The sequence below is a fragment of the Cetorhinus maximus genome, chromosome 13 (assembly GCF_964194155.1).
Source record: "Cetorhinus maximus chromosome 13, sCetMax3.hap1.1, whole genome shotgun sequence".
Taxonomy (NCBI): Eukaryota; Metazoa; Chordata; class Chondrichthyes; order Lamniformes; family Cetorhinidae; genus Cetorhinus; species Cetorhinus maximus.
Genome location: NC_135891.1, coordinates 96,593,752 through 97,116,489, shown reverse-complemented (window position 1 = coordinate 97,116,489; position 522,738 = coordinate 96,593,752). Strand labels below are relative to the sequence as shown.

General features: G+C 43.6%; 1 protein-coding gene across 1 annotated transcript; it reads right to left on the bottom strand.

Moving 5' to 3' along the window:
- Positions 1–53,321: 53,321 nt before the first annotated feature.
- Positions 53,322–276,684, bottom strand: LOC144688860 (leucine-rich repeat and immunoglobulin-like domain-containing nogo receptor-interacting protein 2). Its single transcript, XM_078555854.1, has 2 exons — positions 276,104–276,684; positions 53,322–57,674 (listed from the first exon to the last, which is right to left on the bottom strand). Exon 2 carries the CDS (start codon positions 57,660–57,662, stop codon positions 55,818–55,820), a length of 1,845 nt encoding a protein of 614 aa, XP_078411980.1. The 5' UTR covers positions 57,663–57,674; positions 276,104–276,684; the 3' UTR covers positions 53,322–55,817.
- Between the last annotated feature and the right edge of the window lie 246,054 nt (positions 276,685–522,738).

Here is a 522,738-nt window from a genome sequence, read left to right as displayed (position 1 = left end):
GGGAATAGGGTTTAGTGTTTAGGGCTAAGGGTTTAGGGTTTAGGGCTTAGGGTTAGGGCTAGGGGTTATGGGTCAAAGTTAGGGTTAGGGTAAGCGGTCAGGGTTTAGTGTTTAGGATTAGGGTTAGGGTTAGTGTCAGGCTTAGGGTTAGGGTTATGTTTTGACGTTATGGGTTAGGCTTTGGTTAGAGCTAGGTTTAGGCGTCAGAGGTTAGGGTTTGTGTTAGGGCGAGGGTTGGGGCCTGCAGGGATAGGTTTAGGGTTAGGGTTAGAGTTAGGGTTTAAGGTTAGGGTTAGGGTTACTGTTTGGGTTAGTATTATAGTTAAGAGTTAGGTTTAGGGGTTAAGGTTAGGGTTAGGGCGTGGTGTTAGGGTTGGGGTCAGGTTAGGGTTAGGGTTAGCTTTAAGGATCGTGTTGCAGGTTAGGGATAGGTGTTAGGAGTTAGGATTAAGGTTAGGGATTGGTGTTAGTGTTCAGGTTATGGTTAAGGTCAGTGCATTGGTGTTAGGTTTGCTTTAGGGTTAGGGTTAGAGCATTTGGGCTGTGACTAGGGTGAATGCATTAGGGTTAGGATTAGGATTGGAGGGAGGATGAAGGTTAGGGTTATGGCTAGAAATTAGGATGAGGTTTAAGGTTAGTGCATGTGTGGTATGGGTTAGGTTTAAGGCATCAGAGTTAGATTTAGAGTTAGAGTGAGGGTGAAGGTTAGAGTCATGGTTAGGGGTTAGGATTAGTGTTACAGTTAGGGTTATGGCATTAGGGTTAGGTTTAGGCTCAGGGCATTAGAGCTATGGCTAGGGTTAGGGCATTAGGTTAAGGGTGAAGGTTAGGTCAGTAGTACTTGGGTTAGGGTTAGGGCATTAAGTTAGGGTTAGGGTTAGGAATTAGGGTTAGGGTTAGGGTTAGGGTTAGGAATTACTGGTTATGTCTTCGGTTACGGTTAGGGGTTAGGGTCTAGGCATGAGGCTTCCGGATCAGGGTCAGGGTCCAGGTCCGGTATTTGTCTTAGGGATGGGTTCAGGATTAGTGTTGTGTTAGGTTTGATCTTAGGGTTACTGGTGAGGGTTGGAGTTAGGGTTCGAGTTAGGGTTAGGGTTAGGGGTTAGGGTTATGTTTTGGCATTGGTTAGGTTTTGGTTCGGGTTAGGGTTAGGGGTAGGGTTAGGTTTAGGGGTGAGTGGTTAGGGTTTGTGCTAGGGTGACGGTTAGGGTCTTCAGGGATAGATTTAGGGTTAGGGTCATTATGATTAGGATCATAGTTATGGTTCAGGTTAGGGCTTGGCTTAGGGTTAGGGTTAGGGTTTAGTGTTAGGGTTGGGGTTTAAGGTTCAGGTTAAGGTTATTGTTAGGGTTAGGATTATAGTTAGGAGTTAGGTTTAGTGGTTAGGGTTTAGGCGTAGTGTTAGGGTTAGGGTCAGTTTAGGGTTAGTGTTTGGGTTAGGTTGAAGGATCGTGTTGCAGGTTATGCATTTGGGTTAGGGGTTAATATTAAGTTTAGGGATAGGTGTTGGTGTTCAGGTTATGATTAAGGTCAGTGCATTGGTGTTAGGTTTGCTTCTGGGTTAGGGTAGGAGCATTTGGTCTGGGGCTAGTGTGAATGCATTGGGGTTAGGATTAGGATTGGAGTGAGGATGAGGGTTAGGGTTTTGGTTAGAAATTAGGATGAGGTTTAGGGTTAGCGCAATTGGGGTAGGGTTAGGTTTAAGGCATTAGAGTTAGAGTGAGGGTGAGGGTTATAGTCATGGTTAGGGGTTAGGGTTAGTGTTACGGCTGGGGTTAGGTTATTAGGGTTAGGGTTAGTCTTAGGGCATTAAGGCTATGGTTAGGGTTAGGGCATTAGGTTAAGGGTTAAGGTTAGATCAGTAGGGCTTGAGTTAGGGTTAGGGCATTAGGTTAGGGTTAGGTTTAGGATTTAGGCGTTATGGTTTAGGGATTAAGGTTATGGTTAGCGATTAGGGGCTAGGCATGTGGCTTCAGGATCAGGGTCAGGTCCAGCTCTGGTATTTGTTTTAGGGAAGAGTTACGGATTAGGGTTGTGTTAGGTTTGATCTTAGGGTTACTGGTTAGGGTTAGGTTTGGGGTTAGTAGGGTCAGGGTTAGGGTTAAGGTTAGGGTTAGGGTTAGGGGTTAAGTGTTAGGGTTAGTGACCAAGGTTAGGATTAGTGTTAGGGTTACGGGCTAGGGGCAAGGGGTTAGGGTTAGGGTTAGAATTAGAGTTTGAGGGTTAGGGACTAACAGTTAGGGTTTGGGGTTTGGTGTTAGGGTTAGGGTTAGGGTTAGGGATTAAGGTTATGTTTAGGCTTAGGTGTTAGGGGTTAGGGGGTGGGTTTGGGGTTCTGGGTTTAGCATTTTGGGTTAGGGTTATGGATATGGTCAGGTTTAGTGGTTAGGGGAAAGGGTTTAGTGTTTAGGGCTAAGTGTTTAGGGTTTAGGGCTTAGGGTTAGGGCTAGGGGTTATGGGTCAAAGTTAGGGTTAGGGTAAGCGGTCAGGGTTTAGTGTTTAGGATTAGGCTTAGGGTTAGTGTCAGGCTTAGGGTTAGGGTTATGTTTTGACGTTATGGGTTAGGCTTTGGTTAGAGTTAGGTTTAGGCGTCAGAGGTTAGGGTTTGTGTTAGGGCGAGGGTTAGGGCCTGCAGGGATAGGTTTAGGGTTAGGGTTAGGGTTAGGGTTTAAGGTTAGGGTTAGGGTTACTGTTTGGGTTAGTATTACAGTTAAGAGTTAGGTTTAGGGGTTAAGGTTAGGGTTAGGGCGTGGTGTTAGGGTTGGGGTCAGGTTAGGGTTAGCTTTAAGGATCGTGTTGCAGGTTAGGGATAGGTGTTAGGAGTTAGGATTAAGGTTAGGGATTGGTGTTAGTGTTCAGGTTATGGTTAAGGTCAGTGCATTGGTGTTAGGTTTGCTTTAGGGTTAGGGTTAGAGCATTTGGGCTGTGACTAGGGTGAATGCATTAGGGTTAGGATTAGGATTGGAGGGAGGATGAAGGTTAGGGTTATGGCTAGAAATTAGGATGAGATTTAAGGTTAGTGCATGTGTGGTATGGGTTAGGTTTAAGGCATCAGAGTTAGATTTAGAGTTAGAGTGAGGGTGAAGGTTAGAGTCATGGTTAGGGGTTAGGATTAGTGTTACAGTTAGGGTTATGGAATTAGGGTTAGGTTTAGGCTCAGGGCATTAGAGCTATGGCTCGGGTTAGGTCATTAGGTTAAGGACGAAGGTTAGGTCAGTAGTACTTGGGTTAGGGTTAGGGCATTAAGTTAGGGTTAGGGTTAGGAACTAGGGTTAGGGTTAGGGTTAGGGTTAGGAATTACTGGTTATGTCTTCGGTTACGGTTAGGGGTTAGGGTCTAGGCATGAGGCTTCCGGATCAGGGTCAGGGTCCAGGTCCGGTATTTGTCTTAGGGATGGTTTCAGGATTAGTGTTGTGTTAGGTTTGATCTTAGGGTTACTGGTGAGGGTTGGAGTTAGGGTTCGAGTTAGGGTTAGGGTTAGGGGTTAGGGTTATGTTTTGGCATTGGTTAGGTTTTGGTTCAGGTTAGGGTTAGGGGTAGGGTTGGGTTTAGGGGTGAGTGGTTAGGGTTTGTGCTAGGGTGACGGTTAGGGTCTTCAGGGATAGATTTAGGGTTAGGGTCATTATGATTAGGATCATAGTTATGGTTCAGGTTAGGGCTTGGCTTAGGGTTAGGGTTAGGGTTTAGTGTTAGGGTTGGGGTTTAAGGTTCAGGTTAAGGTTATTGTTAGGGTTAGGATTATAGTTAGGAGTTAGGTTTAGTGGTTAGGGTTTAGGCGTAGTGTTAGGGTTAGGGTCAGTTTAGGGTTAGTGTTTGGGTTAGGTTGAAGGATCGTGTTGCAGGTTATGCATTTGGGTTAGGGGTTAATATTAAGTTTAGGGATAGGTGTTGGTGTTCAGGTTATGATTAAGGTCAGTGCATTGGTGTTAGGTTTGCTTCTGGGTTAGGGTAGGAGCATTTGGTCTGGGGCTGGTGTGAATGCATTGGGGTTAGGATTAGGATTGGAGTGAGGATGAGGGTTAGGGTTTTGGTTAGAAATTAGGATGAGGTTTAGGGTTAGCGCAATTGGGGTAGGGTTAGGTTTAAGGCATTAGAGTTAGAGTGAGGGTGAGGGTTATAGTCATGGTTAGGGGTTAGGGTTAGTGTTACGGCTGGGGTTAGGTTATTAGGGTTAGGGTTAGTCTTAGGGCATTAAGGCTATGGTTAGGGTTAGGGCATTAGGTTAAGGGTTAAGGTTAGATCAGTAGGGCTTGAGTTAGGGTTAGGGCATTAGGTTAGGGTTAGGTTTAGGATTTAGGCGTTATGGTTTAGGGATTAAGGTTATGGTTAGCGATTAGGGGCTAGGCATGTGGCTTCAGGATCAGGGTCAGGTCCAGCTCTGGTATTTGTTTTAGGGAAGAGTTACGGATTAGGGTTGTGTTAGGTTTGATCTTAGGGTTACTGGTTAGGGTTAGGTTTGGGGTTAGTAGGGTCAGGGTTAGGGTTAAGGTTAGGGTTAGGGTTAGGGGTTAAGTGTTAGGGTTATTGACCAGGGTTAGGATTAGTGTTAGGGTTACGGGCTAGGGGCTAGGGGTTAGGGTTAGGGTTAGAATTAGAGTTTGAGGGTTAGGGATTAACAGTTAGGGTTTGGGGTTTGGTGTTAGGGTTAGGGTTAGGGTTAGGGGTTAAGGTTATGTTTAGGCTTAGGTGTTAGGGGTTAGGGGGTGGGTTTGGGGTTCTGGGTTTAGCATTTTGGGTTAGGGTTATGGATATGGTCAGGTTTAGTGGTTAGGGGATAGGGTTTAGTGTTTAGGGCTAAGGGTTTAGGGTTTAGGGCTTAGGGTTAGGGCTAGGGGTTATGGGTCAAAGTTAGGGTTAGGGTAAGCGGTCAGGGTTTAGTGTTTAGGATTAGGGTTAGGGTTAGTGTCAGGCTTAGGGTTAGGGTTATGTTTTGACGTTATGGGTTAGGCTTTGGTTAGAGTTAGGTTTAGGCGTCAGAGGTTAGGGTTTGTGTTAGGGCGAGGGTTAGGGCCTGCAGGGATAGGTTTAGGGTTAGGGTTAGGGTTAGGGTTTAAGGTTAGGGTTAGGGTTACTGTTTGGGTTAGTATTATAGTTAAGAGTTAGGTTTAGGGGTTAAGGTTAGGGTTAGGGCGTGGTCTTAGGGTTGGGGTCAGGTTAGGGTTAGGGTTAGCTTTAAGGATCGTGTTGCAGGTTAGGGATAGGTGTTAGGAGTTAGGATTAAGGTTAGGGATTGGTGTTAGTGTTCAGGTTATGGTTAAGGTCAGTGCATTGGTGTTAGGTTTGCTTTAGGGTTAGGGTTAGAGCATTTGGGCTGTGACTAGGGTGAATGCATTAGGGTTAGGATTAGGATTGGAGGGAGGATGAAGGTTAGGGTTATGGCTAGAAATTAGGATGAGGTTTAAGGTTAGTGCATGTGTAGTATGGGTTAGGTTTAAGGCATCAGAGTTAGATTTAGAGTTAGAGTGAGGGTGAAGGTTAGAGTCATGGTTAGGGGTTAGGATTAGTGTTACAGTTAGGGTTATGGCATTAGGGTTAGGTTTAGGCTCAGGGCATTAGAGCTATGGCTAGGGTTAGGGCATTAGGTTAAGGGTGAAGGTTAGGTCAGTAGTACTTGGGTTAGGGTTAGGGCATTAAGTTAGGGTTAGGGTTAGGAATTAGGGGTTATGTCTTCGGTTACGGTTAGGGGTTAGGGTCTAGGCATGAGGCTTCCGGATCAGGGTCAGGGTCCAGGTCCGGTATTTGTCTTAGGGATGGGTTCGGGATTAGTGTTGTGTTATGTTTGATCTTAGGGTTACTGGTGAGGGTTGGAGTTAGGGTTCGAGTTAGGGTTAGGGTTAGGGGTTAGGGTTATGTTTAGGCTTAGGTGTTAGGGGTTAGGATTAGGTTTACAGTTAGAGTTATGGTTAGGATTAGGGTTAGAGTTGGTGTTAGGGTTAGGATTATGTTTTGGCATTGGTTAGGTTTTGGTTCGGGTTAGGGTTAGGGGTAGGGTTAGGTTTAGGGTGAGAGGTTAGAGTTTGTGCTAGGGTGACGGTTAGGGTCTTCAGGGATTGGTTTAGGGTTAGGGTCATTATGATTAGGATCATAGTTATGGTTCAGGTTAGGGCTAGGCTTAGGGTTAGGGTTAGGATTTAGTGTTAGGGTTGGGGTTTAAGGTTCAGGTTAAGCTTATTGTTAGGGTTAGGATTATAGTTAGGAGTTAGGTTTAGTAGTTAGGGTTAGGGCGTAGTGTTAGGTTTAGGGTCAGTTTAGGGTTAGTGTTTGGGTTAGGTTGAAGGATCGTGTTGTAGGTTATGGATAGGGGTTAGGGGTTAATATTAAGTTTAGGGATAGGTGTCGGTGTTCAGGTTATGATTAAGGTCAGTGCATTGGTGTTAGCTTTGCTTCTGGGCTAGGGTTAGAGAATTTGGTCTGGGGCTAGGGTGAATGCATTGGGGTTAGGATTAGGATTGGAGTGAGGATGAGGGTTAGGGTTTTGGTTTGAAATTAGGATGAGGTTTAGGGTTAGCGCAATTAAGGTAGGGTTAGGTTTAAGGTATTAGAGTTAGAGTGAGGGTGAGGGTTATAGTCATGGTTAGGGGTTAGGGTTAGTGTTACGGCTGGGGTTAGGTTATTAGGGTTAGGATTAGTCTTAGGGCATTAAGGCTATGGTTAGGGTTAGGGCATTAGGTTAAGGGTTAAGGTTAGATCAGTAGGGCTTGAGTTAGGGTTAGGTTTAGGATTTAGGGGTTATGGTTTAGGGATTAAGGTTATGGTTAGCGATTAGGGGCTAGGCATGTGGCTTCAGGATCAGGGTCAGGTCCAGCTCTGTTATTTGTCTTAGGGAAGAGTTACGGATTAGGGTTGTGTTAGGTTTGATCTTAGGTTTACTGGTTAGGGTTAGGTTTGGGGTTAGTAGGGTTAGGGTTAGGGTTAGTGTTGGGGTTAGGGTTAGGGTTAGGGTTAGGGTTAGGGGTTAAGTGTTAGGGTTAATGGCCAGGGTCAGGATTAGTGTTAAGGTTACAGGCTAGGGGCTTGCGGTTAGGGTTAGGGTTAGCATTGGCGTTTGAGAGTTAGGGATTAACAGTTAGGGTTTGGGATTTGGTGTTAGGGTTAGGGTTAGGGTTAGTGGTTAAGGTTATGTTTAGGCTTAGGTGTTAGGGGTTAGGGGGTGGGTTTGGTGTTCTGGGTTTAGCATTTTGGGTTAGGGTTATGGATATGGTCAGATTTAGTGGTTAGGAGTTAGGGTTTAGTGTTTAGGGCTAAGGGTTTAGGGTTTAGGGCTTAGGGTTAGGGCTAGGGGTTATGGGTCAAAGTTAGGGTTAGGGTAAGCGGTCAGGGTTTAGTGTTTAGGATTAGGGTTAGGGTTAGTGTCAGGCTTAGGGTTAGGGTTATGTTTTGACGTTATGGGTTAGGCTTTGGTTAGAGTTAGGTTTAGGCGTCAGAGGTTAGGGTCTGTGTTAGGGCGAGGGTTGGGGCCTGCAGGGATAGGTTTAGGGTTAGGGTTAGGGTTAGGGTTTAAGGATAGGGTTAGGGTTACTGTTTGGGTTAGTATTATAGTTAAGAGTTAGGTTTAGGGGTTAAGGTTAGGGTTAGGGAGTGGTGTTTGGGTTGGGGTCAGGTTAGGGTTAGGGTTAGGTTTAAGGATCGTGTTGCAGGTTAGGGATAGGTGTTAGGGGTTAGGATTAAGGTTAGGGGTTGGTGTTAGTGTTTGGGTTATGGTTAAGGTCAGTGCATTGGTGTTAGGTTTGCTTTAGGGTTAGGGTTAGAGCATTTGGGCTGTGACTAGGGTGAATGCATTAGGATTGGAGGGAGGATGAAGGTTAGGGTTATGGCTAGAAATTAGGATGAGGTTTAAGGTTAGTGCATGTGTGGTATGGGTTAGGTTTAAGGCATCAGAGTTAGATTTAGAGTTAGAGTGAGGGTGAAGTTTAGAGTCAAGATTAGGGGTTAGGATTAGTGTTACAGTTAGGGTTATGGCATTAAGGTTAGGTTTAGGCTCAGGGCATTAGGGCTATGGTTAGGGTTAGGGCATTAGGTTAAGGGCTAAGGTTAGGTCAGTAGTACTTGGGTTAGGATTAGGGCATTAGGTTAGGGTTAGGGTTAGGAATTAGGGGTTATGTCTTCGGTTACGGTTAGGGGTTAGGGTCTAGGCATGAGGCTTTAGGATCAGGGTCAGGGTCCAGGTCCGGTATTTGTCTTAGGGATGGGTTCGGGATTAGTGTTGTGTTAGGTTTGATCTTAGGGTTACTGATGAGGGTTGGAGTTAGGGTTCGAGTTAGGGTTAGGGTTAGGGGTTAGGGTTATGTTTAGGCTTAGGTGTTAGGGGTTAGGATTAGGTTTACAGTTAGATTTAGAGTTATGGTTAGGATTAGGGTTAGGGTTGGTTTTAGGGTTAGGGTTATGTTTTGGCATTGGTTAGGTTTTGGTTCGGGTGAGGGTTAGGGGTAGGGTTAGGTTTAGGGGTGAGAGGTTTGGGTTTGTGCTAGGGTGATGGTTAGGGTCTTCAGGGATAGGTTTAGGGTTAGGGTCATTATGATTAGGATCATAGTTATGGTTCAGGTTAGGGCTAGGCTTAGGGTTAGGGTTAGGGTTTAGTGTTAGCGTTGGGGTTTAAGGTTCAGGTTAAGCTTATTGTTAGGGTTAGGATTATAGTTAGGAGTTAGGTTTAGTGGTTAGGGTTAGGGCGTAGTGTTAGGGTTAGGGTCAGTTTAGGGTTAGTGTTTGGGTTAGGTTGAAGGATCGTGTAGCAGGTTATGGATAGGGGTTAGGGGTTAATATTAAGTTTAGGGATAGGTGTTGGTGTTCAGGTTATGATTAAGGTCAGTGCATTGGTGTTAGGTTTGCTTCTGGGTTAGGGTAGGAGCATTTGGTCTGGGGCTAGGGTGAATGCTTTGGGGTTAGGATTAGGATTGGAGTGAGGATGAGGGTTAGGGTTTTGGTTAGAAATTAGGATGAGGTTTAGGGTTAGCGCAATTGGGGTAGGGTTAGGTTTAAGGCATTAGAGTTAGAGTGAGGGTGAGGGTTATAGTCATGGTTAGGGATTAGGGTTAGTGTTACGGCTGGGGTTAGGTTATTAGGGTTAGGGTTAGTTTTAGGGCATTAAGGCTATGGTTAGGATTGGGGCATTAGGTTAAGGGTTAAGGTTAGATCAGTAGGGATTGAGTTAGGGTTAGGGCATTAGGTTAGGGTTAGGTTTAGGATTTAGGGGTTGTGGCTTAGGAATTAAGGTTATGGTTAGCGATTAGGGGCTAGGCATGTGGCTTCAGGATCAGGGTCAGGTCCAGCTCTGGTATTTGTCTTAGGGAAGAGTTACGGATTAGGGTTGTGTTAGGTTTGATCTTAGGTTTACTGGTTAGGGTTAGGTTTGGGGTTAGTAGGGTTAGGGTTAGGGTTAGCAATAGGGTTAGTGTTGGGGTTAGGCTTTGGGTTAGGGTCAGGCACAGGGCTAGGTTCAGAGTCAGGGTTAGGTTCAGGGTCTGAGACAGATTGAGGTTCAGGGTTAGGGTCAGGTTCAGGGTCACGTTCAGGGTCAGGTTCAGGGTCAGAGTCAATGTCAGGGTCAGGTTGAGGCTTAGGGATAGGTTTAGGGTGTGGGTTAGGGTTAGGGGTTTGGGGTTAGGGTAAAGTTTAGGGTTTGGGTTATGGGTTAGGGATTGAGCTAGGATTAGGGTTAGGTCTAAGGCTAGGGCTAAGGTTTGGGCTGGGTCTAGGACTAGGGCTAAGGATAGGGCTAGGGTTAGATTTAAAGAAAGGATTATGGGTTAGGGATAGGGATTAGGTGTTAGGATTAAGGTTAGGGATAGGGGTCAGGGTTCGGGTTAAGGTTAAGGTCAGTGCATTAGGGTTAAGTTTGCTTTAGGGTTTGGGTTAGAGCATTTGGGCTGGAGTTATGGTGAATGCGTTAGGGTTAGGATTGGGATTGGAGTGAGGATGATGGTTCGGGCTATGGTTAGAAATTAGGGTGGGGTTTAGGGTTAGTGCATTTGGAGTACGCTTCTTTTTAATGCAACAGAGTTAGAGTTAGTATGAGGGTGAGGGTTAGGGTCATGGTTAGGGGTTAAGGTTAATGTTAGGATTAAGGTTTGGGTATTAGGGTTAGGGTTTGGATATTAAGGTTAGGGTTAGGGTAAGGGCTAAGGTTAAGGTTAGGGCAGTAGGGCTCGGGTTAGGGTAAGGGCATTAGGGTAGGTTAGGGTTAGGGGTTCGGAAGTAGGGTTTATGGCTTAGGGATAAAGGTTACAGTTTGGGTTTAGGGGCTAGGCATGAGGCTTTAGGGTCAAGGCCAAGGTCCGGGTCCAGTATTTGTCTTAGGGTTGTGCTGGGCTTATTCTTGTGGCTGAGGGTTAGATTTAGGGTTTAGGGTTATTATTGTGACTAAGGTTAGGGGTTAGGGAGGATTAGGATTAGGGGTAATTGATCAGGGTTGGGGTTAGGATCAGCGATTCGAGTTATGTGTTAGGGGGTTATAGGTTAGGGATTTCGGTTGGGGCTAGGGTTAGGGTTAGGGTTAGGGGTTAATGGTTAGGGTCAGGTGAGAGGGTTAGGATTAGTGTAAGGATTAGGGGTTAGGTGTTCATACTAGTGTTAGGGTTAGGGGTTAGGGTTAGTGTTAGCATTGAGGTTGGGTGTTAGGGATTGACCGTTAGAGATTAGGTGTCAGGGTTAGTGGTTAGGGTTAGGGGTTAGGGTTATGATTAGGCTTAGTGGTTAGGGGTTAGGGAGTGAGTTTAGGGTGTCAGGTTTAGCACTTATGGTTAGGGGCATGGATATAGTCAGGGTTACTGGTTAGGGGATGTAGTTTAGGGTTTAGTGTATAGGGTTAGGGTTTAGGAGTTGGGGTTAGGGTGACAGATTAGGTGTTAGGGTTAGGGTTATGGTGAGAGTAGGGTTAGGGTTAGGGCTGGGGTTTCGGGGTTATTGTTTCGGATTAGGGTTAGTGTTAGGGTTAGGTTCAGGGTTATGTTTGGGCTTTAGGGGCTATGGTTTGGGTTAGATTTTGGGTTAGGTTTAGGAGTTCAGGGTTAGGGTTAGTGCATTAAGATTAGGTTTACTGTTGGTGTTAGAGTTTAGGGCTTAGTGTTAGGTTCGGGTTAGGGTTTAGGGTTAATGTTCGGTTTAGGGTTAGGGTTCGGGTTTGGATTAGGGTTAGGGTTATGGTTAGGGTTAGGGGTTGGGGTTTAGGGATTAGTGTTAGGGTTTGAGGTAGTGTTAGTGTTTGGGATTAGGGTTTGGGCTAGGATTTGGGGTTAGGCTTAGATTTAGGGGTTAGGGTTAGGGATTAGTGTTAGGGTTAAGGTTAGGGTTAGTGTTAGCGGTTAGGGTTAGAGGTTAGGGTTAGTTTTAGGCGCCAGTGTTAGAGTTAAGGGTTAGGGTTATTGGTTAGGTTTAGGGGTTAGGAGTAGGTTTAGGCTCTGGAATTAGGGTTATGGTTAAAGGTTAGGATTAGGTTTGGGGTCTGGGTCAGTGTCAGGGTCAGTGTTATGGATATGTTTTAGGGTTGTGGTTAAGGGTTAGGGTTGGGATAAGGGTCAGAGTTAGGGTTTAAGATTAGTGCACTAGGGTTAGGGTTAAATGTTAGAGTTAGGGTGAGGTTTAGGGTTAAATTTGGGGTTAGGGTTAGGGTTTAGGGGTTAGGATTAGGGTTAGGTTTAGGTTTAGGGTTTAGGGGTTAGGGTTAGGTTTAGAGTTAGGGCTAGGATTAGGGTTTGGGTTAGGGTTTATGGTTAGGGTTAAGGTTAGGGTTTAGGGCTTAGGGTTAGGGGTTCGGGTTAGGGATTAAGGATTAGGGTTAGGGTTAGGTTTAGGTTGTGGGGTTAGGGGTTAGGGTTAGGATTTGGGGTTAGGCTTAGATTTAGGGGTTAGCGTTAGGGTTGCGCATTAGGGTTTTGGGTTATGGTGAGTTGTTATGATTAGGGTTAGGGTCAGGGTGAGGGGTTGGGTTTAGGGTAAGGGTTAGATATTAGGTGTTATTGTTTGATTTAGGGCTGGGGTAAGCATTAGGGTTAGAGTTAGGATTCGGGGAAGGGGTTAGGGTTCGGGGAAGGGGTTAGGGATAGCATTAGGGAATGGGTTTACATGTTAGGGTTAAGTTTAGTGTTAGGGTTAGGGTACGTGTTAGGGTTAGGGTTAGGGTTAGGAATTAGTGATAGGGTTAAGATTAGGGTTAGTGTTAGGGTTTAGGGTTAGGGTTAGAGGTTAGGGTTAGTTTTAGTGGTCAGTGTTAGTGTTAGGGGTTAGGGTAATGGGTTAGGTTTAGGGATTAAGGTTATATTTAGGCTCTGGAATTAGGGTTATGGTTAAAGGTTAGGATTAGGTTTGCAGTCCAGGTCAGTGTCAGGGTCAGTGTTGTGGATAAGTTTTAGGGATAGGGGTTAAGGGTTAGGGTTGGGGTTGGGTTGGGATAAGGGTCAGGGTTAGGCTTTAAGATTAGTGCATTAGGGTTAGGGTTGAAGGCTAGGGTTAGGGTGATGGTTAGGGTTAAGTTTGGGGTTAGGGTTAGGGTTAGATTTAGGGTTAGGGCTAGGATTAAGATTAGGGTTAGGGTTAGGGTTTAGGCCTTAGGGTTAGGGTTAATGTCAGGGTTAGTGTTAGGGGTTAGTGTTAGGGATTAGGGTTAAGGTTAGGTTTAGGGTGTGGGGTTAGGGGTTAATTCTCGGGTTAAATTTAGGAGCTTGTGTTAGGGTTAGAGTTAGGGTTACGGTTTAGGGTTAGGGATTTGGGTTAGGGTGAGGGTGAGGTTTAGGGTGAGGGTTAGGGGGAGAATGAGGTTTATGGTTTAGGGTTAGGGATAGGATTATGGTTAGCTTTAGGGTTGTGGTTAGGGTTAGTGTTAGGATTGGGGTTGGTGTTACGCTTAGGGTTAGGGTTAGCTGTTAGTAGTTGGTGTTACGGTTACGGTTAGGGGTTATGGTTAGGTTTAGGGTTAGGGTTTGGGTTAAGGTTAGGGTTGGGTTCTCAGATTAGGGTTAGGGGTTAGGAGTTTCTGGTTAGGGTTAGGGTTAGAAGTTAGGTTTCGGGATAGGGCTTGGTTTAGGGGTAGGGTTCGGGGTTAGGGTTCGGGTTAGTATGAGGGTTATGGTCATTAGGATTAGGGTTAAGGTTAGCGTTAGGTTAGGAGTTATGGTTAGGTTTAGGGTTAGTATCATTACTGTTTGGGTTAGTGTTAGGTTTAGGGTTAGGGTTAGGGCTACTGTTAGGGCTAGGGTTCGGGTTAGGGCTATGTCTAGGCTATGGTTAGGGCTAGGGGTAGGGTTAGGGTAGGGTTAGGGTTTGGTTTAGGGTGAGGCTGAGGGGTTATGGTTCGGGTTAGGTTTAGGGGTTAGGTTTGGGTTAGAGTTTGTGGTTAGTGTTCCAATTATTGTTTAGGGGTTAGGGTTAGGGTTATGGTTTGGTATTGGGGTTAGGGTTAGCGTTAGCGTTCAGGTTAGGTTTAAGGTTTGGGTTTGGTTTCGGGTTCGGGTTAGGGCTAGGTTTTTGAGTTGGTGTTAGGATTAGGGTTAGGGGTTAGGATTTGGATGAGTGTCAGGGGTTACGGTTATGGCTTAGGTTTAGGGCTAGGGTTAGGGTTAGGTGTTATGGGTTAGGGTTAGGGTTAGGGTTAGGGTTATGGAGTGTGAGTGAGTGTGGCTCTGTATTAGGGTTAGGGTTAAGGTTAGTGTTAGGTGTTAGGAGTTAATGTTATCGTTAGAGATTAGGGTTAACGGTTAGGGTTAGGGTCATGGTTTGGATTAGGAGTTGTGTTGGGGTTATGGTTAGGGTTAGGCTTAGGGTTAGGGCTAGGGGTTAGGGTTTGGGTTCGTGTTAAGGATAGGGCTAGGTTGAGGGTTAGGGTTAGGGTTGGAGTTAGTGTTAGGGTTAAGGTCATTAGGTTTAGGGTTACGGTTAGGGTTAGAGTTAGGGTTTAGAATTAGGGTTGGGGTTAGGATTCAGGTTAGGGTTAGGGGTAGGGTTAAGATTTGGGGTTAGGGGTTAGGGTTGGGGTTAGGGAGCGTGAGGGAGTGTGACACTGCATTAGGGTTAGGGTTAGGATTACACTTCAGGTTAGGGTTAGGGTTTAGGGTTAGGGGTTAGCGTTACGGTTACGATTCGGGATATGGTTAGGGTTAGGGTTAGGGTCAGGGGCTTGGGGTTAGGGGCTAGGGGTTAGGGGTTAGGGTTTGGTTTAGGGTTTAGGTTTAAGGTTAGGGTTAGGCTTAGGGTTAGGGTTTAGGTTTAAGGGTTAGTGGTTAAGGTTGGTGTTAGGGTTAGGTCTAGGGTTAGGGTTAGGGCTAGGGTTAGGGGTTGGGGCTTAGGGGTTAGATTTATGTTTAGTGTCAGGGTTAGGGTTAGGGCCTGTGTTCGGATTAGGATTAGTGTTAGGGTTCGGGTTAGGGTTGGTGTTGGGGTTAGATTTAGGGTTAGGTTTAGGGGTTAGGGGTTAGTGGTAGTGTTAGAGTTAGGGTTAGGGATTAGGGTTAGTGTTACTGTTAAGGGTTAGGGGTTAGGGTTAGGATTAGGGTTAGGGTGAGGGTTTAGGGTTGATGTGTTAGTGTCATGGGTTAGGGGTTTGGGTTAGGAGTTCGGGTTTAGGGGTTAGCGTTAGTGTTAGTGTTAGGGTTAGGCGCTAGGCTTTAGGCATTAGGGTTAGGGTTAGATTTAGGGTTGGTGTTGGGTTTAGAGTTATGGTTAGTGTTAGCGTTAGGGGATGGGGGTTAGGGTTTAGTGGTAGGGTTAGATTTAGTTTTAGGGTTAGGTGTTAGGGTTAGGGATTGGGGTTAAGGTTAGGGTTAGTTTTAGTGTTACGGGTTAGGGGTTAGTGGTAGCGTTAGTGTTAGGGTTAGGGTTAAGATTAGCGTTAGGGGTTAGGGTTAGGTTAAGGTTCGGAGTTAGGGGTTAGGGTTAGGATTAGGGTTAGGTGTTGGTGCTAGGGGTTAGGGGTAAGGGTTAGGCATTATGGTTAGTGTTAGGATTTAGCATGTGGGTTAGAACCAGTGGTTCGTGTTAGGATTAGGGTCAGGGCTCGGGTTGGAGTTAGGGTTAGGGTTAGGGTTCGGGTTGGGGCTGGGATTATGGTTGGGTTTATGGTTAGAGTTAGGGGTTAGGGGTTAGGGTTAGGGGTAGGGTTAGGGTTGGGGGTTATTACGGTTTCGGGGTAACAGTTAGCGTTCGGGTTTGGTTTAGGGTTAGGGGTTAGGGTTAGTGTTAGGGTTATGGTTAGGGAGCGTGAGGGTGTGTGACTCTGCATTAGGTTAGAGGTTAGTGTTAGTGTTTGGGTTAGGAGTTAGGGTTAGGGTTAGGTCTAGCGTTAGGGTTAGGGTTACGGATTTGGTGTTAGGGGCTAGTGGTTAGGGGTTAGGGTTTGGTTTAGATTTTAGGCTAAGGATTAGGGTTTTGGGTTAGGGTTCGTTTTAGGGGTTATGGGTAGGGGATAGGTTTAGTGTTAGGGTTAGGTCTAGGGTTAGGGTTAGAGTTATGTGTTAGGGTTTAGGGGTTAGGGTTTGGGTTACTGTTAGGGTTAAGTTTAAGGTTAAGGCTAGGGTCTGCATTTGGGTTAGGGTTAGTGATAGGGTTAGGGTTAGGGTTAGGGTTGGTGTTGGGGTTAGGGTTAGGGTTAGGTTTAGGATTACGGGTTAGGGGTTAGTGGTAGGGTTAGTGTTAGGGTTAGGGTTAGGGGTTAGGGTTAGGTTAAGGTTAGGAGTTAGAGGTTAGGGTTAGGTTTAGGGTTGGTGTTGGGGTTAGGGTTAGGTTTAGGATTACGAGTTAGGGGTTAGTGGTAATGTTAGGGTTAGGGTTAGGGTTAGGGGTTAGGGTTAGGTTAAGGTTAGGGGTTAGGGTTAGGGTTAGGTTTAGGGGTTAGGGTTAGATTATGGTTAGGAGTTAGGGGTTAGGGTTAGTGTTAGGGTTGGGGTTGGCGTTAGGTTTAGGGTTATGGGTAGGTTTAGGGGTAGGTTAAGGGTTAGGGTTAGGGTTAAGGTTGGTGTTGGGATTGGGGTTAGGGTTAGGGTTGATGTTAGGGGTTGGTGTTGGGATTAGGGTTAGGGTTTAGTATTAGTGTTTGGTTTAGGGGTTAGGTTATGGTTAGGTTTAGTGTTAGGACTTAGGGGTTAGGGTTAGGGGTTAGGTTTAGGGCTAGGGTTAGGGCTAGGGTTACGGGTTTGGTGTTAGGTTCCAATGGTTAGGTTTCGTTTAGAGTTTAGGGTTAGGATTAGGGTTTAGGGTTAGGGTTCGTATTAGGGGTTAGGGGTAGGGGTTAGGGATTAGTGTTAGGGTTAGGTTTGGTGTTAGGGGTTAGTGTTATGGTTAGGGTTAGGGTTTAGGGTTAGTATTAGGGTTAGAGTTAGCGGTTAGGGTTTAGGTGTTAGGGTTAGGGGTTAGGTTCAGGTCAAAATTAGCGGTAAGCGTTAGGATTAGGGTTAGGGTTATGCTTGCGGTTAGGGTTAGGGTTAGGGTTGGGGTTGGTGTTAGGGTTAGGGTCATGGGTAGGTTTAGGGGTAGTTTAAGGGTTAGGGTTAGGGTTAAGGTTGGTGTTGGGATTGGAGTTAGGGTTAGGGTTCGTGTTAGTGGTTGGTGTTGGGGTTGGGGTTTGTGTTAGGTTTAGGGTTAGGGGTTAGTGTTAGGATTTAGGGTTTAGGGGTCAGGGTTAGGGTTGGGGTTAGGTTTAGGGCTACTGGATAGGGGTTAGGGTTTGGTTTAGAGTTTAGGGTTAGGATTAGTGTTTAGGGTTAGGGTTCATTTTAAGGGTTAGCGGTAGGGGATAGGGTTAGTGTTAGGGTTAGGTCTAGGGTTAGGCTTAGGGTTATGTGCTAGGGTTTAGTTGTTAGGTTTAGTGTTAATGGTAGGGTTAAGGTTAGGGTTAAGGCTAGGGTCTGCGTTTGGGTTAGGTTTAGTGTTAGAGTTAGGGTTAGCGTTGGTGATGGGGTTAGCGTTAGGTTTAGGGTTACGGGTTAGGTTTTAGTGGTAGGGTTAGTGTTAGGGATAGGGTTAGGGTTAGGGGTTAAGGTTAGGTTAATGTTAGGAGTAAGGGCTTAGGGTTAGGGGATAGGGTTAGTTTTGGGGTTAGGGGTTAGGGGTAGGGTTAGTGGTTAGGATTATGGTTAGAGTTAGGAAGCGTTAGTGTCAGGGTTAGGGTTAAGGTTAGGATTTGGGGTTAGGGGTTAAGGTTGGGAGTTAGAGATAAGGATTAATGATATGGTCGGTGTTAGGTTTAGGGATTCGAGTTTAGGGTTAGGGTTAGGGATAGGGTTAGGGTTAGGGTTAGTGTTGAGTTTAGGGTTAAGGGTTTGGATTAGGGTCCGGGTTAGGATTAGGGATAGGGGTTTGGTTAAGGGTTACTGGTTAGTGTTAGGGGTTAGAGTTAAGGTTAATGTTAGGATTGGGTTTAGTGTTAAGGGTTTGGGTTAGGGTCCGGGTTAGGGTTAGGGATAGGGGTTAGTGTTGGGATTAGAGGTTGGGGGTTAGGGTTTAGGGTTAGGGTTCGAGTTTGCTTAGGGTTAGGACTATGGTTAGAATTAGTGTTAGGAGTAGCGGTTAGGTTTCAGGGTTAGGGGTTAGGGTTAGGGGTTAGAGGTTAGGGTTAAAGTTAGGGGTTAGTGTTAGGTTTAGGGCTATGGTTAGTGTTAGGGTTTAGGGTTTTGTTATTAGGATTAATGTTAGGGTTAGGGGTTATTCTTTGGGTTAGGGGTTAGGGTTAGCGTTAGAGTTAGCGATTAGGATTAGGGTCAGGGTTTAGGTTGGGGTTAGGGTTGGGGTTAGGGTTGGGGGTTAGGGGTTAGGGTTCGGGTTATGGTTAAGGTTTGGGTTAGGGTTAGGGTTGGGGGTTAGGGTTAGGGTTCACGTTTAGGGTTAAGGTTAGGGTTAGGGTTATGTTTAGGGCAATGGTTAGTGTTAGCGTTAGGGGTTATGGTTTGGGTTAGGTATTAGGGTTAGGGTTAGAGTTACCGGTCAAGGTTAGGTTTAAGGTTGGGATTAGGGTTCGGGTTATGGTTAGGGGTTAGGGTTAGGTTTAGGGTTAAGGTTTAGGTTTAGGGTCAAGGTTAGGGTTAGGGTTAGGGTTAGGGTTGGGGTTGGGATTACGGTTGGGGTTATGGTTTGTGTTAGGAGTTAGGGGTTAGAGTTAGGGGTAGGGTTAGGGTTGGGTGTTGGGGTTAGGGTTTCGGGGTAACAGTTAGCGTTCGGGTTAGGTTTAGGGTTAAGTGTTAGGGGTTAGGGGTTAGTGTTTGGTTTAGGGTTAGGGTTAGGTTTAGTTTTAGGGTTTAAGATTAGGGTTAGGTGTTAGGGGTTATGGTTAGGGTTAGGGGTTAGGAGTTAGTGTTAGGGGTTAAGGGTTAGGGTTCGGTTTAGGGTTTGGGTTAAGGTTAGGGTTAGGGGTTAATGTTAGGGATTAGGGTTAGGGTTCAGGTTTGCGTTAGGGTTAGGGCTAGGGTTAGGATTAGAGTTAGGGTTAGCGGTTAGGGTTCGGGGTTAGGGGTTAGTGGCTAGGTTTAGGGTTAGGGGCTATGTGTTAGGGTTAGGGTTAATGATTAGTGTTCGGGTTAGGGTTGGTGTTAGGAGTTAGCTTTATGGTTAGGGTTTTGGGTTTAGGGTTAGTATTAGGGTTAGGGTTAGCTGTTAGGGTTTAGGTGTTAGGGTTAGGGGTTATGTTCAGGTCAAAGTTAGCGGTAAGGGTTAGGATTAGGGTTAGGGTTACATTTGGGGTTAGGGTTAGGTTTGGGATTGGCGTTAGGGTTAGGGGTATGGGTAGGTTTAGGGGTAGGTAAAGGGTTAGGGTTAAGGTTGGTGTTGGTATTGGCGTTAGGGTTTGGATTGGTGTTAGAAGTTGGTGTTGGGGTTGGGGTTGGTGTTAGGGTTAGGGTTAGGGTTAGTGTTAGTGTTTGGGTTAGGGGTTAGGGTTAGGGTTAGAAAGATATTCCATTAGTACAGTTGGCTGAACGGTTTTTATGTGTGCTGGGCAATTGAATACACTGCACAATCTGTATTTAGCTAATAGCTTCTGAGTAAATTTGAGGCCTTCAAGGGACAATTTGAATAAACGTGTCAAAAGACATAAGGGACAATGGCTAAATTGTGACAAAAAATCCTTTAAACTTTATTTTGGGCATAAAAATTTTAGTTGCAGTTTTTTTTTGGAAAGCATTTTAAGCAATTTGTGAGGAAAATATAATAAAGGGACACCTAGTGGCCAAAGCTTATATTTACAGTGGAAGACAGAAACCAGGTTATACAGCACTTATCAATTATAAATGAATTTTATAAAGGAATTTACAATAACAAAATGTGACAGCACAAGCAAGGATATTATAAATAAAAAGTGTGGCCAGCCACAAGATTTTAATAATTTTTCATTTTTAATAGGGGACAAGTTTTTATTCTCTCACTGTTCACAATAAGTTAAAATGGTGAAAATCATTTACTTGTAAAGTGATAAGATGCAAAAGCTTAAGATTTTCAAAATCACTTAACTTTCCACTATGCATCAAGTGCCACCAGAGCTCAAATTGAAACTAAAAAGGTGTTGAAGTTGGAAGAAATAGGTTGGAGGTTTGGTTTACGAACCACCGAATGGACAAATTAAATAGCTGAAGAGCCTGAGTTTAAACAAGGAGTTTCCACGATAAATGTGGACATAGGAATTTAGGATGGAAAACCTGACACAAAGGATGATTAAAATTGTCACAACAAAAAGTAGCATTTAATAGATAGGCAGAAAATAATGAAGCAAAGCTAATAATAAAATAGATAAATAGACTGGAATTGCTCTTGTAAGTCCATTATCACTGGTAGCTAAAACATTAACATTGCTGTTGCAAAAGTGAGTAGAAGACAGTAGAAGAAACAGAATAGGAATATGTGAAAGGATCCGGTAAGATTTTAAATGGTTTCCTGGCATTTTTACACACTGTAAATAGCCACCAGAAACAATGTGGTGAAGCAAATAAGTAATTACTTATTTTTCCAAAAATACGAGGGAAAGAGCCCAGAACACTAAAAAATGCAACAAACTAAAATTTGAGCTGGAGAAATGCCATTTTAAAGCCTCTCCATGTCCTAAGTATTTTATGCATCTTGCATGCAGGCAAGAGGCAAAGCATTTCATATTTAGTTTCAGGCAAGCTTAACACGCCAAACTGAAATCTCTGAGCAGAAAGAACATAACAAAAATTATTTAAAATTGCTACTATTTATGGACTGCAGGCAGGCGAAATGGCGTCAGGCTAAGTTCAAAGAAATTAAAGGCAATGAAAGAAATGTAGCAGTGCCACCTACTGTTGGTGGACTCACTCAAAGTAGAGGAAAGGAGTGTGATCCATTAAACTGATCTCAAATGGGGTGGAAGCAAATCTCCTGACCTGAAAATCAAAACAACCCTGTGTCCATTGCATGTGCTGCCATTGTTCCAATCTGGCCATGAGATCATAGGCTGGATACTGGGCAACAAAGGTCATCCCCTTCAGGCCTGACGCGTGATTGCCGTCAGAAAGTGGGCTCAGCTGGATGCAGGTGGTCTACAATGAAAGCCATGCCACCACCAGAAACATCACTGAACAGACAGTTTGCATGTTCACGTAGTGTGTCTGCTGCCTCGGTCTCTCGGTAGGAGATTTTCAATCAAGTACAATATGAACGAGTATCCAGATTTGTGTCGTTTGGTGCATGCGTGCATAATTTCGCTATCATGAGAAAGCAGCCCTTAACACTGCCTGGGCAGGAAGGAGTGTAGCAGGAGAAGGAGCAAGAGGCTGAAGAGCGGGAGTAGCATTGACGCATTGACTCTCCACTCCCTCCCCTGTTCCCAAACCCCACCGACAGTCGTGGGCTAGCTGCTTTTTCTTGTTTTTATTTAATTATTTTTAAAAAGCTGGTGAGAGGGTGATTCCATGTCACTTATTTACCCTTCACTACAGCCTGCTGCTCCTCTGAAGCTGAAAGGGCTTTGATTGCCCATCCAACTTCAAGAGCTTGCTTAATGCTCTTTCAGAGAACTGGTCTCCATGCCAAATAAAATTCCCAAGTCAATGAGTGGTACTCCGGGGGAGAGTTCGAGACCTGGGACCTCTCCTGTCTCTAGCTTCATGCCCTCAGAGTGAAAATCCAGCCCTTATTGCCTCTTTTCTGTGTCATTTACTGATCCTGGTGCTTCCATGAATTAAAGCCCCAGTTGTTAAAACTTGGGTGGTGAAATACTGCTGAGCTTCCATTGAGGACACTTCAGATGGCCGTGGTGAGTTACCTTGAGCAGCTCAGGTCTTTGAGTGGCCAATTGAAGACTGTAGCATCTGGGGCAATCTGGCACAGCTGGCTGTGTAACAGTGACAAGGGAACTGGCAGAGTGGGTGGCAAGGGCACCGACATGCTGTGGCCTTGAGATTTGACAACAGATGTCTCTCCTATGGAGTCAATACCACTCTCCTGTGGCAACTCTGTAGGAAATGTCACATAGGATTTCTTCACATGTTGGTCTCATTTTCCCTTCTTACTTCTATTTCACTCTACACGCACTCTTCATGACAAACCACAATGCTCTCCTGGGGCTGCACCTCAGTCCTCCTATGGTTCTGCATGATGAATAGACTGCAGAAGTGATTGGAAACTCAGGAAGCCCCTCTTAACACTGTCCCACAGAGGCAAAATGATAGCTCTCTAAGTTTGCATGGGGGACTCCACGCAGACAGCATGTCTGTGCCCTTGCTGCCCACTCTGCCAGCGTCTTTGTCACTGCTACACAGCCAGCTGGGCTAGATTGCCCCAGATGCTGCAGTTTTCATTAGGCCTTGCATTCCACTGAACTTCTATGTGGAGTCCTATCCTCTTGCTCTATGCCTTGCACACTTGTGCCCAATGTCATGCCCAGTACAGGCGTGTCATATAATGAACTTTCAGACAATACTTTAAAAAATTGGACACAAGCAAGTTGTTAAGATGGCTGCCGTAAAGCACCTGACTTCCGGCATTTGCATACAGACAGTATCAAGTCTCAGGTGGATACCTAATTAAATAATGTGTCATGCAAAGTGCAGACATGAAGATGTTGCAGTTTTTTAAGCTGTATTTTAAAATGGACACAGCAGCGTTTCAGATGGCTGGCAACATATCATGTGACCTTGGCAACATCAGCTACAGGCAGATCTGAAACTCAAGCAAGTACCTAATTAAAATGTGGAAGATCACAACTACCTGTGAAATTCAAAAGCCCCTTTGTTAAGGATGAATTGTCAACAGAACAAGACTATCACATATCAGCCAACTTGCCTCTACTTCACCCTGGGCCATAAAGACATCGAAGCTCAATGAATGGAATTGCCCGGTCCTGTTGGCATCAGGCATCATGGCGGTGGTGGAGGGCACGGGTGGATGGGGAAACAATTTGGCGAGGGACAGAAATCAGTTTGATACCGGCATGAAATCACAGTGGGATCATTCGATGGTGTCCGCCATGGTGGAACGCGGGTCCAGCTGGAGGCCGGCATAAATCCAATTTGCATCCTGATAAGGGGATGCGAAGTAAGGTCCCATCGGAATCGTCCCCCCACGTCAGATTTACCGTTATGCTGGCACCGAACATATCTGGACAAGTGTGACGTGCAGAAGTTGGGACTTACCATTAGGGCCTTGCTCAGGTTATGGACATCCGAGGAGAAGAAGATGCTTGAGCCCTACAGCTACCGGACCCTGGAGGAACACGTGCATCGAATGTTGGGTGGATTCTCATGAACATCGCTCCACTGCGAAGCAGCTATTGGAAGGTGGGAGGTCTCCATTGATTACTCGGGTCTGCTTCATAACATCACGGTCTTGGCCATGGGCTGCTATGGTGAAGGGGTGGGAGAGGAAGGTCTAGCTGTGAGTGCGGGAGGAAGGTGTACCGAGGGGAGGGGTGTTGTGGGGGAGAGGAAGATCTAGGAAAGTGTACCGGGGTTGAGGGGGAGCGGGGGGTATGTGTGGGGTGGTGAGTCTGGCGGGAGGGAACTAAGGTGTCGGGCGGGGGTGAGGTTGGGAAGGGGGAAGAGGGAGTACGGTGCGGGGAGGAGGGTGTAACGGGTGAGAATGCAGCAAGTGGGGAGGTAGGGGTAAGCAGGGAGGAATGGGGAAAGGGGAAGGATTTCAGAGGGGGGATGGAGTTTGGATGGGGAAGGTTGTCTAGGGAGAGGAGGGAGTAAGGGGAAGTCCAAATGAACACTCAAGGAATGGGTCGGTGGAGTCAATGACTGCCTCCTGGGGAGCAAACTGGGGGTGGGGGTGGTAGGAGGGCATGGTGAGTATGAGGGTGGACAGAGGTGGCCGAAGGGCTGGGAGGGTGAGGGGACATCGGTAGCTACAGAAGGGATGGCGAGGGCGGTATGGGCTCAGAGACAGACACGGACCCTGGAGATGGAAAGGAGGAGATCGGGGAGGTCAATATGGATGGGAATAAAAACAGAAAATTCTGGAAAAATTCAGCAGGTCTGACTGCATCTGTGGAGAGAGAAACAGAGTTAATGTTTCAAGTCCATATGACTCTTCTTCAGAGCTAAAGAGAAGTATAAATGTGGAAATCTCTTTCCATGGACACGTGCAGTAACCACCAGATTGTGAACCCGAGCCTGCTCTATATTTAGGCCCCACCGAGGTGTGTGTCTTTGCACTGGTGGAGGGTGTGGGTAAGCGCTGTGACAGGTCTTCCAGGCTGCTTATTTCCAGCTCTTCAGTGGAGGAGCTGTCCTCTAGGCTGGAGGTGAGGACGTGGATGGAGCTGAGGGACTGGCTGGCTGAGGGTGTTGGTCGCTTGGCAGAGCTCCCTGTGAACCAAAGTAGAGATAATTAGTGCCTGGCAGCAGAGTCAAAAGCAGGAGAGAGAGCACTCACAGTTGCATTGAGAGAGGGATGATGTAGTGCAGGATCCCCACGAGGGTGTTCGATGCTGACCTCACCATCACCGCAGGCAGAGCTCATGTCCTCATCAGTCAGCCACGGTCCTCAAAGCGAATGAGGGGCCTAATGTGGGCCACTCCACACCCGGTATGGGACCTCTCCCTGCTGATGTGAGCAGGCTTCTCCTGCATGCAAACAGATGGAGAGAGTGAGAGCAGGACGTATGGCACTGTGTGGAATGTTTGTGTGGTGAACGGCGCCAGGGATGGGATGAGGATACGAGCTCCAGATGTTATGAGCCTGATGGAGATGTGAGGGTTTGTGTGAGAGTTAATGGTGTTGTCCCTTGAGGTGTGAGATCTCTGTGGATGTGTAATGGGTTTGTGAGTTTGTGAGTTGAGAGTGATGAGAAGAGAGACTTATCCTAGTGGAATGGATGAAAGTATTCATCCTCTTCCTGCACTGGATGGCTGACCTCCTCTGTGCCCAGTGGTGCTGACCACCGCTGCCATCGTCTCCCAGGCCGGATTGGTGACTCTGGTGAACCCCCAGAGGACATCGCGGCTGCCATCCACTGCATCCAGCAGGTGCCCTAGAAAGGTGTCACTAAATTTGGGCACTGACGTCTTCTTTGCTTTTGGGGTCATCTGTTGCCTGAGGCAGTCCTGGTCTGAAGACATGAAGTGGGTAAGTGCTCTGGTCTGCTGTAAATATGGCACCTGGAGTGAGGAATTGCTGAGGTCACTGCGTGGTGGGCAAATCCGATCCAGTCCACCATGATCTAGAGTGTTTCCCGTGAATGCATTATTAATGAAGCGGGATGCACTGGGAATGTGACGATATAGTGCAAAAACCCACCATGCCGGTCGACAGGCAAAATGACTATTTTCATGCCCACTACTGCACTTAGCGCAAATCTGGGATGATTCCATCCAAGGTCATTTCCTGAGAGGAATTCAAAACAGTTATTTAAATGGAATGGGTCATTCAATTATAAAAGCCCTGGCTGTCTCCAAACACTCAGTGTGAACGCAGGATGTGTATCAGCCCAACTCACCGCCTTTTTTAGGAGAAAGACAATCGACTCATCACAGGTCACATGGTTAACAGGTCACAGCTGCAAGACAACTACATAGCCAAGATAATATACAACTATACCTTGAAGTTGTGAGAAGGACTCTTCCCCCAACCTGTTCCTACTTCAAGTTCACCTGAGAGCCGACTTCCTGGCAATTCAACTACAAGAAGCTTCACAGATTATTGAGAATGCTCTGCTTTCACAAGATCTCTAGTCCAGCTAAAGAATCAATTCATCCAATAAACTACAGAACTGCTATGAAAGAGAGTGAAATAATTCTAGGTTGTAATCGTATTTTTTATTTCTTCATCTGTATCTAATCTTTGAGTGTGTGATAGTGTTTGTGAAATGTCATGTTTTAAACCTCCATGCGTAAGGGTGTGATCAATAATCTTTATTTTTAAATTCACAAAAGCTTGCTTCTGGAAATAATTTAAATTAGGACAAATCACTCTGAGGGTAAGATAACACACTAACTTCACACATTTAAATGTTTTGATCATGGACAATGAATACATAAATTCTGTCTGTGACAATGGATATAGATGAAGTTACCTCCCAGCCAACTGTGGATTCATGAATCTCATTGTTTAAGGATGGGCCAACACCTAAAGACAATAGAGTTTCCAGACTGCCTGTCTCCATGTTTCATACCAAACAAAAGGGAAAATCGAAACTTAATGGTCACTATCAATTCCTCATTGTTTTACAAAGGCGCCCCCCCATCCAAACTAGACTGGGTGGACCTCAGGAATACTAACCCAGGACTCAGCAGAACATCAGAACCATCAGTCTTCAGCCAGTCTAAGAACCAGACTCTGAATTTAGCTGCAAGTCATCAAGCAGCTAAAGTACTTAACTTGTTCCAGTTTTAAAGTTCACCTGAGAGCCAACCTCCTAGATATTTGACTACAAGAAACCTCACAACCTTCTGTGAACCCTTCGCTTTACAAGGCCCTTACTTCACCTTTCCATTCAAGGAACCACAGGCTTGCCAAGTTGGAGACCAGATATTGTAAATCAGAGACTGAATTAGCTGTAATCTATAAAAATTCTCTATCTTTGAGCAGAATATTCCGCTCCCACCAGCAGGGGGAATCGTAGTGGGCTGGGGCACTTGATTTGGCATGAATGAAAAAATCAGTTTCCCACTGGCAGGAAAATAGTTTGGAATTTTGTGCTCCCGACTTTCAAGTCAGGTAAAAGGTGAGTTGAGTTTCTCGCTGAGCAGTGTTGGGAACCCCATTCGCATTCATTAGTATCTCATGAATACTCATATCACACTTCCAAGCTAAGTGCATGGACGGCTCAACAGGGAGCATCATTCGGAGAGCTCCATTTGTCACATCGCTGGCTCTCGTCAATGTAGAAATGCTGAGGTATCATCTTGCTACTGCCCCCCGATGACCCTTCACACAACAGGAAGCTATAACCATTAACATCTAGATCATGCAGTAAAATTGTGGGGAGCGCTTGCATTGTCCTCACAGAGAGTGCCTCACCGGGTTTGCTGAGGTGCAATCACTTGTCTGAAGCCTGATCAGTCTCTGTCCTGGATGACCTTTGCATTAGGGCGATACCTTGGCCATCATTATTGACACAGCAGCCAATGACAACAGCTTCTCTTCACAAATCCTGCTGAGGCCTTAGGAGAGTTGCACTTGCGTTGCTTTGAGAGCAAGACAGTCCTCGACATGGTCCAGCTCGGAAAGGCCATTCCTTTCTAGATACCCTAAGTCAATGAAAGCACTGTTGTGCAACGAATTCCAAATTGCGTTGTGTGCTGTGCCTTTACCCAAGGAGCATGTAAAGCCCCACAAAGCAGCAGTGCAGGTCTAATGTAAGATTGTTGTAGGTAAGTTGACAGCTTCATCAAACACCTCTTACATCAAAAACTCTAATCCCTCTTGCAGTCAAGTGTAGGGTTCCCAATGGATCCTTACTTGCCTGGTTCAGTGTCATGTGTGGAGAGATCGGGAGCTCAGCAAGAAATGATGTTCAGCCTTAAACATGGACACTACAGCTTCCTGCAGAAAAGCACAGAAGCCTCGGGGCTTCAAAGTTTGATGGTATTTTTTGCATATGCAGATTCTCATAAAGTAAACACCACTACAAACGTCACATTGGCCATACAAAGATAACATGAATCGCAACAACTAATTGTGCCATCCACAAACAACAGGGACCAGTGCTACAGCAGCAGGAATATCACTGACAGATAAACACTTCTCCAGAGCCCAAAGCCCGTCTGCCTGACAACTGAGGCTGACAGGTGATGGCAAGACATCAGTGTCACAAATGATGTGCATTTCCTGATTTGACAGATGTGGAATTAAAGACTACTCACTGTGGTGAATTGTGTGAGAATTTATGCAACTGGAGATCCAGATGGAGTTTCATTTGGGGGCAACATTTTGGGCCCTTAAATGACCACAAGACTTTGGAGAAAATTGACTATAAATTGAATCCATGAGTCTTGGAGAAGGATAGGTGCAACATTTATTTACAAAAGTGAAAAATCCACACAATGAGTGAATGCCCTTGCCACCAGTGTGCATTCAATACTTATTAATTTTTCTAACTCTACAGCTACGTCTAGGTGCAGCCCAACCTCTGCGGCTGAGGTGTAGGCAGCCTGCTGACTGTTATGCCCTGTTGTCTGAAATTACTTCGGTTGGCATCCTCTGATGGCCTGAGGTCTGAAGTGCCCCAGGCTGCTAAGGGTCTCCTGCTCAGGTGCAGGTGGATCCTCCTCGGCCTGACCTGCTGGAGGCAATGGGGTCACTGGCAGAGGAAGATGGAGTGTCAGGGCACTTTGGAGTGTCCTAGGATGAAGCTCCCAGGTGTCTGGCTGGCACTCCTCCCCCTGTTGAGTGCTCTAAGGCTCCTCCTGACTCCTTGGTAAGGTGCACCTGGAGGGAGGTTGATATGCACTCTTCCCCTTTTGCCTAGCCACTGCTAAAACACATCTTTGTCCAGAGTGATGGTGTGTAGGCCCAAGCACAAATCTGGCAGAAACTGCTGGACCTGAGTCTCCAAGGCCACTCTACCAATGGAGACTTCAATGTACTCGTGTGCCAGAGCCACAACCTCTGACAGAACATGGACAGACTTCACCATCCTTTGATTCAGCTGCGGATGGCCTCTGATAAACCTGCCTGATGGTCCCCTGCCTTTATCTACATCTCCAAGGGGTTTGTTAGGGCTGAGCGCAGAGTGTTGTCAACGGACTCAGTCTCAGCAGGGGCCTAGTCACCAGCAGTCTTCCAAGTGTCAGAGACATTGGGCAGGATTTTCCCCTCGGTGATTTGGGGGCGGGACCCGCTTGCCGAGGAGAAAATGACACAGGATGTCGTCGTGAGGAATCCCGGACTTCATCCCGGTCCCTTTAAATCAGCTGCCCGCCCGCCGACCTGTCAATGGCCAATTGAGGCCATTGACAGGCTCATTAAGATAATTAAAGGCCCTGTCCATCCAAGCTTAAGGCTGGCGGGCAGGCCAGGAGCACCAGCGGGCTACAGATTATTCATGAAACTGGTGGGATGAAGCTTCATGTCTGTTTTTTAAAAATGTAATAAATTTTAAGTGTTTATTATTAACATGTCCCATCTCGTGTGATATTGTCACATGATAGGGACATGTTAATAATTTTAATATTTTTCTATTTTTAGACTTCACTTACCTGTCACTAATCTCCCTGAGACAGGACTTTGCCTTAGGGAGCAGTGTGCTTTTTCGCGCGCATGTGTGAAAGAGCGCACTTTGACAGCTGAGGATTCTCTCCCCCCCCCCGCACAGGAAGCGCATAGCTAGGTGGGCCTTAATTAGCCCGCCCACTCAAAATGGCGGCAGGCCCAGTTTCAGTGGCGGGGGTCAGCTGTCCGCCCGCCACCGAGCCGGTGGGGCCCGCACGCCATCCAAGGGTAAAATTCTGTCCATTGACTGTCACTGCCCCACCAGCTGTAGCACCATGTGGGTGAGATGATTACCAGATTGTGAACCTGAGCCTACTCGAGAATGACATCCCACAGAAGAGCGTGTATCTGCTCTGGTGGAGGATACAGGTGAAAGCAGTGACAGTTCTTCATCTGAGGATAATTCTGCTTCCTCCTCAGAGGTGGTTTGGGGGCTGGGGCTGAGCTGTCACAGAATCACAGAATCACAGTGCAGAAGAGGCCCTTCGGCCCATCGAGTCTGCACCGATACGTGAGAAACACCTGACCTTCCTACCTAATCCCATTTACCAGCACTTGATCCATAGCCTTGAATGTTATGATGTGCCAAGTGCTCATCCAGGTACTTTTTAAAGGATGTGAGGCAACCCGCCTTCACCACCCTCCCAGGCAGCGCATTCCAGACCATCACTGCCCTCTGGGTAAAAAAGTTTTTCCTCACATCCTCCCTAAACCTCCTGCCCCTCACCTTGAACTTATGTCCCCTTATGACAGACCCTTCAACTAAGGGGAACAGCTGCTCCCTATCCATCCTGTCCATGCCCCTCATAATCTTGTACACCTTGATCAGGTCGCCCCTCAGTCTTCTCTGCTCTGTCGAAAACAATCCAAGTCTATCCAACCTCTCTTCGTAACTTAAATGTTTCATCCCAGGCAACATCCTGGTGAATCTCCTCTGCACCCCCTCCAGTGCAATCACATCCTTCCTATAATGTGGCGACCAGAACTGCACACAGTACTCCAGCTGTGGCCTCACCAAGGTTCTATACAACTCCAACATGACCTTCCTACTTTTATAATCTATGCCTCGATTGATAAAGGCAAGTGTCCCATATGCCTTTTTCACCACCCCACTAACATGCCCCTGTGCCTTCAGAGATCTATGGACACACACGCCAAAGTCCTTTTGTTCCTCAGAACTTCCTAGTGTCATGCCGTTCATTGAATACTTCCTTGTCAAATTACTCCTTCTAAAGTGTATCACCTCACACTTTTCAGGGTTAAATTCCATCTGCCACTTATCTGCCCATTTGACCATCCTGTCTATATCTTCCTGTAGCCCAAGACACTCAACCTCACTATTAACCACCCGGCCAATCTTTGTGTCATCCGCAAACTTACTAACCCTACCCCCCACATAGTCATCTACATCATTTATATAAATGACGAATATTAGGGGACCCAGCACAGATCCCTGTGATATGCCACTGGACACTGGCTTCCAGTCACTAAAGCGTCCTTCTGTCATCACCCTCTGTCTCCTACAACTAAGCCAATTTTGAATCCACCTTATCAAATTACCCTGTATCCCATGTGCATTCGCCTTCTTTATAAGTCTCCCATGTCGGACCTTGTCAAAGGCTTTGCTGAAATCCATATAAACTACATCAACTGCACTACCCTCATCTACACACCTGGTCACCTCCTCAAAAAATTCAATCAAATTTGTTAGGCATGACCTCCCTCTGACAAAGCCATGCTGACTATCCCTGATCAAACCTTGCCTCTCCAAGTGGCGATAGATTCTCTCCTTCAGGATTTTCTCCAATAGTTTCCCTACCACTGACGTGAGACTCACTGGCCTGTAGTTCCCTGGCTTACCTCTACAACCCTTCTTAAGTAGCGGAACCACGTTAGCTGTTCTCCAGTCCTCTGGCACCTCCCCCGTGGCCAGAGAGGAATTAAAAATTTGGGTCAGAACCCCTGCGATCTCCTCCCTTTTCTCCCTCAGCAGTCTGGGACACAAATCATCCAGACCTGGAGATTTGTCCACTTTTAAGCCTGCCAACACCTCCAATACCTTGTCACTGCCTGTATCAATTTGCTCAAGAATCTCACAGTCGCTCTCCCCGAGTTCCATACCTTCATCCTCTTTCTCTTGGGTGAAGACGGTTGTGAAGTATTCATTCAACACTCTAGCGATGTCCTCTGGTTCCACCCATAGATTACCCCCTTGGTCCCTTATGGGCCCTACTCTTTCCCTGTTTATCCTCTTCCCATTGGTATACTTATAGAATATATTGGGATTTTCCCTACTTTTACTAGCCAGAGCTTTCTCATATCTCCTCTTTGCTCTCCTAATTGCTTTCTTAAGCTCCACCCTGCACTTTCTGTACTCCACTAATGCCTCCGCTGATTTGCTTCCCTTGTACCTGCTAAAAGCCTCTCTTTTCGTTGTCATCGTAACCTGAATATCTCTGGCCATCCACGGTTCTTAAGGCTTGTTACTCCTTCCTATCACCCTAAAGGGAACATGTTGAACCTGTACCCTCCCCATTTTCTTTTTGAACGCCCTCCACTGCTCCTCTGTAGATTTCTCCACAAGTAACTATTCCCAGTCTACCTTGGCCAGATCCTGCCTTATTTTACTAAAATCCACTCTCCCCCAATCCAAAACAATTTTTTGCAACTTGTCTATTTCTTTGTCCATAACAAACTTAAACTGTACCATGTTGTGGTTGCTATCGCTAAATGCTCTCCCACCACCACCTCAGCCACCTGTCCGGCTTCATTCCCCAGAATTAATTCCAGCACTACGCCGTCCCTTGTTGGGCCCTCTACATATTGACCTAAAAAGTTCTCCTGTACACATTTCAATAAATCCAATCCATCCAAGCCTTTAACACTATGTCTATCCCAATGAATGTTGGGAAAGTTGAAGTCACCTAATATAATTACCCTATTGTTATTGTTTTTACACACCTCCGCAAATTGTGCACATATTTGCTCCTCAATTTCCTGCTGACTAACCGAGGGTCTATGATAAACACCTAACAATGTGGCTGCCCCTTTTTTATTCCTAAGCTCTACCCACAAAGCATCATTCGATGCCCCCTCCAAGATATCATCTCTTCTTACTGCAGTAACTGACCCCTTAACTAATAATGCAACGCCTCCTCCTCTTTTACCCCCTCCCCTGTCTCGCCTGAAGGTTCTATATCCCAGAATGTTAAGCTGCCAATCCTGCTCCTCCCTCAACCACGTCTCAGTGATGGCTACTATATCACAATTCCACATGTCAATCCTCACCCTTAACTCATCCTGTTTTACCTGTAATCCTCCCGGCTTTAAAGTAGAGGCTATGTCTGGAGGACGACATCCTCTCCCTTTTCTTGTTGATACCTGGAATAGAGAGAAGAGAGATTTAGTGATTGACTTAACAGGCTCATATGTTAATGATCACTCACAGTCATTGTCCGCATCCTGTCGATGTATATTGGACGTATCCTCACAAGCTTGTTGGAGGAAGCCAATCTCGTCTTCTGCTTAGGAATGATCTCCTTCCTCTCCAATGAGCTCTGCAGCCTGTTCTTCGAAATTGGATAGGGTCTGGATCTCAGGGGTGCTCCCTCTAGTCATGGCTCCCTCCCTTTTATTATGGGCAATCTTGTCCTGAATAAAGACAGAACGATTGACTCTGAACTCAATGGATGAAAGAGCAGTTCAAAAGCATAAATGCCTATTGTCCCTAATGAGCCCTCCACAGTAAGAGATTAAGATGCCACTTATGCAATAACTTACATGGCATGGCTGTAAGGCATTCAGCATTGATGATCCATCAGCTGGTTGTGTGACATCCATGTGGACTCTAAACCTTACACCGCTTGATGCTCTTATGAGAGTGTGAGTTTGCAGTGAGTAGAAGTTTCATTCATCATGGCGGCATAAAGCAGATCATTCATGAATTTCCTGCACTGCAGGGCGGTCCTATTCCGGGCCTCAAGGGCACTAACCTACCCGGCAACCTCCTCCCAGGCGAGCATGGTCTGGTGGGAGGGCTTCCTGCTCCCGTCCCTTGGACGACCAGGAGGAGAATCCCCAGGGAGGCTTTGCTGAACCGTGGGGCTGAGGGCTTCCTACATTTGGGTGCCAGAGTGTTCATCTTCTCCACATCACTTGACCTGCAGTGAGTGAAAATCTGTCCAGGTCTGTTTAATTATGTTGCCAGGGTTTTTGACCTCAGGAGGTAATGGCAGGACAGGTGACTTGCTGCCCTCCTCGCTATGAGATTTACTGAGCTCCTCCTTATTGATGCACGATTAATGAGCTGAAAAGCAGAAGATCATGCATGATCAGCCACCCTACTGCCCAGCGGGACTCACTCCGACTTCCCTGCCTGCCACCAGACTTAGTCTCCAGAATGGAAAATTCAGTCCTTTATCTGTACCCAATCTTTGCCTGTGTGCGCATGAGACTGAGTGTGTGACATTGCATTAATTCAGGGTGAGTGTGAGAGAATAAATAACCTTATTTAATTTAAACTCATGAAAGCTTGCTGATGAATTATTTACTTGGAATATACACTCCAACTGTCAGGAAAAACACACCTCTTTCCATACAAAATATACTGATTGCAGGCAGTAAGAGAGCACATACATTCTCTCCATGACACCAGTAATTCATTATATGGAGACCTCTCTAATTTACTTTCTAAAGTGCAAGTGGTGCCAATCTCGGAGCTGGTGCTAGCTATGATCAGATTGGGTGAGGCTGCATCTCTCTTCTTCCTCAAGTGTCATAGAGGTCTCAACATTTGCAGTACCTGAACTGCAAGAAGGGTTGCCTTTCACTGTGAAGGGAGAGCAGGAAAAGGAGATTGGCTTGCTGTAAGCAACTGCAGTTTGTCATGCAGAATGAGTAGGATGGGATGCAAAGAGGCTGAGCAGTGAAGAAACCCTGCGTGGCATCTCCAACAGCGTTCCCACTTATCTCTGCTATGACTCATCCATTGTGCATGTTTCCTCTCCTTCAGTGTGCATGTGTAGGAGGAGAGTGAAATGGAATTAAGTCTGGTGCAGTGATAATAGGAAAGTGAAAGAAAGAGGGGGAGTGGGGCAATTGAGAGTAGTCAGCCTGCAGGTGGTGCCAGTGTGAAGAGAGACTAGTTGAAGTGACAGGTAGGATTCTTTCCTTTACAATTTTGTTGAGGTCATTGGTCATCTTTTAGCATTGTGACCATTGGCGGAATTTTCCCGAATCTGCACTAAGCGCTGTGGCAGGCGGGTAAAACAAAGTTTTACTCACTGGCTGTGATGGCGGGTTTTCATGCTGTATCATCCCGAATCCGCCTCATTATTTATGCACTCCTGGGAATTACGTTTCCATGGCAGGTGGGCTCTCATTCGCCTGCCCGCCATCACCCTGTTGCTGCATCACACCGGGCACCATGTTTGCAGCCCAGCAGCAAGCACACATCTTAGTGCTTCCAGATCACCACTGCTGCATGGAAGACATGGCCCTAAAACTGAAGAAGACTGCAGCCCCCAGGTTCAGCAACACATCTCTCGAGTGACTTTTGGATGCTGTGGAGGCCCATCGGGATGTCCTCTATCCCCGTTCTGGCCACAGGATGGGCAGCAATGGCACCAACCCAGCTTGGGAGGCAGTGGCAGTGGTGGTCAGTACTAACACCCTGCAAAAGAGGACAACCACCCAGTGCCGCAAGAGGATGAATGATCTCTTCTATTCCACCAGGGTAAGTCACTTATCTCACCACTCAACTCACACACTCACAAACCCCTCACTCACTGCCAGTTCAAGGGACATCACCATTCACTCTCTCACACGCACTATCATTATCCTCATCCCGTCCATGGGACCACTCAACACCCTCACATGCCAGGCATACTTATCATCTGACCTGGCAGGCGTCCTGCTTACATTTTCTCCATCTCTGTTCATGCAGGACAAGCTGTTACACAACAAGAGAGAGAGGTCACAGACTGGTGGCAGAATGCCTGAAATCAAGGTCTTCACGGACTTTGAAAACAGAGCCATCCAGCTAGCCGGCGGGGATCTGGACCGGTCCTGTGCTGACAGTGAGGTCGATGCTGCTCTACCAAGTGAGAATCCAGCAGTGCAACATCCATCAGACAACCATGCTGTGAGTGATGTGTCCTCTTTCCCAGGCCAATGCCATGCACTAATTATCTCCCCTTGTTTTCGCAGGCACATCTGCCAAACAATGGACAGATTCCAGGACCCAGGGCCTCCAACCAAGCCCCGAAGAAACCTCTGGAGGAATCTGCAGGCACCCTCCCTGAATTCCTGTCACAGTGCTCACCTCCCCCACCGCCACCAGTCACCTCAGAGGCAAGGCTGCCCTTAACCACCAACCCCCACCGGCCACCAGTTGTCTCAATGGCAAGGCTGCACTTGACCCCCCCCCCACCCAATAAGTCACCTCAACGGCAAGGCTGCACCTGCTGCCCCCTCCCCCTCAAAAGCCACCTCAGAGGCAGGGCTGCACGCCCCCTGATCCCCACCCCGCCACCAGTCAAGCAGGGCAGCACTTAATCCCAACCCCCCAGGCGGCGCTGAAGCCTGCAAAGCAACAGGCAACCCATTGAGCTCGGCAGAATGTTGCTGTGCACTCACTTCCAGTTCAGCCAAAGTGCAGGCCATCAAGTGCACGTCGCCTCTGTGCTGTTGTGAAACATGCTGGCGTGCTTTCGCACTGATGTGGACGGACGATCCAGCGGGGTGTGAGAGCCTGGCGGGATGGTCTGATAACGATGTGCTGATGCATTACAATGAGGTTCCTGGCCACCGATGGTGGGAAACGTGGCCCACCATTGGCAGACTGAGCAGACAATCGCGACCTGCCTTCCCGCCGTCGTGAAACCGATTGCGCCATATTGTCCGCTCACGCCACCTATCACGCCCGCCATTATCGGGTACGGGAAATTCCGCCCCCTGTCTTAGGAGCTAAGCTCCTTGAATTGGCCACCTCAGTGACCTCTTCCCACTGGCGCTGAAAGTGTTGCCTAGAGGGCTTTCTGTCTCATGAGGTAATGTGCTCGCTTTCCTTATCCATCCACCGCCTGGATCAGAACCTTCAAAGCTGTATCAGAAATACTTCATGGCTTTTCTCTCTGGAGCTCTTGCAGCCATTCTACACCTTTCTGAGCTTTGTCAGCAACCACCATGTGCCGCCCCTTTAAGAGGTGCTGGCTGCCTTTAAGTACCATCAAAGTAGCATGATATCCCACCTACCCAACACTGAACAGGAGAGCACCAATAAGCAGGATGGGCAGTTCTAGCTGCATGCCGGACCAATGATAATTAGATGACAGCACATATTGCTTATATTTACCTGATTTTGACACAATTGAATTTTTGGGTCGCAATGTGTTGTCGGCACTTCTCAGGGCAAATGCCCATGGTCACTAAACATAACCAATAATTGTTGAATTAGATTACTGCTTCTTGCTGTTCTTACATTGGAATTGCAATGCTTCCCCCTTGACGCTCATGCTGACCTCTTGTTTCCATGAAATGCAGAGGAGCTGTCAGAAGCAAAGTCACCAAGAAACTCGCTGGCTGAAACCATCAACATGCACGAAAGGGCCTCATAGTTTCTGTGCCTAAATTTAGAGTATTAGAGATCTACATTTCACTCTTAGCTGATTTATAGTAACATCACTGTTTTGTATTCACGACAAATATTTCCACTAAATTATGGAATGCATCCTAGAAAGGTGAAAGCTGTATTGAGCTCCTTATTTTGTATCAAAGATACCGATGGCTTAAAAAGGACAATTTTTTATTAAGAGAGTATCATGATTTTTTGGAAACATATGTCACTAGATCTGAAGAAATAATTTTGCAGCTAAATTAATTTGTTATAAATATTAGAGGGCACCCAATATTGTTGCATGTAAAGCAGGAATAAACAGATGAAATTGCAAAACTTCAATGAATTTTGCAATAAACCAATAAATATACATGCAGTGATAAATCCTGATGGTTACCAATGCAATCTGTAATAAAAACACACAGCAGATCAGTTAGCATCTGTGGAGAGAACAGACATGTTAATGTTCCTGGGGTGGGTCATTCTTTGGTAATGTAACATAAGACATGGACAGACATTGATTCAATCAGTAAAAGAGTGAAATAAAACATATAACACAGACAAGCAGGAAGAAGAATCTTAACTGGAATAAAGTAGCAAATCATCCGTCAAGTAACACATGAAAGAAATAAAATAAATAGGGATTTGTGTGGGCTGCTCAGTACAAATGTGGCACAGGGACAAATTGCTGTACTAGAATGGGGAGCCCTGAGGTGACTCCAGTATTGGGCATCATTAACGTCAGACTGGCAAGCTGCAGACACTTGATAGGCATCCTCAGGCAATTCGCCTGTGAAGACTTCTATAATTTCAGGACATGCTAGCAGCCTACAGGAAGACCTTATGTAGCGGTAATAAATCAGAAGGCTGAGGAGTTGGGGGAGGTGGATGTGTGAAACAATCGGATGGCCAGGAGGGAGATCAATTTGGGAGGGGACAATATTGATATTGTGGTAGGGTTGATTGGGACTTTGGGATGAGGTTGATAGGGATGGATGTCAATTGGGCCATTGAGATGGGGGGGTGCGGGGGTGTGGTTGTCGTTGGGTGTGGGAAGATCAATTTTATCCCATTGTCTTCACTGCCTTAACTTTTTCTCCCATAGTGGCAACCTCCACCAGCAAGCTGCCATGAGAGGAGGCTCCTGCCAGTCCCATGAACCTTTTATTACACAGGAGCAACCAGCCACCACTCACCATACTGGCTGTCATGTTACGCCTAGGTGAAGTGCTAGGAGAGATTAAAGAAATGCAGGTGTTGTCAACCAGGAAAAGCACGATACTTTATGCTTGCTTGTGTTCATGGAATTTTATTGAAATGAAATAAAATTAACAATATTATAGTTATTATTGCTGTTGTTGTTTACATATTGTCATAAACAAGCTGTACATTTTGGGAAGTGGAACCCTTTTCTGCTGAGGGATTTGACTGTAAGAACTTGTAATGTAATGTAGGTGCCATCTATTGTGACCAAGACCTTGGGAAAGCCAGCAAACCTATATGGCCCGAACGCACAAAGGTCTTTCTGTGATACAAATTGCAAAAACAGTCCCATTAGTCCTTAAATGTGCAACAGTCACTTGATGAATACAAGGCAGTTCTTTACCCTGACTGGTCTGCAGAGATTTCCTCATGGCTGCCTTTTTAAAAATTAATTCATGTGATATATGGGTCAGTGGCAAGGCCAACATTTATACGCTATCCCTTATTGCCCTTGAGAAAGTTGTGGTGAGCCGTCTTCTTGAACTGCCACAGTCCATGTGGTGTAGGTATGCCCACAGTGATGTTACATAGAGAGTTTCAGGATTTTCACCCAGTGTCAATGAAGGGATGGCGATATATTTCCAAATCACTTCATCAAGTGACTGTTGCACATTTAAGGACTACTGAGATGGTTTTTGCAATTTGCATCACAGAAAGACCTTTGTGCATTCGGGCCATATAGGTTTGCTGGCTTTCCCAAGGTCTTGGTCACAATAGATGGCACCTACATTACGTTACAAGTTCTTACAGTCAAACCCCTCAACAGAAAAGAGTTCCACTTCCCAAAATGTACAGCTTGTTTATGACAATATGTAAACAACAACAGCAATAATAACTATAATATTGTTAATTTTATTTCATTACAATAGTGACTTGGGGGGGAACATGCAGATGATGTTGGTCCCATGCACCTGCTGCCCTTTTCCTTCTAGATGTAGAAGTCACTCATTTGGAAGGTGCTGCTGAAGGACCCTTGTTTGATTCTCCCTATACCACATTGACTGCAGCAGTTCAAGAATACAGCCTTGGCGGTTTGCTGCAATGCATCTTGTAGCTGATATACACTGTTGTCACAGTACCCTGTGGTGGAGGGATTGAATCTTTAAGGTGGTACTTGGGGTGCCTATCAAGCAGGCTGCTTTGTCCTGATGGTATTAAGCTTCTTGAGTCCAGGCAATGCCTTGTGAATTTTAATAACTACACTCCCACCTGAAAGGGTCATGTCACCTCCTGAAAAAGGTGGAAAAACAGATGAAACCCAAGCCAATTAGGTGAAAAATATCTGGAAAATTCCTCTCCAACACCTTTAGGCAATCAAACATAGTCCAGGAGACCATTCTGGCCCTAGTTAATGTGATAGCGGGGAGCTTGGGGGAGGTGGTGGTGTGAAACTAAGCGGGTCAATCAGATGTAATATGCCTTAAGGGATTGCAGCATGACATCATGAGAATGGAAGTGTGTCATATGATCTAGTTTTAGTTTCACTTTTTCTTTCAGCAGAGCACACAACACAGCTCTTCAGTCCTAATGTCTTCAAGTTTTATGCCTCTGTATAAATGCTCTCATGTGCCTAGTCTCAATGAATGAACCCACAACGTGGGCAGAATTTTCTGTCTGTTGGGCGGGCGGGCCCGACACAATCTCCGACGGGCAGAGAGCCAATCCCCGCCGGAGAAGTGGGCCCCGCCGCCATTTTACGTGGGCGGGCCACATGACGTCCGGTGGGAAACACTATGCGCTTCCTGTGCGGGCAGGGGGTGATTCCCCAAAAATGAGAGTGCGCTCTTTCGCGCATGCGCACAAAAGAGCGCACACCTCCCTGAGGCTAAGGTGCTGCCTCAGGGAGATCGCTGACACTTTTAAAAAGATTAAAAATAAAAAAAATTTAAAATCCTAAACATGTCCCCCTCATGTGACAATATCACATGAGATGGGACATGTTCATAAATTACAGTAAAACTTTATTAAACTGTTTAAAACCCTGCATGAAACCCCATCCCGCCGGTGGATGAGGTTTCATGTTTTTTCTATTCCCCCCCCAGGGCTCCTGGCCAACCCGCCAACCTTAAGGTTGGACGGGCAGGTCCTTTAATTCTTTAAACGATCCTGTCAATGGCCTCAATTGGCCATTGACAGGTCGGCGAGGGCACAGCTGATTTTGCTGTGCCCCCCCCCCCTTCCTGAAAATTTAAATGGGGCGGGATGACGTCGGGGGTTCCCCCCAACGTCATCCCGCAACATTTTATGCATCGGTGAGCGGGCCCCGCCCCCTGCTCGCTGACGGCAAAATTCTGCCCCATGTTTGCGCAGTCCCTTATCAGTGATTGGTGCCTTTATATCATTATAAAACCACAGTATGCTGTGCAGCAGTGGTTCCTCCTAAATGACATTCTGTTTAGCCTGACAGCAACATTAAGGACAGGTATGGGGAGGCAGTGGCATAATGGTATTGTCACTGACTAGTATTCTAGTAGATCCAGGGCTTGAATCCCACCATGGCAGATAGTGAAACTTGAATTTAATGGAAATCTGGACAACCATGAAACCATTGCCAATTGTTGTAAAAACCCATCTGGTTCATTAATGCCCTTTAGGGAAGGAAAACTGACATCTTTATCTGGTCTGGCCTACATGTGACTCCAGATCCTGTAGAAATGTGGTTGACTCTTAAGTACAGGAGAAATGTTTAGGTCAATATGTAGAATGTCCAACAAGGGATGGCGCAGTGCTGGACCTAATTCTGGGGAATGAAGCCAGGCAGGTGGTAGTGGGGGAGCATTTTAGTGATAGTGACCACAACATGGTACAAGTTAAGTTTGTTATGGACAAAGAACTAAACAATTGCAAAAAAATGTTTTGGATTGGGGGAGAGCAGATTATAGTAAAATAAGGCAGGACCTGGCCAAGGTAGACTGGGAACAGCTACTTGTGGGGAAATCTACAGAGGAACAGTAGGGGGTGTTCAAAAAGGAAATGGGGAGGGTACAGGCTCAACATGTTCCCTCTAGGGTGATAGGAAGGAGTAACAAGCCCAGAGAACCATGGATGACCAGAGATATTCAAAAATACGATGAGAAGGAAAAGAGAGGCTTTTAGCAGGTACAATGGGAGCAAATCAGCGGAGGCATTCGTGGAGTACAGAAAGTGCAGGGTGGAGCTTAAGAAAGCAACTAGGAGAGCAAAGAGGGGATATGAGAACGCTCTGGCTGGTAAAAGTAGGGAAAATCGCAAGATATTCTATAAGTGTATCAATGGGAAGAGGATAACCAGGGAAAGTGTAGGGCCCATTAGGGACCAAGGGGGCAATCTATGGGTGGAGCCAGAGGACATTGGTAGAGTGTTGAACGAATACTTCACATCCGTCTTCACCCAAGAGAATGAGGATGAAGGTATCGAATTGGGGCAGAGAGACTGCGAGGTTCTTGAGCAAATTGATATAGGGATGGCACAAAGATTGGCCGGGTGGTTAACAGTGAGGTTGATTGTCTTGGGCTACAGGAAGATATAGATGGGATGGTCAAATGGGCAGATAAGTGGCAGATGGAATTTAACCCTGAAAAGCGCGAGGTGATACACTTTGGAAAGAGTAATTTGACAAGGAAGTATTCAATGAATGGCTTGACACTAGGAAGTTCTGAGGAACAAAGAGACATTGGCGTGTGTGTCCATAGATCAAGGTGAGGGGCAGGAGGTTTAGGGGGGATGTGAGGAAAAGCATTTTTACCCAGAGGGTTGTGACGGTCTGGAATGCACTGCCTGGGAGGATGGTGGAGGTGGGTTGCCTCACATCCTTTAAAAAGTATCTGGATGAGCACTTGGCACATCATAACATTCAAGGCTATGGGCCAAGAGCTGGTAAATGGGATTAGGTAGGTAGGTCAGGTGTTTCTCACGTGTCAGTGCAGACCTCTTCTGCACTGTGTGATTCTGTGATTCTGTAATTCTGTTCTGTGATTAGGGATGGGCAATAAATGCTGCCCTAGCCAGCAAAGCCCACACGCCATGAATGAATAAAAAAAGGTGCGACATGGTGAACAGTCTTTGATCATGCTACATGTCAGGAGACCACCCTCAAAGTTTTAGTCAGTTCGCAATGTCAAAGTGTCAGAGAGTCTTGAGAATGCAGTGGACTGACTGTGCAGAAAAGCTTGAAGACATAGTGCTCAGATAAAGAGCTGGTAAGTGAATGGATCCCTCGTGGTGAGTTGGACAATGCATCCAAAGGGCCAGCACTGGGTGAGCTCAGCTGGGAAAGGCGAGTGACTAGAGTGTCAGCCAGATCAATGGCGAGTGAGGGAGAATCAAACAAAAGAAATCTCACAAATATCGGCCGAGAGAAGGTTGTGATTATTACTGGCGGAGCTGCACAAAACCATGAAAAAGCGGCTACAGCGACACTCACCCCAGGTACTATAGGGGAAGGAAGGTCAAAAGGATGTTGTCAAAATGTCCAGAAAACTCCCCAGCCTGAATTGGGAAACAGCTGACCTACTATCCAAAGTCAAAATTTTGAATCAGTGTATAGAGTTATGGTTTCTTGATTCAGGTGTGTCTGAACCAGACAACCAAGACATAAAAATTCACATAGCAATTGGGAATGAAGGCCTACACAGGCTGAACACATCAGGATTAATATCAGAAGAGCTAAAGGATCCCCAAAAGATATGGACTATATTGGAAGACCGGTTCAGAATCACGTTAAACTTCTGTATTCATCGACTAGAGTTCATGTCATTTCACCAACAGCCTACAGAATCCATAGACCACTCCATCAGCAGGTGCAGAGAAAATGGTTCTTGCTGTGCTTTTTCAAGTGCAGAGTTAGCAGTCAGGATTGTTCAGTTGGTGATCACATCCACTCCATGGTAGTGTTCCAGAAAGATCTGCTAGACAAGCCTATAAAGTATAGCATGGAAGAGCTACTGAAGGATGGACATAATACAAAGCGACAAAGGTCGACAAAGTTTACAGGTCCTTAGGACAACCCTAATTGTTGACGCACTTACTAGAATACCCACACCTAGCAAGACATATGGAAGGTGTGGCCTTCTAATGCACCAAGGAAATGCCCAGCTTTTCAGCAATTGTGCAAGGCATGTGGCAGAAAGGGCCACTGGCAATGGCAGTGCACTAAAGCAAAAGCTGATGCAGCTACAAAGATGGTGCACTGATCCAAGCAGTGGGTAAATGTCAGGAACTTAATCTTAATAAATTTGCATCTCATTATTGTGGCCACATATTGGAATCATTCCCCCCTTGTCAAATTTAAATCCCAAGTTAGCATGACTTCAGAACGGCGTAATTTACAACTGCCTTTTAAAGGGGTGCACCTGACGACCTGAACTCCGAGGGGAACTCAGAGGTGAGTGTGCACAACTTAGCGCTCGCAAGGATCCCCCATGAGAATCCAAGGCGCTGCAGAATCGGGGGTCGGGGGAGGGGATCACAGGCAAGTATTCAAAGCAGCTTCTTCTGTGTTGGTTTTCAGTGCGGCTCCGGGGCAAGGGCTCCAGTGTGGGGTTGGGCAGAGAGCGCGTGGTGCAGGCAGAACCGAGGGAAGCCTCAGGGCCAGGGCTCCAGTGTGGCGGCTGGCTGCTGCTGGAGGAAGCAAGGCAGCGCAGACTGAAGGAAGTACACAAGCACATGCTGTTGGCCGGGGGGATCGGCCAGGCACTTGGAAACGCATTTCAAGATTGAGCACTCTTCCATAGCTGAGGCCATTCAGCATCAGCTCCATTGACATACTTGGAGTCTGGCTTCTGAAACAATTATTCCCACTCAAGCAACACAAATTCCTAATAGTGTCACTGATTGCTCTTGAACGTTTAACTCCTTGGGCTCAGACTGCAAAATAATCTGAGCTTCATGGAGCTGTAGAACAATTGGACGACTGGGCAAGTTAGAGGGTCCCCTTGCAAGAGGTGGGCATGGAACAGTCACTGAGGGATGTGCTCAGAGCCCCTTACTTTGTAGTTATTCAGGATTTGAGCTGTAACCCTCATGATCCAAGCTAACCGCACAGCCTTGGAGTGTAGGTTAGGATAATAGCTGTGCCTGAGCTGAGAGCACAGGATGCAGTCAAGTGGCCGAGTCTGTCACCACTCAGTCATGTGGTGTGGGGCGAAGGTGGGTGGGGTTTTAGTCAGGCATCTAGTGATCTAAGCATTGGCCATCCAGCCGGAGCCAGAGACTTAACAAGAGAGGTCCTTAGGAGTACATATGTCGACACTTGTGTCTCACTCTTTGATAATGAAGTGAACAGACCATCAGCAACATGGAGCCTGGTGATCTTGCTGTCTGTCTTATGGCTTATAGGAAGGATATAAGAAGGAGAAGAATGCAACGGAGGCACCTGGCTTGGCAAAGGAAGAGCACAACACTCAAGATCAAGGGACAGCAAGGCAATACCTCAAAATTGTCCCAATTGATTGACCAAGTTCTCTTAGAGGACCAACAGTATGATATTGCACCTTTACCAGTATTATACAAACAACATCTGGCTCTACAGACTGAATTTGATCTTCTTTCCACTAAACAAACAGAAAAGCATATACTTAGATCACATGGTACATTTTATGAGCATGGTGAAAGAACCTGTAGATTCCTGGCTCACCAGCTTCGCCAGTCTGCTTCCTCTCAACTTATTGCTGAAATTATCACTCCAACAGGGTCAGCCACCACCGATCATCAGGATATCAATGATCAATTCAAACTTTTTTGTTCCACTCTTTATACCTCAGGCTCGTTTTCAGAACCTTGTTTATTTCACAATTCGTTTGATAATATAGGCATTCCATCTCTAACGTCTGACTCTATGAATGCATTAGAAGCACCCCTTTCCCATGATGAAATACTACAGGCAATTAAATCCATGCAAAGTAAAAAGGCACAAGGGCCTGATGGATTTCCAATAGGATTTAAAAAACATTCTTATGACAACTTTCTCCATTATTACTGTCTCTGTTTTCGGAATGCTTTCTCTCTAAAACGTTCCCTCCTATGCTGCATGAGGTATCTTTGTCTATTCTTTTAAAGAGGGATAAGGCTCCTCTGCATTGCAGTACATACTGGCCTATTTCCCTTTTAAATGTGGATCTCAATATACTAGCTAAAGCCTTAGCCCCACCGCCTTGAACCTGTCCTTCCATCTATTGTCTCTCCTGACCAGACAGATTTTATTCAGTGCAGGAAATCCTTCTCTAATTTAAGGTGTCTTTTCAATATTATTTATACACATTCAACTACTCCTCTCTCTGGAGTTCTTATAACTATGGATGCAAAAAAGGCTTTTGATAGAGTGGAATGGGACTACCTTTTCTTCACTCTTTAAAAATTTGGATTTGGACCCATTTATATAAAATGGATAAAACTATTGTATTCCTCACTGGCTACCTCTGTACGTACAAATAATCTCCACTCTAAACTCTTTGCCCTCCATCGAGGTACTAGACAGGGCTGTCTGCTTTCTCCACCTACTTTTCGTTATTACATTGAGCCCCTGGCAATTTCACTGTGGAGTTGTGGAGATATACATCGTGTTGTACATTGTAGAGTCGAGCAGAAACTCTCCCTATATGCTGATGACCTGTTTCTTTACATCTCTGATCTGGCCTCATCTCTCCCATATATTTGCCTTACTCTTGAGCGATTTGGTCATATTTCAGGTTTTAAAATTAATTTGCAAAAGAGTGAAATTTTTCCTATTAACTCTATTGCAAAGAGTTACCTTCTTTCTCCCCTCCCTTTCAAGGTCTCAGTAAATAGTTTTAAATATTTAGGCATTTTAGTTATGTGATCCCTTGGAGACCTACTTAAGCTCAAATTTGACTCTTTGTTGGAACGTTCAAAGCAGGACTTAGCACATTGGTCTAGCTTATCCCTTTCTTTGGTTAATCATATAAATTCTGTAAAGATGAATATTTTGCTAAAATTTCTATACTTATTTCATTGTCTGTTCCCAAACGTCCTTTTTTGTTGCAATATACCAGTTAATTTCTCCCTTTATTTGGAATAATAAAACATCCAGAATTTGTAAAGCTTTTCTACAAAGTCCCAAGGTGGTTTGGCACTGCCAAATTTTCAGTTTCATTACTGGCCTGCTAATATCCGTGGTATTTGTTTTTGGCTTCATTCCGACTCAGCTAGTTTAGCGTGGGTGCAATTGGAGGTAGCCTCCTGTCAATCCACATCTCTGCCTGCTCTGCTCTGCTGTGCTCCTCCATTCCTTTCTCAACCAGTCACCTTTCTTCAAACCCTATTGTTAGACAGTCACTTGAGATTTGGACCCAGTTCAGAACACACTTTCACTGCAATTTCTCTCTTTATACAGCCCTATTAATGCAAACCATTTATTCCCACCTTCACTAGGTGATTCTGACTTTCAAGTCTGGCACGCGAGAAGTGTCAAAACCTTTGCTAACTTATAAATTGATAGTATTTTTGCTTATTTTGACTCTCTCTCTTGGAAATATGATCTGCCCCACACACACTTATTTCGCTATTTACAATTCCGAGATTTTGCGTGCTAAAAAATCGCCCAATTTCTTTTATTGCCTCCTAAATCACCGATAGATATTATGTCGGAATTAAATCCTTTTGTTAGGCTATTCATTTCCAAATTGTATTCTCTAATTTTTTCACTACTCTGCCCTCCGCTTTCAATCTTAAAAATTCTTTGGGAGCAAGATTTTGACTCAGACTTATCAGAAGATAACTGGAGGCCTGTTCTCTCTCAAGTACATTCCTCATCTGTATGTGCAAAACATGGGTTGCTACAATTTAAAATCTTACATTGTATCCATCTATCCAAGGCGAAATTATCTAAGATCTATCCAAATTTTGATCCAACATGTGATAAATGTCATACTGCCCCAGACTCTCCAACTCACAAGTACTGGTTGTGTCCCAAATTGGCTTTGTTTGGGACAAAATCTTTTTAGATCACTCTCACATACTTTCAGTAGTGACATTGAACCTTCTCCTACTACAGCACTCTGTGGAGTGGAACCAAATGGCTTCCCGCTTACAAAAAGTCAGACTGATGCATTTGCCTTTTCAACATTATTGACTAGATGCATTATTCTATTACATTGGAAACAGTCTGCCCCACCTTCTTTTATTAATTGAAGACGTGATCTTATGCAGTCTTAAACTTGAGAAAATAAACTACACTGATGGATTTTATGTAACTTGGCAACTTTTCTTGGATTACTTTGAGGAACTACAGCTCTCTACTTTCATATAACTGACCCTAATTAGGTTGTATGTATTACATCAGGTAAAAGTACATCTGACCTATGATTGTTGTTGACTTTTTTATTATTTATTTTTGGGGTGGTGTTGGGGAGGGTTTATTTTCCCTCTCTTTTCTTTCTGTTCTTCTTCCTCCTACTTCTCTTTTCCTTTCTTTCTCTTAAAAAAATAAAGAAAGAGAAAATAAGAATTTAAAAAAAAGAAAAGAGGCAGCAGAGCCTCTTCCATGCGTAGGGGAAGAGCCACAGAGAGCCGTCGTTTGTAGGCACCTCGCTAGACCCAGGGTATATAGACGACGATTGTCCTACCTGCAGATGAGCGAGAACCAGTGTCACCAAAGATTGCGATTGTCACAGGAACTGGTTACTCACATATGCCACCTTCTTCAGGTTTTGGCACCTTGGGGACTCAGGGAGCATCCACTGCTGGTGGCATTGAAAGTGACCGCCGTGCTCGATTTCTACGGCTCCTTCAAGAGCTCCACTGGCGACCTGTGCAGGATCTCTCAAGCCTCCACCCACAAATGTATCCAGGTACTCATAAGCGCCATCTTCGCCAAGGCACATAACTTTGTCAATTTCAACCAAGATCAGGCGAGCCAGGAAGTAAAATCGCTGGGGTATGCTGAGATTCACGGTTTCCCACAGGTGCAGCGTGCCATCGGTTGCACTACGATCTCCCTGGCAACAAGCAGTCCAGTATGTGAACTTGCTCAATGTTCAGTTTGTCTGCGACTATAACAAACGGATCATACAGGTTTGCACACCAAACCCAGGGAGCGTCCACGACTCATACATCCTCAGCAGGTCTCAGATCCCTGACATCTTCCAGGGTCTACAGAGGCGGCAGTGTTGGCTCCTTGGCAACAAGGGCTACACACAGAGGGCATGACTGATGATGCCCATGTGGCGGCCTCAGGCTCCATCTGAGAGAAGGTACAACAAGGCTCATGCTGCGACCCAGACTTTGGTGAGCAGACCATTGGGATCCTAAAAATGAGGTCCGTGCCTTGACAGATCTGGTGGAGCACACCAGTACACCCCCCAGAGGGTGTCACACATCATCATGGCTTGTTGCGCACTGCACAACCTGGCGATACAAAGGGGGGAGGTCCTGGATGATGAGGAGATGGAGGAGCTGCACGTCTCCTCCGATGAGGAGGAAGTGGAAGGGGAGGAGGGTGATGAGGTCCTGGGAGACCAGGATACAGGCGATGAGGCCATTGCTGTAGCCAGACGAGGCAGGTGTGTTCGTAAGGCCTTAATAGCCGCAAGGTTCCACGAGGAGGATGATGAGATGCAGTGAGGACTCTCCTCAGAGCACAGGATAGCAACTGGGAGCATCTGACACCAGTCTGGCAGAGGTCATCGCATTCATGCTCTGTGCAGGGTCTCATCTCATGTAGACTTTGCTGGAATACAGTGAGAACATGAGTTTCTTAAGTGCTTGATCTTTTTGCATGCATAATCACCATCTTCAGTATTATGCTTTCAACTGTCCAGAATGCAGACGAGAAGATTGGGGAGGGGGAGCAGACCCGCCTCAAAGGTGCTCGGAGCAGACATAACATCACATGACCCAACAATGCTCGGGCACGATGTTCTTACAGTAAACACAATCAAGGTGCAGGCATCACTGAGGTGGAGTGTGACTTTGGGATGGGACAATCATTGTGGTCAGATGGTTAAGCACTGCACATGGGAGAGGCCCTGGACTGCAACGCAAGACTTGATCTTGTGCAGGGACCAAGGTTTCACTTCTCAGTGACACTGACACACCTCATCATAACAAGGAGCCATAGACAAGGAGACAAGATTATGAGTGTATTTGTATTGGTGAACATTATAGACAAGTGATTAATGCCTGTTATACGACTACATCTTCTTAATTTTCCTAACCCTGCTGCTGCTTTTGAGGCCCTGCTGTGTGGCAGTGCCACCCTCGGCCTGTGGACCTGGAGCTGCTGGGATCACAGGAAGAAGGGATTAAGATGGGCCGGTCACCCCCAGAGTCACTTGTGTGAATGGCCCTGGAGTGTACACCTGCTGACCTTCCTCTCTAGATGACCAGGGGCCCCCTGGCTGACTCCTTGAGAGGAAGGGACAGCTGGAGTGAATTCAAGATGCCCCGCCCCCTTCTCGCATTGACACTGATGGATGCCAGCAAGTGCCTCAGCGATGGAGTGCAGCTCCTGCAGCAGTGCAGGGCCGATGTCCTGGACTAACGTCCCCACTGCAGCTGCCATCCTACCCGTGTTGACCTCAGTGCATTGGTATGCCGGGGCTTATCACCTTGGTCTGAAGGTGGATGGACTCCTCCATTGTGCCTTGCAATCTGAGGAGTGTAGCGGACATCCTTTCCCGATGTTCCTGAGCTTGTCTTTGCAGCTCCAGCCTCAACTGAGGTAGAACCGAGTCCAGATGCTTGTCATCTGACTCGGACCCAGCAGGTTTCTGGCCTCCAGCTGTCCTCCAAGTGCCGGCACCCTGGAAACATCTGCCTCTGCCTGCTGTGGATCAGATAGTGCGCTGTGCTCAACAGATTGTGGCCCTGAGGCTAATCTAAAACTAGGTCCCACTGAGGTGTGTGTTTCTGCACTGGTAGAAGATGGGGATGAGCACTGTGATGGGTCTTCAATTAGGGTGACATCAGTTTCCCTCCCCCAAAGTGCCTTTGAGGCTTCAGTCGAGGGCCTGGCTCATGGATGGCCACGGATGCTTCCCAGATGTGCCTGCAAAAAGAAGGAGAGATCATTCCTGCATGGCAGGGGACTGTGGAAGAGGAGACATCACTCACAGTATGGTTGTCTAATGGGTGTTGTTGTGCAGGATCCTCGCTTGGTTGACCACTACCGACCTCACCATCAGCACAGGAACGGTCCAGATCGTCGCCAGCCAGGTGAATGGCTTGATTCTCAAAGTTGGTCAGGGCCTTCAGTTCGGTGATTCCATCCCCGTTCTGGGACATTTCCCTTTTGTTTTGAGGCAGCTTGTCTTGGGGAAGACAAACGGAGAGAGTGTAATCATAGTGCTTGCCAGGCCAGATGAGAAGGATGCCTGGCACGTGTGGGTGCTGAGTGGTGTGACGGATGGGATGAGTATATGATCCACAGAGGAGATGAAGGTGTGTGCTAGAGAGTGAATGGTGATGTCCCTTGAACTGGCAGTAAATTAAATCCCCGTGGGTGTGTGATAAATTTGTGTGCGCGCGTTGAGGGTGATGAGAAGGGTGACTTACCCTGGCGGAATAGAGAAGATCATTCATCCTCTTCCTGCACTGAGTGGCTGTTCTCTTTTGTAGGCCGTTGGTGCTCACCACTGCTGTCACCGCCTCCCATGCTGGGTTTGTCACCTTGGGTGAGGTCCTTTGGCCAGAGTTGGGCGGGCCTCCACTGCATCCAGTAGGCACTTGAGAGAGGCATCACTGAATTCGCCCACTTTGGGACTTTGCCAATTTCATGGAAAATCTGGTCCCTATTCTTACCCATCCTACTGTCTTAGAAACTAGACAGCAATTTTTAAAACTACAAGAGAAGATGACCAAGGCACATGATAAAAATACAGGTACAGAATTGTCAAGTTTATAGTTGGGGCAACAAGTTTGCATCCAGGATCCCACAGAAGGTAAATGGCAACCAGCTGAGGTGACAAGGATTTGTTCAGAACCAAGGCCTATGAAGTCATTACACACAAAGGTGCAACAGTAAGGTGTAACCGAGGACAAATCAGATCCATTCCAGATCCTCAACCACCATGCACCATCTAGGGCAAGATCTCAAATGCAATCAGGAGCAACATCCAAGAATGACAATCCCACAGATCACTGTAAGCAACTGAAGAAACTTTCAGACAAGGTTACCATTACAAGATCTGGGCATACTTGCAAGCTACCTTTATGCCTGAGAGACTCATAGATTCATCAGATCTATACACTTATGTAATGGCAACTAAACATGAACATGTATTATAAATAGTTATACTTCTGTGGAAGCGGGGGGGAATATCTTTAAAAAGAAAGGAGGATGTTGTTAAATGCCTTTAAGGGACTGCAACATGACATCACTGGAGAGGAAGTGTGTCATGCAATCCAGTTTATTTTCACTTTTTCTTTCAACAGAGCGCACCCACACACAGCTCTGCAGGTCTGATATCTTCAAGCTTTATGCCTCGGTATAATGTTCCCATGTGCCTAGTCTTAATAAATGAACCCACAACATGTTTACGCAATCCCTTATGAGTGAGTGATGATTTCATATCATTATAATAACACAACACCTACCAGTTAAACATTGGACCATAGCCTCCGAGCTCCCCAGCTTTGGATTTGGGAGGTCCACAAAAGGTGCGCTGGGGAATCCCTCTCAGACATTCCCAGGTAAGGGTTTGCACTGCAGTTGCCCAGAAGTGCACACTTCCTCTGGGCAATTGTGCTGCTCCATTTGAAATGCAGTTTAAATCGCAAACTTCAGATGGTTCCGCCAAGGTTACACTAATAGTTACTCAGAAAAAGTTAGAAGAATTAAAACCTAACTTCTGGGTAACTATTGAAATAACCCAGGCTGTCCCCACAGGACAGTCCAAACACCCCCTCCCCACAGCAGTCCTGCCACATCCCAATCCCCCCGCAAGGGGCTCCCCCACCCCACCCTGACCTGCTGAACCCACACCCGCCGACACCCCGCACCCCTGACCTCTGAACCTCCAACCCACTGACCTCTGAACCCCCACCCCCAACTTTGATCCGCCACCCTGGACCTCCAATCCCCCGACCCCCGACCTCCAACACCAGCACCCACCAACCAATGGCACACCCCACCCACGACCTCTGGCATCCCCACCCCCTGACCTCCGCTGCTTCCAGTAGGCACTCAAGAGAGGCATCACTGAATTTGGGATCAGCAGGTTTCCTCCCTTTGGAAGCCATGATTTTCCACCAGCTTTTGATCCCTTAGAGAGCGCTAGCCCTGTGCAGAGGTGCTCTTTAAATATGGTGCCCGGATTACAAAAGGCCTAAGATGATGGTGGGGTGGGTGAATCAGAGGCTGCCCTGCCAGCGATCCGATGTGAAACCCGTGGCTCTCAATTTTTTCAACTATGTGGTGCACAATATGGCGGAAAAAGCCATCATTGCTGTCAGCGGGCCAAACACCGATTTCGCCACCCACCTTGGGACTTTGCCGATTTCATGGAACATCCCGTCCCTATTCTTACCTATTCTACTCTCTTAGAAACTAGTCAGCAACTTTTAAAACTACAAGAGAAGATGACCAAAGTGCATGATAAAAATGCAGGTAGAGAATTGCCAAGTTTACAGTCGGGGCAACAAGTTTGCATCCAGGATCCCACAGACGGTAAATGGCAACCAGGCGAGGTGGCAAGGATTTGTTCGGAACCAAGGCCAACCCCCACCTCCCTTCTCCTCATCCCTCATTCCCCAAAACATGGATCCCCCCCACCACCCCCACCCATGCGGAGCCCCAGCACCCCAGCCCAGTCCTCGGACACCACGACCACACCCCTGGACCCACCCCACCACCCCCGGAACCCGGAACCCTGCACCCCCTGGACTTTGGGTCCCCCCATCCCTCAGACCTCAAACACCCCCCTGCTCCCCACGGACTTCCGACGCCACATCACCCCCATCCCCCCGGACCTCTGACTGACCTCTGCCTCTGAATCCCCCCTCCACCCACCCCTAGATCTCTGACCCAGCTTCCCTGGACCTTGGACCCACATCCACTCCCCACAGAAATGTGGCATCCCTAACCCCTCTAGACCTCCATCCCACCAACCCCCCAGAACCATCCCACCCCCACAGCCCCCAGAACACAGACCCCTCCCACTCCCCTGAACATCAAACTCCCTCCCATGCCCCCAGACCTCAGACAGCCCCCCATTCTCCACAGACATCCAACATCCCCTACTCCTCACGGACATCTGACCGACCCCCACTCCCTATGCCCCCCCACCGCCCCCGGACACCCCGGACAAACCAACTAGCCAAATCCTATCCGTTTACTTTAGACGCTTACCTTGTCCCTGGCCTGTCAATTCCCCAGGCCCTTTAAACTGCCTGCTTTACGGCATCCAGCGCCGTAAAGAAAAGGGGCGGTGCCTCCTTGAATCCACCTGCGCTGTTCTGTTCTGGGGCCTGCAAGGATTTTTTTTGATGCAGGCCCCAAGCAGCTCCGGCTCCACAGAAGGGTCAGTGTAATTTTCAAGACCAGGTAAGTGTGCATTTACTTCTTCCGGTTCCTGTGGGCCAGCACTTTCCGATGCCATTTGAAAGTTACGGCCCAATGTGATTGCTACCTTGGCCAGTAAAAGACCCAGCTCTCGCTTGAAGGAGTTCAGCAAGTTGGGGTTGACTGGGCTAGTTAGCGGTCTCTTCCACAAGCCCACTATTCTCAGGGAAATGAACCATCTCGCAACAGCTAACCTGGTTCTGACCCCTAAAGTTTAGAGTCCTCGGTCTTTGAGCTTACCTTAACGACCACAGTCATAAAACTGGGTATTAATTTAGTCTGCCTATTATGCAATAGAAGGGTTATTTACCCACACAGAGGATTACAGCACATGATGGAAACTCGTGGTTTAGAAAAGAATAATCAGTTTGTGACAAGTAGTTTATTTTTTTTTAAAATGCTTTCCTGTTACATTTTATACATTTTTTTTTGAACAAGGTTTGAAATAAAACAAATTATTGCCATTCCATTTGGAAGCACTATCTGTGGTTGAGTAATGTTTGGTTTGAGTGATGCTATGGTCTCATTGCTACAACACTTATTCATACTACAAACAATTGGCAGTCACATACATGATGTATAAAACTGGTTAATTAATTTTTGATATTTGTGTGATTCATTCAGTTGATACTCATACAGTTCACAACAGCATTGTGGAAAGCTGCTTTAATGGGTTGTAATTTTAATCTTTTCTTCAGCGTTACCTGAAAGTAAATTTGAAACGAATAGAACCATTTAAAAAAATATTTCAAATATGTGCAAGCTCACCTTAACATTTCTATTATCTCAAGGGCAAAATACAATTGTTCTTTTGATTCCTCATTTTCAGATTTCATAGTTTCTTTTGAACAAAAAAGTTGCTACCCTCTTTTCATATTGTCATTATTTACCTTAAGTCATCTGGCTACAGTACACCTTGATAATAGGCTGGTTTGCAGAGTCGGTGAGGCACCATGTGCATTGTATCTAGGTACACAAAATCCCAGGTTTATCAGAATTTACTCTTCCACTGACTCGGCTTCATCAAGGCAGTAAGATGTTTTTCTCCTGTGAAAATGCTCCACCTTTGTATATTCCAAACAACAGTATTTGCCTTTATTGACTTAATTCCTTTGAAATATCTCTTATTTCTTATGGTAAATTGTAACAATGCCAGAAGACAAGGCTGTAGAGATTTGGATTTATTTGCTTATTAAAGCATATCATATTGTGTAAGTTGTTTATTATAATTATTATAAAAAGATGTAGAAGTACACATAATTGCTTAAGTGATAGAGTCTTTTGATGAATTGGGATTAGTTTTTTTTAGCTTGAGTGAAATAGTGCAGAAAACTACGGCAACATTTAACAGATCATTACTAATGGCATAATAATACCTTTGCAAGGACATCCTTTACAAAACACAATAAAAACATTCAGCAAAACAAAGTTACAACAATCGCTGCAGGCATTTTTTTTTCCATTTTTCTTGTAAGCAAAAGTGATTCTGATGTAAAAGATCAAGTCCAAACAGCATGTTTCTCACATATATATGAAACAGAATGTTCATAAATCAATTTCTTTTTAAATTAAAATACAAAGCTGCTTCAACAAACCTGTATAAAGAAATAGTGTACAGTCAACTCAGTTTCTGATAACAACAAAATAATACAGTATGGGCCAACCTGAGTAATTGTCCGCTTGACTGCCAAGGAGCTGCAAATTCAGATGACAATCCAGGCAGCATTTGATTATATACTACCATCTGTGGAATGATTTATCAACATAATCCCCAGAAATTTATGGGATATGTTTTCAAACAATGTTTCCAATAATAAATAATGATTTAAATATTCCACTTCTCACAGAAAACAATTATAGATTTTCATAGTCATATATAACTGATTGGCTGAGTTGTTTAGAACAAAGGTTAAGTACTTGCTTGACACAGCTTCATGCTTCATTAGATGATTGTATTAGTAAATTAAAACTCTGCGTATCTGAAGTTTAAAGACCATGTCAGCCAATTGTTGATGGGGTCACTGATAAAATAAAAGCATAGCTGGACAATTACATGTCATGTGGCACAAAGAAAAATTCTTCTACTTCGTCAATGCCAATGGTGAAACACCTGATTGGAATGTATAGTGAAAAACTGGATGTTACTTTGCCTGTTTTGTGGGCTTGAAACGAGTCCAGAATCCACCAATTTTTATTGACTGTGAAACAGAAGTTTGGCGATGGTTGCCACATTGGTTAGGGGCCCCTTCATTGTTCGGGGCATCTGCCTAAAGCAAATGTCAGATTTATTGCCTGTGTAAATAAGGGGCCTAACACAAGTTTCAGGCCTCTTTGCTAAATTTGGGTAGGCCTGACTGGAGTAGGTGAACTGTTTCCAGTTCTTATGTGCCTTAAAGTGGCCAAACCAGTGGTCAAATGGACTATGGAGGCGCTGCTATAAAGGTGGGTACTTAACTGAATGTGAAGCTGGAGGATCACGAGTGAGTTCTTCTGGTCCCGTGTTGCTTCTTTTTCAGTGCAGTGATCCTTGCCGCCACTGTGTTGACACTTGAACTTGGATATGAACCAATTTCTATCCCAACGTGTCAAAAACCTTTAGCAAGTTAAGTAGGTAATGATGCATTACGATGGGCTGTACCAGTCAAAGGACTGGGAGACTATTTACAGCATGCAACGCTTAACTCTTATCTGAGCCTCAGTGAAAATTAATTCATAAAATATTGGTTATGCTTATTATTATAACATGATAAGCAGGAGTTTGTATGATATAAATGATCGATCAGCTTATTGACTATGAAAACGTGTAATTAACGAACCCCTAGTTTATATATTGGATCCATTACATTGAGTTTTTAAAATGTTGATTCAAATCATTTTCATATTGAACTTCCTTGCACCTCCTTGCCCACCACTGACTGCTGGGCCATCAACCTTTCGAAATGAGTATTCCACTGAGAAATTGTTTTTGTGATGCCCTCTTCCTCTGCTCCACACAAAAAGAAGCAGAAAGCAGAACAGCACCACCCCTAAAAAGGTGATACATCCCATTGCGGTGGACACCAGGATGGTTTTCACATCAAGTGTAAACTTCAGGAACACCTGTGTGTCGTTGAATGCAGTATCATTGAATTCTGTTAAGTATGCTGTCCTGTTTGCATATAAGGCTCCATCTAAAGGATGTCCTTTTACAGTCAGCACTGCAAAAGACGTGTCATTTCCTCCGGCGTTGCTAGCTATGCAAATATGGGTGCCGCTGTCATGGACTTGCACAAATCGGATCTCCAGAGTGCCTCCAGGCAGTATCGTTATTCTGCCATTACTTTTACTTGTAATCATTCTCCTTTGAGGAGAGACCCACATTATAACTGGAGTTGGTTCACCATCAGCTCGGCAAGTAAAATAGACAGTCTGTCCTTCACCAGCGGTTACACGCTGAGGTTTTCTATCCCGTATTTTGGGTTTTTGGCATGTAAAATAGTTATGGAGGGCCGAGTCCTCAAAGTCTTTTAACTCACTGCCCTGAATATCTGCAGGGGTAGCACAAACTGGCTGGTTGTCATCAAAACTAAGTGTCTTTCTCTTCTGCAAAAGCCACAGTAGGCGGCAATCACAGGATAGAGGGTTATTATCCAAGCGCAGGACTGCCAAGCTGCTCACAGACTGTAAAGTATTTTCTTCCAGCGTAACCAAGAAATTGTTGGAAATATTTAGCACTTTTAATTGCCTCAGTCCAAGGAAAGCATGCGGCTCTATTGTAGTAAGCATAGTGCTAACCATGTACAACTGCTGAAGTCGGATTAAATCACGAAATGAGCCAGATTCAATAATGGTTATAGGATTATAAGACAGATTCAGCATTTTGAGATAGACGAAATTTCTGAAAGCTCCAGATGGTACAGAAGAAAGGTTTGTGCTTGTTATGGAAAGATATGTGAGGTTCAGACCATACAGTGTTGTTGGAGTAATGGTCTCAAGAAGTGGCCAGTAGTCAATCTCCAGTTCTTTCAGGTTGTACAGTTTACGAAAGTTCTGTTCTTCCAGAAAGCTGATGCTAAGGTAACGCAGTCTAAGTGTGATCAGATTTTGGAGATAGGAAAGGGATTCTGCAGAAATCGAGGTCAGGTTGCATTTCTCAATGGTTAGCTGTTCGAGGCCTAATAACCCGCTGAAGGCCCGCTGTGAGATATAAACGAGGTCATTATCCCCAACTTCAAAATGTTTCAAATTCCTCAAGTCCTGGAACATATAATCCAGTAGAATCACAATTTTGTTTTCACTAAGATCCAGACGTGTTAAGTTGGTAAGTCTGGTGAACACACCGGTCGGGATCAGTTTCAGCTGGTTACTGCGCAGCTGCAAGGATCGCAGGTTGAACAAATTATTGAAAGCTCCAGGCTCAACATTTGTGATTATATTCTCACTGAGATCAATTTCTTCCAAAAGCGGAAATGTTGCCAGATCCCCTGAACTGATGCATCTCAGTCTATTTTTGCTTAAGTCAAGTATTTTTGTTTCTATGGGAATGCCTTCTGGAATTGCTGTCAGACGTTTCCTGTGGCAGACTACGGATTTAATTTGAGCAGCGCATTCGCATCGAGCTGGGCAGCTGACTGTTGATCTTGTAATTAAAACCATCAGGGTCAGACCCAGAAACTGTTGCCAGCATGATGACATTGTGTAAAACATGATGTTACAGATGCAGTCTATCATTCTCCCATGCACCTGCATTAGAAAACAAACAGACGTTAGAAAGATTCATACTGGATCTTAAATTTAGTTTGGTTATAATCAGTGAACTGTCAAAATTATTTTAATGCATACATGTTATAAATTATCTATTTCAGTTACATGTTTCTTTAAAATGAAAGTTTTATCATGTATCTATTTACTATATTCTGGCTGGGATTAGGCAGAATTTTGGCCCACCCTCTGCTGGAAACCCCAACACAGTTTCCAGGGTCAGGGTTCCTAAGGTTGGTGTAGCGGGATGCTGGCCATGGTCTAGTTTTGAAATCCCAGCAGTACTGCAGTGTGACAAGAGCTGTAGCACCAGAAAAAGGTGACCAAGTGGTTAAAAGCACAGGAGGGTCTTGAAAATGGGATGGTCAGCATCCAGGCAAGCTTAAGGCTACAGAAGAAAGTAAGAGGGAGGCAGCATGGACAGAGATAAACTTTGAGGGGTAGCTGTAAGCTGTAAGGTAAATGCTTACCATTATACCCACCTTTCAGTCCTTCAAATGTTAGGGCCTGAACTTTTGCTCCCGGGTCAGGAGGGTAGAGTCAGGAAAAATCCAGGCTCCGCCAACCCGACCTGGGAGAAAGTGGCCAGAAGGTGGGATTTTGTTCCGGCATGGCAGGGCTCCTTGAAGTTGGGCAAGGTGATCCGGAATGAGTATGGAGGATGCCAGATGCAATGATGGGCTGGGAGAAAGGCCTGCCTTAGTTAACCAGCACTGTGTCAAAGTTTTTTAAAAATGGGAAAACATTAAACAGCCCTCCAGTCCTCACCCATTATACCCCCACTCACTCCTCATGCCTTATCCATGCCAACCTATGCCCCCACCCACCATGTCCCCTTATAGCCCCTATGCCAACAGTGCCAACTCATGTAAACCCATACCTGCCGCCCACCACCCTTTGCCCTTACACCTACCATGCCAACTCGCCCAACATCCACCATGGGCAGACCTCAGGACCCATGATGGTTAAATAAGCTTTCAAGAGTCTATTGCAGGCTTCATTTAAAAAAAAAACTCATTCATAAAAACCAATTTACTACATTTACTTCCCTTCAACTATATTATCCCTGGTAAGGACAAACATTTCATTCACTTGCATAATCCTTAAAAAAACAAATATTAGAACTCAGTGCAGCTTTAAAGAGTCAATAACCACTTGGAGCTGTCAATCAAATTGTGAAATGGCAGGCATCCTACTGTGGTAATGGATGATTGTGAAATCAGTCATGCAGCACTAATCCAGTAATGGAAACCCTCAGGCTTATGTCAACAGAGTGAAACCGCAGGCAATCACTTCTTTAACACTCCAGACAGTTTTTTCAAAGAGTTGGAGGGCAGGAGTTTTAAGTGCCTTGACAGCTCCCTTTGACAGTTTTGACAGTTGTTTTTGACAGCTCCTCTATATGGTTTATCTTGACACTTTTGATCTTTGGCTTTGGCAGTTCCAATGGCCAGGATTTCCCGGTCAGGGAGCAGGGGCGGGGCCCGCTTGCCGATGTGTAAAATGACGCGGGATGACATCGGGCGGAACTCTCGACGTCACCCCGCCCCATTTAAATTTTCAGATAGGCGGAGGCTCAGCAGAATCAGCTGAGCACCCGCCGATCTGTCAATGGACAATTGAGGCCATTGACAAAGTCGTTAAACTAATTAATGGGCCTGCCCGTCCAACCTTAAGGCTGGTAGGCAGGCCGGGAGCCCTGGCGGGCATTAGAAAAAGCATGAAACCTCATCCACGGGCGGGATGAGGTTTCATGTAGGTTTCAAAATTTTTAATAAAAGCGTCAATGAAAGTGATGGACATGTCCCAACTCATGTGACAGTGTCGCATGAGGGGACATGTCAGGGAAATTGCTTTTTTCTATTTTTCACATTTTTTACTGTAGAGCCGCTCTCCCTGAGGCAGCACTTAGCCTCAGGGAGATGAGTGCGCTCTTTCTTGCACATGTGTGAAAGGCTCAGGGAATCCCCCCACCAGCCTGCACAGGGAGCACATAGCGCTTCCATGCAGACACCACGCTGGACGGGCCAATTAAGGCCCACCCACGTAAAATGGTGGCATGCCTCCCATTGGGGGCGCTGATCGGAGGCACACCTCCACGCGCCCGCTGTTAAACTTCCCCCCAACAGGGGGGGGATAATTCTGCCCAATGAGTTTATGTACTTTTTACGCACATTCAGGCCACTTTTCGCAGTCGCAAATGGCACTGTAACTACCCCAAAGAGCACCTGACTTCCCTCAAAAGAAACCTGACCTCCCCCAAAGATGTCCCAGGACCACATCCAAAAGGGTACCTTAACCTCTCTAAAAATGTACTCTGGCTATCCAAGTGAATCAATGAAGTTCAAACCTGCTCCTCCTACTCCTACTAGGTCTAATATGTGCATGTCGGGTTTCAAAAACCTCTCACCCCAAAATCACACATAATTGAAGCCAGCTGCTGATTTCTATGGGCAGCTGCCTCTGCAAAATGCGCAAGCGCTAATCCTGACCCAGGCCCATTCGCACCTCCACAAAAATGGTAGGTGCTGCGTTCAGGGGCGGGACTTCTGGATCTGGGCTTATTCCTCCATTTTTTCTGTGACAGAGAGGCCCTCTGTCGGGGTGAAAATCCAAGCCTAGGTAGCACTACTTTTCAGAGAAGTTCTATTTTCCAGGTAGCGCTGCTGGTAAGTTTGATTAATTTAATATTAATTTTTCCCTTCCTGGTTCAGTGTTTCCTGCCAGTAATTTAAGTGTTTTTAAAAATTTTATTTACCTTGAATTTAATGCTAGGTCACTTTTAGGGTTTCAAATTTGTTTAAACTTATTGAAACTGATGCTATTGCCTTCGTCAACCTTGAGCATCTCCACTTCTCAGCTGGGGAAACCAGGCAAATGGGCAATAAAAATGGATTGGGTTACTTGACCTATTGGAAAGCCAACCTGATCCTGTCAATTCTGATTGTAACTAATGCATCTAGACCAGGTGCCAGAGCAGCCCAAAGATAGGTAGCGGGGCCCTAACTTACATGTGGCAACCTTAAGGCTGGCGGGCAGGCCAGGAGCCCCAGCGGGCTGCAGATTATTAATGAAACTTCATCCACTGGCGGAATGAAGTTTCATATCCGTTTTTTAAAAATTTAATAAATTTTAAGTGTTTATTATTAACATGTCCCATCTCGTGTGACATTGTCACCTGAGGGGGACATGTTAATTTTAATATTTCTCTATTTTTAGACTTTACTTACCTGTCACGAATCTCCCTAAGACAGGACTTTGTCTCCGGGAGCAGTGCGCTCTTTCACTCACATGCGCGAAAGAGCGCACTTTGACAGATGGAGATTCCCTCCCCCTCCCTGCACAGGAAGCACATAGCGCTTCCCATCAGGCAGGCCACTGGGTTGGCCTTAATTGGCCCGCCGACTGAAAATGGTGGCGGGCCCCGTTTCGGCGGTGGGGATCGGCTGCCCGCCTGCCACCGAGCCGGTGGGGCCCGCACGCCAGCCAAGGGTTAAATTCTGCCCTTAGTTTCAGATGGAGTGGGGGTCCCACCTCAAGCCAATAAAGGCCTAATGGCCATTAAGTGGATGAGGGGCAAGCTGTACAGGAGCAGGTTAGCTCGTCCCTAGCTTTTAAGCTGGGGGTCAGGGACCTTGCCTCCTGTGTAAAATTCAGCTCTAAATATTCACAATAGAAGGCTAGAATAGCAGCAACATATCTTTGTCTCTGAGCCATACTTTACACACTATGGAATAACTTCTTTGTACTCCTCCAACAAAATATATATTTAAAGCATTGTTTTGAACTAAAAGTAGTTCTTGGGACCATTTAAAGTGAGAATGGATGTATGGATGCTAAAAAGTGGAAAAGGGCTTACAACTAGGAAAATAAAACAGCAGAAATTTGTACAATAAGAAAAATCATCAGTACACAAACAGGTAAAGCTCTCTTAACGTTATTTCACTACAGAGCCATGGGGGAGCTACAATTCTTCACGGTAGATCTTGATTTGGTGAGATGCTGTAAAGCAGGAGAGATCGATTGCTGTCAGTGGAAATAAAAATCAGGAGAGGTGTAAAACAGGCTGACTCTATCGTACATTTTATATTATCGCACATAGTCAACATTACCCCTTTCTTTCAAAGACTTAAACGTTGAATTCTTTCTATTAAAATGCATATAGGAGAAGTAGCCTATTGACTTATATCAGGGGAAGATTTTGTCTGGCTACTATCTGTTAGTGACACAAATATTGGGTTAAATATTCCTCCATTTGCTATTTCTGGTAAAGTTGTCAAAGCATTCTAAAAGAAATAGCACTTAGGGGAATTTTTCCCATTATATTTTTAAATCTGTGTCATATTGAAGGGGTTAATCTGTCTGTTTCCACAGTAACATTACTTTACTGCCTATCAGTGTAATGTGAATGTTGCCATTTTAAGCCACTAATTTTGCAACTGTAAAATTGCTTTCTGTGACACTTCCCTGTAGAAGGCTATCAAGTGTTCCTTCTGTAACCACATCAGTTGTAGTATCAGTGCGGTGTGCAGGATGTGGTTTAGAAAACTATGAGGATTGTGGAGGATTTAACGGGGAGAATTTTCTCCCTGGTGGGGGGCGGCTGAGCGGGAGCGGGCGCGGGGGGGTGCAGCCAATCACCACCCACCCAGCGTGACGTGTACCCGGAAGCACTGAGTGCTCCCTGTGCAGGCGGGGGGAGTAGGCTGAGTTGGGGCCTGTGCAGTGTCACATGAGCTGGGGCATGTCAAGGAACTTTAATAAAAATTTTTACTCGATTTATAAACACTTCATGAAACCTCATCCCACCCGTGGATGAGGTTTCATGATAAATGCGAAGGCCGCCTGGGCTCTTTGCCTGCCCGCTGACCTTAATTTTGGACGAGCAGCTCCGTTAGGTGTTTTAATTAGTTTTTAAATGGCCTTAATAGGCCTTTGACAATTCAGCGGACCTGCAGCCGACTCCGGTGCGTGCCCACTGAACTGAAAATTGGAATGACACATGGTGACGTTGGGACGCACGCCCGACATCATCGCGCGACATCATCGCCCTCACACGCCGACCTGAAGATTCTGGCCATTGAGAAGAGTCAGATCCATTTCCTGGTCCAAGTTAGCCAACCTGTGCCAGGGAGGTGTTTGGGTCGTAGCACACTCTAATTGGTTGTTCTGCCCTAGGAAAGGAAGCATAAAACTTTGACATTTTCTTCTAATTGCTATCCCCACTGGAAGATGGTGACAAAAGGATTGGTCTCGGCAGTGAGGCAACCAATGGTTCTGGATAGGGTTGTAAATTTTACACAGGTTGCAAGCATTGCACAAAATTCACAATGTTCTACAAAACTAGGAACATCCTGTAAGATTCACTACAGTCTTTTAAAATGGGTGCCAAAAAAAACATTCATTGTTGAATTTCCTGTCCCCTCAACTGCATAAAGAATGGAAACTGCTCTCCATTGAGGCTCTGATCTGCAGAATAGCCAATTAAGAGCCATCAGCGGGCTTCTGGCAGCAAATGAAACCACAGCTCAGTGTAAGTAACTCACGCGAGATGGAGCATTGGTTTCAAATTGGAGGATGGAAAGAAGGGAGCTACGAAAATATTATAATTATGGAATTATTCAATGAGCCGTGATGTATTCATATTGCAAGAATAGGTTGTGCCTGAGCTCTGGCAAAACACCAACACCTTACCTGCCAAATGTTTGCCATCAGTCTCAAATGCACAATGGGGTAGGTGTTTTCCACTAGTTTGCATTGATTTTTTCAGCCTGAAATTGGCTAAATCAGCACAATAGATTGTGGAATTTTAAGCGCAAATTATGTTCATCTTAAGTCAAGTTTCCCTCATCTTTTGTGCTAGCTTAAAAAACATTGCACTGAAGCTGGCCCTGCCCACAAGAGTGAATTAATCACCATTGCAAGCTGCTGAAAATTACATCCATTTCAAACAGGTTCTTAGCTTTTTTTAGGCACAAAGATACTACTAGGCACATTCAAAAAGCTTTGAAATCTTTTATTAATTTGCTAAGAAACTGACTACTGTAGAGCTATTTAACTAGTAAATGCCCCTGTACATTTTTTAAAAGTCATTTTCAAGTATTTTAAATTGGGTTTGTCACTGGTGGTGGCCTAGGTACTCTGATTAAAAATGCTTACTTTTTGTGATAAACCCATTTTCAGCTGTATCAATAATATTGCACCACATTACCACTCTGAAATATATCAAGAAATATATTTGTTGAAAGTTTCTTCAATTTGAAATTATGTTCTAAACTGTCGCTGGTTCATGAAAGATTTCACATTTGATAGTATGCAAATAGGTTTGAGCAGAGACTTTAGAAAGTAAAATACTTCTCAAAACTAGCGCAATATTGAGCGCAATTTGCGTCCAGATTGATGATTCCCCCTAAAGTGGAAACTCCAGGCCACTAATATTTGTGCAGTACCTGGAAATAATGATGAGCAAGTGCTGCCGGTTTATTAAAAATGTTCATGTCACAAGACTTGTCTATAATGGTCAAAGGGTCATTTCTGGGTTGTCAAGCTCACTTGCTGAAATGTGTTCAATTTATATTTGAGTGGCTGGTGAAATCTACTGACAAAGACAGTAGAGCAGTATCACAAAATCAGCAAATGTGATTACTGCACATGATGCTAGCAAACAAACTCTTAGCAAATCCAACATTGCTATTTTAATAGAGGCATTATCAAATTTAAAATATCAAGTTAACCCCCATGCATAAATAGCAGAAAGATTCTTTGTTAGTAGTAATTTACAGGCTTTAATAGCCTTACAACCACCAAGAGGAAATTCAAATCACTTGAATTCTTAACAAATTCTTATGTTTAGATGGAATGCATGTTAATTATTTTAAAATATAGTAAATTTGCTGGTACAAACCTTTAGAAAATTGCATCTTGATACTGCTAACTAAAGTTGTAAAGTCTGGTTAAAGAGGTAGGGCACAGAAGAGCAGTGGTGCAGAAGCAAATTCTAAAATATTTGGTTACTAATCAGCATAAATATTTGCATCAAAAATCTCAAAATAGCTCATGATTATATTCTTAAGTATTTTTGTAAATAAGAGTAGTAAAACAAAATTAAAGGGGGAGGAATGTAGTAATTGTAAGTTAAACATTTCATACTGTTATGGGGATCATGTGACTACAGTCGAATCAGCTGTAAGCGTGGGTAATCTTAGGGATGGAGCTTTCTAGCATTTGTCTTGGTACAAACATGTAGCTTCATTGGGAGCTCTGTAAATAAAGTTTACTGTTTCTTACAAGAAACCTGCCCAGTACTCCAAGTTTATTATAATTGGCAATGAGGATAAATTGCTCCAATGCTGCACCTCGCCTATTGGATGTGTGTATTTCAATTTTTAAGGGAAGAAAGGAAAATATATTCCTCTCTTTGGCAGAATTGGCCCATATGACTCATCCATTGAGGACTGGAGTCAGTACATAAAGTGCCTAGATTTCTACTTTGTGGTGAACAAAATAACGGCGGAGGAGAAACAGAAAGCAATTCTCCTAATTGTATGTGGAGCAAAACATATAACCTAACCCGTAGTCTGACGGCTCGGAGTACACAAAATTTCAGATCCTTTACTAAGCTAGTAGACGTCGTGAAGGCATATTTTCAGCCTAAATCATCAGTGATCATGCAAAGGTTCAAGTTCAACTCTAGAGCCAGGGCCCTCAGTGAGTCGATCACAATGTACATTGCAAAGTTATAACAGTTAACAGAGCACTGTGACTTCGGTGATACTTTAAACAACATGTTGCAAGATCGTTTGGTTTGTGGCGAACACGAGAACGCCATTCAGCGTCATTTACTTGCAGAAGTTAATATAGACCTGTAGTAAGCCATGGAGATAGTATTGGAATGGAGAGTGCTGAGAGGGACTCACAGGCTTTGCAGAGTGTGCAACATGGTGCCATTCTTCAGTTGGGGCGGGAACCTGCCGCCGGATATGGCGCGAAGACCAGGGAGATAACCGCGAAGTGGGAAATGGTCCCTACCCCTCGAAAAACAAAAAGAAATACTGGAAGCAGCTCAGCAGTAATCCAGAAATTAAAGTGTTACTGATCTGGGGGTAATCATGTACCGGAAACCTGCAGATTTAAAGGAGCGTCGACCACAGTGGTGGGAGAACACATCTTTAAATACCTCAGCAAAGGTACCCAGCCATTGAATTTGGAGCAAACCACAGCTCAGCTAAAAACGTACACTGGAGAAGCAACACAGGAGAAAGGCATCGCCTCTGTACCTGTATCCTACAGGCAACAGCTTCCAGTAATTGTTGTAATAGGAGAAGGACCTCGCCTTCTGGGTCACGATTGGTTGAAAGAAATTAAAGTAAACTGCTCAGAAAATTTTCAATTCAGGACGGGAGGAATTCCTAAGTTGTTAAAAGCGTATAACAGAGTATTCTGAGATGAGTTGGGAAAAAATAGGCCTACAAGCTAAAATATATGTGGATTCTGAAGCAACACACCGTTTTTTTAAGGCAAGACCTGTGTCTTACACACTAAAGGAGAAGGATGCAGAATTGTGCCGCTTGGAGAAGTTAGGAACAATCCAGCCAGTCCAATTTTCAGAATGGGCAGCACGCATAGTCCCTGTGATGAAACCGCATTAGGGTTAGGGTTAGGGTTAGGGTTAGCGTCATGAAGTTATTAATGTATATAATGTTATTGGAAAATAGTTTTCTTTTAAAATAGAGGTTTAGTCTGTGGGTGTGTCTTAATTGTATTGAAGACAGCTAGTCAAGGCGCTTTTATGTGTACTAATTTTGATATGTAAGAGAGATAGGGTGCACTTGCATTTTTTGAATAGAGCATTCAAGAAGTAGGGTGAAAACAGACACCTATCTAGCAGCGACCAAGCAATATGTTTATATTACTAATAAAATTGGTACTATGAAAGGGGTTTCCTTGTTAAAAGGTGGAGTTCAAAGAGGCTGGTGAGACAATGAGAATTTGTATTCAATCCATGGTGGTAGGTATAACAAGACAACCATTTTGTAAGTGCAGAGCAGAGGCAACATGAGATCAAAAGGCAGCTGTAAGCCTCCAACTCTCTCCACAGGAACCAAAGTGAAAAGAATCTCATTTTGAATTTGTAAGATGAAAATGCTTTGGCTGGCGTTTGGTTAAGTCTATGGGTTGCTATTGCCTTAATGGAGATTAGTTTGGAATTTGTTGAAAGTTATGATAGTAGTAATTTGTAGCCATGTGTATATATTTATTAACCTATGTAAATTAACAAAATGTTTCATTTAGATTAATGTAAAACCTCAAGAACTGGTGGTCTGATTCCTGAATTTAGAGTTGCATCTCAAACATGACACTTAAAATTATAGGTTATGACAGTTGTTTAAAGTTTCCCTCTGGGATTTTTAAATTACTCCACTTTACCAACGGCATCAGTCATAACAAAACCAGATCAAACCATTCGCATCTGCAGAGCTTACAAATTAACTGTGAACAAGGCTGCCAAATTAGAAAAATACCCAATCCCAAGGATTGAAGATCTATACGCTAAACTTGCAGGAGGAAGATCCTACACTAAACTGGATATGAGCCAATCATACCAACAGCTAGAGCCAGACAATGCATCAAGAGGGTATGTCACAATAAACATGCACAAGGGTCTGTACCAATATACACGTCTTCCCTTTGGTGTGTCATCTGCCTGTGCAATTTTCCAAAGAACCATTGAAAGCCTACTACAAAGACTTCCCCAAGTTATAGTCTACCTGGATGACGTCCTGATCACAGAATCAACGGAAGCAGAACATTTGGCCAACTAGAAGAGGTTCTGAAGAGATTTTGGAGGCTGGTGGATGTTTGAAAAAAGAGAAATGCACTTTCCAAATGTCTGAAGTCACGTATTTGGGTCATCATGTGGATATCCAAGGGCTGCAGCCATTAGAGGAGAAAGCCAAGGGAATCAAGGAAGAGCCCTCTCCTGCCAACGTCATGAAGCTCAAGTCTTTTTTTGGGCATGATAAATTATTATGGTGGCTTCTTACCTAATCTATCTACAGCGTTAGCCCCTTTACAATTACTATTGAAGAAGAACCACAGGTGGTCCTGGAAGGCACAGCAAGAAGAAGCCTTCATAAAAGTCAAGAAGCTTTTACGCTCATCATGTCTGCTAGTACACTATGACCCATCAAAGGGACTAATACTAACTTGTGGTGCATCTCCCTACGGAGTGGGAGCAATATTGTCACACAAGTTAGAGGATGGATCTGAAAGGCCAATAGGATATGTCTCCAGAACCCTCTCTGCAGCTGAGAAAGGTTACTCTCAAATTGAAAAAGAAGGCTTATCCATCGTATTTGGAGTAAAGAAGTTCCATCAATATTTGCATGGTTGACACTTCACCATGGTGTCAGATCACAAGCCACTGTTGGGTTTGTTTAGTGAAGGTTAGGCAATCCCATCGGCAATCCCACCGATAGCCTCTGCTAGAATTCAAAGATGCGCTTTAATTTTGTCAGCATATGAATACACTTTTATGCACTGTCCAGGTGTGCATATAGCAAATGCAGACACCCTCAGTCATCTTCCTTTGCCAGATAGCATTACACATTGCTCCCGTAGCTCAAGAAGTTGTACTTGTGTTGAATTTCCTGGACTCCTTGTCAGTCTGTGTGAAGCAGATAAAGAATTGGACAAACCAGGATCCAATTTTATCAAGAGATTGAGAACCGGTATTGCAAGGATGGTCAATTGCATAAATCTCTGAAGAATTAAAACTATTCTATGCTCATAAACCTGAACTAAGTTGTCAAGATGGTATCCTGTTATGGGGAGCAAGTCATTGTCCCTTCGCTAGGAAGAGAGCCACTATTGACAGAGCTTCATAGTGCACATCCTGGCATTTTGAAAATGAAGATGCTCGCACAAAGTTATATCTAGTGGCCAGGTATAAACAGTGATATAGAAAAACTGGTTAAGCACTGTCTCCAATGTCAGCAACAGCAGAAGTTGCCCGTTTCAGCCCCACTGCATCCGTGGGAGTGGCCTGGTTGACCCTGGGTTAGTCTATATGTAGACTATGTAGGTCCATTTTTAGGTACCATGTTTTTAGTGATCATCAATATGCATTTAAAGTGGATGAATGTGTATGAAGTGAGATCAGCTACATTGTGTACAACTATGGAAAAACTGCGCCACTGTTTTAGTGTACATGGCCTACCAGAAGCCATTGTTTCGGATAATGGTACTGATTTCACCAGTACGGAATTTGAGAGATTCATGAACCGAAATAAACATGTCAAAACAGCACCATATCATCCCTCTTCCAATGGGTTAGCAGAAACAGCAGTCCAAACTTTTAAAACAGGCATGAAAATAACAATCCGACGGAATGTTAGAAACAAGAATTTCAAGATTTCTTCTCAACTATCACACGACTCCTCATGTAACTATGGGTTCAAAGCCTTTGGAATTGCTAATGAAACACATTGTGCAAGGTTGAGTTTATTATTCCCTAACTTAGAGAGGAAGGTGGAGAAGAACGAGAGCAGTCATAAAGTGAATCATGATGTTTACAGTAAAGGTCAAGAATTTACTGAGAGGACGACAATTTTTGTGTGAAATTTTGCAACTGGACCAAGATGGGTTCCTGGTATAATTGTCTCTGAAACAGGACCTTTGTCACGTCAAGTGGAAGTGGAAAACAGGATTGTTTGGAAACATGTGGATCATTTCAGAAGTCGAGACACACTCTAACAAACAGTTACTCCACCTGAAATTGAAGACAAACCTTTGATCCCTGAGGTGCCAGATCGACAAAGGATAGACATACCTGATGTATCTGTTAACATTAAGAATTCTGAACTGCCATTGTCTAAGGATGTCCCTGATGCTGCAGTTCCTGGTCAAGTTGATCCAGTGGAAGAATCTCAAGTTATAGAGTTGCATCGCTCTACCCGAATCAGAAATCCACCTCAAAGACTAAATCCATAATTGCATGAACTGTATATATTTGTAAATGATATGGTTGTTAATCTTGTAAATAATGGATGTAAAACAAAGTTAAAGGGGGAAGAATGTAGCAATTGCCAGTTAAACCTATCATACTGTTATGGGCATTATGTGACTGTACAGATGGATCAGCCTTTGGGGCAGAGCTTTCTAGCCTTCATCTCAGTACAAGCGTATAGCCTCATCAGGATCTCTGTAAATGAAGTTTACTGTTTCTTACAAGAAACCTGCTGGTACTCCAAGTTTGTTACAATGTCTTTGCTGGCTCTCCAAAAGAGCTCTCCAAACAGTCTAATTTCCTTTCCCTTCCCCCATATCTTTTTAAATTTATATGTTTCAATTCTGGGCAGCATACTTCAGGAAAGATGTCAAGGCCTCGGAGAGGGTGCAGAGGAAAATGATTACATTTTCTTGGGCTTTCATGTGATGTGAGCATTATTGGCAAGGCCAGCATTTGTTACCCATCCCTAATTACCCTTGAGAAGGTACCAGAATGGTACCAAGAATGAATGATTTCAGTTGTGTGGAAAGTCTAGAGCAGTTTCTCCTTAGACCAGAGAAGGCTAAAGGGAGGTGCAATAGAAGTGTTCAAAATCATGATGGATTTTGAAAGATTAATTAGTTATTTTATGGATCAGTTCTGGAATGAGTAAACTGTGTGGGTTCGATCTCCGTACCAGCTGTGATAGTTCATGGAGGGCTCTCTCCTTGCCTTGCCCCATGCTTGATACGGAGTGGTACCCCTCAAGCTATATAACCGCTTGTCTCTCTAATAGTGAGAGCTGCCTAAGGTTCCTCATGGACTATGGCTAATTATCTTACATTGCCTTAATTATCTTAATTATCTTATATAAGATTATGTTTAAGTTCCACTCCAAGACTTGAGCACAAATATCAAGGCTGACAGTCCAGTGAAGTACTGTTGGACTGTCAGAGATATTGCCTTTCTGATGAGACATTAAATCAAGACCTCTCAGCTGAATGTAAAAGACCCCTTGGCACTATTTCTCAGAAGAGCAAGGGAATTACCCCGGTGTCCAGGTCAACATTTACCCCTCAATCACTATCATAATAACATATTATCTGGTCATGGTTACATTGCTGTTCATGGGAGCTTGTACGGTGCAAATTGACTGCCTTGTTTCCTACATTACAATCGTGACTAAATTTCAAAAGAATGTTACAAATGCAAGGTTTTATAAGATTGTTCTGTTTTTGAACTGTGTCTATAATTTAGGGTAAAATGGAGGACTGAAGACAGTCATGTGACCTGTTCTGAATTCTGTCTACAACAAACCTGGGTGGCTTGTTTCTTAAAGGTTAAAGGGGTCCCAAACTGTTTTACTGGGAATAAGGCGCAAGGAATTCACATCTGTAAACAATGATCAGGGCAGCTGTGCTGACGATAAACAGACTGTTAGTCTCCCAAGTACCAGGGAGTTGTTAGGAATGTCAGGTTTTGCAAACGGTTATACTTTACACTGTCTAATTAATTTCAAGAATGAATGCAATTGGGAGTCTAAAGGATAGCTATTAGCAGTTTCACCTGGATACAGGGCCCTGTAATTCACCTTGTGTTATGAAAACACAATTTTCATAATATTATTGTAATTTATTGTAAAGATAGGTTAATAGTGGGGTTTGGATTAGTTTCTGTGTATAGGTGTGTGTTGGGGGCGGGGTTAATTGAATTGCAAACAGCTAGTCTGGGTCCTTTGATGTATCGGAAGGGAAACTAGGTTTGAAATGCTTAATATGTAAACGTGGTTGCAGTTTTAGAATGGGAGACGTGAAGAACATTTGCATTTCTAGACAAACCCGAGTAGTGAATTTCAAAGAGGTGGGTGAGGTGTTACACCTGGCTAACAGAGGCTAAGCGAAACAGCGTGCTTATTTTTCCCAAAGATTACTGATAATATGAGTGCTATGAAAGATTTATACTATGGAAAAAGTAAAGCAGCAAAGACATATTTGAACAATGGGATTTACATTAAAAAGGGAGAAACATGTATAAAGGAGATGAGGTTATTTGTAAGGAAGAAGGCATTCTAAGATCCAACAAGTGTGAAGAGCCTCCAGCATCCTATGGACCAAGCTGCTATCTCCAGGAACTGAAACTAAGAGAGTTCACTTTAAACATCACCGTCCAGGGTATTGTGTGCTTTGCCTGGGTTTGCTGAAATCTATTTTGTTTTACTGTTGCCTTAACAGAGGTATAACTGGGAGTTAGATTAATTAGGGGAGCTAGGAGTTATCATAGCAGTAATTTGTAGACCTACGTATGTGCTTAAAATCTTTTCTTCTATTAATAAATGTTTAATTTAGTTTTGTTAAAAAAACCTCTGCGACTCGGTGGTTTTTTGCTACTGAATTCAAGGCATGCATCTTGAAATTAAAATACGAATTGCAAACACAGTTGTGGCAGCTGTTTCAAGTTTCCCTCTGTGATTTGAGCAGCTCAGCGTTTACCATCTGCTGTGCCATAACACTTGCCATGGAGATGGGCTTTGAGAGGGGAAGAGTACTTAGGAAGCCATTGTCGGATCAGGTTACAGGTTTTCTTAAAAATATCACTGGACTTCACAGACAGGTTCAGTCCGCAAGAATCTGAGAGAGACAGACAGAGAGAGAGAAAGCAGAGAGATAGAGGCAGTAAGTCTCTAGGGCTCACTACGCAAGAATGCAGGTGGGAGATCACACTCAGATGAAGAGATGATATTTGTGAGGGTTTAAATGAGACTGAAAGATTTTCCTGGTTTTGAGAAAGTCAGTCCAGGGATTAGAAGTTATAGAAGTTACCGGTTGGAAAAGGAAAAGAAAAGAGGCAAGCCCTCAGGGTCTAAGAGTCACTTTGGACTGGTTCCAGGAGAATAGAATATCTGCTTAAGGGACAGAGTGAAGTATAACTTTTGAGGGAGATTTTTTTGTTGCGTTAAAACATTAACAAGGAAATTCTGTAGTTTAGAGTATAAATTGCCTACAAAATAGTGTGTAGTTAATGCTGCTTTTAGTTTATTTTGTAACAGTAAAAGTCTTAAACCTTGAAATCTTGTCATGCAATTCCTTTAAGTTGGTCACTCGGAATTTGAGTTTCTTTTTAGAAGTTATTGGTCTCTATGGGTATCATACCAAGTACTTCATTGGCCGTAAAGCGATTTGACACATTTGTGTTATATTACTGCAAGTTGTTCTTTCTTTAATTGTTTCGAGTGATTGCAGGGCTGGTAGCCAGAGGGCACAGATTTGGTAATGGGCAAAAGGGACATGAGCACATTTTAAATGCAGCAAATTATGATCTGAATGCTCTGCCTTAAAGGGTGATGGAAACAGATTCAACAGTAACTTTCAACATGAAATTGGATATTTGTTTGAATTAGATTTTAAAAATTGAAGGGCTGCGGGGAAAGTGCAAGGATGTGGGACTAATTAAAAAATTCTTTCAAAGATCAAGAACACACATGATAGGATGAATAGCCTCCTTTTGTGCTGTATGATTCTATGTCACTAACAAATATAATAAAATTACAAAATTTGTGGATGACACAAAATTGGGAGTATAGACAATACATCGTTAAAACATAGGAAGGCATTAAAAATTTGTAGAATAGGTGCTTGGTTGATAAATTAACTTCAATATAGGCAAGTTGTGGTGGTACATTTTAATATGAAGATTAAGGAGGCCACATAATCCTTGGAAAATGAGTGCCTAATTGGGGTAGAGGAGCAGAGGGACCAAGGGTACAGATACACAAAATCATTAAAAGTAGTGATACAGGTTAATAAGGCCATAAAAAATGAAGTACTGGGATAGAATTGAAAGGTAGAAAAGTTATAAAGAACCTTGGTTAGATCGCACTGGGAGAACTGTGGACAGTTCCAGTCTGCATATTATAAAAGGTATATGCAGGCACTGGAGAAGATGAAAAAAGATTTACTAGAATGATAGAACTGAAAGATTATACCTACCAGGAAAGTAGGAACAGAATGGGGCTCTTTTTGCAGAAAAGAAACAATTATGAAAGGATTTGATCATATAGATATAGGGAAGACATTTCCACTTGTGAGAGAGACCAGAACAAGGGCCTGTGAATATAAGATAGTGACTAATCAATCTAATGGGCAATTCAGGAGAAGCTTCTTTAGTCAGAAAATGGTTAGAATGTGGAACTACCACAAGGAGTAGGTGACTAGCATAGTTACATTTAAGAGAAAGCTAGATGAGCTCATGAGGAAGAAAACAGTAGAAGGGGTTAGATGAGATAGAGTTCGAGTAGGCTCCTGTGGAACAGACTTAAGGTAATTGGAACTGCAGCAGCTCAAGAAGGCAGCTCACCACCACCTTCTCAAGGGCAACTAGGGATGGGCAATAAATGCTGGCCCAGCCAGCGAAGCCCACATCCCATGAATGAATTAAAAAAAAACACTGACATCAGCTAGTTAAGTTGAATGGCCTATCTCTGTGCTGTAAATATCTATTTGCTTTTTACAAGTTCTTATAGATACTACTTACACTACTGCTCTTATGTTTCATCTTGTGAAGCTGAAAATAATCTCAATGTATGCCATTTTTAAATTTATCCATTCATGGGATGCAGGCATCACTGGCTAGACCAGCATTTATTATCCATCGCTAACTGCCCTTGAGAAGGTAATGGTGAGCCGCCTTCTTGAACCGTTGCAGTCCATGTGTTGTAGGAACATACACAGTAATGTTAGAAAGGGAGTTCCAGAATTTTGACCCAGCGACACTGAAGGAATGGTGATATAGTTCCAAGCCAAGATGGTATGTGGCTTGGAGGGGAACTTAAAGGTGGTAGTGTTCCCATGTGTCTACTGCCCTTGTCCTTCTAGGTGGTAGAGGTCGTGGATTTGGAAAGTGCTGTCAGAGGAGCCTTGGTGAGTTGCTGCAGTGCATATTGTAGATGGCACAGACTGCTGTCACTGTGGTGGAGGGGGTGAATACTGAAGATGGTGGATGGGGTGCCAATCAGATGGGCTGCTTTGTCCTGGATGGTACCCGGCTTTTTGAGTGTTATTGGAGCTGCACTCATCCAGGCAAGTGGAGAGTATTCCATCACGCTCTTGACTTGTGCTTTGTACAGGGTGGACAGACTTTCGGGGGTTAGTGGGTGAGTTACTTGCAGCAGAATTCCCAGCCTCTGATCTGCTCTTGTAGTTACAACATTTATATGGCTGGTCCAGTTCCGTTTCTGGTCAATGGTAATCCCCAGGAAGTTGATAGTGGGCGATTCAGCGATGGTAATGCCACTGAATGTCAAAGGGAAATGGTTAGATTCTCTTTTGTTGGAGATGGCTAATTGTCTGGCATTTGTGTGGCATGAATGTTACTTGCCACTTATCAGCCCAAGCCTGAATATTGTCCAGGTCTTGCTGCATATGTATACGGGCTGCTTCATGTGGCACAGAAAAGGATTATGCTGGCAGGGAGAAAAGGTTTATTTTAATGCAGGATCCTGCTTTGACTGCAACATGTGTTTTATGTAAACCTCACCAGTTAGCTGGCATTGTCTAAATGCTTCCTTTATATTAATTCAATTTTTCACTTTACTGTCTGTCTCAAAATTTGCAGCTGGGTCTAAATTAATGTAATTCAATAGCATGAGTGTTTGTTATAACTTCCGTTCAGACATGACAAATTTAGTAAAAGTTCCTGTTTATTAGGTGTTGGTCAAGGTTTGGGAAAGAAAGAAGTGTTGCTAAAAATAAATAGACCAGACATCCTTTTGCAGTTACACCAGCTGCTTGATGTACCTGCAGTGAGTTGGAGAAGAGGATAATACATGAAGCCATTCTCCCCATTACTCAATGGAATTCCCAGGATCTCCCACCAGAGGTAGTGTTGGTAGCACATCACCATAAATAAAGGCAATTTTTTTTTAAAAATTGAAAAATAACAAGTTAAGAAAGAGTTGATCACTTTAGCTTAAAATTCAGAACATTTTGCATTACCGTAATTGCCATAGGCCATGAAATATCACAGAATCACAGAAATTTTAAAATGCAGAAGGAGGCCTTTCGGCCCATCCTGTCTGCACCAGTCCTCCGAATGAGCAATTCATCTAGTGCCATTCCCCCTGCAACCCAGCACATTCTTCTTCTTCGGAATACTTTTATCAATGTAATTAAATTATTTGTTCTCCCTCATTAAAATTAATATGAGCTTTTGCTATTATTACATTTTTGCTGGCAAGCTTTTGTTGTCAGTGAAATATTGAAACCCCCTACAGATTTCAAGCACATGAATAAAAAATCCATGCTCATTAGCCTATTTCAGAATCTGATTCCACCATTCTATCTTATATTTGCTCCTGCTACTACCTCAACAAAAATTCTGATGCCCTTATTCTTTTCATCAGTGCATCATGACTCTAGTAATGTACTAGCTATAGGATACACAGCAGATACTCGCCAAAGTTTATTCGGTAGCATCTCCAAAAGCTGTGACCACCACCTGCTAGAAGGAGAAGGTCCATGATAATACCATCACCTCCAAGTCACAAAACATCACAACTTGGACACAGATCATTATTCCTTCGTATTGCTGGGTCAAAATCTTGGATCTTAATCCTGGAGAGGATGTATTGGATGCTTTAGATCTTGACAATCTTGAAAATAGAAATCTAATGCTGCTTTGCTGTTGGCGGAATTGTTCGAGATTTGCAATAAGTGCGGTAGAGGGTGGGTAAAATGACGTTTTACCCGTCAGCCGCAATGGGGGCTTTTCATGTCATGTTGTTGTACCAAACACACTGCATTAATTATGCATTCCCAGGAAACCTGCCGTTTCCATGGCGGCAGGCTCTCATTCACCTGCCAGACCATCACCTCGCCACTTCATCTCAGCGGGTTTAAAGTGCAGCTGCGCGCACATCTCTCAGTGCTTCCAGCCCATGACTGCTGCAAAGAGGACACAGCCCTGAAAGGCAAGAAGACTTCAGCCCCCAGGTTCAATAAAGTGTCCCTCGAGCGCCTCTTGGATGTAGTGCATGCTTGCTGTGATATCCTCTACCCTTGCCCTGGTCACAGGCTGGGCAGGAAACTCACTAATCTGGCTTGGGAGGCAGCGGTGGTCAGCGCCAACGTCCTTCAAAAGAGGACAGCCAGTGCCACAAGAGGATGAATGATCTCCTCCATTCCACCAGGGTAAGTCACACTTCTCATCACTCTCAACTCACACTCACAAACCCATCTCATCCACAGGGACCTCACTCACTGCTGGTTCAAGGGACATCACCATTCACTCTCTCACACACACCTTCATTGTCCTCATCCCTTCATCGGACCACTCACCACTCACTCATGCCAGGCATACTTATTATCTGACCTGGCAGGTGTCCTGCATACACTCTCTCCATCTCTATTCATGCAGGACAAGCTGGGTCACAGACTTTGAAAACAGAGCCATCCAGCTGGCCGGTGAGGATCTAGACCGTTCCTGTACTGACGGTGAGGGCAGCAGTGCTCTACCAAGTGAGGATCCAGCACTGCAACATCCATTAGCCAACCATGCTGTGAGTGATGTGTCCTGTTTCACAGGCCACTGCCATGCCCCAATTATCTCCCATTGCTTCCGCAGACACATCTGGGAAACAGCCAACAGATTCCATGAGCCAGGGCCTCCAGCCGAGCCCCAAAATAAACCTCTGAAGAGGGATCTGGAGGCACCATCCTTGAAGTCCCTTCACAGCGCTCAGCCACACACCCCATTAGTGCAGAGACACACACCTCGGTAAGACCTAGCCTTGGTAGGTAAAACAGTAGCCTTGGGATGACAATCAGATGAGCACATCGCACTATCTGATTCACAGCAGGCGACAGCAGGGACTTCCCAGGTGCCTGGCACTTGGAGGGCTGCTGGGGGCGAGATATTTGCTGAGTCTGAGTCAGATGACAAGCATTTGGACTCGGTCATGTCAAAGTTGCTGGAGCTGAAAGGCAAGCTCGGTAACGTCAAGAAGGGATGTCTGCTGCACTCCTCAGATTGCAAGGCACAATGGAGGAGTCCATCTGCTTTCAGCCTGAGATGATAGCGCCAGCATGCCAATGCACCGAGGTCAACACTGGTAGGATGGCAGTTGCCGTGGAGACCTTGGTCCAGGATGTCACTCCTGCACTGCTGTGTGGGTTGAACTCCATCACTAACGCCATAGTTGGCCTCCAACAGTGTATGCAAGAGGGGTGCGGGCAGCTCGATCTCACTCCAGTTAGCCCTTCTCCTCAAGGAGTCAGCTAGGGGTCCTTGGGCACCCATAGGGAGGAGGATCAGGACGTGTACCCCCCAGGGCCATCCAACCAGGTGACTCCAGGAGTGTCAGGACCATCTGAATCCCCTCTTCCTCTGACCTCAGCAGCTCCAGTTCCACAGGCCGAGGAAGTTACCATTGCCACACAGCAAGACCCCGAAAGCAAGTCGGGGCCCTCCAAGTCTCAGCCCTCCAGAGGATGCCTGCAAAGGTCATCGAAAACAGGGCGTGGCAGTCAGCAGGCTACCTCTACCTCCACTGTGGATGGCTGGGGAGCGCCAAGATGTAACAGCAGGGTTAGGAAAGTTAAGAAGAAGCAATTGCACAGCCTAGGCATGGGTGTTAATCACTTCTGATGAGCAGTGTTTGTGTCACTCAGATGTGAAACCTTTCTGCATTAGATAAAAGGCAGGTGTCTCAGCCCAGGGCCTCTTCCCTGTGCTTTGTGCAGCCTTCTGACCAAAGTGATGATCTGGCCTAACAGTCCCTGGACTCTTCACTGATGACTGCACTTCAACAGTGCTTTTCATTGCTGCCAGAATGCTGTGAGCAGGCATCACAGAATACCAGCATTTTCTCTGTGTGCTCTCAGCATCTTTAGGGTGGGGCTGGCCCCCATCTCTTCAGCATCTGTGACCCAATGATGCTGTGCTCCTGAAGGGCTCAGGTGCTGAAGGCAGACAAAGGATCAGATGCATTTAAAGTTTCATCGCTGCATCTCCATGATATGACCCTGATCACAGAGTGCAAGTGAGCTTCCCTCGGACAGACAGGAGTCAGACATTCTCAGAGGCAATGTGAAGATCTATGGAGTGTTCTCACTGCATGTCGTCATCATCCTCCCACAATCAAGTGATTATTAGGGCCTCCACTTCGTCTCCATGACAGGAGCATTATCACAGAGGGTATGCGCGTTGCCATAAGCCAGACTGGAGTCAAACTTTCATAGGTGCAATGTGAGGATCTATGGTGTCTCCTCACTGCCTGTCGCCATCATCCTCCACAGATCTAGCAGCTTCTAGTAGGGCCTCATCCGCGTCATCATTGCCTTCGAGGACCTCCTCGTCCTCATCCCCGTTGGCGTCCTCTTCACTGGAGGAGACCTCCAGCTCCTCCATCTCCTCCTCAGCCAGCTCTTCTCCCCGATGCAGCACAAGGTTGTAAAGGACACCGCAGACGACAATGATGCAGGACACTCTCCATGGACTATATTGCAGGATGCCATCAGACCGGTCCAGGCACTGGAACCTCACATTCAGCATCCCAATGGTCTGCTCCACTAAGTTGCAGCATGAGCCTTGCTATACCTTCTGCTGCAGTCTGAGGTTGCCGCACGGGTGTCATCAGCCATGTCCTCTGCAGGCAGCCATTGCCCTCGAGGAGTCATCCCTGCAGCCTCTGTGGGCCCTGGAAGACGTCAGGGATCTGTGACCGACTGAGACTGTAGGAGTCGTGCGCACTCCCTGGAAACCGTGCGCAGACCTGCAGGATGTGTTTGTGGTTGTCACACACCAGCTGCACATTCAGCAAATGGAAGCCCTTGTGGTTGATATAGTTGACCACGTGTTATGACAGAGATCTGAACGCCACATGAGTGCAGTCGATGGCACCCTGCACCTGTGGGAAACCAGAGATCTGGGCAAATCCTATCACTCTTGTATCCTGGCTTTCCTGGTCCTGGGCGAAATGCACAAGGTTGTGTGCCCTCGCAAAGATGGCATCTGTGACCTCATGGGTGCCTTTGTGGGTGGAGGCTTGTGATATCCCACAGAGGTCACCTGTGGAGCCCTGAAAGGAGCCACTGGCGTAGAAATTGTGCACCGGGGTCACTTTCATGGCCACTGGCATTAGATGCCCTCCAAGTCCCCATGGCGCCAAATCCTGCAGTAGCTGGCAGATGTGACCAACCAGTTCCCTAGACATGCACAGTCTTCGGCAACACTGGTTCTCGGTCATCAGCAGGAATGAAAGGCGGCGTCTATAGACCGTGGGTCTAGCTAGGTGCCAACCAGCAACGTCACCATGGCTCTTCAGCAGTGTGTGTGGAATCCCCAGATGCCACTTCCTCCAGAGGGAGCTGCTCCTCCCTCTGTGCAGCCAGGCGTCTCCGTCACTCTCTTCTCCTTTGTCTCTGCTCTCTGTAAGCCACGAGGCATACAGCTAGTTCACCAAGCTCCATGCTCCTGATGTACTCCTCCTGCAGGATGAAGGAGAGAGACGCATGGGTTAGCTTGTGTGTACTAAGAACCTGTCCTGGTTAAGTCTGAAGACCTCTTAACGCATCCCAGAGAGTGCTGGCCACCACCTGGATGGCCAGAGATTAGTGCGCTGCCCGGAACCCCTCCCACCTCTGCCCCACTCCACCTGACCGATTGATGGCAGCTTTGCCCACTGGACTGCATGCTGTGCTTTCAGCTCAGGCGTAGACATTCTCCTAACCCACACTGCAAGGCTGCACTGTTAGCTTGAACCATGGGTTAGATTGGTCCAAACTGGTGTGATGCCACTGCAAGGGGCTGTGAGCGCCTCCACCAGTGACTGCTCAATGGCCGGCCTTAGCAATGAGATTATACAACGTGCCCAGTCGTCCAACTGCTCTGCAGTCCACTAAAATGCTCATTAGTTTGCAGTCTGTGCCCAAGGGGTGGTGCACTTGGTGGCACTTTGATGCCTCTCTGTTACTTGAGTGGGCAGATGTGCTAGAGGCCCGACTCCAATCATATCAATGTGGCTGCGCCTGAATGTCTCAGCTGCAGAGGAATGGTCACTTTGTACAAGATTTCCCTAAAGCATGGCTGCTTCCATCATCCACCCCACCCCATCCCCCCAACCCCGCACCCCTCATGTGCTTGTGCATTACCTTCAACTGCAGGGCAGCCCTTCCACCCCTCCAACCTGCCTGAAGCCCAGGGCAGCCCTTGCCCCCGCCCCCCCTACACGCTTCAACCTTGAAGTCCAACAGGTGACCTGGGCGAGTGCTTCACAGTGTTACTCTGCACTCACCTCGAGTTCCCCTCAAAGTGCAACCTAGCAAGTGCATGCCTTTTATAAGCTGTTGTGAAACACGTCAGCGGACAATCACGCTAACATGGGTGGACAATCCAGCAGGGTGCGGACTATTCCAGCAGGCTATCCTTATAATGATATGCAGATGTATTACAATGAGGTTCCAAATGTCAAATGGCAGGAAAAGCGGCCCACCGTTGGCGGGCAGAGCGGAAGATTGCAAACTGGTTTCACAACGTCATGAAACCGATTTTTGGCTTTCTCGCCATATTGTCCTCTCACGCCACCAAACACACCTGATGCCAGCGGGCACAGATGATTCCACCCTGTGTCTTACAGACAAATAGCAAAACATGATTTCTATTGTACAAAGAAGTTAATGAACTATTGAACATAAGCTCAGATCTGGTTTGGTGTGACAGAGCCATTTAACTTCATGTTAGCTAAGTGTGCTATCCCGGTTTTCTAAGCATCTCAATGTTAAACATAATAAGGAGGTAATATGGCCTTTTACATGCAAATAATAGAAACATTGTTGAGCTATTATTCTCTACTTTGGAAGAATAGTTTGAAGCAATGGGGCTGAGGATGATATAAATGGGGCTTTGTAGATTGTTTCTTGCTCTCCCATTTTACAATCTTCTTGGGAAGAAATGCAGTTGTATTATGTCACCTCTGCCATATGCTCTACCGAGCACGGTGCTAAAAGTGCTATATATGTCATTATTTGCTATCTTACAGAAAAATACATGTCTTTCCAACAGAAAGTTGATGTACAGTTTAACCTTCCCTTTCTGTTTTGGAAGACTGTTATTTTTCCTGAATCCCAACCTACATAGATTTAGTTTGACTGTGACAGTTGAATGTTCTTTCCCCAAGGAGTTTTGCAAGGCTGCACAAACGATGAAGCTCGACAATTTACCCTGAACATTAAACGTTTACAAGAAAAAATAGATAATCTATTTTTAGTTCAACAGCTGTCAGGTGATGTAAATTCACTGCAGGGGAACACCTGGGGAAACATGAATTTTATTTTCTGTATCAGTAGTAACATTAAATGAAGCCAACAGAACAGCGAGAAAATGTTATACTGTGGAAAAGTTGTAAGCTGAAGCTCAATAGCTCTCCCTAAAGCAAGAACTAAAATCTATGCATGATATTCTGAAATTTAATATGATAGCTGTGTCTAGTTCTGAACCTATTTTACAATGTGAAAATGAAATATGACTTACTGCTACATTACATTGTCCTGTAACACGTTCTGGGCCCAATCTTTTTGTCAATAAAGCAACATTGGTACAGATCAGAAGTTTGAAAGGGTGCTTTGAAAAATGCACACTAAATAAAACATAGCTTAAATTGGGCCACCAGAAAATGAATTTTCTGAATGATTTTTCTCCAACTTGTCCAGGTTTCTGGGATATTCGTATTAATTGCTCTGTAATAATCCTGAAGGGTTTGGCTAACATATAACATAGTGCACAAAATGTGTTTAATTTTTCATTTGGAATGTAAATGTGCAATCCTATCTGAATTCTAAATGAAGGTTGCTACAATGATATTTGTCTGCCCAAATTCTGCTCTCCTTCAATGTATACTGCATTCTCATATTTGGCTATGGTTTCTTCAGGTATTGACTGTTATGAATTGAGCCATTTCCAATTGTATTTCCTCGTGTCCAGTCCAAGACTACATTCACAGTCAGCCCATGCTTCCTATGTACTGAACCAGACAAAGTAATCTCGGAAGTAATGTGGCTGGGTGAACTTACTGACTATAAAACATGATAGCTCATATCCTCTGAATCTTCCTTACTGCTGGAAAAATTACACTTTGAAAGACTGTGGCCTTGGTATTTATGGGGAGGGGCAGGGTAATTGTGCTTTCCAATCGTTGGCAGGGTGGGGGGTTGGAGGGGTGGGTATCCTTGCAAATCCCAGGAACGAGGAGATCCCGGCTAAATTTAACGGCAGCACCTCATTATCATTTTTTTACTCTATTTCCCACCCGACAGCTGGTCAGATTGATAGGCTGTGGTCAGCGGGAAAGCCAACGGTAGAAATTCACAAGTGGAGACTATTGGTAATGATTTCCAACTACTAGAAAGGTCAGGGTTATGAGGCTGGTGGTGGGGAGGCAGCGGTAACAAGCAGTTGGGAGGAAGGGAGAAGTGGGGGAAATCATGAGGTGGGAGGGAGGATGGCCGCTCACAGCAGATGATTTGCCTGAGCACTTCCTCCTGACACACAAGCAGTATTCTAAAAAGCACATTTGCCAGATCCAGCTGATCCCTCCTCCCTTTAGCTCCCAGGTTTCCTGGGTAAATCTCCCAGAATTTCCCACCGCACCATTGTGGGAGCATTATCGCCACATACACTTCAGCAATTCAAGGAAACCGTGCACCACCACCTTCTGAGGATAACTAGGATGAGCAATAAATGCAGCCTTGCCGATGTGGTCCAAACCCTGAGAACAAATTAAAAAGGATTAGAACCTGATATGTGAGTTTCATATGTGAAATTTGTATTCACAAAATGGTCCTGATGGCCGCACCATTAGCAGACTGGAACTAAGTATTAATCTGCTCTACAGCCTATGTTGTATCAGCTGCCTGCTTTGAATTATGAGCTAAGACAAAGCAATGTCAAAAATTAGTCTTCTACAATTAAACATAGCACAGAGGCCAGCTAATGATCTTACTTCCCCTGGATATATGAAACCCATTTAATGCTCTAATAATTAACAGTAACAGTGCCAGGAAGTGTTAGAAGCCATAAAGGTAACTAACTTTTAACAGCATTGTGAAATTGGTGATGCCAAATTGACTGCTGATTGTAAGAGGTATATAAAGGGAAGCTGATTCATTACTACCCATTTTTACACCATAGTTCCCTGGTACATTCCTCATGGCAACACCTCGATTAGAGTCGGCATGCCAACCAATCAGCACCCTTTCCTCATGCAGACTAAACTGTTGCTCTCTTTGAAATCTGGCATTCTTGTTTCTGTCCTGATGAGTTCAAAATGAAAAGCTTTGACAGCATGTCTCCTTTTTTTTAGTAATATTCAATTTATTGGTGTACTTTGCAGAAATTACAATAGAAATTCTTGGATGTGACATTCTTGGATTCCAGCAATATTTTGGGTATTATACATAGCAATGATTAAACCACAATATAGGGAGGGATGGATTAGCAGACTAGCTCTCGGGTCAATTGAAAATTGGGCAAACCAGAGAAAGCAAAGAGTGGTTGTGAATGGAGCTGCATTGACATGCAAGAGGTCAGCAGCTGGAGAATAGTGCTGGGGCCATCACCACTTGCAGTGTGTGTAAATGATTTAGAATTGAAAAGTTTAAATTACCAGGTGACATAAAATTAGGGATGAACTTCAAACTATAAGGAAAAAAGAACCCAAATATAAAGAGATCTGGGTGGATTGGGAAAGGGTATGATGAGTTGTAAGTTGCATTAGGGGAAAATGCAACGTAATGATACTAGGGAAAAGAAATACATGGCGGGGATATAAATTAAAATGGGTGTAACAATTTAGTGGATAGCTTATTCACAGCAATAATAAGGAAAGCTAATTAGATCTTGAGGTACAGTAAAGTCCCGCCATTTGCAACTAACTCTTTCGTGAATTTGCTTATCCATGCAAAAGTCATTGTACACCAGGGGCTACATCTTACCTATGTTGGGCAGGACTGGACGGGGGTGGGCGCAGAGCCGGTTGCTGTCCGCAATGGGCTGTGCACCGCCATTTTATGTGGGAGGGCCAATTAAGGCCCGCTCAGCATAATGCATGGCCGGTAGCGCTCAACGCTATCTGTGCGGGTGAGGGGGGGGGAGCGCGGAGGAGGGAGAGTCGGGCCCTGTGCTCTTTCGCGCATGCGGGTGAAAGGGTGCAGCAATCTCCATGAGGCACGGAGCTGCCTCAGGGAGATTAAGTTCATAATAAAAATTTTGAATAAATGAACGAAAAAATTATTTAAACATGTCCCCTCACGTGATAGTGTCACATGAGCTGGGATATGTTTGTACATTTAGCAAAATTTATTTAATTATTTTATTGAACCTTCAGGAAACCTCATCCCGCCCGTGGATGAGGTTTCCTGAAAAACGCGAAGGCAGCTTGGGCTCTTCACCTGCCAGCCAACCTTAAGGTTGGATGGGCAGCATTGTCAATAGGGTTACTTACTTTTTTAATGGCCTTAATAGGCTGTTGACAGTTCAGCGTGCGCGCAGCCGCCTCCGGTGCACGCCCGCCGAATGAAAGATTGAAATGACGCGTGATGATGTCGGGATGCACGCCCTACGTCAGCATGCATCATTTTGCGCATCGGCATGTCGGACCCGCCCCTGTAGGCCAACGGCAATATTCTGGCCCAGATTGCCCATTGCAGGCCCGAGTGTTTATCTGTGATTTTAAACGTAAATAACAGAAAGCATGTTTAGAAAATGCTGAGAAAACAAAAAAAAAATGCCTAGATGAAGGTAGAAAAGAGGAAGGTGTCCATGGCCTATTTCCTGCAGTAGAAAGTGTGCACTGCGTGTGTGTCGTTCATCGTTGTTTGCACGTGGGTTTTCCTTATTTCTGCAATTTAACATTGTTCTTGTTTTATTCTGTTATTAAACAATTTCTCAATAAATTTAAAGAGAAATTTATTGAAGTGCATACTTTTTATTGCCTTGGATCCTTAATACATGTCAAATTTTAGGATGGCTGGAACCTATCTAATTGACTCCCATTGTAAAGCATGTTTATTGTTTGTGATTTCGCCATTTGCGAGGTTTCGCAGGAACGTAACCCTCGCGAATGGTGGGACTTCACTCTATATAACCAGAAGGATAGACACAAATCACAAGAGGTAACAATGAGTTGTATGGCTACATTTGGAACACAGTGTACAATTCTGTAGTAACAACACCTATCTTACAAAATTTATCAGTGTTTCTTACAGGCTGGCTATATTACATGTTGGGATTGCTCCACTCCAGGTGGGCGGTGTGCTTATGCAGCCTGTCCAATGCCCGAAGTGAGAGCCCTGAGCCATTTTGATGGATGGGCCAGCAAGCTACAGGTACTGGACCAGCACTAACATACAGCTCGCAGATCAGGTGGGGGGAAGAGCGGGGGAAGGAGGGGGGGAATCCTGTGTCTTCTTTGTGCAGCCAAGTGCCTCCTAGCCCCATAATGCTGTTTATCCAGGATCTCCACAGCTCTCCTGCCAAAGTTAAGATGGATGAGCAGGAGAACACCCATGAAAATTGATCCCCAGCACCACAATTTTCAGCTACTGCAGAAGATCTGAAGAGAAATTTAAAATGTGCCCAGGAGTTCATTTTAAACTTTAAAAAGTTAGTAAAAAGCCCAAGAGATTCTTTGCCAATAGTGAAGTTCAATCAGTATGCATGTGCACAGCTCTATTTTCACTGTAAATCTGATCTACTAATCTTATAACATTCTCAAATCGGCACATACTAGTAAAACAATGCTCCTAAATAGCTTACTGGAAAGGTTTGTGCATTTAGGTACATCTTACTTCATTTCTGAAATGTCCATCACTTACAAAGTCCTGAAATATAAATGTTAATGGGATTATTATGGCATCTTGCAGTGTACCATACTCATTTAAACAGATTTACCTTATTTTTATTGTCCACCAAAGTTCAAGTTCCTTGTCTAAGTGATCACTATATTTTAATCCTGAGATAATACAATGGAAAAATCCATCTATGTGGGTCAGGTTTTTAATTCCTTGTATAGTCAATACAAATAAGATTTATTATAATTCATTTGCTCTTCCATTCCTAAGTAAGTGTGTGCCAGCTATGGCTCAGTTGGTAACATTCTCACCTCTTAGTCAGAATGTTGTGGATTCAAGTTCCACTCCAGGGCTTGAGTGCAAAATTAAGGCTGACGTTCCAGTGCAGTATTGAGGGAATACCGCACTGACGGGGGTGCCATCCTTCAGGTTAGATGTTAAACCAAGGCCCTGGCTGCCATCTCAAGTGGGTGTAAACGATCACGTTATTATTTTGCAGAACAGTAGTGGAGTTACCCGAATGTCCTGGCCAACATTTATCCCTCAATAAACATCATGAAAACAGATTATCCAGTCATTATCACCTTGCTGTGGGAGTTTAATCTGTGCAAATTAGCTGTCATGTTTCCTACATTACAACAGTGACCAAACTTCAAAAGTATTTAATTGGCTGTCAAGCACTTTGGTACATCCAGTGGCTGTGAAAGTTGCTATATAAATTTAAGACTTTCTTTTTTCTCTCTTTTTCAATCATGCTTTGTTAACAGGCTGTGCCCAAAATTGAGAATTTACTCATTGATGTTTTTCTGCATTCTTATCTTTTGTCAATGAGAGATGTAGGTTATCACTTGTGTGACTAACTAGTTAACATTATGTATGCCAAACTTATATAAGAAAGTAACAAAGAAGTTGGAGATGGATAATATTATGTTGTTAGTTCATTTCCATTGCTCATGAGGCTTGGCTGAGAGCACAGAAATCCATTACTGTTGTTGAAACATCTGAGTCCCAGAGAAAATGTTGCTTAAATGACAACTCTGGCCCTCTGATCTCTGGTGATAATTTCACAATGTTTATTTACACAAGGTTAGGTGGTTTCAAGGGTTTTCAGTTTCATTTATTGATACTTTAAAGGGTCTGGATGAATGACACTTTTATTGCCCTGTAGTGAAATGAGTTTTTAAAAAAATAAAAGAAAGTAATGAATGGATGACTTGTTTTTCAAGTTTTTTTTACACCTCCTAATGTCACTATAGGGTTCATTGTCCTATACAGTATATAGTGAGTGGATCAACGGTCAAGGAAGTGTAATAACTTGGCATAGGGAGCATGAGGGGCCAGGAAGGAGGGTGGATGGAGTGCCATAGCTTTGCATAGAGGGCATGAGGTGCTATGGGAGTGGGAGGGTGGAGTACCATAACTTTGCATTGGCGGCATGAGTGACCATGGGGGTGGGTGGAGCACCATAACTTGGCATAGGGCATGTGAGGTCATGGGGATAGGCGGAGGGAAATAACTTGGCCTACAGGACATGAGGGGTGCGTGGAGTGCCATTGCTTTGCAGAGAGGGCATGAGGGGCCATGGGGGCTGGGTGGAGGTGCATAGCTTGGCATTGGGCGTATGAGAGGCCATGGGGGTGGATGGGGAGCCTTACTTTGGCATGGGAGGGTGCTTAAGGAGGACATTTTGAACTCATACTTTTAAAAGATCCCCTGGTTCAGAGTAGGGTTCACGACTCCACTGAGGGGCCGTGAATCACAATTCTTTAAAAACCTGGCCCGATTTCATGAAAATTGTGGAGGAGTATAACATGTCTGTCCCGCAATGAAGCTGCCCATGTCAGGAATGCCAGGTGTGGTCTTTTGGTCCGAACCTACCCACACCCTTTTAAAGGCACTCATGAAAATCAGACAGCCCAGGAATGGGGTCGGGAATCTCGGAATCAAGACTCGTCTGCCATTTTTAAAGGGCTCCCGTGTCATCCCAACTCGGTGAAAATCCAGGCCAAATTCTAGAGTGCAAGCTGTAAACTGCATTAGTAAGTAAATTACTAACCACTGATTCTCCATAGTGCAGTTACTGGATAAAACGATTATCCCTTTAACGGGTATATAACAAAGCATGTATTTTCTGACAGACTTGCAGATAATTAACTGTTGCCAATTCTCTTGCTGGTACTTTCTAAATAATTTAATTTTACTATTGCAGTCTAATGCAGGCCCAACAGTTAATGCATAATCTTCTAGTAACAAAACTGAAATAACATGCAGGAATCCATAATATCTTTGTAAGTTATTTAATTTAATTGATGTGGATAATGAACTCTGGTGAAAAGAAGTAATTTTTTGATTAGTCTCCAATGACCAGATTTTAAAAGATTGACGTTCTTATCCCCTAACCCTATTCTGGGCGTTAGATAAGTGCAGGGCGCCCAAAGTGCACTGTGCCTGTGATAATCACAGTGTGATTTAGCAGGGTCTGTCTCCTGGCACAGTCTGTCCTGAGAACCAGAAAACAGCAGCCAGAAGGTCCAATGGCCTGAAGATCCTGCTGCAGAAATAAGGTAAGCCACCTACCTGCTGTTTCTGACATCGACGTGATTAGAACCTCTGATCAAAGGAGGGTCCTGGTACAAGACCCACCACCAGCTTTTCTGTAGGTAAAATCCTGTCAATAATGTTAGGACCATGCCCAGTGTGGGATTCCATCACTGATCTCACTGGGGTATGCAGGCACAGGGGAAGGGCTTGAGAACCAGGCCTTCAATGTTGGGGTGAACATCTGCGATGTTCCTCTACTGGAGATCTCAAAAGCACAAGCTGAAGCTAATGGCCTGGGAGAGGTTGCTGTGTGTTCCGCCCCACCCCAGAGAGTGACCCTAGCATGTTCCCATGTCAGGGACCCACTTTAATAATTTAAAATCATTTTCTAGACTTGGCCTGGGCCCATTGGCTGGGCTCACTTTTGCCTTTCAGGAGGTTGCTATGTGCCAATCCATGATTTTTGGTCTCTCAGGGAATTAAAGGGTATGGGGAGTGGGTGGGAAAATAGAGTTGAAGCCCAAGATCAGCCATGATCATATTGAATGGCAGAACAGGCTCCATGGGCTGTGTGGTGTACTCCTGCTCCTATTTCTTATGTTCTTATGATGTACTAACCTCCAAACTTATGGCAGTTCCCTTTGAGAGCGAGATAGTGAGGCCTGAAAGGGGTTGCAGTGTTTTCTTTCTCTCACCCCAAAGAGCAGGCAGGGAGGTTCCTGGTAGCAAAGACTCTATCAAACAAAGGCATGAGAAACTTCAAGGTTATATTAAAATTCAGCCTTTACAGGCCCCTGTGAAGTTTTTAGTGGTCCCACTGGTAGTACTGGATGAAATGTTATTGAGTATGCAAGATGCAACTATCTCATTACAGCCTTAAAACCAAGGCTAACGGAGGAATATTGATGCAATGGACCTTCTGGTATAGCTGCCTCGTTTGAAGCAGAGAAACAAGGACAATATTAACATTCTTCACATCTTGGTAAAGAGTGAAATAATGGTCTGTTACATCCATTAGGCTGGTCTTCGCATACTGGCCCAAATGGACACTAAATCTGGCAATATGTCAAAATTTCATACATTAACAATCTAAATCATGCTGCTTCAGCTGTTAAACAATGTTTGAGTGGAATTTTACGGCTCTTCCCGCCGGCAGCATTTTCCAGTCCTGCTGAAATCAATGGATTTTTGAACTGCTCGCCGCATATTATGACCCCGTCCTCGCTGCAGCTGGGCCATAAAATTCCACCCCTTGTCTTAACTGATTGCAAATCAGAAGGTACATCCCTTTGCCCACCATCTGGTTCACTCCTAGTCTTGCATTCTATAGTTCGCTAAGAGAACCGCCATTAGATTAACTCCTCACAAGTTCAAATTGTGGCCAAAACTTTTAACTTCACAAAAGTGACATAAAACAAGCGGCTTTGCATCGATTGCTCATGATACGCCCTGCCAGATATTTCTTTTTGTTGACTCTGTTGACTTTGCACATGCATTCAAGTTGAAAGTTCGATCCTATGTAAAAAGATAAAAATCCTTCTTTTTTATCCTATCTCCCACTGTCGATGCAGCCCATTCAGTTGGCAGGAGGAGGTCTCCTCTATGCAGTAAAAGCGTCTGGGACACATTGGAAGATAACTTGATCTGTGCAAATAATGTATTCCCTGAGGCTAAACAAGAAGCAAGTCTTCAGAATCAGGTCCTTATTTCTGGCCCATCGCCAGGACCTAGTGATAAAGTAACGGCAACCACATTTTGAATTTTATATCAAAAATTCAAAGCATGCTGCATCTCACAACAGGATTACTGTCAAAGTCCTAGTAGCACAACCAAAACCCATCACGCACAGACACTGTGCTAGCACCACTGACACATTAGCCTACTGACTGCTGCTGATTTGATATACTGGCTTGACCTGTTCAAATTTCAAGGGACTAAAAGCTTTGGGGTGTGTCTCTGTGTTCTTCCTGGCAAATTTAGGGCCATACTTCATTACAGACAAATGAGCGATGGGGATGATGCAGAAGGGATTCACTGAGATGCCACCTGTGATGGGAGACTTTAGTTTTTAGAAGAGATTAAAGGAGTTGGAGCTATATTTAAGAATTATTATAACAATGGAGATGTCTGTGAGATCCGTAAAGTATAAGGGTTTTTGAAAGGTAACAAAGGAAAATCTATTTCCATTAATTTGAGTTTGAGTGTCAGTAACTAGAGGTATAAATTTAACAACACCAGTAAAAAATAAAGCAGTGTTTAGGAGACCATTTTTATATGTAATAGGTTGCTAGTACACGGAATGGTCTACAGAGACAATGATGAAACTAGAATTGATGATAGCTTTTAAAAGGAAAGTAAGGATATTATATTTGAAAAAGGAAAATTTGAAAGGACAAAGGAATGGGAGATGCAAACAGCTTCAGTGATGTAGCACAGAATAGCCTGTAAAATGCTATGAATTTTTTGCTCAGAGCAAAAAGTGAACTGATTGTCCAGTGCCAAGGTTGAGGCACCAAGTATTCAGGCAAGGGCACAGGCAAGTCACTTTTCCCCGGTTGGCTAACAGTGCGGTGCCGGGGCAAGGACTGCACTGAGTTTGGGGCGAATTGGGGAGGCAAGGCAGCCCGGTCTGATGCACAAGCACATGTGGTGGGGATGGGTGGGTGTTGGGGTGTAAGGGAAGTGGCCACGCATTAGGTAAACCTTGTATAAAGTGACCATTCCTCTGCAGCTGAGACAGTTCAGGCGCAGCCACATTGAAATGCTTGAATCGGTCCTCTAGCTTATCTGCCCACTCAAGCAATGCAGAGGCATGAAAGTTGCACCAAATGCTCCAGAGCTTTTCGCCCCTCGGGCACAGACTGCAAACTAATAAGCATTTTAGTGAACTGCAGAACAATTGGACGACTGGGCAAGTTGCACAATCTCCTTGCTAATGCTGGCCATGGAGCAGTCACTGGTGGAGGCGCTCACAGCCCCTTGCAATGTCATCATTCAGCTTTGGACCAGCCTCCCCCATGGTTCAAGCTAAAAGTGTAGCTTTGCAGTGTGGGCTAGGAGAATGTCTGTGCCTGAGCTGAGAGCACAGCATGCAGTCCAATGGGCAAGGCTGCTGCCAATCAGTCAGGTGGAGTGGGGTGGAGGTGAGTGGGGTTTTGGGCAGCCATGCAAAGCACAAAACTCTAGCCATCCAAGTGGTGGCCAACACTCTCTGGGATGCGTTAAGAGGCCTTCAGATTTACCCAAGAGAGGTTCTTAGTACACCCATACTAACCCACGCCTCTCTCACTTTCATCCTGCAGAAGGAGTACATCAGAGACATGGAACCTGGTGACCTAGCTGAATGCCTCATGGCGCCCAGGAAGTGGAGACAAAGGAGAAAAGAGCTATGGAGGCCCCTGGCTGGATAGAAGGAGGAACAGCAACATAAAGAAGGGGCAGCTGGGGGTCCTGTGCACACCACTGAAGAGCCACAGCGAGCCATTGCTGGTTGGCACCTAACTAGACCCAGGGTCTACAGATGGCACTTGTCATTTGTGCAGATGACCGAGAACCAGTGTCGCCAAAGACTGCTCATGTCCAGGGAACTGGTCAGTCACATCTGCCACCTGCTGCAGGATTTGGTGCCATGGGGACATGGAGGGCATCCACTGCCAGTGGCTGTGAAAGTGACCGCGGCACTCAATTTTTACTCCAGTGGCTCCTTTCAGGGCTCCACAGGTGACCTTTATGAGATATCACAAGCCTCCACACGCAAATGCATCCAGGAGGTCACAGACGCCACATTCGCAAAGGCATGCAACTTTGTGCATTTCACCCGGGGCCAGGAAGCAAGAGCGCTGGGACTTGGCCAGATCTCAGGTTTCCCACAGGTGCAGGGTGCCATAGTCTGCACTCACGTGGTGCTCAGATCTCCATGGCAGCGAGCGGGCAACTACATCAACCGCAAGGGCTTCCATTTGCTGAATGTTCAACTGGTGTGCATCCACCACAAACACATCCTACAGGTCTGCGCACAGTTCCCAGAGAGTGTCCATGACTCCTATATTCTCAGTAGGTCGCAGATCCCTGATGTCTTCCAGGGTTCAGAGAAGCTGCAGGATTGTCTCCTCAAGAACGAGAGCTACCCGCAGAGGATGTGTGTGTGGCCCGTGCAGTGGCCTCAGTCTGCTGCAGAGAAAAGGTACATGAGGCTCATGCTGCAACTCACACTGTGGTGGAACAAACCATCGAAATGTTGAAAATGAGGTTCAGGTGCCTGGACTGGTCTGGTGGAGCCCTGCAATACAGTCCGCAGAGGGTGTCACGCATCGTAGTTGCCTGCTGCACCTTTCAAAACCTGGCACTGCAACAGGGAGAGGAGCTGGCTGAGGAGGGGATGGAGGAGCTGCACGTCTCCTCCAATGAGGAGGACGTCAACGTGAATGATGGTGAAAAGGTCCTCAAAGGTGAGGATGACAGCAATGAGGCCCTCACACTGGCCAGACAAGGCAGGTGTGTTTGGAAGGCCCTCATAGCTGTTAGATTCATGTAGGATGGTGACAACATGCAAGAGGAGACACCATAGATCCTCACATTGCATCTGTGAACATTTGATTCCTGTCTGGCTGATGGCAGCGCACATATCCTCTATGAGAAGGCTCTTTTCATGGAGATGTAACAGATGCCCATAGTCCCTACATTCCAGGGGATGATGGCGATGTGCAGTGGGGATGCTACATAGATCCTCATATCGTTTATGTGAATGTCTGACTCCTGTCTGGCTAATGGCAGATCGCTTGTGCTCTGTGAGCAGGGTCATATCATGGAGAAGCAGTGGGGAAACTTCAGCTCCTCCTGATCCTATGGCATCGTTTGTGAGCTGAACCCTTCAGGACCACACTGTCACCGGACACAGATGCGGATGAGGTGGCAGGCCAGCCACATCTCAAAAGGTGCTGAGAACACACAGAGAGAACGACGGAACTCAGAGCTGTCGGCTCTGTCATTCTGGCAGCAATGACAAGCACCATCGAGGTGCAGGCATGACTGATGTGTCCAGTGACTCTGAGGGCACACCATCTATGTGCTGGGAAGGTTGCACATCGCACAGGGGAGAGGCCCTGGACTGAGACACCTGCCTTTACCTTGTGCTGGGACCAAGGTTTCACATCTGAGTGACACGACAACTCCTCAACAAAACAAGGAGCCATAGGCAAGGAGACATTCTTAGGAATTTATGTACAATAGTGAACATTATGCACAACTGATTAAAACCCGTGTCCAGTCTGCTTAACTACACCGCGGGGACTGGGGTGTTTTGTTGACCCCTTTATTCACATTTTGGTTTAATGTTTGTAAGTTTCCTTTAAAGTTTTTCCTTGGTTTTACAGCTGACCTGACTTAGGGGCTGTGCTTGATTTATCCCTTGTTTTTGTTAATTTAGTTAATTGTTTTAACTCTACAAGAGTTACATCTTCTTAACCTTCCAAACCCTGCTGTTACACCTTAGTGCAAATCCGACATCCACAGCGAAGGTTGAGGCAGCCTGCTGATACTACGCCCTGTCTGTGATGACCTTGACGGGCATCCTCTGGAGAACCGAGACCTGGAAGGTCCCGACTTGCTTTCGGGGTCCTGCTGTGTGGCAGTGGAACTTTCCTCGGCCCGTGGAGCTGGAGCTGCTAAAATCACAGGAAGAGGAGATTCATATGGGCTGGACGCTCCCAGAGTCACCTGGATGGATGGCCCTCGGGGGGGGTGCTACACCTGCTGATCCTCCTCCCTATGGGTGCCCAAGGGCCCCTGGTTGTCTCCTTGAGGAGAAAGGGTAGTTGGAGTGAGATCGAGATGCCCGGCATCCCTCTCGTGTACAGACTGTTGGAGGCCAACTATGGTGTCAGTGATGAAGTTGAGCTTGCGCAGCAGTGCAGGAGCAACGTCCTGGACCAAGGTTTCCATGGCGGCCGCCATCCTACCAGTGTTAATCTTGGTGCGTTGGCATGCCGGCGCTATCACCTCAAGCTGAAGGCGGAAGGACTCCTCCATCGTACCTTGCCACCTGAGGAGTGCAGCAGACATCCCTTCCTGATGTTCCCGAGCTTGTCTTTGTGGGTCCAGCTACTGTGATATGATTGAGTCCAGAGGCTCATCATCTGACTCGGACTCAGCAAATTTCTGGCCTCCAGCAGTCCTCTGAGTGTCGGACACCTGGGAAGTCCCTGCCTCCACCTGCTGTGGATCAGACAGTGCAATATGCTCACCAGATTGTGATCCCAAGGCTACTCTAAAGCTAGGTCCCACTGAAGTGTGTGCCTCTGCGCTGGTGCAGTGGCTGAGCGCTGTGACGGGACTTTAAGGAAGGTGCCTTCAGATTACTGTTCAGAGATTTCTTTGGGGCTTGATTGGAGGTCTTTTTCATTGACTCCGTCGGCTGTTTCCCAGATGTGCCTGCAGAAGCAAGGGGAAATAATTAGTGCATGACAGTGGCCTGTGAAACAGGATACATCAGTCACAGCATGGTTGTCTGATGGATATTACACTGCTGAATCATCACTTGGCAGAACACCGTCAATCTCACCACCAGCAAAGGATTGGTCCAGATCTTGCCGACCAGCTGGATGGCTGTTTTCAAAGTCTATGAGGACCTTGATTTCAGGCATTCCTCCATCGGTCTGCGACCTCTCCCTCTTGTTGTGTGCCAGCTTCTACTGCATGAATAGAAATGGAGAGAGTGGGAGCAGGGCACTTGTCAGGCCAAATGATCAGTCTGCCTGGTATGTGTGGGTGGCAAGTGGTCCCATGGACAGGATGAGGACAATGAAGGTTTGTGTTAGAGAATGAATGGTGACGCCCCTTAAACTGGCAGTGAGTGAGGGCCCTGTGGGTGTGTGAGGGGTTTGTGAGTGTGTGAGTTAAGAGCGATGAGAAGAGTGACTTACCCTGGCGGAACAGCAGAGATCACTCATCCTCTTGCGGCACTGGGTAGCTGTCCTCTTTTGCAGGGCGTTGGCGCTGACCACTGCTGCCACCACCTCCCAAGCCTGGTTGGTCACACCGCTGCCGATCCTGTGGCCAGAGTGGGGGTACAGGACATCGTGGTGGGCCTCCGCAGTGTCCAAAATGTGTTCCAGTGACGCGTCATTAAACCTGGTTGCTGCAGTGTTTTTGCCTTTCGTGGACATCTTCCCTACGGTAGTCCTGGGCTGGAAGCACCAAGATGTGTGTGCGTGCTGGACTTTAAATATGGCACCTGGCATGTTGAAGCAGTGAGGCGATGACGTGGCGGGCGAATGAGAGCCTGCCCACCATGGAAATGGCGCGTTTCCCGGGAATGCATAATTAATGCAACGGGTTTGGGATGATATAGTGTGAAAAGCCGCCTTTGCGGCCAGTGGGTAAAACAACATTTTACCCGGCCGCTACCACACTTAGTGCAAATCTGGGACGATTCCACCCCTTGTGTGTGTTTCTGCTGAGACATTGACTCAAAACCTTTACTAGGCGTAGAATTCTGGTAGCCATTGGAACAGGAGAGTTTTTAAATGTTAAGTGCCTTGGGGGACTTACTGGCAGAGTGACAGTGGGCCCACTCTGCCCTATTAAGGCAGGTTGGAGTGAGCACCTTTAAAGTACCCCTGCTGACCTCAATTGACCATGCAAATTACCATATCCACACACTTTGGGACAGGATGAATGTCAAGACCATGGACGGAAAAGGTTTACAAACTGTTGCTCTGGCACAGTTAGGGTGTCTGTTCTTTCACATCATGTAATTCTATAACCAGTCTTAAGTTATAAATGCTTCAGATGCAAAATGGGAAAATTGTGCCCTTGTCGCCTCAGTTCTTTCTTTCATTTCTCCATGCCCATAAATTAAATAAATTGCCAGTCCTGAGATTATGATTATACAAAGTGAAAACTAACTACTGTGGTAATCAAAAAAAAAAAATGCCTGTACCAGTTTTCAGCAAGTGCCTTAAAGTTTTTGTCTTTTGGTACAATAACCGACACAATTATGCGAACTTTCATATCAGAGATTTAATAATTCAAAAAAATATATTTTGTCTTTTATCTCCACAAAAAGAGAATATGAACTAATGTCTTATGCAATTTATTATAGAAAGAGATTAACTGCCTTCAGCAGTTGAACAATGATAATTATGCCTCAATTTCTCCAAATTGGCTTCCATGCCTATGGCCATTTATGCACATAAAAAGATTTGATAGGCAATGAACGATCCTGCCTCAATTGTTAGGTCAAACAAATATATCATTACTGATCTTAAAAGGACAACTGTGGCAAGGATTTTAATGAAATAATTTTAGTGATTTCATGTCCATTATCCTTAAGCACAGTAATGATAGCCTTCAACACCAATTGGTTTCTATTCCAGTCTTTATAGCCGATAGAAAATGCAACATATTTATATACTCCAGCGCAAATGTCACACTGTAATTAATAATCATGGTAATACAAAATGCAATGTTGCCATCTTCCAGGTAGGTTTCAAAATCTTAGTATCACTTTCTGCAATCCTAACAGTTTTCATGATTTACAATGAACAAATTGGGAGAAACTAGACTGTGCAATTATCTCAGATTAGATGAATTTGATGCTATTGTCATATCATAAGATAACATAAGTATTCCATTGGTGTAAGAAATAATTGAGTAGCTCCAGTATAAAGCAAATGATAAACTATTTGGTGGCTTTATTTTGGAGTTCTGTTCAGGACTAATAATTTTTTGTAATTGTTTCTTTAGAACAAAAGTCATATACATTATAGCCAGGATTTTACCGCCCCTCCCGCCCAGCAGGATATTACGGTCCCGCCGAACTGAATGGAGATTTAAATGGCTCGCTGCATCCACTGGGGGGAGACACGCTATGATGGGGCCATAAAATCCTGGCCTATGTTTGTTTTGATTTATTCATCCTTGGGATGTGAGCATCACTGGCAAGGCCAGCAATTATTGTTCATCCCTAATTTTCCTTGCTAAATGGCTTGATAGGCCATCTCAGAAGATGGTTAAGAGTTATCCACACTGCTGTGGGCCTAGACTCACATGTAGGTCAGACCAGGTCAGGATGGCAGATTTCCTCCACTGAAGGGCAGTAGTGAACCAAACGGGTTTTTAGAACATTCCAGTCGTTTCTTGGTCACCATTGCTGAGACAAGCATTTTATTCCGGATTTATTAATGAATTGAATTTAAATTCCCCCAGCTGCTGTGGTAGGATTTGATCTTCTGTCTCTGGAGCAATGGTCCCTTAGATTATTCACCCAGTAGCATTGCCACTACATGATTGTGTGTGTAGCTCCTTATCCTCAGGATGTCTAAGTATCTGTACAGTTCTTCAGAAACTTTCAGATTTGCAACTTTAATGACCTTAAAATGATTGCATCAAATGCCATCCTTTAAAAGTCAGTGTATATAAAGTGGGAATTCTCCAACCCCAACTTCTTACCAAATTATTCCTACCATTTCAGATCCATCACATAGCTTGAATTCATTTATCTTCAAAGTATAGATCTGTAGCCTCTGATCATTGGGGTGTCGAACCAGGGGGTACCCCAAAGATGCACTGGGGTACTTCCCCTGGAAGTCATACTCATGGAATCATACCTAACAGATAATATCCCAGGCACCACCATCACTATGTCCCACTGGCAGGACAGATCCAGTAGAGGTGGCGGCACAGAGGTATACAGTTGGGACAAAGTTGCCCTGGGAATCCTCAACATCAACTCCAGGCCCCATGAAGTCTCGTGCATCAGGTCAAACATGGCAAGGAACCATCCTACTGATTACCACATAACCCTCCACCCCCACCTCAGCTGATGAATCAGTACACCTCCACGTTGAACACCACTTGGAGGAACTGAGGGTGGCAGGAGCATAGAATGCCCATCACCAAGAGTGGCTTGGTAGCACCACTACAGACCGAGCTGGCTGAGTCCTAAAGTACAAAGCTGCTAGATTGGGTCTGCGGCAGGTGGTGAAGGAACCGACAAGAGGGGAAAACATACTTGACCTCATCCTCACCAACCTGCCTGCTGCAGATGCATCTGCCCATGACAGTATTGGTAGAAGTGACCACCGCGCAGTCCTTGTGGAGATGAAGTCCCATCTTCACATTGAGGATACCCTCCATCGTGTTGTGTGGCACTACCACTGTGCTAAATGGGATAGATTTCAAACAGATCTAGCAGTTCAAGACTGGGCAACCATGAGGTGCTGTGGGCCATCAGCAGCAGCAGAATTGTACTCAACCACAATCTGTAACCTTATGGCTGAGCATATCCTCTACTCTACCATTACCATCAAGCCAGGGGATCAACCCTGGTTCAATGACAAGTGCAGGAGGGCATGTCAGGAGCAGCACCAGGCATATCTAAAAATGAAGCAACAACCTGATGAAACTACAACACAGGACTACTTGCATGTCAAACAGCATAAGCAGCAAGCAATTGGCAGAGGTAAGCGATTCCACAATCAACGGATCAGATCTAAGCTCTGCGATCTTGCCACATCCAGTCATGAATGGTGGTGGACAATTAAACAACTCACTGGCTCCACAAATAGCCTCACCCACAATGAAGGGGGAGCCTAGTGCATCATTACAAAAGATGAGGCTGAAGCATTTGCAACAATCTTCAGCCAGACGTGCCGAGCGGATGATCCACCTCAGCCTCCTCCAGAGGCCACCTCCCCCCAACACCACCTGAAAGTTCACCTCCAAATCACTCACCATCCTGACTTGGAAATATATTGCCGTTTCTTCAATGTCACTGGGTCAAAATCCTGACAGCACTAATTACTAACAGCACTGTGGGTGTGCTACACCACATGGACTGCAGCTGTTCAAGAAGGCAGCTCACGACCACCATCTCAAGGGCAACTAGGATGGGCAATAAATGCTGGCCCAGCCAGTGAAGCCCACATCCTGCGAATAAATTTTTAAAAAGATAACTTGAACAATGAATGGCTCATCTCTAAGCTTGTTAAGGAGACGGAAGGTCTACCCTTGTCTCAATAAAAGACTTAGGCCTAGATTTTCACCACAACAGAGAGCCCCTCCGCCATGGTGAAAATTACCTAAGTACCTGAAAATTATAAGTCCTGCTCTGAACATGGCATATCCCATTTTTGAGGGACCGAAGTGGGGGCGGCTTGCATATTGCACTTGTGCAGTTTACATAGGCAGCTGGCCATTTAAATCATCAGCTGCCTCTACTCAAGTCAGATCTTAGTAGCCCAGGAGTGTGAAGCCTGAAATGTGTAGAATGGGCCTGGCAAGAGCAGGTCTGGTCTTTGTGGATTTGGATAACATTTGGAGCTCATTTTGTATATGGTCCCAGGATACATTTGGGGGAGGTAAGGTGCCTTTTGGAATTGTGAAAATTAGGCATGAATGTGCGTAACCTCATTGTGTCAAGCTCATCAGAACTGTCAAAAGCACCTGTCGAAGGGAGCTGTCAAAATTGTCAAGAGGACCTGTCAGGGTAACCCAACAAAAGTGTCAAGGGAACCTGTCAAAAGGACTTATCAAAAGTATCAAGAGGAGCTTTCAAATGCACCTGTCAAAGGAGTCTGTCAAAAAAACATTGCTTGCTATCTTACTCTGTTGACATAAGCCTGAAGATTTCCATTACTGAATTATTGCTGCATGACTGATTTCACAACCATTCATTATCACAGTGGGGTGCCTACAACTTCAGTTTGACAGCTATAAGTGATTTTAGACTCTTTGAAGTGGGATTATGAATTCCAAAGCTACTTGTTATAAGCGATTATGCACTTGAATGAAATGTTAGTTGTTGTAAGGTTTTATGTGGTTGAAAAAATGTAAAATATAGTAAGTGACTTTTTATGAACAAAATTGTTTTTTTCAATCTAGTGAAGTCTACAATAGACACTTGCAACTTCATTTTATAAAACTTTATTGTATCTCATCTCTGCATGGGTCCAAAAGTCTGCCATTGCTAGATAGTGAGTAAATTGACTTGTTAGGTGTAAGGTAAGGTCAAAAGATAGTGGGTGGGGGGGGAGAGCATGGGTTGGCACTTGGCATAGGTGCTATAACGGGCCATGGCAGTGGGTAGAGGACATATGGTGGCATGTATAGGCATGGATGAGGCATGGGAAGTGTGTGGGGTGGTGAGTGGGGGGTGGGGGATCGTGGTCAGGCGTGAGGGCTGGAGGAATGTTTCATGCTTTTTTATTTTTAAAATCCTTCCACCCAGCCCGCATCTGCACCCAGGAGCCTGCTCCGTTCTTCTGGGGTCACCTACCCCGACTTCTAAACTAGCCCACCTGACCGAAAAGCCAACATCTGGGCAGCCACTTTTAGAAGTTGGGTTCGCAAAGCCAGGAGTTACCCTGACTCTGTGCACCTGATCTGTGAACTAAAATTTGGGCCATAAATTGTTTATGTAGTTCCCAGATGAAAAGAAGCTAGAGGCAGTTTTGTTCTGATTTAAGATTCAGCTCCCTGAGTCGAGGAACAAAAGGAGATAAATATTAGTCAGGCCTTCACCTTAAGCAGAGAAAATGCTAATTTTATTTTTCACTCTGCAGAATGCAAGTGGGGACTTGAGCTCATTTTGGAGGTTTGCAGTTCGTTTGTGGGGAAATGATGCTGGAAGATTTGCCCAGCTTGAAGCTAGAGGAAGAAATCTACAGTGGTCCTCACAGTGAAGGGCAGTTAGTCTTCTGGCAGAAAATCAGTCAGTTTGGAACGGGCAGAGAGAAAGCATCTGCCAGGAGCTGAGAATGAGCTGTGGAAACAGAAGCTGTACAGAAGCTGTGGGAGCATAGAAAGCCATTAGGGACTAAGGGTGTCCCTGATGTTTAAATCCCTAAGCAAGAGTAAAACAACCTGGGTGCCCCTTTAACCTTTAACAAACAGGCTACCCAGGCTTGCTGTCAGCAGAATTCAATACAGGTCACATGACCCCTTCATTCCTCCATTTTACCCTAAATTATAACACAGACCCGAAATCTAACAATGTTATAAAACCTTGTATTTGTAACAAGTTACATCTCTCTTAAAGTAAATACACAATGTATCAATAGCTGCAATTTTATTATGAAATGAAACCATCACAGGAAGGATTCTGTGTGTGTGCCATTGACAGCAAAGACAAAAATGACAATTTTAAGAAATATTTTTACAATTTTGTTAGAAATATCCCTCAGAGGAAATCTACTTCTAAATAACCCTGGCTTTGTCACTTACCCATCTCAGCTTTGGAGCTTTGAAGGCCGTGTTTGTTGTGTGGTTCATCAGAGCTCTGTACAAGGTGCTGTCTCACGTTGTACTGATTATATTGGAAGGTGATTAAGTTGTGTATCAGTGGCATGCACACTGGAATCCAATCTTTGGCTCCATAATAGTTACTGTAGAAATGGTGCTCCACCAACAGTCTTGCTTCTGTAGTTTAGTAAACCAAGTTATGCGGCTTAGTGCTGACTTTGGTTTTTGAGGAATATTTTTGGAAGTTTTGACTGTTTACTGGAGTTCCAGGATTTCGTCCCAGTGACAGTGAAGGAACGGCAATATATTTCCAAGTCAGGATGGTGAGTGACTTGCAGGGGAACTTCCAGGTGGTGGTGTTCCCAATCCAATAGACTGAAGGACAGATTCTGAACTAGTTTTATGTGTGTAGACCTTGTTTGCCACCAAATATGCCGATTTGAGGTGTGCTTAATTAGAACCATGCTGACGCGACAATCTCAGGAATTCCATGTCAGGTATACATTGACTTAATGTAATTTGTTACAGCATTGCCAACTCAAATCCTTTTATAGGATGACCATTCTGGATTTCAAACAAGCAAATCAGTTTAATTAGATGGCACCAGTGCAAAACTGTAGTCATATAAAGTGAGCATAAAACAGCCAGAGGATCTGTGCTGTGAGTCTGTTGAATGTTAAAAGAAACTAAAGCCGACATTTGTGTACAATCTGTTGGGCCTTGTGCAGCGTTATGTAAGATATGAACTGCCTTCTGCCTTAAATAAACCATAGACAGGATTTGGAGGTTGGCGGGGGGGCGCAGTCAGCGGGCCTGGGAAACAGCCCGCTGCCCGCAATCGGCCCTCAGCCACAATTTCACGCTGGCGAGCCAACCTCACTGGTTGGGAAGGGCTGAGCGGGGCTGGGAGCCTGTCAGCCACCGAATGGTGACCCGATGGTTGGTTTAAAAATGGCCTGGAGAGCCCCAGGAAGACTGGCCATAGAAGAACATCTGTTCTGCATTGTCAAAATTCAAGTGATGGAGTCGAGTGCAGCTGGACACAGCAGGTGGGAGGGCAAATCGGGTGGGCACTCAGTCCCCAGCTTTTCGGATGAGTGCCTTGTGGTCCTCCTGGAGGAAGTGGCTGCCAGGGGGGGTCATCCTTGTTTCCAGAGATGGGAGGAGGAGGCCACCGCACCTCACAAAGAGAGCATTGGAGGAGGTGACAGTGCTGGTGAGCAGCCATGACATGGTGCGGTGCACATTGGTGCAGTGCCAGAAGAAGTTCAATGACCAGCTGTGCTCAGGAAGGGTGAGCACGATGTTGGTATGGGTCAGTGTGCAGAAGTGTTAAGATGTGGCCATCCACCCCATGGACTTCATGGGTGCTAGAGTCTGAGTGCCAACTGTCAATGACGTCGGAGCTGGCCAAGAAGGTGAGCCCTGGCTGCTTGGACTGAGTGCATTGCGGCTCGACAGCCATGACTTGGATGTGCCCCGAGAGGTTTTCCTCAGTTGGAGTTGGCCAGGCTGCAATGGCGCTGCAGGTAGAGAGTGGACTAATCAATGCTCCTCCGTCCTTTCAGGAGAAGATGAGCCACAACCAATCAGAGAGGTTATGCACAGGTGGATGCCCCCCCAACCTGCTGCTGCTCGCCAGCTTCGAGCAGGATGCCCTTGAGCTCCATATGCAACTGGGCATGCCCGACGAAGGTAAGAGTGCAGCGCACAGAAGTGAGATTTTGGATTGTGCAACCATTCTAGTGTAGTCTCTTCATTGATGGGAGTCTCAAACCTGGAGTTCCCATTGGTCATTGAAAGACGATGCAGATTTCCATTGTTTCACTCGGGTGCCTGGCATGCACAGTGAGAGTGTGATGACTTTAACTAACGACATGTCCTTGTTCTCCCTTTTAGATTTGCCAGCATGCACTTGCTCTCTGGACCCCAAAGGGCCACCCCTGATGCGGAAGGACCACCGGGCTTTGTTTGCACTGGTGTCTAGAATGTCAGTGCACATTGGTGAGGGCACTTTACACTCACTTGAGCTGCAGGCGGAGGCAGAGAGTTCTCAGGGTGCCGGCAGTCGGAGGGCTGCTCTGTTGACGATGCTCTGTTGAAGGCAGATGAAGAGCCTCTGGAGTCGTCCATTAGGTGGCAGATGCTGGATGTCCAGCTGGATGTGCGGGAGGATCTGGCGGAGATCCATGAGGGTCTGCGTGCTATGTTTCTGGAGGAGTCCATGCAAAGCATGAGCACTGCGTTGACCCCCATGGCCGAGTGCACTGCCTCCTCTATTGATAGAGTGGCGACTCTCATGGAGAGGCAGCTTCAGGGACAGAATCAAGGGTTGCGTCTGGACCCGCAAGCCCTCGCGCAGGCAATGGCCTCAGGTAGTCAATGCCAGTGTAGGAGATGAACGAGGCATCCTAGTAATCCAGCTAGGTATCCATCCATCAATGGTGAGCAGGGAGATCCAGAGATACCTCACGTTGGCACACGAGCTGCTTGTTGTCTCTGCGGGCTCCTCTCAGGGTGCTATGGATGATGGCAGCAGCTCCTCTGCCCCTCTACCAGTGACTGTTTTTTTCTGATAAGGCTGCAATGACTGGGGAGATGTCAGCTGTGGCACTGGCCGCTCCCTCCCAGGCAGGGCCAGCACAAGCTGCACTGGCCAGAGGACAACCACCAAGATCATCAAGGCCAACAAGACAGCACAGTCAGCAGTCTGCCTCCAATGCCAGTGTCAGCGAGGGGGGTGGAGGGGGCACCAAGGTGTAGCACTTGCAAATATAAGTTAAAGGGACCATAAGCACAAGAGGGACAGAAGGTGAATAAGATCATTTTGAATAAATAAAGATCCTGAAGTGTGGGGCTTGGTATGTTGGTGTAGAAGGGTTTTGAGAAATCAAGTTTGGAGATGGCAAAAGCATGGTTAATAGTTCCAATGATAGTGGAAGTAAGGTTGGGATAGAGTCAGATGATGTTACAGAGGGGATTTTCCTGGGATTTCCTGGAATGTTTTGGTGTACCCATGGCATAAGAGCAGCAGCGTGATTTTTTTTCTGAAGAAATTCACACGTAACTGATTTTCATAGTTTTTACACTGAAACATTGGCACAAGCAAATTTCTTCAAGCATTTGTTCAATTTGAAAATATGTTTGCTGAAAGCCTCTGCCACACATTTGTATAGCTTCATTTCACATGATTTTCTTTTAATTATGCCAGTAATGCACTGGTGTAGATTTACACCCAATACTTTAGGCGCAGAACAACCCAAGAATATCTGATATCAGTATAACTGAGATCTCTTGGGGCTGATAATGATTTCCTTATTGATCTGTTTTCAACTTCTCATACTATGATCTGTACTGTACTTCACCAAAGTGCCTTTTGTGCTCCCAAAACTTTACAGGCTTCCACCCTCGCATGTTCAGAATTCCAATGGGATTACTCTGCTATACATAAATATGGAAGAGAAAGAGGAGAATCAGAGGCAAGAGGCCCTGCAAGTGAGGCACCACAGCAGATGACGGCAAACCAGTCATGCTCACCACTTATTGGTGAGGCTGCACTTCTGCTAATTGTTCCATTGTGGGCAAAAAGAGTTCCACAAAAATTCCCATTGACATGTTTGCTGCAGTAAATTTCTGCATAGTTCCTGATATAGTGCGTATCAGGCATGAAATATCTGAAAAACATCAATTGTTGGCTCACTATCATCTTTGCATCTTAATAGACGTGTCCAAGGATTCACAACTGCAATTCATGGCGTTAAACCTATTCACCTCCAGATGTTTGGATTTAGCTCGAGCTATAACACATGACAAATGGCTTGAAATGTAACAGTGATGTACAGCTTCAAATTAATTTGAAATAAACACAGATTTTCAAGTTAATGCTGATTGCAATTGGTTTGCAATCAGTCACACAGCCATATGAACAGACGAGGTCAGCCATGGCATCAGATTACTTCTCACTGACTATAATCTGGTGAAGTCACCGAATCTTTGATTTTAAGGCTTGAATATTACAGGACTACATGGGGTGGCAAGAATTAGTAGTCAGTCCAAATTACAATCTATGTTTCTATGCCAGCCTATGGCAAATCATCAGCTGCAAATGAGGTCTGTGGCATTGGATCAAGGCAATTTAGATCCCATTAAATGAACTGATTTCTATTCCCCATAAAATGGGATTTGTCACTGCTCCATTTGCTAGTTTTTTGAGTAATGTGTGTCATTACATTTTGAGCTTATGGGCACCAAGGAAATCGAATGGAAAAACAGCAAGCTCTATGATGATGCGCTGTCAGCATTTGATTAATAGGCATCATGATCGAGACAATTTACAACAATGAAACTGCCACCTGCAAGTTGTTTGTATTTGCACCTGTCATATTCTTAAAGAAACTCTGCTCTTCCTGGCAGCTTTACTGTGAACTCAGGAAATATTTTATACCATATGTTGGAAAATAACGATGTGCTGCTTCTCTCTGTACAGAAGGTTGTTGTGAAAATAAAATGATTCTACTCCCCAACCCCAACCCCTGCATACCAACCCCCAGCCGCCCTCCTTGTGGAATCATATATTTCACCCGTTTAGATGAAAAAAATTACCATGGGCAGGGTCTTCTGGTTGGCGAGCGGGGGCGGGGCCCACTCACCAACACGTAAAATGACGCGGGATGACATTGAGTGGAGCTCCCGACGTCACCTCGCGTCATTTCCATTTTCAGGTCGGCGGTGGCGAGTCAGCTGTGCACCCGCTGACCTGTCAACGGCCTATTGAGGCCATTGAAAAACTAATTAAGATAGTTAATGGACCTGCCCGTCCAACCTTAAGGTTGGTGGGCAGGCTGGGAGCCCTGGCGGGCTTCGGAAAAAGCACAAAGCCTCATCCACGGGCAGGATGAGGTTTCATGAGGGTATTTAAATTTTTATTAAATGTTTCAATAAAAGTTATGGACATGTCCCAACTTATGTGACAGTGTCACATGAGGGGACATGTCAGGGAAATTTTTTTTATCATTTCTATTAGAAATTTTAATTACGAACCGATCTCCCTGAGGCAGCACTTAGCCTAATGGAGATCTGTGCGCTCTTTCACGTGCATGTGCAAAACAGCGCACTCCCGGCTAAGGGAATCTCTCCCCACCCACAGAGGGAGCGCATAGCGCTTCTGAGCGGGCGTCACACTGGGCGGGCCTTAATTGTCACGCTGGGCAGGCCTTAATTGGCCCGCCCACATAAAATGGCGGCGCGCCTCCGATCGGGGGCGCCAACTGGAGGCGCACCTGCCCGTGCCCGCTCCCGCACTTCCCCCCCGACAGGGGGAAAGTTTTTTCCCATGACAGGCCACTACAGAAAGCTCTACATATGTACAGAGGTCTTAATGTGCCTGAGGAACGTATGAAAATGTAACCAATAATGAGTATTACAGTATCAAGTATGATTGCATAAAATGTTGCTTTCCATTTCACTGTTTAATTTAAATTTGAACATTAATAAATGTTTCTAAATGATTTGTCAGGCCACATCATTGTTTCACAGAGTTGAGCCGACACTGGAGACCTTAAAACATAGCGAGCGGTACACTGATGCGGAAGTCCCGTCCCCATTTCCAGCAGATCCCATTTTTGCCAGCAAGGGAATGGGGTGGTGTGTGAACCACACAGGCAGGAAACAAGAACCCAACAGGACCATTTGAAATTAGTGTTGGGTTCAGACCTCTTTTTCTCCGTTCCAAGGGTCTTACCAGCAGTCTGGGAGTCATGAATTTATGGAGGAGGCACAAAGGCTTGTGAAGGGTAGATCAGATCATTATGTTTAAATAGACCTTAAGTTAGTTAAATCCCTGGCCCTTTAAAAATGTAAAAACAAGGCTGCGCGGTCAGAGTAAAAAAGCAGACGCCCATTTATTGAGTGCATTGATTGACAGGCCATATGATGTAGCTGAGAATGAAAACATTAGCTATCTCTTCCTGCGTTTTCAATAGACTTCATTGCTGACATTTCCTGAGGGCTGATATCACAGCTGAGCCCATTATGGATGCTTGGCTGAGTTTCAAAAGCTCTAAATCCAAGTGGAAAATTGAATCACATGCAGCTTCCTTCAGGTCTTGGTGAAGCAGGGTAAGGGGATCTCTTAAAGGGCATGGGGGTGACTTCCTGTGAATCCCTCCTTTGCCATTGATGGGTCCCTCCATTGGGCACAGGATGCCCGAGAAGGATGGACATCCCCATAAGACCACAGAATGTCCACCAGGGTTTACCCAGTGGTTTGTCCACATGATGTGGCCCCTATCTGCTGCTGGTAAAATACCAGTGGCAGCAGGATGAGGCAATTAAGTGGCCACTTAAGGGCCTCAATTGCTTTCCGGGTGGGAAGGCCATTCCCAAGCCTTCATGCCCCAGACTTAATTGGGTGGGCAGTTGAGAAGGGAACAGGATTTCCATCCCGCTCCTTCCCATCCCATCATACAGCCACCTTGCCTCATAGCACACTCCCAAGAGGAACATTAAATTCTGCCCTTTAACTCTGTTTTTCTCTCTCCACAGATGCTGCCAGATCTGCTGAATATTTCTAGCACTTTCTATTTTGTTTCAGATTTCCAGCATCAACAGTATTTTGTTACTGTATTAGTCTTCAAGTGAATTAGGGTTGGAAAGGGGAGGATAATTGGAATATGGTATATATAAATAATTCAGTCCGCATTATAATGCCATACATTCTGTTATTTCTATGTAATACTTTGACTTAATGTTATTATTTATAGTCTATTAGCAAATCCTACAGCAAGTTGGGAAGCAGAGCTGGTTGGGCCATAAGAGTATCTCTTTAGCACAGATAAAGGAGCTAGAGTTGCGAAACTGAGATATTACAGTGTCACAGAGATAAAAACAAAAAGTTCTGCCGAAGGGTCATGAAGACCCGAAACGTTAACTGATTTCTTCTCCACCGATGCTGCCAGACCTGCTGAGTTTTTCCAGGTAATTCTGTTTTTATTACAGTGTCACTGTTGGCAGGAGGCTGCAATCACAGCATGACAAGTTTAAGTGTACATAGACAGTTTCCATTAAAAATGTGAGCGTAGGAATATATAATGGGGCGGGGGAAGTTGTCACAAAAGTGTCACCGCGAAATATGATAACAGCAATGTTCTTCAAACAGAGAACATGCGTAGGGGTAAGACTTTTAGTGTTTTTTATAGACTCTCTATAATATTTCTTCATACTATAATTATGTTCTTTAATTAAGCTAATGATCAGTTATTTTGGATGCACTAAGGCCATAATGGGTAGATTTTTTTTCTTTCAAAAACTCTCCCTCCCTCTCTAAATGCACGCTATCAGGGCACAAGAGAAAGCTTATCAGTTCCATCCTTAAAAAAACTTATTTTTGAAGAAAAGCTGAAAGATACTTTCCACATGACTGTAAAGGGCATATTAAATATTTATAGAGTGTTTCTAGATCTTTCAAATACCTTTCCAGTCATGTGTGGTGTTTTCCTAACAGCTGTATTTCTGTAAAATTGTAAATCTAATTGCAAACAAATTTGGTCAGTATTTTTGTCAGTCATTTTAGGCTGTAAAGAATCATGTGACACTTTCAGCCTTCTGAATAGACAGGCAATGTGTTAAGAATACTACCTGAGTTCTAATGTGTTGCGTTACCACTAAATAACATAGTTATATCTGAGCTCACCATTCTTATAGATGAACCTGAGGGATATCATGGCCTGCTCAAGAAAAATCTGGTACAACCATTGAAAACAAAATGGTGCATAAACAGCTTGAACATAATGGACAGCATTTTCTGTTCGGTGTGCAGGGGCGGACCCCGCACACTGACGCGTAAAATGACACGCGGTGATGTCGGGCATGCGTCCCAATGTCACCATTTGTCATTCTGATCTTTCGTTCGGTGGGCGCGCACCGGTGTTGGCTGCATGCCTGCCGAACTGTCAAAGGCCTGTTAAGGCCATTAATTAACCGCTTAACCAATTTGACAGGGCTGCCCGTCCAACTTTAAAGGATGGCGGGCAGGCACGGAGCCCAGGTGGTCTTTGCATTTTTCATGAAACCTCATCCACGGGCGGGATGAGATTTCATGAAGGGTTTATTAAAACAATAAATACTTTTTAAACATTTCATAAACATGTCCCAGCTCACATGATGCTGTCACATGAGGGGACGTGTGTAAATGATTTTTAACTTTCTTTATTTTAAACTTTGAAACTGAGCTTAATCTCCCTGAGGCAGTTCTGCGCCCCAGGGAGATTTCTGTGCTCTTTCACACCCATGCGCGAAAGTGCACAGGCCCCGACTCTCCCTCCTCCCCCCGCATGCAAAGGTAGCGCTAAGTACTACCGGGTACGCGTCACGCTGGGCAGGCCTTAATTTGCCAGCCCACATAAAATGGCGGCGCACAGCCGATCGTGGGAGGCAATCGGCTCTGCACCCGCCCGTGCCCGCTTCCGACCGGCCCGCCTGACGGGGAGAAAATTCTTCCCAATGTTCACACCGTCTGCTAAGAATATAACTTAAGTTTTGTATGACTCCAAGTGTAGTAGGAGCTATCAGATCCCCTGGTGTAGTAAGTGTGGTTTATATGTGCCAGCAAGTGATGACAGGCTATTTGTTTCTGTACAGTACCACAGCAACCACCCTTTCTTTTCTTGCCCAAGTTGCACATTTTTTGTTCCTTCTTTTAAGCATTTTTTTTAGAAAGGGCAGATTATGTCTATAACCTGCTGCTGCTTTTTCAAAGGAATGTTGGCACAGTGGACAAGGTAAGTGAGATTAGTAGCACATCCTTTGATTTTCGAAACACTTTTGTAAAGATTCATCATTAATGACTAAGTCAACATCATCAGCTGTCCCTTGATTCGAGGATGAGGTCTACGCAGGGTCGGGAGTTTCTACCATGGGTCTTCGGGTGACTAAACAGGAAGATTCCCTATCTGCGTATCTTTGGGCACATGAGACAGGAAGTTCCATGAGGTAATGGGATCCACAAGTGCAGGATTTCCTTTATTTATTTCTCTTTATTTCCTTTTCAGTTATCCTTTTGCCTCACCATTAAAATGTTGTGACTCAAAGCGTGATGCAGCTTGATGGACAAGTTTGTTGCCTTTCTAAATGATGGGCAACAAGCTCCTCTCGGTCATTCCACATGTATTGTGGGGGGTTATTGTTGGAATATTTGGCTGACCAGGAGTGAGTAGATATGATTTTTTTTTTGGAAACATTCAAGGGCAAGCCAGGTTTGTAGTGTGAAAAATTGAAGAGCTCAAGAGTGGCTTACAAATCTGGTGATTGAGGTTTAAGAGTTTTCCATCAAGATGGTATTTAATACTGACACCAGTTTATCTTTGATGAGGTGAATACCATAGTCATATAGATTATAAATAGTATGGAGGCTAAATGGAGTTTGCTTGACACTGGTCTGGATTTTGAAGGTGTCTGTTTCAGATCTCCCACTCAAGAAAGTAGTCACATCATGATGAAGCAATTCAGGATTACGATGAAGTTTCTTATACATCCAAATCTTTGTGGCACAGTCACAGAGCCTTGCAATTTACTGACTCAAATGCTTTGGTCAGGTTGATGAATGCAATGAAGAGTTCCTCATGTTGATGCCCAAAGACAAACCCGGAAGATAAAGGACGTGTGCGGGAAAAGAAAACCCAAGAGATCCAACAATATGGTGACCATCATGATATGCAAAGCTTTTTTGAAGCCACCAGGGCAATCTATAGACAAAGGTTATATTGACAAAATCCCCTTTGTTCACGCGATGGTGTTTCTCTTCTTAAGGATAAAGCTGTGGAAAGAACATTCTGACTAACTCCTTAGCTGTGAATCCAAATTGGCAGCTGATAATGACTAAGATAAGGGGAAAAATTATCCCCCTGTTGGGGGGGGAAGTGCGAGAGTGGGCACGGGCAGCCGCGCCTCCGATCAGCGCCCCTGATTGAGGACGCACCGCCATTTTGCGTGGGCGGGCCAATTAAGGCCCGCCCAGCATGACACCCACAAGGAAGCACTATGTGCTCCCTGTGCGGGCAGGGAGGAGGGCTTCCCCCAGCCGAGAGTGTGCTCTTTCGCACATGCGCACGGAAGAGCTCACTCATCTCCCTGAGGCTAAGTGCTGCCTCAGGGAGATCGGCTCCAAATTAAAAATTGTTAAACAAATGATAGCAAGGTTTCCCTGACATGTCCCCGCAGGTGACACTGTCACATGAGTTGGGACATGTCCATAACTTTTATTGAAACCTTTATTAAACATTTAAAAACCCTCATGAAACCTCACACCGCCCGTGGATGAGGTTTCATGTTTTTTCTTAAGCCGCCAGGGCTCCCGGCCTGCCTGCCAACCTTAAGGTTGGATGGGCAGGTCCATTAATGATGTTAATTACTTTTTCAATGGCTTCACTAGGCCGCTGATAGGTCGGCGGGCACACAGCTGATTCGGCTGCACCCCCGCCAACCTGAAAATGGAAATGACGCGAGGTGACATCAGGAGTTCCGCCCGACATCATCCCGTGTCATTTTATGCGTCGGTGAGTGGGTCCCGCACCCCCCCCGCTCACCGCCCCCCCCCCCCCGCTCGCCAATTGGAAGATCGTGCCCAAGGATACCAAATAGGAAGTAATTATAGTTTCTTGGCTGTCAATATAATGGGGGTGTGGCTTATCCTTGGGGCAGTATGCATAATAGATTACTGGGTGGAACTGTCCCAGATTTGCACAAAGTGAGGTAGCAGGCAAGAATAAGGATGTTTTACCCTCCGGCCACAATGGCAACTTTTCACGCTGCATTGCCCCATTTCCGGCGCATCCACCTCATTAATTATACATTCACGGGGAACTCGCCAGATGGCTGGTAGGCGGGCTTGGATTTGCCCACCACGCTGTGACCTCAGCAATTCCTTGCTCTGGGCGCCATATTTAAAGCACGCCAGCATACCTGTCTTCAGACCAGGACTGCACCAGACGACAGATGGCCACGAAAGTAAAGAGGATGGCAGCCCCCAAATTTAGTAACACATCTTTGGGGTACCTCCTGGATGCAGTGGAAGGCTGCCGTGATGACGTCTATCCCTGGTCTGGCTGGAGGAGGTCCACCAGAGTCACCAATCCGGCCTGGGAGGCGGTAGCAGCGGTGGTCAGGGGTCTTTGGAGCACAGAGGAGGTCAGCCATCCAGTGCAGGAAGAGGGTGAATGCTCTCACCCAGTCTGCCAGGGTAAGTCAGCCACCTCGTCACTCTCAGCTCACACACTCACAAACCCATTACACATCCACAGGGATCTCACACCTCAAGGGACAACACCATTAATTCACACACAGCCTCACATCTCCATCAGGCTCATATCCTCTGGAGCTCGCGTCCTCATCCCATCCATGGCTCCGCTCACCGCACAAACAGTCCACACAGTGCCATGTGTCCTGCTCACACTCTCTCCATCTGTTTTCATGGAGGAGAAGCTGGATCACATCAGCAGGGAGAGGTCTCAGACTGGCAGTGGAGTGTCTCACATTAGGCCCCTCATTCACTTTGTGGAGTGTGCCAATGCGCTGACTGATGAGGATGCAGACCATGCCATGTGATGCTAAGGTTGGCATCGGACACCCTCGTGGGGATCCTGAACTCCATCATGCCTCTCTCAACGCAACTGTGAGTGCTCTCTCTCCTGTTTTTGACTCTGCTGCCATACACTAATTATCTCTACCTTGGTTCACAGGGAGCTCTGCCAAGCAACCGACACCCTCAGACAGCCAGTCCCTCAGCTCCATCCAGGTGCTCACCTCCAGCCAAGAGGACACCTCCTCAATTGAAGAGCTGGAAATAGGCAGCCTGGAAAACCCGTCACAGCGCTTACCCACACCCTCCACCAGCGCAGAGACACACACATCGGTGGGACCTAGATATAGAGCAGGCTTGGCTTCACAATCTGGTGGTCACTGCACGGATACGTGTCAGCAGCAGGAGGCAGGTTCAGCCGAGCTCCCCGGCACTTGGGAACATGCTGCGGACGAGGCATCTGTAAGGTTCAAGTCAGATGACGAGCTTCTGGATTCGCCCTTCCAACTCATCATACAGAGTCAGCAGAAGGCGGGGAACATTATGCAGAGCTGTTGGAAGCCCTCAACAGAGTGGCCTGCAAGTCGGAGGAGTTTTTCCATTTGCTCTCTGATGAATTGGTGCACACATATGTGCATATGGAAGTCTCCATGGGCAGAATGGTGGACACCATGGATACGCTGGTCCAGCAGATCACAGAGCTGCGCACAGACCTGCACTCAATCACGGTAGCCATGGGTGAGTTCCTGCAGTGGCAACGCAAAAGAGAAACAAGGCACCTCGACATCTCTCCAGGTGCTCCTTCCCCTCAAGGAGTCAGGCTGGGGCCCACAGGCACCTGAAGGGAGGAGTGACAGTTGGACACCTCTGGGTCATCCAATCAGGAATCTCAGAGGTAGTTCTCTCCCGCCGAGTCCCCTTTGCCTGTGACCCCCTCAACCTCATCCTCTGTCACCGTAGAGGGAGCAGCTGGCCCACAGGGGGGCCGCCAAGGCAAGTTGGGGCCCTGAAGGCCTCAGCTCTCCAGAGGACCCATGCCAAAGTCATCAGATGCAATAAGGCCAACCATTGCACAGGCTGTCTCCATCCCCTCCTGTGGATGTCAGGACAGCACCTAGAAGAAGTGACAGGCCTAGAGAAGATAAACATTTCTGATCACAAATGATAGCACAGGTGAACACATTTTGTCACTTTATAACCTGAAAATATATTCACTTTCACTGAATAATGTGTAATGGTCTCTTTGAGCTTCATTTACAGGCTTTGTGAGTCCTCCACCCCACCCCACCCCCCACACCAGCAGTTCAGCTGCATGCAGCCGGACCATGAGTGGATGGAGAAGTGTGTGTGTGGCAGGGCCTTTCAGAGCCTCATGCACAGGGAGCCTTTCTCCATCATATTCATCTCAATGTCCTGAGCATTTTCAATGCTGCCTGCTCAGGTTTCTTTCAGTTGTCCATCTGAGCTGACCCCCCACCCAATGATTGCACTCTCATGTAGCCCCTGTGCCCGTCCAATATGAGTTTCTGCTCACTTTCAATTTGAAACACATGGTCTTAGTTAAGTTTCTCGTAAGCTCCCCGATCCTTTTCCCTCCCCCAGTTACCCATGTCCTTTCCCCCATCGCTGTTGGCCCCTATGGCATCACCTTCCACGGCCCCACCATCACCTACCAACCAGAACCCTTTTCATTCCAGGATGTCCAGGTGAATGTGCACGTTCCCTACCTTCCTGAGAATCCCACCCCTATCCACGTTGACCTCTCCAACCTCCTCCTTCTTGCCCCCTGGGTCCGTGTCTGCCTCTGTGTTCCCACCAACCACCCTTGCTGTCCCTTCTACCGCTACTGTCGCACCCTCACCCTCCCATCCTTCCGGCTCACTCCGCCTCCTCTCACACTCACCATTCCCTCCTACCACGTCCACCCTCAGTTCACTCCCCAGGAGGCAGTCATTGACTTCACAGACCCCTCCCTTGCACATTCACCTGGACATCCCCCCCTTACTCCCTCCTCCACCCTTAATCCCTCCCCCATCCCCTGAACACCTTCCCCCCTCCAAACACTTTCCTCCCCCCTTACCTTGCTCCCCCCTTACACCTCCCTCCCCACTTGCCATATTCTCCCTGTTAAGCCTTCCCCCCCACCCCCTAATTCCTCCTCCCTCCTCCCAACGCCCCCTTCCGTGACACCTTCATGCACACCTTTGTTACCTCCCTCCCGCACCCCCCCTCAACCTTACCCCCCACCGTTACACCTTCCTCTCCCTGTCAAACCTAGACCTTCCTCCCTCACCCTACACAATCTGCAACAACAACCCCCCCACCGCCCCCCCCCACACCCCCCGCACACATTGCTCTCCCAATTACAGCTGGGCCTTTCTCACCCCCACCTCGCAGATCATCCGTAGCAACCCACGGCCAAGACCGTGACATTCCGAAGTGGTTCAGAGACACCAACAAAGACCTCCCACCTTCCAAAAGCTGCTTCGCAGTGGAACTATGTCGGTGAGAATCCACCCAGCATACGATGCATGTGTTCCTCCAGGGTCCAGTAGCTGTAGGGCTCCAGCATCTTCTGCTCCTTGGATGTCCGCAATCTGAGCAAGGCCCTAACGGTAAGTCCCGACTTCTGCAAATCGCACTTGTCCAGACGTGTTCTGGGCCAGCGTGTTTTCCCGCCAGAGTAATGGTAAATCTGGCGTGGCGGGACGATTCCAGTTGGGCCTTACTTTGCATCCCACCATCGGATGATCTCGCTGCACTTTCTCGCCATATTGTCCCCCCAAACCCACCACGATGCTCGACAACAATAGGGCTGGAAAATTCCAGGCATTGTTTCTAGTGATCTAACCTTACTACATCTTTGACATCTTCAAGGATGAAATCTTGTACTTTAAAGAAATCTACATGATCCTCCCTTACTTTTTGGCTGATCTACCGGATCACATTTGAAGCTATATACACAAATGGTATTTTATGGTGTCAGAAAAATCAGCCTAATTACATTCTTTTTCACCCAATAGTATTCAACTTCTCTTATCACCTATTTTAGGATTCTCGTTTGAAACAAAAATTAACGATAGCCCATCGGGTTCCCAAATGAGGTTCAGGTGCAATATATATAAGAATGGCAGGGATGAAAACAAAACAAAATGGCAAACGCTGCAAATTTGTAATAAAAACTGCCTGTTAACATTCTGTTAGCAGTTTGTCAACATGTTTCTTTACATAGCTGAAAAGAAATACAGACAGGATTGGAATGTTCAACAAAATGGTCAACCAACCTATGGTTATTTCTTCCTCTACAGAGAAGAGTCCACCATGACCAAAAAAAAAATACATGATTCCCTGGACAATGATGTGATAAATGGCAATGGAACAGCTGTTCAATCTGCTATGGTTGCATTGGAAAGTGACTTGGGAAAAACAGCCAGACGCGGGGGTGATAGAAGAGTGAATGAGGGTATGCCAGGCGGAAAGATGCATGCATTGCTTCAAGATAGAGAGCATGAATGGCACAAAATGGTAAGAGCAGTGATCACTGGTCAGGGGAATATTGAACATCACATAGCTATGTTTGATTAAGATGTATTTTGAAAAGGAATACAAAATGCTCAGCTGTTTGTCAGCAGAGTAACAGTGACTGCATTTCAAAGTGAATTCATCAGATGCGAACCTCTGGGAAATCCTGAGGATATGAAAAGCATTAGATAAATGCAAGTCTTTTCTTTCTTATTACACATCATGCAAGAGGTTCTCGATTCAATTTTAACTGTGCTCTTGTTACCAGGAGCTAATTGAAAAAAACTTTTTAAATATTTATGTGCTCTTTGTACAACACAAAAATTTTCAAATAGTATCACTGGTGACTAAGGTAACTTTGATGTATTACAGTATCTGCTTAGAAACTAATTAACACCACTTGTATTTACAGTGAACCATGACCAATTGGCAAATAAATGAATGTAGGACAATAGAATAAGTGATTACTTAATTTTCATTTTATAAATTATTCTGTAAGGCTGCATGAATAGATTCATGCTTTCACATTGCATCTCATGCAATGTTTACACAATCAAGTAATGGAGAATATATAATTGTGCCAAATTGTGTTAGAACAAAGAACCTACTATTAACAGGAGAAAGTAAATCTGCAATTTTTCTGAAAATTGTATCCAGCCATAACCCTTGGTACAGATACAAAATTCATTTTCAGATACGCTTTACAGCATGTCCTTTCTACTCCCCCAACCTTTTCTTGAGTTCCTCCTCCTCTCCAGCATCGATTTTGCAAAAGCTGATAGTTACATAGCTACATTTCAGACCAAAAGGCTTTAGAATATCCAAAGGATTCAGTAGCTGATTTATTTTGCTGCTTGAAACAATTTAATGTAAGGAATTTTTTAAAAATGATGTAAAGGACTGCTTCATACATGGATGATCAGAAGGATGTCATAAACTCTGGATGAGAGACTTGAATATTTTGTATAACTCACTAGGAAAAGGGAGATTACACTTTCAGATACCTTTCATTTCTTTTAATAACATATATATTAGAGGCACTGGCATGATACAGTCAACTGGACCTCCTTTCTCATTTAGGGTCTGGGTTTTAAATCAGCCTGGACTAATGAGCTGAAAAGATTCTCATTTCTTGCAATACAGGAATGGAATAAATTTCAATGCTTTTGTGTTTGATTACATATAACAAACATAGCCACCTGGCATTACATTACAGCCTTGCTCAGACCCACAAGATTATTTGGTGAGGAAAGAGGAAATAGTAACCATGTTCAGCAAAGAAAACCCTTCTGATAAAAGCAAAATACTGCTGATGCTGGAAATCTGAAACAAAAACAAAAATAGCTGGAAAAACTCAGCAGGTCTGACAGCATCTGCGGAGAGGAATACAGGTATCATTTCGAGTCTGTATGACTCTTCGTCAGAACTCTTCTGATGAAGAGTCATACGGACTCAAACCATTAACTGTAAAAACCTTCTGATGTTGAGTTGAGGTGTATTGATAGGATATGGGTAGATGGGTTTCATCTGCCTCTAATTTAGGCTGTAGTAAATCTGGAAGTGTTTGATCTGATACAACATGCAAAATTTGGAGATTCAACATAATTTTATTGCTCATGCATTTCTAGAGGAGGTCAATTTAGCTGCCTGGAGGTGGCCAGGGGGCCAGAGCTCCCGGGCAGGGTTAGAGGCCCTCCCTGCCTGCCTGGGTGCTGCAGCAGCCACAAGACACCATGTAGAGGGGTTTCCCCACACAGCAGAGGTGGCCTGGTTACTAAAGCCATTTTTACATTAAATTCAAAAAAGATGGAGAGAGGACACATCTATTTTGAAGCACCCTCTCCCTCATCAACAGCCTGCTGCTCCTTTCAAGCTGGAAGGCCTCTGATTGACCTTCAGCTTTGAGAATCTGCTACCGTACTTCGTTGGAAGGTGGGTCCATCTTCTGGTCATTAATCAGCTGCTCTGGGGAAAATCGTATTGAGTGACTGTTTCCTACATAGTGTGGGCTTCTGAACCCACATGTTAGCGTGGAAGTGGCATTCAGAAGCCCACATAGATAATCCTGCCTGTTGTGTTAGACTATACCTGGTAGAGATGGGAGTTTCTGTGCCTTGAAGGACATGTCGAGCGAGCCAATTGTTTTTTCACAAAACAGCATCTTTTGTGGTTATTTTTTGTTGCCAGCTCACAAATGACCAGATTTAGCAAATTCAATTTTGCAATTTGCCATGATGGTATTTGAACTCACAAATGGGTTGCCAGTTCAGTAGCATAATGACTAGGCTAATGCAACACAGAGTCAATGCCAAGAACCAGGTAGCAGCTGAAATCCTCAGTGTGACAATCATTAAGGAGTTGAGTGGCTGTCGCTTCCTGGCCAGGTTCCAGGGGCAGCAAATCAGCTGCTGGATTATAAACTTTGCAATTTGTCACCCTTAGGGATATTAAGTATGTAGATTTGTTTAGCGTGCTTTGACAAAAATACCCTTATGGTTGGATAATGGCATGACATTTTAATATTTGCTATCAAAATACAGCAGCAGAGAGTGTTTGTCTAAGGTATATTATTGGGATAGAGTAGGGGAAGTTATATCTGTGATTGCAAAACTCTTTCATGCTGGCAATATGTACTATAGCCAAAGGAGAAACCTGTTTAAAGATAGTTATTAGCTTGTATGGATAAAGATCAATAAAGTAAAAATTAAATTTCACCACACTTCATGAGTTTTATACCTCCTAACAGTATTGAGCATTTTTGTATTAGTTTATGGTTTGGAAAAGATATTGATCTTTAAAGAGTGATGAGTTGTTTTATTGCTTTTCAACATACTTCCTGAATTTTTCAATGTGATGCCAGATTGCAGTTTACTAATTAACTGATTAACTGCCATGGCATGTAAGGTACAGACCAGTTGGAAACTGCTTGGTTTTCGTTCTATTGGTACTCAACTTCTTGATAATTCCTAAGTAATCACACAAGAGTGCAATCATCCTCCCACCTATTTCAGCCTAGATAGCTGGAGTAATTATAGTTTTGTTTAGTGTGTAATGTACCTTTAAGAATAATACGTGTGAGGCAAGATCACATGATTTGTAGTAACCAATAGGAGAGTAGCGCAAGCTACCTCAGCAGTCAGCGTAGAGATAGAGTTGGAGTTGAAAACACACGTGTAGTTGCTGCTGAGTATATTGTAAATAAACTTAAAGGGCAGGATCTTCTGGCTGGCGTGCGGGTGATGGAGTCCGCACGCCAGTGCTTGAAAGGTCGCACGCTGATGTCGCGCAAGCATCCCGACGTCAGAATGCGGCATCGCGATATTTCGGTCGGCGGGCACGCTATGCAGCGGGATGCACGCTCGCCATAATTTAAAGGCCTTGTTAAGGCCATTAACTCTCCAATCGACCAGGATTTTGAGGGGCCCTTGAGAACTTTGGGTCGGCGCACGGGCCCAACAGGCAGGCAGGTAAGTGATGTTTTTACAAACCTCATCCAGTGGCGGGATGAGGTTTGATATCGGAATTAAAAAATTGTTTTAAAATTTTTGTGTATTTCATTAACATGTCCCATTTCATGTGACATTTTCACATGAGGGGGACATGTTAATGATTTTTTTATTTTTCTGTTTTTAAAGTTTCACTGCCTTTCAGCGATCTCCCTGAGGCAGCACTTTGCCTCGGGGGATGTGCGCTCTTTCGCGCACATGCCTGAAAGAGCACACTCTGACAGTTGGGGAATCCCCCCCCCCGCCCACACAGAAAGCGCACAGCGCTTCCCATTGGGCGACATGGGCCTTAATTGGCCTGCTCACTTAAAATGGCAGCGGGGCCTGTTTCGGCGGCGGAGATTGGCTGCCTGCCCGCCGCCGGGTCGGTCGGGCCCGCGCGCCCATCAAGGGCAAAATTCTGCCCAATGCTTCCGCCCAAGAAGTGTCTGCAGATCAACTCTATCATTAATAGCACAACTCGGCCAATCTACAATAATAGCTGAAATCACATCACAGCTTCACCATTACAAAAGTTTCTGAGATCAGATTTTGTTGTGGACAGAAAATGGATTCCACCAGCAAATAGTATCACTTAAACTATATGGGATGTTAAAGTTCACTTATAGAATCATAGAATGGTTACAGCACAGAAGGTCACCATTTGTATCCATCCTGGGGGCAGAATTTTCTGCCTGTTGGGTGGGTGGGCCCGATCCAATCTCCGGCGGCGGGGAGCCGATCCCCACTGGAGATGCGGGCCGCACCGCCATTTTACGTGGGCGGCCAATTAAGGCCGGCCCAACGTGATGTCCGGCGGGAAGCGCCATGCGCTCCCTGTGCGGGCGGGGAGGATTCCCCAAAAGTGAAAGTGCACGAAAGAGCACACATCTCCCTGAGGCTAAGTACTGCTTCAGGGAGATCACTTCCACTTTGAAAAAGATTAAAAATAGAGAAAAAAAAAATCCCTAACATGTTCCCCTCATGTGACTGTCACATGAGATGGGACATGTTCATAATTTACACGATAACTTTATTAAACTTTTTTAAACCCTACATGAAACCTCATCCCGCCGGTGGATGAGGTTTTATGTTTTTCCTATTTGCTGCCGGGGCTCCTGGCCGACCCGCCAACCTTAAGGTTGGACGGGCAGGTCCTTTAATTCTTTAAATGATCCCGTCAATGGCCTCAATTGGCCAACATCACCACGCATCATTTTACGTGTCGGCGAGCGGGCCCCGCTCCCTGCTCACCGATGGCAAAATTCTGCCCTGGGTGTCTGCAATAGCAACTGATCTAGTCCCACTGCCCTACCCATTCTAGATCACAGAATTATCCAATTCTGTTTTGAAGAGCTCAAATGAACACTCTCAGGCAGAGCATTCCAGATTCCAATCGCCTGCTACCTATAAAATGGTTTTCCTCATGTTGCTGTTGCTTCTTTTGTCAATCACCTTAAGTCACTGTCCTCTGATTCTTGATGCTGCCACAAATGCGAACAGGTTTTCCCGACCTACTTTGTCCAATCCTCTCACAACTTTGAACGCTTCTTTAAAATCTCTTCTTAATCTTTTCTTCTCCAAGGAGAAAATCCAGCTCAATATCTCTCAGGATCTTTTGTCTTCCACAATTTTTCCAGTTAATTTAGAAATGTATTCATACTGCATCAGTAGTTTGTCATGAGTTTTGCATTTCTGTGTGATGTCCACCCAGACATTAGTTTAATCTGGCCACAGCCCAATGGAATGGCACAGAAAAATCACAAAATTTTAAGTGCAATTGAGTTGCGTCATGTCCACTATACACTAGAGTACCTGCCAACTTTTACACTGGTTCAACGTCCCTTCACATAGAGCAGGCCAGGCCACAAACCTGCATTCCCAAGTCTGAAAGACAAGTCTCCATGTTTGTGCTTGTTCAAAGATGTTCATCACATAACGCCGAGAAACTCAGGCACACAGACATCCATGGTCACATGAATCCACCCATAATCACCTGCAGCAGTGACCAAAGTCAATTAAAGCCAGGCAAAAAGTAAGAGCGAGTGCACTAAATCGGTCAATTGATCTGCCCTGTACCACCACAGATTAATTAATTAAAAATTGTTGAAGAATGGTAATTTAAGTCCTTTTTGTGATGCTGGAGGATGCGCTGCTCCAGTCACAAAATGATTACGATTAATTCCACTGCTGACTTTTGCTGATACATAGGAGATTTTACTTTTAGACTTATGCTAAAAGGTTTGTGTAGAAACTTGATTGAAACTCATCCCAACAAAACTGATGCAGTGTCCAGCACATTCTGGGTACATCTTCCCAATAGTGCACCTATAGGAAATTCCATGTCTACAATTCCCATAATTTTCTATGCTGCCTGATGTTCTTTATGGCTACAACATTTTTACTAGTAAAAATAGTTCCAGGACAACAGCAAGTAAATAAATGCCTATTAAAGGAAATGCCCAAAAGGCTAAAAAAACCTTAGTAATCCAGTGCCACTGAACTACTTCAATGTATGTAGCCTGAAAACCCAAAATAATCCAAAAGGGTCTGACTTGTTTTCTAATCGATGGTCTAGAGTGATATGGATTTCACTGTCCTATTTTCACACATCTCTCATGTAGCCGTTCCAATGTTAATGTGAGTTACACTGTATTTTTGTGATGCTCATTAAATAGCAAGAGGTAAAACCCCATGAAACAAAGCAGGATGGTTGATTGGATCTGAAACTTAATAGCCAGAGATATACTGGAATCAGTAGAATGGAGTTAATACCTGGAAACACTAAGGCTGTTAGAAGCAGATGAATGCTTAATAGGATGCTCACCGTCCCCGATTGTAATGTGATTGTTATTAACTTACAGCAGAGGATTATTGTATGAACACATTACACGTTTGCTTGCTAATATTAACAACAGTAATTTCTAGACTTAAATATTGATCATAAACACAATAGGACTACAGCGTTATTAGACACACCAGGACATGCATGTTTTTAATTGGAATGTTTAGTTAAAGCTACATTTACTCAGATATTGATTTGTTTTCTGTACACATTACAAGAATTGATGGTTTATGAGAACCGTTTAGACAAGGATTATTAAGGTAAACTTTCTGGTTCCAAGGTTACAAGCAGTGAGTGTGATGCCCTCCAGCTTCCCTCTAGGCTGAGCTCAGGGGATCTATACCAATTATTACTGGACATGGCCCAATTCTCACACAATCGTATAGCTCTTTCACTGTTTATTACACATGCCCATGATCAATGAACCACACATTCAGCTGTAATTTATAATAGACATTCACATCTTGTAAGGATGCATGCATAAAATCATTGTAATACAGTCTGGGACTTGTTTCAAAATATTTAAAATAATGAAGGGACTAGACCCTGTTCGCACAGAGAGGCTATTTCAATTCGATAGATTAGGGAGAACTATGGTCGTTCATATAGGTTTTGCACAGGTGGAACTTGGTTAGATGTCAGGAGCTACTTCTGCGTTTATAGGGACCTAGATCTATGGAGCAAGTCACTGCACTGAGTGCAGGTTTGTTGCGTACCTTTAAAAGAGAGCTCGACCAGTTCCTGTGTGGAGTGGAAATTAAAGCCTCCAAACAATAGACTAGACCAACGTACTCGCGACATGTTTTTTTTGCAGGGTGCAGGCCCTTTACATTTTTTGCTTGGCCACACATTTGCAGAGATTTAAAGGGCCCAGCTTGTGCATGACCTGCATGGAATTATTTTGGTTGCTGTGCAGCTGCATAGCTTAGAGGAAACATTCAGCAAGTAGCATTAAAGCACAGGGAATGTGGTCTCCTGGGCAAGTTTTTATTTCCTTAAGATTGTAAAGGGAAATTTCCCAGATATTTTTCTCCTTAAGTTTTCCATACGTTTAAAAAAAATCTTTTTTATTGCATCTCCCATGGAAGCTGATGGTTGGGGTAGGTAAGCGTCCTAACTGTGAAGGCCAGGTGGTCTCTTCCTGCTCATCATTTCTATATATTTTCTATACAGTTTAGCCAGACGATGCTCTAACACACAGGTTGGGCTGCAGAATGACCAAATGTCTGTTATCATTGACTCTGGAAAATGCGGGCATGCAATGGGCATAATTTTCCATTCCTGCCAGCGATGGGAATCATGGCAGGTGGGGGCACTAAATTTAGTATGATGGAAAAAGTCAGTTTCCTCCTGGCAGGAAATAAGTTCGGAATTTTGTCCTCCTGAATTTGATGACAGGTTGAAGGCGGCTCAAGCTTCCCACTGATCTACGTCCAGAACCATATTTGCATCTCATGAATATTCGTTAAAAGGCCAAGTCATCAGAATTACACGCCCTCTCCAAATTAAGTGTCCCGCCAGCAGATTAGTAGAATTGTATAAAAGGGGAGTGTACCTGGTGAGCTTCAGTTCATCTCGAGGTACACAGATGCTGCTATTATCTACCTATAAGAGAGGTGGAGCAGTGCTGCAAGATTTTATGTCCTTGTATCAAAAGCTGCGCCAAGGCTGGACAGGTCAGAGTCTGTAATGTGAAGGTCTCATCGGGTGGCCCCCCCTCATGGAGGGGGACAAGACAGGTGGCTCAGATAACGGGTGGGGGCAGGGTCAGGGTGGGCATGGGGATGGTGACGGGTATTGCTCTGAGGGGAGGAAAGGCATGTGAAGGTGAATTGTTGTAGGGCCCAGGATAACAGGGAGGCTCAAGGGTGACAGAAGGGAGAGGAATGGTGATATTGGGTGGGTCTATGGTGATGTGTGGAAGTTGGTGGTGACAAGGAGAGGGTAGAAAAATTACACACACAATTTTCTCAAGGCTGTTCTTGAGAACAGAGTTGTTCTGAATGTGTGAATCTTCAAGTGCCGAGGAGGGTCTTTTCGGGGTGGGTGGAGTTCAAGGTCAGCACAAGTAGCCAACTAAAGGGACACCCTAAAAATTATGAGGCAATAGGATGTCACAAAATCTCAGTTGTGTTTTTCTTCTATGGTGAAGGTCGCATTGCAGCAGGTTTGTTCCCAACTCATGGGTCTCATAACATCCAGATCCCAGCAAAGTGTGGAGCTGCCGTTCATCCTGTGCCATTTGCCATCAGCTGCAGTCAGAGGCAGGGAAGGAGGGAGGGGCAGAGATGGATGCCTCTAAGGGGCACGGCTGGAGCAGGGCAGCCAACTCGTGACCACAAACCTTCATCCTCCTGGGTGAAAGGCCATGGCTGACAGGGGATTATGTGGTTAGTCTTCTATGCTTCCAAGGCAATGGTCTCTCTATTGAGTCTCAAGGGTAGTGGAGACAAGCAGAAAAGTGTCTGCGTGAGGCTTTTTGCACATGGCTCTCATCAGCCTCATCAAGGAGCAATAACTCCACATGCATTCAGGTACGAAGGAGAGTGTTATAGAGTTGATTTTCAACAAATTTTCTTAGTGGAAATATTTGATTTTATTTACAAAACAGCAGTGGCAACTACATGCGTCCAGCTAGCTCCATAAGAAGTATTCTCTCTGTAGAGGTTCCCCGTGCTGCTGACACATTGGTTTACACAGATCATGTGGTCTTACATCACAGGATTATTCTTAAAGCTACAGACCAACCTTTCCCAAAACGATAATTACTACAGAGAGGAACACCCATCTCTGGTCCCCTAGGATACCTGGAAGGAATGGAGTGAGGATGCCATGTCTAGTTGGAGGCCAGGCGAAGTGCTTAGAACTTATGTTCTTGCTTTGGGATGGAGGGAAACCTGTAAAGGACATGCTCACTTGATATATCACTTCAATTCGTTCACACATCCACTAAGGCATTGATGATGAAGGCTGCAGGCAACCCTGCCTTGCTAATGGCTCTCATCTAGATGAGGAGATGAAGGGCCCATTGCTGGTTGGCTCAGGGCCATGAGGAGCAAGGATCTGAGCAGCAAAAGGCTGCGAGGCCTCTATAAGGTCACAAGGCAGATGAACATGGAGCACTGCAACTGTGAGCATTGACCCAACCATGGGTGCATCAGCGGCAGTGCTCTTATCTAGAGATGACCGAGAGGCAATTCCAGAGGTGCCCTCATATGTCCCAGAATGCGGTTGACCACATCTGCCAGCTTCTCTCCAGTGCGAGCTGTGGCCACAATATTCTAGAGGAGTAATGCAGAGCTCGTGGCCTGCAATCAGCTAATGTCTGTCCTGGTGCCCTTTAAACATGGCGCGGGACCTTCAGCCCATGAGGTAACGGCAGGGCGAATGTCTTCCTGCCAAAACCACCATGGCATTTGCTGAGCTCCTCACGAATGCATAATTAATAAACTGAAAATTGGAAGATCGCGCTTGTTCACCCATCCATCGCCCAGTGGGAATCATGCCGACTTTCCCATCCGCCACTGCACTCAGTCTCCAGAATGGAAAATTCTGCCCAATGATATTGAGGAGTTTCAGTGGAAAATGATGCCCCCAATAGTATAAACTCAGACTCTAGGACAAAAGAAGACAAGCTCTGAATGGTAAAACATCTGTCAGGTAATTGGAACATTTCATTTTCCTTCCTCAGCCCCTCACTTTCCTGATCCAGAATTTGTCACCATGGGACATTACTATAGAACTGGCTAATAGTTAGCAACAAATGCTAGAGCCAGTTAACAAACTTTCTATGTATTCAGGCCTTTGAATCCACGGGGCAGAATTTCCCGGTCGACGTGTGGGGGACCGGGAAATTCTGCCCCATGGATTCAAAGTTGGCTGCACACCCGCCAAACTGTTAAAGGCCTGGTAAGGCCTGTAAATTACCTAATTGAGGTCATTGTCAGGGCTGCCCGTCTGACCTTAAGGTTGGCGGGCAGGCTGGGAGCCCAGGCGGGCTTCTGAAAAAACATGCAACCTCATCCACGGGCAGGATGAGGTTTTATTAGGGTTTTAAAAATGTTTATTAAGTTTTAACATTCAAGTAATTGACATGTCCCAGCTCATGTGACAGTGTCACATGAGGGGACATGTCAATAATTTTTTTCTTCTCCATTCAGCACAGTTTTTAAAGTTGAAGCGCAAAAGAGCGCACAGACCCGCTCAGGGAATCCCCCCCCCGGCCCACACAGCGCTTCAGGGCGGACGTCACGTTAGGCGGGCCTTAATTGGCCCGCCCATGTAAAACTGGGGGCGCCGTTCGGGAACCCGCCTGCACGCAAACGTGCCCACACAACCCCCACCCCGACAGGGAGAAAATTCTGCCCATGAACTCAACAGTTGCTGGAGCCCTTAAGCTAGCCCTCTGGGCAGCATGTTGTGTCCCTTCCAATTTCACCTAAACATGCTCCTCTTAATTCATTCTCTCTGCTTCACTAAGCTCTCCCTTCTTTAGACTGACTAACTTGCCTCCCCACAGAGCAGATCTCTGTGGCCGTGCTTGCCTTTATTGAAATGAGTGGTGCAGGCTGCTGTGCGATATTTGTTTGAAGAGCTTATTGGTTCAGCCACCACCTCCTTTTGGAGCAGGAAAAGCAGGTGTTTTAGGATGCTGATAGGAAAGCAGACTTTGAAATAAACATTATTTTGCAATAGTCCTGCATTGTGTTTCTGTGTGAGAATTGAATAAGTGATTGAACATGGGAATATTGAAAATAAAGGAAGAAACTAGCTGTGAGTTTGGCTAGGTAGGATCTTCCTCCTCTCCCTTCTTCTTCTATGTCCAAAACTCCAGAGTACACTGGTCATAATGTGTCGTGGGTCACATTTCAGGAAGCCCTGTCTGCGTGTGCTGACCATGTGTGACCTTTTGACTTTTTCCTACACACAGGTAAAAAGGAATATACTTTGGAATAACAAATGTTGAGATATGAATGTTACCCAAGTGCCTAAACCAGCAGTCACCTAATGTGAGTCTACAAACATGCAGCATGCAGGTATCTTCATTGGGCAACATGCTTGGTGCCACATTTCATAGGAATGCTATTACATCTAGAAAGTTATTTCTGCTCATCCTTTTCTCCTCCCTCAATCTCTCTGCCTCTCTTCTTTTACCAATTTTAGAAACGTTCTTAAAATCCACAATCTTGATCAAGCTTTTGTCACCTCTCCTAACTCTCCCACCATGGCTCAGCATCTGTCCCATTTTACTTTTACCTCTAAAAAGCACCTTGTGATGTGTATCCATAAGAAAGACACCAAAGACAGTTATTGTAACTGTAGAGTTGCTAGAAGTCTATGCATTCTCCTTCTGTGATTTTTAGCTATTAAAATACCTCGTATGACATTCCAATTTTACAAAATGTGGGCACAAATGACCTTGGTAATCATGCACAGCACAGCAAATTTATTCCTCACTTACTTCTGCACTTAGGGATGGCTGAAACAGCATTGAAAGGCTAAGCCACTTTCCTCCAAGTACCCTAGTTATACTTTTGACAAGAGGGTGCCCTTCACTCCAATAAGTTGCAAGACAACTGAATTCAGCCCGAAGCAAGCTGAATCACCAATCTACAGACCTTTTACTCCTTTTACTTTTCTGGACTCTATGCTTCCCTACTCTGTAATCTATTGGTATGCATGAGTGAACATGTGTGTGTGTGTCTGTGTATGTGTGTCTGTGCGTGTGTGTGTGTGTATTTTTGTACTTTACTTAGATCAGTTTAAGTACAATAAAGCTAACTTCTTTCTTTGTTAAACTCAAGAAAACCTGTTATTTTATGATCCCAGTATGTAACTAGTTGAGCACTCACTAAATTAGCAAAAATATCCTTCAAAAAAACCCTGTTGCCCTCAAACAAGGAGAGGGAAAAGGGAGGAGCCATTTGACCACTCCTCAAATGGTCATAGCAGAGTCAACCATTTTACAATGCAAGATCAGCAATCTGCACTACAGGTCCAAGCATCAGTGGCGCCAGTGCATTTATACTGGGATTTATATATGTAGAGTAAAATGACGTGCGGTGATCATTCCGATCTTCCGTTCAGTGGGCACGCAGTGGAGTCGACTGCATGCCCACCGAACTGTCAAAGGCCTTTTAAGGCCATTAATGAAGCAATTATGCCTATTGAGAAAGTTACCCATCCAACCTTAAGGTTGGTAGGCAGGCAAAGAGCCCAGGCGGCCTTCGCATTTTTCATGAAACCTCATCCACGGGCGGGATGAGGTTTCATGAAAGTTTCATTAATTAAATACAAATTTTTATGAAAATTCATAAACATGTCCCAGCTCATGTGACACTGTCATGAGGGGACATGCCTGAATAATTTTTTTTTCTGTTTTTCACTGTTTCATAATGAAATTAATCTCCCTGAGGCAGCTTCGTAGTGCTAAGCGCTTCCGGGTGCACGTCACTCTAGGCGGACCTTAATTGACCCACCCACGTAAAATGGCAGCGCGCAGCCAATCGCAGACAGCGATTGGCTCCGCGCCCGCTCCCAACCGGCCTGCCCTGTGGGGAGAAAGCTCTCCCCATGGAAAAGATAACACTTCAAATGTAATAATACCTAAAACATGCTAATTTCAATCAGACCATCAGCATTCTTATACCAATTTCTATCTTTATTTTTCTCTTCTGACTTCACATTTTTACACTATCACAATAAGTGGACATCCGCACATCCACCCCTGTACGGGGGCAAGAACAGAGGGTATGTAAATTCATGCTGCCAGCTGGCGTGCTGATTTACAGGTAGCCAACTAAGGTAAGTTCATGGCCAATTCCTGAGATCCACATTTAATGCCATGCATCACCACATGCATATTCTTGACCCCTCTCTTCAGCAGCACCAACTCACTCTCTTTTTGCGTTCTCCGTCTCATCCCTCTTTCCAATCTCAGTATTTGCCATATTTTGATTGTTCTCTCTGACCTTTCCCTCTCCGACACAAACAACCCTCAGCAAAGACTTTAACTTCATCTCCTTACACCTCCATGTGAATGAATTTCGAGCTCAGCATTTTTTTAAAGGTTCAGCCAACTAAAGGACAGGGGGAGGGCTCTCCATACAATTAGGGACTGGAAGGCGGGCTCCCAAGGCTGGAAGGCCAATGGGAGGCCCTCCAGCATTCAGGAGCGCTTATGCAAATGGAACTGTTTATTTAATATAGTTACTTCACAAACATTTCATTTAGAAATAAAGATGGTTTAATTAAATTGAGTCGGAAAAGCTATGTTAAGTTTAATTATCCTATTCCCCAGTTTAAAAATAAGAGGTCTCCCTTTTAAAATGGAGATGAGGAGAATTTTCCTTCTCTCAGAGGGTTGTTAATTTGTGTAATTCTGTTCCTCAGAAAGCAGTGGAGACTGGGTCATTAAACTCATTCAAGGCTGAGTTAAATGGATTCTTGACAGACAAGGAAGTCAAGGGTTATCATGGGCAGACAGGAAAATGGAGTTGAGACCAATATCAAAGGGCCAAATGGCCTACTGCTGCTCCTACTTTCTCTGTTCCTTTTAAACTCTGCAAGGAAGTTGCCTGTTATGTCATTTTACCTCAAGAGAACAATGTCACATTGCAACTCCATACGACTTTCAATTACTTTTTCAGTGGAGATGTCTCAACAGGGGAATAACTTGCCCCAAAATATACAGAGGTTATTGAAATCCCACTTCAACAGGGTCTGAAGGAACAGACATGATCACTAATATATCTTTGAAAATGATTGTGTTAAAAAAAAGCAGCATGAGAGACTGCCAAAAACAGAGAGAAGTGTACAGAATGTTTTTTTAATAAGTCTAATTTGCAATCTTTTAAATTGAACTGCATGGCTTTTATTTGTGGTGACTGACGCAATAAAAGGGCAAAACCCTCTTTCTGTAGTTCTTCAATCCTTTAATCCTACCTCCTGCTATAGAATAGTCATCATTGCCAGTCTTATTTCAATGCCGATTCACGAAGGAACATTTGCCAGCAAAGTTATAAATAATGTAAGAGTATCACCAACAAGGTAAAGACAGTGAAGACAGAATGGGTTTGAGGAAGATCCTGAATGTGAACATTCGTCCATGGTGAATTAACTGGTCACTGCCAGGGCAGTTGAGATTCTACAATTGGCCTCAGTGTCTCCAGGCTACAGATGGGAAAATTGGCCAGAATTCCTAATCTAGACTACTTTTGGGTGAGATAACGGAGGGTGCTCATCGTCCATAAAGAGTTAATGTTTCAAGAAGAGAAAGGGACAGGAGAGAGAAGGTTGGCAAGAATAAAATTAGAATAGTTTAATAAATTTCTATTAAAAAAAGCTAAATAAAACATGTTCTAACGTACTTATTTTTGTTTTACGGGCTCATTTAAAATAAAAGACCCTCTTGCCTAATGAGTTTTTTAAAGGACAAGCTGTCTAATTGTGTTCCTACTTTGCATTACTTTTAATAAAAAGGCACACACTGTGATTTGTACATTAGCAACATGAAATTCATATCAAGGTATTTCCAAGAGTTTCTGTTCATGCATCTGATTATATGTAAAATGCAGTTACTGTAAATTTCTAATTCAATTTGATACTTGTATTCTACAGAGTCAGGGTTATAGATATGTTCAAGTAGAAAATGCATCCAAGACAAAAGGAAAACGGATTCTGTGGCATAGATATAAGAAATAAATGTGAATGATTACATTAAATTATAAATTCAAGAACTTAAACATTCTTGCATTGACTTGTTTTTCATTTCTGAATACCATTGAGATCAGTCTATTAATGCACATGAGGGAATTGAAACTATTTTAAATGACACCAGGATTTGATAGTTCATTGGTTCTTAAGACTGAAATTGCTTTTTAAGCTTAATGATGCATAGTTTATTAGGGACAAGAGACAGGGGACTTGTGTGAATACTTTACCAAATGACTGTTGGGGTTTCATAACTACAGCAACATGAAAGTATTGGAAAAAAAGGCAGTTCCCTGCAAAAAGATGTGACTTAATTAAAATAAAATTTAACAGAAATGAGTTAAAATAACATCTAAAATTTGACTGACTTTGGGACTTATGAGTGGAAATTGTGATGAGACTGAACTTCCACCTTTTTTTCTTTCACAGGCTGGTGATCTTGTCCTTAATCTCATGTTTGGAGTGATTTAGATATTTCGAGCACATATCCAGGGTCTGAAGCAGATTCTGTTAATGCCAGTGACCATGCTGCTGAGGAGTCTTTATTAGGGCAAAGCCAAAAGAGAAACAGATTTTCATTTTCCAGGGTGATCAGTGGGACAGTATTCTCTTAAAGTAACTGATCTCTCTAGGACCAGCTGGCTTTAGTTCTTTACTTCGTTGAAGTGTTCAGGGAGTCCGGAATGAAATTCACATCTGCTTCTGGCTGGCGTGGAATCAGCTGGGTTTCTGGTGAGTGGTGAAGCTGGAGGACACATCCTGCAGGGTCATTGGCTTTCCTACACTCTGCCCCTTCTCACTAGATTTAAATTAAATATATTATGGGGAAAATACTTGACTCTGGAGCTTATCTATATGTAACTTACGAATCTGGCCATCACTTCATCTACCACTGGCTATTCAGTCTTGCTGTACAGCTCAGGTGCCTTAAAGTACAGAAGGCATCAATTTAATTGCAATTTTCTGTGTTGCCTAAATAGCCTCGCTGTATGTAATATAGCGACCAAGGCCATGCACAGAATTCCAGGTAAAGCACTATGAGTGCCACAAACAGCCTCATTATCACCTCCCAGAATTCATGTTTCTGTGCCCTATCCCTGTGGCTGTATTTTCCAAGATTCAGTTAATTTTTCTTACCCTCGTTGATTTCAGTCAACTATCAAGTAATACTCCATGATCCATCTCTTGCTTTTGTGTGGTAGGTTAAGACTATTCAATCTGTATTCACATAGATTATTTATCTTCACCAGTCTCATTTGTCAAGAATAAAAGCTAACTCTCAATTTATTTTTGAAGATATTATACAGGATTATGGGGAGCATTCTCCTGTTGACAAGCTGGGGGTGGGGCCTGCTCGCTGAGGCGTAAAGTGATGCGTGGTGACATTGGGCGGGCATCCTGACGTCACCGCGCGTCATTTAGATTTTCGGTTTGGCGGGTACACAGCCGACTCGGCTGCGCACCCGCCGAAATGTCAAAGGTCTATTAAGGCCATTTAAAACCTAATTAACTCAATTTAGTGAGCTGCCCGTCCAACCTTAAGGTTGGCAGGCAGGCGAAGAACCCAGGCGGCCTTCGCATTTTTCATGAAACCTCATCCACGGGCGAGATGAGGTTTCATGAAGTGTTTTAAAATCTAATAAAAATTTATACATTTATTCTTTGACATGTCCTAGCTCATGTGATAGTGTCACATGAGGGGACATGTTTTAAAAGTTTTAAAACCTTTATTTAAAAGTTTAACACTGAAGATCTCTCCACTTTTTCATGCGCATGCGCAAATGAGTGCAGGGAACCACTCAGGGAATCCCCCCCTGGCCGCACAAGGAGCGCTCAGCGCTTCTGGGCGAGCATCACGATGGCCGGGCCTTAACTGGCCCGCCTACATAAAATGGCGGCACGGACCCGATCGGGGGCGCCGATCGGGTTCACACCCGCCCCCCCACAACCCCCCCGACGGGGGGACATTTCTGGCCTATGGCAAACTTAACTCTCAAAATAATTTATTTTTCCTCTGCGAATGAAACTATTTTTAAAAATTTCCAGAAGTAGCTTTGGCTATCGGGTACTGAAGTTTTTAACACCTCAAGTACTGGAGGTCATAGGTATAAGTTGAAAAATTCATCACTCAACCAATTAGCAACAGAGGGTGAAAATCCTCTTTGTTTCACTTCGTGGTTAAATAACAAACCTTTGAACTTTAAAGGAACACATAAGTTTATATGCCGCTTAAATTTCACTAAATTCCACTCCAGTGCATGAAAAATGCATAGCCTGCAATGACATCTACTTTGTATTTTGGCTCACTTAAATGTTCTGTGGTTTGGTAGAAGACAAAGGCCCCAGTTAGAATATTAGCTTTCACATCAGATGTAATTATGCTGTCACGTTGTTACAAATCACATTTATTGGGCAGAATTTTCTGCCTACTGGGCGGGCAGGCCCGACCCAATCTCCGGCGGGCGGGGAGCTGATCCCCGCCGGAGAAGCAGGCCCCGCCGCCATTTTAAGTGGGCGGGCCAATTAGGACGTCCGGCGGGAAGCTCTATGCGCTTCCTGTGTGGGCAGGGGGGGGGAGTTCCCCAAAGGCGAGAGTGCGCTCTTTCACACATGCGCACAAAAGAGCGCACATCTCCCTGAGGCAAAGTGCTGCCTCAGGGAGATCGCTGAGAGTTGTATAAACATGAAAAATAGAAAAAAAACAATCCTTAACATGTCCCCCTCATGTGATAATGTCAATCGACATGGGTCATGTTAATAAATTTCATTAAAACTTTATTCAACTTTTTAAATCCCTACATGAAACCTCATCCCGCCGGTGGATGAGGCTTCATGTTTTTTCTATTCCCCCGGGGCTCCTGGCCAACCCGCCAACCTTAAGGTTGGACGGGCAGGTCCTTTAATTGTTTTAATGATCCTGTCAATGGCCTCAATTGGCCGTTGACAGGTCGGCGGGCCCGCAGCTGATTTTGCTGTGCCCCCTCCTTGCTGAAAATTTAAGTGGGGCGGGATGATGCCGGGGTTTCCGCCCAACATCATCCCACGTCATTTTGCGCTTCAGCGAGCGGGCCCCGCCCCCCTGCTCGCCGACAGCAAAATTCAGCCCATTGTTTCGTGTGAAGAAATGTTTTCTTGGCTGACCTACACTTTCGCTACAGGGTTTGGAACTAAGGATATAATTCATGTCTTGATTCTATCTCTGATTGGCCATATGCAATATTAGTCAAGATGTTTTCATTATTTACTTAAGACTAGAGAAAAATCAGGAAAATTTGTAATTAAGGGGCTGTTGGAATGGAATTTCACGACCTTTGGAGAGCTGTTTCAATATTGCTCTGTTTAACCCCAGGGCCAATTAACATTTCGTTTAGGCTAGGATATTTGGGTTGTCAGGCGGGGGCAGCGGGTAAGTCCGGGAGCAGCCGGGAAACAGCCTGCCGCCCACAAATGGCCCCCGACCGCAGTTTCACGCTGGTTGGCTAATTAATGGCCAGCCAGCGTGAAACGCGTGCTGAAACGCTCAGCGCTGCCGGGGCGGGGGGAGTACGAGCGCAAATGTCTGCGCGTGCGTGGGGGAGCGCGGACTGGAAGCTCTCTGAAGGCAGGGAGCTGCCTCAGGGAGCTGAGTATTTTTAAACCACTGAATAATGTTTTTAAAAATCCAGAAAAAATGTACACACAGTGGACTCACTCACCTTAACATATATATGTGAAAAATCCTGCCCAATAATTTTTATTTTTAAAAAATTTCATTACAGAAGCCTCATCCCGCCCATGGATGAGGTTTCCTAAAAAAATCCAGAGGCCTCCACGGCCGATTAGCCCACCTGCCAAATGTAAGGTTCGATAGGTAGCGGAAAATTGCTTTAATTGATTAATGGCCTTAATAGGCTTCTTAATTGTCGGTGGGCGCGTTGCTGACTCTTACAAGCACTGGACGACCGAAATATCGCGTGAGTGCGCAATGACGCCGGGATGCTTGCCCGGCCTAATCGCTATTATATGCCCGATCGGGTAGGGTGCATGCCCTCCCACGGGACATAAAATCCTGCCCTTAAGAGTTAAAAATGAACTCTATAGGTTTGAGGCCCTACAGAGGGCTGGTTGCTTACCTTGATGGGTGCTACAACATATTTTCAGTTTCTAGATTACAGTCATTGGGTGAAATCATCCCAGATTTGCACTAAGTGCGGTAGCGGGCTGGAAAAAGAACACTTTAACCGCCTGCTGCAATGGCAGCTTTTCACACCTTATCATCCCAATCCCGGCTCATTAATCATGCATTCCCAGGAAACATGCCATTTCACTGGCAGGCAGCCTCTGATTCGCCTGCCACACTGTCACCTTGTCACTTCCTCACACTGGGCGCCATATTTAAAGTGCAGCCATGCGTACACATCTCAGTGCTTCCAACCCAGGACAGCTGCACAGAAGACATGGCCCCGATAGACAAGAATACTGCAGCCCCCTGATTCAGTGATGCGTCCCTGGAATGTCTTTTGTGTGCCGTGGAGGCCCGCCATGATTTCCTCTACACCCGTCCTGATCGAAAGCAAGGTGACAAATCCAGCGTGGGAGGTGGTGATCAGCGCCAACGCCCTGCAAAAAGGGACAGCAACACAGTGCCGAAAGAGGATGAATGATCTCCTCCATTCCACCAGGGTAAGTCACTCTTCTCATCACTCTCAACTCACACACTCACAAACCCATCACACATCCACAGAGATCTCACACCTCAAGGGACAACACCGCTAATTCTCACACACACACTCACATCTCCATCAGGCTCAAATCCTCTCGAAACTCCGGCCTCATCCTGTCCATGGCTCCGCCCACTACACAAATATTCCATGCAGTGCCATGTGTCCTGCTCACACTCTTTCCATCTGTTTTCATGCCGGAGAAGCTGGCTCACAACAACAGGGAGAGAGGGGGGTGGCGGGGGGAGGGGGTGTAGTTGTGTGGCCCACATTAAGCCCCTCACTCGCTTTGAGGTGAGGACGTGGACCGTGCCTGCGGCGATGGTGAGTTTGGTGGCAAACACCCTCGTGAGGATCCTGCACCACATCCCTCTCCCAACGCAAATGTGAGTGCTCTCCCTCCTGCTTTTGACTAATTATCTCTACATTGGTTCACAGGGAGCTCTGCCAAGCAACTGACACCCTCAGCCAGCCAGTCCCTCAGCTCCATCCAGGTCCTCACCTACAGCCAAGAGGACACCTCCTCCATTGACAAGCTGGAAATAAGCAGTCTGGAAGACCCGTCACAGCGCTTACCCACACCCTCCATCAGCGCAGATACACACACCTCGGTGGGACCTAGGTTTCGAGCAGGCTCGGGTTCACAATCTGGTGATCACCACACGGACACACGTCTGTAGCAGGATGAGGCAGTTTCAGCCAAGCTCCCTGGCACTCGGAGGACTGCTGAGTTGAGGCACCTGTGAGGTCTGAGTCAGATGACGAGCCTCTGAATTTGGCCTTCCAACTCATTGAGAAGAGTCAGCACAAGGCAGGGGAACATCACGCAAAGTTGTTGGAAGCCCTCAACAGAGTGGCACAAGAGTCGGAAAAGTGCGTCCGCCTGCTCTCTGATAAAGTGGTGCTCACATGTGCACATGTGGAGGTCTACATGGGCAGAATGGCGGGCACCATTGAGAATCTGGTCCAGCAGAACGTGGGGATGTGTGCAGACTTCTACTCCATCTCAATTGCCATGGGTAAGTTCCTGCAGTGGCAATGCAAGGGGGAAACGGGGCACCTCAACGACCCCCATGGTGATTCTTCCCCTCAAGGACTCATGCTGGGGCTATTGGGCACCTGAAGGGAGGAGAAGAGGCAGTTAGACACCCCTGGGTCATCCACTCAAGAATCTCAGAGGCTGTCTGCTCCCTCTGAGTCCCCTTTGCCTGTGACCCCCTCAACCTCGTCTTCTGTCATCACAGAGGGAGCAGTTGACCCACACGAGGACAGCCAAAGCAAGCCCCCAAGGTCTCAGGTCTGCAGAGGCCCATGCCAAAGTCATCATAGGCAACAGGGCCAACCATTGCACAGGCTGGCTCCGCCCTGGCTGCGGATGTCAGGGCAGCACCTAGAAGTGTTAGGCCTAGAAAAGTTAAGAAATTCTGATCACAATTGGTTGCATGGGTGAACACATTTTGTTACTCTATAACTTGAAAATATATTCTCTTTCTCTGAATAATGTCTAATGGTGTCTTTCAGGTTCATTCACTGACTTCACGAGTCCTCCCTTGCATCCATTAGCAATTCAGCTGGTCCACAAGTGATTCTGGAGGGAAAAGTGTGTGTGTGGCAGGGCCCTTCAGAGCATCGTGCAAGTACTATCCTTACTTTCACATTCGCTACAATCCCGAAAATCCCACCCCCATCCACATTGACCTCCCCCGCCTCTTTCTTCCCACCCCCAGGATGTGTGTGTCTCTAAGTCCCCAACAGCTACTCTCGCCATCCCTCCTACCGATACCATCACACCTTCACCCTCCTCCCCTACTGGCTCACTCTGCCCTCTCTCAGTCTCACCATTCCCTCCTACCACGCCCACCCTCAGTTCACACCCAGGAGGCAGTCATCGACTGCACAGACCCCTTCCCTGCACTTTCACCTGGACAACACCCCATCCTCACCTTACTATGTCCTCCCCTTGGACTCTTTCCTACCCCTGAGCTCCTTCCCCCCTCCAAACTCTTTCCCCCCTCTAAACTTCTTCCCTTACTCCTTCCTCCCCCTTTACACTTAACTCTCCAGTTGCCGTATTCTTCCCCCGTTATACCCTCCTCTCCTCGTACTCCCTCACCCCCTCCCAACCTCACACCTCTGACACCTTTGTTCCCCCCGCTCCCAACCTCAAAGCTCCCTCACCCCCCACCCCGTACACACCTTCCTCTCCCAGTCAGACCTAGACCTTCTTCTCCCACCCCCAACCCCCACTGGTACACCTTCCTCTCCCTGTCAAATCTACACCTTTCTCTCCACCCCCTCAATGATCATGTGTCGCAGACCATGGCCAAGACACTGAAGTCTCAAAGCAGACCCCCTGCAGTAACCTTCAACCTCCACCCAGCATGCAATGGACGTTCCTCCAGGGTCCTGTTGCTGTAGGGTCCAGCATCTTCTTCTCCTTGGATGTCCGCGATGTGAGCAAGGCCGATAAGTCCCAACTTCTAAATCGTGTTTGACTAATTTGCTAGAGTTCTTTGAAGATGTGACAAGCAAAGTGGATAATGGGGATCCTGTAGATGTAGTATATCTGGGCTTCCAGAAGGCCTTTGATAAGGTGCCGCACAAAAGATGAATACGCAAGATAAGAGCACATGGAGTTAAGGGTAATATATTATCTTGGATAGAAGATTGGCTAACCAGCAGAAAGCTGAGAGTTGGGATAAATGGGTCTTTTTCTGGATGGCAAGCTGTAACAAGTGGGGTGCCACAGGGTTCGGTCCTTGGGCCCCAACTATTTACAATCTATATTAATGACTTGGATTCAGGGGTAGAAGGAACTAAAACTAAATTTGCAGTTGACACCAAAATAGGTGGGAAAGTAAGTTGCAATGAAGAAATAAGAAATTTACAAATGGATATTGACAGGTTAGGTGAATGGGCCAAAATTTGGCAGATGGAGTTTAACGTGGATAAGTGTGAGGTTATCCAATTTGGTCGTAAGAATAAAAAGGCGACTTATTATTTAAATGGAGAGAAACTTCAGAATGCTTCAGTGCAGAGGGATCTGGGTGATCTTGTGCATGAATCACTGAAAGCTAGTATGCAGGTACAGCAGGTAATAAGGAAGGCAAATGGAATTTTGGCATTTATTGCTAAAGGAATAGAGTATAAAAATAGGGAAGTATTGTTGCAACTGTACAAGGCATTGGTGAGACTGCACCTGGAGTACTGTGCACAGTTTTGGTTCCTTTACTTGAGGAAGGATGTAGTTGCATTGGAGGCAGTTCAGAGGAGGTTCACTAGATTGATTCCAGAGATGCGGGGCTTGTCTTATGAAGAGAGATTGAGCAGCTTAGGTCTATACTCGCTAGAGTTTAGAAGGATGAGAGGAGATCTAATTGAGGTATATAAGGTGCTAAAGGGGAAAGACAAAGTAGACATGGAGCAGATGTTTCCCCTTGAGGGGCATTCTAGAACAAAAGGCCATAGTTTTAGGCTAAGGGGTGGTAGATTTAAATCAGAGATGAGGAGGAATTACTTTTCTCAAAGGGTCTTGAATCTGTGGAATTCACTACCTCAGAGTGCAGTAAATGCTGGGACACTGACTAAATTTAAGGAGGAGATAGACAGATTTTTAATTAGTAACCGGTTGAAAGGTTGTGGGGAGACGGCGGGAAATTGGAGTTGAGGCTGAAATTAGATCAGCCATGATCATATTGAATGGCGGGGCAGGCTCGAGGGGCTGAATTGCTTACGCCTGCTCCTAGTTCTTATGTTCTTGTTCTTCTGCATGTCACACTTGTCAAGGCATGTTCTGCACCGGCATGTTTTCATGCTGAAGTGGATAGTAAATTTGATGTGGAGGGGGGGATGATTCCAGAGGGCTGGGCTTATACCAATAGGGGGAGGTGATGGTGTAGTGGTATTGTTGCTGGCCTAGTAATCCAGAGGCCTAGGGTAACGCTCTGGGAACCTGGGTTCAAATCCCGCCACAGCAGGCAGTGGAATTTGAATTCAATACAAATCTGGAATTAAGGGTAGAATTTTACGGCCCCGTTTTGGTGGGGACAGGGCCGTAAAATGCAGCGAGACATTCTAAACCCCATTGACTTCAGCGGGAACATAAAATCCCACTGCAGTAAACTTCTGTCCTAAAAGTCTAATGATTGTCGTAAAAACCCATCTGGTTCACTAATGCCCTTTCGGGAAGGAAATCTGCTGCCCTTACCTGGTTTGGCCTACACGTGACTCCAGAGCCACAGCAATGTGGTTGACTCTTAAATGTCCTCTGAACAAGTCCAATTAAGGATGGGCAATAAATGTTGACCTAACCAACAATGCCCACATCCCTTGAACAGATTTTAAAAAGGTGTATTACAATGAAGCAGTGGAAAATGTGGCCTGCCATTGACGGGTTGCAAACTGGCTTCACAGCATCATGAAACTGATTTTTGACCTTCCAGCCATATTGTCCACTTACTCCCGACACCGGTGGGCATGGAAAATTCCACCCATCATTTCCAGAAAAAGATTGATCTTTATTTTGGTGTTAAACATTATGATTTGTAACCAAAATATTTGTGAGATAGCTCTTGTTTGAAGTATTGCCACAATGCTAGTGATATTTCCTCCCTATGGTGGTGAATTTTCACATGCTAAGTGCTGTTGCTTTTATGTTAATGGAGGAAATTGAGCCCTCTGATGTCTGGGGAGTCATCTGCACCAGAGTTTCCTGGATCTGCTCATTTTCCTATCCATTGACTAGTAATTGGTATATATTCAGAAACAGCTGTGCCTTATAATTCTCAGTCTAAGTTACCTTAGTTATATTTCCAGTGTAAAAGCAGGAAACTCAGATCTCCAATAGCCCTCATTGTCATATATTAAATGGAGGCACTCAGGATTCAGTGGGCTCATTTTGGGAAAAGCCAAACATGCAAAGGTATGCAGGGCAAGTGACTTAATGGTGATTAACAAGCAGAAGAAATTTCTGACCAATACCTTGCCAAAAATATATATTTGCGCTGATTATGCACCTGAAATATATAGCATGGGCTGTAAAATATACTGTGTTAAACACATTTGTGTTTAATGTTATGAGTTTTAACCAGTTAAAATAGCAGGGAACAAGTCATATGAGAAGACTATGCAAAGTAAGAGGAACAATGGAAGCATTCAGAGCATAGGAATTACATAGTAATATCTAGAGATTCATGTCTCACAGTCGTATGAATACTCTTGTTTTCTTTTACAAGATATAGGAAATAATATCATATTTTGAATTCACTTCTGCTGTGGGAAAAGTTGACACACAAAGCCCTTGTGGAAGACCTGCTTGAATTAAATTGGTTAGAGTTAAGAAGAAAGCTAAAGTTACTATGCACAAAATACTTGCCATCTAATGTCTAACCTGCATTTGTTCATCATGGACTGCTTCAGGCAGGTGAAATGCAAACCACTGAGAAAAAGCTTATTCTTATATAGCTATTATGTAATTGTTAAGCATGAGAGGTTTCATTGGCACAGTAAATGGGGTTTAGATTACAGTACACTGGATCCAAACTGGGCTGAATGCCAAAATTTGTTCACACTATTTTATGCATGATGTACAGACAGCATAGATATGTTTGAAAACATGTTCAGCTTTAGATTCACAATTTTATTGTGGTAATATTTGGCTAGAATAGTCACACCTGTATTTCATTTTGTATTACTCTTTTCCTCATTAATTCCTTAAATCTCTACTCTATTCATAAACCTTTCCAGACACAGAGGGAGAGAGGGATTGGCCTTTGCCAACAATATTCTGAAACCAATTGCCATCAAGTGCAAAATAGAGCTCATGGTAGCCACACTTGACTTCCATGGAGGGAAACAGCTGGTCAGCACTTAGCCCCTCCCTGCAGCATACAGCTGAGATTAGACACTCAACGAATGGCAGATACAACTCTTGTGGCATCATTGCACCATTAAGTGTGCTAAAGCACCAAAGTGCTGACCACATCTCTGTGTACTTTACTTTTCTGTGTAATGGTTTGGATTGGGAAACTTTTCCTCATTGTACACAATGATCTCCTCTAGAACTCTTATTAAATATATGGATAGGTGGCTGAGGTGGTGGTGGGGGAGCATTTTAGTGATAGCGACCACAACATGGTACAATTTAAGCTTGTTATGGACAAAGAAATAGACAAGTTGCAAAAAAATGTTTTGGATTGGGGGAAAGCGGATTTTAGTAAAATAAGGCAGGATCTGGCCAAGGTAGACTGGGAACAGCTACTTGTGGGGAAATCTACAGAAGAGCAGTGGGGGGGGGCATACAAAAAGGAAATGGGGAGGGTACAGGCTCAACATGTTCCCTCTAGGGTGATAGGAAGGAGTAACAAGCCCAGAGAACCATGGATGACCAGAGATATTCAGGATATGATGACAAGGAAAAGAGAGGCATTTAGCAGGTACAATGGGAGCAAATCAGCGGAGGCATTCGTGGAGTACAGAAAGTGCAGGGTGGAGCTTAAGAAAGCAATTAGGAGAGCAAAGAGGGGATATGAGAAAGCTCTGGCTGGTAAAAGTAGGGAAAATCCCAAGATATTCTATAAGTGTATAAATGGGAAGAGGATAACCAGGGAAAGAGTGGGGCCCATTAGGGACCAAGGGGGCAATCTATGGGTGGAGCCTAGAGTGTTGAATGAATACTTCACATCCGTCTTAACCCAAGAGAATGAGGATGAAGGTATCGAACTCAGGGAGAGAGACTGCAAGGTTCTTGAGCAAATTGATATAGGGAGTGACAAGGTATTGGAGGTGTTGGCAGGCTCAAAAGTGGACAAATCTCCAGGTCCGGATGATTTGTGTCCCAGACTGCTGAGGGAGGCAAGGGAGGAGATCGCAGGGGCTCTGACCCAAATTTTTAATTCCTCTCTGGCCACGGGGGAGGTGCCAGAGGACTGGAGAGCAGCTAATGTGGTTCCGCTACTTAAGAAGGGTTGTAGAGATAAGCCAGGGAACTACAGACCAGTGAGTCTCACGCTAGTGGTAGGGAAACTATTGGAGAAAATTCTGAAGGAGAGAATCTATTTCCACTTGGAGAGGCAAGGTTTGATCAGGGATAGTCAGCATGGCTTTGTCAGAGGGAGATCATGCCCAACAAATTTGATTGAATTTTTTGAGGAGGTGACCAGGTGTGTAGATGAGGGTAATGTAGTTGATGTAGTTTATATGGATTTCAGCAAAGCCTTTGACAAGTTCCCACATGGGAGACTTATAAAGAAGGCAAATGCACATGTGATACAGGGTAATTTGATAAGGCGGAATCAAAATTGGCTTAGTTGTAGGAGACAGAGGGTGATGACAGACAGCTGCTTTAGTGACTGGAAGCCCGTGTCTAGTGGCATACCACAGGGATCTGTGCTGGGTCCCCTAATATTCGTTGTTTATATAAACGACATGGATGACTATGTGGAGGGTAGGATTCGTAAGTTTGCGGATGACACAAAGATTGGCTGGGTGGTTAACAGTGAGGTTGAGTGTCTTGGGCTACAGGAAGATATAGGCGGGATGGTCAAATGGGCAGATAAGTGGCAGATGGAATTTTACCCTGAAAAGTGTGAGGTGATACACTTTAGAAGGAGTAATTTGACAAGGGAGTATTCAATGAATGGCATGACACTAGGAAGTTCTGAGGAACAAAGGGACCTTGGCGTGTGTGTCCATAGACCTCTGAAGGCAGAGGGGTATGTTAGTGGGGTGGTGAAAAAGGCATATGGGACACTTGTCTTTATCAATCGAGGCATAGATTACAAAAGTAGGGAGGTCATGTTGGAGTTGTATAGAACCTTGGTGAGGCCACAACTGGAGTACTGTGTGCAGTTCTGGTCGCCACATTATAGGAAGGATGTGATTGCACTGCAGGGGGTGCAGAGGAGATTCACCAGGATGTTGCCTGGGATGAAACGTTTAAGTTATAAAGAGAAGTTGGATAGATTTGGGTTGTTTTCATTGGAGCAGAGAAGGCTGAGGGGCGACCTGATCGAGGTGTACAAGATTGAGGGGCTTGGACAGGGTGGATAGGGAGCAGCTGTTCCCCTTAGTTGAAGGGTCAGTCATGAGGAGACACAAGTTCAAGATGAGGGGCAGGAGGTTTAGGGGGGATGTCAGGAAACTTTTTTACCCAGAGGGTGGTGACGGTCTGGAATGCGCTGCCTGGGAGGGTGGTGCAGGCAGGTTGCCTCACATCCTTTAAAAAGTACCTGGATGAGCACTTGGCACATCATAACATTCAAGGCTATGGGCCAAATGCTGGTAAATGGGATTCGGTAGGTAGGTCAGGTGTTTCTCATGTGTCGGTTCAGACTCGATGGGCCAAAGGGCCTCTTCTGCAGTGTGTGATTCTGTGATTCTGTGATATGGAAGGCAATTTTCATGTTACATGGGTAGCAGAATGCCCACTACCACTGCCGGATCATGTTGCGGGAAGGGTGGTGGGAGAGGAGCTTGAATGCTTTTCATGGTTGAACATTATTTTAACATCTGTGGCTATAATAGAGCCCGATAGAGTAGGGTGAACATGGTGCCAAACACCAGGGCCCGGGTGCTAGGCTGGCCCAGGCTCGTTGCTCTAAATGGAGTTTCTTGTCCTCCAGCCTGAGCAGTCTGAGGCAGAGCTGCAGACCTAAAAGGTATGATTCAGAACTGTCATCCTGAGAATTCTGATTTTTTAAAAGTCAGTCTATAAGGTAAATTTCACTGATTTGCTGCGCTGCTTCTTCTGATCTTTGGAGGAACTTTGTGGTTTTTATTTTGCTTGAAAAGCCTGCCAGAAAACCACAAAGCTGCCTAAAGGTCAGCAGCAGCAGCAGAGCAACCAAGAGTGTTCTTGCTTGAAAAACGGTGAGTGAAATCTCCATTTTCGAGCCATTTGGATGCTGGTCAGTCGGAAGGCGGGGTGAGGTGGGGCCGTGGATGGTGAAGATGGTTAGCTGCTGATTGGCAAATCCTGGGGATAATGTTATTAGCATAAAAGGGGCAAATGCCATTTATGGTATATTGTGGGTTAGCACCAGAGAAGTCAGAATGGTAAAGTTGTATTAACTAGAGATGAATTGTTTTGTAAATACAGTGATTTCTTTGTAACTACTTTCTTAACATCAGTTGATTGCTTTGTGATTAATTATCCTTAGAGTATCAGCATTGGGCCTCTAATTTCACCATTGCCACTGTCACTCTGCCTACTGCATGCAGATGTAATGAAAGAAAGGCAAAACCTACATTTATACAGCACCTTTCACAATGTCTGAAATTATTTTACAGCCATTTAAATACTTTTGAATTGTAGTCACTGGTATAGTTTAGGCAATGTTATTAAATGATGGAGCTGGCTCTTTGGGTTGCATGGCTTACTCCTGCTGCTAATACATATATTCATATGTCATTCTGGATGGATGAAATGAGCGGGGCTAGATGGCCTTTGTCATCCGTAATTATCCTGTGAACAGAGGATGGAATCATGACTGGAGTACTTGGGGAGAACTTTCTTCCTGCTGTGGGGGATTGGGCAGGAGCGGGCGTGGGTGTGCGCGCAGCTGACCGCTGCCCACGATCGGCTGGGCACCGCCATTTTATGTGGGCGGGCCAATTAATGCCATGCACGAAAGAGCGCAGAAATCACCCTGAGGCACAGAGCTGCCTCAGGAAGATTAATTTAAGTTCAAAAGAATTTAATAAAGGAAAAAAAAAATTAAGACATGTCCCCTCATGTGAAACTTTCACATGAGCTGGGACCTGTATACTAATTTCATTAAAATTTTTTTAGAAGACTTTAAAAAGCTTCATGAAACCACATCCTGCCCGTGGATGAGGTTTCATGATAAATGCGAAGGCTGCCTGGGCTCTTCGCCTGCCTGCCAACCTTAAGGTTGGATGGGCATCTCAGTTAATTGTTTCAAGTGATAGTTAACTGGCCTTAATAGGCCTTTGACAGTTCGGCAGGCGCGCATCTGAATCGACTATGCACCCGCCAGACTGAAAATCTGAATGACGCGTGGTGATGTTAGGGATGCACGCCCGACATCACCGCGCGTCATTTTACACCTCGGCGAGCAGTCCCCGCCCCCACTCGCCGAGCCGAAATTCTGCCCCTGTTTAATTTGTTAGGAATGGAAGTTTCCTGTGAGCAGGCTTTGTGAGGTGAAATTGCCAGGACAGGGGTGTGTAATGGGCTCAGAGTGAATCAATAACCTATTTTACACTGCACATGATTTTCAAGAGTCTTTTCCATTGACTTAAATTCTGTCCTTTTATCTACTTATGTATTATCCCACTTTATCTTGGTGCTTTAATGAGTTTTTTGAGGAATGAAATATCGTGACAAAGTCATACTGCATAGTAGATATCGAAAATATGTTGTGGTGAGAAGCAGCAATCAGCAAAGTCTTCAGACTTGCGGATCAAGAAGACACAGATACAATTGTGAACTATTCAGTCTTTGTCCTCTGGCTTCTTAAAAGGTGTGTTGCACAGAGACACCTGGAGACTCCAATGCTTCTCACTGACAGTAAAGACAAATATTGTTCAATTGTTCCATTTTGCTGCTTAGGCTTCATTTGATCTTTCTACCTTGCTGAGGTTGCTGATAAAATAGAATACAATTACATCCCTTCTATGAAATAACCATATTGAATAATATTATGCATCTAGCCAGGAGAAAATCTTCCAATTCTTCTACAGAATGGAAAAGATCATTTGCAGTGTATCTGTGTTGCAAGCATTGAATCTTTCCCCTAAATATGAATTTACTGTTACTATGTTCATGTGGTGCAATGTGCAGAACATGTTAATGAGGGCTGAGGCAGTTATCAAGATCAGCGTTATTGTCTGCACAGTGTTATTAATGACTAATAGGATATTTTCTTGTCAAATTAACAATATTCCATGATGCTAATAAAGTAAAATGTGTACTCTCTGGTTTGTTTAATAGTCGCATGTGGGATCACCTCTCTGGTGAACACATACTAACACTGCATTATATCATTGCTTCTCTTAATATTAACGACCCATTCTGCAAATGATATTTATAACCAGATGCCATCAATGAGCTTTATCATTTTACTAGGAGCGTTCTGTGATTGGTGAATTGATTGGTGTATCTTGAAAGGGGCTAAAGTATCATGCACGATTGAGAGGTGTGGGGGTTAAGTTGGGGGAAGTGCGGAATAGGCGGCCCAGGAAGAGAAGCACCAGGGGCTCATGATTTCTCTCCTTGGCCCTGGGCCAGAGGTATTCACACTCCCAACTGACAGCTCCACCATTGTGCAGGGTGTTGCTATTTAAAGTCAGTCTTCAGTTCCTAAAGGAGAGGCGCAAGTTTTGCATGGAAGACTTGGGCCGTAATTTCCAACTAGCGTCGGAAAGAGATGGCCCACAAGAATTTTGAAAAATCAATACAAACTTACCTGCTCTTGAAAATTACACTGACACTTCTGTTCATTGGAGCTGTATGGGACCTGCATCGAAAGATTCCTTGCAGGCCCCAGTGAAGTGTAGCTCCAGCGGATTTAAGGACACCACCCACCTTTTATTACACGACACTAGCTGCTGTAAAGCAGGTAAGTTTAAAGGGCCGGGGAGAGGATAAGTGTCTAAGGTAAGTGAATAGGATTTGGGGGGTGGGGGGGAGAAAATCGGATGACAGGGGATTGTGGGAGAATTGGAGGGCGGGAGTGAGCGGGGGGGATTTGAGGGTGTGGGGGATTGGAGGTCAGGGTGGGGGGGAATCAAAGGCCAGGGAGTTTGGGCGGTGGGTGGGGGCGTCGGAGTTCGGGGGGGGGTCGGAAGTCGGGGGCATGGGGGAGGTTGGAGGATTAAGGTGGTGGGTGGAAAGGTCAGGGGTTGAGTGGGCCAAAGGTTGTTGGGGGGAGTGGAGTCGGATGTAGGGGGTAGTGGGGGGTCGGTGGTCGAGGAGGTTGGAGGTGGGGGGGAGTGAGGGAATCGGAGGTCGCGGATGTTGGGGTGGTCAGGGGTGTGGGTGGAGTTCTGTGGGTGTCAGTCTGGGTGTTTACAATAGTTACCCACAAGTTAGAAGGAGTTTTAATTCTTCCACCTTTTTCTGAGTAACTATTGGTGTAACCCTGTTGGAACCATCTGAAGTTTGCGATTTAAATCGCATTTTCGGATGGTTCCCAGAGCAGGGCAATTGTCCAGAGGAAGTTAGCACTTCTGGGCAATTGCTGTGCAAACCCTTACCTGGGAACTTCGAGAGGCATTCTCCAGCGCATCTTTGGGGCACCCCCATATCTGACGCTGGGGAGCTCATAAGTTAATGGGCCATTGTTTTTGTGAGCTCAGTGCAGACAGTCCTCTAACGTGGAGCCCAGGTTTTCAGATGAAGCTGTGGCAGTGCTTGTTTCACAGGTAGTAGCAGGAAGGAGGTTCTCTATCCCCAGTGATGGGCACCAGGTACCCAGACAAATAGCACAGCAACAGTAGGACAAGGTGGCTGCCAATATCAATGCAAGCAGCATTGAATACTTACATCTCAGGAATATATATGTGGGTTATGATGAAAGGATTCAATTTGAGAAGCTGAAATGGTAATACCAAGTTTATTTTGAATATTATCACTCTTAATACAGTGGTAAAAGTTCCTTTGATTACTGCCTGCAACAAATTCATATCTTCATTCCTCTATGCTACTTGTAGACAACTTATAAACACATTCAGAAATCTGCCTGTTGTGGTTAATTTGATTCCAAGTTGAGTCTGGATTTGCTCCAAACCAAAATCTGCAATATAAATAGTGATGTTGGTGTGAGTGAAGAGAAATGAAGCCATTGTACACTGTGATCCAGGCTTCTGTGAACAGTCGCCTATTCATACTGAAGCAGATTTGAAGTGAATTGTTGCATAAACCATTTGTGTCATGACATAAGCTATTCACCGTTTATGGAACAACTTAAGTTTCTAGTTATAAATATTGGGTCAATAGGATGACTTCTTCAAGAGGTTCACAGAGTAGGCAAGAATCATTAAAGGAGGACGCAGTTCTCTGCAATTAATACGGTTTGGGGAAAATGGAGCAGAGATGTACCACTGAATACTGCGGGACCAAGATTTACTGGTGATTCCGTAGAAATGCTGCTGGGCGGAATGCCCAGAGGAAAGTGGCACAGTTTGGCATCTTTCACAAAGCTTAGCTGTGCAGAGCCATGGGCAGAGCTGGGGTTACACTTTAATGCTGCATCAACTACCCAGAGATAGTGAGGATAAAGTTCGGAAACTGCACCAGTTTAGACGGTGTTTGTATTCACTCTGATTCAACAACAAATGAGAAAGTATTTTGAATTTCAATAAAATGTACACTCAAACATCATTACCTTACACTAAGCAGCTGGGCAGAGTATACAAGAGTAGGGACTTGCTGACTGGACATCATTCATTTTCTTTTGCCATAAATGAAGGTGTGAATAAATTACATCTTTCATCTTGCACCACTGATTGATTGAGGTGCTTTGAAAGGTACCAATAATTTATTGGAGGGTGCTGAACTTTGTAGTCCCTGATAGATGCTTTGACACACTCTGAAGTGGAATGAATGTTGGTTTTGTGAGAGCTACTTGATTGATTGACAGTTGCGCTGATCTCTAAGCAAGAGTTCCTTTATAATGATATTGAATGATGATTCACCTACTTATCTCTGTTTAGAAGAAAATCCTCCATGATCCAGGAAAACCCAAGACACATCCATTTAAATAATGTTAGCAATAATGCCTGTATGACTCCATGCAACTCATTGTTAACATTTGGTGTAGCTGGCCAGCGGTATCACGGGGCAAGCTAAGAACAAGTGGGTACTGATTAACACGGGCATAAAGTGTGATCATAAGATCGCAATTAAGTATCCATGCCCAATCCTCTGTAAACTATGCACCATATCTTGTCAATTGGAAAACACTCCCTTATATATTCTAGCTGTATTTTTCAAGTTATTAAAATATTTGTTCCATTATTTTGAATTGTTTTTAAAATTAAAATTTGTGTGAAAATAATAATTTCGTAATTTTTTTTGTTGTTGAAAATAATACCAAAACCCCAGTTTTATGCAAGAATGATATGCATTGAATAATAAATTATTTACAATTTAATGCCACAGTCAACAGCTTAGGGTAGATTGGTTCAGTTTCGCTAGCATAACTGAAAGGATTTTGCTGACCTCCTCCTTCCAACAGTCTCTGGATGAGGCTTGCACCCATTGCCATAATCCTAGTCAACTTTCCTGGACACCTGAGAAGAACCATTGGTTTCCTCTACCATTCAGATCTATGACCTTACAACATTTCTACATAAGGAGATAATTTATTCTGTTTGCTAATGTTAACATAAAGGTCAGCATGAGTGTAAAGTGGTGACATTTATGTTAATATTAGTGAAGAGAGCAAGAGATCCCCCCCAAGTGTTATTAAACTGTTCTATATTCCATTCTGCCCTAAGGTCATACTGAAAATAGAAAAGTCTAAAAGCAATGACGCTCATTCCAAGTCATAAATTATAAAAAAATGTCAATTCTTTAGCATTTAAAAAAAATCATAAAATTATAAATGAATCAAATTTATCTTAGATGTCATTGATATTGCATATTTTTCTGGTTCATATCAATAATAAAGGATATTAATAATTTAAATTTAAATATGTCTAGTTTAAAGGTTATCAAATGAATTACATGTAATTTATTTTTAGCTCAATCTTCAGCACATTTATTCTAAAATTAGGAATGTCTGTGTTAGTTCAATTAAGCAAAGCTCTTTTATAGTAGTGCATGTGTTTTTTTTAAAATAAAATTATTAGATTCCCTTTTATATCCTTCTTTTCTATTTTTCCCCACTTTTCTCCCATTCTGTCTTCATGGTGATGGCCTTACATGAGGAAACAGTTCTATCGATGCCCCAAGAGAGATTGGATAGGTTGAGGTTATTTTCCTTAGAACAAAGAAGGCTGAGAGGTGACTTGATTGAGGCGTACAAAATTATGAGGGGAATAGATAGAGTGGACAGGATAAAATTATTCCCTTTGATGGAGAATTCTAGAACCGGGGACATAGATTCAAGATAAGTGGCAGAAGGTGTAGGGGGGACATGAGGAAGAGCTTTTTTATGCAGTGGGTAGTGGGTGTCTGGAATTCGCTGCCCAAGTTGGTAGTAGAAGCAGAACTTTAAACTCTTTTAAAAAGTACCTGGATCTGCACCTAAAGTGCTGTAAGCTGCAGGGCTATGGGCCAGGTGCAGGAAGGTGGGATTAGAAAGGGCACCTGGGTGTTCTCAGGCTGGCATGGACAAGATGGGCCAAATAGCCTCCTTCTGTGCTGTAACTTTTTAATCATTCTATGGTTCTAAGTAATAGCATCTCATCCATCATTTATGAGTGAACCTAAGCAGGGTATTTTAGGCTATTTTACTTCAGAGAGTTATAACCAAGTCACCACTCAATGCTCACATTTTCTTTCATTATTCCAGGAATTTGGGGAAAGGAATTCTGGCAAAATTCTTCCCTCCCTATTTGGGGCTGCTAAACCAAATTTGACTGCCACCTTGATTGGGATCAGCTAATGTAGCGCTTACAATTGAATCATGAGGAAGCTCCCTGTATAACATTTTCAGGCTTGAGTCTCTTTGGTGCACCTTCTGGCATTACATGGTGATGCAGCTGGACACAATAGCATTTTTAGGGTAGTCCAGCTGTTGAATGACAGTATTCAGACCGAGACCACAGGTTAAGTAAAAACTGACCAGGATAATGGGGAATAATTCCCCAGCTATTCTTCAAAACAGTGCAATGGCATTTTGCACTTCCACCTGAGAGAGCAGACAAAGGCATGGCTGAGAGCTCAGACATCCATTAGAGTGCTCAGACAGCTATGCCACAGGGAAAACATTGCTTGATTGACAGCTCTGGCACTCTGATCTATTCTGTCAACTGTACAATATTTATTTAAACAAGACAAAGAGGTTTCAAGTACTTGCAGTTTCTGCCATTGATACTTAAAGGGCCTGAATGATTGACATTTCATTGGGCTGCAGTAAAAGCAATTTTTATGAATGAATGACAGTTTCTTTTAAAGCTTTTTTAACACATTATTGTCACTATAGTATTCATTGGTTCTGTATACAGTATATAGTAGGTAAATGGGAATGGAAGTGCCATAACTTGGCATGGAGGGTATTAGGGGCCATTGCAGGGTTGGGGGGGGTGGGGGGCGGGAGGGCAGCGGTGGGTGGATCAGGGAATGAAGGTGGCATGGATGGGGCATAAGGAGAGTATTGGGGGGGGGTGGTGAGGGATGAAGGCTAGAGGGCCTTACTGTTTTCATAATAATTGGGTTGAAGTCCCAAAGCACCAAGATGGACCTTTTAATCAGCCAACTTCAGCACCTGGCAGCCCCTTTCCAGGGGCAGCAGGCCCAACTCCCATTGTCAACCTCCCCCACCATCCCGAAATGGAAAACCTGTCATTGCAGGCAATTTCTCCTGAGGTGGGCACACCGAGCTGGGAAATTTCCTGACTCCTGCTGCCTGCCACAATGATGAAATGCCACCCTGATATACCTGTGTGATTTGCAGCATGGCACGCAGCCTAGATATTACTGAATGATAATCTTGTATTTTGTATCTAAATAAAATGCTTTTGTTTGTACCTAAATATGCAATATTCCACTTACTGTTTGTAATAAGAGAGGGAATCCATTTATGCTCTGAGTTATAGATGAAATAGATATTAAGAGTACCTCCGTTACTTACAGTGCATTTTGGTTCCAAATTTCCTTGGTGACAACAGTGCACCAGCAGCAGATGAGTGGAAATGGGGTAGGACTGGATAATATCAAATCTCCACTGTTCTTATATCCTGTGGCCCAAGTCAACTTCAGGCCGGTAAGGTGATGGCATCCAGTTCAATAGAGCAGTAGAGGGATCTTCTAGGCCTGCTATTCTCCAGATCACAAGCTGCCAAATTTAAGTCGAAATTCTGATAATAGTGGCCAATCTCACAGTTTCCTGAATGTTTAAGCTGGTCCTGCTGGCTTTGTGCCCCTGCAGCTTTCAAATACCATGTTTTGCTGTCACTGATCTCCTGCTTGGTACCCAAGATCTGATGGTAGCATTTAAAATGACACTCAGAAAATTAAGTAATTATTCTAACAGGTGCTCCATACACTTTCACATTGAATTCTTGTTTTCCTTTTAACATAAGAGTTTAGTGGAAAATTACAAATATAACTGTTTTCTCACATAATAAATGGAAACAAAATAGAAGCCGGATTTTAAGAATGAATGGATTTTATTCAGTTCCCTTTCTCATACGTTATAGGGAAAGGGTCTGCCTCATGGCTTCTGCTGCAATGCTGCAGAGTGAACTAGCAGCAGAAACATGTACCCAAAATGCAGGCATCATTCTGCGCATTGTGACAATTCACAAATGATCTAACAAACTGCAGACAAACTACAAATATTGGTAAGTGAGCTAGAGAATGCAATTCAGTCTTTATTTGAGTTTTATAGACTAATCTAAGAAAAAAAAAACAAGGTGAATCACAACAATATTAATCAATTTATATTTCCAGCATCTCAGAATCAGAATCAAATATTGTCTGAGTCTCGAGCCCATGGTTGCAGGATGTGAAATGAATATAGATGATATGTTTATCCAATTTGGCACATTTAACAATTTAATAAATGAAAAAATACTTTGGCTTGTAAAAACAGAAATATGCTTCAAATCAAATTGCAAAACATATTCATGCAAAAAAGAGATGAGGCTAAACAATAACATTTACAGTGAAATTATAGAGCACAGAAAATGTGTTCATTTGTATTCAGGGTAGCACATAGGTGCGTGACCATGGAGAAATGATGTAATTGCAGCTCATCTTCATCTATATCAGGCCTGATGTATACAGAGAGTGAGCTTCCACGGAGACTGACACTTTAACTGGTGAACATTTCAAAATGGAATGGGTTTCAATTGTCATTTATCTCACGAACCCCACCCTCCCCCCGCCCCACCCCCCTGCATAATTTTCAACTGGTGTTCATTTTTAAAAATAATTGTGGAGAATGGAGCTTTAGATAAAAGAAAATCTAACAATAAATGGTCTTGAATCTGAGTGATATGTACTTTCACATTTCGACACTAGTTAATAAGCAGCATTTCCTTGTACTTGCTAAACTTTCATGTTCTGCAGAGTAAGTTTTGAATTGAAATTGCAGATTATGTATTTTAATGTTAGTCCAAACATCTCTGACCTACTTCCTTCATGATGGAGTGGGTGTGTAGTGTCTGCTACTGCAAAATATTTATCCTTTGGATTTTAGGAATTTTCAAAGAGAACAAGCCTATGCTCATAGACATATACTTACCCCGATCATCTATTCGATGAGTATTTTGTGGCCAGTATTCTACTTTGCCACTCTTGTATGGTTAAACTTTTTTCTGCTTTTTACTTGCATTTAATCTTTGGATTTAGAAAGAAGCCAAATATTATCCTATTATCCGTTAAGGTAGACTTTTTATCATCACTCTGCAGCCTTCATGGCAAGTTCCCCTTATCATCAACCAGTTCATTCTGTCCTACATTGTCCTTGCTCACACCATCAGTCAGACTCTCCTACCACTGCTGCATATTTAATCTCTGAAATGAAAAGTATAGAGGATTATTCTTTGTTGTAAAGGTCAATATAAAGCAAAATGTGAGTCCATGTTTGGCTCCAACTATATGCTACTGCAAAAATTATTTTAATTTATGTGCAGTATAATGTAAAAAAAGGGGAACGGACATGTAAACGTTGTAATGGATGGTTTGCAATTATTCTAGAAATTCATAAAAATGGTTACTGTCCCTGTGAAGTAAAGATTACATTGAGTATTTTTCATTTAAACTGCAGTTTAAGAGATACAACAATTGATTTTATTAAAGGAAGAAAACGTACCCTTATGTATTGCTGCATATCTATTACAGAATACAAATTTTATTTTGAACTGAGTTTGGATTTCCTTTTTTACAGGAAATATAAAAAGCAATGTTAATAGTTTGAACATATGATAATGTGAAAACATTGCAAAATAAAAAGGACACTGAGCTATGGTAAGAAGACTAGCCTCCTTGCTACCCTATAGCTGAATTTCTTCAAAAGAAATATGCAAACAAAGCGACAAGTAAATCTCCTTTCATACTTGCTAAAATTATTTCACTGCTACTTGCCAGAATTTCACTGCTACGCGCAATTCATTGAAGGATTGTAGTTATATAATGACCCATGAGTCTTACACCAACAACTGGAAAAATAATGGAATGGATCATCAGAAAGAACTGAAGATAACACAGTAAATAGGAACCAACATTCCTCAGAGTAGCAAATCCTATCTAAATGAACGCTTTGGCCGGAAGCATCCTAGATTTGCACCAAGTGTGGTAGCAGGCAGCTAAAAAGATCTTTTACCCGCTGGCCACAATGGCGGCTTTTCACGCCATATCGTCCCATTCCTGCCTCATTAATTATGCATTCCTGGGAAACATGTCGGATCACTGGCGGATGCCCTCGGATTCATCCACTCTGCCATCACCTCAGGCCTTCAGTAATCCGGGCGCCATATTTAAAGGCCGCCCCTGCACAGAAATAGCACTCTTCAAGGGATAGGAAGCTGTTGGGAACACCCTCCACCAGTGGAGAGACACGCACCTTAGTGGGACCTAGATCAAGAGCAGGCTCAGGTTCACAATCTGTTGGTCACCAGTTGGACACATGCCCACAGCAGGAGGAGGCAGGTTCAACCAAGCTCCCCAGCACTCAGGGATGTTAGGGCAGCACCTAGAAGAAGTGGTATGCCTAGAAAAGTTAAGAATTTCTGATCAGAAGTGGTTGCACGGGTGAACACATTAATAATCTGAAAATATATTCTCTTTCACTGGGTAATGTGCAGTGGTGTCTTTCAGCTTCATTTAGAGGCTTCGTGAGGCCTCCTCATGCATCCCCCCCCAATAGCAGTTCAGCTGTATGCAGCGGGACCACGAGTAATTCTGCAGGGTCTTTTGGAGCCTCATGCAAGCATTCCCCATGCATGCAGAACCTTCCTCTATGACACTCATCTCAATGTCCTGGCAATTTTCAATGCTGCCTGCTGGAGTTCTCTTTCAGTTGCCCATCTGAGCTGACCTGCATCGCCGCCCACCCACTGATCGCATTCCCATGCAGCGCTTGTGTCCGTCTAACACAAGGCTCCGCTCGCTTTCGATTTCAGAAGTGTGGTGGTTGTAAAGTATGTTTTCAGCTCCCCCGCCCTTTCTCCTCTCCCAGTCACCCATTCCCTTTCCCTCATCACTGTTGCCCCCCCGAACCCCGACATCACCTTCCACCTCCCCACTGTCACCTATCAACCAGAACCCTTTTCTATTTAGGATGTGCAGGTGAGCATGCACGTTCCCTATCTTCCCGAGAATCCCATCCCCTATCCACATTGACCTCCCCGACCTCCTCCTTCCCACCTCCAGCGTCCGCGCCTGCCTCTAAGTCCTTACCAATCACCCTCACCGTCCATTCTACTGCTACCGTTGCACCCTCACCCTCCCATCTTATCAGTCTGGGCTGTCGTGTTTTTCTGCCGCGTGCCCAGGTGATCCAGCGTGGGGCGGTGGGGTGGGGCGGGGGGGGTGCGGGGGGGTGGTGATTCTGGCGAGCAGGACTTATAATTATATGCAGATGTATTAAAATGACATTCCTGATGTGCAGAGGTGGGAAAGGCGGCCCGCCATTGACAGGTGGAGAGGATGATCGCAAACTGGTTTCACGAGGTCCTAAAACCAATTTTTGGTCTTCTCGCCATATTGTTCACTTATGCCTACCGTGATGCCCAACGCCAACGAGGATGGAAAATTCTGGCCTTTGACTTTTTGCAGGAAATAACAACCCAATTTGATAATGGGATGTTGCAATGTGACTTCTGTCAGCTATTACATCATGAATATCAGAAGCATGTTTTGCTTTAACTCAGATATTATTTTTGAGAAAAACACCCACAATGTAGTTAATAGCCTTTGGGTTTGCTTGTTACTCACTTATAATAACATAGAATCATAGACACTTATAGTATAAAGGGAGGCCTGTAGCGCACACGCTGACTCTTTGAAAGAGCAGTTGTGCTTAGTTCCACACTCCCACATTTTATCCATAACCCTTCAAACACCTCATCCACAAGCACCTGTCCCTTTCCCTTTTAAAATTATTTATGGAATCAGTGTCCACCACCTTATCAAGTAAGATGTCCAAGATTATTCAATCTCTCTGAGTGAAAACATTTCTTCTCATCTCACCTATGGATGTTTTGCCAATGGCTTTGAATCTGTTACCGCTGGTTATTGTCCCACACCCCAGGAGAGATAGCTCTTCTCCATCTTCCCTATCAAAACCTTTATTAAGCCACCTCTTACCTTCCTCTGTTCCAAGGAGAATAGACCGAGCTTTTCCAATTCTCCTTATAACTGCCACCTTGATCCCTGGTAACCTCCTTTGTATCCTCTCCAAGGAATTTACATTCTTTCCTGAGACGTGATGCCCAGAATTTTCCACAATAATCCAGCTGAGGCCATCTGTGATCAACTGTGTTCTAGCATGATTGAATTCTTTGATGAGGCAACTCGGGTGATCAAGGTAGTGCAGTGGATGTTGCATATAAAGACCTGATATTCATTATAATGCCTTGGCCATTGCATTGACTCAGGTCAGGTACATTACAAGAATCAGTACAATTAAAATTACTTCATTAACTGCAAAGCATTTTGGGACATTCTGAGGTTGCAAAAGGTGCTATACAAAAGCAAGTCTTTATTTCTAGTATCTTTGCTACAGATTGCATGGCATTCTTTACACAAGTCACCCAATAAAAAAAAGTGAGAAACTGTGTAGCCTTGTCAAGAACAATCAATCCAGCTAATTGATCATATAGAACTTTATTCTATTTGACTAATGCAATAACAATATACGACAAAGATAATAAAGAATTTGCACCTATTACTTCCTCAGGATGTCCTGGAATGCTTCACATCAGTGAACTACTGCTGAAGCATCTTATTTTCTCAGGTTTCAAATATTCATACTGTTTTCATTAAAATATTAGCTGCAGTCCTTCAGTGAGAGCTTTAAATGCTGAATATAATTTCAGCATTGCTGAAGAAATTAGCAGTTATTGAACAATTCTTCAGTCAATGCATTTATCAGAGCTGTAAATCTGCTATTTTCTTGATTTTTAGTGCTATCACATTCTTAGAAGAATAGTTCTGTCCTAACCCCAAGGTGATAGCATTTTTAATTAGCTAAATGATGAATGTGAATCTGCGGATGTTTTAAACACCAGCTAGAGACCTATCTGATATGACGGCAGCCAGATTTTAAAGCCGCTCATTACAAGCTCCAAGGTATGCTTTAAATAATAGCAGAGAAATGACAACTGCCTGGATAGGGCTTATTGCCTTTTTTAAAAGTGGGCAGCAGGACATTGAAAAAAGCATTTGATAGAATGCATGCTGAATGCTGCCTTATCTGCTTGCCTTATCTAGCAAATGATATAACTCAAGGTTTTCTAGGAGCATTTACCTTTGAAAAGTTCCTCGAGGGAAAAATTGGCAAAAGAAACATTCCTCTTAACTTGGGAACAAAACATAAAAAGGGTTAAACCTTAGTTTTAACTTACAGCAGGTCAAATTGATCATGTGCCTGTTTTACTGGAGCATTAGAGGTCACAAATCTGTCAGGATCATAGGCAACCATTTCTGTCTGCTTACCAACCTCTCCTGTTCACTCCCATCCAAGGCCCAGCTGACTCAATTTTTGAGTGATCTATAAGATGGGGAACCAGCGCTCCCCCTGGCAACAGGCAGGAGATTTCCTTCAATACATAATTTGGATTCTATGCCAATTGTAGGATCGTGATACAGTTTTTGGGTACCAATGGGTGGTACTTTTGTTCGACAATCTGCTTATTCTGCTCCAGAAAGAACTTGGATATGTTTTCTACATGATTTGAGGGGCTAGGAGAATCAGTCTTGCCACACACGCTGGCCCACTGCCAGTCCTTCTGTGCCCCTCCCCTCAGGATTACTTACCCATGACCTCACTCCCTGCCCTTCAAGCACAATCTTCCAGCTTGGCTCCAAGGAGGAGCTCCTTGATTTCTCATCCCCACCAGCCTCCCCCATCCCAATGCAACGAGGAAGCTGCCTGTCAGTGCTCACTGTTGAAGCATGCTGGTATCATGCGAATAAATCCTGACAATGAAACAGTTCCGCCCTCCAACTAGTGCCTTCAGATAGACTAACCCAGGCATGCCCACCAACCATCCAATTTTGGGCCAAAGTTGTAAATCATCCCTATAGAGTTTTAATCTGAAAAGGAACCCATATAGCTCATCCTGTCTGTGCTGGGTCTGGGTGGGCTATCAGTGTTGTCTCAGCCCTCTACCCTTTCTGCATATCATTTAAAATTTTTCTTTTACAAAACGTATCCACTTGGCTGTTTGAATTCTATTTCCACCATTGTTTCTGGTGGGTCATTTCTTGTCCTAATAACAGACTGCAATTAAAGAAAAACTCCTAACCTACCCCATGAGGTGTCAGACTTGGTACAGCGATAGCACTTATCCCTCCAAATCAGCAGTTCAGGCAGCACACCTGAGACATCAGTATCCGGCCTGACACTTCCAGGCAGTACTGATGGAAGGTTACACTTTTGGATGCACCATCTTTCAGGTGAGACATTGAAATGACATTATGCCTTCCCCCTCAGGTAGATGTAAAAGATCCCAGGGTGTACTGTGAAGATGAAAAGACATAGAACCATAGAACACTACAGCACAGAAAACAGGCCATTCGGCCCTTCTAGTCTGTGCCGAAATATTATTCCGCTAATCCCATTGACCTGCACCCAATCCATAACCCTCCAGACCTCTCCCATCCATGTATCTATCCAATTTATTCTTAAAACTTAAGAGTGAGCCCACATTTACCACATCAGATGGCAGCTCGCTCCATACTCTCACCACTCCCTGAGTGAAGAAGTTCCACCTAAACCTTTCCCCTTTCACCCTAAAGCCATGTCCTCTCGTGTTTATCTCTCCTAATCTAAAACATGTTCTCCCAGTTTTCCTAGGGAATGCTTATCCCACAACCATCTTCTCCACAAAAAAGCAGATCATTCAGTGGACAAATGTTCTGAAACACTTGACTACATTACAATAATAATGCTTCAAAAATACTTCAAAGCAATTTGGAATGTCAGTTTGGAAGTACAGAAAGGTGCTTGTGACAGCTTTTGACGCAGAAGCAGTAACAGTAAGAAAAATTTGTAATTACTTTCAAATGTTTGGGGAATCTGTAATTATTTTTAAAAATGTTTGACACAAGCAAGTTGATCTTATGTCACTTGTAAAGGGATCAATTATAATTTTTGGATAATAAGAAATACTCATCCATGTGACCTGGCAACCCTTGACCTGGAAGAAACACCAACAGGAGGGAAGTTAAAACATGAAGCCCGTGTGGCACACAGACTCTAAGGAGAGAAGAGAGGAGCTGGAGTTAGAAGAGAGGAGCTGTGGATTAAGAAGATTCTGAAAAGAAGTGCACCATATAGGGAAGACTGCAGATGTGGAACACTGCTTACACAGATGTAGCTGCCTGAGGAGAATCAGTTAAGCCCTTGAAGAAAAGGGACTAGATTTCTGCTTGGAAGAACTGTGCAGCTGAAACTGGTATCGTACAGGTGGAGTAGGCTGCCAACTTTGTCCTTTATTCTATCTATTATTCCATGTGTAATTTACAGTTCGCACTGACCATGATTTGACTGTTAATTCATGTTTAATTTGTGTTGACTCCAATTTGTATTAAAGTGAAGCTACAAAAAGTGAAATCTTGTATGGTAATTTCTTCATTCGGGGTCATTCGGTAAATTTTGTTCTTTTGATTTACGGATCCACATGGGAATTGTAACATGCTAAATAAATACAAGTTCTTTATTTCTGATGATGCTATGCTCCAAGGAAATTGTCAACTCACACCTTCTCTTAGGTTACATTTTGTGCATTTACTCACATGATCCAATATTGTATTTACATTGGAAATCAGTACCATGCGAAATGCTGCTTGTACTTTCCACACATGGGGCAGAATTTTATGTCCAGCGGGCAGGCGCGCGCCCAACCCGAATGGGCGTAAAATAACGTGCAATGACGTCAGGCGAGCATCCCAATGTCATCGCGCACTTGCACAATATTTTGGTCAGCGGGTACACATGAGAGTGGGCAGCACGCCCGCCGACAATTCAGAGGCCTCTTAAGGCCCTTAATCAATTAATTAAAAGCAATTTTTCTCTGCCCTTCCAACCTTATGGTTAGCGGGCAGGTGAACTGGCCAGGCGGCCTTTGGATTTTTAGGAAACCTCATCCATGGGTGGGATGAGGTTTCCAACAGTGAGTAAAAAAAAAATTTAGACCTGATTCTTATTTTGTTTCTGCTATTGTTACTGAGTTCTATGTTGGGACATGTTTATAAAATTTTAAAAATCTTTCTTACTGATTGTACAATTTTTCAGCTCCCTGCCTTCAGGGAGCTTTCAGCGCACGCTCCCCTGTGCATGCGCAGACTTTTGCGTTTGCACTCCTCCCACCACCACCCCTGCAGTGCTGAGCTCCTCAGCGCACCTTTCACACTGGCTGGCTATTAATTGGCCGGCCAGCGTGAAATCGCGGTCAGAAGCCGATCGCAGGTGGCGGAACATTTCCCGGCTGCTCCCGGACTCACCCACCACCCGGAAAATCCTGCCCATTAGTCATTTGTAAGACACTTGACTGACACATCCTTTACTATACAATTATATTTACAGTTCGGAGTAAACATAATATGCATTACCTGTCATTGCTCAAAAATGAATGTCATCTGTCTTTTAGACATTCAATTACTCATTCTCTGTAGATTGCTTCAAAATAGTCACTCCTCACAACTTTGTAGAATTTTGTGTCATCCACAATAATAAACATTCTACCTACAGATTCCTCCTCTGGCTCAGAGTCACGTTCATTAATGAACATTATGAACTACATGCACCCAGAGCAAGATCCCGTGGGTGCTGCATTAACTTTCTAAATTTACCAGTTGGCATATTGTCAGTTTGCATTAACCGAAAGGCACAGCCATTCTGACAGATGTATGCTGACTGAAATACTGAAATGCATGGTATAAGGCTCGAGCTGTTTCTATATCTAAAGATGTGTAGTACATATTGATATAAAAAATTAGAAGATGAGTAAACATCAATGATATTGGTTGCTGTTACCTAAAATTGATAATATTTGAGTATAATTAATTGTAACATCTATGTGATATATTCAATTTGTAAGAAAAATCTGACTTAGCTTTGAAAACTTAATCAATGGTCCACTAATAACTTAATGGATTCCCATTCAGAAAGCTCAAGTTAGAATTCTAATCTTGAATGTCATTCACACTCAGATAACCTCTATCAGCAAGTTTTTTTGAATTCTACGTTGGGCCTTTAAGTTATGCTGCGCCTATTGATTAATATGGTAAATTACTAATGATGGCCACTAAGATTCTGAAGCCTGGATCAGCATTTCCTCTTCTGACTGTCGGGTGACATTGTGACAGTGGGATTATTCTTTTGGAAGGGCATGAAACTTATTAACAGTCCAAAAGACAAATTCAATACTATTTTAATTAGCTGGTCCAGCTAGATTTGAATTCGACTCATATAATGAGATAAATGATGTTTTCCTTGTCCCCATGTGGTTAATGTCAGGCGTATGTTCATCAGCATTCTGCACAAAACACAAAGCCTGTCTTAATCTGAAGTCAATGGCGGCCCTGGCAAACTGGACTTGACTAGTTCACAAATGAAGGGTGAATGAAGCAGCAATACAAACTTCAGAAACTGCGATAATTGAACATGGACGCAGCATTTTCATATTACTTTACTTTGTGAGCCATTTTAGCAGAGGTTTAACAACTTTAGTGTAATAGCAAATATAAAACAGTGGTTATATGAATTTATTCAGCAGTTGAATAGTAATACAGTGCCAGAAATTCAGGATTGCGGGTGGAATTTTATGACCCATCCCAGCGGCGGGATCTTCCGTTCCTGCCGAAGTAAATGGAGCTTTGAACGGCTTGCTGCATTTTACGGCCCCGCCCCCACCGCGGGGGAGCTGTAAAATTCCACCCTGGGAGTGTGGGGGCAGTGGGAAGAAAATTTTGATTGAATGGGGTCAGTAGGAGCATTCCCGCTCCTCCTGACTCCACATTTGGGCTAAGTAACTTTACCTGTTTAGTTGGCAGGTTTTCCATATGGATGGTTTCTCTCAGTGCAACCAACAATGGCACTGGCTACCTCAGGGCAAACCAATGTTTATCCAGGATCTCAACCAGATTTTAGACCCTATTAGTGAATGCTAGTGGCTTAACGTCTGCCTCAAGTGTGGGTAAATGTCACCTTGTTTGCCCTTACATAAAATGGCAATCAGCTCTTTTCCAGCAACAACTGAGCCACCATTTTCAGGCCTTTGTAGGCCTTGTAATTGGTGCTATATGGTTCAATTTCTGGACCACAGTAACTTCCTGGTTTGTATCTCATCTTTATCCCAGGCAATATTCAGTCCTTTGGTGAATGCAGCTGCTACTATAATCCTCATTTTCAACCTTTGACCTGTCTATAACCCAACTACCCCAATGTTCTCATGGCTGGGTTCTGTCTTTCACCATTCATAATAACTTCATAACTTCAATTCTGTTATCTTAACCCACACTAAATCCTGTGCCCCTATTATCCCTGGCTTCAATGACCTTTATTGTGTCCCAGCTCTCAGGTGGTTCCAATTTAAACCTATGCAATTTAAGCACGTAATTTTCCGTCCTGGAGACTAAGTGTGTTGGCAGTGGGAAATTCCACATGAATCCTGCTGGGTGGTGGGATGGGTGAACACGCGAGATCTTCTGCTTTTCAGCTCATTAATTATGCACATTTCGTGGCGGGGTGGGCATGAAGTCACTGCCACGCTGTTACCTCATGGGGTGGAAGGACCTGGTGCCATGTTTAAATGGCACCCGGATAGACATTCACTCATTGCAGATCAGGAACTCTGCATTATTCCTCCAGAGTCCTTGCGGCTGCAACTTGTACTGGAGAAGCTGGCAGTTGTGAGCAAGCACATCCTGAGACATACGAGGGTGGCTCTGACATTGTCTTTCGCTCATCTCTAGACAAGAGCACAACAGGCAATACACCCATGTTTGGGCCAATGCTTGCTGTTGCAGTGCACCAGCCTCTTGATCTCATAGAAGCTCCGCTGCCTCTTGCTGCTCAGGCCCTTGCTCCTCTTGACCCTGTGCCAATCAATGATGGGCCCTTTCATCTCCTCATCTGGATGAGAGCCATTACTAAGGCAGGGTTGCCTGCAGCCTGCATCATTGACACCCCAGTAGATGTCTGAACAAATTGAAGTAATACATTTAGTGTGCATGTCCTTTACAGGTTTCCCTCCACCTCAAAACCAGCAGGCAAGTGCTAAACCCTTAAGCTGGCCTCCAACTAGACATGGCATCCCCACCCCTTCCAGCTACAGGACATCCTGGAGGACCAGAGAGGGGTGTTCCTCCCATTCATACATGAATGCGTATGGAGACATTGCTCTTTGACCAGGGACTGAGAACTATATGCAACAAGCCTCACATGGACACTTTTCTGCTCGTCTCCATCACCCTTGAATCTCTATAGAGAGACCATTTCCTGGGCAGCATAGAAGACTAACTAAACAATCCCTTGTCAGCCATGGCCATTCACTCAGGAGGATGGATGTTTGGAGTCACGACTAGGCTGCACTTTACCAGCTGCGCCCCTTGGAGGCATCCTCCTCCCTCCCTTCCCTCATCCCTGCCTCTGACAGCAGTTGATAGCAAACGGCACAGACGGCAGCTCCATAGCTTGCTGGGATCTCGATGTTATGAGACCTATGAGTTGGGAACAAACCTGCTGCAACACATCCTTCACCATGGAGATGAGAACACAAGAAAACATCTCTGACATTCAGTTACCTCATAACTATTAGGGTGTCCCTTTAGCCGGCCACTTGTGCTGCTCATGAACTTCGCCCACACCGAAAAGACTCTCCTCCCACTTCGAGGTTTCACACATATAGAGCAACTGTGTTGTCAAGAACAGCCTTGAGAAAATGGTATGTGTAACTTTTCAGACATGCTCCACCACCTTCTACCCTCTTCATCATCCACCAACTTCCACACATCACCAGAGAGCCATCCAATATCACCATTCCTCTCTCTTCTGTCACCCTTGAACCTCCCCGTCGTTACCCTGAACCATACAATGATAAATCTACACATGACTTTCCTCCCTCAGAGTTGATACATGTTATTGTCCTCATGCCCATCCTGACCCTGCCCCCTCCCAATATCCGAGCCACCTGTCTTGTACCCCTCCATGACCCACCAAGTGAGACCTCACCTATAAGACTCTCACCCTGAACCTGTCACCGTATTGCATCCCACTTCCTGCTCTGATTGTTCCCTCCTACCACCAGTCTCCTGTGTTCTCCCGCTAGGACCCCACTAGGAAACTCGAGCTGCCTTTGACCCGCCAAAGTCAGGAGAATAAAATTCCAAACTAATTTCCCGCTGGTTGGAAACTGATTTTTCTCATCAAGCCAAATTTAGTGCCCTGCATGCCATGATTCCGGCCACTGATGGGAACAGAAAATTCCCCCCTAAGCCTATTGTTGGCCTCACCTAAGTGTGCAACATTCTTCAGCCCTGCAACCCTCCGCTTAAATCTCCACTCCTCCTAATGAATTGCACACCAGGTTTAACTAGTTTTGTTTTTGTCAGTATTTCAGGAATCTACTCCAGTCTGAAGCTATTCCAATGTCTGGTAACACCCTAAACATTAACTTATCTTTTCATTTCTAATAATGATTGACATATTGTACATTTTCTTACCTTTATCCCTTGAATTAAGACTGATAAATATGTGTTCCTCCAACCCAGATAAATAGAGCATTGACTGTACTCATTTGATTCTGTACATTCATTCTATAAACATGAAGACCCACTTCAAAGTAGTTTTCTATGGCAAGTCACAGTAACAAGTAGAAATCACTGAAAATATCCCAAAGGTCCAGAAGCTGACAACAAACATTTGCCTGACGCATATCTGCCAGCAATGAAATTTATTACACAAAGCCATGTTTTCTCTCAAGCGAGTGACAAGATTTCTCCTGTTTTACATTGAAATTAATAGAACTCGCGATGCTAAGCATCTCTTTAACAATCTCATGGCACTAAGAGGATCTATGCTTGAATAGATTCACAGCGGAATCATCCCAGAGTTGCAGTAAGTGCGAGAGCGGGCAGGTAAAACGATGTAATGCGGCTTTTCACACCGTATCATCCCAAACTCGCCGCATTAATTACGCATTCCCGGGAAACACGCTGTTTCCATGGTGGGCAGGCTCTCATTCACCTGTCATGCCGTCACCTCATCGCCTCAGCATGCTGAGCACCATATTTAAAGTCCAGCCACGCACACCTCTCAGTGCTTCCAGCCCACTACTGCTGCAAAGGAGACATGGCCCTGAAAGGCAAAAGGACTGCAGCAGGTTCAATGATGTGCCTCTCGAGTGCCTTTTGGACGCAATGGAGACTTGCCGTGAAGTCCTCTGCTCCAGCTCTGGCCACAGGGTGGGCAGCAACCTCACTAATCCGGCTTGGGAGGCAGTGGCAGTGGTGGTCAGCGCCAATACCCTGCAGAAGAGGACAGCCACCCAGTGCTGCTACAGGATGAATGGTCTCATCTGTTCTGCCAAGGTAATTCACTCTTCTCATCACTCTCAACTCACACACTCACAAACCCATTACACATCCACAGGGATCTCACAGCTCAAAGGACAACACCAATAACTCTCACACACACCCTCACATCTCCATCAGGCTCATATCCTCTTGAGCTCACATCCTTATCCTGTCCATGGTTCCGGTCACCACACAAACATTCCATGTAGTGCCATGTGTTCTGCTCACACTCTCTCCATATGCTTTCATGCAGGATAAACCTGCTCACAACAGCAGGAAGAGGTCCCAGACCAGGGTGGAGTGACCCACATTAGGCCCCTCACTCACTTTGAGGAGTGTGCCATCACGCTGACTGGTAAGGACATGGACCGTGCCTGTGGCGACAGTGAGGTCGCCGGTGAACACCCTCGTAAGAATCCTGCAACGCATCATGCCCTCTCAACGCGACTGTGAGTGCTCTCTACCTTGCTTTTGACTCTGCTGCCATGCACTACTTATCTCTACTTTGGTTCAGAGGGAGCTCTGCCAAGTGAACGAGATCCTCACCAGCCAGTCCCTCAGCCCCATCCATGTCCTCATCTCCAACCAAGAGGACACCTCCTCCAATGAACAGCTGGAAATAAGCAGCCTGGAAGACTCATCACAGTGCTTACCCACACCCTCCACCAGCGCAGAGAGACACACCTCAGTGGGACCTAGATCTAGAGCAGTCTTAGGTTCACAATCTGGTGGTCACAGCATGGACACATGTCCACAGCAGCAGGAGACAGGTTTGTGCGAGCTCCCCAGCACTCAGAGGACTATAGGCATCTGTGAGGTACGAGTCATATGATTAGCCTCTAGATTTGGCCTTCCGACTCATCCTGGAGAGTCGGCAAGTGTGGAAACATTATGCAAAGCTGTTGGGAGCCCTCAGCAAAGTGGCACGCGAGTCAGACGAGGACATCTGGCTGCTCTCTGATGAAGTGGTGCCCAAATTTTCACGTATGGAGGTGTCCATGGGAAGGATGGCGGACACCATGGAGACCCTGGTCCAGCAGAACACAGTGATGTGTGCAATCCTGCACTCCATCGCGGGAGTCATGAGCGAGTTCCTGCAGTGGCAATGTGAGGGGGAAACAGGGCACCTCGACATCCCTCCAGGTACTCCTTCACCTCAAGGGGTCAGGCCGGGGCCCCTGGGCACTCAAAGGGAGGAGGAACGGCAGCTGGACACCCCTGGGTCATCCACTCAGGAATCTCAGAGGCTGCCCGCCCCCTTTGAATCCCTTTACCTGTGAACCCCTCAACCTCACCCTCTGTTACTGCAGAGGAAGCAGCTGGTCAACGAGTGATTCTGGAGGGAGAAGTGTTTGTGTGTGGCAGGACCTATCGGAGACCTGTGAAAGCACTCTCCCACACATATGGCTCCTTCACATATCATACTCACCTCAATGTCCTGGGCAGTTTGAGTGCTGCCTACTGGGGTTCACTTTCAGTTATCCATCTGAGCTGACCTGCATCTCTGCCCACCCAATGATCACACTCCGACGCAGAACCTGATCTCACTCACAATGACTGTAGTTTCACTTTCGATTTGGGCAGCATGGTCTGGATTTGCTTTTATAATCAGCCCGTCTATATCCTCCTGTAATCTAAGGCTATCCTCCTCACTATTTACCACCCCACCAATTTTCGTGTCATCCGTGAACTTACTGATCAACCCTCCTACATTCAAGTCTAAATTGTTTACATATACCACAAACAGCAAGGGACCCAACACCGATCCCTGTGGAACCCCACTGGACACAGGCATCCAGTCACAAAAATACCCCTCGACCATCACCCTCTGTTTCCTGCCACTCAGCCAATTCTGGATCCAATTTGTCAAATTGCCTTGGATCCCATGGGCTCTAACCTTCATTATCAGTCTCCCTTGCGGGACGTTATCAAAAACTTTGCTGAAGTCTAAGTAGACTACGTCAAATGCATTACCCTCATCTTCGCACCTGGTCACCTCTACGAAACATTCAATCAAATTGGTCAGACATGACCTCCCCTTAACAAAACCATGCTGACTGTCCTTGATTAATCCCTGCCTCTCCAAGTGTAGATTAATTCTGTCCTTCAGAATTGCTTCCAATAGTTTCCCTACCACTGAGGTTAGACTGACTGGCCTGTAGTTATCTGGTTTATCCCTTCCTCCCTTCTTGAATAATAGTACCAGATTGGCTGTCCTCCAGTCCTCTGACACCTCTCCTGTGGCCAGAGAGGTATTGAAAATTATTGCCAGCATCGCTGCTATCTCCTCCCTTGCCTCACTCAACAGCCTGGGATACGTTTCATCCGGGCCTGGAGATTTATCTACTTTTAAGCCTGCCAGACCACTTAAACCTCCTCCCTTTCTATGCTAATTTATTTAATTATATCACAGTCCTTCTGCCTGATTTCCAGATGAATGCGTGGCTGAAAAGATGGTGCAGGAGGGAGGGCTTTAGATTCTTGGGGTATTTGTATCACCTCTGGGAGAGATGGAACCTGTACAGGCTGGATGGGTTGCACCTGAATAGAGCTGCACTGAATTCTTTGCAGGGGGTTTGCTAGAGCTATTGGGGAGATATTAAACTAGCTTGGCAGAGGTGTGGGAACCATGAGTAATTATTAGGGAGGAGTACCAAGGTGAATAGAGTACTGGGAGAGATAGATAGCTCTAGAGTGAAGAAAGTTATTAGGTGGGATCAGAGTAAGGAAGAAAGTAATAAAGTCTAAATCAGGGTTAATATGTATGTATGTGAATGCATGGAGTATGGTGAGAAAGAACAATCACCTAAAGGGTTAAATTATAAAGGGAAGCAAGAACAGAAAAATAAGAAGAACAAGTCTTGACACGTGAAATGACCTGAGATCAAAGGTTAGGCAAAGAGTAGATAAAAAAGATATAGGACACGATAAACACAAACAGATGTTGTCTCACGGAATGAACAGTACATTGTTAGAAGAGATAAGGGATGATCAAGAAACTGTACGGGTAAGCAAAATCAATTAGCTAACCTAGATACAATTATAAGAGAATAAAGAAGGGCAAGTTAATAAGATCACTGTGTGAATATGCTGGAGTCACGTAATTGTACTGTTTACATACTGCTTGCTGAACACTGTAACGTCGAGCAGATCTAGATGATCTCTCCCAATGGCCATTGTATGGTTTAGCGCTTGAATAAAAGTACTCTTTCTCGATGTAACCTGTGGTTGTTGGTATTTTTCCTTGACAGTAAACATGGTGCCGTGACTCGGATGGCTTTGCCGCTCTAAGGAGGCTCGTGCCCACCGTCCAAGGGCCCAAACACTCCTTTCAAGTGAAGCAGGATTTCACTTGCATTTCCCCTAACTTAGTCTATTGCATTCGTTGCTCCCAATGCGGTCTCCTCTACAGTGGAGAGACCAAACGCAAACTGGGCGACCGCTTTGCAGAACACCTGCGGTCTGTCCGCAAGAAAGACCCAAACCTCCCTGTCGCTTGCCATTTTAACACTCCACCCTGTTCTCTTGCCCACATGTCTGTCCTTGGCTTGCTGCATTGTTCCAGTGAAGCCCAACGCAAACTGGAGGAACAGCACCTCATCTTCCGACTAGGCACTTTACAGCCTTCCGGGCTGAATATTGAATTCAACAACTTTAGATCTTAAACTCCCCCTCCCCCCATCCCCACCCCGTTTCTCCCCCCTCCCTTTTTTTTTCAATAATTTATATAGATTCTTCTTTTCCCACCTATTTCCATTATTTTTAAATCTAAAACAAAAACTTTGTTAGCCTTTCCACCCCACCCCCACTAGAGCTGTACCTTGAGTATCCTGCCTTCCATTCTTAATTAGCACTTTTCTTAGATAATATCACTACCTTCAACACCTCTTTGATCCTTTTGTCTGTGCCATCTTTTGATTATCTGCTCCTATCACTGCTTGCTTATCCCCACAATCACCCCAACTTCTCTCTCCCCCCGCCCCCCCACCTTAGACCAGCTTATATTTCACCCCTCTCCTAACTATACTTCAGTTCTGCCGAAGGGTCATGAGGACTCGAAACGTTAACTGATTTCTTCTCCACAAATGCTGCCAGACCTGCTGAGTTTTTCCAGGTAATTCTGTTTTTGTTTTGGATTTCCAGCATCCGCAGTAGCTTTTAGCTTTTTGTTTTTATCTAAGAAAAACAATTCTCTGCTTTAGAAATACCAGTACCCTCGCTCCCTGATGGACGAGTCTCCCAACAAGTAGCAACACCATCCAATCCCTGGAGGTATCACAGGTCACAAAGAGAAAAAACCGGGAGTACAGGTAAGACAACCCTGGTGGTTGGTCTAAATTAAGGTTAAGCTAGCTGAGGTAACTGTTGGCCTGAATAAGAAAGGTCGCAGGTTAATCGGTGCACTAAGATGTGGAATATGGGTGGATCAAAGTCCAAAGGGGACGTTCCGGTCCCACCCAAGGGGACGCTGGCTTGTTACATGTATCAGAATTATGGTAAAAACACTTGCAAATTTTTGGAAAAATGGAATTGGATAACTAAGGATGACCCCAAGAAGCAATTCCCCATGGAAGGCACTTGGGATATGGACAAATTAGTACATTTACACGGAGCTCTACAAGGATTAGGAGATAAAATAAAGCAACCAAAATGGGAAGCTTATTTTGATTGGTATACAGAATCTTCTAAAAGACAGGTGGACTCCAGAGTCAGGGAACTCCAGGATTCACATAATAAACTCTTACAAGAAGTAAAAACTCTAAAGGAAGCTAACAAGACTATTAGTGCCAGAGTGCCAACAGCACCCTTGTATCTTCTACTCCCATCAGGAACAACTGAGGAAGATAGTTCCTCTGATAAATCAGAGCTAATAGATTGGTTGTCCTCAATGCCACCTCCCTATCCACAAGAGGAAGGAGCAGAAGAGGGGCCTACCAAATAAAAGCCTAAAGTCATATTTGAAACCCCTTACCTGGGCGATGAAACTTCTTCCCCAGTAAAAACTAGAGGTCAACGAGCAAAGGCAGAACCAGTAATGCACATGCAAGCTCCTCTTAGAGAGCTGCCTGGTGCAAATGGGGAACTGGTAATGGTCCATGCCCCATGGACCCCGGGGGATTTGAGAAATTTGGCGAAGGATTTTCCCCCTATTAGAGAACAGCCAGAGAAATTTACTGAAGAGTTTCTAACAGTAATATAGTGTTATAATCCCAATTGGTTGAATATGCTGCAATTGTTGAGAGTGATAGTACCCAGCGAGGTACAGAAAAGGCTGCTCGAAGCAGCCCAGTGGCCCAAAGATGATCCAGGTCGCACTGAAGCCCTGGATGACTTTAAGAGATGACTGTTTGATGCAGTGTGTGTAGTATGCCCCAAAAAAACTGATTGGTCCGAAATCCAAAATTGTAAGCAGGAAAACAATGAATCTCCTGCAGAATTTTTAGAGCGAATAATTAGAATCTTTGAATCTCACTCTGGGATCACCAAGCCCAGAGATATGGCCCCAGAGGCAGTTGCAGCTGCCCTTGTGGGAGGGCTTTTGCCCAAAATCCAAAATCAGCTCAAGAGCATCTGTATAGGGTGGCAAACCAAATCCCTCACTGAGCTGGTAGCTGTTGCCTCACACCGCCAAAGCTGCCTAGAGCAAAGGAAAGAACAATTGGAGGGAAGATTGATTGCTCTGCAACTTGGCCAATTGCAGGGAAACAATTTTGGGGAAAGAGGAAGGGGCAGAGGCAGAGGCAGAGGGAGAGGATGAGGGGGGATGCAGGCAACCCCAGGAAGAGGTGCCTGCTTTAACTGTGGAGAAATAGGACAGAAAACAAACTCCCTAGTTTACTATCGGAACTTGTGACCCTACAAGAATCCATCCCTTACAAAGAGCGTAAGTCATGGATCTTTAAGGGATGTCACAAAGATTCGGATGGTCTTTGGTGATCCACAGATGGCAGACCTGTGGCCCCCAGACAAATGTTACCTTATTTAGCAAAAATTGCTCACGGTGTGACACACGCGAGCAAAGGGGGGATGATTGAGACCATCTGAAACACATGGTACACCCCTGGTTTTGCGCAAATGTCAGCTAACCTCTGCCAAAGGTGGGCCATTTGCCAAAAACACAACGATGGCAGGAGCGAACCTACTCGGTCTGCTGTTAAAATGGGTCCCTGTGGACCTTTTGTAAATAAACAAATTGATTTTATACAGTTACCTATGGCATTAGGATATGAGTACGTGCTAGTTATAATAGATACCTTCTCTAAATGGATTGAAGTTTTCCCTGTACGTAAGGCGGATGCAATGACAGTAGCGAAAATAATGATTAAGGATATAATCTGCAGATTTGGCCTACCAGAAAGTATATATAGTGACAGAGGAACACACTTTACAGGAAAAAAATTATGCAAGAGATATGTAAGGCTTTGGGTATTAAACAAAACTTGTATTGCCCCCACCACCCACAAGCATCTGGAATAGTGGAAAGAAACAATGGTACACTAAAGAATAAATTGGCCAAACTTTGTGAGGAAACTGGCTTAAAATGGCCAGAAGTTTTGCCCATAGCTCTAATGAGTATGTGTTCTATACCACACTCAGAGGTGAAATTGAGCCCACATGAAATAATAATGGGCAGCCCTATGAGGGTAGGATTTAACCCCACCTGGCTAACCTTGATGTACATGAGGCAGATGATAAATGGATACAGTATTGTCAAGCATTAACCAAACAATTGAGATCTGTTCATACACAGGTAAAAGAATCAGAAAAGAAACCAGGAGACTTCCAGTGCCATACGCTAAAACCAGGCGAGCGGGTCCTTGTGAAGGTTCACAAAAGAAAAGATTCCCTTAAACCCAGATGGGAAGGACCTTATCAGATCCTACTGACCACCAGAACAGCGGTAAAGTGTGAAGGAAGAACCACTTAGATTCACACCTCCCACTGTAAAAGGATCCCGGCACCCGAAGATGTATAAAGGACTGATTCTGGCCTTTGTGGCCTTCTGTGTAGGCTCCATAGTCGCCACCACCTGGCCGTGTGCAGGGAACAGAACATACACCATTGATCTAGACTTTAAGGATCAGGTACAGTGCAATCACCCAGATGCCATCCCGTGGCATCTGACCATGTACCATTGCCAAACAATAATGTTTGAACAAACTCAAGAAAATTTGTCAAGCGTTGAACCACAAGGAATTCGCTATTTCTCTTGTGGAAATGATAGATGTAAGATAAAATTTGATTGTATAACACTTCTGTATAATTGTATGCGAACGCGTCGAGAGATAATGAGTGACTCTAGTAATAATCAGGCTGTATTGCTAATGTCTAAAACTGGTAATGATGGTTCTTGCAGGGATAATAAGATCTATTATAATGATGATACCCACAAACCAGTACTGGTGTACTGAGGGAAAGGAAATTTTAGTGTTAAAGGTTTAGAATCAGGAAAATATATAGAAATGTGCGCGGTTCTTTGTCTCTCAGTACAAATTAAGGCCAGTAAGATTAGTATAGCTATGTCTACTAATAATGCAGGAATGTTGTATGATGAAGAAAGGCCAGGAGACGAAAGAGTGATAAAAGGGGAAAGAGTCATGCCCACAACTTGCAAAGGACACGATCCTATCTTGATCCTTAAGTGCGGTGAACAGAAAAATCCCAATAGTAACAATAATAGACAGGAGCGGAAGTTACAATTTAGTATACTTTGTGAAGGACCCGAAATAGCTATAGGTATAGGAAAAAGAGGCACCGGTAGCGAGACACTGGTAATAATTATAGAGCTACCGCTACAACCAATAATAATCAGGTACAGAAGGAACAGGGAAATGATTGCAAACTATATACCCCTAAAAATGCAAGCCCCACTTCGGGCTTCACCTTAACCAATAGCTATCAGTGTGAAAGACAAAGCAGAGGATGTTATACTTGTAACGGGCCAGAAATAAATTTAAAGCCAAATCCTTTTGGGCCATGTCAAACAACTGGCACGAAGGAAAGGATCGATTGCAGTATAAACAATCAGATTTGGGGACAGGTGGGAGGAGGATATGTCCTGAGCTGTACAGACTGGATAATAAGATGGGCTATTAGGTCTGGCCTTACGACCCCATTACCCCTCTCAACCAGCACAATGATACCCAAAACAGCTGGTACCCCAACCCCACCTCAAGATATTACTGAAACAATTGTCACCCAGGCACCCCCAGAATGCCTCAAGAATGGGTCAGAAGTAATATCACTAAACACAGGGCTAGTAATAATCCCAAAAAAGGAAGGAGTGATTATTGTGCCAGGGTACACCCATGTGAAAGTAACAGTAAATCTGACAAGACTAAATATGCCAGAATGATGCCCTAATGGGCTGAGAAACCTGCATACCAAACTGTTAAGAGAGGAAGTTAGCCAAACAGAGTTGAAACTAGAAGTTGAAAAGGAGCAATTGGTGAGCACTACCACTGTAAACCCTACTCAGAAACAACGCAAAAGGAGGATACAGGAAAAAAAGACAAGTAAGGAGGGGGATCTTGGAAGTTGCAGGAATAGGTTATGCGGCTGGAACTGCACAATAAATAACTTAGATATAGGAACTCTACAAATGGAAATTGACAAACTAAAGGCCCACAAGAAGCAGATAGCCCAGGAAGGATATAATGATCAGGAAGACACAGCCCAGACTAGTGAACAGCTGTCTGTCCTTATCCAGGAAGGTTTGAAACGCCTGAAACCAGTAACTAACACGATAAATGCCCTGATTGACAGAGAAGAGGGTGAAGAAAATAATGAAACAAGGGAAGCTGTATGCACCTTATACGGGTCTTGGGTTCTGGCCCAAGTAGATAAAAACTTGTTGCAGCTTAAAAATCACCAGGTGCCAGATTGGATAAGGGAAGAGACTTTACAAAAATGGGCGCTAAGATCATCCCTAGCAAATGTTGATGCCCGAGACGTCTCTCTAGCCACCTGCATCCCCCACCTTAAGAGCAGTAACAAAAAAGGAGGAAACAATAATCCTGGGTATGGTTCGACACATACCTAAAACCAAAGATGATACGTTGAGATCCCGACTATATCGGGTCGAAAACGTGGGCTGGGTAAAGAAAAGGGTGTGGTTGACAGTCCCAGAAGCCCCAAAGTGGGCAGTGATAATGAATAACTCAATGAAAGGATTGCAACGGGAACAATGTCATCAGACGGACGATATCTGGTTGTGTCCAGACTGCACCACCATAAATGAAGGGACATGCGGTTTAAACCATTGGAATAATTGTTTGATATATGTCAACCCGACTAAACATAATGGCTCATATTTCGGAAAAACACACAACGCAACCCACTATTATGTTGTAACCACTAACATAACTTACACTATACGGGACAAGGTCTGCACCTTGCCAGACTATAATGTAATAATTAAAAACCCTAAAGAGCAGGTAGTCTTCGGAACGGACACCCTGGAACCTATACCAAAGGACACTAATCTACAAGTTGATGCAACAATACAGCGCACAGACAATGATAGCACAATACGTGAGTTTGCGCCTCCTGTTTTGCCTTCACTCTCTCCAATTGGGAGCAACTGATAAAAGAAACATGCAACATAATTCACAAATGGAAAACCATTGAACAGAAGATTCGGAGTGATCAAGACATGGCTAATGAACTATGAAAGGAGAACTCTGCTGTGTCACAAATTTGGAATTGGGGTATGAATGTAAATGTACATCCATGGCTCAGAATTCTCTCCCATGTCCTGGTTATTATTCAGGCCTTGATAATTGTAATCCTGATTATTTTAGCCAGCCAGCTTAGAAGGAGGATCAACAAATGGGAAAAGGATAAGTATAGAAGGGAAATGGCACTACAGGGAAGGGACTAAGGGGATTGTGCTACAAAGCACGAAAGAGGGGACTGAGAAAGAAAAATCACCTAAAGGGTTAAATTATAAAGGGAAGCAAGAACAGAAAATTAAGAAGAACAAACCTTGATGCGTGAAATGACCTGAGATCAAAGGTTAGGCAAAGAGTAGATAAAAAAGATATAGGACATGATAAACACAAACAGATGTTGTCTCATGGAATGAACAGTACATTGTTAGAAGAGATAAGGGATGATCAAGAAACTGTACGGGTAAGCAAAATCAATTAGCTAACCTAGATATAATTATAAGAGAATAAAGAAGGGCAAGTTAATAAGATCACTGTGTGAATATGCTGGAGTCACATAATTGTACTGTATAAATACTGCTTGTTGAACACTGTAACGTTGAGCAAATCTAGATGATCTCTCCCAATGGCCATTGTACGGTTTAGCGCTTGAATAAAAGTACTCTTTCTCGATGTAACCTGTGGTTGTTGGTATTTTTCCTTGACAATGGTTAAGAAGATTGATGATTTACAGACACCGATTGCCATGTGATGTTGTGGCTATAACAGAGACCTAGCTCAAAGAAGAGCAAGACTGAGTGCTAAATATTTCTTTATACAAGAAAGATGGGAAAGGAAGAAAACGGGGAGGAGTGGCGGTATTGATTAAGAAGAGCGGTGCAATGCTGAGAGAGAGGATATCCCAGAATGATCAAGGACAGGATATATTTGGCGAGAGCTAAGGAACAAAAAAGGTGCCACTGCATTGCTTGCTGTAGTCTATAAGCCAAATTTACAATGAATTAGAATTGTGCAAGAATTATAGAGTAAATATAATGGAGTTCTTTAACGTCCGAATCTAGGCTCAGATAGTCGTAGTGTAAAAGGCAGAGAGGGGCAAGAGTTCTTACAGCGTGCTCATAATAATTTTCTACAGCAGTATGTTTCCAGTCCGAGAGGGAAGGCACTGCTAGACCTAATTCTTGGGAATGAGATGGGCCAAGTGGATGAAATATCAGTAGGAGAACATTCAGGAGACAGTGATCATTGCATCATTATGTTTAGGTTGGCTATGGAAATGGACAAAGAATAATCTAGAGTAAGAATAATTAACTGGGGGAAAGCCAACTTTAATGGGGTAAGAATGGATCTGGGCTGAATAAATTGGAATCAAAGGTTGGCATGAAAAATGATAACGAACAATGGGCTACCTTCAAAGAAAAGATAGTTCGGGCACGGAGAAAGGTAAGATGATAAACCCCAGAGCACCCTGGGTGATAAAAAAGTTAGAGATTGAGATAAAGAAGAATAAGTATGCTTTTGACATACATCAGGTGGCTAATACAATGGAGAACCAGGCTGAATTTAGAATGTTCAGAGGGGAAATGAAAAAAGCAAATAAAAAAAGTCTGGCAGCTAACATAAAAGGGAATTCCAAAGTCTTTCACAGGCATATAAATAGTAAAAAGACGATATAAATAGGAGTGGGACCAATTAGGGACCAAAAAGCGGATTTATGCGTAGAGACAGGAGGAATGGCTGAGCTGTTAATTGAATACTTTGCATGTCTTTTCCAAGGATGAAGATGTTACCCAGGCCACAGTGAAAGAGGAGGTAATTAATACACAAAAAGGATTTAAAATTGATAAGGAGATATTGGAAAATCTAGGCTTAAAGTTGATAAGGCAATAGGACCATAAGAGATGCATGCAGGATACCGAGGGAAGTGAGAGTGGAAACTGTGGAGGCACTGGTCATAATTTTCCAGTCTTCTTCAGACTCAAGGGTGGTTCCAGAAGATTGGGGAATTACAAATGTTATACACTTGTTCAAAAAGGGTGTAAAGAAAGTGTAACAACTGCAGGCCAGTCAGCTTAATTTCAATGGTGGGGAAACTTCTAGAAACAACAATTCAAGACAAAATTAATAGTCACATTGACAAATACAGGTTAATTAAGGAAAGCCAGCATGGGTTTGTTAGGGGAAAATCATGTTTAACCAACTTGCTGGAGTTTTTTGAAGAAGTAACAGAGGGTTAATGAGGGTAATGCTGTTGTGATGTATATGGACTTCCAAAAGGCATTTGACACAATGCCACACAACAGATTTGTGTATAAAGTTATAGCTCATGCAATAAAAAGGAAAGTAGCAACATGGATACAAAATTGGCTTAGTGATAGGAAACAGAGAGTAGTGGTTAATGGATGATTTTCGGACTGGAGGAAGGTTTGGAGTGCAGTCCCCCAGGCATCAGTGTTGGGATCCTTGCTCTTCCTGATATATATTAATGACCTAGATCTTAGTTCATTGGGCACAATTTCAAAATTTGTGGATGATACAAAACTTGGAAGCATTGTGAACTGTGAGGGGGATAGTGTAGAACTTCAGAAGGGCATAGGCAAGTTGGTGGAATGGGCAGACAGGTGGCAGATGAAGTTCAATGCTGAGAAATGTGAAGCGATTCATTTTGGTAGGAAGAGCATGGAGAGAAAATATAAAATAAAGGATACAACTCTGAGGGGAGCAGGACCTGGGTGTATATATGCATAAGCCAGTGAAGGTAGCAGGACAGGTTGACAGAGCAGTTAATAAAGCATACAGTATCCTAGGCTTTATTAATAGAGGCATAGGGTACAGAGACATTATGTAAAGTACAAGGAGATTATGTTAAAATTGTATAAGACACTAATTTGGCCTCAGCTGGAGTATTGCATCCAATTCTGGGCACTGCACTTTAGGAACGATGTGAAGGCTTTGGAGAGAGTGCGGAAAAGATTCCTGGGAATGATTCCAGAGGTGAGGAACATCAGTTATGAAGATAGATTGGAGAAATTGGGACTGTTTTCCTTGGGGAAGAGGAGGCTAAGAAGAGATTTGATAGAGCTATTCAAAATCAACAAGGGTCTAGACAGAGTAGATAGGGAGAAACTGCTCCCACTCTTGAAGGATCAGGATTGAAAGGACAGAGATTTAAAGTAATTGGTAAAAGAAGCAAAAGCGACATGAGGAAAATCTTTTCACACAGTGGGTGGCTGGATTCTGGAATGAACTGCCTGAGAGTATGGTGGAGGCAGGTTCAATTGAGGCATTCAGAAGGAATTAGACTGTTACCTGAAAGGGAAGAATATGAAGGGTTACAAGGAGCAGGCAGAGTAACAGCAGTAGGTGAACTGTTCATTTAGAGAGCGGGTGCAGACACGACAGGGCAAATGGCCTCCTTCTGCACTACAACAGATCTGTGATTCTATACTAAATACACATCTACACTAAACCTAATACACTAATATTCTCTTCTGATAAACCATCAATCTAATGATGTGTTTGGTTAGGTCACTTGGTACAGTTAGTATTTCATTAAACACAAAGTTAAAATGGGTATTCAATTTACAGGCGGGAAATTATCAGTTTCACATTGCAAAGATTCTTAAAGCAGTTCCAGGCATTAGGAATTTAATTTAGGTGAAGATTGTAAAACTGACAGAACATTTAAATTATTTATCACTGGCAGACTTTAACATCTCACAATGCTTCAGCTGTGGCTGATAATATATGCTACATAGCTGCATCATTCAATTTATTTATCACCTAGCTCTTTCTGGATTGACTTCATTTCACAGATTGCTTAACTTCCTCCACTGTGTTCGACTTCCTCTGGGGAATGCATGTCGTGAGTCATCATCTCTGTCACCATCAAATGCATTTGTTTTCTTTGCTCCTGGCTCAGTAACCCAGCAAACCTATCATATTCATGCTGCTGTGTTTTAGCCTCACACTGCTTGGTCGAGACATCAGATTAAATAATGTGTCATTTCATGAAATAAGTCTTGTTACTGATTTATTATAGAATCACAGAATTGTTACGGTGCAGGAGGCCATTCGGTCCATCGTGTTTGCACCGCTCTCCGAATGAACATTATGATTTAGTGCCATTCTCCTGCCTTTCCCCTGTACCCTTGCGCATTGTTTCTATTCAAATAATCATCTAATGTTCTCTTGAATGCCTCGAGTGAACCTGCCTCCACCACATTTCTAGGCAGTGCATTACAGACTTGAACCACTCACTGTGTGAAAAAAATTTCCTCACATCACATTTGCTTCTTTTGCAGATCACTTTAAATCTGTGCCCTCTGGTTCTCGATCCTTTTATGAATGGGAACAGCTTCTCCCTATCTACTCTATCCAGCCCCCTCATGATTTTGAACAGCTCTATCAACTCTCCTCTTAGCCTTCTCATTTCCAAGGAGGACAGTCCCAACCTCTCCAATCTATCTTCATAACTGAAGTTTTTCATCCTTGGAGCCATTCTTGCAAACCTCTTCTGCACTCTCTCCAACACGTTCACATCCTTTCTATAGTGTGGCATCCAAAACTGTACACAATACTCCAGCTGAGGTCTAACTAGTGTCTTATGTAAGCTCAGCATAACCTCCTTGCTTTTGTACACTATGGGCAAAATTTTCTCCCCGTCGGTGGGGGGAAGTGCAGGAGCGGGCGTGGGCGGGCGGCCCTCCGATCGGCAACCACAATCGCAATTTCTTGTGTGCGGGCCAATTAAGGCCCACCCAGCGTGACGTCCGCACGGAAGCGCTTTGTGCTTCCTGTGCAGGCAAGGGGGGGAAATGCCAAATGCGGAAGTGAGCTCCGATCTCCCTGAGACTAAGTGCTGCTTCAGGGAGATCGGTTCCCAAAGTGAAAAAGTTATTCTGTCGAAAATTTCATTTACCATCCATGTCCCCTCATGTGACAACCACTAATTGGTTTAATTGATTTTTGAATGGCCTCAATAGGCCATTGACAGGTCGGCGGGCGCACAGCTGACTTGGCTGCGCCCCCGCCGACCTGAAAATGCAAATGACGCGTGATGACGTTGGGAGTTCTGCCTGACAACATTCCGTGTCATTTTACGCGTCAGTGAGCGGGCCCCGCCCACGCTCGCCGACGGGAAAATTCTTCCCTATGCTCCTATTAGTAAAGCCCAGGTTACTTTACTGCATGCTTTATTAACTGCTCTCTACACCTGTCCTGCCACCTTAAATGATATATGCACATATACACCCAGGTCCCTTGAGGGCAGCACTGTGGCAAAATGGATAGTGCTGCTGCCTTACAGCTCCAGGGACCTGGGTTTGATCCTGAACTCAACTGTCTATCTGTGTGAAGTTTGCACGTTCTTCCCATGTCAGTGTTGGTTTCTTCTTGGTGCTCCAGTTTCCTGCCTTCATCCAATGATGTGTTGATTAGGTGGATTGGTTACAGTAAATCCCTATGTGAGTGTGTGCCCTGTGATGGCTGGCATCCTGCCCTGTCCTGGGTGTACTGTGCCCATTGCCTGTTGGAATAGGCTCTGATCCCGCCCCCACGACCTTGAATTGGATGAAGTGGTTCTGGAAAGATGAGTTGTAAAAGACTTGTGCTTTCAAAAAAAATCTGTTCTCCAGTTGGGATTGGTAAATATTCATACCAAGGTCCCTCTGCTCCTGCACCCCCTTAAGAATTGTGCCCCTTATTTTATATTGTCTCTCCATGTTCTTCCTACCAAAATACATCACACTTCCCTCCATTGCACTTCACCTGCCACCTACCTGTCCACTCCACCAACTTGTGTATTTCCTTTTGAAGTTCTACACTGTCCTCCTCACAGTTTACAATGCTTCCAAGTTTTGTATCAGCCGCAAACTTTGAAATCATCCCCTGCGCACCAAGATCTAGATCATCAATATATATCAGGAAAAGCAAGGGTCCCAATAACGATCCCTGGGCAACTCCACCATAAATCTTCCTTCAGCCCGAGAAACATCCATTAACCATTACTCGCTGTTTCCTATGACTGAGCCAATTTTGTATCCATATCACTACTGTCCCTTTTATTCCATGATCTATAACTTTTCTCACAAGTCTGGCACTGTATTAAGTGCCTTTCGAAAGTCCACATATACTACATCAACAGCATTATCCTCATCGATCCTCTCTGTTACCTCTTCAAAAAACTCCAGCAAGTTACTTAAACATGATTTTCCCTTTAGAAATACATGCTAGCTCTTCCTAATCAACCTACATTTTTCCACGTGACTTCTAATTCTATCCCAAATAATTGTTTCTGGAAGCTTCCCCACCACTGAAGTTAAACTGACTGGTCTGTAATTGCTGGGCTTATAAAGGGCATAATGTTTGCAATTCTCCAGTCCTCTGGCACCACCCGAGTCTCGGGAAGACTGAAAGGTTATGGCCAATGCCCCTGCAATTTCCACTCTTACTTCCTTCAATACCCTTGAATGCATCTCATCCAGTCCCAGTGCCTTATCAACTCTTATGTACCGACAGTTAATCCAACACTTCCTCCTTATCAATTTTTAACCCTTCTAGTGACAAGAGTTTCCTCGTCTGTCACCATGGCCTTGGTAGTATCTGCTTCCTTTGTAAAGGCAGATGCAATGTATTCATTTAACACCTCAGCCATGCCCCTTGCCTCCATGTTTATATCTCCTTTTTTGGTCCTTAACCAGCCCTATTTCTGCTTTTACCAACCTCTTAATATTTATGTGCTGATAGAAGACTTTGGGATTCCCCTTTATATTGGCTGCCAATCTTTTCTCATAATCCCTCTTTGCTTCTCTTATTTGCTTTTTCACCTCCCCTCTGAACCTTCTATATTCTTCTTGGTTCTCAATTGTGTTTTCTGACACCTGTCAAAAGCACACTTTGTCTTCTTTACCTTAATTGCTATCTCCTTTTGCATCCAGGGAGCCCTGGATTTGTTTGCCCTACTTTTCCCTTTTGAGGGAATACACCTTAACCATGCCCAAACCAATTCTTCTTTGAAAGTAGCCCATTGCTCAGCCACAGTTATTCCCACCAACCTTTGGTTCCAGTCTATCTAGCCCAGCTCCGTTCTTGCCCCATTGAAGTTGGTTCTCCCCCAGTTAATTATTCTTACTCTGGATTGCACATTGTCCTTTTCTACCTATATCCTAAACCTCACGATACAAAGATCACTGTCTCTTGAATGTTCCCCCACTGACACTTGATCCACTTGGCCCACCTCATTTCCAAGAACTAGGCCCAACAGTGCATCTTTTCTTGTTGGATTGGACACATACAGCTGTAGAAAATTCTCCTGAATGCAATCTAGAAGCTCTTGCCCCACTCTGCCCTTTACACAACCATTGTCCCAATCTACATTTGGGTATTAAAGTCCCCCATTATAACTACTGTATAAAGTTTGCATCTCTCTGTAATTTCCCTGCAGATTTGTTCCTCTACATCCTTCCCACTAGTTGGTTGTCTATAGACTATACCGAGCAATGTAATTGCAGCCTTTTAGTTCCTTAGCTCCAGCCAAATTGATTCTGTCCTTGAAATCTCTGGGACATCCTCTTTTGAGCACTGCAATGCTCTCCTTAACCAATACTGCCATCCCTTCTCCTTTTCTTCCTTTCCTATCTTTTCTGAACACCTTGCACCCAGGAATATTTAACACCCAGTCCTGCCCTTTCTTGAGCCAGTTTCTGTTATCACCACAACATCATATTTCCACATGGCAATCTGTGCCTTTAACTCCCCAATCTTATTTACTATACTCTGTGCATTTATATACATGCATAGTAACCCTGATTTAGGCTTCACGGGCTGAATTTTACATTGATTGGGTGGGTGTGCGCCCGACCCACTCAGGCTTGAAATTACACGAGATGGCGTTGGGCGAGTGTCCCGATGTCATCGCGCACTGACACGATATTTCACACGCCAGGCGGGCACACAAAAGTCAGAAGCGTGCCCGCTGAAAATTAAGAGGAAAATTAAGCCCATTAATGGCAAAATTGTCTGCTATCTTTTGTCACCCGTCCAGCCTTACGGTTGACGGATGGGCGAATCATCATGTGGCCTTTACATTTTTCATGAAATCTCATCCAAGGGTGGGATGAGGGTTTCCATAATGAAACAAAATAAAAGTAAAGATCTGTGGGCAGCACTTTTATCATCTATATTTTCAGGTGCCTGGTTGTGATGCTGGGGCATTTTTTTCCTGCTTTTTGAAACTTTATTGGAGCATTTTCGGGTCTGCAGCTCTGAGGCAGCTCTCTGCATTCAGGGAGCTTTCTCTCACTGCTCACCCATGCCCGCGTCGATGCTATTGCCCACTCTCCTCCTGCCCCCACCCCGGTAGCGCTGAACATTTTAGCGCAGGCTTCATGCTGGCTGGCTGTTAATTGGCTCACCAGCGTGAAATCGCGGTCAGGGGCCAATCGCGGTCAGTGTTCCGTTTCCCACCTGATCCTGGGCCTGCCGATCACACCCACTCACCGAGCTAAAAATTCAGGCCCATGACTTATTCCCTTACTCCAGCTGCATCTATTAACCTACTATTCTATATACTAGTGCTATCTGCCTCTCCCAGTATTTTGTGCACCCTGGTATCCCTCTCTAATATCTCCTGGTTCCCACACCCCTGCCGAGTTAGTTTAAAGCCCTCCCAACAGCACGAGCAAGACAACCCGCAAGGAAATCAGTCCTGGCTCTGTTCAACCTGACCGGCTTGTACAGGTGCCATCTTCCCCAGATCCAGTCCCAGTGTCCCAGAAATCTAAAGCCCTCCCTCCTGTACCAGCTTTCCAGCCACGCACTGATCTGCCTATCCTCCTATTTCTGTACCCAGTTGCACGCGGCACTGAGAATAATCTGGAGGTTACCACATTTGAGGTCCTGCTTGCTAATTTTCCACCTAGCTCCCTAAATTCTGTTTGCAGGACCACATCCCCCTTCCTACCTAAGTCATTGGTACCAATGTGGGCCATGATCTCTGGCTGAAGAATGTCCTGCAGCCGCTCGGTGATATCCTTGACTATGGCACCAGGGAGGTAACATGCCATCCTGGAGTCAGATCTATGGCCGCAAAACCACCTGTCTATTCCCCTAACTAATGAATCCCCCATCACTATTGCTCTTCCTTTCTTCTTCTTCCCCTCCTGTACAGCCGAGCCACTCGTGATGCCACAAACTTGGCTTTGACTGCACTCCTCTGAGGAACCAGCACCCTCACCAGCTTTCAGAATGGAAAACCAGTTTGTGAGCAGGACCGCGAGGGGACATCTGCACTACCTGCCTAGTTCTCTTGGACTGCCTGGTGGTCTTCCCTCTCTGCTTCCAGGCTCCTAAGCTGCGGTGTGACCACCTCTCTGAACGTTCTGTCCACGTAGCTCTCAGCCTCACAGATGTGCCACAGTGACTCCAGCTGCCGCTCAAGCTCTGAAACCCGGAGCTCAAGGTTCTGCAGCTGGCAGCACTTCCTACGCATGTGGTCATCTAGGGCACCGGTAGCATCCATGACTTTGCAGATATCACAGGTCACACATTCCACTCGACCGAGCTGCCCTACCATACCTTAACTTCATTTTAAAAGCAAAGTATTGCAGATGCTGGAAATCTAGAACAAAAACAAAAATACCTGGAAAAACTCAGCAGGTCTGACAGCATCTGTGGAGAGGGATACAGTTGACGTTTCGAGTCCGTATGACCCTTCATCAGGACTAAAAAATAGAGAAATGAGTTGAAATATAAGCTGGTAGGGGGGGTGGGTGGGACAGGTAGAGCTCGATAGGGGGCCAGTGATAGGTGGAGGCCAAGAAGAGACTGCCAAAGATGTCATAGACAAAAGGACAAAGGGGTGTTGACGGTGGTGATATTATCTAAAGGATGTGCTAATGGGGACATTAAGGGTAGCAAGCAGGACAAGCTAGTGGCAGATGGCCCTAGTGAGGGTGGAGTGGAGGGAAGGGATTGAAATGGGCTAAAAGGTGGTTTTGCTAAAAGAGGGTTTAAAACTAAAATTGTGGGGACGAGGGATCAAGTTTGGAAAGATATGGTAAACCAAAGAGTAAAGACAAGACAGAAAGGTACTAATATGGCAAATGATAAACAAACCATGACAGGAAAGGACAGAGAGTACTAATCTCAGAGTAAATCAGCAGATAAGGTTAGACGTTACAATAATAAAAGGACAAAACCAAAGTCTCTGTATCTGAATGCACGTAGCATTCAAAACAAAACAGAACTGAGATGAGAAATGATAAAGGCAAGAAGACACTTGTGGGGGTGGTGTACATGTCCCCTAATTGTAATTACATGGCAGGACAGCGTATAAAGGAAGAGATAATGGGAGCTTGTCAGAAAAGTACGGTGATGATCATGGGGGATTTTAACCTACATATGGACTGGAAAAATCAGATGGACAAAGTTAGCCTAGGTGAGGAGTTCATTGAATGTTTTCGGGATAATTCCTTAGAACAGCACGTTATGGAGCCAACCAGAGAGCAGGCCATTCTGGACCTGGTATTGTGCAATGAGATAGGATTAATTGGTAACCTCATAGTGAAGGCATCTCTAGGTAACAGTGATCATAATATGATTGCATTTTATATTCAGTTTGAGGGAGGGAAGAGTGGGTCCAAGACTAGTATTTTAAAATTAAATAAGGGAAATTATGAAGGCATGAAAGCAGAGCTAGCTAAAGTGAACTGGCAAATGAGGTTAAGGGATAGGTCAATAGAGGTTCAGTGGTAGAGATTTAAAGGGATATTTCAGAATACACAAAATAGATACATTTCAATGAGAAATAAAAATTCCAAGGGGAGGACCACCATCCGTAGTTAACTGAAAAAGTTAAAGACAGTATCAAACTTAAAGAAAAAGCATATAATTATGCAAAGATGGGTGACAGGTCAGAAGATTGGACAGAGTATAAAGAACAGCAAAGAATGACTAAAAGATTAATGAGGGAAAAATTAGAGTATGAGAGAAAGCTAGTTAGAAATATAAAGATGTCTTATAGGAAGTGAGTCTGGGGAATTAATAATGGAAAATAAGGAGCAGGCAGGTGAATTGAACCGGTATTTTGCATTGGTCTTCACTATAGAGGATACAAGTAACATCCCAGAAGTAGCTGTAAATCAGGAATTGGAAGGGAGGTAGGAACTCAGGAAAATTATAATCACCAGGGAAGTCAGTGATACTGAGAAAATTGGTGGAGCTGCGGGCTTCATCCTAGGGTCTTAAATGAAGTTGCTGGTGAGATAGTTGGTGCGTTGATTTTAATTTTCCAAAATTCACTAGATTCGGGGAGGTTCCATTAGGTTGGAAAATAGCTAATGTTTATTTAAAAGGGAATGAGATAAAAATCAGGAAACTACAGGCCAGTTAGCTTCACCTCTGTCACAGGGAAAATGTTAGAAGCTGTTATTAAAGATGTTATGGCAAGGCACTTAGAAAAAAATCAAGATAATCAGGTAGAGCCAACATGGTTTTGCAAAAGGGAAATGTGTTTAACTAATTTATTGGAGATCTTTGAAGGAGTCACATGTGCTGTGGATAAAGGGGAATGATGGATGTATTATACTTAGATTTCCAGAAGGTATTTGATAAGGTGCCACATCGAAGGTTATTGCGGAAAATAAAAGCTCATGGTGTAGGGGGGTAACATTTTGGCATGGATAGAAGATTGGCTAGCTAAATGGAAACAGAGAGTGGGCATAAATGGATCTTTTTCTAGTTGGCAGGATGTAACGAGTGTGTGCCACAGGAATCAGTGCTGGGGCCTCAACTTTTTACAATTTATATAAATGACTTGGATGAAGGGGCCAAAGGTACGGTTGCTAAATTTGCTGATGATACAAAGATAGGTAGGAAAGTAAGTTGTAAAGAGAACACAAGGAGGCTACAAAGGGATAGATTAAGTGAGTGGATAAAGGTCTGGCAAATGGAGTATAATGTGGGAAAATGTGAAATTGTCCATTTTGGCAGGAAGAATAAAAAAGAAGCATATTATCTAAATAGTGAGAGATTGCAAAGCTCTGAGATTCAGAGGGATCTGGGTGTCCTAGTGCATGAATCACAATAAGGTAAGTATACAGGTACAGCAAGTAATTAGGAAAGCTATTAGAATGTCACCATTCATTGCAACTGGAATTGAATATATATGTAGAGATGGTATGCTTTAGCTCTACAGGACACTGGTGAGACCACATCTGGAGTACTGTGGTACAGTATTGATCTCCTTATATAAATCCATTAGAAGCTGTTCAGAGAAGGTTTACTAGACTAATACCAGGGACAGGCAGGTTGTCTTATGAGGAAAGGCTGGACAGGCTAAGTTTGTATCCACTGGAGTTTAGAAGAGTAAGAGTAACTTGATTGAAACCTTTAAGACCTGAAGGGTCTTGACAGGGTGGATGTAGAAAGATTGTTTCCTCTTGTAGGAGAATTTTGAACAATGGGTCACTGTTTAAAAATAAGGGGTCTCCATTTAAGACAGATGAGGAGAACCTTTTTTCTCTCAGAGGATAGAGAGTCTTTGGAACTCTCTCGAAAGATAGGGGAAGCAGAGTCTTTGAATATTTTTAAGCCAGAGGTAGATAGATTCTTGATAAACAAGGGGGTGAAAGGTTATCAGGGGTAGGCGGGAGGTTACAATTAGATCAGCCGTGATCTTATTGAGTGGTAGAGTGGGCTCAGGGGCCCAGTGACCTACTCCTGCTCCTAATTCATATGTTCATACCCATCACTGCTGCTCCACCACTGCTCTTACTGTTGTTTGTCAGCCAACCAGCCCAGACTGCTGCCACCCATGCTGGCCTTCTAAGCCCAGAGCTGCTTGACGTTGTCTTCCAAAACCATCTGCAATCCCCTCCACTGGAAGTCAACAGCCTTCCATCAGCCATGCTGCAGCCACTGCAATAGCACTTCGTAGGAGTAGTAAGGTGGACAAAGGCTCATGGAAGACAGACACTACGGGAATGCATAAGCAGGATTAACTTAATTGTGTATGTAATATTGCATGATTTTATATATAAATTTGGTTTGTAAAGTTTATTTTGTGGTGAATTTTATTTTACACTGTGGCTAAGAGGATGATGCATTGGTCAGTGAAAGAGGGAAGGAAGGGAGTGTGGGACTGCTGGCGAATGGGGAAAGAGGATTGACGTTACTGGCATCACACTTGAATTAGTTCTTCAAATACAACCCAGGCAATAAGTGTTTGTCTAGATTGTCGCCTCCCTTCCTCGTATGCCTCCTCCTCTTTTGTGTCCTCCTCCTTGTGCTCTTGCTCCTCTGCTTGTAAGTGGTGGCAAGGGCTATCCCCTCATGATGGCATGGTTCTGCAGACTGCAAAAGACCACACAAATCTTGAGACTTGCTCAGCTGAGTTCTGCAGGACCCCTCCAAAGGAATCAACATATTAGAATTGTTGCTTCGCATGCCAGTGTTCTGTTCTGTCTCATTCCTTCTGGCAACATGGCTGTCATTATATGGATGATATGCATGTGTCTGTGCGTTGCTAACCAGAGTCATGTTGTCAGTCGGTTGTCCTTGTTGCCCAGTAGCAACCCTTTCATTTGCCATGGTGGCTCAAATGCAACTCACTGCACATTCCCCCCACAGAATGAAGGCACCATGACAGCTGTCAGAATTTGAGCATTAACCTGCACTATCTATGATCACATCCAGCTACATGTTGAAGGAGTTGAATCCCTTTCAGTTCTGGCACATTGTAGAATTGGCATATGGTGTCTGCCAAGCAAAGTGCATGCAATCAAAGGCTGCCTACACCATGGGGAAGCCTACAAACCCTCCTGCTCACTTCACCTGCCTGTCTCTGACAAAGGAGAAAAACCATAGTTAGCACTCTTGGAATAGAGAGCATCAGTGACTTCCCTTGCCAAATTTTGTGATGTATCTCTAGATCCAGACTTGAATGACCAAATGCATAAAAGTTCATTCCCATGGTCATCTTCACAGCTACTGACAATGCAATCCTTGTCCTGCTCTGAGCTTGCAGTTGTGGTGCAGTAGGTGTCGGATTTCAGTGAGGAAGGCCTTAGTACAGACATCTTAAATATTGTTCATCACTGAGGTTCATGTTGGACAATTGCTTCCTGAACACCTTGAGCAGATATGTCTTTCTGCTGAGAGCCCTTCTCTTACCCTACCTCCTCCTTCTTCTAGTATCTTGTCCTGCTCTGCAGAGCCTGTTCTCATTCTCCCAGCCATGCTTTATCCCAAGAGGAAGGCCCATGTCCAGGAGCAACTCCTTTATGCAGATGCCCTGAAGTCAATGAAAACTCCTTCAGCACCAACCACATGACTCCCTATAGACTTCTGAAACTTGAAGTAACCATAGAAAGCATCAAGCATTGGAATTGTAACAACAGCTAGAAGAAATGATTGAGCAATTAACCTGTAAGTAGATGATCCCTTTAAATAGTGTTGATGGGGATCGTTCCTGCTGTTTAATGCCTGATCGGAGAACAAGCTGAACAGAGGGAATGGGCTGGAGAATTGAGCCCCAACTGGCAATGCTGGCATTAAATCAGCATTGTAATCTGGTTGACCTCATGATTTGCCTGCTCTACATACTTACAGTAGACATGAACAGCATGTCCACTAGCTGCTTGATTAAGATGGTGGCTGGCGCACTTCATGTCAGAAGTATGTGCTCATACCGCCGATGCTGTTTGGAATACCAAGAGCACTTGTAGCACCCAAGAAGCCTATCTGACTCACAGCTGGCTAAAATTAATTCTAAATTAATATTATTCCATCTAATGTCAAATCTAAAGTGATTCTGCAGAACAGTTCCTGATTGAGCTTTGGTTAGTTTTTTGCTTCATTACGCTTTAGTCCTCAGGTAAAGTTGTTGTATTTGTGGAATTTCCAAAATATTAACATGTGGTTTTTTTCACTTCTTCTCCCTGAAGACAACTGACTCCTTGAGATTTTTTTAATGAAACCTATCAGCTCCTGTAGCTTTAAAAGGTTCTCCTTGGGCATTAAGAGACCTTCAGTCAGTTGAGCATTCGACAGAGCAATTAAACCTAGATGTTAAGGTCACCAACCCTGGGCCAAAAATAGGCTTGTCAGAGGAAACACTCAAGGACCTGGTTACCAAAAGTCTGATTAGTCACCCTTATCACTGGCTATAATCCTTATCAATTTGAGATGGAAACTCAATATTTCGCAAGGTTATTTTAAGCATTAAATTTGTGCAAATCTTGAGTGCAACATTTTCTGGCTACCAGATAGAATATGTTTGAAGTGCCAGTTTATGTTGGATAGGTGGTATGGTTTCTATGAGCTGGAAATTAAATTAACTTTCAAACTATGTTTTCTCTTTTCTGTCTAGCTTTACCTGTCAATGTTCTCACATTTTGATCTCTTGCTGAAACCATCAACTCCTTGCTCACGACTGTACCTTGGGGACATGGCACCCTCTGCTACCAAGTTACTCATTCAAGCATGTGCCTTAACAGTATATGCTGCAGGCTATTTAACTGTGAGACATCACATTTAAACTTGACTCTGTTCTGTTTTTTTACCAGTGCCTTTGTGCAAGTGCATATTTAACAGGTGTCACTGGATAGAGATCAGAAATGGGTACACAGGCTAATTTCCCCCTAATCCAGAGGTACTGATGCCAATTTTCCCGCATGCCAGCTGAGATTAGGTAAACCCTCGTTGAATGGTGGTAGAACCCAGATATTTCAAGTCTTTATGTTGCAGTCAGCTTAGTTGCATCATGCTTGAGTACAAATCAAATGGCTGATCATTTAAGCCCCATAGAAAATTTATGAACTCATAATCTAGTCTGATAATCCAGTAGAGTACTGAAGCAATTCAATGCTTGCGATGTCACATTAAAATCACTTTATGATGATATAGAAGCAATTGAAAGTAATCTGAAATTATATTAGAACATATTATAAATACATGTTGACCAGTTATCGGCTCACAGCATTGACATAATAAAACCATTTTAACAATAGTAACCTTTAAGGGCTAATCAAGAAGGAGGCGTTTAATCAAGGAGGCAGCACCCCATAGCTACTAAAGATGATGTAACCTGGTTTTAGAAGGGTATAAACGTTCAGGTTTCCCTTCAGAATATCAGAGACATTGTAGAAGGGTATTGAGAACCCTCAAATATTTCTCTAGTTGTCGAGGGATTGGATATCTTAAAGCAGGCAACTTTTTGCATCCAACTGCCCAACTGAACCACTCGGGGATTTACGGTATCACACTACATTGAATATTTGATGGATATCCGTAACTGATTTTATCTGCAGCATTGTATTTTAAAGTCTTTTTCACTGGAGTCTCTATTCGAACTAAGACTATGGGCGGAATTGTCTCAGATTTGCACTAAGTGCGGTAGCGAGCTGGAAACGCCGTATCATCCCAATCCCGCCTCATTAATCAGGCATTCCCGGGAAACACGCCGTTTCGATGGCAGGCAGCCTCTGATTCGCTCAGCACATCGTCAGCCATATTTAAAGTGCAGCCGCGTGCGCACCTCTCAGCGCTTCCAACCCAAGACTGCTGCACAGAAGATATGGCCCCGAAAGGCAAGAAGACTGCAGCCCATCGATTTAGCCACACATCCCTGTAACACCTTTTAGACGCTGTGGAGGCCCACCATGATGTCCTCCACTCCCACTCTGGGCAAAGAGCAGTAAGCAAGATCACCAATCCAGCATGGGAGGTAGTGGCATCGATGGTCAGCGCCAATGCCCTGCAAAAGAGGACAGCCCCCAGTGCTGCGAGTGGATGAATGGTCTCATCTGTAACACCAGGGTAAGTCACTCTTCTCATCACTCTCAACTCACACACTCTCAACTCACACATCCACAGGGATCTCACACCTCAAGGGTCAACACCACTAAATCTCTCACACACCCTCACATCTCCATCAGGCTCATATCCTCTCGTGCTCACATTCTCATCCCATCCGTGGCTTTGCACACCACACAAATATTCCATGCAGTGCCATGTGTCCTGCTCATACTCTCTCCACCTGTTTTCATGTACGAGAAGCTGGCTCCCATCAGCAGGGGGAGGTCCCAGACCGGAGGTAGAGTGGCCCATCACTCACTTTAAGGAGAGTACAATCACACTAATTGGTGAGGACGTGGACCGTGCCAGCAGTGACAATGAGGTCGGCAGCAAACACCCATGTGATGATCCTGCACCATCTCATCCCTCTCTCAATGCAACTGTGTGTTCTCTCTCCTGCTTTTGACTCTGATGACATGCACTAATTATCTCTACTTTGGTTCACAGGGAGCTCTCCCCAGTGACCGACACCCTCAGCCAGCAGTACCTCAGCTCCACCCAGGTCCTCACCTCCAGCCAAGAGGACACTTCCTCCATTGAAGAGCTGGAAATATGCAGCCTGGAAGACCAGTCACAGCGCTAACCCACACCCTCCACCAGCACAGAGAGACACACCTCGGTGGGACTGAGATCTAGTACAGGCTCACGTTCACAATCTGATGGTCACCGCACAGACACATGTCTGCAGCAGGAGGAGGAGATCCCCGGCACTCGGAGGTCTGCTGGGGAAGAGGCATTGGCCATGTCTGAGTCAGATGACAAGCCTCTGGATTCGGCCTTCGAACTCATTGTGGAGAATCAGCAGAAGGTGGCAGAACATGACGCAGAGCTGTTGGAAGCCCTTAACAGAGTGGCACGCAAGTTGGAGGTGTGTGTCCGCCTGCTCTCTGATGAAGTACTGCCCACATGTGCGCATATGGAGATCTCCATGGGAGGGATGGCAGACGCCAGGGAGACCCTGGTCCAGCAGAACGTGGAGTTGCGCGCAGGCCTGCACTCCATCGCGGTAGCCATGGGTGAGTTCCTGCAGTGGCAACGTGAGGGGGAAACAGGCACCTTGACATCCCTCCAGGTGCTCCTTCCCCTCAAGTAGTCAGGCCAGTGCCCTCGGGCACACGAAGGGAGGAGGAGTGGAGCTGGACACCCCTGGGTCATCCACTCAGGAATCGGAGGCTGTCTGCTCCCTCTGAGTCATCTTCGCCTGTGACCCCCCTCAACTCCATCCTTTGTCACTGCAGAGGGAGCAGCTGGCCCACAGGACAGCCAAAGCAAATCGTGGCCCCCAAGGCCTCCGGTCTCCAGAGGGCCTATGCCAAAGTCATTAGGGGCAACAGGATCAACCATGGCTCAGGCTGACTCCACTCCTGCTGCAGATATCAGGGCAGCAACTAGAAATCTAAGGTGCTCAAAAGTTAAGAAATTCTGATCACAGTTGGTTGCACGTGTGGCACATTTTGTCACATTCACTGAATAATGAGTAATGGTGCTTTCAGCTTCATTTATAGACTTCACGAGTCATCCCCCTGTAGCCCCCCTCCACAAGCAGTTCAGCTGCACACAACTGGCTCATGAGTGATTCTAGAGGGAGAAGTGTTTGTGTGGAATAGCCTTTCAGAGCCTCATGCAAGCACTCTCCCAGGCATGCAGATCCTTCCTCCATCACACTCATCTCATTGTCCTGAGCATTTTCAATGCTGCCTGCTGGAGCTCGCTTTCAGTTGCCCATCGGAGGTGACCTGCATCTCCGCCCAGCCACTGATCACACTCCTGTGCAGTACCTGTTTCCACCCACCATGCGTCTCCTTTCACTTTCAGATTTGCAAGCATGGTGCATCTCTCATTTCTCTTCAGGTCCCTCATACTTCCCCCTCCCCTACTCATCCATGTCCTTTTCCCCATCATTGTCAACCCCTCTGGCATCACCTTCCACCTCCCCACCATCACCTACCAGCTAGAACACATTTCTTTCAGGGATGTCTATGGAACGTGCACGTACCCTAGCTTCCCAAAAACCCAGCCCCCATCCACATTAACTTCCCTAATCCCCTCCTTCCCATCCCTATGGTCTGTGTCTGCCTCCAAGTCCCCAGCAACCACCCTCGCCATCCCTTCTATCGATACTCTATCAGGGAAAAAGTAGGACCCATTAGGGACCAAAGGGGAAATCTATGGGTGGAGCCAGAGGACATCGGTAGAGTGTTGAACGAATACTTCACATCTGTCTTCACCCAAGAGAATGAGGATGAAGGTATGGAACTTGGGGAGAGAAACTGCAAGGTTCTTGAGCAAATTGATATAGGGAGTGACAAGGTATTGGAGGTGTTGGCAAGCTTAAAAGTGGACAAGTCTCCAGGTCCGGATGATTTGTGTCCCAGACTGCTGAGGGAGGCAAGGGAGGAGATCGCAGGGGCTCTGACCCAAATTTTTAATCCGTCTCTGGCCACGGGGGAGGCGCCAGAGGACTGGAGAGCAGCTAACGTGGTGCCGCTATTTAAGAAGGGTTGTAGAGATAAGACAGGGAACTACACACCAGTGAGTCTCACGTCAGTGGTAGGGAAACTATTGGAGAAAATCCTGAAGGACAGAATCTATCTCCACTTGGAGAGACAAGGTTTGATCAGGGATAGTCAGCATGGCTTTGTCAGAGGGAGGTCATGCCTAACAAATTTGATTGAATTTTTTGAGGAGGTGACCAGGTGTGTAGATGAGGGTAGTGCAGTTGATGTAGTTTATATGGATTTCAGCAATGCCTTTGACAAGTTTCCACATGGGAGACTTATAAAGAAGGCAAATGCACATGGGATACAGGGTAATTTGATAAGGTGGATTCAAAATTGGCTTAGTTGTAGTTGCCGTATTCTCACTCATTACCCCCTCCTCCCCTGTACTTCCTCTCCAGCCCAACCTCAAGCCCCCACACCTTCGGTTCCCCCTCCCAACCTCACCCCCCAACATCTTCCTTCCCCCCTCCCAACTTTAGCCCCCCCAACACACTTCATCTCCCAGTCGATCCTAGGCCTGCAGCTCCGCCCCTTCGGTGTTCAGCCGGGACAGACCATGGCCACGACACTGAGGTCCTGAAGCAGACCCTCAACTGTGATTTTGCACCTTCCATGAGCTGCTTCGCGGCGGAGCCATGTCCGTGAAAATCCACCTAATGTGTGATGCACGTTTCTCCAGGGTCCCGTTGCTGCCAGGCTCCAGCATCTTCTGCTCCTTGGGTGCCCACGATGTGAGCAAGGCCCTGATGGTAAGTTCAGACTTCTGCATGTCACATTTGTCAAGACGTGTTGTGCACCGGCGTGTTTTCCCGCCCATGTGGGCGGTAAATTTGATGTGCAGGGGATGAGTCCAGCGAACTGGGCTTATAGTGATATGCAGATGTATTACAAAGAAGTTCCCGATGTCCAACAGCAAGAAATGTGGCCAGCCATTGATGAGAAGAGTGAGCGATTGCAACCTGGTTTCACGATGGCGGGAAACCAATTTCTGGCCTACCCGCCATATTGTCTGCTCGGGCCTGCCATGACGCCGAACGTCAGCAGGCACAGAAAATTTCACCCAATGTTTTTTATCTTTCTATAGTCACGTACTTATCCACTTTAAAGTGTATTGCATGTGAAATAGTTCTTTAATAAATTTGTAAATAAGTTAGTAAAGTATAATGCCTCTTGCGGTCTTTTGCATTCAGTTTAGGAACCCTCCTCTCTCGTATTTTCTGAGAGTGGGAACATACAAATGTTTGAAGAGAGCCCCTCCCGGGCCCTTATAAATATCTGGCTAATTATAACTTAGCCTTTTAAGTAATTTGTCAGCCATCTGGAAGGAGGTAATGTCTCTTGTTTGTCATCTTCCTTGGGGGAAATGCAGTTCACTTTCTCAGACCCAAAATGAGGATCTGTGTGAGTTGGCTGCTTTGAACTCAAGTGAGGGTGATTGTTCAGGGAGGGCTCCTGATCTAGAGGAGCTAGAGTTGTAATTTGCTTCAGTGAATACTAAAATTTTCCAGTGTCATGAAGAGATTAATGCCTATAATGTTATTGGAAATTATTTTTAAAATTAGAGTTTAATGGCATTTACCTGCGTGCATGTATGTGTGTGTGTCTTAATTGCATTAGAGCCAGCTAGTCTGGGTGCTTTGATGTATAGAAAGAAGTAGGTTTGAAATGGTAATTAGATAAACATGGAGATGTTTAGAAACATAGGTGTCAAGGGGGCAATTTGCATTTTTAAATAAAGCATTCAAAAGGATGGGTGAAATTTTGCACCTAGCTGGGAGACATCAAGCAATGTGTTTATATTACTAATAAAATTAGTGGGATGAACATGTTATTGTTAGAAGAAGATGTGATGTTAAAAAGCCATTAATACAATGGGAAATTTACATTCAAAGGAAAAGCTAGGTATAAACAGAAAGGAGTTTGTGTGTGTAAGGCAGAGGCATTTAAGATCTAACCAGCTTGTACGCCTGCAACTGTGTCTGCAAAGGAACCTCATTTTCAATTTGTAAGGTTAAATGTGCTTTGCCTGGGGTCTTTTTAAACCTGAGTTTTACTGTTGCCTTAATGGGGGCATAACTGAGAGTCAGATTAATTAGGGGATTTTTGTAGTTATTACAGTAGTAATTTTGTAGACATATGTATGTGCTTACAATTTTTTTGTATTAATAAATGTTTAATATAGTTATATAAAAAACCTCTTGAGACTCGGTGGTCCTGTTACTACTGAATTCAAAGCCTGCATCTCGAAACATACAAATTGCAAAAATGGATTATTTCAGTTGTTTCAGGTTTCCCTCTGGGATTTGAACAAATCAGCCCTTGCCATCGGCTGTGTCATAATAACAGCCATATTCAAAGGGCAGGGTATTTCTTCCTCTATCCTGACTAACATTCCTCCTCTGGACAGCATTCCTCTCTAAATCAACAGCACTAAAGAAAACAATATCTGGCCAGTCATTCCAGTGCTGTTTGTGGGATGCAGTAATACAATCTGGCTGCTGTGTTGGCTCTACTCCAAAAGGTAATTAATTGTGAGAGATGAACTCTAAAACATGTTGACACGATAAAACACTCTTGCAGTAAATTTACGGCCCGGAGATGCTGGAGGAAAGCTTTGCCGGCTGGCCCTACCTTTCAGAAATCAGGTGCATTAATGGGCAGCTGGTTGGGCCTGTAAAACTACTTTTCCAGCCAATTCCTTATTAATTTCTGTTATGGGTCAGATATTGACTGGATAATCCTGATCAATTTTTTCAAGATCTTCTTTTTAATCATGTGGAACACTGGAACATATCAGAAGTAGGAAGGGGAGTAGGCCATTCAGCCCCTCAAGCCTGCCCCACCGTTCAATAAGATCATGGCTGATCTGCCCCAGGAACTCACCTCCTCTTTCGCGTCAGCTCCTCATAGCCCGTAACTCCCAGATATTTCAAAAAGCTACCTACCTCCTCTTTTGCAAGGTGAGGTGCAATATTAATATGTGTAATTTTTAAAAATGCTGATTTTATCAATGTAAGCTATGGCAAATTCCATGCCCTAAAATAATGTATGATTGATTGTACCAGTGTGCACCATATTATGAAATTCTCTTTTTTTTTCCCTTTTGAACAGCTGGGAAAAGGATTCTTTTCATCCTTTGCAACAAGAATGTTTCGACCTCCGCTGTGAATGCAAGTGGAGGCTTGTATCAGCTGCTACAACCAAAACATCATTATAGGATCCAGGAATGTACAGCAGGAAGATAAACTTGGGTTCCTAATTTTTTCAGTAAAACAGATACAAACTAACTTGGAGCCAATTACAAGTAAACACAGTTTGCAGCGAGCTCTCCCAGAGCATATATGCTTTAAATCAGGCTTGTCCAACCCCTGGCCCGCAGGCCAGATCTGGCCCATCAGGCCTCTCTATCCTGGCCCACGGAGCCAGTGTTCAAAATGCCAGTAAGTAGAGCAGAAGATTCTGCAAGGAGCTGCTCCTCCAATCACAGACCGCTTCTCTCCTGCGCTTGCTGCTGATAGGCTCACTCTGAATGAGAGAGGAAACTGACGGGCGGTGGAGTGGAGGGAGAGAGACTGCCGGGCTTGGGGACAGAGAGACTGTCAGGCAGGGAATGACAGCGACAACCAGGCAGTGGAAATAAAGACTGTCAGGTGGTGGGGAAGAGAGATGAGAGAGACTGCCAGGTCAGGGATGGGATACGGGGGAGGGGTGGTACAGAGGCACTGCCGGGGGTGGGGGAAGGGAGAGACTGATGGGAGGAGAACAAGGCCCCTTACATGAGTCAAGATGGCAGAGTGATATTTGCAGCAACAGTGGGACTAGGACAGTTGGAGTATTAGGGTGGGGAGATAGAGTCTACAGCTGTCCCGAACCTCTCCTTAGTGCTCTAGTCACCAAAGCATTTGGGAAATGAGGCTGAGCGAAAGAATGACTCTGTGTGAGAGAGTGAGTGTGTACGAGAGTGATTGAGTGCATGTGAGAGAGTGTGTGTGCTGTTTCTGTGTGTGTGTGACAAAGAGAGTGAGTGAGAGTGCGTGAGTGAGAGTGAAAGAATGTGTGTGTATGTGTGAGACAGTGAGTGTGCATGTGTGTATGTGTGAAAAGGGTGTGTGTGGTGTGTGTGAGAGATGCTTGTGTGAGACAGTGACTGTGTGTGAGACCTTCCATTCTGATAGAATCCCAGCTATGGAAATCTACAGCCAGGTTGAGTAGCCGTTGGAGAAAAGCACACGAAAGTGGTGTCCTCCTATGTCATTGACCTGGGGACACTTGGACCAGAATTTTTCTGGGTCTCTGGGAATGGGCTCAGAGATAAGAAGGCTGGCAAAATGGCATGGGAAGATGACAGGTGGCATGTCCGACACCTTCCCAATACCATTTTGTGAGCAGTGGGAAAGATGCCAGACTACTCACCACCCCAGAGTCCAACTGAGCCACTTAAGTGACAATTAAGGGCTGCTTCCAACCTCTGTCAAGTGGAGAGACTGCCAGGTGAACACCAGCAACCTCTGGGGGGGGGAGTGGGGGTGCTTATTCTTTGGGCATTCCTTGATCCATGAAGAGGCCCCAGGCTGCAATGCTGTGCCCATGGTATCGGTGCCACCTGCCCTCAGTGAACCCCCTCAACCAGGATCTGCCTTACTGGCCCTGGTGCCCTAGACCACTTATACCGTTGTGAGGGTGAATGTCCATTGATATGCTCTCATCTTCCAGGTGAAGCTCCAGCAGTGGCCACTGCTCCCAGTAGTGGTGCTGAGCTGCTGGTCCTCTGATCCAGCCAGCGGCTCTTGGGGGTGGGCCACCATCCTTAGTAAGGTGGAAGGCCTGCCAGAAGCCCCTTAATTGGTTGCTGCCCATAAAATTCAGACCTTGGTCTCATCGCCCACCAAAGCAGGGTGGCCCACTGCGTTTCCTTGCAATGCTGGGACCCCTGCCAGCTCCAAAAAATCTCAGCCTTGGAGTGAGCCTAAATCTGCTCTTTCAGGCAAGTTTTGTAGATCCCAGGACAACAAAAGAGAGGTTCAGATGTAGCATCGTGGATGTCCATTATATTTCCTGTTACTGGTGCCCAGGAATATGCATTTCTCAGAAACTACTTTTTTTTATTCATTCATTGGATGTGGGCATTTCTGGCTAGGCCAACATTTATTGCCCATCCCTAATTGCCCCTTGAGAAGGTGGTGGTGAGCTGCCTTCTTGAACCGCTGCAGTCCACGTGGAGTAGGTACACCCACAGTGCTGTTAGGAAGGGAGTTCCAGAATTTTGATCCAGTGACAGTGAAGGAATAGTGGGCGATCTATTTATAAGTCAGGGTGGTGAGTGACTTGGAAGGGAACTTTCAAGTGGTGGTGTTTACTGACAGGAAAATCAGCCCTTATGATTCTGTGGAGCAACACTATTAATTATTTAGCTTGAATAGACCCTAAATACCAATAACAATATTGAAATATTACTACTTGATGCTCCATGATAGATTTTGAAACACATCAGCACACATTTCTTCTTAAAATATTATTGCATCTGCCATTAAAAGTGTTCACTTTGGCTGATAGCTTATTTAGAAATCTGCTCCTTATCTTTTTAATTATAACTTGCCAATTTTCCTCTTATGGTGAGGTAGCTTAATGAAACCTAGCAACATATTGGCAGGTAATTAGATGCTGGCTGTAGACAAGTACATTTGACACTCATAGATCCCTAACCAGTATGTACGAAAGATAAATTTCAATCCCTGGTAATGAATTTCGTTTTTATCAAAAATGCCCCAGTGATTACTGAAAAAGCTCTTCTGATTTAGATAGTTTAAAACATTATGAAATTAATTGGAAAATAATTGCAGAAAATTTATTTACTATTTGCTGTAGAATTTTGTTGTGAGTTTCAATCTTTATTTGGCAAGCTGTTGTGAAAAGGAGTGCGATGGTACAGTGCATCTTTTATTCATTGTAATTAGTTGTTTTATTTCCAGCATCTTTTCTTTATACTTTGTGTTCTTCTTACAATTCAGCCATTTGCTAATTGTTAAAGAAAAAAGACCCCTTAGCTATTCTTTGATAGTTTTAAATTTGTTATAGGTGCACGTATCCAGTTGAAGGAAAGAGACTAGTGGTGTCCCATAAGGATCTGTACTGGGGCCTTAACCATTTCTATTAATGATTTGGATAAATTAACATAAAGCCTTATATCTTGGTTTGCCAATGGCGCAAAGACTTAGTAAATAATGTTGACTGAAGCATAGAATACAGAGACATTGATTAATGAGTGGGAAAAACTGTGGCAGATGGATTTCAAAGCAGGTAAGTGTGAGAAAATCCATTTTGGATGCAAGAAAGCTGGATTTGAGTATTTTTTTCAATGGTGGTAAGGTCTGAACAGTGAAGTCCAAAGTGATTTAGGGGTCCATGTACACAGATCGCTAAAATGTAATAGCCCGGTATGAAAAAAAAATCAAAAAGAATAATGGAATATTAGCCTTTATATCTAGAAGGCTGGAATATAAGGGGGAGGAAGTTTTGCTACAGATCTACAAAGTCTTGGTTGGACCACATTTGGAGTACTATGTATAGTTGTTGGATCCAAGGATATGCTCATCTTGGAAGGAGCGCCACACAGTTTCACCAGGGTGTTTACAGGGCTCCAAGGATCAAATTTTGAAAGAGATTACGTAAATCATGCTTATGCCCCCCGTCATATAGAAGGTTAAGTCAATTCATTAAATCAATTCATGATTTTAGGATTTTGAATGGAATTGATAAGGTAGAGAGAGAGAAACTGTCCTTTGCTGGAGGAGTCTAGGACAAGGATTATAATCTAAAAAACAAAGCCAGGACATTCAGGATAGAAAATAGGAAACACTTCTTTGCACAAAAGCATGGTAGAAGTTTCTCCCACAAAAAGCAGTAGCTGCTAGCTCAATTAATAATTTTAAATCTGTGACAATAGATTTTATACTAGCGAAGGGATAAGGAGGCAAGGCAGGTAGATGGACTTAAAATGTAGATCAGCCTTTTTCTCAGTGGATGGACCTAATGGGCTGAATGACCTATTCCTGTTCTTGTATTCCCAATCTATGCATCTTCCTCAATCTAACAGCAGTAGAATTAATTGTGAACACTGTGAATAATTTGTAATAGGAAATTATAGGTGACTTAACCTGAATTATATGTTTGGGTTTAAACAAAGAATGAATCTCAAGTTCTCTGCTCACTTATAGTTCTTAAGAACAAGTTCCTAAAGACACAAGTAGGATCAAAACCTAGTTGTTGACTAAGACCAGAGCAGATGGAATCAGATGACAAGTAGCAGAATGAAAAACAGACTGGCTACTAAACAGAAAACAGAAAGCATGGGTTAAATGTGGTTACATAGACAGGCAGAAAATGGAAAGTGGCGACAGATCAGTGAAGGGACCACCGGTGTTCATCATTTACATAATGACTTGGACTCTGGAATTAGAAATACGAGGTGGAATTTAATGGTCATGGCGATAGGCTGAGAGAAGGTAGCAACCATGTCGCAGCTATTTCTGGAAGGCCTGTCAGGATTAAGTTGGAGCAATTACCCACTGCACCTTCTGATGACTGGCAGCCCTTTAGTATTGGCAGTGCCACCAGGAGCGGTAGCCACTGCTGGTACCACAGGAAGCCCGACAATAATCATTGCTGCAGCCCCTGGACAAAAGTGAGTGGGTGGGATTGTTGTGCCCCGTGAGTCAAGGAGGCCCCAGTGAGGGTGGGAGGGGGGTTATTGTGAAGGGCAGAGGGGTATATTCCTGTGGGTCTCTCCCTTGCTGCTGGAAGGTCCCTCCATTGGAGACAGGATGCCCAAGGAGGAGGAATCCCCCACGCCACCCCCTACCATGTCGGGCCACAGGGATACCACCAGGATTTACCTGGCAGTTTTCCCACTCAGTATGGTCACCATCCACTCCTGGTGGAATGCCAGTGATGGCAGGATGAGGCCCTCAAGTGGCCCTTTAAGGGCCTTGTTTGGCCTCCAAATTGGAAGGCAGTCCCAGACCTTCCTACCCTGGGCTCAATTGGGGGGAGTCAAGAAAGCGGTGGGATCTCCATCCTACACATTCCCACCCCATTAAATAGCACCCCCCCATCTCCCATCCTCAGGATGGAGCATTAAATTCCACCCAAAATTAAAAATTTGGAGATGACACCAAAATATATATAGTATAGCGAATATTGAGAAAAACTGTGTTAATAAACATGCACAATGGTCATATAAATGGGCATAAAAGTCAAGGCTAATGTGTTTGCAACCATCACTAGCTAGAAATGTTGAATGCATGACCTAGTTTGGCTGTGATGTCTCCAACATCACAGAAGCTAGTCTTCAGCCAATTAGATTCACTCCACATGAAATCAAGAATAGCTGAATGTGCTGGATAAAGCAAAGGCCTGACACTGCTGAAGACATGTGCTCCAGAACTAACTGCACCTCTAGCCAAGCCGTACCAGTACAGCTACCACAATGGCATCTTTCCACCAAAATAAAATTTGCCCAAGTATGTCCTGTCCACAAATGCAAGGCAAGTCCAAACCAGCCAACTATTGCCCCATCAGACTTCTCTCAATTATCAGCAATGTGCTTGCTTGGAGTCGTCGATTGTACCATCAATTAGTGCTTACTCACTAATAATCTGCTCACGATGTTCAGTTTGAGATATGTCAGGATCACTTGGCTCCAGCTTTCATACAATCTTGGGCCAAACGTGGACAAAGAGCTGAATTCCAGAGAGGAGGTGAGAATGACTGTCCTTGACATCGAGGCAGCAGTTGATCAAGTATGCTTTCAAGAAGCAGAATTAAAATTGAAGTCAACGGCAATCAGGGGCAAAACACTCCATTGGTTGGCATCATACCAAGCACAAAAAAGATGGTTTTTGTTAATGCAGGCTATTCATCTCAGCCCCAGGATATCATTCCAGGAGTTCTTTAGGGCAGTATCCTAGACCCACACATCTTTAAGTGCTTCATCAATAACCTTCCCTCCAATATAACATCAGAAGTGGGGATATTTGTGATGATGACTGTATAGTGTTCAGTACCATTTGCTACTCCTCAGACACTGAAGTAGTCTGTGCCTGCCTGCATGCAGCAAGACCTGGACAGCATTCAGGCATTGGCTGATTAGTGGCAAGTAACATGTGCTGCAATACCCTCAACTTGCCTGGATGGGGGTAGCTTCAATCATACTGAAGAAGCTTGTTGTGAAGCCATGCTTTGTATTGAAAATGACTATGTATCCACTGGCTGAAAACCACTGACTGAATTTTTAAAAAGACTGAGGCAACATTCCAGTGACTTGGAAACCACAGGTCTCAAGATGGCTGAACATTTGCATCACGTACGTGATGAATTCCTGAACCATTAATTGGAGCCAACCTTAATTGGAGCCAACCTATCTGCAGGGACCCATCAAAGATAATCACCTGAGAAGAATGTGAATGAACCACATCTCCTGAGCCATTTGCAGGACATTTAGACTCAGTTGGGTGAGGAACAAGCATTAGACGTAATCACTTCAGACAAAGGACTTTGGATGTGAGAGGGATTCAGCCAACCATAATCTAATCAAGTTACACATGGAATCCACTAGTCATAACCATATTCGGGTCACTGGTCAGTTGGAGAGAAATTATCATGTGACAAGCCAGCTAACCCACATTTCTGTTTTAGGAAACTGTTTTTTCCAGGCCACAGACAGAAGCAGAAAATATGCTAAAGTGGCAAGGCCCTTGTATGGACCTTCCTCTTCTTTCTCTCCCCATCCAACTTGCAAGTTTGAACCCTATCTGTTTGACTATTAACACGCTACAAGAAAAGATTTTTTAAAGAAATTAACCCATCAGTTGCTGGCTGCAGAAGAAAAGATAAATCAACTGTTAACATCTTTAAACTGCCTTGATGATGAATTCTGAGGGACCCTTGAACTTAGCCTGAATCCAACCAAGTCATCAATCTAACAGACACATATACCTTTAACTTCTTTCTATCGGACTCTAAAAAAGCCCATTTAATCTATCCTCCCACTCTGTAACTTATTGGGTGTGTGCATGTGAACTTCAAGTTTGTGTGTCTGAGAAAGTTGGAACATTTTTATTATTTTTGCTTGAACTGGTTTAAGTACAATAAATACTTTCCTCTTCTATTTTTAAAAAAACAGGGAAACCTACAATCACAGCACATAAACAGTTAAACACTCACTGAATTGGCAAGCATATTCTTTGAAAAAAAATGCAGTCAAACATGGAGTGGGAAAAGAGGGGAGCCATTCTACCCCTCACCTGATCATTACAAACTTGATACAACACCCTTTGGTACTAGGCATTGAATGGCTTAACCAGTGGTCATTAAAAGGACCTGATAATTGTCTGCTTTTTTAAAAAATCAATCTGATTTTTATGCTTTCATGAAGAGCCTAAAAGATACCAGTGGTATGCTCAAAAATGATCTTGGTTGCCATGTTGCTTATTATATCTGTATTCACTTAGTGCCCATGGTTGTCAGTAAGATTTTAAGAACCAGGATAGAAAGTGATGGTCTAGATTTCTACGAAACCAACTTTCCAACCAGTCTGGCATTTCCTTCAAATAGCCAGCTCCAGAGAACTATCTTTAAAGGCATAATTCCTCTACTCTCATTGGGTACTGACCACCTGCACATTGATGGAGCTGACCCCCTTGAAGGATATGACATTGTGTTCAGGGGACCAGATGCCCACGTGGGTGTCAGCAATTAATACTCCGAACTTTGAAGACTTCTGTGATTATAGAAACAGTAAAGTCCTATCTCAATCCACTGCTGGTTTTTCCACGGGGACATTGTTGAAGGGGCTTGTCCTTGTTAACTATGCATCAGTGATCTGCTAAATACATCTGTGCGCCACAGATTGAACAATACTACAGAACAATACTACTGCGCTTGAAAGGAGCTGGAGACATAAATGTTCAAGGCTGTAATGACCTCTTTGGTCATGGGGAGTGCTGTCTTTATGATCAATTATATCTGCAGGTCAGATTCCAGCAGATGGCATAACTCAGGCTCCGGCAAAGCTTAAACTATGAAGACAATTGCCCTCAGGAAGGTGGATGTTCCTGGGCTGTCACATTCCAGTCAAAAAGCTCAAACACAGAGAAACACCCAAAACAATTCCTATATATTCATAACTTGGAGGGTAATTTTAACGTAATCTACTGGGAGAAACTGACATTCAGATTGGCCATCCATTTTACATCCTGCCTGATTTAGCCTTCCAATAAGGCCAATGAAAAATAATCTCAAGCAAGGCGTAAAGCAGGTAGCCATTTTGATTACATTGTTTTTTTCAGTTGGCAAGTTTGCTTAAAATTATCCCCTTAGATTGTAGCAATTAAAGATACAATTTTGAGAACTTACTTCCTGAAAGACCAGAATCTTATTGGCCTTTATTAACCATTTTATGTGGGTGAACTGAATATTCAAGAAGTCCCACAAGCACTCTATCTTATTAATGTTAATTTTACAATTTAAATGCAGCTCTTGTGCACTCTCACAACACCTTGATTACACCATCATTGAAAAAGTTACTTTCCAAAGCATTATAAAGAGATGATTCAGAATGACTTTTCAAATACGTTTTGGTCTTCACTTATCAGTGTTAACTAAAAAGTGCTGTTTCTGAAGGAAGACTTAAAAGATCACACATTACAAACCTCCAGTCTGGAGTATGGCACACTAGGTGAATGTTAACTCACTAATTCAGCTTCAACACTGGGTGGAAGAATGAATAGGCCAACAAGTAAATCAAAATATTTCCTTTGCAGAGTTGCATCTGCCGGCAGAGGATGTTGGCCAATCTTCCTCTGCTGGTAGCTGCTCTCTCCCACTGGGACTCCATTCCTGACATACAGCGGACAGGTGGCATTTAAGTATCTGGTGTCTAAAATCATAGTCTCCAGCAGGCGGGAAATTAGCACACTAGTGTGACCATAAACCCACTCCAAGTTGAAGTCCAATCTAGAGGCTTTAAACTGTTTCTTTAATTCATTCATGGGATGTGAGCATCACTGGCTAGGCCAGCATTTATTGCCCTTGTTCAGGGAAGCATTTAAGAGTCAACCATATTGCAATTACATCATATGTAGGCCAGACCAGGTAAGGACAGCAGATTTCCTTCCCTAAATGGCATTAGTGAACCAGATGGGCTTTTAACAACAATCAGCAATGGTTTCATGGTCATCATCAGACTTTTAATTCCATATTTTTGTTGAATTCAAATTTCACCACCTGTTGTGATGGGATTTGAATCTAGATCCCCAGAGCATTACCCAGGTATCTGGAATACTTATCCAGTGATAATACCACTATGCCACCACCTCCCCAGTTACTAGGCTACTGGATCAACCAGCAGCAATGATGTTGGGATAAACTTATGGGACTGATGCTTCTCCAGAATGATAATATGATGAGGCAGTTTGGGCTCTGTTCGGGTTCTCTGAAAAAGCAATCCATTTAGTTTTATTCCACCAACCCTTCTGTCAGACCCTTTCTGAAGAAAAGCATAAATATTTATCCATTTCCCTATTCACAGATATTCTAGTTTCTGCTTCCATCATTATTTCTAGTTAGGCATTCCATGTCCAAACCACCTACTGTGTGCAGTAAACTCTCTCTTACTTCATTTAGTGATATTTATAGCCTCTAGTTACCAAAGAAGTTATTTCCCAATTTACCTTATGAAAATCCTGTTCAATTCTGAACACCTCTTTATTGCATCCCTTCCTAACCATTTTTGTTCTATTGAAAAAATCCCCAGTTGCTCAGGTGTCCCATCAAATCTAAAGCCTTTTATCCCTGGTAAAAATGACATGCCATAGTCGATTGACATGTAAGATGAGCAGCTATATTTTTCAAGAGGAAAACAAGCCTTTATGAATATATCAGTTGGATTATACAAAATGAAAGATGGGAGGAGAATGGCTGTGTTTGATGATTGTTTCATCTGACGCAGCAAAGTAGGTCACATAATCCTATAGGAAAGTATTCTATCCCATTTAATTTTCTTATTCCCTAAAGTTCTGTAATAAAGCTGCTCCTGTAGAACTGGTATAGACTAAATCCGCTGCTGATTATTTTATCATTTGAACATTGCTTTCAGGAATAGTATGCACTGAAACTAATATGCAGTTCGCAATTGTAAAGCAACACATTTCCTGCCAAGTAATAAGTAACTGTTACTCATTACAAACCTGCAAACCCTCTATCTTCTTCAATGACAGCATTTTTAAGATTAATGATATTCTATATCCTCTTAATTTAAGTCAGGACATTGAAGTGAAAGATTTGGCAAATTTAAAGTAATATCATGACGCAGGCAAATTACTTGGGCAGGATTTTCCCCAAGGGCTTTGGGACCCACCCATGGTCAAATGGGGGTGGGGGGGGGAGGTCAGAAGCCCGCACTGTCACTGGACTCTGATTTCCCAAACTGGCCAATTAATGGCCAGAGGGTGAGCTCTTGAAGCTGGAGGGCCATTCAGAGGCCTACTGAAGAAACAGCAAACTGCCCCCATGGTAAATGGAGGGTGCCTCACTATGGAAGTGCCCTCTCTCCAGCTTTTTCAACGTTAAAAGTTAAAAATTCCCTCTGCAGCCAGGCTGCCATTATAGAGGGGGAGCCCTCCACAGGGTGGCCTGTGGCTGCAGCTGAGGTCAGGAAGGCGGGGAGGGTCTCTAAGCCTGCCTGGAGTGATGGCCCTCCAGTCTGCTGTCAGGAGGACTTGGTTAGGCAGATACTCTATACCCTGAAGTTTCAAGTCCTGGTGGACAGCTCCAGCAGCCTCCAACAATAGGCCTTAATAGGCCTTTAATGAGGTTAATTGACTATGCCACCATCTGCAGGCATGTCTGGAGAAATGTTCAGCGATGAGGGAAGCCCCTTTGCTCACTTTCATTAGCAGGATGTCTCAACTCGGGCCTTAAAATACCTGCTTAGCATGATTTGAAGGTTATCGACTTGGGCTACTTTCTCCGCACACGTGGAAGAAGTGAAACCAATTGACTTGAATATGTTCGCAGGAAGATGGTGGGTCACTGGGAAGAAACACCTAAGCAGATTAGCTCGGTTTGTGTTTGCTGTGGCACCCTACAGACTTCAGCAGATGTTTGGTTTCCCTGTGGCTTGCAGTTTAGGTCAAGGTGAAATTCAGATGAACTAAGAAGATCACTTAACAAACCATGTGGCAAAGGAAGCTAAAGGAAACAAGATGATCTAGCTGAAGAAGAACTCTGCTGGGTTGAATCTTTGTCCTGTGATCTACCTGATGACCAAGATTCAGTGGAGGATTCCAGTTATGAGCTTAGCAAATACTATACTGATTCTGAGGAAGTTAGTGAGGAACATAGAGAATGTAATGATACTGAGACAGATCTGGAAGTAGAAGAGACTGGAGACACTGGCTTAATGAGGCTGAAAGAAACTCCTTGCCATGAGGAGAATAAGAATGATGCACCTTTCATTGATTCTAAAGATCATACTGGGCAGGATTTTCCCCCCGTTGGGGGTGAAGTTGAATTGCGGGTGCACACAGGCGGGCCTTCAGGGGGCACGGCGCCATTTTACGTGGGTGGGCCAATTAAGGCCCACCCAGCGCGACATCTGCGCAGAAGCGCCATGCACTTCCTGTGCAGGTGGAGGGGGGGGGGATTCCCTAAACCTGAGAGTGCACTCTTTTGCGCATGCGCACGAAAGAGCGCACTCATCTCCCTGGGGCTAAGTGCTGCCTCAGGGAGATCGGCTGTTCTGTCACAAATATTAAAAATAGAAAAAAAAATTCCTGACATGTCCCCTCATGTGACACTGTCACATGAGTTGAGACATGCCCATAATTTTTAAAAAAAACTTTAATAAAATTTTTTAAAACCTACATGAAACCTCATCCTGTCCTTGGATGAGGTTTCATGCTTTTTCTAATTCCCACTGGGGCTCCTGGCCTGCCCGCCAACCTTAAGGTTGGACGGGCAGGTCCATTAATTAGCGAAATGCCTCAATTGGCCATTGGCAGGTCGGCGGGCGCGCAGCTGATTTTGTTATGCCCCCGCCTACCGGAAAATTTAAATGGGGCGCGGTGACGTCGGGAGTTCCGCCCGGCGTCACCGCATGTCATTTTACACGAGCAGGCCCCGCCCCCCCCACTCACCGGCGGGAAAATCCTGCCCATCCCCAATTCGTAGATTGAGAAGCTGAGAATGGCGGACTTTTCTGCATAAGTATTTGTGAACTTTTGTAAGGTGAATCAACTGAACTTTTGTACATTCAGTTTTGTATATTGAGATTTAATAAAATTTAGACCTTCAGCCCCCCTCATTCCACCTCCAGGAAATTAGCCAGGGGACAGAATGAAGCCAGGGAGCTGGCACACTGAACACTGGTGCAAATTATGCACCTGCCAATTTCCGGGCCTACCCCCACTGGGACCTAAAATGTCATTGCTCCTCACTCAAAACGCCTACTATAATATTTCAATATTGCAAAAAAGTTGAATTAATTTGTATTAAAGCAAAAACTATTGGAAATGATATATATAATAAATATATCTGAATGCTATACCAGCATTTTGTAGTTACACTTATGCATTTTCAAGTGATCTCAATAGTTACCATTATTAGATTGCCTGGGAACCTTTTTTTGCTGTCTAAGGAAAGTTGGCTATGCTTTGAAATAGCCTTTGAGTGCTGCTCTGCACTCCTACCTTAATCTCTAACTGCTACTTAATCTCTAACACCAGTGGAGTTCAGAGATGCAAAGCAAGGGCTGTAAATCAAATCAGTCTCCTTACAAAACAAGCACCACTAGGAATTCAATTTGCGATTAGCAAACCAGTTTCAGGAAGAACCGCAGTATGTGAATAACTTTATATGCAGACCATGGACATAAATAACAAAAAGAACTCAGTTGTTGAGATTTATGCTGTGAAACCTATAGAATGAGCTTTAACATGACATAAAGGTTGAGTATTTCAAAGAATATCCCCATAATTCCACACGGCAAATTTTAAGCTTCCAATGTAGACATTGAGTTTTTCAATTCATGGCTCATAAAAACATCTTAATTTTTTAAAAACTGCTCAAAATATTGAAATGTACACTCTTACCCTTCTTAAAATTCCTGCTGTGAAGCTTGCAGTGTGGTCACACCAACATTAAGCGAAGACTCTCGGGAATTGGTTACTCCAATCAGGTTTCAGAATAACATTTTCATCAGAACTGCCTGGTTCTCGAAATACGTGCTGGGGTAGGTAGGTGGGGCGTAACACCTGAGGCTGGCAGAAGTGCCTGATGTGACTTATCTACTGATTTCAACTGGGAATCAACACTAGTGCCTATACATCAGGCATGTAAATCAACTCACAACCTAAAGATAACAGTTTCACCACTGGGATGAAGGGCATCGCTAGAGAATAATTACGGAAGTAAAAATAGAAATAAATAAAAGGAGTTAGCTTTAAAAAAGGAAAGAATAAATTAGGATAATTAATTTAGAAAATAAGGAGCGGGAATGTGGGATGTTCGGGTTCAGTTTCTAAATGAAGCAGATATAGCCCTGATAGATGAGTGTAAATACATTGGCGTGGGGTGGGATGGGGAGATTTCCAGTGGAAAATGGGACAATGTCTTGGCAATCATTTGGAAAAATCTTCCCGCGCTGTTCCTGCTCTGTATGTGACCCTGAAAAGGACCTATCGTTAGTGGCCAGAGTATTCGCCTGTTTCAGGCAGTGGGCCCTTATAATATGCAAATGAGCATCCTATGACATATGCGGGATCCTGATTGCCATATAGGAAGACAAGATTAATGTAGGCCACTGCCACCCTGGGCTCTCATTTTCAGCATTGATCGCACCCCTCCTGCAAATCTCCCTTGATGCTAGCCAGGGCAGGGATTGGTGTCCATGATCAGTTGGTATGGTAACGAGTCACAATCCTCAAATTGGACAGGGTCTTCTGCTAACACTATTAGAGGACCGATCAGCCACCCAGCTGTTAAAATCTAACCTGTCGTGTGGTAGTAGTCCTGCGGAATGTGAGACACAGAGTAGGTCTGGATGTAGATGATCAAATATCTCTGAATATCGAAGAACAATTTCCTCTGGAGTGTGTTAACGACATCAGAAACAGAAAAAGAAATTCTTAGGCTTGCTACTAATGAAATTAATTTAGTAGAAAAAGGGTTTATAAAATTACAGAGAAAGCAGAGCACAGAAGAATGATCTAACTGGTCCATGTCAGTGTCTATATTCCAAATAAGCCTCCTCCCATGCCTCTTCAAATAGTAATCGAGGGAAATCTAACCTCTTGTTTTCTGAGCTGTTGGAACTACAGTATTATTGTCTGTGTAATACAACTGGTCAGAGCTAAATAATATAGATTAGCATCTCACGCTTAAATTCTGACAGCTCTTTGGTGATCAGGGAGAAATTTCAGGATTTTATTTCTTGGAAGTTTCCTTAGCTATTTACCTCCCTCAAAAGATTGAATGAATTGGTATGATGTGATGACAGAGTAAATTGAATTTGGCCTGCTGAGAGGAATTAGCTCAGTGGGCCATATGGGCCTTCTTGTTCCATATACTATGATGGTATAATTAGCAAGCTACTACACTCTTTTTCTGACAGTTGAATCTTTCTGATAATTGTCATCATCAAACACTTAAATGTTGCTGAATCTTTTCAACTAAACCAAATGGAGTGTTAAATCACGCATTAAAGTGCTGTTAAAGCTTGGTGAATAGCGATATACTACAACTCACATCTCCACACTTTCAGATTTCAGTTGTCAGAAGATGCCAGATTCAACCTGCAGGTACATTTCTGATGATGCTTACACAAGTTTGCGGCCAGCTGCCATCACAGAGGAGTTATCAGTGTAAAATTGACAGCCCCATTTCAATGAACCAAAGAACACAGATCATTCACACTGATGGAAGCTTGCCAAGTTGTAAGCCACCAATCCAAAACAGGATTGAAAATTCCTGAGTTTTTTCTAAATTCATTCATGCGATGTGGGCATCGCTGGCTAGGCCAGCATTTATTGCCCAGCCCTAACTGCCTTTGAGAAGGTGGTGGTGAACTGCCTTCTTGAACTGCTGCAGTCCATGTTGTGCAGGTACAGCCACAGTGCTGTTAGGGAGGGTGTTCCAGGAATTTTACCCAACGACAGTGGAGGAATAGCGATATATTTCCAATTCAGGGTGTTGTGTGGCTTGGAGGGTAATGTCCAGGTGGTGGTGTTCCCATGCATCTGCTGCCCATGTCCTTCTAGATGTGGTAGTGGTCTTGGGTTTGGAAGGTGCTGTCTAAGGAGCCTTGGTAAGTTCCTGCAGTGCACCCTGTAGATGGTACACACTGCTGCCACTGTTTGTTGGTGGTGGAGGAAGTGAATGTTTGTGGATGGGGTGCCAATCCCGGATGGCGTTAGCTTCTTGAGTGTCGTTGGAGCTGCAGTCATCCAGGCAAATGGAGAGTATTCCATGACACTCCTAAGTTGTGCTTTGTGGGTGGTAGACAGGCTTTGGGGAGTCAGGAGGTGAGTTACTCACTGCAGGATCCCTAGCCTTTGACCTACTCGTGGAGCCACAATATTTATATGTCTAGATAAAAGCAAAGTGCTACGGATGCTGGAAGTCTGTAATGAAAACAGAAAATGCTGGAAAAACTCAGCCGGTCTGACTGCACCTGTGGAGAAAGAAACAGAGTTAAAGTTTTGAGTCAATATGACTCTCCTTCAGACCTAAAAAGAAGTAGACGTGTGACGATATTTGTACTGGTTAAGGGGGGTGAAGCAGGTGAAGCTGGATAGAAGCCTTGCGATAGGTGGGGGCTAAAGAGAGATTGACAAAGATGTCATGGGCCAGGATTTTGAGTTCGGCAGGTGAGCGGGCGCAGTGAGCGGGCATGAAACAGCCCACTGCCCACGATTAGCTCCCGACCGTGATTTCACGCTGGTGGGCCAATTTAGGCCCTCTGAGCGTGAACGGCATCTCCCCAATGGTCGGGAAGGGCAGGCGGGAGTCTGTCAGCTGCCGGGTCCAATGGCGACCTGGCAGCCGGTTTAAAACTGGCACAGTCAGGCCCTGGAAGGCTGCCGGTGAGGAAGACATTGTCGGTGTTGTCAGCAGGAGATTAAAAATGATGGATTCCAATGTGGCTACAGACATCAGGCAGGAGGGCAGGTCAGGTGGGCACTTGGCCCCCTGGTTTTCTGATGAGTGCCTCACGGTCCTCCTGAAGGAAGTGGCTGCCCAGAGGAACACCTTCGTCCTCAGGGATGGAAGGAGGAGGCCACTGCACCTTACAAAAAGAGCTTGGGATGAGGTAGCAGTGCTGGCCAGCAGCCACAATGTTGTGCGGCACACCTGGGTCTAGTGCCACAAGAGGTTTAACAGCCTACTGTGCTCAGGAAAGGTGAGTACCGCATTGGCATGGTTCAGTGTGTTGAAGTGATAAGGCTGTCTCCCAGTGGAGCTCAGGAGTTTTAGAGTCTGAGTGCCAACTGTCAATGATACCGAAGCTGGCTAAGGGGGTGAGCCCTGGCTGCTTGGACTGAGTGTCTTGTGACTCAAGGGCAACGACTCAGATGTGCCCTGCGAGGTGTTCCTCAGCTGGGGTTGGCCAGGCTGCAATGGCGCTGCAGGTAGAGAGTGGGCTAATCAATGCTCCTCTGTCCTTTCAGGAGAAGACCGCCCATAATAACATTGAAAGGTCGCGGACCGGTGGAGGCCCCGCTAATCTCCTAATCCTAACCAGATACGAGCAGGACGCCTTGGAGCTGGAGAGGCGCCACACACCTCGGTCAACCAGCCGCGGAGAGGCTGGGGTGTCAGACCAAGGTAAGAGTGCAGTGCACAGAGGTGAGAGTTTCAGATGGTGCAAACATCCTTGTGTAGTCTCATCATTAATGGGAGCCTCAAAACTAGATTCCCCATTGATCATTGAAAGATGATGGTACCATGATGCAGACCTCTATAGTCTCACCAGGGTGCCTGGCATGCACAGTGCCAATGTGATGACTTAAACTAATGACATGTCCTTGTTCTCCCTTATGTTTGCCACCTCGCACCCAGTCACAGGACCCGAAGACCGACCTCTGATGCCAGAGGACCGCCAGGCTCCAGATGCACCTGTGTCACAGCCGCTCTCTGATCCAGGCACCAGCGCAGATACCAACGCCTTGGTGGGCATTAGATCTTCAGCCAGAATGTTGGTGCACAGTGGTGAGGGCACTTCACACTCTGTTGAGGTGCAGGCAGAGGCAGCAAGTGCCCAGGGCACCAGCAGTCCTCCAGCTGCTGGAGACCAGGACGATGCTCAGTCTAAAGCTGAGTCGTCCATTAGGCGGCAGATGCTGGATGTCCAGCGAGATGTGTGGGAGGGTATGGCAGAGATCCATAAGGGCATGCATGCCGTGGTCTCTGTTGTGGAGGAGTCCAAGAGGAGCATCAGCACTGCATTGACCCTCATGGCCAAGCACACTGCCTCCTTCATTGAGAGAGTGGCAACTCTCATGGAGAGGCAGCTCCAGGAACAGAATCAGAGGTTCCTGGGGCTCTCGGACCTGCAAGCCCTCACACAGGCACTGACCTAAGGTGGTCAGTGCCGGTGTGGGAGATAGATGAGGCACCCAGTATCCAGCTAGGTGCCTGTCCATTAATGGTGAGCAGGGAGGTCCACAACGACCTCACGTCGGCACACGAGCTGCCTGTCGTCTCTGTGGGCACCTTTCAGGGCACTCTGGATGATGGTAGCAGCTCCTCTGCCCCCTCTGCTGGTGACTATGGCATCTGATGAGGTTGTGGCAATTGGGGAGATGCCAGCCGTAGAAATTGCTGCTTCCTCCCAGGCGGGGCCAGCACAGGCCCCACTGGCCAGAGGACGACCGCCAAGGTCATCAAGGCCAACAGGGCAGTAGAGTCAGCAGGCTGTCTACAATGCCGATGCCAGTGAGAGGGGAGCACCAAGACGTAGCACTTGCAAATGTAAGTTTAAGGCACCATGAGCACAAGAGGGATTGGACACTGAAGAGCCTCAGCACCTGGGAGTGTCTCAGGATGTAAGCGTCATGGGAGCTGCCTGGGTACCTTGCACAGACTTGCAGAATCTGCATCCTGTGATCACACACTATCTGCACGTTCATGGAGTGGAATCCCTTCCTGTTGACGAAGGCACCTGGCTGACCCACTGGCGCCTTGATGACCACATGTGTGCCGGGGATTGCACCCTGGATGCGGGGAACCCTGCAATCGCTGCAAAGCCTCTGGCTCAATCAGCCTGGCTGGCCTCGTCCGTATGGAAATTAATAAAAATCAATACTCGCCTGAACAGAGCTTCTGTCACCAGCTTGACGTAACTATGGACAGCTGATTGGGAGATTCCACACAGATCCCCCACTAACCCCTGGAAAGAGCGGGAAGCATAGAAGTTGAGGGCCACTGTGACCTTCAGAGCCACAGTTGGAGGTGATCTCAGGCCCAATCATCTGACAGATGGAGATCACTGTCTCCCTTGAGAGACAGAGCCTCCTTCGGCATTGTACCTCGGACATATTGAGGTAACTGCATCAGCGCCTGTAAACCCCAGCAGCAGGATAGTGGCGACTCTTGTGGTCCCTTCCACCTTGGACTACCAGCTGGCCTTGGACTACCTGCGCCCCCTGTGCCTGTGCCTCTCCTCCCACAGGTCGCTCCCCTGGAGGTTGCATAGGGACACCTGGCCTCCTCTCCCTTCTGCCCCTCTCTTCCTCCTCAGAGGAGGTGACTGCTGCGGAGACCACAATCCCCATTAGCAGGGTAACAGAAGGCTGTTACCTGGAAGGGTCCACACGGTCTGAACTCTCCGGGGTCCTTGGAGACACCAAGGAATCCTGAAATGAAGCCCAGACATGCTAACAATGAAGCCCCGAACACAGATGAAGCTGCCATGTATCAATAAGTCACCAGCAGCAAACTACCTCCCAAACTCCTCGCCACTCACACTGGCAATGCTGCTGACCCTTTATATCTCGCCTATGGATGAGTTTTTTGAAGTTGTTGGCCGGCCACCTGCCCGTTTTTCTCGTGTGTCGAGCACAAAATTGCACAGCAACGCGAAATCAGCACCAATTAACTTTTTACTGGCCTTGACTGACCTCTTAACTAATGGCGGGCACGGCTCCGGCACCTGCGCCTGCCCGCCGTGTGAAACATTCTGCCCATGAACAAAAGACAAAGGGAGTGGTAAGAGCTAAAGAAGGTGCTGATAGTGGCATAAAAATAAGAAAGCAGAATGTGTTAATAGCAGAACAAGGGTGAACACTCTGTGAAAGAACAACATGGAACAAATAACAGGTGGCCCTTTTGGGGGTGGGGTGGGGGAGGGGTGGTAGTTGAGGAAAAAAGGATAGAAAAGGGATTACAAAGCTGGATAAAAAGGTGATGAACCCCTTTTTAATCCCTTTTTATCCAGCTGTCAGACCTGCTGAGTTTTTCCAGCATTTTCTGTTTTTATTTATATGCCTCGTCCAGTTCAGTTTCTGGTCAAGGGTAAACCCCAGGATGTTGATGGCGGGGGATTCAGCGATGGTAATGCCATTGAATATCAAGAGGTGGTGGTTAATTTCTCTCTTGTTGGAGATGGGCATTGCCTGGCACTTGTGTGGCGTAAATGTTGCTTGCCACTTGTCCATTTGGACATGGATTGCTTCAGTATCTGACAATCATCAGTGAACATCCCCACTTCTGACCTTATGATGGAAGGAAGGTCATTAATGAAGCAGCTGAAGATGGTTGGGCCAAGGACACTACTGGTACTTGATACTACATGATACTACATGTCCTGGGTCTGAAATAATTGTCCTCCAACAACCACAACCATGTTCCTGTGTGCTAGGTATGACTCCGACCAAAAGAGATTTTTCCCCCTGATTTCCATTGACTCCAGTTTTGTTAGGACTCCTTGAATGCCACATTCAGTCAAATGCTGCCTTGATGTCAAGGGCAGTCACTCTCACCTCACCCCTGGGGCAGAATGTTCCCCCTGTCAGGGGAGAAGTTCAGGAGCGGGCGCGTAGAGGCGCGCATCCGATCAGCACCCCCGATTGGGGGCACACCACCATTTTACGTGGGCAGGCCAATTAAGGCCCGCCCAGCGTGACGTCCGTAAGGAAGCGCAATGCACTCCCTGTGCGGGCGGAGAGGGGGGAATCCCTGAGCCGAGAGTGGCTCTTTCGCGCATGCGCACAAAAGAGCGCACTCATCTCCCTGAGGCTAAGTGCTGCCTCAGGGAGATCAGCTCCACATTAAAAAATGTTAAAAACAGAAAAAAATAATTTTCCTGACATGTCCCCTCATGTGACACTGTCACTGAGTTGGGACATGTCCATCACTTTTAGTTACGCTTTTATTAAATTTTTAAAAACCTACATGAAACCTCATCCCGCCTGTGGATAAGGTTTTACGCTTTTTCCAATGCCCGCCAGGGCTCCCGGCCTGCCCGCCAACCTTAAGGTTGGACAGGCAGGTCCACTAATTACATTAAATACTTTGTCAATGGCCTCACTAGGCCATCGACAGGTCGGCGGGCACACAGCTGAATCGGCTGAGCCCCCATCGACCTGAAAATTGAAATGAGGCGGGGTGAAGTCAGGAGTTCCGCCCAAAGTCATCCCGCGTCATTTTACACGTCAGCGAGTGGGCCCGGGCCCCGCCCCGCTAGCTGACTGGGAAATCCTGGCCCTGGAGTTCTGCGCATTTGTCCATGTTTGAACCAAGGCTGTAATGAGGTCAGGAACTGAGTCATCCTGGTAGATCATTTTATTAGAGGAGTTGCATATGAAAGCATGCAGTAAAGCTCCCCCGGTATTGTGGTGTGTAAAGTGTTGTAATATGGGTTCCGGCTGTTGTAGCTCATTGATGAGGAGGTCTTGTATGTTTAAACATGAATACTTTATTGGTAGCCTTTAACTATTTACAGATCCCAGATATTGTCATGCAGGGTACTGCTCACCATGCAGGTAGGCTGCTTCTAGAGTGTTCTCTCTAGATAGTTCTCTCTGTCTATTCCCATGTGACTCTATACATCATACCATGGGCGGTGCTACTCTCCAGTCCTATATTAATCCTTGCTCTGCCAAATATCTTTACATTACAATGGCATGCAGATGCATACAACATCCTACAACATAAAGCACCAATACAGCACTAAACTACATCAAGCTTGTAGTTTGATGCATGATCTTTGTTGAGTGAGCTGACCTCAAGCTAGCCAGCAGTTGGGGCACTACCCTTGGCTTCAGCACTCCATTCTACTGAGAGAAAAGTCAGAGATGCCATTCCTGATTGCCAACCAGTGCCTCCTGCAGGAAATAAAGTGCATATCAGGTGAGGACTGGGATTAAGCTGGCTATGAAACCACCTCCCACCCCCAATTCCATTTTGTGCCAGCAGTTATTCTCTCAGCATATACAAGGAGAATGCTCAATTTACCATGTTACTGATGGCACCCATTCAATCGTAATCAAGCACATAGTACTTCAGGAAATGAAGTGATATTTTTTAAAGCCTAGCATATGGCCATAGATCCTTTGAGATTAATTTATGTGAGCATTGCATCACTGGCCATGCCAGCATTTCTTGCTCATCCCTAATTACTCTTGAACTGAATGGCTTGCTAGGACATTTCAGTGGGCAGTTAAGAGTCAACCACATAGCTGTGGATCTGGAGTCATATACAGGCCAGACCAGGTAAGGACAGCAGGTTTCCTTCCCTAAAGGACATTAATGAATCAATGATAGCTTCATGGTCAGCATTATTGAGATTAGCTTTCAATTCCAGTCCTTTTATTTTAAAGTTGAATTTAAATTCCACCAATTTCCATGGTGGAATGTGAACCCATGTTCCCAGAGCATTAGCCTGGGCCTCTGGATTACTCGTCTAGTGACAATACCATACACCACCATCACCCCTAGATTAGATTAGAAATTGCTGCTAGTTTTTGAATACTTCTGACATGCTTAAATCAAATTCCTCTCCCTACTATTTTAATCGAGTTGATAATTCTTTTATTTCTCTTTCCAATTTAATGGGGTTGCTAAATTTTTAATGTAATTCCTCTCTCCACTATTTTAATGGAACTGTTAAACCATTTACTTGTTCTGATATTTTGATGATGTTATTAATCTATCTATTTTGAGTAGGCAAATGTCTCGATTAAAATAGCAAAGGACAATTTTGCAATGTGTGTGTTGAGTATCCCTACAATAAAACTGATGACAGTAAGTTCCACCTTTTGGCGTCTTGGTAATGGAGCACTTTTTTTGCCACACAATTAACACTCTGCAAAAAAGAGGAGGTATTGGCTCCAATGCCTTGACTCATCTAGAAAGAGGAATAAACTTTGCTGTAATGATTTGCGATCATCAGTTTAAACTATCAACAGAATATCCAATAAACTGTTCACAGCCAGACTAACGCCACCAATAGCTGGATTTATTTCCTAGCCATTGAAAGAAACACAGTGAAACCAATCTCAGCAGCTTCAGTGTAATTTCTAGCGGAAACAATTTCACACGTCAAAATTATGTTCAATCAATTGTTCCTCAGCGGCCAATGCTATACAAAGATACCACCATTACATGGCAAAATAAAATGGAAAATGTATAAAAAACATGGTATGTTAGATAGAGGATAGGACACTTTGGGTTGGCTTCGGGTGCTGAGTTGAGGAGTTAGTTTGTATTTCCTAATATTGAAATCTATTATCTTAATAGTAAGTAAGAGGGCTGGATTCTACCAGCCTCTGGGGATGGGCCTGGAAGTGCATGAGGGCCTGTAAAATGGCAAGGAAAGGCAGGGAGTGGAGTGTCTGTCGTCTTCCCACCACCAAGCCATCTTACCAGCAGCGGAGAAGCTGGAGGACGGTCCTCCTACCTGGAGGCTAATTGAGCCATTTAAGTGGCCAAATAAGGGCCTCTTCCTGCTGCCATTGGCTTTTTAACCAGCAGCGGGTGGACCCTTTAGCCACATGAAAAGACTGCCAGGTCAACCATGGCGGCCTCCTCGTGGGCTCACCGGATGGCCTCCTTTTCAGCACCATTCGGGCCAGAGAGGGCCTCCCCCAGAGGCAATGCCTGCCCCTCGCAGCAATAGGCCTCTCCATCACCAAGGCCTGCCTCACAGGTCCCAGTGCCCTGAGACCCCACTTATATAATGCTAAATAAAACAGGTTTTGGGAGGAGCACAATCCTGCAGCCAGTGGAAGAACCATGGGCTGCTGCAATATATAATCTGCTTCCAAGGTTGCATCTTTTCACTACCAGCTGCCGACGTTACTTCATCCTACAGTGAATTCTGGATAGGGTGAACTAACTGATTTTATCTACCTGAAAATGTTTTGTAATGACAAATTTAAGACTAGTAATGCACAGGGTATTTTTATCAGTACATTTAGAAAAATAGTTTCAAACCTGAACCTTAGATCTGTCTTTTTCACAAAGATTGAGGGAAAAGCATGTTGTTTTGTAAAACCATTGCTGGTAAAATGATTGTAAACTATATAGTGGCAAGTTACAGTATCTGAAGTAACAGCTAAAACAAGTGAAAAAGTAAAGTTGTAAGTATAGTAAAGACACATGAGTTTCTGCAATTATGTGCTTGTGAATTTACTGTTTAGCACTTAAGACAGAAAATAAGGTTTAGGGTTAGTGTGGCTGATGTCAGGGGTCAGATTTTCGTTGCTGGGATCAGGTTGGAATGGAGGTAGGTGATGAGAATAAAATGGCACCAACATCATGTGTGATGGTATCTGACCTTCATTCCTAATCCTGCCGATTTTTGCAAGTGAAATTTTTGCAGGGGCGACTGTTGGGGGCTGTGTAAAGTTGAACAGCTCCAGCCTGTCGGCAACAGGGTTGGCAGCATGGCAAAAGCTTAATTTGATTGAAAAAAGTGGAAGTTTTGAAGAAAATCTATTCCACAGAAATGAAGTTTTAATACATTAACTTTTATCTGCCCTATCCTGGACTCCAGCTCTTCATCTGCCCTGGCCTATTTGAAGATTCAAATGTTTTCATATTTTTAAACCATACACAGAGTCAGGCCAGAACATAGCTTGTTTCCTAGGTGTGCTGCCATTCCCAATATCCCAGCCACTATTTGGCAACCACCCCTGACCCCTCACCAATTAATCTCTCATCTCCACCAAAAGCTTTGCCTGCTTCCTATTGTGACCTAGAAACGAACCTGTCTCCAAATTCCCACCTCCTCAGCCAAAATCGGAACCAGCATTGGTTAACAATTGAATGCTGAGTATGTGGAATCCTTTATAATTCATATTTGTTAAGACTGCTCGACACACTGACATATGGATATCTAACTAATCTGGCAAAAGCCTCCAATCATGGCTTCAAACATGCCCAAGTAGACATGGTTGGGTCAGATAACGTAATTCTCATGCCGTTTGCAGGTGAGTGCCAAATGCGAGGTACAATTCACTTCCCTTCCCTTCCTTGACCTCTCTGTCTCAATTTCTGGTGATAGACTGTCCACCAATATTCATTTCAAGCCTACTGACTCCCACAGCTACCTCGACTACAGCTCCTCACACCCAGCTTTCTGTAAGGACTCCATCCCATTCTCTCAGTTCCTTCGCCTCCGTCGCATCTGTTATCTGTTCTGATGATGCCACTTTCAAAAACAGTTCTTCTGACATGTCTTCCTTCTTCCTTAACCGAGGTTTTCCATCCATGGTGGTTGACAGGGCCCTCAACCGTGTCCAGCCAATCTCCCGCGCATCCGCCCTCACACCTTTCTCTCCCTCCCAGAACCATGATAGGGTCCCCCTTGACCTCACTTATCACCCCACCAGCCTCCGCATTCAAAGGATCATAGGATCATCCACCGCCATTTCCACCAACTCCAGCATGATGCCACCACCAAACACATCTTCCCTTCACCTGCCCTGGTGGCATTCCGCGGGGATCGCTCCCTCCGGGACACCCTGGTCCACTCCTCCATCACCCCCTACACCTCAACCCCCTCCCACGGCACCTTCCTATGCAACCGCAGAAGGTGTAGCACCTGCCCCTTTACTTCCCCCCTCCTCACCTCACTGTCAGGCCTGCTGAGTTTTTCCAGGTATTTATGTTTTTGTTTTTGTTTTGGATTTCCAGCATCCGCAGTTTTTTATGCTTTTACAATTCTACTTTGTCCACTGCCCTGTCCTCTTCCACTACTAGTCCTCTTCCACTGCCCTCTCCTCTTCCACTGCCACAATCAGATCAATACTGGCAGAGTCCAATGAAATGCCCATGCTGAACAGCTGTGGTTGCCAATTAGAATTTAGCTGTTAGACACCAAAAGAGTAGTGAATGGCAAAAAAAAAAGCGGTAGTAAACAGCGGGAAAAAGTAAATGCATTAGCCATGAAACATATCTGCCCAAAAACAGCACGAAAAATCTACCTTTGAAAAAATCAATCAACCTAACATGAAGTATCAGAGTTCAGCAGCACACAGCGGGGGAGGGCTCGGGTTCAGTTATAAAAAACTATTTATTTGTGTAATTTTGATGGTTCTAATAAGGTCAGTGCATACAAACAGCACCACCGATGAAATTTTAAAACTTCTCTCATCAAGTCAGGCGAGGAAAAGTGTACTGGGGTCAAGCGAGCCTGGTTATCAAAGCCTCATGTGCTCCAGGCAGGGATTGCTCCTTGAACACGGCCTTGGGGACTTGTCCTTGGAACATTCACTGTAACAATACCCACAGCTATCTCACCTCGGTGTGTCAGATTTATTTTCTCCATGTATGTTTCACTACAGAAACTGAACTAAACCATTTGCTACAACATTGAGGATTGGGTTGATTTTTCCGTCAGCTGTTGAGATCACAATGGCATTAAACTTCCATACAGTGGAATACTTGCAGGACATTACAGGGAGATCTACCTAAGATGCTTAGCAGGCTTCCTAAGACTAATGTGAACATTAGGACCCCACAGGTCAATCCCAATGGATTCACCAAAGGAAGAGATACCATTTCACAAAAGTTCAGGAGCTCCAAACCACAACAATGGGATGCTGCATGCTAATAGTCAGCAGCTATGCTGCCTTTAATACACATTGGTCCATGCTATTGGCATTGGCATTCTTGTGGGAGAATCTAGAACCAGGGGTCACTATTTAAAAATAAGGGGTCGTCCATTTAAAGCAGAAATGAGGAGAATTTTTTTTCTCACAGAGCATTGTGAGCCCTTGGAACTCTCTTCCTCAAAAGGCGGTGGAAGGAAAGTCTTTGAATATTTTTAAGGGTGAAAGGATATAAGAGGTAGGCAGGAATGCGGAGAAATCAGATCTATCATGATCTTGGAAAAACTCAGCAGGTCTGGCAGCATCGGTGGAGAAGAAATCAGTTAACGTTTCGAGCCTTCATGGCCCTTCGGCAGAACTGAAGCATAGTTAGAAGAAGGGAGAAATATAAATTGGTTTAAGGTGGGTGGGGGGGGAGAGAGAGACATTGAGGGTGTGGTGATTGTGGAGATGAGCAGATAATCAAAAGATGTCACTGACAAAAGGGTCAAAGAGGTGTTTTGTCTGAGAAAAGTGCTAATTAAGAATGGAAGACAGGATATTCAAAGTACAGCTCTAGTGGGGGTGGGGTGGAAAGGCTAACAAGGTTTTAGTTTTAGATTTAAAAATAATGGAAATAGGTGGGGAAAGAAGAATTTAAAAAGTCAGGCCATAGGTTAAAGATTGTGGTTAAAAACAATTCTGCTGCTGCTGCTGATGGCCCACCGTGCTTCAAAGATGCCCAGTTTTGAACAACTAGATTGATTTTGAATCTATCCTATTTAGTACAGAGGTAGTGCACACATATGACCAACTGAGCTGCAGCTTAACTCCATATACCTGCCTTTGCCCAATATCCCTAATATCTTTGGTCAGCATTAATCTATCAAGCTTAGGTTTAAAAATTAACAATTGATTTAGCATCAATTGCTATTTGTCAATTGCCAAGAGTTCAAAACTTTTACTACCCTTGTGTGTAGAAGTGTTTTCTAATTTCACTCTCAAAAGGTCTGGGTTTCATTTTCAGACTATGCCCCTGAGTCTTAAACTCCCCAACCAGCATAAATATTTCCATCTAAACTATCAGCTCCCCTTAATCTCTTGAAAACTTCAATAAAATATCCCCACAACGTTCCAAACTCAAGGAATGCAACCTGATTATTTGATCTCTCTTCATTAATCAACACTTGGAGTTGAGATTCAGAACCGTAGAACCATCGAAAAGTTACGGCATGGAAAGAAACATTCAGCCCATCGTGTCTGCGCTGGTTGAAAAAATTCACCACCCAATCTAATCCCACCTTCCAGCAGTTGGAATTCAACAACTTTAGATCTTAAACTCCCCCTCCCCCCATCCCCACCCCGTTTCTTCACCCCCCCCACGCCCCCCCGCTTTTTTTCAATAATTTATATAGATTCTTCTTTCCCCACCTATTTCCATTATTTTTAAATCTAAAACTAAAACCTTGTTAGCCTTTCCACCCCACCCCCACTAAAGCTGTACTTTGAATATCCTGTCTTCCATTCTTAATTAGCACTTTTCTCAGACAAAACACCTCTTTGACCCTTTTGTCTGTGACATCTTTTGATTATCTGCTCATCTCCACAATCACCACACCCTCAATGTCTCTCTCTCCCTCGCCCCCCCCCCCGCCCCCCCCACCACCTTAAACCAATTTATATTTCTCCCTTCTTCTAACTATGCTTCAGTTCTGCCGAAGGGCCATGAAGGGTCGAAAGGTTAACTGATTTCTTCTCCGCCGATGCTGCCAGACCTGCTGAGTTTTTCCAGGTAATTCTGTTTTTGTTTTGGATTTCCAGCATCCGCAGTTGCTTTTAGCTTTTTGTTTTTATCTATCATGTTCTTATTGACTGGCTGAGCAGACTCAATGGGGCTGAGTGTCCTGCCCCTGCTCCTAATTCGTATGTTCATTTGCAGATCTTAAAACAGTAATTGGTGCTAATGTTTGCACCCAAGGTGGATGACCCCAATCAACAGCTACCACAAAACAGCCTAGAAGTGCCTATGATGAGTCTCAAATAAGGAAGCCAAAAATATAACAACAGTAAAGTAACCCAAGAAGATACCAGCATTCGTAAATTCTCCAAAGTGCTAGTAGCTGTGCTGATATTGGGGGCAAGGGAAACACTTAGTGCAATTTGCTGCCATGTGCCTGTGGCTGCAGTGCCACTTGGTCATGCTTAAACTTGAGAATAACCTACGTGAAAAGGAAACATTTACAAAGCATTTCCAAGGTGAAGGCACCAGAGAGGCAAGATTATAATGACATATTTGTGCAATGCTGTTGCTTAACAGGATTGATTAAGAAAGCAAATGTGATGAGGATAATAATAAATAGAGGTTACTGGGCGGTGGCACTACACCCAAAGTAGGCCTTATAGCTCTTCTATTTGCCACACCTAAAGGGAGCTGTGCCTTTATTTCACTATTATAATGCACGTCAATGAAGCCTAGCGATTCTTTTTGTTTAGGATGGGACTGTGTCATTGCTACTTTTTCTTACCTGCAGCGACAGTCTGTGCAGGTGTATTTTCTGGTCATGATTTTAAAGCAATGGTATTCCAACATGACCAAGTGAAACATTTGCAGACGTTCCACTGGGCTGAACCCCTTGGATTTTCCAGTATCCGTTTGATGAATTATTCTCCCTGCAACTGTTCTAGAAGTTGTTTGTTGTCTCACTCAGCGATCTGGAGGCTTGTATGGTTGAACATAAACCATTCATTGGTAACGCTTAACTATGTACATATACAAGATACTGCCATGTATGGGTGCTGTCTCCATGCTGGCTCCTTCCAGACTTCACTCCACAGTCTACTATCATGTGACTCTCCACATCATACCATGTTCTCAAATCCCAAATTAGCCCTTGCTCTGCCGTACACCCTTATAACCACAGTGGCATGCTGCTATCCCTTAAAGACATATTACAACAAGCCCCTTTCTTTTTTAAAAAAAACTTTCCACCCCTCCAACAAAGTATAACTATTTACAATACAATCTTTATTTTGCTTGCTACCTCTTCTCTTGCCCCTGCTGAAGCCTCTGACTTTATAAACTCAAATGGTCTGGAAGCTTGACAATTCTTCCAGATCTCGGTCTGTCACATTTGGAGGAATGGTAGTCTCAGCTGCTTTGTGTTGACTTTGTTAGTTTTGTTGAATTATAGTCATCTGTGTTTCTGGTACTTGGTTGTCTCCATTTGATTCGCTTTTTGCCCTCCTTCGTGTTGCTTTTCTCTTTATCGACAACTCATCTATTTTGTTCGGACACCATGGGTTTGTCCTGTTCCTTTCGAAGGGAATGTTCACTCTATTCATTCCTAGAAATGACTCAAAATTTATTTTTCTGTTGGGTCCTTAATGTTCTTCCTGGATGTTTAAAAAATTGAACCTTTATTTTCACTCATTGCACAATTTCAGCCAAATATTTGTTTACTCTTTTATTTTCTAATCCTTTTGCAAGCTTATGATGTTTGTCATTCAGCTCAGCAACAACTCCCGTGAGTTCAGTTGTCTTTGTTTCTGTGTCATCTGTGAAATCCCTATACACGTTTAACAACTTCGCCCGGACATTCAGTTCATTTCGGAGTCTTTCTTCCATGACTGCTCCTTAGATTCTCCCAATTCTCTCTTTAGATCGTCAATCTGTTTCATGGAATTTTCCTTTTCTGCTTTTAAAGTCTGGGTTTGCTCTTCCATACTGCATATCTCATCTTTCATGTTCTTCTTCAAGTGTTCTATTTCCTGTGAGCAACACTCCAGTGTTCTGCTCTTTTCTTGTTTTCTATTAGCAAACTCATCTTTCATCCGTGAAAGTTGTTTCTCTACGCTGAAGTTTTTCCTTAGCAGAACCTAATTCACATGTGCTATCCTTCAAGCTCTCATTCTTTAATTTTACTTCTGCTGTTTGTTTCTGAGACTCTTCATGCTCCTTTGCTTTGCAACTGTTCAACTTTTTCTTACATTCTAGGTTCTTGATTTTATCTGTTTGCGACAGAGCTTTGTCCTTGTCCTTTGTTTTGGTTTCACTGTTGGCCAGGACTGTCTCTGGTGAGGTCTTAACTTGTTTCAGCTCTGTAATTATGCTACTCATGACTTCATTATCTACTCGCAGCTTGGAAAGTTCTATGACTTTTCCTTTCAATGCCTCCTCTTTTCCATTCAGCTGGTTCTTCACCTCATCAGTCTATTTCTTCTACCTCTTGGCTACCTCCTGAAATAAAGGACATTGCTGAGTCTTCTCTGCCAACTGGTTCTTCAGTTCATTCAGAGTGACATTAAATTCATTTAGTTTCTCTTCGTGATTTTCCAGAGAAACAAATTTTGATCTAAGGGATCCCTGTAGTGTGTGACGGTCCTTCAACGAGTTTTCCTTTACGAAGCTCAATTGCTTTGTCAAGAGTTTTCAAGTAATTCAACAGGGTCTCCTCGAGTTTCTTCTGTTCTGCCATTCCACTTTTTAAAAGTCTTAATTTCTTCATGCTGCTGAAGGGCTATATACTCCTTTTGTATTTGATCTTGAAAGACAATCAACTACTCTTTCGATTGTTTATTTTCTTGTTGACCCCTTTGCCAACTCACACTGCTTCAGCGCATTGTTTTGTTGCTACTGATAGCTCCAATGCTGCTCTTGTGAGGTAGTATGCAACATCTTTTTCAGCACCTCATATTTTTCCATGGCTACGTATTGATTCTTCAAAGAGTCTTTCAGGGATGCAACTTCTTTGAGTACCTTTTCTGCCTGCTATTGTGCTTGGTTGTACAGCTGATTGAGTTTTCCTAACTCCCACTTTGATTTGCCAACTGTGGAATTGAGGGTCATTATTTCCTTCTGGTACCTTTGTTTGGTCTCTGAAATTTGTTTGTTCAAACCTTGAACAGTTTAGTTCACTGAAGACTTCAGTTTGTTGTGTGTTGTCAAAGGTATATACTCAGCTTGGTTCATGCGCTTCAAATCTTCCAGTTCAGTTTTGATACGAATATTTTCTGATTTTATTTCTGCTTTTTCTTGCTCCACCCATTGCAGGGTTGTTTCTTTGTTGTTCACTACCAGCTTCTGGTACAGTTCTAGAAACATGTCTGTGTCTTCGAAGAGGAAATTATTTGGTACTTCTGGCTCAAGTTTTCCCAAAAGATAGATCCCTGGAACTTCTGGAAAGTTCTGTGCCTGGCTGGTGCCCTCATGTGGGTTATTTAAGTATTGTCTCCCTCGGCCTGTGTTCACCTCGCCCTTCGGTGCTTTATTAGGGCTTGTTCTAGGCCTTCTTTTAAGGTCTGCGCTCTCCACAACTTGAAGTTTAAAATATTTGTCATAGGCTTTTAATAACTCACCAAATTTGATTAAGGATTCAACTATACCTGGTTTTAGGATTACTTCATCCACATATACACCAAAGAAGTATAAAAACTTATTAACTTGCAATTTTTCTGATTTCTTGCTTAATCCTGATGTAGCCCTGTAATCGGAAAAATTTCTTCTCCAAGACTCCCAATCTTGGATCTGGTTTAGCCCTTGCCTTAGCCTAAATTGGTCTGGTAGTTTTAATTTTCTATCCATGACCATTTTTTAATAACAGGTGAATACCTCCTTAAATGTTTTATTTCTCTTCAATGTGGCTCCACAGCTGTCGCTTCTTTTTCTCTCTCTGTTCTCCCCACGCTTGTCAGTTTTGGCAGGCTCCTGCTGCAATCGCAGGCCATAGTTTAAAAACAATCAACTGTTTAGCTCCGGAGAAACTGTTTAAAACAAGAAGTCTGGGCCCTCTAATGGATTTCTAGATCAGAGAACAGGTAGTAGAAGGCGATTTTTTAACCCTGCCCCATGTTTTTATTAATTTTTTTTCCCATTCAGGTGCCCCTGACCATCACATGTTATGGTGCCGGCTGTAGACCCGTTGGTTCAGCTTCCTTATAGCTGCACTCTGGATGTGCTGTTCCTGATTGCTGCCTATTTTAAAAAGTAAGTTCAGCTTTTTTTTACTGCATTTTGCTCACCGTCTTAGGATTTGGCTGGGTCTCTTGACTCTGGGTTCACTCAGGTTCTTCATCTGCAATGGATTATTCTTTTTCTCAGCCTTTTTCCCTTTCTTAAAAAAAATTACTCAGCATTTTTGTGATCTGGCCAGGTCCTTTGGCTCTGCCTCTGCGTCCAATCAGATCTGACTTTTCATCTGCACAGTGGATTATTCTGCTACCTTTCAGCCTTTACTTCCTCTTTTTGGTGAATTTTGCTCAGCCTTTTTTTGATCTAGCTAGGTCCCTTGACTTTGGCTTTGATCAGCTCTGGCAATGGACCTCCATGTGCCCTGCAATGTCCTTGAGCCTCCGCATCTGCAATGGAGCATTTTATTTAGGCGATCTCCAATTGTGTCTTCAATTTAGACCTATTTCTCTCAGCTCAGGCTTCAGTTTCTTTACTTTTTCATGCCTTGAGAATCTGGGTTCTTTCTCCAGCTTCTCTGGGATTTCAGGATCCATCTTTCACTGCCACCATGTTGTAAAAGTTGCCCTTATTGTTGAAAATAAACCGTTTATTGGTAACCCATAACTATGTAGATATCCAAGGTACTGCCATGCATGGGTGCAGTGTCCACGCTAGCTCATTCCAGATTCTACTCCACAGTCTACAGTCATGTGACTCTCTACATCATACCATTGGGAGTACTATTCTCCTGTCCCACATTAACCCTTGTTCTACCGAACACCCTTATACTAGAATGGCATGCTGCTATCCCTTAAAGGCAGATTACAACAGCAACATTTGGCCTGGAAGTGGAGGTTTGGCAAAGATACAATATTGTATCCATCAGTTTTTTAAATATTAAAAGTTAACAGCAACCTCAAGGTGTATGGAGGAACAAGAAAAATTGTTGTTATCTTTGATATAGCTCTGCAGAGCAAAGAAAAATGGTTCGCACAAACCAGTGGCTGGCAAAACAAATACAGAAGCAAGAAGTAGGTAGCTGATGGTGCAGCTGAATTCCTTGTTTGTTGGCTGTTAAGTGGAAGTGCTGTTTCCTGAAATTTGGAATTCATAGGCATGCTTCGGCGAACAGAGCAGTGCAGTATGCTTGGCTAGAGGTGGTAGGCAAGGTCAACAATGTACATGTGCTAAAAACCTCCAGACAACCTTTCCCATAGGAAGCTGTGTCAGAAGCATTAAAGGAAATTTACCTCTTCTTGCCAAAAAGAACTAGGCAGGGTTTGTACATGCAGCTTGAGATTTATGTTTGAAAAATTATGCTTCTGACCATGAACATTCCAGGTTAGTTCAATTTAAAACTGTCTTCAAACTCCTTTACATGGTTGGTGCATTTACACAGTGGATGTCTGAGTGATGTAGATTGGAAGGGTCCGGGACTCAATCTACGTTCAGTCAGCTGGCTCTAGGAATGTGACAATTAGCCTAAGCACCCTGGGTTAGAACTAAAGCTTAGGAGCTGTGGGTAAATCAGCCAACTCCCAGCTAGTACTAGAGCTGAAGAGGAGGACCTGGAATGCCACTCTTCCCCGAAGGAGGCCGATGAGGAAGAAGAGAAAAGGAGGGAGAAGGGGAGGAAGACCACCGAGACTGCCCCAGGCCTCATGGCAATCAGTAGACTGGCATGGCCACAAGGAAAGTGCTGGGAAAACTCAGCAGGTCACAAGCATCTGTGGAGAGAGAAACGGAATTAACGTTTTGAGTCCAACATGATTCTTCTTTGGAACTGAGGAGGGAACTGAGGCTCATTATTCATCTTGATTTAGGCCCAACCGAGGTGAATGTGTCTGCACTAGTGGATGTTGCGAAGGAATGATGTGAGAGTGCAGGCTCTGTGGAGTCTCCTCCTGCCGAGAAAGCTGACGATTGTGGCGGGATACTCAGCTTCCCCTCTGCTGCAGGCCCTGTGGGAAACACAAAGAAGGTAGTGATGAGAACTCAGGCTACTCAGCTGGTGCTTCTGCACAGGCAACCCAATAGAGAGACAGCAGTCAAAGAGCTGCAGTGCATATTGGGCAACAGTTTCCTCCATGCCTTTCACCTGAAGGTAGAGTTATCAAATTATCCTGTTCTGCACGGCCTCCAGCTTCACCATCGCCAATGGCTTGCCACAATCGCACCCTCACAATGTCCGGCGCCATCTCATCCGTCGGTGTCAGGCGGATCAGGTCCTCCACACTATTACCTGTTTGAGACATTTCCTGATTATTGTGAGCTCTCTTCTGGCAGGATGAGGAGACAATGATGTATGAGTAGACGGGTCTCCCTCACCTATTCCAGCATAACATTGACATGAGCTGTTGACCTCCTCAGTAATGCCACCACCCCCCCTTCCCCTTAGCAATTGTGCTCTATATGTGAGGGTGGTTAATTCTCAGTGATTCAAATGGCCATTTGCTCTGACAATGTAAGGTAGAACTACAAGCTGAGTATGTTCAGTTCGTGTGCATGCTGCTGTATACAGAGTTAGAGGCCTGCCACCCCAGTATTGCTCTCCATTCACCTTTCCAGATCTTATCAGGTGTAATGAATGTATGTTAACCCATTTCTTACCGTTATGGGGATCATGTGACTGTATAGACCAATCAGCACTAAGCATGGGGAATCTTAGGGGCGGAGCCTTTTTGCCTTGGTCTGGGAACAAGCATGTAGTCTCCTCTGAAGTCTGTTAATAAAATTTTCTGTTTCTTACAAGAAACCCGTCCTGTGCTCTCCAAGTTTATTACAACTGGTGACAAGGATAAAAAAGCACCGACGCGGCACCTTGCCTCGTGACTGTGATTATTCTGATATTTTAAGGGAAGGAAATAAGTATGCTCACCAGCAATGCCTCACTTTGGCAGAACTGACCCATACGGCTCATCTGTCAAGGACTGGAGTCAATACATTGAGTGATTAAGTTCCTACTTTGTAGTCAACAAAATAACAGCAGAGGAGGAAAAGAAAGCAATTCTCCTGAGTGTCTCCGTGTGTAAAACCTAAAACTTAATCCATAGCTTGACAGCGTCGACTGTGCCAAATTCCAGATTATTCACCGAGTTCGTCGACCTTGTGAAAGGACATTTTCAGCCTAAACCCTCGGTGTCCATGCAAAGATTCAAGTTTAATTCTCAAGTAAAGCCCCCCAGTCGATTGCAACATACATCACGAAGTTAAAACAGTTAACGGAGCACCATGACTTTGGCGATACTTTAAATGACATGTTGTGAGTTCGTTTAGTTTGCGGCATACACAATGACTCCATTCAGTGTCATTTGCTTGCAGAAGTTGAGATAGACCTGAAGCGCGCCATAGAGATAGCACTGGCAATGGAGAGTGCTGAGAGGGACTTACAGGCTCTGCAGAGTGTGCAACATGGCGTGGTTTTGCAGCTAGGGCGGGAACCTGCCGCCGGGCGTGGTGCAAAGATCAGGGAGGCTGCAGTGAAGTGGGACACGGTCTTTACCGCTAGAAAAGCAAAAGGAAATGCTGGAGGCAGCTCACCAATAACACCCAGATGTTAAAATGTTACCATTGTGGGGGAAATCATGCACCTGAGGCCTGTAGATTTAAAGAGGCAGAATGTCCCGACTTCCACAAAAAAAGGGCATGTTGTTAAACATTGCAGAACTCAGTCAAGGCAGCCATTCAGACAACAAGTCAAGTTCAATGCTGTGCACAATATAGAAGAGCCAGAAGTTACTGAGGCTGATGTTTCTTCCTTCCACAATCTGAAGACCAGGAAAACTGAACCAATCACTGTTACCCTTCAAGTAAATGGAAGGTCTCTGGTCATGGAGGTAGACAACAGGAGCATTGACCACAGTGGTGGGAGAAGGCATCTTGAAATATCTCAGAGTTGTTACCCAGCCATTAAGTTTGGAGAAAACCGCTGCTCAGTTAAAAACATATACAGGAGAAGCAACACAGGTGAAAGACCTGTACCTGTATCATACAGACAACAGACAGCTCAGCTGCCAGTAATTGTTGTAACTGGAGAAGGATCTCGCCTTCTGGGCCGTGACTGGTTGAAAAAAACCAAACTAAACTGGTCAGAAATTTTTCAGGTCAGGACAAGGAGAAATCCTGAGTGGACAAGGAAATATGATGGTGTCTTTTTGAATGAGATAGAAGAACTGAAGGACCTTCACAGGAAGCAAGGATCCTCAGGTCAGAGTTGGTACAATGGGAAAATCATGAAAAGAGACTAAACGAATGCAGTGTCACTCTGAACCAACTGAAGAAACAGTTGGAAGAAAAAAACAATGCAACGCTCTGATATTTCCCACACGCCTCACTGTAACACAAATCCATCCACCCACTAACCCTTGCCTTTTCAAAGAGCCTTTGGTTTCCACATCCCACCTTCAGGCCAGTCTGGTGCAGCTAATTGGATGCCGAACTCGTCCCCTGGGGCAATTAGGAATTTTACATTTAAAAATTTGCCATGGCAACGGCTGCCAATTTCCTGATACTGGATTGAAAATTCTGGCCCTGACATCTATAGATCCATACCACAGTTCGAATCAAACAGTTGTAGGAGAGGAAGGAGGGGAAAATTGAACCTACTGTTTTCCCTTTGGCAATGTTTTTTCTTATTAGCTCCATGCGTGTTTTCAAACAATCAAATGTTGGCAGCATACTATTATAATAAAAATTTGTTCTGAAAATATTTACATTCAAATTGTAAAATATTTAAAATTACACAGTAAATAGGAATTTTGAGGACTACATTAGCAGTATTTTAATTGGCCTGGTTAGGATTACATTAACTGAATGACCAAACGACATGAATAAAAATAGACTGTGCAATGTGGGTAACACAGTTGGTGTGTAAATAATGCATCACAACACAACACAGTCAGTGCACATATCATGCTTTAATTAGCACCTGTTTAGTCGGGATGCACTTACTCCTGTTTTTAGATCTTCGTCTTTGTGGATCAAAGTTTACAAGGTTTCAGGGTTTTAAGGATTGACACATGTGCAACATTAAATAGGTGTTATTGTTGATCAGCTGCCTCTGATTTAGAAGATTGTGGTTTCAGTATAGGACTTGAGCTGAGAATTTAGGTTAAGCACAGCATTGTCAGAGATTGTGGGCGGAATCTTCTGGTCCTGCCAGTAGTGGGTAGCATGGCGGGCGGGGGATCTTAATTTGGCGCGAGGCCAAAAACCAGTTTCCCGAGGGTGGGATGAACTGTAGAAATTTTGTTCTCGGGAATTTAAAGGCAGGTCGAGCTTCCTGGCGAATAATGTCGGGAAGCCATGTTGCATATGTTAGCATGTCATGCATGCTCATTAAAAGGCCACCTCGCGGGAATTAAATTCCCCCTCCAAATTAAGTTCCCCACTAACGAGAAATTAGAACATTCACTTTTACGACTGTATATAAGTGGCATGCACCTGGCGAGTTTGATATCTTCCATGACTTGGAGGCGAGTACATGCTGCTTTCGCACTTTTGGGGACTGCCACCACTTGACTCGTAATGGGTGCCAGTAGCACAAGCTGTGCGAAGGCTGAGGGGGATGGGGGGGAAAGGGTGGGTAGGGTGGAACGGCAGGGGGGAGTGCTTAGGGTGGAAGGGTGGAGTGGCAGGCTGGATCCAGGAGGCAGGTTAATGGGGGAAGGGAGGGAGGCTGTTCAGGTGCCCTTAAAGTATGGTGTCTGGACCTTCGACCCATGAGGTAACAGAGTGGAGGGCAACTTCCTGCCTCCCCTGCCATGAGATTTGCTGTACTCTGCAAGGATGCATAAGTAATGAGCTGACCAGTGGGATAACACATGGTCAGCCATCCTGCCCCGCAGCAGACTTCCACTCCCGCCACCAAACTTAGACTTCAGCACGGAAGATTCCGTCCGCTGTCCTTCAAATGAGTTATTAAACCAAAATTATGTTTTGCTTTTGCATTGGATGTAAAAGATCCTATGAGCAGGGAGTTCCCCTGTTGACGGAGCAAACATTCTTCCCTTAACCGAAACCACTAAAAAAAAATGATCTGGTTGGTCACTTTACTGCTGCTTTTGAGGTCTTAAGTGCACACATTTACTGTTACATGTCCTTTTATAATAATGTTGACAGTTCATAAAGTAATTCCTATGAAGCACTTTAGCTGTTTCTCAGAGATGAGATAATATCCTATATAAATGCAAGATTTCTACAAGTAGATTTCCAACATCACTGACACTAACATTCACTAAAGCAGGTATGAAACCGTAACTTTAACATGTTAACTGTTTCTAGGGCCATTAATTTTTACTAAATGTAAAAACTTGGCAATGGGATCAATAAGAATCCACAGATATTTTCACAAAAACCTTATGTATAGATAAGACTGTAACAGTATGAGCAAAATAACATACTTCCCTCTTTAATCATTTCAACAAAAAATACTTTTCTGTTGTTTCCTTCATCTGATTCGTGCTTTGAAGGAAATTATACCAAACCATAGAGCATTCTGCTATTTAATACATGTAGGTGACAGATATTTTGGCTAACGCATATTAAATTTAAAATACATTGCAAACCCTGAATGAAAATTCTGGAATTTAATGGAACCGGCTGAAGTGAAAATGATAGCGGAGGTGGTGGGCGGTGGCGGGGGGGACAGAATTGGGTGGGAATCTCTGTGTCTGATTCCCAGTGGCAGGAAAACTGTCCAACATTTAGTGGGCAGCAGGAAGGGCCCGATGCCGGAATCTCACCCTCTGGCGACAGGATATCAATTAGGCTCATTATCAAGCCATTTGAGAGCAATTACCCCTGACCCCACTGGGGTTTAATGGTAGCTCAGAGATTTAACGGGACATACACAGGTCTCCCGTACCTCCCAAAAGCCGCCCAGCAAACACTGTTAGGTTTGCCTGCGGCCTTGAGGTGGGGGTGGATCCTTTCTTCACAGGCACTCAGTGTCCGATCAAGGGACCCCGCTTTGGGATAGGGGGAGCCACTGAAAGCCACCCGTCAGCTCTTGTATCCAATCCCCTCCCCTCGCTGGTAAACTACCCCACCCCCGCCGCCCCCTCCCACCAGCTCCCATCCTGATCACACTTACTTGCCTCCAAGGATCGAGCATAGATCCCTGGTGAATTTGCACGAATGGCAGTAACCATTGCTCCTGGTAGCGCTGCCAATACTGGAGAGCTGCTAGCCTCCGATTGGCTGGCAGCTCTCGGGGAAGGGGTTGTGGTGGGGTGGGGGGGTGCCAGATTTCCACTCAGCTGGGGCCTTGATCTATAGGGAGGCCCGATGCTGTCCAGGTAGGTGCTAAATACACTTAAAAAAACATTGGTCCTCCCAGAGACGAGGAACACAGGGCTCCCTCCCGTTACCCAGCCGATGGGTAGGCCCTTGTCACACAAACTAAATTCTGCCCATCATGTGGCTAGAACTGCATTACCCTCTATGTTTATAAATGCGTGGGCTAATTCTGACTTTAGGTGCTAATGATTCATTGATTAATTATGTATTTCTTGCACATCAATTAGGGATATATAATGAATCATATCACTCATTTTACGGTATTGCACAAATTAAAAATTATCCCCAGTGCATGTCTGATGGTAGTGAGCTAAAAGTAATGAGCGACCTGGTAGCTCAAAAACTACAAGCAACTAGCATAATTTAGCTGTCATAACTGGGGAAGACAATTGTAACAGGGCAGGACGTTACCAAATATGTTTATTCTCTAGTTATTTGGTGGGGTTGATGTATGTGAATATAAATGTTTTTATATATATAAATTTATATTTAGATTCTATCTTACAAATTGTACAGCAGTTCTCAAAGTGTTAAATACTATCTAGTGCTTCATCATTAGAGGACATTTCCAAGTTTGATAAAGATTTGGAAAAAGTGTCTATACTTGGAAATCATATGCATGTTTTTTTTTGCTATTCTTTCGTCGGATGTGGGCATCGCTGGCTAGGCCAGCATTTATTGATCATCACTCATTGCACTCAAGAAGGTGATAGTGAGTTGCCTTCTTGAACTGCTGCAGTCCACGTGATGTAGGTACACCTGAGGTGCTGTTAGGGAGGGAATTCCAGGATTTTGACCCAGCGACAGTGAAGGAACAGCGATATATTTCCGAGTCAGGATGGTGAGTGGCTTGGAAGGGAACTTCCAGTTGGTAGTGTTCCCATCTATCTGCTGTCCCTCTCCTAGATGGTAGGGATCATGGGTTTGGGAGGTGCTGTCTAAGGAGGCTTTGTGAGTTCCTGCAGTGCATCTTGTAGATGATACATACTGCTGCTACTGTGCGTCGGTGGTGGAGGGAGTGAATGTTTGTGGAAGGGGTGCCGATCAAGGGAGTTGCTTTCTTCTGGATGGTGTCAAGCTTCTTGAGTATTGTTGGAGCTGCACTCCCCCAGGCAAGCAGGGAGTATTCTATCACACTCCTGACTTATGTCTTGTAGATGGTGGACAGGCTTTGAGGAGTCAGAGGGTGAGTTACTTGCTGCAAGGTCCCTAGCCTCTGATCTGCTCTATTTGTATGGCTAGCCCAGTTCAGTTTCTGGTCAATGGTAACCCCCAGGATGTTGATAGTGGGGCATTCAGCGATGGTAATGCCTTTGAATGTCAAGAGGAAATGGTTAGATTGTCTCTTGTTGGAGATGTTCATTGCCTGGCACTTGTGTGGCATGAATGTTACTTGCCACTTGTCAGCCCAAGCCTTGATAATGCCCAGGTCTTGCTGCATTTGGACATGGACTGCTTCAGTATCTGAGGAGTCACAAATGGTGCTGAACATTGTACAATCATCAATGAACTTCTGACCTTATAATGGAAGGAAGGTCATTAAGGAAGCAACCGAAGATGGTTAGGCCAAGGACACTACCCTGAGGAACTCTTGCAGTGATGCCCTGGAACTGAGATGGTTGACCTCCAAAAACCTCAACCATCTCACTTTGTGCTGGGTATGACTCCAACCAGCGGAGAGTTTTCCCCTGATTCCCATTGACTCCAGTTTGCTAGAGCTCCTTGATGCTATACTTGGTCAAGTGCTGCCTTGATGTCAAGGGCAGTCACTCTCACTCTGAAGGTAACTAATTAAATTAAGATAGGTTGCAAGGAAGTATGATTACCTCCAGAATAAAGAGATGTCAACAACTTAGTTTCAACACCGTTAATAAGGACTCTGCCACAATCTAAAGTCGATTCAGCAACAACATTCTCACAATGTTATTTTTGAACATATGATTTTTCAACTTTCTACTGACTGGAAATTTTACAATTTGAACTGAGACAGAACAAACTGCTTAAAAATGCAAGCTACATTCCAATTTGAAAGTAAGAAACAAACGAGTCACCCTTAGGGGAGCGTGAAGAGAGAGACATTTTCTATAATCCAGACACCCATCGAAACTCGTAACTGTCTAAGGAAGAGGCATTAAAAATGCAAAGTATTGGCTGTTGAAACAATGGCTGTCATGGACAGACACACCCAAAACCTCTTGGAAATACACAATAACCTGTAACTTCCATGGTGCGCCAGTCGGATTGCCCCTCCACTCCTACTTATTTCCTGGAAATGAAACTGCTTCTTCCTCAACTGACCTTCCGACTCAAGCCGGGCGAGCACAGTGTAGTGCGGCGTTTGCCTGAGGCCTTGTGTCAAGGGCAGGAGAGCAGGAGGTGAGGAAGCCACGTCCCCTTTTTTGCGGTGCTAGCTGCCATAAGGCAGGTATGGTTAAAGGTCCAGCTATTTTGAGAAGCCAGGGCAAAGGTAAGCTTGTAAGGTAAGTGGGTCGGGAGGGGTAATCAGTCCCGTGGAGTTTGGGGGAGTCCCATGGGGGTTGGGGGGGCAGTCGGTGGGGGTGGGGGGGGATGTCCCATGGTGGGTTGGAGGGTAGTTGGGCAGGGTGGGGGATAGTTTTGGGGGATAGTTGGCAGGTCCTTTGTTGGGGGGTTGTTGGGTGGGGGGGGAGGTCAGAACTTTAGTAACCCAGAAGTTAGAAGTGGTTTTAATTCTTCTAACTTTTTCTGGGCAACAAATTACTGTAAGACAGTCGGAATCATTCAAACTTTGCAATTTGAATAGCATTATCGGATGGTTCCTATTGCAAGGTAATTGCCCAACGGAAGTCTAAACTTCCCAGGCAATTGCCATGCAATCCTTACCTGGGGCTTCTGGGGGGGTTCCCCAGTGCATCTTTGGGGTACCCCCTCCCTCCCCCATTATGACACCCCAGAGTTCAGAGGTTACCAGCCAATGAGTGAAGTATTTCCGCCCAGTCACTAGATAGAGATTGCAAGTGACACAGGCAGTGTCCAGAAACTCTTCAGCAGTGGAAAGAGGCTGAAGGCTGCTCTCTCTCTTCCTCTCTCTCTTTCAGAATAAGAGTGTCGCCCAATTCAAGAAGCCAACACTATAAGGAACCTACCAGTGAACCAAGATCTCATAATAATTGCAATACCTTCTACATCTAACCACATCCAAGAAACCAGCTAACCTAAATCAGCCGCAGCTTTTAAAATCTATGCCCCAAGGACAATCAAAGGACACGTAACCATATATTCTTTTACCTTTTGTTTCAGTATACATTATTTCTGATACCCGTGTGCATGTGTGTGTGTGTTTATGGGCCCAAATGACTGCATGAGGGCCGAATGCTTGATGTCCCATTTTTATTATTTTTCTCGGGTTTAGTGGCTTAATAAGTTTGTTCTTTTTTTTGACTCAAGAAAACATTGTTTGATTGGCTCCTTATTGTTCACTGTTTAAATAGTTAAATACATTTTGATTTGGAAAAGGGCATATCCTCATGAAAGAGAAACTTAAATCTTTGTTGCGACCAACCAAGTAGGTTGAATAGAGGGAAGCCAGTTCACCCCTTCTGAACTGGGCATAACAATACGAAATTCGTTGAAATTCTTAAGAATAGTATTTCATTTAGTACACACCACAGGTGGTGGCATGGATCTTTGGAATGTGTAAAAAGTGAACAGAGTGTGAGATGGAAGGGAAATCCTTGTAGATAGTTCAGAGTGAAGCCCAGTCCTCATTTTAACACTGCAGCACTGTCTCTTTCATGAATTGGGAGGGCAGTCTAAGGTCACTGGAGACCCAAGGGAGTGTTCCCTTGCATGAAGTTGAATGCCAATGCTAGAGGGGAGGGTATGGCCTGGTTTGGGGAAGTCCAAGGATAACTTGCAGGGCACAAAATAGCACTCTTTTTCCTCCATGCCCAGAAGTGATCCTCCAAATTGGTTGTTATCTTCTTGCCTTGGCCCCTTTTGGTCACTCCGCTGATTCCTGCCAGATGATAATCTTGGCTTTCGCTCAGTATGGGCCTCTTGAACTTTTCAAGTAAAAATAGCATTACAACGCCAATGACATCATGAAGCCATGAATTTGCAATGTAAAGCAATGTCCTCACCAGCCTGGGACAGGAGGACCTCCCCTGCCAGTTTTAAGCTGAGTTCTGATGGTAGGGAGTGCAGCTGTGTCAGGATTGCAACGGCAGTTCATCTGCATTTTTAACATACCATCCACATTGCTCCCACCGTGGTGATTGGGCGTGTGGGTAATGGCGGTGGGGGGATTGGGAGTTAAAATCAACTCCAGTGGATTTCAATTTGAAACTGTGTATTGTTATTGGTTCGTTTGGTGTCTCATTGATGAGATCTTGAGACTTGTATGTTTAAACATGAACCATTTAGTGGTAATCCTTAGCTATGTACTGATCCCAGTTACTGCCATGTGTGGTGCTGCTCCCATGGAGGTTCCTTCTAAACTGTTCTCCTAGTCTACTATCATTGTGAATCTATAAATCATACCATGGGCAGTGCTATTCTCCAGTCTCACGTTAATCCTTGTTCTGCCAAGCACCTTCACATTACAACAGCATGCAGGCACATACAACATCTCCCTTTCTTCTCAAAAGAAAACATTCCTCCCTTCCAATGGAGTATAGCTATTTACAATACAGTGTTTACTTACTATCCCTTCTCCCCCACTCCAAGTCTCTGGCTTTATAAATTCAGACAATTTTGAGGCTTGACAGTTCTTCCCTATCGTGGTCTGTCACATTTGGAGGAATGTTAGTAGTACTCTGTGCTTTTGGTACTTGGTTATCTCCATTTGATTTGTTTTTTGCGCTCCTTCAAGTTGTGTTTCTCTTCATTAACAACCATCTGCTTTTTTCAGACACTGTGCATTTGTAGGGAATGTACACTCCGTTCATTCCTACAGTGGACTCAAATTTTCTTTTTCCGTGGTGTCTGCCATGTTCTTGCTGGACATTGACATTTCACAAATGGAACCTTCCTTTCCACTTGTTTCACAATTTCAGCCAAACATTTGTTTGCTGTTTTATTTTCAAATCATTTTGCAAGCTTATGAATCTTTTCATTCAGCTCAGCAACTACTCTGCTGAGTGCAGTTGTTTTGTTTCAGAGTTAGCTGCAAGATCATTATGTACACTTAACAACTTCACTTGGGTATTCAATCCCTTTCAGAGTCTTTTTTCCACGGTCAGTGACTGCTCCTTAGATTCTTCCAATTCAGATCGTCAATCTGTTTCTCTGGGTTTTCCTTTTCTGCTTTTAAAGTCTAGGTTTGCTCTTCCACACTGCACATCTCATCTTTCATTTTCTTCAGATTGGATCAAAGTTCAAGAATTTCATTGCTCTTGTCACGAGGCAGTTCCAACATTTCATCAAACTCATCTTCCGTACTTGAAAGTTGGTCCTCTACATTGATCAGTTTTCCTTGGCAGAGTCTGATTCGTCTGTGCTATCCTTCAAGCTCACATTCTTTAATTTTACTTCAGCTAGTTGTATCCGAGACTCTTCACGCTCCTTTGTGAGAACTTTTCCTTCTCCTTGCACCTGCTCAACATTTTCTTGACATTTTTGGTTCTTGATTTTCATTTCAGCCATTTCATTTTTCAACAAATCAATGATTCTCAGTACATCTGAGACATCCAGTGCCATTTCTTCTTCTAGATCCACGCACTTCAGTGTCAGATTTACATTTTCTGATCTCATTTCTGTATTTCCTTTCTCTGTCTGCAACAGAACTTTGTGCTTGCCCTTTGTTTTGGTTTCACTGTTGGCCAAGTCTGTCACAGATGAAATCTTAACTTGTTTCAATAATTTAATTGTGCTACTCATGGCTTCATTATCCGCTCACAGCTTGGAAAATTCTACAGCTTTTCCTTTCAATGCCTCCTCTTTTTCATTATGTTGATTCTTCAGCTCTTCTGTCCTTATCTTGTAGCTTTCAGCTTCCTCCTGGAATATGAAACATTCGATAAGTCTTCTCTGGCAACGGGTTTTTCAGTTTGTTCAGAATGATGTTAAATTCATTCTTATACTCTTTGTAATTTTCCAGGGGTATTAACTTTGACTTGAGGGATCCTTGTAGCATGTGAAGGTCTTTCAACAGGTTTTCCTTTTCTTTACAAAGCTCGCTTGCTTCATCTTCACTTTTCCTGTAATTCAGCCGGGTTTCCTTGAGTTTATTCTGCTGCTCCTCCATGCTGCTATTTAAAACAGTCTTCATTTCTTCATGTTGCTGAATGGTTGTGCATTCCTTTTGCATTTGATCTCGAAGGACAATCAGTTATTCTTTCAACTATTTATTTTCTTGTTGACATCTTGCCAACTTAGTCTGGGCTTCAGTGCATTATTTCGTTGCTACTGATAGTTTCAACGTTGCGTTTTCTGAAGTAATATTCAACATCCTTTTTAGCTCCTCATGTTTTTTCATGGCTATAAATATTGATTCTTCAAGGAGTCTTTCAAGGTCACAACTTCTCTGTGTACCTTTTCTGCCTGCTGTTTTGCCTGGCTATACATCTGGTTGAGTTTCCCCACCTCCCCCTTTGATTTGCCAACTGTGGAATTGAGACTCGTTACTTCCTTCTTTGTGTCATCTATGAAATTTGTTTGTTCAGATCTTGAATAGCTTGGTTCATTGAAAACTTCAGTTTATCATGTGTTTTCAAATGTATGTACTCAGCTTGAATCTTGCGCTTCAAATCTTTCTGTTCAGCTCTGATGTGAAAATTTTCCTGCAGAACAGCTTAATTTACCTTTTGCATGTTTTGCTTCTTTTGTGTTTCCTCAGATAGCTTTCCTTCATTCACAGCCATCTATTCACTCCACACTGCCATCTGCTGTTGCAGTTTGAGTATAGTGTCAGCATTTTCAAAAAGCTCTATATTTTAGCCTTTCTGCTGTTCCTCAGCCATTTCTTTCTTCTGCACTATAATCTTCAGCTCGTGCATTTCATTGGGATAACATGGTCAGCAACCATCTTGTAGCTTAATTGAATTTGTCTCTCTCACTCTGGGGTCTTCTGTCTTCCTCTCTCTGGGATCTTTTGTTGCCCTCTCTCTGGGGTCTTTTGTTGCCCATGATGCTTTATTGGGAGTGTGCTGGACCTTCTTCTATAGTCTGCGCTCTTCACAACTTGGAGTTTAAAATATCTACCCAAACCTTTTAACATCTCACCAAATGTTGCTGAGTATTTATCTCTACATTGGCTGTGAAGTACTTCATCTGCAAATGAATGAAACACGAATAAAAACGTATCAATTTGTACTCCTTCTGATTTCTTATTTCATCCATAATTCTCCTGTAAACTAAAAATTCTCTTCTCCAAGACTCCCGCTCTTGGATCTGGTTTAGCCATTTCCTTATTCAAAATGGGTCTAGTTCATCTAATTTTCTGTTCATGGCTTTTTTTTTGCACTAGATGCAGTTCTAAATGTCGCTGCCCCTTTAAGGCAGTAACCATTTTTTTTTCACTCGGCTGTCTGCAACATGTTGGTTTCTTTGCTTTAGAGTTTTGTGCACTTTTATGATTTTGCCAGGCTCTTTGGTGATTGGCTGCCTCATTCCCTTCCAAAGCTTTCAAACTTTTTTCTGCAGGCCTTTGCTTTTTAACTTTTTTTTTTACTTGCAGCTGTCTCTCAGCTTCTGCCAGCTGCTGAGCCCCTGGGACTGCCGCCTATTCTACAATGTTTTTGTAGTCCTGCTCACCAGTCTTGTGATCTGACCAGATTCCTTCACTCTGCATCACTCAGGGTCTTACACTGGACCTCCACTCATTCTAGTGGATTCCTCAACTTCGGTGAAGCTTCAACTATTTCTTCAGATTTTCTTCTTAGGCACACGTCTCTCTCTGATCAGGTTTCATGAGACTTCATGAGCGTTGGAATCAATTTTTGAGGGTTTCCAGGGTCACTTATTCTTGACTATATACAACTGGGCTGGTGATGAAGAAGATTGGGATTTTGGATGAAAAGGAGGATTCCATGAGTATGACTATCTCAGGCTGTTGCTGTCTAGTGTGTGGGACAGCTCTCCCAATTTTGGCTCAAGTCCCCAGATATTAGTGTGGAGGATTTTGCAGGGTTGGCTGGGCTGGGTGTACCTTTATCATGTCTGGTGCCTAGGTTGATGGTAGGTTGTCCATCCGGTTTTATTCTTATTATACTTCATCATAGTGGTTTGATACAACCGAGTGGCCTGCTAGGTCATTTCAGAGGGCAGTTAAGAGTCAACCACATTGCTGTAGATTTAGAGTCACATATAGGCCAGACCAGTTAAGGATGGCAGATTTTCTTCCCTAAATGACATGAATGAACCAGATGGATTTTCATAACAATCTAGCAGTTTCATGCTCATCATTACTGATACTAACATTTTATTTTAATTAGCTGAATTTAAATTTCCCAGTCGTCCTGGTGGGATTTGAATTGATATCCCCAGATCATTCATCCAGGCTTCTAGACTATGAGTACAGTAACATAACCACAATGGTGCCATACCTGCATATTTGAAAATAAACCAAGTTAAAAGGATATGGGGAAGGGCATGGGCTTAGGAACAAGGTAGATAGCTCTTTCACAAAACCAGCGCAGGCAGAATGGGCCAAACAGCTAATTGTGTGCTGTGAAATTCCACGATTCTTTTCTATGAATCATAAACCTTCATTGAACTAATTAAAAATATCAATGATGCGAAGCAAGCTTGCAAATGAGCCTGCACTGGTTTGGCCATAAACAATGTCATAGATGTAGCTTTACGATTGCAATGTTGTGTTGCTCCCTCAAGCCTCTATTCATTTTTCCTGGACTACCAAGTTCAGCCTGGCTTGCTTCCACTTCACCCAAACCCGCTCATCACTGGCCTCAATGTCAGCATCCCTGAAAACAAAATCATATCTCCTCAGCCCTGGATTTGATTTCAATGGGGAATGACAGCTGTAACTGAAGCATTCGTGTGTAGTGCAGATGAACTTGTGAAACTAAAACATTCTTCTTCAACACACCTATAGTCAGACCTGATCTTTCACTTGGAATGTCTCTGCAGCAAAACATATTCATCAGAAATGAAAATCCATCTGTGTTACCTTTCAGTTTGTTTATGCTGTTCAATATATTTAGATTCCTAATGAATTTTTAACAGTGCCAGGAGGATACTGAAAGCTTAATCTATCATAGGTGAAGATGATCCTTTTTTAATTTAATCTTGCTGGAGGCCTCTGGTATGAGCAAAGTAATTCATAGACAATGATAGAAGAGATGGCCTTGAGCCTAGCAGCAATCAGTAATGATTAAAATGCAGTGGCAGCTCTAATTTAAACATATTACAAATTAAATTTTATGAGATAAAATATTGATAAGTTTTTAAAATATTAGTTTACATCTGTAGACATATTATAAAAAAAACATGCTATGTGGCAATTTACAGAGAATCTGATTGTTTCCACAAAGGACTGTGCAATTCATTTTTATTACTTGAATGTAATTCTTTTATCTGTGGAAAGTGCTGAGATACAACAAAAGCAGCCAGGTAATAAAATGCCTTTTGAGGGCTTATTGACAGACGTTGGTGTCAAGAAAGTGGTTGTTCAGAACTTTCCACAGAAACAGAATGTTCAATGGAGATATACTTCGAGGAGACCGATCCACTCTTCTACTGAATCATGCTATTAATTTGTAAACAAAGGTGAAGCTACAAGTCTCAGTAGATTTTATCAGTTCCAGCACAGCACTATTATGTTTTCTGTTATCATTTCAACCTTTAGCAGCCCTCAACTCCACATGACCATTACATACTTCATGCTGTCATGGCAGTTGTCAGCAAAAGACCAATGCGAATATATATCTCAATGTTAGACCATCAACTCAACGCCAGACCCTCAACCCCAACGTCAGACCCTCAACCCCAAATTCCGACTCCTTAATCTTAGGGCAGGATTTTCCCTGTAAGTTTCTGAACCCTGTCATCAGGCTCAAATGGAGGTCTGAAGCCCATACTGTGTAAGATATGGTCACTCACCTGTGATTTTCTCCAAATTGGCCAATGAAGATTGTCTTCGGGGCTCTTGCAGCTGAAGCTCCATAGCAGGCTTTTCAGCTTGGAACCAGCAGCAGGATGATATTCAGGTAACTGAGGAAGAGAGCGCCTCAAAATAAAGGCTCTCTCTCTTCGACTTTTTAAAATGTAAGATAAAAATCAGTTCTAGTAGCTGGCCTACCAACGTAGGTTGGCAGAAGCTTGTCCACAAGGTGGCCCTGCTGCTGCTGCTGAACCCAGGTCAACTTGCGGTGGGGGCAGCTGGAGGGGGGCTTCTTAGTGCACCTGGAACTCTGGCCCCCGATCTGCCGCGGGGAGCCACTTCCAGCTGCACTGCCTCCTGCTGTCAGCGGGGATCTGGAAAATCTCAATCAGCCTCTAACAAATTGGCCTTAAATGGCTATTAACAGGATCAATTGGCTACCTGTTGTTTGCAGGTGGGTAGCCCTGCCATCCGCCATCTACCCCTCCCCGCCCACACCCATCCTACCTCCAGGAAAATGGCCCAGGAATGTGGGATAGAGCCAGGGAACCGGTATGTCAGCTGGCGGTGCTATTTTTAGCATCCGCCTATTACTGTGCCTAAAAATTCAGTCCTCAGTGTCAGATTAATCAAGCTCAATGTCAAACCAGTCAACCCCACTATCAGGTTAGTCATCTCCAATGTTAAGACTGTTCACCCCCCGCCCCCCAATATCGGACTATCCTGTATGTAAGCTGTGGCCTATTTTCACTTACAAATTTAAAACAATGTGTTTCTAGGTCAGGCTTTTTTTTAACTACTGAGTCTGATATTTTTAACTAAACAGTGGGGCAGCTGTGAGAAAAAAAATCAACAATTAGAAAGACAAAGGGACCCAGAAAGTAAGATTTCAAACGAATATGATAATCAATTCAGTGCAGTGTAATACTGTAACTACTGGCATCAGAACAACATTGCAAATGACATGGGAGTGCAGCATATAAGAACTCACTGAGATGGAATTAGGGTTGGATTTTTGTTATTGATACTTCAACCCAGTTACAAGTCTGTGAAATGGATTCTATCATTTCAATGTTGAAAAATAAATACCATTTCTCTCCATCTCACCTCAATTTTATCTGATCCCTACCAGTGATGTTGTAGGGGAATTTATTGAGCATTGAATGAGTTTATATTTGATCAAACAGCTCCACCAGTGTAAGTGTATCTAGAAAAATAATAAACTATTGAAAAAGATGTGGGGTAAAACAAACACATTTTCAGCACTGCTGGTCAAAATATTCCCTCATGCTTCATTAGCATAACTCTCCTCCCCACCCCTGTCCAAAAACCAAGGAAGACTCAAAGATTATGATGCAACATAAAAGAGGTGGAGACATGACAAAACCAGCATCCAGATGGTTTTCCCAAGGAAACTAGCACTCTTGAGGTGCAGGGTTCAGAAGACTATCCTGTTTCTTCATTTCTCATCGGCAGATTGTGAAATAACACTTTTTGTTTATTCATCCACGGGATTGTGGGCTTCACTGGTTGGGCTAGCATTCATTGCTCATCCCTAGTTGCCCTTGAGAAAGTGGTGGTGAGCTGCTTTTTTGAACCACTGCAGTCCATGTGGTGTAGGGACACACACAGTGCTGTTAGGAAGGGAGTTCCAGGATTTTGACCCGGGGACAGTGAAGCACCGGCGATATATTTCCAAGCCAGGATACTGAGTGACTTGGAGGGGGACTTTCAGGTGGTGGTGTTCCCATCTATCTGCTACCCTTGTCATTCTAGATGGTAGTGGTCATGGGTTTGGAAGGTGCTGTCAAAGGAGCCTTGGTGAATTCCTGCAGTGCACCTTGTAGATGGTACACATTTGCTAATGTGCGTCGGTAGTGGAGGGAGTAAATGTTGTGGATGTGGTGCCAATCAAGTGGGCTGCTTTTTCCTGGATGGTGCCAAGCTTCTTGAGTGTTGTGGGAGTTGCACTCATCCAAGCAAGTGGTGAGTATTCCACCACACTCCTGACTTATGCCTTGTAGATGGTGGACAGGCTTTGGGGAGTCAGGAGATGAGTTACTTGTCGCATGAATCCTAGCCTCTGACCTGCTCTTGTAGCCAGAGTATTTATATGGCTAGACCAGTTCAGTTTCTGATCAATGGTAACCCGGAGGATGTTGATAGTGGGGGATTCAGTGATGATAATGCCATTGAACATCAAGGGGTGATAATTGGATTCTCTCATTTTGGAGATGGTCATTGCCTGACACTTGTGTGGCATGAATGTAACTGGCCACTTGTCAGCCCAAGCCTGGGTAGGATAAGAGCGGATGGGTAGCACATTTAAAATGATTAAATGTATTGTCCAACAAAAATTATAAATTAAAACCCTTAGAAGGCCATGTTTAAAAGCTCCAGTTATTTTGTGACAATGTGTTCTGCTGTAAATATACAGAGGGAAGAGTAATCCATGCCCATTGGTACCAGGCGTGCTCGGCAGCATGAGCGGACAATATGGCAAGAAAGCCAAAAATCGGTTTCACAACGTTGTGAAACCAGTTTGCGATCACCTGCTCAGCCCGTCGATGATGGGCCGCATTTCTTGCCATCGGACGTCGGAAACCTCATTGTAATACACCTGCATATCATTATAAGGCCAGCCCGCTGGAATATATAACAGTATATATAAGGCATGTACTTGGCGGGCTGCACTGTGAGGGGAATTGGAGGTGAGAATACAGTAACGTTGCGCAGTGTTCACCCAGGTCAACTATTGGACTTCAAGGTTGAGGCGCATTGGGGAGGGTGTGGGAGGCGGGGGCAAGGGCTGCAACATGTAAGATTTAAATTATCCTTAGCATATTTGTTGTAATAAAAATATTTTTAAAAGTTCTGCTAAATTTTAATTTAACTTCGAACTGCCATAGCAGCAATTGCAACTAATTGAAATGTCACTGTTGTCTGTTAAGATTAGGACAAATGCAATGGTTGGTGGTCTAAAACCGGAGTAGGGAACAAGGGAAGGTTTAAGACCCTCATGATTAGGAACATTTTCTTCATCTATTGAACCCGGGTAGACTTTTGTACTTCCAAATATTAAAAAAACTATTATAATGTAATTATCTCTCTTCAATAATGTACATTCTTATTGCCAGAATTTCAGATTACCTTGACTTTTGCAGTGTTTTGATTTTCAAATCTCTTCATACTTTTAGTCCAAAATTCTAATCAATAATCAATATTACTCTTAGATACTCTCATCTAATCTTAAACATGATGTTTAATGATCTGAGTGCTTAACAAAGTCTAATTAGAATAAAAATATCTAGACAAAATCCCTTACTTCAAATACCTTTGTATTTGTTACATTTATGTTTACATTTTCTGAATGCATTTTTAAAATATAAATTTTGTAGAATTACTTCTATAAGATGTACCATTGTTTATCCTGAATATTATAAAAAAGTGAGGGTTAGGTAAATCACTTAGTTATTTAAACAGAATGCTGAGTGTATTATTAAAAGCTACAAAACTGACACCGTAGCTCACTCTGGATAATGCTCCAGCCTCAGTGAGGAGCCTCGTACCTGGGCAAAGAGTGCAGGGTGCGTGTCCCATGTATGAGCAGCCGACAGGTGAGACTTCCCAAAGTGAGCAGGTGATTCCTTTAGTGAACACCGGGGAAGAATTTGATAGAATGTTATCTGACCACTTGGAGATTACACCACAACACATTGCCATTAAAGGTGTGCATGAACAATACGGTTGGATAGATCTTTCTACCATTAGAGCCATTTATGAATGCATAGATGTTGAGGAGGGCTTGACAATACCGTAGCTTAGCTCTATCACAGTAAAACATATAGTAACTTCTTCAATGTACAATGTCTTCGTTATTCATTTTCATCTGCACAAACATATACACAAACACACACACAAACACACTTCCCCCTACCATTTTGTGCCCTGCTGTTTCACTTCTTCTTTATCTTATAGTTCGGATAAGAATCTGGAACATGGAATCTTCACTCCTGCTATCAGTGCCACTCCACAATCAATTGACCGACAAGTGCTCTGCAGGAAGCGACTCCTCAGTCCTCTTAGTATTTTCTCTCTGCTGAGATAAAATGCTTTGCTCCCATGCTGTGCTGCATCTAACAATGAATCTTTTCTTTGATGTGTAATGCCATACGTCCATTGGAGCCTGGTGCTCTAAGCTGGGATCAGTACTCAAACCATGTCACTGGATTATCAACTGCAAATTGATTGTTTTCTCTGATGCCTCGTGTGTACATGAGTCAGCCTGTAATGTTGCATATTTTTGGAATTGTAGCACTGTGCCCGGAACTCCTCTTTGTTGATGTAGTGGGGAGTTGTTGGTATTGTTTGGCAGGCAAAATATGCAGTAGGCCAAAGAAGCTGCTGTAGTGGATGAAAAACTATAGATTTAACTCTAAAGACTTTGTTAATTGTCATATGTATTTTGTGAGGTGTGTACTGACAATCATACAACATGGGCAACATTTAACTTTGGTGGGTCAAAAAAGTGGTAGCATGGGATGGGCTGCTAGTTATACACCTTGACCCTACACCCTTTCCACTGATTTCATGAAGTGGTATATTGGGCAGCCTATAAAACGAGTGGCTGCAACGATACTCTGTCTATTTACGTGCCCACTGAAAGTTACCCCCCAGTATCACCAGGCAGATTTCAGTTCTGTGGGTATAAGCTTTGCCAGATTCATTACCAACCAGAAAGCAAGCAGGCAGTGATCAGTTATTGCCACTTTTTAGCCGTCTGATACAGAATATTCTTTGGAGTTTGGGATGGTGGGTTTGGGTTACTTTTATTTCATTGAAATATAACTGGATAAAAAGACCAAACGATTTCAGAAGTTAGATTCAGAGGAACTGATCACTGTAGTCTAACCACAATAACCATCAAACATGAAAAGGTTAGGAATCAATTAATCAATATATCTGTATAACTAAATGCCTGATTTATGTCTGTAAGGTATGACATAAGGTAAGATACCTAGATTTTCTAAATGTTTTATCACCTACAGATCATGGCTCTTTGCCACTTCCCTACCTTCTTAATTTCCTCCGGCTGCATAGGATTGCGCATACCTTCTGGTTCTCTACACAGGCCAACTTGCCTTTTCGCAACGCATCATGAATGACCATCCGTTCAGCCTCATAGGCCTCACCCTCGGTTACTCAGCACCCCCACCTTAACACTTCCATCCCAGTCTTCAAAACACTCCTTAACGTTCGTCTTGACTGTTATTTCCTCTGAAGACCTGTACTGATCCCCTTCCGTTTTCTTTGCCACCTACTCTTATCTATCAAATGTTCTGTGTTGTGTCTTTATAAATAATAAGTGCGAAAGAAAAGAAAAGAAATGTGCGAAAAGAAAAAAGAAGTTTGATGAAAGGTGAACACAACTGGAGAGATTTTGAGGCCTCCCACCTGGCAGAAATGAGGCAAAAGTGTCCTGGAAAGCATGGGGAAGAACTTCCGGCCTTGTTTTTGCCATCACAGTGGCCACTGCTATTTTACCAGGGTCCTTGGAGTAAGCAAACAGGGCACCTGCCTAAAGCAAGTGCACAGCTAATTTAGATATTTAAACTGTGGTCCTAAAATGTCATGTTGGGTAGGGGGCCAGTGTCAGTTAGCTTAGTTGGCTAGATGGCAAGAGCATGATGCAGAACAATGCCAACAGTGTGGGTTCAATCCCCATACTGGCTGTGGAAGTTCATGGTTCACGGAGACTTGGCTCTTGCGTTGCCCCATGCTTAATACTCAAGCTATGTAATCATTTGCCTCTCTCTAATGGACAGAGATGCCTATGGACCTTCATAGACTATGGCTAATTACCTACCCACCTAATATCAGTAAGACTCCAAGGTCGGGATTTTCTGTGCCCGTTGGTGTTGAGTGTGTTCGGTAGTGTGAACGGACAATATGGCGAGAAGGTCAAAAATCGGTTTCACAACATTGTGAAAACATCTTGTGATCGTCCACTCTGCCCGGTGATGGCGGGCTGCATTTCCCGCCATTGGACATTGGGAACCTCATTGTAATACATCAGCATATTGTTATAAGCCAGCTTGCTGGAATCGCCCCCCTTCACTGGACCGTCCGCGCAGGTCACGTGATTGTACGCTGACATGTTTCACAACAGCATACAAAAGGCGTGCACTTGGTGGGCTGCACTTTGAGGGGAACACGGAGGTGAGTGCACAGTAACGTTGTGGAGCGTTGGCCCAGATCGCCTGTTGGGCTTCAAGGTGCATTGGGGGGGGTGGAGGGATTGGGGGGGCAAGGGCTGCCCTGCGGTTGAGGTGACCTGGGGCTGGGGCAATGGCTGCCCTGCGGCTGAGGTGATTTGGTGGATGGGGGGGCAAGGGCTGCCCTGCAACTGAGGCGACTTGGGGAGCGGGTGGCATGGGCTGCCCTGCGGCTGAGGTGATTTGGTGGATGGGGGGGCAAGGGCTGCCCTACAACTGAGGCGACTTGGGGAGCGGGCGGCAAGGGCTGCCTTACGGTTGAAGGTAGTGCATAAGTGTGTGTGGGGTGGTTGGGGTGGTTGGGGTGGTGGGGGTGATGGGTGAGGGAAGTGGGCACGCATTAGGGAAACCTTGTACAAAGTGACCATTCCTCTGCAGCTGAGACAGTTCAGGCACAGCCACATTGATATGATTGGAGTCGGGCTTCATGCTTATCTACCCACTCAAGCAGCATAGAGGCATCTAAGTGCCACCAAGTGTTCCAGACATTTTCACACCTAGGGCACAGACTGCAAACTAATGAACATTTTATTAGACTGCAATTAGACGACTGAGCAAGTTGTACAATCTCCTTGCTAAAGCTGGCCATGGAGCAGTTACTGGTGGAGGCGCTCACAGCCCCTTGCAATGTCAGCATCCTGGTTTGGATCAGTCTACCCCATGGTTCAAGCTAACAGTGCAGCCTTGCAGTGTGGGTTAGGAGAATGCCTGTGCCTGAGCTGAGAGCACAGCATGCAGTCCAGTGGGCAAAGCTGCTGCCAATCGGTCAGGTGGAGTGGGATGGAGGAGGGTGGGGTGTCGGTCAGTCATGCAGTGCACTAATCTCTGACCATCCAGGTGGTGGCCAGCACTCTCCGGGATGCGTTAAGGGGCCTTCAGACTTAACCAGGACAGGTTCTTAGTACACACAAACTAACCCACGTGTCTCTCTCTTTCATCCTGCAGGAGGAGTACATCAAGATCATGGAGCCTGGTGAACTAGCTGTATGCCTCGTGGCTTACAGAGACCGAAGATGATGGAGAAGAGAGTGCCTGAGGCACCTGGCTGTGCAGAGAAAGGAGCAAAACCATTTGGAAGAAGGGGCGGCTGGGGCTCCTGCACACCCTGCTGAAGAGCCACAGAGAGTCATTGCTGGTCGGCGCCTAGCTAGACCCAGGGTCTATAGACGCTGCCTTTCATTCATGCAGATGACCGAGAACCTGTGTCACCGAAGACGGTGCACTTCTAGGGAACTGGTCAGTCACATCTGCCACCTGCTGCCGGATTTAGCGCCACGGGGACATGGAGGGCATCCACTGCCAGTGGCCATGAAAGTGACTGCGGTCCTGAATTTTTATGCAAGTGACTCCTTTCAGGGCTCCACAGGTGATCTTTGTGGGATATCGCAAGCCTCCACCCACAAAGGCATCCATAAGGTCATTTACACCATCTTTGCGAGGGCACACAACTTTGTGCATTTCACCCGGGACCAGGACAGCCAGGATGCAGGAGCACTGGGATTTGCCCAGATCTCAGGTTTCCCACAGCTGCAGAGCGCCATCGACTGCACTCATGTGGCACTCATCTCCATGGCAACAAGTGGTCAACTATGTCAACCGCAAGGGCTTCCACTTGCTGAATGTTCCGGTGTGCGACCACCACAAACACATGCAGGTCTGCGCACCATCCCCAGGGAGTGTCCACGACTCCTACATTCTTAGCCAGTCTCAGATCTCTGATATCTTCCAGGGTTCACAGGAGCTGCAGGGATGTCTCCTCAGGGACAAAGGCCACCCGCAGGGGATGTGGCTGATGACACCCGTGCAGCAGCCTCAGACTGCAGCAGAGTGAAGGTACAACAAGATTCATACTGCAACTCACACCTTAGTGGAGCAGACCATCGGGATGCTGAAAATGAGGTACCGGTGCCTGGTGCGGTCTGGTGGAGCCATGCAATGTAGTCCACAGCGGGTGTCACACATCATCGTTGCACCCTTTACAACCTGGCGCTGTAACAGGGAGAGGAGCTGGCTGAGGAGGAGATGGAGGAGCTGGATGTCTCCTCCGATGAGGAGGACATCGACAGGGATGAGGGTGAGGAGGTCCATGAAGGCGAGGTTAATGGCGATGAGGCCATCGCACTGGCCAGAGGAGGCAGGAGCGCTCAGGAAGCCCTAATAGAGGCTCGATTCCAGGAGGATGATGACAACATGCAGTGAGGACACTCCATAGATTTTAACATAGCCTCTGTGAATGTCTGACTCCTGTCCGGCCGAGGGCAGCTCACTTGCACTCTGTGGTCAGGGTCATATCATGGAGACACAGCTGTGAAACTTTAAATGCACCTGATCCTTTGTCAGCCTTCAGCACCTGACTCTTTCAGGAGCACAGTGTCACCAGTCACAGGTGCTGAAGAGATGGGGGCCAGCCCCACCTTAAAGGTGCTGAGAGCAGAGAGAGAGAATGACGGAACTCTGTGATGCCTGCCCACGACATTCTGTCAGCAATGACAAGCACCATCAAGGCGCAGGCATCAGTAATGTGTCCAATGAGTGTGAGACTGGACCATTACTTTGATCTGAAGGCTACACAAAGCACAGGGAAGAGGCCCTGGACTGAGACATCTAGCTTTATCTTATGCAGGAACCAAGCTTTCATATTTGAGTGACACAAACGTTGCTCATCAGAACAAGAAGCCATAGGCAGGGAGACATTCTTGGGAGTTTATTGGCAATAGTGAACAGTATGTACACCCATGCTCAGGCTGTGCAACTACATCTTCTTAACTTTCTTAATTTAGTTTATTTGGTTGACTCAAAAGAGTTACATCCTCTTAACCTTCCTAACCCTGCTGCTACGCCTTGGTGCTCCCTGGACATCCACAGCGGAGGTGGAGGCAGCCTGCTGACTGCTGGCTTGGACTCAGCAAATTTCTGGCCTCCAGCAGTCCTCCGAGTGCCGGACACCTGGGAGGTTCCTGCTGCTACCTGTTGTGGATCAGACAGTGCAAACCGGATTTTGATTCCGAGGTTACTCTAAAGCTAGGACCCAGCGAGGTCTGTGTCTGTGTGCAGGTGGAGGGTGTGGGTGACCTCTGTGATGGGACTTCACGGAGGATGCCCTCAGATTCCTCTTAAGAGGCTTTTTGGGGCTAGACTGGAGGCCCTGGGTCGTGGACTCCATCGGCTGTTTCCCAGGTGTGCCTGTGGGAACAAGGAGACATTATTAGTATATGGCAGTGGCCTGTGAAACAGGACGCATCACTCACAGCATGGTTGTCTGATGGATGTTGCACTGCTGGATCCTCACTTGGTAGAGCAGCACCGACCTCACTGTCAGCACAGGAATAGTCCAGATCCCCGCCGGCTAGCTGGATGGCTCTGTTTTCAAAGTCCGTGAGGACCTTGATTTTGGGCATTCTGCCCCCGGTCTGCAACCTTTCCCTCTTGTTGTGTGCCAGCTTATCCTGCATGAATAGAGATGGAGAGAGTGTAAGCAGCACGCCTGGGTGGCATGTGTGGGTGGTGAGTGGTCCCATGGATGGGATGAGGACAATGAAGGTGTGAATGATTTTGTCCCTTGAACTGGCAGCGAGTGAGGACCCTGTGGGTGTAGGATGGGTTTGTGTGTGTGAGTTGAGAGTGATGAGAAGAGTAACTTACCCTGGTGGAACGGAGGAGATCATTTATCCTCTTGTGGCACTGGATGGCTGTCCTCTTCTGAAGGGTGCTGGCGCTGACCACTGCTGCCATTGCCTCCCAAGCATGGTTGGTCACGCCGCTGCCCATCCTGCTGCCAGAGCAGGGTAAAGGGCATCACAGTGGGCCTCCACTACATCCAAAAGGCATTCCAGTGGCGGGTCATTAAATCTGGGGGCTGCAGTCTTTTTGCCTTTCAGAGCCATCCTGTTCTCCATGCAGTAGCCGTGGGCTGGAAGCACTGAGATGTGCGTGTGTGGCTGGACTTTAAATATGGCACCCAATGTGATGAAGCAGCGAGGTGATAGTGTGGCAGGTGAATGAGAGTCCGCCCACCATGGAAACAGTGTGTTTCCCCAGAATACATAATTAATGCAATGGGTTTGGGACGATATGGTCTGAGAAGCCGCCATTGCATCCTCGTTTTATCCGCCCGCTACCGCACAGTGTAAATCTGGGACAACTCCGCCCCATGTCATTTTAGGATTGAATGGGGCAGAACAATGCCTACTCTGCCCAGTACCATCTGATTGCCCGCCAAGGGAAAAAATGCTTAAGTTCCTGAAAATACATTTAAAATGTCTTTGAGTGTTGATGTTGGTTCTTCACTGAAATCAAATAATTAATAATTAATAATAATTAAATAATTCAGGAAAAATAGAGCATATTTATCCATGTTCTATCAACCTCTCCCACCACCCCACCCCCCCACTTTCCATAAACACTAACCCAGCCTGTTAATGCCTCGTGATTGAAAATGCTCAAAGTAAAAGTTCAAATACATCTGGGAGCTAACAACTTGGGCCGATAAGTGGCGAGTAAGCAAGATGCCCTTGAGAATGGAAAGTTGTCTCAAGTGGTGTTCCACAGGGCTCGGTGTTGGGACCCTTGCTGTTTGTGTTACATATTAACGATTTGGACGTGAACGTGGGGAGCATGATTGGGAAATTTGCAGATGACACAAAGATTGGCCGAGTAATGGATAGTGTAGAGGATAGCCATAATCTCCAAAACGATATAGATGGGCTAGTGGAGTGGCCGGTAAAGTGGCAGATGGATTTTAACATAGAGAAGTGTGAGGTCATACATTCAGGGAGGTCAAACAGTTACAGGGATTACACAATAAATGGGAATATACTAAGAGGGGTAGCTGAAGTGAGAGATCTTGGCGTACAAGTACACAGGTCCCTGAAGGCAGCAGTTCAAGTAGACAAGGTTGTTAAGAAGGCATATGGAATGCTCTCCTTCATTGGCAGAGGTATAGAATATAAAAGTAAGGATATAATGTTGGAATTGTATAAAACACTGGTGAGGCCACAACTGGAGTATTGTGTGCAGTTCTGGTCACCACATTACAGGAAGGACGTAATAGCTCTGGAGAGAGTGCAGAGGAGGTTTACAAGAATGTTGCCAGGGTTAGAACAGTGTAGCTAGGAGGAGAGATTGGATAGGTTGGGGTTGTTTTCCTTAGAACAAAGAAGGCTGAGAGGTGACTTGATTGAGGTGTACAAAATTATGAGGGGAATAGATAGAGTGGACAGGATAAAATTGTTTCCCTTGGTGGAGCATTCTAGAACCAGGGGACAGAGATTCAAGATAAGTGACAGAAGGTGTAGGGGGGACATGAGGAAGAACTTTTTTATGCAGAGGGTAGTGGGTGTCTGGAATTCGCTGCCTAAGTTGGTGGTAGAGGCAGAAACTCTAAACTCTTTTAAAAAGTACCTGGATCTGCACCTTAAGTGCTGTAAACTGCAGGGCTATGGGCCGGGTGCAAGAAGGTGGGATTAGAAAGGGCACCTGGGTGTCCTCGGGCTGGCATGGACAAGATGGGCCGAATGGCCTCCTTCTGTGCTGCAACTTTTCTATGGTTCTATGGTTCTAAGTAACATTCTCGCCACACAAGTGCCAAGCAAAGACCATCTCCAACAAGAGAGAATCTAACCATCTCCCCTTGACATTGAATAACATCAGCATTGCTGAATCCTCCACTATCAACATCATGGGGGTTACCATTGACCAGAACTTAAAGGGACTAGCTATACTGTGGCTGGTAAATACTGTGGCTCCAGAATTGGGTCAGAGGCTGGGAGTTCTGAGGCAAGTGACTCATCTTCCTGACTCCCCAAAGCATGTCCACCATCTACAAGGCACAAGTCAGAAGTGCAATGGAATACTCTCCACTTCCTTGGATGAGTGCAGCTCCAAAAACACTCAGGAAGCTTGATATCATCCAGGACAAAGCAGGCAACTTGATGGGCCCCCCCTCCACCATCTTCAATATTCATTCCCTCCAACCACTGATGCACAGTGGCAGCAGTGTGTAGCATCTACAAGATGCACTGCAGCAACTGGTCAAGCCTCCTTTGACAGCACCTTCCAAATCTTTGACCTCTGCCACCTAGAAGGACAAGGGCAACAGATGCATGGGAAGACCATCACCTGCAAGTTGCCCTCCAAGCCACACACCATCCTGACTTGGAATTCTATCACCATTCCTTCACTGTCACTGGGTCAAAATCCTGCAACTCCCTTCCGACAGCACTGTGGGTGTACCTTACACCACAGGGACTGCAGAGGTTCAAGAAGTCAGCTCACCATCACCTTCTCAAGGGCAATTAGGGATGGGCAATAAATGCTGGCCTAGTAAGCATTGCCCACATCCCATGAAAGAATAAATAAAAAATAACAAGTAATGCTTGGAGCCCCTGCATGAATGGGACTTCTGTTCAGTCCTAAGCAAGACATCTGCAGATATGCAATTACTATGCGCACACAACTTGCTTGCATAGCATTTTACTGAGGAAATTTTACAAAATTAAATCACTTTCTCTTAGGTGAGAATACTCATACTCCACCCATGACACACAATAGCTTGTTTTCTCCCCAACAATATCTTTCTCAGTTTGACTGAGTTTGATATAATTCTTTTTGTGAATATATTTCCAACTGAAATTTCCATTGGAAGATCTAACACTGCAGCCTGAAAATAATTACATGGACTGAGAAAATATAAGGTAGTCAAGTGAGACAATGAGATGGTGAATGGACAGAAAGCCTATATATTTAGTTTTCCAGGTGGAAATGGATACTGTTGCAATGTTTATCATTTTTGACAAATGAATCTTTTACAATTACTTTTGCAATCAATTCTTGAAACTGATTTTCATTCAGCCAGCAGAATCTTCTCCGAAGGGAGAAGGAAAGTTATCCTGTTCAACTGGAGGGTAGAAGGGAAGGAAATTATGTCTGCATCTTGAGGGAGTTCTATATTTGCTTTATTTGTGTTGTGTAAAACTCATTCCAATTGCAGGGGTAGGGTTATGGCTTCTCTTACTGCAAAATAATATATCCTGCACTGGGTTGTTCCAATATAGCGTGGGGCTGGTTTTATCTTGCCACGAAGGCATTAATTGGGGTGGCAATGGATGAGAAATGAGGTCAACTGACTTACTGCCCTGTTGCTGCCAACAAACAACCCATTGCCTGTTCAGGTAGTAGGCTCCGTTTAAAACACAAAGCAGTGTCTTAGCAAAGCCATAGGATTCTGATTGCCATTTTAAGGTAGAACTGCTCAGACAGCCCACTGGTGATACAGCCAAATGGGACCGGTAAAGGTAAGTTCTAAGCATTTTTGTGAGGCCAGAAGAAGCAGGAGCGTTCCATCAATGTTACCCCATATATCATCAAGGTTGCTTTTGCCGTCCGCTCCCCTCTTCTGTAATCATGATCCCTGCCACACAGATTTACCTTCCCGCAAGTTCAGCAGCTTCTGAGCCAGCCGATAATGGGGGGGGTGATGGTGGGCGGTGGGGTGGAGTGGGGTGGGTTGCGGGTGGGTTGAATCCATTGAGCTGCAAGCGGAAAATGGGCATCCTAAGGCCTGGGCCTCAAAATATCTCCAGCCTCATTGTCCCGAGTATGCACAGGCTGATAATTCACTCTGCCAGTAAGCTGCCCAAAGCTAATCCCATATCTTTTAATTTATGAGCAATGCCATAAGAGATCCACCAGGTGTAGTCACTAAATTGCCCATCCGCCTGTTAGCCACATGTGGTCCACCCATTGCAATTTTCAGGTAAGTCTGCTCTCAGGCAGCCAGGTGTACTGCCTGAAATAGGTAGGAACCTGCCTTACTAAAGAATAGAGGATCAGATCAGCTTGAAATCTCCTAACCATATGTTTTTTATGCAACACAGGCTGGTTGCAGAAGCCTCTATGAAATTTTTAGTTCCAGTCGGTGCAGTGTGCAGAACCAGAGGATTACCTGCTCATTAAGCATCCTAACCATTGGTCCACTAAGGGACTATGGAGGACAATCACAGGATAGCTGCTAAAACATCCCTGTGTATTTTTGTGCTCCTCCTGGCTCCACAGTGCTCTCCTCCCCGCCACACATGCCTGGAGTATCATCCCAGGCTTTAACAGTTTGCATCTGGCTTTGCTCAGTTACAGATACCTTCGGATTTCCTGATCGCAAGCTGCCAATCTGTGCAAATGATGCCTAAACTCAGAAATGGTTTTGGCCTTACTCCACTTCTGTTGAGTAGGCAGTACAATTGTTGAAAATTGCCCTCAATGTGGTATCACCACTGGCAATGGAAGCACTGCTCTGGCTGCTTTGAGTCCTGAGACCTGAATTTGAATGATTGAAGAATTATTTGGAACATATTGTTGAAAGATATTTTGCAAAAGGAGATTAGATGAATTGGTAAGGTGATAAATAGGTGAGAAATCAATTGAGTCCCAAAAGTATACAGCTCCTCTCGTTAGGAACAGTGGAAAAAATGGTGTTACAGTAAATGGTGTTAAATACAACTGGAAACACAAGGTAATTACGAACGTCCATTTATTTATGGTGTTTTTTTTTGTTCTTGCGATGTGAGTGCAAATGGCAAGGCCAGCATTTATTGCCCATCCCGAATTGCTAAGTTTGAGGCAATTGAATGACTTGCTAAACCATTTCAGAGGGCAGTTAAGAGTCAATCACACTGCTGTGGGTCTGGGGTCACATGTAGGCCAGAATGGGTAAGGAGGGCAGATTTCCTCCCCTCAAGGCATTAGTGAACCAGGTGGACTTTTATGACAATCTGGTAGATCCATGATTATTACTAATGAAACCAGCATTTTGTTCGCGCTTGTTTTTGAATTTAAATTTGTTCGGCTGCTGCGCTGGTACCTGAACTCATGGCCCTGCAGCATTAGTCCAGGCCTCTGGATTACTAGTTCAGTAACATTACCACAATGCTAACATTCCCTGTAAAGCCTGAGACATGAGATAATGTCTTTAAGGATGACAGTAGGGGAACTGTGTATAGGCATATTGGTCCATGGCCAGCCATGCAAATCAGGCAAGAGGGAAATCAATCCACACAGAAGGAATCTCCAGCTGTCCAAGCTGTTCGCACAGCGGTTCCACAGAGTAATTTCAGCCTCTGCTGAAACTTGCTCCAGTCAGTAACATAGGACAGGATTTTGTCCTTGGCGTGCGGGCTTGGCGGGGGCGGTCGGGAGGCTGACCACCACCTGCTTTCGGGCCCGGAAGGCAATCTCACACTGGTGGGACAATTAAGGCCCGCCCAGCGTGAAACGCGAGCGGCAGCGCTCAGTTCTGCCTGTGTGGGCGGAGGGAGGAGTGCGAGCTGGGCCAGCCTGACCTTTGTGCATGTGTGCGAGCGTACTGCATAATCTCCCTGAGCAAGAGAGCTGCCTCAGGGAGATGAAGATACATGAGAAAAGTTTTAAAAATAAAAATGTAATGACTCTGTCACATCAGCAGGGACATGTTATTAGTGAAAAATTAAAGCTTTTATTTTATTTTTATTTGCTTTTGGAAACCTCATCTCGCCCGTGGATGAGGTTTCCAAAAAAGTGCAAAGGCTGCCAACTGTAAGATTGAACGGACAGCGAGAAAATTATTTTAATTAACTTTTTAATGGCCTTAATAGGCCTTCTAATTGTCAGCGGGCGCGCTGCCAATTCTGGTGCACGCCCGCCAACCGAAATATCGTGCGAGTACACGATGACGTCAGGATGCTCAGCCAACATCATCGCATGTCATTTTACCCTCGATCGGGTCAGGCGCGTGCCCGGCCACCAAGTGAAATATTCTACCCATAGTTGTTCCTGGCAAAGTGGGAGTTGAGTAACAAATTGGTGTGAAGGTTAAGAAAAATGGTGGCTATGGTTTACCAGAAGCACAGTAGTGCCTCCTATAGGTTAAAGCAGGAACTGCATTGATAGAACCAATAAATTAGGATAGATCAGGTAACTTTCTTAGTCAGAGGGATGCCTTTGGTAGGAAACATAAACAGAGTGAAAATAATTTAAAACTACATAAAGAATACAGTTGCTACAAAGAGTATCTTTCGTTCCGCGATTACTATCCACAATTTTTTTCAAGGAATTATTAATAATTGCACATGCATACCACTATATGCAATACTTACAATTACCTTTAAGAAATGAAGCAACAAATATCCTCAGACATATTGAAGAAACTTAGTAAAACATAATCAAAAAGATCTATTCATTATATATTAAATTCCATAACAGAAAAATCAGAAAATCATGCTATGAAAACTATGGTCTGTTCATGTCCAAATAAACCACTTTGTGGGTCTAAGATCAGCCTCATCTCACTGGAATGTATTTCAGCTCATCTTCCAAAAAGATAGGAGAATGGACATATATAAAAGCAGAGCATCGCGGATGCTGAAAATCCGAAATAAAAACAAAAATGCTGTAAATATTCAGCCGATCTGGCAGCATCAGAACAGTTCTGGTGAAAGGTCATTGGCTCTGAAACGTTAACTGTTTCTCTCTCCACAGATGCCTCACCTAATGAGTATTTACAGCATTTTCTGTTTTATTAGAGGAATGTAAATTTTGGTAGGTACATGATCATAGTATTCAGAACACAGAATGGGATACCTGTCACAGTTCCCAGATGAAGCTATCATTTAATCAGATGTTGAGAAGTAAACATATTCACTATTTCCTAGAGATGTGCGGTCCACTTGCAAGATGGGCTAGTGACATTGAACCCAAGCTGATATAATGCTGGCCAAAAATTTGTAACAAAGCTCCACGAACGCGATGCCATTGTGTGCAGTCCTGACCACAAACTCTATTCCCTAGACCTCTTCCTGACCATTGTCTGAGGTTGAAGCAGACCATTCACAACCTGGGAATCCTATTGGACCCTGATCTGAGCTATCTATCCCACATCTCTCCATCACCAAGACTATCTTTGTCACCTGTATAATATCACTGGCCTTCTCAACTCATCTGCTATTGCTCAAGCCCTCATCCATGCCTCTATTACCTCTAGACTCAATGGGCTGAAACTTAACTCCCAAAAACAGGAGGGTTGTGGTCATGTCAGAGGTTAAAATACAAAAGACCTGGACCAAGGGCCAAAGCCACCTTGAATCTGTCCATGTCCAGTTTTAATGGAGGTGAGATGAGGGGCGAGTGACCAACTCGCTTGTGGGAAGCGAATTGGTCATTTAAATACTATGATGAAGCTGCATGCCTTAACTGTAACAGTCTGCCTGTCGTTAACCACATGAGGCTTGGTTGCCTGGGCCTTGGGAAATTCAGCAGCAGTAAGGAGGCGAGGGGTTGAATTCATTAGGTAAGTACCTTTAGCACTGCTTGTGGACTAGGAGGAGCAGGAGTGCTTCTTTCAGATGCAACAAGCTACTCAGTAAACCCTTCCACCCCTGTGAACTGTTCACCCCATCCTTCTCCAATCACCATCAAAATCCCCAACCACCACGGAACAAGCTCCCACTCCCCAAGATTGTAACTAGCTCCCACACAATTCCCATTACCCACCCATCCCCCACCATGAGCTCTCTCACTCCCCCATTACACCTAAAGGGCTTCAGTCCTGTGAAGCTGACTTCCTTCTCACATGGCCTGCAGCCTCTGTGGGTGGGAACCCAGCAGTTAAATTCTGCAAGACATTGGGAAACCCATTCCTCCAGGTTTCCCAAACTTACAACTGAACTTACCCTTCTCCACTCTGCCTCAAATAGAATTCACATCTAGACTAAAGTCCATGCAGCCCTGTTGTTCCAATGCTCTCCTGCAGGCCGCCCACCTTGCAATAGTGTCTGAGGGTCTTTTGCCATCTGTCAAGCATTTTTGGATGTTTTATTAAATTAAATGCGCTACAGAAGTGCAAGTATGCCAGACCCATACTGCTTTTTCAGTAATTACGTTATGTTCGATTGTAATATTCTGCCTGCTTACTCTATTGTGTCACTCGGTTTAAATGTGCATTATATCTGCAGTATGTGTGAGAACACAAAGTCTGAGAACTCTTACACATAATAATTGCCAAAAAGCAAAAAGTGTGTGAAGAACACAAGTAAGAATGTTCCAAAGCGTATATGGAATGATCTGGGACAGATTAGGGCAGGTTAAGCTCTGCAGGCTAGAGAAGATTAAAATGGATCTCTTTGAGGAATATAAAGTATTAAATTGTATGGCAAAAATGAATTTAAAAGGTAAGTGGGGTCAGTAGGACAAAGGATATACATTTACATTACATAAATGAAAAGTAAATTTAAAATAAATATGGAAGAAAATGATGTTTTCTCAAAGGACAATTAAATATACTATTAAATAATCTACCAGATAAGATTTTAGAGGTAAAGCTATTGCACCCATTCAAAATGTTGCTTGGTGCCAAACCGTGAGCTTGAATATTGGCGGGACAAGCTTGCTTTTTGCCTATGTTTTTGTGGAACAATGTGATGGGGAATCCAATGCTGCCCCAGTTTTTGCACTGGAAGCGGGGTTTGATTTTATGCGAATACATTTTTTAGAAGGAATATATTTCTGTTTACATTACTGTTAAGACCATGACTCAGTTTATCTGAAAAATACAGTTCAACACATAGACTCTTTCCAGCTGAAAGAACCATCCACTTGTTTGAGCACTTCAAGACCGTGATTGTAAGTCAGCTAAAGAAAGTGCAGAATTTAATATCTAAACTGGTTCATTAGATAGTGCAGTGGCAGATTAGGTGAAAATATGATCTGTGTACACAAGTGCGCATTTGGGGTCAATGCATTGGCTTGTGCCTCTGAAGAGGAAATATATGGTTCATGCCATCAAAAAGTAGATTAATTTAAAATTGCATGTGCGTTGATTCTGACAGATGGAAGTATCATTTAATATTAAAATGTGTTATATGTGTGGCTCAATTACACATTTAATTTTTATTGTCCTGTTTTCCAATTAATATTTTCAAATTAGCAAACCACATTTCTGATGTTATTTTCAAATCTCTCTTTTAAACATTAAGAATTTTATGATAGAAGATGACTTCAGAACACATGTGCTTATGGAATGTCTGCAAGTGTGACAAGCGAAACTTCCCATTTTGCCATTGCTTGCTCATTGTTTTAAAAACGTTTTCTGAGTGGTTGAGGACAACTGATTTTTTTTTTGTTTGTGCATCTTTGTGTAGCTAAAAATACAAAAAAAGTGCAGCAGATAACTTAACTGAGAGGAAGCAGCACCTGGAAAGACTGATCCATTCTTTAATTAAGAAGGGGAAGCTCTGGTTTAAAAAGTCCTGAATTTAGACCTCTTCGGTAACATTATACATTGTTGCAGAAATACTTAGATAAGAAAGACGGACCTGAATTAATCTTAATGTTATGTTTTGGGTTTTTGGTACTCATTACAATACTCTGCCTCCTAACCTGTTTGGTTGGTTTGTTTATTGGATAGTTTAAGCCTGCTCTGTTCAATCCCGTTAAGCCTTGAAATATATTAAATATTTATATCATTTTCCTCAAAACCTTGTATTTTGCACTTCCAGTAATGAAAGAACTATATGATAGATATTAGTTACAGCTATATCTAGAGGTGAAATAGTTCTGTGGCAGTCTTTGCCTCATAAGATGTTTTAAGGTGAAATAAATACTTGAATAAAGCAAGTTTTAATATAATTCCTGGGCTGGAGTTTCCATTTGATTGCGCTGTTACCTTTGGTACAAGTTGCCTAACATCAGTGCAATTGGCACAAAAAATTGTGGAACTTTAAACACAAATTGCAGTCAGCGTAGCTCACGTCTCTGCAACCAGTTGTGCTAGTTTTAAAAACATTGGAGTGTAAACAAGTCCTGCCTGTTTTGACAAAACTATCAATGTTTCCAGTATTACAGTATATGCCATGGTATTAAAAGCCAAAAAAATGTAAAGGTAACATCGACAAAAAGAAAATACCAAGCCCACACGAAATTCGACTTTGTTGCATGGGGTTTTTCAGTGCTACAGACGCTGCTTTGCCTCCAAAATGTCAGCTGTAGTGTGCAACTCACGCCAGGTGCCATTTTGGTAAGGGCAGAAATGCATGCAGGGAAGTATGCAGCTTAGGTAGATTGTGACATTTATCAGTGTGTAACACTGAATTTCTTACAATGCTTTATTCCTGCCTATTTATATGTAAAGATAGACTTTGCGATGGGAGTCTTCAGTGCAAAGGTAGGAGCCGACTATCAGGTTTGGGGTGGTGTCCTGGGGAATCTAGGTGTGGGGAAATGTAACAGTAATGGCATGCTTCTCCTGAGTCTTTGCACCTGCTGGAATATGTCAATTACCATCACTATCTTTAGACAGAGGGCAAAGTAGAAGAACACTTGGATGCACCCTAGATCTAAACAGTGGCATCAGGTTGACTTTATCAGCACCCAGTGGAGCAACATGAAGATGTTATGATCATCAGGTTATGAGAGGAATGGAGTGTTGTACAGACCACAGGATGCTACATTCCAAGATGAAATTTACTGTCTCACCAAAAATAAGACCAACATGTTCTAGACCCCCAAGAAAGCTTGATCTGTAGAAACTGGCACCCACAGAGTGCCGCAGACAATTCAGGCTCAGACTTCAGCAGCAGCTGTCTTCTGAAGTAAACCCAAGTGATGATGTTGAAGTCAGCCTTCAAATCAACAGTTCTGGAACCTGCCAAACATGTCCTAGGAATACTGAAATTAACCACCAAGACTGATTTGATGAAAACGGTGATTAAAGGTGCCACAGGAGAAAAGGCAGCATAGGCAGAATGGCTGGGAAACAAAGATACATCCGCTGGTAAGAAATCACTCCAGGAGCACAAAAGGAACCTGAAACAGAAGCTGCATAGGATGCAAGACGCATGGTGGGTCAAACCATGAAGCCAGGGAGCTTCAAGACTATGCTGATCAGCATCACATGAGGAATTTCTATAAAGCCCTGGAGACTGTGTTTGGTCCTCCTTCATGTGGCCACTCGCTTACTCACAGTGTTGATGGGGAATCTTTCCTGGCAGACAGGACAATAATCAAGGAGTGCTGAGCTGAGCACTTTAGGGATGTGCTTAACCATCCATCCGCTATAAATCAGGCAGCTACAGGCAAGTTCCTAGAATGGTCCGAATGTGAAAACCTGGACAAGAAACCCTCTGTTGTGGAGGTTGACAAAGCCATCAGATTCCTATCCTCAAGGAAAGCTCCAGGCTCAAACAGGATCCAAGGAGAAATTTACCAGGGCACCTCAGCTAGCCATCAAACTCACACTTTTATATTACAGAATGAAGAAGTTCAAGGGTGCCACGGGTGTTCACATACAAAGGAAAAGGAGAACAATCTGTGTGTGACAACCACTAGAGCAACCTCGCTGCTGGTAAGATTCTAGCAAAGTTCTACTCAATAGGCTGGTAAGCCACATAGCAGAATGTGTACTGCCAGAAAAGTGTGGTTCAGGAAAGGTAGAGGTACTTGTGACATGGTCTTCACCCTTCGGCAAATATGTTCAACAGCAGGAATGACCCCCTACTTAAAGGGATCATATGTTACTTTCAAGTTAATTCATGATCCATTTGTATTGGCTGTAGCTGTGATTGTAGAGCATTTGCTGGTTCCCAGAATCGATTAAATTATCTATGCTATAGGAATTTATCCTGACTTCAAAGATTCTAAGAAACACCGACTTCCTCTCAGACATGGGTGCGGTAGTTTTCAACCCCTTTGACTAAAGTATGATAGGAGAATGGGCAAAAGCGACACAGAGCAGGACAAGCTGCTAGAAGAGGGAGGGTGGGGAAACTGGCTCTCAGCAGGAGGCCATGTCCACTCAGAGCGTTCAGGGAACAATTATTCTCCCTGAACCTCAATAAGGACATCCTCCCTCAAATCTGCTGCCTCACAGCAGGGTGAGAGCCACATTGCCGGTGGCTGTGAAAGTGACCATGGCCATGAACATTTCAGGCTGGAGCAGGTTATATTTGCAACATCTCCCAGTTTGCTGTCCACTATGCGTAAGAGAGGCTCTATATTCCAAGGGAGGTGTATACAATTCATTCTTTTTTACTAGAGAGAAGTGCACAGAGTGAGCCCGCGCCTTTGGGAGAATTGCCGGCTTCTCTGTGCGCAGGGTGCCACTGACACAGATCGCTTTGCAGGTGCCACATGTCAACTCTGATGTTCAGCAATTGAAAGAGATTCCATTTCCTCAACCTCCAGCTGGTGTGCAACCATACATAATGTACCATGCAGGTTATTGTCTAGCATCCTGGCAACAGTCATTGATGCCCTCATTCAGCAGCAGGCCACTGTGCTAGCTCCATGTATGCCACCATGGCAAACCAGAGGCTGGCCACTGGGTGATAAGGGCTCATGACCTTGATGACACAACTCATGACTCTGGTGGAAAACCCACACACTCACACATGGGCAGCAACCACTTAATGAAAGCCATACTGCATCACACTATGTGTTAGAGAAGACCATTGGGGTGCTTAAACAACATTTCTACTGCCTGGACCACTCTGGAGGAGCCATGAAGTGCTCAGCAGAGCATGTGTCAAGATTCATGGTGGTCTGCTGTATGGATCTCAATCTCACCATCATGAAGGCACAGCTCTTTCCACCAGCTATATGGTGAAAAGCTGAGGAGGAGAAAGAGGAGGATGCAACCAAAACATCTCCTATTTGGCTGTCTGTGACTAACTCAGCTGATTTCGGTACCACTGAATGAAACCCCAATTCCCCATTCACCAACAATTCCACACCTTGCTTCCAACTGTCACTGACCATCACAAAACTGCTTGGCTATAATGCAAAAATTAAAGGCATTACAAAATAAACATTCCAAACCAAATTTATAAATTAAACCATGCCATATGACATACAAATGCCAATGAATTACCCTTGTGCATCCCTTTAATGCCTTTGCCTGTCCTGGTGCTGTCATACAGTGCTACCCCGGTGCTACAACATGGCTGGTGGAAGGATGCAGATGGCTTTGTCGAAGGATCTTGAGCAGCTCTGGGCCTAGTGGGCCTGGCTTTGGACTGCATTATTTCCGCATTGGTGACAGCTGTCTCAGCTGGTTAGCTTTCAGGCAACAGCAAGGGCTGTGATGAGATAATGAGTGCCGTCACTCTGAGAGAACACAGTGGATTTATGTTCCATGGAACGACTTCCACTTCCCCGGGACGGCACCTCAGTGATCCTAGTAATCTGTTGAAGGACAGATTAGTGGACTATTGTGCCACTCCGCCTTTGACCACTGGTATCCTCAGCCATGATGGCAGCAGTCTGAGTTTCCAATGCAGCCCCCAGACAATGGGTAGCTTCTGCCTGTGCACCAATGGAAGCTGAGACTTTGGTCATCAGACTCTGCACCCACAATGGGCTCTGGAGTTGGCATTCACTTCCACACTGAAAAGGATGGACTCCATGCACTGTGCAAAGCCCTGTGCCAAGTTGGTGCCAGTCTCCTCCATGCTTCTTAACATTGACCACAGGCTTTCTGGCAGACTTGCCAATGCACCAAGCATTTCATTGTATATTAGTCTTTTTCTGAAGGCAATCACATCGAAATCTCAAATACCCTTGCCCCCTGCCCTGGCTTCAGGACACACAAACCTACCACATGTAGATCTTGCCTCTAAGCCATCCCTTAACATTTGCACAATGTCAGTGTCTCAGTTGGCGGTGCAAGTGTGAGAGCGCATAATGGGTTTTTTTTTTCATTAATGCCTTCCTGTCCTTCCACCACTGACTGTACTTGGTTGCAGTACTTTGGTATCTAAAAGGAGAAAGGCACAAGAGTAGAGTTGTGCAATGAGGGGGAATTGGGATGTGAGAAGGAGGATTAGGTATGAGTGTATCTTCAATGGTTCAGTCTTGCTGCTGACCATGGCCTTAGTCATGGGCACTTCAAATGTTGGTGTCCACCATCTCCTCCTTTGGTTTAAGGATGTGTGGTTCTGCCTGCCGGGCATCAATTAGGTTCCGTTGCCTTTGATTGTGCATCACCTTGTCCTGCAAGAAAGTTGGGAGGGGGTTGGGGGGAGTGTGTCGGTGAATGTGATGCAATGTGTTTGGCTGATGTGACTGTCATGGTTGGCATTGTGCAAACTGTGAGATGTGAGTAAGAGGATTGCAGCAGTGCAAAATGTGAGAGAGTGAGGTGAAACTATGAAAATCAGATATGGGTCCTATCTATTCATAGATATTATTGGTAGGTGATTTTTGGGAATGTAGTGCATTGAGTAGTGTGTGAGGATATATCATTTGAAGATACAATCAGTTGACCACTCGTGTGAGGTCACTGAACTTTTTATAGCACTGCATCCAGGTCCTTGGGGATAGACACCTGGCATTGTCTGTCATGGCTATCCAATCCCACTGCCTTTGTAAAGTTTGTCTTAAGGGCCTCCTGCTCCTGTGGATAGGTAACTCTTCTCCGCCTCCTGATCCAACACCTCCTGTGCAACTCCTGAAAATCTTGAAACACACTTTCTTCCATGTTGTGTCATTCTTGTGTCTTTCCCCAGGCCTGAATCAGTTGTAAAATGACTTCCAGCACCAGCTCCAGCCAGAATGTGCCTCTTCTTTAAGAGGTGCAGGCTAGCTTTAAGTAGTACAGGCTAGCTTTTACTCAGGATAGCCTTTCACGATTTTGCACCCCCTGCTCAGGTGTGCAACTACTCAACAATGGGTTTAGTGCCGGCTGCACATTAAAATCATTTAAATGAGCTGGCAGCACCAAGTTTGCATGCTGCCTGTATCAGAAGCAACATGAGTGGATTAATTACATATCGCTATTTCCACACACATTTTTGGGGGTTATGAAATTTAAAGGACCAAGTCTTTTCACTTGACATATGGATATATTAAAACAGGTGCTATTTAGTTCTGGTTCTATGAGCAATGACTTCTTCATGCTTTAGCAGACTTTGCCAGCACCTTTGCTATATTCTTAAAATATTTATATTTGGCAACTTTTAATCACTTTTTTTTATTTCAGAGATTTTTGTACAGCATTCCCAAAAATGACATACATGTTGTTTTAAAAATAGGCAAATGAAATTAATGAACATTGATATTAATATTTAGCTATGCCTCACAATGATATGAATCTAATTGATGTTATTAATCCCCTATAATCAGTGGCAGAAAATCTGAAATAATTCCAATTTATCATCTGTCTTCCTGATGCAAAATACATCTTGCTGTTTTACTCTTTTGAGATGGTTTTTATTCCTCTGTTGATGTACATTGACAAAAAGTACTCGGTGAATAAGCTATGACAGCTCGGAAATTACTGCATCAGCAGATGTATTCCACGTCCAAACATGCACTGCAGCTATGCAAGACAAACAATATCACACACACTCATCAATCCTGGTGTATGTCCCTTAAACATTACTGGCAAAAACTATTTGACTTCATTAAAATCTCGCAGTTAAACTCAAATATATTACAGATGTAATTAACATAATTCACTAAAACTGTGGCAAAAATTAATTTAAAAGCTTTTAATCAAAATTAACAATCCAAACACATAAAATGTGTTGGATTACCAATTTTATTAAACTCATAGTAAACAGTTAAACCATATAACTTCATGCAGGGATGAAGAACCATAAAGAAGTGATTGTAATTTTTAATTGAAAGGTATGTAATACAGCAATTAATACAATTTCATATATTTCTGATTAAATGAATACATTACAATTTGATAGGTTAATAAAGTACAGCTAAAGGATTTCACTCATTTTTAATTCAAAGCAAAATATTTGGTGACACCAATCAAATGCAATTATTGCAATTTAATAATGAATTTCAGTATTACAACGTGAAACGTACACGTGAAATAAGTTTTATCAATCTTTTGTGAAACTGCAGTATATGATTTTGAAAAATCACTACCTTAAATAACAACCTTTTTTGTAAATAATGAAGTACTTTGACTTCCTGTTGGAAAGTAATTGGTTATACTGGGTACCTGGATTTAATTTCCAATTCAAGGTAACAGAAGATTGCAACATTAGATTACAATCTGAAATATTCTAGTTTCAGATGGATTGTTGACTACCAGCCCTGGCGCAATAATGACAGCTTTGTGCTGAATGCCAATGCAGATTTTGTTGCAATATTCTAGAAGTGACATGGATTTGGAATTCTATAACACTCTGCACACTGTCCAGTTTTTCTCTGCTAATATTTGGTGGTAATATAACTCTAGCACAGTGCACTGAATGTGTAGCATTAAAATCAAACAGCTGAAAGCCATGTTTTCACCTACTTGTCTACACGCCTGTTTATCTAGAAAGATACATTGGGAAACAGAAACAGCTATAATCATTAACACCAAATTATAAGAAAATAGAAATGATGAAGTAATATTTATCAAAGCAACACATCACTTACCCAGGTTTGTATTTATCCCCACATTCCATACCATAATCGTACAGTAGCTTAGTAGCAGCTGCAGCTTTGGTCTAAGCTGTTGACCAGAATCACAGACTGTGAAAGACTTGTGGTAAGACACTGAACAAAATAAAATCTGAATAGAATGCCTGTAAGATACTTTTCGTGCTTTTTTTACAGTCCAGCCAGCTCACAGTGCCTTGTGCTATTTTGGGAATGCAGATATATTTTGCTCATTCCTCTTTCCTTTGGGGACAGCATAGAGAAGAGCTTGTGTCCCAGAATCAACCTTCACTTCATCTGCTGTTAGTGATCTGCTTCGAGCCAGAACTTCAATGTTAAAAGCTCTGTGGCAGGCATAGGTCTGTCAGAGGTGTTTATAGAACTATTTGTCACCCATCACAGATAAATGTCCTGCCTTTGCAATTAATACCACAATAGAAATAGTCACCCTCTATATAAAGATCCAAAACCTTTATAGGTTTGCTTTAATGGTCTGCTGTTATAATTTGCGAGAGATCTTCACAGACAACCACTGTAAATGACAAAGACAGCTCTAGTTTCCTGTGTGTCACATACACTGTGCTGGCTTGTTTGGTATCCTTCCTCTGCTGTAAAAATTCCTGGTCCTCTGCCAAAGTTATTCCATGGACAGCGAATGAGCAGTGAGCATAACAGACAGACACATAGCTGCTGATAATTTGGACAAAGACGTCGCATTGCTGGAAGATGCTGTTTGCTTTTTAATCATTTTCATTTTTCTATAGGATTGAAGTAGTTTAATTGATTGCTAGATTTAGTACTAGGATAAAATATATTTCTATCTTTTATGTTTTATCCTTTGAGAAATATTTTGAAGTCTGTTATACCCATAATTAGCCTCAAAGAAACAAACAAAAAGATCTTCTGTTACAAGTTTTCATAATTTGTGTTATCACACAGTAACAATAACTGCAATCAAAACATAATGCATAATCATTTATGTAAATAAATGATTTGAATGTACACTTCTTTTTCTGCACTAAACAATACCACAAAAATGACACAAACTTTATTTGAAATTGACATAGTAAAGTAATTCCCTTAAATCACCATACAATAATTACTAGTTGATCTCCTGTGGGGCTGTTCATAGACAAAAATAAACTGTCTCGCTCTCTCTCTCTGTAACTATCTTATCGCCCAGTTTCTAATGCTTTATGTCTCCTCTTACAGTTTATCTTGCAGTGTGTACCATGTACAAGATGCACTGCAGAAACTCACCATGGCTCCTTAGGCAGCACATTCCAAACCCACAACTGCTCCCATCTAGAAGGGCAGGGGCAGCAGACACATGGTTACACCACTACCTGGAATTTCCCCTCCAAGCCATTTACCATCCTGACGTGGAAATATATCACCATTCCTTCACTGTCGCTGGGTCAAAATCCTGGAACTCCCTCCCTAACAGCACTGTGGGTATACGTACATCATGTGGACTGCAGCTCGAGAAGGCAGCTCATCACCACCATCTCAAGGGCAATTAGGGATGGGCAATAAATGCCGGCCTAGCCAGCGAAGCCCATATCCCGTAAAATTAATTTTAAAAAAATTTTCTCCCCTTATCTCTCTATATACTGTTCACACAAGTCCTATTGGTTTGCCTCTGACCTTTTCTTTCAATGTTTCTGCCTTTTTTCAATTCTGTTCTTCCCTGTGTCTTTGGGATATGTCCCATTCTCTCTTTGATTGCAATTCTCTCCTGGTCAGCACTCAACCTTGCACCATCCTGAAGAGGATCTCATCAAGAACTCTGCTGCCCACACTCCAATTCAGACAAAATAATCTCCTGCTCGCTCCAAGTTCCGCAGCGCTTTGATTTCTGAAATTCTCATCTTTGTTTTCAAATCCTTCCATAACTTTGCCCCATCCTATCAAGTTCACTGCATTTATCCAATTCTGGCCTCTTACTTGTCCCTGCTTTTCATTGTTGCAGCAGCCTAGGCCCTAAGCTTTGGAATGCTCTCCTTAAATCTTTCTGCCTCTCTCTCTCCTCCTTTAAGATGCTCCTTAAAACCTATCTCTTTGTCCAGTCTTTTACTCACCTGTCTTAAATTTTCCATATGCGATACAACGTCAAAATTTTGTTTTATAATGCTCTTGTGGTGCCTTGGGATGGTTTGCTTCATTGAAGTTACTATATAAATGTAAGTTGTTCTTGTTTAGACGTTTTCCCTTTCCATGTAATTTTCTCTTTCTATGCATCCCCTTCTCCAATGTATCTTAAGCTCTTAGATTTCCACGAAACGTTAACTGTATCCCTCTCCGCAGATGCTGTCAGACCTGCTGAGTTTTTCCAGGTATTTTTGTTTTTGTTCTAGATTTCCAGCATCTGCAGTATTTTGCTTTTATCTTAAACTCTTATTTTCTTTCTCTCCAATTCCTTCAGGATCTCTGTCTCCATTCATTTTTTGTCTTCTTTTTCTTTCAGCACATCTCATCCTATTCTTTACTGATCATCTATGAAACAGGTCTGAAGGCAGATAATGGGTCCCAGCTTTCAAACTGCCAAAAGATTATCATCTGTAACTGTGTATGAAAAAGGGAACAAAGATTAAGCCCTGGACCACAGATGCACAGATTAGGACAGATTCAACAAAATGGAAAAAGAGGGCCTGATGGAAGGTGTAGGGATCTGCTTCTGCAAAGGTCTGGGTAGGGCTTCTTGTTGTTTGATTGCGGCAAAGTGAGAAGAGATCAGTAATCAAGGGCTGATTGGGAAAAGGCATGGAAAGACTGGGTCCCAGATGGAGAAACAACTCTGTATTTTCTATGTAATTTCTTTGCAGAACAAAAGAGACAGTGTGCCACATGGAAGTCAAGTACCCCACTGAACAAAATTAATCCAGTTTTGGATTATATACATACCTCCAAAATGGCCACAAGAGGGTGCTAATAAACTCCTCCCTCCTAAAGTTACACAACGTTAAAAGTTGCATACAACTTACAGTATTCCTTGCTCATTGACTCACTTACCATTGTATCACCTTAACGTTGTTAATCAAGTAGTGGCAGTATATCCATTTAACGTTGTCGGTTTCATTTTGACGTTATTTGCCACAGACTTCCTCTTTTGTGGGCCTGCCGACTCAGATGATTTTTCCTGCAGTGCTTCTACCCTCTCCCTCAGCCCTTCTTCCTTCCGCTCCTAGCCTTGCCTCTCCCGGCCTTAATTGCATCTCCCCCACTTGCTGACTCCAGGCCTCTACCCTACCCCACCTCCCCAACCCCACCAACTCCCGGCCTTGCCTCTTCTCCCCTTGCTTCTCCTGGCCTTGCCTCTCCCCCACTTGCTTTCCAGCCTCAGTTCTTACCTAAGTCCTTGGGGTCTGTTCTTCAGTGGCTCCAGACTTCTAATTCCACTCCTGAACTCGTACTAAGTTCTGGGCTCCTTCCTAGCAAAGCTGGTTTTACAACCTTCACTACAATGATGGGCAAATTTGCACATTGCTCCTTGTATGTGACTGAAACCAACACACTTCACATTATGGGGATTTTCTTTCATCCATAACTTTGTAATTCTATATGTGGTTTCTCCAGCTGATGCTGACACAACTTTTGACAATACAGCAATTCAGGATTCACACTGACTGAGGCACTCTTGTTGACCTCTATGTTTATCGGAGCTCCATCCAACACTATTTGGACTATAATTCCCTGAGAATTTCCACTGGGCATCTTTGTGCTTCAGATTGTATGAGTCTCAACCAACCCCTCATTGACCTGGTGCTGTTCAACAATCATATACAGCGATTGCCATTTCTTCCAGGCAGCGTTTTCTCAGTTTACATTCTTCCGATATGCCTTGGCAAGATGCCCCTTCTTCTGGCAACTATGCTCTGCCTTCACAAATGGACAACTCTGTGCCCAACATTGGCCTGAGAACCGGTAACAGGACTTTGGTAGTACCTCTACTACTGCTAACTGCTGTCGCTGGGGCCTTCTTCTTATTCAGCTCCAGTTTATTTACTTCCACTGACAACTGGTGGACGTTAACTCTAATTTCTCACGAGTCTCGTCCACCATGTCCACGGACAATGCTGTTTGGCAAACTATGCCAAAAGTTAACTTTGGCAACGTCAGCCACTTGCTGCAAATGGGTCACTTTTTAAACCACATACAAATCAGTCCCATAATGCTCTCTTGAAATTCTCCAAAATTACAGTGAATGGACAGCGTTTCAAAGCCACAATAAAGTCTCCAACCTCCTCACTGTGCAACTAATTCCTTGTTCCAAATTGATTGCAATTTCCAATGAGCTTACACAAAATGTCCGACAGCAGCATGTCTATTGGCTTAACAGGGTAGAGCAAATTTTTGAGCATTTTATACAATTCTGGGTATGTTCTTATTGAAAACATTGCCCTTTTCCTTCTCCCCACTGCCTGATTAACAGCTGTATTATCAGGTTCATCAAGGATATTACGAGCAGTGAAAAACATCCCAGGATGTTCCACGTAAGTACCAAAAGACTCTTGGTCAAGGCTGACCCAGAAGACAAAAAACCATAAAAACTGGGAAATAACAGTACCGGTCCAAACTGTTTTTTCCTTCTGGGGTACTCTCCCTGATGGCCAATAATGCCTGTTCATGTGGCAATCTTCAAAGTTCAGTCCACCCCATGTGCACAAACAGCCTTTTCTCTTAGATCATATTTGTAAGCCTATTTCGCAGCAAAACAAAACTCATAGTTCCTCTACTGGTTTGCTGGAAACTTCTCCAACCAAATCTGTTTGGCTGGAGAATCTATAATCCCATTCTCATCAGCAGACTGTAATACCTTTGCAGGAAAAAAGAGACAGTGTGTCACATTGTTTTTATTCATTGAAGGGGTGGGGGCTTCGCTGGCTAGGCCAACATTTATTGCCTACCCCTAATTGCAATTGAGAAGGTGATAGTGAGCTGCCTTCTTGAACTGCTGCAGTCCATGTGGTGTAGGTACACCCACAGTGCTGTTGTGGAGGGAGTTGCAGGATTTTGACTAAGTGACAGTGAAGGAACGGCGATATATTTCCAAGTCAGGATGGTGAGTGACTTGGAGGGGAACATCTAGGTGGTGGTGTTCCCATCAACTGCTGCCCTTGTCCTTCTAAGTGGTAATGGTCATGGGTTTGGAAGGTGCTGTTTAAGGAGGCTTGGTGAGTTTCTGCAAGAAACAAGATGTAGATGGTACACACTGCTGCTACTGTAGGTCAGTAGTGGAGAGAGTGAACGTTTGTGGATGGGGTGCCAATCAAGCAGCTACTTTGTACTGGATGGTATCAAGCTTCTTGAGTGTTGTTGGAGCTGCACTCATCCAGGCAAGTGGAGAGTATTCCATCACACTCCTGACTTGTGCCTTGTAAATGGTGGACAGGCTTTGGGGAGTCAGGAGGTGAGTTACTCACCACAGGGTTCCTAGCTTCTGACCTTCTCTTGTAGCCACAGTATTTATATGGCTAATCCAGTTCAGTTTCTGGTCAATGGTAACCCTAGGATGTTGATAGTGAGGGTTTCAGTGATGGCAATGCCATTAAATGTCAAGGGCGATGGTTAGATTCTCTGTTGTTGGAAATGGTCATTGCCTGACACTTGTGTGGTGCAAATGTTACTTGCCACTTGTCAGCCCAAGTTTGGATGTTGTCCAGGCCTTTCTGCATTTCAACGTAGACTGCTTCAGTATCTGAGGAGTCACGACTGTGCTGAACATTGTGCAACCATCAGCGAACATCCCCACTTCTGACTTTATGATGGAAGAAAGGTCATTGATAAAGCAGCTGAGGATGGTTGGGCCTCATACACTACCCTGAGGAACTCCAGCAGTGATGTCCTGAATCTGAGATAACTGACCTCCAACAACCACAAACATCTTCCTTTGTGCTAGGTATGACTCCAACCAGTGGAGAGTTTTCCTCCTGATTCCGTTTAACTCCAGTTTTGCTGGGGCTCCTTGATGCCATACTTGGTCAAATGTTGCCTTGATGCCAAGAGTAGTCACTCTCACTTCATCTATGGAGTTCAGCTCTTTTGTCCATGGGCTGTAATGAACCAAGGCTGTAATGAGGCCAGGATCAGGGTGGCCCTGTCGGAACCTAAACTGAGCAGCAGTGAGCAGGTTATTGCTAAGCACTGTTGATGACTCCTTCCCTTACTTTACTGATGATGGAGAGTAGACTGGGGTGGTAATTGGCTGGGTTGTATTTGTGTACAGGACATCCTGGGCAATTTTCCACATAGCCGGGTAGATGCCAGTGTTGTAGCTGTACTGGAACAGCTTGGCCTGGGGCTCTGCAAACTCTGGAGCACAAGTCTTCAGTACTATTGCTGGAATATTGTCAGGGTCCATAGCTTTAGCAGTATCCAGGACCTTCAGCCATTTCTTGATATAACTTGGAGTGAATCAAATTGTCTGAAGACTGGCATCTATGATACTGGGGAACTCTGGAGAAAGCCAAGATGGATCATCCACTTGGCACTTTTGGTTAAAGATTGTAGCAAGCGCTTCAGCCTTATCTTTTGCACTAACGTTCTGGGCTCCCCCATCATTGAGGATGGGGTTATTTGTGAAGCTTCCTCCTCCAGTGAGTTGTTTAATTTTCCACCACCATTCATGGCTGGATGTGACAGGACTGTAGAGCTTAGATCTGATTTGTTAGTTGTGGAATCGCTTAGCTCTGTCCATCACTTGCTGCTTGTGCTGTGTGGCACACAAGTAGTCCTGTATTGTAGCTTCAGCAGGTTGACACCTCACTGTTAGGTATGCCATGCTCCTGGCATGCCCTCTTGCACTCTTCATTGAACCAGGGTTGATCCCCTGGCTTGTTGCTAACGGTAGAGTGGGGGGTATGCCGGGCCATGAGGCCACAGATTGTGTTCGAGTACAATTCTGCTGCTGCTGATGGCCCACAGCCCCTCAGGTTTGCCCAGTCTTGAGTTGCTAGTCCTGTTTGAAATCCATCCCATTTAGCACAGTGGTAGTGCCACACAACACGATAGAGGGTATCCTCAATGTGAGGACAGGACTTCATCTCCACAAGGACTGTGCGGCGGTCACTGCTACCAATACTGTCATGGACAGGTGCATCTGCAGCAGGCAGGTTGGTGAGGATGAGGTCAAGTATGGTTTTCCCTCCTGTTGGTTCCCTCACCACCTTCTGCAGGCCCAATCTAACAGCTATTGCTTTGGGACTTGACCAGCTTGGTCAGTCATGATGCTACCAAGCCACTCTTGGTGATGGACATTGAAGTCCCACACCCAGAGTACTTTCTGCACCTTTGCCACCCTCAGTGCTTCCTCCAAGTGATGTTCAACATGGAGGAGCACTGATTCATCAGCCAAGGGGGCGGGGGGCACGGTACATCATAATCAGCACAAAGTTTCCTTGTCCGTGTTTGACACGATGCCATGAGACTTCATGGGGTCCAGAGTCTATGTTAAGAACTCCCCAGGCAACTCCCTCCCAACTATATATCACTGTGCCACCGCCTCTGCTGAATCTGCCTTGCTATTGGACATACCCAGGTATGGTGATGGTGGTGTCTGGGGCATTGTCTGTAACATATGTTTCTGTGAGTATGACTATGTCAGGCTGTTGCCTGACTAGTCCCTGAGACAGCTCTCCTAGATGTTAGTTTGCTGTGATCATTTCCAGTGCCTAGGTCAATGCTGGATGGCCCGATGTCCTGAGACTAGACCTTTTCAGAGGGCGTTGGGGGTCTGGAGTCACATTCAGGCCAGATCAGGTAAGGACAGCAGATTTCCTGAACCAGGAGGGTTTTTAATTGAATTCAAATTTCGCCATCTGCCATGGTGGGATTCGACTCCAGTCCCCAGAGCATTACCCTGGGTCTCTGGACTAGTCCAGCAACAAACCTCTAAGCCACCGCCTCCAAATGGGAATCAGGTACCCCACAAAACTAGCTTAATCCAGTTTTGGTTTACATGCACAGATGGCCACAAGAGGGTGCTATTACAAGCTAATGGTGAAAAACTAGGGCCAGCTGTGCACCCGCTGACCCATCAATGGCCAATTGAGGCCATTGACAAAGTAATTAAAGTAATTCGTGGACCTGCCCATCCAAGCTTAATGTTGGCGGGCAGGCCGGGAGCCCTGGCGGGCATTGGAAAAAGCATGAAAACTCATCCACGGGCAGGATGAGGTTTCATGTAGGTTTTTAAAAATTTAATAAAAGCGTATTTAAAAGTGATGGACATGTCCCAACTCATGTGATAGTGTCACATGAGGGGACATGTCAGGGAAATTCTCTTTTTTTTTGTTTTTAAGATTTTTTATTGAGGAGCCGATCTCCCTGAGGCAGCACTTAGCCTCAGGGAGATGTGTGCGCTTTTTCACACACATGCACGATAGAGCGCACTCCCGGCTCAGGGCAACCACCCCCCCCTCGCCTGCACAGGGAGCGCATAGTGCTTCCTTGCAGATGTCATGCTGAGTGGGCCTTAATTGGCCCGTCTATGTAAAATGGCGGCGCGCCCCCGATTGGGGGCGCCGCTCGAAGGCGCGCCCGCTCCTGAACTTTGCCCCCGACAGGGGGAAAATTCTGCGCTAGAGGCTTGGGCTCTCAGGGATATGTCAGAGACTGGGAAGGGGTAATGACTGGCACCAGACTGAGACTGGCTGAAGATGAGAAAGGGATTTGTCCATAGTAAGAATGTTATTGATAATACATTAATGCTATTTAGTTACCACAGACCAATGAGTTGTCTGCATGGACACAGATTTTTTGAATTCTTTCAATGGGATGTGTGTGGCACTGGCCAGGCCAGCATTTGTTACCCATCCCTAATTACCCTCAAGAAGGTGGCGATTGAACTAATGCACACAATAGTTTTTATAACCATCGCTGTATGTTTTATAAAGCTAGCATCTGTCTATCTAAAATCTCTTTTTCACAAAACTAATAAATAAGGAGCATAGAGCAGTACTAGAGTACATTACTTTCATAGAATATAGATCAAGAACCATTTTGACTCCAGTCAAAATCTAATTCCAACATATACTTCAGCAGGCAAAAGCTAAGACAATGGGGTATATAGTTGACCTCATTGGAGCCAATTTGTGTGTGTAAAATAGGCAAAACATGTTCCAATATTGGGCATTAATGTGTTACTCAGAGGATACCTTATAGGTTATGCAATCTTTTCAGGCATCCCTGGAGCCATATTAAAGATGCATTAAGCTGCTTACATATCTAATGAAGAGCCTAATGCTTTTTTTGACCTCCTTCCTGTTATTCCATGTCACAAAGCAAAGCAGGAGCTAGGCCTGATCTACTCAAGATTTTAAGTGGCCATTAAAAATCACTACAAAAGCTTAAGTGGTTTTTGTATTGAAATATACCACCAGTATTGAAGTATGGAAGGATAAAACTATGCACTGGGAACAACAGGCCCAGTCAAGTCCCAATTGAAACTGGGTCTAGGGTCTCTTCTTAGATCAGACTCACAAGCACTGGTGTCCTGCTGCACATACCCAGGCAGCTTGGTGGGGAATTGATATCAGGCAGCTAGGATACTGGCAGCAGCCTTCAGATGAATCGGGGTGTTGGGGTTTGAACAGGTTAAGTTGGGGGTGGGTGGATTTGTATCTTTTTAAACTTACCTTGAGCATGGAAATTCTGATGCCTACCTCCTCATTGCTGATTACTTTTGAACAGGTTGTTTAAGCAGGCAGTCACCCCCTAATTTACATATTTAAGGCCCTGATGTTTGTTTTAGGATTTCATCTTGGAAACCTGAAAAATGAGCTTCCCAAATTTAGCACCCTAAACATTAAGAAGAACAAAGCAATTGGAATTGCTTTCCCATGGGCGTATCCATGATCTATAAAATCAGAGAAGGGGCAGAGGCACAAAGCTCAGAGAGACGCCATGACAGAATCCAGTCACTCATATTACTCCTGCTGGTGGCGCTGCATTTGTGCTTGCTTCATGCTGGTGTTTATGTTCCAGAGTAGCCAATGACCCTTACAGATAATTACAGCATAAGTTCCTGTTGGCAACATTGGTGTGGCAACCAGTGTAAATTTCAACCTGATTTTGGTATAAATGGGGCTGAGTAAACTCTGGCTTAATGTAGAAGATGGAATCACAGAATCACAGAATTATCACAGTGTGGAAGGAGGCCATTCGGCCTATCATGTCTGCACTGGCTCTCTGAGCATTTTAGCTTAGTACCAATCTCCTGCCTTTTCCGCGTAACCCTACACATTGTTTCTATTTAAATAATCGTTCAATGCCCTCTTGAATGCCTCAGTTGAATCTTTCTCCACCGCATTTCCAGGCAGTACATTCCAAACCCTAACTACTCACTGTGTGAAAAAGTTTTTTCTCACCTCACATTTGCTTCATTTGCAAAACACCTTAAAACTGTACCCTCTGGTTCTCGATCCGTTTACGAGCGGGAACAGTTTCTCCCCATCTACTTTGTCCAAACCCCTCATGATTTTGAAAACTTCTATCAAATCTCCTCCTTGTCTTCTCCAAGGAAAACAGTACCAACTTCTCTGATCTTTTCACATAGCTGAAGTGTCTCATCCCTGGAAACATTCTCGTAAACCTCTTCTGCACTCTCTCCAATGCATTCACATCCTTCCTACAGTGTGGCGCCCAGAACTGTACACAATACTCCAGCTGAGGTCTAACCAGTGTCTTATATAAGTTCATCATAACCTCCCTGCTTTTGTACTCTATGCCCCTATTAATGAAGCCTAGAATACTGTATGCTTTAGGAACAGCTCTCTCTACCTGTCCTGCCGCCTTTAATGACTTATATACATATACACCCAGGCCTCTCTGCTCCTGCACACCTTTTAGAGTAGAATCCTTTATTTTATACTGTCTCTCAATGTTCTTTGTACCAAGATGTATCATCTCACACTTCTCCACATTGAACCTCATCTGCCACTTATCTGCCCACTCTCCCAATGTGTCAATGTCCTTTTGAAGTTCTACACTGTCCTCCTCACAGTTTACAATTCTCCCAAGTTGTGTCATCCGCAAACTTTGAAATTATCCCATGCACACCAAGATCTGGATCATTTATCTTCAGGCAGAGCTCTGAAGAAGAGTCAGATGGACTCAAAATATTAACTCTGTTTCTCTCTCCACAGATGCTGCCAGAACTGCTGAGTTTTTCCAACATTTTTTGTTTTTATTTCTGATTTCCAGCATCTGCAGTATTCTGCTTTTGTCATTTCCTTGAATTGTATAAAAATGATACCTGTCAAAATACTCATGGCTTATTTGCTTAGTTACGCTGTTGAAGTACATGGAATTTCCTTAGGTTCATGCCATCCTGCAATCGTGTAAGCGTGCAACCTCAAAAATACACTCCAACAACTCCCCTAGCACTTCAAACAAGTGCAAGTGAGAAGTTTGTGAGCTGAAGAAGGCACCAAATTTTCTTACACATTAGAGGTTTCTGATGAACTTTTTTAACCACCAGCCCTGCTGCACTAACCTCATGGGCATACAATTCCCTGCAATCATAATGGAAGAGACATTGCAGAAGCAGCATATCGAGGCCAGGCCCATCAGGCAACATGGCAAAAGTCAGTAGCTTAGAAAGTATGATCCTCCCCATTTTGAATACAGATCCTATAAGGACATCTATGAACATCTGTGCATTGGATTGCTGTACCTTCTCTTCATCAGCTCTAACTTCATCACAAAGATTGATAGACTCGCTCAACTATCACATCTGTTTTGTCCATTGTATTTTGAGTGACAACAACCCTCAACTTTAACAACACATCCTTCCAGACTACCATAAGGTATCTGCGCAATATCAGCCAAGAGCTATCAGGGCATGTATCTTGCAGGTGGGCACAGGCAATCTTTCATACAGCAGTCACGCACAGGGTGCCATGATGGCAATGCAAGGCAATGAAGGCACCAACAGAGCAGCTGGTAAAAGATACAAATGGGGAAGAGTTCCATTCCCAAGGCTGTGGGGCTCATCTGTGTTGCAACCAGGCATGTCCTGACCATCAACAGAGGTCAGATTCTGCAGGACATCTTCACTGACTGCTGTGGAAGCCTTATCTTCAACTGCGTACGTGATTGAATTACATTAAAGTTAATCTCTTTGGCCCAGCACATTGTTGCCAGAAATCCTCACCTGAGTGAAGAAGTCCACATCTACTCAATGGTCTATTTCCTGACTCACTATGTTCATAAATAACAAATTGCAAGATAAGTGCCTGATGCATTACAAAGAAAGCCTTTATTCTTTTAAGTTAAGGGGGTGGTACGTTATGTGTGAACATAAAGCTGCTGGTTATGAATATGCAGCAATTGTGATGAGACAAGCAAAGTGAGTGTGTATCTGAGGATATTAGAGAGGGACAGAGAACCAGCAGTAAGCCATTCAGCCCCCCACCCCCGACATGTTCAATTACACATGACTGACCTGCACCTCAGATCTGCTAAACTGCCTTTGTTCTATATCCCTGGATACACTTACCTAACCAAAATCTATCAATCTGCCTTGAAAATTTGAATTGGTTCAATATCCTCTACTCTTTGTGAGGAAAAGTGCTTCCTGATGTTACTATTAAATGGTTTATCTATAATGCTACGATGCCCTTTTGTTCTGGATTCCTCGACCAGACAAATTTGTTTTTCTGCATCCACCGTTTTGAACCCCTTAATAATTTTATACACCTTAGCATCATCCCCCATCCTTCTTAACTCAAGGAAATACAAGCCAAGGTTACGTAACCTGATCTTATAATTTTACCCTTTAAACCCTGATACCATTCTGCTGGACTTGTGCTGCAGCTCTTTCCAATATGTTTCCTGAGGGTCATTGCCCAAAATTGAATGCAGATTTCCAGATGTGGACTCACCAAGGTTCTGTACAAATGAGGCATCGCTATATCACTTATGAACTTCAATTCTCCTTGAGAAAAAGACAAATATTACACTAGCCTCTATGTTTACTTTTTATACCTTTAAACTAGATTTTAGCTTGGCATACAAGAACGCCGAAATCCTTTCATTCATCCACAACTTCTAATCTTTCACCATCAAGAAAATATCCTGAATTGTCTTTCACAGATCCAAAGTGGATGACCTCACATTTCTAATATTGAACTCTACTTGCCATAGTTTTGCTCACTCCATTAGTCTATGTTGTTTTTAACATCCTCCTCTGACGTACATAACTTACAGTGTCCCCTAACTCAGTTGTATCTTCAAATTAGGATACATAACTCTTTATTCCTTAATCAATGCCATCAACATACATGGTGAAAAGTTGAGGCCCCGTATAGATCCCTGAGGAACGCTACTAATCCATTCCACCAATCAGAGAAAACACTCATCTCTAAACTCTGTCTCCATCTTTCAAATGCTTCTCAGCTTCTGTCTCCTGCTATGGTATGGTGCCAATTGGGCACAGATGGCAATTGTGGGCAAGATGTAGACTGATGCTGTGGGTGAGAATGAATTAGTAGAAACTGACAGTAAACAACTTGTCATATGCTTACTTTGCTATCGGACAGTGTTCTGTAGAGTGCTTTTGAAGAGTTAAACTGTTGTTGCATAGAAGTTAATATAATTTTATATTTAAATGTGCACTACAGTTACGCATAAGCTGCAGCAAAATATTTAAATTAACTCACCAGGAAACCTATGTGTAACTGCCTTTGTTGGTAAAAGTGTAACTTTCCAGCTCAACTATGATGCAATAGTGATGTAACTTACATTGAGGAAATCCAGGATCTTTGTGCCAGATTTTACAAGTGACGGTGAAAGCCAGTATGTAGATTTACTAGAAAATGGTGTGAAATGGCTGTTAATCATAACTATTAAAAAATAACAGAGCTCTAAATAGATGAGTCACTGCCTTGTCTTGGCACTCTGACCTGTTGAAGGAACCAGAGAAGAGACAGCAAAGACACTGACACAACCTTTCAATTCTATTTGTACCAAGGGACTGCAGATTAGGCCATGTAATGACCCAGTCTTTGCTGGAGCATGACATCTCATGGAAAGTGCAGTGTTGGTTAGACTTGTTCCTGTCCCTTTAGCTCTAAAAGATTTTGCCCACAAAGTTCTGGACCCCACAGTTTAGGAAGGATGTGAAAGCACTAGAGAGAGTGCAGAAAAGATTCATGAGAATGGTTCCATGAATGAGAAACTTCAGTTGTGTGGATAGGTTGGCAAAGCTGGGGCTCTTCTCCTTGGAGAAGAGAAAATTGATAGAGGTGTTCAAATTATGAGGGGTCTGGACAGAGTAGATAGAGAGAAACTGTTCCCATTGGTGGAAGGATCCAGAAGCAGAGGATATTATTTTAAGGTGATTGGCAAATGAAGCAACGGTGACATGAGGATAAACTTTGTTATGCAGTGTGTGGTGAGGATTTGGAATGCACTGCCTCAAAGTCTGATGGAGGCAGATTCACTCGAGACATCAAAAGAGAACTGGATTATTATCTGAAGAGAGAAAAAATGCAGAGCTACAGGGAAAAGGTTGGGAAGTGGAACTAGGTGAGTTGCATTTGTATAGATCCATCATGGACAGGACAGGCTAAATGGCCTCCTTCTGTGCTGTAACCATATTATGATTCTAAGAGAAAGTTGATAATGGTGTATCAATGCCAACAGGACATCTGGGACTCTAGTGAAGAATGGGGTAGACAGTGTGCCTCCTTAAATAATAACACTTAAGGATTGAGAAATAAACAAAGGAAGGGCCGAGAAAGAGGATAAATTAGAGTGAATGAATGCAGTGTCAAACCAGGTATAAAAAAGGAAATAAAGAGAGAGAAGGCATGATTGGATTAAGGCAAAGAGAAAAAAGAGACAGATAGAAGCAGTCAGATTTTTTTACATTTGCTGACAATGCAAGATTGGAAGTTTAGCAAAGAGAGAGGTGAACTATAAAAGCCTTTTAGGAGGATAAAGACAGGTTAAAGGAATGGGTATACAGGTGGAAGGTGCAATTTAATACACTGGGGTAATCCATTTGGGAGGAAAAAGTAAAGAATATTCATTTATACTCATTTATAATATCAATAGCTTTTTGGAGCTTTTACATAGGAACATAGAGTAAAAGAAGAATGAGATTATGATAAATTAGTACATGCCAATGGTAAGGTCATAAAGTACTTTTAAGCACCTCATTACAGGAAAGCATTAAAGCCATAGAGAGCATAATATATAGATTCACTTAAATGATACCAAGGTTGAGAAATTATAGTAATGAGGAGAGGCTGGAAATACTGGCACTATTTCCCTTGATGCACAGAAAACTAAAAGCTGATTTAATAGGGATTTCTAAAATTATGAACGGTTTTGATAGGACAGATAGGAATAGACAATTTTCTTTGATTGTGGAATAAGTGACAAGGGATCTACAATTTAAAATTGCCATTAAGATAGTGGTGAGAGAAGTTGGGAGTTTCTTTTGCAGAGTTGTTGGAGCATGGAATAATTTGGCACAGGGAGTGGTTGAGGTCAAGTTCACTGCAATTGTTAAGGGAAGATTTTTTAAAGATTGAAGCAGAGGAATAGGGGGAGAGTGGGTAAGTGGGATTAGTTGTGGATGGCTCTAGCAAAGAGCATATTACAGAGTCTAAGTCCATTATTTTCTATCCATTAGCAGAATGTTTAACTCTAGAAATGGGCTGAATGTACCATGAACTGGTATAGTTCTCTGTAAAAACCCTTCACTAGCAGAAGCTGGAAAAGAAAAAGGTAATCAGTGATCATAACCTGTTAGTATCTGGTCAGTGTGAAGTGATTACCTATAAGGCAAACTAGGTACTGCATTGCATCTGGAAGGGAATCAATAAGTCATGTTGGCTTCAGTTCTGAAGTGTGGTGTATAGATTTAGTCACCTATCTGAAAAAGAACATGGTTTTAAAATACTGCTTCATCCTTAATAGACAGAAAATCATAGCCTGGGAAGGTGCAGTTTCATATGTGTAATTCAGACAAGTGCCAAGAGTGCAGAAATCGAATTTCTATCTTGTTAGAAATACATTTAAAAGCAGTTCTGTGAAGAATGAACAGGATGATTCCTGGCCATAAGGGACTGACTGACAAACACTGACAGACTGGCTGGATTTTTCCACTTGGGTCACGATCCAGATGTCAGCCACCATCTGGGGTCAGGGACTTGGAAGTGGTTGTGGCAGGATGTCGATCATGATCGTTCTGGAGTTGTCCAATTAAGAAGACTTAGTTATCAGGATAGAAGGAAGCACATGGGGCTCTGACTGAGTGGGGGAGAGAGGCAAAAGGTTAGAATTCCCACTCCCATGTTCTCCATTTTCCCTCTCATGTCCACCCACACTTCCTTGGAGCCAAACGCTGGAGAGCACTTTTCTGTATTCCAGTGAGTCACTGAATAGCCAAAGCAAGATTTTCCTCCATCCTGCTTAAGGTGGAAGACTAGGGCTAATATGCATTCAGTTAACCATCGCATCTAATGCTCCATGCAGTTGGCCATTCGTTCCATGGACCTTGACATCACATGAAGGCCTAAGACATCATAGCACTGATGTCAGAGACAGTCTACTCCAGTCACTCTCCAACCATGAACAACATTTGTGGAAAGGCAAACAAAATTTCACACATTTTCTGCTGCTGCTCCAGAGACATTCTCTTTGTTGATGAACCTGAGGTTCAGCAACTGTGTGCAGCTGAGCAGAACTTGTAGACTCCTGCACCCTCTGATGTAAACTCTCCACTGCCACACTGGCTTCCATCACCTGCTCCAACTTACTTGTGATGTGTGCTTCACTATGTAACAATCCAACTACTTGTCTTGGTGGTTCCACTGAGATGTGCATATCTGAGCTGGTAGAAGGTGTACATGAGTGATGTGACAGTGATTTCTCAGTGAGTGACCTCCACTGAGGAGTCTTCGTCTTCTTCTGGCAGTAGCCTATCAGGGATGCTTGTGGTACTTGTGGAAGATGAAAGACATTAATTAAAACTTACCAGTTCAGAGGTTTCTAAGTCATCATTGTGGAAATCATCATATTTCATGACTGCTGACATCAAGTCAACATGTGTGAACGTTAGAGTGAACATTGTATGCCTCATGGCTGTGTGATAGTTAACTCTGTCGCCATGTAACTGGGAGACCTCCATATCTCTATCATCAAATATGCAGAGATCCAACTTATCTCCAGTGCTTCCTCCTTCACTGTTGTTAGGGTGACTGACTGGCGAGCCACTCCTGGTTCTCTGCCTCTCGCTTGCATTCTGTGCTCTCTTCTCCTGCATGGAGAGAAAGAAGACACCTATGAGTCTGGACAGTGAAATCATTTGAGAGACGGAAGGACAACATTTGAGGAGGCTGTTGTATGTGACATTGCTCTAAAATGAGGATGGTTATCAGTTATAGTTGGTCAGATGGGATGTAAGGAGGTGCCTCAAGAGAGAGGAATGAGCCCACCTGCAGGGTGTGCAGGTCTAAGGACTGATTTGCATCAGAGTTCATGGAAGGTAAAATAAGGACTTCTGCACTCAAACGTGACATGCCACTCACTTTTCCTGCCATTATCAGGTCATTAAACCTCTTGTGACACTATATCGAGGCGTGAGGCATGATACTCCAACTGCTGATCTCATCTGCCACTTCTATCCATGCCTGCTTGTTCCTTGCAGCTCCTTTCTTCCTCCTGACCATGGAGAACAGAACCTCCCAACTGGTGTTTGTAGCCTGCAGCATGATTTACAAGGATCCATCTGAAAACTTTGATGCAGCCTTTGCGCGTTGATCCTCCAAATATCCAGTTGCTGGCTCCATCCCCGAATGCTTCCGTGCAGATCCTTCCGTGCAGGGAGTGGAGCTGAAACAGACTGCAGTGTGTCACCACTCCCGCTCCAATAGGTCGGAAACCTGGAAGTCAGATGCAAATACAATGGCTGAGTTATAAAATCACTAACAAGCGCACTGCTGAAATGTCTGTGTTCCTGACCTGCTGTCAACTCCCTCCATTGAGATGGGAACTGAAAATTGAGTTCATGATGACAGCCACCTCGCAACAAGGACGTGACAGATGCCTCTTGTGTGCAGCCAACAAATTCATTATCTTTCGTTATGATCCAGCGGATGATGTGTGGCAGGCGGATCAAATCCACGAAGGAAACTTGATCAAGCAGTCACGATTCTGGCATTACAGTGTCCCAATCTTATCTCATTGAAACACATGGGGAAAAACTTTCCCCCCCGTTGTGGGGGGGGGAAGTGCAGGAGCAGGTGGGCGCGCCTCCGATCGGCGCCCCCAATTGGGGGTGCGCCGCCATTTTACGTGTGCAGGCCAATTAAGGCCCGCCCAGCGTAACGTCCGGCAGGAAGCGCTATGCACTCCCTGTACGGGCGGGGGGTTTTCCCTCAGCCACTGTCACATGAGTTAGGACATGAACATAAGTTTTATTGAAACCTTACTTAAAAATTTAAATACCCTCATGAAACCTCATCCCGCCCGTGGATGAGATTTCATGCTTTTTCTGAAGCCTTCCAGGGCTCCCGACCTGCACACCAACCTTAATTAGTTTTTTAATGGGCTCAATAGGCCGTTGACAGGTCAGCGGGCGCTGGGTGACGTCGGGAGTTCCACCCAACGTCATCCCACATCACTTTACATGTCGTCAAGCGGGCCCCGTCCTCACCCGCCAACCGGAAGATCCTGCCCACAAAGTTCTGACAGGGCTGGACAGACTGTAAGTAGGGATGATGTTTCCTCTGGCTGAGGACGGGGGCATCTGGAACAAGGGGTCACAGTCTCAGGAAACGGGATAGGCCATTTAGGACAAAGATGAGGAGAAACCTCTTCACTCAGAGGATGGTGAACCTGTGGAATTCTCTACCACAGAAAGCTGTGGAGGCCAAATCCACTGAATATATTTAAGAAAGAAATAGATTTCTGGATTCTAAAGGTGTCAAGGGGAATGGGGAAAGAGCGGGAGTTTGGTGTTGAGATAGGAGATCAGCCATGATCATACTGAATGGCAGAGCAGACTCGAAGGGCCAAATGCTACTGCTTCTATTTCCATGTTTCTATCTTCAATTCCGTTTCATCATCTGCTATATTGTACATAACTCATTGTTGTAGAAATGCCTCAGCATGGAGGAAGTAGTAGAGAATGCTGAAGATGTGGCAGGGCAGGAAGCCATGGGTGAGAATGAGAATAAAGAAGTTGCAAAATCATCAGCGAAACAACAAAGAATGGTGCTTGCCTGGGTCCTGCATGTTTTCACTGTGACAATTGAGGATCAGGCATTTTCATCAGAGCCAGCTGCTTAATCATGACTGCTACATGCATGGCCCCAATGATGGGGACTTCATCAATATATTTTCTCACGTGCTTGACAGCTGAACGATGAAGTCTATGAATCTCCGGCGTGAAATCATTGCCATTTTTTAAGCATGTAGAGGCTAGCAAATAAAGGATCTTCAAGGTTAGATTTTAAGGCCTCTATATAGCGAGATTTCATAATAGATGCTTCTTACTGTGCCTATCACCCACACCTGAGGGTTCCATTGTCAATGTCACAAGTATTGCTATGTGTTCCAAGACAGACTGCAATGTAGACAACTGATGATCCATAATTGCTCCACCCAGGTAATAAACGTCTCTGCAATTCACAGAGACCTTGTGGTGAGTTCCATGTATGTGAGCAACTCATGAGGATGGTCATGCTCAGACAGCAGGCCCATGAGGTCTGAATTTCCATGCACTACAGCAAAACCAGTTCATCATTCTAGACTTCTCAAGAGCCACTTGGGATGGGCAATAAATTCTGGCCCAGCCAGCGAAGCCCACATCCCGCACATGAATAAAAATAAACCTTCCGGCCAGGTGTGATTCGTTTTGTGTTAGTCAGCATTGCTTGCTCTTCCTGCATCTGAACTACAACTCTTCATGTGCCCTCTCCTCTACCTCATTATTTACATTTTCTGAGGGTGTGTAGCTTATGACAGAACACTACAAAATACAAAAAGGAGATGACTGTGGTTCTGTGAGATGTAGGTTTGCTCACAGTTGTTGGTTTTTTGCTTACCCATATTCCTCCAATTTTGTGAAAAGAGTGCAAAGTGCCTCTGGCTTATCCCCAGTCAACATGCCACTTTTTTTTTGATAGTGCATGGGCCATTTGATTAAGTGTTTGGGCCCTTAAATTTTTTTGTGTGGCCTTGCATGTGGGTAACTTAAAGACTTATGTGCCACTTGCAGGGGATCTTTCAGGTTCTGGGCAGCTGTGCAGCTTAGGGAGACCATGCCCCAGTTACTCCTGCTGATTATATGAATAGGGTGAGGGATTTGTATTGATTAGATCTACCACTGGCATTGCCAGTTGAAAACCATCAGCAAGTAGAGGAAAAGTATTGATATAGAAAGTGGGTAAAGCATTGGCAATCTCTGGCTGCTTCTTAGTTTCATGATCACACTGAACGCTTTCTGTGAATAGGCATCACAGCTCATTTGTAACTATTAACTGTTAATCCCTTCTTTTGAAAAGCTGCTGTGCACACAATTTTCATAATCACTGAGTTACAACTTTTCCTACCCATTAACATTACCATTCATACCAATCATTGACTGATAAGGAAAAGTATTTAGCTTGGTGGACGGGCATGCACCTTACCTGCTCGAGCGTAAAATGACGCGTGTTGACATCGGGCGAGCGTCCCGATGCCAACGCGCAGTCGCGCGATATTTCATTCAGTGGGAGCGTGCGGAGTTGGCAGTGCGCCCGCTCACAATTAAAAGGCCTGTTAAGGCCATTAACAAGGTCATTAAATTAAACTTTTTGCTGCCCGTCCAACCTTTCGGTAGGCGGGCAAGCAAAAAGGCCAAGCGGCCTTTGCACGTTTTAGGAAACCTCGTCCACAGGCTGGATGAGGTTTCCTAAAGCAAATAAAAGTAAAATAAAAAATTTAAAATTTAATTAATAATATGTCCCTGCTCATGGGACAGAGTCACGTGAGGGGACATGTTTTATTACGTTATTTATGCCTTTTTTTAAAAAAATGCTTCATTATAAATGATTACAAAATGCCACTTGCGCACATGCGTGAAGGTGGCGCTCTCCCTGCTCGCACTCCCCCCGCCCGCACAGGCAGTGCTGAGCGCTGCCAGTTACGTTTCACGTTGGCCTGGCCTTAATTGGCCCACCAGCGTGAAATCGCTTTCCGGCCTCGATCGTGAGCAGCGGTTGCCTACCCGACTGCCCCTGCCCACCGAACCCGCCCGACAAAGGCCAGACTCTACCCATAGAAATTGCAGAAGAAAATTTTTTGGCTTCTTATGCTTATGGTGGTATTGATCCTTCAACTGAAGGGTTTTAACCCCATTTCACCAATCAATTCCCACATCCTTTAATGCTCTATCTTTTCAAATCCTTATCCAATTCCTTTAAATTATGTAATCTCTGCTTCAATTGTCACTTGTGGTAAAGCACTCCATGCTCTAATAACTCAGCGTCATTCTTCTAGTGATTAATCCCGACTCCATGGCCTCTTCCTACTGAGTCGCCAACCAGTTTTTACTTTTACAAAACATAATTTTGAAGACCTTGATTAGTCTTTCTGTTTCTCTGAAAAAATCCCTAATATTTTAAGTCCTCCTTCATAACTATAACTATTCAGTTTTGCCAACATTCTTGTGAATCTGTCCATGAGACTCTATTCCCTTCAATACATTGGGCTGATCCCATGAATACATGTTGCAAATGAGGAGCTTTACCTACCATCTGTACTCATTGGAAAATTGTTGCCCAACATTTTCCACCTAGAGAGACACTGTCTGAGCCCAATTAACCAGAGCTTTGCTATTTGTGGCTATAATCATTTCCTAATTAATAATGCTTTTTTCCCTTTTCCCTTCTCCATCACTCCTGAAAATTTTCTAGCCAGGAATATTTAATTTCCAACCTTGTTCTCATCATTCACCTCCTTCAAATTAACCCTACTGGTTCCTCAGTTTGATTTTAATGTTTTCCCTCCTTCTCACCTGTACCATTCTATTCCTTTTTTAACAGGTGGGAGGCAACATTCAGCAGTTCAGGTCACCAGTGTAAATCAGGCTGTGTCCCCTTTTTATGGAACCTCCTCCAACACGTGACCATCATTCACCCCTTCTCATATATTCCCTCATCTTCTCTCATCATTCTTCTCCATCAGCTTCTCACAGCCCAAATCATTAATTTCTCTAATTGTTTCAAAGCAGTCCATCATCGATGAGCACCTATATACTAGTTTCTATAGAGGCTGGTGAACAGTTTGTCTGAGATGACTTTCTTGCACCCACACTTGTGGCAGATGTACGTCATGCATATATTCATATTCTACTAACTTACCTTAGCGAATTTTGTGAGGTCTGTCATCTTATTCCTGACATCCTGCCAGATGTGGCAGGCCTGGAGACAACATTCACCAGCTGCTTGGTTTTCATTATGCCTACTGAACAATGCATTTCGGGGACAGGAGTAGAGGGGATTGGGTGCTCCTCTGCATTATAGATGGTCTCCTTATTTTTCCTTACTCTTTCTAACAGTCCCAAGCATCTGATCATCAAACCAGGCTTCTTAAGCCTCGTGCACTGTGTTTGTGAATTAAATTGCTCTGGAAATATCTGGATATGGTTGACAGGTACTATTTCAAGGTTTGACATGGCTGCCAGCGCAGTTAAAATGTGTTGACATGATATATGCTTCTCTTCTTACACGGGATGTTGTGCGGTGCCACCATTTTATAATGCATGTTATCTTATATCTAAGATAATCAGTAAAATTCTGGGACTATGAGTGTGCTTTATTAGTTCAAAAACTCAAGTTCTTCAATGATGCACAATGGCTTTTAGTCTTTACAATATGCATAATACTAACACTTAAAATGCTGTAACTTTGTTTGATTTGCTCTTCCTAAAAGCATTTATGCTCAGATATTGTAAAATACTTTCCTTTTTGCTCCTCTTACAGTGAACTTAAAATATTTCCTTAAGACACAAGTACTTAATTCTTACTGTCTCCTTCACAATAAGTATTTTTCCTTTCTCATTTATTTCCATGGCTGCATGATGTATTTCTCTTCCTTTGCTTTCCATGCTGGATTTTTTACTTCTTGAAACAACCAAGGGCATAGCACTGCACCTGGGAACATTTTCCCATGATCAACCTCCAATCAGGAGTATTTAGAATCGGTAAATGCTTTTGTAATGGGGTTTTGTCTATTTAAAGGTGTCACATCCACACCTACCTACGTGGTCACATGGTGACTAAAGTTGGGAAATAAATATCCCAGGATACTTGATATTTTGAAATGGGGTTGGGTGAGGGCTGTTAAATGGATCCAAGCCAGATGGTGAAGTATGAAACAAGACACACTTCTTTGATAGTAGGTTTATACACAGAATGCAGCATTATAGATCAAAAACAAAAATACCTGGAAAAACTCAGCAGGTCTGACAGCATCTGCGGAGAGGAACACAGTTAACGTTTCGAGTCCGTATGACTCTTCAACAAAACTAAGGAAAAATAGAAAAGAGGTGAAATATAAGCTGGTTTAAGGGGGGGTGGGACAGGTAGAGCTGGATAGAGGGCCAGTGATAGGTGGAGATAGCCAAAATATGTCATAGACAAAAGGACAAAGAGGTGTTGAAGGTGGTGGTATTATCTAAGGAATGTGCTAATAGGTGACATTAAGAGTAGAAAGCAGGACGAGCAAGGTACAGATAGCCCTAGTGGGGGTGGGGTGAGAGGAAGGGATCGAAATAGGTTAAAAGGTAGAGATAAAACAATGGATGGAAATACATTTAAAAATAATGGAAATAGGTGCGAAAAGAAAAATCTATATAAATTATTGGAAAAAGGGGGGAATCGGAAAAGGGGTGGGGATGGAGGAGAGAGTTCATGATCTAAAATTGTTGAACTCAATATTCAGTCCGGAAGACTGTAAAGTGCCTAGTCGGAAGATGAGGTGCTGTTCCTCCAGTTTCCGTTGAGCTTCACTGGAACAAGAAACCGCATTGGGAGCAGCGAATGCAGTAGACTAAATTGTCCCCTCTCCTCACCGTCCAAGGGCCCAAACACTCCTTTCAAGTGAAGCAGCATTTCTCTTGCACTTCCCTCAGTTTAGTCTACTGCATTCGCTGCTCCCAATGCGGTTTCCTCTACATTGGAGAGACCAAACGCAGACTGGGTGACCGCTTTGCAGAACACCTTTGGTCTGTCTGCAAGCATTACCCAGACCTCCCTGTCGCTTGCCATTTCAACACTCCACCCTGCTCTCATGCCCACATGTCCGTCCTTGGCCTGCTGCATTGTTCCAGTGAAGCTCAACGCAAACTGGAGGAACAGCACCTCATCTTCCGACTAGGCACTTTATAGCCTTCCGGACTGAATATTGAGTTCAACAATTTTAGATCATGAACTCTCTCCTCCATCCCCACCCCATTTCCGATTCCCCCTTTTTCCAATAATTTATATAGATTTTTCCTTTCCTACCTATTTCCATTATTTTTAAATGTATTTCCATCCATTGTTTCATCTCTACCTTTTAGCCTATTTCAATCCCTATCCCCCACCCCACCCCCACTAGGGCTATCTGTACCTTGCTCGTCCTGCTTTCTACCCTTAATGTCACCTATTAACATATTCCTTAGATAATATCACCACCTTCAACACCTCTTTGTCCTTTTGTCTATGACATCTTATGGCAATCTCCACCTATCACTGGCCCTCTATCCAGCTCTACCTATCCCACCGCCCCCCCCCCCCACCCCGCCTTAAACCAGCTTATGCTTCACCTCTTTTCTATTTTTCTTTAGTTCTGTTGAAGATTCATTCGGACATGAAACGTTAACTGTGCTCCTCTCCGCAGATGCTGCCAGACCTGCTGAGTTTTTCCAGGTCTTTTTATTTTTGTTTTGGATTTCCAGCATCCGCAGTTTTTTGCTTTTATCGCAGCATTACAGATCCCTGCCTCCCAAGTTCTTAATCAAACAATGCCCGGCACCTGTGTATCTTTAACAATATATTCAACTAACAGGGCGCAGCCCTGATAACAAGTGATGGAATAGAACAATTCTGGGGAAGGATGTTGGCTCGAAATAGCACAAAATACAATTAGTATGGGTGGAGATTAGAAATAACAAGAGGCAGAAAATACTGGTGGGAGTAGTTTATAGGCCTCCTAATTGTAACTACGCTATTGGCGGAGTATTAGTCAAGACATCAGAAAAACGTGCGACAATGAAAATGCAATTATCATGGGGGGCTTTAAGCTTCACATTGACTGGACAAGTCAAATTGGCAAAAGTAGTTTGGAGGACGAGTTCACGGAAAGAAGTTGATAGAGTTTCCTTGAACAATATGTCATGGAATCAAAGAGGAAACAGGCTATTTTAGATCTTGTTTTGTGGAATGAGGCAGAGCTAATTAGTAATCTCACAGTAAAGGATCCTCTGAGAAAGAGTAATCATAATATGATCATTTTCACACTGAATTTGAGAGTGACTATGGAAGTCTAAACCGAGAGTGTTAAACTTGAATATAGTCAATTATGTAGGTACAAGGAGTGATTTGGCTAAGATAGAATGAGAAAGTAGATTAAGAAATAGATGAGCAACGGTAAATATTTAAACAAGTATCTCACAATTCTGAGAAATAAAAACTTAATGGGATAGGTGATCTATCTATGACTAACTAAAGAGGTTAAGGATAGCATTAGATTAAAAGAAGGGGCTTATAGTTTTGTTGAGGAAAGTAGTAAGTCTGAAGATTGGTACAATATTAAAAATCAGCAAAAGCCAGCCAACAATATAATAGAGGGAGAAAATAGAATGAGAGTAAAACAAGCAGAAAATATAACATTTGACACCGTGAAATCTCAGTATTCTGTTTAACCTTGAACTGAGCTTCAAACTCCATACTTAGCCCCAACAAACCACCTATCTTTGCAACATTGCCTAGATCTATTCCTGCTTTACCTCCACTACCAATGGGACATTATCACTGCCAGTCCTGAATTCTCCAAAGCTGTGGATGCTAAACATCCAAGTTTAGTTCTTCAGAAAAATTACAATTTTATCCAAAATCTCATCAGCTACATGTGTCCCACTCCTCTTTTACACTTGTCCTTGCCAATCTCCATTGGCTTCTTACACTGCAATTGATTAGCTTGAAAATCCTTCTAACTTTAAGTTCCTCTATCCTCATTGCCTCTGCAACCTAATTCAGCCCTGTGTTCCTGCACTTTATCCTTCATTCTTCTGACAATGGACTCAGTTTTGTCTCCACATCAATCATAGAGCTTCCAGTCACCTTGGCTTCAGACAATGGGATGCTTCCTCCCTTCCCTCCCAAGAACACCTGCTCAAAGCCAACCTCTTTTATCAAGCCTTCAATCACTAGTCAATGCTTTGTGAAGAGTTTTTTGGATGTTTATTATGCTTAAAGTGCTACATAAGGGCATGTTGTTGTTTGGGTTTCTGAATGGCATTAGTGACATTGCAAAGTCTTTGCACTTTACTAATTTTGATCTAGATTTGGAGACAATGACCCCTTTATGTCTCAGCTGTTTGCACAGCTGTTTGTTCTGGCTCTATAATGAAATTTGCTAGAAGGACATGTAAATGGAAATTAAATACTCATCCTGCAGCGCAGAACTCCACATGTCACATGGAGCAGAACACATTTTCTGCTCTTAAGGATGGCAGTTCATTATCAATGTCAGCACATGTACTAATACAAGACTCAAAATTACCATTAGTCATTTTACAAATATTTAACACATTGATGTCAAAATCCGTCTCTGCTGTTTCAATAGAGGCATTAACTGAGTTAAAATAAATCATAAATGCTGCAGTTAGAATATTGAGTACCCTAACTTCCCCTGTCCCCATCTCCCCCTCCAACATCAAAAAAGTAGGCAGGGAAAGATTGTAGTGAGGTGGGGGAAGACTGCAGTAGACCGAAGTGGAATAGTAGAAGGGGAAGATTACAGCAGTTTGAGGGTTGTGGGGTAGATTGTAGTAGGTCAGTTGGAGGGGGTCGTGGGTTGAGAGACGTTGTGATGGACTGGGGATTACAGGAGACTTGAACATAGGAAATAGGAGCAGGGGTAGACTATTTGGCCTCTTGAGCCTGCTTTGCCATTCTACTAGATCATGGCTGATCTTCTACCGCAACACCTTTTTCCTGCACTATTCCCATATCCTTTGACATATTTAATATCTAGAAATATATTAATCTGGTGCGAGAACATCATTAATGCCTTCAGTGCACCGAACATTAATTCCATGTGCTCCCTTCAACAGCTTACCTACATCTACTCTTCAGAAACTTCCGCTAATTCAGAACTCAATGTAACAAGTTCTCTCCTACATAAAATCTTACCCACTCATCACCTTATCCAGGCCCATCTGCACCCGTTCTCCATTCAGCAGAAAATGAGCAATGGCAACTGTCTTTCATGGAAGAAATAAGTTTAAGTAAGCATCATAGGGAGACTCAAACATATATAGTGCTTGGTTTTGAAGATCAGGAAGAAGATTCAAAATACTTCAACTAAGACCAAGCAACAAATGCAGTGAACTCTCCATCTGAGACCCAAAAGCAAATGTAAAATCACAGGTGAAGATTCAGCAGCAGCTGTAATAAATCCAAAGCAAAACTGCAGAGATAATGTAATAGATAGAAGCTGAGATGAGTTCCAAATCAGATTAATGTGATGGAAATATTAATGAAGTACAGATGAAAATGGATGATTTATGTTCAGTTGAAAATGGATGACCTTCAAATAAAAGCAGAGACCTAAAACAGGGTATGAAATTTAAGTGAGAAATGTAGTTAATTAGCATTAAAGTGACCCAACAACAGCAGAGAAGCAGAGGCACACTGGAAAGTGTCATATCCTTATTCACCCAGGGGAATGGAAACTGGATGATTTGTAGGTAAGAAGACATAAATACTTTGTAGGTTTTAGAGATATTAACATAAAATGGCTAAGCATTATTGAAAAGTGGAGTTAGCTTAAGTTAGAAATTGAAGCAGGCAGTGCACTGCAGACAGGGCACAGAGGCAGTGCTGATAAAAGAGTTGACTTGTTGAAATCTCTAATGTGAGCAGGAGTAAGAACAGGATTTTGCTTGTTATTAACCATAATATAAATTTAAGCCAGATTATGGTGCATGGGGAGCTAAATTCAATAGCATCCAAAAACAGACCTGAGAATTGCAATGCATGACTCACTCTAGTTTGTTGATTGCAATGCATTTCAATGATTTCGGGGTCTAGCCAGAGTTAACCATGCTGTTGATTGGCTGGGCACATCAGTGGGGGGCCAATATCATGAATGCTATCATCACTTAATGCTAGCCTGTATTCCCTGTAGCTAGCCTGCATTGTCAAGAGCTAGTCTGTGCCTCAAGGTGTGGCTGGAGCATTCAGGAAATGATTCTGGCCTGGGAAATATTGAAAAATGACACAGCATGAAACAGAGCAGGCCCCAAGGTTTTAGGTCGTTCTATTGGAGGCATGGAGGAGGAGGTGCAAAAAAGGATGGATGTGTTGTATTCTGGAAGTGGGGATAGGGGTGGGGTAAGGAGGCAGGAGGCCCTCCAGATACACATTCAATAGGCAGTGGGAACAGATAGCCATGAAGATCAATGCCAGGAGTCAAGCTCCTGGATGATGTATTGCATGAGGTTCAATGATCTCACATGAGTGGTCCAGGTTAGTGAATACTTCTTCAAGTACCATATCCCACCAACTGCACCCTTCAATTGATTCATATGTAACATTCAATAGCCTCACTGCTTAACACTGCTGCAAGTTTCACACCCAAACCTCACAGCTTGTGCACACTGCCAGTATTCAACCATGTCAGCCACATCACTCAGATTCCATGACATTCATTGACACAATACCCCCTTTTTTGCAGAACAAGGTGGTGCAAAAGTGGAGGCAACAAATCTAATTGGAGGGACACAGGAGCGCCTGCATGTCCTACTTCCCATGCAGAGATGGTATTGGACATTATTGGGACACCCCATTGCTGAGGCCATGGCCAGCAATGAGACCGACACGATTGAAGATCACAGTATCTTCAGACCTAATTATCCTTCTCATGTCCCATCTCCCCCTCATGTCACATTCTCCTCTGATTTATAAGCTGCAGGTTGTGTATTCATGCATCTTTTACTTCCCTTGCCCACCATACCACTCTCTTAACCTGATGCCTTTCACCTTTCAGATACCCAAGAAATGCAACTTGGCCAGTCAATGGACTAAAAGCAAGAAGATGCACTGTCGCTCGATTTCACACATGCAGCCACCAGCTCAAATGATGAGACTGTGCATAATTTAGAAGAGAGCATAGAGGCGGTATCTGTACTTGATGAGTCACACAGCACAAATGGACTGCAGTCAGGGCAAGTGTCAAGAATACTGTAAGAGCCAGCTTTCCAGATGTCGAGGTTGCACAAGAGCTCTGCTGGAGAGAGCTCAGTTGAGCACTTTTGAAAAGGCAGACTACAGAAGAATGCTGGTCGATATGCACAACAAAATGGGAAGTCTGCCAGCAAACCTGCAATCAATGTCAAGGAGCAGAGAGGAACCTGAAACCAACTTGGCACAGGGCTTTGCACATCTTAGGGCCTACTTTTTCCAGCATGCAAGTCGTGACCAACTCTGGTTGCACACATGTGGATCCAACAGGATGCAGCTTCTAATGGCTGATGTTGCTGCTTCCATTGCAGCACAACCAGCAACAGGCTTAGTACTTTTGTGGAAGCTGACACTGCTATCATAGAAGCTCAGCTTTCTGCCATGTAAACTCAGACTGCTGCCTTCATGACTGTAGATCACAGTTTGCAAACAGGCTTGCAGATGTCACAGCATTCAAGCAATATGCCCTCCAACACATTACTAGGATTGTTGAAGTGCCGTGCCAAGGGAGCAGCAATGACTCCATGAAGCATGAAGCTATTGTCCTCTCTTAGGAAGACAGGATTTGTCCTCCCATGTCTGCCACTCTGCAAGTGCCCTTGCTGTTGACTGTCAGCAGCCATCCACACTGCTGCCACATATGTCGAGATGGTGCAGTCTGCAGCCTTGCCTTTTAGGCCAAGAGCTGCTTCAGGTCATCCTCCATGGCCATCTGCAGTTTCCTCCAGTAAAAGTCAGCAGGCCTTCATCAGCTGACTGACATAGTGGTCTTCTTGTACTACATATTAGTCATTCACTGCATGTGTGCTAACAACCCTTACCAATATGGCGCCTGCCACAATTATTCCAAAATTGTGTCCTTATGCCACAGATGCCTTTTTGGAGCTTTAGGGGCTTCAGGGTCCAAAAAACAATCCTGACCTCTCACCTGTGATGTTTATACTTATGATGGAACTAATACAAGAATAACATAATTAACAGTAGGTAAGTTAATTTAGGGATAATAACAAGAGCATCTTAGTGTGAATGTGCAGCTTTAACTTCAGACAGGAGAGGTCAACCTCAGTGTCTAAAGTTTCATCCAGTGAGCCGACCTGATGTCAGTTAGTAAGTTACTGTGGATGGGCAGTGCTTGCATGTATATTTTGATTGATTTATCAGAATTTTGTATTTCAGAAGGTAAATTTTGTTTTTCTTAATGAAGTGTTAAAATTCCTGCAACTAGATACTCTGACTAAGTAATTAATAAGATTTATATCCCTAAAAACTACATATACCTTAAGGCCCAGAATTTGATGACAAAAATAACAGTGTGTAAAAGTGTACAGTTTCATTCCTTCCAGTTGTGATTTGTTGTTAGAGAATTTTCTTACTTTTTGTCTATCTTATTTGACACTGAATTCACCCACTCTAATACTCTCATCCCTTCTCCTATTTATTTGTCTGTTAATTGCATTGGTTAAGGAGATACCCTGTCTGTCACATTGTTCACTAAGGTCCGAGATGCTCTGTTGCCATCACTGCACTGTTATCAGCTCACATTTCCAATCCACACTGGCAAAACTACCAAGGTATTTAGGTGAGGAAACCTCGGAAAATACAAGAAGGTTGCTCCATGTACTCACCATGTGAAAGGTGTGACGTTGTTGTATTAATAGAGGAAAATCTGCCTTTATATTGGAAGACTTATTGTAAATGGTTTAATGCTATAATATACGCTGGGCTGCAAATGAATGGACACATGTGTACTTGTGTACTGCTTACTATTTCTTTTGGCATTTCAATCAGAAATAAAAACATTATCACTAATTCAAATGCTTACTAAAATAATTCTCTTTCCATCTTACAAATTCTTCTAAGGATGAACAAACAACTGACAAGCACTGCTGGCTGTACCCGGCTTAGTTCTGAGACAATTTACATTCGGTCAATTCTACTTCACTATGTGAAAAGAAACTTTTGTCAAATGTCCTCATGTAGACGTATGCTTAGGAATAATACTTCACATTTATTTGTGACATTCAGCAATTCACATTTCCTCTTGAGAAGGTCACGTGTGAGGGGTGATTCTCAAAGCTCTTCTGTCAGCACACCTCAGAATTTACTTTGCTAACACCGAGTTCAATTGGAATTTTAGTGGAAATGTGTCTGGAAACTCAGAAGCAACAAGAGGAGAATGTGGCTCCATTCTCAAGAAATAGAACACATTAGAAAGTTGAAGAAAGGATTTTAAACACATTCAAAGTTAAAAGATATTCTAAATATACCAGTTGCTCATGCAAACAACAGCCCTTGTATGCGATAACCTTGTTACAAGTAATGTGTTTTTCACCTGTGGGCCTGAACAATGACAAATAACCTTCCAATCAAACTCGGCCCCATCCTCACCCAAAGGGGTTCTTCATACAAACATACAAAATTGATAGGGAGGAAAGGGACAGCTGGTCAGCCTGACCTACACCTCATGATGGCCGGGCCATCATGACTAACCACTCCCATCACTTTGCCAGCTACCACTGCCCCCAGCTGACCCTGCTCTGCAGCCATGTAATCTCCAGGAAAAGCAAAAATAAAAAATAAAAAAATCAGGCCAGTAAGGGAAAAAAAATACTCAGGCGAATTCATCTCTGATCCCCTCGAGGCGATCAAAACCAGTCCAGGGGATCATGTGGAAATCAGTTAAATCTTTCAGTAGGAATCAGTTGGTAGCAATCATTTGTAGAAGCTTAGGTTCATTTTTCCTCTCCTTATCTCTGAGACACAGACTAATTATATTACCTCCTTGTTTTGACCTGCTTGCGATCAGCTTTTTCGAAGAGTGCAGATTATATTATCTGTTTTTGCATATTGCCTTACAAAATGACACCATCTTTTGGTGCATAGCTTGTTACACTTACACATGTCCTGATATTTATCACAAGTATTCAGCTTCAGAAGCTGGCCATTGTATAATGTTCCCAAGGAATCTGAGAAAATAGTGCTATATTTAGGTATGGACTAAGGCCCCAAAACACTACAGGGTTCTCCTGATCTCCCACCATAACTTCTGCAGAAAATGGAGAAATGGCATAAACATCAATTTTTAGCCAATTATGTTGTGTTTCTTTGGACTCTGTAAGTCATACTCACTGAAGTTATGCCAGGAGATTGGGAGGAGCTGTATGGAAAATATCAGGCAAAGTAACTGCTGAAAAACATTTCAAAAGCCAGAGTACTTGAATTCTGAAAATTAATTTCTTAGTGGGGCAGTAGGTAATCTGTGTTTATCAAATGCTCCAGATTGCCGAAGAATGTTTTTTATTTGTACCAAATGCAAGACAGTTTCATGCAGATATATGTACCATGAACCATAAACCTCCTAAAAAATTTCCAATAATATGCATGAAACTCTATCCCAATACCACTTACTGCACTAGCTTAAAATTTCTATTTCTCACAATATAGTCTCATGGACTCTGAATAAAATTGCTCAATTTGTACTAAATAACAGACGGCCATAAACTCTTTTCAGGCCCGGTTGGAAATAGGTTAGCATCATCGGGATTAAAGCCACTGAAAACATCTACCAGATGTTAAAGGGATGAGCGTTCCCTTTCATCTCTTTGGACTAGATTCAATCCCAAAAGGCCAGTGATAATAGCACACTTAACAGTTCGTGACTTTCGTGTGCCCATGTTTAATTTATGCAGAGATAAAGCAAAGTGAAGCTTATTTTTGATCACATCAGATTTTCCTTTGATGACGATGCTCAGCTGTTTTGTCACTGGCCTGCATTTCCTTTTTAGTCTGAGTGAGATTAGGACTCACCATGGAGGTTGGCCAAGTGCATTTGTGCATTGATGCATTGCACCACAAAGTACGACAGTGCGAGATCGTCATAATTTCCCAGCATGGGGAGCAAAATGTCATTTGTCCTAATTGGGCTATCACAGTCTCACGATTACAGAATCGTTACAGTAGAGGAGGCCATTTGATGTGTCGTGACTGCGCTGGCTCTTCGTAGGAGCAATTTACCTGGTGCCACTCGCCCACCTTCTCCCTGTAACCCTGCACATTCTTCATTTTCAGATAACAATCCAATTCCCTCTTAAATGCCTCGATTGACCCTGCCTCCACCACAATCTCAGGCAGTGTATTCCAGATCCTAACCACTCGCTGCATGAAAAAGTTCTTCTTCATGTTGCCATTTACTTTTTCTTTCAATTGCCATAAATCTGTGCCCTCTTGTTCTCAATCCTTCCACCAATGGCAACAGTTTTCCCCTATCTAGTTTGTCCACACCCCTCATGATTTTGAACACCTCTATCAAATATTCTCTCAACCTTCTCTTCCCCAAGGAAAACAATCCCAATTTCTCTGATCTATCTACGGAACTGAAGTTCCTCTCCCTGGGACCATTTGTGAATCTTTTCTGCCCTCTCTCTAATGCCTTCATATCTTTCCTAAAGTGTGGCACCCAGAACTGGATGCAATACTCCAGCTGAGGCCAAACCAGTATTTTATATAAGTTTTACATAACTTCCTTGCTTTTATACTCCAATATATAAAGCCTAGAATGCTGTGTGCTTTATAAATTGCTCTCAGCCTGTCCTGCCACCTTCACTGATTTATGTACATATACATCCAGATCCCTCTGCTCTTACACCCCCTTTAGAATTGTACCCTTTAATTTACACTTTCTTCCTACCAAAATGAGTCAATTCATACTTCTCTGCATTAAATTTCATCTGCTGTGTGTCCAAATGAGAATTACCTCAACAAAGTCAGGCCTGACATAAGGCATGTGGACAGATTAGTCAAAGCAAATTTAAAGAGACAAACCATATGTACTGTATACAGTGACACCATTATTCCAGATTGGATAAAATTGGGTAATTCCCTTTCATACACACCTGAGGAGTGCACTGCTAAAAATAAATGGCATTGATTTTTTTTTAATTATTCATTCATGGGATGTGAATGTTGTTGGCTAGGCCAGCTTTTATTGCCCATCCCTAATTGTCCTTGAGAAGGTGGTGGTGAGCTGCCTTCTTGAACTGCTGAGATCCATGTGGTGTAGGTACACCCACAGTGCTGTTAGGGACGGAGTTCCAGGATTTTGGCCTGGCAACAGTGAACGAATGGCGATATATTTCCAAGTCAGGATGGCGAGTGATTTAGAGCGGAACCTCAGGTGCTGGTGTTCCCATGAATGAATAAATAAAATGTGCAAATCCTACAAAATTCATTATTGCAAATGCAGATTTTTATAGAAATGCAGTCAGGTCATTATCACATGTTTGTTTGCAAATGTAGTGTTAGTATCACATTTTGGGGCTTTTGATTAATTAACTTAGGAAGGATTCTGTGTTCAGTGTCACTGTAAGCATAACCCATGTCCCGTCACCACCCAAAGCTTCGGGTTCCTTCAGAGAAATGTCTTGGGAATGTCTTTCTAGGTTGTCTTAGGAAGTTATGTCATCACTGCTATCTCAGCCCAATGTATACAGACAGATGGCATGAGCTTCAATATAGGCCTACTATATGGTTCAAGATCACCCAGGATAAGGGTGAGATCTGTTAGCTTGCTCCTTTAGAAACTGAAAAAAATGTGCACATATTATTTATAGCCCCTTCTGGGATTCAAGCGCCTTTCATTGGAGTGATCAGGTGCCACTCTGAATTCCCACTAGTAAAACACTGTGGGTATTTCTGATGAACCCTACAGGAATGGGACACCCATCCCAATTATGAAAATCACCCCATCCCTGGGCTTTGGAACAGGTTCTATACTGATAGCCATGAGTAGTCTAGAGTCCTTCTTCACCATACTTCTGGCAGTGGAGTAGACATTGAAATTTCAGGGCCACAGTCTCCAATGTATAAATTTAAGACTTATTTCTTACGGAACTCTTATTTTCCTTTATAGAAGAATGTAAATTCTGAGAGATTATCAGAATTATGAATTCTTTGAAGTAGAATCAGTGTTTGAAATGTATTCAACCACTGAAATGTATCGCACCAATCACAGTGAGTTAATGACTTAGGGAACAACAATCTTCTCCATGGTGTTCACATAATAGGAGACAACTATATTTTTGACAGCCAACAGCAAGAGAGATTCAGATGGAGGGCTCCATGGGGGGAGCAACAGGGTTGATGCATTCAGGACAGTCCCACATTGGGAAATTGACAAGGGCTATTTTCATACAACCAGTCGCACGCATTGGCTTTGCCAAACAGCAACCGCACTTAACTAACTAAAATTATATAAAATAAGAAGAGAAATTCCTGTGTTTGTCATGTCATGAAGATGTATTTTATGCCAAATTATGATTTTTAATCCACCAGCTGGAAACCTGGATTGAACTTTTAAAAACAGACATCTTTAAGAAAAAACAGAGGCTAAAGTGACTTGAACTCATAGCCAAGATGGCTAACCCCAATTTGCATTAATATATGTTCCACATTCCAATTCATTGGAGTAGAGTCAGTCTGTCTGTAAAACCCATCAAAAACTATGACTTCAGGGGAGTGTGAAGGGCTCACATCTCCTGTTTCATTCGCCAGGCATCAATGGAAATCACCTGAGGTATTCAACTGTTGAAGATGGGCTATTAAGACTAACTGCTTGGATAATGGCACCCTCAATAAGTTGGCTTCCAGACATGAGATAACCAAATACTCTCTACTTACTGCTTGAGTACAGCTTTAACAACACTCAAGAAGCTCAACACCATCCAGGACAAAGCAGCCCGCTTGATTGGCACTTCACCTACCTTAAATATTCACTCCCTCCACCACCAATGCACAGTGGCAGCAGTGCGCACCATCTACAAGATGCACTGCAGCAACTTGCCAAGGGCAAGGGCAAGCAGATGCATGGGAACACCACCACCTGCAAGTTCCCCTTCAAATTACACACCATGACTTGGAACTATATTGCCGTTCCTTCACTGTTGTTGGATCAAAACCCTGGAACTCCCTTCCTAACAGCACTGTGTGTATACCTACACCACATGGACAACAGTGGCTGAAGAAGGCAGCTCACCACCACCTTCTGTAGGGCAAATGGGAATGGGCAATAAATGTTGGCCTAGCCAGCGGCACTCTCATCCCCTGAACTAAAAATATTCAGCTTTGGAATACAAGGACAATGTATTTTTTTGAATCCCCCTTGGAGATTGGAGAAGGACAAGCCAGTCCTTTGTATGCTTTAAGCACATTTTCTCAGCTGAACTGAGGACAAGGAACTTAGGGAGGAGACCGAAGTGGGGTCCCTCCTGCCTCCTTTTTTCTCCAATCCACCTAGTGAACTTCAATCCCTGTTTGCTGACTGCGATCATTAGGGACGCCCTGCAGCAGACAGAGGTTTCTTAAAAGAATCCAAAACAGCACTACTGTCTCCCGAAGTATAACCAACACAGCCGTCTACATCTTTTCATCAGAAACATCGAGTCCATCGAGTTCAGCCTGAAGATAGCTGAATCACCAAACTACAAACTGTATACTCTTTTACTTTTTTTTTAATAGTATCTAATTTGGCCAACCTATCTTTTCCCGCTCTGTAATTTGTATTTTTGTGTGTGTGAACTTACAGTGTGTGTGTGTGTGTGTGTGCCATCTTAGATCGATTTGAGTACAATGAAGATAACCTCTTTCTTTGCTAAACTCAAGAAAATCTGTTCTGTTGGTTCTTTTATGATCACATAAACATTAGGATTATAAACAGTTAAGTACTCACTGATAAAAACAAAAAGCTAAAAGCTACTGCGGATGCTGGAAATCCAAAACAAAAACAGAATTACCTGGAAAAACTCAGCAGGTCTGGCAGCATCGGCGGAGAAGAAATCAGTTAACGTTTCAAGCCTTCATGGCCCTTCGGCAGAACTGAAGCATAGTTAGAAGAAGGGAGAAATATAAACTGGTTTAAGGTGGGTGGGGCGGGGGGGGAGTGGAGAGAGACATTGAGGGTGTGGTGATTGTGGAGATGAGCAGATAATCAAAAGATGTCACAGACAAAAGGGTCAAAGAGGTGTTGAAGGTGGTGATATTTGTCCAAGAAAAGTGCTAATTAAGAATGGAAGACAGGATATTCAAAGTACAGCTCTAGTGGGGGTGGGGTGGAAAGACTAACAAGGTTTTAGTTTTAGATTTAAAAATAATGGAAATAGGTGGGGAAAGAAGAATCTATATAAATTATTGAAAAAAAAGCGGGGGGGTGGGGGAGAAACGGGGTGGGGATGGGGGGAGGGAGAGTTTAAGATCTAAAGTTGTTGAATTCAATATTCAGCCCGGAAGGCTGTAAAGTGCCTAGTCGGAAGATGAGGTGCTGTTCTTCCAGTTTGCGTTGGGCTTCACTGGAACAATGCAGCAAGCCAAGGGCAGACATGTGGGCAAGAGAACAGGGTGGAGTGTTAAAATGGCAAGCGACAGGGAGGTTTGGGTCTTTCTTGCGGACAGACCGCAGGTGTTCCGCAAAACGGTCGCCCAGTTTGCGTTTGGTCTCTCCAATGTAGAGGAGACCGCATTGGGAGCAACGAATGCAGTAGACTAAGTTAGGGGAAATGCAAGTGAAATGCTGCTTCACTTGAAAGGAGTGTTTGGGCCCTTGGACGGTGGGGAGAGAGGAAGTGAAGGGGCAGGTGTTGCATCTTCTGCGTGGGCATGGGGAGGTGCCATAAGTGGGGGTTGAGGAGTAGGGGGTGATGGAGGAGTGGACCAGGGTGTCCCGGAGGGAACGATCCCTACGGAATGCCGTCAGGGGGGGTGAAGGGAAGATGTATTTGGTGGTGGCATCATGCTGGAGTTGGCAGAAATGTCGGAGGATGATTCTTTGAATGCGGAGGCTGGTGGGGTGATAAGTGAGGACAAGGGGGACCCTATCATGTTTCTGGGAAGGAGGAGAAGGCGTGAGGGAGGATGCGCGGGATATGGGCCGGACACGGTTGAGGGCCCTGTCAACGACCGTGGATGGAAAACCTCGGTTAAGGAAGAAGGAGGACATGTCAGAGGAGCTGTTTTTGAAGGTAGCGTCATCAGAACAGTACTCACTGAACTAGCAAGTATATCCTTTTCAAACAAAAACATTTGTTGTGGTCAAACGAGGAGAAGGCAAAGGGAGAAGCCATTCGACCCCTCCTCACATTCGGAATAATTCTTTCATTCCACAAAAGTGTTTTTTAATCTAAACCATGGATATATAATTAAATATCATAAGTCTGAGTTGTTTTTCATAAAATCACAAAATGGGTTCAGGTGAAGAAACCCTTCTCCCCTTTTAACCACATCCTTGCAAGATAATTATACAACAGCTTTCCAGTTAAATACATTACTATTTTGTCAATGAGTTTAAAACTTTCTTTTGTCAATGAGTTTAAAACTTTCTTTTTACCAGTTGTAACTATGTCACCTGAGCATCCTGAGGATCTGTTCCAGCTGTTGATCAGCCTCCATGTAAAGAAATGCTTCCTGATATCTGTACTAAGCTTGCCATTGACAACCCTAAACTAATGTCCTCTTGTCCTGTTGCTCTGGAATGACACAAAGTGTTACTTTTTCTATCTTGTTGAGTATGTTGTATACCTCCAAAAACACTCACTCATCTCTTGTGACTGTAAAAAGAGCTACTGTATTGAATAACAATGGATTTTGTCACAACAGTGGATCACAGCCCCAAATTACTTACGGATATATTGAACTTTCTAAGTAAGACGTGTTTTTTTTAAAAAGACCTACAAGCAAAAGCTGGCTGAGAATGTAAAGTAACCACTTTCTGGAAAATTCCTATGTGGATTATACTTGACCAAGTGTCAAGGCCTACTTTTTTTTTATTCATTCGTGGAATGTGGACATTACTGGCCAGGCCAGCATTTATTGCCCATCCCTAACTGCCCTTGGTCAGAGGGCATTTAAGAGTCAATCATATTGCTGTGGGTCTGAAGTCACATGTAGGCCAGGCCAGTTAAGGGCAGCAGATTTTCTTCCCTAAAGGACATAAGAACATAAGAAATAGGAGCAGGAGTAGGCCATTTGGCCCTTCAAACCTGCCCCGCCATTCAATAAGATCATGGCTGATCTGTACAGGCCTTAACTCCTCTTTCGTTACAGCTCCTCATAGCCCTCAACTCCTCAATATTTCAAAAATCTGTCTACCTCCTCTTCAAATACTTTCAGTGATCTAGCCTCCACCATTCTCTGAGGTAAAGAATTCCAGACATTCACTACCCTCTGAGAGAAGAAATTCCTTCAAATCTCAGTTTTAAATGAATGTTGCCTTATTCTGTAACTATGTCCCCTAGTTCGAGATTCCTTCACTAGTGGAAACATCTTCTCAACATCTACCTGTCAAGCCCCCTCAGAATCTTGTACATTTCAATAAGATCACCCCTCATTCTTCTAAACTCTAACGAATAAATGCCTAACATGTTTAGCAGTTCTTGATAAGTCAACCCCTTCGTCCCAGGAATCAGCCTAGTGAATTCTTTTGAACTGCCTCCAATGGCAGGGTATCCTTTCTTAAATACAGGGACCAAAACCGTACGCAGAACTCCAGGTGCGGCCTCATCAACACCCTGTACAGTTGTAACAAGACTTCCCTATTTTTAAACTCCAACCTCCTAGCAATACAGGCCAAAATTCTATTTGCTTTCTTAATTACTTGCTGCACCTGCATGTTAACTTTTGTGTTTCATGCACAAGAACACCCAGATCCCTCTGTGCTGCACTTTTTTGGAGTTTCTCTCCATTTGAATAATAGTCTTCCTTTTGATTTTTCCTACCAAAGTGCATGACCTCACACTTTCCTACATTAAACTCAATCTGCCAAGTTTTAGTCCACTCACTCAACCTGTCTATATCCCCTTGCAGATTCTTTATGTCCTCATCACAACATGCCTTCCCACCTATTTTTGTATCATCAGCAGGTTTAGATGTGTTACACTCTGCCCCCTCCTCCAAGTCATTAATATAGATAGTAAATAATTGAGGCTCTAGGACTGATCCTTGTGCACTTTATTAGTTACGCATTTCCAACCTGAAAAAGACCGATTAATCCTGACTCTCTGTCTTCTGTGTGTTAACCAATCCTCAATCTATGCTAATACATTACCCCCAATCCAGTGAGCTCTTTTCTTGTGCATTAACCTTTTATGTGGCACCTTATCGAATGTCTTCTGGAAATCCAAATACACTACATCTACCAGTTCCACTTTATCAACTCTGCTTGTTATATCCTCAAAGAGCTCTAGCAAATTTGTCAAACATGATTTCCCTTTTACAAAACCATGTTGACTCTGTTTGATTGTGTTAAGCTTTTCTAAATGTCCTGCTATTTCTTCCTTAATAATGGACTCTCGCATTTTCCTAATGACAGATGTTAGGCTGACTGGCCAATAGTTTCCTGCTTTTTGTCTCCCTCCCTTCTTGAACAGGGATACATACCCGTAGAAGCTCTTGCTGTTTGTTTTTATATTTCTTGCCAATTTACTTTCATAATCAATTTTCTCTCTCTCTTTATTAGCTTTTTAGTTATCCGCTCCGGGTTCCTAAAAAATTCCCAAACCTCAGGCCTAGCACTAGTTTTCGCTGATTTTTATGCCTTAGTTTTTAACTGGATACTCTCCTTGACTACCTTTGTTAACCACGGGTGGTTCATCCTTCATATCGGGTCCTCCTTTTTGACTGGGACAAATTTTTGCTGAGTGTTATGAAATATCTGCATAAATGTCTGCCATTGCTCATCCACTGACTTTCCCCTTAGTCTATTTTCCAAGCCCGCTTTGCACAATTCTTTCTTCATACCTCTGTAATTGCCCTTATTTAAGTTGAGGACACTGATTTGAGATCTGAGTTGCTTGCCCTTAAACTGAATTTGAAATTCTACCATGTTGTGATCGCTACCACCCCCCACCCCATCATCCCCCAGAGGATCCCTAACTATGAGATCTCTTCTTAATCCTACCTCATTACACATTACTAGGTCTAAAATAGCCTGTTCTCAGGTAGGTTCTGCAACGTATTACTCTAAGAAACAATCCCTGATGCACTCTACAAATTTGTCTTCCATGTTACCCCTACCAATCTGATTTGTCCAGTCAATATGCGGATTAAAATCACCCATGACAATTGTAGAGCCCTTCTTACACGCCTCCATTATTTCCTGGTTTATACTTTGCCCTTCAGTGAGGCAACTTTTCGGGGGCCTATAGATGACTCCCACCCACGGCTTCTTACCCTGACTATTCCTTATTTCCACCCAAACTGATTCCACATCACGATCTATTACACCTGTGTCACTACTCACCACCTCACTGATACTTTCCTTTATTAACAAAGCTACCCCACCTCCTCTTCCTTTTTGCCTATTTTTCCAGAACATTGAATACGTCTTGCTGCAATTATACAGGGCCTTGGTGAGACCACACCTGGAATATTGCGTGCAGTATTGGTCTCCTTATCTCAGGAAGGATGTTTTTGCTATAGAGGGAGTATAGCGAAGGTTTACCAGACTGATTCCTGGGATGACAGGACTGACATATGAGGAGAGGTTAAGTTGGTTCACTGGAGTTCAGAAGAATGAGGAGGGATCTCATAGAAACCTATAAAATTCTAACAGGACTAGACAGGGTCGATGCAGGAAGGATGTACCCAATGATGGGAGAGTCCAGGGACCAGGGGTCACAGTCTAAGGATATGGGGTAGACCATTTAGGGCCAAGATGAAGAGAAATTTCTTCACCCATAGATTGGTGAGCCTGTGGAATTCGCTACCACAGAAAGTAGTTGAGGCCAAAATATTGTATGTTTTCAAGAAGGAGTTAGATATAGCCCTTGGGACGAAAGGGATCAAAGGATATGGGGAGAGAGCGGGAGCAGGCTATTGAATTGGATGATCAGCAATGATCATAATGAATGGCAAAGCAGGCTCGAAGGGCCAAATGGCCTACTCCTGCTCCTATTTTCTCTGGTTCTATTTTACCCTTGAATATTGAGTTCCCAGTCTTTGTCACCCTGCAGCTACGTCTCTGTAATAGCTATCAAGTCATATCCATTTATTTCTATTTGTGCTGTCGACTCATCTATCTTGTTACAAATGCTGCGTGCATTCAGACAAAGAGCTTTGACTTTTTACAATTATTACTCATTCTAGTTCTAATTTCTGCTGCACTCCTCTGCTTACATTTTCTGCCCCTTCTTGTCACACTTTGATTATCATTCACCTCTTCACTACCCTGCACCTCTACTCTCGATTATTTTTGATTTTCTGAACTTCCCTTCAATTGAACCCTTCCCCCCACTAATTAGTTTAAAGCTCTATCTACAACCCTAGTTATATGATTCACCAGGACACTGGTCCCAGCATGGTTCAAATGAAGCCCGTCCTAACAGAACAGCTCTCTCCTTCCCCAGTACTGGTGCCAGTGCCCCATGAATCTGAACCCATTTCTCCCACGCCAACCTTTGAGCCACACATTTGCCTCTCTAACCTTATTTACCCTACAACAATTTGCACGTGGCTCAGGTAGTAATCCGGAGATTATTACCTTTGTGGTTCTCCTTTTTAATTTACCCCCGAGCTGCTCATAGTCCTTCAGCAGAACCTCTTTCCTAGTCCTACCTATGCCATTGGTACCTACATGGACCACAACAACTGGATTCTTCCCCTCCCACTCCAAGTTCTTCTCCAGTCCAGAGGTGATGTCCTTAACCTTGGCACCAGGTAGGCAACACAGCCTTCGGGACTCTCTGTCTTTGCTGCAGAGAACAGTGTCTATTCCCCAAACTATACTATCCCCTATTACCACTAGATTTCTCTTTCCCCCCTCTACTTGAACTGCTCTGTACCACGGTGCTCAGGTCAGCTTGCTCATCCTCCCTGCAGTCTTTGACCTCGTCCACACTGGGAGCAAGAACCTCGTAGCTACTGGACAAGGGCACTGGCTGTGGCTCCTCCAAAACTAAAACCTGGATCCCCATACCTACCTCGCTCTCAGTCACACCCTCCTGTCCCTGTCTACGGACCAAATTTGATGTAATTCATCTAAGGGGTGTGACTGCCTCCTGAAACATAGTGTCCAGGTAACTCTCCCCCTCCCTGAGGTGTCGCAATGTCTGCAGCTCGGATTCCAGTTCATCAACTTTGAGCCGAATTACCTCGAGCAGATAACACTTGCTGCTGTTGTGGTCACTGTGGATCACACCGGCATCCATCAGTTCCCACATACTACAGCTGCAACACATTGCTTGCCCAGCCACCTCTATTCTATTTAATTAATTAATTTGGATGTTAAATATTTTAGAAGTAAATCTCTTACCTGTACTCTTCAGCTGTAATAACATCTCCTGACTTAAACCACTTGGCCAATCAAAAGAGACATGGAAGAGATATCCACCAATCACCTACCTGATTCCCTGTGATGTCACACGTCAGCGCTTACAGGTAGAAACAGGCTGAAGAGGCTCTCTACCGCTGTTGCCCTTCTCACGCAGGTGCACACTCCATGTGCTCCCAGCTCTCCTCTCGCTGTTTTAAATTGCAAAAATCCCAGCTCTCCTCTCGCTGTTTTAAAGTGTGAAAACCCGGCTCTCCTCTCGCTGTTTCAAACTGTAAAAACCCCGGCTCTCCTTTTGCTGTTTTAAACTGTCATTGGTGAACCAGATGGGTTTTTACGACAATCGGCAAAGGGTTCATGAGATTGGTCATTAGGCTTTTAATTCCAGAATTTTATTGAATTCAAATTTCACCATCTGCCGTTGTGGGATTCAAACCCAGGTCCCCAGAATGTTACCCTGGGTCTCTGGAATAGTACTGAGTGACAATATCACTATGCCCCTGTCTCTGCCCCTGCCCCCCCACTCCCCCGCCGCAACCCTCCTCAGACAGAGACACTTGAAAGGGAGAGATGCAATGCAAAAAACGGAACTTTAATCTCCTATGATTATCTCTGCTGAGGTAATGGAGGCTGATTACTGCATCTCAGCAGAAAACACCTCCTGTTGAGTTGTATCTCAGAATGTGGAAATGACCCGAGTTGAAAGAAAGCAGATTCTGGGTTAAAGTCATGTTTGTTTCTCCCTCTCAGGAATACACAAGAAAAGGGGTTAAAAAGCTAGCTGCAAACCTGATCTGTGTGTTCTAGTTCTGGTGTGCTTGTGTGTGCTGTGAAGGTCACAGCAGAAGAACATCAACTAGACATCCCCAAACTTACAGGTAAAAGTTCTATCTCTCTCTCTCTCTCTGGCTGGAGGCAAGTCAGCAAAGCCACAGTCAAAAAGGAAACAGGACAACCCCTTCAGCTAACCTGTAGAACCAAGTGTCTCGAAACCAACTGCTCAACTGCCAAAGTCAGCTCTACCAGAATCACCCAGCTTAACGGCTGCAAAGTTTCACCATCTATTCCTCACAATTCCTCACATTCAAGCCAAAGACTGATTCGTATATCTTTTTTAACTTTTATTTTTGGACTCAACTTCTCATTTCCGATCTGTGTGTATGTGTGTTGTATTTTGGTTATTTTTCTCAGGGTTTTAGTAACTAATTAACTTAATCTTACTTTGAATCAAGAAAGCCTGGTTAAATTGACTCCTTCTAAAACATGAATATGGTTGGACTGGGAAAAGTATCCACAAGGGAAGGGATGCCTTTCAAATTAAACCCTGTTGCAACCAACCAAGGGGGTTGAAGAAAGAAGGGGGCCCAGCTCAGTTTTCCTCACCCAGGAACATAACAAAATTGGGGTCCCATTCAGGAAGTTGAGATATCTCGTCCAAGATCATAACAAATTGCGGGGCCTCACCCGGGGGACCGGTCATAACAATTTAGGCAGGACAACAGGAATTGGATAAAATGCCAAATGAAAAAAATATTTATAAATTGCTGGCTCAAATTGACTGTTTACACAATCGCAGAAGAACACATTAGGCAGAATTTTTCTCCTGTTGGGCAGGCGTGCGCCGGACCCGAAAGAGCATAAAATGACACACAATGGCGTCGGGTAAGCGTCCCGACATCATTGCGCACGCGCGCGATATTTCGGTCGGTGGGCATACGTGGCAGTCGGCAGCGCACCCGCTGACAATTAAGCGGCCTATTAAGGCCCTTAATCAATTAATTGACTAGAATTTTTTGCTGCCCATCTAACTGTTCGGTTGGCGGGCGGGCGAAAAGGCCAAGCAGCCTTAGCATTTTTGGCAAAACCTCATCCATGGGTGAGATGAGGTTTCAACCAGTGATTTAAAAAAACTTTTTACATTCATATTTAATATGTCCAAGCTCATGTGACAGAGGCATATGAGGGGACACGTTTTCATTATTTTTAATATCTTTATTTTTTATTTTAAAATCTTCAGCTCCCTGAGGCGGCTCTGTGCCTCAGGGAGCTTTTACTATGCGTGCCTGTGCGCATGCACAAACTTCCACTCTCGATCTCCTCCCCCCCCTCCCATGAAGTGCTGAGCACTGCAGCGTGTGATTCATGCTGGCTGGCCGTTAATTGGCCAGCGCAAAATCGTGGTCAGGGCCCAATCACGGGCGGCGGTCCATTTCGCAGCCATTCCCACCTGTCCCCGCCGAGCCCGCCGGTCGACCAGAAAATTCTGGCCAATGACATGACATTCTATTGCCCAACATTTTAGTGGAGGCAAAAAACATTACTAAATAGGTGGGTTAATGGCTGCAACAAAATAGCTGAGAAAATGTCATTTGTGTTGTGTTCACCTGCTATTCTAAGTAGTGAGTTTTAGGCTAATGACCAATAGGTTATTTATCTGCTATCAGGACCAGTTGATAATGAGTAACTACATGAACATATGTACTGTGCAATGAAGGATGTGTTTGTATTGTAAAATATGCATAATGATTCAATAAAGTAGGCTTTCGAGCACCACACGAACCTGTACGTCTATCCTTAAATATTGGGGGACAGAAAGGTGTCTAGAAAATCAATTATTCTTCCAACTCTACAGAAAGAACTTCTTCAGTGCATCAGGTCCCAGTAGAATCATAGATTCTATTAGAAATGAGCTCTGAACCAATTTTACCATCTTGGAAACAGGCCATTTGAATTGGGTCAAATTTCGCAACTCATTTTTAAAAAAAAGTGGCACTGCACATTTGCAATTTTTTTTTGTCCCTTTTATCCACTTATACTGTCACGTTTCATAGTAGCTCATTAAAAGTGTTCACACTGCTATGCTTTGGGCTTGTGGGGTCAACAATGAGGGTTATGCAGTATTTTGCAAAATATATTTCTGGTAGTGTATGTGAAATGTGATGATCCTATGGTTTATAATGCAAAGCATCCATTTTTCTGATCATTTGGCGTGTTTAAGTATCCAAGAGATCCATTTCAGCCGTGGTTGAGTGTGGTAGAGTGGAAGCTATCTAAGGCATTTGATCCCAGATATTGCTCTGTTATGTTAGTGGACAAATATTTAATGTGGTTGTGTGACATCCTTTAGTGAAGGTTTTAGTGGAGCAGTTAATCGATTTAAAATGCTTTCAGAAATTGCACACATTATAAATTGAAAAACTTTTATTTTTAGTATTTTAGATTTATACAAGCTCAACTTGTTTAATTCTTTTGGGCAAATCTCATTAAATCAAATACTCATCAGAAAGAGATGATTTTTGAATCAGAAAATATATAATAGACAAGATATATATTAATTAAAATAATTTTATATTATACTATTTGCTGAATAATCTCAATAAGATGCTCTTTGGCAAGCAAAAAATAAAGCAGGTTTAACTTAATTAATAGCTTCAAAAAAGTGGGAAGTGCTGGAAACACTCAGCAGTCACACACATCTGTGGATAGAGTTAACGTTTAGGTCATCAACCTGCATGTTAATTCTCTTCCTCTCTCCACAGATGCTACCTGACCTCCTGAGTGTTCCCTGAATTATGTTTTTATTTCAGTTTTCCAGCATCCACATTATGATACGTTGGTTTCATTAATAGCTCTGATGCTTTATGAGCAAATGTGCCATATGCAGCTTTCTCCCATCCCCATTTGAGAATACATTCAAGGATGTTTTGGTCCAACAGATGGGAAATGTTGCAATTTATCCAGCAGGGAAACAAATCATATTAAAAGGTCATAATTAGATAAAGGTCTTAGTTTTTTCCCCATCTGGATACCTGAATTCTATTTTTACTCAGTACAGATTATATTGTTTTATCTCTAACAAATGGATAAAGGATTTTTATGACCAAGGATCTGCAGCTGAAAGCTAGAGGTCAATGATGGAGGCAACATAACATTTAGAATTCCTATTTTTAATAGTACTTATTGACCCACTTTCATAATTGGCTTTAATTTGCTGTAGCTGGGCATCTAACAGCATTTATTGTTAGGCTTGCCCACACATGTTTAAGTTATTACATTTTTAGGTGGTAAGTTGTGTGCTGATAATGTCACAGCGAGGGAAATATGGCAAGCAGCTGTGTATCTTCATAACCAATCCGTTTGAAGGTATGTGAAATTAACAGCACAAGGGCTAAGAAGGAAGCATCAATTAGGGTGGGTGAATTCAATTCAAAGAAAGATTGGATTCAGGGAGAGAGAAAAGAGATAAAAGAGAAAAGTTAAAAAAAAAGGTTAATATTTTTGACTTCTCCCACATTTAAAACCTGAATGAATGAGGCTCCACACTTGTAATAGTACTTTTTTTGTTCCAGAGAGATTGTTTCACAGAACACTTTACTACCTGTTAAAAGGGATTGAATGGGACTGCCAGTTTAGTTTTCTGTGGCCCATTAATTCATAGTTACTATAATATATAGCAACTTCATGCTATGTAATACATTTCAATAGCTGGGAAGGATGCTGTTTTTGTAAAGCTGATGGTGAACCAGGGCAACTCAGACAGCAACTTTTAGATTTCCAGATTTAACCACAATTCTGCCTGTTGCCTGAAGTTGCTGTACCATTTGTGCCAATAGCTTCAACATTATTTTGACAGTCCATCATCATTCATTTAAAAAATCAAACCATCAATTTCTTCATGGGTTTCAAAGCTCTGTGAATTATTCGGATTGGTACATGTTGCACACCATAACTAGCAACCGGGTGCACAGAAATAAATGGCCTTATTTTTTCACACCCGGGGCTGCTTTGTTATTCTCATGGGCATGCAAAGGTGATTAGGTTGCTTGTACTGAGCGAGGGCAGTTAGCTGGAATCTTTTCCGCAGAGATCCCAAACTAACTCATTGTCGTACAATACAAGTTCTTTAAACACTGTAACTTAACTTAATTTATTATCTTCTTCAGGTGTTCTTTAACAGAAAATGAGACCATTAGGCCATACGCTTTAAGATCTTTAAACTGTTTGAACAATTTATCTTTATTATATAATTAACACAAAATATCGGAAAAACCTTATACTCATACCAGAATGGTTACAGAACAGAAGGCGGGCACTTGGCCCATGTCCATGCTGGTTCTCTGCAAGAACAACTCAGCTAGTCCCACTTCCCTACGCTTTCTCCTCTTCTGGTGTTTATCCAATTCCCTTTTGAAAACCATGATTGAATTTATCTCTACCTCACTCTCAGGCAGTGCATTCCAGGTTCTAACACTTAATGTGTAAAAAAAGTCTGCCCTCATGTCATTGTTGCTTCTTTTGCCATTCATCTTATATAGATGAACACTGTTTCTCGACCCTTCCATCAATGGAAACAGTTTCTCTCAATCCACTGTCCAGGACTCTCATAATTTGAGCACCTCTATCAAATCTCCACTCAACCTTTTCCTCTCTAAGGAGAACACACCCGGTTTTTTCCAATCTATCCATGTAATTGAAGGCCCTCATCCCTTGAGACTTTCTCGTCAATCTTTTCTGCAGCCTTGCTAAACCTTCACTTTCCTCCTAAAGTGTGGTGCCCAGAATTGGACATAGTACCCCAGTTGAGGCCGAATGAGTGCTTCATAAAGGTTCATCATAATTTTTTTGTGTTTGTACTCTATGCATCTAATTATGAAGCCTAGGATCCTGTAAGCCTTTGTAATCACTTTCTCAACCTACTCTGCCACCTTTGAAAACTTGTGCACATATACCTCTAGGTTTCTCTGTTTTTGCACCCCATTTAGAATGGCATCCTTTATTTTATGTTTCCTCTCCTCGCTCCTTTGACCAAAATATATCACTTTACATTTATCCGCATTAAATTTCATCTGCCACATATTCACCCATTCTACGGGCCTGTCTATGTCCTCTTGAAGACTATCACTATCTTCACCACAGTTCACAATACTTCCGAGCTTTGTGCCATTTGCAAATTTTGTAACTGTGCCTTATACACACAGTCTAGGTTATTAATGTACATGAAGAAAGGCAGTGGTGCTGGTCCTGACCAATGGGAAGATTGTTCCTTCATGTCCAACAGTGTCAGAGAAACTGTCTTAAGGATTTCTGAAAAAGAGAAATGTGTTACCAAAGCTTTTTGTCTTGCACTCATCAGAACAAACACAAGAATGCCAAATTTGAAATGTGAAAGGGTGTTGTTTGGTTGGCAATCTGACTGGGATTGGCTGAGGCATTGCCATGAAGAAAATAACAGGGAACTATAGTCTCCCCAAGCCCAATTCAATAAAGGCGCAAGGCTTGAACATATTCCTTTTGTTTGCAGAAAATTTGCGTATGAATGTACGTTGCTTCTGACAAGCATAAATGAGCCATGGCATGCCATTCAACATATTATCTTAAATTTGTTGTTGGTGTAGCCATTAGTGCAGCCAGGGTTATTCAGTAAGTGCTGCCCAATCATGAAATCGCATTTAACAGTGGACAAGGAAGTAAAAAATAGCCAGCATCCTGCACATTGCAATTGTGCAAGAGAAAAATAGCAGGTGGGAATAGGATTAAGCTCCACTCCGATGCTGCCTCCCAATCAACTCGACCTCCCCCCACCCCAAAGAAAATAGTTTGCTAACACCAACTGGCCTCATCCCTCAAGAAAGGCCACTTGGGTTATATGCTAGGGTAGTCAGCAACTGTTGAATTCCATGCCTGCAATACTCATGCAGTGCCAACAGAGAGAAAACAATGATGTTCAGGAAAACTGAACATCAGCTGAAGCTAAGCAAAAATGAAAATGTGTAAGAATTAAATCTGATCTTTGTATGTTTGAATTAGAATCTTCCAAGTAACATTGACATCTGACTTGTGACATATTGGGAAATATTTTGTTGGCAGCCGTCTATCTATCCTGGTGCTGTACAGAAACAGTGTTCTACTGGTCCAGGCCCACCTCATAGCAAAATGAGAGGAAGGGAATAATCAGGGGCAACTACATATCTCAGGCATTCTTGTCGTCCTCCCTAATTAAACACTCAAGGAGATGAAATGGGCCTGCACCTATTGTAGTCTCAACTCTGCCTCCTCCCCTAGGGGAGACTAATATTTCAGGCACGGGTGAAGCCGGTCTCTATCCCATTCCCCCCCAACCTTTACATTTGGAAATGGGCATTCCCCAGGTCATAAAAATTAGCCTGATAATATAGATGTCACTCTGCAACTATTCAATATTGCTGTTAATTTCTGAGAAGTAACATTCCAATCTAGACAATACAAAACAGTCATGTGATATTAAAGAGGATATGCAACAGACTGAACATTGCACCAAAAAATACTGATAGTACAGATGCATTTAAAGGGAGACTGAATAAGCATGCAAGGGAGAAGGGAATAGAACGGAATGCTGATGGAGTTAAATAAGGGAGGAGGCTTGAGTGTAGTATTAATGCTGGTGTGGACTGTTTGGGAGTAATGGCCAGTGTTTGTGCTATGTAATTTTACATAAAATTGAAAAGGAACGTAGAGCACATGAGCGGAAGTGATAAACTGCAATTGAATAGTTGCAATCTATATAAACATGGACCAAATTGCAAGTCACCCAGAAACAATCTGATAACCACTGGATACGTCAAAAACTAACTGACATTCAGAGGAGGTCGGGAGATGTCAAGAATAAAAAAAAACATAACATCAAATTCTCAGACAGAAGAAGTTTAAAATATATGAACTACACTGAAGGCTTGATCTTAAAATCAACAACAAAAGTTAATGATATTATTGATCAAGTGGAAGATACTGATTTTCTTCCAATGTTGGAAGAAAAATTCATAGTCAGAAGCTGAAACTGAGAAAAAGTCATGTCTGACAAATTTAAGTGAGTTCTTATAAGAAATAAAAGTATATGAATAAAAGAAATGCAGTGGATATTTTGTATGTAGATTAAAAATGTATACTTGATAAGGCATCACACAGGATGCTTGTTGATCAGATTGTGCAGACAGCATAAAGTGAATGTGACAATATGGATAGTGTTACGATCTCAGCAGAGGCCAGTAACTTTTTTTTAAAAGGAAGAAGAAATCCAAGATCCTGGTTATTTACTAAAAGAATGAAGCCACAAGATTCCATTGTGTACAACAGAAGAATTTTTACTATACAAGAGTCAAATAAAGTGTCATGCTTCACTTCATTGGCACATCTGTGTGATTAATAAAGCTTAAATTATGAAATTGTACAGTACATAAGCTTAACTATGAAAAGTCTTAATTTGTAAGTATTATTGGGATGATTCATGAATTTTGGGTTTTGTTGTTAAGTCTTAAAAGTTGCCATCCCTTCAAGTGCCAAATACTGTACTGTAGCTTTAAGGAAGAACATGCGGTGTGAACTGAAGTTATAGCTAGAACATACTTGAACATTTGGGCTTCAGCAACTCTAGCTTAACAGTAAATAGAAACTAAAACCACAAACCTGATTGGTTTGAAGAATGGCCCGAGAACAGGTTAAGGGGCACAAATTAAGGTTGGATTGTTGTGAGGAAGCTAGAAACGCTCATCCCATTAGTCAAGAGTTGCAAATATTGGGTTAGAAATTGTTACTTATGTTGACTCAGGTGTATTACTTGAGCAAAATGTTACAGAATTACCTGCAAAAAGGTTATAAAATAGGGGTGCACTACTGAGGTCTTTGCACTTGCCAAGGATTAGCATTTGTCACAGGACACTTTCTGGGGGCATATATTGGGAGAAAAGAGTTAGGAGTAGGGTACTTGCTATAAAGTTAGCATTTTCGTAGGACATTGCCAGTGAAAGGGTAACTGTCATAGGCTGAGAGGTTGCCAAAAGAGCCCAGTATAGGCTTAGTTAGTGGCTAAAGTCCTAATGGTACATTACTGGTACATTAAATCATCCCACCCCTTTCTATCCTGCACCGGATGGGTTTGAAGGCAAGCAGGGAACCTCAGTCCAGTTGTCGGTTATGTTATTTATAGATTCTAAGAAGCAATTAAGTTCTGTTTTAATCAAGGATTCTGAATTTTATAGTCAGCAGACCCATTTCCCAAGCTGTGTGGAACTCGCCAGGGTCACAGTGGCAACAGCACAGCAGGGAACAGTACTTCAGGGAAACAGACAGGCTGGGAAGCCTTTGATCAGTGAAACTGAAGAGCTTCAGCCATAGCCAGCTGAGAGGCTGCCACACCTGTCCTGCAGAAAGATCAAACCCACTCCCCCTCAGAGAGTACTTTCACCACTTGGCAAGTGATTGCCATCTTCCTGGAAGTCACTTTACCCGTCTTGCACTTCACTCACTTTCAGCTGCACTTTCCTCTGTAGCCAGCCTTCACCACAGCATGGAAACAGCGTATGCAGCTCCACCTTTCAGCTTTGGTGAAGAGCAAGAGGAGCATCAATACCAACACCACCAGCAGCTTTCTCCTGGGCACGTGTCACTCTACAGGGCAGGGGGATGGACACAGAGTTGAAGCTCCAAGGAGGGGAGACACCCAACACAGGATCTACAGACAGAAGATCAGCTTTTTTGACATGTGTGAGCACTACAGCCTCGGGAGACTCAGCTTTACATGGCAGCTTATTGTTGACATCTGCAGCCTCCTGGAACAAGACATCCTTCTTGTCAGAAGGGCCAGGTAAGTATGGCTTGCCAGTGGCCGTCAAAGTGCCCATCACTGAAGAGTTACCCCGCGAGGCTCTGCCTCTCCCTGAGAATGTGAGCACACTTCTCCTACAAGGAGAAAAACCAGAAAAGTGTGAGCGTTCTTAAAGGCTCATGTGGAGAGTCAGGAAGGACAGCACTTGTAGAGGCTGAATATGAGGCAAGGATTCGACAGGGAAATAGGATGAAGGCAAGTATGAGTGCCAGCTGCTCAGGTGGGGATATGAGGATCCTGGAGAGAGAGGAATGCGTGCTACTGCAAGGTGTGTTGTTCTCAGGAGTGCTATGCAGTAGAATGCTGGGAAAGTCAAAGTATGAGGCTTGACACCTGAAAGTTTTATTCCACTTTCCTTTCCTGCCCTTCTGAATTCCGGATCATCTTGGTGCATTATCTCCAGGTTGGAGGGACCACACTTTTGCCACTGACTTCCTCAGACATTTCCATTCATACCCGCTTGGTTGGAGAGGTAGTCCTGTTCCTCCTGCCTTGGAGAAATATCTTTCATACTGCAATCCCTCAGATCCCACAGCAGGACCTCCAGATTAGAGTGAGACCTCAAGGAGCAGCCTTCCTAAGTCTCCTCTCCATTGCTGTGGTTGATGCTGCCTCAACTTATCTCTAACATACATACAAATCTCTTCTGAGGAAGAGTCATATTCGACTTGAACTCTGGCCGGGATTTTTCGGCCCCGCCGTGGTGGGGGATGTGGCGGACCAGCCAAAAGTCCATTGACTTTCGGTGGGACTGGAAGATCCCAGGTGTGAATGGGGCTGGAAAATCCCAGCCTCTGTTTCTCTCTGCACAGATGCTGCCTTACCTGATGAGTTTTTCCAGCATTTACTGTTTTTAATGCAAACCTCCTGACAGCTTTAAAATTTCAACACCAGTGGATCCTTTTCCAGCCCACAACTTCCCAGTCTACCTTAACTGCTGAAGCTACACACTTTACTGCTGCCTGTTGAATGTCCATTTAAGCATTCCAATTCAGCATTTTTGTGGTCCCTTTAGTTAGATATTCTTCCTTTGACAAAATCCAAAGTGTCATCCTGTCCACCCGCTCTGGTTGGTCGGGGAACCTGAGTGCAGGATGCTAATGCCGTGGCTCAGTTAAAAAGCCCTGGCGAAACACACTGAAACTGTCAGAGTTCCTGACCCTCTAATGATCCCACCCTTTTGGCGGGGACTAAACTGAGAAATTTCTGCCCCATGTCTGGCGATTACGTGCACCTTTCTGTTAAACTCCGACTTCACTGCAATTTCTACTTGGAGTAAAATGTTATCAACTCATCTCCTAAAGTAGAGTTAAAGGTATAGAGACGGTCTTATGAATTGGAATACAATTGATGTCCAGGAAAGTGTTAAAATGCTGATGGAAAATCCTAGTGCTTTCTGCTGCACATTTTGCAACATGAATCCTCCCTGAGCCAATATAGCAGCTGAAAAATTACATTTATGAAGTGCATTTTTTCTGGGTTGTTCCAGGAACTGAATCTGCCTAAGAAGGATCACAATGATTCATAAATAATCATTTCATCTTCTGCCAAATCTCCCAAGCGCTTGACTCGTATTTAGAAGAGAATCAAGCATTATTTCTTCTCAGCAGGGGATACAACAGCGAACTGCAAAAAGTTGCACAACGACCACATTATTGCCTTCACCTCAACCTACTCCACCATCCTCATGTCTCCAGCACTAGAATTGCTAACCCTCCGGGGATTGTTCCAAGAATGGAAGGTTTATCTCTTGGACACTGCTGTGAGCTCTCTCAGAGAAAACTCATTAGGGCATTTGAAAAAAGTGTTCTCCTTTTTTTGTTTTCTTTGAACCATTTTGTTTATTAGTTAAAGTGCTGGTGACGGGGGAGAAGATCTATTTGACTGGATGGGCTGTTAGCACCAGAAGGTCATGTGATTGATCTTCCAGCAACATGTCCAAAAAGAGTTGCTGACCCTATTAGTTATCAAACCAGAGATCACGGCTAGGATTGTCATCCCAATTGTAAGGTACCAGCAGGGTGGGACTTCCGTCTGACACTCTGACACCACAGGTAATTCTGACCCAGTTTCCTGGGTTGAGGTTCACTTTATATGAACGGTGGACTCCTACTGTGATTCCTGGTGCCCAAAGACTGCCAGATTGGATGAAGGGCAATCCACAGGCATCAGTGTCGGGTCAAACGGGGGGATGCACAAGATGCCACAATCAGAGGATGAGAGAGTTCTTCTTGGGGTTGTAGGGCTGGAGAAAGTTATGGAGAAGAGGAAGATGAGTTTATGAAGGGATTCAAACAAGGATTTCAATTTGAGGTCTCGAATCCAATGCTATATAGGTCCACGAGAATATGGCTAATTATTGAACGGGACCTGGTGATCGAGGGGTAGGATACAGGCAGTAGTGTTTTGAATGAGCTGAATTTATGGAGACTGAAGAATAGGAGACAGGCCAGAACAGCACTGGAAATTATGAAAACATGAGCATGGGGTTAAGCAAAAAATAGGCTAATACAGGAGAGAAGGGAAGCTATGTTAGAAAGAAGAAATAAATGGTCTTTGTGCTAGAGTCAATGTGGGATTGGTGACTGAGCGTAGGGATTGGAACACCATGGTTGTGAACCTGATTTGACCTAGGATAGTGGCTGGGAAAGATGATGATATTGGTTGCAAAGGTATGGAATTTAGGGCAGGGACTGAAATCAATGGCTTCAGTCTTTCCAATATTCTGCTGGAAGGAATTGTGGCTGGATGCCCAACAAGCAGCCTGACAACAGAGAGGCAGTGCAGGGTTCTCACAATAAATAACAGTTATGGAATTCAATCCCTAAAAATTAATAACATACAATGAAAGTGAAATTTGAATCAGTCATTGGTGACACACAGAAACTGGATCCTTCATGGCTCCAGGTTAAAGGCTTAGAGGAACTCAGAGGAGGTCTGCCCCCTGACAGACAGTGTGCAGGCCTATTGGCCTGCGGACATGCCCTGGCACTCATGAGCCAAACTCCCAGCTATGGCTGAATAGTTCCACTGCCTTGTGGAAACTTCAGGAGAGTTAAAGGCTAAGGGAGTAAACTCTGACAAAAAATCTGGAGTAGAGCCCAAAGGCGGACTGATATCTAAATATGTCATCTTTCCAGCAACTCCTGCAACCAAGCTTGTGCCAAACCTAGTGCTTTGCAATCCTTTGAAACAAGGGGATGGTTGAGTAGGTGTTATGTTATGATATTATGACCCTTAACCAGACCCTGAGTCATGGGGGTTGGGCTGGGGGAGATCTGGTTAGGGACCAATAACGTTTTGTTTAAAGTAGATAAGGTCTGAGTAAGTCTCTTGCTAAATGAATAAAGCCGCAGGATTCCACAGGTTTGGAACAAACAAAAATAAACTTTACTATACAAGCTCAGAAAGATAAAACAATGTACAATATCTATCTTATATTCTAACATTCAGGTTAAGAATGGGGTATATTAACAGGCAAACTGTGATCAGACACACCATGCTCCACAAAAAATGACAAATGCAACCCAACCCGATTCCATGGATTTCTCAACAACCCACCCCGACGTTCATATTGTGAGAATACCAATCTCACCAAAAGTTTGTCTTTCTCATGAGGGTTTCCAGTCTCCACCTTTGAAGATCTCACCTTGGAATTCTCTTCAAAAGTTGTTCCCACTCGGATGGCTTCAACAATGACCCACCTCGCAGGGTTTCAATCTCACCTTCCAAGATTCTTTTCCCCTGGGTATCTGAGTACACTCAAGCTTCACCTTCCAAGCACAATTTCAGATCTTCGGTCATGCCAAGCAGAACACCACTGCTCTAAAAGGGTACCTTTACCCCAACGGCCCGCACTGAGTCATCGACCTTCAGCTGCCTTCTCGGATCTTCAGGCTTCTCTCAAGCCCACTTTGCTCAAAGTCTGCTCCCTGCAGCTCTTTCTTTAATTTGGAGCCCATTTCTTTGCTTCATTCTTTTAACTCAGCTTAACTGGGACCTCTTCCTGTCCCCATTCCATGTCACTCTCCCTTGAATATCTACTTGACAATCCCCTGACATTTGGGCAGCCAAGGGTCTCCATAAACTTTTCTCAGGCCTACACCCTAGAGAGGACAGTCCAGTTTCACTGCACAGCATTAACACAACACAGGGGACAGCAGTTATGAGTGAATAAGCCCAACTTGCTTGGTGTAGAGAACGCATGCTACAGGCTGTTTCTGACAGTGGGAGGAACTATCATGTCCCACTGGTCAGCCACCGCCCACCTCAAGTCAAGCCGCCCCCGACTAGTAAGGTGCTGACCCACCATAGTCCATCTGCTTCTGTTGCTGCTTGGAGCTTAGAGTCTCTGCTCAACAATTGGAGCAAAATCATTGCAACGGGCAAACAAAAAAAAAAAAAATGGTAACTCTCCAATTGGCAAGTTGGAACGTGTGGACCATGTGCACAGGATTGACAGACAAATTGCAGCTGGTCAATAACACATGTAAGACAGCTTTGATTAACATGGAGCTTGATAAGCTGAACATTGACATAGCTTCCCTACAAAAGACCGCGCTCACCAAGAGTGGATCACTGAAAGAAAAAGATTACTTGTTTATCTGGAAGGAGGAGCGTTCAGAGGAAACGCATGAGCAGGGTGTAGGTTCACTGTAAGGAACTCATTACTCTCAATGACAGAATGCCCCACAGATGGTTCAAAATGTGTTCTTTCCATTCACCTCCCAACTCAAACAGGGCTGGTTGACCTCATGAGTTTCTATGCTCCAACACTGTGCTCCACTACAGGGGCGAAAGACCAACTCTATGGGGAGCTTGGACACTGCTTTCAGCAGAACCCCTAAGTCAGGACATCTTTACCTGCTGGGGGATTTTAACTCAAGAGGGGGTGCAGACCATAAGGCATGGCCTACTGCCTCGGAAGGCATGATCTGGGATAGTTAAATGAGAGAAAAGACAGAGACTACTTAAGCTTTGCTGCTACCACAAGTTTTATGTAAGTAACACCTTCTTTCAGAACAAACCATGCCACAAGGTGTCCTGGAGACAACCACGAACTGGGCATTGGCACCAGATGGATCTGATCATCACCAGACGTGACTCTGTGAATGGCATCCTCAACGCACACAGCTACCACAGTGCTGATTATGATACAGATCTAACCCTGGTGTGCACCAGGGAGTGGTGCAACCCTTGAAGGTTTTTCATTCAAAGAAGAAATGCTGTCCTTGTATCAATGTCAGCCATACTGCTTACCCAGAGAAAAAACAACAGTTCTTTGACTCAGTTGAACACGCATTCTCCAGCATTTCCTCACAGATTGTAGAAGGGAAATGGTGCACACTTTGAGGCACCATCTGCAATGCTGCATTCTCAACATATGGGAAACAAGGGCAGAAAAATGCTGACTGGCTCGAGGCTAATATCACTGTGATGGAGCCTGTCTTTAAAGCCAAGCTGTGCAGTCCACTCTCATTAATTACAAGAGAAATCTGGGTGAGAAGACTCTAAATGCACTAAGAGCCATGCAAGTAAAATCTAACTGACTGCTAGGCATTATGCCAATCATTACCAGTTACAACTTTGTCAGAATACCCAGATATCCTTTGACACAGGGATGTTAGAGGCATGTAGGAAGAGAACAAAAAGGCAACAGGTCTATCAGGAAAGAAAACAACTCCACTGAAAAGAAAGACAGGGCAGGTTATCACTCACTTCAATAAACAGTTGGAGAGATGGATAGAAATCGACCTTGAGCTGTATTCTAGGGAGAACACTGTCAGTGAGGGGGGCCTAGACACTATAGAAAGCCTGCCTGTCATGGCAGAGTTGGACATCAAACCCACAGTGGAGAAGCTTAGCAACACTATTGACTGACTTACCATAGGCAAAGCTCCAGGTGCTGATGTTATACCACCTGAACTCATCAAACATGGGAAACCGGCACTCCTACAGCATCTGCACAAACTTCTCTGTAGCAAAGGGGCAGTGTCCCAGGATATGCGTGATGCAAAGGTTGTGACCTGTACAAAAACAAGGGTGACCGCGGTGATTACAAAAACTATTGAGGCATCTCCCTACTCAGCATCATGGGAAAAGTATTTGCTCGTGTTTACCCTGATCAAACTTCAGATCCTGGCAGAACACATCTGCCCCAAACCCCAGTCCGGTTTCAGAACTGGAAGATCTACATTCGACATGATCTTCTTCGTCCGGCAGCCGCAAGAGAAATGCCCTGAACAACAGGAGAGCACTTGCCTTCATCAAGGTATTTTATCTATGAGTAGAGGCGGTTTATATAAACTGCTGGAGAAAATTGGCTGCCCACTGATGCTGCTCACTGTGATTTCCTCTTTTCATGACAATATGATGGGTAAGGTCAGCTATGGCAGGGCAACATCAGAACCCTTTAAGATCAACAGTGGGGCCAAACAGAGTTGTGTTCTGGCACTGACACTATTTGGCATATTCATCTCTTTGCTGATGGCAAATGTCATCACGTCATCTACAATGGGTATCCCTTCATACCAGAACTGATGGAAAGCTGTTCATCTTGCTCACCAGAGATCCAAGACAAAGGCACACCAAGTCCTCATCAGAGAGTTCTCTATGCTGCAATGATGCACCAGTATTCCATACTGAGGAACACCTCCAGTGGCAAATGGACAAATTTGCTCACACTTGTAACGATTTTGATTTGACCATCAGCATCAGGGAGACAAATGTCATGGTCTAGGATGTTGTCATACTGCCATCTATCAGCATTGTCAATGTGATACTGAAGGTTGTTGGTAGTTTTAAATATTTGGCTCCACAATTGCCAGCAATCAGTCACTTGATGCTGAAATCAACACACACATCACAAAAGCTGCAGCGGTTATGTCCAAGCTGAGTAAGAGAGTGTGGAACAACAGCAACCTGACTGAGAACACCAAAATGCGAGTCTACCATGCCTGCGTCCTTAGCACACTCCTTTACAGTGGTGAGACCAGGACAACATATGCTAGGCAGGAGAAAAGGCTGAACAGTGTCCACCTTCGCAGTCTCAGTTGTGTCCTCGACATCTCTTGGCAGGACAAGGTCACCAATTCACTGGAGCATGTTAATTCCATCAGTATACATTCATTGTTAAGCTAACAATGTCTGTGCAGGCTCGACCACGTTCATTGGATGGATGACAGCCGCATACCCAAAGATCTTCTGGACGGGAAACTGGCTACTGGGTCATGACCTCGTAGGCATCCATACCTCAGCTACAAGGATGCTGGCAAGCGAGATTTGAAGGTGGAAAACATTGACACTGACAACAGGGAGACAGTCGCTGGTGGCCATGACCTCTGAAGGCTGACTGGAAGGGCATTGGAAGAGGCGAGCGGAAATGAAAAGCTCAGCTTGCCAAGGAGAGGGGCCAGAGGAAACAGGCTAGCAAATTGTGCACCTTCTCAGCCCACTGTCTTCCTCTGCAGCAAATGCAGCACAGATTCCATGCCAGAATGGGGCTTCAGAGCCACATCAGGCAATACTTAACACAAGGGTTGACCACCATGGCGCAAACTATCATCTTACAAGCTAGAAGGCTGCCATTGCTGAAAAACACGAACGCTCAGCCAACCACTTCTCTCCTTCCTGAATTGCCTTAGAATTTGCTATTTAAATGTAAACAATGTAAAATCAAAGTGTTTCATACAAGTAACAGAATTTATGACTTTATTGAATTGATTGAATTACTTGACATGCCCTGATTCAGTGATTTCCCACACTCTAACCCTGATTCCCCTGAAGATTAAACTTGGGCCCAAATATAGGGAGACTGAAAGTGATTAAAAAAAAACCTGGTGAGGCCGGGAATAAGGAAGTTGTGCCAAATTTAATGGAAAGAGCTCGTTATAATTTTTGGTTTGCATCTCCAGCCTAATAACTGGCTGAATTAAGAGGTTGGTTGGCTGTTGAGCAGAAAAAAAAAGTGTAGCTGGCCACAGCCAGGATCCTTTGGAGACAGGTCTGGCAGCTGGGGAGGAAGGGAAAGATGGATGGATAGAGGGTTAGAAGGATGGATGGAGGAAGGGACGGAGGGAGGGAGGGGCAAGGGGGGGAAGGAGGAATGGATGGATGGGGTGGGACAGAGGGAGGGGGGAACGGATGAAGGGTGGGTAAGAGTATGGGATAGAGGGAGGGCAGGAGGGACAGACAGACGGGGAAACGGACAGAGGGGGTACAGGTCGAAGGACAGAGGATGGATCTAAGGAGGGATGAACAGAGGGAGGGATGGCCAGAAGGAGGAATAGAGGATGGGGCAGAGGGATGGATGGCTGGAGGGCCAGCAGATGGATGTAGGGAAAGATGGAGGAAGGGTGGGTGGACAGGAGGATGGAGAGAGGGCGGGATGGACCGAGAAACTGAGATAGTCCATGTGTAGGCTGATGGAAGGACAGACAGGTGGGTGGGTGGAAGCATGCTTGAAAGCGGGAGTCTCCAATTCCAGTATGGGCTAGAGAGAGGCCATGATCGGCAGATGGGTAATTGAAGGCTTCCTTGAGGGGTTGGGAGGAATACTTCTGTTCCACCTGACCCACAAGGAATGGTATAAAAGGCAGTTACCTTATGGAACCTTTGTCCATTCCATTGCCAGGGGTCCTTAGGAAACCCGTGTAACAGCTGCTACATTAAAATCAGGCTCACAATTGCACTGTAGATGCCTGATTTAAGTATGTTAATGAAGTGCCCTCCTCCTGCCTGTCACTGAGTGTTAAAATTGGGACCATGGACTTTTCTTCATGTGCAATGCCATTGGAGACTATCAATTCTGTCTTATAACTGTTGCAATGAGTTTGCTTTCACTTTCCCCTCCAGGTATGCTGTTTCATCCTAAATGTTTTCTTTCCCCATCCAGATGGTCTTGCCTTATTCCACATGCAGCTTGTTGATAGATTTGCACTTCCATCTACTGGGGATCTAGTAAAACATGCCAAGGCAGGAGTCAACCATGGCTCAGTGTCAGCACACTCATCTCTGCATCAGAAGGTTGTGGACTCAAGCCCCACTCCAGGGATTGGAGCAGAAAACCTTGGTTGACATTAAATTGCAGCTACTGAGGAGTTGCTGCATTTCCTACATTACAACAGTAAATACACTTGAAAAGTACTTAATTGGCTGTAAAGAAATTTGGGATGTCCTGAAATCATTTACAAGCTACATAAATACAAATACTTTCTTTCATTTGAGAAATCTACCATTAATCATATTGATTTCCACAGCCACCTATTTTAGCTTGAGCAACATGTAAACATATATGGTCCACCATTCTAGACAAATATTTTAAATTTTGCAGCAACAAGGTAAGTCAGACCTAAGCCCTCACCATGTCAGATCTGAAAGGCACAATTGGTTCAAATCCCCCTGTTATGTAAGGAATGAATTGGTTAACAGCTAAATTCATGGGAAAATAATTTGCTTTGAATGTGAGGAATTTACGGCTAATATATACTGCAGCACCATTTCACCCATGGAATCCCTGGTGCAGTTTCATATGATAGGCCTGCACACGGCTTTGCATGGCAGGTCTGCAAAGCACTGTGCAGACTACTAAGTAGCCATCAATGTTCTTTTTCAGACTGGCATTGCACAATATTGAAACCCTGTACAAATAAGCATGGGCTGAGTTCAAAATACTGTCAATATTCACATGTCTGAAATGCAGGACATAGGGGCTTCAATGGATAGAAATAGGCAAGTTTCATGCAATTGTACAAGGCAATTTGGAATAAATTACAGCCAAAGCTCTGCCCACATATTTGTTCTTTAAAATTGTAATACATACATTAACATCTCAAAGATATAGTGTATTTAATTTTACAATTTAGGCCATACATTGCATGAAATGTTTCTAGTATTCACTTATCTGAAAAGATTGAACAAGTTATCTTTCGGGAATAATATATAATCACATACATGGTGATATACTTTTAATTTTTTATCAATCTTCACTAGCTTTCCATTTTGCTCTTTTCTCTCACTTAACTCCACACAGAACAGGATTACTGATGTCTTTCTCCCTTTCTTTTTGGACATTCTGTGAAGTAACAAATTGGACCAGCCTTTGAGTAAACAATGATTCTCCAGCTTGTCCCTTTCTGGTATTCAGAGTGTAGAGTATGTCTGGGTTCAGTCAAATGTTACTATTAAAGTGTCAGTATAAGGTTGACAAAAGGGATACTTCTTACAGTCCTGGCACAATTTTGTAAGCTTATTTTCTCAGCCAACTAGTAAATCAACAAGCAATAAAATAAAGTAAAATAAAAGCAAAAAACTGCGGATGCTGGAAATTCAAAACAAAAACAAAAATAAAAGTATCTGGAAAAACTCAGAAGGTCTGACAGCATCTGCGGAGAGGAAGACAGTTAATGCTTCGAGTCTGTATGGCTCTTCAACAATAAAATAAACCTGTTTAATTGGATCAGCCAGGCAGTTGAAGTATAAAATTATTCAGGATAGATAATTTTGGGAGGAAAAAAATCAGTATAATTACTAGCATCATTGGATATTTGGTATTATGAGTAAAGGATATGTATCATGTTAAACAAAACAATTAAAAATCATGAGAAAAAGAAAACTGAGATCTAGATTTACAAACCAGTGCTGTCAGACCTTGGATCCTCCCTCCCAGTGTTGTCTGGCACACATGCCCTCCCCTTCCCCTTACTCCTGACAGATACAACAACAGAGCTGAACCCCTATTCCACCGTGACCCCATTCCCAACGTCCCTCGTCAAATTCCAGGTTCACTCTCCATGAATCTGTCAAATCTTAGATTCCCTGTCCACAGTGAAGTCTGGTTAAGGGATGCCACCAATACTCTGAAGAAGAGTCATACGGACTCAAAACGTTAACTCTGTTTCTCTCTCCGCAGATGCTGCCAGACCTGCTGAGTTTTTCCAGCATTTTCTGTTTTTACAACAAAAACACAACAGCCTCACCTTACATGCTGCCAATATCTCCACCCCAGTTCTTCCAATATCCAGGACCATCCCCAGTTACCTCAAATGCCCTGGACTATTTCAAAGCGCTACCAAAATATGGGACCATTCTTCAACATAGCTAAACACTAAATATTTAACTCTTCCATACAATCTTGATGTATATTTTGAGTGTTAAAACTGATAAGGGACAGAAAGCCATTTGTATATTTTTGTAGAAAATAGAATTAAAAAAAATATACACAGTTAAGAAATTCAATCTCCAAAGCGCCTTAAAATTTCCAGAATTAAATTGAATAAAAATAAAATTTGAGCTTGTGAGTTACTATCAGGCAGTAGTTCTGATGTGCTATAAATGCAGAGGCACAGCTTATACAATATAAATACCCCTGTTGTAATTTAACTTTTATCACTGGGCAGCTGATTCGGTATCACACGTTTCTCACTTGGTGCTATGTTCAAATTATGACCAGTAGCTTCTAACTCAGTGTGAGCAGCAGCATGAGAGATCCACTAATGAATTTAAAAATTGTGCAGTGTTAGGGGGCTGATTCTAGCTCAGCAGCAGCAGGCTCCTGGTCATTTCTTTAGGGTATGTAGAACAAGATAATTTGACCTCTGACCCACTGGAGCTCCCAATTCCACAGGGGGTGTGTGTGTGTGTGTGCCAGAAACAGAGACTGTTTATTACAATGAGCTGACTTCACATTATAGCAAACGTTCAGTGGGGCTGTGTGCAGCACCAAAAGAAAACAAGTGCTAGTTTGTATTGGGACTCTGCTTTACAAGTTTCTTTATAATTTTTTTTCTCTCATGTCTATTCTTTACATTCCTACACCATATTGACTGGAATTGGAATTAGGCCAGTGTTCAATTATGGGACTGATTTGAAAAAAGCATTCCGCCAATTTTCATCCCACTCCTCTTCTCTTGAAGGCATGGACACCTTGGTGGTCATGGTTCTATTGGTGCTAGTTATGTTCCCATTCCTCATTTTGAGTCGAGAGTGAGTGTTGGCAGACCGCTTCAATATGGAGTACCTAATTCAGCCAACCCTAATTCTGTCTTCACACACACATTTCCATCATTGATAACTAGATAATGCTGTGAAATGATTTTCCTTCACCTGACACAGGGACACAATGGGCAATCATAGAATGCAAAATTACCTCACGAGTGATGCTAGGGAAGCCTTGCGATGCTTCTCATATGTGGTTCCTGCATGACATTCTTTGAGGATAAGGACACACAAAGCTGCATTCCCTGCATGTGTTTGCTGCTACTGGCTGCTGTGACACCAGGATCCCAAATTTAAGCAACGCATGTGCAAGCAGCCTCTTCTCAAAAGAAAAGGCTATAAGATGGGCCCTGTACTTGCATTATTGAAAATACTCAGGCACCCTAATTGTAGGTAAAGTAATTTCATGGAACTTATTCCAGTGCAAGTATCTCAAAATACTCTGGAATGTTTTTGGAACTATTTCGGTGAGTTCCTGGGTTTGTCAGACTGTGATGCCATACCCTCAAATGGCTCTGCGCCATGTCCCCTGCCAAGTTGGAGTATGACCCCTCAATGCTCCTCGACAGTGACAGGAGGTTTTCTGGCACCCAGCATCTCAGCATGTATACCCATTCAGTGCTTTCCTGTATGCCACCCATTGAGGCCTCCATCAGAATCCTCTGCAGCAGTACCCATCTGCACCTCCCCCTCCGCTCATCATGTGCTGATCCCAATTCTATACCAGCCTCAGAGATATATGCTTGGAACAGAAGTTCTTGCTATCTGTAAGGAAATTAAACCACTTATTTAAGCATTGCACAGATCAGAACATACACTTAAATCATTTTGTGGATTGAATATGGGGTTGATTGAATATGGGGTGTTTATCACAACACATGCTTATTGCAGAGGGACATGTCCACTTTTAGATTTTTCTTTTCTTCTTGTAGCAAGGTTCCAAAAAGGACATGTATGCTTCAATAAATATATGTAGACCAGTAAGAACATAAGAAAGAGCAGCAGGAGTAGGCCATTCGGCCCCTCAAGCCTGCCCCACCATTCAATAAGATCATGGCTGATCAGTCCCAGGCCTCAGCTCCTCTTTCGTGCCAGCTCCTCATAGCCCTCAACTCCCCGATATTTCAAAAATCTATCTACCTCCTCTTTAAATACTTTCAGTGATCTAGCCTCCACAACTCTCTGGGGTAGAGAATTCCAGGCATTCACTACCCTCTGAGAGAAGAAATTCCTTCACATCTTTTAAATGAGTGTCCCTTATTCTGTAACTATGTCCCATAGTTCGAGATTCCCCCACTAGTGGAAACATCTTCTCAACCTCTACACTACCAAGCCGCCTCAGGATCTTGTACGTTTCAATAAGATCACCCCTCATTCTTCTGAACTCTAATGAATAAAGGCCTAACCTGTTTAGCCGCTCCTCGAACTGTTGTTCTTAACATCCTGCGATCCACACTCAGGGCCATGAACTGCCACAGGTACATAATCGAGCTCTCTCTCTCAAGCACCCATCACCATTTCTCAAAGCTGTTCTGGCCCCCAGTTTCATTTCATTCTTTGCCTCATCCACGCCTAAACAAGAACAGTTTTCTCTTCCATTCAGCCATCAAAAAAGAGTTCTGAAGAAGAGTCGTATTGGACTCAAAACATGAAGACTGGATGGAATCATCCCGGATTTGCATTAAGTGCGATAGTGAGCAGGAAAAATGATGTTTTACCCACTGGCCACAATGGGTGCTTTTCACGCCATATCGTCCCAAACCCGCCACATTAATTACGCATTCCTGGGAAACCCGCTGTTTCCATGGCAGACAGGCTGTCATCAATCCGTCACGCCATCACCTCGCTGTTTCATCACCTCAGGCGCCACATTTAAAGAGCAGCTGCGTACAAACGCCTCTCAGTGCGTCCAGCCAAAGGAAAACAGGATGGCCCCGAAAGGCAAAAACACTGCAGCCTCCTGCTTCAGTGACACGTCCCTTGAGCGTATTTTGAATGCTGTGGAGGCCCACCATGATGTCCTCTACCGGCCCCCCCACCCCCACCCCTCTGGCGACTGGATGGCCAGCTGCAACACCAATCCAGCATGGGAAGTGGTGGCAGTGGTGGTCAGTGCCAATGCCTTGCAAATGAGGACAGCCCTCAGTGCCACTACATGATGAATGATCTCACCCCTTCATTCCAGGTATCAGCCTATTGAGTCTCTTTTGAACTGCCTCCAATGCCTGTGGCATTGTTGAAAAGACACATTGCACTAGAAAATAATTCAGAAACTTCAGAATGAGATTCCTAGGGTGTGTGTTGTTTCACCACCTGCTCACTGGGAAGGAACTGCAGGGCAAGCTGATGGCACACTGCTATATAAGGAAACAGTTTAAAATTTCACACAGTGCAGTTTTCCAAGTGCAATACACAATTAAAAAGAATTATGCTTACTGCCATATATACTAAACCAAAACTAAGTGTTAGTAACATATATGTATTTAAAGATATACTATTTTAATTAATATTGCATGATTTAGAAATGAAGGTAAGAGTGCAAGAAAAGAACTTTTGGCCATTTACCAGTCAGTTTATGAGACCAGATCACTTCTGAAATTGATTATGCATCACAGCATCACAACTAGCATTGCCAGAACAGGTTATTTGCTCATTATTCATTGCTGATTGTGAGGCCTTGCTATGCACAAACGGTGGCTATATTTTCTTCATTAGAATAGTGACTATGCTTTAAAAGTACGCCATTAGCTGTAAAGCAATTTGCATCTCCAAAGGTTGTGAAAGGTGCTATATAAACACAAACATTTTTTCTAAACTTGTTTCCAGAAAATAGTATACAATCATATTAATTGATGGAATCTTACCACTCAATGTTTTTGAATTCAAGCACCTTCAATCAGAAATAATCCACTAGTATGTTATGCAACTAGGCACATTTGCAAGTGAGTGTCAAAAACATTAGTCAATGATTCCCAGTTAAATTTAATGGTATAAATGTTAAGTATCTTTAATTAAAAATCATATCCTTTAATGAAATATAAAGATCATAATTTTGCTAAGACTGGAGCTTTTTAATTTTTAATCAACATAAAACTGAATTTCCAATTGATGAAATCAACAATATTAACAATGTTAATGTAATGAGGCTGATATTAATGCTATAATCATAAAAGCAAAATATTGGGATGCTGGAGAGCTGAAATAAAAACAGAAAGTGCCAGAAAAACTCAGCAGGTCTGGCAGCATCAGTGGAGAGAGAAACAGAGTTAACGTTTTGAGTCCGTATGACTCTTCAGAAGAGTCAGTTCTGAAGAAGTCATATTGGACTTGAAACATTAACTCTGTTTCTCTCTCCACAGATGCTGCCAGACCTGCTAAGTATTTGCAGCGCTTCTGGTTTTTATTTCAGATCTCCAGCATCCGCAGTATTTGGCTTTTATTTTAGTGTCTAATTCATTGCCATTTCTCTTCCAGGAACGTCTACCTTGAAGATGTTCTGCTCTTCTCACTGATGGGATTTCCATTTGTCTCTCTCACCTTTTTTGCCTTCATTGCTTTCCATGCCCCTCCTAGTGTTTGATAAGTGAGTTTTGGTTAATAACTTTCACAGCCACAGCTCCTTCCTCAGACACCATCTCCAGCTTACCCCACATGGATTCCAACTGAAGTTCCATCTCTGTTTTGAATACACCCAGGGTATCTCAGAGACATACAATGTTCCACGAACTGCTGTTCTTAACATCCTGAGATCCACACTCAGTGCCATGCACCACCACAGGTACACAGTCGAGCTCTCTCTCTCAAGCTGTACCTACCTACCCTATCTCAAATGCTGTCTGGCCCCCAGTTCGATTTCATTCTTTGCCTCATCCGCGCCTAAGCAGGAACAGTTTTTTCTTCCATTCAGCTATTAAATGAGAGCTCTGAAGAAGTCGTATTGGACTCAAAACATGAAGACTGGGCTGAATCATCCCGGATTTGCATTAAGTGCGGTGGCGAGCGGGAAAAATGATATTTTACCCACTGGCCACAATGGGTGCTTTTCACGCCATATTGTCCCAAACCCGCCGCATTAATTATGCATTCCCGGGAAACCCGCCGTTTCTATGGCGGGCAGGCTCTCATCCGTCCGCCATGCCATCACCTTGCTGCTTAATCATGCCAGGCGCCACATTTGAAGAGCAGCCGCGCACACACCTCTCAGTGCTTCCAGCCAAAAGTTGGTGAACGAAAAACAGGATGGCCCCGAAAGGCAAAAAGACTGCAACCCCCTGCTTCAGTGACATGTCCCCCCTTTTGAATGCCGTGGAGGTCCACCATCACGTCCTCTACCCCACTCTCTGGCCACAGGATGGACAGATGCATCACCAATCCAGCATGGGAGGCAGTGGTAGCAGTGGTCAGTGCCAATGCCCTGCAAAAGTGGTCAGTGCCACTACATAATAAATGGCCTCATCCGTTCCGACAGGGTAAGTCACTCTTCTCATCTTTTTCAACTCACATACTCACAAACCCATCACAGGGGTCTCACACCTCAAAGGACAACACCACTAATTCACACACACCCTCACATCTGCTTCAGGCTCATATCCACTGGAGCTTTCATCCTCATCCTGTCCATGACTCCACTCACCTGGACAACCCCCCCCTCCAGACCCCTTCCCTCCGGACCCCTTCCCTCCAGGTTCCACCTCCACTTAGTCCTCCATTCCCCCCGCCAAGACTCCTTCCGACACCCTTACTCCTTCCTCCCAACACCGCCAGGGTAGCCATGGGTGGGTTCCTGCAGTTGCAACATGAGAGGGAAACGGGACACCTCGACATCCTTCCTGGTGCTGCTTTCCCTCAAGGAGTCAGGCCGGGCCCTCGGGCACCTGAAGGGAGGAGGAGAGGCAAGCTGGACACCCCTGGGCCATCCACTCAGGAATCTCAGAGGCTGCCCACTCCCTCTGAGTCCACTTTGCCTGTGAACCCCTCAACCTCGTCCTCTGTCAGCGCAGAGGGAGCAGCCGGCCCACGAGTGATGCTGGAGGGAGAAGTGTGTGTGTGGCAGGGCCTTTCGGAGCCTCGTGCAAGCCTCTCCCATGCATGTGGATCCTTCACGTTTCACACTCACCTCAATGTCCTGAGCATTTTGAATGCTGCCTGCTGGGGTTCGCTTTCAGTTGTCCATCTGAGCTGACCTGCATCTCCGCCCACCCACTGATCGCACTCCCATGCAGCACCCGATCTCACCCACCATGACTGTCACTTCACTTTCAATTTAGACAGCATGGTCTTGATTCCATTTTCCGTGCACTCCCTCGTTTTCACCCCTCCCCCAGTCACCCACCTTCTTTCCCCCATCACTGTTGAAACCCTTGGCAACACCTTCCACCTCCCCGCTGTGACCTACCAGCCACAACCCTTTTCCTTCGGGGATGTCCAAGTGAATGTGCACGTTTCCTTCCTTCCAGAAAATCCCACCCTCATCCACACTCACCTTTCCGACCTCCTCCTTCCCACCCCCCAGGGTCCATGTCTGCCTCCGAGTCCCATTGCTGTCCATTCTACTGCTATTGTCAAACCCTCACCCTCCCACCTCACTCAGCTGTTGGTCATTTTCACCATTTCCTCGTTCCATGCACACCCTCAGTTCGCTCCCCAGGGGGCAGTCATGGACTCATCAGAGCCCTCCCTTGCACGTTCACCTGGACAACCCCCCTCTCCGGACCCCTTCCCTCCAGGTTCCACCTCCACTTAGTCCTCCATTCCGCCCGCCAAGACTCCTCCTTCCAACACCATTACTCCTTCCTCCCAACCCCCCATGCTCCCTCCCCTCTCCACATTCTTTCTTTCCCCCTGGACTCCCTCCCCTCTGCACTCCTTTCCCCCCATCTTCCGAACTCCTTCCCTTACACCTTCCACCCCTCCTAACACCTACCTCCCCAGTTACCATCTTCTCCCATCACCCCTTCCTTCCCCATACTCCCTCCCAACCTCCCCCTGACAACTTCATTCCCCCCTCCCAACCTCACCCCATTCTGACACCTTCATTGCCCCCTTCCAACCTCACCACATCCTGACACATTCATTCCCCCCCTCCCAACCTCACCCCATTCTGACACCTTCATTACCCCCCCTTCCAACCTCACTCCATCCTGACATCTTCATTACCCCCCCTTCCAACCTCACCCCATCCTGACACCTTCATTACTCCCTTCCAACCTCACCCCATCCTGACACCCCTTAATCTCCCAGTCCCCAGTACATCCTCCTCTCCCAAACACAGCTGGACTTTCCTCGCCACCCCCTCGTCCATCATCCATTGTGAGCAGAGTCTCAACGGTGACTTTCCAACATCTGTCCGCTACTTCGCAGCAGAGCCAGGTCCATGAGAATCCACCCAGCATGTCATGGACGTTCCTCCATTATGCCATTGCTGTCGAGCTCCAGCATCTTCTGCTCCTCGGATGTCCACAATGTGAGCAAGGCCCTGGCACTAAGTTCCGACTTCTGCATGTCACACTTGTCAAGATGTGTTCTACTATCATGCCGACGTGGACGGACGATCCAGCCTGTGGGAGGATGCTTCCAGCATGCTGACCTTATAACGATATGCAGATATATTACAATAAGGTCCCCAAAGCCTGATGGCGGGAACATGACTTGCCATCAACGGGCTGAGCAGACAATTGCAAACTGGTTTCTGGCCTTTTCGCCATATTGTCCGCTCACGCCACCGAGCACACTCGAAGCAATCGGGCACGAAAAATTCCACCCTCTCTTTCTCTCTCCACAGAAGCTGCCAGAACCTGCTGAGTTTTCTAGCACTTTGTATTTATTATGACATTAATAACATTTATTTTACTATTCTGACTGACCTTGGAAAATCTCCAATCAGTCTACCAGTATCTCTGTTCATCCAGATAGATCAGCAATCTTAACCCTTGCACTGCGTCTATCTCCTACTTCAGGGCTCCCCTGACCATTGTTTCTGACCCTTGCCGAATACTTTATAATGGATCAAAATTCAGTAAGACAGATCTGTCATATTTAATGCTGTAATTCAGCGACTGGGTAAGCCTTCAAGAGCTCTCTGCTGCCTATCCTTGGCCCAGCTGCTACTTTGATGTCTGTGATTTCTTCTATCTGTGCCAATGAAGTAACTAATGTTACCGTTAGGTGGCATGATAAATATCATACCTTACTCTTCCATTACTGACAAATTGTTTCATTTTGGTCAGCCAGGTAGCTGGACACATATAAACAAATTATTTTGTTTAGAAGTCTCCAAACTAAGCTACTGATAGATGCATGAAGATTTTTTTTTTTACAAATATAGACTGCACACTCTTTCCCTGTAAGAAAACCTACACATCAACAGACAGTTTCCACTTATCAGCACTTGCTAACAAAATGAGCATGGGAATTATGAGTATCTACTAACCTGAGATCACCCAGAATAGTGCTGGACAGGGCCAGCCACTAAATAAAAAGTATCTAATTTTTATCACAGCGACCTGAGAGATAGCACTTGAAGATTTGCTCTATGTCTTAATTTCCTTCGGGATTGCCTCCCAGTATAGCTAGATGATGAGACAGGACCAATAAACCTGATTCTTAGCCTTTGCAGCTCACTCAACCCACTGATGTTCCAGCTGCGGAGAGGATAGTAATGTAATACATGTAAATATGCAATAATTTAGTTTGCTTTTCCTTCAAACTGGTAGCATTGCTTTATATTTAATCCTTGTCCTAAATTCCACACATATCTAAATCCTGCTGCAAACTCCATGCATGATTTTATTTAAAAATCCAACTGTTTCTATTGAAGAAATATTTGAAGTGTCTATGTGTGCACCAAATTGACATCATCAGACTCTACGTGGGTACAAGAAATAAAGTAATTAACCCGTGTCTGATGTAAGGTTTGCATTAAGGGGTGACAGTTGGAAAAATTGCCCCACTGATCTCTTCAGAGGCTCACTGAATGACAATAACAATTTATTTTGCCAAATGTGACAAACTGATCATCCCAATTATGTTTTATCAGCTAATAATACACTGAATAAGTATTTGTTCACATGGAGTGCAGTATGGGAAATTGGAAAAGAGTGGCTAATATGGGTTCGTCACAATTCTCACCAAAAATCATAGCCTCCAACCAGCAGAGTTCCACTGGAATATCTGCAAGTAAACTAGTGGCTGAGTGAATGCTGTCTTTAATGTAATGCCTATATGAATAGGTTTCTCAATAATGCATTGATTCCATAATTATTTATTCATAATATAGAATTAACATATTGTTTATATGTGTCCAGATATTGGTACAGATATAGTATTTAAACTAACAGTTGCCAATATTTTGACTGCAGTAGTTATTTTCACAAGCTGTCATAAAACAAAAAAGATAAGGAACAATTTTTGTGGAACCCCTGTCTCACAAGGCATAAAGCATGTATTGGGCACCTGTCCAGTCACAGGAGCAGCTGAAGTTCCTGCCCTGAACTATTTAAGTGGCCTCATTGCAACCCTCGGGCAAATCTGCACCCAGTAAGGGCCTACTGTGATGATAGAAGAAATGCCAGGCCACAGAGATTGGGATCTTTTGGCTGTCATAGGGATTGACAGCCAGGAGGCCCCAATCATCCATTAAAATTCTTGGGGGGATAGGAGCGGGAGAGTGGTGAGAAAATTAAAATGTATCATTCACCTGAGACCTTTCAACCTGTCTCTAGGGTGATTCTTGGGTACCCAACAAGTCTTGTGTCCACTGTTAGAATCATGTCTTTCAAGACTGAAGTTTTCTTTAACAAAATGGAAGGATTTAGCATGATCTGGACAAGTGGATGCTAACCTGGGATTTTTTTTTTAAAAAAGGTCATAAGTTCACCTTGAAACTGTGAACAAGCAGGCCTCTTCCAAGAAACCATCTGACCTTTATGGTTCTCGAGAACGAGTTGTTTGTTTGTTGAACTGCAAAGAACTTTAATTAATGAAAAACTGGGAGCTAAAAAGGCAATCACATTGGAGAGAGGAAAAAAAACATAATTGTGAAGCAACTTGTTTTGAAGGCAGTCTTGTTGGAGAACAAGCTGAGAAAGGATCGCTACCTGACCTGGCTCCCTCTCTATACCTTGCCTAAAATTGTGTGGGGCTATCAAACTGTAATTAGAGAACCCTCATCTGAGCGTAACTGGTCTGCATTTGGACCTACAACGCTAAGATGAGCGGTGAGAACTTCCAGGCATCCACCAAGAGCAGCAGCCCATCGTCACACAAGATCTCCAGGTCAACAGCATCAAGACCCTGCAGGCTTTATCCTTTATTTTATAACGCACATCCTCCAAAGCTCCATCGCTGCAGAGAGACTCTATCCATTTATCCTCTGTTTGGCTGTGTGTGTATGCGTGCACGCTGGGGGATTTCTTCAGGAAGAGATAGATAGTTATACTTCCCCATTACAATTGTGTTAACCAGTACTTGCAACTCATTAAACAAAGTTTTGTTTTAAATTCATTAATCATTTAAATTAAATTAATTGTTTTGAAAAAAGCCTCATCGGAGTCTCTTTTCTAGAGGGGTATTAGAGGTATAGGTACACAACTGGCCATTTAGCTGAGAAAATTAAACATTTAAATTAATCGCACAGACTGCGGAATAGTGGGGCTTGAAACTAGGATCCTAAATCTTAAAGGAAATTATGAAGGCATGAGGCGCGAGTTGGCTAAGGTAGATTGGGGAACTTCATTAAAAGGTGGATAGACAAATGGCTAATATTTAAGAAACGAATGCATGCATTGCAATAGTTATACATTCCTTTCTGGTACAAAAACATAACAGGAAAAGCGGCCCAACCACGGCTAAGAGAAGAAATTAAGATAGTATTAGATCCAAAGAGGAGTCATATAGAGAAAAGTAGTTAGGCTGAGGATTGGGAGCAGTTTAGAATTCAGCAAAAGGAAGACCAAGAGATTATTTTTCCTCTCTTAATCAGAGTATGAGAGTAAACTTGCAAGGAAATATAGAAGCTTTTTACATACTCAAAAGCGGACTGTAAAAGAGAAAGATTAGTGAAGACAAATGTAGTTCGCATACAGTCTGAAACCGGAGAGTTTATAAGAGGAAAAGGAAATGGCAGAGAGCAATTAAACAGCTACTTTAGTTCTGTCTTCATGGAGGAAGACACAAATAACTTCCCAGAAATACTAGGGAACCAAGGGTCTAGTGAGGAGGAGGAATTGAAGGAAAGTAGTATTATTAAAACAATAATGCTGGAAAAATTAGTGGGACTGAAAGCTGATAAATCCCCAGGGCCCAATAATCTACATCCCAGGGAACTAAAGGAGGTGGCTATGGAAATAGTGGATGTGTTGGTTGTCATCTTCCAAAATTCTGTAGATTCTGGAACAGTCCTGGCAGATTAGAGGGTAGCAAATGTAACCCAACTGTTTAAAAAAGGAGGGAGGAAACCGTAAATTACAGACCAGTTAGCCTAACATCAGTAGTATGGAAAATGCTAGAGCCTATTATAAAGGATGTGATAACAAGACACATAGAAAACATCAACGGGATTAGACAAAGTCAACATAGATTTATGAAAGGGAAACTATGTTTGACAAACCTACTGGAGTTTTTTGAGGACGTAACTAGCAGAATAAATAAGGGAGATCCAGTGGATGTGATGTATTTGGATTTTCAGAAAGCTCTTGATAAAGTCCCATATAAAAGATTGGTGCGTAAAATTAAAGCACATGGGATTGGGGGTAGTATATTGGCATGGATTGAGAATTGGTTAGCAGACAGGAAAGAGAGAGTAGGAATAAATGGGTCTTTTTTAGAAAGGCAGGCCGTGACTAGTAGGCTACCGTAGGTATCAGTACTTGGGCCCCAGCCATTCACTATATATATATCAATGATCTGGATGAGGGAACCAAATGTAATATTTCCAAGTTTGCTGATGACACAAAACTTGGTGGGAATGAGAGCGATGAGGCGGGTGTTGAGAGGCTTCATGGCGATTGAGACAGGTTGAGTGAATAGGCAAATCCATGGCAGATGCAGTATAAATAACAGAATGGCAGAGTATTATTTAAATTGTGATTGTTATGACACAGCAGTTTGGTAAAGTTGAGTTATTTAAAAATCCCAGAGAGAAACTTTAAACAACTGTCATAACCTATACTTTCATTTGGTATGTTTGAGATGCAACTCTAAATTCAAGAATCAGACCACCAGTTCTCGAGAGATTTTTATATCAAATTACATGACGTTTATTAATTTACATAAATTAAACATATACACAGGGCTACAAATTACTACCATCATAACTTTTAACAAATTCCCAAACTAATCTCCACTAAGGCAACAGCAACCCATAGACTTTAAGCAGACACCAGGCAAAGCATTTTCATCTTACAAATTCAAAATGAGGTTCCTTTCACTTTGGCTCCTTTGCAGACACAGTGATAGGCTTACAGGCTTTGATCTTACATTGCCTCTGCCCTGCACACAGAAAACTGCTATCTGTTATACCCAGTACATCTCATTGAATGTAAATTCTCATTGTATCACCAGCCCCTTTGAACTCCACCTCTTCTAACAATAAAACCCCTTTCATTAGTACCAATTTTATTAATAATATAAACATTGCTTGGTCTCTGCCATCTAGGTGCCAGATTTCACTCCCCATCTTGAATGATCTATTCATCAAAATGCAAATGCACTCTACCTCTCTTACATCTCAAAACTATTGTACATCAAAGCACCCAGGTTAGCTGGCTTTAATCCAATTAAGACACAGCCACAGACTAACCCTCTATTTTAAAAAAAAAATTTCCAATAAAATTATATACATTAATAGCTTCATGACAATGATAGATTGGGAAATGTTGATGTACAAAGGGACCTAGGTGTCCTTGTACACCAATCACTGAAAACAAGCATGCAGGTGCAGCAAGCAGGCAAATGGTATTTTGGCCTTCATTGCAAGAGGACTTGAGCACAGAAGCAAGGATGTCTTATTGCAGCTGTACAGGGCCTTGGTGAGACCACACCTGGAGTATTGTGTGCAGTTTTGGTCTCCTTACATAAAAAAGGATATACTTGCCATAGAGGGAGTGCAGCAAAGGTTCACCAGACTGATTCCTGGGATGGCAGGACTGTCATACAAGGGCAGGGCCTACTAGGCCTGCATTCACTGGTGTTTAGAAGAATGAGAGGAGATCTGATTGAAACATGTAAAATTCTGACAGAGTTGGACAGACTGGATGCAGGGCTATTTCCTCTGGCTGGGGGTCTAGAACAAGGGGCCACAGTTTCAGGATACCTGGTAGACCATTTAGGACTGAGATGAGGAGAAACTTTTTCACTCAGGAGGGTAGTGAACCTATGGAATTTTCTACCACAGAAGGCTGTGGAGGCCAAATCACTGAATATATTTTAGGAAGGAAACAGATTTCTAGATTCTAAAGGCATCAGCGGGTATGGGAAGAGCACAGGAGTACGGTATTGAGATAGAGGATCAGCCATGATCATATTAGATGGGGGAGCAGGCTCGAAGAGCTGAATGACCTACTTCTGCACCTACTCTCTATGTTTCTATGATAATTCGCGCAATTTTCCCATCCCGTTCGTAACACCACATAGAAAAGGGGGTGATCAGCACCAACTCTTCCAACTCATTAGTATGGGTCTGCAGGCACAAGTGAGGCTCTTCTTCCAATAAGGAGAGCTACAGCAATTCTAAGAAAACAAAATTAGCACAGTCCACTGCCCTTTTCCTGGCACTTCTATCCACAAGGTGCTCAGTTCCTGGGTGGGAGGATCAGGAAAATTCACTCTAAATTGTTAGAGAACCTGTCAACCTCATTTGAGCTGTTACGACCAGGTAAGCAGGAGTGACTGACGCCCCTCTACTCGGTCTTCTTGGTTGGTCACAACAAAGGTTTAAGTTTTTCACAAGAATATGCCTTTTTCAAATCAGAATATATTTGACTATTTACATAGTGAGCAATAAGGAGTCAAACAAACAAGGTTTTTGCACGTTAAAGAAAAAGGGAAAAAATAAAAATGCGACGCCTCACACACATGGGGTATCAGAAATAAGGGAAGGTGGAGTCCAATAATAAAGAAGAATATACAGTTAAGTGCCCTTTGCTTTCGTTTGAGGCATAGATTTTTAAACGTTGCAGCTGATTTGGATTAGCTGGTTTCGTGGTCAGATTAGAAAAGGTTGAGATTATTATGAGATCTGGGTTCGCTGATAGATTTCTAGTAAAGTTGTCTTCTGAACCAGTTAACACTCTCTTTCTTCTGGAACAAGTGTAAGAGCACAGCTTTTCAGCCTGTTTCCTCTGCTGAAAATTTTCTTGACACTCCCTGTGTCACTTGCAATCTCTATGCAGGTCTGCAGCCTGGCCTGTTATATTTCACCCATTGTGTATTTCCAAGGGGTTTTGGGTGGGTCTGTCTGTCTGCAGCAGCCATTGCTTCAATACCCAACACTTTGCATTTTGATATCACTTCCTTAGTGATGAGTTTCAATGGATCTTTGAATTATAGGAAATGTCCCCCTCTTCACAGTCCCGAGGGCGACTTATTTGCTTTTTTCACCTTCACCTTAGAAGATGGCCTTTGTATTATTAAGAAGTTTGTTCTGTCTCATTTCAAACTGCAAAATGTCCAGTCAGTTGAAAGTTGACAATTCATATTTCCAAAAATAAAGCATTTTAAGCCCCTTCCATGATGGAAACAGCGGTGATCAAAGACTAATGTAGAATTTTAGTGTCACGGCATTAGAGAAAATAACCGATAAAACTCGCAAGCATTTTTACTTCTGATTCTGGGGATCAAGTTTACTAAAAAAGGATGACTCAAAATTCTACTTGATAGATGTTAAAATGCTAACTAATGGACAGGCATGCACACCCATACATGGGATGACCCTGAATTCAGCCAAGTTTGTCAGTGGCACCTTTATAACTTCAAATGCAAAGAATTGGAATCTTGTTCAAGAACACAGGGGCATTCTTCAGAACCTATGGGTATCAGGTGACCATGGGAAAAATGTTCCCCCCGGGGTGGTGGGGGGGGCGGGGGGGGGGGAAGACTGCCTTCTGATCGGCACCCCTAAACGGGGCCACGCCATTTTACATGGACGGGCCAATTAAGGCCCGCCCAGCGTGACATCTGCTCGGAAGTACTATGCACTCCCTGTGCGGGTAGGGGGGATTCCCTCATGCACGCGAAAGAGCGCACAGATCTCCCTGAGGCTAAGGGCTGCCTCAGGGAGATTGCCTCCGATTTAAAAGAGGTTTAAAAAATTTCTCTGCCACTTTCCCTCATGTGACACTGTCACATGAGTTGGGGCATGTCCATAACTTTTATTGAAAGATGTGATTAAAGTTTAAACTACTCTCATGAAACCTCATCCTGCCCGTGGATGAGGTTTCATGCTTTTTCCAAAGCCTGCCAGGGCTCCCAGCCTGCCCGCCAACCTTGAGGTTGTACGGGCAGGTCCATTAATGACCTTAATTACTTTTTCAATGGACTCAATAGGCTGTTGACAGGTTGGTGGGCACGCAGCTGACTCAGCTGTGCCCCCACCAACCTGAAAACGAAAATGACGCGGGGTGACGTCGGGAGTTCCACCCAACGTCATCCCGCGTCATTTTACATGTCGGCGAGCAGGCCCCACCCCCGCTCGCCGACCGGAAGATCCTGCCCCATGTCTTTAGTGCTGGTAAATATCTAATTCTGAACTATTCTCCTTTTGCATTCATCTACTTGGCTGGGAGCTGTTAAAAACTGCCTATAAAGTGAAAATGAAAGTAAAGCTGGACACATTCTTCCTGTAAATAATTAGATGACATCAAAGTTGTAAGCAATTATATGCAACTTTAGAAAATTATCCAGTATAAAAAGTATAAAAGAATATATGGATACTAGAAAATGCTTGTAATACAGTACTTTTCTGGGATTCACGCAAAGTATTAAGTTAACAACAGAAAATAACAGCCAATATTTTGCAAGGTGCTTAAAGAGTTAATCCACCTTTCAACAAATTTGAAAGAAAAGTGAGACATTTTGATGAGAATATCTGCAAGCAGTCATTCTGATAAAGGTCAGTGCACAAAACAAAGACTGATATATATAGTACATTGTTTGTCACTTCATGTCAATATTCTAGCTTCAGGTGTTTACATCTTTGCCATTTATTTAAAGCATGTTTTGCAGCACAATTAGACTTCCTGGTAAATTATAACTCATGTTGACATGTTTTTAGTACCACCGGAGCAGTATCACATTGCCTTCAGTTTACATCAAGTAATTGTATTCTTCCATTAATTAAATGTGAAAGAAGGTCATATTACAACCTGACTTTAGGCTGTGCCCTTTCAGTTTTAGGATTCTAGTTATAGTGTTACCTCAGTTGCCAAAGTACAACAACTGGCAGGCAATAGGCCAGTAAATCTAAAAGAGTTTGACATCCTTTACCACAAGTCTTGATGATCCGCTGGGGGCAGGTGGAATTCAATTGTTAGAAAAATTACCACTAAAAACACATTTAATGCATAAAGACATACTGGGATAGATTTTGTGTTTGGTTGGACATAATTGTGCACTGAAAAGAGGAAAATCAAGTGGGTCAAAACACAAGCTCATAAGGGAGACTGACCAATTTCCCATCCAAGTGGACACAGATTACTAAAGACAAGTGCACAGGTACAAAAAGTAATCAAATAGGCTAATGGAACATTGGCTTTTCAAGAGGGTTGGAATACAAAGGGGAGAAAGTTAATGTTTTGAAGTAACAAAAGGTTGATAATGGTAGTGCAGTAGACAAAACATATTTGGATTTCCAAAAGACTTTTGATTAGGTTGATTTGTGAGTAAGATCAGAACATGCGAAGTCAGGGTTAAGTATCAGAATGGGCGCAAAACAGAAAACAGTAGGGTTAAAGGTAGGTACTCAGATTGACAAATATTGAGACATTGTATTCCACAAGGGTTGGTGCTGGAACCACTGCTGTTCACAATTTACATGAATAATTTGGACTCACATCAGAAGCACAGTTTCAAAATTTGCGGCCAACTCCAAATTGAGAAGTGCAGTTAATACACTTAGGGCTAATCAGGGTCAAAGATGATGATATATGCTTAGAGGCAAAAAGCCTAGAATACTTAATGAGATGGAGATGAGGAGAAATTTCTTCTCCAAGAGGGTTGTGAATCTTTGGAATTCTCTACTCTAAAGAGCTGTGGAGACTAAGTCATTGAATGCATTCAAGGCTGAGTTAGCCATTTTTGAACTACAGCGGACATCAAGGTAAAAGACAGATCATATTTGACTAATTTAATTGAATTTTTTGATGAAGTAAATGAAGTGTCTGTTGTCTATATGGATTTTAAGAAATCATTGGACAAAGGCTGGTTAACAAAATTGAAGATCATGGAATCTTCAGCTGTTTCACTAATGACCTTCCTTCCATCATAAGGTCAGAAGTGGGGATGTTTACTGATGATCGCACAATGTTCAGCACCATTTGCAACTCCTCAGATACTGAAGTAGTCCATGCCCAAGTGCAGAAAGAACTGGACAAAATCCAGCCATTTATTGCCCAATCCTAATTCACCGCCACCTTCTCAAGGGCAATTAGGGATGGGCAAGAAATGCTGGCCTAGCCAACGACACTCATCCCATGAATGAATAAAAATTCAACTGCAAGAGGGCATAGATAGGCTAGAAAAATGGGCAGACAATTGACAGATGGAATTTAAAACAGCAAAATGTGAGGTGATACATTTTGACAGAAAAGACGGAGAGTAGAGATGGATTGTTGAAACTTAAACCAAGAACCTACAAGACAGCTGTACAAAGGAATTGTGGATGCTGAGATGGATGTGTGGAGTAACAAGAAAGGATAACATCAGGAGGACAGTGAAGACTGTGGAATCAAAGAAAGTAGCCTGAATTGGTATGGTCATCTATTGCAACGCAAGAGGGATGGGAGATGAGGAGGACGAGGGTGAGGGCCTGAAGAAAGGCGAGGCAATAGTCTTAATGTCATAATTCTAGAGTGTGCAGGGACAGAGGGACCTGAGGGTTCATGTGCATAGATCTTTGAAGGTGGCAGGGCATATGGAGAGTAGTTAGCAAAGCATATTAGGTCATGGGTTCATAAAGAGACATGGAGTATAAAAGCAGGAAAGTTATGCTGAACCTTATAAAACCATGGTTAAGCCACAATAAAGTACTGCATTCAGTTCTGGTCACCACACTTTAGGAAGGATATGAAATTCTTCAAGAGGAGATACCACAATCGTTCCAGGAATGAGGTAATTTAGCTACGAGGTTAGGTTGGAAAAGCTAGGGTTGTTCTCCTTGGAGAGAAGGTGATCTGACAGATGTGCACAAGATTTTAGATAAGGCAGATGAGGAAAAGCTGCTCCCATTAGCTGACTGTACAAGGACTGAGGGGACATACATTTAAGGTTCTGGGAAAGAAACAGCTGTAAGAAAGAACTCTTTTTTTATGCACCAAGTGCTAATGAACTGGAACTCGCTACCTAGGAGGGTGAGGAAGCAAAAATGATGAATGGCTGCAATAGGAAACTGGATGGACACTTGAGAGAAATAAACATAAAGGGCTATGGGGATAGAGAGTTGACATAGACACAATGGGTTCAATGACCAACTTCTCTGTCATAGTGACTCGATGGGCTGACTTTTGAGGTTCCTCTGGGGTGGAAATAGAGAGGGTGGGGGGATGAAAATAGTGGCAGAACTGGCATGCCAGTTCCTTGTTGCCACTCCCAGAGGGTGGTCCTGAGATCCCACTCAACCCAGTAATAAGAAAAATTAAAGTAATTAAAGAGCTCATTGAGGGCCATGTTCAGATATTGAATGGCGCACATGGACTGCATGTGGTGTCAGGGGAGCCACTCATGGCCCACCAAAATTAGGTGGGTCCCATGAAAGGGAGAACGGCACAGTGGGGGACTTGGCTATTAGCAAACAGCTGCAGTCTGGCCAGCAGTGGTTGAGGGGAGTCTAGTTAAGTGCTCAGGCAGCGCAAAGATTCATCACACTCCTGTCATCGTAGGGACATGAGCAGTGGACAAAGCATCCAAATATAATTGGGAGGCCACCTGAGCACAAGCAAAGCAGCAACTGGCCAAGGGAGCACTACTCAGGTTTGAGTCCAGTGGCATCGAGGAGCAACATCCTTAAAAGCAGAGGCAGTGCCCCAGGCATCAGGAGGGACAAGGATTAGGAAGGCAAGAGAGACCATACCCTTGGCATAGGATCTACTGCCTAAGTGGCAGCTACCTTGAGATGACTGAGGAGCACTTTCGGAGGAGACTGCGGCTCTCCACACAGGTGATCACAGGTTTGTGCTCTCATTGCACACAACCTCACACTACTGCTTGTCATGCTCTGCCAGTATCCAAAGTCACTGTGGCCTTGAACTTCTTCCCCTCGGGTTCCTTCCAAGGATCATATACAGGCCTGGGTGGCATCATGCAAACCACTGCAACTTAGAAATGTCCCCTTTTAAAGAGCTGGGCAGTACATACAATTCCTGACAGATGGTGCCTTGTCGGCAGAAAGGGCGGAGAGTTTCACCTCCATCACTGGATTCACTCGTGCAGGGTGTCATCCATCGTACCCATATGGTTAATAGGGCAGCAAATGATCTGCCAGTGAGAAGCAACAACAGAAAGGGCTTCCACTCCTTCAATGTTCAACAGGTCTGTGAGCACCAAGACCTTACTGCACGTGTGTGCAAACTTGCTCGGCAGCTTTTCCCCCCCCACTTATTCTTTCATGGAATGTGGGGGTCAGCATAATTACTCATCTCAAATTGCCCTTCAACTGCTATTAAGGGCAGCACTTGAGAGTCAACCACATTGCTTTGGGCTGGAGTCACATGTAGGCCAGACTGGATAAGGATGGCAGATTTCCTTCCATAAAAAGGGCATTAGTAACGCAGATGGGTTTTTAAAGCTATGCTAGTTACCATGGTCACCGTTACTGAGAATAGCTTTGATTCCAGATGTTTTATTAACAGAATTTAAATTCCGCCAGCTGCCATGGTGGGATTTGAACCCATGTCCCCAGAAAGTTGTAAACGGGCAAAAACCTTTTATAAACTTCCCAGGGCTGAAGTTATTTTTAGTTACCAGCAAAAACTAGGCACAGAGGGATCTGATACCCGACTGAACCTGCTGGCTCACATACTCTAGTTTCAACTCTATTGTGATGGAAGCTAATCCTCATCCTGCTGTAAATTTTAGTATATAGTTTTCCTCGCAGAATTTGTCTTTTGTGACATAAAGCCACCTAGTTGAGAATGGGGTCAGGCATCGTTATGAAAATAAATCAGATTATTTTTTCGATCAGTTAATAAAATAAGGAGCAGATGTTAATGGTCTGCAGAATTTGGCAGTTCTAGGGTACAGGTATGAGGCCTAAATATGATGTATAAATAAATATTAGGCTGGAATTTCCTGTGATGGCATAATTCAAGTTACACTGAGATTTAAGTCTTTTGTTATGCCCATGTTGCTGACAGCAATTTATGCCACAATTTCCTATGCACTTAATTTGACTCAATCTTCTTTCTTCAAGAGAATACAATTTAAGATGATGTAACCAGTCCTCAGAATTTAAGTAGTAACATTTCCAGTACAGAAGGGCCAGGCAATGACCCTCTGTAATAAGAGTCTAACCACCTCCAGCCACAGAGCACAGACAAATCTGGTACAGTGTGGCTTTCTCAGAGTGGATGCAGATAGGATTCAAGGTGACTAACTCAGAGAGAAATTGATTAGGAGACTGGATCAGGTGCGGGGTCTCTTTTTCCTTAAGGAATTAGTTACAAAGAGCTGAGGGTTGGCGACTCAGTGGAAATGAAGCAGCTGAAGAGCAGCATACCATGTAATGACCTAGTGGGAGGGACAGTGGGATGCAGCGGCATGGAACAGTGAATCACACATGAAACACTGTAAACATGAGGCCATCAGTTTAACAGTGAGCTAGGAGAATCTTTGGAGCAAATCTCCCACAGGAGATTTTCAAACCAATCAGGCTTATACTCACAGCACAAGCCTTTGCATATTAAGTAACCAGGTCACAGAATCTGAAACAGTCATACAGACTAGAAATGTTAATCCTGTTTCTCTCTCCAGAGATGCTGCCAGACCTGAGTTTTTCTAGCATTTTCTGTTTAAAAATCACAGGATTCGGCCCACCGTGTCCGCACCAGCTCTTTGAATGAATGACTCACCTAGTTCCTTCTGCCAGCTTCTTGTAATCCTGCACATTCTTCGTTTCAGATAAGTCTAATTCTGTTTGAAAACTTCAATAAATTTTATTGAACCTCCACCACAGAGTATTCTAGACCTCAATCACCTTCTGGATGAAAAAGGTTTTCTTCATATCACCATTGCTTTTTGACTAATTATTTTAAACTTGTGCCCTCTCGCTCTTGATCCTTTCAGTGAGAACAGTTTCTCCCCATCTACTCTGTCCAGACCCCTCATGATTTTGAATACCTCTATCAAATCGCCCCTCAGCCTGTTTTTTTTTTTAAAAGGAAAACAGTCCCACTTCTCCAATCTATCTTCATAAATGAAGTTGCTCATCCCAGGAACCATTCTTGTCCTCTTTTTCTGCACTCACATCCTCCCTAAAGTGCAGCACCCAGAACTGGACAGCTGAGGTCTAACTCATGACTTACACAAGTTCAGCATAACCTCCTTGCCCTTGTACTCTGTGCCACTATTATTAAAACGCAGGATACTGTATGTTTTATTAACCACTCTCTCAACCTATCCTGCCATCTTCAATGACTTATGCACATGTACACCCAGGTCCCTCTGCTCCTGAACCCTCTTTAGAGTTGTATCCCCTATTTTATATTGTTCTCCATGTTCTACCAAACTGAATCACTTCACAATTCTCTTCATGGATATTCATTGGCCATTCCACCAACTTGTCTATGTCTTTCTGAGGTTCTACACCATCCTCCTCACAGTTCACAATGCTTCCGAGTTTTGCATCTTCTGCAAACTTTGAAATTGTGCCTTATACACCAAAATCTACAATATCCTCACTAAAGCTGGCCATGTGGCAGTCACTGCTGGAGGTGCTAACAGCCCTTTACAATGTCAGCATTCTAGTTTGGACCAATTTCCCCCATGGTTCAAGCTAACAGGACAGCAATGCAGCACACTAATCTCCGTCACACTTAATCAGGACAGGTTCTTAGTGCACCCACGCTAACCAGGTGTCTCTCTCTCAACCTGCAGGAAAAGTACATCAGGATCATGGAGCCTGGTGAAATAGCTGTATGCCTGATGGGCTACAGAGCATGAAGACTATGGAGGAGAGAACGGCTGAGGCTACTGGCTGCGCAGAGGCAGGAGCAGCAACCTCAGGAAGGGGCGACTGGGACTCCCGCACATGCCACCCAAGAGCCACAGTAAGCCATCACAGGCTGGCACCTAGCGATGCCCAGGGTCCTAGATGTTGCCTTTCGTTCCTGCAGATGACCAAGAACTAGTGTCGTCAAAGACTGCGCATGTCTAAGGAACTGGTTGGTCACATTGCCAGCTACTGCAGGAATTGGCGCCACTGGGACATGGAGGAGGGATCCTCTACATCCTTCCCAGTAGCTGGTGGCCTATAGAATACACCAAGCAATACAACTGCACCTTTTTTTTGTTCCTTAGCTCTAGCCAAATAGATTCTGTCCTTGACCCTTCAGGCTCATCGTCTTTCTCCAGCACTGCAATGCTCTCCTTGATCAATACCGTCACCACTCCTCCTTTTCTAACTTTTCTGAACATCTTGTATCTGGAATATTTAACACCCAATCCTGCCCTTCTTTAAGCCAAGTCTCTGTTATAGCCACATCATTACAGCCTGAATTTTACATTCCCCCACTGGTGGGTTTTTAGGGGGGGGAGGGAGGAAGCGAAGCGTGATATTGCAGGAACAGGATTTCCTCCAGGTTCCCAACCGCCCAGACCTCGCAGTGATTTTACACTGAGGTGGGCAAGGCCTCGGATGGGGAGCCCACCCTTACCACAATTGAGGCTTTTAAGTGGCCAATCAATGCCCACTTAAGGGCTTTCCAGCCCAGCCTCAATTTTTAGGCTGGCAGGACCACTGCACACCTATGGGGGAAGGCCACAAATAAAGCAACTTAGATCTCCAGCAGAAACAGTGTAGGGTGGGGGTGGGGGTGGGTGGGCAAAAGTGCTTCAATGGACCGAGGAGGAACTTCATGAAGAGGCCTGAGACCAAATCCAGGAATCAGAGGAAAAGGTAACTGTAAGGGGTCCCAAGGTAGGGAGGGTAGACAAGGTCTGGTTGGGGGGTGTGGAGAGGCCAGGGGAGGAGGGAGGTCTGGTGGTCACTGGGCCTTGGGGGACACATTGAAAATAGGTGATGAAAACCTAATATTTGGAAGAGTTTGACAGTTTTCTCAGCAATTTAGTTGGGTTGTCTTTGTCATCATGGGCACCGGTGGATGGCTTTTTGATGGATTTTAAAAAACAAATGGAGATAGATCAGCTTTCTTTGCTTAGCAGGCAATGGTTTGTGCTCTGTTAGCTTTGCAATCAATAGAATGTTTGAGCCAGTTGAGATTGTTGATGAATGGTTATTTTGCTTAGCTCAATGGGCTTTTTAAAAATATAGAGCACAGACCTGTGCCAGGCACAAGACTAATGTAGATAAATGATGTAGTTGGAGCATTTTCAATATAAAATTTAACTTCTGCACATTGCTTTTGCTTTCAAAGTCACAGAAAATTCAGTTTCAGAAACAGGATGCTTACTTACACTGTGCTCAATTTAATTTGAAGTTGCCTAATTTGAATCATTAATTCAATTTAAGCATAATATTGTTCCTATACCTTAAGTTGCTTCACTCGAAAATGATTTCTTACTGTGCAAAAATGACATTAAATAAGCCTAAATGATTAATTTAGTAATTTAAAAGCACAAAAATCATAAAACAATTTAGTTACCTTAAAAAGCTAACTGTAAACAAGATTGTAAATTTATGATTTGTTACTGCTCCCTTGTGACGTCTGCATATATTGCAGTTAATTTCTTAAAACACAGTAAAACAAACTAATGATAAATGTCATGACCATGAATCCTACCTCCCAATTACTTATGGACATTGTATTTTAACGTAACAACATTTGTTTTAAGAAAAGACATCCAAGCAAAAGCTGGCTGAGACTGTAAAGTAACCACTTGCTAGAAAATTCCCACGTGGATTACTTGACCAACTAGTTCAGAGAACACAAAATATCGCACCCAGAAAATGTACAACACGGCCTACTTCAGATAGGAGGCACTTCAAATGAAAAGATACAGTTCAGTTTGCATTGTAATCTCCTGTGGTCGCAGCGATAATGGAAAATGATTACCACCTCAGCTGAAACCACCCCCTGTTGAGATATATCCCAGACTGAACATGAACTGCATTGAATAAAAAACAGATCTGGGCACAAGAGGTTTGTTTTTTCCCTTCCAGGGATACACAAGGAAAGGGCCAACTACAACCCGAGTTTTGTGCGCTAGTCTGGTGTGTGTGTGTGTGTGTGTGCTGTGAAGGTCACAGCTGAAGAATACCAACTGGGCATCCCTGCGCTTGCAGGTAAAAAAAATGTCTGATTGCTAGAAGCAAGTCACAAGTCAGCAAAGCCACATTCGAAAAGGAAACAGGACAAATCCTTTCATCTAGCCTGCAGAATCAAGAATCTCCAGCCCAAGTGCTAAGTATTGATTTATATGTTGGCTGTGGAATACTTCACCAGCAAATGATCCAAAGACAAATAAAAACTTAACTTGTACTTCTGATTCCTTATTTAATCCTGTACACTAAAAATCATCTCTAAGACTCCCACTCTTTGGTCTGGTTTAGCTGTTTTCATAACATAAGTGCATCTGGCTCTAATTTTCCACCCATGACTGTTTTTTCCTTTTGTAGTTACTGCTTTAATGTTGTTACCGCTTTAAGAGCAGTCAGTGAAGTAACAGTTTCTCCCCCGACCCCCATGGTGTACCTGCAGCGGTGGTTTTCTCAATATACGTTGCCCAAACTTTTCCTGATTTTGGTGGGCCCCCCAGCAATTGTGCGCCTTTTTATTTTAAAACTGTTTTAAACTTAAGGTAGGAGCATTTCTTTTCTGGCAATTCTCTTATTTTTAAACTCCTTAATGGCACTTTGAACACCCCGCGCTGTGGAAGTTTTAATGGGCTTGCAGTCCAATTTGGGTCCGTTTTTTTTTAAAAACTTGAAGCGACAGCACTTTGTTCTTAAAATCTGCAGGTCCCTTTCTTTAAAAAAAAAGCTCTGCAGTTTCTGCCAGCTGATTTTTTTTGTTATTTAAAAAATTTTTCTTTTTTTTTTTGCATGCAGCTCCCTTTCAACTTCCCTCTGGATGCTGGGCCCTTGGGGCTGCCACTTATTCTAAAATATAAACTTGTTCACTTTTGTTGTATTTTTGCTCACCACCTCATGAACTGCGTCACCCAAGTTCTTGCAATTTCCTGTAATAAGAATCCACCAAAGTGAGTGGAAGTCCCACTTCCAAGTGTATAATGGAGCTTCAGCTTTTTATTCAAGTTTTCATCTTAGGTGTATGTCTCTCCAGTTAGGCTTCAGTTGCTTTTATTTTTTATATCTTGGGACGCTGTTCTGGGTTCATGCATTTAGCTGCCACTTTTCACATCACTGTGGATCACCATGTCAGATAATGATACTACCTTGTAGAAGAGACTTCTGCTGCCAACTGTGCTGATCGTGCTGAGATCCCACCACTGCCAACCATGTTGTAATATAGGTCCTTTAGATGTCTCAATGATGAGATCTTGAGACTTGTATATTTAAACATGAACTGGTTATTGTTAACCTTTAACTATTTGCAGATCCAAGATATGGTCATGCATGGAGCTGCTGTCTCCATGCAGGCTGCTTCTGGAGTGATCCTTCAGTCTATCACCATATGACTATACATTATACTATGGGCAATGCTATTCTCCAGTTCCAAACTAACCCTTGCTCTGCTGAGTACCTTTACATTACAATAGCATGCAGGCACATACAACATCACCTAACAATAACCCACTCCCTCTCTTTGGCTTTGCATCATTGATGGTTCACATCTACTGTTGCTCGTCATTCACTAACACAGTGTCTACCGCTGCACGCTAGTTGTTGGAATGGTGCTTTTCTGTGGCAATGTGAAGATGCAGTTCTTCATATTTCCATGTTCCATTGAGGAGACTTCAGCAGCAAGTGCTTTGGTCAAGTGCAGACTGTTGTCAATTGTTGGAATCAATCAGTCTGGTATGAAATGATGTCACACTTGCACGTATCCTTGTCTCTTTTTTTTTTGGTTGCCAAAACTAAGAGTCTACTGAAAACATTAACCTCTCCATATTGTGCACTTCACTGTAGGCAACCATCATCAATTCTAACGACTTGTCCTAGGCATCGCGGTCAATGTCACTTGAGCATTGCCATGGTACTGAGAGTCAGAAAGCTGCAGTACTTCCCTGTTGGAAACTTTTTCAGGATCCCAAGGATCTTTCTCAAGCATCGCATATGAAAAAGTCAGTCTGAATTCCCTTTTCTGATGTGTAGTCTAAGTTTCAGTATCATAACGCATGTGTACTAAACGCTGCTGTAGCAATTCTTAGCTGAATAGCAATTGCAAGTTTGGAGTTCTCAAGCTTTCAAAATGCCACAGCAGCTGATATCTCATCAAGCTTCATTTCATTTGAGGCCATTGACCCCAGGTAGCAGAATGTGTCCACATTTTTCAATTGTGTACTGTTTTGTTCTGTTGCCGCTTTGGACCGGCCACCTTGCATCACAGTGACTGTCTTTTATAGGCAGATCGTGACACCAACTTGCTCTACAGCAATTGAGAAGACACTTAGGAAGGAAAATGGCTGCATGTGCCACAAAAGCTGCAGCAGCAGCAAACAGGGCTCTACATATCAGAACACGTCTTACTTTGGTCTTTTGCTCTCAATTGGGACCGGTTGTGCACACACTTCCATTGATCTTGTGCATAGTAATACTCCTTCTCTGAAAGCTTTAACCCATTAAGCACACAAGAGGCAGGAGAAGATGCCAAACAGCATTGGTGCAAACAGGACCCCCCTTTAGTCTGCTCCGTATTGGGAAGGAGTCAGGTTTCATTCCTCTGGATGATTCTTCCCTTTATTTCACCATAGAAAGTTTTCATGATCTAGGAGTAGTTTTGGTGGGCAACTGATTCCCCTCACCCCCAAAGGGAGAACAGACCATCTCTACTAAGCAAATCAACAATTTGGTCAGGTCAACAAAAGCAACACAAGGTGGCTTCTGTTGTTCTCTGCACTTGTCTTGAAATTGCCACAAAGTAAAGATCACATCAGTGGTTGAACGACTACGTCAGAACCCACACTGATTTTCTAGACAGACATAATTGGCAAGTTTTTTTAAAAAAAAGGGTGACCGAGTACTATCTGGGAAAAGATCTTTGTAGCTACACAAAACAATCATATGCAGCAGTAGCTATGACAATCTGACTTGTCACCTCTGTTCTTGCATATGGTGATGATTTGTGCATTGCGCATCTCATTTCCTGGGGAATGTATTTTTCCCCCCACATAATTATGGACAAGAACAGTTCATGATGTAGCCTGGGGCCCCTCAGTTTACTGACTTCTGCTGGTAATCCATCAGCTCCAGGAACTTTACCAAATGACAATTTTATTTTTATTATTTTTTTTTTAAAGAGCTGCTATAACATCTTACATGGTTGAAGGCGCATCCAGTTATTATTCAGCTCACAATTTATTTATAAGCTGGGTAACACTCAATGACAAATTGTACTCATTAGTCTACTTGGCTTAAGGGCTAAGAACTATTTACAATAAATGAAAGCAAGATACCAATCCTTAACCAAGTAGCATTCAACCATAAGTTGCTCTTATAAGATTTTTAATATTAGCATTACTGTTACATCTGAACAGTACTCAGGCAAAAAAAGAATTGGGTGGTGATCCAGTATCAGGCCTCATGTCTGTTTTCCAGCTGAAGCATTTTATGGTGGCAATGACCATCAAAGGAAGTGTTCACCTAGATACGGCTGGGTATAACATGTCACATTGATAATAAATAACACCCGCCTTAAAAAATGGCTGCAGCCATTTAAAAAACAGGCTGCAGCAGCATTTAAGGACACCAGCTGAGTACCAATCCAAAAAGATCCATTCTGTTATCAGATACAACATGCAATAGACAGTTTGGATTTTCATAGCTTGCAACAGATTCTTGCAATGGTGCTCAGCCATATTCTCCACTTGGATGCAAAGCTGCAAAAACTTTGCTTGTACAAAAAAGGTCTCTCAAGAGGCCACAAAGGATGATACCCTGCACAGGCAGAAGGTTCAGGCAGACAGTAGCATTAACATAACCCATTACTGGCTGAGACACATTCATGCATTCCTGACAATTTGCTCTTGGATTACTATATCTACCCACTGCATGAACAGTCGCATCTACATCTTTCTTCCTTCTTGTCATAAATATGTCACTACCAGGTAACTTTCTGCATGTTTAACTATTCATGTAGGCCCATTCATCTTACTTTGTCCAAGGTGCTTGCAAGTCTTGCTAAAACAAAAATCCTTTCACATGCACAACAGGCATATTGAATGAAGTTTTGGTTATGACCACAGCAGATGTTAATTGCTGAGCAAACCAAATCCCAGAAGGAAACTTGGCTTATAGGCCATACCCTGTGTTCTGAAAGTGAGAAGAAAATGTACTGATCTCAGCAGCAAGAAGCCCAGTAACACTTGTACTTCAAAGGTAAGCACACAAGATTACAGTTACACAGTTAAATTAGTCTTACAAAACATGCCCCCAAAAGACTCCTTACTTGGTCAGACCCACAAGTAACAATCTTTCAGGAAAAATTCCCTTATAGATAAAAACAAAAAACTACTGCGGATGCTGGAAATCCAAAACAAAAACAGAATTACCTGGAAAAACTCAGCAGGTCTGGCAGCATCGGTGGAGAAGAAAAGAGTCGACGTTTCGAGTCCACATGACCCTTATAGATGTTTAACTATCAAAATCTGGTAATACTACCCAAGGCAAACTTTAATAAAGGCATACCCCACAACCTCAAACTCTCTTCCACTCTGCTGTGGAAATCCAAGACTTCAGAACAAGACTGCTTTTTGCAGCCCAAGACTTTCCTGGCTTGACTGGGTGACTGAGTCAAACTGCATCTTCTCCCAGCCTAGAGCTGAGCCAGGAGATTTCCCCACACAGACAACCCCAAGGGTCTCCACAGGAACTCAAAAATACCTCCTCTCCACCCCTTTCATCTCAGGTTCCATTGTTCTCATACCTCTTTGAAATGCAAATTCTTCCAAATATAAAATCTTTCATGTTTCTATTTTATCCTTTCAGGTCAATAAAATGTAATATACCCTCTTCTATTTACCCATGGAACTCCTGTAAGATGCATAAAAAGATGGTCATCTCTAACTTCCCTTTGATATTCAAACTCTCAACTTATTTAAAAATGCGAGTGTTAGATCCAACCTATTTACTTGTACCTCAAACCCACCATAATCCCTCATTACAAATGCACACTTAACACCTCTATCCTTTCATGTCATAACTTGTCAGACAACCTGTCTAGTAACTTATCCCCAGCTTAATCAAATCATTTACACAGCCTCCTTCACAATAAACAATATTCCCCAAAAATATTTTAAAATAACATCCATTCTCACAGTGCCTCATACTTTATTTTTTAAAAAGTGCTTCCCCTTGCTGCCATTGTGAAGTTTAATTCAAATCTAATACTGGTTAGTGCACGCAAGATAGATAGCTGCCCTTTGGGACTTAAAGTAGTTATGCCAGGAGCTGGGCTAACTGCAGGCTACAGTCTCTTGTAAATTGTATGAGAAAGGAGGCAGGCTGCTAGTTAAAAGCATGAGGTGATTGATATGCATCTTCCTGAGACAGCGCTACATGTGTGGCCCATTTGTGCCTTAGCACAGTCATTGACAAATAGGGAAGTAGAGCAAGTGGAACTAGATGGATGAAGTCCTCCAAGATAAAAATAAAAATACCTGGAAAAACTCAGCAGGTCTGGCAGCATCTGCGGAGAGGAACACAGTTAACGTTTCGAGTCCGCATGACTCTTCAACAGAACTAAGTAAAAATAGAAGAGAGGTGAAATATAAGCTGGTTTAAGGGGGTGGGACAAGTAGAGCTGGATCGAGGGCTGGATAGAAGTCCTCCAAGATGTTCTTCTCTATTCTAGTCCAGCCCTCAGTTGTTGAAGGCCAGAAATACAACCCTTTCAATATGGCATCCAATCTTCAAACAGCGTATGGAAACAGACTGCTCCTAGGAATCCTAGGATGAGGAGAGAGGGGTGGCAGTTTAAAAAAATCAGCATGCAAAACAATGCGCTCTAGAACTGGAATTCAGTGTTGCAGGGCATTAAGATATGTTTGATGTACCGCAGGCAGTTTTTTTAAAAAAAAAGTTCACCAACATCTATGATGGTGCATGTACTTGGAGGAGGAAAAGACAACAATAGCAAAGATTGAATAAACAGAGCAGATTCACTTCTGATTTTTAAAGATTTAGTTTACACTCGGTCTTGTTCCATATGAGCTGGAACAGTGTCAAGGAGAAGTTACAGTTGACTCACCCTCTCATCCACTGCACCCATTCCCCCAGCAGGACTTCAGGCTAGTTCCTGCATGATCCCTAACAGGGATTCATTTCTTGCAATAGGACTTGCAGAGTGGCCTTTCTATACAGAAGTTGTCCTCTGTACCACTGTCAGCAAGGCTTCCCTTGCCCGCCAAAGTGCTCCATTTGAGGTTTAACCTTTTAAGACATATTTCTCCTGCAGCAATACATTACTTAGACCTCACCAGGAAATCACAGATCAGACAAATTGTAAGAGGTTTTTAACTTGTCCCACAGACGTCATGTCAGCAACAGCATGGAAAGTCCCAGCTCAGTCTGCAGAAGTGTTACATTCATCAAGACAGACTGTACCAGGCCCATTAGACACCTCACCAACCTATCACAAGTTTGACCCTGCTGGAACAAATCACCAGGGTAGACCAGATTCTAAATGAAAATTTGCCGTTCTTACTGATGAACTTAACTTCACCGTGTCAGATGTCTCAAAATCTCATACCTCCAAAAAGATGAAAACTGATTAACTTGCAATGCATCTAAATGCTACTCACTGGCCAGACACAGTCGCACTCATGGGTAGAATTCTACGGTCCAACACAGGCACAATTAACTGCTCAACTCAGTTCTAAACACAGGCACTGGATCTGGCATTACAGCAAGAACAGATCTACATCAATTCAGGTCTACCATTGACTGTAGATTGTGTGTAGGATAAGCTAGTGAGAATCACTTCAGGATCAAAACAACTTACATTTATAGGGTGCCTTTTAACAGCATAAAACATTCCCCAAAATACTTCACAGAAGAGAGTGTTAAATAAAATTTTATGCTGAGCCACTTGTGGTATTAGGACAGGTGATCAAAAGCTCAGCTGGTGAGGCAAGATTTAAGAAGCATCTTAAAAGAAAAAAAAGGGAGGGGTAGAGAGAGAGAGATGGAGAATTTTATGTGAATTCTAGAGCCTGGGACCTGGGCAGCAAAAAAGGTACAGCCAGCAATAGTGAAAGGATAGAAATTGGGGATGCACAAAAGACCAGATATCCGGGAGGCTTGTGGGGCAGCAGGTGGTTAGAGGGGCGAAGATATGAAGGGATTTGAAAACAATGATGAAAATTTTAAGAATCAAGTTGTCACTAGATCAGGATGCAAAGTCAGCCAGCAAACACAGAAGTGACGCGTGAACAGAACTTGGTGCAAGATAGGATGCGGGTAGTAAAGTTTTGGATGATCTGAGGTTTATGAAAGGTGCAAGTTGGGAGTCTGGCCATCAGAGCAGTTAATACTTTATTGGACAATAAGACCATTTTCAATTTAACTCTTTGAAAAATAAAAGCCAAGTGATGAATTAAATTTTTATTAAATCTTAATACACAAAACTGAATGTACAAAAGTTCAGTTGATTCAAACTACAAAAGTTCACAAATATTTATGCACAAGAGTCCGTCATTCTCAGCTTCTCAATCTGCAAACAAAAATGAGAAATTTACAAGAGGCGGAAAGGAAACAAATGTTTTACAATACATTCAGGCCAGGCCAAAGAGTACACTAAACTACATAAAACTACAGAAAAAAACATTTGGGTCAAGTGCCACAGGATAAGAGAGTTGACTTGAAATAGTCAATTGTATGAGAACTATTTCAGACAGGTTTTGGCTTTTCTTACGACAGAAAATAAAGCCTGTTGATACTCAAATGGATATGGAAATATAGAAACATTGTGCTAGGTTTGGAGGAACCTATAACCTATTGCTACAAGCACTTTTATTCAACTCCCCTTGTTCCAATAGAAACAGGATTTTGGAATCAAGCTAGCCAGTGAGCTAGATTTTGCGGTCAGAGACAAATGACAGTACCAGCCAAATTGCTACACCTCCTCTGGTTTTTTTTGCATTGGAAGATCTTTTCCAGCTAATGAAAAAGAGCAGCATCAAAGTCCTGTATGAGTGGAGAAAGCAACCAGATTGAAGAACCATTAATGAACGGCACAGATTTTGATTCGGGAAGTGTCGGTTAGAATATTTAAATCAGGTACAGAAAGCAAAGCAAGGGAGGCTAGACAGGGGAAACAAAGCAAATAAAATCCCAACTGAATCAATGTCTGAAGGAATGAAATCCCACCATTTCCAGGGCCAAAGGTAATATCTGGTAGTAACTGAGACTTACCAAAGCATTAAAAATTTACTTACACTGGAATGAATGGACAAACCCCAATTTCTTCTGGTGAGATAGGGGGTGGTTAACAGAGAGCTTAGCATAATGTGCTTTGGCAAGTCAAAACAGATTTATGAAAGGGAAAGAGTGTCCAATCAATTGGTTTTGTTTTTGAGTATGTAACTAGTAGGCTGGATAAGGGGGGAAAAAAAAAAAAACAGGAAATGAAGTGTACTTTACTTTATAAAAAGCACTCAATAAGTGTCACTACAGGTTATACAAAATCAGGGCTCATGGGATTGGAGTAATATATTAGCATTGATTGAGAATTAGTTAATGGACAGCAAAACAGAATAAAAATGCCATTTTCAGATTGGTAGGCTGTAACTTGCTGGGTCCTGCAAGGATTAGTACTTGGGTCTCAGCCATTTACTATCTGTATCAAGGACTTAGTGTAATGCATCCAAATTTGCAGATGATTCAAAGTCAGGTGGGAAAGCAAGCGGCTGCAAAAGGATATGGACATTTTAAGCAAGTGGATAAAAACATGGGCGGATGAAATATAATGTGGAGAAGTATGATGTTTCCCCTATTTTAGTAGGAAAAATATAAAAGGAGAATTTATTTCCCACCACCCCACCCCCCACCAAATTGGTTAGAGACTGGGCAATATTAGTATTCAGAGGGACCTGGTGTTATTATACATTAATCAAAGTTAACATGTAGATACAACAAGCAATTAGGAAAGCAAATGGTAAGAGTGAAGAAGTCTTAACGCAATTTTATAGGCCTTGGCAAAACCTTACCTGGAAGTATCACATACAGTTTTGGTCTCACCAAAGGAGGAATATACTGGCCCTGGAGGGAGTGCATTGAAGGTTAATTAGACTGGTACTGGGGGTGAGGGGATTGTCCTACGAGGAGAGATTAAATCAACTTTAGAGGAAGGAGAGGTGATCTAACTCATAGTATTTTAAAAGGGCTAGATAGGGTACATGCTGAGGAGGTTTCCCTTTAGTGGGGACTCTAGAACATGGCGTCAGTCATTTAGGTCTGAGAAGAGGAGAATTTTCTTCACTCAAAGGGTTGTGGATCTTTACAATTCTCTACACCAGATGGTTGTGGATGCTCAGTTGTTGACTATAAAGACAGAATCCCAAAATCTATCAACCTGAGGGAATGAGATAAATAGGGACAGTATCCTGCCAGTTTCCCACAGCCTTTCATCATATCTTCATCCAAAGGAAATATTTGTTTCCTATTCACCCTATCAAAGCCCTTTGAAAACAAAATGCCCTCAAAAACTCTGCTCCAGTAGAAATCACTCCAGTATCCCACTGAAAAGTCAATGGCCTGAAACATTCCTTTGCTTTCTCTCCACAGCTGGTGCCTGACCTGAGTATTTCTACCACTTTTGTTTTGTGTGTTGTTTCAACTGCAGTCATGGTTCAGTTGATAACATTCACACCAGTGTCATAAGCTTGTGGTTCAGGTCACCCTCTCCAGGACTTGAGTACAGAAAAAAAATCAAGGCAGTGCGGGAAGGTAGAGTTGAGTTAGATCAGCCATGGTAGTATTGAATAGCCAGAGGGCAGAATACGTTCCAACTCTTCTCAGTACTTCCTGGGAAGCATCTTTACATCCAGCAAGTGTGTTCAGACATTTCAATACTGAAAACAAAAATCCAGTGCACACTATAAGAGTGCTGCACGATCCAAGATGTTGCCTTTTGAATGGGACGTTAAACTGAGGCTTGGTCTGCCTTCTCAGGTGGGTATAAAAGCAGCAGGGGAGTTATGCCCAGTGTCCAGCCTGGGCAATATTTACCACTCAAATTATCACAAACAGATCATCTGGCCATTATCAGATTGCAATTTGAGAGCTTGCTGTGCACAATTTAGCAGCCACATGTTCTGCATTGCAACAGTGAATATATTTCACTTTGAGATGTCCTGAGGGTTGTGAAAGGTGTCATATGTTTTTTTAAACTTGCAATCTAGTACCTAGAGCATGTTTTCAACTAGCTTTTCAACTGGTATCAACCTTAGATAAACTTGCAATGCTAAAATTAGGCAAAAGATTAGGAGACTGTTTGCTCTTCCCACCACCAAGAATAAAGGGAAAATGAACAGACTCCCAGTTAAACAGTTCATTAAATTTTCTTAAAAATACCAGATTAAGAAACACATTTCCTTGGGCGACTTTCAAGTTCACAATACTGCAAACTGCATTTAGTCTATGGAAGGAGTAAGGCAGATGGCAAGCAGAATGGCAAAGACTTTGGAAGGGCAGAAAAAAATGTGCACCTGAATGGGCAAAGGGTGGATGCAATTTAAATTGGAGAAGTGGGAAACAAATTTTGGTAAGAACAAAGAAAGAGAGAGCATACACTCAAGGGGAGATTAAGTACGTGAGTATTGGACCTCAAGGTGTTTGCAAAGTGCAAAAGTAGACAGCATCACAAAAAGGCACACTTTGCTTTAGTTTTTTTAATGAACAGTAGCATAGATCAAAGGAAAGCAACATACTGCATGAATGCTTAGGTATACCACTCAAGGAAAGGTAATTAAAGCCAGAGACTGTGCAGCATTAAGTCACTAGGATGATACCGGGCTTTGGAAGGAATAGTTATGATCCAAGACACGAACAGAGAAGGTGAGGAGGATCATCGCTCAGTGATTAGGGGGGAAAAAAAAACTCTTTTGGTTTGAAAGTCCATGACAAAGGAGGTGCTGTTAGAAAAGATGGGAAAGCATTGGTACTATCGCCAAGGACGAGGATGGCTGAGGGAAATTTCTTTCAGAGTAGTTAGAACATGAAATGCTTGACCAGAGTGTAGTGCACATAGATTCCCTTGCATCTTTAAAATAAATAGTGGATAAATATTTGAAGTCGAGGATGATTCAGGACTATGGTGTGGGAAAAACAAGGGTTTGATTTGTCAGATTTGAGTAGCTCTAGCAAAAAGTGAATGCTTAATGCAGTAAATTAAGGTTCTACAGGAGCATGGGTTTAAAAATAAACTTATTCATGACACTATAAATACCTACCATTACAAGATTTATTTGGAAACCAACAATACAAAGATGCAACATGGCTGCTGTAAGTGAAACTTGCATGTTAACTTGTCATTTATATACAAGGGCACCCAGGTCCCTCTGAATGGAAACATCCCCAGTCTCATCATTCAAAACAAAAATCTGCTTTATTTTTTCCTATTAAAGTGGATAACTTCACACAATAGCACACTGTATTTCATCCACGATGTTCTTGCACATCTACCCAGTCAATACCCTTCTGCAGCTTCATGTCCTCACCACTTACTTTCCTACCTAAATTTGCTTAGTCAGTGCAGTGTAAAGGGTTATCATACATGATGCAGGTGTAATAATGATGTCAGATCACTGAGGTAAAAGATCTGGAAGGAAAAGCTCCAACCTTGTGTCAAGGTCCAAATGTAAATTAAGAATAATGGCTTTGAAAATGAGAAGCTACGGGCTCAAGCAGCATACTTTGGGGGAAGAGGCAATCACCAAAATCCCCATCTAGGCCCCGACCACAAAACAAAACAGTCATCAAACTTGGGTACGTTACCTCAGTCTCCTATGGAGTCATTAATATATAGATTGGATATCGCCATGGCCCACTGCAGTATCCTGCTAGTTACAAATTGCCAATCTGGAAAGATCCTGTTAGCTCCTTTTTTCTGTCTATTAATCAACCCTTAATCCATGCCAATATATTAGCCCCATAACCCCATGAGCTCTAATTTTGTGTAATAACATTGTGTGCCACCTTATCGTTATTAAATATTCAAAATCCAATACCCTACATCCACTGGTGCCTTATCCATCCGCAAATGTGACTTGAGAAAAAATCTTTTACACACAAGTGCTTCGGGTCTGTTATACACTGCCTGGAAGTATGGTGGAGCCAGGTTCAATCGAGGCATTCAAGAGGGCATTAGATGGTTGTTTGAATAGAAATAATGTGTAGGTGTACAGGGAAAAAAGGCAGGACAATAGCACTAGGTCATAATGCTCATTTGGAGAGCTGGTCCAAACACAGTGGGCTGAATGGCCTCCTTCTGCTAAAATTCTGAGTGTCTGTGAAAAAATTAAGATTTCTCCAACAATTTCCCTTTCATAAATCCACATTGATCCTGCTTAATTATAGCATGATTAAAGTGCTGTTACCACATCCTTAATTGATTCTAACATTTTTTCTACTACTAATTTAGGCTGACTGGCTTACATTTCCCAATTTTCTCTCTTCCTCCTTCATGTTTGCTACCTTCCAATCCTTAAGAACGGTTCTAGAATCTAAGGAATTCTGGAAGATCAAAACCAATGCATCCACTATCTCTGCTACCATCTCAAATTTGTTGCCACCTTGCTCCAATTTCTCTAGTACTATATCTTATTCTGAATTCCAAGTTCCTCATTTTCTTGCTTCCCCAATATTTACAGAACCTTTTTGTTCCTGACGCTGGGAAGACAGATACAAAGTATTTGTTTAATGTCTGCCATTTCTTTATAATTTCATTATAAGTTCACCCCTCTGTGCCTCGTGGGCCCACTTCCACTATTCTCAATCTCTCTTATTTATATGTCTGTAGAAACATATACAATCTGTTTCTATGTCTCGTTAGTCTATGCCCATTCTCTTTTATCTTTCCTCATCCTCCTTGGGATAACTATTCAATACCAATACTATATTATTTATTCAGCTTTCGTGAATTTGAATGAGCTCGAAGAGGAATGTTGTCAATTGAAAGAGGCTATTTGTGCAGTGAAGAGATAGGAGAGTTCATTTACTTGTCAGTTTTTTTGATGTCTTCAAAAGTGTGAAGTGAGTGATGAAATGTTACTTTGTCACTATTCCAAATTTTAATAATTCTTTAACTGAATGGATAACCAGTTTTTGGATTCTTGAAGTTGAGAAAGAACTGCACCAGAGTCAATGATAGAAACTGCGGTCTGTACATCATATCCTATTACCCAGAAAAGGTCAAATGCAATGTGCTATTGGCAAAATAGGTATTGATGCCAAGAGGCTAAAACCTTACCTACGAATTGACATGTTCTTCAGAATCAACATAAGGTGCATCATTTTTATTCTCCTATAAATGTAGAAAATATATTATTCATTATTTAGTTTAACATGCATCTGAAATTTAAGAGCTTTATATTCAGCGGGCAAGATGGTAACTTTTTGCAAACAGGTCAATCAGCACAAAGCAACCCAGATTAAAGTTAACTCTTCTTACTGCTAGCTACAACTTATACATGCATCTGTATTTAAAAAATGAGGCTCCTCAGTTTCAGCTCATGTAACATAAGAGGAAGGATAATAAATCAGGTTAAGACTTGCTAGTCCGAGATAAGTTTTGGGAAAACTCAAAACGCATGGCTTAATTAAAGATGCCTTTAACAAATCTGCACTAGAAATAGTGTTTTGACATTTCAACAAAGTGAAATACTGCAGATGCTGGAAATACTCACAGGTTGGACAACATGCCTGGAGAGAAAAACAAGTTAACTGTTTCAGGTCTGAGATCTTTCATTAGAACTGAAGGTTACAGACCCGAAGCACTAACTCTTGTTTCTCTCTCTCTACTGATGCTGCTTGATCAGTTGAGTATTTCCAGCATTTTCTGTTTTTATGTTAGCATTTGACATTCTTTTGAAGAAGTGACCAGTTTGGATGAAGGGGATGCAGTCAAGATAGCTTACATTGAAAAGCCATTTGTTCACAAGGAATTTGTTAGAAAAATTTAGACAGTATGAAGAGGGAAGAGGAAAGTGTCACAGCATGATTCTCCTCACAAAATATTTTTTTTGTTGAGGTGGGGAGAGGGGTGGGGGTGGTGCGCGTGGTGGAGGAAAGTGAAAGAGAAACACAGGTCAATATTTAGATACCTGTTAAAAAGTAAAAAGGCAAATAAAGTCCAGAATAAAATCAGTAATGCGACAGCAGTGTTGTATCAAAGTTGGCATGCAAAACCAGTGTGCATCAAATCTGGCAGTTCATTAGTGAAAAAGGTCTGAAGCAGTAACTAACCTTGAAACAAAGTAAGATAAAGAATTGCTTTAACATTCAATGCTATAAGAGGGAGACATCATTGGCATCTTAAAAGATCCATGTGACCTTTTATGCTCAACTGTTGTTCAAAGCAGATGAGAGAAGGTCAAACGTTTTGTACTGCACTTAGGCTATGAAGGGCTGCCCTCTTTCTACCAGTGCAGTGTTCCACCACATTAGACAGTCCAGGCCCAGACTACCTCGGAACAGCAGTTCTGAATATTCTACCGATGAAGACAGTTTCAGATAATTTAGAAAATTTAGGATTGTGCAGATTAGCAGAACACCGACCTTTTTGAAGATGTCTGACTACAAAATTTTAAAACAGGCACACAAGGGGCAACATCTAGAAAAACCCCGACAATGAGCAGGAGTCTCAATGATCATAGCAAAGTGAACAATCTTGAACATCTTCCTCTGGCTTTTCCATCGGAAGAAGTGAAATTACTTCAAATGGTGTGAAAAATGACAATTGCCAATAGCAACATTTCCTAAAGTCAAATTTTTCATTGTGCAAAACATCAAGTTCTCACCTCATGGCAAGGAGTTTCTTTCAGCCTCATTAAGCCAGGGTCTCCAGTCTCTTCTACTTCCAGATCTGTCTCAGTATCATTACATTCCCTATGTTCCTCACTAATTTCCTCAGAATCAGTATAGTATTTGCTAGGCTAAATAGAAATACAAATGTAGAATGTCACTTCAAAAATGAAATCCATTACCAACAACAACAAAAATTGAACATTAACTAAAGGGTTGACAAAATGACAAACTGGTAAAACAGTCTTCACAAATTAAAAAAGGTAATTTTAAAAAAAAAATCTTTGATTGGATTAAAATAATAGCAGGTTCCTCAGGAAACCAAAGTGAATATTCCCTACTCAATCCTACTTTGCTCGTTTCCAACCTGTAGGCCAAATTGAAAATTTGATTTAAGCTCCTCACCTGCTGTTGGCAACGGGTAGCTTTTCCTACCTCGATACAACATTCTTGCAGTTAGAGCTACTGTTGTGGTTCAGTTAAGATAATCAGATGGTCTTTTACACATTCATCGGCTACAGGCTACAGCCTATAGCAGATGAATATGTCGCTAGCCCAGTTATCCAGAACTAAAACAGAATTACCTGGAAAAACTCAGCAGGTCTGGCAGCATCGGCGGAGAAGAAAAGAGTTGACATTTCGAGTCCTCATGACCCTTCAAGGTTCATGAGGACTCGAAACGTCAACTCTTTTCTTCTCTGCCGATGCTGCCAGACCTGCTGAGTTTTTCCAGGTATTTCTGTTTTTGTTTTGGATTTCCAGCATCCACAGTAGTTTTTTGTTTTTATCAGTTATCCAGAAGCTCAGGCTAATGCCCTGGGGGACCCGGGTTCGAATCCTGCCACAATAGATGATGGAATTTGAATGCAATAAAAATCTGAAATTGAAAGTTTTATGACCATGTAACTATTGTCAATTATAAAAATCCATCTGGTTCACTCATGCACTTTAGGGAAGGAAACCTGCCATCCTTACCTGGTCTGGCCTACATGTGACTCCAGACCCACAGCAAATGTAGTTGACATTTAACTACCCTCTGAAATGGCCTAGCAAGCCACTCAATTGTATCAAACTGCTACAAAGTCTCAAAAAAAGAAACAAAACCGGACAGACCACCCAACATAGACCTAGGCACCAGAAAGGCAATGGCAAACTCAGCCCTGTTGACCCTGCAAAGTCCTCCTTACTAACATCCAGGGGCTAGTGCCAAAATTGGAGGAGTTGTCTCACTGACTAAGTCAAGCAACAGCCTGACAGTCACCCTCACGGAATCATACCTTATATTTAATATCCCAGGCACCACTTTCACCTGGGTACACCCTGTCTCACCAGTAGGGCAGACCCAGCAGAGGTGATGACACAGTGGCATACAGTCGGGAGGGAGTTGTCCTGGAGTCCTTAACATAGGCTCCGGACCCCATGAAGTCTCACGGCACCAGGTCAAACATGGGTAAGGAAACCACCTCATGGTTACCATGTAGCACCTTCCCTCAGCTGATGAATCAGTGCTCCTCCATGTTGAATACCACTTGGAGGATGCACCGAGGGTGGAAAGGGCACAGAATGCACTCTAAGTGGGGGACTACAATGTCCATTACCAAGAGTGGCTCGCTAGCATCACGACTGACCGAGCCCTAAAGGACATAGCTGCTAGACTGGATTTGCAGCACGTGGTGAGGGCACCAAGAGGGAAAAACAAATGACCTTATCCTCATCAACCTGCCTGCTGCAGATGCATCTGTCCAAGACAGTATCAGTGTGTGAGTGACCACTACACACAGTTGTTGTGGAGACGAAGTCCCACTTTCACATTAAGGATGCCCTCCATCGCGTTGTGTGGCGCTACCACTGTGCTAAATGGGATAGATTTGGAACAGATCCAGCAACTCAAGACTGGGCATCCATGAGGCACTGTGGGCCATCAGCACCAGAACTGTACTTGAACACAATCTGGAACATGGCCTGGCATATCCTCCACTCTACCTTTACCACCAAGCCAGGGGATCAACCCTGGTTCAGGAGGGGTGCCAGGAGCAGCACCAGGCATACCTAAAAATGGGATGTCAACCTGGTGAAGCTGTAATACAGGACTACTTGCGTGCCAAACAGCATAAGCAGCAAGTCATAGGCAGAGCTAAGCGATCACACAACCAACAGATCAGATCTAAGCACTGCAGTCCGGCCACATCCAGTTGTGAATGTTGGTGGACAATTAAACAACTCACTGGAGGAGGAGGCTCCACAAATATCCCCATCCTCAATGATGGAGGAGCCCAGGACATCAGTGCAAAAGATAAGGCTAAAGCATTTGCAACAATCTTCAGCAGTGCCGAGTGGACGATCCATCTCAGCCACCTCCAGGAGGTCCCCAGCATCACAGATGCCAGTCTGCAGCTAATTCAATTCACTCCAAGGAACTCCAAGGTGATATCAAGGTACGGCTGAAGGCACTGGATACTGCAAAGGCTCTGGGCCCTGACAATATTCCGGCAATAGCACAAGCCCCCCCACTACCCCGAGCCAAGCTGTTCCTGTACAGCTACAACACTGGCATCTACCGGGCTATGTGGAAAATTGCCCAGGTATGTCCTGTACACAAAAAGCAGGACAAATCCAGCCCGTCCCATCAGTTTACTCTCGATCATGGAAAGGATCATCAACAGTGCTATCAAGCAGCACTTGCTTGGCAATAACCTGCTCACTGATACCCAATTTTTGTTCCATCAGAGTCACTCCAGACCTCATTACAGCCTTGGTTCAAACATGGACCAAAAAAAAAAAAAAATGAACTCCCGAGGTGAGGTGAGAATGACTGCCCTTGACATCAAGGCAGCATTTGACCGACTTTGGCATCGAGGAGCCCTAACAAAACTGGAGTCAATGGGAATCAGGGGAAACTCTCCACTGGTTGGAGTCATACCTAGCACAATGGAAGATGATTATGGTTGTTGGAGGTCAGTCATCTCAGCTCCAAGATGTCACTTCAGGGGTTCCTCAGGGTAATATCCTCAGCCCAACCATCTTCAGCTGCTTCATCAATGACCTTCCTTCCATCATAAAGTCAGAAGTGGGGATGTTTGTTGATGATTGCATAATGTTCACCACTATTCGTGACTCCTCAGATACTGAAGCAGCCCATGTCCAAATGCAGCAAGACCTGGACAATATCCAGGCCTAGGCTGATAAGTGGCAAGTAATATTCGCGCCACACAAGTGCCGGGCAATGACCATCTCTGACAAGAGAGAATCTAACCATTGATGTTCAATGGCATTACCATCACTGACTCCCCCACTAGCAACATCTTGGGGGTTACCATTGACCAGAAACTGAATTGAACTAGCTATAAAAATACTGTGGCTACAAGAGCAGTCAGAGGCTAGGAATCCTGCGATGAGTAGCTCACCTTCTGACACCCCAAAGCCTGTCCACCATCTACAATGCACCAGCCAGGAGTGTGATGGAATACTCTCCACTTGCCTGGAAGAGTGCAGCTCCAGCAACACAAGAAGCCTGACACGCTCCAGGACAAAGCAGCCCACTTGATTGTTTGTGATGTGGTGCTGTTCACTCCCTCCACCAGCAATGCAGAGTTACAGCAGTGTGTACTATCTACAAGATACACTGCAGGAATTCACCAAGGCTCCTTAGACAGCATCTTCCAAACCCACGACCACTAACACCTAGAAGGACAAGGGCAGCGGATAGATGGGAACACCACCACTTGAAAGTTCCCCTCCAAGTCACTCAGCATCCTGACTTGGAAAGATATTGCCATTCCTTCACTGTTGCTGGGTCAAAATCCTGGAACTCCCTTCCCAACAGCATTGTGGGTGTACCTACGCCATGTGGGCTGCAGCAGTTCGAGAAGGCAGCTCACCACCACCTTCTCGACAGCAACTAGGGATGGGCAATAAATGCTGGCCCAGCCAGCGAAGCCCACATCCTGTGAATGAATTTTTAAAAATGCAGAGCTTAAATGATATAAAAAGAATGCAGTGAAACATCTCAATCACATGAAATCATTGGGAACTGGGTCATATTTGCTATGTCCGAGGAGTGTCATTGCACCAATATTATTTTCAATCTTTCTTGTAGCAATGCTGCAACTTACCAACAGGCTCCCCCAAGTCTGGTAATAACTTACACACACATGCTAAACTCTTCAACCTCTACCAGCTGAAGGGCACAACCTAGAGAGCAACCACTTCTGTGGTAGATGTACAGTATACTGATGATGCAAAAGTTAATACTCATTCTGAAGAACTATACAACAGATAATTGACATGTCCACCAAACCCTACGAGAGCATGGCACTTGCCTGGAACACCAGGAAGACCAAGTCCCCTACCAAACCATACCAAACGTATTAAATCCAATGCCTTCTTTTGAAATTCATGGTCAAGTTTTGGTAAATGCCCCTCACTTTCCATATCTTGGAAGCTACCTATCCCAAAAAGCTGACATTTTACAATACCAAAAAATCCAATATGTTAGCTCATACCACGGTAAGTTACATACTCAAGTACAAGATTCGTAATATCAGACCCTACGCCAAGTCTATTGGGGCAGCGGTTCTCACCACACTGTTCTACGGTGCTAAAGTTTGGTTAACTTATAGATGCTCTAGGACAACAGCTTAAACACTCAAAGATCTTGCAAATCAAGTGGAAGGACAAAAGAACAAACATGAGCATCACCTAAAAGCCAGAATAACATCACATCAGCTGCTATAATCAGAACAGGTCATCAGACTGCCTTACTCAAGGCTGCCCAAACAGGTGCTGTATTCAGGAGCTGTATCAGGGAATCCATTCACACAAGGCCAAAGGAAACATTTCAAAAAATAATCTCAAAGCTTCCATGAAGGTCTGGTTTATCAACATCCATGTGGAAAGCAGAAGTCCCAATTGTGACCAAAATGGCAATTCATCAAAAATGTCAAAACCTTCCAATCAATAATGGATGCCATTAAGAGAGGACAGCGAGAGAGATGGAGAAAGAGGGCAGCTGCTCGAGCCAACAACCCATCAGGCTGACTACTGACGTCCTCACAGTAAGACTGAGTTAGAACTCAAAGCCATCCGAAAGTGTCTCATCTGTTCTCCTTGGAACTGGCCGGACTTTATGTTGAAAAGGAAACCATTAGTGGATAGCAATGAGGAAATTAATCTCTTTATGCCGAGAGATTGTTAATAGTTCTACCTAGAGGACAAGTGTGTTGTGACACTGAACCACAATTGGAATTATGTTCACAATGAGCAGGACATCCTGTTCTTGGTTCACATGTAAGAGTTCAAGTCAGGGGCAGGGGTGAGAAAGGAGATGCAGAGAAATTCAGTTGAGCTCGTTTTAACGTAGCTCTGAAAGATACAGGGTCACAGCACAACTGACTAGTTGGACTTCTTTGGCCTTATACAGAAGATAGCTCAAGAGTGGCTGGGATACAAAATGGAAATGCTCAAACTGCATTTAGAGGATTTCTGCATCTGAATTTGTGATAGAAATGATGTTTTCAAACTACAAAAGCATATCCATCCCATGAAAAAATAAAATTCACTAAAAAGGGAATAAAACATCATATACCATTCTCATGTAATTATAAATACTTCAGGGGGCAATAATCATGGCTATTAGGCATACTGTTCGAATATCACTTCTACCATTCTCCCCATCATCGTGCAGGAAACTAAGGAAGGTGACAATAATGAACGCTAATTTGAATTTTTTTATTTGCAGTGCTAAAAATAATCTCAGTTCAGATGCAGAAATAGTGACCACAACTTGCATTTGTTTGCAGGTGACCAGCTTGGTTTTGCTTTACTGGGAATGTGTACTTCATACACATCTTTTCTTCTCTCCCTGAAGAAAGAGAGAAGGCAACAAAATGGAGTGCAAAAAGATTGATGCAACTTGGCCAAGCCAAGACCTCAGCCTGAGACGCACTCTGTCCACAAAGTAGAACACTTTAGAAATACATTTAACGAGCACCAAGCATAAATTGAAAATCAGGGAAATAAGGTCTCATCTGCTTTCCTTTAAGGGCAAGGTGGCAAGCTCATCATAAGAAACACCACAAAATAAAGAGATTAACTGCTGTTGCTTTGTACTTTCTCCCACTCCATGCAAGTAACTAGCTCATTAAAAATGCCCATTTAAGCAATTAAGTCAACATGCAGCTGGAGAATACTATTCTGTAGAACATACTGGCACAAGTATCTACAGAAAGAACTGAAGGTTGATAAACTTGACTTAGGAAAAAAGTTTTCCTAAAAGAAGCATTCTATGAACAGGCCGTAGCAAGAACATACTAGTCTAGATCATTTAAATAGAGAAAAGGCTTGCACTTTTAAAATTCTCTTTAGGGCGCTCGTTAAATTTATAGGGCAATTGACACACTGTCAATTAGTGTACAATTGAGCTCATGAGTAGGCCAGATTCAGCAGTGGGGAGGGAATAGTGGTGGGAAGGGCAATTTCACTTTAAAGGACACTGACGAACTAACATCAGATTTTATCACAATTGGACAACTTTTACTATTTTACCCCCCCCGCCCGATGTTGGCTCATGTTACCAAATTTATTGAACTTAAATGTCACAATTTGAGCTCAACCTGTGGACTATCGTAACCACTGCAGTATCATGCTTTGGTTTTCTGAAGACCTGATAAAGCCAGGAAACGCTAGAGCCAGTTATCAAAGCTAAAGGTTTTGCTAAGCCAAATCAGATGTGCTTTTGTACAAGCCACAGTCCCCTTCGTGCTTCTCAGTAAAGGGTCTGAATAACAGATCCCCCCTTGCTCTCATGTTGGAATAGCTTATATCAAAAGCAATGAAAGCACAAGTATCACCAATGGTCTATGTGCTCCATTTTCAAGGAGAATAAGGAAGGAACACAGAGCTTCTATTCCATATTCACCTCCACTAACCTTGCTGCAATGTGTGGATATCATTTGAGGACGGAGGTCAGCTAAGATGCCCCTCACAATATCTCAATTGATGTCTAGACTTGTTACAGACTCCATGAAAGCATGCTCCAACAAAATATACCACCCTCAGCATAAACCAACCAAATGGTTGCACATAGCCACAGGGCACAATGCAATTTAGTAAATTAAAAATAATCCTACAGAATTAACTGTGCCAATTATATTGATACCTCATAAGTGGGATCCTCCAGTGAATCATCGTCATCAGGTAGATCACAGGACAAAGATTCAACCCAGCAGAGTTCTTCTTCAGCTAGATCATCTTGTTTCCTTTTGCTTCCTTTGCCACATGGTTTGTTAGGTGATTTTCTTAGTTCTGAAATATGAAGTTATGGTACAGAAATGCATTTACTGTGCAACTTATTGGTATTCAGACAAAGATACACTGCAGCAGACAGTAGTTTCATATGCAAGTCAAAGGAAGCAAAACTTAATTATGCAATATTTGCACTTAGGATGAATATGATTTATAATTCAATTTTGTTTTGTATAAGGCTCCTGAATTTATAATCTGTAGAACGTGAATCAGCTTTTCTGTTTCTAGATTTTAGATAGGGATTTGCACTGTCTCAATACAAGACTAAATGATGTCACCCAAAGCACTGTTTCATCATTTACCTGTGCCATGAAAAAAAGGATTTGAAATGACAAAGTCAAGTTTAGATCTTCAAAAATAAGCTTCATTCACTTTGCTAGGTGAACAATCACTACAACAAAGCATAAAAATGGGGTCTGGGAAGAAGAGGATGAAGGGAACCCAGTAAAGCTTGAAGCCTCATTTCGTGTGGAAAATTTTATAGTCAAGCAGGCATCTTTATGACCAAGCCTGGATTTCAGGCTAAAATGTACAAAACTTTCAAACATAATAAATTAAATAAAAAGAAACATTGATAAAATGAGGGTCATTTATTGCCGAAGAGTAGAGCTCGATTGTAAATTGGTAGCAGTTTAAATATACATACATTGATAGTTTTTTTTTTAATATAAAATGAGAGTTTTTCACCTTTGGATAGCAAGGTATTTTAAGGGTTGTAAAATCAACTAGTTTGCAAACATAGTCAGCCAAATATGATAAAGTACTAGTAAATGACACCAGGGCATTTATCAAGTTATTACAAGACATCAGAAACACTAGTCCTTCTAGGATGCAAATGAGTATATCAGCACATTGTAGACTATAAGTGCATATATTATGGTCCTAAACATGTCAATCTAGAAATGACTAGATTTTGTCAGAGGGAGTATGGCTTTGCTCAAGTTGCCAGTAGAACAGGCTATCTGACAAACCAATCTCTAAATTATAAAAACAGGCTACAATTGCAATCAAAATTGTAATTACAATTACAAATTCTGGCTCGAGTTTACAGAGGAAGAAGTGAAAAACTGCCAACCACAAATAGGTTGTTGAGAGCAAAACTATTCTGTACAAGGGCAGTCAGTCTAAAGAGCCATTTCCTTGGTAATGTTAAGAGTTGTATCCAAAAAGTTCATTTACATACAAATAGTACTTCTAAAACAACCTGAAGGCAAAATTGCATTCAGGACCAAGTAAAATCCCAATACTCTTTTCACAAGATATCAGCACCAGAAGTTGTCATAGACAAAAGGACAAAGAGGTGTTGATGGTGGTGATATTAGCTAAGAAATATGCTAATAGGTGACATTAAGGGTAGAAAGCAGGACAAGCAAGGTACAGATAGCCATCGTGGGGGTGGGGTGGGGGGAAGGGATCGAAATAGGCTAAAAGGTAGAGATAAAACAATGGATGGAAATACATTTAAAAATAATGGAAATAGGTGGGAAAAGAAAAATCGATATAAATTATTAGAAAACACGGGGTGGGGGGGACGGAAAGGGGGTGGGGATGGAGGAGAGAGTTCATGATCTCAAGTTGTTGAACTCGATATTCAGTCCGGAAGGCTGTAAAGTGCCTAGTCGGAATAGGAGGTGCTGTTCCTCCAGTTTGCGTTGAGCTTCACTTTTGAAGCTTTTGGGTGACCACTTTGCGGAACACCTTTGGTCTGTCCGCAAGCATTACCCAGACCTCCCTGTCGCTTGCCATTTCAACACTCCACCCTGCTCTCATGCCCACATGTCCGCCCTTGGCCTGCTGCATTGTTCCAGTGAAGCTCAACGCAAACTGGAGGAACAGCGCCTCATCTTCCGACTAGGCACTTTACAGCCTTCCGGACTGAATATCGAGTTCAACAACTTTAGATCATGAACTATCTCCTCCATCCCCACCCCCTTTCCGATCCTCCCCCCCCACTGCCGTTTTCCAATAATTTATCTATATTTTTCTTTTCCCACTTATTTCCATTATTTTTAAATGTATTTCCATCCATTGTTTTATCTCTACTTTTTAGCCTATTTTGATCCCTTCCCCCCACCCCACCCCCACTAGGACTATCTGTACCTTGCTCTTCCTGCTTTTTACCCTTAATATCACCGATTAGCATATTTCTTAGCTGATATCACCACCGTCAATACCTCTTTGTCCTTTTGTCTATGACATCTTTTGGCAATCTCCACCTATCACTGGCCCTCTATCCAGCTCTTCCTGTGCCACCCTCCCTTAAACCAGCTTATATTTCACCTCTTTTCTATTTTTCCCTAGTTCTGTTGAAGAGTCATTTGGACTCGAACGTTAAGTGTATTCCTCTCCGCAGATGCTGTCAGACCTGCTGAGTTTTTTCAGGTATTTTTGTTTTGTATTTCCAGCATCCGCAGTTTTTTTGCTTTTATCAGCACCAGATGCTGGTCCAAGAATCTCAAACAAGGTCACAAAAGTAAAACCTAGTATTGGAAACCTAGTATTGCATCACTGTGGCAAGATGCTCCCTTGAGAGCAAGCTTTTATTTTGGTGCCACCCCTTCGATAGGGCAAAAAAGCCATCTCGGGAAACTCGTCACTGCTCATCAGTACTGCAAAGAGTAGCTAATTACACTGCATTGGTGACTGCCAAGAGCCAGATTCTCACTTTTCTTACCAACTTGAGATGGGCAGCACAGGAAAAGTAAACTGAGGCAAACTGGATTGTGTGCAATTTTAGCATACAAATTCTACTGCAATTTTTAAGAGAAACAAGTGCCTAACTCTCAGAAGCACCTCCTTCCCAAAAATCTTGCTAAAATATGCAGTTCCAATAAAACACCAAGTCAACTTAGCCAAATAAGACTGATGCCATGTGACTGCACTATCAAAACAGGTTAGCTTTTAGTCAAATGAATATCAACACCACCTACCATTTATTCCATATTACTGCCTCAAGCACATGGTTTTGTTTCTGATCAAATGAAAGCTCTCAGAATGAGTTTGAACACTTAGAGGATCAGCATGGACAGTGGTCTACTAACATGCTTTCCAATTGAGCAGACTGAAGAATGTACCATAGCTCCTCATTTATTCCTCTACTTAAAAGTCATTTGCAATTATCAAAACTAATAAGATTACAGAATCCTAGCAGCACACTTGAAATAATTAGATAAATGGTGAGAATATCTAGAAAATACTTATAACAGTGGCCAAATTGTTTTAAAAGTCACTTCACTAACAGAATGCTTACCGTCTGAAATTTCACCTCGGCCTAAACTGCAGGCCACAGGGAAACCAAACATCTGCTGAAGTCTGTAGGGTGCCACAGCAAACACAAACCGAGCTAATCTGCTTAGGCGTTTCTTCCCAGTGACCGAGCGTCTTCCTGTGAGCACATTCAAGTCAACTGGTTTCACTTCTTCTACGGGTGCAGAGAAAGTAGCCCAAGTCGATAACCTTCGAATCATGCTAAACTAGAAAAAACAAAATCTTTACACAAACTCAGGAATTTTAGATGTCTCTAAAACCAAATGCTAATGCATACAAATCAGCAGTGCAGGAATTTGCTGCTCAGGCAATAAAAATCCAGAAACAATCTACTTTAAAAGGATACCTTATTAGATCTGTGCATTGTGCAACCTTAAGGTCGTAACTTCCAAACATTGGAATAGCCCACCATTTAACCCTTTGAACCTGTTGTGCCAGTGAATGAGATAATAGTTGTTCTGTGACCCAAATCCACATACCTATCTTTATCCCAAATCCTTTAATACCTTTGATCTATCAGATTTAAAATTTAAAACTCATTTAGTACCAACTGTAGTCTGTGAAAGAGTTCTGAACTTCTAACATCATTTATTTGGGGAAATGTTTCCCAATTCCACTCCTGAAAGGTCTGGTTCTAATTTTTAGATTATGGTCTCTAGTCGTAGACTCCCCAACAGCATACATAATTTTGCTATACGTTCTCCAAAACTTCAAAAATTCCAACGAACCCAACACTAGTTTGTTTAATCTTGCCTTCTAAGTTAAACCTCAAGCCCAGGTATCATTCTGGTAAACCCAAGTTGCACTTACTCCCAAGTTCAATATATCCTTCCTAGTGTGTGGGGCCAAGAACTGCTCATGGTACACAGAATGCAGACATGAGCAGAGGCAGTAGCAAAAAAAAAGTTGGAATCAAGACCCTCCAGACAGAGCGTGGAGCTGAATGGTAATGGCAGGAACAGTAGCAATATTTATTCCATAAAACCATAAAGGAGCAATGTCACAGGGTAATGGGTAGGCACTTGGTTGATGTACATTACTATTGCCCTTATTTCCCCAGGTGAGGAACAGGTTAAGGTAAAATTGAGTTAATTGCCTAATAGAGAAGTGGGCTTAAAAGAAAAAATGAGACTTGTGTAGACTTCAATTAACCTCACTATAAAGAGATGTCAGCACAAGGGAAGCAGCCGACTGGCGAGTAGCTGGTAAAGCCTCAAGTTTATTTCTGTCAAGTCAGTTAATCATCTAACAAAGAGAGGTTCAGGACTACGTGCTGAGGGACGCACTAAAGCTTGGGGCAGCCGCCGCAAAGGCGCAATGGGGAAAGGTCGCTGTCTATAGTGCACCGAGGGGCTGGGAAAGGTATAGACCCCTTGTGCTGTACGGCTCACAATGAATGTATGCATTGAATATTAAATGTATTATAATTGTATTGAAGCACCTCAGAGTGCAACATGATGTATGTTGATAACTCCAATACTACTGCACTGTCTGTAATGACCATATTGAAATGATTGTAATATTCATTGATTGTATTGAAGCACCTCATGATCAATGGGTAAAAGTTGAATCTGATTGCACTTTTTGTGATGGCCATTTAGAAATGTTTTGTAATGTTCTTCCAGCTATTTTATGAATAAAGTATATTTTTCAAAAAAAATCTAACAAATAGAGGGCATGGCAGGGCACTTCAGCCCTGTTCAATGCAGACCCGGTTCCATGTGGGACCTCCACAAGATCTACATGGTAGCATGTTTCTGAATACAGTCACCATTAGGTAGTCAAGCAGGTGTTGCAGGAATCCCCAGCGTACATCTTGTTCTCCAACCATTATTCAAACACTGGCGAGAACAACAGCTCCTCTGGGGAATGGAGCCAGAGCCAATTAAATTCTAAAGCACCAGTACTGGCTCAGTTATACAGGGAAACAGAAGGAAGATTCGAAAAGCAATAATGGTAAGGGATTCTATAGTTAGGGGAGCAGGCAGGCACTTCTGTAGCCATGGACCCACATCTAAGATGATATGATGTCTCTCTGATGCCAGGGTCAAGGGTGTCACTGAGTGGTTGCAGAGAACACTGGGGGGGTGGGGAAAAAGAATGAACAGTCAGAAATCATGGAGCACATTAGTACCAGTAACATAGGTAGAAAGTTGGAGATCCTGCAGGCAGATTTTAGGGAGTTAGGAAAGAAACTAGAAAGCAGGATCTCAAAAGGTAATAATCTCTAGATTCCTCCTGGTGCCATGTACGGAGTATAGAAATAGGAAGATAGAGTAAATGAATGTATGATTTGCAAGATGGTGCAGGAGGGAGGGCTTTAGATTCCAGGGACTACAGGATCAGTTCTGGGAGAGTTGATACTTATACAAGCTAGGTGTGGTACCGTTCAATAGATATGTGCTGATTTCCAGTGCTTCAGGAAACTATTTTACAGTTAATTCACTAGAAACCGAGAACCAAACTTGGGAACTTTGTGTATGGATCAGCTACTCACTGCTTTAACCAAATAAGCATCATCATTAATAGGAATTAAATTAACAGCCTTAAAACACCTCACCACTTTACTTACCTCCAAGTAGTGAGAAGCATTTGCAAGAGCTGCATATTTCTTTTTTAAAGTATAATCCATTAAAAATGTTCCTCACCACCCCCCTCATTTCAGACTATTTTATAATATGGCTAAACGGACATTACATGAATATTTACTTAGCACCTAGCACTATTCAGTAACGTGGGAAGCAAAATCAAGAGACAGCAGAGTTTCTAATTTTACCAATAATGCAGAATGGTTAAAGTACACATGCAAACACTTACATCTAAGAGAGATCAAATACCCTGTTATTCATTCTTTAGCAAATGCAATGTCACACCTGGATTTCCAATTAACTAGCAACTAAGAGATTTGAGAACATGACCTTAAAGCATATGAAGTTAATTTGCTGATTCACAACTCTCTTGTTCAAAACAGTAGCAAATTGTTAGAAATACACTTTATTCAGCATTAGTAAGTGTAGCGATATACACCCATATACCAAAACATCAGCTAGTTTTATGGGAAAAGGAAACAGGCAGGGGAGGGTGGGGGGTGAGAAAAGATAAAAGCTTTTTGAAGGTAGGTAGGGAGGTGGTAAAATAAAGGGATGGGGCATTTCATAGACTGCACTGATGAAGCAATGAGCAAATCAGGGTCAGCAGCAGAAAATATGTTTGCAACACTCCACATTAGGAGTTGGAGTAATATGAAATAGTGGACCAGGGAAGAAAACAGATTGCATCAAGATATACTCCAATCATTTCCAGAAAGAGACAGTTAACTGATTTAATGCAATTATTTGTAAATGCTGAAAAAAGTTTAAATATAGGTTTGCAATACTAAGGACGCCTTAGATGGGTATTGGAAAGACAAAACATGAGAACCATTAATCTCACTCAAGGAACCAGCTGTGTATTTATTCTATTCAGCACTTGCTTTTACCCTTACAAGATATTTCAGACAGATGCGATTTAATTCCAGCCAAAACGACAGAGCACGTGGTAGGTAACTGCACTGGACGGTGACACATTATTTTGGGACAGAATCCCTAAATTTCAGTTAGCGCTAACAATTAGAACATAACAGTGCAATAGCCTGTTACAGACCCAGGCACTCACATACCAGGTATTTAAACGGCCCGAGTTGAGACATCCTGCCAATGAAAGTGAGCAAAGGGGCTTCTCCAGTCGCTGTACATTTCTCCTAAATACAAAGAACCAAATCAGTAAAAAAACAAACAGGCAACAAATGCTTTTGGTCAATCTCATTAAAGCACACACAACCGTACCTTAGAATCTTTGTATTCATCGTTACCAGAAACTGTATCTTCTTGCGAGGACATCACGTACAAACAAAACGACTACTCCCCACTCTGAAGGGAGTATTAACGTGAATAAACCAGCGGCAACGGGTTCAGCCCAACAGTGCACACGTGAGCCATGGGGACCACTGATCAGTCTTAAAGGGCTAGCACAGGACAGACACACACTGCATTTTCAAATGCAGTCATGGTGAGGTGACTTGGAGACCTTCTCTCTCCCACACACTTGTACTTCTCCAGCCCTAGCTCAGTTGGTAGTTGAGTCAGAAGATCGTGAGTCCCATACAGAGGCTTCAACACAAAAATCTAGGCTGACACTACCTGAGTCACTGGGGGGAGTATAATGTCTTACAGATAAGATGTCAAATGGTCTCCTCTTCAAGGTGGATATAAAAGATCCCTTTGCGCCATTCTAAAGGCAAAATTCGGGAGTCACCCTAGCCAACGCTTATCAACATGACAGATTAAATCAGGCTGCCACACTTAATATGCAATAAATGGATATTTTTGTTCTTAGTGTTTGGAGCACAACACTTCGCAATGTTTCAAAAATTTACATTTTTATCTGAAATAATTTTCTTAAAATTACATTTTTTCATAATGCAGATCCCCATGATAGTTGTCAGACTCCCGGTGTGCTGACAATAGTAAAGTTATTTCATTAACTACATGTAGTAACTGAAGGTATAGCCTCTCCTATTGTCTATCATGGGGCACGTGACTGTTATTGGAGGCTCCGGCCAATGAGCCCTAACTGTGGGTAATCGGGAAGGGGGGGTGGGGAACTGTTGAGGACCTGGTTCAAGCATGTAGTATCTGAAAAGCTCTAGACAGCCCAACTTCCAGTGATCATAGTGACTGGTGAAGGGCCTAGTCTTCTGGGCTGAGACTGGTTACAGAAAATCAATCTTAACTGGTCTGAATTATTCCACTTGAGAACAGGAGGAGTTCCTGAACTGCTAAGGAAATACAACAGTGTATTTCGTGACGAGTTAGGGAAGTTAAAAGGCTTGCAAGCAAAAATATATGCGGATCCTCAGGTGACACCCTGTTTCTTTCAGGCCAGACCTGTGCCTTATGCCTTAAAGGAGAAGGTGGATGCAGAACTGTGCCGGTTAGAAAAGCTAGGCATCAACCAACCAGTCCAGTTTTCAGAATAGGTAGCACCCATGGTCCCAGTGGTGAACCCTGACCCAAGTGTATGCATTTATGGGGGCTATAAATTGACCGTGAACAAGGCAACCAAACTGGATAAATATCCTATCCCGAGGATAGACGACTGGAGGCAAATCCTATACAAAACTGGGCATGAACCATGACGACTAACAGTTAGAACTGGATAGCACGTCTAGAGGATACGTAACCATCAACATGCACAAGGGTCTTTATCAATATACCCGCCTACCCTTTGGAGTAGCGTCTGCATGTGCAATCTTCCAAAGGACAATGGAGAGTCTTTTGTAAGAACTTCCCCAAGTGGTAGTGTACCTAGATGATGTTCTGATCATAGGGTCAACTGAAACCGAACACTTGGCCAACCTGGAAGAGGTGTTAAGAAGATCCTTGCAAGCTGGCATACGATTAAAGAAAAAGAAATGTACATTCCAAGCACCAGAAGTTATTTACCAGGATCACAGGGTGGATGCCAGGGGTTTGCATCGGTAAAAGAGAAAGTTCAGGCAATCAAAGATGCGCCCTCTCTGCCCAGTGTAACCGAACTCCAGTCTTTCTTGGGTATGATCGACTATTATAGCCACTTCTTGCCAAACTTGTCAGCAGTGTTAGCACCACTACACTTGTTGTTAAAAAGGAATCATTGTGGGTTGTGGAATGTACAGCAGGAATGTACAGCCTTTGTGAAAGTAAAGAAGCTATTACATTCATCGTGTTTACTGGTACAGTACGACCCATCGAAAGAATTGGCATTAAAATATGATGCGTCTCCTTTTGGTGTGGGAGCTTGCTATCATACAGAATGGAAGATGGATCAGAAAGGTCAATTGGCTATGTCTCCAGAGCCCTCTTTGTAGCTGAGAAGGGTTATTCCCAACTAGCAAAGGTAGGTTTATCGGTGATATTTGGAGTGAAGAAATTACGCCAGTATCCGCATGGACGACATTTCGTCATTGTGCTGGACCATAAACCATTCATGGGTTTATTCAGTGAGGATAAAGCCATTCTGCCAATAGCATCAGTAAGAATTCAACGTTGGGCTTTGATACTATCTGCGTATGAGCATACCTTTATGCACCGTCCTGGTTTGCATTTTGCAAATGCGGATGCGCTCAGTCCTCTCCCGCTACCAGAAAGCATTGTACATGCTCCAGTGTTACAAGAAGTTGTGCTTGTACTGATTTTCTTGGATTCTTCATCTGCATGTGCAAAGCAAATTAGTAATTGGACAAACAGAGATCCAATTTTGTCAAAAGTCTTGCATTGCAAGGGTGGTCAAATTCACCAGCGTCTGAAGAGATGAGCCCATTTCATGCCCAAAAAACAGAGGGCAGCATTTTCCTGTTGGCGAGCAGGGGGCGGGGCCCACTCACCGATGTGTAAAATGACGTGCAATTACGTTGGGCGTGCATCCCGATGTCACCGAGCGTCATTCAGATTGTCAGTTCGGCAGGCGCGCAACCGAGTCGGCGGCAAGCCCACCAAACTGTCAAAGGCCCATTAAGGCCTGTTAAAAACTAATTAACTCAATTTAGTGAGCTGCCCGTCCAACCTTAAGGTTGGCGGGCAGGCAAAGAGCCCAGGTGGCCTTCGCATTTTTCATGAAACCTCATCCACGGGCAGGATGAGGTTTCATGAACTGTTTTAATATCTAATAAAAATTTATACATTTATTCTTTGACATGTCCCAACTCATGTGATAATGTCACATGAGGGGACATGTTTTAAAAGTTTAAAAATCCTTTAAAAGTTTAAGACTTTTTGCGCACTAGCTCGAAAGAGCGCAGGGAACCACTCAGGGAATTGCAACCCCCCCCCCACCCCACCCGCACCAGGAGTGCACAGCGCTTCCGGGCGAGCATCACGATGGGTGGGCCCTAATTGGCCCGCCCACATAAAATGGCGGTGCAGCCCCGATCGGAGGTGCCGCCCCCGCCCGGCACAAACCCCCTGATGGGGGGATATTTCTGGCCAGAGTTAAGTTGTCAAGATAGAATCTTGTTGTGGGAATCAAGGTTTGTCGTGCCTTCGCAAGGAAGAGAGCCACTCTTGACAGAGCTTCACAGTGCTCATCCAGGCATTTCAAAGATGAAAATGCTTGTGCAAAGCTATTTCTTGTGGCCAGGCATTGACAATGACATTGAAGGCATGGTCAAGCACTGTCTCCATTATCAGCAACAACAGAAGTTGTTCCACTGCATCCGTGGGAGTGGCGTGGCCAACCCTGGGTTAGGCGACATATTAATTATGTAGGATCATTCTTAGGTCCCTTGTTTTTATTGATTGTAGATGTGCATTCTAAATGGATGAATGTGTATGAAGTCAGATCACCAACATTGAGTGCAACTATCGAAAAGCTGTCACTTTCTAATGATGTATGTGGTGCTGCAGTTCTTGATCATGTCGATCCTGTGGAAGAACCTCAAGTGGTAGAGCTATGCCGCTCTCACCAAATAAGGAAACCATCTCAGAGACTTAATCTTTAATCATTTGAGCTGTATATATATACATGTTGTGGGATATTCAAATATTCTCTGTAAATAAAAATTGTAAAAAAAAAACTAAAGGGGGGGGAAATGTAGTAACTGAAGGTATAACCTCTCTTATTGTCTATCAGGGGTCATGTGATTGTTCTTGGCGGCTCAGGCCAATGAGCTCCAAGCGTGGGTAATCTGGGGGAGGGGGACTTTCTTGTCCAGGACCTGGTTCAAGCATATAGCATCTGAAAAGCTCTCTGTAATAAAGATAACTTTCTTGTTGAAACTTGTCCTTTATGTGAAGTCATTACATTACACATCGCCAATTGGACAATTTTGCAGAAAATCGTTGCACTAAATACATTTTAAACAAGTAATAATTATTTGCAGACTAACAAACCGTGTTACTGAGGCTCTGTTGAATCTAATGCAGACTTAATGCATAACTGCCTTCCTTAACTGTTGGACCTTTTGTTTTATTGCTTTTACCATTAAGTCCTCCAGAGGAAATTTTAGTGATCTCTTGTGAAGATTTACAGAAGTTCAACCGTGAAGCAGACGGAATTCCTTCCATCTGCACTCCGAAATTCCGCTCCCCAGTTAGACTTTAATTAACTGTTCAGAATTGACACATTCAACCACGAAGAACTTGCAGTAAATAAACCCAGGCTCTGCTCTCGCAGGGATGTTATAAGATTGGTTGATGTATAAACCATATGTCCAGGTGATAAATATGAGAAAGAGAGGACCAATATTTTTAAAGTTCCAGAACAATTAAGCAGATATCAAAAGGAATGGCAGATGCATTCATCGTAAGGATTCAATTTTCTCTCTATACTTAGGACTTCTCACTGACATCTCTCCTGAAACCTTTAGCAGACATTTCCTAATCTATCCTCATAGAATTTTTGTGTTGTTTTCTACGGAATCTATGTTGGGCAATTGAGTGTTTTCCTGGGGATGAACTTGGAGGACCAAAGCGGGATTCTGTGAACGATTTGTCCCGGAGCAGAGGTTGACCCCTTCTACTTGACATGCGCACAAATGTGCGCCCACACCTGAGTCAAGCTGCCAATTCTACCCTTGGCAGGACTGCAGTGTTTAAACCCAAATTCTCCCTTCTTACTGCGTTTTCACTTTGAGAAGGGAAATTTGAGAGAAAAGTAAAATTTGGGTAACAACCATAATCAAAACAAGTTATGATTTTGGAGTGTCTATCACCATGTACCTGGTAACTAATGAAGAACTTGTTCTGTGGCTCTGCCCTCTGTATTTATGAGATTTCCAGCTGACTTGCATTGAATCAGCAAGCCTCTCACAATCTCTGCACGCTTGAGTGATCGAAATTGAAATCCGAAATGGGCTGAATGGTTGCTCTCAGACAAACTGTACATGCAGTTATGGGTCACATAGATAGTTGAACTGTGTTTATGGTTCATACAGCTATACAGTGCCAGCTATTTACTCCTGGACACTGGATATTCCTGTTGAATGAAAAACATGCACAGCATTCTCAAGCCACTTCCAGCTATCCATGAGCAATGTGATGAACTGCAAGAAATACATCAATAAGCTGATTTCTATAGCTGTGCACTGCAGACTTTCCTGTGCGACTGATGCCCCCTAGGGCATCCTACAATGAATGTTATCAGCATGTAAATGGACAACTGCTCCAACCTTGACGGAGCAAAATCAGACCTCAGAGGAGAATGGCTGGAGTTCAGTTCGCAGCATGCAGTACATCTTGGTCAAAGCCGCTGGTCAAGTGAAGCCAATGGGATACAGTCCCTCAGAAAATTCCAGCAATAGTTGAGTTATACCTTGGAGCAAAGTAATTATGGATATAAGTTAGAAGGTAACAGTGGATGCAGTAAGTGCAACTCTTACCTGCTGGGCAGAACTCCTTTGCCTCTCTTGTCCTTCTACCAAAAAATATAAATACAAAGGAGATCTCATTGAGATACCTATATAGCCAGTTCAAATCGGACCCATAAAACTGCCAATATCCTTGCTGTTAAGTGAATTTAAAAAAAAAAATTGTGACAAAAAAGCAAAAGTAAACCTTGAACAGCACAATCGTACTGCAGCTGAAAAACTAAACAATAAAATGGTTTTAAATCTTTGATAGAAGCAAAATGGAACCCAGCAACCTTTTTTTTATTGGCATGATTAAAACACAGTATAGTCTCCATGGGAGAACCTAAAATAGATTTGTTTGCATTTATCAGTATTTTAATTTAACAATTTGTGATGAAGTTCTTGCTGATTTTCGAGCAAAAGTTGCTGTGCAGCTCATTGTCAACAGCGACCTAGAAGCACAATTTCTACTCTGACTTCCAACTCTTTCATAAGTTTATGATTGATTACACAAACTGGTAAATATATGATTGATTGATTGATTGCATAATCAATCAGAAAATTGCTGTTAGGCTGCCTATGCTTGACCCTTGTAACTTACAATGCCACTCTACCCCTTGTAATTCATTGAAGAAGGTTTAATGAAGATTGCAGGAGGGCATGCCAGGAGCAGCACCCAGGCACACCCAAGTATGAGGTGCCAACCAGGTGTAGCTCCAACACAGGACTCCTTGCACGCCAAACAGCATGAGTAGCAAGTGATAGACAGAGCTAACCGATTCCACAATCGGCAGATCAGATCTAAGCTCTGCAGTCTTGTGACATCCAGTTGTGAATGTTGGTGGGCAGTTATACAACTCACTGGAGGAGGAGACTCTAAAAATATCCCCATCCTCAATGATGGGCGAGTCCAGCACATCAGTGCAAAAGATAACGCTGAAGCATTTGCAACAATCTTCAGCCAGTAGTGCCGAGTAGATAATCCATCTCAACCTCCTCCAGTGGTCCCCAGCATCCCAGATGCCGGTCTTCAGCCAATATGATTCATTCCACTTGATATCAAGAAATGGCTGAAGGCACTGGATACTGCAAAGGCTATGGGCCCTGACAACATTCCGACAATAGTACTAAAGACTTGTGCTCCAGAACTTGCTGCACTCATAGCCATGCTGTTCCAGTACAGTTAAAACATTGGCATCTACCTGGCTATAGAAAATTGCCCAGGTATGTACACAAAAAGCAGGACAAATCCAACCCAGCCAGTTACCAACTCATCAATCTTGTCTCCATCATCATAAAGTGATGGAAGGGGTCATCAACAGTGCTATCAAGCGGAACTTGCTTAGCAATAACCTGTTCACTGACACTCAGTTTGGTTTCCACCAGGGCCACTCCACTCCTGACCTCATTACAGCAGTGGTTCAGACATGGACAAAAAAGCTAAACTCCAGAGGTGAGGTGAGTGTGACTGCCCTTGACATCAAGCTAGCATTTGACTGAGTGTGGCATCAAGGTGCCCCAGCAAAACTGGATTCAACAGAAATCAGGGGGAAAACTCTCTGCTGGTTGGAGTCATGCCTAGCACAAAGGAAGATGGTTGTGGTTATTGGAGGTCAATTATCTCAGTTCCAAGACATCACTGCAGGAGTTCCCCAGGGTAGTGCCGTGTCCCAACCATCTTCAGCTGCTTCATCAATGACCTTTCTTCCATCATAAGGTCAGAAGTGGGGATGTTTACTGATGATTGCACAATGTTCACCACCATTCGTGACTCCTCAGATACTGAAGCAGTCTATGCCCAAATTCAGCAAGATGTGGACAATATCCAGGCTTGGGCTGACAAGTGGCGAGTAACATTCACACCACACAAGTGCCAGCCAATGACCATCTCCAACAAGAGAGAATCTAACCATCGGCCCTTGACGTTCAATGGCATTAGCATCATTGAATTCCCCACTATCAACATCCTGGGGGGTTACCGTTGACCAGGAACTGAACTGGACTAGGCAAATAAACACTGTGGTTACAAGAGCAAGTTAGAGGCTAGGGACCTTGTGGCGGGTAATTCACCTCCTGACTCCCCAAAGCCTGTCCACCATCTGCAAGGCACAAGTCAAGAGTGTGATGGAATACTCCCCACTTGCCTGGATGAGTGCAGCTCCAACAGCACTCAAGAAGCATGACACCATCCAGGACAAAGCAGCCCACTTGATTGGCACCCCATCCACAAACATTCACTCCCTCCACCACCGATGCACAGTAGCAGCAGTGTGTACCATCTACAAGATGCACTGCAGGAACTCACCAAACCTCCTTCGACAGCACCTTCCAAACCTACAACCATTACCATCTAGAAGGACAAGGGCAGCAGACACATTGGAACACCACCATCTGGAAGTTCCCCCCCAAGCCATTTACCATTGTGACTTGGAAATATGTTGACATTCATTCACTGTTGCTGGGCCAAAATCCTGGAACTCCCTTCCTAACAGCACTGTGGGTGTACCTACACCACATGGACTGCAGCGGTTCAAGAAGGCAGCTCACCACCACCTTCTCAAGGGCAATTGGGGATGAGCAATAAATGCTGGCCTAGCCAGCAACACCTATACACCATTAATGAATTTTTAAAAATCACTATCCTGGACTGAATAAACAGAATTGAAAATGTTTATCTGATGGTTGCCATTTTACTTAAAATATATTTTTTTAACATTATTTCAGCTTTAAATTAAAGAAAAGACAAAATGAAGACCTTAAGTTCCAATTTATGAAGTGCCAGGATTATAACCTAAACCCCCTCCCAAAAAGAGAAAAGTTTCATATTTGACTTCATAACTTTGCAGCATTCTTAGCCACAACAAATACTTGAATGGCTTTTGCCTTTCAGTTTTCACTTTCAAGTGATCATAGTATTTCCTTTGTTAGTAGCTTTCTTGAATAACCTTCACACTAATCATGCTACATGATCTTTAGAAAATCCTTATTCTGTGTTGGGATTGATAGTTGAGTTGTACCTCAGAGCAAAATAGTCGGCTAGAGTTTCTGCTTGGTTGTTCTTTCCTTTCCCTGCATAATTTGTCTGACATTGGTTTAAACCAGTGCAAAGGATCACAGAATTTTAAGTGCAAATTGCTTCCAGCACAAATCAAGTTTCCACAATCTTTTGCACTAGTTTTAAAAACATCACATTAGAAAGCAGACCTCACCCACAAATCTGGCCATGTTCCCCCAGGCTCAGTTAATCGCAATAGGTTGTTTCTATTAATTACGCTAATTTTCAGACCTTTTGAGAAAGCTCTAAAGATTAAGTTGGTTCTTTTGAGTGCAAGGCCATGAATGTGTACATTTTAAAAGCTTTTGAATGCCGCTCGATCATTTGCACTGGTTGATTCTCAAGAAATACAATAGACCTGTGTCTTGCAGTTTTATTTCCTTTTACCTTTGTTTAAAAAAAAGCCCCCAAGAAATGTTTTGATGTGTATCAGTACTAAATTCTTCTGCAAACTTAGTACATAACCAATTTTTTAGTGGAAGAACAGTAGGGAATAGTGAAAATTAAAATCAGATTGAGTTTTCCAACGGTGCAAAGTGGCTTGCTGCAACAGCTCAGGAAGCAGAAATTTGTAGATGAGAATTTCTTCACTGATTTGAATAAGCTACAGACACAGCAAAAAAATCCACCTGAAAATCTATAGCACAGTTGGTTGGGAAGTGTAAAGTTAAGTGAGTCATTGTTCTTGATGGGCCACAGTTTGGAACAAAAACGTTGGTAGAAAAGCGGGCCGGTTGTTCACAGCAGCACATTGGAGACATCAATAGCACATTGAAGACATTTAGGAAACATTGCTTCTTTTGATTCACAAGTTGTTGGTCTTGCTGCAGGAGGTGCACCAAAGGAGGATGACCCTATTTGAAGCTCAAAAGAAAAGTGCAGGTACAAAATGTATGCAAGATGGCTGCTGACTGGATCACTTTAATCACCCAAGTCCTTCAGACCTGGCTGCAGGTGAGCAAGGCAAAGTTAAATATAATCCTCAATTTTGCACATATTTGTTATGGGGCCCGTTAACTATGATAAAATCCTAAATCGAAATCTTCTTAACCCTCTGAGAAGAACCCATTTTTAAGATACACACAATAATCACTCGTTTGTATAAACTTTTCAATTATGTTAAAGTTGCATGACACTGTTCTTGCCATCTATATTTTGGGATGAAATTGCTGAACACTTGGAGAAAAATTAGCCACTGAAAACCAGTTAGCATGGATTTTAGGTTATGCTTGATCAAACTTAGAGAATACTTATGCAGGTTTTCTTTATCTCACTCTTTAGTGAGGGAGGTGAGAATCAACCACAAGCTACTTTTCTAAATGATTAGCTTCATTGAGCTTAAGACAAGACAGTTTAATAGATAAAGATACATAAAACCTTATCCAGGAGTACAAATCAGAAATATAAGGTTGATCAATAATTCCTCTGTGAGACTGAGGGATTAATTATTCTCCAAAATCTCCTTTGAATTGCTTCTTCTTTAGACTCTGAGAAAAAGGCTGCTTTTATATCATTCTTGCTGCTGGCCAGGACAGCCTGTCTCTCTCTCCCTCTCATGATTTGAGAAGATAGGTGTTTATCTCTAACCTTGGTCTTCTAATACTCTCCTGGCCTTATAGCTTACTAAGGCTCCAGACATATACCTTTAACCGAACTTCATAAGCAAAATAAAAATCCACCATGTACTCTGACATTAGACAAGTTGAACCGAATTCGGTTCTTTTACTAATTTCATTCTGTTATCCACCTCATGCTCAGTTAGTCTTTCTGAAAAGCATACACCAAAAATATCGATATCATGATTTCAAACCTCGTAGTCCTTAAAAACAGGTGTCCAAAGTCCAGACTGAAAAATTCAAAATTATTCACTTTGATGAGATAAAAGAGAAGATAAATAAAGGAAAGTAGTAGATGTGTCATATGTTAATTTTCATAAAACCATTTAGTAATGTAGCACATAAGAGATTTATTGCCAAGATAATGGATCATAAAATCAAGGTGAATGTGTCCACATTATCGCAAGCAATTTCAGACCATTTGAATTTTGATCTCACCTTCTTACTAACTGATAATACATTTTCCACCGATACAATTATTACCAGTTACATACTGCTTGACAACCTGATTACACCCAGAGATAACTATTCAACTTTCTGCTAAAACTGCATCAAGTTATTTTTGGGGAGAGGCAGTTGCTAAATTAGAACTGAAAAGTTGAATTAACTAGATTCCGAATTGAAGACTAGAGGTAACAAGTGTTGCATTGACTTCAATAAATGTAACAGCAAAAATTTACAATTATATAGCACCTTTCAGGTAATAAAGTGCCCAAGGCACTTCACAGGAGCATTATAAAACAAAGTATGACACCAGGCCATATAGGGGGATGCTCAATAATAAGGCAGAAAGTGCTGGAAAAACTCAGCATCTACGGAGAGAGAAACAGAGTTAACGTTTCGAGTCCACACGACTTTTGTTCACAGCATTGCAGCATTTTCCTTTCATTTAAAAAGATGTTAGGTTGGATGACCAAAAACTTGGTCAAAGAGGTAGGATTTAAGCATTGTCTTAAAAGAGGAAAGCATGGTAGAGAGGTGTAAGGACAGAATTCCAGAGCTTGGGGCCTAGTCAACCAAAGTCATGGCCACTAATGATGGAGCAGTTATAATTGGGAATGCCCAAGAGGCCAGAATTAGAGGAGCCGGATATCTAGAAGGGTTGGAGGATATTATAGAGCTAGGGAGGGACAACACCTTGATTTTAAAATTCTCATCCTTGTTTTCAAATCCATCTATAATCTTGCCCTTTCCTATCTCGGTTTAGTTGCTTCACTATTGGCAGCCATATCTTCTCCTGCTTAGGCCCTAAGCTCTGGAATACCCTTCCTAAACCTCTCTTCCTCTGCCTCTCATTCCACATTTAAAAATCTTCTTAAAACCTACCTCTTTGCCCAAACTTTTGGTCACCTGTCCCAGCCCTGTTGAGAAGATACAGAGCCAAAGCAACAAACTTGATTCTGGGTGGTAGGAATTTAAGTTAGAAGGAAAGGTTAAAGAAATTATGTACATATCAACACCAGGCAATTTGTTTACTATGTTTTAAATGCTTAATCCTTTGCTCGTTCAGCACATTTCTGGAATAACTGGCAAGATAGTAACAAAAGGGATGAAAACTATGCCTGGGCCTAAAAATAAAAGGCATTTTACATTGGGAATTTATCTGACCTTTAGGGTAGAGCCATGGTTCAATATGCAAAGAAGAAAGAAACATAATATCATGGTGATTATAGGGCTCATCGTGGGGATCACGACCCGGATTATGGTTAGACCTGAAGATTGTTTATCATTTAGAAGCATTTTTTAGCTTTCATTAATGGTAATTAGTTTTACATGTGCTACTATAAAAGAGTTGTTCATGCATTGTAAGGTGAAATTTGTACTGGCAGTGTTCTGCAGCCCTCAGAAATGCTTCAAAGAATCTTTCCTGGGGGCACTAACACAGCACCTGCACAAGTGGATTACCCTTTTGCAAGGAGGCCTTCCCCAAACCCCTAGGCCTTAATAGGGATTCTATTGCATCAATGTACTGCTGCTATGTGAGTAGCAGTGAGAATCTACCACATCAATAGGAAGAAAAAAATGAATTTGCATTTATATAGTGCGTTCTAGTTCATCTCAACAAACCACCAGGAGACCCAGGTACAGGCTATGATCGTTTATTAATTATTCAAGCGTACGCAAGGAGAGGCAGCCTTGGGCAGTCCAAGACCGTACTATAAAAAGTTACAAGTGTTCCCTCACACCTTTTGTTCCCCATACACCTTGAGTCACGTACACATATTCTAATCTTGTCAAATTACCATCACATGCTTCTCTGATCTCAGTTACTTGTTTCCCATGTGTACATACATCAAGCATTGTTCTCATCCGTGCAAGACCACCATATCTTGCTGATTGTGCAGGAGTCTGCACCTCCTTGATCCCAACACCCACACCCTGGCCTTGTTCTTTGTTTTACTAGCTTGCCTGTCTCATTTCCTATCCTGTCTAAAACTCATCTGCTATCCCCAGTTCTGCTTTTCTGTTTACAGCTCTGTTTTTACTGAAACACACTTCTAACAAAATAAAATTATAAAATTATTAACCCTTTCATAGTGTTTTTCATAACTTCACTAGCACTTCACAGCTAGTGGATGCCTTCGGAGTGCAGTCACTGTTGTAATGTAGGAAACACAGTAACCAATTTGCATGCAGAAAAGCTCCATAACCAGTAATGAAATAAATGACCAGATCATCTTTCTTAGATAAAAGCAAAATACTGTGGATGCTGGAAATCTGAAACAAAAACAGAAAATGCTGGAAAAACTCAGCAGGTCTGACAGCATCTGTGGAGAGAGAAAAACAGAGTAGACGTTTTGAGTCTGTGTGACTCTTCTTCTGTTTCTCTCTCCACAGATGCTGCCAGGCCTGCTGAGTTTTTTCCAGCATTTTCTGTTCTTGTTTCATTTTTAGATGTCGGTTCAGGAATAAATGCTGACCAGGACACCCAGAAGACGGCCACTGTTCTTCCTCGAATAGTGTCATGGGATCTTTAACATCCTCTTGGGAAGGAGGACGGTGCCTCGGTTTAACATCTCATCTGAGAGATGAAATTTCTGACAGTGCAGCATTCCCATAGTACTGCAACTGGGTGTGTCAATTGGATTCTGTGCTCAAGTCTCTGGAATGGGGCTTGAATCAACAGCCTTTTGACTCCGGCAAGAATACTACCACTAAACCAAGGCTCAGGCTGACGCCTGACAGTGGAAAGTAAAACTACCGAGTTTGAAATGGGCAAAACAGCCAGTTTCCTCCCAATTCTTGCTTTACTAGTTGCTGCTATATGTCCTTGTGTTAGAGCAGTTGAGAAAACACCGACTCGTCTTTGGTCACTCATTCAGGAGTAGGGATAATTGCACATGAACGTAAAGCTGCCACCTGCTCCAGGATATGCAGCAATATGGAAACTGTTTCTCTGATGGCAGACTCTTACTGAAATTTATTTACAGAAAAAAGTAGAAAGGTTAAAATGGTTAACAACGTTCACAGAGAGGAAGACAAGATTGCAGAAAAAGGAGTATTGAGAATTCTGGAAGGCCATTGCTGCACCTAAAAAGAGATCCTATCAGGGCAAGGGGACCCTGTGAGACTAGCGTCGGACACTGACACACACACACACACACACATGCACACACGCACATGCACACACACACACACACACACACACACACGTGCACAGAATGACCTGTGAAGTGGTCAAAATGAAAACAAGAGATTGTTAGGTGGTTGAGGTGATGTTGCCAAGAGATGATTGAAAGGAGCAATGTAAAATACATTTAAGAGACACAGAATATATGAATAGCTTATTTTTGCATTCACAATTGCAGCATTTATTGTCCACCCCTATACAACTGAGTGGCTAGCTGAGCCATTTCAGAGGAGCTTTCAAGGTCAGCCACGTTGAAGTCACATATAGACCAGATTGGGGAAGGCTGGCACATTTCTCTCTCCAAAGGACATGGGCAATACTAGCTTTTTATTCCAGATTTCTTTAATTGACTATGTTGAAATTCCCCAGTTGCCATGGTGAGATTTCCACTCATGTCTCCAGGTCATTAACGTAGGTCTACTGGCTTACTAATCTAGTAACATAATCACCATGCTGCTGTACCCATGAAGCAGTCTTTCAGTGGGGGCAGTTTTGAAGTGGAATTCAAGTTCCATGCTAGCCGGATCGATCCTGAACACACAACAGTAGTGGTGCTTTCCTTCTACTTTCCATATGACTAATCTTTTGAAACTAGATGATGCCACTATAATCACCCCTTCTTACATAGTAGCTTAATGACTGTTACTATAAATAATTTGTGACATCTCTTTGATAACATTCTGTTCACGATTTATTGCAATTAACTGTGTGCATGTTTGAACACATAAAGGTGTGAGTTATTCAAATCACCCATTTCTCAGAGTCAAATGTCACGGACAGATTTTATGTGTTCACTTACTGCCTATGATCAATGTGTTTTGTATGTGAGGAGTGTGTGTTTTTTTTTTACCCACAGGATGATTGTCCCAATTTAAATAAATTCAGCAGCAAGCTTTTTTGTGAATTTAAAAATAAGGAAGGTTATTTATTATCACACACTTGCCCCGGAGGTTTAAAAACTCAATGTCTCACTCACTTGACTCACCCATACTATCACTCACACAAAGATTAGATACAGATGAGGGAAAAAAATCAATTATAATTTATGATTCCCAGTTTTCATGGCAGACTTGTAGTTTCTTAAATTAGTTGATGCTTTGGTTGAAGTGAAGGTCTTGTAAAGCAGAGGATTTTCAGTGAGCTGTGAAGTCTCTTGTAGTTTAATTTCCAGGAGGTTGGTTCTCAGGTGAACTTGAAACTGGAACAGGTTAGGGAGAGTCCTTCTTTCACTTTCAAGTTACGGTTGCTTATGACCTTGGCTGCTTAGTTGATGTGCAGCTGATTCAATGGCTGTCTGATAGATTTCTGTCTCGACGAGCTCCTAGCTGTTTTAAAACCAGGCAACAAAAATGGCTGTCTCACCACGTGACCTGTTACAAGTCCAAAGTCCTTTTCCAAATAAGGTGGGTGGTAGGTCAATTATACATCCTGTGTGATGAGTTTTATGCCGTGAGAGTTTGAGATAGCTAGTGGCTTTGTATCTGAATGACCCATTCAATTGGAAATGACCCTTTTTAATTAGTTCCTGGGAAAGATATTGTCAGGAAAGTTCCTTTTATTCCCTCTTGAGACAGGGGAGGGCTTCAATCCACAAGAGAAGTCAGGTGATCCTCGGGCAGCCATTTTTATAGCCTTTTGTGTTTTTTTAAAATATGAAGTATTGACTGAAAGTTCATAATATATTGGAACTTGTCACAAGTTAGCCAGTAAAATGAACAATAGCATGAATGTTTACAAAATGAAAGTGCAGTCAGTGTCATTTATTTCTTTTTGTTTCACAGCTTGTGTATTAGACATAGAAGTCCATTTTGTGATTTCACTCTCGATTTTATCAGACCAGTGAATCAGAGCTCAGATTCATTTCAAATTTTAAAGGAGAGGCTAATCCAAGTTGGAATTACAAAGAAGGGTAGTGTCATGAACATATAATAGTTTTCATAATATTATTGTGATTTATTGTAAAGGTAGATTAATAGTGGGGTTTAGATTAGTTTCTCTGTGTGTGGGGGATTTAATTAAATTGGAGGCAACTGGTCTGGAGCTTTTGAGTTATCAAAAGGGAAGCTAGGTTTTAAATGCTAAATACGTAAACATATCTGAAGTTTTAGAATGTGTGGTGTTTTTTGCATTTTTAGATAAATTAGGTTAGTTTGAATTTCAAAGAGATGGTAAGGTGTTACTTCTAGCCATAAGAAGTTAAGCCAAACAGTGTGCTTATTTTTCCCAAAGGTTACTGATAATATGAGTGCTATGAAAGAGTTATATAATGAGAAAGGTAAAGTCGAAAAGACATATTGGAACAATGAAATTTACATTAAAAAGGGAGAAAGATGTATAAAGGAGATGAGGTTATGTATAAGCAGATGGCATCCTAAGATCTAACAAGTGTGAAAAGCCTCCAGCCTCTATGTACCAAGTTGTGGTCTACAGGAACTGAAGCTAAGATAACTCACTGTGAATATCACTGTCCAGGGTATTGTGGGGAGGGGGGCGGGGGGGTGGTGGGGATGTGCCTGGGTCTGTTGAAATGTATTTGTTTTTACTGTTGCCTTAACGGAGGTGTAACTGGGAGTCAGATTAATTAGGGGAGCTATGAGTTATTATAGTAGCAATTTGTAGACCTATGTATTTGCTTAAAATTTTTTATTCTATTAATAAATGTTTAATTTAGTTTTTGTAAAAAACCTTTACGCCTGCTACTGAATTCAAGGCACGCATCTCGAAATAAAATACAAATTGCAAAACAGTTGTGGCAGCTGTTTCAAGTTTCCCTCTGAGATTTGAGCAGCTCAGCATTTACCATCCGTTGTGCCGTAAAAAGTAGGCATGTACATTGAACAAGTCCAAGGTACAGCTTGTTGTTGAATAAGTATATTTACAACTTCCCAGTAATTTTATGCAATAATTTTATTTAATTCCGTAGTTACATTTTATAAATTGAACTGAAGCTGGAACTATTTAATGAAGTATGAAAAGGATGTTTGATCTCAATTTCTGTTCTTTAAAAGACATTACCCTTGGTTCCCGACTATCTGTTCTAGTGGTTGAATTAGAAAGATCCCATGATGCTATTCAATGAAGAGCAGGAAGCTCTCCTTCTGTCTTAGATAACATTCCCATCTCAATCAACAGCACCAGAAATAGTCATTATAGCCAGTCATTCATCGTATTTGTGGGGTTTTGCTGTGTGTGGACTGCTTGAGTATCTAACAACAGTCAGTGCATGTTTCTGAGTGATAGAAAGTATCATATATAATGGCATGTGTTCCTTTACTTCCTTATCCTTGTGTCTGTAAAGGCAGTTTTAGGACTTTGGTACTAGTTTATGAACACAACCTCTGTGGACTATTAACATGAGCCTGGATTTTTCAAGGAGGTGTTCCATCTCCTAGACATGCAACAGGGCCCTATCTTCCAGAGATAGGTTGTCAGTGTTGGTAAAACTGCTTGCAATCAGTGGCTCACAATTGCATGGCAAGGGGTTATCTGAATATTGAACAATGGCACAGAATTTAAAAGGAAAGGACCTCAGAAATCATGCTTTTTGCTTGTCAGTTGACCATTTTATCTGTCAGGAAGTAGACTCCAGTATCCTGAGCATCAAAATTACTTATCTCATCGGTACAGAAATTACAGGTACAAATTCATCAGAAGAGGAATCACTCTAGCATTACTATTCAAAGGAAGTATTAAAGGACAATGAAAGGATGTGTCCATTGAAATTACATTACCTCTGCCACACTTGCACTACAATTCAGTGTCAAAAGGAATCCAATGATCTCACCAGGGCTAATGAGGCAAGATGAGAGGTCATAGTACCTTGTATCTAAACATTGTAATACCTCTGATTCACATATTCTCTTTGCCCTGAATATTTTGAAGTGCTTCACCATATGATCATTAATGTGCAGGAGGTACTGCAAAAATGGTCACACATTATACCTTCAGCTCCACAGGTACCATCTCTCGCTATTTTACATGAATGAACTTGCTACAAGCCTCATATGATGGTACTTGATTACTCAGTGTACTTTTTTTCATTATCAACATGTTTTGCTTGCTGCCAGCTGCATTATTATATCCAGTCGGCTATTTGAAGATGGAAGGGATCACAGCTGAATGTGACCTTTTTCTCACCCACTATTCACACCCAACATTCAAACTTGGTGCAATCCAGCAGGAGAACCCCTCACTCCCTTAAATATTTTCTGCTTCCTCTCTGAGCTGGGCATATCAATGTTGTGACTTGTGTTTTCTTTCTCTGACAGGACAACACGAGAAAGTGAAGCTTTAGATGTTGAACCTTTAGTGACATTATGTAGCCTGGGATAGCCTTCCCTCCATAGTATTTATTTGTTTTTCTTGCATTTCAAAAACCTTTGAAGCTGGAATTTCCCATCAGTGTGCAGAGATTGCAATCATCAGACTGGAGGGTGTCAGATTCCCACAGGTACGGGAGAATTAGTTGGCTTGCTCTCTACTACCCAAGGTATGTTACCCATTAGCCTGAGGTAGGACACTGATTGCTCAAAACATATTTAAGTATAATAAAATTAATATCCACTCTGGGAAATTCAGATTTTAACCACGAAGGGAACATTGGGTGAAGTAGTCAGTATGATTCAGGGGGAGGAACGACAGCTGGCAGCAGCGGAGATGTATTTCACTACTAATAATATCTATGCTGTCCCTGATAATCCGGCTGTTAATTAGGCAGTGAGGGAAAGGAAAAGGGCAATATTTCTGACTGAAGCAGACCGAGGAGTGTGTGAAACACTCAAGAAACTGCTCCTCCCTGCTAAGCCAAAAGGCACGCCACTGTTGGACATTTTGCGTAAGCTTGAGCAGCACTACCATCCCAAGCTATTGGAGATTCTTGTGAACTATTGTTTTGGAATCAGGAACCAGCTGCCCAATGAGGACATTAGAGACTTTATTGTGGCTTTGAAAAGGCTGTCCATCCATTTTAATTTTGGAGAATTTCAAGAGAGGGTGTCGCGGGACAGATATGTGTGCAATTTAAATGCATTTGCAGTAAGTTTCTGACATTGCCAAAGTTAACATTCGACGTAACTTGCCAAACAGCATTGTGCGTGGACATGGCAGAACATGACTTGCGAGAACTCAGAGTTAACAACTGCCAGTCGTCTGCTGAAGTAAATAAGCTGCAGCTGAATAAGAAGAAGGCCCTAATGACAGCAGTTAATAGTAGCAGAGATACTAAAAAGTTCTGTTACCAGTGCTTAGACTAACATAGGGCACAGAATTTTCCATTCGTGAAGGTAGAGCGCTACAACTGCAAGAAAAATGGTCATCTTGCCAAGGCATAGCGAAAGAATGTAAAGAAGAAATCCCTGGCTGGAGGAAATGGACAGTCACTGCATACGGTTGTTGAAGGCACCAGGCCAATGACGGGTCAGTTGATACACATACAATCCAAAGCACAAAGATGTCTAGTGGAAATTTGTTGGGCATTGTAGACCAAGAAATGTTGGATGGAGCTCCAGTAAACATAGAGGTCGACATGGTGCATTAGTCTGTGTGATTCCTGAATCGCTATACTGTCAAAAGTTGAGTCAGCATCAACTGGAGAAATCATGCATAGAATTAAGAAGCAATGGAGGAGAGAAAATCACATAATGGGAAATGTGTTGGTTCCAGTCACGAAAAAGGAGCAATGTGCAAAATTTCCCATCATTGTGGTGGAGGATGAAAAAATTCAGTTTTGTTAGGAAGGAACTGATTAATAGCATTTCAGTTAAACTGGAATGAGCTTTGTCACATAGAAGTGAAATTCACAATGCGAGATGTGATTGCAAAGTACTCTTAGGTATTAAGTGAAACAACAAACTCATTCAAGGTTATAAGGCCAACTTACAGGTCCAGAGGAACACAAGGCCAGTTTATTGCTGGCCCTGTCCAGTACCCTATGCTCTAAAAGAGAAAGTAGAGCAGAGCTGAAAAGACTTGAGATTGAGAACATTATCTCGAATGTAGAAAAGAGTAATTGGATTACTCCCATAGTGGTAGTGTAAGAAAATAAGGAGATTATAAGGTAACTGTAGATCAGATACTGGAACGTAATCCACCCACTATTTTGCCAAATGTGGCGGATCTGTTCACAATATCGTCAGGAGGCCAGATTTTTTTCAAAGTTAGATCTGACAAACACACACCTGCAACTTGAATTAGATGATGAATCTAAGTCGTATTTGACTATTAATACACACATGCGTCTATTTCAGTTTCATAAGCTGCCATTTGGTGTTTCTTCAGCTACTAGAATTTTTCAAGGGCTGCTGAACGACATTTTACAAGAAATTCAGGGAGCAGTGTGCTATTTGGGTAACATACTTATTTCAGCTCCAAACAGCAAACCCATGAAGACAGACTGAAAAAAAAGTGCTCCAATGTTTGGAAAAGCCTGGAGTTCGGGTAAAGGCACATAAATGTGAAATGCTTCAAAACTCTCTAGAATATTTGGGTCACAGGGTAGACAAAGGTGTGTTACATTGTACCAAGGGTGAGGTTCAAGCAACAAGAAAATGTGCCACATCCTCAGAATATCTCTGAGCTCAGATCCTTTTTAGGCTTAGTGAATTGCTATGGTAAATTCACACCAAATTTAGCAACCCTATTGAATCCATTGAATGAGCTGTTGAGGAAGGGTGTTCCCTGGAATTGGATAAGGGACTGTGACAAAGCATTCCAGTTGTGTAAAAGTAAATTGGTAGATGCTACAAAGCTTGTACATTACGATGTGTTCAAAAAGATTAAGCTAGCATGTGATGCCTCTCTGTATGAAATAGGTGCTGTGATCTCTCATGTGCTGGATAATGATGAGGAGAGACTGATTGCATTTGCCTCAAGCATCCTCAGTGCCAGTGAGCAAATTTATGCTCAGAAAGAACATGAAAATATACTCAGATAGAACATGAAGTTTTATCTTTGATTTTTGGAGTAAGAAGATTTAATTAATACTTATATGGTTGTAGTTTCACTATCAAAACTAATCATAAGGAACCGATAGCTATTTTGAATCAAAAGTCTTCTGTACCCATCTTAATTGCATTCTGAATGCAGAAATGTGCTTTGATTTTATCTCCTTATCAGTACAACATTAAGTACAGATGATTGGAAAATCGTTGTAATTCTGATGTGATGTCTAGGTTACCATCTCCATCAGAGGTAGAGCCCAACAGGGAAGGTGTACTTTTCTTTTCACATGTAGAGAAGTTGCCAGTCACAGCAGATGACATTGGTAGAACAACCTGTACAGACCCTGTATTGGCAAGGGTATCTGACTATATCGCAAATGGGTGGCCAATGCAGATACTGGATTTAGAAATCGGGCCTTTTTTTTATGGGTAAGAATAACTTGTCAGTTGATAAAGGTTATGCTATGTGGGGAACCAAAGAAGTAATTCCTGAAAGGTACAGATCGCAGTTGCTATGTGACCTTCATGATCAACACTTAGGGATGAGCTTGGCAAAGAGTCTAGTGAGATTGCTATCTTTGGTGGCCAAGGTTAGATAAGGACATAGAAGACACAGTGAAACAGTGCAGAGCATGTCAAGCAGTAGAAAAGAAGCCCCCATTGCTAAATTTGCAACTATGGGAATGGCCAGGTAGAGTGTGGCAAAGGCTGCACATGGGTTTTGCAAAATTTGATGGGCAACAGCTATTCATTCTGATAGATAGTCATTCGAAGTGGGTTGAAGGGTTTCTGATGAATCGAATAACAACTAGCAAAGCCCGAGATATGTTGTTTCTTATGGGTTCCCAGAAGAAACTGTGTCCGACAACGGACCTCAGTTTTGTTCAGAAGAGTTTTCAAATTTCATGAGAATGAATGAGGTAAAACACGCCAGAGTTCTACTGTATCATCCTTCTTCAAATGGAGCAGCAGAGCGTACAAATTAATAAGCATGCTCTTCAATACCAGATACAAATTGGAAGAAACGTCAGATGTCATTGAATCACAACAGGTGAAATTTTTGTTTATTTATCGTAACATACCTTACACTATTACTGGCAGAACACCAGCTGAATTGCTTCTTAGAAGACAGTCCAGAACAAGGTTTTCATTGCTAAGGCCACATTTAGCACAGTCAGTAGAAGAGAAACAATCCAGGCAGAAAGAGAGTAATGATAGTGCATGAAAAAAGAAGTCTGAAGTTGAACCAGAAACTTAATGTAAAAAAAATCATCAGAAGTACTTGAAGTGGTTACCAGGGAGAGTTGTGAAAAGATGTGATCCTTGTACATATTTGATCAAGACATTTGGTAGTGTAAAGGTTAGGTTTGTACATATAGATCATGTTTTACCTTCAGAGGATCATGATGAAGAAAGAAGTTGGGAAGAATTATACGAGTCTGATGAATTGGATAGTTGGGATGAGTAGAGTACCAATAGTTACTCCAACACAAGTTGTGCCTCAAGAAAGGAGGTATCTTCTTAAGAGTAGGAAATTAAGGATTCAGTTGAATTTGTAAATAAATGAAAAGCAAGAAATATATATAAGTTGGATGGAATTTGAACTTTAGCGTAACTTTAGCACTCTGTTGTGACCATTTGTGTATGTATGTATGTATATATATACAAACCGGAATAAACATTTTCAGTTGGGTACTTTGAGCTCCATGTGCTGTACACTGTCTCTTTTCTGTCCCACAAAGATATCACCGTGTCTTCCAGGGCAGGTATACAAAAATATTCTGCTTCCTTATTAACATCAATTCATTAAGTCATCTGACAGTATTCAAAATGTTCTGCATGGTGTGACAGCTTGTGTGAAAGAATCCAAAAGCTACATCTGTTTGATAGAACTGCATGCTACCCTGTAGCATGTGGCACCTTACACTATTTACAGTGACTACCCCAACCCCATAATTAATATTTTAAGCGTAACTGTAAGTTCTCTTTGGAATATTTCACTTGATGCATGTAGACATTTAGAAGAAGCTCAAAGTAGGTAGTGGAGTAGATCAATGAGATACTCTCAGTGGAGTGGCAAACAGATCACATTTCGAAAAATTATGCCTTGACATTAAACTCCACAGTGCCTCTTTCTTTTGGCACTACAGGTACTATTTTGCATTCTTCACCTCTGTTGTGAGCCACGCCGGACCCCATTTTGGTGAAGGCATTAGTTCATGCATAGAAAACATCTGCTGGAAGTATGCAGGGAAGGCAGATTGAGATGCCAGTCTGCTGATTTGATTCCAATGCTGCCATTTTGGAAAGTTCCAGCCAATGCCATCTCTTAACGTCATACAGCTGAACATGGAAAAATCCTCACTAGCGCTATTTAAAAGGATCATCAACTACTTATGGTTTGGTTGCTGATTGATTTCTACTGGCTGTTACTGCAAATGTAGAAATGTTTGGCCGTTTCTAGAGCTGTTTAAAGTTGCTGAAGTCTACAGGGAGTGGTGTGGCACATGTTGAAGGACTATGTTCTGATTTCAAGAATTCTGCACAAACCACTTTCTCCCAGACGTAGGACGGAGTCCTCTGTGCCCGCTGGCATTAGGCATGTTCGACGGCATGAGTGGACAATATGGCAAGAAGGCCAAAAATCGGTTTTATGACATTGTAAAACCAGTTTGCGATCGGCCGCTCAGTTCATCAATGGCAGGCTGCATTTCCCGCCATTGTACGTCGGGAAACTCATTGTAGTACATCAGCATATCATTATAAGAATATTGTGCCGGACTCATCCCTCAGCCCCGCTGGATCATCTGCTCACATTGGTGTGATTCCATGAGAGGTGTTTCACAACAGCATGTATAGGCATGCACTTGGCGGGCTGCACTTTGAGGGGAACTCGGAGGCGAGTGCACAGTAATGTTGCGGTGCACTTGCAAGGGACGTCTGTTGGACTTCAAGGTTGAGGCGCGTTGGGGGTAGGGGCGGGGTGCAAAGGCCGCCCTGAGGTTGAGGTGACTTTGGGATGGGGATGGGTGGTACAAAGGCTGCTCTGTGGTTGAGGTGACTTTCTGGGACGGTTGGTGGGGGGCGGCAAAGGCTGCTCTGCAGTTGAAGATAGCGCACAAGTACATGCAGGTTGGTGGGTTGGGGGGGGTGTGAGGGAAGCGGCCACGCATTCAGGAAACTTCGTGTAAAGTGACCATTCTTCTGCAGCTGAGACAGTTCAAGTGGAACTACATTGATATGATTGGAGTCAGGCCTCTAGCTTATCTGCCCACTCTAGCAACACAGAGGCATGAAAGTGCCACCAAGTGCTCCAGAGTTTTTCACCCCTTGGGCACAGACTGTAGACTGATAAGCATTTTAGTGGACTGTAGAACATTTGGACAACTGGGCACGTGGTACAATACCCTTGCTAAAGCTGGTGCTAGAGCAGTCACTGGTGGAGGCGCTCACAGTCCCTTGCAATGACATCATCCCAGTTTGGACCAATAATTCAAGCTAACAGTGCAGCCTTGTGGTGCGGGTTAGGAGAATGCCTGCGCCTGAGCTGAGAACACAACATGCAGCCCAATGGGCAAAACTGCCACTAATTGGTCAGGTGGAGTGGGGCGGAAGAAGGTGGGGATTCGGTCAGTTCACTAATCTCTGGCCTTCCAAGTTGTGCCCAGCACACTCTAGGGTGCATTTAGGGGCCTTCAGACTTAACCAAGAGAGGTTCTTAGTACACCCGTGCTAACCCATGTGTCTCTCTCTTTCATCCTGCAGGAGGAGTGCATCAGGAGCACTGGTGAACAAGCTGTATGCCTCATGGCTTACAGAGAGTGAAGACGATGGAGAAGAGAGCAACTGAGGCGCCTGGCTGGGCAGAGGGAGAAGCAGCACGCTCTGGGTGAAGGGTTGGCTGGGGCTCCCGCACACAGCACCAAAGAGCCACAGTGAGCCATTGCTGGTCATTGCCTAGCTAGACCCAGAGTCTATAAATGCCGCCTTTCATTCCTGCAGATGATCAAGAACTAATGTTGCCAAAGACTGCGTATGTCTAGGGAATTGGTCGGTCACATCTGCCAGCCACTGCAAGATTTGGCACCACTTGGACATGGAGGCATCCTCTGTCAGTGGGCGTAAAGTGACAATGGTGCTCAATTTCTACACCAGTGGCTCCTTTCAGTGCTTCACAGGTGACCTCTGTGGAATATCACAAGCCCCCGCCCACAAATGTATCCATAAGGCCACAGGTGCCATCTTCATAAGGGCACACAGGAGAGTCCGGGACCAGGAGAGCCAGGATGCAACGGCTACTGGATTTGCCCAGATCTCAGGCCTCCCACAGGTACAGTGCACCTGTGGGAAACCTGATATCGATCACAACACGTGGTCAACTATGTCAACCTTAAGGGATACCATTCGCTGAATATGCAGCTGCTGTGCAACCACCACAAATACTTCCTTTAGGTCTGCGTATGGTTTCCAGAGAGTGTGCCCGACTCCTACATTCACAGTCGTTCACAGATCCCTGACGTCTTCCAGGGTCCATAGAGGCTGCAGGGTTGGCTTCTTGGGGACAAGGGCTGCCTGCAGAGGACGTGGATGCCTTGTCTGGTCAGTGCAAGGGCCTCATCGCCGTCTTGTCACCTTCGAGGACTTCCTCACCCTCATCACTGTCGACGTGCGGTGGAGTCAAACTACAGCAGAGCGAAGGTATAATGAGGCTCATGCTGCAATTCGCAACTTGGTGGAGCAGACCATCGGGATGCTGAAGTTACGGTTCCGGTGCCTGGACCGGTCAGGTGGAGCCCTGCAATACAGTCCACAGAGGGTGGCACGCATCGTTGTCGCCTGCTGCGCCTTTTATAACCTGACGCTGCAACGGGGAGAGGAGCTGGCTGAGAAGGGGATGCAGGAGCTGGAGGTCTCCTCCAGTGAGGAGGACGTCGACTGTGATGAGGATGAGGAAGTCCTCAAAGGTGACAAGATGGCGATGAGGCCCTTGCACTGACCAGACAAGGCAGGCACGCTCAGGAGGCCCTCGTAGCTGCTAGATCTGTGGAGGATGATGACGACATGCAGTGAGGAGACACCATAGATCCTCACATTGCACCTATGAAAGTTTGACTCCAGTCTGGGTTATGGCAGTGTGAATAGCCTCTGTGATAATGCTCCTGTCATAGAGCCATAGTGGAGGCCCTAATAGTTGCTCGATTGCAGGAGGATGATGACGACATGCAGTGAGGACACTCTATAGGTCTTCACATAGCCTCTGAGAATCTCTGACTCCTCTCTGGCCGAGGATAGTTCTCTTGCGCTCTGTGATCAGGGTCATATCATAGGGACACAGCCATGAAACTTTAAAAGCATCTGATCCTTCGTCTGCCTTCAGCACCTGACCCCTTCAGGAGCACAGCTTCACTGGTCACAGATGCTGAAGAGGTGGGGGCCAGCCCCACATTAAAGATGCTGAGAGAACACAGAGAGAATGACAGAACTCTGTGACACCTGCCTACAACATTCTGGCAGCAATGACAAGTACCATCGAGGTGCAAGCATCACTAATGTGTCCAGGGAGTGTGAGGCCAGACAGGGAGTGTGAGGCCAGACCATCACTGTGGTCTGAGGGCTGCACAGAGCACAGGGAAGAGGCCCTGGACTGAGACACCTGCCTTTATCTTGTGCAGAAAGGCTTCACATCTCAGTGACACGAACACTGCTCATCAGAACAAGGAGCCATAGGCAGGGAGGCATTCTTGGGAGTTTATTGACAATAGTGAATATTATGTACAAGTGATTAACACCCGTGCCCAGGCTGTGCTTCCTGAGTGAGCTCAGCTGCAGCTCATTGCTGTGGGCCTTCCCGGGTGACTGTGGAGGCGGTGCTATCACTGGTGGCGGGGCCCCCCAAGAAAACTTATGTGGGTGTAGCTGCTTCCGTGGCCCCGTCACCTTTCTGCCTCCTGACCAAGACCCTGGGGGTCAAGGGCTACACCAACTCTGAAAGGACGATCGAGGCATGCGTAAGGGCTATGACTGGGGTTGTCGGCCTCTCAGCCTTAGTTGCCACCTCGAAAATGTGCAGCAAAGCTGTAATTTTCTTGAGGTCAGAGCAGGTGGTGCAGCTGGCCCTAGAAAAGGGACTCACTGTGGGTAGAACGTTTCTGGTGATGGACCCCTTGGAGGCCACCACCCAGAGGATCAAACTTTCCAATGTCCCTCCCTTTGTCCCCAGTGAGCTCCTTCTCCCCAACCTCCATCAGCTGGGGGAAGTTAGGTCAGGGGTTGCACCAATCACGCTCGGCCTCAGGGATGTGGCCTTCCGACACATGTACTCCTTCCGGCACCAGGTTTTTGTCCGCCTGACCCAGGAGGAGTGCACTGAGAGGGGGTTTTTACTGTGAAGTGCGAGGGGGCTGCCTACAGGGTCTTCTGGATTGCGGATGGCACGCAGTGCCATGCATGCAAGGAGGTGGGGTATGTCCGTAAGAACTGCCCTGCCTCCAAAGCTGCCAGCACCATCCAGGCAGCCGCAGCTGGCACTGCCGCTCTTAACCCTGCCATCACTCCATCTTCCTCCTCGCAAGGGGAGGTGCCGTCAGCAGCCACCACCATCCCGGCTGCCGGCAAGGTGGAAAGAGGGACCCCACATTGTAAGAAGGCGTGGAGGAAGACCCGCCACCTGGAGGCAGCCCCCCAGAGCCCCCAAACCCGCCCTGATCCCCAGACCCCTGAAAACATTGACTCGGTGGTAAAAACATCATCCGGCCCCGGCGACATGCCCGCGCGTGCTCCCGGGCCTATGTGCACCTCAGCGCCATGTGCTGGGCCCAGCGTTGTACCCGCGCCCGTTCCTGGGTCTGGTGGCAGAGAGAGGAACAAGGGAGGGGGATGGGGAGAGCTCCCAATAAGTGTCCCAGGTAAAGGACAAGGGAGAAGGGACAAAGAGAGGTCCCAAGAAGTGTTCCAGAGTCAGGGACATAGGACAGGGGACCGAAACAGGTCCCAGTTAATTTAAGAGAGGGAGGAACAGGCTCCAATTATAGAAAAGGGCTGTGGGGAGCAGACTTTAAGTGACGTCTCTTGAGCTGACAGTGAGCAAGATGGCAGTGAATGTGTGATGGCCTTGTGCGAGTGTGTTTCGAGTGATGAGATGGTTGCCTTATCCTGGTAGCACGGATGAGATCATTCATCCTCTTTTTGCACTGGATGACCAACCTTTTAGGTGCAGCGTTGGCACTGACCACCACTGCCACCGCCTCCCAAGCTGGAGTTGTGAGATTGCTGGACCTCCTGCAGCCAGAGCGGGGGTGGAGGACATCATGGCAGGCCTGTGGAAGGCATTCTAGTGATGAGTCACTGAACTTTTCTTGGCTTTCAGGGCCATTCCTTCACTGGAGCAGTCCTGGGCTCAAGAGAAGCTCTGGTAATCAAAGAGGGCTCAGAAAAAGCTCCAAAGGTCCGAGAAGGCAGCTGATGGTTGGGGTCTCCATGCTGCGGGCCGTTGGGGCATGGGTACCCCTTTGGAGCAGTGGTGTTCTGCTTGGCATGGTTAAAGAACTGAAATTGTGCTTGTCAGTTGACGTTTGAGTGTACTCGGGAATCCAGGGAAATGGAACCTCAGAAGACGAGATTGAAACCCTGCGAGGTGGGCTGCCATTGAAGCTGTCCAAATTGCAGCAACTTTTGGAGAAAATTCCAAGGCAGGGAAGGTGAAGATTGGAAACCCTCATGAGAGAGAAGGGGTTTCAGTGAGATTGGTTGACTCATAATGTGACTAACATCTGGGTGGGTTGTTGAGAAATCCATGGAATCTATTTTGGTCGCATCTGTCATTTATTGTGTAGTGTGGTGTGTCCGACTACAGTTTGCCTGTTATTTCACATTTACCTCATACTTACCCTGAGTATTAGAGTATAACATGGATGTTTTAAATTGTTTTATCTTTCTGACGTTGCATAGTAAAGTTTATTTTAGTTTGTTCAAAACCTGTGGAATGTTGTGGCTTTATTCTATTAGCAAGTGTCTTGAATCTCAACCGTTGTCTACTTTAACCAAAACATTATTGGTGCCTAACCAGATCTCACCAACAACTTGGGGGTCTGGCCAAGGGCCATAACGCATTGGAAAACCTCACAAGATACTTCACAGGATGTATAGCAAGGCTATAATTGACACCAAACCAAAGAAGAGAGTAAGACAAGAGGCCAGAGTGGGGAAAAACAGAATTTTGGAAGGTTTTAAAGCTGGAGGAAGTTCCAGAGATAAGAAAAGAGTTAATTAAATGTGGGCAAAAAGCTAAAAGTCGAGGGGTTGTCGGAATGAGAATCAAAATAGATCAGCGAGTTCAGGGGTGATGGGTAATCAGGACTTGACATGAGTTAGTTTGGGATGAGCTTATCTTTACAGAGGGTGGATGGACAGTTTTGGAATAGTCAAGTTTGAAGATAATTGAATCAATAATGAGAGTATCAGGCAGGGGTTGGAGATGGGTGATATTATGAAGATGGAAGCAGGCGCTCCTGATGATAGAAAGGATAAGGGGTTGGATGCACAGTTCAGGGTCACATAGAATGATGAGCACTAACAGCAGTGCAACACATCCTGTTGAAATTCTTGCCCTATATTTTTGTACTCTTCTGCAGTTACCTAGACAACAGTTCTGAAAGAGATTTCAACAGATTGGAATAAAACTAGAAAGTGCTGAAAACACCCAGCAGATCAGTCAGCTTCTGTGCATAAATGTTGCCTGCTCGGCTGAATGTTCTATTTTATATTTTTCCATCAGATTTGCAGCCTAAACAGTTTTTTGTTTTCCAATAAAGTGATTCCAATGGCAGAACTTTCCGTGCCCGCTGGCAACGGGTATCAAGGCAGGCATGCGCAAACAATATGGTGGGAAAGCCAAAAATCGGTTTCACGATGTTGTGAAACCAGTTTGTAATTGTCTGCTCCGTCCATTAATGGTGGGCTGCGTTTCCCATTGCCGCACATTGGAAACTTCATTGTAATACATCTGCATATAGTTATAAGCTTGCCGGAATCATACCCCCATGCTGGATCATCCGAGCACATTGGCATGATTGCACTTCACTTGGAATTTGAGACTTGTTTGTCTACCTTGCTTTGGGCAGCACTCACGGTCATCAGTGCCAGGCTTTGTAGGCAGCACAACATCACTTTTAGGGGGGCTCACGGGCAGGTCTCTACTTACAAGACAAGGCGGGGGTGGCTTTTCAATGGCTGCAGGGTTATGGCTTGCTTGGGGAAAGGGGAGAAGTGGCCTCAGACAAGGGAAGAGGCTGCAGGTCCAGGGCATTACTGGGGAAGTGGGGTATCCCAGGGTGTGTGTGGGGACATATGTTGATCTGTGCAAGTGGCCTTAAGAGAGTGAGGGCTGAGGAGGCAGTCTCCAGAGGCGATGAGGACAGATGGAGAAGTGAAGGTGTGTGTGAGAGAGTGAGTGGTGATGTCCCTTGAGCTGGCAGTGAGTGAGATGAATATGTCATGGCCTTGTCAGTGTGTGTGTTTAAAGTGATGGCACGGATGAGATCATTCATCCTCTTTCTGCACTAGATGGCGAACCTCTTTTGTGCAGTGTTGGCACTGACCACCTCTGCCACTGCCTCCCAAGCTGGAGTGGTGACGCTGCTGGGCCTTCTGCAGCCAGAGCAAGGGTAGAGGACATCATGGCGGGCTCCAATGGTGTCCAGGAGTTACTCCAGGGATGCGTCACTGATTTGGGGGGCTACAGCCTTCTTGCCTTTGGGGGCCATGTCTTCTGTGCAGCAGTCCTGGGCTGGAAGCAATGAGAGGTATGAGTGCAGCCGCATTTTAAATGGCGCCTAGCATGAGGAAACAGCGAGTTGACGGTGTAGCGGATGAATGAGAGCCCGCTTGGCATTGAAATGACATGTTTCCTGGGAATGTATGATTAATGATTGGGACGATATGGCATGAAAAGCTGCCATTGCAGCCCACGGGTAAAATGTTCTTTTTCCTGCCCGCTATTGCACTTAGTGCAAATCTGGGACAATTCTGCCCTGTCTGTTTCCAAATATGAATGGGGGTTTGTGGAAATCAACAGTCCCTGATGCAGATTCCAAATAGCCAGTATCTCAAGCCCCATTCCCCTCTTTGCAAGCATGGAGTATCTTGATGGCTTCTGTCTGCTGGAACGTCTCATCTGGGTTTCCTCATTATAACAGCCTATTGTACTACCCAAAACCACCTAATACAATGGCCACAGAGCTGCTTCCTGTTTCTCAAATAATCTCACATTCATCAGATGATACTTAAAAACACCCAGTTCGTATTTTGAATCCCTTTACATGTTTTAATCTTTTCTTGAACTATCAAATCCATTACATCCACTTCTGAGTCCAGCTCAAGCAGATGAATATGTTCCCTTCAAGGGTAAACTGAAATGCATTCAGGCAGTCTCTCCTCATAGCCCACCAGGTATACTGTCAACAGTACAAATTGGCTTCTAATTTGAGAAATTACTCCATTTGACCAAATAAATTGTAAAGTTATAATTGTACTTTTTAACCTATTCAGACACTGAACATGGTAATTTCAGTTCTTGTTTTATTTACGTCAGTTATTATTAATAAATAGTTTGAAACAAAAATTTCCATCAAGAAATGGATTAACAATGTTTTGTGCAGTTGAAAACTGATGTCCGAGATCATGTTTCTTAATCCTTGAATATCTTTTACAAAACTGTACTGAAAAGACCACTAAGTTTCCCATTGTTCAGTAAAAGGTGGGGCTAGTAATGGAACCTTGATTATTTTACAAGGGAAGGACATATCTATTTAATTTTCCAGTTCTACAGAGCTACAACTCACATCTAACTACAGTATACCATATAGATATGTTAAAGAAATGTACAATCTAATATCATGAAGAAAAAAGGGCAATTATTGGAATTGGTGAACAATTTCATAATTATTTTGCTAATGGCAAATGTTTCAGATAAGAATCATTATTGAAAATGCTTTGCTTTTCTATTGAACTCCAAATGTTAACACGAGGCACAAGAATCTAACAAGATTCAGTTTTTTTTAAACCTTTCACAATTTCATATACATGATTGTAATTTAGATAACTGCAATTGGTAAAATAGCTCTCACTGTTCATTACTGAATTTTTTTTGAAAAGGTAAAATTCCAGAAAGTTATTATCTCTGCCCACCATAAGTGGTGAAGGTGATGTTTTCATCCCTACTTGTTAGTATATTGTTTGTAAACAACATATCTCAAAAACTAATGGACGTACTTCAACAAAACTTGGAACAAATATAGGGTACGACCCAGGGAATAACTGATTATTTTTGATGAAGATTTGGATCTGGGAGTTTTTTTAAAGGATCTGTTTGGACAAATTGACATTTTTTGTCAGAATGTTGTGGTTTGCTTGGTTTAGAATATTGTTGATAATTTTATAATGTTGTAGACTATCACAGCTGCTGTGGTGTAATTTGTCACAGCTATCAAAATATGAGCAGAGTTTTCAGAGCAGGTTTTTGTGCGTGCATTGGCCTGAAGCCTCCTCACTGAAATGCAAGCTCTTAATAAACAGATTTCTTATTTTCAGATTTGTAGTTGCAGAAAATCAATCAGGCATGGAAAAACCTCAAGGGACAGCTGCATAATTATAATAATGTTCAGCTAGCACAGTGTGCTGAGGTATGTGTTTTGATGAGGTTTTACTTGCTCTGAGTGACTTGAAAGTAGTCAGTAAATAGTTTTTCTTGAAACTATTTATTTAGAATTATTTACAAAGACCTCATGGTAAGTACATAACCTCTGGACACAGACTGTATTGTGCCTTGCTGTCTCAGAGCCTCTTGATCATCTGCCCCTAATGTCATGCTTACATCATCATTAACATTATTGTCTCAGTAACATAACTGTTAACCCTTTAGTTTACAGTATGCACTCTACTGAGTGGCCTCTTCACTTGTTTTATGTGGTATGGTTTCACTAAATTTGTGTCCAGTAGGCTCAGCCTGATCCTAACATTTTGCTGAAGGACGGTTTTTAAATTGTACTGTATGGTACCTTTGACAAGCTTTTTCTTGAAATAACTTTTTGTACTAACCTTTAAAGCTTGCACAGCGCCAGTATCTGAGCTGGTTGCTGGGAGAGTCAGATCAAGTGACGGTGTTCCTTCCTCAGTGGTGTGGCATTGCTTTCTGTCTTCCTCCTGGAATGCTGGCTGATCAGATGGCAAGTCTTGAATACCTGAAAACATAAAATGAAAATGGGGAGAGCTGTGGGTGTAAAGTAAGAGGTCCTTGATCACAACATCTGTAGCTTGCACATCGTACCAGATAGCAGCTTGGAGTTGAGATGGCAATTGAGAAGTAACCTTCTATCATCCTGAATGTTCTTGAGGGTGCTGGATATGACAGGCTCTGTTACAGCCGGCCTCATCATGTTTGGCACCATTTCCTTAGTGAGCTTAGAGGATGTAGGTGTGTCACTCTTCCGGATGGTTCAGCTTTGTTTCCTTTTACGGTGGGCAACCTTGTCCTGCAATAGGCAGGGCAGAATGTAAGTGACTGTGTTTACTGTTGCTGCTGCAATTAGAGAGAAAGGAAAATGGAGCACTAAACTAGAGAGAGAGGGCTCCACTGTTCATAGATGTGGTGTGCGGTTGATGTGCCTGCCATTGCTGAAGATTTGGAGGTAAGTGGAGGCAGTGAGAGGTGGGTGTGAGGCTGGCATCATTGGAAGGTGTGAGGGTGAGTGGAGAATCTGGATGTTAGGCATGAGTCCTGAATGCCAGGGACTAGAACTGGGTAAGCGATAGTGATGTGTCACTGAGTAGCATGAGAGGTTGGTAGCATGATGGCTGTAAGATGTCCTTTGAAGATGCATTCACTGTGTCACCACCCACATGAGGTAATTCACCATGGGACTATCTGTATGAGGTCATTAAACTTCTTCTGGCACTGCTGCCAGGTGTTTGTGGCCAGACTCAGGAAGCTGGCATCTCTAGCTACCTGACTTCATTCCCTTCAGAAGTTGTTTCTTGATGGCATCCTGGCCTACTGTGTAAACATGGCATCTCTCCTTTTGTTCACCTCCATAGCTAAGACCTCCAACACCACATCTGTGAACAGTGGAGCTCTCTCTCTCTGGTTTGGTGCTCCATTTTCATTTCTCTCTAATTGCAGCAGCAACAGTCAGCAGCAGCCTCCTTTCATTCAGTGTGTTGTAATATGCTTTTTAGGGATAGCAGCATGACATCACCAGAGGGAAGTGTGTCATGCGACCAGTTTTAGTTTCACTTTTGGCTGTGAGCAAAACACAACACATCTCTGATGTCTTCAAGATTTCTATCCGTGTATATATAATGTAAAGAAAAATTAAAAGGGGAGGACCCACCATCAATGAATGGTTAACTGAAGAAGTTAAGGAAAGCATCAAACTTAAGGAAAAAACATATAACTCCACAAAGATGAGTGGCAGAACAGATGATTGGTCAAAATATAAAGAATGGCAGAGGATAACTAAAAGGTTAACCAGGAGAAAGAAATTAGAGTATGAGAGGAAGCTAACTAGAAATGTAAAAACGGATAGCAAGAGTTTCTACAGGGATTTGAAAAGGAAAAGAGTAAGTAAAGTGAGTGTCGATCCTCTAGAGAGTGGCAGTGAGAGTTAATAGTAGATAATAAGGAAATGGCAGAAGGAATGAACAAATATTTTGTTTCTGTATTCACTATAGAGGATACAAAAAACATTCCAGTAATAGCTTCAAATCAGGAGGTGAAAGGGAGAGAGGAACTTGGTGTAATTGAAATCACCAGGGAACCAGTACTGAACAAACTGATGAAGCTGCAGGCTGACAAGTCTCCAAGTCCTGATGGGCTACATCCTAGGGTCTTAAAAGAGGTGGTTAATGAGATAGTTGATGCACTGGTGTTAATTTTCTAAAATTTGCTAGATTCTGGAAAGGTTCCATCAGACTGGAAAGTAGCAAATACAGCCCCTCTACTCAAAAAGGGAGAGAGGTAGAAAACAGGAAATTATAGCTTGATGTTTGTCATGGGGAAGTTATTAGAATCGATCATTAAGGAGGTTATAGCTGGGCACTTAGAAGAGCTCAAGGCAACTGGGAAGAGTCAGCATGGTTTTGTGAAAGGAAAATCATGTTTAACCAATCTTTTGGAGTTTTTTGAAGGAGTAACATGCGCTGTGGATAAAGGGGAGCCTGTAGACGTACTGTACTTGGATTTCCAGAAGGCATTTGATAACGTGCCACATCAAAGGTTATTACGGACAATAAAAGCGCATCATGTAGGGATAGCATATTAACTTGGATAGAAGATTGACTGGCTGGCAGAAAGCAGAGAATATGCATAAATGGTCTTTTTTGGATTGGCAGGATGTGACGAGTGGAGTCCCACAGTGGTCTGTTCTGGGGCCTCAACCTCTTATGATTTACATCAATGATTTAGATGAGGGGTGTAAAGACATGGTAGCTAAATTTGCAAATGACACAAAGATAGGTAGGAAAGTAGGTTGCGAAGAAGACATAAGAAGGTTGCAGATCAATATAGGTAGGTTGAGTGAGTGGGCAAAGATCTGGCAAATGAGTTTAATGTGGGAAAATGTGAAGTTGTTCACTTTGGCAGGAAGAACAAAAAAGATTATTACTTAAATGGAGAATGGCTGCATAATTCTGAGGTTCAGAGGGAACTAGGTGTTCTAGTGCATGAGTCACAAAAAGTTAGTATGCAGATACAGCAAGTTATTCGGAAGGCTAATGGAATGCTATCCTTTATTACAAAAGGGATTGAACATAAAATTAATGGTGTTATGCTTCAGTTATACAGGGCATTGGCGAGTCCACACCTTGAATACTTGGTGCAATGTTGGTCTCCTTATTTAGGGAAGGATATAAGTGCATTGGAGGCGGTTCACAGGAGGTTTACTAGATTGATACCTGGAATGAGTAGGTTGTCTTATGATGAAAGGTTGGACAGACTGGACTTGTTTCTGTTAGAGTTTAGAAGAGTGAGGGGTGATTTGATTGAAGTATACAAGATCTTGGACAACCTTGACAAGGTGGACATCGAAAGGATGTTTCCTCTTGTGGATGAGTCCAGAACTAGGGGGGCACTGTTTAAAAATTGCCATTTTAGGACAGATATGAGGAGAAATTTTTTCTCTCAGAGGGTTGTGTGACTTTGGAACTCTCTGCCTCAGAAGATGGTGGAGGCGGGGTCATTGAATATTTTTAAGGTAGAGGTAGATAGGTTCTTGTTAGGCAAGGGAATCAAAGGTTATCAGGGGTAGATAGGAATGTGAACATCGAAACACAAGAAGATCAGCCATGACCTGATTGAATGGCAGAGCAGGCTCGAGGGGCTGAATGGTCTACTCCTGTTTCTATTTCTTATGTGCATAATTTAAATAAACCAAGTCACATGCTTACACAATCCCTTTTATATCATAATGAAAACATGACATGTTGTTCAGCAGTGGTCAAGTAGCCTGGCAGCAACATTAAGTACAGGTACAAAATGGTGAACAACCTTAGAATGTGCTCCATGGCATGAGACAACCCTCCACATTTTAGTCAGACCACAACAAAGCCACAGTGTCAGCAAGTGCTGAAATGGCCCCATGGTGACTGCACAGAAAAGCTTTGAAGACACAGTGATCAAATAAAGAGATGGTAAACAGACAGATCCCTCATGGTGACTGGGACAGCGTGTCAAGAGGACCAACACTGGTTTAGGGAAGTGACCAGTGTGTTGGCTGGATCGATAGCGAGGGAGAGCCAAACAAAACAAAAACAAAAGAAACTGTCATAAAATTCGGGCCAGAGAAGGTTGCGTTATAACTGGCGGCTTTGGGAGTTGCTGTATAATAGACTCAATAAAACATGGAGGAACGTCAAAGGGATAATGTCAAAATGTCCACAAAATTCCCCAGTTTAAGTTGGGATGCAGCAGACCTAAAATCCGATTCAAAATTTGTCAAGAATGTACAGAGCTATGGTTTCTTCATTCAGGTGTGTTTGAACCAGAGAGCCATGCCATAAAAATTCACCCAGCAATTGGGAATAAAGGGCTACACAAGCCGAACACATCAGGATTAAAGCAGAAGAGCTAAAGGATCCACGAAAGATATGGACTATATTGGAAGACCAGGTTAAACTTCCATATTTACTGACTCGTGTTCATGTTACTTTGACAACAGCCTACAGAATCCATAGACCACTTCATCAGCAGATGCAGAGAAAAGGGTATGTACAGTGCCTTTTCAGATGCAGAGCTAGCAGAAAGAGTTGTTGAGTTGGCGATTGCATCCACTCCCATGGAAGCATTCCAGAAAGATCTGCTAGACAAACCCAAAACACAGAGCACTGAAGAGCTACTGAAGGATGGACGTAAGTGCAAAGTGACCTCCGCAGCTCGACGAAGCTTACAGGTCATAAGCACGACCCCAATTGTTGATACACCTACTAGAACACCCAAACCTAGCAAGACATGTGGAAGCTGTGGTCATCTGCATGTACCAAGGGAATGCCCAGCTTTCCATCAATTCTGTAAAGCATGTGGCAGAAAGGGCCATTGGCAATGGCAGTGCACTAGAGCAAAGACTGATGCAGATGCATAGAGCAGCACGCTGATCCAAACATGCCGTATGCAACAGGTGCGTTCAAGCAATAGGAATGACCGTCTGGTATCCCATCAAAAACATATACATGAGGTGATTGATGAGCCAAAACATGACAATGATATGCACGACAAGACAAAGAGCGATGAACATATGTTTCACACCATCGAACTTGTGGAAAACTTAAATACCGTCACATCATCAGAAGTGCTGGCCAAGATTCAAATTATCTGTCTAAGAAAGCTGGGAATTACTCATTATTGGCCAAAATTGACATGAGGAAAATACCAACATCCTACCTCTGCAGATTCTGAAAGACATATATCAACAGGCATTGAAGACCATGGCAAAAACTATTTCTGCACAACTTTCAGCATACAATGGTTCACTAATTACATGTGCAGGGCCCATAGTCTTGGAGTGCAAGTACAACCAATCCTCCTGGGTGCCTCAGATGTTCTACATCGTGGAGACCAAAGACCCAGTGGTTGTAGGTCTACCGGCATACTGTGATCTCGTACCGGTGACAATCCATGGAATCAGTCCAACTTCATATGGCAGATCAACCTCTGAAACTTTTCTATCATTGAAATGTCCAGAGTGTTTCGACAAAATTGGCATTTTCAAGGGAGCTGCAATATTACGCTTGCAGGAGAATGCAAGTCCATCAACTGATCTGGTACATTTTGCGCAACACAAATGCCAACAGCTACATGAAGAAACAGTGAAAAATTCCACATTACAGAAACTGTGGAAAACCATCACCAAAGGATGGCTTCATTCAATTCAGCATATCTACAAATATATGAGAACATTTTGACCTTCCTGGGATGAACAAGACATCTCTCAGGGAGTTATTTTTAAAGGCAGGCAGGTTATAATTCCAGAATCTTTGCAACCTGTTGCTCTTCAACAATTTCATCACTCACACATGGACACAGATTGGTCAATTGGACATGTATGAACAGTGACACTGAAGTTGTTGTCAAGAAGTGCAAGGCATGTCAAAAGCATATGCCAAGTCAACACAAAGAACCACTGATTCCACATGAAGTTCCTACTCATCCTTGGTCCAAAATCACATCCGATCTCTTTTATGTCCATAGCACTGACTTGATCATCATCGTCAACTACTTAACCAAATACTCCATTATTCGACAATTGCACAATACATCAATACAACTATCGTGCATACTCTAAGTGTTATTTTCAGTTTATTTGGTATATCTAGAGAGATCATTAAGGATAACGCTTCTCAGTTTATTGGTGAGCCATTTCAGGATATGTGTAAGAAGTGATATATTGATCATACTACTTCTTCTCTTCATTACCCTAGATCTAACAGCCTAGCTAAATGAATGATTCGCATGGTGAAATCCCTAATTCTCAAATGTAGACAGACCAAGCAAGATTTACACATTGTTACATCTTAGAGCAACACCTTTAAATGCAACTATTCCATTACTGGCAGAGTTTGTGTTCAGCAGACCAGTGTGTACCAATTTACTTACTCTTACCCATTCTACTCTCTCAGAAACTTGAGAACAAATTTTAAAACTGCAAGAGAAGATAACCAACGCGCACGATAAAATGTGGGTACAGAATTGCCAAGTTTACAGTTGGGACAACATGTTCACATCCAGGATCCCACAGAAGATTATGTGACAACCAGCCGCGGTCTCAAGGATTTGTTCAGATCCAAGGCCCTATGAAGTCATTACACACAAAGGCACAACAGTGGCATGTAACCAAGGACAAATCAGATTCATTCCAGCTCCTCAACCTCCATACAGTCCTATTGCATTGAGGATAAGATCACAAATGAAACCAGGAACAATGTCCAAGAATGACAATCTCAAAGATCACTGTAAGCAATTCAAGAAACTTCCAGACAAGGTTACCATTACAAGATCTGGGAGCACCAGCAGATTGCCTTTATGGATTAGAGACTCATAGATTCACCAGTCCTCTCCACGTATGTGATGGTAACTAAACATGAACATGTATTGTAAATAGTTATACATCTTTGGAAGGTAAAGTTTCTTTAAAAAGAAATAGGGATATTGTGATATGCCTTTTAAGGGATAGCAGCATGACATCACTAGACAGGAAGTGTGTCATGCGATCAAGTTTTAGTCTCACTTTTGGCTCTGAGCAGCTCTGATATCTTCAAGCTTTCTATCCATGCATATATGTTCTCATAGTTTAAATAAATTAACCCATAACATGTTTATACAATCCCTTATGAGGTGATTGGTGCTTTTATGTAATTGTAAAAATATGACACAGTGTAACTTCCCTTTTAGAGAGATAGACTGTGTTTAAGAGCTGGATGCCAGCTGGAATGTGTGCTAGCCTTGTTCACTGTTAGGCCCCTGATGGGCATGCAGCCAGCCAGCCAGCAGCGAGCGTCGCGGGTGAGTTGCCTGCTGAAATCGTTCAAATGAGGAGATGTGAGAAGATCATGAATTGTGACCAAAAACAGATCCGAATGAATTTTTTTGCTCTCCAGCTAGATTTTCATCTTCCCATTCAGGCGTAAAACTAGTATCGCAAATCTGCCACCCATTGAAATAAATGAAAATGAAAATTGAGCAGTTTCCCAACTGGTGGCAGATCCACAATACTGTTTTGTGCCGAGGCTACAAGCTGAAAGTCTGCCCCAGTATGTCTTTTTAGAATTTTTAATGGGAATTCATAGTTTGATAGGATCGTAACAATTTTTTTAAAAAGCTACACTTTATGGAAGCATTCTGTATTGGGGGAATTGCAGATCTTGACTAATGTGTTAGTTGCACTGCAAAGATGGTTATCAGGTACAGATAAGGTCAATAAATTTAATAAATAAGATGGTGGCCACATTTGATGGCCCTGGCCAGCTCACTCTAAGTGGAGGAATCAGAGAATTACTTTGTCAGGGAGTTGCATTGTTTCGTAAGTGTGTACATCAAGATAAGCAGTCTGGCACTTTGTGTGCTTCTGAATACTCATTTAGCAGGAAAGGATCATTTTAGTGATTATCTTATTCTGTCCCAGTTCAGAATTCAAAGCATTGAGGAGGTATAATTAGGGGGGCTGTATCAACGTTTCTTCAGTGAACCTCTGCTTTGGCAGGCAACTAATGAGTTGGGGCTAGTGAGCCTTTCCAGTAGTATCAGATTTTCCTTATGAATATTGTATCATGTTAATTAAAAGTAAAAGTGTAATACTACAGAAAATGGCAAAAGGGAGATATTTTACTGTTTTCTCCCGGATTTTACTAATTAAAAGGGAACCGCTATGATTTAACTATCTTGCATTGTTATGTTTGCTTCTGGTAATCTTGTTTCTCAGTACATCTGTTTCGTTGTTGGAGCTTATCCTGTGTTAAGTCTGTCAGTTGGGCAGGCATTTCGCTAGTGAGCACGTCAGCAGTTTATTGTTCATTTGGGACATGCTACCTGCTGGATTATTTTTCACATTAGGTCACATTTCACTTTATCAGAAGAACAAGCTTGACATTGGAAGCTATTTTTTGTGTTGGGCCTGAGAAAAATTGTTTGAAGAGCAACATTTGTAATATACTGTTGGATAGTAAAATGATGCCACGACCCATGATTTTCAGACATGTTTGTCTCACTGCATTAGTGAAAAAAGAACTAATACCTTACAGATAATTATACAGTACTTCTTTTAAGTTTTGTATAAATCTTCTGTTTAGTAGCATGCAGTTAATTAACCTCTATATTTAAATTGCATTGAATGTTCATAAAAAAGGTATGTAAGGTCAATTAAGAAAGAAATAAGTTTTGATGTTTGCATTAGATTTCAATTAGCATTTGTTTTACAATGTTCTGTTTCACTTTCTTTTGGCTGGAATAATAAAAATAGATGTCACTGTGCAACTGAGGCAGAATATTCAACTGCTAAGGATAGATATGGGGTAGAGGTTTCCATGCCCGCTGGCATCAGACGTGTTTGGTGATGTGAGCGGACAGTATGGCGAGAAGGTCAAAAATCAAATTCACAATCTCATGAAACCAGTTTTTTAAAAATTAATTCATGGGATGTTGGCTTCGCTGGCTGGGCCAGCATTTATTGCCCATCCCTAATTGCCCTTGAGAAGGTGGCAGTGAGCTGCCTTCTTGAACCACTGCAGTCCATGAGGTGTAGGTGCACCCACAGTGCTGTTAGGAAGTGAGTTCCAGGATTTTGACCCAGCGACAGTGAAGGAACGGCGATATATTTCCAAGTCAGGATGGTGAGTGACTTGGAGGGGAACTTGCAGGTGGTGGTGTTCCTATGTATATGCTCCCCTTGTCCTTCTAGGTGGTAGTGGTCGTGGGTTTAGAAGGTGCTGTCTAAGGAGTCTTGGAGAATTCCTGCAGTGCATCTTGTAGATGGTACACACACTGCTGCTACTGTGCATTGGTTGTGGAGGGAGTGCATGTTTGTGGATATGGTGCCAATCAAGTGGGCTGCTTTGTCCTGGCTGGTGTCAAACTTCTTGAGTGTTGTGGGAGCTGCACTCATCCAGGCAAGTGGGGAGTATTCCATCACACTCCTGACTTGTGCCTTGTAGATGGTGGACAGGCTTTGGGGAGTCTGGAGGTGAGTTACCCGTCGCAGGATTCCTAGCCTCTGACCTGCTCTTGTAGCCACAGTATTTATATGGCTAGTCCAGTTCAGTTTCTGGTCAATGCCCGTTAATGGCAGGCCGCGTTTCCCACCATCGGAAGTCAGGGACCTCATTGTAATACATCAGCATATCATTATAAGACTAGCCTGCCAGACTCATCCCCCCATGCTGGATTGTCTGCTGAAGTCAATGTGATTGTACGCCGACACGTTTCACACAGAATATAAAAGGCGTGCACTTGGTGGGTTGCACTTTGAGGGGAACTCAGAGGTAAGTGCACAGTAACATTGCACAGCGCTCGCGAGGATTGCCTGTTGGACTTTAAGGTTGAGGCACATTTGGAGGTGGAGGATCAAGGCCTGCCCTGCGGGTGAGGTGAGTTAGGTGGGGTGGCAAGTGATGCCCTGCAGCTGATGGTAATGCACAAGAACGTGCGGGGTAGGGGGAGGAAAGCAGCCACACATTAGGGAAACCTTGTATAAAGTGACCATTCCTCCGCAGCTGAGACAGTTCAGACACAGCCACATTGACAGACTTGGAGTTGGGCCTCTAGCATATCTGCCCACTCAAGCTATGGAGAGGCATGAAAGTGCCACCAAGTGCTCCAGAGCTTTTCACCCCTCGGGTGCAGACTGCAAACTAATGAGCATTTAAGTGGACTGCAGAACAGCTGGACAACTGCACATGTTGTACAATCTCCTTGCTAAAGTGGAGGTGCTCACAGCCCCTAACAATGTCATCATTCCAGTTTGGACCAATCTCCTCCATGGTTCAAGTTAACTGCAGTCATGCAGTTAGGAGAATGCCTGCGCCTGAGCTGACAGCACAGGATGCAGTCATGTGGCCGAAGCTGCTACCAATGGGTCAGGAGGAATGGGGCAGAGTTGGGTCTTGGGCAGCCATGCAGTGCACTAAACTCTGGCCATCCAAGTGGTGGCCAGTACTGTCCAGGATGCATTAAGGGACCTTCAGACATAACCATGAGAGGTTCTTAGTACACCCAAGCTAACCCATACGTCTCTCTCTCTTTCATCCTGCAGGAGGACTACATCAGGAGAATAGAGCCTGGTGAACTAGCTGTATGCCTCGTGGCATACGGAAAGCGGGGATGACGGAGAAGAGAGCGATGGAGACGCCTGGCTGCGCAGAGGGAGGAACAGCACCCTCAGGAAGAAGGGGTGGCTGGGGCTTTCACACGTGCCGCTGAAGAGCCACAGAGAGCCGTCACTAGTCGGCACCTAGCCAGGCCCAGGGTCAATAGATGCCGCCTTTCATTCTTGCAGATGACCGAAAATCACTGTTGCCAAAGACTGCACATGTCTAGGGAACTAGTCAATCACACCTGCCAGCTACTGCAACACTTCGCGCCACGGGGACATGGAGAGCATCCACAGCCCATGATCGTGAAAGTGACTGCGGTGCTCAATCTTTACGCCAGTGGCTCCTTTCAGGGCTCCACACGTGACCTCTGTGGGATATCACAAGCCTCCACCCACAAATGCATCCATGAGGTCACGGATGCCATCTTTGCTAGGGCAAACAACTTGGTGTATTTCGGCTGAGAGCAGGAAAGCCAGGATGTAAGAGCGATTGGATTTGTCCAGATCTCAGGTTTCCAACAGGTGCAGGGTGCCACTCATGTGGCGCTTAGATCTCTATCACAACAAGCAGTCAACTATATCAACTGCAAGGGTTTCCATTCACTGAATGTGCAGCTCATGTGTGATAACCACAAACGCACCTGGCAAGTCCTTGCTCAGTTTCCAGGGAGTGTCCCTGACTCCTACATTCTCAGTTGGTCACAGATCCCTGAGGTCTTCCAGGGTCCACAGAGGCTGCAGGGCTGGCTCCTCGGGACAAGGGCCACCCGCAAAGGACGTGGCTGATGACACCCATGTGGCGGCCTCAGACTGCAGCAGAGTGACGGTATAACGAGGCTCATGTTGCAACTCACAACTTGGTGGAGCAGACCATCGGGATGTTGAAAAAGAGGTTCCAGTGCCTGGGCTGGTCTGGTGGAGCCCTGCAATACAGTCCACAGAAGGTGTCACACATCATCGTCACCCTCTGCACCTTTACAACCTGGCGCTGCAACGGGGAGAGGAGCTGGCTGAGGAGGAGGTGGTGGACCTGGAGGTCTCCTCTGATGAGGAGGACATTGACGGAAATGAGGGTGAAGAGGTTCTCGAAGGGAACAATGATGGCGATGAGGCCCTCGCACTGGCCAGACGAGGCAGGCTTGCTCGGGACGCCCTCAAAGCTATTAGATTTGTGGAGGAAGATGATGACATGTGGTGAGGAGACACCATAGATCCTCACATTGCATCTGTGAACGTTTGACTCTAGTCTGGCTTATGGCAGTGCACATACCCTCTGTGATAAGGCTCCTGTCATGGAGATGCAGCGGAGGCCCTAATGAGTCATTCGATTCCAGGAGGATAATGACAATATGCAGTGAGGACACTCCATAGATCTTCACATAGCCTCTGACAATGTCTGACTCTTGTCTGGCTGATGGAAGCTCACTTGCACTCTATGATCAGGTTCATAACATGCAGACACAGCCACGAAACTTTAAATGCACCTGATCCTTTGTCAGCCTTCAGCACCTGAGCCCTTCAGGAGCACAGCGTCACCGGTCACAGATGCTGACAAGTTGGGGCCAGCCCCACCTTAAAGGTGCTGAGAGCAGAGAGAGAGAATGACGGAACTCTGTGACGCCTGCCCACAACATTCTGGCGGCAATGACAAGCATCATCAAGGTGCAGGCATCAATAATGTGTCCAGGGAGCGGGAGGCCAGACCATCACGCTGGTCTGAAGGCTCATCATCTGACTTGGACTCAGCAAATCTCTGCCCTCCAGCAGTCCTCCCAGTGCCGGAGCCCTGGGAAGTCCCTGCCACTGCCTTTTGTGTATCAGATAGTGCGATGTGCTCACCAGATTGTGATCCTGAGGCTACTCTAGAACTAGGTCCCATTGAGGTCTGTGTCTCTGCACTGGTGGTGGGTGTGGGTGAGCGCTGTGATGAGTCTTCAATAAAGGTGCCTTCAGATTCCTCTTCAGAGATTTCTTCAGGGCTTTTTTGGAGGCTCTGGGTCATGGATTCTCTTGGCTGTTTCCCAGTTGTGCGTGCGAAAGCAAGGAGAGATAATTAGCGCATGGCAGGACACATCACTCACTGCATGGTTGTCTGATGGATGTTGCGTTGCTGGATCCTCACTTGGTAGAGCACTGCTGACCTCACCGTCAGCACAGGAACAGTTCAGATCCTCGCCAGCCAGCTGGATGGCTCTGTTTTCAAAGTCCGTAAGGACCTTGATTTCAGGCATTCTTTCACCAGTCTGCGACCTCTCCCTCCTGTTGTGTCTCAGCTTGTCCTTCGTGAATAGAGATGGACAGAGTGTAAGCAGGACACCTGCCAGGCCAGGTGATGAGTGTGCTGGCATGTGTGGGCGGTGAGTGGTCCCATTGATGGGATAAGGGCAATGAAGGTGTGTGTGAGAGAATGAATAGTGTGGTCTCTTCAACTGGCAGTGAGCGAGGTCCCTGTGGATATGCGATGGGTTTGTGAGGGTGTGACTTGAGAGTGATAAGAAGAGTGACTTATCCTGCTGGAACGGAGGAGATCATTTATGCTTTTTTGGCACTGGGTGGCTGTCCTATTTTGTAAGGCATTGGCACTGACCACTGCTGCCACTACCTCCCAAGCTGGATTAGCTGCCCAACTGCGGCCAGAGCAGGGCTAGAGGACATCAAGGCCGGCCTCCACAGTGTCCAAAAGGCGCTTGAGGAACACGTCATTAAACCAGGGGCCTGCAGTCTTCTTGCCTTTCGGGGTCATGTCTTGCATGCAGCAGTCCTGTGCTGGAAGCATTCAGAGGTGTGTGCGCGGCTGCACTTTAAATGGGGCGCCCGGCGTGAGGAAGCAGTGAGGTGATGGCGGGTGGGCGAATGAGAGCCTCCTCCCACCTTGCCATCGAAACAGCATGTTTCCTGGGAATGCATAATTAATACACTGGATTGGCATGATACAGTGTGAGAAGCCACCATTGTAGCCGGCGGGTAACATGTCATTTTTCCCGCCCGCTACTGTACTCGGTGGAAATCAGGGACAATCCCGCCCATGGAGTAAATGTAAAACCTCTCACTGAGATTCTAGTATTAGCATGACAAGTTTTCTCATCTGTCAAAAGAATAACATTTAGAATAACTTGAAACGTTAGCATTTTAAGACTGTTCAATGGTAAAATAATGAAGGTATTGGTTTATACTATAATGTAGTGATTATTTACTGCCATTGGATCAGGCTGGGAAAGGAGATGCAGTTTTTTCCCCCACCCACCACCACCCATGGAAGGATTTTCTATGCTACATAGCTGTTTCTCTGTATCCACCAAACAGGCATGGGTCTCCCTGAATTTCAAGTTGTTTAGCTTGGCATTAGTGGTCAGCCCAGCCAGTTTATCTGGTGCCCTCCTCTCTAGTCTATTGATGACGCCTATTGATGTGGGGCCACCACAAACCCCATTGCCCAAAAATCACTTTCAGAAGATTTTTTAAAAATCTTTCGTGGGATGTGGGTATTGCTGGCAAGGCCATCATTTCTTGCCTGTCTATAATTGCTCTTGAGAAGGTAATGCTGTGCCGCCTTCTTGAACTGCTGTAGTCATTCTGGAGCAGGTATACCCACAGCACTGTTAGGAAGGGAGTTCCAGGATTTTGATTCAGCAATAGCGAAGCAAGTCAGGATGGTATGTGGCTTGGGTGAGAACTTGCCAGTTGTGATCTTCCCATGCGTCTGCTGCCCTCTTTCTAGGTGGTAGAGATCACGGGTTTGGAAAATGTTGCTAAAGGAACCTTGGTGAGTTGCTGCAGTGCATCTTGTATATGGTACTTCTGGCACTGTGTGCCAGTGCTGTTGCATGTGAATGCTTAAGTTGGTGGATGGGGTGACAATCAAGCAGGCTGCTTTATCCTGGATGTTGTTGAGCTTCTTAAGTACCATTGGAGCTGCATCCAGGCAAATGGAGAGTATTCAATCACACTCCTAACTTGTGCCTTGCAGATAGTGGACAGGCTTTGGGGAATCAGTAGGTCTGTTACTTGCTGCAGAATTCTCAGCCTCTGACCTGTTCTTGTTGCCACATTATTTATATGCCTATTCCAGTTCAGTTTCTGGTCAATGGTAATCCCCAGGATGTTGATAGTGGGGAATTCAGCGATGGTGATGTCATTGAATATCAATCATCAGCGAACATCTCCACTTCTGACCTTATGATGGAGTGAATGTAACGGGCAAAGCAGTTGAATATGGTTGGGCCTAGCACATTGTGCAATCATCAGCCAACATCCCCACTTCTGCTCTTACGATGGAGGGCATGTTAATTGATGAAGCAGCTGAAGATAGTTGGGCCAAGGACACTACCCTGAGAAACTCCTGCAGTGATATCCTGGGACTGAGATGATTGGCCTCCAACAATCTCAACTATTTTCCTGTGAGTTAGGTATGACTTCAGCCAGTGGATAGTTTTCCCCCTGATTCCAGTTTTGCTAAGGCTCCTTGATGCCACACAGTCAAATGCTTCCTTGACGTCAAGGGCAGTCACTCTCACCTCACCTCTTGAGTTCAGCTCTTTTGTCCATGTCTGAACCAAGGCTGTAATGAGGTCAGGGCCTAGTAGTTCCCTGGTGGAACCCAAACTGAACATTAATGAGCATGTTATTGCTGTGCTGCTTGACAGTACTATCAACAACAGTTTCCATCACATTACTGCTGATCAAAAGTAGGCTGGTGAGGAGCTAATTAGCTGCATTTGATTTGTCCTGCTTTTTGTGAACAGGACTTACCTTGGCAATTTTCCAAATTGCCAGGTAGATGCCAATGTTGTAGCTGCACTGGAACAGCATGGCTAGGAGTGCGGCTAGTTCTGAAGCACAAGTTGTTGGATGGACATGCTAAGTCGTGTATCTTATGAAGATGGACTGTAGCTTGACTCAAGTAATTACTCAAAGCTAGTTTATTTACACTATGTATAATATATACAAGATGGGTTACTGAGTTGGCACATCTCCTCTGAGTGCTGCCTATCTGCTATACAGGGTCTACAGTACATAACTGCTGATGTCACAAATACATCATAGCCTATGTCATTCTTTAGCATATCTATTCTATTAACACCTTATGGGATATTGTCAGGGCCCATAGCCTTTACAGTTTTGTTGATGCTTTGCTAGGGGAAACAGTTCATGGTGACTATTCAGATTCAGTATTTGTGATAGTTCAGGATATCCTTAAGCCTCCTGCTACCATACTCCATTCTCCATCACCCCATTCTTTGTAGGTCTTAAGTGGCATCTTAGTTGGTTTCATTCTCCAGCATGCAAGTAACAATAACATAGTAATGAAATGTTCCTGGATCAGACTCTGCACTTCTTCATAATAATTCTTCAATCAGTTTGGTGAATTGCTTGCCCTCTTCACATAGGACCCAGGTTTCCTGTATTGTAGAGGGTGGTGCATGATTTAGATCTCCCGCTGACAGCAACTTGCCGTGAATAATGGAAAATCTATGGAATGTGCAAGTCTAATGAATGGTGGGTGATGTTCATTCACCACACAGGAAAACCTGGGCCAATATCCCACTTAGAGGAAAGCGCATATCCCATAAATCAAGCTTAACTATTACAGCAATGGCAGCCACCGCCTTCCTAGTTCTCATGTATATCTCTGTTCAGTTGAATTTGCTCATTTCATGGGAATCAACAGGTTATTTTGTGTCATCTGATGTGGGCAAAGGATCTCCAGTGGTATAATCAGGATAGCAATTATCTTCAAATTTACAGATGTGGTGAATGCATCCCTGTTGACTGCAGATTGGCTACAATAGATGTTTTCAGAGATCAGATGATACTTCTGTTATCTTCATGAGTATTACAGCATTTCCAACATACTGGGATATAGAAAATTCCTCAGTAATCTGTCACATTAACAATCAGGGAGAACTCACTCCCATTATTTTTATTCATCCATGGGATGTAGGCATTTATTGCTCATCTTGTTAGAGGGCATTTAAGAGTCACATGCCAGGCCAGGTAAGGAAGGCAGTGAACCAGTACGTCAAGTAGCAATGGTTTTATGGTTGACTTTTAATTCCAGGTTTTTAAGGAATTCAGATTTCAAATTTCACCACATGCCATGTGGGATTCAAACCCAGGTCCCCAGAGCATTACCCTGGGTCTTTGGAATACTAACGAGTGACAATACCACTATGCCATCACCTCCCCATGTACTTTATCAGAACATGGTAGGGACTATCCATTGGTTGCATGAAAAAGTATTATCAGGTCCCTTGGTCGGTTCTGCTCTGGGATAATTGGTGCCTCCATTTGGAGGCAGGTTGGCTTTTCCTTTCAATGGAAAAGTTTCTGTTTTCTCCATTTCTCCTCATCCCCCAAATGCTGCACATGATAAGTGAAATTCATTCTGATGACTTTGCACTTCTCCTGCTGGTCATCTTCTCAGTCACCCCGCCAATGAGCAGAGACAGGATTTTTTTATATGTTGTAGGTGGAACCTGTTTGTGCAGTGTTCTTTCAAGATGCTTTCCTTATCACTGATTTCACAAGGAGTAATGAAGATGATTTCCACTGTTTAATGTAAAATGAGCACTAATCCTGGCAACATTTGATTATACTGAACTATTTATCTATTGTTGACATTATTAATTGAATTTCAGCCTATGAATACATTTTGTTTGGCACACTGATGGGCAATACAGTAAGCATAAGTCATTAATCTGATACAAATCATCAATAATGATCATATTAAAATCTTCCATAAGGGAAATGTAGAAGCAAGACATATTGAAAAACTATTGCTTGTTTTTCTGTAGTAAAACATTTTATTTTTCAGCTCGTTTTATTTTTGTTTTCTTGAGATTACTATGACTGAAAAGGCAAGACGTATCCGGCTATTTTTTTTCTCTCGTCCATCAACATATGCCCTTCAACTTGTACAAGGCTGTAAATGCACAAGGATCTTTTTTGAGGTAGTGGCACAGACAAATGAGTCATCATCTGGTCTGTCATAAATGTTACTTTCACCAGGTGACCTCTTTCACCCTGCCTTTTACTAAAGGTTTTGAATGCTGTCTGAATTTACTTCTGACCCGTTTCACAGTTTGAGAGCATTCCTGTTCATTGAATTTTACATTATATTAATCCACTTACAAAGTAGGCTGCAGTTCTTCATACCAGTGTAACAAATTCCCAGGAAATGACAAAAGACATTTTCTAAGATATTTCTAATTCATAAATGCGAATCTACAGGTTAGATTTCTCCTCTGGGTATAACCAATTCCCCAGATACAAAGATATGTTAACTGGGGTGGAGAACAGTTCTTTTAGATCACCCACTCATTTAAGTTGCGCCAAAATGTTTAGGGTCTTCTCTGTGTGGCAAACCTGCTGGCATCTAAATGGTGGAAGAGAGGGAATTCCAGGTACACCCACCTCATTTTTCCTAGCATAACTTTATCTGGACAATTCAGCTCAGGGAAACATGATGCTTTGGCCTCTCCTGGGACCCTTGTCTACTAGACATTCCTCGGAATCCTAGGGACAGGCCAGAGAAACTAAAGTCAGAGAGAAGGATTCATTTAGCAACAAGCTTGGATGTCTGCATGCAACTGATGCTTGTAATAAACTTGGCTATGGAATGTAAGATCTGGTGAGGCAGCAGCTCTTAAACTGCTGTGGCTTCCCAAGAAAAGGAGAGTCATGACGATGACAGTAAAATGGACTATTTGTTTACAATAGCACAGGGGAGACTTTTGGGTAATGCTGAAGAACTGGTGATTACGCGATAGGAGGTACACCGAAAAGTAGCCATTCTGGGGCTGCAGCTCAACCTCCAATAAAATCGCAGGTGCAAGCTGCATGGTATCAGGTTGCAAGTTGAGTCAATGCAGTCACCCAGGGCACTGACTTAGGCTACAAATGAGGAAGAAGCATATTGGAAGCGGGAGCAAGGTGAATGTGTTCCTCGTTTTGTCATGTGGAATCTGTCAAGCATGGGACAACCCTACATTAGGAACCATCACACCCTCGTTGAGATGTCATTTGAAGTACAGTGCACAACTATTGCCTTTTAGTAAACTTTTTTTTAATTTTGCACAACAGTATGGCACACATTACTTGATGGTGGTTTTTGCGAACAGCAAACCAATAGTGATGTGCCTACACTGAGGTGCAGCTTTCCTGTTTCAGGATTGTAATGGGGTCAGCGAGAAGGAAAGAAAGAAATTTGCATTGATCAAACTGCCTGATTTTATTTCTGAAAAGAATTAGAGCAGGCCACATGCTAGGACTCCCTTATGCCTAGAGCTTATTAGCAAGGATTACCCTACATGGGTAGAGCCCTGCTCAAAGTCATGCAATTTGATAAAAAGTATATAATAATTATTTTAGTATTAAAATGAGACTACTCATGCTGGTAGCTTGGCTTCAGTTCAAGTACTGAAATTGTCTGTCAGAAAATTTAGTAAGCTGGTTGTCTGATAGCTGAGGTCTGAAGTCTGAATTTCTGACCAGGACCCTGCCAACAAGGTACTGTGCTGTTGCCATGCCTCACAAAATGATGGCAATAAAATGCAAATTGTTATTAACATAGAGCAACAGAAGGATGTAAAATCATAAAAATACTTCCAAATTAAGATTTTCTGAAATGATTTTGAAAAACATTGTTGTAAACATTTACTTCATTCACGACAATATTGGTTAAAATATTAAGAACTTTCACTTCCCCATCCCCACTAGGTGAAGCTATTGTTTTGGGAATAGATTTTAAATGTGTTTGTTCGAATTGTTTGGGTAAATATTGTAACAATAAAGAATTTTGTACCTTATTATTATTTCAGTCCTGTGAGTGATAGTAATAGCTATACCTGCAGTCCAATAATGTATTCAAATCCCCCAATGAATAAGTGAGGTGTGTCAGTTGGGAAGTAGTTAAGGCAACCTTAGAAAAATAGAGCTGCGAAACTTTCATTGTCACTCTTAAACTCTTTGGTTAAAATGTTAATGAAGAGTTAGTACCTCTTGAAGGGACCATTTGCTAAATAATGATGGATCGGAACACATTTTTAGTGAGGTGTGCATTATGGAGTGTTTTTCTATGTTTGGAGATTGGGTCAACTGTTGTAGGTAAGAATTAGCTTCATTAGTGATGCTAATTTTCCCTTTAGTATGTATGCAAGATATCCAATTTTAACAATGGAAATGAAAAAATATTTAATTAAACAATATTTCATTACTATTTGTGACATTTTATGTGTATATATATATTCCTTTCACAATCAATCATACCAGCAATGCTTCCAATAGCTTTTGGTTGCCTAATGAAATAAAAATTAAGTTAACAGTGAAACTTAAAAAAAAATGTTTATTGAGCTTCAATTTTATGCAATCTTTATAAGTTAGCACCTCATTTTAAGATACGCAACTGTGACATTTTTCCTACTTAAAAGATATATCTTTTAGAAATCTCAGAGTTTTGAATAATAAGACATACTTGATGTAGACTTTCAAAAAAATGGCTTTCATCTGGCAAATAAGAACCTGATTTACATGTAATATTAATGCAACTTATAGTGATGTCTACATTTTAAGAGAAGGTGATCCACTATAACACAGCGACAACAAATTTGTTTTCAACAACTGAATATTACAATTAATAGTGGTTTAATAGTTCTTGGATTGGGATTTCCCCACCCTGTTGTGGCAGGACACGCCATGGGAGATTTGGCATCCCAGCCAAAAGTCCATTGACTTTTGGTGGGACCAGACGATCCCGGCCGTGGGCAGGGGTGGAAAATCCTGCCTAATATGTTTCAACGGATCCACAATAATCCTAATTATTGATTGTTTAATGGCTCTATTACACTTATCTGCCCAGCAAGATACAGGAAACAACATCACCTTACGTATTCCACCCAGATTATGTTTCCTGCATGCAGAAGAGATTCAGTTTTCTCGCAACTTGAAGCAAATCTAACATAACCCAAAATCCCATGGGCAGCAATCTTGACAATTGTATTCAGGTCATGTCAAATGGTGTCTCCCTGCTTTAGCTTGTGAGGATAGTGGGTTGCATAGCATCAGGAGGGAGAAGTGCCACTTTCGCTCCCTACCAGCCGAAATTCTGCTGGCTACCTGCGGGGGTTTCCAAGACCCAGCCTCCCTAACTCCAACAACCCAAGGTTCTTCGAGAAAAATGGAGGAACCAATATGTGCAACTTGTCACGCTCAAATTAATTCTTCTGCTCACTATAATGTACTCGTCAGAGGGGTAGAGGATGATGGTCTCAAACAAAGAATTTCAATGTGTGCCTCAATGCAATGAAGGAATAATATACATTGAAATCTGGTACATTGTATCAGCTCAATTTGTTTCTCTTTGGCCATTTTCTCTGCTCGTTTTTTCCCCCGGCCTTCACACCCTCACATCCGCACTAGGGCACAATTCTACACACTGGTTTCCCTCAGCTGTTTCACTGTTTCATCAAATAGGACTTTTGATAATGACAAGCTAAATGACAGCAAGGAATAAGGTGGAAGGGGATTATCATGATATGGCCTTATCCTGTTCTAATCTAATGTTCCTACTTTGCAGGACAGAATTGCCAACTCATTGGAGGCCTTTGGATACTGCAACCAAATGACATCTGACCATGTGATACTAGATCACATGATACCTGACATGACTTTGAAAAATATTATTGTAGTTTTTTTTAAATTTATTCAAGGGATGTGGACTTCGTTGTCTAGGCCAGCATTTATTGCCCATCCCTAACTGCCCTTGAGAAAGTGGTGGTGAGCTGCCTTCTTGAACCACTGCAGTCCCTGTGGTGTAGGTACACCCACACTGCTATTAGGGAGGGAATTCCAGGACTTTGACTGTATTGGATCTCTATAGTTGCATATTTGTGCTTGTGGTTTCATGCAAGCAACCATCGCGAGACAAATTTCAAGGTCCAGGAAGCTTTGCAGGAGCAGGCAAAAAGGGGAAACCAAGGGCATGGAAGGGGTGAAACTGGAAATGGGGTAGGAGGGAAATGGGGGTGGGGAATTTAAAGGTTGGAGAGAAATTGATTCCACCAGTAACTAATGGTAATTTGTTGAAATTAGACTGATAATTAATAGTAAAGCGGTAAGACTCGGACTCTTATAACCCACAGAAATACAATAACTCATAATCTAAATGTAACTGGTAGTAGTAACTGTAGTGGCCTAATATCCTACTGTAATAATCCTATAGCCCACTGATATTTACACTGAAGCTATAGTCTGTATCACACTGCAGTGCACAAGGTGCAGTTAAACCACCATTATCGACCACATTTAACAGGTGCAATCTCTCTCCTTAGCTCCTTGGACTCTGGTTTGGTCTCCAATCTGCATTAAGGTGACAACTCTGAACCAGGAATCTCAGTCGAAGTTGATCTATTATTGGACTTCACACATCAAAACCAAGTCATGCCAACCCATGCCCTACCACCCTTCACTCTTACCCCTACTATGCCAACTTACCCAGTATCTACCATGGGCAGACCTCAGGGCCCATGCAGAGATGAGATAAAATAAAGTTCTATGTGTCTATTGCAGACTTCCCTATATTGAAAAAAACACTCTCATTCATAAAAATCCTTTACTATATTTACATTTCTTCAACAGCATATAGCCTTACAATCCCTTGTAACAACAAACATTGGAATTCACAGTCCTGCTTCAAAGAGTCTATAACCACTTATAGCTGTCAATCAAACTGTGAAATGGCAGGCACCCTACTGTGATAATGGATGGCTGTGAAATTAGTCATGCAGCAATAATTCAGTAATGGAAACCCTCAGGCTTATGTCAACAGACAGAGTGAAATAGCAAGCAATGAGTTTATTTAACACTCCAGACATTCTTTTTAAAAATCTAAATGACAGGACTTTTTAATGCCTTGACAGTTCCCTTTGACAGGTGCTTTGGCATTCCTCTTGACACTATTGACAGGTCCTCTCAACAGATTCTCTTGACACTTTTCACAAGTCCTGTTGACAGGTCCTCTTGATGCTTCTCACAGGTCCAATTGACAGGTCCTCTTGATACAGGCGGGAGAGCATGAGGTCCTTGAACATGGACGTTCCCTTGGTTGCCTGCATTGAAGTCATCAAATACAGTAGTCTGATGCCTCTAGGACCATCAAAACAGAAAGGGAACCTCTTCACAGGAGTAATGATGAACATGGTTGCAGCCTTTGATCCCTGCAGTCCACCCTTTAGGGCATGGAGCCTTTGGCAATGGCCGATGGCCACCCAATCTACATCTGGGAGCCTCCTCAATTGAGCTGGAGACCTATGTTCCTTGCGCGGGGCAGTTGTGGAGAGGTTTGCTTTGACCACAGGGAAGCACCAAAGCCATTGATAAATGGCCCATAAGTGGGGCCTTAATTTGGCTGCCTGTCTCCATGGAGTAGACAACCAACCCATTTTTCAACCCATCTGTGGGAAAGTCTCCCGGCAGCAGGAATGCATTAGGGAAACATTTCCAACCCAGCTCCGCTCTATTTTCCCAACACCCACACCTCCAACCCTGTCACTAGAGGGCTGGGAAAATCCAGCCCATAATCACAATGCAGTGAAACTCTTACTAACTGGCACAGTGGAGAAAATCTCTGATGAATAATAGAAATAATTGAGAGTCCTCAAATTTTGGTTTACTTAGCCTGTACAGCGATAGTGTAAGCATGGGAATGGACAGGAATGGTTTAACTTGAATTCCAACATTCTAAGGACGTGAGGCTGCTTTTTGTCAGGCGGTTTTAGCAATCTACACAAGGCTTCATCTCATAACATTTCTAACAGGTAATTGGGAAGGCAGATAATTGGAAATAATGAAGTCTCCAATGTAGGTTACAAAAATATGTCTTTCAAAATATTAACTTGATATCCATGGTTTAGAGGGAAATATATACAGAGCCATTCATTAAAAACATAGATATGAGCATACATATGATCATACAAATTATAAGCAGGATTGGCCACTCGGCCCCTTGAGCCTGTTCCACCATTCAATAAGATCATGGCTGATCTGATTGTAACCTCAACCCCACATTCCTGCCTATCCCCAATAACCTTTCACCCCCTCGTTAATCAAGAATCTATCTAACTCTGCCTTAAAAATACTCAAAGACTCTGCTTCCACTGCCTTATAAGGAAGGGAGTTCCAAGGACTCACTACCCTCTGAGAGAAAACATTTCTCCTCATCTCTGTCTTAAATGAGCGACCCCTTGTTTTTAAACAGCGACCCCTAGTTCTAGATTCTCCCACAAGTGGAAACATCCTCTCCACATCCACCCTGTCAAGACCCCACAGGATCTTAAAGGTTTCAATCAAGTCACTTCTAACTCTTCTAAACTCCAGTGGATATAAGCCTAAGCTGCCCAACCTTTTCTTATAAGACAACACACTCATTCCTGGTACTAGTCTAGTAAACATTCTCTGAACTGTTTCTAATGCATTCACATATTTCCTTAAACAAGGAGACCAGTACTGTAGACAATTCTCCAGTTGTGGTCTCACCAGTGCCCTGTATAATTGAAGCATAACCTCCCCATTTTTGTAATCAATTCCCCTCACAATAAATATTGTATTAGCTTTCCTAATTACTTGCTGTAGCTGTATACTAGCCTTTTGTGATTCATGCACTGGGACACCCAGATCCCTCTGAATCTCAGAGCTCTGCAATCTCTCATCATTTAGATAATAAGCTTCTTTTTTTATTCTTCCTGCCAAAATGGACAATTTCACATTTGCCCACATTATACTCCATTTGCCAGATCAATGCCCACTCACTTAACCTATCCATGTCTCTTTGTAGCCTTGTTATGTTATGTGGTCTTCACTATTTACTTTCCTACCTACCTTTGTGTCATCAGCAAATTTAGCAAACCATTCATTCAGTCCCTTCATCCAAGTCATTTATATAAATTGTTAGGAGTTGAGGCCCCAGCACTGATCCCTGTGGCACACCACTCGTCACATCCTGCCATCCAGATAAAGACCCATTTATGCCAACTCTCTGCATCCTGTTAGCTGGTCAATCTTCTATCCATGTTACCCCCCTACACTGTGAGCTTTTAATTTCCACAATAACCTTTGATGTGACACTTAATCAAATACCTTCTGGAAATCTAAGTACAGTGCATCCATGAGTTCCCCTTACTCCACAGTAAAGTATCAAGAACTGTACACAGACAGTGAACAAAGAGAAGCAACAACTTGCATGTATATATTGCCTTCACTATAGCTAAATAGCTCAAGAAGTAAAGGAGAAATAGACACCAAGATAAGGAATGAGATGTTAGGATGACTTAGGAACAGAACTCCAGAGCCTGGGTCCTAGGTGCTGAAGGCATAGCTGCCAGTGGTAAGGCAAAGAGAAGTGAGGTGGGCAAGCAGTCGAGCCAGAGAAATGGAAAGTTTTCCCACATTTCCATTGATGAAACTCACTTGTCAAGTAATTCAAGTATAAATATTAGTTCAAAATCTGGCCTTGGAGCTAGAAATAAAGGGAAGAATTCCTTCCTCCACCACTTCACCCACCCCTCCTCCCCACCAACCCCCTCACCCAGCATTGCCTGGGCAGTCAGCTGGTGAAGTGGGCCAGCTGGTTGCCCAATAATCCCATCAGGAGACACAGTCTAGGTTGAGAGGAAGAGAACACATAGAGAGGAGACTACACCAGATTGAGATGTAGACAGAGTTTGTAGTTGAGAATTTGGTTCAGATGGCAAGTCAGTGCAGAGGGGCAAAGAGGTGCTCCCTTTTCTACTTTTGTTCAGCCTCCATTAGTTGGTGAGTAATTTTTATTTCCAGGTTAGGTGAGTGCAGCCTTCTATTAATCTGTCAATTATTAACAAACTGACTAATTAAATAAATAACGTTGAACAGAAATGGCAGGGCTGGTGGTGTGCCATGATTGCAGCATGTGGAAAACTGTGGAATGCACTACAATCCCAGACAACGATACCTTCAGTAAGTGGCTACAGCTTAGGCAATTTTAGCTCAGAGTTGCTCAGCTGGAGTCTGAGTTGCAGACATTGTGGGACATCAGGGAAATCATGGCACCTTGGTCAGGATGCCATTCAAGTCAGGGGAGCAAAGACGAATGTGCTAGTTATAGGAGACATTATAGTCAGGGGGATAGATACTGTTCCCTGCAGCCATAACTGGGAGCATTGAAGGTTGTATTACCTGTCCGGTGCCAGGGGTGAGGACATCACCTCACAGCTGGAGAGGAACTTGAATTGGGATGGAGAGAATCCAGTTGTCATGGTCCATGTGGGGACCAACGACAGAGGTAGAACCAGGAGTGATGTTCTGCTAAGAAAATTTGAGGAGTTAGGATTCAAATTAAAAAGCAGAACTTCAAAGATATTCATCTCTGGATTGTTACCTGAGCCATGTGCCAATTGGCATAGGGTCAAGCAGATTAGAGAATTAAATGTGTGGCTCAGAGTGGTGTGGGAAGAAGGGGTTTCAATTCATGGGGCACTGGCATCAGTACTCACAGAAGAGTGAGCTATTCTCTTGGGATAGGCTTCACTTAAACTTGACTGGGACCAGCGTCCTGGCCAATCATGTAATTAGGACTGTGGACAAGGTTTTAAACTAACAGAGTTGGGTGGGGGGAGGGTTCAGGTCAAAGGAGATTTAGAAAGGCAAAGAGAAAGGTCAAAGCATTGGAATAGTATAGCAATGTTAGTAAAGACCAGCAGAGTGGTACAGGAAGGAACGGAGAGTTTAACAAAAATTGTACATTGGTGGGAATAGAAGTAAAAAATAATGAAATTAAAGGTTCCTTATCTGAATGCATGATGCACCTGCAATTAGCTAGATGAACTAGTGGCACAAATGGAGGATCTAATCACCATTACAGAGACATGGTTACAAGGTGATCAAGGTTGGGAAATAAATATTTCAGTGTATACAATATTTTGGAGAGACAGACAGAATGGCAAAGGAGGAGGGGTAGCCTGATAGTAAAGGATGCCATAAGGGCATTAGTGAGAAAGGATCTGACCCTTGAAGATCATGAAGTAGTATCAGTATGAGTGGAAATTAGGAATAGCAAGAGTCAGAAAACACTGGTGGGGGTAGTTTGCAAGCCCTCTATACTGTTGTATAGATCATTACAAGAAATTATTGGAGCTTGTACAAAGGAAATGTAACAATTATGGAGGAATTTAATCTCCATATAGACTGAAACAATCAAATTGGCAGGAGTGGTCTAGAAGATGAGTTTGTAGAATATTTTCATGACAGTTTCTTGGACCAATACTGAACCCAACAATACTGTTGGTTCCAGCTATACTGGAACTAATGTGGAACCAATAAAGGATAAAGCTAACTTAGATCCAGTATTCTGTAATGAGGCAAGGTTAATTTAGGAATAGAATGGTAAAGGATCTACTTGGAAATAGTGATCATAATATCATTGAATTCCTTGTTGAGTTTGAAAGTGACATTATCCAATCATAAACAAGAATCTTAAACAAAGCCAATTACATAGATATGAGGGGAGAACTGGCTAAGGTTAACTGGGTAAATAGATTAAAAGATATGGAGGTAAATGAACAGTGGGAAACATTTAAAGAAACAATTCAAAATATTAAACAAAAATACTTTCCATTGAAAACCAGAAACTTAGCAAGAAATGTCCATTTGTGGCTCACTCAGGAAGTTAAGGATAGTATTAGATTAAAAGAAAAGGTTTAAAATGTTGCAAAAAACAGTAGCAAGTCTGAGGATTGGGAGTGTTTCAGAAACCAGCAGAGGGTCACCAAAAAGTTGATAAAAATGGAAACAAATAGAATATAAGAATAAACTAGCCAGAAATATAAAATTGTTGTAAGAACTTTTATAAGTATATGGAATGGAAGAGAGTAGCTAAAGTAAACATTGATCCCTTAGAAGCAGAGACAGGAGAAATTATCTTGGGGTATGAGGAAATGGCAGAGGCATTGGACAAATATTTTATATCTGCCTTCACAGTAGAAGACACAAGTTTCATACCAGAAATAGATGGTAACCTGGGGACTAAAAAGATTGAAGAAATGAAGGAAATTAATATCAGCAAAGAAAAAATATTAGAGAAACTTAAGGTCCAGCAAGGGAAATTGACGGGGTTAAACTGTTTATACTTCAGCGCAAGGAGTGTTACAAACAAGGTGGATGAGCTAAGGGCACAGGTAGACACATGGCAGCAGGATGTCATTGCTATAACGGAGACCTGGCTGAGGGAACGACAAAACTGGCAGCTTAATATCTCTGGTTATAGAGTCTTCAGACACAATAGAATAGGAGATAAAAAAAGGTGGGGTAGCACTAATGGTTAAAGAATCAATTCCAGTTGTGAGAAGGGATGATATACTAAATGGGTCAACAAATTAGGCTTTATGGATTGAGCTTAGAAATAAGAAAAGGGGCAGTCACATGACTGGGAGTATACTACAGACCCCCAAATAATGAAAGGGAGATAGAAGAACAAATATGTAGGCAAATTTCTGCTTGTAAGAACAAGAGGGCAATAATAGTAGGAGACTTCAGCTATCCTAACATCAACTGGGATTCAAACAATATAAGGGGCACTGAGGGAGAAAAATTCATGCTGTGTGTCCAGGAAAATTTTTTCAGCCAATTAGTGACAAACCCAACGAGAGGAGATGCAATTTTAGACCTAGTCTTGGGGAACGAAGAAGGGCAAGTGGGTGGAGTGACAGTTGGTGACCATATCGGGGACAGTGATCACAATTCAGTTAGATTTAGCATTACCATGGAAAAGGACAGAGATTAGGCAAGAGTAAAAGTCTTGAACTGGGGGAGGGCAAATTTTGCAGAAATGAGAAGAGACTCGGCTGAGGTAGACTGGACAGCACTGCTGGAGGATAAAACAGTGGAAAACCAGTGGGAAGCACTAAAAAGCGAGATCCTAATTGTACAAAGTAGACATGACCCTTACAAAAATAAGAGTGGTACTGCCAAATCTAGACCATCCCTGGTTGTCCAGAGGAATTCAGAGGAAGATCAAACAGAAAAAGAAAGCGTACAATAGGCACAAAGAACTAAGCACTGCAGATAGCCTAGACGAATATAGGGAGTGCAGGGACAAAGTAAAAAAGGAAATAAGGAAATCAAAGAGAGGGCATGAAAAAACATTAGCAAGTAAAGTTAAAGATAACCCAAAGATGTTTTACCAATACTAAAATGTTAGTTAAAGAAAAAGTGGGACCTATCAGAGATGAAGATGGAAACTTGTGTGTAGATGCAGAGGCTGTGGGAAGGGTTTTGAATGAATATTTTGTCTCCGTGTTTACAAAGGAAAGGGAGGATGTGGATATAGTCATCCAGGGGGAACACTGCGAGGTATTGGATGGGATAGTCATAAAGAGAGAGGAAGTACTCTAAGGGCTTTAATCCTTGAAAGTTGATAAGTCACCAGGGCCAGATGGATTGTTTCCGAGGCTGCTGAAGGAAGTCAGGGAGGAGATAGCAGATGCTCTGAGGATGATTTTCCAATCTTCACTAGATACAGGGGAGGTACCGGAGGACTGGAGAAATGCAAACGTAGTTCCATTGTTTAAAAAGGGATCAAAGGAAATGCCAAATAATTATAGGTCAGTTAGTCTTACATCGGTGGTGAGAAAATTAGTAGAATCAATCCTGAGAGATAGGATTAACTGTCATGTGGAAAGGCATGGACTAGTCAGGGATGGTCAGCATGGATTTGTTAAAGGAAGGTCTTGCCTCACAAATTTGATTGAATTCTTTGAGGAAGTGACAGGAAGGGTTGATGAAGGTAGTGCAGTGGATGTTGTGTACATGGATTTTAGCAAGGCATTTGACAAGGTCCCACATGGCAGATTGGTCAGGAAAGTAAAAGCCCATGGGATTCAGGGTAATGTGGCAAACTGGATAAAAGGTTGGCTTTGTAACAGGAAACAAAGGGTAATGGTCGATGGATGCCCTTGCGAATGGAAAGTTGTCTCAAGTAGTGTTCCACAGGGCTCGGTGTTGGGACCCTTGCTGTTTGTGTTATATATTAACAATTTGGACGTGAACGTGAGTGGCACGATTGGGAAATGTGCAGATGACACAAAGATTGGTCGAGTAGTGGATAGTGTAGAGGATAGCCATAATCTCCAAAATGATATAGATGGGTTGGTGGAGTGGCCGGTAAAGTGGCAGATGGATTTTAACATAAAGAAGTGTGAGGTCATACATTTAAGGAGGTCAAACAGTTACAGGGATTACACAATAAATGGGAATACACTAAGAAGGGTAGATGAGGTGAGAGATCTTAGCGTACAAGCACACAGGTCCCTGAAGGCAGCAGTTCAAGCAGACAAGGTTGTAAAGAAGGCATATGGAATGCTCTCCTTCATTGGCAGAGGTATGGAATATAAAAGTAAGGATATAATGTTGGAATTGTATAAAACACTGGTGAGGCCACAACTGGAGTATTGTGTGCAGTTCTGGTCACCACATTACAGGCAGGATGTAATAGCTCTGGAGAGAGTGCAGAGGAGGTTTACAAGAATGTTGCCAGGGTTAGAAAAGTGTAGCTATGAGGAGAGATTGGATAGGTTGGGGTTATTTTCCTTAGAACAAAGAAGGCTGAGAGGTGACTTGATTGAGGTGTACAAAATTATGAAGGGAATAGATAGAGTGGACAGGATCAAATTGTTTCCCTTGGTGGAGAATTCTAGAACTAGGGGACATAGATTCAAGATAAGTGGCAGAAGGTGTAGGGGGGACATGAGGAAGAACTTTTTTATGCAGACGGTAGTGGGTGTCTGGAATTCACTGCCCAAGTTGGTGGTCGAGGCAGAAACTTTAAACTCTTTTAAAAAGTACCTGGATCTGCACCTAAAGTGCTGTAAACTGCAGGGTTATGGGCCGGGTGCAGGAAGGTGGGATTAGAAAGGGCACCTGGGTGTCCTCGGGCTGGCATGGACAAGATGGGCCAAATGGCCTCCTTCTGTGCTGTAACTTTTCTATGGTTCTAAAATCTGATAAATCCCCAGGACCTGATGGCCTACACCCGAGGATTCCAAAAGAGATCGCTGCAGAGATAGTGGATGTGCTGGCTATAATTTTTCAAAATTCCTTAGATTTCGGAACAGTCCCATTAGATTGGAAGTGCACACATGTTACACCGCTTTTCAAGAAAGGCAGGAGAGAGAAAACAGTGAACTACAGGCCAGTTAACCTATCATCTATTATTAAGGAATTCTTAATAAATCACTTAGGAAAGCACAGTGTGATTAGAACAAGTCAACATGGTTTTACTAAAGGGGAATCCAGTTTGACAAACTTGTTGGCATATTCTGAGGATGTAACTAGTAGGGTAGATAAAGGGGAACCAGTAGCTGTACTACAAGCTGCATTTCCAAAAGGCATTCGATGATATTTTGGCATTGATAGAGGATTGGTTAATGGATAGAAAGCAGAGAGTGGGCATAAACAAAGCTTTTTCAAGTTGGCAAGCAGTGAGTAGTGGAGTGGCACAAAAATCAATGCTGGGGCCTCAGCTATTTACAATCTATATTAATGACTTAGATGAAGAGACAGAGAGTAATGTAGCAAAGTTTGCTGATGATACCATGGTAGGTGGGAAGACAAGCTGTGGGGAGGACATAGAAAGGGCGCAAAGAGATATAAACAGGTTAACTGAATGGGCAACAAGATGGCAGATGGAATATAATGTAGGGAAGTGTGAATTTATTCATTTTGGTCGTGAGAATAGAAAAGCAGAATATTTTTAAAAAGGTGTGAAACTTGTAAGTGTTGATGTTCAAAGAGATTTGGGCGTGTTCATACAAGGAATTCAGAAAGTTAGCATGCAGGTGCAGCAACCAAGTAGGAAGGCAATGGCATGTTGGTCCCTGGGATGAGAGGGTTGTCCTACAGTGACAGGCTAATTAAATTGGGTTTATATATGAGGGGTGATCTCATTAAATGCTGAGAGACTGGCCAGGGAATCTAAAACATGAGGGCTCTCTCCCACCTTTCTTGAAAAGCGTTGTAACATTTGCGAACTTCCAATCTAATGGGGCTGTTCCCAAATCTAAGGCACAAGATAAGGGGCCAATCATTTAGGACTGACTTGAAGAGAAATTACTTCATTCAGAGGATTGTGAATCTTTGGAATTCTCTACCCCTGATGGTTGTGGATGCTCATCATTGAATACACTTGTGGATGGGATAGACAGATCTTTGGTCTCTCAGGGAATTGAGGGATGTGGGGAATGGTCAAGAAAATGGGGTTGAAGACCAAGATTAGCCATGATTGTATTGAATGGCGGAGCAGGTTGGATGGACCATATGGTCTACTCCTGCTCCTATTTCTCGTGCTGGAGCCTTGTAACACACTGTTGCCTGGTTGGACATGGGCCGAAAATAAGCACCAAAGGGGTGGGGCCATTTTGACGCAGTAAACTGTAGGTCAGGTCCATTCTTACGAAGTTGTGACAGTAGTGCATGCTATATTCTGCTCCTCCTGTGCCCACAATAATAAATTAAAACTTATTTTCTGTGGTCCTTTTCTGCTGGACTATTAGCTGAAATTGTGACGTGCCCACATTAGATCCAGCTGAGTCCTAAATGGCAGTAGGGTTTCTGTAGACCTTGTATTTTAAAAAGCCCTAGTACCAGACTTACATGATTGCTCTGACTGCCCAAATATGGGAACATAGCACTGACCACCCCACTGGTGAAAACTAGGTGGCAGGTCCTACCCACCATTTTCAGGGCACTACTTTTGTTTGTGTCATGATAATAACTAGGTTGTCAATTATTCTTATACTTTGGACTTAATAGCTCCATCATTTTATACAACTTTTAACATCTTGTACAGAAAATAAAGATCAATCATTTGTAATACCTTAAGGATACAGCTATTTTGCATTCTCCATTTCTAACCAGAGGAAAACACCCAATTCCTGTGAGTCTTTGGAAATTCAAATTGCTTTTCAACTATTATGGAATGCGTAGATATTTCATTAGAAAATTTGGCAATGTGGCACCATCTAGTGGCAAATATATAATATGCAGCTTTGACGCAGTTTGGGTTCATTTTATTGACATGATCACTAAAATAGAGTATAGACAAATTTTAACCTCCTACCCCAATAAGCAGGCAAGAGAGGGTCTGTATGGGAGGGCGTATTAAATTGGCAAGATCTAAAATCTAAACCGTACCTGTTGATTGTGCCTAATTCCTGTTTAACCTGGGCAGGTTTGGGCATTCGAGTACCTCCCTCTGGAGCGATGGATGATTTTAGCAATTAAACTGGGGCATTTTCTCTGAAACTCAGCATTAAAATGGAGGCAACATTGAACGGCAATTCACGAGGCTAGTTAATGATTAGGAATCCTGTGATTAAAAACGGCTCAGCGGTCACAGTTATTTATGCTCACCACCACCTTCTCAAGGACAATTATGGATGGGCAAAATTGCTGGCCTTGCTCTGATGCTCACATCCCATGGAAGAATTTTTTTTAAAAAGTGAAAATGAATGCTGTGCTTTCGGCTGATGTCGAAGCAGCATGTAGGTGAGAAATTGGAGGGGGCCAAGCATAGATCATTGGGGGACATTAGAGGTAGTGGTGCGGAAGTGGAAAGAGAAGCCAATGCAAGTGATACTCTGGCTATGATTAGATGGATAAGAGTAGAACCGGTTGAGAGCAGTCCCACTCAGCTGGATGGCTGTGGTGAGGTATTAGAGGAGGATGGTGCCAACCATGTCAAACACTGTAGACAGGTCAAGAAGGATGAGAAGGGAAAACTTACCTTTATCACAGTCACATAGGATGTCAAATGTGACTGTGATGAGAGCTCTTTTGGTACTTTGCAGGGACCAAAACACGACTGGAGGGATTCAAACTTGAACTTCCAGGAATGATGGACACGGCTTTAGGAGGCAACAGTACATTTAAGAACTTTCGAGAGGAAAGGGGGGTTAGCGATGAGATGGTAGTTTGCAAGGATAGTGGGGTTAATGGTTGGTTTTTTGAGGAGGGGTTGATAATGGCAGCTTTAAAATAGAGATGGACGACACCTGGGGAGAGAGAGAACCACTAACAATATTGGCTAACATGGGTACCAGATGGGGAAGCTGGGTTGTCAGTAGTTTAGTGGGAATGTACAAATGCTGGAGCTGGAATCTTCCATCATCTCATCTGTTGTTGACGGTGTGCAATATGTCACAAATTTGCTGCTGTTCCTCTATAACTTATTTTCAATGACAGGGTCCAGAGTTCAGTATTTATGTCCAACTGACCAGAGCTTGGAAAGGACTGTACTCTTTGATGCAGACTTTGGACCTTTGACCCTGCCACCACTCTCTGCTTTTGTTTACTTGTGAACTGTGAGACATTGGGTGACATCCCACCAAACTATTTAACAGGACTCAACAAAGTGCTCATATCTGCCCTGGTGCTCCATTGGCATGTATCCTGTGAAGTTCTCTCCCCAGAACACCTTTGAAGATTTGTCAGCCAGAAAGGCCACAGACTGTGGCTCAATGCATCAAGGCCCTGGAGAAAAGAAGAGATGAAGATGAATAAATAGTGGCAATGCAAAAATGTTGCTACTTAGCATAACTAAAATAATCGTAATTCACTCATGCTGAAATCAAGTTAATCTGACTGAGCCTTGCAAGAGATGTTTAATGACTTCACGAGGCAGCTACAACATCTCAATCTTTCCATCATGGTCTTGGATACAGATATGCCACTGATGCCCAAAGCCTCTTCATCACTAGATGTCAGCTGCACTGTAGCGGACCATCTTCAGGTCCACTCCCTCTCTCCTGTTTATCTTGCTTACTTCACCTGCAAGGAGTAAAATTTCACGTGATGGATACAGTGATTCAGTGAGGGTACCATCAATCATATGCTCTTCATCTGACTGCATGAAGCATTTGTAACCAGATAAATGAGTTAGCAGCACAAATTGTGCTAAATGGGTTGATATAATTGCCATTACAAAGACATGGTTGCAAGGTGACCAAGTTGGGAAATAAATACTCCAGGATATGCAACATTTTGAATAGAAGAGTAGCCCTGATAATTAAGGATGACATAAGGACAATAGTAAGAAAAGATCTTGGTTCAGAAGGTCAGTTAGTAGAACCAGTATGGGTGGAGATTAGGAATAACAAGTGTCAGAAAACATTGGTGCAAGTAGTTCATAGGCCCCATAACTGTAGTTATAGCATTGGACAGAGCATTAAGCAAGAAGTAATTGCAGCTTGTAGCAAAGGTGCTGTAATAATTGTGGGGGACTTTAATCTTTATCTAGACTGGACAAAATCAAATTGGTGACACTAGTCTGGAAGATGAGTTTGTAGAATACTTTGATGACAGCTTCTTAGAACAATACATTGTGGAAAAAATTGGAACAAAGCTATTTTGGATCTAGTAATCTCACAATAAATATCTTCTGGGAAAAAAGTGATCATAATACAATTGAAATTCATATTAAGTTTGAGTGACATACTGTAGTCCAAAAGAAGAACCTTAAACTTAAATAAAACGAATTGCATAGGTATGAAGAGAGAACTGACTAAGGTTGAATAAATATAATAAATGATATGGTGGTAAATAATCAATGGAAACAAATATTAAACAAAAATAAAAAAAAAACCAGTGAGAAAGATCCATACGTGGCTTAGTAGGGAAGTTATGGATAGTATTAGCTTAAAAATAGAAGCTTATAACATTTTAGAAAAAGAGCAGTAGGTCTGTGGATTGGGAAAGTTTTAGAAACCAGCATAGAGCAACCAAAAACTTGATAAACAGAAAAGAAAATATAATGAGAGTAAACCAGGGATATAAAAATGGATTATAAGAGTTTTACAAGTATAAAAAAAGGAGTAACGTAAGTAAACATTGGGCTCTTAGAGACGGAGACAGGAGGAATTATCATGGGAAATGAGGAAATGGCAGAGATACTGAACAAATTTTTTGTCTGTCTTCAGAGTAGAACACACAAATTACATAGCGGCAATAGAGGGTAATCAAGGAGCTAATTTGAGTGAGAATCTTAGGGGCAAATTTTTAGCTCATCGGACGGGCACGTGCCCAACCCGACCGAGTGTAAAATGACGTGCGATGATGTCAGAGGCAAGCGTCCCGATGTCATTGCGCACTCGCGCGATATTTCAGTTACCAACAATTAAAAGGCCTGTTAAGGCCATTAAAAAGGTAACTGAAAGAAATTTTTCACTGCCCGTCCAACCTTACGCTTGGCGGGCAGGCGAAACGGCCAAGCGGCCTTTGGGCTTTTTAATAAAACCACATCCACGGGTGGGATGAATTTTCCAACAGCAAATATAAGTAGAATAAAAAATTTTAAATTGAATTGGCAATATGTCCCTGCTCATGTAACAGAGTCACATGAGCGGGGACAAGTTTTACAACATTTTAGAAATCTTTATTTTTTTATTTTGAAAAATGTTCACCTCCCTGAGGCAGCGCTGTGCCTCAGGGAAATTTTCAAGCGCGCACTCGCACGCATGCACGAAGTTCGCGCTCGCCCTCCTCCTCCCCCTCCCCCCCCTCCCCCGCCCCCTCCACACCCCCTCCCCCGCCCCCCCGCCACCACACACAGGCAGGGCTGAGCACTGCCGTCGCATTTCACGCTGGGTGGGATTTAATTGGCCCACCAGCGTGAAATCGCGGTCCAACCCCAATCGTGGGTGGCGGTCGGCTTCCCGACCAGCCTCACCGAGCCTGCCCAACAAAGGAAAAATCCTCCCCTAAGGTAATTAAAATCAGCAGAGAAAAAGAATTGAATTGGAGAAACCTAAGGGACTAAAAGCACACAAATCCATAGGGCCTGATGGCCTACATCCTAGGATTCTAAAAGAGGGAGCTGTGATGGTCAATGCATTGGTTATGATTTTTCAAAATTCCCTAGATTCTAGAACAGTCTCAGCAGAAAAGAGGGAGAGAGAAAATGGAACAATAAACCTGACATTAGTTGTCAGTAAAATGCTGGAAGCTATTATTAAGGAAGCTTTAACAATGCACTTAGAAAGCCATAGTATCATAAGGCAGTGTTAACATGATTTTTCAAAAGGGAATCATGTTTTACAATTTTAGAGTTTTTTGAAGATTTAACCAACAGGATAGATCAGGGGGAACTAGTAGGTGTGATATACTTAGATTTTCAAAAGACATTCATTAAGGTGCCACGTAAACAGTTACTATTAAAGGTAAGGGTATATGGAGTTAGGGGCAATATATTAACATGAATGGATACTTGATTAACAGTGAGGAAGCAAAGAGTCGGGATAAACAGGACATTTTCAAAACAAAAATAGAAATACCTGGAAAAACTCAGCAGGTCTGGCAACATCGGCGGAGAAGAACAAAGTTGATGTTTCGAGTCCTCATGACCCTTCCACAGAACAAGTTGGCAGGCTGTAATAAGTGAAGCTTCGCAAGCATCAATGCTGGGGCCTCAACGATTTACGAAGAGACTGAGAGTAATGTATCTAAGTTTATGCATGATTAAAAGCTGATTGGGAATGTAAGGAGGACACAAAGAGGCTGCAAAGAGATTTAAATGAGCTCAGGTTAGATGAGCGGGCAACAAGTTTGGCAGATGGAGTATTATGTGAGGACATATAATGTTATTCCCTTTGGTAATAAGGATGGAAAAACAGATATGTTTTTTAAAGCATGAAACTTTTAAATGTTGACACTCAGGAGAGACCTCGGTGTACTTGTACAAGGAAGATTAGATACAGCAAGCAAATAGGAGGCAAATGGCACTTTGGCCTTTATTGCAAGGGGTCTAGCATACAAGATCAAGGAAGCCTTGTTACAATTGTATACAGCTTTGGTGAGACCACAGCTGAAGTCCTGTGCACAGTTTTCATCTTCATATCTAATGAAGGTGGTACAGCAAATCTTCACCAGCTTTGTTCCCTGGATGAGAGGGTTGTCCTATGATGAGAAAAGTTGACTAAATTGATCCTATACTCCCTGGAGTTTAGAAGACTGAGAAGTGATCTCATTGAAACATACAAAGTTCTGAAGGAGCTTGTCAGGTAGGATATTGAGAGGTTGTTTCTACTGGTTAGGGAATTTAGACCATGGGGACTGTCATGGCTCTGGGAGGGTGGAAAGGAGTAAGGGCAGAAGTGCGGGAAATGGGACGGGCACATTTGAGGGCCCTGTCAACCATGGTGGGAGGAATCTTCAGTTGAGAAAAAAGGAAGACATACCAGAAGCGATGGTATGGAAGGTTGCGTAGTTGGAACAGATGCTCCTCCTCTTCAGCCACCTGTAACCATGACTTCTGATAGCAGCAGGTTTCTTCTTTCTGTTGCTTGGGAATATTACTTGCTTCCTGTTCCTTACTACATCCATCAGAATATCAAATGAGGTGTTGACAGAACAGGGTATAACTTTTGACAACCCGATTGCTAATATTTTCCGCTTTTCTGAAATCTTCCCAATTCATTCAAATTCCATGATTGAATTGTCCCCTTTAACAGTCCATGTTAAATTGCAATACACTTGCACATATTCAATGGAATGACAAAACCAGGAAATAAAACGATAATGAAATTTGCGGGTTGAAATCAGACATTCCCACATGTCCCACAATCTTCCACATTTCGTGCACGCTTTCATCCCATTCTTCTCAAAGCCCGCATGTACATTATTATCGGGCCTATGGGGCAGGGTGAACTTAGTTCTCACCAAAGTAATGCTGGACTGGCCGTATGGGATTGACTCAGGACTGAGTCAGGGTGAAGTGTTCATAGTTTTTCCTATCAAAAGGAAGCTCTGCCAAAAATGTGTCATGGATGAGCCAAAATATTTAATACCAAAAAGGCCAAAGCCTCTCACCTCCCATCAAAAAATTGGCACCTGAGCTCCTATTCATTCCCCATCTCCAGCTACTCATTCAGGCTGAAGCAGATGGTGTGCAGCATTTGTGTTGGATTTTACCCTGAGCTGACAGAAGGAACAGCAGCTTTGAGATCTTAGCAGCTCCAAGCGACTTCAGATTTAACAGTGCATCAATTGAGATTCTTTTAGCATAAGTGAGTACTAGGAGGGAATGTCTGATGGGCACTGAGGATAGGAAGCCCTGTAGCAGAGTAATGACTATATGATGGAGGCGCTTGAGGCAATTTGTGCAATTTCCACCACCTCAAGAATTGCCAGTGAAAATCCTGAGTCCACACAACAGGAAGGCATTAGATACAACAGGCAGGAGAGCTGGAAAGAAATGAACTTGGAGATGAGCTGGCACAGGAAGTGCGATAGAAGCTGGACAAGGCTCATCATGTGTAGACTCAGATTCTTGCCCTTAAAGTATTGCAATGCCCTTATGCTCACCTACTATTGCATCCAGGAGAAATGCCACTCTGTGCACAGCTAAACATGCTCTTGCATGGTGTATCTTAAAGCAAAATATTGGTCATTCTGATGACTACCTGAGCACAGCTGCATTGTCACTGTATATATCTGACAGTTTATATGAGTAAAAACCAGTTCAGAAACAAGGCTATAGTTAAGTGTTCTGAATGTTTATCACTGGGTGAGTCACTGAGCACTATTGAGAATAAGGGCCTGAAAGTGGGTGGGAGGAAGAGTGCTGTTCCTCCACAGGAAATATTGCACTCAACCAAAGACCCAGATCTTAGGGACACAGAGTTTATTAGAACAATTATTAGAGCATTAATCTCAGTTGCAGGCAGTGGACATAGTTTCCATACATATGCCCCCTACAAAAATAAGAGTGGTACTGCCAAATCTAGAGCTCCCTGGTTGTCTAGAGGAATACAGGGGAAGATCAAACAGAAAAAGAAAGCGTACAATAGGCACAAAGAACTAAGCACTGCAGATAGCCTAGACAATATAGGAAGTGCAGGGACGAAGTAAAAAAGGAAATAAGGAAATCAAAGAGAGGGTATGAAAAAAGATTAGCAAGTAAAGTTAAAGATAACCCAAAGATGTTTTGCCAATACATACTAAAAGGTTAGTTAAGGAAAAAGTGGGACCTATCAGAGATGAAGATGGAAACTTATGTGTAGATGCAGAGGCTGTGGGAAGGGTTTTGAATGAATATTTTGTCTCCGTGTTTACAAAGGAAAGGGAGGATGTAGATATAGTAGTTCAGGAGGAACACCACATTACAGGAAGGACGTAATAGCTCTGGAGAGAGTGCAGAGGAGGTTTACAAGGATGTTGCCGGGGTTAGAAAAGTGTAGCTACGAGGAGACATTGGATAGGTTGGGGTTATTTTCCTTAGAAGAAAGAAGGCTGAGAGGTGACTTGATTGAGGTGTACAAAATTATGAGGGGAATAGATAGAGTGGACAGGATAAAATTGTTTCCCTTGATGGAGAATTCTAGAACCAGGGGACATAGATTCAAGATAAGTGGCAGAAGGTGTAGGGGGGACATGAGGAAGAACTTTTTTATGCAGACGGTAGTGGGTGTCTGGAATTCGCTGCCCAAGTTGGTGGTAGGGACAGAAACTTTAAACTCTTTTAAAAAGTACCAGGATCTGCCCTTAGGTGCTGTAAGCTGCAGGGCTATGGGTTGGGTGCAGGAAGGTGGGATTAGGAAGGGCACCTGGGTGTCCTCGGGCTGGCATGGACAAGATAGGCCGAATGGCATCCTTCTGTGCTGTAACGTTTCTGTGGTTCTATGGTTATATGGTTGAGATGATGACTGATTGAAACTGATAGGATGTCTGCAACTCCAACACATTGCAAGAAGTTCTCATTACCTGCGGATCACCTGGAACGCATTGTCACGGTCCATGTAATTGTAGCATCAAGAAGTTATGAAGAGCTTCTTCAGGCTATGGTGGCGTTGAGTGGTAGATCACAATGCTTCAATAGATGTTTTGAACTGAAGACTTTCTGGAGCTCGCAAGACCTCGTAGAGCTATTAAGTCTGTGATGACCTACCTCTCAGCCTTAGTGACTTTAGAATTCCAAAGAGTGGGCACAGATGCAACTGCCTCTCCAGAATCGTGTGACTAAGAGACTCTAATAATAATATAGTATAGCCACAGGACACAAGAGTGAGAAGTCAAAGTTAAAGAAATCTAGCAAAGGCTTTTGTGTATCACTTACTTCTAAGAATTAGGCTTCTGAGAATAGTTGTATCTTCCAGGAAGAGAAGCAAATGAAAGGAGAAGTGCTGTGGCTACAAGTGGTGATCAAGCTCACAGGTATCCCTGAGGTGAACATGTGTGCCCAGAGGCAAACCAGTTCCATCCAACTCAGGACAACACTCATGGCCAAAGTCATTATCAGATTAGCAATTTATCAGCAATATGCTGATGTCTCCTCACGCAGAAATATCTGTTATTCAAAGCTGTTAACTTTTCTTTACCAAGAAATCAACTTATCTAAGAGCATTATTGATATTAATTTGACTTGAAAGTTATCTGGGTCTGTTGTTTGCATACAATGCAAGAAATGTAAGATTCACAGGAAAAAATTCTTTTGATTTTAAAGGTACAAAAAGTATAGCATCATCATCTATAACAACCTCGCCACAGCCAATCTCTCCATCTGTTAACACAACAGAAGTAATAAAGTTTTCTTCCATAATGTCAGCATCATCAGAAGTATCTTCCACAACAAGAACTACTGAGCTTTCACATACAACAGGTAAGAAAACAATGTATAGTACTGTCCCCATTTGTTTTAAGTATAATGTAGACAATGGGGTAAATTTTTGTTTTTAGCTCCTTGGCAATAAATTTGTAGCCCCAATTACAATTAAAATAAGCAAAGACAAATCAATGATATCCAGATTTTACAGCATTATTTTCCACTGCATCAGTAATGGAATGGAGACACCAAGTTGTTTAGCAGCAGCAGCAGTCTCCACACCATCTGCAAGACTGCGGAAATAGAAAATGAAAAAATAAATGATATTTCAACATAGAATATCTTGATTAAACATCACAATTCCAAAGCAATCGATCATGAAAATGTGAACATTACACAGCATTAACTAATGTATTTTAAACTGTGTACTGAAGATACTTACTTCCATTTCGTTTTTGATTTGAAATAAAGTGGATGTGCAGTGTGCATTGAAAGAGAGGAGGGTAATGCTGACCACTTGAATTTCTACTCCTTCCAAAGGTGTATCAAGTGTCACATCCACATCTTTAATGACTGCACCACTGCCAACCTCTGCAACAGTCAAAATGACAGAAGCAACAAATCCCTCACCAACCAGCATGACTGTGACACTAGTTGCAACTGACACAAGTAAGATTAAATGAATTACACAACATATTCAAAAGCATTATTTTTACTGTTCGTTTGAATCAGAATAAACAGTACATTACCAGTGAGCAAAGTTTATTACATACGAAATAGGAGCAGAAGTAAGCCAATTGGCCCCTTGAGGCTTCCCTGCCATTCAATAAGATCATGGCTGATCTGTTCGTATTTCTAATTCCACATTACCATTTACCCTAATAACCTTTAATTCCCTTTCCTAATAAGAATCTATCTACCTCCACCTTAGAGATATTCAATGAACCCGCCTCCACTGCCTTCTGAGGTAGAGAGGTCCAAAGTCGCGCAACCCTCTGAGAGAAAAAACGTTTCCTCATCTCTGTCCTAATAGGGTGCCCACTAATTTTAAAACAATGGCCCCTAGTTCTGGACTCACCCACAAGAGGAAACATCATTTTCACGTCCACCCTATCAAGACAGTTCAGGATCTTGTATACTTCAGTCAAGTCACCTCTCACTCTTCTAAACTTCAGTGGAAACAAACCCGGCCTGTCCAACCTATCCATGTAGGATAACCGTATCATTCCAGGTGTCAATCTAGTAAACCTCCTCTGAACCGCCTCTAAAGCATTTACATCAACCTATCTATATCCAACTGCAACTTCCTTATGTCTTCTTCCTCTTCACAGCATATATTCCTACCTAGCTTTGTGTCATCTGCAAATTTAGCTACTGTGCCTTCGCTCTCCTTATCTCAGTCATTGATATAAATTGTAAAAAGTTGAGGCCCCAACACAGACCTCTGCGGGACTCCACTCATTACATACTGCCAATCAGAAAATGACCTATTTATGCATACTTTCTGTTTCCTGCTAGCTAGCCAATCTTCTATCCATGCTAATATGTTACCCCTAGACCATGAGATTTTGTTTTCCGCAATAATCTTTGATGTGGCACCTTATCAAATGCCTTCTGGAAATCCAAATACGGTACATCTACAGGCTCCCCTTTATCCATGGCGCAAGTTACTTCTTCAAAGACCTCCAATAAATTGGTTAAACATGATTTCCCTTTCACAAAATCATGTTGACTCTTCCCAATTACCTTGAGCTTTTCTAAGTACCCAGCTATAACCTCCTTGATAATCAATTCTAGCGCATTCCACAATGCAGACATCAGGATAACTGGTCTGTAGTTTCCTGTTTTCTGCCTCCCTCCCTTCTTGAGTAGAGGGGTTATATTTGCTACTTTCCAGTCTGATGGAACCTTTCCAGAATCTAGCGAATTTTGGAAAATTAACACCAACGTATCTGCTACCTCGCTAGCCACCTCTTTTAAGACCCTAGGATGAAGTCCATCAGGACCCAGAGACTTGTCAGCCTGCAGCTCCATCAGTTTGCTCAGTAAGGCTTCCCTAGTGATTGTAATTTCACCAAGTTCCCCTCTCCCTTACAACTCTTGATTTATGGATATTACCAGAACGTTTTTGTGTCCTCTGTAGTGAAGACAGAAGCAAAATATTTGTTCATTTCATTTGTTATTTCTTTATTATCTACTATTAACTCCCCTTTCTGACTCTGTAGAGGACCAGCACTCACTTTACTTACTCTTTTCCTTTTTAAATACCTGAAGAAGCTCTTGCTATCCGTTTTTACATTTCTAGCTAGCTTCCTCTCCTACTCTAATTTCTTTCTCCAGATTAACCTTTTAGTCATTCTCTGCCATTCTATATATTCTGACCAATCATCTGACCTGCCACTCATCTTTGCACAGTTTATATGCTTTTAAGCTTGATGCTTTCCTTAACTTTTTTAGTTAACCAAGGACGGTGGGTCCTCCCCTTAGGGCTGAGTGTGGGGGCGGGCCTGACACGCCGATGCATAAAATGATGCACGATGACGTCAGGCGTGCGTCCCAATGTCATCACGCGCCATCACGATATTTCATTCGGTGGGTGCGCACTGGAGTCGGCTGCGCGCCCGCCGAAATATAAACGGCCTATTAAGGTCATTCAGAAATTAATTGAAGCGCTTGTGAACGCTGCCCGTCCAACCTTAATGATGCTGGATGAGGTTTCCTGAAGCTTTTATTAAATAAATAAATACATTTCCACAAATATAAAAACATGTCCCAACTCATGTGACACAGTCACATGAGGGGTCATGTTTGAATTAATTTTTAAACCATTTATTTAATAATTTTAATATTGATTCAGTCTCCCTGAGGCAGCTCTGTGCCTCAGGGAGATTGAAGCGCTCTTTCACGTTCATGCCTTAATTAGCCCGTCGTGTAAAATGGCGACGCGGAGCCAATCACGGGTGGCGATCAGCCCCGCTCCCGCTTCTGCCCAGCCCGCCCACCATAGGAAAATCCTGCCCTTAGAATATTTCTTTATAATAGGAATATACTTATTTTGAATATTCTGAAATATCCCCTTAAATGTCTCCCACTGCTCCTCTATTGATCTATCCACTAGTATAGTATCCCTAGTACTCAAAGTCAAATGGGACAATCATGCAATGAAGTTGAAATTAAAATATTATATTCAAGACCAATAAGGACACCAAAGAATAAAGGATATTGTTTTTAAAAAGTGCGTCAATTCAGTTCAGCTGTCATCCACAAGTAGCTTCAACTGCAAACACTATTATGACATTAGCCACAACAGAAACAAGTAAGATAAAACAATTAAAATCACTCTGAGGGTAGCAGTTTGCAGTGCTTTTTAAAAAAATTAATTTGTTAATTATAATATGGAAAAAGACCAAGAGGGGCAAGCAGGAATTCTGAGTTATACAATAAAAAATATATTTGCTACAGCCATGCCCAATAAGGATTAAACATTATTGCATATAACTGATTCCATTCCTACTAAGAGATCTGCTGGTGACATTTAAGTTGTTTAATGAATGACCAAGGAAGAATTTAACATATGTGATATTATTTAAAATAACTGGATGAGAATTAAAAGGGTAGCCACATTCATCCACAGCATGAATTAGCAGTGTCACTTTGCTGATTAACTTTATTCTTTTCAAAGGCACAGTCCTTTCAACCCATACCCATTCATCTTCAATAATATCTATATAGTCAAAACTCTTCATTTGTTAGCATAGCATAGTGAACAAATTCCATGTCAAATGTGTCGACCTCAGCATCATAATCATCTTCAGCAAGGAGCACAAGTGTGATTTCAGCCCTAAATGAATCAAATAAGACAAAATTATATACCTCCACACAATCTGAAAACACTGTTTATCTATGTCAAAGCACATCAGCCCACTATTCAATATGCAAAGGGATTGAGTCAAATTTCAGCAAAAAGTTGTAAGCCAAGTTACAAGTTGTAATAAATAAATCAGGCAAAGTTATTGAAAGATATATTCGTGCCATTTGAACGATTTTAAAATTGAAGTACTAACTGCATATATTGGTACAATGTGGAATTAATCGTCCAGAAAAATTAATTTGTTTTTCTGAAGGCTCATCAAGAACAGTCTGATTAAATGCAGAGTCAGCTCCATATTCTCCATTGTTCACATTGTCATCTTCAGCTACAACAGTCACAACAAACTCTGCATCAGCAACACCAAGTTCACTATCAGAATCATCTTCCCCACCAAGTATGACATTGACCCTTGCAATAACTGAAAGAGGCATGGTGGAGATAAGGATACAAAAATCTTTATTTATAAAGTTATTGTTTAAGAAATTCTGAACTAATTGTAAAAGGGACAGTAATCCAAAAACCATAGAAAGCAAATGAAGATGTTAGTGGGAGCATGGGCTCATACATTACATTTAAAATGGTTGTAATGGAAGTAAAAGATGCTCCTTCCAAAAAGGCATAAAGTACAGATTCATTTGTTCCTTCTCATCTACAGCATGAAATATAATGACATTAGTCAAAAATGAGACAAGTAAGATAAACAAATTGAACAGCACAATGGGGGTGGGGGGAGGGGTGGAGTTTGCAGTGCTCACTTTTAATTCTTCATTTCTTTACCAAAGTGGAGTTTTGTGCCAGAGAGCAAGTTGCAATTCTGAGTCGTGTACCAAGTAGCTCTTGGTGTTACACCGATGCACAATATTGTTTGCAAAATGCAAAGACATAAGTGATTTTATTCTTTCCAAAGGTACATCAATCTTTACTGGATCATCACTAACAACATCAGCTAAGGCATTGCCTTCAGCTGGCAGCAGAGTGCCGGCTACGAATTCCATATCAACAAGACCAAGTTCAGCATCACAAACTTTACCAAGAAGTACATCAGTGACATCAGTTACCAGTGAAACAGATAGGATGGAAGCAATTGCATGACTTTGTTAAACACTAATTGCCATTGCAATGCCTTTAGTAATACTCGCAGAAATAAATTTAACAGTTTAGTGATACTTGCAGAAATAGATTCAACAGTTCAAAAACATAGATATCCTTCTTCTTTCAAAAGGTGCCAGAACTACAGCAGCTACTACTCCAGTCACGCCATCTGAGCAATTAACCCCACATTCAACAGTGCCATCCATCAGTTCAAGAAAGACACCAAATTCCCCTTCAACACAAATATCTTTACTAGTAAGGAGTACCGGGACGATAGTCACAACTGAAAGTAAGCCAAAGTCAACCATGTGATATCTGATATGTGACGTGGAATACACAACCGAGGAGGATAAATTATTGTTTCATTCTGCAGGTACGTCAAGTGCCGCACGATCATTGACCATTGAATCAGCTCCATCGTCTTCACTGTCAACAATGTCCACTTCTAGTGCAACAGTGGAAACAAATTCCATATCTGGAGTTCCAGTTTCGCAGCCAGAATCAGCCACTGCAACAAGTATGAGAGTGAGACTTGCTACAACTGAAACAGATATGGTGGAAGTGATGTCACAACAATTTATAAAACAGTACAAATATGGCTATTAAGAGAATATACGGTGTGAAAGGATAGATTCAAAGGCAAAATTCCCATGCTTCAATGCTCCGAGCAGTTAGAAGTCTTGAAGGCATTGGTGGGCAGATCATCCATACTAATTGTTTAATGCAATGACTGTCCAAGCACAGATTATCTCTGCAGCATGGATATGTACACTTGCCCGTTGAAGTTTGTGAAATGATAGAATTCTGTTCTTTCCAAAAAAGAATAAAGCAGAGCTCCATTATGCACATTCCCTTTCCTTGACAGCAACATTACCACAGTTAACATCAGCATGGTACAGCAGAACAGTGGCATCAAGTTCATTACCAATACAATCAGCTTCGAATCAAGCAGAACTGGGAAGTTAGCTACAAGGGAAACAAGTAAGATAAAACAATTAAACAACGCTTTTTGCTACAAGTATTTGCAGTGCTTGCTTTGAATTCATTTCTTGATTTACATTGCAGCATTTCTTGCAAGAGAGGATCATAAGTTCCTAACCTATGCAAGAAGCTGTGCTTGTTACATCCATGCACGATAGTGATTGCAATGTCCCCATTGTTACAGACAGGAGGGGGTCAGTTCAAACAGCACTGTTTTCCTCTTACCACCTCCATAAGCAGAAAGTGTTTTGAATTAGCCTGTTTTAAAGAATAAGCTGTGGCGTATTTTCTAAACCCCTCGGTTTTTGTGTGATCCAATTTCACAAATAACCCCACAGCAAACTCGAGTTAGGATTAACTCAGGAGGTTAGTTCATTTTGCACATTCAAAAAAAGCTGCAAAAGGGAGTGTTTGCAATTTCCCATTCCACATTCAGACAGTAAAAGGAGGGAAGGAAAGTAAGGAAAATAACCCCAGCCTACCTAATCTTTCCTCTTTACTGCAATTTTCAAGCTCTGGCAATGTACTTGTAAATCTCCTCTGCACTCTCTCCAGCCCAATTATGTCCTTCCTGTCATGTGGTGACCAGAACTGTACGCAAAACTCCAGTTGTGGCATAACCAGCATTTTATACAGTTCCAGCATTACATTCCTGCTTTTGTATTCTATACCTTATCCTGTAAAGGAAAGCATTCCATATGCCTTCCTTATACCTTATCTACCTGTCATGCCACCTTCAGGGGCCTGTGGGCATGTACTCCAAGGTCTCTCACTTCCTTTGCCACTCCCAATATCATCCCATTTATTGTGCATTGTCTTGCTTTGTGTACCCTCTCAAAATGCATTACCTCACTCTTCTCCAGCCTGAATTCCATTTACCACTTTTCCACCCACACAACCAAACCATTGATATCTCCTGAAGACAACAGCTATTCTCTTCACTATCAACTACATGGCCAATTTTTGTGTCATCTGCAAATTTCCCAATCATGCCTCCCACATTCATGTCCAAATCATTAATATATACCACAAGCAGCAAGGTACCCAACACTGAGCCCTGTGAAATGCCACTGGAAAACACTTTCCATTCACAACAACATCCGTCAATCATCACCCTTTGTTTCCTGTCACTGAACCAATTTTAGATCAACCTTGCCACATTCCTCTGTATTCCATGAGCTTTTACTTTTCTGACCAGACTGCAATGTGGGACTTTGTCAAATGCTTTACTAAAATCCATGTAGACAATATCCACTGCATGACTCTCATCAATCCCCCTTGTTACTTCCTCAAAAAATTCAATTGAGTTAGTAAGCCATGACTTTCCCCTAACAAAACCAAGCTGACTATACCTGATTAATCCATGCCTTTCTAAGTGACAGTTTATCCTGCCTCTCAGAATTGATTCCAATAATTTGCCCACCTGTATGTAGTGAGAATTGAAAAATGATCCTCAGGGTACCCACTATTTCTTCCTTGGCTTCCTTTAACAGCCTGGAATACAGTCCATCCAGCCCTGGTGGTTTATCCACCTTCAAGGATGTCAGTCCCTCCAGTGCTCCTTCTCTCATTATGCTTATTGTATTTAATATTTCACACTTCTCCTCATTAACTAGACTGCCTGTATCATCCCTCTCCTTTGTGAAGACAGAGACAAAGTACTCATTAAGAAGCCTGCCCACATCTTCTGCATCAATGCATAGGTTACCTTGTACATCCCTGATAGGGCCCTACCTTTTCCTGAGTTTTCCTCTTGCCCTTAATGTACTGGTAAAACATCTTCGGGTTTCCATAGATTTTACCCACCCATATTTTTTCATATCCTCTCTTTGCTTTCCTGATTCCCTTTTTTACTTCACCCCTGTACTTTCTATACTCTTCTAGGCTTTTTCTTGTGACTAACATAAGCTTTCTTTTTCTGCTTTATTTTACCCTGTATGCATCTGGATAACCAGGGGACTCTATATTTGGCAGTACCATCCTGTTTCTTTGTGGGGACTTGTCTACACTATGCCTGTAGAATCTCACTTTTGAATGTCTTCCACTGGTCTGTCACTGATTTCCTTCAAGTAGCTGTGACCAGTCCATTTTCGCCAGATCACCTCACATCTTTGTAAAATTTGTCTTTCCCTAATTTGGAACTCTTACTCGTATTTTATCTTTATCCTTTTCCATAATTGTGCTAAATCTAATTGTATTATGGTCATTATCTCCAACATGGCCCCACTATTGCTACTTCACCCACTTGCCCAGCTTCATTTCCTGAGCCTAAATCTAGAATTGCACCCCCTCTCACTGGGCTTGTTACGTGCTAGCTAAAAAAAGTTCTCTTGAATGCAGTTCAAGAATTTTGTGCCCTTCATACTGTTTGTATCCCAGTTGATATTAGGGCAGTTGAAGTCCCCAACTATTATTCCCCTATTGTTTTTTCACTCAGAAATTTGCCTACATATTTGCCCTTCTATCTCCCTCTCACTACTTGGAGGCCAAGAGTACACTCCTAGTAGTGTGGCTACCCCTTTTTAAATTCTGAGCTCAACCCATATGGCTTCATTTGCTGACTCATTTAGTACATCATCCCTCCACACAGCTGTAATTGATTCTTTAACCATGATGCTACACCCTCAACGTTTTTAGCCCCCTCTCTATCCTGCCTGAAAACCCTAAATTCAGAGATGTTGAGCTGCCATTTTGCCCCTCTTTAAGACAAGTTTTCATGATAGTAATGATATCATGCTACCACGTGTCTATCTATGCCCTCAGCTCATTGGCTTCAATTGCTTACTTCTTGCGTTTAAATATATACCTTATAACACTGCTAAATTCCTGTGCTCTACACTTATTAAACTTTTCTTCTTCTGTCTTTCAGAGTCACTCGCTAATTTTCTGTCTTCTGCACCCTGTTCTGTATTTGTCCTATCTGAATCTGCCCTCAGGTTCCCATGCCCCCACCATTCTAAAGCCTCCCCAACAACATTAGCAAATCTCCCTACAAAGACATTTGTCCCAGTCCTGTTCAGGTGTAGACTGTCCAGCTTGCACAGATCGCCACCTCCCCCAGAACTGGTCCCAATGTCCCAGAAATCTGAAGCCCTCCCTCCTGCACCATCTCTCTAGCCATGCATTCATCTGGTGTATTCTCTTATTTCTATACTCAATTGCACATGGCCTTGGGAGTAATCCAGAGATTACAACCTTTGAGGTTCTGCTTGCGAATCTCTTTCCTAACTCCCTAAACTCAGCCTGCAGGACCTTATCCCTTTTTCTACCTATTTCACTGGTGCCAATATGGACCTCGACCTCTGGCTGTTCACCCTCCCCAAGAAGGATGCCCTATAGGTGCTCCGTGATATCCTTGACCCTGGTACCAGTTTGGCAACATACTATCCTCGAGTCACGTTTACTGCCACAGAAATGCCTGCCTGATCCCCTGACTATCAAATCCCCTATCATTATTCCACTCCTCCACTCTTTTTCTCTCCCTTCCTGTGCAGCTGAGCCACCCTCGGTGACATGGACTGTCTCTTGCTGCACTCCCCTGAGGAACTATCACCCTCACCAGTATTTAAAACGAAAAACTGATTAGTGAGCGAGATCATCTCAGGGGTCTCTTGTACTACCTGCCTGGTTTTCTTAGACTGCCTGGCGGTCAACTATTCCCTCTCTGTACGCACCTAACCTGTGGTGTGACCACCTCCCTAAATGTGCTATCCATGTAATTCTCTACCTCGCGGATGTACCATAGTGACTGCAGCCACCGCTCAAATTCCGAAACTAGGAGCTCAAGCCTTTGCAGCTGGTGACACTTCCTGCAGATGTGTTTGTCAGGACACATGGTGTGTCCATGACTGCCTACATTCCACAGATGTACATTCCACTGGGCCGAACTGACCTGCCATACCGTAACTGTAACAACTATTTATTACAATTAGAATATGGATCTTAAACAGCAGACTGCCTGCACAGCTCAGAAAGGTAAAATTAAAATGCTCAAAAGGCTAGAGTCTTGGGTCACGTATTTTCCTCCTCCAAAGTGACTTCAACAAAGGATGTTTATCCAGTGTCTGGAATTTGGCTTTCTTTTCAGGACCGATAATGTCTCAACCATTATGGTTTGAAACAAGAGAGAATCTAACCATTGCCCCTTGACATTCAATGGCATTACCATTGCTAAACCTGCACGATCAACATCCTGGGGGGTTACCATTGACCAGGAACTGAATTGGATTATCCATATACATACTGTGGCTTCAGGAGCAGGTCAGAGGCTCAGAATCCTGCAGCTAGAAACTCACATCCTGACTCCCCAAAGCCTATCCACTATTTACAAGGCACAAGTCAGGAGTGTGATGAAATACTCTCCACTTGCCTGGATGAGTACGGCTCCAACAACACTCAAGAAGCTTGACACCATCCAGGATAAAGCAGTTTGCTTGATTTGTACCCCATCCACAAGCATTCGCTCCCTCCACCACCAACACACAGTAGCAGCAGTGTGTACCATCTACAAGATGCACTGCAGAAACACACCAAGGCTCCTTGGACAGCACCTTTCAAACCCACAACTGCTATCATGTAGAAGGAGAAGGGCAGCAGGTGCATGGGAACGCCATCCCCTGGAATTCCCCTCCAAGTCACTCACCATCTTGACTTGGAAATATATTGTCGTTCCTTCACTGACGCTGTGTCAAAATCCTGGAACTCGCTTCCTAACAGCACTGTGGTTGTCCCTATACAACATGGATTGCAGCGGTTCAAGAAGGCAGCTCACCACCACCTTCTCAAGGGCAATTAGGGATGGGCAATAAATGCTGGCCTAGCCAGTAATGCCCACATCCCAGAAATAAATTAAAAAAAGAAAGGGGCATCATTAGTGTTGAGGGTCTGGTGTTTGGGAAGGTATTGTCTCAACAGACCCATGGACACTGCCTGCAAGGTTGGCTTATCAAATGCAAATGGAATTCCTTTTGCTCCTTTTGAAATTGGTCTATAAAGTTTAATATGGTCTGCTAGAAACACAAGGTGTGCCATTCCCGAAACTGAGAAGATAATTCTTTTGTTCTGGAAGCCATTGGGGGCAATTTCCAGTCGGGGGAATCAAGCATCTTAATTGTGTTTGTTCAGCAGAAAGACCAATTCAAAATTAAAATTTTTAAATATGTACAGGTTTGGGATTATGATCCATGTTGGAGGAACCCAAGCCATACGTAAATGATTATATTCTTTCAAATCATTACAGCCACATCAACATTTTATGGGTCATCCATACTAACACCAGCAGAGACAACACTTTCATCTGGCAGTGTAGTGCAGGCAGGAAATTCCATGTCAACAAGACATACTTCAGCAACACAAGAATCTTCACCAAGACGCACATCAGTGACACTGGTTGCGAGTGACTCAGGTAGGATGGAAGAATTGCCCTGCATTGTCAGCACTAATTGTTGCTGCAATGCTTTAAGAATTATGCGCAGAATTGCAGTAAAAGTTCTCTAATTATAAATAACTCTTCTTTCAAAAGGTGCCACAAGTACAGCTGCAAAATCTCCAATCACGTCATCTCTTAAATGAGCTCGACAGACATCAGTGTCACCCTTCAGGACAAGCGAGACAACCAATTCCGCAACGACACAATCATCTTCACTAATAAGCAGCACTAGGACATCAGGAGCAAGTGACAAAAGTAAGTCAAAGTCAATCCTGAAATATCTGGCATACGATATTCAATTCAGGACCAAGCACAATAAGTCCTTTCTTTTCCTAAAGGTACTTCAAGTACAGTACGATCATCTACCATTGAATCAGGTCCACCACCTCCATTGTCCACATTGTTCTTATCTGCCAAAGCAGTGTCAAGAAATTTGGTATCAACATCTCCAGTTTCAAGACCAGAAACATCTTCTCCAATGAGCTCAGCAGTGACACTCGCTACAACTGGAACAGTATGGTGGAACTGATGACACCAACACTTTTAATATACAAAAAGTGTGGTAATTCCGTGAATCATTTGTGAAAGCATACTTTAGAAGTCACAATTCAACAGATCCATGCTGAATGCATTTTAATATTTTGAAGGCAGCCCTGTAGTTCACATCTATTTGTCCAAAGTCTCTTCAAGCGCTTATTCTTTAGCTTGCCCGATAAAGTTCGCAAAGGGATCGAATTATGTTTTTTCCCAAAAATGAATCATGCAGAGCTTTATTGACTGTATCGCCTTCCATCAACAGCAACATTTCCAAGGTTAACGTCAACATTGCTCAGTTCCACAGAGACAGCAAATGTGTCACCAACACCACCATCTTCAGCAGCAAGCCCTACCGGGATATTAGCCACAACAGACACAATTACCATAAAACAATAAAACAAGACTTTGTGTCACAAGCATTTGCAGTGCTCGCTTTTAATTCCTGATTTGTTTTACGTTGTTGAGCTTTCTGCCAGAGAGCAAGTTGCAATTCTGAGTCGTGCACCAAGAAGCTCTTAATGTTACACCAATGCACAATATTGTTTGCAAAATGCAAAGACATAAGTGATTTTATTCTTTCCAAAGGTACATCAATCTTTGCTGGATCATCAATAACAACACCAGCTAAGGCAATGCCTTCACCTGGCAGCAGAGTGCCGGCTACGAATTCCATATCAACAAGACGAAGTTCAGCATCACAATCACCTTTACCAAGAAGCACATCAGTGACATCAGTTTGCAGTGAAACAGGTAGGATGGAAGCAATTGCACAACTTTGTCGAACACTAATTGTCATTGAAATGCCTTCAGTAATACTCGCAGAAATAAATTTAACAGTTCTCAAACATAGATATTATTCTCTTTTGACAAGTTGCCAGAAATACAGCAGGAACAATTCCAATCACATCACCAACACAATCAACTCCATATTCATCAATGTCATCCATTAGATTAAGAATGACAGCAAATTCCCCTTCAACACAATCATCTTCACTAGTAAGGAGTAGAGGGACAATAGTCACAACTGAAAGTAAATCAATGTCAATCATGTGATATCTGGTACACCATATGCCATACATGGCCTAGAGGAATAAATTGTTTTTTCTTTCTACAGATACGTCGAATGCCGCACGATTAATGACCATTGAATCAGCTCCATCATCTCCACTGTCAACAATGTCGACTTCTGGTGCAGCAGAGAAAACAAATTCCATATCTGGAGTTCCAGCTTCGGAGCCAGATTCGGCCAGTGCCGCGAGCACGACAGGGAAATTTGCTACAACTGAAACAGGTATGGTGGAAGTGATGACACGACAATTTATAAAACAGTCCAAAAATGGCTATTAAGAGAATATATGCTGTGAAAGGATAGATTTGAAGGCAAAATTCCCCCGCTTCAATGCTCTGAGTAGGTCGAAGTTTTGAAGGAATTGGTGAGCAGAGCTTTCATCCTGATGGTTTGAAGCAATCATTCTCCTTGCACAGATCCTCTCTGCAAAATCAGAGTGTACACTTTGCCCTTTGAAGATTGTGAAATGTTAGCATATTGTTCTTTCTAAAAAGGTATGAAGCAGAACTCCTTTATCCACATTCCTTTTCCTCAACAGCAGCATTTCCACAGTTAACGTCAGCATGGTACAGCACACCAGAGGCAGAAAATTCATCACCAATACAATCATCTTCAACATCAAGCAATGCTGGTAAGTTAGCTACAAAGATAACAATTAAGATCAAACAGTTATACAATACCTTATGCGACAAACGGTGTTACGTGCAAGAGAGCAGCATAAGTTGTTAAGTCATGCAATAAGATGTGCTTGTTACTTCCATGCACAATAGTGATTGAAATATCTCCGTACATAAATGCTTTTATTCTTTCAAAAGGTGCATTCATTGCATCCACATCAACATTTTATGGGTCATCCATACTAACACCAGCAGAGGCAACACTTTCATCTGGCAGTGTAGTGCAGGCAGGAAATTCCATGACATCAAGACAAAGTACAGCACCACAATCATCTTCACCAAGACGCACATCAGTGACACTGGTTGTCTCAGGTAAGATGGAAGAATTGCCCTGCTTTGTCAGCACTAATTGTTGCTGCAATGCTTTGAGTAATATTCGCAGAAGTGGAGTAAAAGTTCTCTAATTATAAATAACTCTTCTTTCAAAAGGTGCCGCAAGTACAGCTACAAAAACTCCAATCACATCATCTCTTCAATCAGCTCTACAGACATCAGAGTCACTCTTCAGGACAAGCGAGACAACAAATTCCGCAATGACACAATCATCTTCACTAATAAGCAGCACTAGGACATCAGGAGCAAGTGACAAAAGTAAGTCAAAGTCAATCCTGAAATATCTGGCATATGATATTCAATTCAGGACCAAGCACAATAAATCCTTTCTTTTTCTAAAGGTACTTCAAGTTCAGTTCGATCATCTACCATTGAATCAGGTCTAACATCTCCATTGTCCACATTGTTCTTATCTGCCAAAGCAGTGTCAAGAAATTTGGTATCAACATCTCCAGTTTCAAGACCAGAAACATCTTCTCCAATGAGCTCAGCAGTGACACTCGCTACAACTGGAACAGGTATGGTGGAACTGAAGACACAACCACTTATAATACATGAAAAATATGGCAATTCAGTGAATCATTTGTGAAAGCAAACTTTAGAAATCAAAATTATGCACACCCATGCTGAGTGCATTTAAATATTTTGAAGGCAGCCCTGTAGTTCACTTCCAATTTTCCAAAGTCTTTTCAAGTGGTTATTTAGAATGGGGTCATGGGAGTCCATAGCTTGCCAAATTAAGTTTGCAAAGGGATCAAATTCTGTTATTTTCCAAAAATGAATCATGCAGACCATTTCCATGGTTAGCTTCAACATTGCAAATTACAAGAGAGGCAACAAATTTGTCACCAACACAACCAACTTCAACAGCAAGTCCTACCAGGATATTAGCCTCAACAGATACAAGAAAGATCAGCAACAATACAACAGTTTGTGTGACAAGCATTTGGAGTGTTCACTTTTAATTCCTGATTTGTTTTACAATGTAGACCTTTCTGCCTGAAAGCAAGTTGCAATTCTGAGTCGTGCACTAAGAACCTTTTGGTGTTACACCAATGCACAATATTGTTAGCAAAATGCAAATGCATAAGTGATTTTATTCTTTCCAAAGGTACATCCATTGCAGCCTCATCAACCTTTGCTGTATCATCAATAGCAACATCAGGTAAGGCAATGCCTTCACCTGGCAGCAGAGTGCCTGCTACGAATTCCATATCAACAAGACTAAGTTCAGCATCACAATCACCTTTACCAAGAAGCACATCAGTGACATCAGTCTGCAGTGAAACAGGTAGGATGGAAGCAATTGCACAACTTTGTCGAACACTAATTGTCATTGCAATGCCTTTAGTAATACTTGCAGAAATAAATTTAACAGTTCTCAAACATGGATATTATTCTCCTTTGACAAGTTGCCAGAAATACAGCAGGAACAATTCCAGTCACATCACCAACACAATCAACTCCATATTCATCAATGTCATCCATTAGTTCAAGAATGACAGCAAATTCCCCTTCAACACAATCATCTTCACTAATTATGAGTACCGGGACAATAGTCAGAACTGAACTAATTCAAAGTCAAACATATGTTATCTGATATAGGAAAAGCAATACATGGCTGAGAATAATTAATTATTGATTCATTCTACAGGTACATCAAGTGCCGCACGATCATTGACCATTGAATCAGCTCCATCATCCACTGTCAACAATGTCGACTTCTGGTACAGCAGTGAAAACAAATTCCATATCTGGAGTTCCAGCTTCAGAGACAGATTCGGCCAGTGCCGCGAGCACGACAGGGAATTTTGCTACAACTAAAACAGGTATGGTGGAATAATGACACAACAATTCATAAAACAGTCCAAATATGGCTATTAAGAGAATATATGCTGAGGAACGATAAATTCGAAGGCAACATTTGCCCACTTCAATACTCCAAGCAGTTAGAAGTTTTGAAGGCATTGATGTGCAGAGCTTTCTTCCTGATCATTTGAAGCAATTATTTCCCTTGCACAGATCCTCTCTGCAAAATCAGAGTGTACACTTTGCCCTTTAAAGTTTGTGAAATGTTAGCATATTGTTCTTTCTAAAAAGGTATGAAGCAGAACTCCTTTATCCACATTCCTTTTCCTCAACAGCAGCATTTCCCCAGTTGACTTCAGCATGGCACAGCACTCCAGAGGCAGCAAGTTCACCTCCAATACAATCATCTTCAACATCAAGCACTACTGGTAAGTTAGCTACAAAGGTAACAATTAAGATCAAACAGTTATACAATACCTTATGCGACGAACGGCTGCAGTGCTTGCTTTTAATTCATTACTTCTTTTTCAATATAGTATTACATGCAAGACAGCAGCATAAGTTGTTGAGTCATGCAATGATCTGTGCTTGCTACATCCTTGCGCAATAGTGATTCAATTATCCCCGTACATAAATGATTTTATTCTTTCAAAACGTGCATTCACTGCATCTACATCAACAGCTTTTGGGTCATCGATACTAACATCAGCAGAGCCAACACTTTCATCTGGCAGTGTAGTGCAGGCAGGAAATTCCATGACAACAAGACAAAGTTCAGCACCAACATCATCTTCACCAAGACGCACATCAGTGACACTGGTTGCGAGTGACTCAGGTAGGATGGAAGAATTGTTCTGCTTTGTCAGCACTAATTGTTGCTGCAATGCTTTGAGAAATATTCGCAGAGGGTACTTCAAGTACAGTACATTCATCTACCATTGAATCAGGTCCCCCGGCTTCATTGTTCACATTGTTCTTATCTGCCAAAGCAGTGTCAAGAAATTTGGCATCAACATCTCCAGTTTCAAGATCAGAAACATCTTCTCCAATGAGCTCAGCAGTGACGCTCGCTACAATTGGAACAGTTATGGAGGAACTGATGACTCAACCACTTTTAATACACAAAAAGTGTGGTAATTCAGTGAATCATTTGTGAAAGCATACTTTAGAAGTCACAATTCAGCAGACCCATGCTGAATGCATTTAAATAATTTGAAGGCAGCCCTGTAGTTCACATCTATTTGTCCAAAGTCTTTTCAAGCGCTTATTCTTTAGCTTGCCCAATAAAGTTTGCAAAGGAATCGAATTGTGTTTTTTCCCAAAAATGAATCATGCAGAGCTCCATCGCCTTCCATCAACAGCAACATTTCCACGGTTAACGTCAACATTGCTCAGTATAACAGTGACAGCAAATTTGTCACCAACACAACCATCTTCAACAGCAAGCCCTATTGAGATATTAGCCACAACAGATACAAGTAAGATTAAACAATTATACAACACTTTGTGCGACAAGCATTTGCAGTGCTCGCTTTTAATTCCTGATTTGTTTTACGTTGTTGATCTTTCTGCCAGAGAGCAAGTTGCAATTCTGAGTCGTGCACCAAGAAGCTCTTGGTGTTACACCAATGCATAATATTGTTTGCAAAATGCAAATACATAAGTGATTTTATTCTTTCCAAAGGTACATCCATTGCAGCCACTTCAACCTTTGCTGGATCATCAATAACAACATCAGTTCAGGCAATGCCTTCACCTGGCAGCAGAGTGTCAGCTATGAATTCTATATCAACAAGGCCAAGTTTAGCATCACAACCTTCTTCACCAAGAAGCATAATGGTGACATCAGTTAGCAGTGAAACAGGTAAGATGGAAGCAATTGCATTACTTTTTCGAACACTAATTGTCATTGCAATGCCTTTAGTAATACTCGCAGAAATAAATTTAGCAGTTCTCACACATAGATATTATTCTCCTTTGACAAGTTGCCACAAATACAGCAGAAACAATTCCAATCCCATCACTAACACAATGAACCTGATATTGAGCAGTGTCATCCATCAGTTCAAGAAGGACAACAAATTCCCCTTTAACACAATTGTCAGGAATATATAATAATTTCCATCATGTTATTGGAAATTATTGTAAAATAGAGTAATAGTGCGATGTGTCTATGCGTGCGTCTGTATGTGTGTGTATTTGAGACTTAATTGGATTAAAGGCATCTGGTCTGAAGCCTTTGATGTAAGTATGGTAAACATGTTGAATTTTCGAATGTAAGCTAAAAGGACATTTGCATTTTTAAATAAACCAGACTCGATTCTTTTCAAAGGAGGGGTGAAATGTGTCACCTAGCCAGGTGAAGTAAGAAACAGTGTGTTCATTTTTCCCAAAGGTTTCTGGTAAAACTTAGTGTTATGAGATATTTTTATTATCAGAAAGTTAACTCTAAACAGTAGTAAAACAATGGGTATTTTCATTCAAAAGGGAAAACATGTATAAAGGAGTGAAGGCTGTGTGTAAGGGTAGGTATTTTAAGATCTTTCAAGTGTGAAAAGTATTCGTCATCTATGCCTCAAGCTGCTCTCTTCATTGTTAAGAAAACTCACTTTGAATTCGATATGTTTGGGGCATCATATTTGTTTGCCTAGATGTTTAAAAATCTATGTATTTTATTGTTGTCTTAATGAATGTGTAACTGGGAGTTAGGTTGATCTGGTGATTTAGAAGTTATCATAGTAATATTTGTAGATGTTTGTATGCATTTAAAAATCATTTCTCTTTTTAATAAATGTTTAATCTAGTTTTGTAAAACCTATAAGACTTGGTGGTCTTATTGCTACTGAATTCAAGGCACGTATCTCAAAATTTATACAAACTGCAAAACAAACTGTGGCAGTTGTTTCAAGTTTCCCTTTGGGATTTGACAACTCAGCATTTAACAATTGGCTGTGCCATAACACAATCATCTTCACTAATAAGAGTACCGGGACAATAGTCACAACTGAAAGTAACAACTCAAAGTCAGTAATGCAATATCTGGTGTATGATATGGAATTCACAGCTGAGAAGCATAAGTTATTGTTTCTTTCTGCAGGTACATCAAGTGCCGCATGATCATTGACCATTGAATCAGCTCCATCATCTCCACTGTCAACATTGTCCACTTCTGGTACAGCAGTGACAACAAATTCAATATCTGGAGTTCCAGCTTCTGAGCCAGAATCTCCCACTGCCAAAAGCACAACAGTGACACTTGGTGCCACAGAAACAGGTATGATGGAGGTGATGACACCACAATTTATAAAACAGTAAAAGTATGGCTGTAAAGAAAATAGTCTGTAGATGGCTAGATTAGAAGGCAAATTCCCCCCCATTTGACTGCTCCGGGCAGTAGGAGGTTTTGAAGGCATTGGCGGGAAGAGCTTTCATCCTGATCGTTTGAAGCAATGACTCTCCTTGCACAGATTCTCTCTGCAGCATCGGAGTGTACACTTTGCCCTTTGAAGATTGTGAAATGAGAGAATTTTGTTCCCTCCAAAAAAGAATGAAGCAGAACTCCTTTATCCACATTCCTTTTTCTCGATAGCAGCATTTCCACAGTTAACATCAGCATGGTACAGCACACCAGAGGCAGCAAATTCATCACCAATACAATCATCTTCAACATCAAGCACTACTGGTAAGTTAGCTACAAGTGAAACAATTAAGATAAAACAATTAAACAATACTTCCAGCGACAAGTGGTTGCAGTGCTCGGTTTCGATTCATTACTTGTTTTACGATATGGTATTTCATGCAAGAGAGCAGCACAATTGTTAAGTCATGCAGTAAGCTGTGCTTGTTACATCCATACACAATGATGATTTAAATATTCCCGTACATAACCGATTTTATTCTTTCAAAAGGTGCATTTATTGCATCCACATCAACATTTTATGGGTCATCCATACTAACACCAGCAGAGGCAACACTTTCATCTGGCAGTGTAGTGCAGGCAGGAAATTCCATGACAACAAGACAATGTTCAGCACCACAATCATCTTCACCAAGAAGAACATCAATGTCATCAGTTTCCAGTGGATAATGTTCTGATGGATAGCAATGTTTTGTCCTAACACCTATTCTCCACAATCAACCCCATATTCATCAAGGTCATCCCTCGGCGGTACAGGGGCATCAATTTTCACACCAAAACAGCCACCTTTACTAATATGCAGTTCTGGGACTTGAGTCACCACTGAAACAAGTGACACAAAGTCAATTATGAAACATGTGATGCACGATATGGAATTCATGATCCTGAAAATCTGCTTTTTCTTTCTAAAGGTACAGAAAGTAATGTAGAATCATCAGGTTTTGAATCAGCTCCAATATCTCCCCTGTTAACATTGTCCCCTTCTGGTGCAGCATTGATAACAAATTCTGTATCTGCAGAACCAATTTCACCATCAGTATCTTCTTACCTGATAACTACAACTGAACCAGGTAGAATGGAAATCGTAACACTACAATTTGTAGAAACTGTGGTAAGGCTATGGAAAAAAGAAACACTGAAAGCTGAGATTAGCAATAAAATGCCCCGATTCCATGTTAATTCAGTTTGACATTTTGAATGCAACGTTGGGCGTTGTGAGGTCTGCAGTGCTGATATCTCAGCCATGGTCTCTTCAAGCACAGAATTTCAGTGAGAGCACGGGAAAATACAATTTGCCTTTTTAAATCTGCCAAGGCATAAAATATATTCTTTCCAAAAATGTGTCAATTGGCCTCCAACAATCAAATTCTTTTTCATCTCTAGCAACATTTCCACAGTTAACATCCCCACCGTTCAGCAGAACAGAGACAGCAAATTCATCACCAAGGGTAGGATTTTACATCCTGCGGGCTGGCGCCTGACCCGATCGGGCGTAAAATAGTGCGCAATGACGTCAGGCGAGCGTTCCAACGTCATCGCACACTCGTGCGATATTTCGGCTGTCTGATGCACGCAAGAGTCAGGAGCGTGCCGGCCGAAAATTAAGAGGCCTATTAAGACCGTTACAATTAATTAAAATCTATTTTTCGCTGCCCATCAAAGCTTATGATTGGTGGGCAGGCGAATTGGCCAGGTGGCCTTTGGATTTTTTGGCATAACTCATCCACAGGCGGGATGAGATTTCCACAATTAAATAAAAAAGAAATATAAATTTTTGGGCGGAATTTTTTATTCTGTTAATGTTATCCTGAGTGAGTTCTATGACAGGACATTTTTTTCAGATTTTAAAACTCTTTTTGATTTTAAAATTGTTCAGCTCCCCGAGGCATCTCCCTGCCTTCAGGGAGCTTTTAGTGTGCGCTCCCCTGCACATGCGCTCGTGCTCCTCCCACTCCCACCCCGGCAGCGCTGAGGTTCTCAGCGCGCGTTTCCTACTGGCTGGCCGTTAATTAGCCAACCAGCATGAAATGGCGGTTGGGGGCCAATCGCCAACGGCGGACTGTTTCCCAGCTGCTCCTGGACCCGCCCACCACCAGGCCTGCCCAACGACCCGAAAATCCTGCCCCAAGACTTTCATCTTCAGCTATAAGCAATGCTGGGATATTAGTCACAACTGAAACAGATAAGACAAGGAAATTATGTCATAAATTTCTCAGCTATTATACTTCAATGCAGAAATTCAGCCCATCATCAACATGTTGAGGAATTTCTTGCTAAAGAATGACTGATTACTTCTGTGGAATACAAAATGAATATTTAAACCTGAAAGCCTCAGAATTATATTTAATCGATTTAATGGTAAGTAGGGTAAGATTCGATATAAGGGAAAAATTATCCAATATTCCCGAAACCAGAAATATTTACTCTCAGGTGGAAATGTGGCAAAGCTTGCATGTTTCCATCCAGGATATACATAAGATTTTGATATTGTGACTCCTGCAGCTTGCCAGAAATCCCAAGGTCCGAACTGAAACAAGGTTGGATCTTCTAATGCTGTCTTTGGACAGGTAATACAGCCGCCTAACCAGCTTGGTGTATGTTTCAGATAGAGGTCAAAGATCGTCATCGTGCCATCAATTTTATGTTTTTAAGTCTTAACTCTAGTGGGTATAGTTGCCATGGTTCCCGTGGGAACCTTCGTCTGCTGGTAGTGTCAGCGGTGCCTCAATCGTGGCACTCTCACTCCTCTTCAAGTCTACCTCTAGGCCATTGAGTACATAGCCTTGACTGGTACTTCAGTCTAGTGCTGAGGGAATGCTACAATTTTGGAGGTGGCATCTTTTGTATGAGATGTTAAATTGAGCCCATGTCTGCCCTTTCAGGTGCACATCGATGAATGAATGGCTCTATTCGAAGAAGAACAGGAGAATTCTCGTTATATCTTGACCAACAATGAATTTTCTGTTGTTTGTAAAAGAACTCAGGTGCACATTGGTCACAGTTTTCAACCATTCATTGGAAAATGATGCATATTGCACCCCTTTAAGCCACTCACATGATAACACTGCATAAGGCAATTAGAAAGTTTTGATCGCTTTAACAAGTGGTATTAAGTGCTATCACATTCCCAAAAGAGCATGTCGCAGATTACAGTGATGGGGAGCGCTGTATAATAGGGCTGAAAACTGCATCTGGTGAAACTGTTTATTTGTTTACATCTAACTTAAATAGTAGATTAATATTGTTAGGCATCTCAAATACTGTTTCATTTATATTTTAATAAACATAAGCAAGTGCTACTCTTTTTCTGTTTAAAATTTTACTTGATTTTGTAGCGGAAGCACCGATTACAGTACAAACACACAATCCAAACCACGGAGCACTACCAAATCATTTTAATGTGAGCTTTATTATAATGAAGCTACCAATGAACGTGAGTTTACAAGATCCTAATTCAATTCTGTATGGTTTTACTTCAAATGCTATTAATGCTAAGGTGAGTGCCAGCACTACATTCCTGGATCATTCCTTGATGTTATTTTTCAAACTATTTAATCTTACTTCTAGATCTAAAACCTAAAACATTTCTTCCACCAGCTCAACAAACTCTATAGCCAGAGCAGTTTAAAGTCTACCTGTTCAAGCTGCAGAACCATCTATTTCCAGTAAGAATAATTTATTTTAATACAATAATGGAAGTTTTCTTGCCAATAGGACAAATTATCTTTTGGGATATGGAAACAGATATTTTTTAAAAATGTACAACAAAAATCCATTTTGTTTACAGAATCAAACCAATGAAGAATAATTATATTATGGAATACCATTTATTCAACTACATATGCACATAACAAAATCAAACATAAAGCACCAGATTTTGCTCTCAGTGATGAAAAAATAGCACCAACCATTCATTTAAGAACATAAAAACCAAGGAAATAGGAACCAGAGTAAGCCATATATCCCAACAAAAGCCTGTTCAGCCATTCAGTAAGATCAGGGCTAAATTTTTCACATCAACTCCACTTTTCTACACTATCCTCAAATCCCTTGATTTTCTTAGTGCCCAACAATCTATTGATGGCAGTCTTGAATATACTCATCAACTGAACATCCCCTGCCCTTTGGGGTAGCGAATTCCAAAAATTCACAACCCCCTGAGTGAAGAAATTTCTCCTCATCTCAGGCGTGGGCTCACCAAAGCTCTAAATAATTGCAGCAAGACTTCCTTACACTTAGATTTCAATTCCCTTGCAATGAAGACTAACATACTATGTGCCTTCCTAATTGCATGCTGTTAACTTCCACTTGCCCACAGTCATTCTACGGGAGAATATTAGAGTGCATTGCAATTAGAAAGCCATTTTGGCACAATGTCTTCTTGAGGAAATCTGGTACCTGTGTGAATAGAGCAAGAAATTGTGCATCTCCTTAACCAATCAAATTGAAGAATCGTTAATGAGCAGTCTAGTGTCAGAACCAGAAAAAGTCAGTTAGAATATTGAATTCAATGTCAAACCATGTACAGAGAGCAAAATAAAGGGAGAAAGCGAAAAAAAATGAATGAAGAGACAGAAATAAAAGCAACAGGGAGAAAAAGCAAAAGAAAACTATATTTTATTATTTTTTAAATCTCGAGCAATAACTACAATTTGAAGAACTGAGATGCACACATGTGAAGGTTAATTTTCAGTGCCAGAGAGGTTGCTTGTCAATAAATAGGGCTTATCACGCCATTAAAAATTTACTTACACTGGAATGAAGAATCCCTAAGGGCTGAATTTCCTGGTTTGCGGCAGGGGGAGTGGAGCGGGAGCAGGCCTGGACCCGATTGCCGCTCGCGATTGGGTCCACGCCGCTATTTACACGGGCAGGCCAATTAAGGCCCACCCAGCGTACTTCGCGACTCCCATGCATAGCGGGAGTGGATGGGTGGCGGCGGGCGTGCTCAGGCCGCCGGGTCCAATGGCGACCCAGCGGCCTGTATAAAGGAAGTTCCTGGCAGCCTTAGAAAGGCTGCTCGCAATGGCTGAACGAAGGGCTGTGCAGAGGGGCAATGAAGTCCATGCAAGTCCGGAGGGGAGGCCATCGGGGCAGGCCAGGCCAGAGGGTAGGATGAGGGGGCCTGTGTGCCACTCCTTTTTCGGATAACTGCCTTGCTGCCTTCCTCGAGGAGGTGCTGGTTCCCCAGGATGGGAGGAGGCGGCTCCCCCACATAACGAAACGTGCCTGGGAGGAGGTGGCGGACGTGGTGATCTCCCGCGACGTGGTGCGGCACACCTGGATCCAGCGTTGCAAGCGCTTCAATGACTTGTTGCACTCAGGAAGGGTGAAGACAATGTTGGCATTGGGCATTTAACCCAGCAGGTGGGCTTACGCCCCAAGCCTCAGTGTAGAGTCTGTATTGAATCATTAACGGCATATGTCCTTTGCTGGGTGGGCCAGCAGATATTGCCCATGCTGAGGTCAGCCTGAGAGGGTGATGAAGAAATGTGTTTTGCCCCTGCAGCATGTGTTACACTGAGTCCCACATGGCTGGTTTGGGGGCAACATGGAGGAGCTGTACCTAGGCGCAGTGCTGGAACTCTAGGAATGTCCAAGTCAGGGTGATAACATGCTGGGAGGGGAGCTTCAAGGTGGCACGGCAATGAACCATTTACTGCACTCTGTGCTCCACTTGCTCGCGCCTCCTTGCTGTGGAAGGATATACCGTGTGGTGCTTAATGTGATGTAGGCAGCATGTGTCCAAGGTGGGGGGGGTGAGGAATAGGCCTAGCATCTTTGTGTGAGTGTTCGGCAGCAGCGAGGTGAGGAGGTACTGGGGCCCTGATATGTCCCACTCTGGTTGGAGTGGGCTGAGCATGAATCGAGTCTGTGTGCAATTTACACTAATCAATGCTCGTCTCATTTTCAGGAGTAGAATACTCATAACACAGCAGAGTGTGCGAGGACTGGCGGTGGCCAGGCGCAGCAGGGGGCATGAAATGCAGCCGGGTGTGCGGGAGTTTCTGGGGGAGATACATGAGGCTATGCTTGGCTTGGTCTCTGTGGTGGAGGAGTCTACGCGGACAATCGCCAAAGCAACGAGCCACATATCCGAGCGCCATGCATCCTCCATGGAGAGAGTGGTGACTCTCATGGAGAGACTCCTCCAGGAGACCCATCAGGTCTTCCTGGGGATGTGCTCTGACGAGCAAGCCCTCACATCGGCATTGACCTTAGCTGGTCATTGCCAGTGTGAGAGATGGTCTGGGCATCAAGTTTCCCAGCTCAGTGCCCATCCATCCACAGTGAGCAGGGAGGTCCGAAGCGACCTCACGTCGGTGCAGCAGCTGCCTGTCGTCTCTGTGGGCACCTCTCACGGCGCTCCGGATGAGGGCGGCAGCTCCTCTGCCCCTCTCCCAGTGGCCGTAGCATCCAGTGAGGCTGCACCAACTGGGGAGATGCCAGCTGTGGAACTGGCAGTGCCTTCCCATGCTTGGCAGCACAGGCTCCACAGGCCAGAGGACGACTGCCAAGGTCATCGAGGACAACAGGACAGCAGAATCAGCAGGCTGTCTCAGATGCCACTCCGAGTGTTGGGGCAGCACCAAGATGCAGCATCCAGAAACAAAAACATAAGGCACTTTAGGCACATCACAGGGTTTTAACTGGTGCTTTTGTGTTGGCCCGAGATGAGGTCCTTATGATTTGTTCTGATTTGTAACTATTGTTATTTTTGCATAAATTTGTTTGCTTAACATATTAAATTCAGATATGTGACCATGGCTGAGGATGCCTTTTCTTCTGCATGTGGATGGTTTCCAAAAATGTAATGAGTGCTTTGTTGGACATTCAGCTTTATTAACAAGGGCCTTAGTTACTGTTCCTAACCTGGCAGATTTTGCAGTTAGGTGTCGAGTATGAAGCCTACAGCCCAGGCTTGTCCTGGAGGTCCATTTGTGGTGAGCTAGCTGAAGATTCATTGGATTAAAGCCTCCTGGGTATGCCCGGGTCAGCGTCTATCCCCTCAGCATTTCCCCTGTGCATGCTCATCCTCGGACTCACTGCTGGACTCATCGTGTGCAGCCGCAGCCATTGCATCAACGTCTTCATCGTCCACTGCGTCCCCCCTTTCCAGCGCAAGATTGTGGAGAGCGCAGCATGCAACCACTATCAGTGACACATGATCTGGAGGGTACTGGAGTGCGCCCCCTGAGCGGTCCAGGCACCGGAAGCGCATCTTGAGAAGACCGATGGCTCTCTCCACCACAGCCCTTGTGGAGCCGTGGCTCCTATTGTACCGCTGCTCAGCTTCTGTTCTTGGATGGCAGAGAGACGTCATGAGCCACCTTCTGAGGGGATAGCCCTTGTCACCCAGCAGCCATCCATCCAGCCGGGCTGGAGCACTGAAGAGCCCCGACACCTGGGAGTGTCTGAGGATGTAGGCATCATGGGAGCTGCCTGGGTACCTTGCACAGACTTGTAGAATCAGCATCCTGTGATCACACACTATCTGCACGTTCGTGGAGTGGAAGCCCTTCCTGTTGACGAAGGTACCGGGCTCACATGCTGGAGCCTTGATGGCCACATGTGTACAGTCTATAGCACCCTGGACACGGGGGAAGCCAGCAATGGCTGCGAAGCCTCTGGCTCGCTGTACCTGGCTTGCCTGGTCCCAACAGAAGTGGATGAAGGTCAATGCACAGCTAAACAGAGCGTCTGTGACCTGCTTGACACAAGTGTGGACTGCTGATTGGGAGACAGCACAAAGATCACCCACCGAGCCCTGGAAGAAGCCAGAGGCATAGAAGTGGAGGGCAGCTGTGACCTTCAGAGCCACTGGAATGGGGTGTTCATCCACACAGCAGAGGTTTCTGGCCCAAACACCTGACAGATATAATAGACAGAGCCTCCTTCAGCACTGCACCTCAGACACATTGAGGTAGCTGCTTCGCCGCCTGTATACCCTGGCAGCAGGACAGTGGCGTCTTCTGCGGCCCCTTCCACCTTGGTCCACCTCTTGGCCCTGCGCCCCTTGTGCCTGCGCCTGTCCTCCCAAAGGTGGCTCCCCTGGAGGCTGATTGTGCACTCCTGGCCTCCTCCTTATTCTAGCCCTCCCTTCCTCCTCAGAGGAGCTGCCTCCAGTGGAGAGTTCAGCTCCCATTCCCAGGCTAAGGGAAGGCTTCCTGAAACCTGCAGGCCCAGAAAATATTCCTCACTGCAATGTGCTGACCTGAAGGTTAAGAGTCCAGAAAAAGCTGCTGGGATGCGTTTTGAAGTACTGCAGATCACACAGGCAAGTTTCAATAACTTTGAAAAATAAATACAATGACCCCAGTGAGCCCTCTTATCCCGCCCATGGATGAGGTTAATACAAATGTGTCCTACCCGCCTGCCCGTTGTGCCCGTGTGCAGACTCAAAGAAAAATCGGCATCAGTTGGAGAGTCAAGGGCCTTAAGTGGCCCATTAATTAATGGCAGGCGCATTGGACATCATCACGTGCCCGCCCAATGGAATATCACGATGGCGTGCAGTGACGTCAGGATGCTCGTCCGACATCACCGCGCGTCATTTTACATGCAGACGTGCGGGGCCCACACACCGCCCCCCACCCCTCCCCCCAAGCCAATGGGAAAATTCTGCCCTAACTTTTTCTGGCGAGTTTAGCGGGTATATCTCATGTAAGTGCCACAGCTTCATGCTGTTCCATGTCCTTCAATGATGAGTCTCTTGGTGAGATTCCATGATAGCACAGCTTCTAGAGGAGCAAGACATCCCCAATAGCAAGTTCCTGATTTCTGCATTTAACTGTGCAAGTGCAATTGTAGGAGATGCTATCCAATATACACTTTAATAACAGTGTATGCTGTTAGCCTCACCATTATTTCTAGAGGAAAATCTGGCCCAATGTTTTCAGAAGCCTGTGTGCTAGAAATTAGGAAATTTGGACTATTGCAAAGGAAATGCAGTGCTCAAAAACTATTAAAACTATCGAGTTGAATTTGCAGCAGTTTGTTAGGGACTCACATCAAATAATGCTAGACTGATCAAAATTCCATCAATCAGAGAGATAATAGATGTATAATATATGACAATAGGCTATACTCTACTGCTTAGAAAACTTTTAAATTTTGAATCAGATGTTTTTTATATTAGGAAAACCTGTTCTCTCATAGCATTAAAGATAATGCACTCCATTGTTGCTGAGCTCAGTATGAGAAGTAGCTAGTAGTGTGTTTCAGCTTTGGTTATTTATCAACAGTTTGCAGTCTGAAATGACCATCTTTTGTATAAAATGAGTCCAGAAATTCACGAAATGCTTTTAATGTTATGAATTTGATATTTCAATTTGAAATTGCATATTAAATATTATTTATTTCAGTGCATTCTGGAGGTCGATAATGTCTGCTGAAATAGTTATTTATAATTGAACTTAATCATTGTTTCCTTTTTGCCAGTCTTGTAAATAATGGCAGCACTACAGTGGAGGCAATCTGTACTTTCAAAACATTCCTTACGGGTCAGCAAGTTGATAGAGTTGATGTCTACCAGGAGTTCAGAGAAAATACAGGGAACCTCTCCACTTTAGGAAGATATTCACTGGACAGCAACAGCCTCTACGTAAATGGTAGTTTTTCATTCATTTTAAATATTTTATTTCTGTCATTGGGCATTTTAATGCTCATTTGATCTCAATGTCAACACCACATTAAAAAAACCTCCAAATAGTTAAGTTCAGAAATTTGCTAAACTTTGGCTTAAGTTATTCTAACCCTGTGTTCCATATTACAGATTACCATGAATCAATTCCTTCATCGAGTGAGTATTTTATCAGTTACCCTGTTCTATAATCTAGGGCAGCAACAAACCAAATAAGTGAATTTAGAGCCTCATTTATGAGTATCAAATTCAAGAGTGAGTTGACTTTAATATATGGTCAATTCTAAGAACGTTCAGCAAGAAATATGTGCTTGTGTGTTTAAGCTACTTATTTATCCCAATAATCTGCAGGGGTGGTTGCTTCAGTTGGTTAATTAGTTATATATAGTTATATGTGGTTATATGCTTCAAAATATTCAAATATGAATGATCAGCTGCAAATTCTACTGCTTAGTGGGAGTGCAGGATCAGAGTTTTAGCCTTAAAAACTTAATGCCCTATTAAAGTATTCTTGGGACAGAAATTTTAGCTCAGTGGGCAGGCGCGCTCGACCCGCTTGAGCATAAAATAGGACTGATAACGTCGGGTCAGTGTCCCGACATCATCGCACACTCGCACAATATTTCGGTTGGTGGGCACGCGAGAGTCGGAGCCGTGCTCACCATCAATTATGAGGCCAGTTAAGGCCACTAAAAAGGCAATTAAGCTGTATTTTATGTTGCCCGTGCAATTTCAAGCTCATCGCACGGGCATAACGGGCAGGTGGGCAGCCGACAATTTGCTAAACCTCGTGCAAGGGCGGGATAAAAAGGGTCCGCAGCATTGTCAGTGTGAGTAATGAGGAGTTTTGGAGATAGTTTGCCGCTGGTTGCTTACTGGGACTTGGCAGTTTCACCGCTGTTCGGGACTTCGTTGTTAGCATTTCCAGACTTCATTTCAGGACTTATTGGTGTCTCCAAGGCCTCTGAAGGATTCAGACTGTGTGGACCTTTCCAGGTTTCAGACAGCCTTCCATTACCCTGATAATGGGGATTGTGGTCTCCGCTGGGGGCTCCTCCTCTGAGGAGGAAGAGAGGGGCAGAAGGGACAGGAGGCCTCGCATCCCTACGCAGCTTCCAGGGAAGGGACCTGTGGGAGGAGAGGCGCAGGCACAAGGGGTGCAGGGCCAGCATGAAATCCAAGGCATAAGGGGCTGCAGAAGGTGCCACTATCCTGCTGCCAGGGTTTACAGGTAGCAATGCAGCTACCTCAATACATCTGAGGTGCAATGTTAAAGGAGGCTCTGCCTCTCAAGGGAGACTGTCACCTCCATTTGCCAGATGATTGGGCCTGAGATTAACTCTGACTGTGTGGGTAGATACCCCATGCCAGTGACACTGAAGGTCACAGGAGCCCTCAACTTCTATGCCTCCAGCTTTTTCCAGGGGTCAGTGGGGGATCTGTGTGGAGTGTAGAGCTAGAGGAGAGTGCAGGAGGAGGACCCTGGGACAGGCAGTCAGCAGTACCTAGAGGAGAGTGCAGGAGGAGGACCCTGGGACAGGCAGTCAGTAGTACCTAGAGGAGAGTGCAAGAGGAGGACCCTGGGACAGGCAGTCAGCAGCACCTAGAGGAGAGTGCAAGAGGAGGACCCTGGGACAGGCAGTCAGCAGCACCTAGAGGAGAGTGCAAGAGGAGGACCCTGGGACAGGCAGTCAGCACCACCCAGAGGAGAGTGCAAATGGAGGATCTAGCATCTAGTCTATACACAGGTAGGAGTAAGGGTAAAATAAAAGCAAGGGTCCATATTCTATTTAGTTAAGATATGTCTGGGGAACTCAGTCCCATGATTTGCACATCCTGCGCTATGTGGGAAATCCTAGACGCTCCTGGCGGTCTGGATGACCATGTGTGTAGGAGGTGCCTCGGACTGGAGCAACTCGAGCTCTGGGTTTTGGAGCTTGAGCAGCAGCTGGGGGCACAATGATGCATTCGCGAGGTTGAGAGGTTCATGGATAGCACATTTCAGGACGTGGTCACTCCGCAGCTTAAGGATGTGCAAACAGAAAGGGAATGGGTGACCACCAGGAAGAAGCAGACCAGGCAGGTAGTGAGGGAATCCCCTGAGTGCATCTTGCTCACTAACCATTTTTCGGCCTTGGAGAACAGTGAGAGTGACGGTTCCTCTGTGGAGGCCAACCAGAGCCAAGGCTATGGCACTGTGGATGGTCCAGCTGCTCAGGGTGGGAGGAAGAAGTGTGGAAAGGCAATAATAGTAGGGGATTCATTAGTGAGGGGAGGAGACAGGCGCTTCTGCGGCTGTAGACGTGACTCCAGGATGGTATGTTGCCTCCCAGGTGCCAGGGTCAAGGATGTCACAGAACGGCTGCAGGACATTCTGAAGGGGGAGGGTGAACAGCCAGAGGTCGTGGTCCATGTTTGGACCAATGACAGAGGAAGAAAGAGAAATGAGGTCCTGCAAGCAGACTTTAGGGAGTTAGGTAGGAAATTGAAAAGCAGGACTTTAAAGGTAGTAATCCCCGGACTAATCCTGGTGCCATGCAGCAGTGAGTATAGGAACAGAAGGATAGAGCAGACGACTGTGTGGCTGGAGAGATGGTGCAGGATGGAGGGCTTTAGATTCCTGGGACATTGGGGCCATTACTGGGGGAGGTGGGACCTGTACACGTTGGATGGGTTACTTCTCAACACGAATGGGACCAACATCCTTGCAAAGAGGTTTGCCAATGCTGTTGGGGTGAAGTTAAACTAAATTGGGAGGGGGACGGGATCCTGAAAAGTAGTTCAGAGGGGAGAGAAGCTGAGATGGAATTAGAAGTTAAAAAGCTAGTAAGTGAGTCTGGAAGGCAGAGGAAACATAGGCTAGATAAGAAAGAAAGAAAGCAAGGCTAAATGGAATATATTTTAATGCAATGAGCCTGAGGAATTAGACAAATGAGCTGAGGGCACAGAAAGGCACGTGGGAGTATAGTATCATAGCTATGACTGAGACTTGGCTAAAAGAAAAGCAGGATTGGGAGCTCAACATCCCTGTTTATAGAGTATTCAGATGAGATAGAGAGGGGGATAGAAGAGGAGTGGGGTAGCAATATTGATCAAGGAATCAATTATAACAGTGAGAAGGGAAGGAAGGGAAGGAAGTTTCTTGGAAGGATCATCAAATGAAGCCATATGGGTAGAAGTAAAAAACACATGCGCATATGTGTGCACGACTTCATTAGATAACAGACAGACACAGTCCTCCAACTCACATGCCACTGTTGAGGGCTTCCAACAGCTCTGTGTGATGTTCCTCTGCCCTTCTGCTGACTCTCCAGGATGAGTTAGAAGGCCAAATTCAGAGGTTCATCATCTGACTCAGACCTCACAGGTGCCTCTTCCCCAGCAGTCCTCCGAGTGCCAGGGAGCTCAGCTGAATGTGCCTCCTCCTGCTGTGGACATGTACCCGTGCGGAGACCGCCAGATTCTGAAACCCAGCCTGCTCGAGATCTAGGCCCAACTGTGGCATCTAGCTCTGTGCTGGTGGAGGGTGTGGGTAAGTGCTGTGATGGGTCTTCCAGGCTGCTTATTTCCAGCTCTTCAATGGAGGAGGAGTCCTCTTGGCTGGAGGTCAGGACATAGATGGAGTTGAGGGACTGGCTGGCTGACGGCATCGGTTGCTTGGCAGAGCTCCCTGTGAACCAAAGTCGAGATAATTAGTGCATGGCAGTGCAGTCAAAAGCAGGAGAGAGAGCACTCACATTTGAATTAAGAGAGGGATGATGTGGTGGAGGATCCTCACATGAGTGTTTGCCGCTGACCTCACCATCCTTACCATCAGTGTGATGGCACTGTCCTCAAAGTGAGTAAGGGGCCTAATGTGGCCACTTCACCCCTGGTCTGGGACCTCTCCATGTTAATGTGAGTAGGCTTCTCCTGCATGTAAACAGATGGAGTGAGTGAGAGCAGGACACATGGCACTGCATGGAATATTTCGATGGTGAGCAGAGCCATGGATGGGATGAGGATGCAAGCTCCAGACGATATGAGTCTGAGGAAGATGTGAGGGTGTGTGTGAGAGTTAGTGGTGTTGTTGTTGAGGTATGAGATCCCTGTGGATGTGTGCTGGGTTTCTGAGTGTGTGAGTAGAAAGTGATGAGAAGAGTTACTTACCCTGGCAGAATAGAGGAGATCATCCATCCTTTTTCGGCACTGGGTGGCTGTCCTCTTCTGCAGGGTGTTGGCGCTGACCACCCCTGCCACCGCCTCCCAAGCCGGTTTGTTGATGTTGCTGCCAATCCTGCGGCCAGAGAGGGGGTAGAGGACATCATGACAGGCCTCCACTGCATCCAAAAGGCATTTGAGGGATGCATCATTAAACCTGGGGGCTGCAGTATTTTTGCCTTTCGGGGCCATGCCTTCCATACAGCAGTCGTGGGCTGAAAACAGTGAGACGTGGCTGCACTTTAAATATGATGAAGCAGCATGATGAAGCAGCAAGATGATGGCATGGCTGGCAAATGAGGGCCTGCTCACCATGGAAACGGCGCGTTTCCCAAGAATGCAAAATTAATGCAGTGGGATTGGCACAAAACGGCGTGAGAAGCTGCTGTTGCAGCCGGCGGGTAAAATGTCATTTTTCCCGTCCTCTACTGTACCTTGTGTAAACCTGGGATGATTTTGCCCAATGTTATAGACTAAATAATGTTACAATTCCCGTAGAGACTGATAACTTTTAAAAAGAGACATGAACTTTTCAGCAACCACCAGAAAACATCACACAACAAGATTTCACATTTGAAATCATTTACCATAACAAACACATTAAAATCAACATAGGCTTAATGGGCAACTAATATACCAAACTCCCCATTAACTAATTAACACAGCCCCATGACCCATTTATAGATTACACCACGCCTTCAGGAAATATATATCCTTGTAGACTCAAATATAAATCCTTCCCATCACTTCAGCAGGCTCCCTTCTCCCTGTCATGCCAGGGCAAGTCTTCCAGTGTCCTTTTGCAAGTTGCTTCATGCAGTGTTCTAGCACTTCCAGCAGCCAGGCACTGCCTGGTGATTCCTTGGTTCTTAAATCTCCAAACGTTCTGTCTTTTCAAACAGAGAACTATTTCTCACCAGCTTGGGGCTTATACAGAGCCTTTTTCCTCTGCTTCTCACAGCAACATCTCTCTCTCTCTCTTTCTCACTCTCCAGGGTCTCTCGGTCTGTCTGAATCTGAGAGCCTATGTCCAGAAAGACCAGCTGTCCCTCTTTTGAGTCAAGGCTTGAAAACTAGTACTTGAAATACTATGGGTTTTGACTGGGGCCTCTGTCCCAATGGCAACCAAATCACATGGGCCCGTCTCTGGGCAGAGTTCAGGATGATTACCATCCTCTTCTTCAGGGCACCCTGTTTTATTTTAAATTAAGTAGTTGAGCTGGTATATTTCTATTGTATTTTCAGTTCAATAATATCTTTGTGTTTCTTTACAGCAGAAAATCCCAACAAGAAAGCACTGACAAGAAACTTCAATGTCACCTTTGTTATTAACAACCTGCCATTCACTTCAAATTTAGAAAATGCTAATTCTCAACTCCACCGGTCTGCATCAAAACTTATTGGCAACGGGGTAAGATTGTGGTTCCAGAATTATCAGAATTTAAAAAGTAAATCCTATTGGGAGGATTAACAAGGCGGATTTTGACACTATCCAAGTCATATAAGCAGATTTTAGTAAGAATCAAAAGAAAGTCACATAGAAAGATATTTTGGGCAGATGCCTCACCAGTGGTGATTTTGGAGGTGGGGGCATTTAATCAGACAAGAGGGGTGCGCATTGGGGACCCCGCTGCCTCCCCACCTCTGCCTGATTAAGTCCAATTAACACCCACTTAATGACCTCATCCCACCACCACTGGTATTCAACCAGCGACAGGCAGGAAAGTCCGAAATCCAGGTAGCTTTGCTTGCTGGCATCCGGGGTGGGGGAGGGGACTTTGTTCAAAGGCACTCAGTGACTGATCAAGGGACCTGACATCAGGAAGGGAGTTTCCACTGAGAACCATCCCCCTAACCTTTCTGCTGACCCCGTCTCCCGCAACCTCCATATCTTGACCCCACTCCACAATCACACATCTTGCCCTGGGGTTCCACGTTGATCTTAGGCGCTCCCGCTAGCATTGACTGCGATGGATTGACTTGCACCTCTTCCGGGGGGTATTTCTGCCTCCCCAGGGACGGCCCAGCGCTGGCTACTTAAGTGCCTGATGGGCACAATTCCAGCAGACTTTCTCCAATGAAGTCCTGCCAGGTCTCCAGCCAGCAGGTGAGACCTTAGTTGCAAACATTAACTTCTGCCCTGTATATCTGCAAGAAACTACATAACAACAGACATAGATCAGAAAAGCTAAATAAAGATATAGATCCAGAAATGCTAATATCTGGCCATAACTTCAGTGGGAATCCAGCAAACCCCCAAGGAAATACTGAAGACCCGGTTTTTCCAGATCCCTGGCTTTTCTGGATGTTTCCTCAGTGATTTCTAAGAGGTGGTGCTTCTATCCACCTCTTACAAGGTAAATGATGGGCAAGAGGTAGGGTGGGGACTTCCTAAACCAGGAATTCCTACTCCCATTCCACAATCAGGATGGTGTGGCAGCCAATACATCAACTAAGTAAAAGTGTATTGACTGCCACATGTGATTAGCATTTTACCAGATTAGTGCGTTTAATGAGGGGGATGAAAAACACTAGGGGGGCTTGGGAAACCTTATGGGAGTTTCCATGGGCATGGGGCAGGTTGTTGTCAAAGAATCACAGCCTGCACCATGCAAATGGCAAATGAAGCAGTCTTTCATTGACCATGCAAACGGCATTGGAATCTGTGCTGGAGAGCATCATTGGGCTTGATCCTAGTGTAATCATTGGGATCATGACTGGAGAAAGTGTGAAGCCAACCCAACTCAACTACTGGTGACAGCTGTCACACAGCAAAAGATATGAATGTAAAGTAAGACACAATAATAAACTATAACTTGAACCATCTATGTCAATTTTATTTTTCATTAACTTCTTCAAAAAATTAACTGTTGCTTTGTTTTCATCTCATAACCACGCTATCTATTTTAACAGTTGCTGACTTGTTAATTGCTCATTTTAGTGCATCAGCTGTTTTTGCAAGCGGGTCTAGGGATCCTGAATGATAGTGGGGTATGGTGAGGATCATGGCTGTTTGCGGGCTTAACAATTGTAAACATCCCATTCCACCAGATGAGTACTCATTGATAGTTCACTTCTACTAAGACTAATGGATTCAATATGCAAGCAGCGAATTAGAGGTAATTGCAGTTTTCTTTGCACAGGTACATTCCTCCAATACAGACCAAGGATATTTGGGTTATTAACCTGATTGAAGTGTGTATTCTTAAAAATTACATTGGGAGCAAAGACAATTCAATTGCTGAGGTTGCTTAACCATCAGGAGAAACTCAAATAAATTTGCTCTCACTTGAGAAAAACAAAACAGGAAATTAATGGATGAAAAATCACCCAATTTGTGATATTGATCCCGCAATAAATCTCTGTGTCAGGAGCAATCAATAGTAAATTTACCCCTCATTTTGAAATAATCCATTAATTAACACTGGGCTGACTGTGTCAGAGTGTAGTTGACATCTGTGGAAAGCAGAAGTCCAATACTGGAGGTCAAAATGCAGAGGTGACTAAATATTCTTCAGTTTTGCCTGAGTGCAGTAGATTGTATATGTTTTGTGAAAATAACTGGGTAATACATAACATTTTCAAATTCAATGCTTTTGGTTTTTCCTACATTTTCAGCTTGATAACTTGTATAATAACAGTAACATCAGATCAACATTCTTAAGTTGCAAAATAGAATCTCTCAGGTAAGAGTCTTTGCTTTTAATGCTACTCACTGTTAGGTGCTTGTTTTTAACTGTCTCCTGATATTTTCAACAAATAAAATAGCAAAAGGAGAAACAGGTTGAAAATGTGCTCGTTCATTCAGACAATGGTTCTAAAACACCAGGGGTGCTAAATTTGATGGCACCTCTAAGCAGGTGAGAGGATCATGATGCTTCATTTTACAGTTTTCACACCGTCGAACAGTCTGGACACTACCTGGGAACATTTTTAAAATGACTTCATATAGCATCTGAGTTGAGCTAAGCCTAGCATAAAACTAAAGGGGAACAGTATTGCATTTATTATGTTACTGAAACAGTAATCCAGAGACCTGTTTCAAATCCCACCATGGCAGTTTAAGAATTTGAACTCAACTAAAAAATCTGGAAAGAAAAATCTGGCATTAGCAAAAGTGACCATGAAGCTATTGGATCCTTGTAAAACTCCAACTGGGTTACTAATGTGCTTTAGAGAAGAAAATCTGCTTTCGCACACCTGAAATTAGACCTCGGTGCTCAGTGTAATAATCTGGATATGTGACAGCCACTTGGCCCATTTCCATCCATCCAATTTGGGCCACCAGCCTCACTGGCAGAGAACATCAGCTAATCCTGAAGAGAGGGAAACGAAGAATGAGATGAGTGTGTTCACAGTCGGCAGGGGCCTAAGGAGTGTTATGGAGCCTGGAGAGATTTCCTAGCTCTACATTGTTGGAGGACACATCACATGTCAGGAAAGCTAAAGCAGGATAGGCCCAACACCTGGAGCACTCGGGAGAGCCTACTTTGAGGATGGGATCCTAAAACAGGCATTAGGCCCCTTATTAACATATGCTAGAGTCTAAAAATGGTTTTAGATGGCCACCAGAAACCGCTGACCTCATGGAAAATAAAATTGGTTGAGAAGAGCAATGGCTGATCAATTCGATAATACCTTTCACACTATTGCTTAAAGATAAATTTACTGCCAACATTTCCCCTGTTTGACACTATATCTTTAATGTATCTTACATTCCCTATTTTTCAACCAGTTTCTTATCCAATCTTTTGTACTACAATGTATTCCTATGACTTTATTTTAACTAGAAGTTTTTTTTCAAATAAGATTGTGGTCACAGGCAATACCACGTCCTACTAGATTTGTAAAGTTCTCAAAGAATGCAGTGAAGTTTGTCAGGCTGTTTCTTCCCCTTTTAGATCCATTACTGGATAATCACCAGGAATTTGAATGTGCTTGATATTTCTTACCTTAGGCTGGGAATAATGAGCCAATTTCACTGCAGAGGTGAACTAACTTAGCTCTGCAAAGGGATCCAAAATGAGACCTAAATGGTCTTGATTGTTCAATGGAACATAGGAGTTGCTAGATGAATAAAGACCAAGGCCCATGTAGTTCAACTTCTACACCCTGGTAGTTGCATGACACGATGATAAAGGAGGTCCTGACTAACCATGGTAATCAATCTTTATCAATTAGTCTGCAGCAGACCCAGACTTGTGGTGAGGAATATTTCCAGTGTTGGAAAGCTTTGGAAATCATGACCTAAAAACTCAGTGGCAACATCCTAATTTTTCAAACAACAAAGCAGGCATTTAAGCAACTAATATGGCAAGTAGGGCACACGCACTAATTGCATGCCAAAGTGCATTGTCTAGCATATTGCAGACAGAAAAAGAGTGACAAGGATCAGGGCCTGACACAAGCATTAGATTGTTTGCTTATGGAAATAGGAAGTCTAAAATCTGTTTGAGGCCCTCAGCACACAATTTGACTGTATTGAACAAAGCCAGCACCAGGATATGAGGTCGTGTGGATTTTGGTAGTTTTGAAGGATACCAGACAATGCGAAAAGCCACAGGGCTCCAACTTTTGGTTCATAGATTTTAGACGGTTTGCCTATGGGAAATGTGGTGAGTAGGCTGTTGTGAAAGAGAATAACTCATTATAATACCCTAAATTCCATCCATAGATGAACGTGAGCTATGAGAGATGTCAGTACTCTCACTAAATCTCTCTGCCATTCGCTTTTTTCGACCTATTTGTTATCTACAATTTTCTCCTGTAACTATTTACTTTAAAACATCTTCCTGGATTGGAAGACTACAGTAGAAAAGGCTAGTTAATTTGAAGTTCTAGCTACACATCCGAATTATGCAACATATTGTATTTGTATGTCTGCAATCTTGTGTGCTAAGTTTTCTTTTATTCTTGTTAATAAAACTTTTACTTCTAATTTTTAAAAATCCCAAAAGTGTTACTGGACCTCTTGCTGCTGAGATTGGTACGTTGTCTTCTCGGTTTCAGGATACAAAAAACGGGCATGGTTTGCAAGCCAAGTTTCACAGTCAGTGTCACAAAGAGGTTCTGAGTTTTGTATGATTGAAAGTTAAGTATTTATTGACAGCACATAACTATGTACATATATACAGTATATAACCCAAGCTATGAGCTAACTCCATGCTTGCTTCTACACAGTTCTCTGCTCAGTCAACAACACTCTCTAGCCTCAGATCATGTGCCTCTTTATATCACACTGTCGGCACTACCATTTCCCTGTCCCACACGCTTGCTATGCCAGATACACTTACACCACAGTACATAACGAACATGTATTGATGCTGTTATGACCATAACTGACCCTAATTGCTGCACAAACCAAATTCCAGAGGGAAACTTGGCTTGTGAGCCAGGCCCTTTTTTTGTATTCTGAAACCGAGAAGACAACGTACCAACCTCAGCAGTAAGAGGTCCAGTAACATTTTTGGGATTTTTAAAAATTAGAAGTAAAAGTTTTATTAACAAGAATAAAAGAAAACTTACACACAAGATTGCAGTTGTACAATTAAGGTTAGTCTTACAAACATTCCCCCAAAAAGACTCTCCGTTTGGTCAGACCCACAAGTAAACAGCTTCCAGGCAACACTCCCTTATAGATGTTTAACTATAAGAAATCCAGTAATATTACCCAAAGCAAACTGCTGTAGCTTCAATAAAGGCACACTGCATGACGTTTAATTCGCTTCTACTCTGCTGTGGAAAACCAAACTTAAGAATAAAACTGCTTTTTGTGGCCCAAGGCTTTTATGGCTTGACTGGATGGTTGATTCAAACTGCATCTCCTCCCAACCCAGAGCTAACAGCTCCCAACTCAACAGCTCAAACAGCTCCAGCTTCTACCTCAAAAGCTCAAACAGCAACTCTAAAATCCCTTTTTCCCCCTTTCATCTCAGGTTCCATTGTTCTTACACCTCTTTGAAACTTAAATCCTTCCAAATATAAAATCTTTTATGTCTCTCTTTTTCCTTGCTTTTGGATCAATAAAATATAATATCCCCACTACTGTTTACCTATGGAACTCCTGCAAGATGCAAACATGTTCCTTGTTACCTCTGACTTCCTTTGCTATTCAAACAAACTCTCAACTTATCTAAAAATGCAAATATTAGATCTAACCTAATTACTTGTACCTCAAACCTAACATCTCCATCCTTTTCCTGTTTCATCCTTCCCAGACAACTTGTCTCTCTGTCCAGCTTAATTAAATCATACACACACACACACACACACATATACAGCCTTTTCCACAGAATAATGCAATATTCCCCAAAAATATTTTTTTTAAAAACATCCATTTCTCACAATGCTTCACTTAGTTACAGTACAAAAAGGATGTAATAAATAGCTGTGCATTCAAAACTCAAAGGACCAGATCTGTGCACACAGATCAGCTGCACAAATACTAGAGAATTCCTGGCTCTGACCTTTAAAAATCATTGCCCAGACCTCAGATTTTCAGTCCAGGGATGGGATGGGTGCTGTGGGCTGGGCTGGTTTGTAAGTCGGGGGCAGGCGACCCAGGAAGAAACGAGGATGTTGCCGGGTGCAGAGGTGAGTTGGACAGAAGGCCTGTTCAGGGCTGCAGCACTGTGTCCAACATTTAACAATAAAGAATAAAACATGAAACATCCCTCCAGCCCTCACCTTATAAAACGGCAGAAACCCTATGAAATAGTGGATGGTTGTGAAATCAGTCATGCACGTAATTCAGTAATGAAAGCCGTCAGGCTTATATCAACAGAGTGAAACCACAAGCAATCAATTTTTTAACCCTCCCAGACATTTTTTTCAAACGCTATAAGGGCAGACTTTTAAATGCCTTGACAGCACCCTTTGATGGGTGCTTCTGACAGTTTTGACATTTGATTTTGACAGGCCTGTTGACAGTTGAAGTGAGCTTGACAATAATGAGTTTATGCACTTTTTACGCACAGTTATGCCTACTTTTAGAAATTGCAAAGGGGACCTGACCTACCACAAAGGACACCTAACTTCCCCCAAAGGTATCCTGGGACCAGATCCAAAGGGGTCCCTTACCGCTCCAAAGCGGTACCCTGGCTATCCAAACAAATCCACAAAGTTCAGACCTGCTTTTACTTGGTCTAATCACTACACTTCGGGCAAAATTTTTCACTCGTCGTGCGGGCAAGCACCTGACATGCTCAAGCGTAAAATAGCGCATGATGACATCGGGCAAGCGTCCCAACGTGATCGCACACTTGCACAATATTTCGGTTGGCGGGCACGCACTGGAGTCAGCAGCGCACCCGCCGACAATTAAAAGGCATATTAGGGCCATTAAAGTTATAATTGAAAGAAATTTTTCGCTGTCCACCCAACCTTGCGGTTGGCGGGCAGGCAAAAAGGATGAGAGGCCTTTGCATTTTTTTTAGGAAACCTCATCCACGGGCCGGATGAGGTTTCCAACAGCAAATAAAAATAAAATTAAAATTTTAACATTTCATACATAACATGTCCCTGCTCATGACAGAGTCTCATGAGGTGAAATGTTTTATAACATTTTTAAACTCTTTATTTTTAATGTTTTAAACTCTTCATCTCCCTGAGGCAGCTCTGTGCTTCAGGGAGCTTTTCCAGCGCGCACCCACATACATGTACGAACTTGCAGTCTTGCCTTCCTCCCCCTCCCCCACCCACACCCATACCACAGGCAGTGCTCAGCTGAAATCGCGGTCCGGTCCCGATCACGGTCAGCTTCCCGCCTGCCCTGCCAAGCCCATCCGATGAGGGAAAGATCCTTCCCCTAGTCCTTTATCCCAGTCATGGAGTTACTTGTGGCAGTATGCCCTGATCATTGTTCTTAGGGTCTGGTGGTACTGTTCTAGCGACCCCTGCAACTGTGGGTGATACGCTGAAGACTTCAACTGGTTCACGCCCAGATTACGCATGACTTCCTGGAATATTTTGGACATGAAATTTGAGTGCTGAGCTGACTGGACTGGACTGGGCAGACCAGACCTGGTAAAGAATTGGGTTAATTCCGTCACCACTGTTTTGCAGATATGGTTCTCAGGGGAACAACCTCTAGGAAGCAGGTAGCCACATCCATGATGGTAAGGATATACTGGTAGCCCCCTTTTGTTTTGGGCAGGGGCCCTACACACCACTAACACCTTGCTGAATGGTTCCCCAAAGGCCGGCATGAGAATCATAGGTGCAGGTTTTATGGCAGGTTGGGGTTTTCCCACAACCTGGCAGGTGTGGCAGGTTCTGCAAAACCTGACTACATCCGTGTGGAGGCGTGGCCAGTAAAAATGCTGGCTGATGCGGGCTTGAGTTTTGTGTATACCGACATGCCCAGCCATCAGAATTTCGTGAGCTAGCCATAATATTTCCCTATGGTACCTGGGCAACACCACTGCCTGGCAGATCACTGTCCACTCCTGGTTTGCAAGCCTGTGATGGGGTCTCCATTTCCTATTAGCACCTCATTTTTAATGTAGTAGCATTCAGGGACTGCTTCTGCCTCAGCTTCAATGTGGGCAGTCTGAGCTAATGTTCTTAACAGTGGGTCAGCTTTGCTGGGCCACTACCAAGGAAGGTCTATTTATTACCTCCTGAAAAAGTTTCAGATAATCAGAGTGTAGGCTCTTCTGTCTGCAGTGCCACTTCAGCCTCCACTGACAAAGCTTGTCTGGCCATTGACCGCGCTACCACACCGTCAGGGAAAATGCCAGGCACTTTCTCCTGCAGCTGTCCTGTCTCGCTGACCTCAGTTGGCTCCTCCACCCCAGGTCATTGCCGAGGAACAAGTCAACCCTGTCCACAGGCAAACTGGGGATGACTTCCACACAACGAGTGGTTCGGGTCTGGAATGCACTGACTGGAAGTGTGGTGAAAGCAGATTCAATCAAGGCATTCAAGGGAGTATTAGATGATTATTTGAATAGAAACAATGTGCAGGGACAAGGGGAAAAGGTAGGGCAATTAGGTCACAATGCTCATTTGGAGAGCCAGTGCAGGAACGATGGGCCAAATGACCTCCTTCTGTGCCATTAAAATTCTGAGATTCTGTGTGATTCTGAGACACAAGGTCACACTCCAGATGCACCTGGTATAAAGGAATAGGCATGTGCCCTCCTTCAATCCCATTTACCAACACCTTGGCACTTACTGCCCTCTCTGGTGGAAAGGTCATGCCTTTTCCCAGCAGTAGAGTTTGGCTGGCCCCTGTATCCCTCAGTATTACGACAGGCTTACTCACCTCACCCTGGGGAAATGTGGCCACCTTTCCTTCGGATACAAAATCCTTATAACTCTCAGGGATTAGTTTAACCTCACCCGCACTCTCAGGAGTGCATCTACAGGGTTTCCCAGCCACAGGCAGAGCCATAGCCTGGTCTGCTATGCACTCCAGCTGACTCCCATTCTCTGCACGGGGTATATGTGCCCCGATAAATCCCACTGGTTTTGCTCAATGTTCTTGGTTGTATTTCTTTAAAAACACATACGTCTTCCTTAAAATGTTCAATATGCCTGTAAGTAATTTGTAGCTGTAATCTGCTTTTCACGACAGAATCAATTGAATTTGCCACCACAACTCTCTGAGGCAGCACATTCTCGATCCTAATGGCACAGTATGTAAAAAAAAAATCCTCATGTCACTGTTGCTTCTTTTGCCAATTGTCGTAAATCAGTGTCCTCTGGTTCTTGATTCTGCTGTCAACGGGAATATTTTCTTCTTATTTACTCCGTCCAGTCCCCTGATGATTTTGAACATCTCTATTGAATCACCTCTGAATCTTCTCTTCTCCAAGAAGAACACGCCCCAGCTTCTCCCATCTATCTGCATAACTGAATCTCTTCATCCTTGCAATAATTCTTATGAATCTTTTCTGCAACCTCTCTAATGCCTTCCTATCCTCCCTAAGGTGTGGTGCCCACACCTCTATGTAATAGTTGAGGTCACACCAGTGTTTTATACAATTTTATAATAACTTCCTTACTTTTGTACTCTAGGCCCCTATTGGCAAGGATTCCATATTATTAACTACTATCTCAACCTGTCTGCGACCTTCAATGATTTGTGCACATATACCCCCAGGTTCCTCTGTCGGGGGAGCTCCTGCACCACCTTTAGAATTGTATCCTTTATTTTGTATTACCACTCCTCATTCTTCCTACCAAAATGAATCACTTCACACTGCTTTGCATTAGATTTCACCTGCCACTTGTCCACCCATTCCATTGCTATTTTGTGAAAAAAGTTATTTTGAACTTTATACTTCTTTATTCATTCATGAGATGTGAGCATCATTTATTGCCCATCTCTAATTGTCCTTCAGAAGGTAGTGAGAAGGTGAGCTGCCTTCTTGAACTGCTGCAACCCAGATGGTGTGGGTGCACTCACAGTATAGAGGGGGAGTCCAAGATTTTGACCCAGCAAGAATGAAGGAACGACAATATAGTTTCAAGGCAGGATTTTGTGGAACTTGGAGGTGTTGGTGTTCCCATGTGCCTGCTGCCTTTGTCTTTCTAGTTGTTAGAGTTTGCAAATTAGGAAGGTGCCATTCAAGGATCCTTGGCGCGTTGCTGCAGCAGAGCCTATAGGTGGTACGCACTGCAAGATAGTGCGGGGAGTGAATGTTTAAGGTGGCGGTGATAAGCAGGCTGCTTTATCCAGGATGGATATGAGCTCTTTGACTGTTGTTGGAGCTAGATTCATCCAGACAAGTGGGGAGTATTCCATCACACTCCCCACTTTCACCTTGTAGATGGTGGACAGGCTTTGGGGATTCAGGAGATGTGTTATCCGCCACAGAATTCCCAGCCTCTGACCTGTTCTTGTAGCCATAGTATTTTTGTGGCTGGTCTAGTTAAGTTTCTGGTCAATGGTGACCCCCAGGATGGTTATGTTAATATTTTGTTTGATGTCTTGTTTTATTAATTGGATTTTTTATTTGGGCTTAGCAGTGCTGCAAATGTTGGTAACACAAAAGTGCACACCACTTGTGCTTTCAAAAATGATGCTGGTGCTCAGGAGGTTAATGAAGTTACTGTCTATCGTGAGTTCAGAGAGAACACAAAGATTTCTGCTTTAGCACCATATTCACTTGACAAAGACAGCCTCCACGTGAATGGTATTTATCTATTCAAATTGTATATTCATTTATGTTAAAACATAGCAAGTTAAAAGTTAAGAGCTCACACTTTCAAGAGGGGATGGTGTTGTAGTGGTAATGTCACTGGACTAATAATCCAGAGGTCCAGGCTGATCCCCAGGGGGTAATGGGTTCAAATCCTGGCATGGGTTTAAATCACACCATGGCAGCTGGTGGGCTTTAAATTCAATTAATGAATTGGAAGAAGCTAGTGACTGTGAACTAATCATTGTTGTGAAAACCCATGTGGTTCACTAATGCCCTTCAGGGAAGGACATCTACCATCTTTCCTTGGTCTGGTCTCCAGACCCACAGAAGTGGCCCAGCAAGCTGCTCAGTTCAGATGGTTGACTAATGCTGGCCTTGTCAGTGATGCCCACATCCCATGAAAGAATTTTAAAAAGTTAAATCAAACATATGATCCTACTGTTCTAAATAATCATGTTTTTGATCCACAGGTTATCATGAACCAAATTCTTTAACCAGTAAGTATGATCTTGTTTTTGGTAGTATTATATTCTTATCTGAAAAGCCAATTGCAAGAAAATTAATGGTTACATTTGGATGCCCTTGTGGACAGGACTTTGGCTTCGGGCTTCTGAATCCAGCCATAGGTTGAAATGCCCGCATCCTGTGGGAAACAGTCACTTATTGTGACTTAACCCAAGGCGGCCAATTAATGGCCAGAGGGCAAGCTTGCTGTCCAATTAAGGATGCGGGTGTGCACTCGAAGCTGGAGGGCCAGTTGGAAAGTTTTTATCTTGGAAGAAGCTGCAGGCTGCAGTGGAAAGTAAGTAAGGAAGAGGTGCTTCAAAATGGAGGTGCCCTCCTTACAGCTTTTTAAAATTTAAAATTGAAAAATGGGTTCTGCAGCTCAGCCACCACTGTAGGTGGGGATCCCCTCTACAGGGCAGCATGTGGCTGTTGCAGCACCTATGCAGGCAGGGAAGGCCTCAAGGCATGCCTGGAGTTCTGGCCCCCACAGTCTGCCATTGTGAGGCCACCCTCATGCACCCAAACTGATCCCACCACCTGCAGGAACCCAGACACCAACTGGGTCCCGGTCCCAATCAGCCTTCTTTAATTGGTCTTAATGGGGCCTTAATGAGCCGCTTGCAGGTGGGTAGCATTACCACCAACCCTGATCTCACATCTGAAAATGGCTGGGGATGGGATGGAGCCAGGGAGCCTGCACACTGGCTGAAAGGGCTATTTTAAGCTCCCACCTGCCTCGGATCCCTGTCCTGGCAGGGCCTAAAAATCTAGTTCCATGACAGAACATTCAGCGCATTTCCACATTGAACCACTACAAGTCCTTATGCCTAAAATCAGCAATCACTAAGTCTGTAGGGAGACACATTCAACAGAAGCATGAGTCAGAGATTCAGCGCTACAATGAGTAAGGCTTTCTCTAACCCATGCCCCTTCAGTCTACTTACCTCCTAGGAGCACAGGATTAGATTTTCAGTACAAAATGGTGCACATTTTATTTCAAAGTTGCATTAAATATGTCTAATAGTGAATATTAACAGATTATATTAAACCATTTCAGGTAATTGCATTTAATGTTTCCATTAAAATAGTTCCATGTTTTCCACTGTAGTCACCCAGTCCTGAAATGGAAATAGAAGAAGGATTTTTCGATTCAATAATTCCTTTGTGTTTCTTTACAGCGGAAAAACCAATTGTGATGGTAACAGAAAAATCAAATGAGACAATATTCAATGTGTCCTTTATTATTACCAACCTGCCATTCACATCAAATCTAGAAAATGCTAATTCTCCACTCTACTCGTCTGCATCAAAGATTATTGTTAACAGGGTAGGACTGTGGTACCAGAATTATCAGGAAAGTGTTTGTTTACTTTAGCAACTTATTTCTTGTAATATATATTGTTTTTGTTCTTCCAGCTTGACCATTTGTATAAAACCAGCACCATCAAATCAGTATTCTCAGGATGCAAGATAGAATCTTTCAGGTGAGAGATTTGATTTCAAATTTATGTGCGAGACAGGAGGTAGAAAGGTTCCATCTCATGGACAACCCATTGAGTTTAATATGAGCTTCACTGTTACTAGCTTATCATTCACATCATTTTTACAAAATCCCAATTCTCCACTTCATAAGTCTGCATCAGCAATCATTATTAATAGTGTAAGATTATGGTCATACAGACATGTTTTTAAAATCAATTTTTGTTATTTTTTTAAGCTTCTGTAACAAAACTTGCTAATTCTTCCAGCTTGAGCATCTGTTTACCAAGAGCAGTATAAAATCAACATTCTCAAATTGTAAGATACTATCCTTCAGGTAAGAACTTTCGCTTTTAATAATTGAAATTCAGAATCATGAATCAATTTGAGGAAACAGTGGGCCTGATTTTAACTCAGTACAAGTGTGCAGATTTAGAATGAGTTAAAATTACCCCCATTTTATGGTAATTTTCTTGGCCTGTAGCAACATTCATAAGAAGCAGGAGAATGAACCCTTTTATTTGCTTATTTATTCAGAGGTAATTGCAAATGTGTTAAGGGTTGATAAAGGATTGTTTTGAGAAGATTAATGAAATATATGTTGCCTTCAAATTGCATAAGTACACCAAAGATTTGAGCAATGCATATTGGGAATCATTTTAATCTAAATTGCTCGATGAGAATCTGATCGGCTGCCATTTAACATATCACCTGAATTCAATATAATGTAAGTTAATTCAGGTCGGCCATAAAATGAGCGGTCAGTGTGATCATGTCAGGATGGATAAGGCTAAACTACCTCATCTCTAACTTTCCTTATTTAGTGAGTATCCACTTTTAGATACATTGTAACCTTTGCAATAGGTCTGCCAAGCGCTAAACAAAATCTTAGATTTTTAACATTGAAAAATATCAGTATAATTTTGATAAATCATGACATAATATTAACAGTAACAATCAGATAAAAGGATTAACTGGTTAACATAAAAAACTTCAAACTTTTTTTAGAATAAATATTAAGTATTTTTATGTTTGGAAAAAAATCCAACTTTAGGACTAATATGTAGGATCTAGTAACATGAAGAGTCACAATTAGCCACGAATTGAGTGCCGTTTACATCTGGGAGGAGAAGCCAGTTAGGCTGGAATCATCCCAGGTTTGCACTAAGTGCGGTAGTGGGCGTGAAAAATGACGTTTTACCTGCCGACCACAATGGCGGCTTCTCACACTGTATCATCCCAATCCAGCCGCATTAATTATGCATTCCCAGGAAACACGCCGTTTCGATGGCGGGCAGGCTCCAATTTGCCCACCGTCACCTCACTGCTTCATCACACCGGGCGGCACACTTAAAGCACAGCCGCATGCACACCTCTCAGTGCTTCCAGCCCAGCATTGCTGCAAAGAAGACATGGCCCCAAAAAGCAAGAAGACTGCAGCCCCCAGGTTTAGTGACCCACCTCTCGAGGGCCTTTTGGATGCAGTGGAAACCCGCTGTGATGTCCTCTACCCTTGCTCTGGCTGCAGGAGGGGAAGCAACATTACCATTCCAGCTTAGTAGACAATGGCAGTGGTGATCAGTGCCAATGCTGCACAGAAGAGGTTGGCCATCCAATGCAGATAGAGGCAGAATGATCTCATCTGTACCACCATCACTCTAAACTCACACACTCAAGCCCATCACACATTCAATGGCATCCCACTCATTGCCAGTTTCAAGGGACATCAGCATCCACTCTCTCACACATACCCTCACATGTCCATCTGGCCTCATCTCCTCTGGAGACTGCCTGCTCAGCCCTCACCATCTTGAGGCCACTTGCACAGATCAACATGTGCCCCCACACACACCCTGGGATACCCCTCTTCCCTAGTACATCCATCGCCCTGCAGCCTCTTCCCTTTCCTGAGGCCACTTCTCCCCCTATCCCAAGCAAGCCCCAGCCCTGCAGCTGTTGAAAAGCCATCCACGCCTTTTGGCTGGTCTGGTAGGTAGAGCTGTCTGTGAGCCCCCTAAAAGTGATGTGGTGCTGTCTGCAAAGCCTGGCACTGATGACTGCCAGTGCTGCCCAAAGCAAGGTAGGCAAACAAACCTCGAAGTCCCGAGCGAAGTAAAGCCCGCCAGGTGGATGCCTTATATATGTTGTTGTGAAACACATCGGCATGCAATCACGCCAAGGTGCTTGGACAATCCAGCGTGGGGCGATGATTCCGGCAGGCTGGGCTTATAATGTGGTTCCTGGTATCCGATGGTGGAAAATGCAGCCTGCCATCGACAGGCAGAGCAGACAATTGCAAACTGGTTTCACAATGTCGTGAAACCAATTTTTGGCTTTCTCGCAAAATTGTTCGCTCCCGCCCGCCGAACACACCCAATGTCAGCGGGCATGGAAAATTCCACCCTTAGTGTCAACATTAAAATTGTTCTCGTACTCGTAGAAATTCACCATTTCCCCAAATAATTAAGCCTGATCTCCCTCTGACATTCTGAAATTATCTCAAGTTTGGACACATCAGTATCTTCATTCATTCCATGTAACCAGGGGCAGAATTTTAACATCCACTGTCAGCAGGTTTTGCAGGCCGGGGTGGGGGTGGGGGGTGGTGCCTTGGGTGGCCTTCCTGCTGCCCTCCCTAGACCTGCCAGCAATCTTATGTGGGGTTAGTGAGCCCAACTATTCGCACTTAAGGGCCGCTACTTGCCCGGCCTCAATTTTGAGGCTGGTAGGGGGAGTTCAGGCCCAGCAGATCACATGGCTTGAGCAGGAAGCAGGCAGCACCTCCCTCAAGGGCCCCCTTTTCACATCAGGTGCCCCCAACCCCATGATCTTCCCCCTGAAGGTGGTCATTCCCCCGGCCTCTCCATCAACATTGGCCCAACACCTGTACCCAAGCCCCTGAGCTTCACCTCTTGTCCTGCTGTGAGACCCCCCCCCTCTCGCCCTCACCTCGTCCCTCCCTCACAACACTTACCTGGTCCTGTACTCTGGGACTTAGAATATGGGGACTGCTTGTAGTCCCAGTCCTGGCCACTGCTGTTGGGACTACAGAGCTGCCAGCCAGTCAGATTGGCCAACAACTCTCTGAGGTGGATCTTCTCCTGACTATGGGGCAGAAGTCCTACCCCAAGCCAATTTACACTCCTGGGGGCAGTAATTGGCTATGGGGCTGCCCAGCGGTGATGCATTCCCTACCAACTCTTCAGGGGGCAGGGCGGGAAACCCCACAGTTTGAAAAATGCTGCCCCAGGTGATGATTCACAGACCTGAATGAATGGTGGAAATGTTTTCTGAATTGTAGTAATATAAAATCCAGGAGGTGTTTTAAGGAAAGACATAAAACTTTTCATTTTTAAAGGGTTATCTCAGCAATATCATCAATGATTTTTTGTATCTTCTTTTCACAGTCGTGCAAATGGTGATGAGACTGCAGTATCTGCGGCCTGTCACTTTAAAAATGAACCGTTTCCTCAGAAAGTTGATGCAGCTACTGTGTACCATGAGTTCAGAGACAACACAAGGCAAATTTCGGCCTTAGGACCATATTCATTGAACAGCAGCAGTCTGTTTGTAAATGGTATTTGCCCAGTCAATTTAGTTATCTCTTTTTAATAAAGGAATTAATGTAAATAATTCTCTGCCCACTTGCATTTTCAAAGATGTCTATCTCTAATAATTTAAAGATACTGTCCAAGAGTTTCTACTTTGGGCACAACCAGAGATCCAGATCCAAATTACATTCGAAATTGTCCGAAGAGAAGCTATAATTCAAGTTTCCACTCACACTTATTTGCATTTCAGAGAAACAAAAATCCTCCATGAACCAGTATAATCCGCCCATATTTTAAAACTTTTTTAGCATTATAATTTTTTTCCTTGATATGTTTAAAGGAAATAACTAGTACAATGTTATTCATAGAATTGAAAATGGATTTATCATGCAGTAAGAATTTTTAATCGGTGTCTAATTCACCGACTGTGAGGAACCCTATTTTAAATAACTGAAGATAACTTTTAAGAACTGTTGGTGTACTGTCATCAGTTTTTTGTTAAACTAAAAATGTATTTAAAATCTTCTAAAGTGTGCCTATTAATGTCGACGCACCCAAAAAAGCTTCATTTTAAGAGCCCCTTCAAAGCCTTGCAAAAAGGTGCATTTAGTGGAAACTCTGCATTGTGATTAATTTGATCTGGGGGTATAACTGGCTTTGTGTACAGGTCCAGCTTCCAGCACAATGCTTGATAAACTAACACAAAAGATCGCAGGAAACTCGATTTGCACTTGACGTACCATGCCCTTGAAATGACTTAAACCTTTGCATAGGTTTAGTCAATTCTGTGTGAATTGCACTGGAAAGACCTACTAGAAACTCCAGGCCATTGTGCTGAATTTTCTTCCCCCCCATCAACCCATCACCCACTGCCTCCCCACTCCCTCCACCCCCTCCACCCACCCCCACACCCTCCCCGACCCCCCACCCCCCCCACCACCCATTCCCCCCCACCCCGCCCCACCATCTTATCAGTAAATTTTGTAATCTATGGGCAGAATCTTCGGGCCGCACGTAAAACGACGCACGGTGACGTCAGGCGTGCATCCCGACGTCACCACGTATCATTCTGACCCTCAGTTCGGCGGCCGTACAGCAGAGTCCACTGCGCGCCCGCCAAACTGTCCAAGGCCTATTAAGGCCATTTAAAAACTAATTAAAGTAATTAATTGAGCTGATCGTCCAACCTTAAAGTTGGCGGGCAGGCAAAGAGACCAGGCGGCCTTCGCATTTATCATGAAACCTCATCCAGGCCGGGATGAGCTTTCATGAAGGGTTTATAAATTAAATAAATTTTTTTATTAAAGTTCATTGATATGTCCCAGCTTATGTGACACTGTCACCTGAGGTGACATGTCTTAAATTTTTTAAAAATCACACAAATCTCCCTGAGGCAGCTCATCCCTCCTCTCAGGCCCTGACGCTCCCTCCTCCCCACACCCGCACAGGGAGCTCTCAGCGCTTCCGGGTGCGCGTCACGCTGGGTGGGCCTTAATTGACCCACCCACGTAAAATGGCGGCGCTCAGCCGATCGCAGGCAGTGATTGGCTGCACACTCGCCTGCGCCCGTTCTGCCCAACCCCCCCGATGGGGAGAAAATTCTTCCCCATGTGTTCTGCAACATGATCACTGTGAACTTTGTTGAACACAGCTGTATATCTGAGTTCAGCTGCTTTAAATGTCCTGGATTAGTGGTGCTTGTTCCTCCATCAGTTCAGCACTGGCTCAAAAGACAAAGGGATGTTTGCCCTAATTTCTGTTAGCTGTCAGTGCCCTGTTGCACAATAGGATTTTTAAAGTAGGTTGATTAATGTCCATAAAGCAAAAGTTGCAGGATTCCCTTTCAATGACATCCAATCTCACGGCACAACTGGTATCACCCAGAAGTCAGCTGTTATTGGCATTTTTTCAAACCCAATCATTTGCCCAGTATAAGGTCTCAGGACTGAGATAGGAGGTGTTATAACATCACTTCTGCATTGCTTAAACACTTCCATCTGAATTGAACCTGCCCACTTGACTCCTGGAAATGTCTGTCATGTGCAAAAAAGCATGGATGCCCAATCTTATGAAACTGGTACACATGCGAATTGTGGACAGGAAAATCGGCCCTGCTAGTTTTTACATGAAGAACACTTCTAAATTGCATTTTTTAAATAAATATGAAGAAAAAGACCTTTATGAGCTTATTAATAATCAGAGAATTCAGAGGTGAAGGGGAATAAGGAATATACCATTTGGCCATAGACTTTCCAAAAAAAAATCTGGCCAGTGTTTCTTTGTGAATTAAAACATAAACTGTGTCATATACAAAATAGGGGAAAGAAGTTTTTTTTTACATTTCTAAGCGAGAAGCATGTTTTGGCTTTCAAGAAATGTATGTAGAATTATATCTTTACAACCTTGTCAAAATGATTGACCATTTTCAAATTTAATTTTAGGTTACCAGGAGCCAAGGCCAAGTACACAGGCTTCAGAAGCAAAGGATCAGTTATTTAATCTCAATTTCACAATAGTAAACAGAAAGTTTACAAAAAATCTTGAAAATAAAGATTCATTTGAATATCAAAGTATGATAAACAACATCACTGATATGGTAAGGATGATTTCCAGTTACTGTGTTAAATTTAATACAGTGTTAGTTGCTTTCCTATGATATTGCTTACTAACATCCATGATACCTAGCATAGTCTTTAAATAATGAGGGGTTTAGAGGGGTGAATGGTTGGACCAGGGTGCACAGATATAATTCAGTTGTCATTTTAAAGTCATACAATCCATCTTTAATTTTGTCTTGTCTTTATATTGTTATTTCGAGTTAAACAGCAAAACATGCAGCAATGTAGGGGGAGAGGTGTAGTTTTCTTTTATTCATTCATGGGATGTGCTGGCTAGGCCAGCATTTATTGCCCATCTCTAACTGCCCTTGTTCAGAGGGTAGTTAAGAGGCAACCACACATTGCTGTGGGTCTAGAGTCACATGTAAGCCAGACCAGGTAAGGACAGCAGATTTCCTTCCCTAAAGGACATTAGTGGACCAGATGGGTTTTTACAACAATAGTTTCATGGTCACATCAGACTTTTAATTCCAGATTTTCATTGAATTCAAATTTAACCATCTGCCATGGTGGGATTTGAACCTGGGTCCCCAGAGCATTACCCTGGGTCTCTGGAATACCAATCCAATTACAATACCAATATGCCACCGCCTCCCCCAAGATTGGTTTGTTTATAAAGTGGGGTGAATTTTCTGGAGCCTTTGAGAACAGGCTCAAAGGTGGGAGGGAGAAGAATGTCAGGATGGAAAGATGTAATGATGTAAGTCCGATGACTTCACGTCACAACCAGATATTCCCAATGGCAGCCGACATGGTGTAAGGACATCGTGCGGTTGCTGATCTCCTCTGCAATCTCCGTCCAGGCTTGCTTGATCAGTCAGGCCAGTCCCCTCCTCCCAATTCTGGGAAAGAGGACCTCATGCTGTTCCTCAGGGCAATGAACATCTTTAACAAGAGAAAATCTAACTGTCAACCTTGACATTCAATGGCACTGCCATCACTGAATCCCCCCCATCGACATCCTGGGGGTCATCATTAACAAGAAACTTAACTGGACTAGCCATATAATTTTTATGGCTACAAGAACAAGTCAGAGATTGTGAATTCTATGCTGAGTAACTCACCTCCTGACTCCCCAAAGCCTGTTCATCATCCACAAGGCACAAGCCAGGAGTGTGATGGAATACTCTCCACTTGCCTGGATGAGTGCAGCTCCCACAACACTCAAGAAGCTCCATCCAGGACAAAGCAGCCTGCTTGATTGGCACCCCATTCG

What these genes read in the sequence shown, in the direction of transcription:
- LOC144688860 (XM_078555854.1), bottom strand. Translation starts at nt 57,662, where the DNA reads ATGATAGACTGCATCTGTAACATCATGTTTTACACAATGTCATCATGC.